Genomic DNA, 576,716 nt, shown 5'->3' on the forward strand with positions numbered 1-576,716 from the left:
TAATACACTTTTTCTTATGTCTTTTTAATGTGCACTATAGTTAATCTTTTTCTACGTTATTAGTAATTTCTCTTTAAATTTTGTGTAAACATATTTGCAAGCATCATTTGAAAGACTGTCTTTTTCCAGAACATTATGCTAGTTTTATGTATTTGTGCTAGCCCATACTGATTTATTTTTTCTTCTATGGTGATAAAGCAGAGTCTTTATGAGTGCATTCTTTAAATAGGCTTCAACACCTATATTATTATTGCAAATTACCATGTTTGAAGTACACTTTTGGAACATCTACCTAGTTATCAAATTAAAATCATAGCAGGAGTTAAATGAGTACAACTGTCTTTTTTGTTGTTATTCTGTGAAATTAACTGGTGACCTTTAAAGTACAGAGAGCAACATGCCACCTGTTTAGAGAAGCCATTTGTGTTCCTAATTATATTAGTCACCTTCCTGTGGATGGGAAAAAACACTGACACCTGCAATTTAATGGAAGAGAGGTTTATTTAGGCTCACAGTTTAGTTCATGTACGGCCAGCTAGCACTAAGGCAGAAACACCGTGATGGAAAAGGGTATCATGAAAGAAGTCATAAAGAAGCAGAAAGAGGAGAGAGAGAGAGAGAGAGAGAGAGAGAGAGAGAGAGAGAGAGAGAGAGAGAGAGAGAGAGAGAGATGAAGAGGGAGACAAAGAGAGACAGAGAGAAAAAAATACATCCTTTCAGTGATCTGTCTATTTCAACCAGACCCCAACTCCAATAACATGAAACTTTTGGTGGACATTTAAACCATAACAATGTTTTAATCTTTTTAAAAAAATTAGATCCTCATATATAACTACCTCTTCTGAATCATCTTGGGAAGGTCACAAACTGAAATCATTTACAAGATGGGTGCTGTTTGAGGGGAGGATATTTTCTTTCAAGGCAGGGACTCTAAGGATAGACCAAAGAGTAGAAAGAATTCTGGAAAACCAAAGCCATTGAGCATTTTCCAGTGAATGACATTCTCAGGCATTTTATCTCATTTCCTCACTCCAAATACCTCTTTAAAAAAGAATTTATACCAAAGAAGCTTTCTAGGTCCCTCAGATATATTTTAGTGTTGGACCCAATTTCTCTGATCCAAGCTGGACATCTAGACTCCAGTCTGATATCTTCTTTCTGATTTCACTTAGTTTCTGAACATTCTTATTTTAACCAGTCCAAGCCAAGTATGACTCTCATTGAGATGTGAGTGGATTCAGCCAATCTCTATCATTCTCAGAAATAAAAAAATATTTTCATCGCTTCTTTTGCTACACAATGGACTTTTATGTTACCTTAAACTTTAGTTAAAGGTATCTTTGTGACCCCTGCTATGTCTAGCTCAAGATTAATTAACTGATGCTTTCATGTTTGTGCAGTGCTATTTATTCTGTTACAGCCAATGTGTACTATGGATCATTGGTTATCTCTTTGCTTTTTGGAGACAATGACTGATCTTTTAAATCCTTAAATTTAGCAGTCAGAGGTGCTCTGCTGATATTTAATGATTGTTGTATTATTTAATGACTCAAAATAATACTTGGAAAAATATTAATTTCATACAATTTCCTTTACTGAATACTTATAACTATAAAAGAGGTATAAAGTCCTGTTCCCAAGTCCAAAGGGATTTTTAAAATTTAAATCTTAAGGTTTTTTAATTAAACAATCTGAAGTAATTTTCTTTATACCTGCAAAATGGTTTTTTATTGAAATGTTTGAGATAAAAATATGTATTGCAAAAAACATATACAAATATTTCGAGTACAAAATTAGTTGTAAAAATAACATAATTTACCAGTAAACCCACATTGTATTACATATGTGTAAATCCTTTGGACGTAAAATTATTTCTTTTGTCAGTTATATGGTAAACACTTATTTTTATAATTTAGCTTCCTATGGAGAGGTAACTGCATGCTTTTGGTTGATCTATTATATAATTCATATATTTGAGGCTCAATTGTCTTGATGAGATAACAGCTCACTATTCTTAAATTTAAATTGTAATAAACTTGGTGACAAGAATATTCTTTGTTGTATTACAATGTTAGTCAGAGCTCTTAAGGTCAAGAAACAAAAGCCTGTAAGGTGGTGTATATTCCTCAGTTCCTATTCCACAGGAGGCTAACCCTACCATTTCCCTCATGACTCTCATTCAGAAAAACAGATATTAAATATAGGTTCAGAGTTGTTTGAAGGTTTGTTTCTTTGTGCTGATGTTTCACCTCTTGAAGTCAAGGTGGTTCTTATAATTTTCTTTTAAGGTCATGTTGTTGACTGAGGGTTGTCTGGCTTTTCGATTTTCATTGAGAACGACCTTCTCTTGATCGCCTTCTAGATCCTGATGAGGAAAAAGGGAGAATATATAGATGATGAAATATATGATGAAACTTCAGAGTCTAAGAATATGGTATTCTGGGGATACCTATCAAAGTTCATCATTTCTTAGTGTAATAAACTTTATTTAGATTATCTTCTCTTAATATCCTTAGCTTTTGGTGATTCATCCAAAATTATATTTTGATCAAACTATATGAAGATAATGCTTTGGAACTTGATGATTTTAATTATTTAGAAAATTTAGATGGCTTGAGGTGTTTAGAAAAAATTTCTGATAGAGCCTTCAGTTAAGAACCATGTGTGCAATTCACCTTTTAATTTCAATGCTTTATATTTGGATTGGTTTAAAATCAAATTTGCCTATAATGCATTTATAAGTCTTGTAGTTTGTTTTGACTATTACTATGTCATTGTGATTTAATCTTGGTCCTACAAATGAAATCTTTAATCTTTCAATGTTTTGAGATATAATGTAACCTAAGAGAAAGAATTACAAAAAACACATAAAAGTAATTATGAAGGAAATGATAGTAAACTTGGATATATACAGATATGTATAAAAACTATACATTTATATCAAAATTTTATAAATAGTTCTATTAACCATTTTTGTTTTATGTGCATTTCTAATTTACTTATTTCTCAAATTGCAGCCTTGTCTCATACAATAGTTTTAAGAGTTTTGTTCTGCCTGCACTTGACGTGGGTATTCAAATATTACTTTTTTGACTTTACTTAAGTTTACCTCAGTGGCTCAATATGTCTTAAGAGTTCATAAAGTTTATTTGCCTTTCTTTTAGTATCTGTACTACTTAGATTCTAATTATGGAGCAGGAAATTAAAATATTATTTCCTGATAATTATCATCAAAACACTTTGCATCAAATCTGGCCAACTTTTCTCTTTGATAGAAAACAAAGTTCAATAAAGTATGTTAAGACACTCCTCTTTGGTTTTTCAGACTGTTAAAAAATCTGTATAGACACATTACTAGAGTCAAAGCATTTACCTTGAACCCTTTTGTTGGCTTGTATCTTTCTCACAGGTGTGTCTAAAATTAAAGATTTGTAGTTAGAAATACTTGACAATTCTGGATAAAATTAGAGAAGAGACTCTAGTTAAGCAGAAATGTATGAAATTTTAAATAATCTCAATTTAAATGAGCTGACATTTTTTGGAGTGGTAAATTTTATGGTCCTTAAAATTTTAAACTGACAATGAAAAAATAGTTTTTTTCCATATAGGATTGTGAATGTTTACTAACTACAAAATCCATTGTTTCATTATGGCTTTTAGAGCCCCTCATCATGTGTCATTTTTGCACAAGTAAATGAGAGTAAAGAGAATTACACTATGATGAAAGGTCGTATGCAGTTTACCACAAATATCTTCCCAGAAATAGCTGTGTATCTTTGTTGTCATTCTCATTAGTTATGCATGCCTCTAAATTCTCATTACAGATCAATGTCTGATTGCTTTATCATAAATGATAGCAACAAAATGATATAGACCTGATGACTCTAGAACTGTAATAATAAATTCAGGAAATATATGCCAACATTTCTCCTATAATTCATTACTAACTCTATGAGACATAAAATATTAACTTGTTAAATAATAAAAGCTTTAATATGTAAGAACTGCAAAAACTTTTAACTATGCAGGTTTGTGTTCTTAGAGCTGCAAAATATTTCTCAGTTCCATATTTTATTTCCAATTAATTCACAAGAGACTATTTTTTTCTTACCTTTACTTTATCTTGAAACTTTGACTTCTTATTTTTTATATATCATCCATATTCGTCAATGAAATATTTTTCTATTATAGCTTTTTAAATTCTCTAAAATTCCATAAAATATAAGCTAATTTATTGCTATTTCATTATGATAATGTTAGAATAAGAATGTGGTGAACATCTTAGAAGAAAATTGTGGTTGAAGAACAGAAATCACATTTACTCCCAGTGGCTCTCTACTATCGTAAAGTGAGAGAGAGGATGGAATGAGACTATTTTTAGAGATGTATAATGTGAGAGAATAAAACAATCACTCACTTGGCACAAATGCCTTTCTTCCATCATGTTTCTTAAAAGATGTAAAATATTTCAGCCCAATGCTTTGCAAATTTTGTTTCTATTTTTGTAATTTTTTTTTTTTTTTGTACTGAAGCTCGACCTCAGGACCTTGTGCTTGCAAGGCAGGCAGGTGGAACCACTGAGCTAAATCCAAAGCCCTTGTTTTTGTTTTGTAACTTTCTATGGTCTTAACTTGGAAATTTGAAGTAGGGTGCAAAATATCTTACTGACCATGTAAATGTAAATTGACATTAATAGTGGGAGTAACATTAGCTTACAGCTTGGCATGCTAAGCAGTAAATATTATTGCAAGGGGTTTTCCTATGTGAACTCTTTTAAATGTAGGTAAAGCTACAGTCAGAACCATATTCTATACAGAGGTCACAAATCTTTTCACATTATATTGACTGATTTTCTAATTTGGAGGGTTGTCATTACTTTCTCCATAGCCTGATATTTTCCTTTAATTTTGGGGGCAGTTTCAGAATACAGTATATAGTTTGGCCTATGATAAACATGAGAAATTCCATGTATTTTGTGAGAACATTTTTCAGTTCCGGCCATTAAAGCATTTCAGTGACAAGTCACAGAATAAATACAAAAAGATAATTAGCCATGCCAACAATCCTGACTTAACTTACTGGGGGAGTACATTCAATTCATCAGAATGTGTTATATGTCCCACAGGGTTCAAACTATGTACAGATCAGACAGATAGCACTAAGTTTTGAAATGAAGACCATAGTTGCAATATGCATCAGTTAACTGGATTCTGAAACAAAAAGCCAGTCTTTCATGATGTAATTTTTATTCACATTATTCTTGTTGTAAATTAGTATCTTTTAGTATTAGTCAAGGGCATACTTTTGACTCAGTGGTGACTTGATGATTTTAGATAGCTAGAAAAAGAAAAATAGCACGTCTAATTAATCTCCAGGTACTAGCAACTATTCTGTTTATAATGAGACAAAAAACCCTTAGAAATATTTTGATAAAGCTTAGGATGTGTCAGTGTGAGAAATTATGCTTAACAGAATTGGGGAGAGATCACATACTGAGAAATTTTTAAAAAATCAACCTCTGAGATGAAAAGAAATAAGAAATAAGAAAAAAGCCCATTAACTAAAAATAGAATATAATTTTCTTGACTTGTAGCAGGTGTGTCTTCTTGTGGATAAATATATTCTTTAATACTTAGTTGCATTGTTTATAGTGAACTTATCAACAGAGCCTTATTGAAGGAGGGAAAACATACTTACCCAAAGTTTAAGCCTAAATGAATGAAAGCAGTATAAACAGTGATAGCTAATTAATTCATTCTCTAAAAAGCACTGCCATTCTACAAAGCTGATTACTAGGGAGAGACTAAGAGAAAAAAAGAATTCAATTTAATTTTCATAATGTGTTTGTTTCTTCCTTCAAATCTCTGTGTGTTTTCATAGCAAAAAGTTAAGTATTTGTTGGTAGTTGAGTGAATTTTGTATTAGATCTTACAGAAATTTTGGTTTCCTTGTAGCTTAGGATACATCATATACTCTTTGTATTCTGAAAGGAAACCCTATACTTTTCAGACATTTATATTTCTATTGAACAGAAATCCAGTCAGTTTGAATACATATTTTAATTACAAAGGTCTGAAAACATGATATAAGATATTTTTCTATATTCTTAAACAATAATGGGAAAATAATTGCCAAAAGTATAGAAAGTCTCAGGACAATTCATGTATTTGGGCATAGCAATGTAGTTTATAGACTTATAAGCAGAAAAACTATTTCTACTATACGCTGGAAAAATAATAAACTTCAGTTATACTTTCCAATTCATAGTATATTACAAAGAGAATATTTAAAAATAATTTAAATATTTGTCTAAAACAATTTTAGTCTAATATTTTTGTTATTAGTCAAATTAAACAGGAAATTAATTTACTCAAATGTCAGTGGTCGAAATTTTATTTTTATTAGCACTTATGATTTGAGTAATTACCACTTAGAGTTTGTGTAGTCTTTTGAATTCTTTTTTTTCCTCTTTTGCTTTTGAAGGTAGGTTCATTTAATGTCACAGATAAAGAAAATTTCATATTTTAAGGATTAATTTCATTTGTAAAATAATTTACATTTTTAAGGTATAGATTATTACTCAAACAGTTAGAAGAAACATATTCACTCACAAGAATGTAGTTTTGGAAAAGAAAGGTTCTAAATGCACTGTTTTTTGCTACATATATGCACTTAAAAAAATCATGCCTTTTATTGCTGTTATGGGGGCAGTGAATAAGTTTTTTTTAAATATAAAAAGTATGTCAAATTTAGGCTTAACCGCTAGTAATTTAAAAATTATTCCCTTTTCACATACTCAAAATATTGCCACAATTATCTGTATCAGGACAAAAAAATATTCATTGCTCCCCAAGATTTCTACCATAGAACTTTTTAAAGACTGTATGAACAAGTAATAATTTCCTTATAATTATCACTTCAGGAAACCACTTGATTTGATAACACAACAGATAATGTTAGCTTTTTAAACCTAATTTAAAGAGAAACCTACACAGTCAGTCTTTAAAAAGCTGAAGAATTCAACCACAACCTGTTAAGCGGGTTAGTTATTGTCCTTTTACTAACCTCCCTGAAGCAGTCTTTTAATTTCTTCATCTTCAAATAAATGACCATCATCACCTTCAATGAATTTTCTGACCTTGCTGACCTCTGAGAGGATACATTTTTGTAGCAGAAATTGGTTTATATGAAAACAAGTTGGGAGATTTGATGTGATCAACAATGGCATCTGCCCAATAAAGAATTCCAGACCAACTCTCTTGAGTATCTTTTTTAAGCAGGGGTGCTCCACCACTGAGTTGTGTAGCTTCAACCCTTTAAGGGCTTGCTCAATTGCTCAAGTGGAACTTGAACTTGCAATCTTCCTGCATAAGTCTCAGCTGACTTTTGATATACTAATTTGTTTATAAAACTTTAAGCAATATTTAAGAAACAATCAATATGATTATCATTTATTCTTCCTTCCATATTTATGGACTTTTTCCTTAAATTGATATGGAACTTGAACAATGGAATGAGATAGAATAGAAATCATGTTCAAGGCCATAAAGATTATTTATTATATGGTACAGATAGATAAAGTCACATGTTTTTCTACATATGCTGACCTTTTTGCAGCAATTTTTTCAGAGTTTCTTCTGTTTCTCCACCTCCAGCAGAAACCCTAGTATATTTTATTTCGGGACCTAACAGAAAGACAATTTTTTTAAAAGGGTATAAAACAGGCGCAGTCAAACTTCTTTTGTAAAGGGCCAGAAAATAAGTACTTTAGACTTTGTGAGACACATAGTCTGTTTTGCAGCTGTTCAGTTCTTTCAGTATAGTGTGGAAGCAGACACAGACATTACATAAATGAATGGACATGGCTGTGTTTCATGAAAACCTCATTATGAAAACATGTGGCAAAATACATATTTGCTGACTGTTTTAACAAATACTTAGATATATCTTAATTTTAAATTTTAGGTTAATTCATATCTAAGAGACTGATACAAAGGTTTACTAAAATTGTTGATGAATTGTTTTTACATATTTGCAAACATTTTTGTAGGTAGATGTATATTCACATTAATAGAAACTCAAAAGAGGTAATTTTTTTCTAGTATGCTCATTATACTAGTATACTCAATAAATTAAAAATCAAAAATAGCATATAATACAGCATTTATGGATATATAATACACAATAAAGTGTGTGAACATGTTTACAAATTTCCAATTGAATAAAATGTAGATTACATATATAATATTATTTTTTCCAAGAAATGACGTAACTTTTGTTAACTACCATGAAAATGACTTCATCCGATTCTCTAATGATCCTTATAGGTAAGTTTTAAAGATTAACTATCATATTATATTTATTTTCTTGGCGTAGTTTCATGTGGGAAACTAAAAATCACCTGTAATGATTCGTTCTTCTCGTGTTTGTTTTTCAGTTATTTCCACAGGCACTCCTTCAATGATTTTGGTGTACTTTTTAATAATTGGCTCTGAAAGTTGGTGAAGAAAAATGCATTTGATTTATCCTCATATATTGTCATACATCCATGAGGTAGGCATTTTAATGATGGAGTATATTCCTCAAAATATTATTATTTAAGACTTAAGATTATTATTTAAGATTTAAGGATCATTATTGGAACATATCTCAAATAAATTCATGTCAGTTGTTTAAAAGGTAGTACTTATGTCTTGAATCTTGAGTGAAGAGGACTAGTTTGGAAGCTGACTCTCCATCAATGGAATGGGAACCCTATAATAAACCTTAGTTGTAGCTTATTATTAGTCTTTCGACTAGTCATTTTTTCATTCTATTTTTGAGTCCAGCATGTTTTTTTGAACAACCATTATTATAATTATTATATTTTATAATCATACTTACAGAGAAGCAATGGGAATTTCATTGGGCTTTAATGATTAAATAAATTCTGACTGTATCCATTCAAAGATCAACTATATTTTCTTTCTGCTGGCTAAAAAGCCTGTAGTTTAGAAAATGATTGTACCAATTTATAGAAGCTAAACACCAAGAGAAGATTTTAGATGTTCAATATTTCTAAATCAGTACTACTTCAAAATAACCACTGTGATATTATCCAGGCACTAGTAAAACCTCACACACCTCCATGGATGATTTCCGTCCTTGTTTCACCTTCTCTAATCAGTTTGAATTCAGGTTCACCTTCAATTTGGATCTTTGAAAATGTGGGTCCTATAACATTAGTTTAGGAGAAAATTATTATATTAAAGCAGTTCTTTAAGTTTATCAGAAAAGGAAGTTTATTTCAACATTTGGTATTACTCAGACAAAGTGTTTCAGGCTTTGTAAAATCAGTTCTAAATGTTTTCCGTTATCTTTAGATTAGGGAAAATTTCTGAAAACAAGAGAAATGTTAATTGATATGGTTCTACAATCACTTTCATCTGGTTTAGCACTTAAAATGATGTATAAAACCATTCATTTATTAGTAGTTGTAAGTTTGATCACACAAAGTTTTATGAGGCAATATATTGTGAATCATACAGATTTACAAATTTAAGTTTCTCAACTGATAGCCAGTTTAGATCTTACTTCTCTATACTGCTATCATCTATTACTCTTTTTTATTAAAATATTTTAAGTGTTTCAGTCACTCAAAACTTACATTTACAAAAATCTCATATACTTACCTTGGGTTTTATGGGAAAATGAATTTGAGTACTTACCTTGTTTATAAGAATGATGAAAAATTAACTGATTAATAGTTAAATCATCTTTCAAATGCAAATTGAACAAGTTTTGCATTTGACTTGCAAAATGATTTTTGCTCTCAGAGAAAATCATTTTGAGTGTTAGAAAGTTTATTACTACATTAGTTAATCAAAAATAATTTTATAGAGGCATAAGAAAAATCAAATTCAGTACATTTAACTCATACTGTAATGTCCTTAAATAGTTGAATGCAGTTATTTTTGCTTATAATGTAGTTTTTTCAAACCATAAATATATCAGGCCAGAATTTTTTTATCTACAAAGGCAGTGGATGTTGAATATAAAATATATGATAAAATTTTTAATATATAGTAGGTCCAAAATGAAAATATGTATAAGGATTTTTTAAAAAAGAAATTGGTTAATATAATATCTAAATCAATTTTTCTTTAAAAAATTGCAGAAACATCATCTATAGTTAAATTCTCTGAAGGTAGTAATTTTACCAAGTAACTTTTTTGTATTTATTCACAACATCTAGGAGAATACTCACCACACTGAGCACTTAATAGCTTTGTGTTCCATTTAATTTCAGTTGACTTGTTAATTCTAAAATTTGATTAGCTACTTCTTTTTTAAAAAAATATTAAAATTATGTCTTGGACTCTAATGTATTTAGTAAGAGCTCAAAAATCATCAGTAAATCAAAAAATTTCAGATAAGAAGAAAGAAATCTCAATAGCAATCTCAGAGGCCTTACAATTGTACAAGGCCATCAAGAGGAATATTTGTTTCTTTTATGATGTTACTTAGAAGCAAAACTTCAGAATCTTTGAAATCAAGAATAGGTGACATGATCCTTTTTTCATTCATGTCCCCTCTGAAGGAAGAATTCAGGTAGAAATTGATTTCCTCTGTGCCCCTAACTGAAGAAATAAAAATAGTATACAACCCTGATGATGAAGATTGGCGAGAAAAATGGGTTGAATAAGTAAAGCTAAATGAAGAAAGAGGAATCTTTGAAAATAAGAACAATGACACATGTGAATGATTTAAGTTATAGAATGTATGTATAAGTTATAACAAAATTCTAGAGAATCTGCTTTTAAAAATGATGGCGTTATTAAGAATCATTGGGTCATTTTTTCACTGAAATTATTAAGAAATATTTTTCAAAAAATTAATTAATTTTTTCAGAACTCTTAAACTCTCTTCAATATTTAAATATAATGAAATGACCATATGTCTAATATTTTAAAAGGATGTATTTCAAAGTATACATCAATCTTATGTGTGAAGAATGAACAATACTATAGATATTGAATCAGCTAGGAAATCACCCTTTACCTGTGTTTCCAGTGACTAAATTTTAAGGCATGACTCACTTTAAAGGAAAAGACAAATGTACTCAAGAAATTGCTATCTCAAACCACAGAATGAAAAGATGTAACAAAGTAAAAAATAATTACAGTAATAATTTTCTGAGATTCAATTAAAGACATAATCTCTTCCTTATTTTGAATTTTTCTATCTTTCCTCTAGAGTAAAGATAACAAGGTCTCTTCTTTGTGACAAGTGACCACATTAAGATGGTAGACATGGAAATGAAAAATTCCTAGTTTGATTCTTTGAAGTAATTAAAATACATGAAGTAAAGGTAATAGCAGAGATGTCAAAGTTGGCTGACATAGTATCAGATGAGAGAATGACTGAATTTAGTCTAAAACATCAGAAGATAAATATATATATTATATTTCATATCTATGTATATAAAATATGCTCAAGGCTGGATCTGTTCATCTGTTTCTGATGGTAATTTTGAAATCTTTCATTAGTGTACAATTTCTATGCTTTCTTAGGTTGCTGAATGAAAAATGCCTGCCTAGTTTTGGACAAGTTTCTTGTAATGGTACGCAAGAGATCATGCAGGAAGATTGGAAACAAAGCTACAAAACGAGTATACTCTCTGAAGGAGTCTAACTACAGTGATAATATTCAGGATTCTTTTGTATAGTGAGTATCTGGGTATTAGTGCTAATGTAATACAATTAATTTAAAACTGAGTTAAATACAAGCAAATGTACTGAAAGTGTTAGGAATTCACCATCTACTTTGTTAAATAACTTTCACTCCACCTTCTGTAACCTTGTGAGCATGCTGTGTTAGTTTCAAAAAGAATGTAGAGACATTCATAGAAATGAGTATATTATATGAATGTTTTTTCCTTATAAAAGGAACCATGTATAACATCGATTTTTTACCTTCAGTTTTGACAATAGGCTGAAGACTGCCTTGAATCACTTTAATTTTTGGTTCCACAACTTTGGTTATTATTTTAGTTGCTGAAAGTATAAAAGTGGCATATGAATGATATTTATATAAAAGCAACCTGAACAAAGTTATCCTTTTTTATTTTTTGTCTTTGTATGGTATTGAGTTATCAGATATGGTAAAATGTTCAGGTAGTCAAATACAGGAAGTAATCATGGTACATAACTAATGTCTTCTCTTGTCCAGATGTTGAACTCTGAAGTCCAATGACGTGGATTTGCTCCAGTAAATAAAACACTCACTAAATGAGGAAGTCTACCTAGAGATCTATCATTTTGAACTGTACCACTAAAGCTCTTTACCTTCTTTTGTACTTCTTGAAAATATTGGCTGCATAGCAACAGAAGACAAATAAACGTGATTAATTTCATGTAATTCATATCTTAAATTGTAATATTTGGATTCTCTCTCAGTTAAAAGAAAGAAGTTGAAAGAAAAAAGACTGAAGTTATTTTTCATGCATTTGATAAAGTGATACAGAAAGGAAAATATAAGAAATAATCCAGAATATTTAAAGAATAAATTTCTGCCAGCCAGTCATGAGCTCTACACAACAAATATGATATGGTCAGCCTTTAAATTGAGGCAAAAATGTCTGATTTTCAGCTTCCTTGTGTCCGTTCTTAAATTAAGGTATATATTTTAAATGTATGCCATTTACCCAATGGAGAAAATAAAGTGCAACTTTTTTAAAAAATAGAAGTCAAATATTTGGTTGACTTTGGCTAGATGGGTTAATTGGAAAGGTGTCTCTGGAGCCATGGAACCAGAGCTACTGGACTTTTTCATTTCTTACTACAAATCTTAAGAGGTAGTTCCATTAGATAATGACTAGTAAAGCAAACTGTGTAATCATAAGATAGTTTGGACACATTAGAGCAGAGATGGTAGCACATCTTGAGTTCCATTCTATTCTCTTCTCCTGTCTGAGATGTTTAGTGGTGTTAACCTTTTGAATCAGTGTAGATTCTAGCCCTTAATACTGTTTCAATCATGTTAGATATTATATCTTAAGATCTCAAGTTAAGAAACTGAAATGTATCATCAAGTCTATGTGTCCAATTACAGTATTGATTCCATAAGTAGACTTGCCTCTGAGGAACCTTCCCATGAAGGTCAAGGGCATAGAGATTGGTGCCATCACTGTCAAAGTGGATTCATTACTTTTACCTACTTTTCTTTTTACATCATGTTAAGCAAGTTTAGGATGTTTAGTTGGTGGGTAGCTCTTTTTCAATCTTGCTGTTTCTGAAGACAAATGATTTTGATGGCTCAGACTAAGACCTTACTTATTTTTGCCCTTTAGATTTGAAATATTCAGTATTTGACAGCTTATAATAAAAACTATCCCCTTATACAAGTTTTAAAATGTATAATATTTGGGGGATAAGAATAATAAACAGCAAAGAAATCAAAGAAATTTTAAAGACAAGTCAATAAATGAATATAAAAATAGAACCTTTGATTTAATTAGTCTCTACCTCTGAAAATGCTTTTGATTAACAGTATACCTATCCTGGCAGGAATAAAAAAAATTTAATATTGAAATATGAGACTCAGAGTTTTTATAAAGAATTCTAAATATATTGACAAGAGTCACTGGACTTGTAAAATTTTATAAAATATGGCTTATGCTCAATGAGTAAAAATGCAATTTAGTAGGAAAAATAAAAGAATTATAGTATATTTTGGCTCATCAGCAAAACATTTTATTGACATATATGGATGCTGGTGAAAGTGACATGGATAGAGAAGGAAAGGTAAATACTGACAGACATATATCTTTGGTGGAGAAAGACAACATACCATGTCTGGAGAATAGAGCCCATTGGATTTTTAAATTACTTGTAAAATATGTTTTTAATAAAATTGTATACTTTTAGGCTGGAGTTTATATCATGGTGAACCATGATTGTTCCAGTGAAACCCTTAAGACTATGCTGAGCTGGCTTGATAATAAAGTTGCATATTATATCACATAATTTAAATCAGTAAGAGCAGCAGACATTTTGTTTTGCTCTTTACATTGACTTTAATCCTTTTCTGTATCTAATATAAATTTTAAGAAAATGTTTGTAATTAAACTCCTGGATGTTTATGATATGAAATAGAATACTTTTTAAGCCAGAATAAGTGAGGGAATTGAAGCAATGTTTTAGCTACTGTTATATTTTGAGTGTTTAGTTGTAGAGCCAAAACAAAATGAAAAGAATTTCTGCTTTGAAAACTACATCAAAAGAAAGAAAAAATAAAAGAACAAGCCACAATGAAAAGATATTCTATTAATGACATTTATGAGCATGAAATACCTTTTAGGACTCTACAGTGATAGAGTTTTAATTTTGATAATCTGGTAATGCGAGGGATAAAAGAATCTTTGATTCCAGAGGCTTATCATCTGACAGATATTGGGTTGGTGTGTCCAGTGTCAGAAAGGGCGAGTTTTGAACCATCATTTGAAAGAAATCAGGATTCTTTAAGATGTTTCCTCTTGCCCATAAAGAGCTGAGGGCTTCCAGGTAGAATGAAAGAAAAGTGGTTTGGCAATGCTGTTTCCATGTGGACATATTTGAGTATACAGAAAGCTCTAAAATGTCTTTCAGTATCTGTTCCCTTAATATGTCCTTTTTTTCTGTCTCTTTGTCATGCTAATATTTTATTTTACTGTCTTTCTCATTACTCCTATTTTCCAATGAGTGGGAAAATGCTTCAGTGGAATGAATGAATGGCCAAAACTAAGTGATCACTCCTATGCTTCAAACCTTGATTCAAATAGAATGAAATTTGTCATTGATTGTAGTTGTAAATACCAGATTATCAATAGTCTTTTTTTTAAAAACAAAGAAAATGGTTTTCTTTCGTTGTCTTGCCACTTATATATAGCCAATACTGATCACGTACTTACTGTAGACAGTCATGGGGATTTCTTTGAAGGTGCTACCACGGACAAACTGAAAATAATGTTTATATTTAGTAACATGACATGTGATACTGTATTAACAAAACTATAACACCAGGTTAATTCTTACTAAAATAAAAATAGTAAAGCTATTATTAAAATTAGTAAAAATGAATTCCTTATAAAAATCATGTTCCAGTTGTTTGCTATGAAGCCCCATGGCTTAAAAATCATTGGATTTGTTGCTTAGAGTTTTAAATGATGAAAAATTAAAGTAAAATATATTTATTGTTTTTTCATGTTTCTACTACTTGAGTCCTATAAATATGAAGAAATAAAACATCCTTTTGCCTTTCACCTTTGATTAATGACTATTTTTATAAGTAAATTCTCTTTCCATTATATTTAGTAGCACAATGTTTGATAATACAACTATTTTGGTTATTTTTATGTGTTTTATCTTACAAATTGGATCATAGACTCTTTGAATAAAGACAATCTCTGATTCAAATTAATATTTTCCAAAACATTTAGTTTACTATTTGTTATCAGTTGTTTGTTGTTGGTTACCAAGTAGTTTTGAATAAATATTTGTTGATCAAAACCATGAAGACATTGTCATTTCATCACAGGAGGGCCAGTGGTGCATAAGTAACAAAGCATTCAAAGCCTAGGGTATGTTTATGTATTAATGTATACATTTCTATTCTTTTATATTAAACCTGAAAAGTCTGTTAAACAGATTAGAAATAAATCTTTTAGTATTCTGTACCTTAATTTGGATGTATTTGATCAGTTTATTAAGTATTTCCAGAAGCTGGTCATTTCCAACGGGTATGTCTATGAAGAGGAATAGTAAATGAATATTAGCAAGAAAATGTGAAATAAAAATCTAGCTTCATAATGAAAAAACTTATCCATCAATGAGTTCAATAATTACTAACCTGCTGGGTAGAGGAGTTTATCTACAACATGAATGACACCATTTGTTGTCATAATGTCAGAGTCTTTGGATTTCAATTCATTCACCAGAAGAGTATCATTTATCTATGAAAACAAGAAGTAATATTAATGAGAAGTTTGACAAAAAATGGAAATTAAGATAGTTTAATGATAGATAACCACTTACTCCTTTCACATAGATTTTACTTCCTTGTGAAGTCTTTAAAATATTAGTAACGCCAGGTTCAAAACCCTTTCCAATGAAAACTCCTGGTGTCAGGTGATACAGGATGATGTTTTGAAGAGCATTCCTGTCCCCTAGAAGGAAAGAATATATATTTAATACATCACATTGTCTGACATTTTGATAGTTTGAGGACTGAGGAGAAGAGGATTTCTTCCACACTGTATTTTCTCATAAAGCCATGATTCTCTCAAGTTGGAGTCAAAGTTATGTTAAAACATTTAGTCATTTTAGTCAAAATATTGCCCAATGTATTTGAAGAAAAAATTAAACTAGTTTTGAAATCATGACTATTTTCTACTCTGCCACATAATTGTGTGTTTTTAGTGGACAAAAACATAAGAGTAAGAAGTTTAAGAACAGTAATGAAATGACCTTCCACACCCCAAATGGACTTAAAGGAAATGTAAAGCTTGCCACAAACATGAAAGAGGGAACAGTTATTAGGCTGCCACCTGGGCAAGAAAGCTTGAGGAAGAATGGAGATCCTGAAATCATGGAGCAAATTCTCTTCTACTCACCAATCAAAATATCCATTTCTTCTTTTGTCATTCCCTTGAAAGCATCATTAGTTGGTGCAAATAAAGTCCATTCTCCAGGCTGTGACAAGAGATCTTTCAAGTCTGCAGCTTCCAGTAGGCTAAGGAAGATGCTGAGCGGAAAGGATGTATATTTATTTTGTTAGACTTACACTGAAGTTATGTTTACCCACAATGCATAGAGTAGAAGAGAATCCATGTATTGTGGAGAGAAACAGAGTTTCTCACATGCTTTCATATGCTTCAAATTCAATTCAGCATGTGGAAAGTTTTAAATATAAAATCTAACCTTTAAATTTCTTTATCTTTGTTTTTATTTTACAAAATTTTGAAAGATTACACTTTATAATGAAATAGGAGGTTTGTTTCCATATTATATTCTATAATCGTATTTGGTAGTATATACTGTACTATCATTTAAAAAATTTTACTTGTAACAGAATTTTCAAGAAGTATTTCAGTCTATTAGTTTTCCTTTATTCATCAAATCATACCTACTAGGAAGCATATGTTAGATTTAAAACACCAATTTTGAGAAAATTTCTATAAATTGCATATTCTTATTTCAATTCTGACCAATACAAGAAACAGAATGCCTACTGGGATACTAACTGTGAAACAAAAATATGCTAATAAGTCTCATTATTTTGTAGAAGTGCAACTAATAAGCTTACCTAAAGCGCTTATCTTGTTTTAGTTTCTCATAGAAGGATTTGTCTGCTGGTGTGATGATCTCTCGGAATACATGAATAGCACCATTTCTTCCTTGCTTGCTTCCTCTCACCATGCATGAATTTTCAACGCAGACAGACTAGCACAGCAAAGAAAAATGCATGATGTCCTTTCCTTTATTTGAAAGTTTCCATGTGATAAGATTGCATAACTAAGTTTGTATACAGTATTGGCTCTTCTGAGAGGCCACTTATACTTGCTACACATTTCTAATCTAATCACATTTCCCACTATTAGTCAAGCTACCCTATGCATCAGGCAGGGAGTTTTGTCAGTAAATTACAAAAATGTCGTGGAATTCCATTTTTTACATTTTCTGCATTTCTTTTTTTAAAAAATTCATTAACTATATTGGTATGTTTTAGTTATACAATATGATGACACTCATCACTGGGAATTTGTACCTGTACATAATATATCTTGGTTCTTACTTTTTCCCCATTCCCTGACCCTCCTTTCAACCACCCCACCACTCTCTATTTACACAGACTTTATTTCCATTTTTTCCTTTTCTCATGTTCTTCCCTTTTCTTCTTCCCTTTCCCCTCCCCCTCCCCCCAACTTCCCCCTTCCTCTTCCCCTTTTGACCTTTTCTTCCCTTTTCACATTATCTATTATACATAAACTGCATTTCTTTTTAAAAAACATATCTCTGGTTATTTATTTTTTATTAATTTTTAAATAATTTTAAATTTTTATTCTTATTACTACATGTTTGCAGAACATAATAATTATATTCATTATAGAGAATTGTTATATGTACATAACACATTTATTTCTTTCTACATCTCCTTCCTGCCTCTCCCTTTCTCTAGTTCTATTTCTTCAGATATTTTTTAGGCCAATATTAACCATAAAGTTTTTGGACCTCAGTGCCTCTGTATTTACTATATTTTTTTGACTGTAAGCTCCAATCAATTATAGGTCAAATTATTGGTTCAATTATAGTTTTTTGAGCAAATGTTATGTACAACTATAAACATAAATGTGGTGAATACTTATATTAAGAAAAATATTATAGTAAAATAATCACGAATAATTCCCCTTAAAATACTTGGCTTTCTTACAAACACATTTATCCCATTGCATCATTCTTGCCAGTTTATGAAGAAGTCCTAGAAGTCCTCTTTTGTGAATGTTTTCAGTTATAGTGTCATGGTTGCTTTAGTGTCCTGAATAGATTAAAAATGCTTATTTTTATGGTCATATTTTACTCTGGAGAAAATCCAGAATTTGCACATTGCCAGGTCTGGTGTTTATAGAAGTCTGCTTTTCCACTGATGGCACTGAGTAGCAATATTCATATTTTTGTTGTAGTTATCAAAGTAGGTGAAAATATGAAAGACGATTTCCAGTACTGCTTAAGAAAATGGCAAGAACAATGGGATAAGTGTGTACAAAGTTATAGGGAGTATTTTAGGGGGATTAATAGCTGTATGGAATTTATGGTAATAAATTTTAAAAATTTAAATGTTCACCATATATTTTTTTCACACCTTATATGTATATGTATAATTTAAAATGAAGCTCATTTACTGCATAATTTAAAATGTGTTCATTGGGGTTGTGGAGCCTGCATGCCATACTCAATCCTAGGAAATGGCTGAATTCCTATGAAACCTTTTAGTTGTAGGTGAAATGCTTCCTTTAGAGAAACTGGACACTTTCAATTGTTGCTCTGAAATTTTGACAAGTGTTATTTGTAAAAGCTTTCCTGCTGACAAAAGTACTCTGGAATCATTTAACAGAGTCCAGAAATCCTCATTCATCTATCCAAGCTCATTTTGAAAGTTATTTAAAAGGGATTCTATTTTTGAATCATGAAATACAATTAGGCATCATCTTGCATTTTTGATTCTATATAAAAACTACCTTATACATGATAAAATATTCTATCAAATAAAAGCTTATTTTAGAGAGGTTTTAGTGTTTCCTGAAATTTTAAGGAATTAATGATTCAGAACATAAACCATTTTACTTAATGAAACTAATGCAAATTATCTCAATTATTAATACATATCACTTTTGGTGTACTTTCTTCAGCCTTTTCACCTAAATTACCCAGTGCCCTTATCTTCCTATGAATAATTACTATTAAAATTGCATTCAGAAAATTCTGAGAAACATTAACTGTAGCAACATTCTTTGACATGTGCATGTCTTTTGACATGTAGGTCAAAGTGGATATTTGATTTTTGTTTTGATTCACTTACTGTACGATACACGAAGACTCTGAGTTTTTGGCCTCCAATGGTTTCAAGTATTTGTCCATTATAAAGCTCATTAAGGCCAACTTTTACTTTCAATATGTGATTTTGCAACATTACTTTCAGAATGCGCTGATCCATACTCAAAGTATCATCTATAAATAAATTCATTAAGAAAGATTTATTTTATAAGGAAAACATTAAAGTTTTTCCTGGAAAGAGAAAAACATAAAAATAGATAATCTCTAATACTATCGATGTGGATCCTCTACTTACATAATATATGAGTCAAGTAATGGTCAAGCCTAGCGATCCAAGTCACCAATTCAAAACTTTGTGACCTCTTGGATCAAATGATTATAACATAATTATAAGCAGCTCAGACAGTGGGATCCATCTCTGTTAGGGCTACCTTTTTATGGCGGTTGTTGACAAAAGCTACACTTTACAATGCCCAGTATTTTTCCTGACAATTAGATATCCACTAGTCACGTGGATGACTCGACAAATCATCTGCAAACTCATCTTTATTACTAGAAAGAGAATCAGAGCATACAACTTCTTCAAAATAGGCTAGTGTCAAACATGAGCATCACTATTACAAAGAGGACAATTATTTCTAGAAATTTGACTTTTTCAAATTAATTTTTATAATATGATTTAATACTTGGAAAAACCTAAAAAAGTGTTTTAATTACTAAATTTATGTAACAAAATATAATTTTTCTGGAAAAAGTCTGTTTGCATTAATCTAAAGATTGGCAGTGAGCAGCAAGTATTAAGTTAAAAACAATATTTCTCATCATGATTTGGAAGTGTGTACAAGTCTCTTGTTTTTATTTATAATTTCACACCTATAACTTCCAAATTCTTAGCTACAAAATACACCTCTTTAGTTTTTATATGTTTCTGACAAACAAATATGAGATTCATTTTATTTAATACATCTATTTACTTAATGCATTTATTAATGCATCTTTATGAGGGCTAGAAATGTTATTAGATTCACAGAATAATTGAATACTTCTTATTGTAAACTATCACTGCCTGTATACTATGACCTACTATAATGAAATATTTTGAAATGAAGGCGATTTTAGTAGTCACTATCATGCTAGCACATTATATGTTCAAACAATGTAGAAACTAACCAACACCTTGAAAAAACCTATAATTTCTTACTGCATATATAATAATAATAATTTTAAAATTTTCTAGTAAGGGGAAAGCAGGAACAGCAGTGTCCAGTACATACCAGAAAAGGCATTGTTCACAGGTGCCAACAATGTGTATTCTCCATCTGGCTTCAGAGATGATGCTAGGCCTAATTGGGCCACAAGGTCTGTGAAAGTGGTTTGCTGTTTTCCAGCCAGCTCCATAACTTGTTTGGCTGTAAAATAAACCATCACCATCCCAACAATATCATCATTGTTATTATCACCATCATGAAATGAGCAAGCCGATTCTTGGCTTTCTGTTAATATTGTAAGATATTTACTGCAATGTTGATCAAGTAAGACATCCTGCTCTTTCTATTAAGATGGTTTCCAGTTTCCATGGTTGTTGATAAACCCAAAGAATTTTAGAAGGAAAATTTCTGTCTCTTGTTACAGTTTTCTTTAACTTTCTATTGCTCAGCTCTCATCTTTTTCTACTCTTGTGAGTGCCACAGCTTTTTCATTTATTCAAAAGAGCCATTTGGATATCTATTTTCCCTTTCCCTTCCAAGAAAACACTCTGGTGCTGTGAAACTTTTGTATACCTTTAAATTCTGGTAAATTTTAGATGTTAGCAACCCTGAAAACTTAAAATTCTACACCTGGAATGTCCATGACTTCTTAGGCTGACTACTTAGTGCTCAGCCAGCTCACTGATCATTTTGTGTTAGTGGCTCACATGCCGTTCTTTATACTGTACATTCATTTTTTGTGGACTTACTCTGGAGACATCATAATTGGTAACTAATAATAAGTAAAAACGTTTGGAACCAATGCTCACCTGAATCAGGAATGAGAATCTCATCGATCAAATGGATCACACCATTATTGGTCACAATATCTTTTTTGTTCACCATTTTGACTCCATTTATTGTTATGCTGTCACCTTCACAACCTATCTCAATTGTGTTTCCTTCCATGGTCTCAAATACTGCTCCTCCCATAATGGCCTCAGAACACTGGAGAGTATTTAAAATGTGATATTTCATGAGAGCTGGAAGACAAATAAAACCAGAAAGCTTTCAGATCACGGAGCATAAAATTTAACCTTTAAAAGATGTGCTTCTTAGTGGAACTAAGTATGCTTAGCAAATACAGTAAGTATGAAAGTTTGAAAGATTGAATGGAGATTTTGAAATCTTAACTGTTTATGACCTATGAAAAATTTTCCCCACCAACTCTGAACAGGAACAACTCAGCTTGGTAGGATGTAAGAACAGCTTCAGAAATAATTTTTGCAGAACTAGAAAATGTGCTATATCTAGTTCCAGCTATAATAAGAAAGGATATTTTGATGTGAAAATGAGAAAAATCAGTTCTGTAATGTTGTCAGTGACACTTTTACTCAAATATCCCAGAAATATTTTACTCCTAAGAGAATATCTGCCCTGTTTGTAATGAGGTTGATAAAGGTCATGAGTTAAAGAAATGATTCTCTAAAGACAACATCTAGAAAGTGGCCAAAATAAAAATTATTCCATGAAGTACATCTGGAGGTATCTGTAGTTCAAGTATGTCTAGACTTACACCTTCAAAATATCATATCTTAAATGGTTTATTGTATTTTGGAATAGACTGAGAATATGAAATATGCTAGCATAATGTAAAATCTATTTGACCATAGAAAGGGAGATTGGAAAGAAACCAAATTCTTCTGGGTATGCATAAGTAGAGGACCCTAGAAACCATGTAATTTTCTCAACTTAAATACATCTCTTAGCATAAGTTTAAAATTAAAAGCATTGCATAATATGTATGAAATGTTAAGATGTGATGATCTAATAGTCCTTTTCAAAATTTGTTACTGTTGCTTAATGTCTATTACCTATTTACTTGAATGTAACACAAAAGGATGTAATCTTAAGGATATTTTTAGGATTAAGAATTTTTGTTTATTTTTCATGGTTTTTAGACATATTTTCATGGTGCTTCTCTTAATAAATTTTTTTCAAAAAATTTAAAAAATTATTTCCATGGTGTGTCTCTGAAAAAAATTTTTCTGTATTTCCTTTTCAAATCCAAGAATTAGTTTCTTTTTTCATTTCCTTTCCTCTAAGATTTCTAAGAGATTTCTCTAAGAAGATGTTTTACTACCTTCAGAAGCTACTTTGTCACCCATGATCCTTTCCAGGACACCTCGTGGGAGTTTCTCAAAAGCCTCATTGGTAGGGGCAAAAAGTGTGAAGTGACCATCTCTTCCAAGGGCCTCCAGTAGGTCCGATGTGATGGCAGCTGCCTAAAACACAAATGTACTTTTCAGAGGGCTACACATTGCAAATCCAAAGGAAAATTACAACACACTTACCCTAGGCTGACATGAGGGTGCTGATTTCTTCGTTATAGAAGTTTGTTCTTGTTAGACTTTTAAAATATTGCTTGTTGACAAAACCAATTATGTCTTTTTCAACTTCCCTCAAACTGTTTGCCAGAATGGGAATTCTGCCAATGTTTATGTGATAATAGCAATATCCAACAGTATGCACAGTAACTGAGATGGACACATTTTAAATACACCAAATACACTACAGTCCCATAGCTAATCATTCTTTGTCAATCATGTCCTTATAAACATCACTTCACATGAGGTGATTTCTTCTGTGTAAAATCAAAAGTTTCATTTCATGATATATATTTACTACATTTCTACCAGAATAGCCTTTTATTATGCTTAGATTTTAAGGAAAAGAAATGTGGAGAGACTTAAATGATCCAAGTGAATCAGCTCTTGTACTTACTCTAAAAGATGAAAGTTCATCTTCTGCTTCAATGAAGTCTTGGATTGAGGTACCAATTTGTGTAAGGACACGGTCAATGACATGTACAACACCATTTGTTGCAATCTGGTTCCCATGGATGATGCGAGCACAGTTAACAGTGACAACCTATAATTATTTGGGAAAATCAAAATATTGAAATCAGAGCTATCCACTGAGACCTCAAGTTCATTCCTAGTTTTTTATTTATTTTAGTAATTGTAAGCTAAGGGATCTTACATGCTGAATGAAAATCATGTGAATGAAGACTTACATTATTACTATATCTAAAAAAACAAAATGAGAGAAAACAGAACTGATTCAGAACTCACGTTAGTTACACAGTATATCAGGAAACATAGGGGAAAGGTCTTTTTTCATATGAATTTTTCTTTTTTAATACATATACTCAGAAACTCTTTATAATGTAGGTGAGTGAATTACTCAAAGGAGTCTAATCCTAAAATAAGTTTTGAGAGAGGGAAATAATTACTGCAAAATAAAATAAGTTCTATTGCAGCAACTCCCTAAGTATTGCTTATCATCAACTTTTTGTCCCTGGGAATTTGACTGTTGAAAAAATCCTATTACCCTGTTGCCAGTTTCCCACAGTCTCATCCAAACACTCAAGAACCTTGATCAGCTGAAGCCAGAGAATAGTTGAAAACACATTCATTTTCTTAATAACTCTCTTTTTTGCCTTTTAATATTTAAAACTACTGAATTTTATTCTTTTAGAACCTCTAAATCTATGCCAGTGTAACTAACATACCTCACAATCTTTGGTAGAGAACAGTAATCGGATTGAACATTTACATGCCCTAGATTTGGGGAGAAGTCATGATATAAGCATTTATATTATTCTCATTAATATTTTATTCTTTCTGTGAAAATTATATAAAGAATAAAGATAAGATTAAGGGAAGTACTACTTAGAAATGTACATTTTGTAAATGAAACTTACCCCATTAGGATAGTGGTTAATGAAAAGCCCCAAATTGTTGTACATTGAAGGAATAACCATGCCATTTTTTAAATCCTTAGTCAACATTCTTTTATTAACCATGTGGCTATGTAAAGCATTTAGTAATTCAACATTTACATTGCTCTCCAAGCCTCTACGGACGTCCTAGAGAAAATTGAAATGATAGCAGGTTATTTCATTTTGGTTCATCATTGAAATTTTTATGATCACCTTATTTCTGTTCTTTTGTTACTTTTTTGTTGTATTGTCAGTTGATCATACAAAATTGATATAAATAAATTATATTATTTCAATTAATTTTGTAAGTTCAAGTACTAAGTTAGGAGTTGTGAACTTGACAGACTGGATATTTTTACAGGAAAAACAAAATTTTAAAATGAATATTAAGGGATGATAGTGATATAAAATTAAAGACTTAGGGGGTCATGGCATTTTTAGATACTTAAAATATTGTAAGTGAGACAAACAGAAAAATGATATTATATTTGTATACAATGCTTGAGTTTAACAGGAATTTATGTTTATTGCATAAAATTCAAGAATTTAACCATCCTGTATCTTTTAATCTGTCCAATGTATTATATCATGCTGTACTCAATGCTATAAGAGATCAATATTAATTAAGGCAAAGTAACAGCCTTTAAAGTGTTCATCATACAGAAGAGGTGAAAAAAATATATAGTATGATTTAGCAAAGAAGGAGAAGAAAATGCTTCCAGGGGTCAAGTGAGGAATGTTAGCTGTTCTTTAAGTGGTTTGGAGATATAACTTGAAGACCAGATAAGATTTAAATTGTTAGAAATAGTATGGTGGTCATTCTGAATCCAGTGGTGGACAGAGAGTGAATATTGGAGAACAATGTCATCCAGCTCAATAAACAGATGTTTATGTTTATCAGGTAATATTAAGTAAAATATTTAGGAAGGTACATGGTACAATAACATGAAGACTTTAATTCCTAAAATTAAACTGGCAGGGAGGAACTGCTGAAGATTTTGTGACTTAAGAACTGGGATTTAGGCAGATGAAGTGGGTGATAAAGCACAGCAGAAAGAGGGCATTAAGATAATTAGATGAAACACTAGATGTAGTTGCTTAACAGTAGTTTTTAAAAGTTGGAGAAAGAAGTAAGCATTATTTACAATTTTCAATCAGAACATTGAGATTGGTGTTGCCAATTAGGGGGTAAAAGCTAACAAAAAGTTATTATTTAGATAGAAAAGAAAGGCATGTTTTGGATGTCTTTTGTTTAAAGATGTGCATGGTAAATCCAAGAAGAAATATTAAGATGGACATTAGCAGTTACTGGGATGCCAAGGAGAAACAAGTACAAGAAACACAGACGTCATAGTGATAAGCACTAAAGTGAAAAGTGAAGTCATCAGAAGTGAAAAAAGGGGCAGATTTGAGTTCACAGGAGAGATTTTTTGTAACTTCTCTTCTTAAGGCAAGGAAGAATAGTCATCAAAAGCAACCGGAGAGGTGATTGAAATGTGGGGAAGGAGAACCATGAGAGAAATTTTATAACTCAAGCAATTAATCACATGGCTAATGTAGCAGGATAATGACTACAGGAATATGCCTGTATTTTCAAAAATATATTTGATTGTAGTGGAAACAATTAATTTTTGAATCAAGTGAAAGGCAGAAGCATAGTTCTAAACCATCTCAAAATAGATTTAGAAGTTGTCATATTTTAGTGTGCTGTATATGAAACAGCATAAAGTCTAAAATCCAATGTATTGTTTAAAATACTTCACTTAATCACCTAAACACATATTTAAAAATCTGACAGTCTTTGAACAGCTTCAGATACTTGCACATAATTAAACATACACGATAGAATATAGCTATGTAATATAGCTTATGATAGATTTGTAATTTCACTAGGGTCCTTTCTTTACCTTTCTATTAGATATGTCAGCCAAATTTATACATACATATTCTTAAAACCAATGAGATATGAGGAAGTAAAATAGAATGAAACATTCCCCTTCAGTCTATTCTAGCTATTTAAAAAATCAGTTTATAAGCCTTTGAGGAAATTATTCATCTATGGGTGTATGAAAGTAACTTCCCTCAATAGCTCATCCTTCATATAGTCTCATATATGTACTGCAAAAAAGATATAAAATTCTTCTTAATATTCAAGTTAGTCAAATAAAAAGAAATGACAATAACAAATAATAAATGTAACAATAAAAATAATGAATTACAGAATCCAAGTTTTCCCAAGCCTCATTACTCGGTGCAAAGTAAGTGAATGATCCTTTTCCTTCGATCTCCTCCCTCAGTTTTGAGACATCAGAGTAATGCTGTGTTGTGGTGGCCCCCACAATGCCCAGAGTCCCATAAACATGGTCAATGGGCATAACTGAAAAACATCAAGAAATGAATACTTAGGATAATGTTTCCAGAATGTTATTTAGTCGTCATTGAAACTTTACAAGAAGTTTCCCAGTACATTTAACTAACAATTTTAGCAATATCATTCCATGAATCATTAATTTTACATAAAATTTGCCTTTAAATGCTAAATAATATAATGCTATCCAAAACTATTATTTCACATAACCTTTGTGTTCTGGGAAAGTGAGTTTTAAACTATTATTTTGGATTAACATTTAGTTTATTTCTGTCTGAAGCTTGTTATATCAATAATAGCTCACTCATTATCAGATAATATCCCTGATTATTTTATTTTTTAAATAAAAGATTTATTTCTTACTGACAATGGCATAAGCAATCCTTTCTATCTTGTTGATCTGACATTCCTAAATAACATGATACTATTTTTTGAATCTAATTTTTAAAGATTTGGGTCCCTTAAAAGGAAATCTGTGGAAAACATGTAGAAAAAAATATTGAGAGTTCCTTGTTCCTATTATAATTTTAATAAGGAAACAGATCAAAGTATCTAATATTTTCATAACATTTCTCCTGAACGTCAGAAAAAGGATACATGTAGAATGTCAACCCAAAAAGATAAATCTAGTAATGTGCAGCCAACTTACTCTTCTGACAAGATTTATTTGACAATTGGTATAATTTGGATATTGTCATAGGAGATATGGTTATTAAATTTATGAAGGAATCTGAGATGAGATGACACAATTAATAGAGTAAATCATAAAATAAAAAAGACCTCAAAATAATGAGGAAATTGAGTCAAATGCTCAAGCTTAACTTTACCAGGGCTCAATGTAAGTCCTAGATATAAAAAACAAATCCTGGAGAGAGGCCTGTCTTCATAGTTTTCATGTAAAAAAAAGTCTGCAATTAATCTTTTGTAGTCACTCAGATATTGACTACAGATGCAATACGAGTGAATCATACAACATGGTTACAAATGACAGTAAACAAAGAGCAGGGTCTCCCAAAATGAGGGCCTTGTCTTTTGATTTTCTTTCAGCTGCTCAAACCTGCATGGTTTGGAAACACCAGTGTGAGGTCACAGACTAAATGCTTTTTATGAGTTAGGGTCCATGAGGGTGAGGGCTACAGAGAGAACCAAGGGATGAGGAACACGAGAAAAATGAGACTCTGTTGAGGAAGAAAGCAGAGCTGGAGGAAGTATGTGCTGATTAGATTAAATTTCTGCATGTCTGTTTTCAAAGGAGATAGATAAACTCTTTTTCTCTAGTTGGCAGAATTATGGGAAACTGTCTATGCCCATATCACCCTGAATGCACCCAATCTCATCAGAAGCTAAGCAGGGTTGGACCTAGTTAGTACTTGGATGAGAGGATTATGGAAAACCAAATTTCAGTATAAGGAATTTTATGAAATCAGTTTTTCAACTAGAGAAGATGTGCCTTGCTGTGAAGTCAGTGTCATGTACCAAAACAACTTCAAATGAAGGGGTTTTGTGCTAGGACTTATTTTCTTGAGGGGATGTTGAAGTAATTTAAATTTATGACTAGGATTTTTGTATAGTTCAGCATTCAATCTAGTGCATAAGAAACATATTCTAATACTATCACTATTATAAACATAATTAGTACAGATATGCAGAATATATGTTGAATTTATGATGGTTCTAAAACCATATACACTTCTGTGCATACACACACACACACACACACACACTAACACATTTGGCTTCTCCACAAGCTTTTTCAATTGTTTTTCCTCACAAAAGTTAATTTCTTCATTTACTGGAGAAAAGTTAGATTTTACCTGCTGGACAGCCTTTCATTCCTTCCATTCTCATATAACCTGGACAACATTCATATAACACAGTCCTATGAATTGGAAGAAATTTAACATTAAAGTAGAGAAATATATAGGACACATATTTATAAACTTGGTAAAATATATCACTTATTGCCATGATTTATTGAAGATCAGAAACAAGCCCCTTGCCCCTACCTGGCACATATAGATTTATATATTTTTTTTCCGAACAGCCTAGTGGCACTGTGGAAAAGTTCAAGGATTTTGATCCAGAAGAATGGAATTTGTGTCCCAGTTTTACTACTTGATAGACATATGACTTCAAGCAAGTGTAATAGACTTCCAACTTCCTCGACTATTTGCCATAAATGTAGAAACAATACTACTCACAAGTTAGTTGTGAATCTCAAACAAAAGGATGTTTTTGGAATAATCTTGTAAACTTCAGTTAGCTAGAAATGTTTATTAGTATAAAGTTCTTAGAAACATTAGAAATATATTAACTGTTCATGATCCAGAAAATGTCATCTTATTTCTAACCAAAGAAAACGCTGTTTTAGAAATGTCATTAGAGTTATTAATTAGATCATGTTAGATAAAATCCTTAAAATTTTTTGTATGTACTTTTATTTTTGTAAAATTTGAAAAACAATTTAAAAGTTTGTTTTGAATTGCTGGAACACAGTATTCATGAAAATACTAGCCTATTCAATGCTTACAAAATGTTTTTTCTATAGTAATAAATAATTAAGACAACAGACCAGAAAATTCAAGCAAAGATATGGTGTACCTCAAGTAATTTTATCTAAATTGCTATGTTTTGAGAGAAAGTAGTAAGCTAAACCTGTCTAATTCTTTTTATTTTTCATAAAATTTATAATATAATCCTGATTTTCATTTTATGAATCTCCATGTTTTCTTCACTTCTTCAGGTTCTAGTATAGGGAGTATTTTTAATTAAAATTTTATATAGTGATTTATGTTTTTTCAATAGCAATACAAAGAGGAATGTATCAAACAATAGTTGGAAATAAACTATTACAAATACAAGGGAAAAACTGGGGATTGAACTCAGGACCTTGAGCTTGTGAGGCAGGCTTGCTATCACTGAGCTAAATCCTTGGCCTATTTAAGTTTTTAATTGATAAGTTAACATATAGATGAAGATAATTATAGATTAATTGTTGTACAACTCAGACATTAGGCATAAACTAGCTAATTCAGGCACTATTTCTTTTCTTTATATTTAGTTGTGATAATTGTACTCAAGGAGTATAAATGAATGAAAAAAATTATAGATAATTTAGGAGAAAGAGTACCAAATGTAAGAATAAAAAACATTTTCTTAGTATGATAAACATCAATAAAGTAAAACTTTAAGAAATAAAATTTTAGGAATATAAGAAGTGATCTCTACAGCTAAAAAAAGAAAATAAATATTTTCAAAATGAAACCAGGTACCCTAATTGATTATCCATGATTTGTTACTTGTTTATGTTCTTGGAATTTCTATTTTTCTAGTTGTTAATGAAAATTTCTAACATAGAATTTTGGTTTAGTAATATAAATAGATAAGAAGATATAGGCCAAAAAATGTAGATAATGCCAATTTCAAATACTCTCTAATTTTTTTTTTTTTGGTACCTGGGATCGAACTCAGGACCTTGCACTTGCACTGCAGGAGCGGTGCCATTGAGCTAAATCCCCAGCCCAGTACTCTAATATTTCAAGAATAAGTAATATGGGAAACATATATGAATTGCATGAGAAACTTATACAAATATTAATATGGCTCGTGAAATCCATTTCAGTTACATAAATCTCCTTATAAATAAATTTGAATATTGGGATGCCAAGAGGTGGATTAAAATTAGATTTAATGCATATTTTAAAAAATTTAAAATGAGATAAAGATATACTTAATCTAGAGATTAGAAGTAAAATAACGAATAGGAGGAATTATTTATATGACAAAAATTTCTATAACACATGCTAATATAACCCAAGGATCAGTTCTAATTTAGGGAATTAATGTACCAATTGGGATAGAATTACAAAAACATGTGATTGTAATTTCTTCTGATAGTTAAGCAATATGGTTATCGTAGTATATATTTTAATTTTTTAAGAGAACATTTATGCCATGTAAAACTCAATGTTTCCACATGGTGAGTAAGACAAAGCAAGAGGAAAGAAAATTCATTACTAAGCATAGCTCAGAACATTGAAAATTTACCTTCATTTTTCTGAATAGTAGCTAATATATTATGGAATACCAACTGAAAAGGTCAATGACATTCTGTAAAGTGAGTCTACTTCGTGTTTTTCATTAGGTCTGCCTAGTTTATTTCACCCCAATTTCCAAAGAAACCACTGAGAAAGAAGGCAAATATTTCTGTCAACAGATACATGAAATCTTACATATGTCTCTGGAAATTGTAGCAGAAGCCAGCAGATACAAAACTAGCCATTGTTCTTGTCAATATTATTTATTTCTCTAGATATTTGGGGCTAGGATTTGCATTTATTTCAGTGCAGATGTAAAAGTGTTTGTACAAATGAAGCTACTGGGAGAAAATTAGGTAATGTAATAGAACAAAGAAGACATTGTTACATTTCTGGTAAAAAGCCAGAATTCAAAGCAGAATTCTTCTTGTTTTATTTTAATGGAAAGCAAGAAGGAATTTTGGCTTATGCTCTGTATAAAATTTGGCATCTCTAATATAGTTACATGAGTAAGATTGTAGCATTCTTTCTTAATTTTCAGGAAGGAGATAATAAAGATTTCCCTTAAATATTCAGAAAGAAAATTCTTTCTTCTTTATTTAGTGAGCATGCCCAATATATTTCATGGTATACAAGAGTATAAAGAAGAGAGAATACAGAAGCTTAGACTTCTCAGTTGGGGCCTGACTTGAATCTTGGGGAAGATCACTGTAAAAACTGAACTACACTATAATTATATGAATGACTCACAAGTTTAGTAGATGTCTGCATACTAATGGGAATAATGTCTAGGTCAAAATATACCATCAACTTGAAACTCTGTTAAGTCAATGAACAGAAAACCAGCAGAAAAGTCCTGGGGTGTCCTAGACTTGGTAACCATGAGGAGACACAATCCAGCTAAGGTCAGATATCTTGTATATGTAAGCGGTGCTTGGTAATAAAGATAACCTTTTCATTTCAAGTAGGCATCTGGTCATAACTCCTTTTTTCACCTACCCATATATATTTGTTCAAAATATTATAGCTTCAGTTTAAGAAAAAATATAAGATATTGTAATAATAATTCCATGTTCATCATTTTATCATCTCAGAAAGCCTATAATACAGGCATGAAATCCATGTCTCACAGGTAAAGGCTTCAAGAGGTTAAGTGATTCCTTATTTAGTATTTATACCAATAATGTTAGGTCAGACATCTGTTTTAACCAGTTCTTCCACTCAGTTTAGGATAAAGTTCAGCACCATGTGCTAAGCAGAGTCTCCAGATCTGTTTCTCAAGATATCCTGCACTGAAGGTGGGGTGTAAATTAATAGGAATAAGGAAGGTACCATTGCCACTGTTTTCTTGACTGAGCATAGCATCTAAAACCTTTTTCAGTTTGAAATTTATCCTACATTTGACTCAGCTTCCTTATCATAAAATAATGTCTTTAGGTGATACAAGTAATCCTTAACCTTTGTATGTTCAAGATTTTTATTTTTTCATGACCAAATTTATGGTAGAATAAACCAATAAGCCTCTCTCCTAAGTAATAAATCACGTCTTCCAATTTTATTTTAATCAGTGAAATATGTAACTAACTTAGAGAGTTAACATTGTTTTTGCTATTGGGATATTAAATATATCAGTGGACTTCCATGGTCACGTTTGTAGACCCTTGGGGATCCAGTAGCTTCACCTATTAAACAATGGATTAAATGAAGAGATGTTCTTCTAAAGTTATTTTCAATTTTAAACTTTGATGAAAATTCCTGGCAAAAAGTAGTACTTTAGATAATTTCCAAATGACTGGAAATGAACTTTTGCTTTTTTGCCCTTTTTTTCTTCTGTCTACTTGGTTTTTAAAAAAAAATATGAGGAAAATGAAGCACAGAGGCTAATACACTTGTCTAAGATTAACAAGAATCAAGCAACAAAGAAGATTAAACAGTAGAGTCAGCAATTAATCACACACTGGTTGGCACGAGATCTGCCAGATTTTGGCCTCTGCAGTAAGTGTACTCGGAGAAATCTGTGTTCCAGCAGCAATGGTGGAGACATACAAGACTTTTGTTTATTCATGTTTATGGTCTTTTCTTTAAAAAACTCACAATTTTGGACAACATTATCAAGGATGATGTGTATAATCCAAGAAGGCCTGTGTGATTACATCCTTTTATCTTTGGAACTGGAAAATGAAGAAACAGATGAGACTCACGTTTTCTTCCCACAGATGGCACCCTGATACCAGTTCTTACAAGAGCTGAAGTATTTCTTTTTGGTGCCCAAAATCTGTTGAAGGGCGCAGACATTTGGGCTGTAGGTTAGAAGGAAGGAAAAGAAATTAATATCCTCAGTCATTATTTTTTATAGTTATAGGTCAAATGGTTTAAACAAAAAGATGAGACATGGATTTGATATTCAAGGATGTGATTTTAGTTTCACACTTATTCAACTCCAGATCCAATTCCACTAAATCACTGAGGCTACTGTCTATGAGGCAAGGTGGAGAGAAATACATACAGAGAGAGAGAGAGAGACAGAGAGAGAGAAAGAGACTGAGAGACAGAGATTACATATCTCTGAGAGTAAATGCCAGAATTTTTAAAAGTTAACCTAATAGGAATACTTAAAACAGAAGTAAGTTTAATATACAATTTTATTTTTATATGTTTTATTACTTTTCAGAGTGGCTAATTCACTTACCCTTTCAAAATCAAACATTTACTCTTTGGGAGGATGCACATAGTTTTAGGACTGGATGATGAGAGGTCAGAGAGCAAAAGACACGAGTCACTATCCACAAAGACAACCTATTCTGTCATTCTCTAGGTAATTACAGAGATAAATTGGCACTAAAATTATATTTTGAATAATAAAGTTACATAAAGGAAATTTTATTTCTTTGAACGTAAGTGATACATCTAAACATCCTCTCTCACAATTTTAATGTTTTTTTCCTCTTAAAGAGATGGCAGTTTTATTGGCATAGGAAGGAAACTGTTAAACATGATGAAAATCCTTTTGAAGAATAGGAAGAAGTGTCAAGATCCACTTTTTAAAAAAAGAGTGTAAATCACTGGTTAAGTTGCTAAATTATGTCTAACAACTTCTGGAAATGCTAAGTTGTATTGCATTTATCCTTCAAAATAAAAATACTTCAAAGATTTCAGATAACTAGTTACATTGTGCAGTATTTAATTTTCACATGTAGTTTAAATGAAATTTCCCTAAAATCATGGAAGATATTTTAAAGCATTTTTATAGATGAGATCCTCTACCAACAGATTCTTCAGTTTTGCAACCTCATTCTAGGTTTTCGGAGGGAAATAAAAACCTAAATGTACTGAATCAGAAAGGAATGCTCTGTTAAATTTCATTAATTAGGTTAAAATTACTTAATGTTTCCTAAAAAGCAATTATAATTTAAGTTAATTTGGCAGTAACTCTTAAAGTTTAAGAAGCATGCATAAATCACAGAACAATAATTTGTCCCTTTTTCATCATCTTGCCATAGCAGGATAAGGCACCTGGAAGGGTGTATATAAGGAACTTTAGGTAAACTTGCACATATAACAAGCTAAGGGATAAAAAAGTTCATGAAATCAAATCACTGACTTACCCTTGATCCCGGCCCCGGATGCGGCTGTGAGCCAAGACCTTATCATAATAACCATTGGCATTTGCAGGGTTAACCACAAAGAACAGCAGCAGAGAAAATATGGGCAAGAAAAGAATCATCTTTAGTCTCTCCGTTGCAGTGAGTCCACGAAGAGAACTGGCAGTGGGCTTTGGAGAACTCAGAGTTTATATACATGTCAGAGCTGTGGGAGGGAACACTGTATCAACCTGAGAATTTGAATTCTCTCCAAGAAACATCAGCAACTTCAAGTTGCCAGCAAAAATCTGTTTAGGTTAGTTATATTTTGAATACACTGAACTTCTTTTTATTCTCACTATAAAGAAGACATAATTATTAACAATATGAACTTTCTCATTGCATGTTTATGTTTCAGTTTTACCCTTTTGTGTTTTGGAGAGGTTTTTTTTTAACTGAAAATGATTTGGTCTGAGTTTTAAGGAATACTTCGCAATCTATCGCTTCCAGAGTATAAATCTGTGTGCGCAAGGGGATTAGGATTTGATAACAGCTCCCACATTCATCCCACATCAGAACTGAAAGGTTATTATTTTTCACCAAAACAATGGTAAATTTGATCATTTCAAATGGGTGATGGGCACGGATTTTTAAAATGTTAGGTTTATTATTGGCATAAAATATGAAATCAGAATTCTAACTTGTTCTAACGTCAGAGACTCTACTTTTTCTTTGCAGTTCTACTAACACAGGGAAACAATTACCATATTCCTTCTCTTTTCACATCTCATGGAATATATAGAGTTAACACATATATAGAGTTAACATATATCTTCTGACAAATAAATAAACTTCTGGCAAGTTTCTCTAACTTTTAGAATAAAGCAGAAAGGAAAAAAGTTGAGCTTTATTGTATTTTCATTCCACATTCCACATAATGTTGAACATCTGCAGGCAGCAATATGTACTGATAACCATGGGACCAAAGCGGCCCAAAGGATTGCTAATCCAAATGTAATGGAATAATTAAATGCATATTAAGCAATAGGTCATTGCCAAAATTGTTCTTCTGATTTTATCAAGTGTAATTAATATCTCTTATTATTACACTAAGGAATTTCTAGTCAAGGAATGTGATTTTTGCCACTTCATGCATGATATGTTAAATGTTCAGAATGCTTGGAAAAAGGAAATCTGAATATTAGAAGAAGTCAACATTTGGCTGACAGTGGTAATTGCAAGAGGTCTCCTTGAGCAGATAAGTTACACAGCATCTTAGAGTAAAAGTGTACTTCTAGCACGTTTTGTTGAACCATCTGTAATGGTGCATTGGTGTTGTTTTCTGAATGGCAATACAGAGAACTTTTGCCAGGATTCTTCATGCCGTCCAGTTGGAAGGTGTTTTAGGGAAGGCTGGATTGGCTCAGAGAGAATTCCAAGAATTAGAAGTGCTCCAATTACGTTTCCTATGGGATTTTACATTCAACTGTTAAAATAATTCTTCAACTTACTATTAGCTTATTTAAAAAGCACACAATGAAACAACACATTCTGAAATATGATTCAGAGGCCTCTTTTTCAATTTGAACAATGTGGTATTAAGGTATTGAAAATGTAGAAGTTCACAAGGAAACCTAGAAAGAAAACAACAGAAAAGGTCAATCGGATTCCTGTGCTGGTTCCTTGTAGGAAAAACAATATTAATCTGTCTTCATATTTCTCTCAATTAAAATATTATGACTATATTTTTCTGATTTACATTATACAATGTCTCTCTGTTTTTCTTATGTTGTATATATGGTGGTCTGTAACTGCTCATTATGTAGGACAGAACTGTTTTATGAAAGTACGTCCTTCATATCAGTAAATTAGCTTCTAGAACATACGTGATAATGTTATACAAAAGATTACTGATCTTTTTGACAGCTGACAAAGATTTACATTTTTAAGAAAATCACAGCATACGCCCATACAATGAAAACAGCACTTTAAGTCTTTCTTTCCAGAGTTTCAGATTAGTAATTTTAAATCTATCCATCCTGAGAACCATGTTTAAAACTTGTACAAATCCCCCAGAGGTCAATAAATGGCAGCCCTCAGCAAATGTTTACAGTTAGGATTAGTTGAAGAGGTTTTAAAAATGAGAGCCAGACTGTTCATATCAACTACTTGTAAATTTAGAGGTTGGAGAACAATCCAGGAGAAGAAAAATGTTATGGAAATGTGAAAATATTATAGTACTGTAACTTAAAAAGCTAAAGCCAGTCTGAATGTGATATTATATGGCACATAAAGGGAGGAGTACAAGACTCATATTTGAAGCCTGATCTATGGTGGCAGTTTGTGGTATGGTGAAGGAAGGAAACAGTTTCAGAAAATGCAAAGAAGAGATAGAAAACATATGTAGGAAAATTTAGAGAAAGACATAATTCTTCCCTTCCAGAGTGCTCATCAAAAGTCAAATATTTCTCTCCATCTCTGCCTCTTTCTGTGTCTGTTGGTCTGTTTTTCTGTCTGTCTTTCTCTCTCTCTACAAAGGACCCTTTGTTTTCTGCTCATCTTCTCCATGAAAGTATCCTGACCCAGTGTTGGCCACACACATTTCTTAGAAGTTGGGTGGAAGATTGAAAACATGACAATTAAGTCTGACTTGATAAGGTTGAAAAGTCTGACCTATAAATGTAAATCATTTATGAAAAATAAATGGTTTATTGTGTAACTAAAGAATGCTAATGTGTCTGAAAGACAAGGATATTTGTCTCTAGCAGGATTGTGATTTACTGGAGTTTTCCAGTTTTCTAGTGGATCTTTGTAACATGCCTTGTACACTGTGGGGACTATGAAGTCTTTGTACTATCATGCCTACTGTCACCAGCATGTGCGCAGCCTAAATTTGCATTGTATTATCTAAGATTGGACATGGACTATGGATTCAACAAACCTGGATACTCAAACCAAGAGTAGATGTTTAGAAAGTCATGGGGTTTTTTGCATTTGAATGATCTAGAATGATTGCTTGCACCATATATTTTCTAAACACATACTTTTTTCTTTTTAAATAATTGTCCCTTGGGATTTTTAAAACATTTCCTGAGTATCACTCTGCTTTCTAACAGACTTTAAAAAGTGTAAATCACACATAACCAAATGTATAAAGCATACCAAGGCCTTGAGGTTAATGCTGTGCTTTGTGAGAGAGGCACTCCTCAATATCCAAACACTTTGGCCAGTGAAGGTCCTAGCTTTCACTAATACCAGACTTACAGTCTTATCAACTAAAATTCTGGAAAACATCTAGTGATCTTTGTTTTCTTTGAGTGAAGAAAAAAAGTTTTCTTACAATTTTTAAGTTATTCTGAACTAAGCCTATTGTTGAAGGAACTCAAAGAAAGCAAAAATTAAATTTTGTGATTTTTTTTCCCACCTTTAAAATGTGGAAACAAATAAAATTAAACATCAATGGGCAATTTAAAGAGATCAAAAAGGCAAGAGATATGCTTGAATATTTGTACTGACACTTTGTTTAAATCAACAAGAAGCGGGGAAATCTGAGCCATCCTCTTACTAACATATTTCCAGTGGATTTCCACTCTATACTTCCATAAGTCTTCCAAACATGTTGCAATCTAACAGATCAAAGAGTGAAATCATATTCAGAAAAAGAGATGGTAAACTGCACCCCAAACACAAAGTGATGTTTCTTTAATGTTAACTAACAAAGAAGTAGGGCAGAATCCTTTTTTAGACTGAGTATTGGCAGTATGCATTAAGTTAGACTCTCATTTCCTTTGGAAACCTGTTATGTGACAGATTCACCTTTATGTTAAGTAGTCAGAGTAGCTATTTGACCCTAACTGAGTTGGGTGCTTTCCCAGTTTTCAAACTACATGGTTATTAACATTATTTTCTATTAGCCGTTTTTATTTGCATTTCTCTGGAGACATCTAGTGGAGAAAATATGATATACAATGTTTCTAGAAGTACAGGTACCATCTATTACATTTTGATCAAATGATAATTCTGAGTTCATATAAAAAAATCTCACACATTTTTCACACATCTCAAAGTGTCAAACAATTAAAGATTAATAACAACCTCTTACATGCAATATATTAAAGCCGATGCAAATTGGCCCAAACAAATCATTCCAAATCTAGACAAATGTTGAAAAGTTTAGTCCTTTTAATTTTTTCATGTATGTAGTTGAAAAATGAATCACTTCATTTTCATCTGAGATTTTTCTACACTGACATAGAATAGTGACATGTGAATTAAGAAAGTACAAAATAATTGGTTTTTTTACTTCAAAAGCACAATTAGAAAAGATCACTTCTGCAGTCTGAGTTCATGCATTGGCTCTCTCACATTTATGTACTCTTTACTTCTCACCTCTAGAGCTACTGATACTTTTAGCATTGTGCCTTTCATCATCTCTCTCACTTGGATCTAGATAACTTTGTTTCATAGAAGTCAAGATCACAGCCATCATCTGTCTCCTGTCCATAACTTCTAATATTTTTTCAGGTCAGACTGTAAGATAAAGGGATGGATACTTGTTGCAATTGAAATAACTCTATAGCTATTCATCTTTTACAGTGCTAGGGTTTCAACATCCCACCTGGCACATTCGGTCTCCTGAAAGAATGGTTACAATTATAACTCCAGAATTTATAATCATCCATTTATAATTCTTCTTGGACCTTTCCCTCTGAAGTAGCAATATGCCCAATTTCCATATTTGGAATCTGCCCCCTGGTTGCTGCTTTCCCTCAGCTTATCTGCTCATGTCAAACACTGTCCTCATCTTCTTCATCTATTTGCAGTGATGTAATAACTGGTCTATACAGTTTCTTTCCATGCCTAGGAAACTTTTATGCTTCTGTCCAGAAAAAAATGCCACCCAATATTGAGTTCTTTCTCATTTTTAAACAATAATATTCTTATTATCTTCAAATACATTGAATGTATTCTGTTCTAAATATATTATTTCTTCTATTTCTCCTTGTATTAATCATTAGTAATGAATTTCCAGTTCAGACATTGGGTGTTATGATTTGAGATTCCTTCTTTTTGCTCTTCTCATGCATACATAATGAGGGTTTCTGTTTTCCTCACTTAAATTTACTTACAAAATATCACATTATCTCTAAGATGTATGCATCTGACAGAGGTTTTTTATTCACTGTATTTGTCTTATATGGAAAACAGTCTTGGGATATCACATTATTACTGCGAAGGGAGGTGGAAAAAACTTGCTAAAAATGTGCAGCATTCTTTATATTTTCATTGTATTTTGAGAGATAAACTTACTTGTGGAAAAAAATGAATGAGATAGATATAAGACTTTACGCTATGTCTATATCTATGAACTGCCAAGGAGATCGGATGTCAGAGCTTCCTGGAATATAATGAACAAAGAAGGAGAAGGAGGAGGATGTGGAGGAAAAAGAGGAAGATTTCAATGAAGTTCAGTGGTAGAGAAAACTATTCAAGTGAATACAGGAGCTAATTTTTGATCATTACTAAAAGAAAATGACCTATAGTAGTTACAGTAACTTTGGCCTTTAAATGAAAAAAGACTAATTCTTTGAGTCTGTTTTTAAGATTCATAGACATGTATGCACACAGATTTGTATATTTTTGCACTTAATAATCATTTTTATTTTAAGTAAAATAAATTCCTAGGTATACAGAGATTGGTTACAATAATAAAAACAATAGCATATTCATTCTAATGGCTTAAATTTGCATTAGTATTCCTTGAATTTCATATAAGAAGTAAAATATTTTTAGAAAATCACTATTTTGGGTGGTAATAGATAGCACTGGTAAAATACGAAAGTTATTTTAATAACCAAGCATTGTAAAGCCACCAATCTTGTAACTAATTTTTCAACATGAGAAATTATTACTTGGGAACTTTTATTTTTCTGAAACAGAATGTGCCAATTTTTCAACCGCATTTATCAACTCATATTTTTACCATGTGACAGATTTATCCATAGGTGTTTTTTTAAATTCTATTTTTACAAGGTTAATAGTCAGGTGGAATGTGAAAGTACCTTGAAATTCTCCAAGTGGTACACATCTAATGGATACTTTAATTTTTACATTATTTTAAAAAGTCATGAGATAATCTTCCCATTGATGATGTCCTATCTCTGTATTCTTGGATTACATTTTCTTCTCCAATATTAAAATTTAGATTAAATCCAATGTAAAGAATCTACCAATTGAGACAGGGCTCCTTGAATGCAAGAGGACTTTTAATAATAAAAAAAATGAAAAGAATATTTTGAAAATCAAGATACAAAACTGAAACCTGAATGAGTGTGAGAACTTGAGATTCATATTTGCAGATTTAAATGTCTGAACTCTAGTGGTTGTAACTAATATTTGGAACTGTAAACTAATATGTGTTTTTAGATATGTTTCTCCAGAAAGTATTTTATACTTCTTGATGCCATCATAAACGGTAGATTTCAAATTAAAATTTGTCAGTTTTCCAATATAAGTATATAGCAATAAAATTGACATCATATATTTATCCTAAAACTGTGCAATTCTGTATATTTTCCAGGTACTTGTGATGGTTAATCTTGATTGTCAACTTGATTGATTTGAGAGATGCTTGGGAGATTAATAAAGCACCTTTCTGGGTGTGCCTGGGTAGGTCATAAGGGTGTGACCCTGAGTATTATATCAGTCCCTGCTACTTTCCTGACTCATGTGCTCTTTGCCTTCCAGCTACCATGAGTTGAGCAGCTTTCCTCTGCCAGCCCTTGGAGCCAGCTGACTTTGGGCTGAAACCTCAGAAACCATAAGCCAAAATAAACTTTTCCTCCTTTAAGCTGCAAATGTCAGGGATGGTGATCCAACAACAAAAAGGTGATCAATACAGTGTCTTCTTCTTAAGTTTTTTTTTTTAATCTAATTCTATATTGGTCATAAAATATACCTTGTATAATTTCAATTCTTTCCCAGTGTGATTTTTATGGCCTTATATATTATCTGTCTGAGATAAAGAATGTATATTCTATGTATGTGTAATCAAATGTTTATAAATGTCAAATTTAAGTTAGTAGATACTATTTAAATCTTCAGTATTATTTTAAGTTGTGTGATTATTTTAAAAATTGTTTCCTGAGAGAGGATTTTTGAAATCTGCTCTTATCAGCCTACCCAGAGGCAGTTGTGATTGTCTCACTCGGGAACTGATTTAAATGCTGTGACAGATGATTCTGTGTAATCATGAATCTGAATAATTATTATCTCCTCTTCATGCTCCAAATATGTTAGATTTAATAATAAGTTCTAGAACAGAATCAGTGGCTAATAGAAAATTACCCACTAGAATTCAAATTATTTTTAAATTCTAAATTTCATTTGCTTATTTCTCACCCACCATAGTTTATTACAGGTTAATACAATTCATTCAGTGGCCTCTTCTGCATCCAATTTTAGTAGCGTGAGATAGAAATTATTCTGGTCCATGGATAAAAGCTTATTTAAAGTAATTAAGTGCTTTCTTATTTTTTGGCATCTTACTTAGCTTTTCATTTCTTATAACAAAATATAATTGTTTCCCTACCTAATTGAGGATAAGTCTTGAGGAAACAGTAAATGAAAACAAAGCTGCTTAGCAGAGCTTTATATATGTCAGCTGTCAGCTACCAAGAACAGATCTTAATCTTTCTTGATTTTGTTCTTTTTGTAGCAATAAATGAGAAAAGTTTCTAGTTGCTACAGATGCAATTTATTCACCATCCTCAGATCACTTTGAGTTTTTGCCTTCTGTATAACTTCTTACTCTTTTACAATTATGTGTATTCTTTAAATCAAGAGCTTTCTCAGCAAGGGTCAAGTTGCTTCAAATTCCTTTCCTTTTTGCCTCACTGGAATATTATATAACTTATTGTAGAATTGCCATAGAAGTTCATTTGAAAGTTCTTCTTTTTTTCTTCCTCTTCCTCCTCCTCTTCTCCCTTCTTGTCCTCCTCATCCTCTTCTTCTCTCCTTTCTTCTCCTTTTTATCATTCCTGGGGATTGAATCCAGAGTCTTTGTACTTGGCTACATCTCCAGCACTGAAAAGCAAAAGAGACACTTTGATCTGTTTTTTGTTTCATTTTTTATGATGCTGAGGCCCTCACATATTTTTAAGGCTAAAATGAATTTATGATCTTTCTATCTGAGACCATAATCTGCTAGGAAAAATTATGGGAAACACTGAGCAAGTTTGTAAAATTGGTACAAGATTGTCAATTACTTTGTTAAAAATAATTCTTTCATTCTTCTCCGTATATTTGTAGCACATCAGTCTTTCACAGAAACTTACAAATTACTGTTAAAATTTAAAGAGATACTTAAAAATAATAAAAATATAATAAATTAGGTTAAACAAATTAAAGTGTTCCATATTTTAAAAGGGACAGTACTCCATATTTTGAAGAGCCCATTTCTTTGGAAGTCAGATGGCCTGGGCTGACCCTCCACTCTACCATTCATCAGCTGTGACATCATTGGAAAAATAGCTTAGGATCCATTTGCCTCACTTTCCTTAGCTGACTAACTAGCTAATAATAATAATTGTCCTTTCAATTCAGCAGAGATGTTTTAAGAGTTATTTTTGAAATGGGAGAGAAGTTTTAAGTAAATTTCCAAATATATTAGTTCTTGTTGAAGTTGACAGATGTGAACATCATTCTCAAAATTGCCAACTTGTATGTTTGTCAAGTGAGACCTTCAATAGTCACTAGACAATGACTATTTTTCAGCCGTGATAGGCACAATGATTAACTTAGGTACCTGCTCGAACTATTCAAATAATCAACTATAAGGGAATACCAAGAGAAAGCTATTGGTAGGGGAGAAAGGGAAGTCTCGATTGAAAGAAACACAGTGCTTACTGAATGATTTCACTGAAAAGATTGTATGGTTAGATCACTGGTGACAGAATCTTCAAAAGGAAGTATATCAAAATGAAAAATAAAATGAGTCATATACTTTCAGGGATATTATTCAAAGGTACCAGGATGGTATATGAAAACTTTTCATATTCATTTGTAAGTGTAAATTGAGTTTTAAAAAGCATTTTCTCCATAAGGTATGAGATATTTTGTTGTTGCAGGTTTTTTTATTTTGATGTTTTGTGTTTAGCTACCAAGAGACATTGGAATTTGCTATTGACTCGAAAGAAAGAACACCTGACAGTTTCTATTCTGTTGGTTTACTCTGAAAAAATGTCACCTTTGTGCCCTTTATCAACATGTAAAATGCACAGTTCCAAGAGGAGTTTCTGATGATTTTGCATTGTAACTTTAAGGGTAAAGCCTGACATAACCTCATTATGATCTTGCATTAAACTATAGTTAGGTTTTCTGCTTAAGGTCTTTGCAGGTCTTCTCTGTAAGCCATTGTGGCTTATTGAGAGGAAACTAATCCTGTGTGTCAAGATCAATGTTGCTATTTCTGTTAGGGATCAGGTTACCATAATAATATTTCCCTTATGCCTTAGAAAAGACTTATTTTGCTGAAGTGCTATTTTATTTTATTCAAAATAAATTACAGATAAAACATACAATTGATTTTTTGTTACCATCACATTTAGGATCAAGGTAATTGACGCATAGCTTTTAGCAACTTTTCTTTACTATACACTGGACAGCAGCATTAATAGAATAACCATGAGAAGGGAAATGAGCTCTTTATATGTCTTTGATTATCCTTTTTGATTTGTGGTTATCTTGCAGGGAGACAGAATAAACTTTACTACTGAAAATTTGTCTGAATTTTAAAATCAATGAGGCAATATATATGAAGTGTGATGGAAAATGTGATATTTAAATTAAAATAATTATAGTAAGACACATTGCCATTAATCCCCTTCAATATACTCCTTGTTTTGAACACATTCATTCCACAGTTTTTGCTACTTTCTGAATCAGTCTTGGAAGTCCTTTTCCATGAGTGTTTTTTTGTTATTGCCTCAATTCTCTGAATTCATTTCAAAAGTTTATGGCAATTTTTGTCAAATAAAAACATTACGGTGTGTCCTCATCCACTTTATTCATTGGATCTGATACTATGTGACTTCTGGCTCTTTCCCAAAGTCAAAATGACCATGAAAGGTAAACATTTTGAATTGATTCAGGACATGGAGGCAGCCACATCAGTGCAACTAAAAACACTCAGGAAAGAACAATTCTAGTTCAGCTTTAGAAAGAAGTAAGAATGATGCAATGGGATAAGTGCGTTTGAAACAAATATTTTGAGAGTGGTTAATGTCAAGGTGTCTTACTGCAGTAAATTTGTAAACAGTAATTGATTTTGTGATTACATCTCCCACATCAAGAAGGTGTAGAATTTATAACTTACATGACAAAGTTTTAGCTGGAGAAAAGGACAGGCTTTCAGGGAGATTCAAAAGTACTTTGAAAGGTTAGGAAAAGTGTGACTCACTTTACATTTTATTGGAGTGAGTTAGAGTTCTGAACCATGGCAAATAATCTCACACAGGGCCTGCTTTTGCTCAATTTGAAGGTGTGTGAACTTTCTTATTGGCATATCCAGATGTGAGACAAGTGAAGAGAAGAGGGGTGGGTTTCAAAACTGTTAGTGCTCTACTATCAAAAATAGAGTCTCATTACTTGTAGTCTTTTTATTATACCTTTGTTATGCAAGCAGACTTTAAATTTTAAGTGGAAATAATGTAGGTAATGAAATGTATTTCTGTTTGTATTTGAGTGGGGGATATATATATACGTATATATATATATATACGTATATATATATATATACGTATATATATATATATATTTTACCGTGGGATCACCTTTGGATACTTTCTATAGCACAAGAGAAAACAGGTGAAGCATAACTTATTTTCAGCAGGATTTCCTTGTTTCTTACTCCTCATGTTTTCCTGATATTTCTGCCTCTTTCTTCATGAGATTTGGAAACTAGAGGTAATAATATCCATGAAAATCCACCATAGGAAATCTTAAGGCTCCTCTCATTCTATTTCATTATTATATTCTCTTTTTAAAACTCACTCCATGGCTAGGGATTTAACTTAGTGGTGCCACTCCTGCCTTGCAAGTGCAAGGTCCTGAGTTTGATCCCTAGTACTGGAAAAATAATTATCCAATTAAAACTCACTCAGCATAATCTCCTTCTCCTCCTCCTCCTCCTCTTCCTCTTCCTCTTCTTCCTTTCCTTCTTTTTCTTCTTCTTCTTCTTCTTCTTCTTCTTCTTCTTCTTCTTCTTCTTCTTCTTCTTCTTCTTCTTCTTCTTCTTCTTCTTCTTCCTCTTCTTCCTCTTCTTGTGTATATATATTCCACCAAAAATGTATACACACATTAGGAAAAGAAAAATTGTATAAATATTTTACTACTAGATTTATTAAGACATCATGAGATTAATAGAAGTTACCTTCAGGTTCTATGAGTTACCTTTGGCTCAAGGTGGTGGCCATTAGCTTTGACATTTATTAGTATGGTGAACTGCTACTTTGGTAAACTTGGTCATGGAAATTGCTGCACATACATTTTCAATTTCTTCTCTAAGGGCTGGTGGTTACCTGTGATATACAACATCCTCTAGGGTCTGCCATAGGAGGATAACACCATCTGTTGAAAAAAAATCATACTATTTTTCTTTTCCTAAAGTGTATAGAGTGTGCATACTTTTTTTTTGGAAGACTCTGTATATATATGGTAGAAAATATGGATATTTTATTTCTTATGTGAGGGTGACATGAATTTATAAAAATAGTATTTTGCAATAGATATGTAGGTTTTCCTTACTAGTAACTTTTATTTTTTTATTTTTAACTCTAATTTTTTATTATGCATGCTTGAAGTAAATAGTGTTTAAAATTTTTGTATGGACTTGGTACATGTACATAAGAAATTAAGATGTTTCAATGTGTATGTTTTAACAATATTGTTTTAAAATCCATCCATATAGCTTTATGTGGATTTATTTTATTAATGTTGAGTACTGAATAACATTCAATTTTATGTTTATAGAGTTTTATAGATATCCATTCCCTGAATGAAAGACTAAAAATTTCTTCTCAAGGTTATGTTCTTTCTGTGATGCCCTAAGCTGCCATTCTGTCCCAAAACCTCACTCTAAAGTAAACCTGTTCTGAGAGGCTTGCCCCAATACCATTCAAGTGAGAAGTCCATGTGGATCAGAGAGATGCAGCTGCAGGGCGATCCCACCTAGCCCCCCACCCCGACTCCAGCAGCTTAGGCTCACAGGCCTCAACCAAAGGCCCACCTGGAAAATAGCTGCACAGGTGTACAAGCCACGGCCAGAGGCCCTCCCCAATAGAATTGCTAAGAGCATACAGAAACCAGCCAGAGCCACACCCAACCACTGTCCTAAGTGTGCACAGGCCTAAGTCAGAACTCAGCCAGGACAACAGGGCAGCGAAGGGATCCAGAAGGCAACCATTCTGAACCCAGGAATTGGTGCAATGGTAAGCAGGAGTGAAAAGGCCACTCAGTGGCTTGCTGAGATTTAAAGACCAGTGTCTGAGCAAAAAGTCACCTCAAAAAAGGCACAGCAGGCTGCATCTGATGAAAGGAAAAGACATGTAAACAAGTTGCAAAACAGGACTTCCAGATCATCTAAGGCAGCTCTAAGAGGCAATGAAATGGAACAATCTGATACTTAACAACCTGGACTCCCTGAACTGGCAACGAAAGAGGAGCTGGCAAAAATGAAATCAGAAATAATTTCTCAGTTAACAGCAGAGATTGTGCCCATAGTACAAGGCACGATTAATAAATCTAGAGAGGACACAGATAAAAAATAGGGTAGCGGAGGAACATGATACAATCCCAACATAGGAAACAAATAGAATTCATAAAACAGATAAAAACAGATATCCAGGACATTAAAAATTCCATTGAAAGTTTACACAGCAGAATGAGCCAACATGAGGACAGATTTTCAGATATGGAAGACAGGACTACAATTAGTGACCAGGAAAATAAATTTCTTAAAAATATTAAGGGACCACAAGCAATCAATCTAGCAGCTGCTAGATAATGCAAAGAATAACATAAGACTGATGGGAGTCAATGAAGAAACAGGATACAGTGCAAACAACATTAAAAAACTGTTCACAGAAGTAATGGCAGAAAACTTCCCAAGCAGGGGAAAAGAACTTTACAGAGATAAGTGACGCATATAGGACTCCAAATAGCCATGATAAAAAAAAACTACACCAAAGCATATACTACTTAAAATTCCAGAAACCCAAGAGAAGAACAAAATTATACAAGCAGTTAAAGAAAAGAAACAAATCAAATAAAAGAAAAGCCAATCTGAATTACAGCAGTCTTCTCAACACAAACCCTCAAGGCAAAAATATCCTGCAATGAAGTATTTCAAGCCTGAAAGGAAAAGAAACTCAAACCCAGATTGATGTAGCCTGAAAAACTGTCTTTCAAAATCGAAATCGAAATAAGATACTTTCATGACAAAGAGCACCTTAGGAACTTTATGAATACCAAACCAGCACACCAAAAAATTTTAAACAATATCATAGGAAAAGACAATGAGAATCACAACCACAGGAAGCCCAGCAGAATAAATCCATCAGGCATGACAAGAAATTAAATGCAACTGGAGAAAATCCAAAAAAAGAAAAAGTTATGAGAAGGATAAATCAATACATATCAGTTATAACCATCAATGTTAATGGTCTCAATTCACCAATCAAAAGAAATAGGCTGGCAGAATGGATCAAGAAGCAAGATCCAACAATACGCTGCATACAAGAAACACACAGAATTCAGAGAATCTCATAGATAGAAAGTTAAAGGGTGGAAAATAATACTCCATGTGACAGGAACCCTGAAAAAAAGCAGAAGTAGCTATCCTCTTTGCAGATCAAGTGTATTTCAAACCAACAATGATTAAGAGAGACAAAGAGGAACCTTACATCCTTGTAAAGGGAAAAATCCAAGAGGAAGAGGTGACCATCAGAAATACATATGCACCAAATACTAGTGCACCCAACTATATAAAACAAATACTAATGGACATAAAAAATCAAATAAACACTATTCCAATAGTACTGGGAGAACTCAATACCCCACTGTCACAAATACATCGATCAACTAGGTAGAAAATAAACTATGAAATACTAGAACTCAATAAAACTCTTGAACAAATGAATTTAACAAGTGTTTAAAGAGTGTTCTACCACACAAAATCAGAATACACATTCTTTTCAGCTGCACACAGGTCATTCTCCAAAGTAGACCACATATTTGCTCATATAACGTGTATAAGTAAGTGTAAAGGAATTGAAGTTATCTCCTGTATATTATGAGGCCATAGTGCAATGAAATTGGAGATCAATGGCAAAAGAAACTGCAAGAATTTCATAAACACGTGGAAAGTGAACAACACATTTCTGAATAACCAATGGGTCACAGAGGAAATTAAAAAAGGAATCAGACAGTTTCTATAATTAAGTGACAATGTCAGTACAACATATTGGAATCTATGGGACATAATGAAAGCAGCCTTATGAGGGAAATTCATAGTAATGAATACTCATATTACAAAACAGAGTAAGCTCAAATAAACAACCTGATGCTGAACCTCAAGCTTCTAGAAAAAGAGGAGCAGGACAACCCCAGAGCTCATACAAGGGAGGAAATTATAAAGATCAGAGCAGAAATCAATGCAATGGAGACTAAGAGAGTGATACAAAAAATCAATGAAGTAAAGAGTTGGTTCTTCGAAAGAATCAACAAAATTGACAAACCCTTAGCCAACCTTATCAAAAAAAGAAAGAAAAGACCTAAATCCATTCAATTAGGAATGAAAAGCATGAAATTACAACAGAATCAGCAGAAATCTAGAGGATCAACAATACCTACTTCAAGAACCTATATGACAATAAGATGGACAACACAGAAGAAATGGACAGATTCCTAGATACATATGAATTAACAAAGTTGAACGGAGAAGACCTAAAATTTCTAAAAGACCCAATATCAATCAATGAAATTGAAAACGTAACTAAAAGCTTGCCAACTAAAAAGAGCTGGGTCCTGATGGCTTCACTGCTGAATTCTGCAAGACATTTAGAGAAGAACTATTGCCACTACTATTTAAACTTTTCAGTGAAATTAAAAGGAAATCGATACTCCCAAATTCATTCCTGGAAGCAAGAATCTCCTTGATCCTAAAAGCAGAGAAAGACCCACCTGAAAAAGAGAACTATAGGCCAATCTCCCTCATGAACATAGATTCAAAAATCCTCAATAAGATACTGGCAAACAAAATGCAGGGATCATCAAGGAGATCATATAACATGACCAAATGGGATTCATCCCAGGGATGCAGAGATGGTCCAACATATACAACTCAATAAATGTAATACACTATATTAATGGAGCCAAGAACAAAAGCCATATGATCATCTAAATAGACGCAGAAAAAGCATTCAACAAAATCCAACACACATTCATGTTATTAAATCCTTCAGAAGATTGGAATAGACAGTCTCTGTCTCAACCTGATAAAAGCCATCTATGAAAAACCAATAGCCAACATCATACTAAATGGTCAAAAATTCAAATCCTTCACATTAAATTAGGAGCAAGAAAAAGGATGTCCACTCTCACCACTCCTATCCAATAAACATTTGGAAACATTAGTCATGGCAATTAGACAAGACAAAGAAAGAAAAGGAATAAAGATAAGAAAAGAAGAAATATAATTGTCATTATTTGCAGATGACATGATACTCTATATAGAAGACCCAAGAACTCCACCAAAAGTCTTCTAGACTTAATAACCAAATTCAGAAGAGTAGCTGGATACAAGGTCAACACACAAAAATCAATAGGTTTTCTCTATAAGAACAACAGTTTCACTGAGAGAGGAACTGGAGAAAAAATTCCTTTCACAATAGCATCCAAAAAAATAAAATGCCTATGAATGAACCTAAGGAAAGTAATCCAAGACCTCTATAGCACTCTGAAAAAAAGAGATCAAAGAGGATATCAGAAAATGGAAAGACATCCCTTGCTCCCTGGTAGTAAGAACCAACATAGTAGAAATGGCCACACTTCTAATACTGCAATATAGATTCAATGAAATCCCAAATGAAATTCCAGGAGCATACTTCACAGAACTTGAGAAAACAATCCAAAAATTCATTTGGAACAAGAAGAGACCAAGAATAGCAAAAGTAATTCAAGCCAACAAAGACAAGGCAGGGGGTATCACAATCCTCAACTTGAAACTATATTAAAAAGCTAATGTGAGAAAAATAGCATGGTGCTTTTACAGAAATAGATCTGAGGACCAGTGGAACAGATTAAAAGATGTAGAAACAACTCCAGAAAAACTCAGCCACCTCATCTTTGACAAAGGAGCCAAAAACCCTCAGTGGAGGAAAGATAGCTTCTTTAATAAATGGTGCTGGAAAAATTGGGTTTCAATTTGCCAAAGATTAAAGCTACACCTACATCTCTCATCATTCACTGAGCTAAGATCAAAATGGATTAAGATCTAAATATTGAAACAGAAACACTAAACCGGCTAGAAGAGAGGTTAGGTTGAATGCTTGAAGACAGTTGCATAGGAAAAGATTTCATGAACAAATCCTCAGTTGCCCGTGAACTAGCACAAATAATCAATAAGTGGGATCACTTCTTATTAAAAAGCTTCTGCAGAGCAAGAGAAGCCACAAATAGTGTGAAGAGACAACCCACAATGTGGGAAAAATTTTTACCAGCTGTTCCTCAGACAAAGGTCTACTATCTAGAATATATGAAGAACTTACAAAAATCAGACCTTCTAAATTTAAAATTGAGTTCAAACATGAGCATCTGAAATGAACAGACATTTCTCAGAAAAAGAAGTAGAAATAGCAAATAAATACATGAGAAAATGTTCAAAATCACTGGTCATTACAGAGATGCAAATGAAAACAACGCTGAGATTTCACCTTACCTCAGAAAGAATGGCTGCTATCATGATATAAACCAATAGTAAATGCTTGTGGGGCTGTGGGGAAAAGAAACCCTTCTCCACTTTGGTGGGCATGTAGACTGGTGCAACCACTGTCAAAATCAGTATGGAGATACCTCAAAGAACTAGAATTAGTGGTCTCATTTGACCCAGTTATTCTCCTGCTGGGTATCTTCCCAAAAGAATTAAAAGAATCATACCACAGTGATATATGTGGACCCATATTTATAGTGGCACAATTTGTAATAGCTGAAACTTGGAAAGAGCCCAAGAGCCCATCAACTGGAGACTGGATAAAGAAGATGTGTTTTTAATATAATTTAACACTACACAACCATAAAGAATAAGAAATGAGAGACATTTATATCTAAATGGTTGTGTATTGAGGCCATAGTCTTTTTTTTTTGTATTAAATTCTTTTATTGGTACATTGTAGGTATACAACACAATTACATTTCTTATTGGGAATTGTACCTTTACATAATGCATCTTGGTTCCTATTTTTTCCCCATTCCTAGCCCTCCCTTCACGCCCTCCACCCTTCACTATTTACAAAGACTTTATTTCCATTTCATACTCTTAAGTGAAATAAATAGGACACACATGTGTAAATGCCAAATAGCTTCTCTGGTGTGAGAAACTGAAAGTGTACATAAGGATCAAAAGGTATAATACACAATGTGAAACAGGAAGAAAAAGTGCAAAGGGGAAGGGGAAGTGGGAGGGGTTGGGGAAGGGAAAGAAGGGAATGGAATTAATATGAGAAAATGAAAAAGTGGGAGCAAAGGCTTTGTAAATAGGGAGGGATAAAGGGGTTGAAGGGAGGCCAGGGGAATGGGGAAAAATAAGAACCAAGAGAGATTATGTAAAAGTGCAAATTTCCAATGATGAATGTCATTGTATTGTATACCTAAAATGTATCAATAAAATTAATTAAAAAATAAACTAAACCTGTTTGCTTCTCCAAGAGTGGTGTGTGTGTGTGTGTGTGTGTGTGTGTGTTTGTGTGTGTGTGTGTGTGCATACCCTATAAGTTGAATCCAGGCAAGACAGCCAACTGCCCATGTTTGTTTATTACATTTTCTTGCATCTTAAGTACTTTAAGTCATCTGATTTCAGTTATACTTCAGTAAGCCAAGTACTATGGTTTCCTCCCTTTTATTGCTAAGGGAAAAACCAAATTTTAGGTTGTACTAAGTTATAATGAGTAGTAGGTGACTTATTATGGAAGTAACAACTAAAATCATGCATTTTTAGACTTTGTGATTATTTAAAATGAACTTGTGCCTGACGTGGTGGCACACACCTGTTATCCTAGCCCTCTGGGGGCTGAGGCTGGAGGATCGGGGTGAGACTGGGGCCAGCCTGGGCTACATAATGAGTTCAAGACCAGCCTGGACTACGCAGTGAGACTTTCTCAAAAAAACTAAAAAATAAATTTTGTATCAAAAATTGTGTCAAATGGGCTTCAGATTTTGGTAAATTTTTGGTGTGGTCACTGATGTTTAGTAGTAACCAGAATAAGTTGTACTAGGGGAATGGAAGCTATAAATTATTGTAATGTAGTCCTGAATTTGACATGGTATAAACACCATGCCTATCATTGTAGGATATAATTTGTATGATAATTTAATAATGGCTATGAGCTATTACCTATTATATGATCACACTAGTTTCTGAGACTGAAGTAGGTCTCATAGAGAATAAGGTGCCTAAATTAGAAGTTCTAAAATATGTCATTTATTCAGCACTAGGTGCTATTCACTGTGGCCATTCTTCACATTTGGTCATGTAGATAGGACTTGTGATAGTGGTTTAGAAATTTGGAAACTTCAATTCCAGCATTGCTTTAATTTTCAATTTGCTGTGCAACCTTGTGTATATGATTTCACTTCACTAAGTCTCTTTCTAAATTAAAGTGATAGAATAGATAATTTTGAAGATTTTTTATTTATATTTATAGTGCACTGGGAGTTTAAATGACATATCAACTCTCAAATCCACCTCTGAGTAAAGAATTTTTTGAAAAATTGTTTCCTTATGTTGCTGGAACATCTAAGTGCCAATGATTCTCTGTTGTTTTGCCAAATACTTTTTATAAATATTTGTGCATTTAGATGCATATATATTAAAATATGCATAAAAATGCATTAAGTGAGATACTCAATTACAATGACAGAATTTCAGAGAGTTTTAGGTTATTTTATATGTGGTAAAGCAATAATTTCTGTTCAGAGAATGGTATTCCAATATCATGTTCAGGGAAAGTTTTATAATATCAAAATAAACAAAGTTAATATCTATAAAGCCACATCTTGAATTAAAGGAATTTTTCTTCTCTCTTTTTTCCTTTTAATTTATGACCATGATCTTGTTTTCCCTCTGTACCTTGCTTTACATCTTCATGACTATATGTAGAGTTAGTTAAAAACATTAACTTTTGGTGCCACCACCTGCCTCGTAAGAGCAAGGTCCTGAGTTCTATCCCCAGTACCAAAAAACAAAACAAACAAACAAACAAACAAAACACCACTAACCTTTTCCCTTCGTGCTCTTCATTCCTGTGCTATAGAAAAAAATCCAAATTTGAAGGGAATTGCTAAAAGTATAGAAAAAATATTGCCTATGCCAGAAACTAGATGAACAGACCCTTAAACTAAAAACCTCAAAACAGTCACTTTTTCCTATATTACTGGTCTTGGAGGACTCAATGACCCCTGGATGGAGAGAAGATGCTCACAGGCCACTTTCCAAACCTGGCCATTTCTCAAGATAAACTGAATTGTCATAGCATTCATCTGCCTGGGAGTGAGATAACATCCCCATAAAAGATGCTATATAATCTTTTTCTTCACAACAGTAAGCAAAGTGAACCCAGTGCTAGCCATTCACTTTCCAGTATCTCTATTTTTTCTTTTTTTTTTTTTTGCTAAATAAATTGGTTTTCTCCTCTGCCTACTCTGTCTTTCCAGCTATTGGCTCTCTTGGGAAGCAATAGAGAATTGGAACTTTTGAGGTTGTAGCTGCACTATTTACGCTGGAAGAGGAAAGAAAGAAGATTGGTACTGATTTGACATCTACTAGGTGAGATTTTTGAATAAGCTGTATGGCCCAAAATGAAGTCTCCACTAAACTTGCAGAGGAAGAAGGGATACAGGCTCCTTCACAAGTTTCTGAAATTTCTTTTATATTTCCACCCTAGATTTCCATTGGCAAACATGGAATGAAAAGAGCAGGCCTAAAAAACAGAAAGCAGCCCATCCTGCACTCCGCTCAGCTTGATCAACCAGGGCAAGCAGAGGAGCCAAGCAGCATGAACCCCCTGGCTCCCTTGTGGTCTCTGCCCATGCCATGGTGAGGTCCCAGGTGAGGCTTGGAGCCCCTGCCCCATACCACACTCTGCTTAGCCACACAGGTGCCTGCAAGGCCCAGTCCCACCCACTGCACCTCTGGCCTCCTGGCTCTTCTGCTACCTGGTTCCACACTACAGAGGCACAGGGGATTATAGAGGCTCTTGTCCTGAGCACCACAAGATAGAGCAGAAGTTAGTAACAGAAAGAGGGCCTCTCAGCTCCTTGATGAAAACCTCAGCTCAGTGGAAAAGTAAAGAAAATCTCTACAATAAAGGCACACCAGACCACTGTACTTGGTTAGTTGGAGGGATCAACACCTGGGATCATCACTTCCCATCAAAACCTGCACTATATTCAGGGGAAAGGCAACTGGAACTTGCAGTAGAACTTTGCAGAGTTCAACCCTGGAGGAGGACAGGGAACTCAACTTGGGACTAGCAGCCAGAAATCAGCTTGAATCTCACAGGTCTGCTACTGGCTTGCTGACACTCATTGGCTTGTATATGCACATGGCTGCCTATGTTGCCTACTGTAACAACAGAGACATACCCTGAAGGAGGCCCATCATTTATTTTTTTCTATTTGCAAAAAAAATAAAAAATTTTGTTTTTCTTATTTTTAATTCTTAATTTTTACTTTTTACTACTCTTTTCAAATTTTTACTTTTCCTTCTATTATCTTTTCTTTCTCTCTCTCTCTCTTTCACTCATTATCTTGCTGTCCCACATTACTCTTCATCTCCCTAGTTGCTCCTTTCTGGATTGAACTGTAATTTCTCTTTTATTTTTCTTTTCTTCTCTTTTTCCTTCTCCTGATTATCATTAGTTTTAAAGGAAAGTAAATACAGTATCTAGCCTCCATATTGCTGTTAGGTGGTTCTTTTCACATCTTTGTTCCTACATTTTGCCTTTTCCTCTTGCCTTTAACAATTTCTTAGAGTTTGTTTGATCTTCCTGTGTCTTCTGGCCTCACCGCGAATCTTTCCTGATCTTTCTACCTGTCCCTCCCTCCCCAACTCATTCTAACTCCCCATCCCAAAGGGTAAAGTTGCTACAGTGAAGACCTTATTCACTATAAACATACTTTGGGTTGGTCCTCAGTTTTGATTTAATTCACACAGTTAAATGTGATAGATTAATAACTACCACAAATTGTCATTTTCTAAGTTGTGCTTGATACTTTGATATTGCTGATTGTATCATTTGGGTTAACATGTTGTGATTAATCTAATCAGTTTTCCACCCTGGTATAATGAAATAAAATAGCCTCAAAGTCATTATTGTCTCAAAACCAAAAGACCACCTATATCTGGAAGACACCTCAAAAAGCAATTGTTCCACAAGGGTTATAAACACAAGCAACAAAGATATCTACATTAAGCAATTTTGAAATATCAACCCAGGAATTAAACCAAGGACAGTACCAAAAACAAAAATGAGAAGACATTTAAGTAAGGCAAAAATGCAGGCTTCCACTCCACAAAAGGCAAATTCTGGGGGAAATGAGGTGGTAAAGTCTGATAATCAACCACCTGGACACCCTGAACTGATAGCACAGGAAGTAGCAAAACAGATGCATGCGGCTCTAGAAAAATTCAAAGCAGAAATAATCTCTCAGATAAATACCAAGATGGTGAGCAGAGTGAAAGACATGATTTGAGGCTCTAGAACAGAAAGAAATTTAAAAAAAAATACATGAACTCAGAACCATGCTGGAAGCCATGAATGCCCAGCATAAAAAAGAAATGGTAACCACGATTGCCCAACATAAGAAAGAAATGGAATCCATGAAACAGATTCAAACAGATACTCAGGAGAATAAAAACTCCATTGAAAGCATGCAGAGCAGACTAAGAGAATCTGAAGACAGAATATCAGATATAGAAGACAGAATTGTGGATAAGGACCGTGAAAACAAAGATTTCTTAAAGATATTAAGGGACTGTGAGAAATCAATCCAACAGCTGCTAGATGATGCAAAGAAGAATAACATAAGACGGATAGGAGTCTAGAAAAAAACAGGAGAAAGTACAATTGACATAAATAAACTGTTCACAGAAGTAATAGTAGAAAACTTCCCAGACAGAGGTAGAGAATTGAACCTACAGATAAGTGAGGCATATAGAACTGCAACCAGACATGACCCAAAAAATCTACACCTAGACATATAATAGTCAAGATCCCAGACACCCAACAGAAGAACAAAATTCTACAGGCAGTTAGAGAAAAGAAACAAATCACCTACAAAGGAAAGCCCATTAGAATCATGGCAGACTTCTCAACACAAACCCTCAAATCAAGGAGAGCCTGGAGTGAAGTATTTCAAGCCCTAAAAGAAAATAACTTCCAACCTAGACTGTTGTATCCAGCAAAATTATCTTTCAAAATCAATGGGAAAATTAGATACTTTCACGAAAAAGAACACCTGAGAAATTTCATAAACACCAAACCAGCACTACAAGCAATTCTAAACAATATCCTAGAAAAAAGCAATGAAGGTCACAACTCCATGAGGCCCAACAGAGGGAAGCCACCAGGCAAGGTAAGACACTAAAGGGAAAGGGGGTAAAATAAGAAATAAAACAGGCAACAACAGTAAAACATCATGGCAAGGATGAGTCAATATCTATCAATTATAACTATCAGTGTTAATGGCCTCAATTCACCGATCAAAAAAAATAGACTGACAAAATGGATTAAGAAGCAAAATCCAGCAATATGCTGTATACAAGAACCACACCTAACTCAAAAAGAAATTCATAGACTGAAAGTAAAAGGATGGAAGGTTCCATGGAACAGGAACCCAGAAAAAAGCAGGCTTAGCAATCTTATTTCAGACAAAGTAGATTTCAAACCAAAACTATGTAAGAGAGACTAAGATGGTCACTACATCCTTGTAAAGGGAACAATCCAAGAGGAAGAGATGACAACCTTAAATATATATGCACCAAATACAAATGCCCCCAACTATACAAAATGAATATTAATGGACATGAAACACCAAATAAGCACTAATACAATTGTAGTGGGGGACCTCAATACCCCTCTATCACAAAGAGACAGATCATCTAGAAAAAAAAATTAACAATGAAATTCTAGAATTCAACCAAGCTATTGAGCAAATGGATTCAATAGATGTTTACAGAGTGTTCCACACCACAAAATCAGAATACACATACTTTTCAGCTGCACACGGGTCATTCTCCAAAATAGATCACATGCTAGCTCATAGGACATGTCTAAGTAAATGTAAAAGAATTGAAGTTATCCCCTGTATATTATCAGACCATAATGCAATAAAATTGAAGATCAATAACATAAGAAACCGCAAAACTCCCACAAACACATGGAAAATGAATAACAATGAATAACACCCTCCTAAAAAGCAATGGGTGACAGAGGAAATTAAAGAAGAAATTAGGCAGTTTCTATAAGAAAATGATAACGCCAGTACAATGGACAGGAATCTATGGGACACAAAGAAAGCACTTCTACACAGGAAATTCATAGCAGTGAATGTCCATATTAGGACAACAGAGAGAACTCACTTAAATAACCTAATGGAGAACCTCAAGCTCCTAGAAAAAGAAGTGCATAACAAACCCAAAGCTTGTACAAGAAAGGAAATTATAAAGATCTGAGCAGAAATCAATGGAATGGAGACTAAGAGAATGATACAAAAAATTAATGAATCAGAGTTGGGTTTTTTGATAGAATAATTAAAATTGATAAACCTTTAGCCAACCTTATCAAAAAAAGGAAAGAAAAGTCTCAAATCCATGCAATTAAGAATGAAAATAGCGAAGCCACAACAGATCCAGCAGAAATCCAGAGGATCATTAATACCTACTTTGAGAACCTGTACTCTAATAAAATGGAAAACACAGAAGAAATGGACAGATTCCTAGATACATATGAACTGACAAAGTTAAATGAAGAAGATACAGAAATTCTAAACATCCCAATTACAATGAGTGAAATTGAAAATGTAATAAAAAGTTGACCAACAAAGAAAAGCCCAGGTCCTGATGGCTTCACTCCTGAATTCTACAAGACATTTAAAGAAGATCTAATGCCATTACTCTTTAAATGCATCAAGGAAATTGAAAGGGAAGCAATGCTTCCAAATTCATTCCTGGAAGCAAGTGTTACTTTGATTTCAAAACCAAGGAAAGACCCAACCCAAAAGAGAACTACAGACCAATCTCTCTAATGAACATTAATGCAGAAATCCTCAACAAGTACTGGAAAATGTAATACTCAGGGTCGTCAAGAAGATCATATACCCTGACCAAGTTGGATTTATCCCAGGGATGCAAGGATGGTTCAACATTCGTAAATCAATAAATGTAATACACTATATTAACAGAGTCAAGGACAAAAACCATATGATCACCTCAATAGATGCAGAAAAGGCTTTTGACAAAATCTAGCACCCACTCATGATAAAAACTGTACAGAAAATTGGAATAGAAGGTCTTTATCTCAACCTGATTAAGGCTATCTATGAAGAACCAACAGCCAACATCATACTAAATGGTCAAAAACTGAAAACTTTCATGCTAAAAACAGGAACAAGACAAGGATGTCCACTATCACCATTCCTGTTCAATATTGTCCTGGAAACATTAGCCACAGCAATTAGACAAGAGAAAGAAATAAAAGGAATAAAGATAGAAAAAGAAGTGAAGCTGTCATTATTTGCTGATGATATGATACTTTACATAGAAGACCCAAAAAAACATGATCAAAAGTCTTCTAGACCTAATTGACAGATTCAGTAGTGTAGCTGGATGTAAGGTCAACACTCAAACAACAATAGCCTTTTTATACACAAATAGCAGATTCATCGAGAGAGAAATTTGGGAAATAATTCCTTTTACAATAGCATCTAAAAAAATGAAATATCTAGGAATCAGCTAACAAAGGAAGTAAAAGACCTCTACACTGAAAACTACAGCACTCTGAAAAAGGAGATCAAAGAGGATATAAGAAAATGGAAAGACATCCCCTGTTCCTGGGTAGGAAGAACCAATATAGTGAAAATGGCCATACTTCAAAAACTACTATATAGATTTAATGCAATGCCAATTGAAATTCCAACAATATACTTCACAGAACTAGAGAAAACAATTGAAAATTTCTTTTGGAAGCAGAAGAAACCTAGAATAGCAAAAGCAATTCTAGACAACAGAGACATGGCTAGGAGTATCACAATCCCCAACTTGAAACTATACTACAAAGCTACTGTGATAAAAACAGCATTGTACTGGCAAAGAAACAGATCCAAGGATCAGCGGAATAGATTAGAAGATGCAGAAACAACTCTAGACATACTCAGCCTCCTCATCTTTGACTGAGGAGCTAACCACACTCATTGGAGGAAAGATAGCCTCTTTAATAAATGGTGCTGGAAAAACTGGATTTCAATCTGCCAAAGATCAAAACGAGACCCATACCTATCATTATGTACTAAACTAAGATCAAAGTGGATTAAAGATCTAAATATTAAGACAGAAACACTAAGGCTGCTGGAAGATAAGTTAGGTAGAATTCTTGATGACATTGGCATAGGAAAAGACTTTATGAACAAATCCTCAGTAGCAAGGGAGCTAGCACAAAGAATCAACAACTGGGATCTCATCTTATTAAAAAGCTTCTGCATTGCAAGAGAAACCACTAACAGAGCTAACAGACAACCTACAATGTGGGAAGAAATTATTTTAGCAGCTGTACCTCAGACAAAGTCTACTATCGAGAATATATAAAGAATTGAAGAAAATCAGACCCCCCCAAATTCAAAGACCCAATTGAAAAATGGGCATCTAAAATGAACAGACATTTCTCCGACAAAGAAGGGAAAGCAGCAAATAAATATATGAAAAAGTGTTCAACATCACTGGTCATTTGAGAGATCCAGATGAAAACAACACTGAGATTCCACCTCACCCCACAAAGAATGGCTGCTATCAAGAAATCAACTAATAACAAATGCTGGAGGGTGTGTGGAGAGAAAGGAACCCTTCTCCATTGTTGGTGGGAGTGCAGACTGCTGCAACCACTGTGGAAATCCGTATGGAGATACCTCAAAGAACTTGGACTACAGGTCCCATTTGACCCAGCTATTCCCTTTCTGGGTATCTTCCCCAAAGAATTAAAAGAATCATACCACAGCAATATATGTGCACCTATGTTTATAGTGGCACAGTTTGTAATAGCTAAAGCTTGGAAACAGCCCAAGTGCCCATCAACTGGATACTGGATAAAGATGATGTGGTTTTTTTTTTTTTTTTATAAAATGGAGTACTACTCAGACATAAAGAATGAGAAAATAGAGATATTTATAGCCATACTCTTAAGTGAAATAAATAGGACACTCATGCATATACCAAATAATTTCTCTAGTGTGAAAAACTGAAAGTGTAAATAAGGATTAAAATGATTAAAATGTATAATTGATAATTTGAAATAGGGAAGGTCCAAAGGTGTAGAGGTGGCAGGAGGGGAAGGGGAAAGGGAAGAAGGGAAAGGAAAAATTATGAGAAAAGAAAGAAATGGAAACAAATTCTATGTAAATAGGGAAGAGTGGTGGGGGTGAAGGGTCCACAGGTAATGGGGGAAAAAATAAGAACTAAGATACATCATGTTCAGCTGATATACACCCAATGATAAATATAAACGTATTGTGTACCTAAAATGTACCAATTAATATATAAATAAAAATAATGAAGAAAAAAAGAATTAAAAGAATTAAAGAATTAAAAAGCCTCAGAAAACATGTAATATATCAAAGAAAAATGAAGTTTGTTTTTAACATATAGAGTTTTTAACACATAGAGTATGTTTTTAATATGTGGAGTGCTGGAGCATCTGCTTCATGAAACATAATTTGAATCCTGGCAGTAAAAGACTATGTAACATTGGTAACCTTTTCATTTTTCAGAGGCTTCACTTTCCTCATTTGTATGATAGGAATAATAACATATATTATTTGGAGAGAATTAGAATCAATATACATAGAAGAGCTATATTATATGGAATTATATTTTGTAGCTTTTATGTTATATTTAGAATTGATATCTCCTGTATGGAACTTCATGGTATTAATAAACAAGAAGAGTAGAAAACTCTTTAATTTCATCACCCATGTTTGTTTTCATTGGCAAATTTATCTCCACTGGGAAGACCTACACTTGATAATTCTCATGAACTTGGAACCAGGCTGTGGTTACTCTCTCGGCCTATGCACAACTCAGGTGTAGAAATATCTTCAAAGGTCACAGTCAATTTGAAGCTGTGCTTGTGCCTCTCTGTTGTGATTGAAGTTCACAATTTTCCCCCACCCATACTTATGAGCAAAGTTTGGGATTTGGTTTCATCATGATTTTTCAAGGGTCCTGGTCTCAATTTGGAATAATTTCCTCACAGATATTGCCTGCCTCTTAACAGAGAATGAAAGTCTGGGTATAAAGAGATTGCTAGTGCAGTAGCTTGTGCTGGAAGAAGCAAAATGATGATAATTGCCTTTATTTTTCTATTGAGTGAGGCTGAACAAGCATTCAGATGTGAGAAAAAATCATCATTTCTCCTGAGAACTCATAATCCAAGTGGATAAGAATGTGGAGAATAATAGAAGATTGTTCCTTTATTTGTTCATCTTCCTACTAGTCAGTAGCCAGATCTGTTTAATAGCTGAGATCACCCTGTCCAATACGTGGCAAGAATAAAATACTCATCATATTTTTACAGTCAGGCAAAAGTCTGTGCATCAAAAATTGCATAACAAAAATCTTTAAAAATATGATATAGTACATAGAAAAATCCAAAAGTAACATTTATGTTTTTTCTGAGTTCAAATCTATGCAATTAACCTTTGTAAAACATTATGTCATGACAACAGAATCTGTCTTGACTACATTGTGGCAACTGTTTCTCTCTTTCTATTCTGCACCCAAAAGTAATTTTGGTTTCTACAAGTTTTGTTTTTTTACTTGCTGCAATTATATGCATCAATGAGCCAATAATCAAATGGTAGAATTCTTTACAGGGTCAGCAGTGATTATTGCCAGTGGTCACATAAATTAATTGTACACACCATGAAAGCTCAGAAATGTGAAAAATTAGAGTAGGCACAGCATGTTAAAATTGTTCTGACATTATTAAGTGAAAAATGTATTCATTCAAATATATCTTTAATGAAGAACACACTTAATATCAAAGCATATTCAATTTTCCATTGTGTAGATCATTCCTGGGGCTAATTTCAGGGTGATTTCTTTTGAGTATCATGGTGACTTTACTTGTCACTGTTCTGCAGAGGCAGAAAGCAATAAGAAAAAAGTCTTCTTTTTTGTTTGTTTTCAGGATAATTCTTTGGCAGGTTCTCAAATGGAGAGGAAACAATTGCACATGATTATAATTGCACATTTTAGGGATAATAGTTTATTATGAGTAATTTCCCCATAATTTTATTTTAATATAATATTAATATTGCAGATAGCAAAGTTAGTTAAAAGGCAGTTAGACAGTGCTGTCCCCTCAGCCTAGAAAACAATTGAGGCACATTCATTGAAGGTCAACATTAAAAAGAGAAAAATTGGCCAGGGATTTAGCTCAGTGGTTCTGCTGCCTGCCTCACAAGCGAAAGGTTCCAAGTTCAATCCCTGGTACCAAAAAAAAAAAAAAAAAAAAAGAGAGAGAGAGAAAAATTACTACACCCACATACTTCCCCTAGGAATGAATAGCAGTGATTGATATTCTAAATAGACATCAGTCACCTTAATTGAGAACCAGACCATCCCTAGTTAGCCTATCCCTTCTGGGAAATACATGTATGTTTGCTACCTAGCTTCCTCATGTGATCGCCATTTAATCAACATTACCTGGGTGACTATACTTGTAATCTTATTCATTGATCATGGTTTTACCCCACCTCATGCCCACCTTGTGATTTTCCATTGGCTCTTATAGTTTTGTTCCACTTTTTACCCACCTCATCTAGTGACTTTGCATCATAAAACACCTTTGAGAAGAGAGGTAGGCAATTAACCCACTTTCCCTTCTGTCTCTCTTAGACAGAAGCTATCTTTCTCTCAATAAATTTTTCCTTTGGAGGTTAAATTTTTTAATCTCCATTTTTTCCTAGAAATTCATTCTTCAATTTTAGAGAACACAAACTTGTGTTTCAGATATCTAGAAAGTTGAGAGTTATGATATTTCCCTTCTTTAGATTATTTTGCTTATTTAGTTTACTTGGTGCACTGTATCACTAACACACTAATGCAAACAATGTAACTCCAGATAACTAAAACATGAGGACTTGTGAAAAAGAAGATGTATTATGTCTCTTAATGTGCCATGACTCTAAGAATCAGCCCAAATATGCATATTGTTTGGGAAAACCATCTTGGGTTCTAAATGAAACTAAAAGTATTCTGCTTTTCTTTTCTCTCAGTCTATTGAACACTGATATAATCAGAGATCAGGTTCAAATTTCAGCTCTTCCACCTGGAAATAAAAGTTCTCAAGTTCAAATCACTGGTCCAAAATGTGTTAGCTGTGCATCACTTGCTAAAATCATAAACATTCTATAGTCATTAATTTTGAGTGAAATGGGAATGAAGTTTACCACATTTAATTTTATGAAAATCATAGTAAGATGAGTGTTTATGCCAAGAAATGTACTTGTTCTTCTACCTTTTCCTTCCTACCCTCTGTTCCTCTTCTTCCCTTCATGTTCTTTCCTGCCCCTTCTTGTTCATTTTTGTTTCTCCTTCTCCCTCCTTCCTCCTTTTTCTCTTCTTCCTCTTCTTCCTCTGTCCTCTTCCTCCTTTCTCTTTAAAGTGAGATTCATATGTTAAAAATTCATCTCATCTCACAAACAGCATTGATATTTTGAAAAATTAAAATGTTCTCAGTCTCCTTTTTCATTGACAAAAATGATTTATTAACATTTATCAGTTATATGAAATAAAATAGTGCAGAAATCTCCTGGTGAAAACAAATGTTCAAAATTAGGGAGCAAATATACAATGAAGCATCAAATAAACAAATTTCTCATGAGGGAACATTTTAGGGAGTCTACTGACTTTTTAAAACAGTCATACAAGGGGCCGGGGATTTCATACAAACTGAGAACTAGAAATTAACTTGTCCAACCTCATCGGACCCTTTTGAACTAAATTTAACAAATCTTGTTGATTTTTTTCCTCTCTTGATCTTCAGAAATAATTCTAAAGTCACCATTAATTTCATGTTCTAGTTTCACTCAACTGAAGAATATAACTTCTGCTGTTTGAGATGCCTGGTTAGAATCAGCATCTCTAATTAAGCCCATTGCATGTCTGTTCACCTGGACGTGGACTCCTTCAGATATATAATTAATCAGAAATTAGGCTGTATTTTCCCAGATGAGACAGTAATATAAATAATGGTTCATTTCCTTCCCAAGGGCACCTGGAACTTGGGAAAGCAATTATTTTAGGAAATCTTGCAACACACCAGGCAGAGCCACTCATTGTTTATGTTTTTGTTATGCAGTTAGCTACCCTTTGCGTAATGTGCTTAATTAACTCTTTACTTCTGTTCCTTCTTTCCCTAATACTTTCATTTTGAACTCTGGAATAACTATTTCTTTACCCATTTATGATAAACAAATGAGTTTTTAAAAATCACACTCTATTTTGAAAATATGTCCAACTTCCTATACCTGAAACCTTGGTTCTCCCTTAAGGAAAATATTTCGCATAGTTCTACTTTGTGAATGTGGTTCTTTCTCTGTATCACACATATTTTGAGAACAGGAAGTTAGAAGCACAATGTTTTTCAGTTTTCAATGTGTCTTATATATTATTGCTCTTCCACCCTATCAATGTCTATGAGAATAGGAAATTGTTTTGGGGGGGGGTACCAGGGATGGAACTCGGGTCCTTGTGCTTGCAAGGCAGGTGGCAGAACCACTGAGCTAAATCCCCGGCCCAAAGATACAATTTTCTTTCTTTGTTTCTTTCTTTCTTTTTTCAGTGCTGGGGATCGAACTCAGGACCTTGAGCTTGTGAGGCAGGCACAGCGTCACTGAGCTAACTGCCCGGTCCACTATCAATGTCTATGAATGTTTAACTTGTTCTAACCCATACTAACCTACTGTGTTCTTCATTCTTATTCTCAGAGAAATTCTATATGTTATTCAACCCTTTGAATTCAACCCTATTCCCAATGTAAGCCATTTTTACCTGAAAATGTTTCCCCACTTCTCACTTTCATAGGTCTTCTGATTTTCCAATATTTTTCTGGCTAAGGCTGCTTAATTTTTTGGTTATTTCCTTTCATTCTGTTTCTCCCTTGTACTATTTATTCACTCAGGCTAGAGACTTGAGTATCCTTGACTTTTCTATCATTCTCAGCAATTACTGAGGATGATGTGCTTGAATTCAATGTGATTGAATTTGTCTTTAATATCATTCACAAGTTTTATTAGCATATACATTTTGTTTTATTTCTATAAATTTCAGAATCTGATCTCAGCCCAAAAAGATAGTTATTTGTCATCTTTTTCATGTGTGTGTTTAGTGATTTAGATATGTTTGGAATATAACATGTATAATAACATGTGGCAATGATAACATGTCTGTGGATATCAAGTAGTAAACATACTCAGTGATGCACACCTATGTGTCCCTTGGGAAATATCAGGCAGTTGCTTCCTAGGAGGTCTTACACGCCAGCCTTACCCTGATTAATGATCCTTAACCTAGTGTCTGACTCTGCCTGAAGACTCTGAAATCCAATCATTTCAGTGTCTGTAACAAGATTCCATCTCCCCAAGAACTTAAGTTAGTTAAGTTCAGAATCTTGTTTTCCACAATCAAGAGGTCTATTTTTTTATTTCTATGGTTATGGCTATCACATATACCAAAATTCATGAGTCAATATGACTAGTACATTTGCTTCATAAATAAAAATATAATAAGGGACATTACCAGGATGAGATAATCAATTTTTAGACATGGTATCAGAAGGCTAACATGTCTTGATTTTTATTTATCTTCACAGCTGGTCATCTCTAACTATAGGACCTGAATGATCTAAGCCCCCTGGCTAAGAATCCTCCTCTAGAATAGTTTATGAATGGACAATCTTTAAAGTGGCCTCTCTAATGTTCCTTCCCCTTCTCCTGATGACATTTCCCCAGGCTGTTGTTGTCACACCATTCTGACAGTCACTTGCTATATTTAGCTGCATTAATACATTACATCAGTTTAAGCTTGACCTCATTCTGCTTCTACAAGGTGCTTTAAAGTTTCACCTGATCCAAGTTGAATGGGAGGAAATGTATATGCCACTTAATTCTTAAATTTTTGAGATTCCTTAGTCGTATAATAATATAATGGGAAAAGTCATGTATACATAGTTCCTAACACTTGAAGAATGCTTTTAATTTATTTGTTTATTTTTTTGGTACCAGGGATTGAACTCAGGTCCTTGAGCTTGCACAACAGGTGGCAAAACCATTTTTTTCATTTTTTTAATAATGATATCTGAGTTCCTTGGTCCAGAGAAGTAAGTTGCTATTTTCTCATTTTACACATGACCCAATAAAGAACTTTGGATACCCTGGAAATTAACTTGCTTCCAAGTCTAATAGCTAAAGCAGAATACTCTAACAAGTTTGAGTTGGAGGTGACTTTAGCTATTTTCATACATTAAACAGGATTACAACCAAATTCTCTCCCAACTTAATGCAATTTATATGTGTTCATCCATAATATATTTGTAACCATGATTATTCTGACTTCCTCAAACTCTTTGTATTTTCTGTAAATTGTTGTTAATAGGGACATGAAAAAACAAATGAGCAAGATGTTGTCAGAGCATCAATCCCAATCCTGGTTCAGCGAAGAGTAGCAGACTCAAAGTTGGGCTTTCACTGTGTTCATCTTTCTTTTTCTTCTTGCCCATAGTGGAATATTCACTTTAAGATATTATGGACCTTGTTTTCTCATACATCTCACCTGATCTTTGCCTTTTCATCTCACTTTTAAATTTACACAACTAATCATTCTGACTATGGCTTTTTCTAAGGAAATGAATTGAATACTAATCCTCTAAAGTAGCAAGATGTATTCTTCCTCCTTTCCTACATAATAAGATTAGTGGAATATATTGCTTCTAAAAGTTGGTAAATTTTGCAAATAACTCACCTACATACTTTCCATAATAGAAAACACTCCATTACTAAGAATAGTAATATTAGAATATTAAAATAGTAACAAGTGTTTTAATCCACCTCCTACCTCTCCCTTCTCATTGATTATTAAAATTATGAGATATTTATAAGAGGTATTGTATAATGTTTACTAATGTATAATGATCTCAACAGGGTACAGTGCATTTATAAATAAAACCCAGTACAATTGAAAGTTCTTTTGTTAAATGATGTTATGGAAAGTTTTTATTCACTTATGGTGTAAGATGGTGTAAGTTCAAACTTGCTCTTAATACATATAGCCATACATCCATTTAAATTGACTATATATATAAAGTCTATATATAGTAAGTAAAATAAGACTGTTTTTCTGCTCTGATTATGGAGACTGAACTCAGGACCTTTCCACAGGGCTACATTCCCAGCCTAAATGCCTTTTTCATTTTGAGACAGAGTTTAACAAAATTGTCCAGGCTGGATTGGAACTTGAGGTGCCCCTGCTTCAGCCTCCCTGACCAATGGGATTATAGGCATGTGCTACCATACTTGGCAAGACTATTAAGTAGAAATGTAAACAAGAATGGAGATTTCTATGCTTAAAAATATAATTTATTTCATTCTTAGGATTTATATATACCACCATCAAAGCAATTACAGCAGTTAAATGGCTTTGTCAAGAAAAGAGATTGGCTCTTCATAGGTTATATCATTGTTAGCAAAAGTGTCTATGATAACCAGTGACGGAAATTTCATTTTGCATAATTTTTAATTTATGTAATTATGACATGGATTAATTTCTTTGTAGATCAATAACTTTTGACTATTGAAAATCTTAAGAGAAAATTAACAAAAAAAATCAACAAACAGAAACTTAGAGACTATCTAAATGAACTGGAAAACATCCTGTACTCATGAATCAGAAGAAAAGATACTCTTAGAGTGGTGATATTCATTCCCACAACTAACCTACAACTTCAGTGAGATCCCTATCCAAATCCTAGATAATTTCATTGCACGTATTGAAAAGGTAATTCTAAAATTCATATGAAATGCAAGGGGCTAGAATAGTCAAAGCAGCCCTGAAAAAATACAGTAAGAGTACTCATATATCCTGATGACTTGCAAATAGGTGTGCCAATAAGACAAAATTCCAATATAAATATTCTAGCTACTAAACTTTGTTAACTTTGTGGTATATATGTTACCCATTTGAATTTTATGTTTGTATTATCTGGAGCTGGTTACTACAAAAGGCCTTTGGGTCAGATCCAGGTTCTGAGCCTTACTGTAAAAATTGTAATGGATCTTTCACCCATTAGATATCTTTATTTAGTTTATTCTTTGAATTTTGTTATAATTACAATAGCATATTGTTGGATTTCTTATTGATGACCTAGGGAGGACTCTACGTCCTTAAGCTCCACCTGTGATACTTAAGCTAACACCTTTGGACAAATAAAGGTTAATATTAGAGATGAAAGGCTTATGCCAAATCCTTACTAATTTTGTTTGACTTCTATTACTACTGGGAGCTGCTATTAACCAATATTCTGCTTTTAGTTTTTTCCCCTTTGCTGTTTAATATGGTTATAAAATAAAATTTAAAAGTCAATGACTTGCTAATGTTCTTATCCTCTTTTCCACATTATCCAAAGGTGATGGATGGCTTATCAAAAAACAGAACTCAGATTCCTTTGGTCTCCTTTAGATCAGCCAATGATACTTCTGATGCTTGGCTAGACAGGGTCAGTGATGCTCTCTACACACCTGAGGCACCCATAAGAAGACAAGCCTTGGCCCCTCTGCATCTCTTAAAAATAAGGGTTCAAAGTTTGGGGGAAGAAGGGGTGAAACAAGATAGGAGAAAAAAGATAAATAGAAGGACATAAGGAAAATTATAATTCAAGAACTGTGCTTTTACAAAGACTGTAACTTCAGGACACAATTTACCCAAGGTTATCTGTATCTGGATTACCATGGGTTGTTTATGTTCTTTTCTTATAGCCCTATCATACCCAAATCCCTCAAAGAATGCTATACATCCATAAATTTGCTTAGCTGATAAGGTAAAAGGCAGAAACCTAATCTTAAAATACAGAAATTGATTCATAAGTTTCAAAGAATGTTTTGAGAAGGGGCAGAGCACCTATCTTAAAAAGTAATCATAAAATGGACTAGACTAGTACTTTTCTCCCTTTAAATGAGTCATTATCTTTCTAGCTATAGGTGGACTATTGCTTTCCTCCAAGCTTAAACTTCCTATAGATTCACAAGTTTCACACACTGTGGAATTTTACATGAATGGGATCATGTACTGTTTTGTGACTGGCTCTTTCACTGAAAATAATGATTTTAAGATTCATCTGTGTGATAGCTGGTATCAGTACTGATATCATGTGAAATTCCACAGTAGCAAATCTATAAAGAGAAAAGAAATTAGTACCTGGTTGGAGATAGAGAGGGGCTAGAATGGAAGGATAGGATGATGATAGCTAAAGGGTACGGGGTCCTTTCTGAGACAATGAAAACATAAATTTGCTGTGGTAATGATTATACATACCTATGGGTATATGGGCATTGAACTATGTAATTTGAGAGAATTGTATGTTATGGTGTATCTCAATTAACACACTTAAAACACATAATTACTCTGAATATGGTTAAGATTGGCCATAAAATTCTTTATAATTAAATATGAAATATATTCAGTTTTTAAATATGAAAAGTAAACTAATTACAATTAATATGACTTATTTTGTTGTAGAAAAATTTATTCCTCATTTATCATAGGTCAATTGGAGCTTAATTATTCAAAACTATGAGTAAATTCCCTAAAAATCTTTTTGCAGGAATTGAAAGGACTCAACTCTCTTTAACTTTGTAGTGCAAATGTGAGGATTATTTCCACATCCCTTACCAACTGCTCTTCACGTGAATTTATCATGACAAACACCTACATAAAATTCTTTAATGACACTCAATGTTCAGGATAAAGACCAACTCTTCAATAATAATCATTCATCTTTAAAATGTGACATAGATGTCTTTAGTTCTTTGTATGCAATGCTAAGCTAGATATCTCTGCCACATTTTCCCCAGGGTCTCCAAGCTCAATATACTTAATTGTTATATCCAGAGAATTAACCTCTGTTTAGTCCAATTCTGTTTTACTTTAGTCTTAGGAAGGATTCCAATGTCTGTCCAAAAATGTATGCTTAACCAATGGTTGTGAATAAAAGACTGATTGTTGCAAAAGGCAATTTACTAGGCTGCAGAGTAAAAATATGAAGGTGCTAATTGATGAATGGATCATCAATTAATTTTTTTCTAGGGATGAGATAAAAGTGTTGACTGTTCTGTATTTATTACACTTCTGTTTCAAATAAAATGTACATACCTCATTGAGCAAAATATGCACTTTTTACATAGATTGAAGGAAAGATGAGAAAAAAGTTCAGTCTGCAAACACTATTAAACCCCAGCTCTGTGAAGAACAATACTATGCTTCCAATCACTTCTGATGCAAATATAATCTAGGCTTTCCAGACATGACCTTGTTAGTTCCCTTGGGAAGTACTCTACATTTTTCTATCTCCACTGTGTATCACAGAGCTAAATCTCTACTTTGATAGAAAAAAGGAAATTGATACTAATTGAAAGAAAACTTAAGAAACCTGGACCATTTTAAAATTACCAATATCATGCTTTTTAAAATATAGCAACCTTTTTTAGAGGACGAAAGCTTCAATTATTCCCATTCATTAAGCAATTATCATATATCTATCAGAGAATCAAAATATTGGAATAAGCTATTTCATAATGGTAGTCAAAATTCTAATCCATATTTTTATAAATATTAGAAATAATTTTCCTTCCTACTGAAAGACTCAGACATGATTATGATTAACATTGGAATTTTATGCCACATTTTTATAATTAAATGGTTATATTTTTATTATACACTAAATTTTGTTTAATGATTCACATATATTATCAGGTGATTATAATTTCATTATTCTAATTTAAGTTTATATTAATATATACATTGCTATAATATTTAATTCAATTTTTTTATTTTGTTGTGGTATGATTCACATATATTATCAGGTGATTGTAATTTCGTTATTCTAATTTGTTTAAGTTTATACCAATATATACATTGCTGTAATATTTAACTCAATTTTTTTCTTTTGTTGTGGTCGTACAAGTGATATGGTTTCAATGGTAGAACCATATCACCTTTAAATTCTGTGATTACTCTTAAAAGTACTGGGTTATACAAAAACAAGAAATAAAAGAATCACCAATAGTAAAACATCATGACAAAGATGAGTCAATATCTATCAATTATAACTAACAATGTTAATGTTCTCAATTTACCAATTAAAAGAAATAGACTGACAGAATAGATTAAGAAGCAAAATCCAACAATATGCTGTATACAAGAAACACACCTAACTCAAAAAAAACATAGACTGAAAGTAAAAGGATGGAAAACAGTTCTCCACACAACAGGGACCCAGAAAAAAGCAGGGGTAGTAATTCTATTTGCTGACAAACTAGATTTCAAACTAAAATTCATTAAGAGACAAAGATGGTCATTACATCCTTGTGAAGGGAACAATCCAAGAGGAAGAGGCGACAATCATAAATATATATACACCAAATATGAATGCCCCCAAATATACAAAACAAATATTAATGGACATAAAAAACCAAATAAGCTCTAATACAATTGTAGTGGGGGATCTTAACACCCCTTTATCACAATTAGACAGATCATCTAGACAAAAATTTAACAATGAAATTCTAGAATTGAACCAAGTTATTGAACAAATGGACTTAATAGATATTGAAAGAGTGTTTCACCCCACAAAATCAGAATACACATTTTTTTCAGCTGCACATGGGTCATTCTCTAAAATAGACCACATGCTAGCTCATAGGACATGTATAAGTAAATATTAAATAATTGAAGTTACTCCTTGTATATTTTCAGACCATAATGTAATAAAATTGGAGAGCAATGACATAATAAACTGCAAAACTTCCACAAATACATGGAAATTGAATAACACCCTCTTGAACAACCAATGGGTGACAGAGGAAGTTAAAGAAGAAATTAGTTTCTACAAGTAAATGATAATACCAGTACAACATACAGGAATCTATGGGACACAATGAAAGCAGTTCTAAGAGGAAAATTCATAGTAGTTAATGCCCATATTAGGAAAACAGAGAGAACTCAAATAAATAACCTTATGCAGAACTTCAAGTTCCTAGAAAAAGAGGAGCATAACAAGCCCAAAGCTCATACAAGAGAGGAAATTATAAAGATCCGAGCAGAAATCAATGCAATGGAGACTAAGAGAATGACACAACAAATTAAATAATCAAAGAGTTGATTTTTTGAAAGAATAAATAAAATAGATGAACCCTTGGCCACCTTATCAATAAAAGGAAAGAAAAGGCTCAAATCCTTGTAATCAAGAATGAAAATGGTGAAGTCACAACAGATCCAGAAGAAATACAAAGCATCATCAATTCTTACTTTGAGAATCTTTACTCTAATGAAATGGAAAACATGGAAGAAATGAACAGATTCCTAGATACATATGAATTGACAAAGTCAAATGAAGAAGATATAGAAATTCTAAACATCCCAATTACAATGAGTGAAATTGAAAATGTAATAAAAAATTGACCACCAAAGAAAAGCCCAGGTCCTGATGGCTTCACTCCTGAATTCTACAAGACATTTAAAGAAGATCTAACACCATTACTCTTTAAACTCATCAAGGAAATTGAAAGGGAAGCAATGCTTCCAAATTCATTCCTGGAAGCAAGTGTTACTTTGATTCCAAAACCAGGGAAAGACCCAAACCAAAAAGAGAACTACAGACCCATCTCCCTAATGAACACAGATGCAAAAATCCTCAACAAGATCCTGCAAACAGAATACAGAGGGTCATCAAGAAGATCATACACCCAGACCAAGTCAGATTTATCTCTGGGATGCAAGGATGGTTCAACATTCATAAATCAATTAATGTAATACACTATATTAACAGACTCAAGGACAAAAAATATATGATTATCTCAATAGATGCAGCAAAGGCTTTTGACAAAATCCAACACCTATTTCTGATAAAAACCCTATAGAAAATTGGAATAGAAGGTCTTTATCTCAACTTGATTAAGGCTATCTATGAAAGGGCCAGGGATTTATCTCAGTGGTTCCAGTGCCTGCCTTGCAAGCACAAGGTCCCGAGTTCAATCCCTGGTACAAAAAATAAAAAAGAAACCAAAAGCTATGTATGAAAAACCAACAGCCAACATCATACTAAGTGGTCAAAAACTGAAAACTTTCACACTAAAATCAAGAACAAAACAAGGATGCCCACTATCACCACTCCTGTTTAATATTGTTCTTGAAACATTAGCCACAGCAATTAGAAAAGAGAAAGAAATAAAAGTAATAAAAATAGGAAAGGAAGAAGTTAAACTGTGATTAATTACTGATGATATGATACTTTACATTGAAGACCCAAAATACTCTGCCAAAAGTAGACTTAATTGACAGATTCAGTAGAGTAACTGGATATAAGGTCAACACTCAAAAAACAATAGCCTTTTTATACATAAAGAATAAACTCATTGACTGAGAAATTAGGGAAACAATTCCTTTTACAATAGCACACAAAAAAATGAAATATCTAGGAGTCAATCTAACAAAGGAAGCAAAAGATCTCTACAATGAAAACTATAGCACTTTGAGAAAGGAGTTTGAGCACAATATAAGAAAATGGAAAGACATCCCTTGTTCCTGGATAAGAAGAACCAATATAGTGAAAATGGCCATACTTCCAAAACTGTTATATAGGTTCAATGCAATCCCTATTGAAATTCCAATAATATATTTCACAGAACTAGAAAAAACCATCCAAAAATTCATTTGGAGCCAGAAGAGACCTAGAATAGCAAAAGAAATTTAAGGCAACAAAGATATGGCCAGGGGTATTACAAATCCCAACTTGAAACTATACTACAAAGCTACTGTGATAAAAACAGCATGGTATTGACAAAGAAACAGACCTGAGAATCAGTGGAATAGATTAGAAGATGCAGAAACAACTACAGATATGCTCGGCAACCTCATCTTTTACAAAGGAGCCAACCATCCTCATTGGAGGAAAGACAGCCTATTTAATAAGTGGTGTTGGAAAACCTGGATTTCAATCTGCCAAAGATTAAAACTTGACTCATGCCTATCACCATGCACTAAATTAAGACTGAAGTGGATTAAAGATTTAAATATTAGGACAGAAACACTAAATTTGCTGGACGATAAGTTAAGTAGAACTATTGAAGATATTGGTATAGGTAAAGATTTTATGAATAAAACCTCAGTGGCACCGTTACTTGCACAAAGAATCAACATCTTGGATCTTATCCTATTAAAAAACTTCTGCACTGCAAGAGAAACCACCAACAGAGCTAGGAGACAACCTACAATGTGGGAAAAAATTTTCAGCAACTGTACCTTAGACAAAGGACTACTATCTAGAATATATAAATAACTGAAAAAAATCAGGCCCCCCAAATTCAAAGACCCAATTCAAAAATGGGCATCTGAAATGAACAGACATTTCTCAGACAAAAAAGGGAAAGCAGCAAATAAACATATGAAAAAATGTTCAACATCACTGGTAATTCAAGAGATGCACATGAAAACAACACTGAGATTCCACCTCACCCCCGAAAGAATAGATATTGTTAAAAAATCATCTAATAACAAATATTGGCAGGGGTGTAGGGAGAAAGTAACCCTTCTCCATTGTTGGTGGGAGTGCAGATTGGTGCAACCACTGTGAAAATCATTATGGAGATATCTCAAAGAACTAGGGCTAGAGGTCCCATTTAACCCAGCTATCCCCCTGCTGGGTATCTTCACAAAGGAATTAAAAGAATCTTACCACAGTAATAAATGCACACCCATATTTATAGCTGCACAGTTCATAATAGTGAAAGCTTGGAAACAGCCCAAGTGCCCATCAACTGGAGACTGGATAAAGAAGATGTGGGGTTTTCTTTTTAATAAAATGGAGTACTAGTCAGCCATAAAGAATGAGAAACTAGAGACATTTATAGCTAAATGGATGCATATTGAGGCCATCCTCTTAAGTGAAATAAATAGGACACATATGTGTAAATACCAAATAGTTTCTCTAGTGTGAGAAACTGAAAGTGTAATTAAGGATACACATGGATGAAATTGCCTAATAACATATTTCTTGGATTGAGTTTCCATCACGTGTCATATGACTGTATCAAAATTTAAATTAGGAAGGAATTTGGCTTATGTGGAATCTACTAACTAAGTGGAGTTTTTTTTCCACATCATTATTTGTTCAATGTTGGTTTTGGGGCCCTTCCTGAAACAAATCCCATCCTCAGGTGTCTCATTGGTGCTTGAGATGCTTTTCTAAGTCATGTGGAAAAATGTTTAAGTGGTTTTCAGTTCTGTTTTGGTTGAGTTCTACTGAATATTATTTGAATATTATTGTAGTTTTTTGTCCTCCTTGCACTGTTCTTCTTTGAGTGGTTTTAATTTTTTGTATGTGTGTGTTTGATAATAAAGCTATTAAAAAAAAAGGTACTAGGTTGTAGATATATCAGTAATTCCAGACATGTTCAAATGGCAATTGAATTTCATGAAGCAGGTTGTGTTATCTTTCACTGCTGTGACAGATACTTGATACAATCATCCTAAAAGGTGGACAAATTTATTTTTGGGTCATGGTTTCAGAAGTCTATGGTCATCCGGCTCTCTTGTTTTGAGCCCTGTGGCAAAGCAGAATGTCATGACAGGTAGGGCATGCAAAAGCACAGCTATTAACCTCCTGGCAACTGGGAAGCACAGAAAGAGAGGAAGTGACTGCTGTCCCAATACCCTCTTTGGGAACACCCCCCCCAGTGATGTAATTTCCGTCCAGTAGGCCCCTCCTCCTAAAGTTTATAGCACTGACCAATAGCACCACTGGCTGGCAACCAAGCCTTTACTGTAGGAGCCTGTGGGAAATATTTAAGATCAAACTATAATAGCTACATTTTAAATTTATTTATTTATGTTTATATTTCTGGCTTTAAACTCATCAGAGGAGGGTTTTTTTTTAAAAAAAAATCTTTATAGCTTTTCCATCTGGTTCAGGAAGAACCAAAATGGAATTGAAAAATCACTTGAGATTGTTTTTCAAACTTCAGAAAAGTCTGGGCACAATTTTGTAAAGGGGTCAGTTTCCATCTTATAAAAATGATTTTCTTTCTTATTTTCATCCCAATTTTATCACTACCTGCTTCTTTGCCTGTCAACATCCTTATTATTCCCTCTGTATGTTTGTATGGCCCTATTTCTCATTTTAACTTTTCTTCTCTAAATCTGTTTGTATGCTATTTAAAGTATTTAGAAGAAAAGAAAGAGGAAAAATAATATGTGTAAATAGAAACATAAATGCATAAAACTTTTAGAGAAAAATCATAGCAGAAAATCTTTGTGGCTAAGCCCAGGTAAAAACTTCTCAGAATTTCCATTAAAAAGTAAGATTAAAAAATAGGACTTAGTCAAAACTTCACATTTTTGCTTTGTGTAAGTCTTGTGTAGAGAATGAAAAGATGACTACAAGATGTGAAGAAACATGTGAAAACCACATATCCAATAACTAGTATCAAGATTTTAATATCTCTCAAAAATCATTAACAGAGCCAGAGGCCTGCCATTCCATCTTTAATTACATGCAGATCCTGGAGAGCAGCCGTGTGGTCCAGACTGCCATGTCTGCAGGGTGATCCCAGCCAGGGCTCTGCCCCAACTCCAGAGGCTTGGGCACATCCACCCAAGCCAAAGGCCTGCCCACAAAAGAACTGCATAGGCTCACAAGCTTCAGCCAGCGGCCTCCCATACCATAGACCACCCAAGGACACACCTGGAAAATAGCTACACAGGTGCACAAGCGACAGCCATAGGCTCACCCCAATATCATTGATAAGTGTGTGGAGACCCTAGCCAGAAGCCTGCACAGACACCAGGAACTGGGGGGCACAGCCTCTGGCCAAAGACCCTTCCAGACAACAGCTACAAAGGGGCCACAGCAAGAGGTATGCCTAGATACCATACCAAGTGTGCACAGGCCTGAGCCAGAAGCCCACCCAGACAACATGTCAGCTCAGGGATCAAGAAGGCCACCACTCTGAACACAGGAATTGGTGTACTGTTGAGCAGCAGAGTAAAGGCTACTCAGTGGCTTGCTGAGAAATCAAGAACATTGGATGAGCAAAATGTCCCCGTAACAAAAGCATAACAGGCTGCATCTGCTGAAATGAGAAGACATGTAAATAAGTCTCAAAACCAGACTTCCAGATCACCTAAGGCAATGATGAGGAACAATCTGATATTCAAGCACCTGGACTCCCTGAACTGGCAACAAAAGAGGAACTAGAAGAAATAAAATGAGAAATAATTTCTCAGATAACAGCAGAGATTGTGGCGATAATACAAGACACGATTAACAAATCTAGAGCAGAAACAGATAAAAAAAATACAGGAGCTGAGGAACATGATGCAATACCAACAAAGCAAACAAATAGAATACATAAAACAAATGTAAACATATTTCCAGGCGATTAAAAACTTTATTGAAAGTTAACACAGCAGAATGAGCCAATGTGAGAATAGAATTTCAGATATAGAAGATAGGATTGAAATTAGTAACCAGGAAAATAAAAACTTCTTAAAAATAGTAAGGGACCACAAGAAATCAATCCAGCACCTGCTAGACGATGCAAAGAAGAATAACATGAGATTGATCAGAGTCAATGAAGAAACAGGAGAGAGTGAAGATGACATAAAAAACTGTTCAAAGTAGTCATGCCAGAAAACATCCCAAATAGGGGAAATGAACTTGACATAGAGATAAAAGAGGCATATAGGACTCCAACTAGCCATGATCAAAACACATCTACACATAGCCATATAACAGTTAAGACTCCAGAAACAAAACCAAAAAACCAAAATTCTACAAGCAGTTAGAGAAAAGAAACAAATCACATATAAAGGAAAGCCCATCAGAATCATAGCAGATTTCTCAACACAAACCCTTAAGGCAAGAAGAGCTTATAGTGACATATTTTAAGCCCTAAAGGAAAACAACATCCAACCCAGATTGATGTACCCTGCAAAACTATCTTTCAAAATGGATGGAGAAATAAGATACTTTCATGACAAAGAGCACCTTAGGAACTTCATAAACACCAAACCAACACTCCAAAAAATTTTATACAATATCCTAGGAACAGACATTGAGGCTCACAACCCCAGGAAGCCCAGCAGAAGGAATCCATAGGGCCCGACAAGAAACTAAATGCATGTTTGTAGTGGCACAATTTGTAATTGCTAAAGCTTGGAAACAGCTAAAGTGCCCATCAACTGGTAAATGGATATAGAAGATGTGTTTTGTTTTTTTATAAAATGACGTACTACTCAGTCATAAAGAATGAGAAACTAGAGACATTTATAGCTAAAAGGGTCCATATTGAGGCCATCCTCTTAAGTGAAATAAATAGAACACACATGTAAATACTGAATAGTTTCTCTAGTGTGAGAAACTGAAAGTGTAATTAAGGATTAAAATGATTAAAATGAATAATTGATATTTTGAAATAGGAAGAAAAGTTTCACAGGGTTGGGGCAGCAGGAGGGGAAGGGGAGAGATCAGAGTTACAGGCTGGAATTTGGGAAGAATAAATATACAGATTGTGTTTAAAACTATAGGAAGAGATGTAGATAGAGACTACACTGGAGCTCATCAGTGGGTTGGGAAGGAAGAGTCACTGAGATTAAAGAAGAGAAGGGTGTGTTTCCAGAGGAAGCAAATACAACTATGTACAGGACACAGTACTCGATAGTGTGATAAATGACTGTTATTGTTTTAGGTACTTATCATAACATGCTGTGCTTTTCACCCTTTAGAGCATAATCCTACTTATGTAAGAGTTTACTGTAAAACAGTGTGCTGCTATGCCAGTAGTAGCCTCATATATCTCATGTTTAACTGCATATTTGGATAATATCAAGGGGCCATCACAGATGATTGATGTATACCTTCTCAGTTTGCAATTAGAAGTTGGCACTCTGTATGGTACTTTGAGATATACATGGATGAAATTGCCTAATAACATATTTCTCAGATTATATTTCCATCAGGTGTCACATGACTGTATTGAAATTGAAATTTTAAAAAATTTGGCCTATGTAGAGTCTACTAGCTAATTAGAATTTTTTTCAGACCACTATTTGTTCAATATTAGTTTTGAAAATCTTTCTAAAGCAAATCACATCCTTTAATGTCTTGTTAATGCTTGAGATATTTTTTTTTAAATTATATGGAAAAATGTTTAAGTACTTTTCAGTTTTGCTTTGGTTGAGTTCTATTATATTTGAATATTATCATAGTTTTTTTCCCTTGGATTGATTTTCTTTGAATAATTTGAGTTTTTCTATATGTGTGTGTTTTGTGAATGATAATAAAGTTATACATTTAAACCAAAAAAAATAAAAAATAAAAAAAAACAGAAAGAAATTAAATGAAAAGGGGGAGAATCCAACAAAAAGGAAGTCATGACAGTGATAATTCTATATGTATCAGTTATAACCATCAATGTTAATGGTCTCAATTCAACAAGCAAAAGAAATGGACAGGCAGAATGGGTCAAGAAGCAAGACCCAACAATATGCTGCATACAAGAAACACACTTAATTCAAAAAGAAACTCATAGACTGAAAGTCAAAGGGTGGAAAACAATACTCCATGTGACAGGAACACCAAAAAAAGCAGGAGTAGCTATCCTCTTTGCAGATCAAGTGGACTTCAAACCAACACTGTTTAAGAGAGACAAAGAAGGACACTACATCCTTCTAAAGGGAAAAATTCAAGAGGAAGAGGAGACAATTATTAATATATATACACCAAACACTAGTGCACCCAATTATATGAAACAAATGCTAACAGATTTGAAAAACAATATAAGCACTAGTACAATAGTAGTGGGGAACCTTAGTACCCCACTGTCACAAAAAATGAACTACACAAAAAATAAACAATGAAATACTAGAACTTAATCAAACACTTGAACAAATGAACTTAACAACTGTTTAAAGAGTGTTCCACTACACAAAATCAGAATACATATTTTTTCAGCTGCACACAGGTTGTTCTCCAAAATAGACCACAAACTCATTCACAGAAAATGATTAAGTAAATGCAAAGAAATTGAAGTTATCCCCTATATATTATTAGACCATAGTGCAATGAAATTGGAGATCAATAGCAAAAGAAACTGGAAGAATTCCATAAACACATGGAAATTGAACAACACACTCCTGAATAACCAAAGGGTCACAGAAGAAATTAAAGAAGAAATCAGACAGTTCCTTCAATTAAATGCCAATGCCAATGCAACATATCAGAATCTATGGGACACAATGAAAGCAGTCTTACGAGGGAAATTCATAGCCGTGGATACTCACATTAGGAAATCAGAGTGAGCCTAATTAAACAACCTGAGATGAAACTCAAGCTTCTAGAAAAAGAAGAGCAGGACAACCCCAAAGCTCATACAAGGGAGGAAATTAGAAAGATCAGGGCAGAAATCAATGCAATGTAGATTAAGAGAACAATACAAAAATCAATGAAACCAAGAGTTGGTTCTTCAAAAGAATAAACTAAATTGACAAACCCTTAGCCAACTTTATCAAAAAAAGGAAAGAAAAGGCCCAAATCCATGCAATTAGGAATGAAAAGGGTGAAATTACAACAGACCCAGCAGAAATACACAGGATCCTCAATATCTACTTCCAGAACCTATACACCAGTAAGGTGGACAACACAGAAGAAATGGACAGATTCCTAGATACATATGAATTACCAAAGTTGAACGAAGAAGACCTAAAAATTCTGAACAACCCAATATCAACCAATGAAATTGAAAATGTAACTAAAAACTTATCAACTAAGAAAAGCCTGGGCCCTGATGGCTTCACTGCTGAATTCTACAAGACATTTAGAGAGGAACTGCTGCCACTACTGTTTAAACTCTTCAATGAAATTGAAAGGGAAGCAATACTCCCAACTTCATTCCTGGAAGCAAGAATCACCTTGATCCCCAAAGCAGAGAAAGACCCAACTGGAAAAGAGAACTATAGGCCAATCTCACTAATGAACATAGATGCAAAAATCCTTAGTAAGATACTGGCAAATAGAATGCAGAAGATCATCAAGAAGATCATGCACCCTGACCAAGTGGATTCATCCCAAGGATGCAGAGATGATTCAACATATGCAAATCAAAAAATGTAATACACTACATTAATAGAGCCAAGGACAAAGCCCATATGATAATCTGAAGAGATGAAAAAAATCATTTGACAAAATCCAACATAGATTTATGATAAAACTCTCCAAAAAATTGGAATGAGGGTCTCTACCTCAATCTGATAAAATCCATCTATGAAAAATCAATAGCCAATATTATACTAAATGGTCATAAACTGAAATCCTTCACACTAAAATCAGGAACAAGACAAAGATGTCCACTATCACCACTTCTGTCCAATATACTTTTGGAAACATTAGTCACAGCAATTAGAAAAGAGAAAGAAATAAAAGGAATAAAGATAGGAATGAAGAAATATAGGAACTCCACCAAAAGTCTTCTAGACTTAATAACCAAATTCAGTAAAGTAGCTGGATACAAGGTCAACACAAAAAAATCAATAGCTTTTCTGTACATGAAAAACAGACTCACTGAGAGAGAAATGGAGAAATCAATTCCTTTCACAATAGCATCCAAAAAATTGAAATACCTAGCAATCAACCTAACAAAAGAAATCAAAGACCTCTTCTCTGAAAACTACAGCACTCTGAAAAGAGAGAATGAAGACGGTATCAGAAAATGGAAAGATTTCCCTTGCTCCTGGGTAGGAAGAATCAACACAGTGAAAATGGCCATATTTCCAAAACTGCTATATAGATTCAATGCAATCCCATTTGAAATCCCAGGAGCATACTTCACAGATCTGGAAAAAACAATTGAAAAATTCATTTGGAACCAGAAGTGAACAAGAATAGCAAAAGCAATTCTAGACAATAAAAACAAGGTAGGGAGTATCACAATCCCCAACTTGAAACTATACTACAGAGCTACTGTGATAAAAACAGCATGGTAGTGGCAAAGAAACAGACCTGAGGATCAGTGGAATAAATTAGAAGATGCAGAAACAACTCCATACATACTTAGCTACCTCATCTTTGACAAAGGAGCCAACCATCCTTAATGGAGGAAAGATAGCCTCTTTAATAAACAGTGTTGGAAAAACTGGATTTCAACTTGCCAAAGATTAAAATTTGACCCCAATCTTCCACTATGGACTAAACTAAAACTGAAGTAGATTAAAGATCTAAATATTAAAACAGAAACACTAAACTTGCTGGAAGACAAGTTAGGTAGAACTCTTGAAGACATTGGCATAGGAAAGGACTTTATGATCAAATCCTCAGTAGCACAGGAACTAAAACAAAGAATCAACAACTGTGATCTAATCTTATTAAAAAGATTCTACACTGCAAGAGAAACCACCAACAGAGCTAAGAGACAACCTACAAGGTGGGAAAAATTTTTTACCACCTGTTCCTCAGACAAATGTCTACTATCTAGAATCTATAAAGAACTTACAAAAATCAGACCCTCAAATTTAAAGACCCAATCCAAACATGGGCATGTGAAATGAACAGACATTTTTCAGACAAAGAAGTGAAAGCAGCAAATAAATGTATGAAAAAATGTTCAAATGAAGTCTATGTAAACAGGGAAGTGTGGAGGGGTGAAGGGTGCACAAGTAATGGGGAAAAAATAAGAACCAGGATACATCATGTACAGGTACAAGCACCCAACGATAAATGTAAATTTATTGTATACCTAAAATGTACCAATAAAAGAATTTCAGCAAAAAAAAAAAAAATGTTCAACATCACTGGGCATTGTAGAGTTGCAGATGAAAACAATGCTGAGATTCCACCTCACCCCAGAAAGAATGGCTGCTATCATTAATCAACCAATAAAAAATGCTGGCTGGGTTGTAAGGAGACAGGATCCCTTCTCCACTGTTGGTGGGAATGCAGACTGGTGTAAACTGTGGAAATCAATATGGAGATACCTCAACCAACTAGAATTAGAAATCCATTTGACCCAGTTATTCCACTGCTGGGTATCTTCCCAAAAGAATTAAAAGAATTATATCACAGTGATATATGCTCACCCTTGTTTATAGCGGCACACATTGTAATATCTAAAACTTGGAAATAGCCCAAGTGCCCATCAACTGGAGACTGGATAAAGATGTGTTTTTTTTTTTTAATAAATGGAGTACTACTCAGCCATAAAGAATGAGAAACTAGAGACATTTATAGCTAAGTGGATGCACATTGAGGCCATACTCTTAAGTGAAATAAATAGGACACACATGTGTAAATACCAAATAGTTTCTTTAGTGTGAAAAATTGAAAGTGTAAATAAGGACTAAAAGATATAATAGATAATATGAAATAGGAAAAAAAGGTGCAAAGAGGAAGTGGGAGTGAGAGAGGAAAAGAAAGAAGAGAATGGAATTATTATGAGAAAAAGAAAAGATGGAAACAAAGTCTTTGTAGATATGGAGGGGTGAAGGGGTTGAAGGGAGGGCAGGGCAATGGAGAAAAAATAAGAACCAAAATGGATTATGTAAAGGTACAAATCTCCAATGATGAATGTCATTATATTGTATACCTTAAATGTACCTATAAAATTAATTTGAAAAATCATTAACACAAACATATACAGTCTAATTATAAAGTATACAAAGACATAAATAGACATTTCAAAAAAATGGCAAGAAGGTAACAAATAAACCTAAATAATGCATAAAATCATTATTCTTAGCAGAAATAAAATAAAATTAAAATCATAGTGAAGTATTATCATATTTGTATACCTATCAGGTTGAGTAAAATAAAAATTGATAATGACATCAAATACTAGCAAAATGTAGAAAAACAGAATCATTTACTAATTTGTTGTTGATGAGTATATAAAATTGTATAGAATACCAAAGTACATACTGGCTGTTTCTTACACAAATATTCATTCCAAAGTACAAAGAAATAAAAAGCCCCACCCAAAAAATTTCCTAATTATTCAACTACATTATAGTTAGCTGTTGTAGCCCTAAACATTAACTCCAGAGACATAAAATTTATGTTTCCATAATAACTCACACATGAATGTTTACAGCAGCTTCATTTGTAATAGCCTCAAATTGCAAATAATCTAGATATACTTAAGTGGATGAAGAGTTAAACTGTATTATATCCATGTCATGGAATCAAATCAGCATAGAAGGAAACTAACAATTAATGTGTGTAATAATTTGGGTGAATTTCCAGAATTTTCTGAGTGAAAAACACTCATCTCCAAAGGCTACAAACTGAATGATTCCTTATATAACACTGCCAAGGTTTTTGAAATGACAAAACTATGAAAATGGAGAACAAGTTAGTGGTTATCTGGAGTTTGTGATTGGAGGGAAAGGGATAGGGAATAGGAGGTATATGTGGTTATAAAAAGGACAATGTGTGGGATACTTGTGGTGAGGGAAATTTTCCGTATCATGACTGTGGTTGTAGATACATGAGCATACATATGCAAAGTATATAGCACCAAGCACTGACACATCTCTATTACTACAAACAAAAGTAAAATTATGAAACTCTAAATAATCAACTTCTTTTGGTCTTGTACTACAATTTTGAAAGATGTTTCCAAAGGGAGAAAACAGGTAAATGATATATGAAATACTTCTGCATTATTTCACCTGTATATATAGTTCCCTATAGATACCAAAAGTTTTTAAGTTTAATTTTAAAAAGAAGGTGGAAGAAATAACTTTCATTAATTTTTTTCTACATCTTTCACTACCTAATTATTTGTTACTGTACTATAGTTCCATATTTCAAAGATATATTGGAAAATTTCATCAAGAAATTTGAAATACCAGCAACAAACCTAAAATGTTGAAGTGTCCTAATTACAGTAACCACACAGGAGCTATGAAAAGACACCAACTTTGTGCTTTCCCCTGGACCACAAAGCATTTTGCACCCATATGCTAAATAAGCATGGTGTTATTTTTCTGGGAGTAAGTTAAACCACTCAAAATATATTGGTGCCTACAACCATTTTGATATATCTCCTCATATCCGCAGAATATGAAACCTGGCTCATTATTGATAAGATGAGATAATCTTGAACAAAAAGTAAAAACAATTAAAACTAAAAAAACCCGGAAAAATAAGTCAATTGGAATTAATTAAAATCCATGATTAAAAAATATTTGTAGTAATAAAATTCTTATTCAAGGATGTATGGTACAATTCTTATTCAAGGATGGAAGAAAGGTTTCATAGGTGTTAGGGAAAAGAACAACAGTAAGTCTTGAAGAGCTAACAGAAGTTCAGCATAGCTGAAGCAGTGGTGTGAGAGGATGAGGTGGAGAAATGAACTGGGGTCACTATGAAACCTGTGCTCATGCTCTAGAATTGGCACTGAAGCATGGAAAAATAGAGGGCTCTGCAACACTACAATCAGAGTAAGAAGTGAGCACGCCTGCTTTTCAGAAGCACCCTGGCGTCTGTTAAATACTCCTCATCACTGAGAAATATGCATGTTCACCAATGAGAAGCTCTTCCACAGTGGTAAAAACTGGATGTGAATATATCTAAGTAGATAAAATAACCATTAAAGGCATTCAAATGGCTCCACTATATTCCATTAATTTAGAAAAGATTTCCATGATACACTGTTAGAATAAAAATGGTTACTAATACATGCTATACTATAAGTATAGTGTGATCCAATTGAAATAAAAACAATAACAGAATCTATAACCTATACATATGCATATATATTTATACTGTAGTACATTTGCCAAGATAAAGGTTAAATGTGGAAAAGCAGCAAATTGTTAGCAGTGATTCCTTTGGGAGATTGAGAATCAAAGAGGCAGTGCAAATTTTAGTGGTTCCACATCAATCTTTTTGGTAATTAAAATACATCAATTTTACCTATGTAATTCAAATGTAGGAATCAAGTGAACAAATATAAACGTTCCAGATCAGCACTGTCAAATGCAAATGTACTACAAATTACAAAGGAAGTCTACATATGTATTTCAATTTTCTAGTAGCCAGATTAAAAAAGTAAAAAGAAATGAGTGAATTTATTTAATATATCTTAACTTGCTTCTCTGAGAATATTATAACTTCAACATGTAACCAATATAAAATACCAGTTAGATAATTTATATAATTTTTGTAGTGCATTTCTAAAACTCATGTGTATGTTACACTTATAGCATGTATTAATTCAGACTGTCCCCACTGCAAGCCTTTAGTAGTCACACATGGGTATGAGATACCTTGTAGCTCTAGAGGAAACTGAAGGCTTTGTACTGGTCAATTCCACCTGCAGAGATGCCTTCAGTAGCTGTTAGTCCAGAGAGGGTATGGCTGTCTCCATCTCTGGTCTTGTGGTATCAGTCTTGGTTCAGATTCTCATTGTCCAACTTCATTTTCCAGTGGGGCAGCTTTAATAGCATTTAATGCATTTTATCATCTCTATGTATTTACAGAATTATCACAAAATCAACATTTGATGTGAAAATAAATTATGCATTTTTAGGAAACTATAATGAGTCAGCTTTTTAAAAATCTTAACTCAATTTTGTAGGAAAAGAAAAGATAAGATGATATTGATCCTGAATTTTAATTGTGAATTATTTGAATAACTATAAATATCTTCTATTTAAGGGGAAGGCAAAAAGGACAAAATTTTTTCTAAATAAAACTTTGTTAGTTGAAGTGTTTATGACCTGATAGCTCATCTAAATATCTTGATGCATAGTTGGATTCTTTCATTTGTTCATTTGTTTGTCTAAGTTCCACTTCATCCTGAGCAGATTAAGGGTGAATTTAGACACTTGATGTAGATCTTCCAAGCCTTAGTTTCCCCAGGTACTTGTGGAAAATGTAAATTTAATACCACACAAATACTTACATAAAATAATGCATGTGACAATACTACAGAAACCAAAGGCATTGTAAAATAATTAAAATAATGTTTCCAAAGTTGAATTGAAAGGGGGTTGTCAAAATATTACATTGTGAAATTCTCTCTTTATTGATAGGTCTGAATTTTAGAGACTTTAAGAAAATAAAAATAAGAAAAATAACTTTCAGAATGGGGAAATAAATTTGGACATTTGGTCTTTTGAAATTCGAATACTTGTAGACATACTTATAAAGACATATGGCTGGTTTTTGCTAGCTTAATTTTTAAGAATGCTGAGCATCGAGTGCAGCTATCTACACTGCAGAATATTCTGCTGCAATCACAAACCTCAGTGGTGAGGAATGGCCAGATTTTAGTGCTGGAGACTGCTTTTTAGTAAAGAGTCATGGGCCTGGACAATCATTCACTTGATAATTATGAAGAATTATTGCATCTTCGGAAGACATTCTGTTAAACCATTGTTTCTTATATTCCCTTCACATTTACTGGAAAATTGACTTTGGTTCTTTGACAATAGCATGATAGTTGCATTATCCTTCATGTTGCATCACTGTTGTCATTATTTTCCACAAGTTTCCCATGAAATTTTATGGTTTGAATCTTTGTGTTTGAGCAAAGGAGTACATCAAATTGTTATCAATGTCAAGGCAAGAAAGTGAGGATGTTTTTTGCACTACTTTAATTGCCACCAGTAAATAAAATATCTAATTTAAAAATGTTTTATACACATGTATTAATTTTATGAAACAGATACAATTTGAGGATGATTATCACTTTGAAAAATAGTTCAACATTTACAAAATAATCGGCCATTACTTTTTTGTTTAACATGGCTAGTTTCCCTACTGAAGTTGATTAGAATATTTTACACAGAAATTTTCTGGAAAACAATCATCTCAAACAGTGAGATACAGTTTTATAGTATACTTTCTAATAAATGTGGCTTCTAAAACATACCTGTGAACTTAACCTCACCTATATTACATTCAACTGAATTTTCAAGATATTCCTCCACTTCAGGCAAAAAAATAAAAATACTTTAAAAGATATTTTTTAAAGATCAAGAGGACATAAAACATAAATATACAAACAGAAGGTGACTTCAGATTTGTCTTTTGTGTTAGGGATTGTTATGGCTAGAAATATGCACAGAAATGAAAAGAAACCTCACATTACACATTTGAAGCCTCCCAAAAATACCTCTCTTTGCTTGTAATTTCAATGTTATTTAGGCTTGTTTATTCTATCCTTACTTTTCATCTCCATTAATACTACATAATATCACTGCATATTTAGAATAATTTTTAATTCTAGGATTTCTGGTGTTAACAAATCCAATATTTTGTTCATACTCATGAAAGCATCTGTCAGTAACATCTGAGGGTTGTGCGAATCATCATTTCTTGGTAACTAATGCAGGTCAATACCTGCTACACACAAATACTTGGATTTTTCACCCTGTTCATATGTAAGATGTCACCACCCGGTCCTTGGTATAAGATACTGGAGAAAAATGTTTTGGGTTGCTTTTACTATTGTTGCTGTTGTTTTATGGGCAGAGGAAATTTGACAGTAAGTGTTGGTAAGATAGTTATAATAGTCATTTAAGGTCTTTGAAAACACACACACCCACAAACACAGAGATAAAAAAAATCAGTAAAAAATCTGAAACATTAAGAATAAACCTATAATTCTCCTTTCAAATGTTTAACTGTGAAAAAAGTGAGCATGTCAGTAGCCCCTGGGTTTACTGTAATGTCCTTGAGATAACAGTATACTTGAACCAATACATACATTCAGTAAGCCTGTCTTTCTTTAGACTTGTACTGCTCATTCCAAAATCTCCAGGACAAAAGCAGACTTAAGATTAAACAGCAGCTCTAGCTGCTCGGAAATCTAATTTCTACTATTTGGTGTTAATATATGAAATCCCTTGCTGAATTCTTTTATATCTTCTAACTCTTGTGATTTAATTGAGTCCAAAGAATCAAATAATCAAGTTAAATTATCTTTAATTTTGCATGTACCTCTTATCTTATAAGAAAGGACACACATTTAAGGAGCTTACCACACTCATTCTCCCTTAAAGTATAGCATTTCAGAACTGACAATAACAATCTCTATTTTTTTGGTGTGTTTATGTTCTGAGAGGCAGTAGTTAAAGGTAGGATCTGAGAACATATCACAGTTTCATTTCCTTGTATTTCTTTAGTCAGTGTTTGTGTCAGTTTCATCATCAGTAAAATGAAGACAAGAATATATACACTTTTGGAGAATGATAAATTATGTAATTTTTCTAGAACATAAAGGTAATTTTTGAAGTAAAATAAACTCAGTATTTTTCTGTTGTTTTAAAACAATGCTAATTGCACATAGTGAGAAAATGTTTGATGGTGGCTTAAATAAAAAAGTTATACAACTTAAATTTTAAGAAACCATCAATACTTTTACATAAAGTATGAATATTTACTTTCCTTTTAATAGTTCTGTAAAGGAAGTGAAATTACCTTGCAAACAATAGAAAAAACAAAAATTAAAATTTTCCTTCAGGGAAGAATATATACCATATTTATATCAATTGATACAATTAATAATGATAGTTGAGTGATTTTAATTTTTAAAAGTATGTACCACTCACTGAGGGAAAAAGAGGAAACTACTAGGTTCCTGCACGTCCTTTGAGTTGGCAACAATATTGTATGATTGAGCATATTAGAATTCAAGTTGGCCTAAGTTTACGATGTTAGAATAAATTCATATTCATCTGGATATTAAGGGTATGCAATGGTGTTTTTTCAGTGCTTTAAACTATTTTAATTTATTGTTATTTTCTATAACAGCAATTTTTCCATTTTTAAAGCCTAGTTATTTACAAAAGCTCATATTTATACTGATAACAGTTGAAATTGAAATAATTTGTTCTTTCAAACTGGAGACATGTTTTATTAGGACAAAATGTTAAAAATCATGAATCATCAAAATTTATTAAGACAAACACTTCTTTTACTTATTGAAATGATGCCCTAGGACAACCTGTCTGTACAACACACACCTTGTTTTCATTTTAAGAAAGGGCTTGGTTATGACCCCCCCTGCCACCAGAGAAAGAAGCCTGCTTCCTTGCTTTAACAGTGTGCTTTATGTGTTCTTAAGAAATAATTTGGTAATAATGTGTTTCAAAGCCAAACTGTAGAACTGGGTGGAAGGTTCTCAAAAAATAATCATCTCTAGAGATCCCCCTAAATTATGAAAAGCACTAAACTAATATTTTAGCTACATTATTTTTTGCATATAAAAAATATCTATTAGAGGAGTAAACTACAACATGAAATAAATTGCATTTGTTTTAATTGAAAAAGATAGCTAAAAATTCTCTGTGGGTTATTGCAACAGTACAAGAATACAAGGTGCATTTATTTATTAACAAAAAACAATTGTAGAACAAATTGTGGAAGCAAAAGCAGGCCATAAAACTGAAAGGTTCTTGATTGCCTTTGCCTTAAACATGTTACAGGTTAATATGCCACAGTTGATAAACGCTGTAAAGTGTAAGTTAGCATTTGCTAATTTAAGTTTAAACATTTCCCCCCACCCAGACAGAGCATCATGGGAAATATGTATATGTATGACAAACGCTCCCTCATTCAAGTATCACAATCTGGTTGTCACGTAATCTTCATGGGCAACTGTGTCTGTGAGGTTTAAATCATAGTCTATACTGGAGTCCTCATCCTTCTCGTGTTTCTCCTTTGGTATGATAGGTACAGTGTCCTCCACCACAACCTTCTCTGACTTGAAGGAACACACTCTCTTGCCTACCTGCAAACCCAGTGTGTCCGTATTCCTTTCTCTATGGTCTACTAAAACACACTGTTCACTGAGACCAGGAATGCTCAGGTCACCCCGTGTAGCTAATCCTCGGGATTCCAGCTGAATATTTCTCTCAAGTGGTCCTGCAGCCTTTTGACGAGCAACTTCTTCTGAAACAGAGAAGATTTGGTTTGCGTTTTGCTCAGCAGCGTTTTGTTTTGATCGTCTATGAAACAACCCGAAGTTTTTGATATCAGCTACAAAATTCACTTTTCTCTGCTTCTCCCTTGGTGGCTCCTGCACCACCAGGGCGGAGCCATTGCTTATGTTATGTCTCTCAGAGGCAATGGCTGCTGACCTCGGATGGATCAGAGTGGTTAAATCAAAAAGGCTGAAATGCCTTTTCTTGTCCTTGCCATTACCTTCGTTATCACTCTTTTCATCTGAGTCTGCTGAATTCGAAGACTCCTTGGTGGCATTTGCAGATTGTGTGGTAGAAAATTTGCTTCCTTTGAGTAATCCCAGAACTTCAAAGCGGAAGCTAGAAATGTCTTGCTTTAGTTCCTAAATGAAATTTAAAATGATAAATTACATTACTATTTAAATAAACATTGAGAAACATCACTTTCTAATTTCAGAAATGGATCACAAATGTTTCTACTCCTTTTTAAGAACCAAGATCCTACACCATGGTGGATCTACTTAGAATTTCTAGTTCCTTCTCTGGAACTGGGTATCATTTTGATGTTTATTAATCTCCCTTTTGGAATTAGGTAGTCACAAAAATGCTTCCTATGGATGATGTCAGAAGAAACAAGAGGAATGACCCTTTTCAATACTGAGTAGTTGAATCTATGACTTTTCTTTGGAACTGCAGTTACAAATATTTCTTCTTCAAAATATTCATCTGTTGTCAAATCACTTCATTTTCTCTCAAGAAAGCAATTTTTAATAATGCAGATTTTTATGACTACCTGGATATCCAAAATAAAATAAAGTGGAACCTACACTTCTAAGAATGTTAGTTACTTTCAGTGTTTTAGGAACTTGGTGTGGACCTAACTCCAAGATCTATATCAGCCTCTCAGCCTTAAGAATTGCTTCCCATTAAACTTCTAGATTCATCTATTTCTCTTATCTCTTTGGGCAACTGAATTTTCAGCCTTAAATTGAAGGCGGGTTTCTTGGTGGTCTCCTCCCTCGCAACCTGTCTCTTAAAGTAACTTGACTCATTTAACTAAATAATTGGAATTTTGTGGTTCCAAAGAATATTTTGAATCTTGGTTAATTAATAATCTGTGATTTCAGGTTAGCAATTTATCTATCTTTTCATTTAACTGGCTTCTTATTTTTGTTCTCTTTGCCAAACTAGGAACTTTCTCTGTAAAGCACTCCTACATTTTTCAAAATGTGTTTGTTTTTGTTTGTAAGATCTTACTGACCCGAAAGCATTCTTCCAAAGTCTCTAAATATTCACATAGAATAACAAAGTTAATTTGTATATTTTTTCAGCATATAATATTTCTTATTTTTTATTTATTTCTTGTGACAGAATTTTAAAAAGAGGAAACAAATAGAAAGATGGAATTTATGTTACAGTTAAACTCAAACTTTAAATTCTCTGCTACAGAAGTGTTCCAAGCACCCAGAAAGCTTTTGTTGCTAGCTTGTTGGTTATTAAATGTTTCGGATATAGAAATCAGGATGAAATATCAAATACTAAAGCTCACTCAGTAGAGCGTTGCTGGGATCAGTGAGTCAGAATGCCATGAGGCAAACGGATTTTCTCTGTCTCCAAGGTAAGTCCCCTTGACATTTTGGGTGAAGTATGTTTCAGAACAATTTGAGAAGAAATTTCATCATTTACTTTTTTATTTTAAACAAAAAAAATTCAATAAGACTTTAATTTAAAAAGCAGAAGGGACACATGCCTGCTAGAACACATGGCTGAGTTTCCAGCACTGATTCTAAATGTGCTGTGTCTGGTTCTGTAGTTTGCCAACTCTGCCTCTCATTGTTATGAAGATAAAAATGGTTACCTTAAAATTCTCTTCGGTCAGGCCTTCTTCAGTTTTAGCATCTCTAATCATGGCTGCCACATAGCGCTTCACCAGATTCCTCATTACCTCCTGAGGTATTTTAGAACAACAGTATTGATATTCAGTGCATACATAGGACTTTTCTAATGAGTTAGTTCTGAACAGGGCTGGGTTTTATTTTAATGCAAATTTCAAAGTATAATATAAGGATAACTTACTTGATATTGGTGATGTCTTCTCAGATTATCAGCAGCTCGCCTCTGAAAAGGAAAGGGACATTTTCTTTTCTATTATATTGATGTATAACCATTCTGAAAAGTAATACACTGTTTTTATTTTAAAGGCAAGAATGTGTTTATTCTCTTTTTTTTCCCGAAAGTGGAAGTTTTATTAGACAATAGGCAGTGGTCACAGAGTGCTTCTTCATATGATTCAAGAGAAAAAAAATGAGTGAACAAAAAGAATAAGTTAACAATGATGGAAATATAGTCCTAATACAAAATACAGAGAATTACAGGGATAGAGAATTAGTTGGTCACTTGACATGAGGCTAAGATATATATGTATGGGAAATCACAGCAAATAAAAATAAAATATCTTTATGAATACTACACAAGAAAAGAAATTAATCATCATACATAATATACAATCAGAAACCTTATAAGACAACTGAACCCCTGAAAATAATTTGCATCATACATCCATTAAGAAGGGGCTCTTGTTTTACTTAAATGTTTCAATTTAATAAAATTAATCAAAGGCTTTGTTCAAACATAACATTAATTAGCTTATCATTTTTAAAAAATAAATGTGAGTCCTGGTTATCATTGTGAAGAGAAAAAATTGCTTTGGAGGCAAAGGTGGGCTAGCACAGAACAATTTTGTAGTAAAGAATATACAGAGAAAAGATGTTTAGTCACTGAAAAATGTTCATTATAAATTGAGTTAAATAACAAATAACCCTAAAATCTTATAATGCCGCTTTTATTGGTATTCTAAAGACATTAGGAAAAAGAAATCTACCATAATCTCATTTTATGCATTTTGAGTAAACTGTAGTATTGATTCTTAAGGAAAAACAGTGACCAAAATGGTTTAAATTTGTTTTTTAAATTCTAAAATAAAGGAATTAATTTGATAAATAATGATAAAGCAAAAGGGATAACATATCTTGGTTAAACAAGGCTTTTGATCTTGTTCCTTACTAAATACTTAATAATAGGCTGATAAAATAGAATTTTATGAAGAGTTGTACATGGATCAATGTGAAGGAGTTATAGTTTTATAAAATCAAGCAACATAAAAAAACTATTTTTTCTCTTCAGAGACATGGTGAGGGGGGATGCTATTTCCACTGGCTATAAGAAGGTCTGGTGTTTCATGATTAGATACAGATGAGTCAACACTTAGCTCCTTAAAGACTGTTAATTATTTTAAACATGATATACTTCCACATGGGAAATTCATTTTCAATATGAATGATGAACTTCAAAACTCAATACAAATTTAGAAAATCTTAAAAAGAATTTAGCATGGAAATTTTATGCCAGGGCCACCAGATGGAGGTGTCTGACTCCTGTTGAGACACAGCAGAGCTGAAATCCAAGACAAAAAGCATTTCTCAAAGAAGCATAAGCCTTCCAGATCTCCGTGAATTTACTTAAAGTGAACAAAAATACTGAAGTGTACATGAACTTAACACTGTCGTTAAAAATATTACACAAGAGAGTTGCGCGGAACACCCCAAATCAGCCCACTGCAGACGGGCAGGTCTGTGCATGCCCTACCGAGGTCCCGAGTCACATGGAAGATGCTGAATCACCCCGCTGCAAACAGGCAGTCACCTGGTTCCACGCTACAAAGACACAGAGGACACCAGAACACCAGACCAAGGTACTGAGTCCTGCTGCTCCCGGCCCAGAGGTAGGGGTTTCTGAGCCACTGTCCCACTGCTCCTGGTCCAGAGGAAGGGGCTTCCCGGCCACCATCCCTCCCGCTGCTCCCAGCAAACAGGAAAAGGCTCTTGGGTCACCATCCCTACCGCTGCTCCTGGCCCCTGTCCCACCTCTCCCAGCTAAGAGGAGGTAATCCGTGCAGGCGTTAACAGCACACCCCCCCCGCCCCAGTTGAAATGAGTAAACAAGTAAATAAGTCTCAAAACCAGAATTCCAGATCACCTACAGCAACTCCAAAGGGAAATGAGATGGAACACTCTGATACTTAACCACCTGGACCCACTGAACTGGCAACAAAAGGGGATCTGGAAAAAATGAAATCAGAAATAATTTCTCAGATAACAGGAGAAATTGTGCCCCTAGTGGAAGACATGATTAATAAATCTAGAGAGGAGCTCAGGAACATGATGGAATCTCAATATAAGAAACAAAAGGAATCCAAAAAACAGTTGCAAATAGATTTCCAGGACATGAAAAATTCCATTGCAAGTCTACACAGCAGAATGAGCCAGTATGAGGACAGAATTTCAGATATAGAAGATAAGATTGCAATTACTGACCAGGAAAAGAAAAATTGCTTCAAAATTAGAAGGGAACATGAGAAATCAATCCAGCAGCTGCTAGATGATGCAAGAAGAATAACATAAGACTGATTGGAGTCAATGAAGAAACAGGAGAGAGTGGAGATGACATAAAAAAACTCTTCATAGAAATAATGGCAGAAAACTTCCCAAACAGGGGAAAAGAGCTTGACATACAGATAAGTGAGGCATATAGGACTCCAAATAGCCTTGATCAAAAAAAATCTACACATAGGCATATAATTGTTAAGATTCCAGAAACACAACAGAAGAACAAAGTTCTACAAGCAGTCAGAGAAAAGAAACAAATCACACACAAAGGAAAGCCCATCAGAATTACAGCAGACTTCTCAACACAAACCATCAAGGCAAGAAGAGCTTGGAGTGACATATTCCAGCCCTAAAAGAAAACAGCCACCAACCCAGATTGATGTACCCTGCAAAACTATCTTTCAAAATGGATGGAGAAATGAGATACTATCATGACAAAGAGCACCTTAGGAACTTCATGAATACCAAACCAGCACTCCAAAGAATTTTACACAATATCCTAGGAACAGACATTGAGGGTCACAACCCCAGGGAGCAAAGCAGAATGAACCCATCTGGCATGAAAAGAAATTAAATGTAAAGGGAGAGAACCCAACAAAAAGAAAAAGTCATGGCAATGACAAGTCAATAAGTTCCAGTTATACCAATCAACGTTAAAGGTCTCAATTCACCAATCAAAAGAAATAGACTGGCAGAATGGGTCAAGAAGCAAAATCCAACAATATGCTGCATACAAGAAACACACTTAATTCAAAAAAAAACTCATAGACTGAAGGTTAAAGGGTGGAAAACAATACTCCATGTGACGGGACCCCCCAAAAAAGCAGGAGTAGCTATCCTCTTTGCAGATCAAGTAAATTTCAAACCAACACTGATTAACAGAGACGAAGAAGGACACTACATCCTTGTAAAGGGAAGAATCCAAGAGGAAGAGATGACAATCATAAATATCTAGGCACCAAACACTAGTGCACCCAACTATATAAAACAAATTCTAACTGACATGAAAAGTCATATATGCACTAATACAATTGTAGTGGGGGACCTCAACACCCCACTGTTACAAATAGATAGATCAACTAGACTAAAAATAAATAATAAAATGCTAGAACTCAATCGAACTCTTGAACAAATGAACTTAACAGATGTTTACAGAGTCTTCCACCCTACAAAATTATAATACACATTCTTCTCAGCTGCACATGGGTCATTCTCCAAAATAGACCACATACTCACACATAGAACATGTTTAAGTAAGTGCAAAGGAAATGAAGTTATCCCCTGAATATTATCAGGCCATAGTGTGATGAAATTGGAGATCGATAGCAAAAGAAACAGCAAGAATTTCATAAACACAAGGAAATTGAACAACACACTTCTGAATAACCAATGGGTCACAGAGGAAATTAAAGAAGAAATCAGACAGTTCCTTCAATTAAATGATAATGACAATACAACATATCGGAATCTATGGGACACAGTGAAAGCAGTCTTACGAGGGAAATTAATAGCAGTGAATATGCATATTAGGAAAACAGAATGAGCCCAATTAAACAACTTGATGCTGAACCTCAAGCTTCTAGATAAAGAAGAGCAGGACAACCCCAAAGCTCATACAAGGGAGGAAATTGTAAAGATCAGAGGAGAAATCAATGCAATGGAGACAAAGAGAACGATACAAAAAATCAATGAAGCCAAGAGTTGGTTCTTCAAAAGAATCAGCAAAATTGACAAACACTTAGCCAACCTTGTCAGAAAAAGGAAAGAAAAGGCCCAAATCCATGCAATTAGGAATGAAAAGGGTGAAATGACAACAGACCCAAAAGAAATCCAGAGGATCATCAATACCTACTTCCAGAACCCATACGCCAATAAGATGGACAACACAGAAGAAATGGACAGATTCCTAGATACATATGAATTACCAAAGTTGAATGAAGAAGACCTAAAAATTCTGAACAACCCAATATTAACCAATGAAATTGAAAATGTAATTAAAAACTTATCAACTAAGAAAAGCCTGGGCCCTGATGTCTTCACTGCTGAATTCTACAAGACATTTAGAGAAGAACTGCTGCCACTACTGTTTAAACTCTTCAATGAAATTGAAAAGGAAGCAATACTCCCAAATTCATTCCTGGAAGCAAGCATCACCTTGATCCCCAAAGCAGAGAAAGTCCCACCTGAAAAGGAGAACTATAGGCCAATCTCACTAATGAACATAGATGCAAAAATCCTTAATAAGATACTGGCAAACAGAATGCAGAAGATCATCAAGAAGATCATACACCCCGATCAAGTGGGATTCATCCCAGGGATACAGGGATGGTTCAATATATGCAAATCAATCAATGTAATTCACTATATCAATAGAGCCAAGGACAAAAACCATATGATTATCTTCATAGATGCAGAAAAAGCAATTGACACAATCCAACATGCATTTATGATAAAAACCCTAAAAAAAATTGGAATAGATGGTCTCTACCTCAAACTGATAGAAGCCATCTATGAAAAATGAACAACCAATATCATACTAAATGGTCAAAAACTGAAATCCTTCACACTAAAATCAGGAACAAGACACGGATGTCCACTATCACCTCTCTCATTCAATATAGTTCTGGAAACAATTAGAGAAGAGAAAGAAATAAAAGGAATAAAGATAGGTAATGAAGAAGTCAAATTGTCATTATTTGCTGATGACATGATACTCTATATAGAAGACCCCAAGAGCTCCACCAAATGTCTTCTAGACTTAATAACCAAATTCACTCAAGTAGCTGGTTACAAGGTCAACACACAAAAATCAATAGCTTTCCTCTACACCAATGACAGACTCACTGAGAGAGAAATAGGACAAATAATTCCTTTCACAATTGCATCCAAAAAACTGAAATACCTAGGAATCAACCTAACAAAAGAAATCAAAGACTTCTTCTCTGAAAACTATGGCACTCTGAAAAGAGAGATTGAAGATGATATCAGAAAATGGGCAGATATCCCCTGCTCCTGGGTAGGAAGGATTAATATAGTGAAAATGGCCATACTTCCAAAACTGCTATATAGATTGAATGCAATTCCAATTGAGATCCCAGCAGCATACTTCATGGACCTTGAGAAAACAATTCAAAAATTCATTTGGAACAAGAAGAGACCCAGAATAGCAAAAGCAATTCTATGTAAAAGTGACATGGCAAGGGGTATCACAATCCCCAACCTGCAACTATACTACAAAGCTACTGTGATAAAAACAGCATGGTACTGGCAAAGAAACAGACCTGAGGACCAGTGGAACAGATTAGAAGATGCAGAAACAACACCAGACACACTCAGCCATCTCATCTTCAATAAAGGAGCCAAACACCCTCACTGGAGGAAAGATAGCCTCTTTAATAAATGGTGCTGGAAAAATTGGGCTTCAACTTGCCAAAGATTAATACTAGGTCTGTATCTCTCACCATGCATTAAACTAAAATCAACATGGATTAAAGATCTAGATATTAAAATAGAAACTCTGAACCAGTTGGAACAGAGGTTAGGTAGAACCCTTGAAGACATCGGTGTAGGAAAAGATTTTATGAACAAAACCTCTGTTGCCCGTGAACTAGCGCAAACAATCAACAAGTGGGATCTCTTCTTATTAAAAGGCTTCTGCATAGCAAGAGAAACCACCAGCAATGTGAAGAGACAACCCACCATGTGGGAAAAAATCTTCACCTGCTCTTCCTCAGACAAAGGTCTACTATCTTGAATCTATAAAGAACTTAAAAAGATCAGACCTCCCAAATTTAAGGACCCAATCCAAAAATGGGCATCTGAAATGAACAGACATTTCTCAGACAAAGAAGTAGAAATAGCAGATAAATACATGAAAAACTGTTCAACATCACTGGTCATTTGAGAGATGCAAATGAACATAACGCTGAGTTTCCACTTTACTCCAGAAAGAATGGCTGCTATCATGAAATCAACCAATAGCAAAGCCTGGCAGGGCTGTAGGGAAAGAGGAACCCTGCTCCACTCCTGGTGGGAGTGTAGACTGGTGTAACCACTGTGGAAATCACTATGCAGACACCTCAAAGAACTAGGACTGGAAGTCCCATTGGACCCCGCTATTCCACTGCTGGGGATCTTCCCCAAAGAATTAAAAGAATCATACCACAGTGATATATGTGCACCCATGTTGATAGCAGCACATTTTGTGATAGCTAAAACTTTGAAACAGCCCAAATGCCCATCAACTGGAAACTGGATAAAGAAAATGTGGTTTTTTAATAAAACACAGTACTACTCAGCCATAAAAAATGAGAAATTCAAGACATTTATAGCTAAGTGGATCCACATTGAGGCAATATTCTTAAGTGAAATAAATAGGACACACATGAATAAATACAGAATAGTTTCTCTGGTGTGAGAAACTGAAAGTGTAAATAAGGACTAAATGTATAATAGGTAATGTGCAACAGGAAGAAAAGGGGCAAAGGGGAAGGAAGTGGGAGGGCTAGGGGAAAGGATAGAAGGGAATGGGATTAATACGAGAAAATGGAAAAATAGGAACAAAATCTTCCTAAATAGGGAGGAATGGAGGGGTTGAAGGGAAGGCTGGGCAAGGGTGAAAAATAAGAACCAAGAGAGACTATGTAAAGGTGCAGCTTTCCAATGATGAATGTCATTATATTGTATACCTAAAATGTACCAATGATTAGAATGAATAATCAAGAATGCAAAATAGGAAGAAAAGGTCCAAAGGGGTAGGGGTAGTGGGAGGGGTAGGGGAAAGGAAAGAAGGGAAAGGAAAAATGATAAGAAATGGAAAAAATGGAAATAAGGTCTTTGTAAATAGGGAAGGGTGGAGGTGGTGAAGGGAGGGCTAGGAATGGGGAAAAAATAAGAACCAAGATACAATATGTAAAGGTACAATTCCCAATGAGAAATGTAATTGTGTTGTATACCTGCAATGTACCAATAAAAGAATTTAATTAAAAAAAATTACACAAGAAATCGGGTTTTGATAATAAAAGTAGATAGAAACTTTTAGCTTGGTATAAAAAGAATTTAGTCAGTTCAATTTTTCTAGTTTTGCAGTCATATAACATTTCCCTACTCTGTTTTAGAATCCTTTTTAAAATTTCATAAGAAATTTTCAACAGAGCAATTTAAAGTCATGATTGATCTTTAAATTTGTTTAGCACAAAACTGTCAGTAAGGATGAATCAGAGAACCATGAGGAGTAAGTAAATAGTATCAAGTCACACTTTATTGTTAAAATGGACACAAATTATCTTTCCTTCAATAGAACCTTACTCATATCCAAAGTTAAAATTTTAACTCAAATATAAAAATATCAAAGACTCCAATTTAAGTAACAATTTCAGGTTTATTTTTCTTGGGAAAAAATATTCAAAATTATTATTTTGCCTGAGTGAAAAACATTTAAAAAGTTCAACTTGATAACTTTCAGAATTAAGAATAATTAATTTCCATATCCCAGAATTAAGGCTAAATTAGTGTATTTAAATTTTTGCCAACTGATTATGTTCTACAACTTCATGGCGATGTTGCAAAATTATTCCTAGTCTTGTGAGATTAGGTCAGCCAACTTGAACTACTACAATATGGCTAGAAAAGTAAAAATGAATGAAGGTAGTCATCTCTGGAATATCAGAACCAAAATGAATGTAACATATTCACCAAATGATGAACACTAAAGTAGCAATTTATATTTTCCTCTTCTCTTTAGTCTCCCCTTCTCTAGTTGGCTCCATAAAGTAGGTCTTTGTTTTAGTCACTATTGTCATGATGCCTACCTGTTTCTACTTGTTTGCTTTCTGGGAAGTCACATGGTATGTTATTAAGAACATGGGTACTTTGGTGTTATGACTGTTTTGAAGTTGACTGAGCCAGGAAATAGAGGTTATCCTTGAGACTACAAAGTGAAATAAACTCACTGGGTAATTTTGAAAATTAAGATATTAAAAGCATTTATCACTAACTGATGTGAGTTTCCATTCTCTTTACATTTTTTCACTTTCCAATTAATAATATGATGTACACATTTTTAAAATATTCTTGAATCATAAAATTGTGCCTAGTCTGATAAGTATCAGAATTTTCTCTGAGGAAGTAAAAGAATATAATTAGGGCATATTTTTCTCTCTGTGTGATTTTCATGTTTGTGGAGAGTATTTACTTCAGCTAAAATAGTTGAATGTTTTTCGAAGCAGTATAGGGGTACAGAAGCCAGAAATTTGCATTTGAATGATGAGGTTGAGGGTATGATTCTAGTATTCCTGGATGGATCCAAAACAAATTCAGCACACAGTCATTTTGGGGAGAAGCTTAAAAGTTTTATGAACATCTTTACATGACATCGAATGTTTGCTTTGACTTCTGTGGATTTTAATTTTTATATTATGGGTCATAGCTCTTAGATTCAACTTAAGATATATTTATTGAGTGACTACATGTTCACATAACAGCAATCCTGCAGTGGTCATCAAGAAAGTAGAGATGAATAAAACACACTTAAATGGCACCCACACTTAACTGGCTTATGGACTATAAGGTAGAATACCTAGAACTTGAATTGCTACAAATAAAAGCAATTCGACAGTTTCTTTAGCAAAGTGTATAGGAAAAAAATATTTTAGAGAATGTGCGCTTTAAGCTGGCACTATGTCAGAAGTCACTAGACAGCTATACATTTCTTGACAGGATGGCTTTCAGGACAAGTGGAGCAGGCACACCTGTATGTCACATTAGCACAAATCACAGTTAACAGATTCTTCCTGATTTTTTAGAACAAGACAATGGCATTTGGATCACAGAACTAGTGATAAAGGAGAGCAACTTTAGAGAAATTGCTGCTGCTACAGGCAAACTCTGGGTTTCAATAGAAGTGTCAGGTTGCTTTACAAGGAAGGGTTTGCGTTTAGGAAAGAGAGGGCTCTAGGGAATCAGCTGTGACATTTTCTGGCTTTTAAGCCCCATTTCTGTCTAGGTCCACTATTTGGAATGGCAGGTTCTCTGCACATAACTGGTTCCCTGCAGTCATTTTTCAGTGTCCTTTTCTCTCATTTCTACTCTGATTTTTGTCTATCATTAATTTTTAGCCCATAAATTATGCCTTTTAGCTTTTGCCTTGCTCAGTGAATCCCTTAAAGGATGCACCCTTCTGTGTTCTCCTTTAAATAAAGTAAAAAGGCAAGAGTCCATTTCAGGATTGGCTCTGTTTTGCAAAAACTGCAGTGTGTTTTCTTTGATGATAGATCTACACAGTGTTCACTATATTGTTGTGTTACAAACATACTTTCTAAGCATATAAAAATAAATGCAAATGGTTGAATATTATATTGTCAAACCAGATATTCAGTATCTCACTCTTACAAGAATATCAAACAGTTAATTTTCACAGATCACCATTTGGAAAAGAAAGTTTAATTGAAAGACCTTGCAAGTAAATCTTACTCAGGAATCCAGAGTTACTCATGGATGAATGCTGTCCTACCTATAAGATTTGTAGTTAGGCCTACTGAGTGCCATAAATAGTAAAGAACTATGCATTTTGACAAATTATTACTAAAATAAAATTTGAGAGGCATATACTACGGATATTCTTCCTTTGTGGATGAGAGGCGGTGCCAATGCATTCACAATTTTTAATTCTCTCCACTTATTTTAATTGAGCATATTTCTGTGGCAACTGGTTAGGCTGCAGTATCTCATTTATATCCCAATGTTGAGTGAGGCTTAGTGACTCTGAGATGGTGCCTCTTGTTCTCCTCTAATGTACTTGAGAGTAAAGTAGAAAATGAAAACATAAAACTGAGGAAGTCTAAAATAATTTTCTTATGACTTTATCAAAAGACTTAGTTTTGTTTGTTTATTTGTTTTGGTTCAGCATGTTGACATACTAACTTAAGCATTCCATTTAGAAACCTGGTCTGTGGCATTAGAAAAGTATTTTATGTTACCGGTAATTATACACTTTGGGGGAGTATTGTATTAGTATCTTTTACATTAATTAAATGGTTCAGAACTTTTTTGCACAGCAAGCACAAAGGTCAATTTTTAGCTCAAAAAACTATGAGAGCTCCCAATGTGTTCTTTAATCAAAATTTCCAATTAAAGTTTCAAGCTGAAAATGTTTGTTTTAAAATGGAGATTCTGGATGATTCAAATACACATACATGCTAAGATGTGAGAACCTATGGTTTAATACGACAAAGGGTATTGAACAAAAACAGTGATAAAAAGTAATATGAACAATGTCAGAGTGTGTTCCTTATTTGATTATGGTACTCTCTGTAGGCTGTACTCTTAGTACTCTCAGTGTGATACTCTATGGTACTCCCATCTCTGGTGGGATGTTCATGATTTGCAAGAGACAAGCTATCTCTCAATAATGCATTTTCTTCAGGTCATAAATATTTTGCTCAATAATAATGAATTTCTGCTTCATTTATACTATCTAGTATAAAGCAGTCAAGTGAAAGATTAATTTACCTGCAACTCTCAGTCAGTCATTAAAGGAAGTCAGAGCTTAAAAAAAACAAGTTAATGAGTTTTGGGGGTTACTTGCATCAATATTACCAGGAAGCTATAAATAGAAGGTCACCAGTAATGGGCTTCCAACATTGACCATTGTGGCAACCTTCAAGAGCTCTGGTTTTAGGCTCTTCCTGAAAGCAGTGACCAGTCCTCTGTCATTCAGGCAGTTGCTAGGTGACAAATATCAGTAAATGAACCACAAATAGGACAGTTAGAGAGAAGTCCTCGAAGAATGTAATAATCTGAACTTAAATTTTCTGCTTCAAGAACATGGCATAAATATAAACAAGTTGGGGATGAGAACAGAATATGAGCCAGCATAAAAACCAAGGCTTTGGCTTTAAGTACAGGAACCTAAGATGCAGCTGAAAACAGTTGCTGGATTTGTAAAAGCTATGGAGAAAAATCAAAGGACCAATACACAGTATGTAAGATACCATTGCATGTCCATCAAACTTTTCAGGGAAACAAGTGAGGCCAATGGAAAGAACATTAGATTAGGAAACAAGAGACCCAGGGCTTTTTCTAGCTTTTTTCCTAAGGGAAGTAAACAAGTTGTCTTTTAAAGAAAATAGTGGAACTAAATGCTCTCTAAGTTCCTTTTGGAGTGTGATGTTAAGGTATGTTTTGGTTTTACCAAGTGATTGTCATTGATACTTCTGTGTCACTTTTTAATTAAGAATGCATATTTCTTTGCCTAACGTACACATTAGGAGGAATAATCAAATGGAAATGAATTTGTGGAAAAATCAATTATTTTGATATTATTTCCTCATTTAACTCCTCTATTAGTATTTAAATCTTCTTAATTTGCTTTTTGTTCATCTTGTTTCTCTGCATGCAAGAGCTTTTTTACAAGGCATACATATTCGTTTCCATATAAATAGAAATGTATAAAACTCAACTGAAAATATGCAAACCAAAATAATGTTTCATTCTGATTCTGGAAATGCAGCCCATAGAAAGAGTGAATTTAGGTAATGTTGCATTTCATTAGGATGACACTCACTGAAGTTCCTAAGCCTGGAGGAAAAGAGAGAGTATTGAGGGTGGGAAAAAAGGGTGGAGAAGGAAGATATGACTCAGAATGTTTATTTAGTTTGGCATAAATTCCCCAAGTTTCAAAACATACACTGTCAAAGTTTAGTAAAATGTGCTCAGGAAAGGAAGAAAGCAATGGTTTTCAGTAACAATTAACTGTGAATTATTTTGTTGTTTACAAAACTCAAATTCAGAAATAGAGGCATCAAAAGAAATTCACGTTTTGAGAACAGTGATATATTGAAAAGAAAGAACTTAAACTTATACCATTTACTCTCAACCTCTAAAAAAAAATGGGAATCACTCCTTTAACAGAAAGCTCATTTGAACTGCAAGTCCTAGTTGCCTCTAAGAAATGATGACAACATGTTCCTAAAGACCAGTAGCAATGAGAGGTTGGGAGCATGGACTTGGAAGTCAATTCTTTGAGTGATTCTCCAATCTTCTTGTGGGCAGGACAAGATGGATCTCTTAAAAAATGAGAGGAGGGCCTGATATATTGTCAAAAGATTCATGACATCTTAAAACCTAAGAGTCCCTCTGACATTGCCTAAAGTTAAACAATGAAAGACAAATTTCCTTGATGAGGTAGCAAAATAATGCAATATTGAACATCAATATCTCTAGGGCTCTATTAAAAATGTGATGATATGCAGAACAAGAGAGTGTATATTGACTTGGAAAGGAACAAATTGGAGTTTGACTTTCCTGAAATATTTTCCTGTTTACTTTAAACACAATATGAATTATTTCTCACATAGTTCTCACAGTGTCTTACATATAACTATATTAAAATGTTACATATGTTATTGTCAGGTAAAAGGGCCGAAGACCAAGACCAGACCAGGCCACAACAAGCCTTTATTAGGGGAATAGATCTGCTGGGCTGTCTCTGAACAAAGGAGAGACAAAAGCAATATGGCCGGGGCAGGGAGAGTCTTTTATAGAGACTGGGGTGGGGTTTGTAGGGGCTGAGGCAGGGTTGAGTGAAGTAGTGACTAGGGAATGGAGGAGCCCGTGATGTCACTAGGTGGTAGGAGGTGAGCGAGTATTAGGTTACTTTCTAGGTGGGAACAGGGGCATACTGGGAAGAAGGGTTTATTCTTTGGTGAGAGCAACCATCTTGGCATGATGTCACACAGGGGAGGGGGCAAGGCAGGTTAGGAAGAGGGCAGCTACTATACATAATAGCTGCTGAGGTAGTGGGAGACCTATCAGTTATATAACACACATTATAGGGACATGTTTTCATTTCTGTATCTCTCATATTAAAATTCATGTCCTCAAGAATGGAAACCATTCCTTTATACTTCCACTTCCCAGTTTCTAGCTCAGTTGCTGGCATGTGGAACAGATGCAATAATTGCTTAATAAACCAAATAAGGCCTTTTCTATTCAATACATTTATTCTACACCATTTTTTAAATAATTCAACTTTTTTCTCTTAAAAGACAAGATATTTTCAGGAAAATAACCACTTTTTTCTATGCTTAGGAATAAAACTCGTAAATTAGCATGAGGTTTGTAGAATAAGACTTCATCATAATTTGACTTTGGTTCCCATTATCAGGTATGTTCTCAAACTGTAGTTCCCTAAATTCATCACTAATATCTTGGAGGAATGAACATAATTGCCTTCCCTAAACACCTCTCTGAAAGCTTCACTTGCCAGTCAGTTTCTCTTTATAATTGGAATTGTTACTGGGGACACAGGAAAATCCATGTCATTCCAGTAGGAGAAAGCCCTATTTGGAGTTAATACTGCCTGGTGGATGAGGAAGTTAAAGAACAATAAGGACCACTTAGAGCATGACTAGCAGTCATTAAGTCTATTAAAATATTAAAGGAAAATTAACATTTTTGAATTTTGATTAAATATCTAATATTACTTGGTGATTCTAATGTAAAGGCATTTTAAGATACTTTCAAAGCAATTTTTGTGAGGTCCGAGTGACTAGTGAATGTTAGTGTGTTATTTCCCAAAATACGTATGAAAGTTTTGAAAAGTAGGAAACCAAACGAGAGGGGAAGAGAGTCTTCCTTGTCTCGTGTCAGCGGTTTAGCTGGAACACTCAAGTCTGTGTAGCTTCTGTTGGAATAGTTTGAACCCTTAATTACCAATATGAAAAAAAAGTTTTCAAAGGAAATATATACCAGTACACCAAGAGAATGGTTCTGGGGAACTTTAATATTTTTAAACACAGCTTCTTCTCATACAGTATGATACTGAATGGAAGCAAAGTATTGAGTATTAAACATATTATGAATCACAGCTGACAGGTGGCAGAGTATATTCAAGTTATCACATTCATTCAGTCATTTCTTTAGGCATTTTTATCAAGCAGGGCCAGGTAACTGTCACCAAACAAGGTCCAAGGAGGTTCTGGAATCTGAGATAAAGAAACCAATTCACTCTACCCATAGACTAGGTTCATAGGTTTGCTGACTCCCATCACAGAAAAAGAATTTTCAAGACTAGTCAGTAAGAGGCAGAAATTCAACAGTACATGCTCAAAGAAATAGAGTGTGGGGTCTCAAGAGAGAAAGACATTATTTCCTGGAATGCGGAACATTTATGCTTCTCTTGAGGCGATGGAAACCTGGGAAAGATGCCCATCCCCCAGAAAAGGACTTGCCTATATTACATGTGTGGGTCTAGTTTTTTATTTATTTATTTTTTAGATGGATAGTTTAAGCACTCTTTGAATTCTTTCAACCTGTTCCTTTATCTTAGGTTCAGGTTCCTGTTCTCTATTTTTTAAATTAAGCCAATATATGGACTTTCAGTATTCTTGAGGAATTTTGAGCATGATGGATCTAGAGGGAAAGGGGCCCAAATTTAACCAAGGGAATTCTGATGTGGACTGCCTTGGGTAACTTCATCTGGCTCCTGGAAGTTGCAGTCTTTTTAAAACTACAATATTTTTTAGTTATGATTTCCTTGTCTTCTTTCTACCTTTTATTTCTTCTATTGTACCCCAGTAACCAAAATACATGTCCTCCTTTCATTAAGTTCTACAATCCAGACTGAGAAACAGATATAGAGAAGTAATGCCACAAAGAACCTGCTATACTAATTCTGAAAATTTGTCAAAAATCAAGATTTTAAGGAAGAGCATGTTCAGTCCCCAAGTGTTGATTGGTAAAACTGGTAGGCTTGTGTGAAGAAAGTGCCTCTATTAGAATAACAGTAACTACCTGTTAGGTAGTAAATAGGGTTATGAAAAATTTCTAGCTGTTCAGAGGGTGCCTTACACTTGGTAGATGTGCAATTAATGTTCATGATAAGCAGTAACAAAAATGCAAAGTCAAAAGATCTGACAGTATTCAATAAAAAATATAATTGCATTCAAAGGCACAATTAAAAAAAAGAGTAATACTAACGTGCTGTATTCTTACCCCTATTGTTCCAAAACTTTCTGGCTTTCTTCTCATCTTTTTCTTGCACAGATGAGTCCATATCCATTTGATCAGGTACCAGAGAGACTTGGGGCTTGGAATGACATTGAAGGGAGTGGGGAGGGTACCTCCTTCTTCAAAGTAACTCATCCAGAGCTTTGTTCGAGCAAATTTCCATTCTATATCTGCATGGTCCTGAACAGGAGAATGTGACAACTGCTGACAGGTTTCTTAATTAATATGGTGAAATAAACCTCACACAGAGCCTGAACCTGGCTTGGAATGGTTTTGGGGACATTAATTAAATTCCTTATGAAAACGGCCCTAGCTTCCAGACGCAATCATCTGAACATTTCAGAGAATGGCTTACCCTGCCAGGAGTCACAGCACTTATGTCACTTTTCATGTTTCTTTCTTCAGTAGAACAGAAATTCAAAATAAGTCCATGCTAAAGTGACTGCAGTAGTTATGATTCAAAGATGAATATGCACCTCTTGCATTGTAAACTCATCTCAGCAGCTTAATTTTATTACATCCTGGCCAAAAACAGGGCTTTGAGTATTTCCCGTAACCTCTCTCCCTGTTTAGTGGATCACTACCTTTGCAGATGCTCATAGTTTAGCCTTCAGTGCAGCCAGAAAAAGCCTATTGTATATGCTTCCATGTGAACAATTCTTGCCCACCTGCTCACAGAGAAGTTCTTCCAATAAATGGATAATGGAGCACTGAACCTTGCCACAGCATTGAACCTTTCTAAAACCTTGGCAGATGTCACCAGATAGGAGTCAGGCTAGTGCTTGCCCAGAAGCCCAAGGATGTACCACATCATTAATAACTCACTCCACTTTATTAACCACTTGGGGGAAACTTTGAAGCACTTGTGGAAGTGAGATATAGGACAGCCAGTGTCTTCTTAAATTAGCCATAAATCTGATTAAAGCAGAAAATCTGAGAAGTAGGAGGTGGTAGAAACTGTGCATACAAGCATTTTAACAATTCAAAATAGTTCATTGTAACACATTATTATTATAAAAGAAAATTTAGATTTTAGAGTAGTAGAATAATCTTAGACTATGGTCCATTCTAATATTCCTAAATTGGGTGCTCATATATATAATGCACACAGAGACACACATACACACATATTTCTACTCCAGTCAGCTGGGTTTTACTCGACACTGGATGGATTGTCCCTTGACAAAGTTTATCTTGCCTACAGGATACATGGCTGAGCACATGGTTGATTGTACAGATTGATTGGTAGAAGTAGAGAACCTACAGTTTTCCTCCTCTTTCCTCTCCCTCTTCTTATGCTTCATCTTTTCTTTCTTCTTTCTTCCTTTATTTCTAAATACACTTATAGACTCTTCCTGATTGTGCTGCATTAGTGAAGAAAAGTATACACTGTATACTGTGTGCTACAATCATGGAAAATGGAATTCAGTAGAATTAGTTCCAGGGAATGAAAAGACAATCACTTAAAGTGTTGGCCTGTTAGTTGCTCCTTTCGATTTATTGATTCTCAGAGAGTCACAAATTAAGATTTATTCTGCCCGTCTTATGTTGTTCTATTGCTACCACTGAGCAGGTGCTTCTCTGCTCATGTTTTGGGATTCTGTAAGGGTCTATAACGTAGTCTATAGTACTTAGATGATATGGAGATAAAGAACTGTAAGCTGAGGATGACTAAAGCCATCTTCTCCTACTCACCTTCTCACTCTTACTCAACATGTAAAACTTAGTTAAAGTTTCATCTCTCCTCAGAAGCCTGCTCCCATCAATCTTCAGCTGACTCCTGTTTCTATCCCAAGTCTAGTGTCTCCCTTCACTTTCAGGCTATTATCAAATTTCTCTTCTCAATTATACATTTTTAAAATTTTTGTCCTTGTTACGTTAATTTTTTCTTGAGATCATGTACTTCTTTTATTTTTTGTATCACTAATTTTTGTATGTGATAGGCCTGATATAAGGTAGATGAACAATAACTATGTGACAAATGAAAAAGTTCACGAGTGGGAAGAAGGCTTTAGTTATGGCCGGCCTTGCAACTGTGAAATTATTCTCCTCCATGCTTCATGCTTACCCTATGCTTCACCCTTTACCCCATGGCTCTGAGTTAGTAGTAGCAGGACCAAAAACTGAAATCTTTAGAGTAAATTATTTTATTCTGGGGCAGGTGAGAGTAAAATGCTTGGCATGTCCGTGCCCCAAGGAGGCTGCCCCACAAGATGCTGTCAGGCACACCTGTCTCAGGCTCTCAATGTTTGCTTTGCTTTTGTCACAGTAGTTTTAGCATTAGGGTTAAATAAAAAGTGAAATTTGAAGATTATTTTCATCTCTGCAATAAAGTTATGAAACAAAACAGGCTCCACAAAAAAGACCATACTACTCTTGAATAATGTTCTCTTCCTGATATAATTGGGACATTTTGCAATGTTTTTTCCGGAACCAAATTATTTTACAGGAACCAAATTGTTTGCAGCTTCTTTCTACCTAGCTTGATAATTAAAGACTTTCTAATATTTTGTTGTTGTCATTCTGGTAAATAGAGTCCATTTTTGGGAAGTGTATTGGCTAGAGGAAAACAGAACTTCAGAATCAAATACAGTTATATGGAGTGTAAGCTTAGGAAAAGCAATGTAGAAGCAACCTTGAAGTGTGCAGGAAAATATACAGTACAACATGTGTCTATTTGAAACTCTCCACTGAAATCAATTTAACCTAATTTAGTCAATAATTAGAAAATTCTTATTGAGTAACATTCTGTTGCCGAGCCCAGTTCTAGTAACTAGAAATATTGTAATGCATGACTATTTTGTCAAGGAGCACTCTGAATTTTATTAAAACTGTATTTATAAAAGAGGATTTTTCTTAGAAGACATCTGTCATTGACAAAAACCAGCACAAAACATGAAAATGTATTATTTTTCTTTACTGATTCATGAGCTAAAATGCTAACACATGACAATTCCTCTTACTACATTTAGCTTCTAAGATTTGGAGATGAAATCTAAATCTGCAGATGCATAGAGCTCTAAGAAAATGAAAATCTTATGGCTTATCCCTATGCCAGGTTTCTCTCTGAGGTGTTCTTTGTATCTTGCCAACCTGACATGAGCTTGCTTTTATCAAGGTGGCATGTGAAATAGAGACTGCAAAACCAATAGATGTCACACAGAGAGGAGCTCTCTGTTGGTTCTTCCCATAGCCAGTGGTTCCCTGGCAAAATATATTTAGTTTACTTTCATAATCACAGGTAATATGACAAAAGCAGATTAACATATAGTCATATACAGTATACTGCAGCTCACAAATTTCAAATTAACTATTTATTTTATATTGCAATTTCAATCTTTATTATCAATAGCCAATTGTAGATTTGATTTCCTATCATAACAAAATGGAATATAGGTGGCCACAACACATTCTAGAAGAAATGTTGAAGTAAAAATAGTAAACTTACAGCAATTAGTTGGTAAGAATTGTTCATCATAGCTATTAACATGTTGAGTAGGACAACCAGAGAGATGACATTGTATGTCCCAAACATGGTGGCACCAACAAATTCAGTGAATTCATGCTGGGCTTTCACGTTAGTCACATACAGATTGATGAGTCCAAATATTGACCAAAATAGTGACTGCAGTGTCTCAAATAACCTAGAATAAAGATAAAATGACATCAATATCTAAATTGAAGCATTATGTGATAAGGTATAGAAATAGAACTTGGCACTATTATGTATATTTGATTAACTTAAAATATATATTAAGAATAAAATATTTTGGACAATTAAAATTAAACTTAATTAAAGAAACTATTTTAATGAAACTAACACAAATAATAAACTGAATTATCCTAGGTAGATACAATTAATTTCCCAAGAATATTGAAAAGTATATTTAATTTCCTAGGGCATGGGGCCAGAGCCTCTTTTTGTATAACTAGTAGGCCACAAATAGTGTGTGTTTTCTCAAAAGACTGAAGAAAATATTAAACAAAGACTACTGTTTTGTTAGATACATAAATTATGTAAAATTCATTTTAATACCCTTAAATAAAATTTTATGAAACACAATTCCACTCTTTCATATACATGTTTCTCATAGTTTATTTTGGGTCAGACACAGTGACAAAAGCAGTGACATTAGCAAACACATAGTTCACAAAGCCTGAAATTTCTACTGCTTGCATTATTCATAGAAAGTTTGTCAATCCCTGTCTTGAGCTACTGATAACTAGTTAATAAATGATAGACCTTAGAGCTTAGACTTTGAAAAATGGTGATGAGTCTCAGAGTGTTTAGATAATAACATTTGATTTTTTTATACAAGGCACATTTTATTCACTCCAACAAATGAATGAACTCTAATGACTTTATTGAAAGTAAAATTTCTTGAATTTACTCTGAAAAATGGAATGATCTGAGGAGCAACTAAACCCAAATGGAAAATTATTTGTTCTGATGGGAGTATTGCAGTACATTAATACAATGTAATAGAAATAGCAGAGAGTTTATATTTTTTGAAAATTATTTTTAAAAGACTATGTTTAAATTGTACTGTGAAAACAAAAATACAAACCCTTTTATATTTGGCATAGTGACTAAGGAAGGATTTCATTATTTAGGGATATTAGCATTAGACCAAGTCAATCATGTTTTGGGGTGTCTCAACCTCAGTGACCTAGTCTCACATGTACTATTTTGTGAAATGGAGGTTTTTATATAGGTCTCTGGGGCTCCTCCCTCACTCAGTGCCTTAATGGATTAGATCAAACCATGATCAAGTGACTCAAGGAAAGACAATTACTATGAGCCAGTTGCTTACTGGCAGGCCTAAATTGAATATGATCTAATTTCCTCTTTAGGAAAGTTTAGTTTAGCAACATGAGTTAGTTGGCAAAAGAGGGTGAGATGACATAATTGTGGTATAGATTTAGGGTCATTAGAATTAAGGGATACCAAAGGTTTGAGATGGCACAAACTAAGAAGCTGAGAATTAACAGGAATAAGCCAAGAAGTAAACACCAAGGTAAACATACATGGAGTGGCTGACTCACATTAGTGCTGACACACAGAGAAAATTGTCCATGTGCCAACTCCTGGTCTTCTTAGAGTTAGGCTTACTGTAAGTCCTGCCCTTGCTATCATCACCTTTTACCTGGAGCCTCAAAGAGCTTTAATTCTGTGCATTATTTTCACAGTGAAATGGCTGTTACTTGAAATAAGCCATATATTTTTTGGCCCACATACTTAAGAGACTCTAACTAAATATTGTAAAATTGGCATGTAAGGCTGATTTTCTCCAGATTTGCTGCTTTAAAAAACAAAAGACAAGGAACCAATTTCATCATATTTAAACAATTAATTCTAGGAGATGAAATTTAATTTGTATTTATTTTTCTACAGCTACTAAATGATTCAACAGATTACTGTAAAGCACCAAGTGTGCTGATCTGATCAACTTGGTCAGACTGAAGCATGTTATGCATTATGTGAGATGGTAATGATGCATTATTGGTAACCTAGATGTCAGATTGCAATAAAATTAGAATGAGTTAGATCTAATGCAGTGACCCTAGAGAAAGGTCATTAAGACTTATTCTTTGAAAATTTTCAAGGAAAAAGTAAATTTGGCCCAAGATCATAAACTTTATTTTTTTTTATTTTTAGTAACTTTCTGGCATCCTTTGCATTTAATGTGAAAAAACTTTGCTTTTCTTTTTGAATAATATGTATTGTCACGGTGACTACAGAAATATACTTCAGGTGGTTTTTGCTTGACATGAATAGCAGTTTAGAAAAAGTTACAAGTTAAATAGCACAAATTGCATAATGAATTATATAAAATATTAACCCATAAATCCCATAACAATTGCTTTTCAAGTGTTCTAACAATGATGCAGATTAAATAGACTCTTATGGTTGAATAGCACCTATTTGCTTCTAAGAACAGTAAATTCCTAAGAAGCATTGGTAAAATCCTTTGAGAAAATATTTACTGACTTTTTAAAGTACAATTTAAAAGAGGGAAAATCCAAACAGAATGCTATTTTCTAATTAACTATACATTTTATTCTTTTTTTCCCCTTCTTTCAGTGGAATGAATAGTAGTGAGATTTATAAAAGAGTTCTTCCTAAATAAAATATATTTACTTTTTGGATTAATTAAGACCATGGTGTTTAGGTATTTCTAAATGAGTCATTCTTTCAATAGATGAACTTTTAAAAAGTCCGTCTAGGTTTATCATTTCAAAGAAATATTTTGATCATTAGTGATTCTCAGATCTATAGAGACCAACACTGCCCATGAATTTAAGAATCATTAGTTGGATCACAGCTCAAAATGCCTGCATGTGATTAATATTTTCCTTTTTCTGTGGGGCAAAATGGACTTCACTTTCTAAACAAAACAAAAACAAACAAATTAAAAAACATGAATTAATTAACTGGCACTTAGCACAAAATCTGAGTTGAAGAGTAAATTAAAGGCTAACTTTGTGTGGGATGGGGTTCTATTTTCTTAAAGATAACATTTAATTTGTTGCCATTTGAAGATATTTCTTAACTGCTCTTTTTAAAAATAAGCTTGTTTTCTGGTTAAATATTTTCAAGAAAAGAAATCAAACAAGTAAAAAGGTAATGTATTCTACAGTTGAGGTTTTCTTCTCTCCCAAGAGGCTAAGAAGCAAACGTGTATTAATAGAAGATCCATCTTAATATTTTATCTTTATTTTATAACTGAAAATGTAGCATTAAAACAAATGAAGTGTGATCCTAATTGGCCAGTTCCAGCCATTAGGAATTCAGCTCCAAAAAATATAAATGACTTTGCTTAACAAGACAATACCTGTCATGACACCCATGTCCCTCTTCTCATATGAGGGTTCCTGACCGGGGCTGTTAGTTTAGAATTGTATACAGAATGATTCTAGGGACTGAGCATTTGATGTCTTTTACTGACATCTTTCTTTCCATATTAATGAGGAAATAACCTAGAAGTGTGACCAAGAAATATCTGTGGGAGGGAAAAAGCACAAAGAGATATAAAAGACACACATTGTAGTCTATGACCCCAGGATCTTACAGGGATCAGGAAAGGTATTCTGGGAAAATTATTTTTGAAAAGGTTGGGAAACAGGATAAAATTTTGCCAACTGGGAGGATAATTGAAGGGCATTTCTGGAATAAGAGAAGATGATACCCAGGGAGATTTATGATCATTTAACAATGTCGAAGAGTAGCATGTTTTGAGGGAACAGTGAAAGATGAAAGTAGAAAAGGAGGCAAAAGGTAGATCACTGAAGGATATTTTAAGTCAAGCTTAAGGGATGTGCCTGCATTTGGTGAGAAATGGGAAACGATTTTGATACTTTAAACAGGGGAGCATCTGATTTTGTTTTGAAAAGAACATTCAGGAAGCAACATGGATGATATATAAAAAAAGCCAGAACCCCAGGCAGAAGGACTTAGACTTGGGCATGGGTCATGAGCAAAACAGGATAGTGAAAAAATAATACAGAATAGGAGTAAGCATGGTTCACAACATGTGTTCACAACAACATGTGTGAACATGGTTTGCAAGATGTGGAAGTGAATGCGAAAGGAAAGGTCTAGAACAAAATGTAAGTTTTTGATAACACTGACTAAGAAAGGAGTTGAGGAGGAGGAAGAAAAAGTTTTGAGAGAGATGAGTAAGTTCTCTGACTGAAGTTGTTCTGATTGAAGGAGACATTTATTGAGATATACCTGACATACAGTTGGACATACTGTACAATGTGGAGACAGGACCCTGCCCTGGTCATACAAGTATGGAAGTGGACTCTTTGGCACATAGGGCCAAATACATAAGCATAGATGAGTTTTCACAGAGATACTTGAAAAAGGACTTCAGTTTAGAATGTGAAGGGAAACCACTTTTTAAAAGTAGTTACTGAAACATATTTGTTAGAGAAAAGTGAGAAAGGTTAGAGAAGTAAGAGGTAGAGTGGAAAAAAAATTTAGCAGAATTTAAGGAGGGTAAGATTTTACAAAGTGGAAGTGTTAAATGTCTCAATTAAGGGGATATATTGAATATGACGCAAGCAGATAAATATCTAAAAGGAGTGGTGATGAAAAAGGTCTAAATGATATTTTCTAGTGTTTTCAGTGGAGTGGTGGAAGCAGAAATTAAATTGTAATTGAATGAAGAGTGAGTGGAGAGAAAAGGAGATATATTTTAAATTTCCCTAGATTAAAATGGGGAGAAAGACAGGAATAGCAGCTAAAGAAAAATACAAGAAGGTTCAAAGTTTCAGCATATGTTTATAGCATGAATGGAAGAAGTTGGAAACTTGTTAAATAAATGAAATAAATAAAAGATAACTCTCTACTACTAATACTAAATTGCTATCATCATTGTGACATTTATAAGAATACAGACAATGTGCTAGGTACTTCACATAAAGTGTGTTCTTTAAATTTCATATTCAGTGAGATCTATAAAATAGCAGGTAGGAAAAATAGCCTGAAATTTATGGAAGGTGAAGAATTACAAAAGAAAAATTTGTGACCAATGGAAGCACAGAACTAAGAGGTAGAGCTGGAGCCTGAAGGCATCCTTTCATAAAGATTGATATCCATTATGCTGAAATAGGACCTGTGTAATAATACTATAGTTTATTAATATTTTCTTTTAGTTATTGAATATCATTGATCAATGTTAAATTTATTTTATTTATTTATTTATTTATTTATTTATTTTATAGTACCAGAGATCAAATTCTGGTCCTTGCGCTTGCAGGGCAGGGACTGGAACCACTGAGCTAAAATCCCACCCCAATGTTAAATTTTTGTCTGCAGAAATATATTTCATTATCTGGAAAAACTGAGATGAAATAAGTAATTTATTTTAGTTTAATGATTTGGGCCTATAATATTTGAGATATGCAATTTTCTGTTGTTTTTCATGATAATGGAAGAAACTATTGATACAGATAAATTAAAATAATACATAATCCAAGCAATCCAATATATCTATCATAGGATTAAAATTTATGTTAGATATTACACATCATACTTCTGTAGCCAAAATCTTCTTGGACTTATAATAGGTTTGCCATATGTAATTACTTAGCAAGAAACCAGAAATAGAAGCAAGAGATTCTTGGAGATGTGTTAGGTGTAAACTTGAGGGTAGCAGAGGAACCAAACAGGTGAGAAGAGCTGAAACCTGGGATATAGCACAATTCCAGGTACTGTGTGGAGGTTCCTTCTGGTAGACAAATGATGGAATCAGAAGGATATGGCAACAGATATATACTCAGGGGTCTTAGCATGTAGTTTGCCTTAAGGGATACAGTAAAAAGTAACAAATTGTGAAATATAGAGTGTGCAAAAGGGCTCTCAATCAGAAATCCAGGAGAGCAACCAATCAGTGGATAACATGCAGGAAAGTTGTTAGAGGTAGAATTCTTGTTTATGAAAAGAGAAGCTGGCAATATTAGGCCTTTGCCAGTCCTTAATGCTACTTGCCCTGGGCAAGTTAACAAGTCAAGGACCACAAATGAGAGGCAATGTAAGTTCAGAAGTCAAAGCTAAAATGCAAGGTAAATAAGGCAAGGATGTAATTGAAGGAGATTTCATTGTGTCTTTCCTGCCCAAGACCAGGTGAGTGTGCTGTTTGGGCCTAAGGACTGCTGCTTACGAACAAAGACAAAAGACCTAGGAGAAAGGGCTGGAAATGATCAGGGGAAGACGGAATGATTTCATGCCTTCTGTGTGGTTCCAGGATTGAAAGGAGTTAAAATAGCTAAGGCTGAGATTAAAATTTTATGTGCAGATAAATAGATGTATGTTAATTAAAATGGGTTTTTAAGTTTCAGGATCAAACATAAAACACATGTAAGATTAAATCAATGTAAGTATTTTAACTAAAAGGAATCAAATTTATGTGAAATTACTGATATCCTCCCAGTTGAGAAATTAATGTCCTTTCTTATAGTATGCATGTCTATGATGGTCCAAGAATAAAGATCTGACTTTTAAAGTCATCTACGAAAGGACTTACGTGTGCTGACTGTGTACAGGAAAACTAGGTAGCCTCTTAGCCTGCAGATGATTGGTCTTCTATCACAATGGGAAAGAAATGGGCACAGATGGGTAGAGGGGTTTTCTTTGGGAGTTGTGGAGCACAGTGCTCATCAGCCTGTGGTGTCAGCAAGCCTGATTTGACAGTGAATGTTGTCAATTGCTCATTTTAGTGTGGAAAAGCGAGTTTTGCATGCTAATTGAGTTTACGTTTGGATTATTTTATTTTTAGATGCTTATATATATTTGCGTAGGGAACTAGAAAATGAAACATACATGTGAAGGGACATTAGTACCCAGAAAACAGGTGAGCAAAGGCTGAAATGCACTTGAGTTTTAAAATATGATTGATTTTAAATATATTCTATCTTTTAACATATTTATAACTTGTCAATAGTATATAGGTTTTCTTTTTTATTCCACATTAAAATATATGTATGTTTCATACATATATGTTTTTTCTTTCTATGAATTTAAAAGAAAAAACAATTTATTAAAACTTAAAAGAAATGTACCAGGTATTTTTTAAATGTCAAATTGATTCATTTGTAATCAAAGCCAAGTTAATTCTGTCTTCTGCATAATGCATAATTTGAATTCTCCCTTTCCATTGCAACTATTTGTCATGGATTTTCAAATTCCTGATATAATATACTCTAAATTCTGTCCAATTTTACCAATAGAAATATCTATCCAACTTACGTGGAAAATGCATTATTCTGCTTTTCACATCGTATGCCTTTGCAGCTTAACCCTTTTGTTTCTTCATAATAGAAGTACAATTGATTTAGACCATTTGCAAATGCTAGCAACACAAGGCAGTATATGAATAGAAACTTCAAAATGTCCAGAAGCATTCTTCCTAGAGATATTTGCAGAGGTCCCAGGTGGGAATTTGCAGTAAATAGTGATATCAGACGCAGGGAACTGAAGATGTTTGCAATAGCAAATAAAGCCTCAGCTACCAGAGTGGGATGCCACATGTCCCATGATTCTCGTGGATTAAGAGCACTGTACTGGAGAAAACAGAGACAAAAGTAAAGTTAAATAAACACTTGCTTATGAATATGTTTAATTCAAACCTAAGAAGATTTTTTTCAGATCAATCCATCACAATGATTTATTATCTGGAAGATGAGGTCCCAATATTAATCTACAAAAAAGTAAAAGTTTACTAACTTATTATTTATGAGCTTTAATCAAAATAGCTTTTCAAGACTGTCCTTGTCATTTGCAGTTGTTGTTAATATGTGAATTATATTTCTGAAGTTTTCAAATGAGCTTTACAAGAAGAAAAGGGAAATGTTATACTGGAGGTGGGTGGAATATGATTTTTATATTGGGAAAAACAGCAATACCAAGGTAGCGAAGAAAATTTCATTATAAAGAAAAACTATTAAATATTAAACAAAAAATCAATAACCTTCCTTATAGCAGTCTTCTACTACCTTCGAAATAGTAATATCTATTCAGGCCATAAACATCAGTGCTGCGTCTGAAATATCCTGAATGGAAATCCAAGCTAACTGGGAAATCGGCGGTTACTGAGCTGCTACTTTTAATATTTGATGAATTGAAAATTCTGAATTAAAGTAGGTGATTTGATAAAAACATTTGCTACTTTTAACTTTGACTGGCAATTATGTAAAGAGAATTAATTAAAATGTCAGCTCTGAATTATCTTGATATTAAACCATTTAAATAACATAATGAAATTTATCCTTTGTATTATTGAGGTAAATTTATATTCTTCTTTAAAAAGAGTCTAACATGCTCTTTGAAATACTGCAGTATAAAACCTGCAATTATATATGTGAACAATAAATTAAATCCTCTTGTCATGGATATCACTAACAACTATAAGTAAAATAGAAAGCTCTACTTGTATGAGCCTCATCAAAATATTTTCATTCTTTTTATAGTGCATTAACACTGAAGACCTTCACATATGTTACCTAATTGCCCTTGAATCTAACGGATAATTATTTTCTAATCTCCCTGGGGAGAAAACACATAGGAAGCTCTTGATTTTTTCAACTTTCAGACTCTTGCCTGACTGAACATTAAAAATAATCAGGTTTGCACTAGAAGAAAATTATTTTCTATTTTTAAATCCTGATAAATATTCTTGAATCTTTCCATTAGCATAAAAGAGCTAATAACTGAAGATACAGAAAAAAAATAAGATGTTTATCTTATTCATTGTGACAAGGATCAGAGTGAGAGTTCAAGGTACTAAACAAATCCCTGTATATGGTGCCATCTTTTCCTTCAAAGACAAAGGTCACGTTTTCCTTTTTTCCTTTACTTCTCTTTTGAAAGACACACATTTAAGAAGAGAACTCACTTCAGATAGGTGATTTTACTTCTCTTCTTTACCTTGTACATAGCTTAAGAGTATCTCAAAATGTAAAAATTATGAAAATGGAAGCATTCTTACAGATGTCCTCATTTTGAGATTCTCACATTTAACACAATATGCTGCAACAGTGTATACTTAAACATTTTCTCCCACCAAGTATTAACAGCCTAGTGATGCAGACAGATACAATTGTAATAAAAATGCTCTAGGAGATTAATACAAATTGCTATGGGAATAGAAAAGAAGAGGTTTAGTTTGATCTAGTGCCTATAGGGTGAAGAATAGACAGATCCTATGTGCTGTCAAATCTTTCAGATATCTTCCAATCTAGGGAAGGTAGTGATATGGCTTATTCTAGATTTCACACCAGCACAAAGCAGCTGAATGAAAAAGTCGAGGTGAGCCATTCCCAGCTCCCATGAGGAGGCTTCCTGGCCACCATACCACCCTCTTCCCCAGTACACAGGAGGTGAGCTATGCGGGTGCCATCAACACCCCAACCTCCCATCAAAATGAGAAGACATGTAAACAAGTCTCAAAACCAGACTTCCAAATCACCTAAAGCAACCCCAAAGGGAAACGAGATGGAACACTCCGATACTCAACAACCTGGACTCCCTGAACTAGCAATGAAAGAGGATCTGGAAAAAATGAAATCAGAAAAAATTTCTCACATAACAGCAGAGATTGTGCCCATAGTGCAAGACATGATTAATAGATCTAGAGAGGAAACAGATAAAACAATAGAGGAGCTGAGGAACATGATGGAATCCCAACATAGGAAACAAATGGAATCCATAAAACAGATAGAAACAGATTTCCAGGAGATTAAAAACTCCATTGAAAGCTTACACAGCAGAATGAGCCAGTGTGAGGACAGAATTTCAGACATAGAAGATAAGATTGCAATTAGTGACCAGGAAAAGAAAATTTGCTTTAAAATAGTAAGGGGCCACGAGAAATCAATCCAGCAGCTGCTAGCCAATGCAGAGAAGAATAACATAAGACTGATTGGAGTCAATGAAGAAACAGCAGATAGTACAGATGACATAATAAATACTATTCACTGAAGTGATGGTAGAAAACTTCCCAAGCAGTGGAAAAGAACTTGACATACAGATAAGTGAGGCATATAGGACTCCAACTAGCCTTGATTTAAAAAAATCTACACATAGGCATATAATTGTTAAGATTCCAGAAACCCAACAGAACAGTGTTCTACAAGCAGTTAGAGAAAAGAAACAAACCACATAAAAATAAAAGCCCAACAGAATCATAGCAGACTTCTCAACGCAAACCCTCAAGGCTAGAAGAGCTTGGAGTGACGTATTGCAAGCCCTAAAGGACAACACCCTCCAACCCAGATTGATGTACCCTGCAAAACTATCTTTCAAAATTGATGGAGAAATAAGATACTTTCATGACAAAGAGCACCTTAGGAACTTCATAAATACCAAACCAGCACTCCAAAAAATTTTAGACAATATGCTAGGAAAAGACAATGGGGATTACAACCCCAGGAAGCCCAGCAGAATTAATCTGTTGGGCACCACAAGAAATTAAATGCAAAGGGGGAGAATCCAACAAAAAGAAAAAGTCATGACAACGATGTCAATACGTATCTGTACTATTTATCATCTTCTTGTGTCTACTTTTTAATTGGGTTGTCTATTAATGAGCGGTAAGAGTAATTTATATAGGGCCAGGGATTTAGCTCAGTGGTTTTGCTGCCTGCTGTGCAAGTGCAAGGACCTGAGTTCAATCACTGGTACCAAAAACAAAAGAGTAATTTATATATTTTGGTCTTAGCTTATATGTATTATAAATATGGTCTGTTTAAGGACTACTTTTTATTTTCTTAACAATGTCATTTAAAGTTCTAAATTTTGGGGCCGGGGATTTAGCTCAGTGTTTTTGCCCCCTGCTGCGCAAGCACAAGGACCTGAGTTCAATCTCTAGTACTCCCCCCCAAAATTCTAAATTTTGATGGAATCTCATTTATCAATTTCTTTCTTTTATACATCATGTTTTTTGTATACTAGGAAATTCATGAACATTTTCCCTTATAATTTCTTCTTAAAGTTTTATAGTTTTAGTCTTTCATATTTAGGTTCATAGATACTTTCAAGTTATTTTTATGTATGGAAATAAAGGGTTGAGGTTAATTTTTTACATATGAATACCAGGTGTTCTAGTACCATTTGCTGAAAACACTGTCCTTTCATCTGCTCTTGAATTGAGTTTATGTTCTATAAAATGTTAAAGTTAAATAATCTTTCAAAACTCAGTGGACCATATATGTGTGGTTCTATTTCTAGATTCTCTGCTTATGTTTTTCCTTATACCAACACTGCCTTGATTACTGTAGCTTTAGAGGAAGTCTTAAAATTAGGCAATAAATGTCTTCCAATACTTTTTTTTTCTTTTTATTTTTCTAGGTCCGTTTTACTCCTACATAACTTATATATTTCAATATCCAATTCTTCATTTATAGCAAGTATACATGGACCTGAATTTTTATATATACCTTGTGTTTTCTAATCCTGCTAAATTCAAATACAAGTTCTAGGGGCTCCTAGAGATTTCTTACTATTTTCTCTGTAGATGATCATTTCATCTACATATAAAGATTTTACTTCTACCTTGCCAATCATATGCTAATTGTGTCTTTTTATTGCCAGACTATTTTGTTGTGGTTCTATGTTTCAAAGTTTAATGGACAGATGAAGAGTAGGCTTATCTGCCCTTGTTTCCCACCTTTCAGAGAAAGCATTGTATCTTTTCCATCCATATAAGGCATTTTTGCTGGAAGTATGGAGTACATGGCTTATATGTTGAGAAGGTTCTGTTCTACTTCTAGTCTCCTGATAGCTTTTTAGCATGAATAGCTGTAGAAGTGAGTCCGATACTTTTTCTGCAACTACTGACAGGATCATATGGCTTTTTCTTTTCCTCTGTTAAAATGATGACTTTTGGGGGTGGATCTTCCAATGCTGAACCAACACTGCCATCCCTATAATAAAACCACTTTCTACCTACTGCCAGATCTGACTTCTAATAGTTTGTTTTGTTGAACAAATTTCTATCTCTGTTCATACTTTTTTCTTCTATTATTTTTATCCAATTTTAGGACTATCACAATGTTGATTTTCTAAAATGAGGGGAGAAGTGTACCTTTTTTCTGCTTTAAATGTTTGATATAATTTATCAGTTAAAATGTATATAAGCCTGTTGTCATATAGGTAGGTTTTCAAGCTAGGAACTTTCTTTAATAGGTGCTATTCAAATTTTATATTTCCTCCTGAGTTAGTGTCATTAATTTGCCTTCCAAAGTACTTCTTAGAAGTTATCAAATTTATTTCAAAAAAAGATTTTTGTAATATACTTTCTATATCCTTTTAAATTCTTTAAAATCTGTGGTAAAGTCCTCTACATTTTGATATTATAATTTAAAATGTATAATTGATATTTTATAATAGGAAGAAAAGGTCTAAAGGAGTAGGGGAAGTGGGAGGGGTAGGGGAAAGGAAGGAAGGGAAAAGAAAAAATATGAGAGAAGGAAAAAAATGTAAACAAAGACTTTGCAAATAGGGAAGGGTGGAGGGGGTGAAGGGAGGGCAAGGGAAGAGGAAAAAATAAGAACCAAGATGCATCATGTAAAGGTGCAAGTTCCCAATGATGAATGTAACTGTATTTTATACCTAAAATTTACCAATAAACTTAATGGAAAAAAAAAAGAAAAAGTTATCATCATAGGTGATAGAGCCTAGATCTCCTATGTACCTACTGTGTATGGAGGCCTTCTTCATGAATTATCTGAATTGCAACTCAAAAAAATCATAAGAAGAAACCTTAGAAACATGAGATGTTAGGTTCTGCATCAATATAGTTATCCAAGTTGGGCTCAGAGCCTAGTACTTCTGGTAATTATTAGGATGTGGTGGTACCTGAATATGTTCATGTTGTGCACAGTCAAGGTTTTCTGAACAAAACATTGCTGGTATCCGGATTAAATGATGTTTGAAAGGCAGACAATCCTTGCCAGAGATTTCCTGGGTGACTTAGGAACTTCTTCTCTGGAGCCATCTGCTTACATTCTCAGGATAGTAAACCTGGGGACCTTGTACTCCTCAGAGAGAATTTATTTACTTAAGAAACTTAAGGTCTTTTTCTTGCTTCTTTCTCTTTCTCCAGGGGAAAGATGAGCAGCAGTTCAGCTGCATTACATAAATTCAAAGATTTATAATTTCTGAATCTGTCTCTAGTGGTACAAACCCCTGTATGTGCAGAGTACATCTGGCTCTCATCATGTACTCCAGTGGGAGGCTGGGGCACGTGGAACTGATGCTAAGATTGCAATGCAGGTAAATTAATGTGTCTGTTCTCTGATCCAGAAATCTTGTTTCCTGTCAGAAATAAATAGAGATATAAATACTGAATAATTATCTCTTGATTTAACTCTTTTAAGCTTTGCTTTCAAAATTTCCTCCTGTTGTCCCTATACATATTTTCTTAGACTTTTAAATATAATCTTTGCTTTATGAAGCAATTTAAAACTTCTTACAAACCATAATGTTCTTTGAATTTGTAGAAAATAATAGTAATTCATTAATTATCAAGTGTATTATCCACACCTATCACTGGAAGTTAAATTAATTTGGAATTTAAATCTTTTATTTTACTCAATTATCTTACATTTATTTATAAAATTTAGACTCATTTTTCATCTTTCATCTTTCATTTTTTATGTGTGCTAGGTCTTCTCAATATGCTTTTCAGGTTCCTCTATTCACCTGCCCTTAAATGTTGAGTTTGCTTTTCAGGCCTGTTCTCACTCCACCAACTCTTCCTACAGGTATTCCTTAATTCCAGCTTTCATTGATGACTCCTAACTCTACCTCTCTGGTGCAGACTTCTCTTTTTACAGTCCTTTCACATATTCTACTGTGTGCTTAACTTTTCTGCTTGGATAGCGTATGGGTATCACACACTCACAGAGTGAAAATGGAACTATTCACCATTTTTATCTTCCAACTGTTTCTCCATTTCTGTCTTCTGATCTTAGGGAATAGTAGCAAATCATGCAACTCAGAATCTGCTGCTCATCCACAAATTTCCCCTACCAAAATCCCAGTGCTTAAACTCAGATTTTATGCATATAGTTACTTCTCTTTATCAGTGCCCTCACTGCCTTAAAACAGGTTCTTTTCCTTCTTCAGTTTTTACTATGGGAGCTTCCTAACTGTTCTCCCTGACTTGCTCCTTATCTCTTCAACTGTCTCTCTCCTGAAAAATTGTATTTTTGTGGAGAAAATCAGACCATGTCACATATTGCTTCATGTTCCTCAAATAGCGTGGTGTCATTGAGGTGACATTTTGATTTCCAGTATGTCACAGGAAGCCTCTGGAATCTATGTCCTGACTTTCTTTTTTTTTTTTTTTTTTTGGTATCGGGGATCCAACTCGAGTCCTTGTGGTTGCGTATCAGGGGGCAAAACCACTGAGCTAAATCCCCAGATGTTCTGACTTTCTTTTAACATTGAACTGTCACCAGTCTCTAATTAGGTACTCAGTCCTTTAGTACTAGTGATTCCCCAAACTAGCCACACATTCTTTCCAATATGACTTTTCATGAATACAGTCTTTTGTCTATGATGAAATTAAACTCTAATTATTTCAATTCTTCAGTTGCTACTCATTCATCAGATATATGAATGTATGTTGGGTACCTATTCTGTCTCTTCAGGGAACACAGTGTTGATAAATGAAGATACTGTTCATGCCATGGTCTTAGAATGCAGTGACAACAGACATTAATAATGCTCAGATTTCCCTTTAGCAGTGCAGTCTCACCAGAGTTAATGGACATGGGGACCCTGGAAACCAGAGTTGCTAGGCCCATGTTGTACAATAATTCCTGAAGGGGAAATTAAGAACTGTTTCAAGCACCTTTAGCCATCAAGTCCTATTTTTCTCTTTCACCCAATTGTTTGTTTTTTCAGTCTACTCCTACCATAATGTGGTCTTGCTCCTCACTATCCTTTCTGTCCAGATTCTTTTATAATTACTCCTTTAGTATACCTATGTAATACAACATGAACCTTTGGATTAATAGTCATTTTTTCAGGCAGGCACTGTGCCACTTAGCTATATCCCCTGCTCTACTAGTCATTTTTTGCAGTGATCTTTCTAATATATTTTTATATGCTGGGCATCTAGTAGAGTGCTTTGTGTATGACAGAAGTGTCAAAAACACTCTAGGGAGAAGATCATAGTCATATCCAAAGCCGTGTTTTTAGAAAAGGTGAATTATTGGTAGGAATGTAAGTAGCTTGACACCGCTGAAATACAGAGGATTTAGGAACAAACAGTGAGACAACCTGGAGAGAAAGCTCCAGCCAAGTCATGAAGTATTTGGCATGAGGATAGATTGAATCATAATATTGGATCATAAATTGCTTGAATGTAGGAAAATATATTAGTTCATCTTTATAACCTCTATAATCTCTGATGCATATTCATTAAAAGCAAACAAAATGAGTAAAACTTAAATGCATATAATATGAAAATATTTATTGCTTCTTCAGATCTGAAATATCTACAACTGGAAAGTGGTGAGACATTTGAGGATAACTGAAAGTTTTAAGTCATTAGGGGTTATACACCCTGAAGAGGATTGTGGGACAATGGGTGAACCCTTTTTTCCACCATGCACTCTCTACCAAGATGCACTGCCTTGCAAGAGGCAACTAAGTGATCACAGACTGAAACTTCCAAATCAGTGAACCAAAATAAACTTTTTCATTTTATAAACTGTTATCTTGGTTATTTTTCAGAGTAATATAAACTCACTAACATGTTTATTGTATGAGATTAATTGAAAACATAGTAGTTTAAATGTGTGCTTTAGAAGGTGAAAACTTTTTTCTTTCTATAAATGTGTTTGATAATTAAGTAGTGAATGATAATGGAAGGCATAGGGCTTTCTACTCTGTAAATCATTCTAGGATTCCATAGGTTTCTTCCCTAGAACTAAAAAAATTCTTAGAAAATTCCATTCCTTGATAAGTAGACTATTGATACATCATTTATAAGATGGAAGCAACTGTATTTATTCTAGTTTATCAAGTAGGAAGAAATAGTAAGATATATAATTAAATTTGCTTAGATGAGTCTCATCATGAATCTCAAAACAAATAATTTTAATTTTTGAAAATATTTAAATTACACAGTGAAAAATATAGAAATTTAGTCATATTTGTCAAACAACTGAAGATAAATATGAGTCAAATTCTACATATGAAAAACAGACTGGGTGATATTTAGGAATAAACCAGCCCCAATGAAGCTGAAATAACATTTAAAACTGTGTCCCCAGGCATCAACAAGCTCGTAATTAACACTTCATACACAGCAAGAAGAGAAAATGACTGACAAACTTTCCTCTTGAGGATTAGGAAAAAAAATTTTAAATTAGCAAATTAGGAGCTGGCTAATGGAATGGACCCCTTAAATAAGGGTGATCCCTATGCCAGACCTATTTTTAAAAGTTTCTCCACCTGAATATAACAATTACAAAATGGTTTCCAATTTTGTAGGATGACACATTTTTTCCTTTGTTCTGGTTCAGTGACTTGGCCCATACACTGGATTTTATCTCTGTGGTACACTGTTGGATATCAAATAGAATTTGTACAACCCCAGTGCAGATCCTAGTTATAACCTTTTGATAATGTAGTCTGAAGCACAGTAAATGATCCTACTGTTCACTAGACAGCAATATTAGGATGATTTCATTGACATCATATCTTATGGGTCTTACCTTCTAAATTTTTCTCAAATTCCATCATTCATCAGCGTCCCCTATGTCTACTGTTCTATCTCAGAGTCTGTTTAAATATCATTAATGAATCTTCACTGTTTATGGGATAAAATTCAAATTTTATATCCGGATGTAGAAAATTATTTTTATTCTCTCCCTACTCCCATTTCCTGGATCATCTTTCAAATAGAACTTTTCATTATATACTTTGACTTTTCTACATCATGCCTTTTCTCTCAAATGTTCCTGCATTTATGAGCATGAGAGAGATATAACTGCTCTGTCCTTTGGTTGTTTCCACTACATTACACCATATTTCCGTTATTGTCATTAGAGTAAGTTTAGTTCCCATGATGCTATTTTAGCCCCTGTTGTAGATGTTAGCACATTGTAATATCTTTATGCATTTGTCCACCTAACTATGATCTAGTTTTGAAAACTTGATTCTCAGTGATCTAATAAATGGTTATTGAATGAATTAGGTTTTGAGCCATATAATAGCTGTTTACCTTAGTTATATCAGAATTTATGGGAAGTAAGTATAAGTCAACAAGTCAGCATGGTAAGACTCCCATGATAAGAATTATTTTGATTATTATCAACACTTTACAGATAATAAAATACAGATAATAGCCCTCTTGACTAATGTGGAGGATGTTATGTTATGTGAAATTAGCCAGATACAGAAAGATAAATATTGTATGATCTCACTTATATGTGTAAGCTAAAAAATTGATTTGCAAATAAAAGAGAGTAGAATAGAAATGACTAGAGAAGGATACACGGATGGTGGAAATAGAAGGAGATTGGGACTTTTACCAAAACACAGTGAGGTAGAAGTAATAAATTCTAGAGGTCTACAACACAGAAAGGTCATTATAGTTTACAATAATCTGAATTTTATGACAAATTAGTAGAGGAGCTTCAACGCTGCAAACATAAAGAAGATGTACTGAAAATCATATTTACCCTGATTTTATCAATACACATCATCTAACCATTGAAACATTATATTGTAAACTATAAATATATATTCATTATTTGTTAATTAAAAAGAAAAAAATAAAATGAAAACAAAAAAAATCTACAAAGTATCTTATGTTAGTTACATCAGCATTACCTAGAAGTTTGTTAGAAATGCAAATTTGGGTCTATCTGTACTATTATTAATTTAAAATCTGGGTAGTAGAAAAGAGATGTGTGCTTGAGCAAGCCCTCTTGGCAATTCTTATGTTCCTAGAAGTCTGAAAAGGACCACTATTGTCACATAATGCCAGAATTTTATGACATCAAAGACCACCAAAACCCACAAATATTAGTTTTTAGTAGAGGGAGGTCCAAAATTACTTTTTAGATTTAGGAATTGATACGAAGAAAAGATGAATTGGTCAGCTATACATTTAAAAACAGACTGACAGTTTCCTACATATATGCATAATCACCTTTGAATAGGATATTACCTTTTATTGTTTTAGAATTGTTCAAGGTCATTAACTTCCATATATGTGGGTATATTATATCCCAATTATATACATATATACCGAATTATATTTCCATTCTTAAAATAGCTTTCTTTCCATAAAATTGATAGGAATTGGTTTTCCTTAGTATTTTGTTGAACGTTGGAGACATTTTAATTGAATAAATGCTGGAAATTATGGCTTTTACAACTCTAGGCAGCTTTGATATTATATTACTTGAATATTGCACAAAGACTCAGATCATTATTTTAAGGGTTAGACTAAATCAATAAGAATTCACTTACATGTTAACATTTTCTAGTTCAATTCATTAAATTACATGCATTATTCATGTAGCACCCAATAATGAGGTACTTATTCTCTCTTTACAAATTCAACAATCATTTTGAAACAAATTAGTCTTTTACAGGAAGAGAGCAGAAAAAGAAAAGAAGCAAAAAGAAAAGCAGGAAAGGAGAGAAAATAATCCTTTAATGTACTTTGAAAAAGTTCCTCAAGGTACAAAATAATCTCAATTGTCATTCTAGAACAAAAATATTTTATGTAAATTATGTGGTTGAGGATAAGATTGATGGTGTACAATGTGTGTGGGAGTAATGGGTGTGTGAGATTTCAGGCACTGTTATGTTGAAAGGGATGAAGAGAAATTACATTCTTCTCTAATTATATCAAACTATATTAGCTTAAAGTGAAATAATAATTTTAGTGCTTTTGAAAGAGTAATATTTTGATCCATTGATGAAATTTTATCTATTAAATACAACTGACAAAAATAGATTTTGGTTGACAAAATTTAAATAGCATTTCAGCTAGAATTTCATTAGAAGTAGAAAAGATTAGATTTAGGACAGCTTTTTTGAAGAGTTTTGACACCTTATTTTATTTAGATACAAAAAATTGTATGATAGAACTTTGCAACATAGCTGAGTAGATGAGGAGCCACGTTAGAGCTATTCAGAGAAATTCAACTAAAAAACAGGTAATTAGAATAGAAAAAAAGGGTCATGCCCCCTGATGCCAAAAATCAATCCTAAATCAGAGACTTGTGGATGAAACAAAACATAACCACAGGACTTCATAAAACAGCATACTAGCCCACAGGACTACTTGTGGTGCTGCTGCCAGCATGTGGAACAGGAATCGCCATTCCAGTATTTCAAAAAAAAGCTGCAACAAATGTAGCAAACAACCCACACAGGATAGGTCTGGAACATAAGGCCCCTTGCTCCTTTTGCCTTCTTGCAAACAGAAGAGGTGGCGGCCTGGCAACAAATTCTGCCAGCACACACAGGGGTGAATGACCAGGAAGCTGCTTTTCTCCCTGATAGGTTGCCAGTTTTTTGTTTGTTTGTTTTTGTTTCTTTTGTTGTATGCCATAGTGGCTAACTGGAACCTTAACAACAACAAGGTTAGGAACCACAGTGGATAAAATGACAGAGTACACCCCTCCTATGCTCTGACCAGTAGCCTGAGAGGAGGTGGACCATGGTAGTGAGACTCAAATTCAAGCAGCCTTGGGCCACACACGGGGCAACAATTGGGAAGACAGAAGGCCCTAGTCCCGCAATAAACGGCATGAAAGGAGACAAGAAAGTGGAACAGAGAAGACTGCTCAAGGTCCAGAAGGGGCCAAAAGTACAAGGGATAAGAAGAAGCCTCGGGCTGTCTCTCGCTGAGGGTGCAACCACAACTGGGAGAGCCATGCAGAGATAAACAGGGCAAAGAGACTCGGCCAGGCTATCCAAGGGATATCCAGAAAGCTGCCGGCAGAAGACTGGCCCCAACCCCCACATCCAGAGGCCAAGACCAGCCCCTCACCTAGCACTAATCCTACTTCAGACTTGGAGGCAGAGATTTGAGCTCTGACTTGAACACTACCACAGAACTGTGGGAACCAGAGGAATTTTATTGTCTCTCTTCTGTTTTTTTGTTTAATTTGTATCTATCTGTTTTATTTTTTAACTTTTATTACCTGTTTTGTTTTGTTCAGCTTATTTCTCTATTTCCTCAGTTCTCTTTCTTGATTTTTTGATACTTTCATGCAAATAAAAGTATTGTTTGTAGCCTTTCTGGTTTGTTTTGATATTCTTTTGCTTTCTCCTTCATTCTTTCTTTCCTGTTTCCCAAAGCTTGGGTGATCATGCTTTGTCTTTCAACCTTATTTTACTATAGTCTTCTTCATTTATCTCTCTGTTTTGTCCTGTATTCCTCTTTGATTTCCCACCTACAGGGTAAAATCACTCTACTAAGGGGAAACTAAATGCATACAAGTTCCTGGTTTATATTGGATTTTATATAACTGTAGATCCTGTTCCTATGGTTAAAGGTACCAAGATAATAGATACCACAGTTTGTCAGTTTCTAGGCAATGCTTGATGCTATTATTATTGGTAATTGCACAATTTTAACGAGGATGCCATACCCATTGTAATCAGATGTTCTCCTTTGTATGAAAACATGGTGATTGTCTGGGATTATAACTATCACCATAGTCTAGTACAAAAGGACTAGGTGCTGAGCCCAATAGCAACTTCTCATCTCCAATAAATTGGGAAGGTGGAATCTTGGGAAAGATACAAAGATCAAGAGCCAGCTACACACAGAAGACATCTCTGAGGAATAGATATTTCCTTGGGAAGCCTAGATACTTGTGATAAAGCTATCTACCATAAGAAATTTATGAGCATCAAAACAGAAAAAAAATTAAAATAAAAAAATTTACAAGATGCAGAAGACAAATGCAACCCCAGCCCTCCAGCTCACCCAGGACAACGAGATAGAGGAAATCTGAAGCCACCCACCTGAATTTTCTGAAATGATAGCAGCAAAAATTAAAAAATAAATAGATGCATGAGGCTGCAGAGAAAATCTGATGAGAAATAATTTCTCGGGCAAAAAAAAATATGATGATCAAAATGAAGGACTTGCTGAGTGAATATAGACACAGATTTAAAAAATAGAGGAGCTTGGGAGAATGATGGAAACCATGAATGCCCAACATTGGAAAGAAATAGAATCTATGATACAGATTCAAACAGATATCCAGGAGATTAAAAAGTCCATTGAAAGTATACACAATCATTTGAATCAAGGTGAAGATAGGATAACAAATCTAGAAGACAAAATTGCAGTTAGTGACTATGAAAAAAAGATTTTTGAAAATTAGCAAGGGACTATAAAAAATCAATCCAACAGCTGTAAGATGATATAAGGAACAACATAAGATTGATTGGAGTCAATGAGAAAAGAGGGGACAGTGCAAACACCCTTAAAAAAACCTGCTCACAGAAGAATTAGAAAAAAGCTTCCCAAGCATGAAAAAAAAATTGACATACAAATAAGTAAGGCATATAGAACTCCAATCAGCCATGATTAAAATAAATCTACACCAAGGGATATAATAATCAAGATTCCAGAAACTTAGCACAAGAACAGAATAATAAAAGCCCTTAGAAAAAAGAAACAAATCACTTGTAAAGGAAAGTCAAGTAGAATCACAGCAGACTTCTCAGCACAAACTTTAAGGCAAGGAAAGTTTAAAGTGAAGTATTTCCATTCCTGAAAGAAAACAATCTCTAACCCAGGTTGATGTATCCTGCAAAACTATCTTTCAAAATCAATGGAGAATTAAGATACTTTCATGACGAAGAAGCACTGAAGAAATTAATGACACCAAACGAGCTCTAAAAAATTGTCTGGAGGATATTTTAGAAAGAGATAATAAAGAGCACAATTCCAAGAACAACAATAGAAAAAAGTCACCAGGCAAGGCAAGCAATCAAACAGAGGGGAAAGTCAGGGAACCAAAAACAGAAAAATAGTATGACAAGGATAAGCCAATACATACCAGCTTTAATCATCAATGTAATGGTCTCAATTCACCAATCAAAAGAAACAGACTGGCAGAATGGATCAAGAAACAAAAGCCAACAATTTGCTGCATACCAGAAACACATTTAACTTAAAAAGGAATTCATAGACTAAAAGTCAAAGGATGGAAAACAATACTTCAAGCAGCAAGAACCCAGAAAAAAGCAGGAGTGGGTATTGGTATTCTATTTGCAGATAAAGTGACAGCCACTTTAAGAAATAAAGAGAAACAAAAAAGTTACTACAAACATAAAAGGAAGACTCAAAGAGTGAAAGATGAAAATCATAAATATATATGCACCAAATACCAATGCACCCAACTATATAAAACAAACAGTAGCAGACATGAAAAATCAAATAAGCACTAATACAATTGTGGTGGGGGACCTCAATACCCCACTGCCACAAATAGGCTGATGAACTAGACAAAGAATCAATAAAGAAATATCAGAGTTGAACCAAACTCATGAACAAATGGACTTAGTAAATGTCTAGAGAGTGTTCTACCTCACAACATCAGAATGCACATTCTTCTCAGCTGTACATGTGATGTTCTCCAAAATAGACCATATACTATCTCACAGAACATGCTTATAAATGTAAATGAGTTGAAATTATCCCATGTGTACTATCAAACCGCAATTAAATTGGAAATCAATGGCAAAATAAACTAAAAACTCCATAAATATATGGAAATTAAATAACACCCTCTTGAACAACCAATGGGTCACAGACAAAATTAAAGAATTTAGGCAGTTTCTACAACTAAATTGTTATACCAATATAACATACCAGAACTTATGAGATGAAATGAAAGCAGTCCTTTGAGGGAAATACATAGCAGTGAACTCTAACACCAGGAGAGCTCAAATAAACAACCTAATATTGAACTTCAAACTTTGAGAAAAGGAAGAAAAGGTCAAGCCCAAATCTCATACAAGGGAGGAAATTATAAAGATCAGAGTAGAAATTAATTCTAATTAATTGAGACTAATAAAACAACATAATAAATGACTCGGAGAGTTGTTTCTTTGAAATATTAAATAAGATTGATAAACCCTTAGCCAAACTTATCAAAAAAATGGAAAGAGGGCCGGGGGTTTAGCTCAGTGGTTCCAGCACCTGTCGCACAAGCGCAAGGTCCTGAGTTAGATCCCCGGTAGCAAAAATAAATAAATAAATAAATAAATAAATAAAATAGAAAGAAAAGACTCAAATCCGTGTATATAAGAATGAAAAGAGTGAAATCACAGCAGATCTTGTGGAAATTCAGAAGATCATCAATACATAGGTCCAGAACCTATAGTCCATTAAGAGGGAAAACACAGAAAAAAATAGATTCCTAGATACATATGCATTACCAAACTTGAATCAAGAAGATATAAAATGCTAAATAACCCAAGATAAGTCAATGAAATTTAAGATGTAGTTAAAAACCTACCAACAAAGAAAAGCCCAGTTCCTGAGAGACTCACTTCTGAATTCTACAAGAAATTTAGAGATCTAGTATCACAATCACTGAGTTGAAATTATACTATAGAGCTACTGTGACAAAAACATCATGGTACTGGCAAAAACCAGACTAAGGATCAATGGAACAGATGAGAAGATGCAAAAGCAACTCCAAACACACTCAACCACCTTATTTTTGACAAAGGGGCTGAACACCTTCACTGGAAGAAAGATAGCCTCTTTAATAAATAGTGCTGGTAAAACTGGCTTTCCACATGCTAAAGACTAAAACTAAACCCATGTCTCTCACCACACACTCTACTTAAATCAAAATGGATCAAAGATCTAAATATTAAAACAGAAACACTAAATCTGTTGGAAGAAAGAATAGGTAGAACTCTTGAAGACATAGGTATAGGCAAAGACTTTATGAACAAATGTATTTCCCTGATGGCATGGGAAATATTATAAGGAATCAATAACTGGGAGCTCATCTTATCAAAAAGCTTTTGCATAGCAAAAGAAATCATCAACAGAGGAAAAGATAACCAAGAGAGTGGGAAAAATTTTTTGCCAGTTGTTCCTCAGACAAAAGACTGATATCTAGAATATATAAAGAACTGAAAAAAATCAGACCCCCAAATTTAAAGACTTGATACAAAAATGGGCACCTGAGATGAATACAAACTTTTCAGATGAAGAGGTACAAACAGCAAATAAATATATGAAAAAATGTCCAACATCACTGGTCATTCGAGAGATGCAGGTGAGATTCCATCTTGCTCCAGAAAGAATGTCTGTTATCAAGAAATCAACCAATAACAAATGCTGGCGAGGCCATGGTTAAAAAAAGAACACTTCTGCACTGTTGGTGGGTATGTAGACTTTTGCAACCACTGTAGGAATAAGTGTGGAGATTCCTCAAAAAATTAGGACTAGAGGTTCTATTTGACCTAACTATTCTCCTTCTTGGCATCTTCCTGAAAGAGTTAAAAACATCACACTATGGTGATATATGTACAGCCATGTCCAAAGCAGCACAGTTTGTAACAGATAAATCTTGTAAATTGCCTAAATGTCCATCAACCAATGAATGGATAAAGAAGATTTGTTTTTTTTATTAATTCAATGGACTACTACTCAGCCATAAGGAAGAGCAAACTTGAGACATTTATAGTCAAATGGAAGCACCTAGAGATCTTACTCTTAAGTGAAATAAATTGTATACACGTGTAAATATCACACTTTTTCTCTAGTGTGAGAAACTGAAAGTGCAAAAAAGACCAAAATGTATAATAGATAACGTAAATTAAAGAGAAAGTTCAAATGGGAAGGGGCACTCAGGAGGGAGGAGGGGGAAAGGAAGAAAGGGAAAAGGGGAAACATGAGAAAAGAAAGATAAAATAACAACAAAGCTTTTGGAACTAAGGAGGGGAAGCAGAGTTGAAGGGAGTGGAGGGGAATGGGAAAAATAAATATTAAACTATATCATTTGTGGTATAAATTCCTTATGATGAATGTGATTACTATGTATATATAAATTGTACCAACACACTTAATTTTAAAAATTGTATAACTCCCAAATGTTACTAAATCTTGTTTTGTACTTATAGGCATGCATTATAAATTTAATCTCTATGAATAAACTCATGAGTTGATAAGTTACATATGAAAGTATAAGTAACTTCATTAATTAAAATAAAAATGTTCGTAGGTTTAGCACTAATTTTAGAAAATAATGTTTTACCAAAATATAAATAATAGTTACCTTTACAAATGCAACGATCTTCAAGGAGATTGTTGCTAAATATAGAGAGTTCATCACAAAATCCATTAGATTCCACCAATCATGGATGTAATCCTGAAGTCCGCCATCCCACATCTGCTTAATTTCTCCCCATATAAAACCTGCAATGTGGAAAGATTCATTGTCAGTGTTATATTCAATGAAATCACTAAAAATAAATATATAATTTAAGAATTATAGGTTGTGAAATTGCAAGATGCCATGTATTTACATTATATAAAATATCTATTTTTATAGGTAATAATACTGGGTCTTCACATTTTTAAGACTTTTGGGACGTAAGCCAATTCTAGAAGATGCCGTTAGGTCAGTCTCCCTTTCTTTTATTATTTGAAAAACTTTTTAAAAGCACAGTGCTTTAACTAAACTGTAATTCCTCTACAACTGTAATTTTTCCCACGAAAATGTCATAACATTTTCTGATAAACAAATACTTTGAAATATATTTTTCTTCCAAGTCAAAAATGACTCACATTTTCATGAAAAGCAACATATTTAGCAAATAACTTTTTATTTATTTATTTATTTATTTATTTATTTATTTATTTATTTATGTATGTATGTTTTGGAGGCAGGGTCTCACTATGTAGTTCAGACTGGCCTTGATCTCACAGTGATCCTCCTGGCTCAGCCTCCCGAATGCTGGGATTACAGGCGTGCTCCACCATGATACCATGCTCGGTCCAATAACTTGTTTTAGGAAATTAATCAAGGTACTTTTTTGTGCTTTTTAAAACAATTATCACCTTCAGAAATCTGATTTCAGTTTAGGGAAAGGATGGTTACAACATTCACAAAAAATTATTAAAATACTACTTATCTAGCAGTAATTTCCAAGCTTTACTCAGAGAAAATATAAATTCCTTTCCTTTATTATGGTTATATTTAAATAAAAAATACTTTTTAAAACTTTCTATGAAAGACTTATAAAACATCACTATAAATCATTATTTTATTTCCAAATCTTACTAAAACATATTACACCATTTTAAAGCCTAATAGTGAGAAACACATTAAAGGCCTTAGTATCCAAATACTAAAAAGATAAATATGATATTATAGTTATTAATACAAGAAAACCATAAGATATCTTTAAGATAATAATTTGAAAATAAAATGCCTCACAGTGAGTTTGATAACTGCTGAGAATGTAGAAAGTTGGAAAGAGTACTACCCCTACTAAAAGCAAGAAAGCAAGAAAAAGTCAGGTTACCTATACAAAGCATAAATTTTCATGCATTCATAGGAAAGGTAAGAAATCAAGGGGACTGAACTTCAAAGAAATGCATGTTCTTACCAACAAAAACATGCTGCAAGCCTTTAACTCTGCACAGGGGCAAAAGACATGGCACCATACCAGAGAGTTAGAAAACTCAGGGACATTTCTTAAACTTCAAAATGCTGAGTGTGAGTTGGCCCAAGAGGACAGAAGCCTGGGAGGCACAGACTAATGAGAGCTTCCGTCAAGTTCTATGCCACAGGCCCCCGTTCACTGCAAGAGCAAAGAAGTTACTTCTGTAACAGGAAAGACACACAACCATATTCTGACTCCTCCTTCATAAGGAGCAAAACATGCAAAAGCAAGAAACATTCTTAGGCCTTAGGTTTGGACCCATACCATTACTCCTGTCCTACCTTTTGAGGAGGGGCAAGAACTCTGAGTTGTATATGACCTTCAAAGTCTGACTGCTGTGGAAAGCTGATATGGACCACTGAGAAATCTCCATCCCTAATGCCCAGACACAGAACTGCCTAGTCTGATCTTTCATCAAGGAAATAAAGAATCTTTCTCTTCCCGTCCCCTGTCCAGGTCAACAAATAGTAGATAACAAGCAGATTCTGACAACAGCATATATAGAGACCATCACTCTGAGACCCAGGTGCATAGGTAAGGTCAAAAATTGTGGGTGAAGCAGGAACACAGAATAAACCTTTTGTATCAAAGACAGAAATGTGTGGCATAATGACATTGACTACAATTAGAACAAAACTCAAACTCAGCTCAACTCCTGACTATATTGCCTTGAACTCCTTCAGCTATGTTTTAATTGAAGAGTCATATACATTTTCAGGGATCATTTGCATGTACTTCTGTTACTAGTCCTCCTCGTAGTTGGAACACATAACCCTGTAATACCTACGTGTGTAGCTGGATATGTGTGTAAACACACACTCTACAGCATGATGCACCATATTTGGTCAAAACAAAAGATGAAGAAAAAAAGAAAATAAAAAGATATACAAAAGGAAACTGACATCAAACATTTGGTTAAAAACTACCCTCTACAGAACAAAATGGAACGACATCTTTAAAGGACTGCAATAAAAAAAAAATCAACAAAGAATTTACATGTAGCACAAATAGCTGTAATAATGAGGGTGTACTAAAGTTTATTTTTCAAACAAACTCTTAAGCAGTTTATTATTAACAGATTCATTTACTAGAAATATTAAAGGATTTTTAGGCAGAAGATCTATGATATTAAAAGAAACATTTATGAAAGGAAATAAAGATATATCTCAAAAAAATCATAAAAATGAAAAAAGAAATCTTGTTTTAAATGTCTTTAATTTTCTAAAGCAAAGTAGTATCAATGGATTGTGATGTGTAAAATATGTTAAAGTTAAGTGTATTATCACAAAAGATGAAAGAGGAATTAGAAGCCTCCTATCATAAAGTTCTAGTTCTTTCTAACAGTCAATACAATTGATGAAAATCTAGCCAGAATAATAAAAAAAGAGAAGTTATAAGTTACTAGTACCAAAAATATAAAAGGAAAATCAATATAGATCTTGTAGACACACTAACAATATCAAGTGACTAGAATGAGTAACGATGCTGATTAAATTCCACAAATTAAATGAATTAGACATTTTTCTTTGAGATAAAAATGTCCAAGATCACTCAAGATGACAGAATAACTAGTATGATCTTATATGAAAGTAAATGAGTTTATAATTACCCTCCAACAAAGAAAATTTCAAGTTTAGTTGGCTTCATAATTTTACCAAGCATTGAAGAAAAAAATAATCTTAATGTTAATTGAACCCTTAAAAAGTACCATAGGGAGAAACATTAAAGAGACAATTATCATTTCAATTTAAAAAATTAGACAAAGATATTAGTAGTCAAACTAAACCACAGTATGAATGTTCAGAAAATTCTCAACAAATATTAGTGAATTAAATGTGAAAATATAAAATAAGTTTTAGAAATAAGATGATAATAAAACATAACCAAATGCTGTTTTGCCAGGAAATGTAAGGTTATTTCACATTTAAGAATCAATGTAATTCATTTCATGAACAGATTACTGAGAAATGTACAATCATTCTAATAGATCCAGAATATCTGAGAAAATTTAGAATCTATCCATGACAAAAACTTTCAGCAAAGTTGAGCAGAAAGGATATTTGTCAATTTAATAAAGGAAACTGATAAAAATCTGCAACTAACATCATTGGTATTTAGTCTGTTAAGGTCCTAAGAATAAATAAATCAAGCTTTGCAATTAATGAATGACATAACTGTGTTCCAAAAGAACTATTTAGAAAAATTGCCTTAGGGCCAGATACAGTCTGTTGGGTCACATTTTGTTGACCCCTGTGGAGGTGTTTGCATGATTGTTTTTGTCAATAGTTTATATTTCTGCAAATCTTGCCCCCAAACAGTATTCCTATAACATAATTGAATGCAGGAATAGTGATAAGATTAATATTGAGGAAGGAGTATATGAATAGATAAAGATAGTGAATTGATTGTAATATACTGATTACAGGTATGTGTTATTACATATTTCTTTTATATTTTCTATACATTTGAAATTTTTCTTAACAAAGCTTTGGAAGAAATAACAGAGTAGTAGACATGAAGGTCCATTATTAGTAAAAAGTAGCAATGGCTATTTAAATGATCTATAAAATTTAAATTTTAAATTTTATGTTACACTCAAATTTATAACTCAGGAGAGATTAAACCCAGGCTGGAGGAGCAGTGCCTCACACCCACATGAGAAAGCCAACCCTGAGTGCTGCCCAACCCTGGTATAAGAGGGCTTACCAAAGCATGAGGAGCAGTGCCCCTCACCCACATAACAGAGCCCAACTGAGCCAGAAGAGTAACGCCCACTCCTCACATGTGGAAGCCTACTCAGGCTAGAAGAGGACACTCTTCCCCCAGGGGAGCTCAGCATGGGGCAGGGGAGGCAAAGTCTAACCAATCTACCTGATCTTGAACCAGGATGACATCTGAGGGAGAAGAGAGCAACCAGACCCCATGAGTGTTGACATTAAGTACAATAGCCCACTGGAATCCCCATCTTGCAGCCTACAAACATTAGGGAGTAAAGGGCTTATCACATTCTCCATCTAACTTGCATGCTAACCTCAGTCTGGGGAAAATGAACAGAGGGCTGTCTGGTGCAAGAAAAGCACTTCAAAGACCAATAGGCCTTAAGCTAAGGCATAGAAAAATGTGACTGACTGGATCTCAAGATGGCAAATAATGGAAACCACGCATGCAATAACACAGTAATTATTTTCTTGACTCAATATTTTTTTAATTTTTCTTTGTCTTATTTTTCTATTTCCTTCATTAGGTTTTCAGGAGGCTTGAAGTTTTTCTCCAGCTTTATTTCTCTCTTTAGCTTTTTTTCTCTCCTGTTATCTTTTTCCAATTTCTTCATTCTTATCTTTCTTTAATTTGCTATTTTTCCATTTATTTCTTATTATTGTTCATTCTTTCCAGCAATTATTCTGTCACTATTAATTTCTTTTACTCCTCAACAGACCCTCTGTCTTACTTTCCCTCCTCCTTCTCATATCCTATTGATTAATTTTGCAAATTTTGCTCTTTTTATTTTCCTATTCTCCACCCTCTCTACCTTCACTAGCATAACTACTAAACTTTATGAATCTCTACATAAACAAATAGCAGGCTATTGCTTTTGAATACTGTGCTATTCTTAGCAGAGTTAAAATTTTTCCATTTAGTGGATATTTACTTTAGGTCAATATTTGGTTAATATTTGGCTTATATTAGTGTTTATACTATAAATATAGATCCATTTTATATGAATAAATGTGGTACTTTATTGGTTCTTAAGGTGGGTCAGTATTAAGTTTATATTTAATGCTATAGTTGATGCTGATATTATTACTATAGTCAAAGTGACTTATCTATTGCTGTTAATTGGTTTTCTTGAGGTGGCAATATCCAGATTTTCTGGAGTTATTAACAATACTGTGGCCCATTATGGGAGAACTGGATACTGGGCCAAAAACACTGCAACCTTCCATCTCAAGTTAATGGAGGGAGTTAGATCCTGGTACAGAGGAAAAGCCAGTAGGTATGCATGCCCAGAAGACACCACTTCAAAGAAGATAGTAACTAAAGAGATCTCCATACCAAAAACAATTCTTTTCACTTAATCAACTTGCAAGCCTCAACACAAAACAAACAAATAGAAACACAAGAAGACAAGCCAACAAAATGGCTCCAAAAACTCCCAACTTTCCAAAAGATGATCCATGTGGGATCAAAAGAGAGAGAAAACAAAAGCCTCATACCCATTTTTTTTGAAATGTTAACAGAGTTCAATGAGGCATTTGCCAAGCTCAAAGAAGATATAGGTAATAAGATATTGGGCCCATTAAAAAAGTTATCAGCCAGTCTAAAGATGTTAACTAAAAGACAGAACAAGTAAACAAAACAAAAGAATTACAGGCCACAAATGGGCTTAGAATAAAAATTCAGGAAATAAAAAACTTCTACTGAAAGTATGGGCAGCAGAAGTGACCGAGAGGACATATTCAAAATTCCACAGTTCCAATAAAAGAATAGCATTTTAAGGGGTTAGAAAGAGCAATAAATCACTTATAAGGCAAAAACCATTAGAATTATAGCAAACTTTTCAAAACAAACCTTTAAGGCCAAGAGAGCTTGGAGTGAAGGATTTCCAGCCATTTCAGAAAACAATTCCAACCCAGGCTGACATATCTTGCAAAACTGTCTTTCAAAATTGAAGGAGAAATGATATTTTCATGATAAAGACCTCCTAAATAAACTAATGACCACCAAAGCATCACTCAAAAAAAATTGTCAAGGGTACTCTAAAAAGAGACAGTGAAACTAATAATAACAAAAGGACTAACAGAATGAATATACCAAGTAGGGTAAACAGTTAAGAAGAAGGGAAAATTAAGGAATCAGGAACAGGAAAATAAGGCAATGACCAGAATAAATCAATACCGTAATTTCTCTCAAAATAAATGGTCTCAATTCTCCAATCAAATGACACAATCTAGCAGAACAGATCAAGAAACAAAATCCAACAGTATGCTATCTAAAAGAAACACAGTTATCCCAAAAAGCAACTCTTAGACTAAAAACCAAAGAATAGAAAACAATATTCCATGCAACAGGAACCTGAAAAAAGGCAGGTGCAGCTATATTATATTCGAAGTGGACATCAAGCTAAAACTGATCAAAACAGGCCAAGAAGGTCACTACATATTGGTTAAGGGAGCAATCTAATAAGAAGTGGTAACATTTATTAACATATATGGACCAAACAATGGCACACCCAACTGCATAAAAGAGGTATTAGTGAACGTAAAAGATGAGATAAACATAAACAGAATTATAGTGCAGAATTCAATAACCCACTATCACAAATAGACAAATCAACTAAACAAAAAAATTAACAAAGAAGTATCAGAGTTGAACAAAACCTTTGAACAAATTAACCTAATAGATATCTATTGTGTTCTACCTAACAACAACAAAATACATATTGGAATTTTCTGCAAAACAGACCACAGCTACCCAGTAAATCAAACTTAAGTAAATGTAAAAGAATTGATATTATACCATGCATATTATTAACCACAGTTCAATGAAGTTAGAAAGTAATGATAGGGCCGGGGATTTAGCTTAGTGGTTCCACCACCTGCCTTGAAAGTGCAAGGACCCGAGTTTGATCCCTGGTATAAAAAAAAAAAAGACAAAACATGGAAATTATGAAAATGCATGAAACTAATCAAGATACTCTTAACTAAACAATAGACTACAGAAAAAATAAAGAAATGACAGTTTCTTGAGCTAAATGATAATGTCAGTACAAGGTACAGAACTGACGGGATACAGTGAAAGAAGTGAATGCCCACATCACAAAAGCAAGTTTATTTGAGTGAGGCCAAATAAATAACTTAGTGATAATTTCACAGTCCTAGAAAATCGATAAGAATCCAAATCCAAAACTAGTACAAGGAAGGAAATTATAAAGATCAGAGTGGAAATCAATGAAATTGTGAACAACAAATTAAACAATAACTAATGAATCTAAGTTGAGTCTTCAAAAAATAAACAAAATCGACAAACCCTCAGCCAATCTAACACAAAAAGGAGAGAAAAGACCCAAATTAATTCAAGTAGAAATTAAAAAAGTGAAATCCCAATGGACACTGCCGAAATAAAAAACATAATTAACAACTACTTTGCAAACCTCTATGTCAATAAGTTGGAGAATTCAAAAGAAATGGATAGATTCCTATATATGTATGGATTACCAATACTGAACAAGAAAAATTAAAAACTCTAAATAATCCCATAAAAGGCAATGAATTGAAACAGTAATAAATAGCTTACCAACTAAGAAATGCCAAGGTCTAGACAGATTCACTGCTGAATTCTACAAAATTCTTGGAAGTTGTAATGTCAATACTTCCAAAGCTTTTTGGTGGAATTAAAAGGGAAAGAGTACTCCCAAAGTTATTCCTGGAAGTTACTCTTACCCTGATCCCCAAAACAGACAAAGATCCAAGCAAAAAGAACTAGAGTCATATCTCTTTAATAAATATAGATGCAAAAATTCTCAACAAGATACTAGCAAACAGAATGCAATGAATCATCAAAACGATAGTAAATCATGATGAACCAGGCTTCATTCCATGATACAAGGATGGTTCAGCATGTGCAAATCAATAAATGTGATATATCACATACACAGGAGCAAGGACAAAAATCTCACAATCATTTCAATAGATGTAAAAAAATCCTTTGACAAAACCTACATCCTTTCATGATAAAAAAGATACTGAAAATAATAGGTATAGAAGGACTTTATCACAATTTGATAGAAGCCATTTATTACAAGCCTATAGCAAACATCATGATAAACGGAAAAATACTGAACGCTTTCCCTCTAAAATCATTAAAAAGACAAGTATATCTACTATCACCACTGCTGTTCATCTTAATACTCAAAACAAGAGCAACAGCAATTAGGCAAGAAAAGAAAATACAAGGGATATGTATTGGAAAGGAAGAAGTCAAATTACTATTTGCAGATGATATAACCTTTATGTAGAAAATCCCCCAAATCCACCAAAAATCTTAAAATTAGTAACCAATTTCAATAATCTAGCAGGATACAAAAACAACACACAAAAATCAATAGCATTCTTGTATACTAATAACCCACTGAGAAAGAAATTAGGAAAAAGATACCATTCAAAATAGTAGCAAGAAAAATTAAAATACTTGCAATTAACCTAAGTAAGAAAGTGAAAAACCTCTGTTATGAAAACTAAAGTATTCTTAAAAATGAAATTGAAGAGGGCATCAGAAAATGGAAAGATGTTGCCAGTTCCTGGATGGGCAGAACCAATATAGTCAAAGTGGAAAACTTCCAAAATTATAATACAGATTTAACATGATCCCAATCAAAATACCAACAGCATTCTTTAAGAACTGGAGAAAGCAATCTTAAAATTCATTTGGAACCAGAAGAGACCCAGAATATTTAAAACCAATTCTTGGGAAAAAGAGGAAAGCAGGAGACACCACCATCCGGTACCTGAAGTTATTTTACAAAGTTACTGTGAAAAAAAATAAAATGCCATTGGGACAAAAACAGACATGGCAATCAGTGAAACAGAATAGATGATGCAGAAAAACCCCCCAAACACCCAAGTACATTAAACAATTTGATTTTGACAAAGGGGCCAAAAACATACACTAGAGAAAAGAATCCTCTGTAATAAATGGTGTGGGAAAACTGTCCACATACAGAAGACCATATCCCTCACCATGTTTAAAACTAAAATCAAGATGGACTAAAGAACTAAATGTCAAACAAGAAATACTCAATCATCAGGGAGATACAATAGATAAAACTCTTGAAGACATAGCATAGGCAAAGACTTTCTGAGCAGAACTACAGTTGTACAGGAAATAGTTTCAAAAATCAACAAATGAGATCAGATCAAATTAAATGACTTCTGTACAGCAAAAGAAACAACCAACAGATTGAAAAGACAGCCTACAGAATGGGGAAAATGTTGACAGGAATTCCTCAGACAGAGGGCTCATGTCTAGAATATATAAAGAACTCAAAAAAATTAGATCTTCCAAAATAAAAGACCCAATCAAAAAATGGGTAAAATGAATGGATACTTCACAGAAGAAGTACAAATGGCCACTAAATAAGTGAAGAAATCCTAAACATCACTGTCCATTAAAGAAATGAAAATTCAAACAACACTAATTTTATCCTACCAACAAAAGAATGGCTATCATCAAGAAATCAAATAATAACAAATAGGCAAGTAGCTGCCGGGAAAATGCAACCCTTCTACTCTGCTGGCAAGAATATAAACTAGTACAACCACTGTGGAAATCATTGTGGAGATTCCTCAAAAAGCTGAAACTAGAAATTCCATTTGAACCAGCTATTCCCCTTCTAAGTATTTTCCTGAAAGTGTTAAAAGACATCATGCTACCATGATACATACAAACCCTTGTTCATAGCAGCATAATTTCTAACAGATAAATCTTGGAAGCAGCCCACATATCCACCAAAAATGAATAGATAAAGAAAATCTGGTATTAATACACAATGGAGTACTACTCTGCCATAAAGAAATATACACTTGGATCATTTGTAGGATATTGGATGCACCTTGAGACCATAATGTTAAGTAAAATAAACCAGACACACAATTAAATAGTGCATGTTTTCTCTTATATAAGAAACTCAAAACATAAAGAACAAAATAAAAGATAGATAATAGGAAATAGGGAGATAGACGTTTTTCAGAGGGGAACGGGATCAAGAGATGGAGGAAGGGGTAACTAACAGGAGGAATAGGGGATGGAAAAGGGAATTGGGATGTGTTATGGACATGTGACAGCTCCTCACAGTTAATGTAAGCATCATGTACTACAAACAGGTCCAAAAACGGGGCTGGTATCAAGAGGTAGGTTAGAGGGAGAAGCAGGGAAGAGAAAGGAATAAAAAAAGACTAACGATGTGTACATTCACCAATTCCCCACAAAACATGTATACATTATGTACTATACATATATATTGATAACTATAATGTAGATGAAGACTGATTTTAGCTTAAGTATAAGGTCTATTTTAAATTTTGCAGTATACTACTGCTTTATTCTAGATTTGATGTTTACACCTTCACCTTCCCTCTAAGTCTTTTTCATTAACAAACCTCTCTTTAGAGTTCTGTGAGGATTGGGAAAAAATTGGGAAGATGCTAATATTCACCCCTTTCATACTAAAGAAAGGAGCATATAAGAACTAAATAAGACAATAGTTCATGCACTGAATTTTAAAGTTGGTGGGAAAGCTTACAATTTATTTTATCCAATGAGGAAAAATACTTGGCACACATGGAAATATTCTCCTCTGTCACAACCATGGTGCTTTTTCTTACTTACCTGAACATAGTGCTACAACCCAGTAGACAGTCACAGTTTATGCAACAAGACAAGCCCAGAGAGGCAGTGTAACTAATGCTACACTACCAGCTAATGTAGACATCAGGATTGGATCTAAATCCTCTAAATGAAGTATGTTTGAACAACACTTTAATATTCTTGAGGTTTTAGTATGTACCTTATTTGTGTTGTCTTCCTTGAAATTTTACCAGAGATTAGAAAGTGTGTGTGTGTGTGTGTGTGTGTGTGTGTACTAATTGGACAAAAGCATTTCAAGTTAAATTTCAGTAAAAGGCACAATTATAACAACTGGACTGTCTGAGGCGGGAGATGCCAGGCTCTGCTGAACTAGCAATCAGCTTTCCAACCTTGGCCAAGTGATCAAATTTCTCTAAATCTCAGTTACCATTATTAAAAGAGAGGTTCAGATTACATGACTTCTAAGAAAAAGGATTTTACTCTAATTGTATAATTTGCCAGGTATTGCTTCTTGCTGTTCATATTACCAAAATTTTACTAAAATTGGTTATCACAATCTCTATAATTAAAAACTGTCCTATAAAAGATGACTCGGACTTGCGTTGGTTTGTCCTAGAAAGTGAAAATTAGATCACTGATATGAAAAGTATAGAAAAAGAGCCTCTGGTTCTATGTAAATAAAAATTCTCTGGCAATTAAGAGTTGGTGTAAAATTGAATTATGATCCAGAGCCTAGAATGTCTTCTGTCACTTGTACTCCAAAGAAAGTCTGGCACTGAGTTGGAAACATGGCCTCTGAAATAATCCCTAAAATCCATTTCATCATGATGCATGTGTCATTCAGTGACTTCCACATTTGTACATATTATAAAGTGAAATATATTTCAAGTACCTAAGTGATCAGAGCATATTTATATCTTATTACCCCTCACAGATAAATTGAAGTATCACTACATCTGTTTCTACAAAATTGAAAAGCCAAATGTGATTATTAACAATCATCAAAATAGCTAACCTTAAAAATGTTGTGTGAATAATAATGTAGATGACAAAAGGCATTAGATTGAATCACTTTAGAGTACAGAAGCAGGGCCACTCGGAAGGAGTTACAAAGAAACCTTTATGAGCTCAATATGAGATGCTATTTTAACTTGAGAGTTCTTTAATATCTTTGAATACTATTCTTATGAGATAGGTTCAAGGAGAGGAGACTTTAACTTGAAATTTAGACTATATTATCTCTAAAGTTAATATCATTATCTCCTAAATTTTCTAAGAAGAGTAGCAACAAACTCACGATTCTGAGAAATTAGGTCTTTTTTCTTTTTTAGATACCAAGGAGATATTAAACATGATTTTCTTGATTACCCAAAATCTTACCTCATTTCTGATCTTTTAAAGACACAAAGAAAAACTAAGGTCCTTATAGAATTGAGAATTCATAGCAGCACTTTTTTTAAAATTTGAGATATAGAGAAGATTGCTAATCAATCATTTTTGGGTAATGAGTTGGAATATTTTTTAAGGGACCATGAAATGATGGAGTATCATTTCTAGTCACCACATACCTGTTTGACTGCCACTGATTTCTGCCTGCTATTAGCATGTTAGTAAAGGCAAGTTTCATCTCTTTTGGCAATAGTCACTGGACCCTTGAAGAAACTATCCATTAGCAAAACTAGAGGGTGCTATTAACCAACTGTTCATCCAGAGAGCAAACTGTTCATGGGAATTTAAAAGCCCGAAGAGAACAAAGCTTGAGGGAGCTTCTGTCACAAAATGTTTGTCCTGTTCCTACAGTGGGAACATTTCAAAATTGTTCTTTGCTGTTTATAAACAGATGATATGATTTCTCAGAGTCATGGTGGCAGCCTAATTACATGCATTGATGTCAAGACTGTGAGGACTCATGAAGAAAAGATCATAGTGCAAATGAGTCAGAGAATTTCCTCTTAAAAATATTTGTGAATGTCTGGAAGTTTTTACTATTTTTTTCTACCTTTCCCAGAATGTATTCAACCAGGGCTGTTTCAGTGTTCTATTAAATTCTATGAAACTGGCTATGAAGATGAGACAGAGTAGTTGGTTCTCAGATGCCATATTTAACAGAGTCAATCTCAAGTGAGAGTTTTGTAACAGATCTGTGTAAACAGATCTTTTGCCTCACCCTCTGTTGCTGCTGGTACTTAACACAAATAATAAACAACAACCCCAAACCAGAAGCAAGTCACCTTTTCACCTATAGCTTGCTATTCAAGCCCCAAAGCTGTTAGCAATCTGACCTTGGAAGTCTCTGAATTCCTACCTGTGGCACCAAATCAATGAAGATAAAAAGAGCACAAAGAACTCCTCTCATGGATTTTGTTTTGTTTTCTTTTTCAAATCAGGGAATAAAAATTGCTTTCTAGTCAGAATTCTGTTTCCATTGAAAAAGGAATCTCAATACTGCTCCTTATTTCCTTAGCAGAGAATAACATTATACCGAAACCCCAAGAGCCAAGAAGTTAAAAGGCAGCTCCTGTGGTCTGAGAATTATGTTTAAACCTAAATAAAGAGGAAGACAATGACCCTAATATCACCTTCTGAAGACAATTTTTAAAAAATTATAACCAACTATTTCCTTCTGGGGCTTGCTAAGAGCCGTTAAGCACTACACATTATCAAATGCCTACCTCTCCATCTCCACGAGCTATGCAGAGGAAACAAGGGGAAGACAGCAGAAAACCCATGAGATCGGGAAAGCCCAGTTTTTGTGCTATGAGGGAATAAACACCAGAGAGAGATGAGCATGATCACACACTAATACTACTACCTCCTTAATTCAAGAAAATCTACATCAAGTCTGAGAATTCCTACAACAAAGAAAAACTGGTACCTTACTCCCTGATGGACATCTACTTGGGCAGCAACAGGCTTGCTTATCTCTTCCTGAGTCTAACCTGTTAGGAAAAATGGAAAAACAGTGGGACTCAGCAGTTGGGCTGCTGGAGCAGCCTGACCTTTTGCAGTTTGGTTGGCCAGATTCTGAGATGTTCTTGTGGCGTCTGTTACCTGCTACAAGAAAGGGCTGGGTGTGAGTCATCTTTCCAGTGCTCAGGAGGGACTTGATCAGGCCACAGGACCTCAATAGGGATTGACTATTTTAAAGGAGTTGAAGAGTTGGAGGATGTCAGGCTGAGTAGAGTCTCTAGTTCAGAGGATGGTGCACTGTGGGGGCACAGTAGGCCCCTCTGCAGAGCCCCCATGCACCTCCATGAGAGTCAGCCTGTCAGCACAGGTCCCACAGCCTACTCAGTATTCCCCAGTGATTTGGGACATTCAAGAGAATAGTGGCCCGGTTGCCAGTTAAGTAATTAAGATGTTTAACTTGTCCTAACAACCCTCTTCCCTAAAGCAGTGGGAATGGAGAGAACATTAAGAATGTGTACCTCATTTTATCCCATGTTGGAATTGAAGAATTTTATTAGCAAAAATAGACATTCTAGGTCCTTTAAGCTACAGCATCAGGCCTTTGTTGGGAAGAGACAATCTTGAAGTTGATTATAAATTTTTAACTTAAAATGAATTAGGCTGAGTTTTAAAAATAAAGTTTCGGAAAATTGATTTCAAACAATAATATCCTTAAGGAATAGGGAAAGAATATTTGAGAGTGGTTGGAAAAATTAAAACCATTTTATGTTTAGCTTCTCATGAGTTGATTCTTAGTAAAATTGTTACATACATATGGAACTCACACGAAAATTGAATTCTGGGATTGTTTCTTATTCTTGAATATTAAGTACATCTGCAATTTCCAAACATAACAACCAAGATCATAATTCAAAACCTTGATTTCTCCTAAGAACTCAGTGATTATCATATAGTCAGCCAACTCAATGAGACAATGTTTTCTTCTTTTTTTTTTTTTTTTGGTACTGAGGATCAAACTCAGGACCTTGAGCTTTCAAGGTAGGCAGTGGCACCACTGAGCTAAATCCCCGGCATGAATGTTTTATTCTTAATTTGAAGATATTTTAAAAACAATACCATTACGGTTTTGATGTCATTATTATAACATCAGAGGGAAAAAAATAAGGATATAGAATTAAGGAAGTACATATTTTGAAAGCTTACTAAGAAATGATACTATGTTAGTTTTAGATTAAGATTAGACTATATAACTTCAGAATTGTGGATTACGTGATAGTTTATGAGCTAAACATAGTTACTTAAAAATCAAGTGGAAAGTTTCTATCCATGAAGAAACATTCTTTCTATAAAATTTCTGTTTAATTTGAAATTTTCCATGAAAACTAAAGCATAAAATATTTATGCTAATGAGAAAATAATGGATAAATAGTTCTCTAAGTCTTTGCTTAAGTCACCTTTTCAATGAGTAGCAGGGGTTGCTCAACATATATTTTCAAATGAGTAAATTTTAATTTTACCATTATGAAGATTACCATTTTTTACTAAACACGAACTTCAGCACATTTTAAAAACAAATAAGTACAATGAGGTATATTTATATCTTCACATTTTCCTAAACACTTCTTAAATGTACACATACATACACCAATGAAAGATTAAAAAATTAATGTCCTTAGAAACAAAAGAATTTAAACTTAGATCTAAGTAACTGATACATGGAAACCAAAAAGGAAACATCTCAAGGTAACATCACAGGACTTTATTCTTTCTTTCTTGGAATAGATGGTTCATTTCAGTATTAGACACATGATAATAGATAGCAGTGGTGAGGTGAGGGTGGTGGTAATTAGTGATAAGTTTAGTGTTTTGCCAAATGTGATTTTTCAATATTAAAACATAACAAATGTGGACCTTAGGGAGTTACACTTTAATGAATCGTATACAATCCACTTGAATTTAATCTGTGTAAAAAATCTAAGATGGCAGACTGAGGCAAAGAAGTCTAAGTATGGAGATTTAGGTCTTTGGATAATTCTTGCCTTCTCTAGTAATGCCTGTTTGACTTTTGGCACATTGTTTTCTAGAGAATAAAGGTTCTAGTTTTGCAAGTTCTGGATTTTGAATTGAGTATATCAAACTTTTTGATCTTGACTGGACAAGGGATTTAGTTTCTCAAAGTTTGATTCCTCTCTGTGAAATGAGATTTTAACATCACTGAATATAGTTAAATGGAGTACAGTGACAGAAGTTCACATAAGAAAATACATTTAAATCACTCAGGACTTGCCAAACTTTCTTGTTTCTGCCATTATTACTACTACCACTACCATTATTATTGTTATTCCACACTAATGAAAACTAAGTCAGGTATTCCTCTAGTCTTTCACTTTGATCCCTTCCTTTTTTCTTTTCTTTCTTTCTTCCTTTTTTTTTCTTGCAATGTGATTATCATTTTCCATCTTTTTTGAACCATTGGAACCATGCTGCCAAACATTTTCTGAAAGTCTATAGATTTCAGTTTGAGTATATTAGGTATGTATTATGTTATCACCACCTAAAAAAAGTCATTTACTCAGTATTAGAGGGACATATACAACAACTTAAATCTTTATAAATACTACATTGCTTGAGATGTTACTGTGCTAGTATCTATAGCTCAAGAAAAGTAAGCTTAAAGTATCTTTCCCCACAATTACACAGGAAAATGAAGATCATGTATCATACTGCAATGATAATATGATTTCCTTGAAGATTAAAATATTTCTTTTAAATTAATATCTGGATGTTCTGCAGCTATGTTTGGGACTGTGTGTCTGCAGCTAGTTTGCTGTGATTGTTTGTGGACTATGCCAAGGGAAGGAGTTAGTGAAAATTGTAGGTTGGTTTCCTACAATTACAAGAATATCTTTTTTAGTTTGTTTGTTTTTTTGTTTTGTTTTGTTTTTTGGTACTGGGGATCCAACCTGGGACCTTGCACTTGCGAGGCAGGCGCCGGAACCACTGAACTAAATCTCCAGGCCTGTTTTTTTGTTTTTTAAGGCAGAATCTCGTTATATAGTTTAGGCTGATCTTGTAGCCCACTATGTAGCCCAGGCTGGTCTTGAACTTGCAGCGATCTTCCTCCCAACTGCCACCACACTTGGCAAGTATATCATTTCAGGAAGCTCGAGTGCATAGGTAATTCAGGGGTGAAGATAAAATTGTGAATAGTTGAAGCCTATCTTAATAACTATCATACAAAAGATGAAAAAATGAGTGTCTGCTGGTGTACCTCAGTGGTAGAGCTTATGCTTAGCATGTGAAAGGCCTTGTGTTCACTCCTCGGGACCAAAATAAGATAAGATATCATAAGAAAAGAAAAATAAGTATGCATGATATTTGTCCCTATGAATGTCTCCATGAAAATGTGATCACCACTTTTCATTTCACATCTTTCATTTGGTGGGCCTTGCTAAATTTTTCAGGCTTGTTTATATCAACCTTTTCAAATTAAAAAATTTAAAATAAATGATAGAAATGAGAAGCCAATGTTGCTAAAGAAAAACTGCTAAATAGTATGTGTTAGAGGCAAGATGGATATTATGAGCACTTCTTACTTGATGCCTATGAATTTAATAGAAGCTATTTTTGGCTCAGCTTTCCGCTCTTCCTCCCTTTCCATCTTCTCCTCAGTTCACCCTTCTCATCATCATGCTCAGTGTGCATAGATTTACATACTATTTAATTGTGGTGTATTCTTAGGCATACACGTAATGTCAAGTCACTTCAGCTGCTGATTTGTTTCTCACGGGGAACAAGTATTTCCTGCTTTGTTAATGTAACAACCTTCATCAAAGTTCTACTTTCTTTCTAAAACAATATTATTAATTTTGTAATTGTTTTCTCTAAGTTGATTACATAAGTCTACACTTGGAAATTTTATATATACATACATTTCTTTGTTTAGGGGAATATGCTGTGAAACGCATCTCATTCTTAATTTAATTATAATGAGTTTTAAGGAAAAATTTAAAGTAGACTGTGAAAGCCTGAAAACTAGGATCCTTAGGTTTATTACTATTATTATTAATATTTTATGTTGTATTATCTGCAGAAACAACTTCTATTTAAGATAAAACTACTTTTAGAATTTGGATGATTTTTCATAATGCATATAATATGCTTTATTTACTTTGTACACAAATATTCTTTTGTTGTTGTTGTTGTTGTTGGTACCGGAGATCAAACTCAGGTCCTTGCGCTTGTGAGGCAAGCAACAGAACCACTGAGCTAAATCCCCGGCATGTACATAAATATTCTTATAAAAACACATTTTTCAAATAAATATTCTATTGATATTATATACCTAATATTATATGAGAAAATCAACACTGAATAAGTTCCAAGCTTGAGTCCCAGTGCAGGAAAGTATAGAAAACTCATACCCTGGGTTGCTTCTAATTATTGTTCAGTTCTTTGACAATTTCCTTTCTAGGCTATTGAAAGTACAGTTCATCAGACACATATGAATGTGTGATCACACAAGCATTTTGCTTTTTTAGTTTGAATGCGTGATTACACAGTCTGAGATGTATATTGGTACCTCTCTGTCTGGAGTTACCTAGCTATTGAGAAAGTTCTAACAGAATTATTTATCATTAGTTCTCTCTATTGCTTAGAATTGTAGGTCAAGATGACCAAAATCATAAGTTTGATCCTTGTATGAGGTGTTTGGATTTTTTTTTTTTGGTACTGGGGATCGAACTCGGGACCTTGAGCTTGAGAGGCAGGCACTGGAACCACTGAGCTAAATTCCCGGCCCTAATTATATGCTAAAAAGTCATCTTGACTAGAGACAAACAAAAAATGTTTGCATGTTCGTTAATAGGAAAAAAGTTTTAGGAACATTCAATGCAAGTAAGTCTGAAGTAAAAATAATTTTAAAATCTTGATGGGTTATCTTACCAATGATGTCACTGTGAGAGATGTAAGAGTCATTGTAGATGGATTTCTAAAGGTATAATACTCAACAGATTTCAATTTCAATAGTTAATACAACATTGAATTTCAATAGGAAAGACTATGAAGAAAATATAGAAATATTATTCTATCATTGCACTACATGACAAGATACCATGAGATTGAGGGTAATTCTTATGGGTAAAATAGCAAAGGTATAAAAGGCATAAAAGAACATAAATTCTTTCAGAAAATCATACTTCTTGAGATAAAAAGGATTGATTTGAAAGGATGAGCTCTAAAATAAAGTCAGAACTTTTTGAAAAAGTGAAAATTTATGATATAAATATATAAAAAAAGTCTTTTCAATGGGGTAAACTAAATAGGTGATATAAAAGTGAGTACTTTTTATAAAGGAAATAATCACAGATGTGGGGGATAGCCTCTGAAAATGTAGGTTAAGCAAAGTTAGCACAAATAAAATGATAATACTTTACATAACATGTAGTTCACAGAGGTATCATGGATTGAAAATCTAAGTCAGTTCAAGATTTAGGAAACCCATGAACAGAGTTCCAACCTCTCACTACAAATATTAATTCTAACAACCCACATCCTTTCTATTGAACAAGGTTGAACAAGTCATTCAATCTTGTTTTTATAGTAAAAAAAATTATAATTGGTGTAATATGAAATGTCTTATTAAGGAGCTGAAACTTGTGAGCATGATCACTTTATCAGATAGAATAACACGGTGGAAAAACAGATGATCATTAATATAGTCATCAAATCACAGCATGACTTTTGTTTATATCATATTTGGTAAAAGTTTAAAGCATCCCTTCCCTGATGTCTTTAGCACCATAAAGAACAATTTTCCGTCCCTAATAATCAGAGCTCAGCAGACAGGATGATAGGATTCAGGGGGGTCTTCAGATATCATCTACTCTAAATCTTTCATTTTATAGGTGATGGTACTGAAAATACAGAGAATTCATTATTGCCTATAATTTCATAGTTTCCTAGTGCTAGATTTGTTCCATGTATTCTAGTATAGATGACTTTTTCACAACAGTTCAGTAACATAGAGTATACCCCTTATAGTCATAGATCTGTTAAAGCCCTAAGAATTCAGTCTTAATTATGAGGCATTCACAATTCACCAGACTTGCTGAACAATATAATTATTTTGACAATTATACTTAATATATAAACACTTTTTCACATGCCCTGTTGTTTAAGTAAGATAATCATTAACAGGCACCTTTTTTCTTATTCTAGGAAATAGTTTTTCATCCTAAAAGTTCCTAGATGAGTTAGTTCCTTACACTGAAAATATCCTGAGAAAATGTTACCAGTAGCAGACATTTCACACCATTAAGTCTATAGTACCTTCTTTAATCATGCCACTGTGGTTTGGATGTGGTTTCTTTCAGACAACTTTCAAGGCTATTCTGCTACAAAGTTTACATGTAGGAAGCAGCCAATGATTACTTTAATTGTGCAGTTATTTAAAGTTTAGAGTTTCTATTTTTATATTATTTCCCATTTTCTGTCACTATGACCATGGATCTATTTGTTTACTTACTATACATTTCTTCTAGTAAAATTTAGGCTTTGTAAGAGCAAGGACCTTTGGCTTGTTTGCTTCTTTTGTTTTTCTCTCATATCGCAATCACATTGCACTGCATTTACTGGATACAAAGTACTTAACACAATTCCATTTAGCAGTAATATAACTGTTTATGCTGCACTGTATCTACAATGTTTTCTAAATTAAATATTCTATGTTCTATTGAGGACATTAGAATTTTCAGAAATGTAATTCAGGTGACTGAACCTCCTAAACACTTCTATTAGAATTGTTCCAAACAAATTTTCTCTGAAAAAAACTCACATTAAAAATTATTCCACACGTGTAATGCTCAATTTAAGTGGAAATAGGCAGAATCATTTTATCTTCAATATCAAAGACAATGTTATAATTATTTTATTCAAAAGGACACAGTTAAAGCAACATCACACTTTACACACTTCAGATTAATTAGAATCTACTCTAAAGTAATGTTCACATGAAAAGTTTTTTTAAAAAATCTTAGTAACATTTAAAATGCATTAAATTTTGTTACTATGAACTGTTCTTATTCTATTACTTGGAGTACTTATAATCTTTAGAAATGAATATTAGATCTATCTCAGATTTAGATAGGCTATATTTTTCCCTGGGTTTCCCTCATTTTATAGTCCCCTCAGTAGTTTTGAAGTTAATCCAAACTGATCTTCCAAGATTATGAATCAGGAAATTTATCATATATTTTCTAATGAGATGGATGTGATACCAGAGAGGTTTTAAGTGATGAGCTAAATTGAGAAAATATAATTATTTAGCAAGCCACAGTAGGATACAAGAAAGAATAATTAAAATGTAAATTTTAACCAAGGCATCTACAAGAAGAGAAAGAGAAAATAAGGTTTTCACTAAATAAGGCTTTCTATCTTACTATAACTTACAGAAGATCTTCAGTAATTTTCCTTCTTTGATAAGGACACAGAGAGTTGGAAAATATTCTATAACATCATTTCTTACTATTAATAAAAAATAGACATTTCAAAGATCAATTTAAGTGGGTTGATTGTCAAAAATGATTGCAGTTACTTTCTGCATAGAATCACAAATTCCTCAGAGTGATTTATTCTTATTTTTCAGAAATTAAGAAAAGTAGGATGATTATATATGGCCAATGAAACATGTTGAAAACCTTTAAAAGAGAAACAAAGAAATCCAGAGAATCACTTGTGGGGCATGAAGTCAATAAATTTTGGAATTCTAAAACTTAAGGTTTTTCTTCATAGGTTCCATTTGGGAACAGGTCCACCCACCACAACTTGCAAAACATTTAGATCTGAGGATAAGGCCTAGAACTACCATGGTCAGACCTATTTTAAGCATTCTTATGTCCTAAACTGTAGTGGATTTTATTTTCTAAGCAACAAAATTCCATGGCAGTAACAGGTTTTTATTATATTTTCTATAGTAACACATTTACCCAGGACCCATGGTAATATCATCCACTCGACGATGGTTGGTGGTGGACCTTGCCTGTTCAAGTCTGACCTGTCGATGTGCTGAGAGGCAAGCAGCAGCAAGAACAAAAAAGTCAAATAGGAGGCTGTGTGGCAGATAAACTTGATAAATGGCTTTCTGATGAATAGTCCAAGTGGGCTTTTAGGAGCTATCAGGTAGCACACAGAGAAAACAGGAAAAAGAAGTCCTATTATGAAACATGTCACCATCTTCACTGCCCAGTGTCTTCTCCTCCAACCTGGGAACTCATCATACCAACGAGATGCAAGCAGCTGCTGACAGTTGGGCTGGGCAACAAACTATATGGAAAGAAAAGGAAAAAGAAAAGTAAGTCAGTTTTGCATATATTGGTTGGACTCCTCAGTAAGAACGGAGCAGTCTTTAAAGACAGATGTTCTGTGTTATTTAATTTTAGATTCAGGCAATCAAAGTGTTTAAAGTCATTCTATGAATAGAGTCAAATTATTAAACACTTGTTTTATGCACGGTACAGTCATATGCATGTAGCTTACTACAAAATCAAAGTGCTGTAGCTGGGCTGGAGGACATGAAAGAGAACCAGGGAATAGGAATATACATAGAAAATGATGAATGAACTAAGCAGTTTATAAAACTATACATATCTACATACATAAATAAAGATAGTGTAAGACAATACAAAATTAAAATGTTAATATCACTATTTCTTGACTTAGTTATTTTTTTGTTTTGTCATTACACTTAATTTTCATTTTGATAGCTGAATGAACTAAATGTTGTCTATTATAAACATGTATTATTTTCACCACCAAAGAGTATATATACATTTAACTGCATTCATTCACTAAGAAAGACATGAATGAATAGTGTTAGATCACTAGAATGTAAATAATCACACTAAATTTGTTGGAACTGATGCCTAAGTATAATCAATTGCTACATACAAAACATTTCCCAAACATTACACCACTTTACCCCAGTAACATGTTTGAGCTGTAAAATAGATATTATTTAATTTATTTTCAGGATGAGGAGAGAAGTGATTATAAGCAGTCTCTAGATTTATCCAAGGTTATAGATCTAGTAAATGATGACATATTTAAAATCTTGTTCAGAATTATTGTTTTGTGCACACTACCTTTCTCATTGGGATTGACAGCTCAGGATTATAGGAATTAAGAGGATGTTTTCTTTTCCAAATGGGATGGTCAAGGGAGCTTCCCAATAAGTATTTATGCACACAGGGAAAGAGGGAAGATGGAGTTAATCCATGGAAAATATGAGGGAAGAGCAGTAGCCTGCACCAGTGAGCAAATCTGCAGTAAGTATAAGAAAATTCTATGAGTAGTTTTGATTGAAAAAAATTTCAATCCCTTCTAAGGGATTCAAGAAAATTCTTTTGGGATAATGAAACAGGTTTAGTCTACAAGCAAACCACATACTTGGTTCTTTCAAAGGCATTCAACCCTCCCAATATTTCTCATTTTTGTTCTTTATTTCTTAATCATGTCTGTACCTCCTTAGGGGAAGAATTTGCTCTTTCCCTTTTTTGGTGTTAAGCAGACAAACAGCCCTGGATAAACACAAAAGACACCATGCCAGATGATGAAAAAAGAAATTAGATGCCTGCCCAGACAACAGCTGAACAGGCACACAGGCCTCAGCCAGAAAGCTACCCAGATAACACCAGAATTAGTGCAGCAGTTAGAAGAGTAGTGAGTAGAGAGAAGGCCTTTCTGAGGCTTGTTCAGAATTGAAGCCCACTAGGACACCAAAGAGTCACCTCAATAAAGGCACAGTAGACTGCATTGGTTGAAATGAGAAGACACCTAAAGAAGACTCAAAACCAGACTTCCACATCACTAAAGGCAACCCCAATGGGCAACGAGATCGAACATTGTGAAACAACCACTTGGACTCCTTAAACTGGCAATGAAAGAGGATCTGAAAATATAAAATCAGAAATAATTTCTCAGATAGCAACAGATATTGTGTCCACAGTGAAAGACATGATTAATAACTCTAGAGCAGCCACAGATAAAAAAATAGAGGAGCTGAGGAACATGATGGAATTCCAGCATAGGAAACAAATGGAATCCATTAAACAGATGCAAACAGATATCCAGGACATAAAAAAATCCATTGAAAGTTTATGCAGCAGAATGAGACAATGTGAGGACGCAATATCACATGTAGAAGACAGGATTGTGATTGTGATTAGTGACCAGGAAAAGAAAGATTTCTTAAAAATAGCAAGTGACCATGAGAATGATTTCAGATCAGAGTCTGATCAGAGTCAATGAAGAAACAGGAGATAGTGAAAATGACATAAATAACTGTTTACAGAAGTAAAGGCAGAAAACTTCCCAAGCAGAGGAAAATAATTTGACGTACAGATAAGTGAGTCATTTAGGACTCCAACTAGCTATGGTTAAAAAAAAAAAAGGTCAGAGATTTAGCTTAGTGGTTCTGCCACCTGCCCTGAAAGTGCAAGGACCTGAGTTCAATCCCCGGTACAAAAAAAAAAAAAAAAAAAAAAAAAAAAAAAAAAATATATATATATATATATATATATATATATATATGAAAAACAAAAAAAACTACACCTAGCCATATAATAGTCAAGATTCCAGAAATCCAACAGAAGAACAAAATTCTACAAGCAGTTCAAAGAAACCAATCTCATACAAAGGAAAGTCCATCAGAATCACAGCAGACTTCTCAACACACACCTTCAAGGCAAGAAGAACCTGAAGTGAAGTATTTCAATCCCTAAAACTTTCACTCTGTATTGATGTGCCCTGCAAAACTATCTTTCAAAATCAATGGAGAAATAAGATACTGGCATGACAAAGAACACCGAGGAACTTCATGAATACCAAATCAGCACTATAAAAAATTTTAAACAATATTCTAGAAAATGACAATGAGAGTCACACCCCCATGAAGCCCAACAGAATGAATCCATCAGGCAAGACAATACATTGAATGTAAAGGGGGAGAATCCAACAACAGGAAAAGGTCATGACAAGGATAAGTCAATACATATTAGTTATAACCATCAATATTAATGGTCTCAATTCAACAATTAAAAGAAATAGACTGGCAGAATGCTACATATGAGAAAGACACTTAATTAGAAAAGAAACTCACAGACTGAAAGTTAAAGGGTGGAAAACGATGTTCCATGTGACAGGAGCCTGGAAAAAAAGCAAGAATAGCTATCCTCTTTGCAGATCAAATGGATTTCAAATGAACATTAATGAATAGAGATAAAGAAGGCCACTACATCCTTGTAAAGGGAACAATTCAAGAGAAAGAGATGACAATCATAAATATATGTGTACCAAATACTAGTGCACCCAACTATATAAAACAAATATTAATGGACATGAAAAATCAAACAAGAACTAATACAATAGTAGTGGGCAAGCTCAACACCCCAGTGTCACAAATAGATCAACTACAGAAAAAATAAACAATGAAATACTAGAACTCAACCAAATTCTTGACCAAATGGACTTAACAGATGTTTACAGAGTGTTCCACCACACAAAATCAGAATACACATTCTTTTCAGGTGCAAAAGGGTTGCTGTCCAGAATAGACCACATACTTGCACATAGAACATGCTTAAGTAAATACAAAAGAATTGAAGTTATTCCCTGTAAATTATCACATCATAGTGCAAAGAAATTGGAGATCAGTAGCAAAAGAAACTACAAGAATTTCACAAACATGTGGAAATTGAACAATGTACTCCTGAAGAACCAATGGGTCACAGAGGAAATTAAAGAAGAAATTAGACAGTTTCTACAATTAAATGACAATGCCAATACAACATTTTGGAATTTACAGGACGCTATGAAAGCAGTCTTGAGAGGGAAATTCATAGCAGTGAATATTCATATTAGGAAAACAGAGAGCTCAAACAAACAGGCTAATGCTGAACCTCATGCTTCTAGAAAAAGAAGAGCAAGACAAACCCAGAGCTCATATAAGGAAGGCAATTATAAAGAGTAGAGCAGAAATCAATGCAATGGAGACTAAGAAACATCAATGAAGTAAGGAGGTGGTTCTTTGAAAGAATAAAGAAAATTGACAAACCATTAGCCAACCTTATCAAGAAAAAGAAAGAAAAGGCCCAAATCCATGCAATTAGGAATGAAAGGGTGAAATTACAACAGAACCAGCAGAAATCCAAAGGATCATCAATACCTACTTTGAAAACCTATATGCCAGTAAGATGGAAAACACAGAAGAAATGGACAGGTTTCTAGATCCATATGAACTACCAAAGCTGAATGAAGAAGACCTAAAAATTCTAAACAATCCAATTTCCATCAATGAAATGGAAAACATAATTAAAATCTTACCAATAAAGAAAAGCCAGAGTCCTGATGTCCTCACTGCTGAATTCTACAAGACATTTAGAGAAGAACTATTGTCACTACTGTGTAAACTCTTCAATGAAATTGAAAAGGAAGCAATACTCCTAAATTCGTTCCTGGAAGCAACTATCACCCTGATCCTAAAAAGAGAAAGACCCACTCAAAAAAGCAAACTATAGGCCAATATCCCTAATGCAAAAATTCTCAATAAGATACTGGAAAACAAAATGCAGAATATCATACACCATGACCAAATGGGATTTATCCCAGGGATGCAGGAATGGTTCAAAATACACAAATCAGTAAAAGTAATACACTATATTAATAGAGACAAGGACAAAAACCATATGATCATCTCAATAGATGCAGAAAAAGTCTTCAATAAAATCCAAAACATATTCATGTTAAAAAACCCACAGAAAATTTGAATAGATGGTCTCTGTCTCAACCTGATAAAAGCCATCTGTGAAAAACCAACTTCCAACATCATGTGAAATGGTCAAAACTGAGATTCTTTATGCTAAAATCAGGAACAAGACAAGGATTTCCAGTATCACCTCTCCTCTTCAATACAGTTTTGGAAATATTAGTCACAGCAATTAGACAAGAGTAAGAAATAAAAGGAATAAAGATAGGAAATGAAGAAGTTAAATTGTCATTATTTTCAGATGACATGATACTCTGTATAGAAGACCCCAAGAACACCAAAAGTTTTCTAGACATAATAAATTCAGTAGAGTAGTTGTGTACAAGGTCAACAAACAAAAATAAATAGCCTTCCTGTACATGAACAACAGACTCAATGAGAGAGGAACTGGAGAAACAACTACTTTCACGATAGCATCCAAAAAAAATGAAATACCTCCTAATCAATCTAATGAAAGAAATCAAAAACCACTTCTCTGAAAACTACAGCACTCTGAAAAAAGAGATTGAAGAGGATATCAGAAAATGGAAAGACATGCCTTGCTCCTGGATAGGAAGAACCAATATAGTGAAAATGGCCACATTTCCAATACTGCTATGTAGATTCAATGCAATCTCAATTGAAATTCCAGCAGCACAGAACTTGAGAAAACAATCCAAAAATTCGTTTGGAATAAGAAGAGACCTAGAATAGCAAAAGGAATTCTAGGCAATGAAGACAAGGTAGGGGGTATCACAATTCCCAACTTAAAAGTAAAATACAAAGCTACTATGATAAAATCAACATGGTACTGACAAAGAAACAGACCCGAGGACCAGCAGAACAGATTAGAAGATGCAGAAACAACCTCAGACATACTCAGCCACCTTATCTTTGACAAAGGAGCGAACGACCCTCACTGGAGGAAAAATATCCTAGTTAATAAATGGTGCTGGAAAAAATTAGGTTTCACCTTTACGGAAGATTAAAACTAGACCTATATCTCTCACCATGGAATAAACTAAAATAAAAATGGATCAAAAATGGAAACATTAAAACAGAAACACTAAATTGGCTGGAAAAGAGATTAGGTAGAACTCTTGAAGACATTAGCGTAGGAAAAGATTTCATGAAAGAAACCTCAGTTGCACATGAACTAGCACAAAGAATCCACAACAGGGATCTTGTGTTATTAAAAAAGTTTCTGCACAGCAAGAGAAAACATCAACAGCATGAACAGACAATCCACAATGTGGAAAAAATTGTTACCAGCTATTCCTCAGACAAAGGTCTACTATCTAGAATATATAAAGAACTTTAAAAAAAATAAGATCTTCCAAATTTAAAGACCCAATCCAAAAATAGGTATCTGAAATGAACAGGATTTCTCAAACAAATAGAAATAGCAAATAAACCTATGAAAAAATGTTCAACATCACTGGTCATTTGAGAGATGCAAATGAAAACAATGCTTATCCCAGAAAGAATGGCTGCTATCAAGAAAGCAACCAATAACAAGTGCTGGTGGGGTTGTTGGAAAAAGGAACCCTTTTCCATTGTTGGTGGGAGTGTAGACTGGTGCAATCACTATGGAAATCAGTATGGAGATACCTCAAAAAATTAGCATGAGAGGTCCCATTTGACCCAGTTATTCCCCTGCTGCATATCTTCTCAAAAGAATTAAAAGAATCATACCTAAGTGGTATATGAACAGCCATGTTTATAGTGGCACAGTTTTTAATAGTTAAAACTTGGAAACAGCTCAATTGCCCATTAACTGGAGTTTGGATAAAGAAGATGTGCTTTTTCCATAAAATGGAGTACTAGTCAGCCATCAAGAATGAGAAACTAGTCATTTATAGCTAAATTGATGCACATTGAGGCCACACTCTTAAGTGAAATAAATAGGACACACATGTAAATACCAAATAGTTTCTATGATGTGAGAAACTGAATGTGTAAATAAGGATCAAAATGTGCAATAATTAATTTGAAATAGGAAGAAAAGGCCCAAAGGGGAAGTTGAAGTGGAAGGGGTAGGGAAAGGAGAGAAGGGAAAGGAATAAATAAAAGGAAAGAAAAATTGGAAATAAAGTCTTGGGGAGGGCAGAGGAATGGGGAAAAATATGAAGCAAGATATATCATGTAAAGTACAAATTCCTAATGATGAATATCATCATATTGTATACTTAAAAATGTATCAATAAACTCGGTGAATAAAAAAAGAAAGAAATTAGATGAATTCTTAAAAGAGCAGTTCAATAGTAGAGGTGTTCAATAACACAGATAAGAAGAAATGTGGTTTCTTATACAACTGTTTCTCTTCATCTTGTCTTTTATGACTACTCATCAAGGTATATAGTAGGGAAAGGAACATGCAATAAATTGAATACAATTCATGAGAATGTGTTAATACTGATAAGACAAAATAAAACATTACTTCCTCATTGTAGGATCAGCAGGAATGTACTTTTCCTTATCTTGGAAGTAATGTATTTAAGTAAATTTCAAGCTCTGTATGTAGTATGGTTAAATTTTATAATCCACAGAATAGCTCTTCTTATGACACTTTTTTTTTCCTGGTCAAATCCGGTCATTCAAAATTCAAAAAGATTTCTTTCTTGTATGTAGGCCAAATATAGAAAAATGGTGATATAGATCATCAAGATCTGTTCCTTTTAATAATTCTATTAATTTTTTTCACACGGTCTTAATAATAGGCATTTCTTAAATTGTAGCCTATATCTTCTTTCTATTTTTCATTCCTCATGGAAAAATTTATTTTTAATAGGAATAAACATTAGCACAGAGAAAAAATCTTAGTTGAAGACATTTAAAGAAACTTTTAGGAAAAACATTATAAAACCAGCATTTGCTACCATCTCACAAGTCTTTCCAAGTTAAAGAAATATTTAAATACTAAATATTAACACAAGGAAAAACAAAATAAAGGTATAGTAGTTGTTTAACATACTTTAGGTGAGATATAGGACTCCAAGTTTCTCTCATCCTGGCTAAAATCTTGTGAGATGATAGAGCATCATTGATTTATTTTTCCTCCATGTTTTAGAGGTTTCAGCTCATGATCAGTTACCCTGCCTTTGGGTCTCTAGTAGTACATCTTGGCAGATGTCTATGGTGCAACAAAACCATACACTTCATTACCAGGGAGCAAAAGACAAAAAGGAAGAGGCCACAATCTCCTTTAAACTCCATCCTTAATGACCCAAAGACTTTCAAATAGTTTACGACTCTGAAAGGTTACACTATCTCCCACCAGTACCATGCTGGGAACCAAGCCCTATTGGTCAATGGAGGAAATATAAGATCTAAATTACAGCACACACACATATACAGAGAGGGTGTGTGTGTGAAATTACCTAGATAAGGCATTTAATCCTCATGGGACATCTACCATTACCTAAGGACTAGGTTAGCTTTGATTTTTACTTATGTCTTAGTTACTTTTTTGTTGTTGTTGAGACAAAATACCCAACACCCAAAGTTAAAAGGGAAGGGGTTTATGTGGCTTTCAGTTCATAGAGGTTTTAGTCCAGAATCGGCTTACTCCAAGGCAGAGATGACAAACAGGCATGGCAGAGCAGAAACAACATGGCATGCACATGGTAGCTAAGGCAACAAGAAAGCCTTAACAGCATTTCCCTGCCCCTTATATCTTATTCAGACTACTTAGGGTGGGTAGTACTCACACCATTAATCCTAGTGCATTTGAGCCTAGTACTGGATCATGAATCAGTTCTAGCTTCACACACTCTTGATCAAGCCTATGAGCACAAGAGGCTTTGGGGGGACATCTAGACCCAAAACATAACAACTTACCTATTTGCTCAGTATTTTTTCTTTAATTGTTGGAGAGTACTCACTTGTTCTTAGCAAATGCATAGTGTACACCATGTTATATTTAAAAAAAAGTTTCCCATAGTGTGTAGCACATGTGGAACACCCAGTTTCTATTATGTGGATATTCTTTCACTACAAATTTGCTCTAATAATAGAATTGAAATAACTCCAAAAATAATACTAAAGTTAACTATAGTTCATAAAAATTTTTATAATGTTTTTACATTTTCTTTCTACCATGTAGGCATACCAGAATTTCCTAAATTATATATTGTTAATTGATTTTTTAAGAAAAATGATTTTAAAGGTTAAATCAGTTAGCAAATTAGCAATTAGAAGTTAAACTTTTATTTTGGAAGAGTTTTTAGTGTTTAATTAAAGTACATTAAGTCACTTCAATTATCTCCTGTATCTCTTCTTCTGTCCCTCCATCCCTCACTTCCTTCCTCACTTTCTTTTTATCTTTCATCATTTTTTCTCCCTCCCTTCTTTCCTTCCTTGTCTACTTTCCTTCATTTATTTCTGTTTTCCTCTCTTTCTCTCAGTTTACTCTGAATATTGAACTTCTTCAGAGAATGATCACCTGTCTCTCTGACAAAACCTATTGTCCATTCCAGCAAAGCCCTCTCCAGAAGTTTGGTCATATTGCCTGAAGCATACTGGGAGCCTACACCTGCTACCTCCTTTATTCCATTGCACAGTGAGTCGCAGGAAATGTCATCTTGTGTACATTCTAGGACTATTACGGGCAACCTAGTTTATAGGCCCATCTCTTCCTATAGTTGCCCAATTCTAGCGCAATTCCTGCCATTACATTAAAAATTCATATTAAAACATTATAAGGATTCAAATTCAATTTTGTGCCTTGCATTTATGATAGATTCAGAGAAAAATATATTTAAACACTTCTTATCTTTCTCTTTCAACAATCTTATAAATGTTTCAAAAGCCTGATCTTAAGATTAGTTATGGAATCATTGCCTGATAGTATGATTACTTATAGAATCATTGCATTATGGAATTGAAAATATTAATACACTGTTAAAATTACTGATTCTATTCTCAATTTTACAAATAAACAAACTGAGATATAGTGTCACTGAATAAAAAAGACAACTACTCAAAATACTAAAGCCCTGAACCATAAAGGCAGCAAAGAAAAAAATGATGAGAAAGCTGAAAAGTACATTTAAAAAAACATAATCCAACCACATAAAAGAAACCTCACCAACACACAGAGAGGAAATAAAATATTATTTAGATAAGAATAAAGTAAACTAAAAATTTTCAAGATAATGCAATCATGGTGAATAAAATTAATATGGATCAGATTTACTTTGTATTTGTGTTTTCTTCATCTTTTCATTTTTATATAGTTTTCTAGTTTAAAAATTTGCACCTAGTGTTCATAGTGCAAGTATATTCTCTATAAGAAAAAATTGTAGATTCTAGGAACATATTTTCTGGCATCTATTTACCTTGACTAAGTCAGGAGTTTAATATACTTCTGGCTGATTGTAAAGAGAGGTAAAACTTTTGGATTATTTGTATTATAGTGATTACATAATAGTAATCTATTTTGTTTTGCTCAAAAAGGACCACACATTCATATACATGTCAGTTTCCTGTAGATCTTACTGGTTCTTCCTTAGCAATTAAAAATAATCTGTATTCTTTGGGGTTTTGACAAGAAATGTTTTTCAAAAACTTGTTTTCTAAAATGTTGATCACAAGACTGGCTTCCAGATTATTTGTAGGAAAAAGAGCTTCAGGGAATTGCTTTGTTCATAGCTGAAAAACCATTTCTTTCTCCTATTTCAAGTCCTAAATCCCTTCATAGTTGTCAACAGCCTTTAGTTTTCTAGTTTTCTTCCTGTTTTCCTAGATAGCTATAGTTATTCTCATAATTAAAGCAATTTTCATGGTCTGCTTGAGCATAGTCATTCCATTTGACTAATCAAACACTTTTATTTCATTGAATCAAAGCAGTATTTGCACTTAATCCTTCCTTATTTAATTAGATAAATGGTATTCAGAAGAGTCTGTAATTTAGATATTGAATAGATAAGTGAGAGGAGGATCAAGGCTTATAGACTCTAATAAATATGTCTTTGGGGAAATCAAACTATGCTGTGAACTGATGACACTAAATTATTTAACATGAAGCCTTATGGTTTTTTTTAAAAAAATAGTTGTAGCTTATAGGAGAGATTATTCTCAATGTGAAACAATCAGAAAAATTTATGAAAAATAGTGGACTTTCTTGATTAAGCCTGATAAAACAAATAGAATTTTGATAAGAACAATTTAGTTTGTGAGTGTTTTTATTTAGACTTAGATAACATCCTGTTGAAAACATAGTGTTTTGGTCAGTTTTCCATTACTGTTACAAAGATCTGACATTCACAACTTAGAAGAGGAGAGGTTTATTTTAGTTCACCGATTCAGATTCAGTCCATTGTGGCCTGGCTCCAAGGCAGAAATATCATGGCAGAAGGTGTGGTGGAGGAAAGTTGTTCACCTCCAGGCACCTAGCAACCAGAGAACAGTGGAAGTATGGGAGAGGAAGGGGCCAAGGACCAGATATGGCCCTCTGAATCATGTCTCCATGACCACTCCCTTTAATTAAGCCCTACTTCCTAGGTCTCCATCATGTTTCAGTAATGGCATCAAATTATAATCTCATCAGTGATCATCCACTGAGACTTTAGGGCCCTCATGATACAATTGTCTATGAAAATACCCACAGATATACTCAAAACTGTGATTTACTAAATTTCTAGGCATTTCTCAATTCAATCAAATTGACAATGAATGACCTTTCCACATGCAGATGAAGATAAGTGTGTTCAGATGAGAAATCACTTGTACTACTTTACAATTCATGGTGGATATACTAGAGGTAGAGTGCAAAGGGAAATTGCAGCCATGTTTTAGGGGCAAATGTTTACTGAGGCAACACTTGAGTTTAAATTCTTACTCTTCAAAGTTGCTGAGATCAGCAATACTATCATTATCTGGAGGGTTGTGAAGGATGCAGAACATCAGACTCAACTTTAGATCTGCTGAATAGAAGTCCACATAATATGACTCCTAGGAATGCTAAAATATAATAAACACAGGTTTAAAGGAGCTGATGTCTGGTGGTTATCTAGAGCAACACTGTAGTTGATAAAGATTCAAAGATTAGTTTTTTATTTAATATTAATATACATTCCAATGATTATAATAACCATGAAGCCTATGAGTGAATGTGTATCTGTGTAGTTGTGCAGATGTATAGTAGACTACTTTAATTCCAGATGTAAATGTTATGATGACATGAGTGAGAGAGACTGGTCATCAAGTATTTTTCAACCTTCAGCAAGCAGCAGGATCACCTGGAAATTTGGTAAACTCACCTCTCTGAGCCCCAACCTTGGCCTTTCTAATTCAGTGAGTTTGAGGTAGGCCCTGAACTTGGTATTTGTATCACTTTCTCAGGCGACTCTGATTTTGCTGGTCAAAGGACTAGCTTTAAAGAACCTTTGCCTTACAAAAATAACTTTTGAGTTATGTGAGATAGCCTTGCACTTTTTATAATTTCTTTCTATTTCCCTGTACTCTACTTCTGCATTTAAAATCTCAACTCTTGTTGAGGTTAAAAAGAGAAGCAGATCTACTGAAGTAAAGATTCCTTTACAGTGAATTGCATAAAATAGGTATCAAGAAAATATTCCTTGATACAGATTAGTACAATACCTAGTTACAGAAAGAAACACACAAAAAATCAGGAGTAATCCTCACCAAATTACTCAACTTTAGGGCAGGTGAAAAAGGTGGACACTGTAATGGCAGGCAGAGAATATGAGACCTGATTATTTCATCATTAACATGAAAACAGGAGGGACTTAGACAAATATGAAACAAACACAGTGGACATGAGAAACATGAGTAGATGATAAAGAATCTGGAGAAAACAATGGAGAAGGAAATACTTATATTAGTTTCTCACCGAAGATTGCCCTATTCCTCACCATCTGGCTTCTTTATTGATATTTTAAATCTATTGTGTACATTCAGCTAATGTAAGGATTTAAAGAATATATAACTTGAAATGATCTTAGACCTCCTATTTTGCTTCCACATTGTGTGAACTTTAATAAATTATTAAATTCTTACTGTTTCTTTTCCATGATCTGTAAAATGAAGGTAACAGAAATACTTATCTTTTAAGAAATATTATAAAATTAAGTGACATCATATAAAGCATGGTAGTACCTGAGTCATGGTACATATTCAATAAGTGTGAGATATTGCCATTGTTACATATACATATATTTATACAAAAAAGGTATGTGTATATACACATATGTCCATGTACATACATAATTACACAAACATATGCACAAATATATAATACACATTCACTTTCTGTATCTTTTTTCACTATATGTTATTATTGCATGTTAATATTACATAATGTTGAGTTTTTTCTGGTACGTGCACTAAAGTATCTTAATCAATTTCAATCTCATTAACCCTCCTCTCCCTTCAAAGGTATTTCAGTTATGCCTATTTATATAGAGAGTTGATTCTCTGTATCCTCAGGTTCTCCATTTATGGATCGAAACAACTAAAGATGGAAAATATTGGAAAAATGCATTTGTACTGAGCCTCTACAGATTTTCTTCTTATTTCCTAAACAATAGTAAAACAATTACTTATATAACATTTACATTGTATTAGCTATTTGAAATAAATGTGACAGTTAAGCTTAATGGTTAAGCAGGTTGGCTAAAGAGCAGCCATTTCTGGATATGTCTGGGTGGGTCATGGAGGTGTGATCTCAGATCTCTACCTGGTCACTGACATTTCCACTCTGTTGCTCTTTTCTTGTGCTCTGTTTCCAAGCCACTATACACTTCTGTCATGATGTTCCTGCCTTGAAGTCAGCCAGTCATGAGCAGACCCCTGAGAAATCATGAGCCAAATTAAACTTCTTTTAGTTGAGTATGTCAGGTATTCCGCTTCAGAAACAGGAAACCTGACTGATGTATTAAGGGTGATTTTCAGAATGTATAGGAGAATTATTGTTTGGATCTAAGATGACCCCATAAAGTCTCATGTAGTTAAAGATGGCAATTTTGGAAAGTGATTGAATATGGGGATACTATACTCATCAGTGGATCAATTAATTGATGAGTTGAAGGCTGAAAGTGCTGTTAATAAGTGGAGCCCAGATGAAGGAGGAGATCCCTGGGAGTGTGCTTTTGGAGGGTGTCTCTGTCTCTCTGGCTCCTGCTTTCTGCTTCCCGCATGCCATACATGGGTCCCCTGCCGAATCCTTCCTTCATGTCATTTCTGCATTGCAGCCAGCTAATTGTGGACTGATCACTCCAAAACCATGAGTCAAATAAAACCTTTTTCTTTAAATTATGGGTTGTCAGGTATTTTGTCCCAGAAATGAGAAAGCTAATACATAAGTGTAACTATACAAGTTATATGCAAATACTTCACCATTTTACATAAGGCACTTGACTATTCACTGATTTTTTGTATCCTCAGGGGTCTTGGAACTATCTCCTATTAATGATTAGATATGACTATATTTACATATTATATAACCTAATTTTAACTACTATGTCACAAAATGAACAGTTTTAAAAATTCTGTAAGAAATTTCATTCAGAAGACTGATAATGACTCAAGCATAAGAGAATATTAATAAAACAGTTGTCCATTGAGTTTCCATCAGCTTTGTTAACTGATAAAAACTAATAAAGATTTAATCAAATCTGAGCTTATGTTAGTTAAAATCCTAGAGAATAACCATTAAGATTAGTGGATAAATTTAAGATTATGTCCTCTGAAAATTTTCTTGGTCAAAAATACAGGTAGATGTGATTGCAAGAATCACCAACCTAGTCAACCACCTTCCTAATCATTCTCCTTGAATGTGCATGGCAAATTCAGATTCTCAGCTTAGGATTCAAGTAATAGATAAATGCATATTATTAGGACATCGTATCGGATGTTTATATCACCAACAAAGATGGTAGCTAAACACAATCTGAATGTGCTGTTGAGGCAGAAGTAGGATTAAACTTGAAATATTCTTCAGCCTAAATTAAAAATTATTTTGGTAAATGAAGTAGGATGAGGAATAGACAGTAATAGAAATTTGAGAATAGCAGAAGCAAAAAAGACTAAGGCAATGAACACAATATTGAATGCATTAAACTACTGAACTTGACAAACAAACCCCAATTAAGTGGTCAGAACATTGAGTTAATACATAATGCTAGTTCTTTGAAAATCACAAAGTGCAACAGTTGGTACCACCTGCACAGCTATTCACCAATACCTTTCAGAGGGCATACATAATTATTTCAAATCATTATAGAAAATATGTTAAAATGCCAAATAATTTTAGATTGCTGCCATAAAAGCTTTCTTTAAAATGAACAGAAGTGTGGAGGCAGAAAATTATATGGTATTGAAAAAAATTCCATTTGGTGATTGATTCATGTAGGTGAAGTGCATTAGAATGGTGGATAGAAAACAGAGAGGAAGGTTTGGCTTGGATCCTGGCCAGCCCTGAGTGGTTTGGTTCTACAGACTCTGATGGCCCCCAACATTTTCTGCATGTAAGAATAGCATGCTCAGAAAAGATATTCCATTCTTGAAGTCTCCTGGAAAGACTCCTGATGAAGTCATATCTCTACTCTAATATGTCCCATCAGTGCAAGAAGCCAGAAGAGAAAAGCAAGACAGATGGGCATAGACATTAGTAATTTTTATGAGGTAAAATGGTATATTCATTCTTCTTTTCCCTTCTCTATCTCTTTTTACATGTTATCCAGATTTATTATTTCTGAGAAAATTAAATTGTGTAAGACTGAAATATACAAGAACAACTTCATGCTTTCTTTCCACAATCAAAAGTTGATATCAAAGAATAGAGTTCCTCCTTGACTCTGCCAAAATATACATTAACAGTCATATAAGTGAAGGGTTGCCTTTGTTTCAAATGTGTTACATCTTATAAATAGACTATTTTAAAACTCCAGTCATAGGGTCAATAAAAGACCACTTCCTTTGATGCTCTCTGATGACTTTTCTCTCCCCTCAAATCATTTCTGCTTCCCTGACAAAAAACACCCCTGCACACTACCTTGACACACAACTTCCCTGGCCAAAATAAGTTGAATTATAATATTAAATTATAAATTTGCTTTTCACTGAGGTTGGAATGAAGTTAACTAGTCTATAGGTCAGAGAGAGAAAACGTTATATGCTTTGGAAATAGCAGAGCCCACACAATAACTCATCCATTAACTTGTTTTGTGAACTTTCATAAACCAAGGAAGAATGAGTGTCTGTTAAATAAAACTATATTTTAAGCACTGTCTCTTATTTTTTCTCATCTAATAGTCACCTATTCTTGTTGTTACACTTCTGTAATGTTTTTCCCTTTTTATTGGCCCATCTTTCTAGCTCCTCAGTGATACCTCTCCACTAAGTCCTCAAATCCTTTTGAATAACAGGTTTCCCTCTTCCTTTGTAAGATCCCAAGTTATGATCTTAAAATTGAGGGTGTCATGTGCTATCCTTTACCATCATTTCCATGATTTCAAGTGTTACTTGTTTATATCCTGGCCTGTGAGCCTTCATGAAAGCTTTGAGAAAATGCAAATTCCAGTGTATAAGGTCAGATCTTGAAGCAGAGTGAAGAGTGCCCTGTAAACAAGGAAAAGGCTATTATATATTATATTATATTATATATATTATATATTATATATATAACAAGTTTGTTACTGAAAACTTACACCTGCAACCATCAAATCTGCCACCCAAAATATCTGCATGAAAATAAGAATTTAACTGATTTTCTGACCTAAGGTGTTGCTATCCTTGTAGATGTGAACTTTTTAAATTTATAAAATATAACTCCATGAAATGTCTGAGATTTTATTAAAATGTACTTGTTCAAGATATTACACAAAATAGCATTAACTTGGTATTTTATATATATATAATATACACATATGTGTATAATCTTGATATCGTATATATATAAAGAATACACACATACACACACACGCACACACACACACACACATGCACATACTCTAAAATCAGGATGTTGCCAGTGCCATGGTGCATTTTAGACCCTCGGTAAGATTCCTGCTTGCTTCTTCCTGCTCTCTGGTAAGTGACTGTCAATTCTTGGCATTCCTTGGCTTGCTGCTACATCATTCCAATCACTGCCTCTGTCATCCACGGTATTCTGTGCACATCACTTCACATCATCCCTTCTCTTCATATAAGGATACCAGTCATGTTGGATAAGGGCCCATCCTATTCCACTATGACTGTATCTTCACTAATTTTATGCACAATGATCCTATTTCCAAATAAGGTCACCTTCTCATGTATTAAAAGTTAAGGTGTTAGCATATCTTTTTGGAGGACACAATTACAACCATAACACTCATAATCACACATCTTCTAGCAGCTACTTAAATATACATTTAGATTTTATAGTTGGCATTAAAATTACTATTTCACATGCTCCAGATATACTTCAAATATGTAAATCATTTTTAAAACCCAATAACTCTATTACATAAAGCCCTGTTTCATTAGATATGTTTTTTAGCAAAAATCTGTGTTCATGATGACCTGAAAAAACTGCTTCAGTGGTGCGTTGTGGCCATGTGTCCCTGTCTTTCATTTTATGTTTAATTTTCTTTATTTCCTGACTCTATTTTTGAGTTGTTTTATTCTGTTATGAGGACTGATGGTGACTGGCACTATATAAAAAGAAAGAAAGAAAAGTATCAATAATGATGTAAAACAAGGGAGTTACACACAGGTAGCCCCCTATCCAAATGATGCAATTTTAAGATTATCTGAAAAATGTCGTATACTTAAACCATCTCTCATATCAGTCTACTAATGCTATTACATGTTTTTCCTAGGAGTTTTCTGGAGACTTGCATATTTTAATTGGCATAAAACTTTACAGCTTAGACAAGCAAAAATTTAAGCAGCTAGTTTCTTGTCATCTAGTGGAGACACGAATTTCATGCAATTGAATGAATATGATTTTGGTGATTGGAAAATGAGAGACATGAAACTCAAATCTAGTCCATTGCTGTATCCTTAGGGAAAAACTTCAAAGACACAGAGAAAAATGTGGGTATTGACTTTTATGACATCTGAGACATTGTGGTAGAATATTCAGCATAAGAAAACTTTGACTACAGTTTACTCTGATTTGATAAAATTCCTAAAATCAAATTATCAATTGATAATTTCTATTGGAAAATTACCATTAAAAAGTCACAAGATACATAAATCTTAGTGGGTTCACAATTTTATTATTTTGATTAATATTTCTTTTTTGAGTAATATTTCTATTTTGAGTAATATTTCTTCTATCTGCATTATATCGATTGCTCACACAGCTATCTAGATGAGACAGGAACTCATTCTTCTCTATCCTCTAATGAGTTGATTACAGGCTTTGGGACTTGATGGCATCAAAAAAAAAGGAAAGAAAGAAAGAGAGAAAGAGAGAGAAAGAAAGAAAGAAAGAAAGAACGAAAGAGAGAGAGAAAAACTATAATGTAAAACTGAATTTCTCTATGGACATGTATTATTCAACTACCCAAATACAAAAACAAGAAAATAAACAACCCAAATAAAAATAATTGGGTCCAAGATTTGCTCAGACATTGTTGAAAGATTTAGGGGGCCAATAAACATCTGAAAACATTCTCCACATCATTAAAAATGAGAGAAATGTAAATCAAAACCCCAGGGGGATATTCCTATATACCTATTACAGTGGTAAAAATTAAACAGACTAATCATAACATGTGATAGTGGGAACCTGGAGAAACTAGAATTTCCAATATATTGTCCATCAAATTTTAAATGATCAACTATTAAAGCAATTTGCAGGTATTCTTTCTTCTCTTCTTTTTTTTTTTTTTTTTTTTTTGGTACCTGGGATCTGCCCCTTGAAGGTATTCTTTCTCAGTTAAGCATACATTTACTGATGGTGTAGCCATTCCAGACCTAGGTATATACAAAAGAAATAAAAGCATAAACCCAGAGATTTCCATGGAAATGCTATAGTAGTTTTATTTGTAATAGAATTCCAAATGGGAACAACTCAAATATCTATTGACATGTGAATGAATGAATAAAATATGGTATGTCCATACAATGGAAGTTTACTCGACAACAGAAATGGAATGCACTATTGTATTAATATATATACATACACGGTTGAATCTCAAAAATAATTATGCTGAATTAAAAAATCCACAAACAAAAAGAATTAATATTGTATAATCTTATTTATGTAAACCCTAGAAAATGTAAACAAATCTACAGGACAGAAAAGAGATCAGCCATTATTTGAGGAGAGGTGAGTGTGCAGAGAGATTACAAAACAGCAAAAAGAAACTTGTGTGAATTACGGATATGTTCATTATTTTCATTGTGATGTTTTCAAAGTTTATATATACATAATGTAAAAACTAAGCAAATGTCCAACTAAATATGTGCAGTGTATCCTGTGTCTATTATGTTTCAAAAAATTTTTAGAAAGATAACTGTCCCTAGATTTGCTAGGGTGAAGACCACCTTGAAGACAACTTACCTGCAATCTGTTACCAATCTTGTCAAGTAAGCCTCTTAATTAACTTTTTCTTGTATTTATTTTATTTCACTTCAAAACCACTCTTTAGTTCATATTTCTTTAAGATATCACCATGATATCCGATATTCTTCCAGACCTAAACTAAGAAAATTAGTATATTTTCTTACCAATTCTAACCCCATTAGCTACTACTGTACATCTTCTAACCTACAGAGCATACTTTTAAAAGGGTGAAATTTTGAAAATATTTAACTGCATCTCTTTCTAAGAAATAGACCCAGGTTTGTAAAAGGCATTTGATGTCTAGTTTTTTTTTAACCCTGCTTTTCTTTCTCCCAAGTTTGAATATTTATACTTCAGACATGCAGATATCATTCTGGTTTTGCATATGCTGATACTTTTGCCAGAACTATGATATCCTCTTTCCTCATAGTAAGTTCTTATTGTCCTTTCAGCTCAGCTTCTAATTCCTCTGGTCACTCCTCAATTGTTCATCTTCTCAGCACTCATTTTGTAGATTTAATATACATAAAACATTGCACCTAATCCCCATAGCTCCTGTGGACTCTTTGTGAAACACCTGTCATATTTTCATCACCTGATCCCTAGTATGAGTGGTGAATGTTTACTCAGATGAGTTAACTGATGAACATAGCATGTGTTTTAGGAATCTATTTAGGCACTAATGGCTCAAAAAATCTAGTTCAACTCATTGATCTCAAAAACATGAAAAAGGATGTTTTGTGTTTTTGTAATTTTCACAAATTAAAAAATTAATTAGATGATTTTCCCTCTCCTTAACATAACACAAAATAGTCCAGGCAGCTTCCTAGGAAATCCACTCTGTTGATTGAGAGTAGGGTAAGAAAGAAGGTTCAATTCAGATTAAAAGTCAGTGCTAAGACGCTAATACAAATCCAATTTTTCTTTAAAAATTTATAAAGAGAAGGAACAAAAGTATTTCAAGTAATTGATAGATGGTATGGTTTGGATCTTAAGTGTCCCCCAAAGGCCTGTATGTTACTGGCTTGGTTGCCAGCCTGTGGCACTAATGGGAGGTGGTAGAACCTTAAGAGGTAGGGTGTAATTCGTGGCAGTTAGGTCACTGGAGTTTACTCTGGAAGAGGATATTAAGATCCCCACTTCCTGTCTCTCTCTTTTCTTTTGGGCCATCTTGAGGTTGACAGGTTTCTGTGATGCGTTCCTGCCATGGTGTTTTGTTTTGCCTCAGGCCCCAAAACAATGACACCAACATACTATGGAGTGGAATCTCTGGAACTGTGAGCCAAAATGAAACTTTCCTCTTTTTAAGCTGATTTTCTTAGTTATTTTGTCACAGTAATAGAAAGCTAAGTAATACATCAAGGAAATGCATTTCAGAGGAATGTGTTTCAATTCCACAAGAATTAATAAAAAAGCGGTAAGCCTTAGAGGTAGCAAAACTGATCTTTATATTCTTTTATCCTCTTGATATTTCTTTATAAGAAGATATCAAAAATATTCTTTTCTCTCTCTTGATATTTTTGGAAACAGAGCCATATGTGTCAAATGGAAAATGTAATTTAAAAAAAAGACAAGCCAGTATTAAATAACTTCAATATAATACTATTGGTATTCAAATATTGAGAGGGGAATAGCAAATACAGGACTTTTATAAAAGAAAACTCTGAAGTCAAAATGTATATTTTGTAACCATTAATCCCTGTACAGTGAGTGGATAATGTTCACTGCACATGTGAAATTAAAACATTTTAAATATAGATGCAAAGATTTGCTTTTTACGTTGTTATGAACATATACCACATACTATGTATATATATATAAATATATATATAAAAACAGGTTTATGTTTCGACTTTTTACTTTCAATACTCAATATCACTCTGTTTCAAAAAGTAAACATATCCCCAAACCTCATTTCACCAAGCTAAAAGCATCTATAATACAATCTGATGGTGAATTTAGGACTGTCTCTAAAAGGGTTTCAGTAATTATCTTTAAATATCACAAGACATAAACAGCATGTTTAGGAGTTAGGCATAAAAAACTGATTACAAATCTCAAGACAAACCTGAAATAATCCTCAGATATAGAAAAAGTTCAGCTTCTACTGTTTTCTATGCCAGCATCACTGTGTATCCTAACTTTTCACATCATTAAGCCTCCCACAATAGGTTTCAGGTGGTTTACAGAGACCAATTCAAAGACTCTAAATCCCTCTGCTACCTTGGGATATTAAAAACTACATCTCTGTTTTTCCAGAAGAACAAGACTATCCCTCTAGAGATACTTATATTAGCTAGAAATGGCCTGTTTATGTGATGAAATATTTCATGCAAAATTATACCTGATTCACTGCAATCTTTCATGTGCATACAAGAGATCATAAAAGAAAGTGAGTGCCAGAAATGTAGTTACCAGAGTAGAAGAAACTGCTTTTCCACCTTGAGTTCTTCCTATCATCCTGTCTCTAACTTTCATATGATCTATTGATCTGTATTGACTGGGGAAGAGGAAGAGTGAAGACCAACATGCCCTCACCTCTCATGTCAGCACTTTCTTGTACATACAAATACAGAGAACATATTTCTTAGTCTAAATATTCAAGAAGCTTCCACACTTGATAGTTGTGGTGGATTAAATAATGGTTAACTTGGAATGCCCCTTTGAACTGAGTCAGCATAGTTCTGGGTATGGAAGACCCACCTGAGAATTGTTGCCAAAGTCATAAAAGGAGATCTGGAGGGGAAGATTGCATGCTCTTTTTTTTTTCCTGGAGAAGCTAGCCTCAGCTGGTTTTCCTGATACAAACTTGGCTATTCTCATCATCAGAGAAGCTCGAGTCCTCGCTATCAGCTGGGATGGCTGCTGTTCTCCTCAGGGGAGCTCTGATCTTCACCTTGAGCATCATTTCCAGCTCTGGTTCAGATCCTTCAGCCTGGTGGCATAGATCTTTCACCCCACCAGACTTTCTAGCTTCTACTACTGGCCTTTGGACCTTCCTAGTGCAGATCCTTGATATGGACTTGCATGAGACATTACCGTGGGCTCTGCCCCTCTAGCTAGGCTCATGGAAGACATTGCCTTGGGTTCTAGACCTTCAGCTGGACTTGTGTGGGACATTGTCATGGGATCCAACACCTCGGCTGGATTCTTTGGGTCTCTGGTGTGTAGAAAGATCTCTTGCACTCCTCTGCATTTAACTTTTTGGGTGTATTATAAAATAATCCTATAAAATATGTGTCCTGTATTAAATCTATTCCCCGGCAAATCCTGATTACAATAATAGTAAATAGAGTAATAATTTTAGAAGTATTAAAATAATTATGATTATACAGAATACAACTTTTTTTATACCTCCACTTTCAGTGGAAAACCAGAGGAGGTTTAGGAATGCTCAAGAATATCTTGCTGAATTCTTCTCTAGTGGTGGAAAGTCCATTTGATAGCAAGCAGAACCTATCTGCTTCATATCATCCAGACATATTATTGCTAACTGTGAGTAACTATTTACCTCCAAATATTTATAATGCATTTTTGGGGGGCATCATTCTTATGAGAAATGTACTGAAAATATTTACCTATATTTCTAGCAGGATAATTTTACTTTTCCCAAAACACTGTCGAAAGGTGAAGACAGTTTGAGTTATTTTTTTCTTTTTACCAAATTTAGTAAGACCAAGATACATATTCTGGATACTTCTTTAGGCACCTCATTCCCTGGTCCTAAAGAAATTCAAATCTAACAATAGGGAATTTTTTACAGATTAAACCCTGGGCCTCCTTGAACTGCTAAACTGCCCAGGCTTGGCTTGAACTTATGATCCTTCTGCACCCGTCTACTAGAGTTCTGGGATTATAGTAGTGTGATATATGCGTGGCTTGAGTATTTTCTAAAGATGCCTAGAGTTTAAAATCATGGAATAATGGTCTATAAAACACATTATTTCAAATTCAAGTCCTAACTTTCAGTGAACCATTTATTAAGTTAGTTGAAAGTGTGAAATCTAATGCCCTGAAGAGTGGCAAAGAAATTTCTGTTTATTTTTTTCTCCGTATAAGTGAATGGTATCTAAGTAATCTCCATATTGTCAGCATATCTCCATATTGAAGAAGGATTTCTCATGTGAGAATGAGCTAGGTGATCTTTTATGCCATATATTCTTGGGATTGACATACTTTCACTAATTTATTTTTACCACACTAATCTTCTGTCACGTCTGTACAAATTAACTGTTCTGGGAAATAAAATGTCCACCTCTAGTTGCAGCTAATTCTAAGACACAATTTTCCGCAGGATAGTGTAGAGGCAGAAAAACACTAGATATGGGCAGGCGGAGTTACATTTGAGATGTTCAGTGTCATGCACTATTGACCTTAACAACCAGCTCTATTTAAAGATTAAGAATGTTTGAGTTGAACATTGCTTGTTATCTAAGAGAGGATTAATTACTGGTACCAGATTTGTCACCATCCAAATTTCTGTCCAATATCCAGATTTGAAGGAAATTAAAAATATTAGAAAGACCTGTCCATCACACTGGAAGGATATCAAATAAGCATTAAATACCAGTAATCCTGTCATTGTAGAGTATAAAGTTAACATTTAGCAGTATTGTGAATCTATTAAAATGTAGAGTTGCTGATTAAAGGAGGAGGGCAAAACATTATATCAGATAACTACCGAATGAGAAATTATATTTGTTAATCACTCTTTTCTCTCTCCACACACACATTTTAGTTTGCACCAATCCCTCGTTCCAAACTCTTACTCCTTACCATTCAACCTATACAATCTTTGGGTTTTTTTCTGCCTGGATCTCATCCTAAAAAAGCCCCTCTGAAGTCCTCTTTACAGTGATGGATTTTCCATATATGTACATGTGTCACAGTATCGATTATAATCTGTAACACTGCTGCTAACTAGGTACACATGTATCTCTGCATAAACCTATACCATCATATTATTTATCTCTCTATCAATAATTCCTTCCAGAGTTTCTGGTGCAAAACTTTTTGAGAAATATATTTTACAATAAATGAACAGATATATGATGGAAAATTTTAAAGAGAACTGTAAATTTTGCCCTGCTATCAAATTTGTGCATAGGTTATTTTATAACTTTAATACTGTTGTAAACCATAGAAGAAGAGGTTGAGTCTAGATATAGGGCTGGAGACAGAAAGAAAGAAGCAGAAGCAATAGGATGTTCTTTATGAAAGATCAAGGCATATGGGAATACATATATACATACATATATATATGGTTTACTAATCTACCAAATCTTTAGGAAGAAAATTATTTTCTCAATTAGTAATCATTACCATGACATATAGAACAGGAACTATTTGCTTTAATTCTGTTCCAAATTAATTTCTGATTTCACTTATATTATTAGATATCTACTCTCATGATGTGTATAAATGTTAGGAGATAAATTGTTGATCCCCAGTTTATGCATAAAACTTGAAATATCAATAAATATTTCCTGTGGCTAGATTTCAGTAAGCAGCACTTGAGGCATAAAGTAAACCAAAAAATGTATAAAACTTACTTTATTTCTGGTTACTGGTCTTTAGTCTTTAGAAAGAGCTCTTTATGACATTTTTCTGATTTTTGAGAGGATGCCACTACCTCTACAGGATAAAAAATGGCAGTATTTCATGAAAGTTTCTCATTCTTGTTTTTCAAGTGTGACAATAAATTTTGTAGCTTTCATAAAGGAAATTTTGGGTTTTTATGTCCAAAAGAACACATTTTAGAAATACAAACTATCAGGTGATTGTTTCCTACCTACATATGCTACTAAATACTTTGTACTTGCCAAACACGTTCTTTATCCCCTATCCTGTTAGGAAAAAAAATAAACTTTAACTAAAGTTAGATCTTCCTTTATGGGTCTTAAATATCTCTTATCTCTAAGGTTCTGCATGAATGAAGAGTCAAATATCTGGCTAATGAATTTATTGTAAACTTTCAATTAGGAAAAGAAGCAAAGTAAATGAAGGCAAATAATTTAAGTGAAAAAAAGTTACCCTTTTAGACAAGGGTAAACATGTAATTAGGTATTCATTCTGTCTTATACCAGACAAAGTTGATTTTGCACTCTAAAATGAGAGATTACTAACAAATGTTTTATAAAACAGTCATAAATAGTTTTCTATTGTGAACATAAGAATTCTTAACTAGTTGTTCTAAAATTTGACAAAATTTGTTTAGCTAAATTAACTCTGCATGTCTTTTGTTAAAAGATTTGTGTTTTGGGCTGGAGATTTAGCTCAGTGGTTTCACTGCCTGCTGCACAAGGGCAAGGACCCGAGTTCAATCCCTGGTACCAAACAAACAAACAAACAAACAAACAAAATTTGTGTTTTTACTCTAGCAGTTTAATTGTTGCCCATTTTGTGAACTTCTTTGTTGTCTCCTTTTCAGATCCACAGATAAAAATAACATGGCATATTAATTATCTGAATATCATATTTAATCAATGATATAGTATTAGTTATTTCAAACACAACTTCTTTGCAGCATATTGTATTCTGAGGTTTTATTATATAAGCAATAATACTTTGAGAACTTTGAAGTATAATACACATGTTGTTGAGGCAGTAACTTTATTCCATTTAAAGTAATTGATTAATTAGTTATGGACTGAACAAATCCTGATTATAGTTTGAAAAGCCCTAAATTTTTAACATTTAAGATTCTTTTCTCTTTCTGAAGAGTAAATACCCCAAATGAGCAGATCACTCAATGATTAGTAAATTGAATGCTTACTTTATTTTCTCCACAATTCGAGAAGATATGAGCATCTGTGTTAGATGTAACAAACAATACTTAAGAAAGAAATTGGTAATTTGTGAAGAGATTTAAGCTTAGTAAATTCCTGTATGCATTATGTATATTTCTTCTTAAACACTTGGCTTCTTTACTTTACCCAATAAAATATAGACATTGATTTCCTCAGCACAGAGCAGTGTGGTCCCAAGAAATAAAATTTAGGCCACATGTGTAATTTTTAAATTGTTAAATAGACAAAACCTAAATGGGAAAAAAAGAATTAGGATTATTAATTTTAAGAGAAAATTTTATTTAATATTTGCAAAAGCTCATTTTAAAATATAAACACTATAAACATTTATTATTTAGATACTGGTCCTTTTCTTATCCTTATCACTGTATTGAGCCTTTGAAAGCTGGTGTATGTTTTACATTTACATCATGGTTTATATTGGACATAACTGCATTTCAAGTGCCTGTTTCATGTAGCTGTTTGCTACTGTATTTTATAATGCAGTTTAAGACCTGTTCAAGCCATAGTTGTTATGTAGTTTCCAAAGAGATCTCTAAGAGGGTCACTGAGAACTGTATGTGGAGAAGAGTAATTTTGTTGTTCCAGTGGCTGTTAATCAAAGGTCTATTCCAAAATAGAGTGGTTGTACCTATTTCCCTGGCTAACCTTCCCTCTGAAGATTAACAAATTATCCCATGATGTTGTGAACCAGTGAAAAATTTCTTCTGAAGTCGAGTCCAATGCCCAGAAAAAGAAACACATGATCAAACAGAATGAGCCCTCTTTTCTTACCAAAGAGTTGCAAGCAAATATAGAAAATTCACAGATTTCTTTGAGTTATGTAATTTCCAGTGGAGTTATATACATTAAGATAGAAATAAAAAAAAGGGAAAAACTGATAATATTTTTGCACCTGGAATTTTGAAAAGCACTGTATAATTGTCTCATTTTATTATTTAAAAATAAAAAATACATATTTTTATAGTCTTCATTTCTAAGACAGGTCTTTCTGGATTGGGAGCCTGTATTTTTCATGACACCATTATTTTCTTTTTAAAATGGAATATTTTATTTATTTCTTACCATTCACGCCAAGCTGAGTTACTTTGTTTATTTATTCCTTGATTATTATGTTGGTATAGGAGATATGCCTGTTTAGGCTGAAAATGACATGCTACCCTTGACTTTGTCAACATCAGATGCCTCATAATATACCTACCAGCTATATGCAGGCTGAGATGACAGAAAAAAATGTAGACTTGTTTAAAAGTTAAGCCCTACACAAATGCTTCCAGCTCTTTAGACCATAAGATACCTACAAATTCTTTGAGACACTATGAACTATTTTAGAAGAGAAATAAGAATTTGATTGCTGGGGCCAGGGATTTAGCTCAGTGGTTCCACTGCCTGCCTCGCAAGTGCAAGGACCAGAAAAAAAAAATCATTGCTTTCATTTACTTATCCATTTATATATGCATGCCTTTATTTATTTTTAATTGAACAAATAATATTTGTGCCCATCTATTTCTCAGGTATTCTTAGACACTAGTAATGCTGGGGTAAATATGACAAGTAGAATTTCTGCCCTTTTGTAATTCTAGTGGAGGGGAAAAATAATAAAATAAGGTGTGTTATAAAAACCGATATAGGAAGTGATATGACAATGACAGTAGGGATCAGAACTAGGCTGAAGTTCCAGGAAGGCTGACTGAAGCAACTGGGGTATTAAGAGGTAAAGGAGAACTGAGAGGTTACAGAAAGAAATGGTGACACAAGGAGCATCGGGGTAGTGATTTCAACATAGGGGAAGCCAGTGTGCTTTTAGTCTAAAGAACAGTGCCAGTTTTGCCCATACTGTGGAAAGTTGGAGGTAGGGCTAGGTCAGGGATGTTCTCCTTAAGAATGTGACTTTCACAAATTCATCCCTGGAAGCAAATGTTACTTTGATTCCCAAACCAGGGAAAGACCCAACCCAAAAAGAGAACTACAGGCCAATCCCCCTAATGAACATAGATGAAAAAATCCTCAACAAGATACTGGCAAACACAATACAGAGGGTCATCAAGAAGATCATACACCCTGACCAAGTTGGATTTATCCCAGGGATGCAAGGATGGTTCAACATTCATAAATCAATAAATGTAATACACCATATTAACAGAGTCAAGGAAAAAAACCATATGATCATCTCAATAGATCCAGAAAAAGCATTCCACAAAATCCAGCACCCATTCATGATAAAAAAAACCCTACAGAAAATTGGAATAGAAGGTCTTTATCTTAACCTGATTAAGGCTATCTATGAAAAACCAACAGCCAACATCATACTAACTGGTCAAAAACTGAAAACTTTCATGTTAAAATCAGGAACAAGACAAGGATGCTCACTATCACCACTCCTGCTCAATATAGTTCTGGAAACATTAGCCACAGCAATTAAAAAAGAGAAAGAAATAAAAGGAATAAAGATAGGAAAAGAAGAAGTGAAACTGTCATTATTTGCTGATGATATACTTTACATAGAAGACCCAAAAAACTCCTCCAGAAGACTTCTAGACTTAATTGACAGATTCAGTAGAGTAGCTGGATACAAGGTCAACACTCAAAAAACAATAGCCTTGTTGTACACAAATAACAGACTCACTGAGAGAGAAATTAGGGAAACAATTCTATTTACAATAGCATCCAAAAAAATGAAATATCTAGGAATCAGTCTAACAAAAGAAGCAAAAGACCTCTACACTGAAAACTACAGCACTCTGAAAAAAGAGATCAAAGAGGATACAAGAAAATGGAAAGACATCCCTTGCTCCTGGGTAGGAAGAACCAATATAGTGAAAATGGCCATATTTCCAAAACTACTATATAGATTCAATGCAATGCCAATTGAAATTCCAACAATATACTTCACAGAACTAGAAAAAACAATCCAAAAATTCATTTGGAACCATAAGAGACCCAGAATTGCTAAAGCAATTCTAAGCAACAGAGACATGGCTGGGGGTATCACAATACCCAACTTGAAACTATACTACAAAGCTACTGTGATAAAATCAGCATGGTACTGGCAAAGGAACAGACCTGAGGATCAGTGGAATAGATTAGAAGATGCAGAAACAACTCCAGACATGCTCAGCCACCTCATCTTTGACAAAGGAGCCAACAACCATCATTGGAGGAAAGATAGCCTATTTAATAAACAGTGTTGGAAAAACTGGATCTCAACCTGCCAAAGATTAAAACTAGACCCATACCTATCACCATGCACTAAACTAAGATTGAAGTAGATTAAAGATATAAATATTAAGACAGAAACACTAAACTTGTTGGACGATAAGTTAAGTAGAATTCTTGAAGACATTGGCATAGGAAAAGACTTCATGAACAAAACCTCAGCAGCACAGGAACTAGCATAAAGAATCAACAACTGGGATCTCATCTTATTAAAAAGCTTCTACACTGCAAAAGAAACCACCAACAGAGCTAACGGACAACCTACAATATGGGAAAAATTTTTTAGCAGCTGTACTTCAGACAAAGGACTACTATCTAGAATATATAAAGAATTGAAAAAAATCAGACCCCCCAAATTCAAAGACCCAATTCAAAAATGGGCATCTGAAATGAACAGACATTTCTCAGGCAGAGAAGTAAAAGCAGCAAACAAACATATGAATAAATGTTCAACATCACTGGTCATTTGAGAGATGCAGATGAAAACAACCCTGAGATTCCACCTCACCCCACAAACAATGGCTGCTATCAAGAAATCAACAAATAGCAAATGCTGGCAGGGTTGAGGGGAGAAAGGAACCCTTCTCCATTGTTGGTGGGAGTGCAGAATGGTGTAAGCACTGTGGAAATCCGTATGGAGATACCTCAAAGAACTAGGACTAGAGGTCCCATATGACCCAGATATTCCCTTGCTGGTTATCTTCACCAAAGAATTAAAAGAATCATACCACAGTGATATATGTGCACCCATGTTCATAGCGGCACAGTTTGTAATAGCTAAAGCTTGGAAGCAGCCCAAGTGCCCATCAACTGGAAACTGGAATGGATGCATATCAAAGCCATACTCTTAAGTGAAATAAATAGGACACATGTGTTAATACCAAATAGTTTCACTAATGTGAGAAACTGATAGTGTAAACAAGGGTTAAAATGATTAAAGTGAATAATTGATAATTTGAAATAGGAAAGAAGGTCCAAAGACGAAGGAGTGAAGGGAGGGGATGGGGAAAGGAAAAACTATGAGAAAAAAAAAATAGAAATGAAATCTATGTAAATAGATAAGGGCGGAGGGGGTGAAAGGCACACAGGTAATGGGGAAAAAATAAGAACAAAGATATATCATGTACAGGTACAAACACCAAATGATAAATGTAAATGAATTGTATACCTAAAAGGTACCAATAAAATGTACCAATAAAATTTTTTAAAAAAATGTGACTTTTCAACCTAAAAACTATAAAAAGCTTTTAAAAGGTTTTTATGCAGGGAATTCTGTGTTTTGAAAAGATCAATATAGGTACTAGGTTTAGAATTGAGTGGTATACTAACTGAAGTGCCTCAAACCAGAAATGATGGTGCATTGGGCTTCACAATAAGAACTGAGAGTGAAGAAAGAAGATTTATAAAAAGTCATATTTGCAGCTATTGTTTGAATAATATGTACATAGGTTGCATAGGAGGACCTTTATAAGTATATATATATATATATATATATATATATATATATATATATATATATAAGTAGGAATGCTCTGATTCTTATTTAATATGACCACTTCTCACTGGATATATGGACTCTTTTCCTAGTCATATTTCTCATTTAACTGGGAAATTTGGTCCATCAATCCTTAGAATCATTAAGTCATTCTACATAGCCCTGTCTTAGAAATGAAGACTATAAAAATAGGTACTTTTTATTTTTAAATAACAAAATGAGAAAATCATAAAGTGCTTTTCAAAATTCCAGGTGCAAAAATATCATTTTTTTCCTTTCTTTTTATCTTAATGTATATACTTCCACTGGAAATTACATAACTCAAAGAAATCTGTGAATTTTCTATATTTGCCTGAAACTCTTTGGTAAGAGAAGAGGGCTCACTATGTTTGATCATGTGTTTCTTCTTCTGGGCATTGGACTCGACTTCAGAAGAAATTTTGCACTGGTTCATGACATCATGGGCCTAAGGCTTTCTTATTTTTTTAAATACGGGCTTTTTTCATGTTCTTCTTTAGAGTCTATAGGATTGATAAACCTTTGTTAGAATTAATTATATTGCTTTAGTGTGTTTTGATGTGTTTTTTTAGCTACTCATTAAAGGAAAGAACTAGGTTTGTAAAAGCATATCATTCTTTTCTGCTAGGAGAGAGTAACTGTTGCAGTGGTAATGTCCTGTGCAGTCTCTGAGATGGGTTAATTCTTGGAATTCATTTTACCCTTTGAGGTCTCAAAAGATTTTAAGCACTAAAGCCTGAGAGAATTGCAAACAGGGAGATGAACTAGTTCATTAAAGATCAAGTAGCTTCTTTAGGAAGGAGAAAAAGAATGAGAAAAAATTTAAATAGATGAATGTCTTTGATTTAATAATGTTCTTCCTATCTATGTCTATCCCACTACTCATACTTTCAAGCAAGGTCTCTTAATTTAAATTTCTTCTAAATATAAATTTGAATTATAACATTACAAATTAATTAACATTAAAATTACTCACTTAAATTCAAACCTCTACTTCATACCAATATTTCATGATAGCTCTTGGGAAAAGGTCACTGGCTTTGAGTTTCTGTTCAAGTTTTGTATAGGAAAACTTCAAACATTTGAGTTGTTCTTTTTCAAAATAAAGTTGAACTCGGAATCTGCATAGTATCTTCAGGAAATAGTTAGGATTGTGCATATGTGTGTGGGGAGATTGCTCTAGGACTTATGAGACTTTACTGATGAAATATGAGAGCCTGCTGCAGACAGGCAGGTCTGTGCACACCCTACTGAGGTCACCAGTCATGCGGAAGATGCCGAATCACCCCGCTGCAGACAGGCAGGCACCTGGTTCCACACTACAAAGATGCAGAGGACACCAGAAAACCAAACCAAGGTACTGAGTCCCAGTGCTCCTGGCCCAGAGGTAGGGGCTTCTGAGCCACTGTCCCACTGCTCCTGGTTCAGAGGAAGGGGCTTCCCAGTCAACATCCTTTCCCCTGCTCCCAGCCCAGAGGAAAGGGCTTTTGGGCCACATTCCATCCCACTGGTCCTGGCCCAGAGGGAGGGGCTTCTGAGCCACCATCCCACTGCTACGGGTGCAGAGGAAGGGGTTTCCCAGCTACTATCCCTCCCGCTGCTCCCAGCCTACAGGAAAGGGCTTTTGGGTCACCATCTCTACCGCTGCTCCTGGCCCCTGCCCCACCTCTCCCAGCTCAGAGGAGGTAATACTTGCAGGCGCTAACAGCCCCCTGACACAGTTGAAATGAGAAAACACATAAATAAGTCTCAAAACCAGACTTCCAGATCACCTAGAGCAACCCCAAAGGGAAATGAGATGGAACACTCTGATACTCAACTACCTGGACCCACTGAACTGGCAACAAAAGGGGATCTGGAAAAAATGAAATCAGAAATAATTTCACAGAAAACAGGAGAAATTGTGCTCCTAGTGCAAGGCATGATTAATAAATCTAGAGAGGAGCTGAGGAAAATGATGGAATCCCAACATAAGAAACAAATGGAATCCATAAAACAGATGCAAATAGATTTCCAGGACATGAAAAACTCCATTGAAAGTCTACACAGCAGAATGAGCCCATGTGAGGACAGAATTTCAGATATAGAAGATAAGATTGCAATTACTGACCAGGAAAAGAAAAATGCTTCAAAATTAGAAGGGAACATGAGAAATCAATCCAGCAGCTGCTAGATGATGCAAAGAAGAATAACATAAGACTGATTGGGCTCAATGAAGAAACAGGAGAGAGTGGAGATGACATAAAAAACTCTTCACAGAAATAATGGCAGAAAACTTCCCAAACAGGGGAAAGGGGATTGACATACAGATAAGTGAGACATATAGGACTCCAAATAGCCTTGATCAAAAAAAAATCTACACATAGGCATATAATTGTTAAGATTCCAGAAACACAACAGAAGAACAAAGTTCTCCAAGTAGTCAGAGAAAAGAAACAAATCACATACAAAGGAAAGCCCATCAGAATCACAGCAGACTTCTCAACACAAACCATCAAGGCAAGAAGAGCTTGGAGTGACATATTCCAAGCCCTAAAAGAAAACAGCCTCCAATCCAGATTGATGTACCCTGCAAAACTATCTTTCAAAATGGATGGAGAAATAAGATACTTTCATGACAAAGAGCACCTGAGCAACTTTGTGAATACCAAACCAGCACTCCAAAGAATTTTGCACAATATCCTAGGAACAGACATTGAGGATCACAACCCCAGGAAGCAAAGCAGAATGAACCCATCTGACATGACAAGAAATTAAATGTAAAGGGGGAGAACCCAAGAAAAAGGAAAAGTCGTGGCAATGACAAGTCAATACATTTCAGTTATAACCATCAATGTTAATGGTCTCAATTCACCAATAAAAAGAAATAGACTAGCAGAGTGGGTCAAGAAGCAAAATCCAACAATATGCTGCATACAAGAAACACACTTAATTCAAAAGGAAACTCATAGACTGAAAGTTAAAGGGTGGAAAACAATACTCCATGCGACAGGAACCCGAAAAAAAGCAAGAGTAGCTATCCTCTTGGCAGATCAAGCAGATTTCAAACCAACACTGATTAAGAGAGACGGAGAAGGTCACTACATCCTTGTAAAGGGAAGAATCCAAGAGGAAGAAATGACAATCATAAATATCTATGCACCAAACACTAGTGCAACCAACTATATAAAACAAATAAAAATGGACATGAAAAGTCATATATACACTAATACAATTGTAGTGGGGAACCTCAACACCCCACTGTCACAAATAGATAGATCAACTAGACTAAAAATAAGTAATGAAATACTACAACTCAATTGAACTCTTGAACAAATGAACTTAACAGATGTTTATAGAGTCTTCCACCCCACAAAACCACAATACACATTCTTCTCAGCTGCACATGGGTCATTCTCCAAAATACACCACATACTCACACATAGAACACGTTTAAGTAAGTGCAAAGGAATTGAGGTTATCCCCTGTATATTATCAGACCATATTGAGATGAAATTGGAGATCCATAGCAAAAGAAACTCAAAAAAATTCATAAACATGTGGAAATTGAACAACACACTTCTGAATAACCAGTGGGTCACAGAGGAAATTAAAGAAGAAATCGGACAGTTCCTTCAATTAAATGACAATGACAATACAACATATCAGAATCTATGGGAGACAATGAAAGCAGTCTTATGAGGGAAATTCATAGCAGTGAATACACATATTAGGAAAACAGAACGAGCCCAATTAAACAGCCTGATGGTGAACCTCAAGTTTCTAGATAAAGAAGAGCAGGACAACCCCAAAGCTCATACAAGGGAGGAAATTGTAAAGATCAGAGGAGAAAGCAATGCAATGGAGACTAAGAGAATGATACAAAAAAAATCAATGAAGTCAAGAGTTGGTTCTTCCAAAGAATCAACGAAAGTGACAAACCTTTAGCCAATCTTGTCAGAAAAAGGAAAGAAAAGGCCCAAATCCATGCAATTAGGAATGAAAAGGGTGAAATTACAACAGACCCAGCAGAAATCCAGAGGATCATCAATACCTACTTCTAGAACCTATACACCAATAAGATGGACAACACAGAAGAAATGGAAAGATTCCTAGATACATATGAATTACCAAAGTTGAACGAAGAAGATCTAAAAATTCTGAACAATCCAACACCAACCAATGAAATTGAAAATGTAATTAAAAACTTATCAACTAAGAAAAGCCCAGGCCCTGATGGCTTCACGGGTGAACTCTACAAGACATTTAGAGAGGAACTGCTGCCACTACTGTTTAAACTCTTCAATGAAATTGAAAGGGAAGCAATACTCCCAAATTCATTCCTGGAACCAAGCATCACCTTGATCCCCAAAGCAGAGAAAGACCCAACTGAACAGGAGAACTATAGGCCAATCTCACTAATGAACATAGATGCAAAAATCCTTAATAAGATAATGGCAAACAGAATGCAGAAGATCATCAAGAAGATCATACACCCTGATCAAGTGGAATTCATCCCAGGGATGCACGGATGGTTCAATATAAGAAAATCAATCAATGTAATACACTATATCAATAGAGCCAAGGACAAAAATCATATGATTATCTCTATAGATGTGGAAAAACCATTTGACAAAATCCAACATACATTTATGATAAAAACCCTACAAAAAATTGGAATAGGTGGTCTCTACCTCAAACTGATAGAAGCCATCTATGAAAAACCAACAGCCAATATCATACTAAATGGTCAAAAACTGAAACCCTTCACACTAAAATTAGGAACAAGACAAGGATGTCCACTATCACCACTCTTGTTTAATATAGTTCTGGAAACATTAGCCAAGGCAATTAGACAAGAGAAAGAAATAAAAGGAACAAAGATAGGAAATGAAGAAGTCAAATTGTCATTATTTGCAGATGACATGATACTCTATATAGAAGACCTCAAGAACTCCACCAAAAGTCTTCTAGACATAATAACCCAGTTTAGTCAAGTAACTGGTTACAAGGTCAACACACAAAAATCAATAGCTTTCCTCTACACCAATGACAGACTCACTGAGAGAGAAATAGGGCAAATAATTCCTTATACAATATCATCCAAAAAACTGAAAAACCTAGGAATCATCCTAACAAAAGAAATCAAAGACCTCTTCTCTGAAAACTATGGCACTCTGAAAAGAGAGATTGAAGATGATATCAGAAAATGGACAGACACCCCCTGCTCCTGGGTAGGAAGGATTAATATAGTGCAAATGGCCATACTTCCAAAACTGCTATATAGATTGAATGCAATTCCAATTGAGATCCCAGCAGCATACTTCATGGACCTTGAGAAAACAGTACAAAAATTCATTTGGAACAAGAAGAGACCCAGAAGAGCAAAAGCAATTCTAGGTAACAGAGACATGGCAGGGGGTATCACAATCCCCAACCTGCAACTATACTACAAAGCTACTGTGATAAAAACAGCATGGTACTAGCAAAGAAACAGACCTGAGGACCAGTGGAACAGATTAGAAGATGCAGAAACAACTCCAGACACACTCAGCCATCTCATCTTTGACAAAGGAGCCAAACACCCTCACTGGAGGAAAGATAGCCTCTTTAATAAATGGTGCTGGAAAAATTGGGCTTCAACTTGTCAAAGATTAATACTAGACCTGTATCTCTCACCATGCACTAAACTAAAATCAAAATGGATTAAAGATCTAAATATTAAAATAGAAACTCTGAATCAGTTGTAACAGAGGTTAAGTAGAACCCTTGAAGACATCGGTGTAGGAAAAGATTTTATAAACAAAACCTCAGTTGCCCATGAACTAGCACAAATAATCAACAAGTGGGATCTCTTCTTATTAAAAGGTTTCTGCACAGCAAGAGAAACCACCGGCAGTGTGAAGAGACAACCCACAGTGTGGGAAAAAATCTTCACCTGCTCTTCCTCAGACAAAGGTCTACTATCTAGAATCTATAAAGAACTTAAAAGGATCAGGCCTCCCAAATTTGAAGATGCAATCCAAAAATGGGCATCTGAAATGAACAGACATTTCTCAGACAAAGAAGTAGAAATAGCAAATAAATACATGAAAAAATGTTCAACATCACTGGTCATTCGAGAGATGCAAATGAAAACAATGCTGAGATTCCACTTCACTCCAGAAAGAATGGCTGCTATCATGAAATCAACCAATAACAAAGGCTGGCGGGGCTGTGGGGAAAGAGGAACCCTGCTCCACCGCATGGTGGGAGTGTAGACTGGTGCAAGGACTGTGGAAATCAGTATGGAGATACCTCCAAGAACTAGGACTGGAAGTCCCATTTGACCCCACTATTTCACTGCTGGGGATCTTCCCCAAAGAATTAAAAGAATCATACCACAGTGATATATGTGCACACATGTTCATAGCAGCACAGTTTGTAATAGCTAAAACTTGGAAACAGCCCAAATGCCCATCAACTGGAGACTGGATAAAGAAAGTCTGATTTTTTAAATAAAATTGAGTACTACTCAGCCATAAAAAATGAGAAATTAGAGACATTTATACCTAAGTGGATGCACATTAAGATGATACTCTTACATGAAATAAATAGGACACACATGAATAAATACCGAATAGTTTCTCTGGTGTGAGAAACTGAAAGTGTAAATAAGGTCTAAATGTATAATAGGTAATGTGAAATAGGAAGAAAAGGGGCAAAGGGGAAGGAAGTCGGAGCACTAGGGGAAAGAATAGAAGGGAATGGGATTAATATGAGAAAATGGAAAAATAGGAATAAAATCTTTGTAAATAGGGTGAAATGGAGGGGTTGAAGGGAGCGCTAGGCAAGGGTGAAAAATAAGAACCAAGAGAGACTATGTAAACATGAAAATTTCCAATGATGAATGTCATTATATTGTATACCTAAAATATACCAATGATTAGAATGAATAATCAATAATGTAAAATAGGAAGAAAAAGTCCAAAGGTGTAGGGGTAGTGGGAGGGGCAGGGAAAAGGAAAGAAGGGGAAGGAAAAACAATGAAAAATGGAAAAAATGGAAATAAAGTCTTTGTAAATAGGGAAGCGTGGAGGGCATGAAGGGAGGGCTAGGAATGGGGAAAAATAAGAACCAAGATGCATTATGTAAAGGTACAATTCCCAATGAGAAATGTAATTGTGTTGTATACCTACAATGTACCAATAAAAGAATTTAATTAAAAAAAATGAATGTTGATTCTTAAATACTTTTGACAAAAAATATCAGATAAACAGATCTTAAAAAAACATAATCTCTCTACTTAGGAGCTATTTTTACAAGTCTCAACAAGCATGGTATTTTTAAACTAGGAAGCTGGAAAAAACATTTTTGTTTTTAAATTGTCCTTTGTGAATTTATTTTCCTCATAGCTATTTCTCTTGGGTATGTCTAAGATTTGTTAGTGTCTTTCCTACATTAATAGAGAAAACAAAGAGTGAAGTCTGATGGGGAGAATAGTGAAATATCATTGAGTGAATACTTATCTATAATACTCTCTCCTTGAGACATACAGGGATGGTATAATAACACATGTGGGTGGAGAACAAATACATGAGAACTGAGGTTGCCTGAGAAATAATCACTTATTTCTTCTTCTTTTTCTTTTCTTTTCTGGTACCAGGGATCAAACTTGGGACCTTGGTTGGTAGGCAGGCATGGCACCACTGAACTACATCCCTGGGCCAATCACTTATTTCCATAACTATTTAATATTCACCTTTCACAAGGAAATCTAAGACAAAGATTCAAAAACAATTTTTAAGAATTAATAATGATTTACTTGTTATCAGAAAATTACCTTGATTTAGATATTAAAAATAGTTTATATTGGAGTTTTGCACAAAAACATGAAAAGTTAATAGATGACAATATCACAAAATAGTTTCACAAATACCAGTAGAGAACAGAGTGCTATTAGAACTAAATAGAACAGAATACTGTTTTTCTTTTATAAACTTTAGTATTTAATTCCACATTCTAAATATTATTTATTCTTTAATATTATACTATATTAAGATATTGAAGTAATTCAGATTTAATTTGTTTCCCATAATAACAAGATAGTAATGTCCCTAATAAAGACATAAATATTTGAATAAACACTTTCTAAACATATGATTTATACTCTAGAAAAAGAATGGTTAATATCTTTTGTTTTGTTGGTATTAATTTCCTTAATTGTTATTTTCCAATGACATGACTAAATCAAAGGCCAATGAGAAAACTATATTGTGCCAGTTTTGATTAATTCAACAAATATGTATTAACCATCGACTAGGCTCCAGGTAGACACTTTCAATTTGGCAATAAACAAAAGTAGTCTGCATTCTAACTACATGAATAAAGCAATAAAACAAAATAAAAATAACACATAACACATCAGTATGGTATATAGTCAATAAAATACTAAGAACTATGTGTACAAACCTGGAGGACACTGTTAAGACTGGCTATCCTCAGAAAGAATTTGAGAGACTCTATAAAATGTTCGGTAAAGAACCTTAAGTGTATGACTTGTACTTCCCTTCAGAGTCAGAGACAGACCAAAGAACTATTAAAGATAAATTGAGCAGAAGTTAGTTATTAGATACTAGGTACAATGAAAATGAAATTCTCAAGATAGAGTTTCATTTTTGTACTATTAATATTTACTGATTTAGGGTAAACTGCATTTAGGAAACAATATAGACTTAATTTTGGAAATTAACAATGTAGTTGTTATTAGAGATATGGATGGATTATAGGAACAAAGATGGAAATAGGTCTATCTTATATACCAATATGAGTTTATTAGTAATTGGGGGCCTAAAACATATAATGAGTAGGAATCTGAGACTAAATTAAAATTCAAAGGAAAAGCTCATTCTGTCCAATTTCTCTGTCAGTTGTGATGTGGCTGAGAAATTTCCTTATTGGCTGGGTTGTATCAATCCTAAACTCTGTACCTCAGAATATGATTATAGTTGGAAATAAGTTATTTGCACAGGTAATTAAGTTATCTAGCTATAAGCCATAAAAATAGGTAACTGTCTTTTTCCTGAATTTTCACATGGTTTTCCCTGTATGTTTTATTTAACCAGGTAAATGTGATCCATTCTCAAAAGAAAAGACAAAGGAAGGGTCACATGTTTATGATCTACATGATAGATTTGTCAGACAAGGACTGCAGTTACTTCAAATATGTTCAGGAATGCAAACAAAAAAAATATAAAAATTCTACAAAAAGAGCCAAATGGGAAATGAAAAACTAAAATATCTAACATTTAAAAATATTACTGGGTGAATTTAACAGCACAGTGGTGATGACAAAGGAATGAGTAAGTAAAATTGAAGACAGATCAGTAAAAACTATCCAATGATAAGTAAGGGGAGAAATTGAAATAAATTATGGAAACCCAAGGATCCAAGGGACAATATCAAAAAGTGTACTGAAAGTCTCAGAAGAATAAGAGAAAGAAAGAAAATCTGAAAAATAATATTTGAGTTGATAATGCCTCAAAATCTTTCCAGATTGGCAAAAGATATATCCATTCACATATTCCAGAAAGTTGTAAAACTTCAAACTAAATAAAGTTGACATACCATCATCAAATTACTAAAACCCAGAGAATGAAAAGAAAAATCTTAAAATCAGCCTAAGGAAAATGGCACTCACATACAAGGGAACAACATTTAAAATTGTTGCTGATTATTCTTGAGAAATTATGGAATTTGGGAGTAAATGGGACAATATTAGTAAAAGGCTGAGTGTGAAAGTTAAAAGTCAGACCTATTCCTTGGCAAAGTTTCTACATCTTACATGAAGTTGCACAATATGAACTCTGTGTAGATTGTATAAAATTAAGGGTATTATGATTGACAGAATAATGCTAGCTCAAAGATGTCCACATTCTAATTCCAAGAACCTGTGGATATGTTATGTTACATGGAAAATGAGAATGAAGCTTGATAATCATATGAAATTAATATAAGGAGATCATCCTGAATTACCTTAGTGGCCCAATACAGTCAGGAAAGTCCTTTAAAGAAGGAAGAGGGATATAGAAGAGAAGTGATGCTACTGAGGACTCAGCCTGATACTAATGCTGAATATACAGCTAAAGAAAAAGAGCATGAACCAAGGAGTGCAGGAAGACCTGAGGAAGTGGAAAAGGCAAGAAAATTGATTCTCTCCACAAAGAATGCAATCCTGCAAATGTCTCAATTTTAGCTCAGTGATATTTGTGTCATATGTTTGACATGTTGGACTGTGAGATAATAAATATATTTTGGTTTGTGATACCACTGAAAATTTGTTATTGCAGCAAGAAAAAAATTACAACTGTAATATATTGCAGTTCTTAAAGCAACCACTAAGACAATGCAAAATGGTATAGCTGTCTACTCTGAATTTTAAACTTACCTAGATATTTGTCATTTCTCAGTAAAATGTATGAGTCTTTCCTTCAACTAACCTTGAGAAGTTAAGTAATGAGGCTATTTACTTTTTGCTTTCCTCTAGAATTATATATTCTACATTGAAATTGGTTTTCTGAATTATTGAATGAGAACTTAGAATACTATTTTATTTTATGCATTTTAAAAAATTAATTTTATTGGTACCTTTAAGGTATACAATATAATGACATTCATCATTGGAAATTTGCATGTTATTTTATACATTTTTATACAAAATCTTAGCTAAGTAGAATAAAGTTGATAAATGTAAAAATAAGAGTAATAAGTATTGAAGAATTTCACAAATGTTTATATCTCATTGCCTCAGACAATGACAGGCACATAAGTATTGACAAAATTAATCTTTGCATTTTTAATGCCATGTAACTTTTACTGAGGAATGAATTTTTTTATCTAAACATTTTTCCAATATTGCTAATGAGAATTTTACTTCGCTACATTCTGAATACATACATACATATATATATATATATATATATATATATATTTTTAAGGTTATATATTTAATAAAATACAGGGATACAGCTCAGAAAATTTATGCAACTCAACAATTGGTGGAGCCTGATCTTTAAACACATGGCTTCTCAGTGATTTACAAAGCAGACACTTGGGCAAGTGTAAAAATATTTGTTACTGGCTGGCAAAATATTTATTAAAAGTACTTGGAAGAATTTGAAAACAATGACCAGTAGGAGACACATGCCAAACAAAGAAATGCTTCCTCCTTTCCTCACAGACTAAACACAAGCTTTCTAAGAGCCAAGCTACAGATAGTTCTTTCTGGTCACTGACAGCCAGCACCTTTCAGTTTTGATAACTGCTTAGGTTAAAAAAAAAAAAAATAGTTGATCACTGCTAAGGAAGGCTGAACAGCAGCTCTAGTTTCTCCAAGGTGTTTGCTGCTGTGTTAATCCACTTTCTGTCACTATGACAAAATGCCTATGGTAAGCAATTTATAGGAGAGATGGTCAGTTTTGGCTCACAGTTTAAGAGGTTTCTGTCCATGTTCAGTTGACTCTATTGCTTTTGTGCTTGTAACAAGATAAAATATCATAGCAGCAATTTGAAGTAGAGGAAGCTGCCTGCATCATGGCATGTGGGAAGTAAAAAGAGAAAGGGGAACGTTGGAGGTCCCAAACTCTCCTTCAAGGGCATGCTTGCAATGACCTTACTTCCTTTAACTGGACCTTACCTTCTAACAGTTCCTTTATCCTCCAACAGGGCCATCAGCTGGCAAACTAGCCCTTACTATGTAGGCCTTTGGGACACAATTAAAGATCCAGACCATGACACCCCTTCAAGTCCTAAAAAGATTACCACATGTTGTGTTAATCTCAGATTTATTTATTTATCCATTCATTCTTTCATTTATTTTATTCTTCACTTTTAAAAGCTTGTGCATTGAATTATTTATTGAACTACAACAGACTGTTAAACAACATGCCCCTAGGGGCTGTTGTAAAGTGGCAATTAAAACATATATATCAATATTATTGTCAAAAACCGGGGTTTTCAAAAAGGGAACCTTATGGTTTACGCTATGCTATTTTTATTAGAGTGATGCGAAGAGTTTCTGCCCACTGCACATGTCCCCCTTTTGCTTCCATGAGCATCACAAAGTTTTCCAGCATGAACAATCAGTATGTAGATTTGGCTGAACATCGAATTTTAAACGCAAATTTAACTTTGAAAATGTCCACAGAGTGTTCAACTTTATTTTTGAGGGGTTCATTTATAAATATCTTAAAGATTTTCCCAATTAATTTTACCTTTTTTCACATCTAATATCTCAATCTCTTACTGCAAAAGCAGTGTCATTCATAGTTTACTTTAGTTCATGACTCCAGATAGAGTCTTCTGGAGGAACAGTTATCATATTAGCACTTATGCAGATATTACAGTATGAGATTATGGATTAACTTCTTATATAACAATTTCAGAAAGGCAATATGGAAATATATAAAAAGTAATAATGAAATAAGATCCATGTAGTAAGCCATGGCTCTGATCCACTTGGTAGAGATATTGTTTGTTATTTTTCCAACAACCTTACAAGATGAGTACTATTATTTATTTTTTCTTACTCTTTGTGGCCCTTCATTAGTTGCTCCTCAGACCCTAGAGTCAAGTAATTTTTAAAATTAAGTTTATGTTCTTAACCAATACATAAAATATATTTGTACATATTAAAGGTATACTCTACATGACATTTGGATACATGAGTAGACTGTGTAATGTTAAATCAGGTTAAACACATGTGTCTCTTCAGACATTTATCATTTTTCTATGGTGAAAACAATCAAAATTCTTCTAGTTTTTGGAAATGTACAGCACATAAATGCTAACTACAGTCACCTACTATGCAATACCTCACCTATCTAACTGTTACTAAGTATCCATTGATCAATATTTCCCCATCCATCCTCCCCCACTGAGTTAAGGAATTAGTTTGATCAGAGATATAAAACCTTGTACAAATACGAACTTCAAAAAACATTGCTGAAAGTTATGAATGAAGACAATATCTATCTCCTCCAAGTACTAACCAGGCCCAACCCTGCTTAGCTTCCAAGATCAGACAAGCTCGGGTGTGTTCAGGGTGGTATCACCATAGACTGAATGAAGACAATAAATGGAAAGACATGCTATGTTCCTGAATTGGAAGATTTAATGTGTTAAGTGTCAATATTACCCAAACTTATGGATAGATTCAACAAAAGGACTATAAAAACCACAATGATATTTTCTTGCAAAAAAATAAGGAAATGTATTCTAAAATCATTTCGATTCTCAAGGTACCAGTAGAGGCAAAATAATCTTGATAAAGGGCAAAGCCAGGTTTCTTATATTTCATTTTCTCAAAACTACAAAGCTGCACTAATCAAAGCATATTCATGCAGCTATTATAACAAACACTGACCAATAGGATAATTTGAAAGTCCAGAAATGGGCCCTCATATGTTTGACCAAATTATTTCTGACAAGTGTCCAAGCCACGAGGAAAGGAGTTTTTTCTAAAAATTTTACTGGAAAGACTGGAGATCCATATGCAAAAGAATGAATTTAGACTTTTACTGTACAAAAATGAGAACTCTAACTGGATCAAAGAAATTAATATCTAAAACTATACAAATCTTAGAAGAAATGATAGAATAAAATCTTTGCAACATTGGACTTAGCAATGTTGCGAAGCAACAAGACAAAGGTGACAATAGAAAAATTGAACATAAGGAAAAATTTTAAAAATTGTGAACAAAATGACACTATTAATACAGTAGAAGTCAATTCTCATAATGAGATAAAATATTTATAAATTATATACTGATAGGGCATTAATATTTGGACTACGTAAACTCCTGAAATTCAACAATAAGATAAACTTCAAACAACCAATTCTAAAAACAAATAACTTGAGTATAAGTGGCTATTGAACAAAGCAAAGACACTCAATGCCATTAATTATCAGGAAAAGGCAAATCAAAACTATAATGAGCAAATCAAAGGCAAATCAGAACTATAAAAACCTCTGGCCCATTAGCCATGAGACATTAGCCAAGTTAAAATTAATAGGTGCTGGTGAGGATATACAGAAATCACAACCTTTGTGAACTGCTGGTGGGAATTTAAAATGGGACAACCATTGGGAAAACAATGATGACATTCCTTAAACCATTAAAAAGTGAAAAAAACCTTGTATTTGAAAACACACAGCTAAAAAATCAGATTACATATACTTTTTAAAACTGTTTTTTATTTTGAAAATGTGATTTCTGAATGGAGGAGTTATTTTATTATTTTGTTTTATAACTTAAATATATATGTTATATACCCCCTTCTGTATGTCTTAACTACCTCATAATAATACCTTGTTAAAAGCCTGGAAAAACTCACTATATATTATTTATAATTAAATTATTCTCTAAATGTTAACAGCATGTCTGCCATTTATCCCATGTTGATAATTTCCAATAAAATCACACACTTGGTTAAATTAACAAAAATGCATATATATATATATATATAGAGAGAGAGAGAGAGAGAGAGAGAGATCTTTTAATGTCTATAGAAAAAACTTTACATCATTTAAATTTTATATTTTAATTTTTAAAAGGCTAAGGCATTTCTATTACATGATATCAGGTATTTGTACAAACACAGAATCAATTTTAGGTACTTACAAGTAATTTGTTAGGCAACCTTGATTTTTCTGAAGCCCATGACAGTTAAAAAAAAAAAAAAGTTCTCCACAATGCTAGAACAAAAGCTACAGTATCAAGCATTAAATCTTATTCACTGTATTAACAAATGAGTCTTCATTTCTAGAGTTTTTGCTTTAATTTTCCCATATTTTGACCTGTAGTAGCTAGTGGGCTGTTTAATCCAAAATTGATCAAGAAAGGACATAACTATAAAAAGGCAACTGCATTGACATAAGTAGAGACAGTTGAAAACTTGATAGTCAAAGAAAAATTTCAAAATTATTACAATAAAATGTATTTTGGGCATAATGTCAGATGGCTCAAAGTAACTATTAATATGAATGTTTCAAAATCCTAAATTTACAACTAGATCATAGTGTCAAATATAATAACTAAAGCCCAATTTTAATATCTGAGCTATTAAGAAAAAGTTAACTATATTTAATTTCATAGGAGTTAACACATAACATGTTAAACTTTTGACATAACTATTTTTTCTCCAAACTAATTATATCATAAGAAAGAATATGTTGATATTTTAAAATTCAGCTATTTAAAATACCATTAGAACTCTTTTTAGATCTCTTTACTGTCTGTTATCCCTGGGTAAGATTTGTTTTTACAAATTCACTCATTGTCTCTTCTAAAATGGTTAAGCAAAATTATAAAATACTGAGTCCACAAAATTGGCACACAGAATCTATACCATTCATCTTATCTAAAAGGCCAAGTTTGCTTCTATGTCTTGGAATATTGATTATTTTTCCTTAACCAAAGTGTGAAAATCGAAATTCTGCCCCTGAGTCCAAGTGCCAGCCAGAGACACATCAGAAACTAGTAGTCCTTGAAGAAACAAGAAAGCACAAGTAAAACCAGAATGGAAAAAAGATGAGAAGGTACTTCGGAAGGGAAAAAAATACAGTGATTTACTACAATATGTTATATTACATATTACAGCTTTCTGGCACCTAAACTTAAGCACATGATTGATACTACCTTAATAATAATTTCAGCAATATTTATTTGAACAGATAAAAGGTAAGCTGTATGACCAATTTATTTAACTTTTTAATTTAACTTTACATTCAATAATTAATTACCTAATTCTCCAATTAAAACAATTTAAAGGAAACTTACACAATATTATTGTAGTTTTATATATTTCCCTATATCTTAATTAAGTAGTAACTTCCTACCCCACCTTTAAGGCAACTGACCATTGTTTCTTTTGTCTTTCCCTGTAGATTTGCCACTGCTATATACGTAGGGCAACAAAAATTTACACAAATCTGTCTTGTTTTTGCCTTACCAATGAATCATTCTGAAAGAAAATCCCTTAGAAAGGTTGCCATCAAAGCATTATATAAAAAAAGCAAAAATGCTTTTTTGATTTGAAGAAAACAAAAGTGGCAATAATTCTGCAAATGCTTGCTGAGCTCATACTGTGTGCCTGTGTCATTGTACCTGCTCAGTACAGAGAAGTAAAAATCACAACTCTTGGTTTCAAGGAGCTTGTAGTCTCACACAATGGAAAGATACAAAACAATTAATTATAAAGTATTTATAATGTAGGTAGTGTATTTGGTCCCAAAATAGGAGAGAGAAAGCCAAATAAGCCTGAGAGGGGAAACATGGAGCCCTTTAAAGATCTAGTCTTAATATCTTGAAGAAGCTGTAGGATCTAATAACAAATGAGTTATTGTGTACACATAACAAAGACAAAGCACAGAATAAGAAAGAAACACAAACATTCTGGAAAGCCTGAGCATAAAAACAAATCAGAAAGAATACTGACTAGGTTTGCTGATCTTGAAGTGTCTATAGAGAAATTGATACTATGAACAGAGGCTTGAAAATGAAGCAACCTCACATGCCAAGCAGAGGTAGAAGCTGAAGTAGAGGCCTTGGGATGGGACGAGGACTGAAGGTGTTCTCTGTGTTCCATGCTTTCTTTCTTCGCCTCCATGAACCTTGGCAATTTTCCTTCTCCATGATCTCTTTTTGAATGTTTTTGTTTTGAAGACTTCTAATTTATCACTGAAACTCAATTAAGGCACTTCTTTCTTAGTAAGTCTCCCATGAAAACCTCAGGCTGAATTTGGAATGACTTTTATGTGCTCTAAGAGGGTAGCTCTAAGATTTTTCATGCTGTTATCTGAGCAAGAGCAAAATTCTAGGTTTTAGGAAACTTCTATAAGAAATTTAAACTTCGTGCAGGGCTTGTTCTCTTCTTATTCTGCTTTCCACAGTCTGGCACATGATAGATGCTCTGTAAGCATTTGTGGAATTGCACTTTAAGAAAAGCATCTCTGGGGTCACAGGACAGCTCCTGGGGAGAACACCTAATACTAGCCACAAGCTTCTTCCTGTGCTTACTGTCTTTGCAGATGCCAACAAGGTTTTCAGCTTCACCCCAAGGGTTAAAGCAGAGAGTCTGAGGGTAAGTGGGGGTGGGGAGAGGGGGTGGTAAAAAGAGACTCCAAAGCTCCAATCCCACAGCTGTCTGAGGAAATCACTGTGCTTAGAGAATACTATAGATAACAATAGTGTCCATCATTTAGCACTGAGTTGGTATTGTGGAAAATGAAAAGCAGGATTTTACAAACACATAGAGAGCAAACAATTTGGCAGGTGGAGGCACAGAGAGAGCTAAGGAAGAGGAAGGCCTTAGCTTATTCTTTCTTTCTGCAGAGGGTATGCTACTGCATGCTCCCTAAGTGGAAGGAAAAGGGAATAGAGTTTAATACAAAGAATAAAAACATAATCCTGCATAACTTTTTTCCCCATTCTATATCACCTAGAAGCCATCTCTAAGCACACAGCTTCAGAATTCTGCTTTCAGAATCATGAATCACCAAATTATAGCACAAGCACTATCAATCCTAGAGAATTTTATTGTAAGATTTTGTGTCCAAGAATTTACACATAAAATAACTTGTATTTGGAAAAATTTGAACACAGTCAAACAAAAATGAAGATGAGGGATAAATTAAGAACTTTCCCTCTCATATACCTAATTTGTAAGGAAAAATAAGGTGGTCATTTATATTTCAAAACCACCAACCTTTTCTTTTGCTTCATAAATTTCCCAAAGACAACATTTTGGTTGTTTTTTTCCAAGGAATATGAGATGGGATAAGGTATTGAATCCACTACTGTAAAAAATGGTCAGTCTTATTTTTATTAATGGTTAATGATAAGGAAAATATGGGTCACTAGTGATTGTAGAGAAAATAATCCTGAAAATTAACTCTGAACATTTTTCAACAGAAACAAAAGGAAAGGTTTTCATCACTGACAATGTAAATGATTCTGCCCAAATAATGGAAACCAGCTGATCTTGCTGCTGGCTCTTGCTTGTTAATCATCAAGTCAGAGGTAGAAGTTCACCCTGAAAAGCAATTCATTTGAGGACCAAGAGAAGGTATCCAAAGGACAGTGGAATTATTAAAAGATATTTTTAGTAGCCTAATGATTTTATCGTATGTCTGTGAAAGATAAATTTGCATTGAAAGGAGTTGTGTATACACATTTTTGTCCAGTGATTAGAAGAACTCTTCCAAATAAGTTGTCTGGGTTCTGGCCTCCGCCCATGCAGGGCCTGGTCCCTCTCCTCACCCACCCCTGTCATCATCTTACTTGCTCTTCTGCTACCTGGTTCCACACTACAGAAGTACAGGGGCTCATAAAGGCCCTTGTCCTGAGCGCCACAAGATAGAGTAGAAGTGAGCAACAGAAAGAGGGCCTTTCTCAGGCTCCTCGATGAAAACTGAAGCTCAGTGGAAAAGGGAAGAGAATCTCTGCAATAAAGGCACACCAGACCACCGTACTTGGCAACTTGGAGGGATCATCACCTCCCATCAGAACCTGCACTATCTTCAGGGGAAGGGCAACTGGAACCTGCAGTAGAACCTTGCAGAGTTCAACCCTGCAGGAGGACAGGGAGCTCAACTTGGGACTAACAGCCAGAAATATGCCTCAATCTCACAGGCCTGCTACTGGCTTGCTGAGACTCATTGACTTATCCCTGCACACGGCCGCCTACATTGTCTACTGTGACAGCAGAGACACACCCTGAAGGAGGCCCTTCATTTTATTTTTTTTATTTACAAAAAAATTTTTTTCTCTTATTTTTAATTCTTAATTTTTATTTTTTCTACTCTTTTCAAATTTTTATTTTTCTCTTTTTTCTTTTCTCTTTTCTTTCTCTCTCTCACTTGTTCTCTCCCTGTCCCACATTGCTCTTCATCTCCCTTTTTGTTCTTTTCTGGACCAAATTCAGATTTTTCCTTTATTTTTCTTTTCTTTTTTCTTCTCTTGATTATCATTAGTTTTAAAGGAAAGTAAATACAGTATCTAGCTTCCCTATTGCTGTTAGGTGGTTCTGTTCATGTCTTTGTTCTTTCATTCTGCCATTTCCTCTTCCCTTCAACAGTTTCTTAGAGTTTGTGTGATTTTCCTATGTCTTCTGGCCTCACTGCTAATCCTTCCTGATCCTTCTACCTATCTGTCCCTCCCTCCCAAACTCCTTCTAACTCCCCATCCCAGAGGGTAAAGTTACTGTATTGAAGAGTTTATTCACTATGAACATATGTTGGGTTGGTCCTCGATTTTGATTTAATTCACACAGTTCAATGTAATAGATTAATAACTACCACAAATTGTCATTTTATAAGCTGTCCTTGATGCTATGATGTTGCTGATTGTATCATTTGGGCTAAGATGTGATTGCTTTCCTGGTATAATGAAAATGAGATGGCCTCAGAGTCATTACAGTCTCGAAACCTAAAGACCAGCTATATCCAGAAGACACCTCTGAAAAGCAGTCATTCCACAAGGGTACTAACTAAATACGAGCAACAAAGATACCTACAATAAGCAATTTTGAAATATCAACCCAGGAATTAAACCAAGGACAGTACCAAAAACAAAAATGAGAGGACATTTAACCAATTCACAAACTCAGACTTCCACCCCAAACAAAGCAAGTCCTGGGGGAAATGAGGTGGAAAAATAGGATAATCAACCACCTGGACACCCTGAACTGATAGCACAGGAAGTAACAAAACAAATGAATGAAGCTCTAAAAAAATTCAAAGCAGAAATAATCTCCCATATAACTACAGAGACGATGAGCAGGGTGAAAGACATGATTAGAGGCTCTAGAACAGAAACAGATAAAAAAATAGATGAGATCAGAAACATGCTGGAAGCCATGAATGTCCAGTATAAGAAAGGAATGGAAACCATGATCACTCAACATAAGAAGGAAATGGAATCCATGAAGCAGATTCAGATATTCAGGAGATTAAAAACTCCATTGAAAGAATGCAGATCAGATTAAGAGAATCCAAAGATAGAATATCAGATATAGAAGACAGGATTGTGGTGAAGGACCATGAAAACAGAGATTTCTTAAAAATAGTGAAGGATCATGAGAAATCAATCCAGCAGCTGCTAGATGATGCAAAGAAGAATGACATAAGACTGATAGGAGTCCAGGAAAAAAACAGGAGAAAGTACAATTGACATAAATAAACTGTAAACCCTAAAAATCTGTTCACAGAAGTAATATTAAAAAACTTCCCAGACAGAGGTGGAGAATTGGAAATACAGATAAATGAGGCATATAGAACTCCAACTAGCCATGATCAAAAAAATCTACATGTAGACATATAATAGTCAAGATCCCAGAAACCCAAGAGAAGAACAAAATCCTACAGGCAGTTAGAGAAAAGAAATCACCTACAAAGGAAAGCCCATCAGAATCATGGCAGACTTCTCAACACAAAACTTTATATCAAGGAGAGCCTGGAGTGACGTATTTCAAGCCCTAAAAGAAAATAACTTCCAACTTAGACTGTTGTATCCTGCAATATTATCTTTCAAAATCAATGGAGGAATGAGATACTTCCATGACAAAGAACACCTGAGAAATTTCATAAAAATCAAACCAGCATGCCAAACAATTCTAAGCAATATCCTAGAAAAAGACAATGAGGGTCACAACTCCATGAGGCTCAACAGTGGGAAGCCATGAGGCAAGGTAAGAAACTAAAGGGAAAGGGGGAAAAAATAAGAAATAAAAGAGCCAACAACAGTAAAACATCATGACAAGGATGAGTCAATATCTATCAATTATAACTAGCAGTGTTAATGGCCTCATTTCACCAATCAAAAGAAATAGACTGACAGAATGGATTAAGAAGCAAAATCCAACAATATGATGTATAAAAGAAACACACCTAACTCAAAAAGAAATTCATAGACTGAAAGTAAAAGGATGGAAAAAAATTCTCCACACAACAGGAACCCAGAAAAGAGCAGGGGTAGCAATCCTATTTGCAGACAAAGTAGGTTTCAAACCAAAGTTAATTAAGAGAGACAAAGATAGTCACTACATCCTTGTGAAGGGAACAATCCAAGAGGAAGAGATGACAGTCCTAAATATATATGCACCAAATACGAATGCCCCCAACTATACAAAACAAATATTAATGGACATGAAAAACCAAATAACCACTAATACAATTGTAGTAGGGGGCTTCAATACCCCACTATTGGACAGATCATGTAGAAAAAAATTAACAATGAAATTCTAGAACTGAACCAAGCTATTGAACAAGTGGACTTAATAGATGTTTACAGAGTATTCCACATCACAAAATTAGAATGTACATTCTTTTTGGCTACACATGAGTCATTCTCCCAAATAGACCACATGCTAGTTCATACAATATGTCTAAGTAAATTTAAAATAATTGAAATTACCTCCTGTATATTATCAGATCATAGTGCAATAAAATTGGAGATCAATATCATAAGAAACTGCAAAACTCCCAGAAACACATGGAAATTGAATAACACCCTCCTGAACAAACTATGGGTCACAGAGGAAATTAAAGAAGAAATTAGACAGTTTCTACAAGTAAATGATAATGCCAGTACAACATACAGGAATCTATGGGACACAATGAAAGCAGTTCTACTGGGGAAATTCATAGCAGTGAATGTCCACATTAGGAAAACAGAGAGAACTCAGATAAATAACCTAATACAGAACCTCAAGCTCCTAGAAAAAGAAGAGCATAACAAACCAAAAGCTCGTACAAGAGAGGAAATTATAAAGATCCGAGCAGAAATCAATGCAATGGAGACTAAGAGCATGATACAAAAAATCAATGAATTGAAGAGCTGTTTTTTTGAAATTATAAATAAAATCATTAAACCTTGAGCCAACCTTTTCAAAAAAAGGAAAGAAAAGGCTCAAATACATGAAGTTAAGAACAAAAAAGGTAAAGTCACAACAGACCAGTAGAAATCCAGAGGATCATCACTACCTACTTTGAGAACCTGTACTCTAATAAAATGGAAAACACAGAAGAAATGGAAGATTCCTAGATACATATGAATTGCCAAATTTAAATGAAGAAGATATAGAAATTCTAAACATCCAATTACAATGAATGAAATTGAAAATGTAATAAAAAACTTACCAACAAAGAAAAGCCCAGGTCCTGATGGCTTCACCGCTGAATTCTACAAGACATTTGAAGAACTATTACCATTAGTCTTTAAACTCATCAAGGAAATTGAAAGGGAAGCAGGTATCCGAAATTCAGTCCTGGAAGCAAGTGTTACTTTGATTCCAAATCCAGGGAAAGACCCATCCCCAAAAGAGAATTACAGACTAATCTACCTAATGAATATAGATGCAAAAATCCTCAAGAAGATACTGGCAAACAGAATACAGAGAGTCATCAAGAGGATCATACACCCTGACCAAGTCGGATTTATCCCAGGGATCCAAGGATGTTTCAACATCCATAAATCAATAAATGTAATACACTATATTAACAGAGCCAAGGACAAAAACCATATGATCATCTCAATAGATGCAGAAAAGGCATTTGACAAAATCCAACACCCATTCATGATTAAAACACTACAGAAAATTGGAATAGAAGGCCTTTATCGCAACCTGATTAAGGCTCTCTATGAAAAACCGACAGCCAACATCATACTAAATGGTCAAAAACTTAAAACTTTCACGCTAAAATCAGGAACAAGACAAGGATGCCCACTATCACCACTCCTGTTCAATATTTTCCTGGAAACATTAGCCACAGAAATTAGACAAGAGAAAGAAATAAAAGGAATAAAGATAGGAAAGGAAGAAGTTAAACTGTCATTATTTGCTGATGATATGATACTTTACATAGAAGACCCAAAAAACTTGGTCAAAAGTCTTCTAGACCTAATTGACAGATTCAGTAGTGTAGCTAGATATAAGGTCAACACTAAAAAAAATTAGCCTTCTTATACATAAATAGCAAACTCACTGAGAGAGAAATTCGGGAAACAATTCCTTTTCCAATAGCATCCAAAAAGTGAAATATCTAGGAATCAACCTGACAAAGAAAGCAAAAGACCTCTACACTGAAAATTACAGCACTTTGAAAAAGGAGATCAAGGAGGTGATAAGAAAATGGAAAGACATCCCTTCTTCCTGGGTAGGACAAACCAATATAGTGAAAATAGCCATACTTCCAAAACTACTATATAGATTTAATGCAATGCCAATTGAAATTCCAACAATATACTTCACAGAACTAGAGAAAGCAATCCAAAAATTCATTTGGAACCAGAAGAGACCTAGAATAGCAAAAGCAATTCTAGGCAACTGAGACATAGCTGGGGGTATCACAATACCCAAATTGAAACTATACTACAAAGCTACTGTGATAAAATCAGTATGGTACTGGCAAAGATACAGACCTGAGGATCAGTGGAATAGATTAGAAGATGCAGAAACAACTCCAGACATGCTCAGCCACCTCATCTTTGACAAAGGAGCCAACCACCCTCATAGGAGGAAAGATAGCCTATTTAATAAACGGTATTGGAAAAACTGGATTTCAACCTGCCAAAGATTAAAACTAGACCCATACCTATCACTAGGCACTAAACTAAGATTGAAATTGATTACAGATCTAAATATTAATACAGAAACACTAAACTTGCTGGAATATAAGTTAGGTAAAACTCTTGAAGACATTGGCATAGGAAAAGACTTTATGAACAAAATCTCAGTAACATGGGAACTAGCAGAAAGAGTCAACAACTGGGATCTCATCTTATTAAAAAGCTTCTACACTGCAAGTGAAACCACCAACAGAGCTAAGAGACAACCTACAATGTGGGAAAAAAAATTTCGCAGCTGTACCTCTGATAAAGGTCTGCTATCTAGAATATATAAAGAATTGAAAAAAATCAGACCTCTCAAATTCAAAGACCCAATTCAAAAATGGGCATCTGAAATGAACAGACATTTCTCAGACAAAGAAGTAAAAGCAGGAAATAAATATTTGAAATAATATTCAGCATCACTGGTCATTTGAGTGATGTAAATGAAAACAACCCTGAGATTCAACCTTACCCCAGAAAGAATGGCTGCTATCAAGAAATCAGCCAATAACAAATGCTGGCAGGGGTGTGGAGAGAAAGGAACTCTTCTCCATTGTCATTGGGAGTGCAGAATGGTGTAAGCACTGTGGAAATCCGTATGGAGATACCTCAAAGAACTAGGGCTAGAGGTCCCATTTGACCCAGTTATTCCCCTGCTGGGTAGCTTCCCCAAAGAATTAAAAAAATCATACCACTGTGATATACGTGCACCCATGTTTATATCAGCACAGTTTGTAATAGCTAAAGCTTGGAAATAGCCCAAATGCCCATCAACTGGAAAAAGAAGAAACTGGATAAAGAAGATGTGGTTTTTTTTTATATAATGGAGTACTACTTAGCCATAAAGAATGAGAAAATAGATATATTTATAGCTGAATGGATGCATATTGAGGCCATACTCTTAAGTGAAATAAATAGGGCACATGTGTAAATACTGAATAGCTTCTATAGTGTGAGAAACTGAAAGTGTAAATACGGATGAAAATGATTAAAATGAATAATTGACAATTTGAAATAGGGAAAGTTTCAAAGATGTACGGGTGGTGGGAAGGGAAGGGGAAAAGGAAGAAAGGAATGGAAAAATAATTAGAAAAGAAAATAACTGGAAACGAAATCTATGTAAATAGGGAAGGGTGGAAGGGGTGAAGGGCACACATGTAATGGGGAAAAAAAATAAGAACTAAGATACATCATGTACAGGTACAAGCACCCAATGATAAATGTAAACGTATTGTATACCTAAAATGTATCAGTAAAAGAATTTAAGAAATAAGTTGTCTATTTATGAGTCTATTTAAATCCATCACAAAATAAATTAATTTCATATCTCGCCTAAAGCTAAGATTTGCTACTTTCTGTTTTATAGAACATAATTTTGTCATTTTTTTTTTTTTTTGGTACCAGGGATCCAACTGGGCTTGTGAGGCAGGTGGCAGAACCACTGAGCTAAATTCCTGGCCCAATTTTGTCACTTTTTAATCAGTAGAGTTGAAGATAATTTTATACAATGTTATGGACACATAGAAGTTCAACTGAGAGAAAAGCATTCAGGGAAGAATTACGGGAAACTGGTTACACCTCACTGAAGTTGCTTATAAAGAAACTCATGGGGCTTGAATTCTAAGCTGGAAAATCTAGTGTTAAATCAAATGCCTGATTACCTGCCATAGTTCTATCAGCATGCTGACAAGTCATCAGCAGCCACTTACTTCCCCATGACACATTGGTTGACACTGAAGGCACCAAAATGTTTGGTCCCTTGAAGGGGCTGGGGTGAAGCTGTGGAGCATGTGTTGTCCATGCCTCCTTTGCCTAGCAACAGCAGGTGTGCACATACATAGGACAAGGAAGGACAGGAGGCCTACAATTGGTCAGTGAGTGTGCTCTTCACAACAGCAGAGGGAAGAATTAAACTAGAAGAATAGTGTTTTTGAAAGCACTTTTACAGGTTTCATGATTATTTATGTCACTCAGTATCGTTTCATTCATTCAATTCCTAACATGAGCTTAGGATTTCTGTAAGCATTGCTGTGATAACAGCTCCTGCTCTGAACTGCAGTAACCTGGTTCTAAGGGCATGTATAACCAATGCCTGAAATGTATTCAGAAATGTAAGTCAGAAGGACAAATTAAAATCAAATGTGTAGCACACAATGTAATTTGTTTTATTGCCTATAATGTGAAGAGTTAAAGTATGGATAACTTTAGAGGCTGAGGTAAATCTTATACATTATACATTTTGATGTCAATGTAGATCTTAATATAAATGGATCAGAGTACTGACTATACTAGTAGATTGTAAGAAAGACAAACTTTTTTTATATTAAAAAATGTAATGCAACCCACAAGGCATAGATAAAAATGGATCACACATTAAATTATGAAGCCAACATTTTCCACTACTTAATATACAAGAGAATGACATAAAGTTAGATTGTTATATTAGGGCTTATGAAATGATAGACAAAACATACTAATAATAATTGGATAACAATAGCAACTCTTTTATAAGAAAATATACCAGAAAATATGTGGTGGAGGAAAGCTGCTCACCTTACAGTAGCCAAGGATCAGAGAGATATTAAAGAGACCCTGAGGGAGGAAGGGGCCAGGAACAATATATACCCTTCAAAGGCACACTCCCAGATATATACGTCCTGCAACTGGGCTATATATCCTAATAGCCCAGATCATTCACCCATGGATTCCTCAATGGGTTAATCCATTGATGAGATTGATACCCTCATGATTCAGTCACCACTCTAGACCCTACCCTTGAACATGGCTGCATTTGGTAGATCATTTCAACTGGTTCTCATTCTGGACTGCACATTAGATTCATTTCTGTAGAAATTAAAATTAAATTGAAAAGAATGCCACCATACTGCCTGCCAGATGTTCTGATTTAGCTAGTCTGCAGATTGGATGGAAGCAGCAGTGTATTATTTCAAAACTTTCCAGAGAACACTAATGTGATCTAGGCAAAACCCATTGCAACAGGCCAAGAAAATAGGGCAGAGGCCAAGATGTCACGAAACTCATGGGCAAAAAGATTCAAGGAGTAAAATAATCAACTATTTTTTGAGATTTCAATTTGATTGAAAGGACTATAAGCAGTGATGGTGAATAGTAGATGAAACAAAGATTTAGGTAGAATCCAAATAAGCATGCTGGGGCATTGGCACTTGTGTGATTGACATCACACACAGAGTTTATGCACTCATATTTGTACTGATTAAACAGGGTCTTTTCTGAACATAGGACTGGGAAAATTGTTCCTGGTTAAATGGAATAAAAACATTTTAGTAGTACTGCGAGCAATGGATAGGAGGAGATAAGATTAGAGGCAAGGTGCCTGCTTGTCTAAAAATGTGAAAATAAACATCAAGAAGAAAACTCAGCATTGGGAATAAAACAGTGTTTCTACCTCACAGAAGAAAAAAATAATTAATTTTGACTTGGGGATAAATTAAAGGAAACCATACTAGAGAGAATGGTATTTGAGGACACAATTGAAGAACATAAATGTTTTCAAAATTTTTAAATATTAAAGAGACAAAGTGAAGTACCTGATAGGTAATATCAAATCTGATGCAAATGGCCTCATGCGTATTTAAAAACGCAAAGGGAGGTAATTCATTACCAACTTTACTCATATAAATAACTAAGAGATTCAAAGACACTCAATGACTCAAAGATATTTCAGAAGAAAAATCTCAGGGAAGGAATGGAACATGAAATGAATTACATTTTCTCAATTTTTCTTCCTAGAATTGCCTCTTGGCTATCCTATAGCTGTTACTTTATGTCTGTGACACAAATTCTGCATAGCTTGAGACATTTTTCTCCAAATTGTCCACATTCTGACACGGAATTTACAGGGCACAGGAAAATATGAAAGCTTTAATTTAAAATCTCCAGACTTAACCAAGACTAAAAAAGAAGAAAAATAAAACATTCCAAGGCAATCATTGGTTAAAAGGGTAAAATATTCTGTCTAGTTTGTAGTCAGTGTACAGCTTCTGCATGGCCACTGACCAGCCATCACAATCCACTAGACCTAATGGGGGAACCATCCCTAACTAACAAAAATATCACAAGGTTGTCCTGCAACAGCCAAGAAGTCACACTGATTCTTCTGCATTTTTGGAGGGTGGTGAGAAGGCCCAATGATGGCACAATCTTGAGAAAGTTTTAAAATAAAAAATAAGTGCAAAGAATTTTGATTTTCCCTTAACTACTATAAAAAGCACAAAATGGCATCTCACAAAATGGGACCTCAGCTAAGTAGCTAACAACATGAGTGGCATTTTTTATGTTGGTTTTTGGGGGTTGGGGGTTTTTTGTTGTTGTTTTTTTGAGATACCAGGATTGAATTTAGGACCTTGTGCTTTCGGCTTTCTAGGCAGAAGTGGTGCCACTGAGCTAAATCCCCAGCCCTGGTTTGTTTTTAATATGAAGTTCATACTACAACAACTTTGGATTTAAACTATGATTTTATTTAAAATTATTATTATTGGGGCCGGGGATTTAGCTCAGTGGTTCCGCCACCTGCTTCGCAAGCGCAAGGACCCGAGTTCGATCCCTGGTACCAATATATATATATGTATTATGGTATATATATATTTTTTGGTACAAAAAAATATATATATATTATTAGGTACAAAAATATATATATATTATTATGGTGTGTGTATATATATATATGTGTGTGTGTGTGTATATATATATATATATATATATATATATATATATTTTTTTTTTTTTTTTTTGGTACCGGGGATCGAACTTGGGTCCTTGCGCTTGCGAAGCAGGTGGCGGAACCACTGAGCTAAATCCCCGGCCCCTTAAAAATTATTTTTAAGAGCAACTTCAGTTTAAAAACAATTTTGGCATAATAAAATTATCAGCAAATTTTACAGAATAAAAAAATCTATTACATACAGTTGAGTTGAGCTCTAGGCTGTTTTAAGGAAATGCAATTTCTTTTGTTTCTGCAGCCTTCATTGTGAGACTGACATCATCCAACACTTCAGAAGTGCCCCTCTCTGGGAGTGTCAGGGTTGTACCCTTTGTGGTTCTTCAGTCCCTTGTGTCTCTCTTTTGAAAGCAGTTTTATTTCTTGATTCAATGTTGGAATTTTGAATGAATCAAGAAATATAAAACCATAAATCTCAGGAGTTGTAAAAGAGCTTTAACAAGCTATCACTCTGGGACACCAGAATGAACTCAGTTCACTGGACTGACATAAAACTCGACATTTTTCATTCAGTTTCTAATTCAGTTTATCAAGACTGCATAAACAGAAAGTGAGGAGGGTTTGAATGAGGACTACTCAAATGCTGATTTCTCATCTTTTTCTTTAAGAGTTTTATAAATTTTTAAGACAAAATCTTGACTGCTTCCCATGTTTAATATTGCAATGTTGCTGTAAAATCTTTGTAAAAAAAGAAACCCCAATTAAGTATATGCATGTATGCTATTTACTACGTAGAATTTTTCCACCTGAATTTAAAAAAAACTATAAAGACAACAAATTGTAATTATAATGCTTTCACACAAAATGATATATTCCACTGCTTTCCATTATTATTCAAAATCAAGCCCTCTTTGCCTGTGGATTAGTTACTTCACAATGTTGTCAACCATATATAACTTAAACTTGGTAAGAGCTTTGCTTAAAAAAAAAAATTAAAGGATGCAACAAGTTTTCCAGACACATTTAGCGATCTTGCAAACACTGGGGAAGAGAAATGACAGCATGAAAATCATTTGAACTCCACAAATTCTACAGTCATGAAACTCATTCCAGGGACCAAGGGCCGAGTTCCTATGTAGAGATACATTTTCAGTCATGCCCTGCTTCTGTCTAACACACAGGAGAAGAATCAAGTCTGAGTATCTCGGTGCATAGTCCTGTTTGTTTGCTTGTTTGTTTTGTTTTGTTTGTTTGTTTCCAGTACCGGGGATTTAACTCAGGACCTTACACTTGCCAGACAGGCACAATGCCACTGAGCTAAATCATCACCACATAGTCCTGTTTTTATACAGCTTCCCTCAACACTGTTCATTATTAAGATTAGCACTGGGATGTAGGTATTTGCTTCCATCCCTGGTGAAAGAACTTTCTCTGTTCCATAAGAGAATATCACTAATAACAGGATTATTGTTTCACACATAAAAAAAGGTAAAAATGAACAAAAGATTTTATAGTTAAGGGTCTGGATTTGTATCTTGGATCCATTAATTAATAGAATGAGACTGAATATTATTAAGCACACAAAACAAAACAAAAAGTAGTTCACACTGCATAGGTTTGTTTGTAAGTTTAAGTACAACAGATTATGTTAATTAGATAACCTGGTCCTTAACATATATTGATTTGAATTGCTGCAAGATAATGTTTGTTTTATTAGTATATGACTAATAAAAACTATTACATCATTAGTCTAGTATAAATTGAAACAAGAAGATTGTTTTATGCCTGCTGCTTAGAAAAATACATAAAATTAAAATGTAAACATGTTAATGATAGGCAATTAATGTAGACCTTTCTTTTTGGATATTAGAGAAGTACTAGAACAAGCTTGAAATTAAATCCTGATAAGATAACTTATTTTAATATCTGAAATCACAGGAATACTGTTATTAGGAGATTAATCTGGACTCAGTAAATTAATTAGGTATAAACACATGCAACAGGTTCTCCAACTTCATTCAGGTGTATTTATTTCTGAGCACTAGTTTTTCCTTTGGGGTAGTATTTCACCATGTTGCTCAGGCTGACCTTGAACTCTCTTGAGTTGAAACAATCCTCCTGACTCTGTTTCCTGAGTGGCTGGGGCTACGGGTTTCCACCACTGTACCCAGCCTGAGAACCTTCTTTACTTCAGATGCTACAATATGATTGGTGAATAATACAGTTATGTTCTTTACACTCACAATCTAGAGGAAGAATTGAATGCAATAGTTAATGTGTACCAGTAGGACCTTATCCCAGGCAGTGTAGAGAAGGAAATGCTTCATGGACTTCTCCCTGGAGAGGTGAAATGTGAACTAAGCTTTAAATAAAGAATACAACTTTGTCAATATGGAGGTTCATAAGAAGGCACATTCCAAAAATGACAGACTGCAGGGAAACCTCAAAAATTTTTAGAACTAACCAAGGAACACTTGTGATAAAAAGGTATAAAGCAATGCATTGTTGCTAAAAAAGAGAGTTTTTTAATACACACAATTTTACTAGAAAATTTTAAATTATATATTGAAGTCCATACTTTGAATGATCTAGAAATGTTTAATGAAATGCATCTTATGGTTTTAAAGAGTAAATACAAGAGTAAAATCTTATTCCTAATCTTTCTATAGTGCTGTCATAAATACAATCCTGCTTTGCTGTGGGAAAATTATCACCCCAAAAGGAAATATGCCCTTTTATACTGAATACAAGATTCTCCAGAATGATGTGTAAGAATTTTGTTCTAAGTTTTTTCATTGAAATCTCAAAAAAATGAAAAGAAAAAATACAAATGTGATGTCTGTTAAAAATGTTTCATTTAAAGGATGTTACAAATTTTCATTTTCTTGTTACATGCTTTATTTTTTAGCTTTCTTTTTTATTGCATTGTTAGTTTCGATTATCTTTCAAAATCACAACTTTATTTTAGAAAAAAACGTTTAAACATCTTGCAGAAAGTGTTAAAAATGATCAAATGCCTTTATTGCTTTGCTTCTGACATGCTTAATTAGGGACTCAATGATTTGTGACGTTTTATTCAGTAAACTTTGAAATTGAGCTTACTTTGCATATTAATGAAATATACAAAGCAATCTAAGCAAAGAAATAAATTCTAAGTAAAGTGAAGATTTTTAATGAATCAAAAACAAAATATACAAAAATATATATTTGCTGTTTTACTGTCTCTCCTAATAGACTATCAGATCTACAAGAGCAGAGATAGGTCACCCTGTAATTCTATGGGCTCCATGAACTACCTAAAATGTGTTCTGTGAAATACACGTTGAAAGAATTAAAGAAGGAAAGGACTTAGGTCTATGAAATGATTTTTAGGTAAACATAAATGGATAGTAGTACGCAAGTAATCCATGTTAAAATTTTTGTCTTGGAGTCATTTCTTTCTTTTCTTTTCTTTTCTTTTTTTTTTTTTTTTTGTACCAGGGATTGAACTCAGGACCTTGCGCTTGTGAGGCAGGTGTGGTGTCACTGAGCTTAATCCCATTTGGCAGAATAAATTGGGTAAATATTATTGGTAGTTTCTGTTATAAGCATATACTGAGTTTATTAGTAGTTCCTTCCTAGGTCTTCACAAAAGTCACTGTAGCCAAAAACAAAATTAAGCAAGCTATGAACACAGGACTAAAGTCAGTATAGGCAAGAAATAAAGCTGAGTAGACTCACTGTAGAGAAAGCAGAATTGGAACAAGTGAGCAAAGCTGGATGCTACCTTATTTTTTACTGTGTGGATTGAACATCCTGGAAATGTCATTCAGCTCAGTTGTATAGAATAATACCAACTCTGAACACACATATTGTTGACACCTTTATAATCATATGGCAATTTCTTAAATCTGTATCTCCAAAGAAGGCTAAAGAAAGAAAATCATATTGCTGTGTTAAAAGTGGATCTTTAAGAAGATCTGACCCAAATACTCTGGCCATGTTACCCCACATCATTAAAAAGAATAAATGGAATAACTTTTCATTGTCATTATTTAAAAAATCTTAAATCATGCAAAGATTTTCATCAATACATCTTAGAGCTGAATATTAAAATTATTCTTTCCTTTAAAATATTATGTTCTTGAGTCCTAAACACAAGAACCTAAGAAAATGTGTTAATGCTGTTGACATTGACTCAAATTAAGATATGCAATTTTAGAGTCAGAGGAAATACATACAGAAAGATCTGCTCCCTTCAGTGTTAGAGAAAAATTTATTTCAACTAGGCTCCTACAGCAATTAGATTAACTTATCTATTCAAATAATTTCAGGAAAACTCAAGGAAGTAAATTCAGGTTAGCTGGAATCTGAAATGCTTAGGGAATAGCAATAGACAAAGCAGTTAGAGATAAGAAAGGATAAAATGGGCCAAATTCAAAAGAAACAGTAGATTTTAAAACTCAAAAGTCTCTTTTTCCTTTTTTTCCTGTTTTTCATCTTACACAGTTTTTCAAGCTATTATTCTGGAATAGATAATTAATGTCAATCAAGAACGAAAAGAGAGTCAATATTTTCTGCAGATAGAAATGAACATGCTTTTGAGAACACTTTCAAATACAAATTGTGATGGAAACATAAATCATGCTGAGTGGGAGAGGGCTGCAGTTTCTTTATTAAATAAATACCACAAATCTGTGGAAAGTTCATGGGAAAATTATTATTACCCTACGACAGCTTCTCTAAATTTTACTTTTGACAAATCAAGAACCTCAACAAGAAAAGAGAGAAGATTTAGCAGTTTCATCTGCTGTTGGACTATAGGCTTTTCTAAATTAATATTGTCTAATATTCATTTTATTAATATGATACTTTATAATTTTCTAAGAGCCTTCACACATCTCCACACATTTTACCCTTCCTATAAACTTGTGAGGAACACATTCCAAATGTGTATATACAAATATATAATGAACATTGTCTAATAAGTACATGGGAAAACTTAATCTATGCGGGACTGTTTGAAGTTACAAAATACAAATAGCAGAACCCAGATCTCTCACACTGGAGATTATAAAATTCATTAAATTTTCATTATATCACAATCAAGCATGTACATTTCAACACAAATGCCAAAAACTACTGCAAATTATTTAATCACATGGCACCCTTCAGTGAAGATGATTGTTAAGTTGGCAAACAATGAATGCTATCCACTTAGAGGTGAACAACAAATACATTAAAACTCAGAACTAATTTGGTAAGAAGCAGTTAACTTCAAGGTGATTAGATTCTATGGTGCTCTGATGGTAACACTCACCTCTTTTTGACGGTACTTAATGGCCAATTTTAGTCTTGCAAGATCATTTCCACTTTGCTCTTCAAGCAGACTGTTGTCATCTCGGTAATTAAGAATAATTTCCAGTTCTCTGGAACTCCTCGTCTGATCCAGGAGGTCCTTCGCAAACTGCTTGCATTGTCGTGACAGCTCCTCATACTCTGACTTGAATTCATTTTCCACTTTGCTCAGTTCCTGGAGCTCCCAACTGAGTTGAAAGGCTGTGAGAAAAGGATCTTCGCTGGACAGTGCAATGAGCGAGGGACTGGCCAGGGCCTTGTAGATGTTTAGTCTGGAACGCGAGTGGCGGAGGCTGTCCACATCTGAGCTGGAGACGCATTCCACACAGTTACAGCGGACCTCGTGGGGTCGGGGCACAGAGACGCCTTTCTGGACTAAAAGTTTTATTATCTCGTAATTGTTTGTATGGGCTGCCAAAATGATTGGGGTGATATCGGGAGTAAATTCAGAAAACTGCTTATCAAGGAGTATGGGAGGTACCTAGGAGAAAGGAAGAAAGCAGAGGGGATGAGTATTTACCCATTTGTTCAAGTCTGTGAATTTCAAACAGCATACTATTGCAATGTTGAACAAAGTTCATAAATCTTTTGCTAGATTATTTTTTGCAAGAGAGATACATTCTTTTCTCTAAAGAAAAAAAAAGAAAGAAAAAGGTTTTCTAGTGCGACGCATTTATTCTTTCTGTAACCTGAATTGTGACATTTTATGAAATCTTAAAAAAAGGTGGTTAGAGAAATGTTTTTCTCGATAAAAGCATTTATTGCTCCCAAGTTATTTTCTGACCATTTTGCTTTCCTTTCTCCTAGATGTTGATTTCCTAAATAATCATGAACTATACTGAACTACAGTTAATGAGTTGTTTTAAACTCAAGCACTTTCTCTGCAATAGTAGTCTTTCAAATCCTCAGTGAAGATTTTTAATTTGTTTGTTTGCTTTTAATTGTCTGTTACCTTCTGCCTTCTTAACATTCGCACTAAGATTAAAGGTGTCAGCAGAAATAAGTGGGCTAGCCTCAGGGTTTCTTTTCTATCTTTTTTGGGGCATATTTTTCAGGTGACAAGAGATGTTCCACTTCTAAGATTAATGTACTTTAGAAAGAAACAAACACTGAACCTGGTTACCAGTGTGAACTCCCATTGAATGAGGTCACCAATGTGTTTACCCATGATTTCCTTTGAGTTATACTCTTGGGATGGTAATGAAGAAAATAATAATACTTCTAGGTTCATTAACTCTTGTCTTTTATTACTCATATTTTATAGATAAGTGGGATAAGTGGAAGACCTGTGATTCAAACCCATATCCACCTGTCTGACACCCTAGTCTGTAGAAATAGCGTGCAAGTCTGTATACTATGTTGCTTTATTATTTTGAGTTTAATATTCTTGATGGCATGGAGTCCCAGAGACATCTGTGAAAAATACATGCTACATAAAGATAAGTTAAGCAAAGCAGAAGAAATATTAACCACATATTACATTAAAATATGATGAGGATGATATGTGAAGAAAACCACAAAAAGAATTAATGGAAAACGATTGTCAAGAAAAATGATACATATAATGAAGCTTCAATTACAGCACTTTCACATAGAAGTATAATTTTTATATGTGAGTAATTAAACACATATGTCTTGAATTCATCTAGCCATTTAGAATATCTGTTTTGTAAGAAACACTATATAAATATTAAAGTGAATACATAAATATTAAACACTATATAAATATTAAAATTATTTACTTAAAGGGTTATTTTAAGATGCATGCCATAAGTTGATAGTAAAGATGGCAACAAACTATTCTAAAAATATGTTTACAGGCCTATTTTGAGGGGAAAATGAGAGGAAGTGTGCAGGAAAACAGAAAGGTAACTCAGAGAAGAGTATGGAGTAGTTCATAGCTGCAACTCCAGTGCTCCAAGAGTAGTCAGGGGTAGGAAAAGCAGATGCTACAAGCACAAGGTTAACCTGGAAAGTACTGGCAGCCCCAAGTAAACAAGGGACTGACAGTCTCTTCTGGCGACACCCATGATCCCTGCAAGCTTTGAATCCAGTGGGGGATATTGTCTGAACATTACCCCTCTTGCTTGGTAGAGTAGCTTTGGAGGTCAAATCCACTGCAGTGCTCACCATTTTTTGGAGTCCTATAAGGAGAACCCATCTAGGGAGGGATCTTATTGATTGGGATTGAGATACTTTGGAGATCAGTCAACACAATTCTAGATCTCAGGGGACAGACAGTCTGTTGCAGTGACTGGGTGGGAAAGAGCTAGGAGAGATAATCATGGGGGTGAGGTTCAGACACAAACTCCAGAGAAGTTTAAGCTGCACAGAATTCAAGCTGTGGAGGGTTTGGTAGTGGGTGGCACTGTCTTCTGTAGTGAGGATCAAGTCCCTTCATTTGTGGTTTTAGGCACCTGGGTGAAACAGTAGCAAGACTGAAGCTGGTAGGTTAACGTCCCCTCCAGCACAGAACTGTTCCTTCCACTCTCCGATGTGTTTGCGGAGATGCTTCACCTTGTACATTTGCCACACTACTGGGTGTATGGACTAAGGCAGCCTCTGGAATGAGTGTACATTTAGTTTGTCCACATTTTGTGAATCTAATTGCAGCTAGCTGATGTTTGAGATGTGCATTAAAAGAAAAAAAGCAAATATGGGGAGAAAATTATTAACATTGGCACATCCCAGGAAGTATTAACTGGCCAAGCCTGGGGAGGAACATGGGGCAGATCTCAGCCAATGTGCAGCACAAACCTGCATAGTGACAGCAGACAGCAAAAACAGCAGGTCCCAGCTGCAAGTCACTGTCCCCTCTCCCTGCCTGGGAGACTCCAATAGTTAAGGAACTGGGAAGAACCTTCTCCAATTCCAGCATCTCAGGTAGGAGGAAGTTTTTGCACTCATTTTTCTTTTCTTTTTTTTTTTTTCCTTATCTTTTCAAATTATATTTACTTCTGTAAATTTAAAAAATTATATCATTGTTATCTCTTACTCTTTGCTTCTCCCTTTTTAAAAAACACTTGTTCTTTAGTTTGCCCTTCCCCACCTCCTCTTTTTAAAATTGTTTTATTATTGCTTTTATATTTTTCTTATCTTTTTAGTTTAGTCTATATTATTTTGCTCATTTCTATTGTTATTGGTGGTATGGTTGTTGATTTTAATCATCTTTTTTTACTTACTTCTATATCATTTGTCTTTGTGTTATTCTTACTGTGGTTTGTTTTCTCCTCTGAGTTGTACTGGGGGTCAAACTCTAAGGAGAAGGCTGGACATTATAATACTCTCATGAGTATTCTGAAACCAAACAATAATCAATATACTCACAGCTGGCAAAATACACTTCAAGCCAAAACAGTTAGCAGAGACAAAAAATATCACTAACTTTTGATAAAGACAACAATCCATCAAGAAGACATAGTAAGTGTACATGCATCAGATGTTGGAGCACTCATCTTCAAACAATCACTTAAGAACATAATGTGAGAAATGGACCATAGCATAACAATAGGGGGAATGTCAACACTGCTATTAAAAATAGGTAGACTTCTCAGACAAAATAAATGTAAAATAAAAAGTGCAGTATTCACATACAAATTGACATATAGACTAATGGAGTAGAAGAGAAGACCTGGGAATAAACCCATGCATCATCAAGTATCTGATTCTTGACAAAAGATCCAAAAACATACACTGGAGAATAGATAGCCTCTTCAAGGAATGGTTTGGGTAAACCAAACACCCACCCTAGAGGATGAAAACTAGATCATTATCTCTCACCTTTTATAATAATCGACTCAATGTTGAAGACCTTCATGTAAGTAGACTTTAACGTAAGACCTGAAACTTTTTAACTGTTAGAGGCAAAAAGGGGAAATTCTTGGAGATACTGGCAATGATTGCCTGCACAGAACTGTACTAGCTCAGGAAATAACAGTAAGAATTGACAAATGAGATTACATCAAAGTAAAAAGCTTCTGCACAAAAACAAAAAGTAAAAGCTAGCTCTCAGAATGGAACAAAATTTTTTTTCACCTGTCTTAGTTAGTTTTCTCTCCTTGCTAAGAAAAAATTCCTAACACTCACAAGTTAATAAAAGAAGGTTTATTTGGCTTACAGCTTATAGAGGTTTCCATCCATAGTTGGCTGGCTGTAAGGCAGAGTGACACAGTGCAGAGAGGACATTACAGAAGAGAACTAGTTCATGGCAGTGGAAGACAGCAAAAGCAAGCAAGGCAGTTTAACAGTGTCTTTCTGCCTCTTTTATCTTATCCAGGCTACTTGGGGTGGGTAGAACTCATACCCTTAATCCTATTGCCCTTAAATCTAGCACAGCACCATGAATCAATCATACACTCTAGATTCAGCCTTTTTTTTTTTTTTTAAAAGTCTCACCTACAATTACATGAGGCTTTGAGGAGACATCTAGACATGAGCCATAACACCATCTATTCATCTGACAGTATTGATATCCAGAACAGAAAATTCAAAAAATTCAATACCAAAAGATCAAGTAATTCAATCAATAAATGGGTGGATGATCTGAACAGACATTTCTCAAATGATGTACAAAAGGCAATAATTACATGTGAAAATGTTCAACATCTTTACTCATCAGGAAAATGAAAATCAAAACTATACTGCTATTCCATCTCACCCCAACAGAATGGCTATCAAGAAAAAATATTCTGATGAAGATGTGGAGAAAAGGAACCCTTCTACATTGTTGAGGGAAATGTAACAATGTAGCTACTATGGAAATCAATGTGGAGGTTCCTCAAAAGCTAAAATTAGAAATAACATATGGTCCTTCTCTACCCTTTGTGGGTACATACTTGAAGGAATCAAAGTCAGAATACAGTCAATATATGTGTGCACTCATTTTTACTTCAGAAGTATTCACAATTGCCAAATTATGGAATCAGCCTACATGCCCATAAAGAGATGAAAGGATAGAGAATGTACAGTTTATAGATATGGTGGAATATTATTTAACCATAAAGAAGTATGCAATCATATCATTTGCAGGAAAATGGATGGAACAATAATAAATTATTTTAATCAAAATAAGACAGAATCAGAAAGGCAATCATGTGAAGTAGAAATCGAGCTATTAAAGAAGGAGAAGGGCGTTGGAAGGGGGAAGGGGAAAAGAAGGATACAGGGAGGGATCAAATATGTGCAAGTGTGCAAATGTTAGGGGAAACCCATTATATTGCTCAATTATTATGTTCTAATAAAAATGAAAAAATATTGAAAGAAATTTAAAAAATAAAATATGCTTATGAACATTGGCGGTGGGCCAGGTATGGTGACATACTTCTATAATCCTAGAACTCTGGGAGGCTGATGAGGAGGATCACCCATTCAAGTCCAGCCTGGGAAAATTACCAAATATGTGAGGCCTTTTCACAAAGCAAAAAGTTAAAAAAGGGGCTGGAAATATAGCTCAGTGCAAAGGCCCTGGGTTGTATCCCTGGTACTAGAGGGAAGGAGGACAAGAGGAAGCAGACGTTTGTTGAAATAGAATTTTACATTTCAGTGGGATCAATACATACTTTATTACTTTCCAACTAATTATCTTCCCTTTAAAGATGCAGTAAGTTTGAATTTAATTATACATTAAATATACAGAAAAAAATTTCAATAGGTATTCAATTAACTAGAAGGATTTATTGTAGATACTTAGGGACAACAAAATAATAAAAGCAAGTTTCTATGATAATAAAAGTAAGTTCTGAAATATTTAAATGACTGATATAATTTGAAGGAGTTTTTTGCATTCAGTACAATTTCATCCTAGATTTCTACACTACTTTTCAGATGTCAAAAATTTTTAATTACCTATGAAACACAATTTTGAAGAACATTGTAGAAAATTTTATGAAAAATGGCATAATATGATCATCTTTAAAAACAAATTTTTCAGAAAACTTCCAGTATTATACTATTAGATAGATATATAGCTACCTATTTGATAATAGTCAGTAAATTAGTATGAATTTAAAAATTTTAATTATGAATATCTCCAATTTTATCTTTTATAACAAATTTTAGTTTCAAAAGTAAATTTTGAATGGAATTATTCTGTAGATCTACCAATAAAAATAATTTATTGGTCAATAACTATAAGTAAATTTTAACTATGTTAGAGTTTTCTTACTTAATATTTGTCTTAAATTCATCATTGTATATTGTCTTTACCACTAATTCCCTGGAACCCAGCTGGTCATAAATCACTAGACATTGGGAACTGTTTGCCTAGCTTACTCCACATGAAATTCACCTGAGACTCTGATGCAGGTACGCAGGGAAACACTAGTGTTCATCCAGGTCCTGGAGGGCAGGTTCAGGTCCTCTCCATTCCATTAAACTAACAACTAAATTAAAAAAGACTTTAAAACTCGTTGTTGGTTATTGAGTACTAACTTTGTGCCTGTATTAATTACTATACAGTATTTGAAAAATCTAGGTTTTTATTATTCTATCATTTACAATTTTCACTGCTATGGTTTAGATAAGATTTGCTTCCCAAAAGTCAATGTGCTGGCTCATTGGCCCCCAGGTGACTATATTGAGAGGTGGTAGAACCACAAGATTTAGGGCTAACTGGGAAGTGACTGGGTCATGGAGCACCACATTCATGAATGTGTTCATTTCTTTCTCAGAGACTGTTACTTCCCTTATGTCTCACAAAGCTCCTTTGCCCCCAGGGGCTTTTTCCCTTTCCCTTCCACATTGAGTTGACACATGATGCCCAGCAGAGAAGACTCTGGAGTCATGATCATAAATTTCACTGACTCAGGATTCTTTCTTTATTTTAAAGAATATATTGTGATTAGTTGCCATAATCATTTTACATTTGTTGAACAAGTATGAGATACATACAGGAAAGTGCACAAATGTTAACATACATAATGTGGTTTTAATAATACTAGCATAGCATCTTTTGAAGGATGAATGAAAAATTGGGATGGTTGAGGACAAAGGAAAAAGCCTGGTAGTGTATTCTGAATTAGAGCTGTAACAATGGAAAAGGTAGAGCTGTGCTGGACTCTGTTAAAGGGTGGTGGTGGGGAGATAACAGAAGAATGGGGTAGAATTAATAAATGATAAATGCAAAGGTATCGAGGAGAGATCTAGTTCAGATTCCCTGGAATTCCTTTAAATTCAGATGTTGATGTCAATTTTCCCAATGCTCAATTGTTTAAAAGAGAAACGTGAACACAAATGAAATTCTAAAGCTCAAAGATGTTCCATTGTAGGAGCCTCTAATAGCACAATTGTCAATACTAGGCCCTAACAGAAACTTTTACTGAAATTGTAAATCCAAATAGGGCCAGTGGCTCTTCCCCTCTCATCTGCCTTTCTGATCCTAAATAAAATAAGGGATGATAAAGGAGTAATACTTTCTTTTTAATTTTCAGTTAATTAATTATCACTTTAAAGGTATTAATTTGTGAGGCAATAGGGCTGGAGATGTATGAATAAGGCCTTGGCTTTGATCTCTGCTGGCACAAGGAAACAGAAGAAAACCAAATAAAACAACAAACAAAACCCCAACATTTGTGGGGTTTAGTGCAGTAATTTGATACATGGATAAAATGCATAATGAAGCAATCAAGCATTTCCATCTCCTTAAATATTTTTAAACTTTTATGAGTCCATTATAATTGCATATGTTTGCAGGTTATACTGTACCATATCTAGAGGAGTGCATTTTACTGACATCTGGGGAAAGGTGAAACTGCCCTCTCCAACTTCCTCCTGCTAGGGGGAATCTGCAAAGCTGAATCCATGAGGATTCAAACTGTGACTCTGTGACTTCTGTTCCCTTGGCTCCTGCCACTGAGACATTTACCAGTTTGTTATCAACTTTACTGTCTATTCAGACTCAGAATTTTAAAAAGTCTACAATAGGAGACATTTAAACTCAGGATCATTTAGAAAAACCCAGAATTTGGCCTTTCTGCTCTTTCTCATGCTTTATTTTCAAACCAAACTATTGTTTCCATCCCTTTCCTTTGCTTCCACATCTTCAATATGCAGCTCTTTTTAATTCCTTTTGAAGTTCTATTGTTACACATAAAGAGCATATTTACATAAGATGTAAAATAAGAGCTATTGTAAATGCTCAGAAATATTACTGAATGGCTTTCATCAAATCATATTTTCTGTATTTTCAAATTTTCCATCTGGCATAATTAAAGACTATATGAATATCATGAACATGTCTCTGTAGATAAAAATTGTACTGTGTTTGATCTATTTTAGCTGAAATAAAATCTATAGATATGAAAGTATTATATCCAGGCAAATAAACATACATGAAAATATACACTCACATTATTAATTTTTAATAAACAAAAAAAAATTCCAAACATTTAAAAAGCTTTTCAAGTTACTGAGTCACACATTTCACTCAGCAATCTACAACTGAGAAAAGACAATTAAGATAATAAAATCCAATAGATGCCTTTTTAAAAATATGGCTTGAGTTTATTCTACTTTCATTTTCTTTATACTTCATGAGTGGATAATTATTCAGTACCTTTATCTCAACTTTACCACAGTATTAGCTATATTACTAACTGAATCATTTTAATATCAAAGAACATTAAAATTATTGACACATGATAAATCTGTTAAATCATAAACTGAATGCAAGTTTTAGCAATTATCCAAACGCTTCACCTTGACATGAATCAGAATCAATCTGAGGCAGGTATTTTAAAGTCTAGTGCCTGATCTGAAATGAACAGACATTTCTCAGACAAAGAAGTAGAAATAGCAAATAAATACATGAAAAAATGTTCAACATCACTGGTCATTCGAGAGATGCAAATGAAAACAATGCTTATCCCAGAAAGAATGGCTGCTATCAAGAAAGTAACCAATAACAAGTGCTGGTGGGGTTGTTGGAAAAAGGAACCCTTTTCCATTGTTGGTGGGAGTGTAGACTGGTGCAACCACTATGGAAATCAGTATGGAGATACCTCAAAGAACTAGGACTGGAAGTCCCATTTGACCCCACTATTCCACTGCTGGGGATCTTCCCCAAAGAATTAAAAGCATCATACAACAGTGATATATGTGCACCCATGTTCATAGCAGCACAGTTTGTAATAGCTAAAACTTGGAAACAGCCCAAATGGCCATCAACTGGAGACTGGATAAAGACAATGTGGTTTTTTAACAAAATGGAGTGCTACTCAGCCATAAAAAATGAGAAATTAGAGACATTTATAGCTAAGTGGATCCACATCGAGGCAATACTCTTAAGTGAAATAAATAGGACTCACATGTGTAAATACTGAATAGTTTCTCTGGTGTGAGAAACTGAAAGTGTAAATAAAGACTAAATGTATAATAGGTAATGTGAAATAGGAAGAAAAGGGGCAAAGGGGCAAAGGGGAAGGAAGTGGGAGGGCTAGGGGAAAGGATAGAAGGGAATGGGATTAATATGAGAAAATGGAAAAAAGGAACAAAATCTTTGTAAATAGGGAGGACTGGAGGGGTTGAAGGGAGGGCTGGGCAAGGGTGAAAAACAAGAACCAAGAGAGACTATGTAAAAGTGCAAATTTCCAATGATGAATGTCATTATATTGTATACCTAAAATGTACCAATGTTTAGAATGAATAGTCGATAATGTAAAATAGGAAGAAAAGGTCCAAAGGGGTAGGGGTAGTGGGAGGGGCAGGGGAAAGGAAAAAAGGGAAAGGAAAAAATGCTGAGAAATGGAAAAAATGGAAATAAAGTCTTTGTAAATAGGGAAGGGTGGAGGGGATGAAGGGAGGGCTAAGAGTGGGGAAAAAATAAGAACCAAGATGCATTATGTAAAAGTACAATTCCCAATGAGAAATGTAATTGTGTTGTATACCTACAATGTACCAATAAAAGAATGTAATACAAAAAATAAAAAAATAAAAAAAATAAAGTCTAGTGCCTGATATTTCATCCAAATATATATATATATGTCTCTTTATCACTAGAATATACATTTTAGAACTACTAGTACTGAAGTATAAAATTTTAGGAGAGACATTCATCCTGAAGTGACCTAAGAGTATTTGTTCCCTTAAATTCAATATCTGTTAAAATGGTTTGTATATTCATATAAAATTGTTTGGCATATTCAAGATGCTAAGAATAAAAACATCCATAATTTAATCTGAGACTTTTCTTCATTAGCAATATTAGGTGTGAAAGTCTCTTAAAATATCTGTACATGAAAAACAATATTCTTGATAACTTGAAATTTCTATGAGTTAAATATCTTTTCTATATTCCAGCAGATAGCAGAATACTAGAAGCTTTATAAAACAGGTGTTCTTTTTCCAAGTGTCTCAATAAAAATTTCATTTCTTAAATTCTATAGTTTTGTTTTAGCTTCAAGTTTTTAATCTAATTATCAAAGATACATTTTTAAAATTCAGGATTATAAAATTAAATATCTGTCTCTTACACCCAGAGTGATTCACTAATTCAAACCAACATAAGCAAGTTGCAATTTAAAGTTATATTTTGTTTCAATTTTTTTGCCAGTTTATTCGGTGTTGTTCCTTAGAGCAAACACTCCTGTGCAGTCGACTACTGCTGAATGGCTGCATCATTAAATATACAGTGGTGCCTTAGCTCATGAACTCGATTCTTTCCAGGATTCTAATTGCAAACCCGTTGGATGAGAACCAAACCAAATTCAATGTTTAGGTTTAATGTTGACCTTACATTTGATCTGACATCTGGTGAAAATTTGATCCAGAAAATAATTATAAAAGTAGAAAATATGTACCAAAATAAGAAAAAAGAAGAGAATCAAGGCATGGGTACAGGAGGAAGAGAGAAAAGGGAAAGGGGATAAAAAAGGAATTAAGATGTGTTATGCACATGCACCGACTTCACACAGGGAATGTGAACATTATGTACTGCAAACATGTACTAATAAACTGAAATGTTTTAAAAAATCCAATCAACTACTATGACAGATATAAAGGTTGTAAATCCAGAGTTATTAAATATTTATGTGATGTATTCATTTTTTGGAAATCTGAGGCAGCTTGTAGACCTTATTTCAGCAAGAATAAATTTCTAAACAAAATTCATAGTATTATTCAGGAAAAAAGTATTCAAGTATATTCAAAATATATTTTAAAACACATAAATTATATAACAACATATATGTCTCTCTATTTAATATATTCAATAAAATATATATAGGAAGGTGGACAAATTTTGAAGTAATGACAGACATGTAAATATAGTAGATATATAGTATAACAGTTATGTGATAGGAAAATATTTATGATTTTTATTAGTACAAAGACACTGGAGCATAACACTACTGAGTCATATTTATACTTGAAATTATATATACATATATAATTATATATACATATAAATCCATATGTTTATTTCCCATTTAGAATGTAATTCCATTTAGAAATGTAATATTCCTCATCCTTCTTCATAGACAGGTCCATAGATAGTTTTACCTACTATATCTTCAAGTCTGATTAAAATAGAGTTAGAACACTCAAATGTTATTTTCAGTGACATTTTTTCTTTAGGAGAGGCAACTGAAAAAATTTAAAAACTTTTTGGAAAGAAAGTGATTTTTTAATAAAAATACACCTATTTTTATTGAGATAGCATGTTTTAGATTTAGAAATGCTCTGGAATGTCAAGAGGAAAAAATAGATTATAACACACACATAACTATACACACCGATACTTAGTTCACTCAGAGAAAAACCCAGAAGGCTGTTCTTATAGATAAAATAAATTTAAGAAGAAAATGAAGAACAAATAGAGAAAAGACAAAAATGTATAAAGAGCAAGGACTGGTCATTTGAGAAAAGCAAATTAAAACAACACTGAGATTCCATCTCACTCCAAAAAGAATGGCTGTTATCAAGAAATCAACTAATAACAAACACTGATGAGGCTGTGGGAAAAAAGGAACTCTCTTCCACTGTTGGTGGGAGTGTAAATTGGTACAACAACTTTGAAAATCAGTGTGGAGAGACCTCAAAAAACTAAAAGTAGAGGTCTATTTGACCCAGCTATTGTCTTCATATTATCTTCCCCAAAGAGTTAAAAACATCATACCACAGCGACATGCACACCCATGGTTACAGCAGCACAATTTGTAATAATCAAATCTTGGAAACAGCCTAAATGCTCATCAATCAATGAATGGATAAAAAAGATGAGAGTTTTTTATACAATGGAGTACTACTCTGCCATAAACAAAGATAAACTTGAGGTATTTTTAGGTAAGTGGATGCACCTTGAGACAATACTTTTAAGTGAAATAAATCGCATATGTTTAAATATTGCATTGTTGCTTCTGTGTGAGAAATCAAAAGTGTAAATGAGAACCAAAATAGATGATAGGTATTGGGAAGTAGGAAGAAAATATTCAAATGGGAAGGGGATAAGAAAAGGTCCAAGGGTTTGGGGATGGTGGAAGGGAAAGGGGAAAGGGAAGAAGGGAAAGAAAAAAATTATGAGAAAAAAAAAATGGAATCAAACTCTATGTAGATAGGGAAGGGTGGAGGGGGTGAAGGGTGCACAGGTAATGGGAGAAAAAATAAAAACTAAGATGCATCATGTTCTGGTACAAACACCCAATGATAAATGTAAATGTATTTTATACCTAAAATGTACCAATAAATATATATATTAAAAAAATTAAAAAAACAAATGGGAAGGGGAACAAGGGAGGAGGTAAGGGGGAAGGGAAGAAAGGGAAAAGGGAAAAATGGAAACAAAGCTTTTGTAAATAAGGAGGGGAAGAGGGGTTGAAGGGAGTGGAGGGAAATGGAGGAGGGGAATTAAGATATATTGCATACAGGTAAAAATTCCCTATGATGAATGTGATCAATGTGTATGACAAATATGTACTAATAAAAATTAAATTAAATTAAATAAATAATGGTCCATAAAGGGTTCACTAGGACTTTGATTGAAAGAATGAAAATAATGACATATGAGTATATATACTTGTGCAATCTCCAACTTTCAAGGTTACAAAGAAGGGAATGTATTTGTCACTTTATTTAAGTATGTAGAATAAATAACAACAGACAATGAACTAACACCAAACTTCCTTTGCTGTCTTTGAAATCTACAAGACAGAATAATTCAATTTATAGACAATTGTCAATAAAAGGATGTGACTGAAGAATTCTATATCTAGTCATATTATCATTCTATTCTTACAATTATTAAGTGGAATGGCCAAAGATGTCATATAAAAACTCATAAAATAAATTAATAAACAATAAAATATATTTGCAACATATGAAATGTAGCTAATATTTATATTGCACAAAAAACCTACATACTAAAAGAAAGCTATAAATAACTCAATAGATATATGGACACTTATAAACATTTATTTCACAGAAGAAAATCAATCGTTTAGAAACAAAAAAAATGATCTCATTAACAAAGAAAGGAAAATTAAAACAATAATAAAATATGACTTTTGCTCATGACATTGCCAAATCTGAGGAGCAAAATTTATGCCTTTGGAGGCAAACTGGAGAAATGTAAATTATTCCAACCTTTTTGGAGATTATCTAGCTATAATATGCATTCTGAGATCCACAATCTCACTTCTAGGAACCTTTCTTAGATAAAAGTAGGCACAGTGAGAACATTTCTTTACACCACTGCTGTTCTTTATTCCTAGTTTATATGTCCACATATCAAAATGAGTCACAGATTAAAAATATTTATTAAAAAGGTATCTGTAATGAACATGTACAGAACATGTAATATTTTTCCTTATCATTCCCTAAACACTAGGGTATAATAATGTACATAGCCCTTACACTGTATTAAGAATTATAAGTAACATAGAGATAACAAAGTATTTGGGAGGATGTGTCTAATCAATATGCAAGTACTGTATCTTTTTATCTAAAGGACTTAAGCATCAGCAGATTTTACTTCTAGAGATGCTGTAACACATTCCCCATGGATAACAAAAGAGGACTGCATATTTCATCATTGTTTGTCATGATAGAAATTTGGGCATAACTTAAATGTTTTTCAAAGAAAAATGTTTGAGCAAAACATGCCTATCATTGTATAAAATATATATGCCACTGTGTATTTGAAGTACAAAGTGTATGTTGTACATATCACCCTGGAGGGATGCTCCCGAGGTCTTGTTTTGTCATTGTGGGAAGTTGTAGTGTAATTATTTATATAAAAGGTCTTTATTTTAGGTTCTTTAAACACTAGCTGAAAATTTACTTTATATCTGTCATGGTCCTTGGTATTATCTCACTATATCTTAGTTGTTTTATTTGGTGAAGATCTCTATAATCAGTGTGAGCCTGCATCTTAAAATTTACTTATGACCACACTTCACTTGGCTCCTATAAAACTTTTCATTCACAATTTTCTCACTGCTTTGTGCCTTCTCCCTCCCAGTCACCTAATACTGTTAGAAGCCAGTTCAAACATTATAATTCCTGTGACGCCCCTTTGTAAAGCTGAACTGATATTAAGCAGCCTTTTTTGCCCTTAATGGACACGGAGAGAGACAAAGATAATGGTATCTATCCCCAAAGACCACATAAACATCCACTTTCAGAAAACTAGCTCATGAGAACAGTGAGGAGAGCAACTGCATACTATACAATTTCTGATTCTTTTGCTTCCGGTAATGACCCCTCATGTGAAATATTTTCAACTTACCCAAATTTTTGTTACTGATCCATCCAGTACACATATTAAAAACTTAATATTTGTGACTATTTTTACTTTTTGTAAAGTTAACATTCATGTTAAACTGCATTTGCTATGTCTTTTATTGTAAGCCTATTTAAAGTTCCCTTTAAATTAAAAATGACAGCAAAGAGATATACAATTGATTTGAAAAGTGTATGAGGCATGTAGTAAATACAACTATATGTTGAGTGACAGATTTATTTTAAAATATGATCCATATTTGAATCAAATAAACAATAATACGGCAAAAACCATTTCAACTAATTGATACTACTTGGAATCTGATGATAATGACATAGGCTAAGGCTAACATGTATAAAACATCATATGCTATGCCTTTGCTGGGAGCTATTTTCTTATGCAAATCACCATAATCATTTTTGAAGGTATTTTATTATTCTTTTTATCAGCATTATAGAATTTCTTTCCCATAGAAATCCATGCAGCTTGACTTCAGAATCTAAATTCTTCACCAATAGACTCTATTTCTCCCAGGTAAGGCAGCTGTGACATTCTGGGAATAGCTCAGGTATCAAGAAGAAGATATGCATTACATCCTGCTTCAACCATTTTTAGCTGTGTGAAAACGACAGTCAGTTAGCTTCCCTACTTCTTCATTTTCCTATTTTCAAATGTAGACATTTATTTCAGATATTTCTCATTGTAGAATAAGAATTGGAGAAATCAATTCTTATATCAGACTTCTCCAAGTTAATTTCCACAGGGTTGAGGTAAAGATTAGATGTGAGAACCTGCTATATTCTATAAATCACTAAATAACAGGGAGGCACTAGTGTTATGTGACAATCCTGGGATGTTTGGAGATAGATCAGAAAACTGTCTTGTTTAGTTTTTCCACATTCTTCTGTTTCTCTTCACAGAAACACAGACCCAATTATAGGGCTTCATTCATCTGAAGGGTAGAACAATAATTTCCCAGCAAACCTCTTTCATAAGTGTAGATGTCAGATCTAGAAAATGTATTTTTTGTTACTGAAAATTTGAACCATGTATTTTCTGAAATGATATGTTTCTTTATTGTAAACTGCTATAGATACATCCTAAATAGTAACTATTAACTGTTGCCGCATTTTGGATAAAGAACTGGAGGAATATATGTCAACTCTTAAGGAGACATCAATATAGTAACTTTAATTACTACCAGCCTGGATCAGTAACAGAACTTGAGGATTGGTATCACTAACGTCCAGAGTATTAAATTCACACACTTCGCTTGTATTTTAATTTTAAAAATACACATATACACATATACATAAAACATAATAATACATAAACTACATTGAAGGAGAATTTATTAAGTGTTTACTTATTACATGCCTATTTGTTGAAAATATGACAGGCCAAGTTTAAATGTACTTTTCTGTGAATTATTTAATTATACATGAATTCTGGCTAGTGATTCTAGTTTTAATTTCATCTGTTCATGTTTTTCACCTTCTCCTTTTTGAAATTCACTGGTCTTTTGACTCCTATGAGTCCTATTTTCTCTCGATAGTAGCATATATGAACAGATTTTAGTTGTCTTAGTAAGTATTGGTAGGTTTGGGAATGTTATCTAAGTACTGTACACTGTCCTCAACCCCATTGACCACTTTTATCATTTGTAAAATTGATGTTAAAATACTTTTTACTTCTGAGGATTCCTTTAAGGATTAAAAGTAAAGTTGGATATAAAAGTGTTTTGTATATAATATTTAATGAAACATGATCTATTAATAGTATCATCACTATCATCATTATCATTTTCTTTTAAAATTAATTTTATTGGTTCATTTTCGATATAGATAACAATCACATTCATCACAGGAAATTTGTACCTGTACATGATATATCTTGATTCTTCTTTTTTACCCATTTCCCTACCTTTCCTTCAACCTCATTTAGCCTCCTTATTTACAAAAGCTTTATTTCCATTTTTTCTTTATTTTCTCTTTTTCCCCCTTCCTTCTGTTTCCCCCTTCCCTCTGTTCCCCCCTTCCCTAGTTCTCCTTCCAATTTGAATATATTTTTCCCATTTCACAATACCTATTATACATTTTTGTCCTTATTTACACTTTCAGTTTCTCACATAAGAGAAACTATGCACTATTTACACATGTGTGTCTCATTTATTTCACTTAAGAATATTGTCTCAAGGTATATCCATTTACCTAGAAATGCCACGAGTTCATCCTCCTTTATGGCTGAGTAGTAGTTTAGTGTATAAAAAAAAAACCCACATCTTTATCCATCTTTATTGGTTGATAGGCATTTGGGCCATTTCTAAGATGTAGCTATTACAAACTGTGCTGCTCTAAGTGTGTATATATCATTGTGGTATGGTGCTTTTCTGTTGGGAAGACATCAAGAAGGGAGATAGCTGGGTCAAATGGAACCTCTAGCTTTAGTATTCTGAGGCATCTCCACACTGATTTCCACAGTGCTTGCACCAGTCTACATTCCCACCAATAGTGGAGAAAGGTTCCTTTTCCCCTACAGCCCCACCAGAATTTATTATGGGTTGATTTTTTGATAATAGCAATTTTTTCTACAGTGAGATGGAATCTCAGTGTTGTTTTAATTTACATCTCTCAAATGACGGGTGAAGTTGACCACTTTTTTATATATTTATCTGCTATTTGTACTTCATCTGGGAAATATGGATTCATTTCACATGCCCATTTTTAGATTAGGTCTTTAAGATTGAGGGGTCTGATTTTTAAAAATTATTTATGTATTCTAGGTATTAGTCCTTTGTTGTCTGAGGAACAGCTGGCAAAAGTTTTTTCTCTGTGTGCTGTCTCTTCACTCAATTGGTGATTTCTTTTGCTGTGCAAACATTTTTTAATAAGATGAGATCCTAGTTGTTGATTCTTTGTAATATTTCCTGTGCGATCAGGGTTTTGTTCAAAAAGTCTTTTCCTTTATCTATGTCTTCAAGAGTTCTACCTATTCTCTCTTCCAGTAGATTTAGTCTTTCTGTTTTAATATTCAGATCTTTGATCCATTTTGATTTTAGTTTAGTGCATGGTGAGCGACATGGGTTTTTTTGGCATGTGGAAAGCCAGATTTTCCTGCATCATTTATTAAAGAGATTATCTTTCTTCCAGTGAAGGAGTTTGGCCCCTTTGCCAAAGATAGAGTGGCTGAGTGTGTTTGAAGTTGTGTCTGCATTTCCCCAAATTCCACATCTAGATTTCATAACCAAATTTAGTCCTATAGCTGGGTACAATGTCAACATTCAAAATCAATAGCATTCGTGAACACTAATAACAAAGTCACTGAGAGAAAAAGTAGGGAAACCACATATTTAACAATAACATAGAGAAAAATGAAATACTTAGGAATCAATCTAGCGAAGAGGGTGAAAGTCTTTTACATTGACAACTACAGTACTCTGAAAAAAAAGCAAAGAGGATATCAGAAAAATGGAAAGATATCCCTTGCTCTCGGATAGGAAAATCTAATTTAGTGAAAATGATCATACTCCCAAAATTGTTATATAGATCAATGCCATCCTGATCAAATACCAATAGCATACCTTCCAGAGAAAATGACCCTAAAATTCATTTGGAGCCAGAAGAGTTGTAGAATAGCAAAAACATTTGTGGGTAATAAAGGCAAGGCAGGAGGCATCACAATCCCTTACTTGAAATTATAATACATTATCATTTTCTCCAGTGGCTCTTTCTCAGTCACACTGGGGTCTTTTCTCATATTGAGTCCTTGAATACTGTTCCTTTCTAGAGACCAAACTTAATCCCAGTGCCCTCATCATACATTCTCTGCAAAATATAAGCTGTTTTCCTTGTGTTGATTATAGGTTGTGCTAAATATTACTTCTCCAGCCATTGAATAACACATGTAAGCATCCATTTTATACTACTTTTCAAAGTTTTGTGAATACAACAATGTACATAAAAGGCAAAATTCCTGCCTTCATTCAACTCAAATTCTAGAGGGAAAGAAAAAAGACACATGGCAAGAGTAAACAAGGAAATGAAGATATGAATTTACTCCTTGAATGCCATAGAGTAAAATACAATGTTGTAGGGAGAAACAAAGATTACTAAAGGCAATGAGGATTGCTGCCCTATCTACATTTGACAGAATATCTTACTAACATAAGGAGACTTGAATAGAAAGAAGAATGTGAGGGGACATGTTAAGATTTCATTAAGGGCAGACCATTCCTGCAAGAGGATATAACAAGTGAAAGATCCTGAGGCAGGAGTATATAGGGTTATTGTTTTGGTCAACTTGATAGAGGTACTGTTTGTGAGTTGAACAATGATAGAAGAAAAATATATTTTTTAAACTATATATTTTAAAGTGAGGCACAATAGATGCAATTTAAACCATTTGAAGGACTCCATTTCTTACTGGTAGTGAGGAAAAGGCACTGGAACATTTCAAGTACAGGTGTAACCATTTATGACCACTTTGAACAGAATGACCTTGTACTTGTATTGAGAATAGACTAAAAGTTACAGGCATGGGAAGGGGAGTAAACTGATGAGCACTATGATAAGCAGAGAGTTCAGGGTGGTTGAGAGAGACTGCAAAGGAGAATTTGACAAGCGGTCTAATACTGGATGTATTATGAAGATAAAGCCAAGAGAATTTGCTAATGGATTATATATGAGATACCACATGTAACATCACAAAAAGTGGTCAACAATGACTAAACATCCTGGCCCAGACAGGAACTGCCACTTACTGAGAACATTCTGTTTAGAAGTATTCTGGGATACAATAAAGATTAGAATTTGCTTTTGCAGGTTAAATTTGACATAACGTTAGAAATGTGAAGCTCTATACTTGACAGTTATCAACACACAAACAGTATTTAGAGCCATGAGTCTGAATGTCATTTAGCAAGTGAGAAGTAAGTATAGATAGAAAATAGTAGTTAGAAATTTGAACTCCTTGACATTTCAAAATTTAGATTTTGAGAAGATGAGGAAGGACATATAAAGGGTATTGAGAAAATAGACAGAGAAGTAGGAGAAAAGCTTAGAGAGTGTGAAATCTGGAATGCTAAGAAACATATTTAGGTAGATTGGTAGGTATGGTGGTAGAATCATGTGGACATTCTCTCAGGACTAATTCTGTCTTCTTAGTAAGTAGAAAACAATGAGTATCACTTAAGAAAGAGGAGGGGAGAAGAGGTGTGGATTTGTTGTGTAACTGAAGAAAGACAAAAAATAAATGAATCAATCTCAGTGGGAAGAGAGAGAGTACATGCACTCAGGAAATGCAGTGGGAGATTTTGAGCACCACCCATGGACTACCCACTTGCAATGAGTGATCATGTTTTTAGAGAGAAACTAGTTCAAATGGTTTTGTGCTTTTGTTCACTCCTCTGTGTCTGCCTGGATTCAAAACAAAATAGAGAGAGAGAGAGGATGAAATTTGAAATGGAATTTTATCTGATAATGTTATAAAAAGAGCGTGGTTGATGGATGCCCCTTACTGTTACAGAAACCAGAGATAACCATCTTTAAAAGAGTAAAGGTTTATTTTGGCCCACAATTTTGGAGGTTTTAGTTCTCATTGGTTGGGTCTGTGGCTGCATGTGTACATCAATGGTGCGAGTGCATGATGGCTTCAAATCAAGAGAAAAAAGAGACCAGTGTTGGACAACCCCTTCAAAGGGACAGTGCCAATAACCTAAGACCTCTCAAAAGGCCCCACCTCTTTTGTTTTTTTTTTTTTGGTACCAGGGATACAACTCGGGTCTTTAGCTTGCGAGGCAGGCGGTGGAACCACTGAGCTAAATCCCCGGCCCCTAAGGCCCCACCTCTTAATGGTTCTACCACTTCCCAGTAGTACCACACACTTGGGACAAGACTTTAACACAGACTCGTGGGACACATCCCATCTCCAAATAATAACAAGGAGTAAGAGAAAACTTATCCGTAGATGAGAGGCCATAATGACACGCTATGGAAAAATAATATAGAACGTAATATCACAAGGGATGAGGGGCCGAGTAAAATTTAGAATAAGGGTGTTAGAAAAGGAAGCAGGGAAAAAATCATGACCCTGGAGGCAGTATAGTTAATAATAACAGTCCTGTGTGTGGATATGGGAGTGTGTGGTTGAGGTAAGGTGGAGTTAAAGACAATATTGGAGAGAAACAAAGATAGATTGAGAGAAGCCAGGAATATTTTAGGATTTGGACAAGACCATTGTTGAGGAGTATGACAGTAAATCTGAGAGTAAAATCTTGATGCAATGAAATTAAGTGGAACACAGTAAATGGGGCATTTATACAGTTAGAAACAAAGAACAACGTCGTGAAAGAATCGCTAAGGAACAAGGCCCAGTGGTATGAGAGGGACTCAAATTTCAGTTAGAAATAAAGGGGCCTTCAATAAAGTTTTAGTTTTCCTCTTAAAATTCTTATCCAATCCTGTGTTAGCTACATGGTGGACAAATCATATTTTTGTTATGTTGAAAATGCTCTCTTTTAATAACTATATATGTTTTTGAGTATATATTCATATACAATTTTAAATTGTTTTCTGATACTGGTGCCTATCATGCATGAAATAAATTTAATTAATTTCTAAAATCTATTTTGGTTTTCTATATTGATATTATATATCATGACTTTTAAAAACATTTTTATTAATTTTAATAACTTATTTGTAGACTTTTTTGTGTGGACAAATTATCTGAACATGCTTTTTATATTTTCCTGTCCTCATTTCTTTTTACTTTTTGTTTTTCAAACCAAGGATTTCAATAGAGTATTGCATAGAATATTCAATTTTACTATTGAAAATGAGAAACTTTATTTTGTTACTGATATTCTATTTTTCTTGTACCACTATTTTAAATGATAGAAGCTGTTTCTCTTTTGTCAGATTCTCCAAAATGAATTAAGAAAAGGTTTTTGTCTATTCCGCTCTTGGTTTGCTAAAGTTTTTGTTGTATATTTCCCCTCTTATAGATGAACACAAAATTCATCAAAAGCTTTCATGTTCATTCTTTTATTTAGTTATAATTATGTGTTTCACCTTTCCATGCTAAGGTAATGAATTACATTTTTAAAAAAAATATTTTTCTTAAGATTTTTGAATTTACATCTTCAATGAGTTGAGCATAAATTTTCTGTTATCTTTTCTAACTTTGATAGTAAAGTTATACAAGTTCACAATATTAGAAATATTTATGAAAGATTGGAATAGTATATTTCAATAGCATTTATTTATTTTTAATCATTATGTTTTAAATATATCATTTTATCATATTGATTTCAAATATTTTGCAAGTTTTAATTTCTGTGTGCATGTTTATTATAAAAAATGTTGGTATTACTCTCATCTTAATAAAAATATCTATTGGCCTTTTTTCCTCCAGATTTTGCTCAGTGAAATCCAGGCACTAATTCATTAAAATAGGGCAGTGATTTGAGAACAAATGGTAACTTTAAAGGCTTACCCATGGGACTTTATATAGGATAAATATCTTACTTTAAGCTTTAAAAACTCAAGAACATGTGTAAATTCAAGCCCTGGAAAGAGATTCAATGTTCACATAATTTAATTGAATATAATATTATCTCTTTACTCTATATGGAATTCAGCTGCTATTTGATACTTCAGATAGATTTAAATGTTTGAAAAACATTCTTGTTCTGGTTGTATAGTATTTTAATTAATAGTATATAGTAATTTCTTAATCACCATCTTTATTTTTAGGTGTGTAATACATTCTCCATTTTGCATGTGTGAAAGAATGACTGTAAAAACATGAATACTTCTTTTGCTTTGGTTTTGCTTTCACTAAACAGTGCTAAATTGATTTTCCAGAAAGATTCTCTTCCAAAATTATGGGTATCCATTTTTCTATATTGATGGTGTATTAAATGTAGGAAATTACATAATTGCTTACTGTGTTTTGCTTATCTATCATTAAGTGTAAATAGAATTATTTTGATCAATCTTATCATACTGTTTGTAACTTCATTTTTTCCAGATATTTTGAATTTTATGATCTTATTTTAAATATACAAAATAATAATAGTACTAAATTATTACAGATCTAGTTCACTTGAAAATAAACAGTATCTTTCAGAGGTAAAAAATTACTGAAAGATTAATCTTCATTTTTTCACATTTTATATATTTTTTCATTATATTTACTAAAGGGTGCTGCTATTCATGAATTAATGTAGATTTACATTAATTAATAAAATTTGATAGAACTATGTGGAGTCAGTCCTATTATTTGAGGTTCAAAGTCAGGTAGGAAAGCTGAATGCCTGGCTACTGTAAGTAGGCAATTGGATGTGTGGTTGGATCATTTGTTTTAAAAAGAATTGAGGAGATAAAGCTAAGGGGTCGGGCATCTTGGCTCATCCACTCATTGGCTGGCTGGCCTCAAGCGCCTCATTAGTTATTCACCAGCTTCCCCTTTAGAGATAATAGCACTAACTGATTATTCACAGAATCAAGTGACCTCAGGATGATGAAACTGCTTAGACACTCCTTACAAATGTAAGGAGATATAAAGTTTTATTCGTAATATTGAACATGAAGATACAGAAAATGATTGCAAATGTGGCTTCACTTTTTTTTTTTTTTTTTTTTTTTTCCGGTACCAGGGATCCAGCTCAGGACCTTGCGCTTGCTTGCTGCGAGGCAGGCACGGTGCCTCTGAGCTAAATCCCTAGCCCCTGGACTTACATTTTTAAGAATGGAAAATTACATTTAAGAATATTAAAGTTTTAGGGCCGGGGATTTAGCTCAGTGTTTCCGAGGCCTGCCTCGCAAGCGCAAGGTCCCGAGTTCCATCCCCGGTACCAAAAAAAAAAAAAAAAAAAAAGAATATTAAAGTTTTATATTTCACATATAAATATTAAAAGAACTGGCCTGGTAAGTCGGTATAAGATTCCTAAATTTCATGTCACTTTCTTTAATTACTATAATAGCACAATTGAAGATTCCCAAAGAAACAACTCAATACCTAATTTGCTTGTGTATTTCATGACCTCTTTCTCATTCACTGACTTTAATTTTGCTAGTGTGCAAAAGCACTATGATCTGTGAGACATTGATATTTTTCCATTATAAAAGCTATATGCCCAATTATCTAAAGATCTTTCTTTCTTTCTTTCTTTCTTTCTTTCTTTCTTTCTTTCTTTTTTTTTTTTTGGTACTGGGGATCGAACTTGGGTCCTTGCACTTCCGAGGCATGCGCCAGAACCACAGCGTCTAAAGATTTTTATGTGCAGAATTAAAACAGAAAACAAAATGTGCTCTAATACCAATACCCAGGGATACGTCTATACATAGTCTATCCCTATATATGTGTTTTATATGGAAAATTTGAAGCATGATTTATATGTGTGTGCATATGTATATATACATATATACATATATACATATATATACATATATACACATATATACATATATATACATATATACATATATACATACATATATACTATATATATTTATATTTTTTCTAACAAATACAGATGTTTATGAGAATTGCAATTTTTCAAGGAAAATACCACTCTTTATGTGGAGATCTGACTGTGCCAAGTTGGAAGGGTCCCCAAATGTTATACTACACATTATTATGATGAAGTAGTGGCCAAATTGTAAGGAAAATATACTCTCAGATAATTTCTTAACAAAAGTGTGAATGTTGTTTTCATTCTGAAAATTACCTAGGTCAGAATTTTCACCTTAACTATACGGATCATTGAGGTTTGATTTTATCTTGACAAATTCTTCTTTTCCTGATAGTATTTTAATGAGTAAAAATGCTTTTAAATCTGCTGCATTCATTCATCTACCTATCTCATAAATAGTTACTTGTTACAATGTATATAAAATTATGTAGCCAATGAAAGAAAACAGAGAAATCAGAGATTTACAGTGTAATTGATGCATATTGAATAGACTAATACATGTATTCATAAGTTTGTGAAACTATTGAACATACAAACATCATCACAGTACAACCGACTGAGAAGTGGTTTTATTATAAAAGACCAAAGTGCAATATCAACAACTTTAAGAGTTTCTGTGTGTGCATGTGTGCATGTGTATTGGTGCTTGTGTGTGTGGTGTGCCTTTGTAATCACCATAAGAAACTAACTAAAGGGGAATATCGTCCTTTTAGAAGAATTCACAAATTAAATGGGGATAACAATATCATTTGTCAGTACCACATGATGTATTGATTGTAAGTATCTTAAGAAAAGCAAGACTGCAAAAATTTATTCTTCAGGATTCATATATAGATACAAAACTGAAGTGTTAGTAAAACAACTGGTTTTTCAAATGTTCTTGTCTGAGATTGAACAAAAATAACTGAAATAACATTTGGAAAAAATCTAGGAATTGATGGTGTGAAGCTAATGAGAAAAGTCCTGTGATGAGCCATGCCAACATGCTGCAGGGATTGCTACACAAGAGAAAAGAGATGTATGGACACCCTTATTTCTCCTGACGGAAGAATGGCTTTACTTTCCACAACCAAAGTGAATATCAGGGATTTTTGATTTGCTGTTTAAGAAAGTACATAGTCTGCAGAGAAGAGTTAATTTTCCCTCTTCCATTCAGGTCCTTTAGCAGTGAACTAAAATTATTAGATTTAATAATGAAAAAATGTTGCAATTTATGAGTCTCAAGTTTCAGTAACAATCAGTTCTGAGATGTTTTATTCTCTATTTTAAGCTAGCTAGGTAGATGATTATTGGACATATAGATAGTAGATAGAATACACAGAAGGAGTGAATGAAATCCTAGGGAAAATGAAAATAGACTCCCAATAGAATACCAGTTATTCATTGAAAAATGATCTTTGCCTGATTATGGCTTTTTTCAATCAGATTCATAATGAGGAGACTACATTAACATTCTATTAACCCTACAATATCATTATGATTTTTGCTAGAAAGTAAAATTTAAAAAAAATTAAAAATTCATAATGATTCATAAACTTTCATTGTTTTGGGTAATAGTTAATATTATTTAGGCAACTTCTAAAGCAAACATTTGTTCCAGGTACTAAATCAAGTAAAACTGGACAAATTTCATGGAAACTTGTGATTTTATGATGATTTTAAGAAACCTCTGCTACAATGAAAAAGCAATATACCTAAAAATCACAGAAAGAATATAAAACACATGACTATTACTTTTAAATTCATGACAGATATTCAAAACTAATACATGTATTTTTAAAAGGCTCCAGTATTCACCAAGTGACAATCTTTTTGCTTAAAATGGTCAAAAACATTTGTCTGTTTTACCTTTGCTAATAAAAGACATGAGTGACCAGAGACCATACATTTATCCTAACAGTGCTTACAATGCTCTGTCTCCTCTTGGAAACTTGTCCCTTAAGATATCCCTAAGGAAACCTAAATATTTTCTCTGTGGCCATATGAACATATATGAACACATATGAACAGATATGTGGCCATATCTGAACATTTTCCCTTTATCATCATTTTTCTTTTCTTTTTTTTCTTTCTTTCTTTATCAAGAAAACCATTTTACTTGTTGATGTATAATGTGTTTAGAATATATATATATATATATATATATATATGTATGTATGTATGTATTTAAACTTTTCTGTAGGTCTATAAGCCTAGTCCATTTTCTTTCTTCTGACTTTAGAGAACTCTGGGGTCATGGGCAAGCTCCCTGTTTCCATCTGTCCTCTCGCCAACTCACAACTCTTGAAATCATTACGCAGATATCCACAAATCCTTTCTCAGTGGCTGTCTCTAATGTCTGTCAAGGTTGACTCCTGTGACCTACATTAGCACATCATAATAACTTAGAAGCATGACACAAAGGTGAATCTTCACATACAGATCAAATTACCACATTTGACTTTAAAATTAATCAACATGATAATGATAGTAATAACAATATTAAATCAAATGTACATGCACTAGGCACTTTTGAAGTATTTCAAAATTCTAACCTTGATTTTTTTTTCTTTTTTTTTTGTACTTGGGACCTTGTGGTTGTGAAGCAGGCACAGGAACCGCTGAGCTAAATCCCTGGCCCCTAACCTTGATTTTTATAATTATAAAATATAGCCATTATCATTGTTTCAAGTTAAATAATTACAGGATCACCCATAGTAAGTGGCAGAGTTAGGAGAGGAATTTATCTTTTTCTACATTTATAAACATGACATTTTCCACCATGAAACATTCCTTATAATTGGAAACCAAAATTAAAATTTTATTTGTATTTATATTTTCCTACACAAAATATTTAAGGCTGAAATTAAAGTCATAAATGTGACACATACTTTTATTTGATTGTAAACTAAAACCTGATTTTAGACTTGGCTCAGAATCAAGTATTCTTGGTAATCTTTGGTAAATTTTCTCAACTTCTCTAAACTTCACCTTTCTCCTATCATTAAAATGCAGTAGTTACAGAAGTCTCTGTCTCTCTTTCTCTCTGTGTGTGACATAAAATTTTTAAAAAATTATTTCTGATTTCAAGGTTAGACATTGACTCTTTGCATTTTGGTTGAAATAATCAGGTAGCCTGAATGGGGGTTAAGAAGAATATGGTACAATAAAGGAAAAATTTATTCACAACAGGTGGTTCCAGAACACGTGATCTAAAGCACACAACCTCCAAATGGAATCGAATTGATGAATGTGTACTTTTCTATACCTGGTAATTTAAAGTCAATTCAGAAGAATGGAAAGCTCCTCTGATGAAAAAGGATTAATGAGCTCTAATACTATAGAATGGTATATGAGAAAAAATATATATATTAGAAATAAGTATATATGGCAATATTTATTGTATACTTAACAAATATAAATTTTAACATTAATGTAAAGAATTTAAAAAGTTAATAATTGTATCAGTGTATAGCATAATATTTCATACTGATTCCATTTGTATGTCATTTTATTGTACTAACTCCCGAATCACTGAAAAGTTTTTTAGTACACTTTACCATACTCATAGAAACACAGTGTTAATGCTATTATCTTTAATTACCATTTCTTCATTTTATTATGGATAATTTAATATGGCTAATCCTAAGGCATTAGACATGATTCCCTTATACTCAAAATATAAATATAAATAGCTAGAAAATCAATATTGTATAAAGAAGAGAAACTGAAGATGCAATTTACATATAATTTATCTGGAAGCTGCAATTGATTGCTAGCTTAGATTCCTTTGTAAGAAATTTCTTTGTCACTATAGTTTAACAATGTTGTGGACAGCTCTGTGGCTTAGTTAGTCAGTGCTCCCTATATCCATATATATTAAAGACTTGGTCTCCAGCGTGGTGCTAATAGGAGGTGGTGTTTCTTTTAGCAGGTGGGATCTGGAGGAAATTTGGTCATCATTGGTGTGTTCTTGAAGGGAATATTGGGATCTTCCTGTCTCTCTGCATCCTAGTTTTCATGAAGCAAGCAAACAATTTTCTCTGCCACTCCAACCTACTGTCCATGATATTCAGCCTTGTCATAGGCCCAAATGCATGGAGCCAACTGACTATGGATGGAAATCCCAAAAGCTGTGAGACAAAATAAGCCTCTCTTCCTTATACATTTATCTCAGGTATTTTGTCACAGTGATTGAAAGCTGACTAAAATAGCCACAATGGGCAGCCAAAATAATTTTAATGATAAAGGAATAAAGATAATAAATGAGGAAATGAATGATTCCTTTATTTAAACTTTGCTCCCTGTTAGGGAGCATTCCATCTCTATGACTAAAACCTGAGAAAGTCAACTGAAAAGGATGAAAAATTTATTTTGGCTTGTGGTTTCAAAGGTATGAGCTCATGGTCACTTGGCATTCTAACCTACTCACAATATGGTGGCTATAAAGGAGGAAGGGAGGGAGAGAGGGGGGTGGGGACAGGCAGAGAGAGAGAGGGATCCTCACATCTTCAAGGGCATGCTTCCAGTGACCTTCCTTCCACCAGGTTCTACTTCTTAAAGATGGGAACCAAAACTTTAAACACATAAGCCTCTTGAGGACACTTAAGATCCAAACCATAGCACTCATCCAAGCTATTTTCCTCACTTTCTTATTTCTCTAGCCATCCTGAGTCCTTGCTGCTCAGCAGTGGTGGAAGTGAAAAGGGATCAAAAGTGTTATCTTCTATCAAGAATGCTTAACATGGATAATGAATACAGCATGTGTGATTGTACTAAATCACCATTAGCATCTCTTCCAACCTAAAACCTATTTGTGATGTTAAGAAAAGCAGTTTCATTATTCTATGCATTATTGTGAAAGTCTGGTAGGATCTTCATACACTATACACTAACTCTGTGTGTGTGCATTTCCATGTGCATGTATGTGTGTGTGTAAATTGGTTGACAAGATTCATTTTAAAACCTAACAAGTAAAAATGTGACACCAGGCGTTTACCAAGAGTTTGTGGAGTCTTGTCTCTAGGTTCTTTTTATTAAATTTAGCCAATGTTTATTAAACACATAGTACATATCAGGGACTTCATCTGGTATATATACAAGGAAAGAAAACCAACATTTTGGGAAGATGTTGCTGTGTAGATAACAGGGTGTTAAAAATTAAAGTTCCTACAGGTACTTGAAACAGTAGAGGAGAAATTCCAGAGTTCACAACTGTCAGTCAGATTCCTCATGGAGAAGTCTCTCATGCACTTCCAAAATACAAAAGATGAAGACCTTGGTGTCTAGAGTGCATTCTGAGAGGAGGATTTCTTTGTGGCCAAGTGTAGTTGGACTAAGCCACCTCTGTGGCCAACAGAAGTGAGAGATCACTGCTCAAGTCAATTCACATCAACCACAAGGGCTTTAAAAGACCATTGCCTTCCCAAAGGTTGCAACAACGGTTGGTAACTATTGTTGACAAATGACAAATATTCCTTTCTCTCTGCTTTACCAACACCCCTCCCCCCCACACACACAAACACAGAGGTATATGGAGGGAAAGGAGAAAACTTTGTATTGAGATTACTATGTCTATTACCCAAGAGTTAGGGAGAACTATGTTCAAACAGAGTTTGGAAGGACCCCATTCCAATTAATATATTTAAGATAGAAGATGGAGTGTAAATGCATTATGGAAGTTTTACTACAAGGCAAGTCTATTCCAGGATAAATGTATACATCAGTAAGACAAATGCACACTCCTGTAGCATATGAATGAGTGATAATTGTGATGTTCACAAACTGAGAGAAAGTTACAGAAACTGATACGTATTTTCAGCATAATATTCTAAGAGAGATGAAGAGGTGTACAGAATATGATGGTAGCAAAGAACCAGACTATTTAACTGTATTGATATTTCATATTCCATGTTGTACATAAACAAAGAAAATATGTGTGTTGTCTGAAAATAACCTTCAGCATAGGAGGCAGGATCTGTCTCTACAGTATAAGCTGTCAAGTTTCACTTCAGAAGCATGCTTCTGCAGAGTTCCCTTCCTTGCTATGTCAGACCCACCACTGCATCACACTGACATGTGCATTGCTTGACATTAATCTCCTACACTCTTGTTAATGTGCCATTCTCACCTCCTTGTTCCCAACAATTTCTCAATGTGCCAGCAGTGTCTCCCTTATTACTGCCAATCTCTTCCTAGGAGGAATGGAAGAAACTGGGCAACTAGTTTTGTTAAATCAGTAATTTTAGTGCAGCTAAGATTTGCCAAGAGCTTTTGGCTAAATAAATTTCAGGACATTTGTATAGAGTCAAGTCATAGAGGTAACACCTTTCCATTCTACTCAAGAACCTAGTTTTATTCTGAAATTGTCCCACGTTCTGAAGGGCTGAGACTGCTGGACATGAGATGGCTAAAATGACAAGGCAATATTGCAAAGTAAGAGTAAAGGCCTTGAAATCAGAGAAACATAAACATTAAAATCTGAATGGACAAGGTACTCAATTTCTCTGAGCCTCAATTTTCTTATCTATAGTAGTTTAGTATGAGGAAGGATCTGATTAAAATAAATGTGAAAATACACAGCAGGTACTCAAAAAAAAAAAAGGTACTTATGTTCCTTGCTCATATACACGCATTTATTTCTGACTTCTTTAAACCCCACTACCTAGTCGTGACTGCTTAAAAAAGCATTCCATGAAGATCCTAAGGCAGCCATGAGAGTCAGCTAGATTGAGCTCCACAACTCAGCAGTTTTACAGGAGATGAAGGCAGAATCTCACTTTCAGTGTGAATGGAGTCAACTGACTATAGATTGAAAATATATGAAAAAAAACTGCCTTGGCATGAACATGAACAGACATTTTCTTGTCACTGCCAAACAATACAGTATAATTATGATTTATAGAATATTTACATAGCATTGTATTAGCTTTCTGTTACTGCAACAAATACCACAGATAATCAACTTATCAAGAGAAAGGGTTATTTTGGCTGACATTTGGGGAGGTTTTAGTCCATGATCCATTATTCCTGTTACTTTAGCCTGTGGTGAGGCAGCGCTTGGTAGAGAAAGTCTGTGGCAGAGCAAACTATTCACCTTTCTGCGAGGTAAGAGGAGGAACAAGCCCCCACACTAACTAGAAGACCTCCCACTGGGCCCTGCATAATAAAGTTTCCACCACCTCTCACTAGTGCTACAGACCAAGGACCAAGCCTTTAACATCTGGACCTTTGGGAAACATAGGATACCCAAGCGATAGAAGGAATGATAAGTACTCTAGACGGGATTCAGTGTATACTGGAGGATGTGAGGAGATGGTATGCAGATATAGAAATTCCCCATTGTCTATAAGGTGATAGAACATCTATAGATTTTCATATCTGGAAAAAAGCCACCAATGAATACTGAGGGACAAATAATTGTATTCGGATACTGATGATGACTTTAGGCAAGTTGGCCTCTCTTTTGAAAATGGCAGTATTTCACAAACCTATCCCAAAGGCGATTATGAGATTTAAATGAGGTAAAGATGTAGAATGATTTCAGAAGAATGCTAAATATACTGTAATGTTCAATTATTAAAAATTCTCATTATTATCCTTTGAACTACTAATGGTTATACTAATGCTTATAGTAAAATGTAACATATATTTATAATTTACCCACAACTATTTGATTTTGGAAATTATATATTAGTATTTTTGAGAAAATATTCCATCTACTAATTGAAGACTTATTGATATTTTGGAGAGTGGAAATACACAAAATATAAAGTCTAAGTAATCACACGGTTATTTCTAGTTTAACTTTTATTCAGCATAGTATTGTATGAAAAATTTCACACTTACAGTGATACTAGTGTTGCTTAACAATTAAGCTTAAGTCTCCAAGTCAAATAAAGCTAAGTGCTTTCCCTCCGAGATTACAAAAGCCAAACAGGAGTGTGGCAGTTAGGTTGGACTGAGAAGGAGTGAGAATGGTGCCCGGGTAAAGCTTTTCCACTCACCCACTGCCGTTTCATTTAAGGAAGAAGAGTTCATGCATCTAGGTAATACATTTGCAGCTATCAATTTGTCTCACCCTAGAAAAAAAATCACTCATTTGAGCATTCTCTCAGAAATCTATATTCTATAAATCAGCTTTCACATGCTCAAAACTCATGGCTTAGAGTCACTGTCAGGTGTTTCTATCAAATGATTCAAACAACAGTGACTGGGAACTTTAATATATCTAGAAATTAGTCCAGAAAAATGCATGTACAAAACAATAATGAAAATAAGGGCACCTTTCTAAATGCTTCAAAAACTAGTTCTTGCAAAGAACATTTAAAATTCTACAATATTCAAATCCTTGTTTTTTTCTAGTATTAAAGCAATAAAACTCTATTTATTTTGCCTCTAATAAAATATAAATAAATATAACAGGTCAAAAGAAAAGGGCATGTTGAAGGCAGTTACAATGCATTCTATTCGTAATATCCCCCTTTATGATTCCCAATTATATTAATACCACATGCATCCATTTAATTACAACTTTAAAATGACTCACTTTATTCCTAAGTGACTAATTTTTCAGAGTATCATAATTAATGAAGAATTCCAATACCTTACTCACTGGAAAACGTTATTGTATGTAGACTTAATCACAACATTTTAATGGATTATAGGGATCTAATAAAATTGATCCCCCAAAATCTTTTCACCAAACCCTATATTTGCAAGATTAATTTCCTTCTTTGATACTTTAATACAAATTTATTCTTCAAATAGCACTAACACTTTTCTGTTCATTATGCATTAAAGAATATTGAGCATCTTCTCGGGACATATGCATTTTAATTAAATTCAATATAATAACTATAAATGGCTGGTTGTAAGAATATAATAACTTTCAAATGGCATCAAAGTGGAAGGATTACATTTAGTGTACACATTTTACTGGTAGGCATTTTGTGTGTTAACTAATTTTCATAATAACCTGGTTTGGTAGAAATTGTAATTCTTTTCCTATTTATGAGAAAGAGGCTAAACTGACTAAATGATTTTAGAGGCTGACTAAATGAGATTTTTAAGACAGAATTTATATCCAAGTCTTTCTCTCTCTAAACTCTTTTCAGAAATTCTCATTCCCTCCCTTCCAAGAAACCTACATGATTGCATTTGACTGCCTAAAAACAAAGAGCACTGTCTCATATTATCATAAGGTGAAATAGAAATACTTAAACACTTGAAGGTTTGTTTTACTGCTGGAAGCTATTTTTGTTTTGGTTTTTCTTTCAACTGACTTTTCAGAAGAGACTGGAATTATTTCATTCTGTGTACTCCACACATATTTAATGCTTTTTACTCTCATAGTAAGTGTGTTAGGCTGAGAGGAAAGAACAAGCCAACATATTTCAGAGGGATTATCCATAATTTTCCAGTCTTCAACACTCTCAGGAAGTTAAATGGTATATTATTTTATGACTCAGAATAACAAGTTAGCTGAAACCACTTTATCATATTAATAGTGCAGCATAGTACGTCTTTTAAAATTTGTTCACTAGGACATAATTATTAAGATCTCTCATAATTGCCATTTGCCAGCTCACTAAATACAATCTATGCTCTATGTTTTTAAATTTCCTGCTGTTCAATAATAACACTCAATTTTTGCTTTCTTCCAAAGTACTTGTCCTATATTGACTGCATTATAAAAATCAAATTTGGTGATAATTTTCAACTTTTTCATGTCAATAGCAGAATAAGAAAGTAATATAAACCACTTTTGTTTTTAAGATATCTGTTACTTTTAATTTTTTTATTAAAACACGTTTGCAGTACATAACATTTACATTCCTTCTGTGGAGATGGTACAAGTACCTAATACATCTTAAATCCTTTTTACATTCTCTTTCTCTCTGCTTCCCTTTCCTCTACCTTTGATCCCCTTTCCATTTTATAAAGATCTATCTCTATACTTCTTTTATCTTTTATTTTGTTCTCCATTTATAATTTGGTTTTCTTTTAATAACTTACATTAGAGTATAAAGAAAGCATGATCAGTGACATGTCTAGCTATGTCTCAAATGTGGTAAGTATTTTTGGAGTGAGAAATGAGTATAATTAATAATTTTACTTTCTCTCTTTTATTCTACAGGGAACTCTAGGATTCTATGCACCAGTGATAATGGGCTGACTCAGTCTTGGTATACATGTGATTTCCTAATGACTATATAATATTCATGAAACTGTAGAGGACAAATTACTTAATCCAAAGCACAAGGAGGAACATCTTATACACACAAGAGTTCAAAGTGAACTTTGTGAGGGAATTTGATTATTGAAACAGAAAGTAAATGGAGTCTGTATTAGTAATTTTTTCATTGCTAGGACAAAATACCCAACCTCCATAACTTAAAGGATTGTTTTATTTTTGCTCATTGATACTGAGAGTTCAGTTCATTGTAGGCTGCTTTAGGGGAGAAACAGCATGATGGAAAGGCACGAGAGGAAAGCTGATCAACATATGTCATCCAAGAAGCAGAAAGAGAAAGGAGGAGCAGGAGAGAACATTATACCCTTCCAGGTCACACCCCTAGTGACCTGGCTACTAACAGCACGGTCTTCTATGAACTCATCAATGGATTAATCTACACTTCCATAATCTAATTACCTTCCCAAAGCTCCACCTCTAAACATCGAAGACTTTTGGAGAACAATGTAGATCTAAAGTATAACAGAGTCAATCTGAAAAAAATTAGACTTGCTGAAAGAACAAACTTCGATGCACATTAACCAGGGATCTAATTATTAGCATCCAAATCCACTGTACAATGTTCAGTATATTTAGTTACCAATGCATATTTTGGTTGGATGTGTATTTGCATTAGCATGTTAATGCCAATCTTCTACTTCACATTGTATGATTTCTGATTTCATGATATGCAATGACTCCAAGGCCCAAAAGAGCATTCAAAATGCTCTTTTAGAAATTTGAAATTAGAAATTTGCTAAAGCTATAAAATATGGTCCCTGTATTTACTGAGATGAAAAGAAAAAGAGTAAACTGTACTAAATTCATTACTCTTCTTGAACTAGGTTTCTATTTCTAATGATTATATTTTTCAAATGAACAAAGAAGTCCTATACTCTAGTGGATATATTGTCAATGTTTATCTTCATCTTTTCAGTGTATTTTGTGGTAATAGTGTATATATTTGTCATAGGAAGACAGAAATAATGGCATAATAGTTATAATATTAATAAAATTATGTCAGTATTACATATTACCTTATAAAAACAATTTTACAAAATGCAAAACATCATGCCAAGTGTGGTGTTACGTGTCTATAATCTCAACATTCTGGGAGGCTGAAGCAGGAGGATCACAATTTTGAGACTTTGCTAAATACTGTCTCCAAAAATAAAAAGGTCTGGAGACAAAATCCAGTATGAAGGCCATGGGTTCAAATCACAATACCAAAAACAAAGAAAAGAAATGAAACAAAAATTACCACTAGACTTTAAGAAACAGATAAATTATAATCTTGCCTACAGACTACCAGCCATAAAAACTACAGCTCAAAGAGGTTCAGATATCTAAAATTAGCATGTGGTGAAGGAAGCTAGAAATGAACATTTCTGTCACTCTTTGCTCTTCCAGCTTCTAATGACTGTGTTATTCCTTGTCCCATTGCAATGTCAAGATCACAATTATATATTGAGCAACTGAATTAAAAATGACATTGTAATATTTAAAGGAGAGAGAGAGAGATTCTTTCAAATCTGTCTGACTCATAATCTACATTAAGATAATTAGGTAATGATTTAAATGACTCCTTTTCAAACTGGTGCTGAGACAATAGCCAGACTAGTATGGAGGTTAACATGAAAAGCTCTGGAGTTTAAGCATTGCATTTCCTGGCTTCATGACTTGGAAGCTGTTACTCAAGACATTCCTGCTTTCATTTCTGCATGTATAAGCGGAGATAATAATAGCACCTCCGATCATAGGATAATGTAAAGACTAAATAAAAAACTGTAAGTATAATTCTTCCCACAGCTACTGACAACAGGGTAGGCACAATGAATCTTTACTAGTTTTGTAGTTAGCATGGTCTACATCCTCATCCTCACCACCATTGTGTCATGTCTACATCAAGGTTAATTACTAGCTATGAATTTATAGATCTTTTAATCAGATAAAATGTCAGAAACCAAACAACTCTCCTTTCCTTTCTTTTGTGAAATAAAGTGACTGGATTAGATGATTTCCATGATCCTTGCCAATTATAAAATCTTGTGTTCTTTTTAGTAGCGTTTTCACATAAAATCTCTTCGACTGAAATACTCTAGTGTCTTACTGTGGAACTTATAAATAATATACAGCAAAATATTTTTCTCAAAGGGGGGCATAATAAAAGTGTAAATGAAATTAAGAAGCTGTTACGCATTATACATCACTTATTTATATTTAAATAAATTAATTGAAATCTGAAAACCAGCTTTGCAATGGTTCAATGTACCTCCCCCAAATAGCCGTAAGTGCCTTTTAACTTTCCACACTCATTAAATCACTTATTCTTAAAAATGCTGTCTCTATACGAGTACCATTACCATCACCTTGGCACTTCTTAGAAGTACAAATTCTAGGACTGTACTCTAGACTTCAAGCATCAGAAGGTGCTGTGGTGTTCTATAATCTGTGATCGAACCGGCCTGCTCAGGATCATGAGGATGCTGAAGATTAGAATTGCTGATGTGAATAAAGACTGGGCAAAAGCAAGTTCTGCCTCTGATAAACATTTTCTGAGGAAGCTGAAACTGAAATTGATTCTGGCCTTAGAAGACATGTAAGAAAAAGGCCTGCAAGATAATTAAAAGTCAAGTAACCAATCAATTCACTGAAAAAGAGGCTAGAAAGTCATTCTTAGTTATTCCCTCTAGAGAAATAGGGTATAAGAAGGTTACAGAAAGTTCAATAAAATCATCAGAGAATACCATTGCGATGATGTTAGAGACAGAATACTCCAAGTAAGAATACATAAAGTTCCATCTCTCTGCTTAATGTAGAGAGCCATAGATTATCTGTGCTACATATATTTTATATGAAAGGGATAAGAAAATTATTGGTCTGTACTTTTATAATAAAATAAATTAAAACCTAGGAACTTGATATCCTGATTTATAAAGGTGTACACGAAATACAGAAAATATTTAATTACCTGTGCCTCTTTCTTTACCTGACAAAATGTAAATCATTTCATTAAATATTGCATTAAGAAAATCATTTGATATACTAAAAATCACAAATATTTAAACAATGTTTAAAGTCAAGAAGAGAACATAAATATCCGAGCTGCAGAAAGACAAGTGATGTTTATTTGCTTCTATATTCTCTCTGTCACATATACTAATGACAGGCCTTTTTGCAAATCTGTCACTGTTGATTAACTCATTAACTCATATATCATATCAATAAATAAAAAATTAAATAAATTCCATCGGGTCCCATAAACCTTTTCTCATAGTCTCTATCTCAGTTAATGACTTAAATTTCCCAAGGAATAAGCCAGTAAACTCTTTTCCTTCCAACTCCTCCCTGCTCTCCTACTCTCTACCCAGTAACAGTCTTCAAGTCCAGTAAATTTAATTAAATAACTTTTAGAAGATGTTTTCCTTCTTTTTCATTGTGACTAATTTTATTCATATTCTTACATTTTTCCCCTGTCTGTTTTCACAACTAGAATTTAAGACTCAAAAAAAGAATGAGGTTAAATGCCCTAAGGACTGGCACATCAAGCATCTAAAGTTTTACTTTGAGCAATGTACTTAAGATGAACACAGCTTCATCTGATGTCTCAGAGCCTTGTGATTGGAGATGCCACCAAACACTGCCTCTTTTCCAGAGTAAAGTAATACTTCACAAACTTGTAAAAGACGAATACATTTCTAGTATACATCTATAGTTTTAGGATCTTTGTAAATATTCTAATAATCAGATTTATGTGATTTTTATATTAGATTCTTTTTCTTCACTTTATTTTATGATGTTACATTTATTTTGTTCAGTTAAATATTTTTGTTTTCATATTTTAACACATAGCTTCAATGACCTCAGCAAATTAATGATGTGTGTTACAGTCTTTGAGGATGGATAGTTATGAATTTGGAAGCTAGGTAAATTATAATAATATATGTATAAAATGGTTACAATGATCACAAAAATTATCCAAAGAAATTATACCTTATGTTTTCAATCATCACAAAAATATCTCAAGAAATTACACCTTATGAGATATAAAAGTTTGTATTTACAGAGGATGGTGATGTAACTCACTAGAAGAGTGATTGTCTCAGGAATGTGCATGGCGCTGGATTTGATCTCTAGCACGGCAAAAACAAAAAAACAAAAAACAAACAGAAAAAGAATGTCAAGATATACTTGCTCCCCACAACACACTAATTTATGGAAATCATCTTTCCAAAAGGTATTGGCCTTGCTTAAGAGATATATTACCTATGAAAATCATAGAAACACAGCCAAGCTCTAATGGAACTTGACTGTCCTATCCCAGAGAATATTTTGTATCCTAAACTATGTGCGCTTCTTGTTAACACTTCATTTTCCTTGTACAGTACGTCAGGCACTCTGAAGAAGATTACAACTGTTCTTTCAAAAGTATAATGTTCAAACAAAACAATACAATTTTTGTTTATTCTGAATGCTTTCATCAAAGAGGAATTCTAGAATGCACAAATAAAAAAGGAATTCTTGGCCAGCAGAGTGGTACAAGAGAAACCTTCCAGAAACGCATGGTCTGGGATACTTCAGACTCTTGGCAGATTACAAACTTTTACTGCCTTTTATTAATTATCAAGAACCAGATCAAGTGCCTCTAAGTAACAGGACCTACTTGTGAGACAAGGGTTTAGCTCAGAATCTGAACATCTTCCAACACTCTCATAATAGCAGCTATCTTCTCCAGACAGTAAGCTGACATTTGATAAACACAAATGTCATTGTCTAAAGAGACATTGAAATATATAGTCAGTGTTCTCTAGAAAACAGAGCTAAGAAGGTTCTTCACTAATAAAAATTTAAAAATACATTTAATGACAATTTTGTTCTATAGCCTTCCTGCAATCTAAAATGATCAATACCAGTCTCAATATCTGTCTTCTGGTGGACTATGTAGACATAAAACAAAAGGGTACACAATATAATACATTGCTATTACAAACTGCAAATGCTTTAGGGATATTATAGTAGAAGGAATTTCAAAATCATAAGACGACTATGGTACCAGCTTAGCTTACACAGATAAAAACAGAATCTTGTTCATTTCCATCTAAGTCTTCTGTAATTGCTTAGTGATGAAACTCTGGGATATAACATAAAATATGTTTTTGGATATTACTATTATTACTTGTCTATTTCAACCTAGATTTGTTCAAGTTTGGAAGGATTGATGGAATGAGCAACTTTTCTTATCAGTAAAGTTTTAGTATGATAAGAAATTAACTCACAAACAACTATATGAAACAACAAACAGCAGGTAAAGCAATAAGCATAGAAGTATTGTTAGAGTGATGTATTATGAAATCTGGGTTCAGATAAAGGGGAGGGATGAATTTGGATGAGACGTAAGAATGGGTCTCAGAACATAGGCTTCTGGCAAGGCACGGAGACATATAGCCATGAAGTTCTCTTACTAATAATGGCAAAGGTTCTGATAAAAGTCTTCCAGGAAAGAAAGATAAGGGTAGCAATAGAAGAGAAAGCTTTAAAAGAATGTCACACTTCTTAGTCTGTCCTTTACAGAAATAGAGAATACCAAATAGGGGAGAAATTGCTAGAGGCCTAATAACACACATTTTGTAAGATTTTACTTTAAAGTACAGATTTTGAGCCACTGAAGTAACTTCAGTGTGTTTGCAATTAGTCTCTTAGTCTTCATTTGATCTTAGCCAAAAGGCCGAGAAGCGATTAGTCTCTTAGTCTTGACATAGGAAAGTGAGAAGTTCAGTGTGAAAAGAAACAAAATCAAACAATTCAGGCACAGGACAATGGCAAAAGGAAGAATCTACACTGACACAAGCATACTTCTTATTAATGCCTGTCTATGATTTCTTCACTTCTGCCAAATACAGGGATAGGAGAAAAAAAGAACACATTATGTTTATAATTTCAGTTTATTTTCTCATAGTAACAATAAAGTGGAGCTACATTTTTGTCATTCGTAAATTTTAAATGAGCCTGGAATCAGAGTTCGGCTGCTGTTCAGTAATTATTTTTGTTTCTTTCTTTAGATCTCAGTTTAAAAGAATTCACTAGACTGGATTAAAGGACAATATCAAAATTAGATGGTATAACTCACTTTTTCAGTAAGATGCAAAAGTCCAGAACAGACAAGCAGGTTAAATAGGTAAATAACCAAACAATTCACTTTGATAGTGTAGGATGTCAGAAAATGAAAGACCAGAGGAAAGACACCCACATGTATGCAATCAGCCACAAACAGCGTTCTGCATTACATTGAGACATTTGCAATTTATGAGATGTCTACACAGGTTGCTTTGTTTTCTTTAGTTCTCACAATTACATTTGACTGCAGGGTGGAAGTACACAGGGTGGGGTGACAGTTGTAAGATATGGAGGGTGGACTTAAGAGCAGTTTTCTGTTATAATAGTTCTGATTTTAATCTTCATCTCTCTTAGAATTTCAGGGAATTTGAACCTAGAAAGAAACTTCCTGCAGGCAAAATAAACTAAAAACTGTACTACTGAATGTACCTGTTTTTCTCCACTTGGCTTTTTGTGGTTCAGTAGCAGCTCAACAGCTCCGACAACCTCTTTCCTGATGGCATGCAACAGAGCATCTCCAACGTAGACATTGAAGCTTAAGAGCAGTTCAATGAGTTCCAAATTCTCATTTTCAATTGCAATCAGAAGGGCTGTCCTTCCAAGAGGGTCAATGCAATTAATATTGATCTTGAAATAAATTTCAGCTTCCTCTAGGGATTTCTTGACACTTGCATAGTCTCCCTTTTCCACCGCATTCAGGTAGGCTTTTTCTGATGGTGAGAGCTCTGATTCTGCTCGGACAATCCTCAGAGGGATACGGTCTCTGTAGGGGGCATTCACATTTCTTTTGTAATAGAACTGAGCCATGTTTCATGCCATGCTATTTTTTACCTCTGAAAATACAAACAAAAAACACAAGGGTTAGTGTTAGAATGCTTTTTAAGTAATTAGGAATAATTTCTGATGTCCTAAAACCATATCAGGAAATATTAAAATACATCATTTATAGCCAACTTTACTAATCAAATAGATGCTACTATGATTATGGGATAACAGTAGGTTGGAAAAATACTTTTTGTTTCTCATATAGTCTATTGTTTATGTTATTAAGTGTTAAGATCAAAGTTAATGTGAATTGATGACACTAGTGTCAATAAAATATGCTAAGCCTAATGAACATAATTTTATTTTGCTTTCTGTTTGTAAGTGAATTCATGAGGGAAGAATGTGTAGTAATGATATTAATTATTCAGATGAGACTAAGCAATTACACTTCCAAAAGAAAGAAATTGAAAAAGGATTAAATAGAGTATTATGAAAATGCTATTCTTTAATTCTCTCACTTTTATGTGATGAACAATAAATCACAAAGCAAGAATATATTCATTATAAAATTTATTATTTGTAAGTTACAGCAAAGATATAATTGAAGATGAAAACACTGCTTTAAATAAATCCAAAATAATCTTAAGTTAATAAAATCACTGGAAGCTTTATTGATTTAGTATCACCCTAGTTTAAAACATTACATCTATATATAATATACATATATTATAATATATATAGGGAGAAATATACACACATATTTTACATTTTGAATATAAGTTCTTTATTGCATTTAGTTTCTCCTTTCACCTCTTTTTTTTAATACTGGGGATTAAACATAGGGCTTTCTTTCTAAGCTACATTCGTAGCTCTTTTTAGTTTTATTTTTAATTTGTGGTAGTCTTCCTAAGCCTCTAAATTGCTTGGGCTGAGATCCAATTTTTAATTCTCATGCCTCAGTCTCCCAGAGTCCTGGGCCTATAGATGTGCTCCACTATGCCTGGCTCCACATTTGTCACTTGAACTATTTTATTCTTATATGTATTTAAACATATATGTTTACTTACATGTATTTGCTATGTAAAGTTGAAATGAATGGCCTAAACATTCATTTAGTTACCTAAACACTCACATTCATTCAGAATAATTCATCTTTATAGACTTCATCAGGTTAATCTGATTTGAAGGGTACTTTATCTGTATATTAAAGATACATCGATTTAATGGTATTATCATGTTTAAGATTTTTAGTTTGGGAAATTATAAGTTGTTTGCACACTACTTCAATTTATTAGTGATGTCAATAGTCAAGTAGTTTAGCTTCACCCTTTGATATCCAGAGTATTCATTATCACTTCTCAAATATCTGGGTAAAGTAGTGTTATGGTTTAGGTCTAGGTGTCCCCCAAAAACCTTATGTGGTCATAAGCTTGATCAAAGATTAAGGGTGTGGGTGCTACCCACCCTAAGTACCATGAATGAGATAAAAGGGGCAGAAAGATGCTGGTAACCCTCTTGTTACCTTTGCTACCTTGTGTGCACCATGCTGTTTCTCCTCTGTGATGCTTGTTTGCCATCCTATCCTTGGAGCCAGCCAATTATTGACTGAAAACTATGAACTATAAATCAAATAAACCCCTTCCCCTCTAACTTTGGGTGTCTGGTATTTTGTCTTGGCAACAAGAAAAAAGTAACTAATACAAGGAGCTAATATATAAAATTCTTATTTCATAACGTGTTTGTACTTGGCATGTTAGACTTAGTATTTTGTTAAGGTATCTTCATTGACAAAGTAAAATTGTGTGTTTAATATGTATTATTTATAGATGTGCAAATTACATGGGTAAAGTCTGATTATAATTTCAGTATTTTGAGGAATTATTCTGGACTAATAGTAAGAGTATTTGTATTATAGGATAACAAGGACAATTTACTAGTTTTCCAGTATAGCTAAAATTTCAATGATTTGAGGTCTTTATGTTATTATCTCATCTTCATAATCCGATTTGAATGTCCCATTTTTGCATCATTGAAATATTTGCTTGAGAAAGTTAACAATGACCCAGTTCCCCTGTGCCTCTTTCCCAGACCCATGGTGGTGTAAGAGCATGTGGGGCCAATGCCCCAGCCTTCATACTGTAATTCTGCCAGGACTACAATCTAAACAACTCATCATAATAACTGGGATTTATATTATATCTCCGTAGCATACATACTTCTTTAGTGTCTCACTGTCCTTACCTATGACTTCTGAAAAACAATATAAATTTTTCTTTCAGAGTTGATTTCAAGGTTTCTTACTAATAATGTTTTTGACTGGTAACAAGTGTTTCAATACAGCTTATACAAAATAAAGGTTAAAATAAAAATATCTGCACATGCATGTTCACAGATATGGACACATATCATATCAGAATTTCATGGGACTAACAATCTAATCAAGACTGGGCATCAATCTAAAGAATAGAAAAACTATTGTATTATATTTTATTTCATGTACTTAATTTTATTAATGGTACTATTAAGCAAAGAATTAGATATGGAGCACTTTATCCCTCAGTGATAATGAGAGATTGAGAGGCAGAATAGTGGACAATGAAGGAATTTGAGAGAGAGAACAGAGAAAGAAACCTTAGACATAATTAAAATCTATTTCATTCAAACAACATGAAAGTGCAAACTACATAAATATGTTTTTAAAAGAGTGATACTATTCTGAAAGAAAGATATTCTAGTTAATATTGTATTTAAGAAGTAACTGGAAATGAAATATTCACAGCTTATTTCTTATCCATAAAGTAAGAAAATCTTTACTTAGCAAGAAATGGGCAAGAAGATAAGAATCAAACAGCTAACATTGAAAAAGTTCTTTCATTAACTCAAATGACCTCTTTAAATATCTTGATTAAAAATATAAAAGTACTTACATAAGTAAGGCTGGTAAGACTTTAAATAAATTCAAAATGAATATACATTAAATAAGTAAAATGTAAATATTCACAATGCAATATTAAAACACAATAGAAAAAACACACAATAGAGACGGCCAGATGGAAAGGAAAAAAGGAAGGGATAGAGGGAGGAAGGTGGAGTCGTGGGGAGAGAGAGAGAACTGATAGCTAAAACCCTAAAATGTAAGACAGATTATATAATTATTCATCACATAGACTTGTCCTTCTTGATTACTTCCGATGCAGGGATACTAATAGAAGGACAAAGACCTAATTTTAACATTTAAAAACTGTGCTGTGTGGATGCACTTGCAAGTGGAAAGCACTGATAAGCCTGGTGGGGCTCCTGAGCTGACACACTTATCAGCAACTACAGAATTGCTACTGGACAGAAAGTCTGAAAAGGAGCAGGGGACTGAGTCTAGAAAATATCTTGACCTAATATATCAAAATAAAAGCCTGCTCTGGTTCCACATATTCCAAATGAACTTTTTGGACTGAAATTTTTTTGCCTTCATAAGACGGCAGAATTTAACAGGTCCTTTTGTCTCAGTACTCTTCTATACACCAGAAAGGAAACAACTCTTCACTGAATTATGTTCCAAAGCCTGACAAAACAGGCAAAGGATGATGGAAAAATACCTCAAATCTTGAGATGTGACTTTTTATGTAACCTAAAGTTTTGTCTAAATGTGTTAGACATTTGAAAATATGTGGAGAGAACTACATTTTGACATTATTCCAAAGAGAAATTTAAATAATTATTATTAAAAATGTAAAGCACAATTATCTAAGCAATAGAGAGATACACAAGAAAACAAAAAGTTCCAGATAATCAAATGAATCCAAAGGTGTTATGGTTTATATATACATGCCCCCCGGAAGCTTTTTGTGCCCACAGATGGAGCTTCTGGGAGTACCATGAGTGCATGATATCATCAGCGGATTAGTCCACTGATGAAATTATAGTCCATTGATTATGTGATGTTGAGAGGAGGTGGGTCAATGGGGCATGGCCTGGAAGGGTACAACTCTCTCCCCCTCCTTTGATGGCTCTCTGCTTCCCACCATCATGCTGTGAGCAACCCTTCTCTGCCCTGTCCCTCTGCCATGCCAACCTGCCTTGGACCCAGCCAACTATGGACTGAAACCTCTACTAACTATATGGCAAAATAACCTTCTCTTCCTTTAATTTGTGGTTGTCAGGGTATCATGTCTTTGCAATGAGAAAGTAACTAAGAAGGCATATTTTCTAAAGGACAACCTCACTTATGAAGTGGAAAGAATGAACTTAAATTCTGGAAAACACAAAGGAGAGGGAGTATACAAAAACCTCTATTCTTTACTCTGTATAGATAAAGGTAAAATGAATTCCGCCATCATTCTTCTTTTTATTTTCTCCTGTTTTTCACTGTCAAAAGATGTGTTTAGAAGGATAAACTCCTGACACAATGTGAAATAAACAATTCTATTTGTTGTCAGGATCCTATTACACATACTTAAGTTTCACTTTTTGATATGAAATAGCAGCAACAACAAAAATCCCATTACTAACTAACATATTACGACATTCTTAGGTCTTAAAGAAAGAAATCAAGATTATAATTTTGAAATCAAAGCCCCTTAGGATTTAACAGGGACCATACATAAAACTAAATATTAATATACATGTTGAGGAAGATAGGATAGGCCAGGGAACATTTTTTATTTAGCTGTTCTTTTAATCTCATGGAATTTAGAAAACATATGTTTTAGAAATATATGTAGCAAACAAATTTGAATCTCCACACTGAGAGTTGAACATACACAGTGATTTCTTTCCCCCTGTAATCTCAAAGGAAAAGATTTTCTTTGTCCCAGCTGTCAACCCAGTTGCATGGGTTTACATCCACTTCCATTTCCCTGAAAGTCTCCATTCATCTTATCTTGCTTTCACATGGAGAATCCCTGCAACTGACTTCATTTCCTTAATTGAAAAATTTCCTTAATGGGAAAATTTCCTTAATTCCCATATATTTATTTTAAAACTCTAATTATCTTTAGCAATTCTTTTTCTTATCTTTTTTCTTCATTTTATAAAGTCTAAGCTCATCTTCAGTTAACTTGCTTCCTCTTTCTAACATAGTGTTTTATCCACATCACAAATAAAATTCTTAATTGTGTCCTATCAGTTGCCAAATACACGTGGCTCTTTTAAAGCCTGCTCAATCTTGAGTTTTTCACAGTCTCCAGTGACTATTTCCTCTGATTTGAAACATGTCCTGTGCTACATTCTAGGACACCTGTCTTTGGCTTCACCTGCCTCTTCAATGCAAGGAGTGCTACATATTCTGTCTCAGTGCACATGGCTTCCCTGTCTTCTTTCCAAAGCTGAAATGCTGTTCTTACCAGGGTTCTGCTTTTAGATGTTTACTCCAGCTAACACTCTCCTTATTCTTATTCATTATTACTTTTTTGAAATATTCCATGTAATCCACATTAAGTGTTTTAAAATATAAACTTTATTTTGCCCAACCACTTTTCTCAAGTTCTGGACCTGTGATGCCTAGTATGGAAACCATTAGTCGTACGTGGCCAATTATATATGTTAACTCAAAGCTGATTAAGAGTAACATTAAAAATCAAGATATTAAGAATCATTTCCTTTATCTTATTGACCACATTTCATTGACTCAATACATTCTCTCATAGCAAGCCAATTTATAGTATCTCTTCATCTTTTACAAGGGTTATACCAGCATCTTTTAAAATAATCTCAATAATATTATTTTTATGTCTTTTCAATTTTCCTCTACAATACAATGTGCCTGATTTTTGTGAAATGGAGATATGGTTAAATAATTTTTTGACTACTCCCTAACAGGCTGATTACCATTCAAAATAAAATTACGTGATACTACTACCTCCATCACCTGGCATCTGGAACTGCCCCTGGCAAAACTTACTTTACACTGACAAGAATACCAAACCACTTGGCTACTATAATTCCAAACCTTTTTTCATATTGTTCTTTCTAACTTGAATCTTTTCCTCCCCTGTAGTCTCTGCCAAGTTTTAAAATCTCATCCAAAGCCTTTAAGGAATTTTTCTTCCTTTCCTCTCAAAGCAGAATATATATTGCTTTCTATGTGTCTCCATAAATTTAAAGCCTATGGATTCCTTAGATTTAGGACATTCCTTACTGGTGCATACTGTTATTTATACACTTTTACATCAGTGTGCAGAATTTGCTGATGAACAATGAACCGACGACAATAATAATTTTACAGCCATTCTACTGTAACTTTAGGCAAAGAAATATTTAAAAATCAGATTGTTTTAAACAGTTGCATAAAATGGGTTTAGCACTTCTAAGTCAATAGCTATTAAGGTAGGAAATAGCCAGTTGCAAAATTCTTTCAATTGTTTGCCCAGTTTTCTTTCTTATAGATTTTTACTGTAAAGTTTTGTTAGCTATAAGAGAAATTACAATGATGATGTGTAAATTAGCATATGTGTAACTCACAGCTCTGGGACATGCTTTGTACCTCCAGGTCCTAAAATCTTCAGAAAAAAGTACAAAATTGTAGTGATTTATTGACCTTTCCAAGGAAATACAAACACAGAAGGGAAAATATAAGATACACTAGGAAAAAAATTAAACATCTTAGAAAAGGTAGAGTTAATAACTCAGATAATAGGAGACTTAAATGTGCATAACAAACCCTGTAAAATTACTAAAGAGGATATGAGAAAACCTCAGAAATAAGAACTCATTATGAAGTAATGAGGGATACAGGTACAATGACAATAGAATGAATTGGTGATCTGGTTATGAAATTGTTATGTAAAAGAAAAAGGTTAATAGAAATAAACATTTAAAACACAAGGGCCAACCTCTATATAACATAACTGTAAAAGGTGAAAGTTAAATAATAGAGTACAGGAAATAGTAATGACCAATAATTTTCACAATTATAAGAAAGATGTAAGATTTCAGGTTGAAAGAATCCATACTGTCATACAGGATGTGTAAGAACAACTTTCTTCTGTACAGAACAATTATAAAATGAAGTGGGGAAACTAAATGCCTATAAGAACTGCAACTACATGCCTCATTAGGGATAGCTATGTTTATATTAATTAGTTATTTGTTCTAGAAAAACTTATCCCAGGAGGAAATAAGATTGCATAACAATAAACAACTTCACTACTTCACCTTTTACATCATTAAATTACTGTGTATCTTTTTTTTGTTTGTTTTGCTCACCTAGGAAAACAGCTTCCTTACTAAAGAAGCATTTCTTAAGACTCTTATCAAAATTTTCACCTTGCTAAATTCACCAGTCCTAAATTATTACATCACAAATATTTTTCAGCCCCAATCATTTTTTCTTGAGTCACCTCAAACCACCTGAGCCCATGCCAGCAATTGATATAAATACCTGACTCTGACTGCCCCTTTCAGGGGCATTGTAAAACTCAGTCAACTGACATCCTCCTTTACAGTTATGAGTTTTAATGAGCTCAGCAATGTTTTATTAGAAAACTCCATTGCAATCAGATTTAATGCAATCCCAACCAAAATACCAACAATATTCCTCACAAAACTAGAGAAAACCATCCTAAAATTCATATGGAAACTGATAAAAGCTAGAATAGCAAATGCAATTCTGGGCAACAAGAGGAAAGCAGGAAGCATCACAATTCTAGACTTCAAGTTATAATACAAAGCTACAGTGATAAAAAAGAAAAAAAAATCCCAGCATGGAATTTAGCACAAAAACAGACATGTGTATCAATGGAACAAAATCACGGATGCAGAGAAAACCGAAGGCACATTCAGCCATGTGAACCTTGCCCAGGAGATCAAAAACATGCCCTGGAAGAAAGAGCATCTTTTTACAAACGGTGTTGTGAAAACTGCCTATTTATATGCAAAAGATTGAATCAAGACCTCTGTCTCTCAGAAACTGAAATAAAAATGGATCAAAGATCTAAATTTTAAAACAAAGACACTTAATCCACTGGAAGATAAAATAGGTAAAATTCATGAAAATATGAGTATAGGCAAGTACTTTCTGAAAGACACCCCCCAAAAATAGAAGACCCAATCAAAAAAAAAAAATGGCAATTGAAAGAAATAGACCCTTCTCAATTAAAAAAAAAAAGTACAAATGGCCAACAAACACATGAAAAAATGTTCAGAATCTCTGGCCATTAGAGAAATGCAAATTAAAACAAAGCCAAGATTCAATCTTATTCCAGAAAGATTGATTATGATCAAAAAATAAAATAGTAACAAAACTAGCAAGGCTGTGGGGAAGAAGAACCTTTCTATGTTGTTGGTGGAAACGTGAACAAGTTCAGCCACTATGAATATCAGTATGAAGATTTTTCAAGACTAAAACTTGAAATTCCATTTGATCCAATTATTTCTCTACTAGGTATTTCTCCAACAGAGTTTAAAACATCATATTACAATGATATATGCATGCCCACATATATAGCAGAATTCATAATAGGTAACTATGGGAAGCAATCTATATGTCCATTACCAGATAAATGGATAAAGAATAATGTGGTCTTCATACACAATGGAGTACTACTCTGTCATAAAGAAGGAATAAATTTGAGTCACTTGTAGGAAAATGGATGTACCTTGAGACTATAAATTTAAGTAAAATAAATAAAACACATAAATTTAAATGCTACATGATTTCTCTTGTATGAGAAACCCAAAATACAAATTTTAAAAGAGCAAAATAAAAGATAAATAATAAGAAACATGGAGAGAGATCTTTTTCAAAGAAAAATGGCCAAGAGATGGAGGGAGAGGAGAGTAAGGTGGACAAAGGAAATAAAAAAATAATTAAGATATGCTATGTACACGTACTAACGCCTCACAATGAATGTAATCATTATGTACTACATACATGTACTAATAAAAATAAAAATTCAGAAAAAAATATAATATGGAGATATTTTATGGAATCAAAACACAAAAGGGATGCAGATTCAGATTAGTATCAGTCCTCCAAATAGCAAACTTGGAGGAAAATATAATTGTGTGTTGCTTTGAGAACAAGGAGAGAAAAAAATAACCTACAGCTATGATGCTAGCATTTGATAACAGATTCTCGATAAATAACTTTTGAAAGGGTGAATAAAATACTTATTAAAATCTAGATGTCTATTTGTATACTAAATTATTCAAATGTCATGGTGAATGAGAGCATTCACCGAGGTTATGACCCATAGACAGGACCCCTAAAACTACCGAGCAGAATGATTATAAATTTTGATAAGGGTTACAAATAAAAACAAATGGTTAAATGAGATGGAGAAATATGGCAGAAAGAGAAGACAGGGAGCTAGGTTAGGTAGGCTGGACATTGTAGCCTCTCTGAAACACAAGAAGTGATACAACACTATGTAAAAATTGCAGAAAATTCTTGTCTTAATGTGTCCAGAAAGTGAAAAAACCGTGAGGCAAGAGAAATGTGATGTATTCTAGGATATGACCAAGGGCCAGATGGACTGGAGTACAGAGAGTAAGAGAAAGAGTGGAGCAGATGAGTCTGCAGAATGCTACAATAGGCAAAGACTTCAGAAGAAGAACTTTGGAAATTACTCTATGCATAATAAGTTACAGAAGATCTTTAAATGGAAGAATAACATAATCTCATTTCTGACTTGAAATGTCACTGGCTTTTACTGCTTAATGGTTAGGAACTGTGCAAAAATGAAAGCTCAGAGACTATCTTCCAACAAACCAAGTGCCATCAAGAATCTACAGAGAAGTAGAAATATTAAGTTCTATTAATTCAGAATTCAAAACTCATAGACTTGGCCATACTATAATATTCATGGAAATTTAAATACCTGGTCATAGTTTATGAGTTTGTTAATTTTTTGGGGGGGGGTGTACCAGGGATCAAACCCAGGACCTTGTGCTTGCGAGGCAGGCGGCAGAACCACTGAGCTAAATCCCTGGCCCTACTTTGTTAATGTTTTTGTAGTGCTTTGAGTGTGAATAATTTTTCTTTTCTAATCCTTATATTATTTTTTCATAATTTTGTAGAATTTTGAAATTTTTAGGACATATAGACACATATATAATTGCAAAATAAGAATATCTGCATTTATATATATATATATATATATATATATATATATACTGCTTCATCATACAATGTTTCATTAGGTCAAGCATGTCACTACTTTACCTTGTTTACAAAGAAAGCATAATTTATCATAAAGAAAGCAATACTCGGAAGAAATGTGTATGCAAGCGTAGTACATTTTACAAATAACAGCTTTGCATGATTAGAAGAGGAAAGCTAAACTTACCTCCATCAACAATGACTTATTCAAGAAGAAAATACATTCAGCATGAACCACAACAGAATCAGATCCTGTGACCCACATCTGACTTCTAGTTTGTGAATTCTGTGTTTGTGTCCCCACATGCATTTGTGTGTGAGTGAATTTACAGTTATTTGGTTTGCAATCTTTGTAGGTCCCTTTGATAAATCCAGAAGATCTATGAATGCAATCATTGCTTTTATCATTTTTGAAGTCGTGAGTCTTTTGTCCAAGACAAAAAGAAATACTTTAATGATAGAAAAAATAATATAGAATTCTGGAATTTGGATGTACATATCAGTTTTCTTACAAATATATGATTCTTCTGTTTAAGAAAAACAGCATTTAGATGGAATACTACTCAGTCATAAAGAATGAGAAACTAAAGACATTTATAGATAAATGGATTCACATTGTAAGTGAAATAAATAGGACACAAGTGTAAATACTGAATAGTTTCTCTGGTGTGAGAAACAAAGTGTAAATAAGGATCAAAATGTTTAACAGATAAAGTGAAATAGAAAGAAAAGGTCCAAAGGGGAAGGGGAACTGAGAAGGTAGGGGAAAGAAAAGAAGGGAAAGGAATAAATATGAGAAAAGAAAAAATGGAAACAAAGTCTTTGTAAATAGGGAGGGATGGAGGAGTTGAAGGGAGGGCAAGGGAATGGGGGAAAAATAAGAACCAAGATATATTATGTAAAGGTACAAATACCCAATAATGAATGTCAGCATATTATATACCTAAAGTGTGCCAATAAAATTGAAGAAAAAAAAGAAAAACAGCATTTAGGGATAGTAGGAGATATTGCAGAGATAAGATGGTGTGGAGCTTAGTGGCTGCTGTTGTTTTTGTTGTTGCTGCTGGTTGTGGTAATAGTGATTGATGGTGGTGGATTGAGTAAGAGACAGAGACAGGCAGAGAGAAGTATTCGAGCTCATATTTCAGGGTAGCATATTGATAAGGAAGCAGAAAAATTAAAGTTAGGAAATGAAAAAATATTACATGATCCTGAGAGACCTGGTCAGACATTTTTGAAAATTATTAATTTTTAACACCATGAGAATGGATGCTACATGGATTTTGAATTTAAATATTGAAACAAAATGATAGGATGAGGTAAGTAAATATTAGTCTTTATTTTTTGTTAGAGAAGGATTTAAAAAACAATGTTTATGAAAAGACTTATGAGATGCATACATAAATTTAGTAATACTTTGTACTGTACTAAAACAATACACAAAATTACAATTCAAATGACTAGGGCATTATTAAAAATAAATGTGACAGAGAGTTTATTATGTAGAAAATAAAAACCACTAAGACTCAAGTGGCAAAATGAACAGAAAAGGAAATATATAGAGAAATAACACTTAAAACATTCAAATTCACTGATCCCTAAAAGCTGAGAAATATAGCAATAAAATGGAAGTTGTTGAATGTTAAATGAGATCAGATTACAGACAAAGAATACTCAATGCCAGAAATAATGCAGTGAAAATACTTCTCTCAAAAATTGTTGGTGGAACTTAAAATTGAAAAGGAATTGGAAGTATGTATAATTGGTCTTTTGAAAGATTTAAGTCATTTAAGCTAGGAATAGCTCTTCCAAGAATGTACTCAAGAGTTATATTTTACAAGGTAGGCAATGTATGCAAAGGATTATCAGCTATTTCAATGAAGTAAGAGAAAACTGTTTAACAAAAAGTGTTTAGTTGTTAATAAATATTGCATTTTACTATCAGTTAGAAATAATCACAGTACATAAATGGTAATTACAGATAAAATGTTAAATACCATAAGAAATCATCTGTGACAATGGAAAACCTATACTATGAAGAAAGTAACTATACTAATCATTAAAAAGTTACCTATGAGTAATCAGTGATTTTTGTAGTTTCTCCATATTTAAGTTTTTGATAATGAAAACACATTTTGATAAAATATAAACATTCTTTAGTCACAAAATCACTTGTTAAAAGAAACATTTAGCTATCCTTAATATTTAGCATGATTCTAATTTTTAAAAATTGAATTGCTTTTTTTGACTTAAAAAGCTAGAACCAAGATGAGTAACTATAAATTACAAAGTCAAAGCTTTCATCTTAGCAGAGCAATGACCTTTTAACACTAAAACTTGTCCAAAAGCAAACAATGTCTATTTCAGAGGCTAGTAAATTCTCTATTGCTGGCAGTATTCAAGCAAAGAAGAGAAAATCTAAAGGGAATGTGGTGGAGAGGATTCAGCAATCAGCAGCCTGGCTAAATTGAAAAATCTTTAATGAGAGTTGTGATTAAATCTGATACTATTAGTCTGTGCTTTTGCTGTTGCATCTTCCAAAAACCTATGTGAGCTTGAACATATTACTAACTTTGCAACTCTTTATTCTCTACTAAAGTTAAACTAAATTATATCATTGCTATTATCAAGCTCTCTAATTTTTACTAAACATTTAAGAATACTAATATTCTGCTGTGTGATTCCCATAAAGAAATTATACATGCTTGAGGAAACAAACATATTTGCCCATATTTGCAGAATTTAAACATTTACCAAATCATCACATGTGGCCTCATATACAATTTTTATGTTTATATATCAGTTAAAATAAATTTAAATTTAGAAAATTACATATCTTTGTTTAGCTAATGAAGCATATATAGGCTTTCCATTAAGCTGAACTTAGAAAGTATTTTCGTACTAGGTGTATAATATTACAAATTCACACATATAAATTGGCCAAAATAATTTAGTGAGGCTTAGTCTGGGTTGGATCAAGATCGTTTTGGGGACTAAGGATATAAAGTCACATAAAACACAATCTTGAAAAATGAATTTTATGTTATGAAGATTATGCTTCAAGTGAAACTGTTAAAATAATAGCCACTATCAATCCCAGACCTCAAGGAGGACATTATCAAGTCGGGAAGGAGCACTGTTGACAGCCAATAGTAAAGAGCATATGGTGAGTTTCCAGGATAAAGTTGTGCAGTGTTTCTTGGGGATTCAGAAAAGAAAGCCATTGCAGTCCCCCTTATAAACTTCCTAGTGGATATCAAAAGCCACAAATAGTACTGAAACTTATCTATCTTATGTTAGTCAGCTTTTTGTCGCATTGACCAAGTATCTGCAAAAAAAAAAAAACTTAAAGAAGAAAAGGTTTATTTTGGCTCATGGTTTTAGAAGTTTCAGTCCAGTTGACTGATTCCATTATGTACTCTGGGCCTACTGTGAGTCAGAATATCATGGCGGAAGGGTATGGTATAGGAAAGCTGCTCCCTCTTGGCAGTGGGGAAGCAGAGAGTGAAGGAAAGAATCAGAGAAAAAGGGACTGTGGACAAGGCATCCCTTTCAAAGGTATGTTCTCATTTGACCTGCTCCCTCCAAGTGGACCCCGAGTCCTGTTCCTATCACTTTTCATGAACAACACCTAATTATGATCTCATCAAAGGAGTAATCCACTGAGGAGTTTAGAGCCCTTCATGATCCAATCACCTCCAGAAACCTAGAACACATGAGACTTTTGAACATTTCACATCTGCAATATAACTTACACTGTTTTATTCTTGTCTTTGGTCTTAGCAAACTTGGCATATGATTTTTCCCATTCCTTATTAAGTTGAGAGCTTTTAGCTTTTCACTTGAAAAGAAGCACTTTGTGATTTCTTTTTGCAGGTAACAAGTGCCAGCATTACTACTTTTGTACTTTGGGACTATTATTAAGTAAACTAAGGGTTACCTGAATGCAGACACTACAGTATTGTGATAGTTAAGTTGATCAGCTACTAAATGACTAAAGAGCAGGTGGCATATAGTTTGTAAATACACTATATAAAACGATGCTAATGTCCAGGTGGGACAGAGTGAGTGGGGCTCTTCATTGCATTATTCAGAATAGCACTCGATTTAAAACTTATAAATCATTTATTTCTTGTATTTTCCATTTAATGTACAAATGACTGTGGGGTAGATGAAGCTGTGGAAACTGAAACCATGGATAAGCCAGATAAGCCAGGACATGGGGGGTAACTGCAGTTGTATCTGGGAAGAAGGAAGAAATGAATGGTGGAACTTTACCTATGGATTTAATTGTGAGCAGGTGCTTCCCCAATGACTGTATGGAAGCAAAGAATTTTCAGAAGAAGCAGCAGAATTCTTATAGTATGAGAACTTTCCTATCCTTTGATGTGTCCTGCTCCTAGAATAAGGGTCATTGCTTTCCCATCTTTACAAAGTGACTTCCCTGCTGTTTCTCTTAAAATTTTTTATCTAATTGAATTTACTTAGTGACCCTCAACATTTTCTAACAAATGCTGAACTTCTTTAGTGTTTTAAAAATTTGTGAATATGAAAGCTGTCTACAAAGTCAAAGGAAAAGGTAATAAGTTTTGTGGCTCAGAGAAGTTTCATAAATTCCACAGAATTGCAGAGCCAAAAAGTGTTGCATCTGAAAAACACAGCAAAGGGATGAGTAATGGAACTGCTGAGAAATCAGAGTCAGATGTGATAAAAATTTGCAGGTTACATTCTATTCCATCTTCCTGGTCAAGTTTTCATCTAGGCAAGTAGGAGCAATCATTCTGCTAGTATTTCTCTTTAATGAGGATGGCCTAAGAGCAAAAATTCTGCTAGAATTCCTCCTTAGTAAGGTTAGCCTAAGCAATAAGGTGGGGATATTATTTTTTTGCCTTACTGCTTAGATTTCCAGAATTAGATTCTACTTTAAGCTGAAACAAAACAAGAATAAGAAGAAAATACCATCTGTGCAACACTTATTCTGTGCCAGCCACTATTCTTTTACATTTTAATTAATTGTATTAGCTTTCTCTTCTCTGAGACACAATACCTGAAGCCCACAATTTAAAGACAGAGAGGTTTAATTAAGCTCATGGTTTTAGGAGATTTAGTCTATGGCTGGGTGGTTCCAAGGCAGGAAAATCATGGTAGAAATGCATGGCCTATTAAAGGTGCTTAGTTCCTGGAACTTGAGAAGCAGAGCAGAACAGTGTTAGAGAGGAAGGTGCCAAGGATCACATACTGTACCCAAGGCCACACTTTCATGGTCTACTCAGAACTGTGCTCTATTAATCACCTGGGTGCTACCAAGACAGTCAAGTTGACACAATTAAAATTAAATGTCACATTAATACACAAGAAACCCTATGGATTAAGTATTATTAATGGTGTGCCAAGGATTGATACAAATATTATATACTTGTTAAAGTTTGCATTCTCTTTTTAAATGTCTTTCCTAGTTTATGCCCATTTTTTTGTATCCTGTGCTACACATTCAGCCTTTCACTTTCTTATTGAATAGCTATTCCATTTCCTAGCATCATGTTTCTCATCTGTTATGTGGCTAGATTAATTGTGTAATGGCTCTATAGATTCTGAACCTCAGTTATGCCTCAGTTCAGCTTTCAGAGAGTTATTTTTGTTTATTACTTGTTTTTTTGTTTTCTTTTTATTTTTTGTGTCCTCACCAACATGCCTGGATATGTCCCAAATACTCCCAAGCACAAACAGTAATCACCATAGCAACTTAAAAAAGTAAAGATTAAATCTCCTTGGCAAAACAGTCTAATGGCTTACTTTATTTATTATAAAATTTACAATGGACTTGATGTGCAGAGAATTTTATTATTCTCTACAATCATCAACCCCGTGACATTATAAGCATTTTTAATGACATAAAGTTGCTTTACCATTCATAAATATTCATCCTAAAAGTTTTATCTCTTAAGTAAATTAGGACTGAAATAAGACTACACTTGGAGTAATTTTATCTATAAGCATAAGAGCATTTTTATTTTATTAATTCAAGAGCTAGATCTATGCCTTTGGGTGTTCAGAAGATAGGATAATTTACATAACAATAGTTTATTTTCCATTAAATCTTTGTTTACACTTTAACTAAATGAAGCTAATTTCCTGCAAGTCAAAGTTCTCCTGCTATTCTAGAGTAAACATGACTAACATGTTAATTTATAGAATAAAAAGCACTATACAGTAGAATCATCCATTCCAACTCTGGCTCTGACTTTTCTTCTTACTGAGACAAAATAGCCAACACCAAAGCTAAAGCAGAAAAGTCTTATTTGGCTCACAGTTTGTAGAGAATTCAGTCCATAATTGGTTGGCTCCAAGGCATGGGGGGAGAGGGGGATTGCAGAGCAGAAACAGCTCATGGCAGGCAGAAGGCAGCAAAGCAGCAAAGTATCAAGCAGCAAGTGACAAGCAACAAGCAACAATGATAGCAGCTTTCTTTCTGTTCCTTATATCCTATCCAGGCTACCCCCCATTAGGGCAGGTAGCATTCACACTCAGGTTGGGACAGCCTTAATCCTAGCATCACATCATGAATCAATCCCAGTATCACAGCCTTGATCCCAGCATTACACATCTTGATCCAGACACCTCCAAAAAGTCCCACCTAAGACCATACTAGATTTTGAGGGGACATCTAGATACAAGCCAATAACACTTTTAAAAACAGCTCTTAGATATCAACCATTCTCTTTGTCTCTTGGAGACCCAGTTGTCTCATGGAAACACTAAGCAATTAAATTACCATTATCTTTTTTTTTTTTTTTTTTTTTTTTTTTTTTTTGAGACAGGGTCTCACAATGTAGTTCAGAATGGCTTTGAACTCACTATATAGTGCAGGCTAGCCTGGCAGTCACAGTGATCTTCCTGTCTCAGCCTCCCCAAGTGCTGACATTACAGGCATGCACCACCATGCCTGGCTACCTACTCTATTTTAATAATATTGCACACTACATCAGGTGTTTTAACTTTGTAAAGAATTCCTAATTTGTTAAATTATCATAAAATTATTTCTTTTGGAAAGCTGGGAACTCAGTCTACATGTGAATTGCATTTTCTATTTAAAATTAGAATTCCAATGTTTCATGATATTAAAAGTCTCATAGACTCTCAGTATGCACTGATGGAACATTTAGATGAAAAGTGAAGAAAAATTTCCACCTATAAATCAAGTATTTTGCCTACAGATTAATTGACTTTGGGATAGCTATAGATATTTGCTTTTACTTGGAAAAAAGATGTATGACATATTCTAAATACCAATTTAAAATGTAAGTGTTCAGTAGTAAAAGTCATTTTTATCTAAATTTCATATGCAATGCATAAAGATAATATATTAGAAATGTGCCTTAATAAAAATTATTTTAGATATTTTTAAGTTTCATGTAAGGAGTGTACATAGAAAGATATTTGAATGGAGATTTTTCTTTACCATCAATACCTAATCAATGCTATACCACTGACATTTAGCAATGCACATAGAGCTTGCCTCGCCCTTTGTTGATTTCCTTATGAAACATCTAATTTTTCTCAGTTGATAATTCTTTTTTATTTCTGGTACCTTCTGCTGTCTCTTTTGCTGAATTCTTTTTTTCTTATTTTTACTATTTTGTTTTCTTGAGTTTTTTTAAATTTTTTGTCTTTTGAAAGAAGGTCTAACTATATAGTTTAAGTTGCAATGAACTTACTATGTAGCCCAGGCTGGCCTGGAACTTTCCACAACCTTCCTGCTCAAGCCTCCTGAGTACTGGTATTACTGGCATCTACAGCCATACCAAGCTCTTTTGCTAAATTTTAGAAATATTCTTTGTTGTTTATATTTTACATTTTTCAAAAACATGATATTTGCAGGCAACAAGAGCTGATTTGAACCTCAACTATGATACTTTACACCACTGTTTACTGGGCAGAGTTACTTAACTAAGAGTTATGTTTGCTCATGTGTAAATAGGGATAATATTATCTACTTCAGAAATTTATGTTAAAGAGTGAATATAAAATATGTAAAGTAGTACATGAAACTTAATTCCCAAAAGCCATACAGTAAATGCTTATTTAATTTTAGTCCCGATCTTTTTTCTCTTATAATTCTGGAAGTTCAGAATTAACCCAAATTTTATTGTGATAATATTGTAATCCAATAATTAAATTCATACCCCAATGAGTTTTTATCTGAAGAGCCTCAGGTGATTTTACACTGATAATCAAGGTAATATATTGAGGGGTGGTGAACCTATGACACTCATGCAGAAGTCGGCTGTTTGTTATAATCAAAAGCTCTAAAAGGTTTGGCATCACTGAATTAGACCATTAGCATTCAGGATTTCTAAATCCACAATGAAAGGTGTGTTGGTTTTGGAAACAAAGTATAGAATTTTGAAATATTTCTTCCACTTAGCATCGGGCCAATGTTTTTGGAGACTGTTGAAGGTAGATAATGATGTTCAAATGATGGAATGTTGCTGTGCAAATTTGATATGAAATATACAACATGGTTGATATGTAGGTGATTATATTTATTTTCATTGTATGTTGCTGGATTTCTAAATGTAAATTCATGAAAACAGAAGTTGTAAATATTCTGTCTTAAATGGGTTTGTATTCATTCAAATTAAGACAAATCTAAACTGACATATATATTCATGACAAATATACTTTTCTGTAAAGTTTTGTAGTTAATGGAGGAAATAATTTCAAAGAATTACTTTCCATGCTATTTGAGACAGATTGTGCAGATAGGGTCATAGTTTTAAGAGGATCAATTTCTAACAATCTACTACCATCTTGTGAACTCAATAGTTAGCTCTTTTAGATTTTTTTTATAAGACTGAGGAAGTATAACAGTATCTCATTGAACTAACAGACATATAAGTAAATTAATAATACTAGATATATTCTCTAAGATGAAATGTATATATATTCATATACAAAGAATAAAAGCTACTAGGATAAAATTTATGTAGAGAAAAATGCATACAGTTGCCAAATAAATAAATAACATCAGAACAGAGCACATCATAAAATAATGGTAATAATCAATAGACCATAAAATTAAGGTGCTCACAACATTGACAATCTACATTGATTTGCAGTGTAAATTAATATGAATATTTTACAGTGAACAGTATCCCAAAAAGCATCTTCATTATACTTAATGGTTTGGTTTTTCTAAGCTAAAAATCAGTAAAATATTTTAAAGTAAATAAACATCAATATTTTAAGTTTATGAAGAGTAATAAATCATAAATTCAATGATAAACAATTAATTTCACCATGCTTAACTGATTAAGATTTTATAACCTTTTTTTGACAGGAAGTATGTGGAAGAACATGTATCTAAGGAGGATGTTAATCCACATTTATTTTTGCCACACATAAACCAATATACACATACCCCACATACACACATTTTATTGTTCTGGTGAAGTGGAATTCATAAATTCCTAAGATTGGTTTTTCTAGATGGGGAAGTTAATTTCACAGTAATAAATATTTTTAAAACTGGGCATTTCTGTACTGTGGTAGAGGATCAGTGGAAGCTAGTATAACCTTCACCACAAAAGAACCTAAATAAATGGGCAGATCATAGTCATTCTACTACATCTCACTCCACTCCTCCATTCTACTTGAGCTATGGTTAATAATCACAGGGTTCATAGGGGCATCATTTACATATAAAATAAATTTTGTCAATAGTTTTATTAAAGAAGAAAAAGAACAAAAATACAAAAAAATGAAAAAACAAAAAAAATGTATCTTTTAATCCAACAACATATAATTTCATATAATTATGAAGTCAAATATACTTAAAACAATAAAACCATAATTATTTATTCTCTCATTTATTTATCCATGGACATTCTATGGGACCTCTTCTGTGTTGCAGATGAATGCGAGCATTAAAATGTATAAAGATTTGGTTATTGCTTTTAAGAAGTTCGTAGTTTGAGATAGTAAGAAAAACTACATAAAGTACCAAGTATATCATAAATGCTAAAGGAAGGATATTTCAAAAATTATAGATAGGAAGTTTTGCAGAAAGGTAATACATGAGCTGAATTTTGGAGGAAAAAAATGTATTGATAAGGGAAAAAATAGAAAAATCACTTTGGAAGATGGAAACAAACAAAAAAGAAGTCCTGAAAACTGCATGTAATTTGAAGGTTTAAGTTTGAATAGAAGGAAATTGAAGAATGTGTATACATCAATGAAGATAATTATATAGCTATCTAAATATATATATTAATAAGATTAAAAACAAGACTAATATATTTAGGAACTGGGTTTAAAATACTTCTACTATTTACCTTTCTATGTTAAAATAAATTTAGGTTTACAAAATAGTATAGAGTTCCCTTATTCCCTTTCTCATTTTATAATATTAATATATTATATAAATGTGATATAAACAAAGTGAATAAAAATGGATAAAACACTATTAATTGAACCACAGACTTGATTAGGATTTCACTATTTCTGTTTGGTCTGAATTCTTATTCTCTTCCAGGACCCATTCCAGGTTACCATATTACATTTAGTTTTTCATGTCTCAATGTTCTCAAATGTGAGTTTCCCAGTCTTTCTGTCTTTACTGACCTTCATACTTTTGCAGCTCTCTGTCCAGGTATTTGATAAAATGATCTTCTATTTGGATTTGTTTTCTTTTTCTCATAATTAGATTGAGCTTATGGATTTGGAGAAAGGATGCCACGGAAATAATGTGGCCACTGCACTGCACCATTGCACAACATCAGCATGATTTATTTCTGATAATGTTAACATGCTTGCTCAGTGTGGTGCCTGCCAGCATCCCCACACTCCTTTAATAGAAGGAAGTCAACAAATCCAGCTCATGCTCAAGATGTAGAGAATTAAGGTTCCCCTGCAGCAGGGAAAATTATTAAAGGGTTTTTTGGATATTTGCTGAACCATCACAGTAATTAATAAATATTTTGGGGAGATACTTTGAGACAATGTGAATATTCTTTTTCTCCTTCATGTTTTCTTCCACTCATTTAGCATCCATGAAAGGATCTTTCTTGCAGAAATTATTACTATGATATTCTAATGGTGATTTTCTAGTCCCTTGATTCCATCCATATTTATTAGTCCAAATTCTACCTTAAGGAAAAAAGTTTCCCTTCTACTCCATTCATTTATTTATAGCGTTATGAATTTTAGATACTTACTTTAGTTATAATACTATTGCTTTTTTCTTTGCTTGCTCAAACTGTTTCAGCTTTAACCCTTGGGAGCATTTCAGGTTAATGTCTTTCCACATTCTCTCATCCTTTCCACCTAGGTATATTTTAGTACTTTCTTAGTTTGGGACATTACAAGATGCTCCAGGCTTATTTTGTATTTTTGCTGCCCCGGTGCTAGAAGAAACAATTTTCCAATTCTATAATTTTTTCCCTATACTTTAATTAATGAACAATTTCCCAGGACTGTGAAACTTAAAGACTAATAAAAGAAAAGGGAAAGAAGATGGTAACCTAAATAATTTTGAAAAACAATACTTTGTCTAAATATTGTAAGGCCAAAGACACAAAGAAGTATACACACAGTTTTCTGACTGGTAAATTTTTACATAAGGGGATGGGGTAGAAATTCTGAAAATAAGCTAATATGTTGCACATAATGAGAACTATATTTCTTATTGTTAGGGACAAAAGTTATCAACAAGGAAAAGGAGAATGCTAGAAGGAAACTGATAATAAATTGGAATGTGAAGTATCAGAATGATTGTGTGTGTGTGTGTGTGTGTGTGTGCAGATGGACACAAAAATAAATGTTTTGTTGGTGTACACATATATGTATGTATTACCTAGCTTCATTCACTGAATATTTTTTAATGACCCTCCCAGTAGTAACAAGCAAACTTTGCCCCAGACACTGATCTCTAGATACGATACTTCAAGAAAAGCCACTGGGGATCCTTTGAAAAACCACTGCTTCCAGAACTGGAGAAAGGAAAATATAAGATAAGCTGGAGCGCCTTGTATTATTCTAGAATAGTCTAAGACTATTACTGTGACAAAATAGCTTTACTGAGTATCTAAAATGGCCATTTCATTCCTGGATGTTCTGTTTATTTCCCACAATACCATACCAGTGGGGTCCACTTTGTTGAAATCTGTATTTCTACTACCCACCCTAAAATAATTGACAGAGTTTTATCGAGTAAATGAATGAATGAAGATTATGCAGTTGGGCTGTTTATAAGAGAAGATGAAGATTAAGGATTTTTTATGGTTTGTGTTAAATACTTATAGACAAAGAAAAGACCATCCTAATGTAGAAGTACATGGAATATGAAAATGGATAAACAGAGAGAAGCTGAGCCAGTCCCAGCACCTGGAAGGAAGCTCCCCCACCGCCATCTCAAACTCCTAGGTCAGAGAAGCTGAGCAGGTCCCAGCACCCGGGAGGAAGCTCCCCTGCCGGTATCCCATGCTCCTAGGGCAGAGAAGGTGAGCCGCGCGGGCACCAGAAGCACCCGCCCCCCGGGAAATGAGAAGACATGTAAACAAGCCTCAAAAACAGACTTCTGGATCACCTACAGTAACCCCAAAGGGAAACAAGATGGAACTGATATTCAACCACCTGGACTCTCTGAACTGGCAACAAAAGAGGATCTGGGAAAAATGAAATCAGAAATAATTTCTCAGATAACAGTAAAGATTGTGCTCATGGTGCAGGACATGATTGATAAATCTAGAGAGGACACAGATTAAAAAATAGAGGATCTGAGGAACATGATGGAATCCCAACATAGGAAACAAATGGAATCCATAAAACAGATGCAAACAGATTTCCAGGAGATTAAAAACTCCATCAAAAGTCTGCGCAGCAGAATGAACAAATGTGAGGATAGAATTTCAGATATAGAAGGAAAGATTGCAATTAGTGACCAGGAAAAGAAAAATTGCTTTAAAATTGTAAAGAAACATGAGAAATCAATCCAGCAGCTGCTAGACAATGCAAAGAAGAATAACATAAGACTGATTGGAGTCAGTGAAGAAAGAGGAGAGAGTGCAGATGACATAAAAAAGCTCTTCACAGAAGTGATGGCAGAAAACTTCCCAAGGAGGGGAAAAGAACTTGACGTACAGATAAGTGAGGCATATAGGACTCCAGCTAGCCTTGATCAAAAAAAAAATCTACACATAGGCATATAATAGCTAGGATTCCAGAAATCCAACAGAAGAACAAAATTCTACAAGCAGTGAGAGAAAAGAAACAAATCACATACAAAGGAAAGTCCATCAGAATCCCAGCAGACTTCTCAATGCAAACTCTCAAGGCAAGAAGAGCTTGGAGTGATGTATTTCAAGCACTAAAGGAAAACAGCCTCCAACCCAGATTGATGCACCCTGCAAGACTATCTTTCAAAATTGATGGAGAAATAAGATACTTTCATGATAAAGAGTACCTCAGGAACTTCATGAATATCAAATCGGCACTCAAAAAATATTTTAGACAATAACCTAGGAAAAGACAATGAGGATCACAACTCCAGGAAACCCAGCAGAATGAATCCATTGAGCATGACAAATTAAATACAAAGGGGGAGAATCCAACAAAAAGAAAAAGTCATGAAAAATCTTTTAAAACTTTTAACTTCATCTCCCTAATGGTATAATTCAATCTTGTTATTGTACTGATTAGTATTTTTCTGATTCTGGAGTTGCACACCATTCCTCGTGCTATACTGGCTATTTATCATCTTCTTATGTCTGCTTTTTAATTGGGTTGTCTATTAATGAGCTCTAAGAATTCTTTATATATTCTGCTCATAGGTTATATTCATTGTAAATATGGTCTGTTTAAGGACTACTTTTCATTTTAATGATGTCATTTAATGTTCTAAATTTTAATAGAATATCATTTATCAATTTTTTCTTTTATTCATCATGTTTTTTGTATCCTAGGTAGTTCTTGCCTACCCAAATTCATAAACATTTTCCCTTATAATTTCTTCTTAAAGTTTTATACTTTTAGGGTTTCATATTTAGGTTCATAGATCACTTCAAGTTATTTTAATGTATGGAAATAAAGAGTTGAGGTTAATTTTATATATATGGATACCAGGTGTTCTAGTGCTGTTTGCTGAAAACACTGTCTCTTTCTCAGCTCTTGAATTGAGTTTATATTCTACAAAATGTTAATGTTAAATGATCTTTCAAAACTCAGTGGACCATATACGTGTGGTTCTATTTCTAGATTCTCTGTTTTATTCCAATGATCTATATGTCTTTCTTTACACCAAAACTGCCTTGATTACTATAGCTTTAGAAGAAGTCTTAAAATTAGGTACTAAATGTCTTCCAACACTGTTTTTTGTCTTTTTAAAAAAACTTTTCTAGGTCCTTTGTACTCCTACATAACTTTTAAATTTCAATATCCAATTCTTCATTTATAGCAGATATACACACACCTGAATTTTTATATATACCTTGTGTTTTCTAATCCTGCTAAATTCAAGTACAAGTTCTAGGGGCTCCTAGAGATTTCTTACTATTTTCTCTGTAGATTATCAATTCATCTACATATAAAGATTTTGCTTCTAACCTTGCCAATCCTATCCTAATTGTGTCATTTTATTGCCAGACTATTTTGGTGGGGCCTAGGTTTCAAAGTTTAATGGACAGATAAAGAATAAGCATATCTGCCCTTGTTCCCCACCTTAAGGAAAAAGCATTTTATCGTCTCCATTCATATAAGGCATTCTCACTGGAAGTATGGAGTACATGTCTTTAATCTGTTGAGAAGGTTCTGTTCTACTTCTAGTCTCCTGATAGCTTTTACCATGAACAGCTGTAGAATTTAGTCCAATACTTTTTCTCCAACTAGTGACAGGATCATATGGCTCTTTCCTTTCCTCTGCTAAAATGATGACTTTTGGGGGTGGATCTTCCAAAGCTGAACCAACACTGCCATACCTATAACAAAACCACTTTCTACCTACTGCCAGATCTGACTTCTAATAGTTTGTTTTGTTAAACAAATTTCTATCTATGTTCATACTTTTTCTTCTATTATCTTTATCCAGTTTTAGGATTAGCACAATGTTGAGTTCCTAAAATGAGGGGAGAAGTGTTCCTTCTTTTTTCTGCTTTGTTTGATATAGTTTATCAGTTAAAAGGTATATGAGCCTGCTGTTGTCATATAGGTAGGTTTTCAAGCTAGGAATATACTTTCTTTAATAGGTGCTATTCAAATTTTATATTTCCTCCAGAGTCAGTTTCATTAAGTTGTCTTCCAAGGTACTTCTTAGAAATTGTCAAATTTATGTCAAAAAAGATTTTTGTAATATGCTTTCTATATCCTTTTAAATTCTGTATAATCGGTGGTAATGTCTCCTAGATCTTGATACTGTAATTTTAAAAATGTATAATTGATATTGTGTAACAGGAAGAAAAGGTCTAAAGGAGCAGGGGAAGTGTGAGTGGTAGGGGAAAGGAAAAAAGGGAAAGGAAAAAATATGAGAAAAGGAAAAAAGTGGAAACAAAGTCTTTGTAAATAGGGAAGGGTGGAGGGGGTGAAGGGAGGGCAAGGGAAGGGGAAAAAAAATAAGAACCAAGATACTCATGTAATGGTACAAGATCCCAATGATGAATGTAACTGTGTTTTATACCTAAAATGTACCAATAAACTTAATGGGAAAAAATAAGAAAATAAACAAATGAGGATAGATTGTCAAAAGCAGAATCCATACTTCATCAGAAATACTGTCTTTTGTTACATTTACTTGACATTACTAAAGGTTTTAGCTAATAGGAATTAAAAGCTTAACAAGCACATATTTTGTTTTTATAGCTTTAAAAGGCTTGTATAAACACACTTGCTAATGATATAACAAATTCATGCAGTTATTTTTTCCATCATGTGAACATATTTATTTCTCGATTCACCTTTATTAAATAGCTGGAGCATCCCCTTGAGAACTACATAAGGTGAATTCCAACAGAAAATTGTCATCAGTTCTAGATTCCCTTAGAAGCTAAGCAAGTCACTAGTTCCTCTTACAATGGCACACTTGTTAAAGGCCTTTTTGTCTGAGGAAGCTATAAATTATGTGAGTATATAGAGACTAATTTTTCCTCTGTGAATGAGTAGATTTTTCTAAATAGGGAAATGGGAGAAAGGTACTCTGAAACACAAGACAGAGTAAATTGTTCACAGAATGGCAGCTGGGAGTCAAAGAGAGGCACAGAGAAGAACAGAGTCCCAGTATCTTCTTCAGGGACATTCTTCCAATCAGCTGACTTCCTCCCGCTAAGGGGTGGGAACCAAGCCTTCGACACATATGCTTTTAAGGGATATTCAAGATTCAAAGTGGTTCATGAAAAATCTAAATGTGTCAACTGTATCTGAAAAATTCTTTGTTCCTATTAAGCCCTCAAGTTTGTGAACATAGTGTAGGAAAGATCTGTATTTGGGAATAAAAAGAGTACTGAATTAGGCTGAGGCATCTTCAATCAAAAGCAGGAAATCAGCGGGATAATTATGATCATCATTCTTAGCATTCTCTTAGGAACTGGGGAAAGGAAGAAAAAAGAATAAAGTATAAACAAGAACTCCTGTGTCTCTTTTCCTTATGGTGCTCCTGGGCACCTCATGGGATCAGGAGCATCAGAATGAACTACCTTATTCTTGCAGTGGGCTGGGGTTTTAAGTCTTTATTTCCAGAGAACTAATGAAAATTCCATACAATAATGTCCATGAAAAAACCTGAAGAATTATGCATAAATCAATGCATAGAAAAATGACTTGAAGGCATCTTATGAATTTAGATACTATCTGAAAAAATGCAATTACATTCATGCCTCATTTCACAACTTAATTCTTTCCACGATTCTGGTTACAAACCTAATCTATTTTCCCCATAAGGTCAACATTGAACCTAAGGACTGAATTTGATTCACTTCTCATCCAATTCAGTTTGTGACAAGAATCACGGAAAGAATTAGGTTCACGAACCTATAATACTGTACTGGTTGCTGGACAAAGATAGCTTTTAGCTGCCAGTTCGTTTTTTTTTGAGTTCCCTAGCTGAAGAGAACTACCTCATACATTATAATAGCTGCTGTGGTGGGGGCACATCCAATAACTGCTTAACCCAGGAACACAAAGTCTAGTCATCATGTCCTGATTCTGAAAGGCTAGATTTATCCCTAAGCACTTTATGGCATCAGCCAAGGTTATGTTGGCATCAGCACCACAACTCAGCTTCTAATTTTACTAGTCTTGTTGCCTTTATCTCTCTTTCACAGTTATAAATTCCAAGGCACTGCTTAGGAAATACCTCACCCTCTAACTTCCATTTCAGAGTCTAACTGAGAACTCAGCATGCAACAAAACTCCAAGTGGAGTGTAGTTTATAATCACAGTCATAAGAACCTCAAAACTATATAATTTGATTTTCTTTTTTAAACAATTAACTTATGTTTTAAAATTTATAAATTTCTGTTACCATTCACCTAAATTTAATTAGACATATAATAGAAAGTTTCTGTAAAGGTTTTAATAATTTAATTCTAACTTTCCTCTAACTCATTTGGTGAACATACAGAATCATGCTAGCAATATATATAAGATGTTTTATCAATTGTGTATGGTAGTGCATGCCTATAATCCCAGCACTTGGGAGGCTGAGGCAGGAGGATGGCTGCAAAGTTGAGGCTAGCCCAGGCTACATAGTGAGTTCAAAGCCAACCTGAAATACAAAGTAAGACTCTGTCTCAAGAAAACAAAAACAAACAAAAAAGCAAGTTTCTCAAAAGTTGGAGAATAAGTACTTACCAACCTTAAAGTTAGTATCAAAATAGGAATGATTAAAACATGATAGAGTATAGAATATTTAACCTTTCTAATAGAAAAAAATTTTCCCAAGTTGTTTTTTACTATATTTATACACTTGTTCAGTAGTCTTTTTGAACTTTTTTCAATGAATCAAGTAGGCATCTTATTTTCATTGAAAGAATTTCCAAAAAGCTTATTTCATAATAAAATTCCTGACTTGTATTCAAACAGAATTAAATCATGGATTTATGTGTGATAAAAATAAAACCACCACAGTTTTCCACATACCCCAAACTAGAGGCAAAAGATCTAAGGAGAAATGACATATCTTACAGTGGAGAAGACACAGGATATTCAGTGTGGGTGTTATATGCTGAACCAATTCATACCTCAACTAGAACATCATTAAAATTCTAAAGTAAAAAAAAAAAATTCTCCAATAATAGAAGGGAAAAGTGAGGTTAAGCCTGACATAGACCTTTAGATAGGTAGTCAGAAAAGAGACCCTTGGGTGAGCCACAGGGCTAGAATTCAGGCCAGGGTAACATAAGGGAGACAGGTGCACAAGGGGGAAATCCAGATATCCATGGAGACTCCACACTATTAAGTAAAATACTCATCAGAGCATGCATATGAGGAATTACTGGAGACTATGAATAGAATCATCTGAGATGACTACAGGGAACTCTTCAGAACTCACACAGGGCCAAGGAGAGTATGTGTTCCCAATTTTCAGAATGGAAAACTAAATATTCCATGGGGTTTTAGGTAAATTCCACAGAGGTCCCTCTTTGACATATGGAAATAATTAGCCTTTGACCAAGTTATCCTCGGACATGCCAAACATATACTTAAATGAATACTCAAAAATATAACTGTTTCTAAGTAACTTAACTGTATCTAAGAAAAAACCTTACTCACTATTATTTATAAGAAAACAAAACTGTTTAGCAACCAATAAAGTAAAACTTACAATGTCTACCACCAAATCAAAGATAATTAGGCATATAATTAAGAAAAAATACAACTCATGATAAAAAATGCAATGGATCAAAACTGACCCAAAATTTAGAAAAGAATTGAAATTAGACAAGAAGGAATAAAGGGAGAGAGAAATAAAGGGAGGGAGGGGAAGAGGAAGGAAGAGCAAAAGGGAGGGAGGAAGAAGAAAAATGCAGACATAGAAGATTTTTTACAGCGTTAAATCCAAATTCTGGGGATAAGAATTACAACACATAAAAAGCAAAATATACCAGCAGATAGACATGGTGTTTTAATAATGTTAAAAAAATTGTTGATGGTTAAGACAGTAATAATAGATCTAGAAGAGCTATACTAGTAATAATAGTTACTAGTAGATCTAGTAGATACTAGTATGTCAATTTTGATACAGTAAAGATAGATAATAATAGAAACTATCCAAGTGGAACACACAGAAAAAAAAATTGAAACAGCATTAATGAGCTATAGGACAAAGCCAATCACCCAAATATATATGTTAAATTAGAAAGTCTGTAGGGAATTAGATTTTTAAAATCTTGAAGAAATCAAAAAGAATTTTTGTAATTTTGATCTGAACTCTAATCCCACATTTGTAAGAAGTTTAATAAATTCTAACCACAAGGAACATAAAGAAAACTATACCAAAGTAAATGATAATCAAGAATAAGTTTTAAAACAAACTCCTCCTTCAAAAAGACATGTTATACACATAGCAACAAACATAAGAAATGACATCAAATTTCCCACTGGAAAAAATATGCTAGTGAGAAGACAGTGGAGCATCATCTTTGAAAAACCCCCCCCAAAAAAAAAAGAAAAGAAAAGAAAGAAAAAAGATAAATGCCAGTTTGGAATTCTATGCACACCTAGAATATTTTTCTAAGCAAAGGCTAACCAACCACAAAAGAGTAAACTTAGAAATCAACAACAGGAAAGAAATCTGCGATATTTCCTATACATATATATTCCCCATATATATATATATGAATATTTCTGGGAAATATATATATATATATATATATATATATATATATAGAAAATAAATGGCATACTCCTAAATACTCAGTAGATCATACAAGAAACCATAAAAGAAATGAGATAATTATTTGAAGTGAATGACAGTAAAAACAAAGCATGAAAAGCTTAGGAATATAGCAAAAACAATGCTTAGAAGGAAATTATGCACCTATTAAAAAATCTTAAATAGACAAACTAAACTTCCACCTTAATGAACTATAAAAGTAAGACAAGTAACCCAAATGCAAACAAAAGGAAAGGAATAATAAGAAACAGAGTAGATATAAGTGAAATAGAGAATGGAAACAATGACAATCAACAAAGTCAATTTAAAAATTCACCATATTTGAAAAAGTATAAGTAAACTGACTAAGGAAAAAATAGAAAAGTGTCAAATTTGAAAATCAAGAATAAAATAGGGAACACTACTACTGCTCTTACAGAATTAGAAAGTCTTAAATGGGAATAAGTGTGTCCCAACAGGTTAGATAATCTAGAGAAAAAAATTACAACTAAATTAACATCAAAAAGAAAGAGAAAGTCTTCATAGACTTGTAACAAGAGATTGAATTGGTAAATTAATAAAAAACAATTATGATAAGGAAGAAAATAAGCTTTCATCCACAAAAGACTTCACTGGTGAACTCTTGCCAAATATCTCAAGAAAAGAAAGGAAAAGGAATAAAAGAGAATGGAAAGAAAAAATAGAAACAAGGCTTGTGAAAATGGGGAAGGCAAGAAGGGTTGGAGGGAGGGAAGGGGAATAGGAAAGAAAGAAGAACTGAGATATGTTATGTACAGGTACAAATTCCCTATGATGAATGTGATCAATATGTACTAATACATACATAAATGTGTACTAATAAAGGAATAAAGTTTTAAAAAGAATTAATGTCAATCCTTAACTCTTCTAAAATGTAAAGAACACTTTCCAAACTTATTCCATGAGGGCAATAAAATCCTGATACAAGAACCAAAAGGGTATTATAAGAAAAAATGTTGATGCAAAATTCCTCAACAGAACACTAGGAAACTAAATTCAGCAACATTAAAAAATAATTAGACATCATGGTCTAATGGAGTTACCGTAGGAATGCGAATTTAATTCAGCAAATAAAAAAGAAGTTTAGTAAATAGCTTATAAAATAAAAGACAAAAACATATAAACATCTCAATAAACACAGAAAAGACATTTGACAAAACTCAGTGCCTTTTCATGATTAAAAAAAAACCTCAATAAACTATATAACAAAAAACTTCCATTCCTTGTTAAAGACATCTAAGAAAACCCACAGTTAACATCATACTCACTGGAAAAATACTGATCATTTACCCTCTAAGATTAAGAATGACAGAGAAATATTCATTTTGGTCACTTCCGGGTAACAATATTCTGAAAGTTCTGGTCAGGCAAATTAGGTAAGAAAAATATGTAAAAGGGTTTCAGGTAGGAAAGAAGGAGTAAATATTAGATGAAACTATTCCTATTTGCAGATGACATAATCAGATATACAGAAAATATTAAGGAAATAATAATATATCTATTACAACTAATGATGAGTTCAGCAAAAATATAAAGTATAATAGAGATATAAAAATTATTTATCTTAACAATAGCAATTTATAATGCAACTTGAAAGTGTGAAAATAATTCCACTTATAACAGTATCAAAAATAATATAATATTTGAGTATAAACTGAAAATAAATATTTGTAATGTGGTGGTTTCTCACAAAACCTGTAGTGAAAAATTTGTACACCAGAAATTTGTAAAAATCTTCAAGATTCAGAATCTGGCCAAGACAGCAGCAGCACCACAGGGAAGGCCCCACCAAGAGGCACAACAAGATATCATTGGTAAGTGTATACAGGCCCCAGCCAGGGGCCCACCTTAACAAAAACCAACAGTCCAGCACAGGGATCCAGAGGGCCATAATTCTGAACCCAGGAACTGGCACAGGGGTGAGGAGTAGTGATAAGGGCTCTCTAATGCCTTGAGAATTGAAGCCCAGTGAAAGAAGAGTCACCTCAACAAAGGTACACCATACTGCACCAGTTTAAATGGCAAGACACCTAAACAAGACTCAGAACCAAACTTCCAGATCACCAAAGGCAACTCCAAAGGGCAACAAGGTGGAACAATCTGAAATACAACCACCTGGAATCCATCAACTGATAATAAAAGAGGATCTGGAAAAAAATAAAATCAGAAATAATTTCTCAGATTAAAAACAGATATTGTGCCCATAGTGCAAGACATGATTAATAACTCTAGAGCAGACACAGATAAAAAAAATAGAGGAACTGAGGAACATGATGGAATTCCAGCATAGGAAACAAATGGTATCCATCAAACAGATGCAAACAGATATCCAGAACATTAAAAACTTCATTGAAAGTTTACTGAGCAGAATGAGCCAATGTGAGAACAGAATATCAGATACAAAAGACAGGACTGCAATTAGTGACCAGGTAAGGAAAGATTTCTTAAAAATATCAAGTGACCATGAGAAATCAATCCAGCAGCTACTAGATGATGCAAAGAATAATATAAGACTGATTAGAGTCAATGAAGAAACAGGAGAAAGTGCAAATAACATAAAAAAAAAAAAACCTGTTCACATAAATAATGGCAGAAAACTTCCTCCAAAGTAGGGGAAAAGAATTTGACATACAGATAAGTGAGGCATATAGGACTCGAACTAGCCATGATAAAAAAAAAAATCTACACATAGGCATATAATAGTCAAGATTCCAGAAACCCAGCAGAAGAAAAAAATTACAGGCAGTTAGAGAAAAGAAACAAATCACATACAAAGGAAAGCCCATCAAAATCACAGTAGTCTTCTCAACGCAAACCCTCAAGGCAAGATGAGCTTGAAGTGAAGTATTTCAAACCCTAAAAGAAAACAATCTCCAACCCAGATCGATGTACCCTGCAAAACTATCTTTAAAATTGATGAAGACATAAGATACTTTTGAAAGAACACCTGAGGAACTTCATGAATACCAAACCAGTACTCCAAAAAATTTTAAACAATGTCTAGGAAAAAACAATGAGGTTCACAACATCACAAGTTCCACCAGAATGGATCCATCAGGCAAGACAAAAAATTGAATCCAAAGGAGGAGAATTCAACAACAGGAAAAGGTCATGACAAAGATAAGTCAATACTTATCAGTTATAACCATTAATGTTAATGGTCTCAATTCACCAATCAAAAGAAATAGACTGGCAGAATGAGTCAAGAAGCAAAATCCAACAATATGCTGCATACAAGAAACACACTTAATTCAAAATGAAACTCATAGACTGAAAGTTAAAGGGTAGAAAACAATATTCCATACAACAGGAACCTGAAAAAAAGCAGGAGTAGTTATCCTATTTGCAGATAAAATGGATTTCAAACCAAGAGTAATTAATTAAGAGACAATGAAGGCCACTACATCCTTGTAGAGGGAATAATACAAGAAAAATAGATGACAATCATGAATGTATATGCACCAAATACTAGTACAACTAACTATATAAAACAAATATTAACGGACATGAAAATTCAAATAAGAACTGATACAATAGTAGTGAAAGACCTCAATACCTCACTGTCACAAATAGATAGAACAACTAGACAGAAAATAAAGAAATGCAAGAACTCAATCAAACTCATCAATAAATGGACTTAACAGATGTTTACAGAGTGTTCCACTGCACAAAATCAGAATACACAAAATCAGAATTCTTTTCAGCTGCACATGGGTTGTTCTCCAAAATAGACCACATTCTTCTTCATAGGACATGTTTAAGTAAATGCAAAAGAATTGAAGTTATCCCCTGTATATTAACAGAACATAGTGTGAGCAAATTGGAGATCAATAGCAACAGAAACCGGAAGAATTTTATAAACACATGGAAACTAAACAACACACTCCTGAATGACAAATGGGTCAGAGAGGAAATTAAAGAAAAAAATCAGAAGGTTCCCACAATTAAATGACAATGCCAATACAATATATTGGAATCTATGAGACACAATGAAAGCAGTCTTCAGAGGAAAACTCATAGCAGTGAATACTCATATTGGGAAAACAGAGTAAGCCCAAATATAAAACCTAATGATGAACCTCAAGCTTCTAGACAAAGAAGAGCAAGACAAACCCAAAACTCATACAAGGGAGAAAATTATAAAGAAATAGCAGAAATTAGAAAGAAATAACAGAAATCAGTGTAATGGAGACTAAAAGAATAATACAAAAAAATCAATGAAACAAAGATTTGGTTCTTCAAAATAATAAACAAAGTTGACAAACTCTTAGCCAACCTTAGCCCTCAAAAAAAGGAAAGAAAACCCTAAATCTGTGCAATTCTGAATAAAAAGGGTGAAATTACAACAGATCCAGCAGAAATCCAGAGGATAATCAATACCACCTTTTAGAAACTATACTGCAATAAGATGGAAAACACAGAAGAGATAGACAGATTCCTAGATACATATGAATTACCAATGTTGAACAAAGAAGACCTAAAAATTCTAAACAACCAATATCAATTAATGAAATTGAAAACATAATTAAAAACTCACCAACTAAGAAAAGCCCAGGCCCTGATAGCTTCACCGAATTCTACCCTGGCTGAATTCCACAAGACATTTACAGAAGAACTAGTGCCACTACTGTTTAAACTCTTCAGTGAAATTGAAAGGGAAGCAATACTCCTGAATTCATTCCTGGAAGCAAGCATCACCTTGATCTCAAAAGCAGAGAAATACCCAACCGAAAAAGAGAACTATAGGCCAATCTCACTAATGAACATAGATGCAAAAATCCTGAATAAGATACTGACAAATAGAATCCAGAAGATCATCAAAAAGATCATACAACCTGACCCAGTGGGATTCATCCCAGAATGCAAAAATGGTTTAACATATGTAAATCAATAAATGTGATACATTATATTAGCAGAGCCAAGGACAAAAACCATATATAATCACAATAGATAAAGAAAAAGAATTTGGCAAAATACAACTCCCATTCATGATAAAAACCCTACGGAAAATTGAAATAGATGATCTTCATCTCAACCTGCAACCAACAACCAACATCATACTAAATTGTCAAAACTGAAATCCTTTATGCTAAAATCAGGAACAAAACAAGGATTCCACCATCACCATTCCTGTTCAGTAGAGATCTGGAAACATTAGCCATAGCAATTAGACAAGAGAAAGAAATAAAAGGAATAAAGATAGGAAATAAAGAAGTTAAATTTTCATTATTTGCAGATCACATGATACTCTATATAGAAGACCTCAAGAACTCCATCAAAAGTAATAATAAAATTCAATAGAGTAGCTGGATACAAGATCAACACACAAAAATCAATAGCCTTCCTGTACACAAACAACAGAGTCACAGAGAGAGGAGCTGAAGAGACAATTCCTTTCACAACAGCATCCAAAAAAATGAAATACCTAATAATCAACCTAATGAAAGAAATCAAAGACCTCTAACTCTTGAAACTATAGCACTCTGAAAAAAGAGATTGAAGAGGATATCAGAAAATGGAAAGACTTCTGCTGCTCCTGGGTAGGAAGAACCAATACAGTGAAAATGGCCATGCTTCCAAAACTGCTATATAGATTCAATGCAATCCCAATTGAAATTCCAACACCATACTTCACAGAAATTGAGAAAAAATCCAAAAATTCATTTGCAACAAGAAGATACCTAGAATAGCAAAAGCAGGGACAAAGTAGGGACTATCACAATCCTTAATTTGAAATTATACTACAAAGCTACTGTGAAAAAAACAGTATGGTACCAACAAAGAAACAGAACTGATGATCAGTGGAACAGATTAAAAGGTACAGAAACAATTCAAGACATAGCCACCTCATCTTTGACAAAGAAGCCAAACACCCTCACTGGAGAAAAGATAGCCTTTTTAAAAAATGGTGCTGGAAAAAATTGGGTTTCAACTTGCCAAAGATTAAAACTAGACCTATATCTCTCACCATGTACTGAACTAAAATTGACACTGATCAAAGATCTAAATATTAAAAGAGAAACACTAAACCAGCTGGAAGATGTGTTAGGTAGAATTTGTGAGAACATTGGCATAGGAAAAGATTTCATGAACAAACCTTAGTTGCACATGATTTAGTATAAGAAAGAGTCAATAACTGGGATCTCATCATATTAGAAAGCTTCTGCACAGCAAGAGAAACCACCAACAGCATGAACAGACAATCCACAATATGGAAAAAATGGTACTAGCTGTTCCTCAGACAAAGGTCTACTATCTAGAATATATAAAGACCTTGCAAAAATCAGACATCCCAAATTTAAAGACCCAGTCTAAAAATGTGCATCTGAAATGAACAGACTTTTTTCAGACAAAGTGTAAATAGCCAATAAACCTATGAAAAAATGTTCAAAATCACTGGTCATTAGAGAGATGCAAGTGAAAACAACATTGAGATTCTGCCTCATTCCTGAAAGAATGGCTTCTATCAAGGTATCGAGGAATAACAAAATGCTGGTGGGGCTGTGGGGAAAAGGAACCCTTCTACACTGTTGATGGGAGTGTAGACTGATGCAACCACTGTGTAAATCAGTATGGAGATACCTCAAAAAACTAGGATGAGAGGTCCCATTTGACCCAGCTATTCCCTTGCTGGGTATCTTCCCAAATGAATTAAAAGACTCATACCACGATGGTATATGTGCATCCATGTTTATAGAATCATAGTTTGTAATAGCTAAAACTTGGAAACAGCCCAATTGCCCATCAATTGGAGACTGGGTAAATAAAATGTGTTTTTCTTTTTATAAATGGAGTACTACTCAGCCATAAAGAACGAGAAACTACAGTTATTTATAGCTAATTGGATGCACATTGAGGCCATACTCTTACATGAAATAAATAGGACACATGTGTAAATACCGAATAGTTTCTCTGGTGTGAGAGACTGAAAGTGTAAATAAGGATCAAAATGTATAATAGATAATAAGAAACAGGAAGAAAAGGTACAATGTGAAGGGGAATTGAGAGGGTACCAGAAAGGAAAGACAGGAAATGAATAAATATGAGATAAGGAAAAAACAGAAACAAAGTCTTTGTAAATAGGGAGGGGTGGAGGGGTTAAGAGGTGCAGGGGAATGAGGGGAAAATAAGAACCAAAATATATCATGTAAAGTTACAAATTCCCAATGATGAATGTCATCATATTGTATACCTAAAATGTACCAATAAATTAATGAATAAAAAAAAAATCACTGAAAAAGATTGTATGAGAGTAAAATGAATGGAAGGACATTCCATATTCGGTAAAAATTTCAATGGCACTAATCTCCAATTTAACCTTAGATTTAATAGCATTCTTTTCAACATCCCAGCTGACTTTCTTTGAAGAACTTTACAAGGTGATATTCAATTTAATAAAGAAGTGGAAAAAATACTGAAGATCCAAAGCCATATTACATTTTTAAAAAGTGGGATTTTGTTATCAAATTTCTAGGTTTACTAAGAAACTACAGTAATCAAAATAATTTAATACTGGAATAATGTTAGAGATGTTCTTATGTGAAACAGAAATAAAGTCATATAAGTACTTATGTTCAATTTTTTTTTTTACAAAGATGTAAAAGTCCAATGGGAAAAAAGCAATCCTTCCCACAAATGGTGCTAGAATAACTACATATCCACATACAAAAGAATGAAATTAGTTCCCTACTTTATACAGCATAGAAAATTGTACCCAAAACAAATAAAAAAAGCTAAATTTTAATAATGAAAACTATAAAACTTAATAGCTAAAACTATAAAACTTTTACACACAGTTGTAAAAACTCAGGATCTTTGATTACATGGTATTTTCATATATAAGATACTAAGTCATGAACAACCAAATAAAAGGAGATAAGTTGAATAACATCAAAACTTAAATATTTTTATTTCAAAAGCCTCTATCAAGTAAATGAAAATATAACTTACAAATGGGAAAATATTTGAAAATCATTGTTCATACTTTTGCCTCATAAGAGTATTGCATTCAGAATATATAGTGATTGGATCTCAATAGACAGACAATAATCACAGTTTTAAATGTGTAAATCATATAAATAGATTTTTCTATAAAGATCTAAAATCATCATTAAGCACATTAAAAAGTTTTTAGGGGAATGCAAGCCAAAACTACAATAAGAAATCACTTTGTACCAATAGGATGGCTGTAAATAAAAACAAATGCAAAAATTGGAGAAAATAACAAGTGTTAGTAAAGATGTGGAGAAATAAGAACCTTTTTGCTTTGCTGGTGGGAATTTAAAATGGCTCTGCCACGTTGGGAAACAATTTAGCAGTTTTTCAAAAAGTTAAACAGAATCACTATACCAGAAAATCCAGCAATTGTACTTCTCAAATATCCCAAAGAGAAATGAGAAGGCACGCTCACTGAGAAATTTTAAGTGAAAACTTATATTGCATTATTCAAATCAACCAAAAGTGAAAAACAACTGAAGTATATCAACAGATGAATAAAAGAACAAATTGGATATATTATTATCTGTTCACTCTAATGATTATTTCCTTTGCTATGAAGAAGCTTTTTCTTTTAATTCAATCACATTTGTTTACTTTTGCTAGTGTTGCTTGAGATTTAAGTGTCATATCCAAGATTATTGCTGAGACAAATGTGAACTAACAACACAGCAACAATGAAAAAACAACCAATTAAAAATTGGCAAAGGACATGAGTAGACATTTCTCAAAAGAAATAATACAAATACTCAATAAGTATGAAAAAATAAGGAATGTCACTAATCATCAGAGACTGCAAATTAAAGCCATAACAGGATATTACCTCATCCCTGTAAGAGTGGCTATTATCAACAAGATAATTGCTGGAAAGGATGTGGAGAAAAGGAATCACTGAATATTGCTGGTGGGAACATAAACTAGTACAGCCATTGTGAAAAACCATATGGAGGCTCCTCAAAAACTTAAAAATAACACTACCATATGATCCAGCAATCTCACAACTGGGTATATATCAAAAGAAAATGAAAGAATATGGAACAGACATCTTCACGCACAGGTTTATTGCTGCACTTCATGCGACAGCTAAGAAATGTCAACTATGTAACTGTTCATCAACTGATGAATGTATAAAGAAAATGTAGCACATATACATAAAGGAATACTAGTTGGCTATAAAGAATGAAATCCTGTCATTTGTAACAACATGGATGAAACTGGGGATCATTATGTGAAATACGCCAGGCACAGAAAACACAATAACTGTTGGTGATGAAATTAGTATAGTCAGTTTGGAAATCATTTTGCAGGTTCTTTAAAACATTAAAAATAGAATTTACATATAATCCAGAAGTCCCATTATTGGGCATATTTCCAGAGAAATTGAGTATGTCAAAAATACAACTGCACTCCCTTATTCATTTCAACAGCCAAGATGTGAACACAAGCTCTGTGTCCACTAACTGATAAGTCAATAAAAATGATACAAATGTAAGTGAATTCTGTCATTTGTTATGGTACTCATGAACTTAAGGACATTAGGCTAAGAAAAATAAGCAAGGCACATAAAGACAAATACCACATGATATCACTTATAAAGGGATCTAAATAAGTGACATCCTACAACTAAATAGTACAGTGGTGGTAACCAAAGGCTGAGGTTGGGAAGTCATTGTTATGGGAGGGGAAAAAAGATGTTAATCAAAGGTTACATAGTTTTAGTTAAAAGGAATAAATTCTAGTGATGATCTCTATACCATGGTGAGTATGGTTTAAAACAATGTGTTGTACATTTCAATATTATTAAAAGGTTGATTTTAAGTGTTTTCACCACAAAGAAGTGATAACTATGTGAGATGATAAGTTGTTCATCAGCCTTATGAAATTATCTCACAAGTTATTCATGAACAGTAACATTACATTGTACAACATATATATATATATATATATATATATATATATACAATTACCATTTGTTAATTAAAACAAAATTTAAAAAATGAAACAGTTATTCTTAAACCAACAAATGAGAGAAATTTTGATCATGAGAATCAACTTGTCTGAAAAAAGGGGTCAGCCAAGCAGCCTGAGGCTCCTCGGCTATGTTCCAGTTCCTGTCCACAGCACGGTGAGGTTCCAGGAGCAGTTTGGAGCCCCACCTTCATCCAGTGCTCTGCTTAGCTGCACGGGCACCTGCAAGGGCCAATTCCATCCCTCCCCCATGCCTTCTGGCTCTTCTGCTACTTGTTCCCACACTACAGAGGCACAGGGGAGTATACTTCACATAGTTAAATGTGATAGATTAATAACTACCACAAATTGTCATTTTCTAAGCTGCGCTTGATGCTATGGTATTGCTGATTGTAACATTTGGCCTAAAATGTTGTGATTGATCTAATCAGTTTTCCTTCCTGGTATAAGGAAAATAAAATACCCTCAGAGTCATTAGAGCCTCAAAACCTAAACACAAGCCATATCTGGAAGACACCTCTGAAAAGCAATCATTCCACAAGGGTTTTAAACACAAGCAACAAAGATACCTGCATTAAGCAATTTTGAAATATCAGCCCAGGAAATAAACCAAGGGCAGTACCAAAAACAAAATGAGGAGACATTTAAACAAGGCACAAACGCAGGCTTCCATGCCACAAAAAGGAAATTCTGGGGGAAATGAGGTGGAAAAGTCAGATAATCAACCACCTGGACACTCTGAACTGGTAGCACAGGAAGTAACAAAGCAGAAACATGAGGCTCTAGAAATATTCAAAGCAGAAATAATCTCCCAGATAAATAAAGAGATGGTGAGTAGAGTGAAAGACATGATTAGAGGCTCTAGATCAGAGACAAGAAAATAGATGAGATCAAAAACATGCTGGAAGCCATGAATGCCCAGCATAAGAAAGAAATGGAAACCATGATCGCCCAACATAAAGAAATGGAATCCATGAAACAGATCCAAACAGATATTCAGGAGATTAAAAACTCCATTGAAAGCATGCAGAGCAGACTAAGAGAATCTGAAGACAGAATATCAGATATACAAGACAGGATTGGACTTAAGGACCACAAAAACAGAGATTTCTTAAAGATAGCAAGGGACCATGAGAAATCAACCCAACAGCTGCTAGATGATGCAAAGAAGAATAACATAAGACTGATAGGAGTCCAGGAAAAAACAGGAGAAAGTACAATTGACATAAAAAATCTGTTCACAGAAGTAATAGAAAATTTCCTAGACAGAGGTGGAGAATTGGACATACAGATAAGTGAGGTATATAGAACTCCACCCAGCCATGATCAAAAAAATATACACCTAGACATATAATAGTCAAGATCCCAGAAACCCAGCAGAAGAACAAAATTCTACAGGCAGTTAGAGAAAAGAAACAAATCACCTACAAAGGAAATCCCATCAGAATCACGACAGATTTCTCAACATAAACCCTCAAATCAAGGAGAGCCTGGAATGAACTATTTCAAGCCCTAAAAGAAAATAACTTCCAACCTAGACTGTTGTATCTGGCAAAATTATCTTTCAAAATCAGTGAGGAAATTAGATACTTTCATGACAAAGAACACCTGAGAAATTTCATGAACACCAAACCAGCACTCCAAACAATTTTATGCAATATCCTAGAAAAAGATAATGAAGGTCATAACTCCATGAGGCCCAACAGAGAGAAGACACCATGCAAGGTAAGGCACTAAATGGAAAGGGGGAAAAACAAGAAAAGAGAAAACAACAATAAAATATCATGGCAAGAATGAGTCAATATCTCTCAATTATAACTATCAGTGTTAATGGCCTCAATTCACCAATCAAAAGAAAAAGACTGACAGAATGGATTAAGTAGCAAAACCCAGCAATATGCTGTATAAAAGAAACACACCTAACTCAAAAAGAAATTCACAAACTGAAAGTAAAAGGATGGAAAACAGTTCTGCACATGACAGAATCCCAGAAAAAAGTAGGGGTAGCAATCTTATTTGCAGACAAAGTAGATTTCAAAACAAAACTAATCAAGAGAGACAAAGATGAGGTCACTACATCCTTGTGAAGGGAACAGTCCAAGAGGAAGAGATGACAATTCTAAATATTTATGCACCAAATACGAATGCCCCCAACTATACAAAACAAATATTCATGGACTGGAAAAACCAAATAAACCATAACACAATTGTGGTGGGGGACCTCCACACCCTTCTATCATAAATAGACAGATCATCTAGGAAAAAACTAACAATGAAATTCTAGAACTGAACCAAGCTATTGAACAAATGGACTTAAAAGATGTTCACTGATTGTTCCACCCCACAAAATCAGAATACACATTCTTTTCAGCTGCACACGGGTCATTCTCCAAAACAGATCACATGCTAGCTCATAGGGCAAATCTAAGTAAATGTAAAAGAATTCAAGTTATTCCCTGTATATTATCAGACCATAGTGCAATAAAATTGGAGATCAATAACATAAGAAACTGCAAAGCACCCACAAACACATGGAAATTGAATAACACTCTCCTGAACAACCAATGGGTCACAGAGGAAATTAAAGAAGAAATTAGACAGTTTCTACAAGGAAACAATAATGCTAGTATAACATACAGGAATCTGTGGGACACAATGAAAGCAGTTCTACGCGGGAAATTCATAGCAGTGAATGACCATATTAGGACAACAGAAAGAACTCAGTTAAATAACCTAATGCAGAACCTCAAGCTCCTAGAAAAAGAAGAGCATAACAAACCCAAAGCTCATACAAGAAAGGAAATTATAAACATCCAAGCAGAAATCAATGCAATGGAGACTAAGAGAATGATACAAAAAATCAATGAATTGAAGAGCTGGTTTTCTGAAATTATAAATGAAATCAATAAACCTTTAGCCAACCTTATGAAAAAAGGAAAGAAAAGTCTCAAATCCATGCAATTAAGAATGAAAAAGGTGAAGCCACAACAGATCCAGCAGAAATTCAGAGGATCATCAATACCTCCTTTGAGAACCTGTACTCTAATAAAATGGAAAACACAGAAGAAATGGACAGATTCCTAGATACATATGAATTGCCAAAGTTAAATGAAGATAAAGAAATTCTAAACACCCCATTAACAATGAGTGAAATTGAAAATGTAATAAAAAATTTACCAACAAAGAAAAGCTCAGGTCCTGATGGCTTCACTTCTGAATTCTACAAGACATTTAAAGAAGAACTATTGCCATTACTCTTTAAACTCATCAAGGAAATTGAACGGGAAGCAATACTCCCAAATTCTTTCCTAGAAGCAAGTGTTACTTTGATTCTAAAACCAGGGAAAGACCCAACCCAAAAAGAGAACTTACAGACCAATCTCCCTAATGAACATAGATGCAAAAATCCTCAACAAAATACTGGCAAACAGAATACAGAGGGTCAAAAGAAGATCATACACCCTGACCAAATTGGATTTATCCCAGGGATGCAAGGATGGTTCAACATCTGTAAATCAATAAATGTAACACACTATATTAACAGAGTCAAGTACAAAAACCATATGATCATCTCACTAGATGCAGAAAAGGCATTTGACAAAATCCAGCATGCATTCATGATAAAAACCCTACAGAAAATTGGAATAGAAGGTCTTTATCTCAACCTGATTAAGGCTATCTATGAAAAACCAACAGCCAACATCATACTAAATGGTCAAAAACTGAAAACTTTCATGCTAAAATCAGGAATAAGACAAGGATGGCCAGTATCACCACTCCTGTTCAATATTATTCTGGAAACATTAGCCATAGAAATTAGACAACAGAAAGAAATAAAAGGAATAAAGATAGGAAAGGAAGAAGTTAAATTGTCATAATTTGCTGATGATATGATACTTTACGTAGAAGACCCAAAAAACTCCACCAAAAGACTTCTAGACCTAATTGACAGATTCAGTAGAGTGGCTGGATATAAGGTCAACACTCAAAAAACAATAGCCTGCTTATACACAAATAGCAGACCCATTAAGAGAGAAATTTGGGAAATAATTCCTTTTACAATAGCATCTAAAAAAAATGAAATATCTAGGAATCAATCTAACAAGGGAAGTAAAAGACCTCTACAATGAAAACTACAGCACTGTGAAGAAGGAGATCAAAGAGGATATAAGAAAATGGAAAGACATCCCTTGTTCCTGGGTAGGAAGAATCAATATAGTGAAAATGGCCATACTTCCACAACTACTATACAGATTTGATGCAGTACCGATTGAAATTCCAAGAATATACTTCACAGAACTAGAGAAAACAATCCAAAAATTCATTTGGAAGCAGAAGAAACCTAGAATAGCAAAAGCAATTCTGGGCAACAGAGACATGGCTGGTGGTATCACAATCCCCAACTTGAAACTATACTACAAGGCTATTGTGATAAAACAGCATGGTACTGGCAAAGAAACAGACCTGAAGATCAGTGGAATAGATTAGAAGATGCAGAAAGAACTCCAGACATACTCAGCCACCTCATCTTTGACAAAGGAGCCAACCACCCTCATTGGAGAAAAGATAGCCTGTTCAATAAATGGTGTTGGAAAAACTGGATTTCAACCTGCCAAAGATTAAAACTAGACCCATACCTATCACAGTGCACTAAATGAAGATCGAAGTGGATTAAAGAGCTAAATATCAAGACAGCAACATTAAACTTGCTGGAAGATAAGTTAGGTAGAACTCTCATTGACACTGGCATAGGAAAAGACTTTATGAACAAAACTTCAGTAGCATGGGAGCTAACACAAAGAATCAACAACTGGGATCTCATCTTATTAAAAAGCTTCTGTGCTGCAACAGAAACTACCAACAGAGCTAAGAGACAACCTACAATATGGGAAGAAATTTTTAGCAGCTGTACCTCAGACAAAGGTCTACTATCTAGAATATATAAAGAATTGAAAAAAATCAGACCCCCCAAATTCAAAGACCCAATTCAAAAATGGGCATCCTAAATGAACTGACATTTCTCAAAGAAGGTAAAGCAGCAAATAAACATATGAAAAAATATTCAACATCACTGGTCATTTGAGAGATGCAGATGAAAACAACACTGACATTCCACCTCACCCCACAAAGAATGGTTGCTATCAAGAAATCAATCAATAGCAAATGCTGGTGGGGTTGTGGGAAGAAAGGAACCCTTCTCCACTGTTGGTGGGAGTGCAGACTGGTGCAACCACTATGGAAATCCGTATGGAGATACCTCAGGGGACTAGGACTAGAGGTCCCATTTGACCCAGCTATTCCCCTACTGGGTATCTTCCCCAAAGAATTAAAAGAATCATACCACAGTGATATATGTGCACCTATGTTTATAGCGGCACAATTTGTAATAGCTAAGGTTTGGAAACAGCCCAAGTGCCCATCCACTGGAAACTGGATAAAGATGTGATTTTTTTCTAAAATGGAGTACTACTCAGCCATAAAGAATGAGCAACTCGAGTCATTCATAGCTAAATGGATGCATATTGAGGCCATACTCTTAAGTGAAATAAATAGGACACACATGTGTAAATACCGAATAGTATCTCTAGTGTGAGAAACTGAAAGTGTAAATAAGGATGAAAATTATCAAAATGAATAATTGATAATTTGAAATAGGAAAAGGTCCATAGGTGGAGGAGTGGTGGGAGGGGAAGGGGAAAGGGAAGAAAGGAAAGGAAAAATTACGTGAAAAAAAAATGGAAACAAAGTCTATGTAAATAGGGAAGGGTGATGGGGGTGAAGGGCACACAGGTAATGGGGAAAAAAATAAGAACTAAGATACATCATGTTCAGGTACAAACACTCAATGATAAATGTAAATGTATTGTATACCTAAAATGTACCAATTAATATATAAATTTTACAAAATAAAGGCATGACAAATGCAGAAAGGGAATAAAAAACACATGAATCAAATAAGGAAATGACTGATTTAAACATAAGCAATAAAAAAAATTTTTTTAATTAAAACATAAGACTCTTAATGAAAAAAAAAGCTATTTTCAGATTGGATAAAAACAGAGATCAAACTGTGCTTCTTACAAAAATGTGAACTTGAAATTTAAAGACACCATTGTGTAAGCATGAAACAAAGACACCATGTAAACTCTGGTCAACACAAAGCTGAATTATGCATCTGTATCAATTGTATTGCATTTAAGTCTCTTTAGAACTTTATTTGGAATTGTTTTCATAGCATACTTTTAATTTTCCCACTATATTTATTAATTGTTTTCAACAGTGTCTATTCCAACTCCTTATAATTTCTTTTTCTTTCCTAATTTCACATTTTTTGTTCTTTTCCTGGGTTCTTCTAGCTCATTGTTCTTTTTCTTCATATTCCTGTGGGACTGTGAGCTATAATAAACTCTTTCCTCTTAAGGTATGTCAGGTATTTTGTCCAATCAATAGAAAGCTGACCGATAGAGAAGTATTTATAATCCAAATTATAACAGTATATTCCAGTCCTCAAAGACTCATGCCTAACTCACAATAAAAAATGCACTCAGTCCATCTCTAAGGGCTTCATATAGTTTCAACAATTCCAGTATTGTTCAAAAGTACAACCCCAAAGTTTTCTCTGAGATTCAAGGTAAACTCCTGAATCCCTATTAAAATAAAAAAGCAAATTATATACTTCCAACATACAATTGTGGGACAGGTACAAAGTAAACGTTCTCATTCTGACACAAAGGGATAGGGGAATGTGAAGAAGATATAGAACCAAAGCAAGATCTGAATCCAGAATTTTTTTTTTTTAGCTCTATATCTGGTATCTAGTGCACATAATGTTATATTGTGAGCTCCAAAAGGCTTGGGTAGGACTGCTTCTATGACTTTGCTGGATTCAGTTAACATGGCCTGTCTCTTGGGTTGGATCTCCTCATTGCCTGAAGCTTCTTTTGGCAGATGTTCCATGTACCTGCCATCTCTAACTTCCTCAGATCTCCATTGCAATTTCATTTTTATTTTCATAACTGCATCCATTGTCCTGTCAGGGGCTGCTTACAAGGATTTTAACCCTTCCATACACTACATGACCTCCTAAAATTTCCCTGGAAAAACCAGTGGGTGCTTTTATGCCTCTCTGTTGTTTTGCATGCTTTAAAAACAAAACAGCATCACATGGATTATATCAAGTCTATCACTGGCTCAAGCAGTAGCCAGCACCACTCAGACCACAGCTGCATCAGCTTTCTGAGGGCCTGCATGGGGAAATAACTCTTTGGTAAATAATTCCTTATGTATCCCTTTGTGAGAAGGGCACTTTGGACACTATTCTAAAAGCATAGTCTTAAAACCAGTTTACCATTTTTACACCATTGAGCCTGCAATAAGTGTTTTCTTGCAAATTCTTGAGATGCCCTCAAGTCATCTTTTCTGTGATTTATGTGGGAAGTACTGCATTTGTTCTCTTTTTAACGGCACTAATGTGTACAGCAGGCATTCTCTTTTTGGCTGTAACTGTAAGTTATTAAAAAAAACTGTAAAGTCTCAGGCATGGACAAAATGTAGACAAGTTATTTGGTAAAATGTAACCTGAACGTCTTCTTGGCTAATTCACAAAAGGTCCTCATTTCCATTAAACCTCATCAGCACAATCTTTACCATCCACATTATTATCCACATTCCCTTCTAAATTCCCACCAGAATAGTCCATTAATCTCTGCTTATAGCAATCTAGGTTTTGTTTTCAGTCTGCTCTTATGCTCTTATAAACTTTTCTAAGTTCTTCCTGTAAAACAATTCCAAAGACCTCTGAATCACAAGATCTAATCACAGCAATGACCTTCCCCTTCTGTTACCAATTTCCTGTGTTAGCTTTCTATCATTGTGACAAGATATATAAGATAAACAAATTAAAAGGAAGAAAAATTTATTTTGGCTCACAATTTAAGAGCTTTTGCTTCTTGATCATGTGCCCTCCTTTTTTTCCGGTCTGTAGTAAAGGCCCACTTCCTGGTGAGAAGTATTTGGTAGAACAAAACCTGTTCACCTCATGGTAGCTGGGAAAGAGAGGGGGTGGGAGAGAAGGAGGGAGGGAGGGAGAAGGAGAGAGGATCCCAATATCCTTTGCAAGGACTTGCCCCTCAGTGATCTAACTTCCTTCTTCTAGTCCTTTCTCCTTAAGCTTCTATAACTTCCCAATACTGCCATCAGCTAGGGACCAAGTCTTCAACACAGGAGCCTTTGAGGGACATTTAAAATCCAAAGCACTAACACATCATGATGCAAACCAATATGTACAAAGTACTCATTTCTCTATGTACCACATTTTAAGTATTCTTTATTTTTTAGAGAGAGAAAAACATTGTGGGAAAATTAAGAATATGCACACTTAAGAGTACCTAGCATCATATTCTAGATTTGCACATACTTGCTATGATATGAGGTACTGAGGCTTGTTTTGGTGCTCTTGTCCAAAATATAATGATTAAAATGATCAGGAATATTCTCCATTTACAGAAGTGGAAGCAGTTTTTCAAGATTGATACAGCTAGTAGAGACAAAGCTGAGATGGAAACCCTGGTAGATCTAATACCATGTTCATTGCTACTTTATTTAAAATCCTAACAGAACCTCATAAAGCTTCTCTGAGAATTAAATAATGTAATATACACAGATGTTTCAATGAATTATGTGCTTAATAAATATTAAATTCTACCCATGTTATTTTTATCATGAATAAATACTAAACAGAATCCCTGGAAATCTCCATGAACAGGATGTCTTAACATCCTATAGCAATGCATATTCCCTTCTATAGACATCACACTAGTACTTTTCCCCCTTCTGAGGAGTCCTTATTTCTCTGCAAATCAGGTGGAGAGAACCATAGCAGAGGCCATGAGTTCCTAGCCCCCAAAGTTGAACTTTGATAACCTCTCTGTCTCTTTCTTTAAAGATTAGATGTTATGGTTAGAGTTAAGTATATTATGCTTTTAGGTGCTGTGTAGCAAACTTATGAATGCTAAGCATTTGTTCTAACTCTGAAACACAATTCCAATCCTTCATTAGTTGTTTTGTAATACAGGTCTATCCAGATTTACCTAAAACTCTAATATTATTTCAATGAAAAAGTTGCAATAACTCAACTTTGAAGCAGCCTTCAATTTGTAACTTAATTTTCATAATTAATTTTCAGTAATAGAATCATTACTGTAATATATTATTTCATATATTTTACCAATTTCTGTATCAAATAATTTTTTTCAGGTTATAGATAATAAATCTGAGGATTAGAGATACTAAGTAATCTACACAAGATTCTCCAACTAGTGAATGTGAATATCTAGATGCGAATAGGACTGTATATTATATCAAATCTTTTAAATCCTTCCTCCCAAATAATGAGGCTAGTTTAACATAATTCAGACAACGGTCATTGTGAAAGTGTCAGCATGCTGTCATTTTTCTCCAATGCTATTAACCATAATATTCATCATCTATAATATTTCATCTTCCTAAAATGATTTTCTATTAAAACAACCACATTGCAGTCTGAAATATGATCTTTTTATTAATCAGTTAATCAGTAATTAATTTTCAGACATAAACTTTACCTTAAGCAGAATTTCTGCAAGCAGAAAATACTCCACACTTTCTTGTGTTTTGATTTTTGTGTTTCCTTCTGCAATTCTGCTGACAGGATATATCAGTGAATACTCCAGTAGGATAAATTAAATTGAATAAAAGAAAAGTTGATTCCAGAAGAAACCACATCAATTATTTAATCCTGCCTCTTCACTGTTACTGTTGTCAGCTATTAGGAAAAAATATAGCCAGCTGTTCTAGTCCATAGGCCTTAGACAGGAAATACTGCAGATGAGGAAGTCTTTAATGCAGATATTAAAAGAAGAGTTCAGAATTATTTATTGAAAAATATCTATATAGCTACAAACATAAATTTGATTAGTCTTTTAAAGCTAATAACTGCAATGACAATCTCTGTGAGAAACTTAATTTAATAAGACTTTTTAGACACTTTCCTGTTGATGTTCTTGAAGAATCAAAAGGACTTAGTTTACTTAAGCCATGTGAAAGTCTCCTTTTCTCTCATTTTGATAATTATTTTTAATATTAGCTTGAGTCAGGTGAAGTTGAAAAGTTTTAAGGCAAAAATCTTCAAGTATAAGGAGTTTATTATAAATTACTGCATATTTTAGAATACTATTAGTTAAATAGTATTCATAGATTTCCATTTAAAGCTCTTCTCATTTAAACATTCACTTCCCAACTTTTGCAAGCAATAAATTTACTTTCACATTTTCAGATTTATAACATTTCTAGTATATTCAATCACCGAAAGTTGACCTTTCACCTCTGCCTAAAGTTTATACAGTTGGAGACCATTAAAATTTACTTGCACTAATTAGCCAGGTATTGTGGTGCATGCTTGTAATCTCGGCACTTGGGAGGGTGAGGCAGGAGGATCTCTGCAAGTTTGAGGCCAGCCTGAGCTACATAGTGAGTTCAAGGCCAACCTGAAATACACAGTGAAACCCTGTCTCAAAAAACCAAACCAAAGCAAAATTCATTTGCACTAAAATAACCACATTGATATTATTCACTGAAGAGGCAGCATGGATCCAGGAATCTATTTCCTTCTCTGAAAATCCAGTGACATTTTTAGTGTAATTGATTTGGCTTTTCCAGTACCTAATTCATTGTGAATTTGGAAATCAAGAGAGTCCCACCTAATTCTAATCACCAAAAATCTCAAATTATTACATAAGTAGGGCCAGGGATTTAGCTCAGTGGTTTCACCGCCTGCTACACAAGCGCAAGGACCCAAGTTCGATCCCTGGTAACAAAAAAAAAAAAAAAGAAAAAAAAATTATTACATAAGTGATTTAAGATCATGCATAGTAAATATTTTTGAAATGATAAAGTAAAAAGTAGTGAAATTGTGCTTGATTCTATATAATCACAGATGAATTACAGAGAATCACAATAAACAACTATGCAGTGAAATAGAATATGCAAGAATATGTTATTTCATACTAAAGCTATATATCAACAGAAATAATGGTCTAGGGAGGAGTAGACAGAGACAAAGTGATTCTTATTTGTAGACTGTTACAACCAAAAGCAAGTGATGAAGTCCAAAATCTGGTTTTCTTTGCCGTTATTTAAGCAAATCCCTTATTTTCTGTGTGCCCTATTTTTTTTCTTAATAATATAGAATAAGAGTGAGATACTGATGATGGATTTCATCCAAATTAAAAATGCTGCTTCAAATGATTTCATTAAGAGGATGAAACAGCAAGCTACAGACCTGAAGAAGTTATTTTCCAATTACATATATGACAACTACTGTGTAGATTATATAAAGAATTCTCAAACACTAAAAAATTGGGAAATACGGCAAAGACAAAAGGATTTGTTTAATTGAAGCTGATATACAGATGGCAAGTAAACATGTGAAAAGATGGTTAATATCAAAAACATTTGGAGAAATATAAATTAATATCACAATGAGATATTACTACTAGAACACTGATTAAAATAAAAATAGTAATGGCACTAAATGCTAGTAAGGAAGTGAAAAACTGGGTAATCCATGAATTTTGGTGGGAATGTGAATTGGCACAACCACTATGGAAAACTGCTTAGGAATTTATTAACAAACTAAACTTGCAACTATTTTATGATTCAACATTTGAACTCTTAGCAGATGTACCAGATAAATGACAACTTATATTCATACAAAAATCTGTATGCAATGGTTATAACAACTTTATTAATAATAACAAAACCCTGGAAACAATCCAGATGTATTTCAATGGATGACTGGTTAAATAAAATATGGTTCATCCACACTCATCAATAAAAAGAAACAAACTATTGCTACACACAACATCTAGTACATTATACAAAGTGAGAGAAACCAATCTCAAAAAAGTATATATTATATGATTTAACTTATATAACATTCTCAAAATGAAAAATTGATAGTTACAAAAGATATCAGAGGGTTCTATGGGTTGAGCCTGGTCCTTAGCCAAAATATATAAAGGAACCAAATTGGAATAATCATATTTAAAATGCATGTGACAAAGGAAAGAAAGAAATATTTGGTAATTATTTGTCTCCAGTTTGGATGCCAAAACAAAATACCATGAACTAGATGACTTATAAATAATAGACTCTTCTCTCCAGATTTTCCTAGACTCTGGTACTGTGTGGTACTCTATTAGAGCTTAAAGTCATATTTCAATCCCCAAATATACAAATATTATGCCAGGTAGCTAGCTATTTGTCACAGCTCTGGACACTGGGAAGTTCTGGAGGCTTAGATCAAGGCTCTAGAAAATTTGGTGTCTGGTGAGGACCAGCTTGCTAGCTCTTAAGATAGCACCCTTCTTACTATTCTCTCACATAGTGGGAAAGGGTCCAGGCAACTCTCTAGCCTCTTTGGAAGGGACTAATCTCATCCATCAGGCCTCCTCTTTCATGACCTTACTACCTCTCAAAGGTCCCCATGTTTTTACACTGTCACCATGGGAGTAGGAATTTCAATATTTTGGTGGAGGGTGTGGGAGAAACAAACACTCAGATTATAGAAATTTTTGAAACTGGGCATTGGTAATAAGTATTCAAAACAGAAAAGGAATAAGAACAGGTTTTTTCATACATATTGTACAGCTGAATTTAAATCCAGTCCCTAAATAGTAATACCTTAACATGTGATACAGAGCCTTAAAAGGCCTGGAAACCTAGTGTTATCCCTGCTAAAACTTGCAAATAAGAATGCCAGAGGCTGTTCAGTCCTTCAAATTATTACATGGAGAACATACTTCAGATTTCAAACTTACAGCATATTGGTTAAGATACTAGGCTTTGGCAATTCTAGGCAACAAAGACAAAGTAGGGGGCATCACAATCTCCAACTTGAAACTATACTACAAAGCTACTGGGATAAAAACAGCATGGTATCCCAAAGATCAGTGGCACTGATTAGAAGATCCAGAAACAACTCCAGACATAGCCACCTCATCTTTGACAAAGGAGCCAAACACCCTCACTGGAGGAAAAATAGTCTCTTTAATAAATGGTGCTGGAATAACTGGGTTTCAACTTGCCAGAGATTAAAACTAGACCTATATCTCTCAACATGTACCAAACTAAAATTGAAATGGATCAAAGATCTAAACATTAAAACAGAAACACTAAACTGGCTGGAGGAGACATTAGGTAGAACTCTTCAAGACACTGGCATAGGAAAAGAGCTCATGAACAAAACCTCAGTTGCATGTGAACTAGCACAAAGAATCAACAACTGTGATCTCATCTTATTAAAAATCTTCTGCACAGCAAGAGAAACCACCAACAGTGTGAAGAGACAATCCATAACGTGGGAAAATATTTTCACCTGCTGTTCCTCAGACAAAGGTCTACTATCTAGAATCTATAAAGAATTTTAAAAAATCAGACCTCCCAAATTTAAAGACACAATCCAAAAATGGGAATCTGAAATTAACAGACATTTCTCAGACAAAGAAGTAAAAACACCAAATAAACATATGAAAAAATGTTGAACATCACTGGTCATTGGAGAGATGCAAATGAAAACAATGCTGAGATTCCATCTCACTCCAGAAAGAATGGCTGCTACCAAGAAATTAACCAATAACTAATGCTGGGTGGGTTGTGGGGAAAAAGGAACTCTTCTCTACTGTTGGTAGGAGTGTAGACTGGTTCAACCACTGTGGAAATCAGTATGGAGATACCTCAAAAATCTAGGATTAGCCTTCCTTTTGGCTAGAACCAACACATTCCAGTAATTTGCCAAAATGACAAACACAAAGGAAAAAAGGAGGGGCACTTGGTATATGTTCTCTAGGCCTTTTAGAAATCATGGGGTTGTTCCTTTAGCCACGTACATGAGAATCTACACAAAGGCTGATATTGTAGACATCAATGGAGTGGGTACTTTTCAAATAGGAATGCCAAACAAATGTTACCATGGCAAAACTGGAAGAGTCTACAGTGTTACCCAGCATGCTGTTGGTATTGTTGTAAACAAGCAAGTTAAGGGCAAGATACTTGCCAAGAGAATTAATGTGCACACTAAGCATATTAAACACTCAATGAGTTGAGATAGCTTCGTGAAAATGATCAGAAAAAGAAGAAAGCCAAAGGAAAGGTACCTGGGGTTCAACTGAAGCACCAGCCTGCCCCACTCAGAGAAGCACACTTTGTGAGAACCAATGAGAAGGAGCCTGAGTTGTTGGGACCTGTTCCCTATGAATTCATGACATAAGCTGGGGATGTAGCTCTGCCACGCAGCACCTAATTAGCAGCTGAGTGCCCTAAGCTCTACTTTAAAATAAAAAATCATCCTGTGTTCTAAGGATGGTTTTTTTAATTGAACAGGTGTGGGTGCCTTTACCTCAGAGAAACAAATATTTGGAGCAGATTCTCATTATACCAGTAATTGTGTCAGGTCTTTACTCTTCAGTGGTTTTTGTGCTGAAAGATATGAGGTATTGTGTAGGTATATACATAAATGGCCAAATATTTATGAAATATTTATATTGGCTTGAAGATTTTCCAAATCACCATGGGGAAAAGATGTATCAAAATAAATGGAAGTCAGTATATGGCATTACAGTTAAGTAAATTGTTTAAAGCACCTCCCCCCCCCAAAAAAAAAACTAGGATTAGAGGTCCCATTTGACCCAGCTACTGCCTTGCTGGTTATCTTCCCAAAAGAATCATACCACAGCGATATGGGTACACTGATATTTATAGTGGCACAGTTTGTAATAGCTAAAATCTGGAAACAGCCCAATTGACCATCAATTGGAGACTGGATAAAGATGTGTTTTTTTCTTTTTAAATAAAATGGAGTACTACTCAGCCATCAAGAATGAGAAACTAGAGAGATCTATAGCTAAATGGATGCACATTGAGGCCAAACTCTTAAGTGAAATAAATAAGACACACATATGTAAATGCTCAATAGTTTCTCTGGTATGAGAAACTGAAAGTGTAAATAGGATCAATAGATAATTTGAAATAGATAGATTAATAGATAATTCGAAATTATCAATAGATAATTTGAAATAGGAAGAAAAGGTCCAAAGGGGAAGGGAAAGTGGGAGGAGTAGGGGAAAGGAAAGAAGGGAAAGGAATAAATATGAGAAAAGGAAAAACGAACCAAGTCTTTATAAACAGGGAGGGTGCATGGGTTGATGGGAGGGCAGAGGAATGGGGAAAAAATAAGAACCAAGATATATCATGTAAAGGTACAAATTCCCAATTACAAATGTCATCATATTGTATACCTAAAATGTACCATTAAACTTAATGAATTTAAAAAGTAAATAGTAGGCTTTGGAATTTTTCAGGTTTGTGTTAACTCAGACCTAAGTCATATACTAATTACATAACTTGAGAAAGCTACTTAACTACTTTAAGACTTCAGCCCATTAGTTTCTTCACTTATAAAATATGGATGATGATAGGTATCATGAAGCTAATAATATAATGCAAGAAAACATTTAGCACAGGATCTAATATAGACTAATCACTAATTAAATTTAACTGGCTATTTTGTTACTATTTTTAGATGAAATTTGGAAAACCCAATTCAAGCTGGTATCAGAGCTGTTTCAATGATCTATAGCTTTGCCTGTTTGAAGTTTCAGAATTATTAAAAACTAGCTAGCTACTTAGCATAATATTTTTATACTTGGCAATTTAAATGTGACTGTAAGCTCTAATACAATATTGCAAAGTAATAGACTAGAGGAAGGTCTGCAGAGAAGTGTGTGTGTGGGAGGGGTATATGGCTTTGCAGAAAGCACTCAAGAGAACCAAACTCAGTGGGGTTAAAGACCTGAAGGCTACTCTCAGGCCTGAGGGTTTGCAATTATAGCTACAAAATTATATCTTGAATTTAACCTTTTTTGGCTATCAGAACTTTAACACAAAAATCCTTATATACAAACTGTAATTACAGAACCTTCCATGGAACAGCATGACCTATATAATATAGGCAGGGAACAGAGGGATTAGGAATACATAAGGAAGTAAAAGTACACAGATACCTGAACTTTTTCGTTTGCCTATAACCATTTTTGATACCTACAAGAGCACATGGTTTTAGCAGAAAAATAAACAATCCAGGCACAGGGATAGATCTTGAGGTCTACACTGTGAAGGCCAGAGTTCAAACCCAGGAACTTTTCACATCACACACACACACACACACACACACAACACACACACAGAGAATGATGGTTTATATCTGAAGATATCTGAACATCCCCTCAAATCCTCATATAATCATAGATGGAGCTTTGGGGAGGTGACTGGATCATGGTAGCGTGAAACCTATTTCAATTAGTGCACTGATGAGTTTATAGCTAAATGTGATGTTGGGAGAAAAAGGCTGGATTGGATTTGAGCAGGTGGGACAATGAGAGTGTGACCTGGAAGGGTCTGTCTCCTCCCCTCCTTCTTGATCTCTCTCTCTCTCTCTCTCTCTCCCTCTCTCTCCCCACCCCTTCCCTTCTCTCTGCCCTAATGCTATTCCATGAGCAAACCTCCTCTGCCATGCCCCTCTGCCATGCCACCCTGCCTTGGAGGCAATTGACTATGAACTGAAATCTCTATAAACTGTGAGCCAAAATAAACTGTTCCTCCTTAGAGTTGTGGGTGTCAAGTACTGGGTCTCAAGGAATAGACTATAACTAAGACACACACTCATCTGATCATCTGAGGAAAGACAGATTTAATTAGGAGTTGATTAAAAGGTTACTGAAGTTGTTATCTATAAAATCCTTTAATCAGACTAAGAAGGCCCAGGAGAAGTATTCTTGGTCACTAGTACTTAAGAGACAAAAAGTGGCATACTGGCTTTCTGGAAAACCTACTGCATATGTGGAAAAGAAAGCCCTAAATTCAGGAGGAATAAAGAAGTAAAGTTACTGTTTTTTACTGATATGTGGAGTAGAAATTTCATTATCTTTAGGGGGATGAAGTTGAAAGACCTTTTGCATGTGCTCTTTCCTCAAGGACTATTGTAGATGAAAGCCCAAATTCTTTAGATGGCACCTCATCTCTTTTGGTGAAGCCCAGTTATTTCTATTCACATGTGCCAGAACAGTGACTGAGTTTCCCACAGGTAGATAAAATCTAGACAGTTTGTAGGAAAGAGGCTCAGTATGCAACCATGGAGACCCAAGCCCTTCTTAGGAGAGCAGCTCAGGGATGAAGTGAGATTCTGGATCACCATGGTTTCCAGCTTGTCCTTGTTACTGAAAAACTGATGTGGAAACTCTTTCATCCACACCATCAAACACTCCTAAGCAATAAACAGAAACATGCCATTCACACAAGAATTTAGATGTACTTTGAAATGGCAGCCAAGATGTTCCACTGGAAAGAAAATCTAGCTTTATCTTGGGTTATACTGAAGCTCAGAGATGGTATACTTCTAAACCATATGACAGACTCTTTACCATGGTGGTAGGTGTAATGTTTAGGTCTACAGTCACAATCATGGCACGAGATTTCAGCCTGATGAGAGCTTAAGAATGTCATACCAAAATAAAAGTGTAGCTCTCCCTTCTAGGTCATAACAAGCTAGCGATGAGTCTAGAATTACATCTAAATCCTCACTACTTTTTGAACAAATCCAATGATCTTTCAGGTAGGCAATCCAATAGAGCCTCTCTTAAAAATAAAGCTGAATTTTTTAACCTGGAAGGGACTGTGGAAAAACCCTGAACTCTCTAGCCCCAGAAAGATCAACAATGAAAACATAATTCTAACATCATTAAAATGGAGCTGAAACCATCCAAAATGTATTGGGATACAAACCTGATCAAGTCCATATTGACAGTATCCCACAACCCACTTTTACATTCTTTACCACAGATCAAATTTACATATATATTTTAAACAAGCAAACAAACAGATGACAATCCACAACCCACACAAGATAAACAGGGATGGTTTTGGATCATATTAAATATGGCATATATATTAATCATATACTTCACTGATGGTAAAATCAGAGAGGATGCCCTAGAGGCAGGTTTCCATAGAATTTGAAATTATATATGATTCAATCTAATACAGTATTGGGCCTGTCTACAGAGACTCTCTAAGGAAACACATTCTATTAAGCCATAGACAGTATTAGTAATACCAGTTATAACTGTACCACAAAGAGTACAGTCATAGAGTACCTGTAGCACTTTCCCATCATTTTATAATAAACTTCAAATGGGAGAAATGAAGATTTCTAAGAAACCACAGGCCAAAGAAATCTCATCTCAGTAAAAAGAGGTTAAAGTACTACTGCCTTATATTGACTCTTTTTTTCAGTTAATGGTATTATTGCTATTCAGTAAGAAAGAGCTATTAATTGGAATTTTATAAGTGTGCCAGACTAATATGGCTGCATTTAGAATTTATTATTTTATACAAAATAGTGCTAAAATGGTTGTTTAGTTTCTGATATCCAAGACTTGATAATGATAAGTTTTCAGGAATAATGTTAATTTTGTGGCAATAAAAATTCACAGGTTGATAACTCTAAAATTCTTATTATATTCATGTCCCTATGATTCCAATTAGTACTTCCATACTTTACTATACATATAAGGTACCGTACATTATATATATAGATATATAGAGATATATAGGTATATATATTTTTTCTTTTAAACATTTTAATGACATATTTCAACATTAAAGCTAAATTTGTTTTTTGGGGTTTTTTTTGTACTGCGGATCAAACTCAGGACCTTGGGCTTGCAAGGCAAGCGGTAGCACCACTGAGCTAAATCCCCAGCCCAAAGCTAAAATATTAAAGAAGGGCTATGATAGCATGACACATGGTAGGCTAATATTGCTTCTGTCAAAGATCATAAAGTGAAGTAAATATAGTAGAAAAAAACACAACAATAAGCAAATCTCCATCTAAACAACAGTTAAGAGTTAAGTAGGACTTGTGGAGCCAAGATCCTAGATAGAAACCACATAAAAACAAGCCATATTTCCCCCAAGGGTTTTGTCAAGACAAATCCAGAGTTTCTATGTTCTGGTGAGAAGTTAGAACCATACAGTTTAGGGCCACACTCAACAGGTCTTCACTTAGGCCTTTGTTGAAATTTTAAACTTCGTGAGTATGGCAAGAAAATGAATTTCCAACCTATAATAATCTAACCAATGAAAGTACCTTGAGCGTAAATTTTTTAAAAAATGAGAACATTTCAAACAAAAATAGAGAAAACTACAAGGCAAACTAAAGAGAATTCTCAGTCCCTCAGAGAGGATCTGTGGTACTAAAAGAAATACAGGGCCCCTGAAAGAAGCATGTGTTGTATCTGTAATTACAAAATTGAAACAAAAGCAAATTAGATAAATAAAATATAATAACAATTGGTTTTGAAAATCTAAAAAAAATAAATAAATCTGCCCAGCTCAGATTCCCCTCCCACCAGCTAAATGCATGTGCACTGGTGCAATGAAATTTTACTTTTTCAAAAAGATAAACATATTATCTTTCCAATTTATTTCAAGCCACTATGGGGTAAGAAATGAAGGCAAAATAGCTCATAAATCATACAGATAAATATTTTGTATTGGTTCCTCCTATACTTATATTTTAAATAAACATTCAAACTATTGCTAAGATTTTAGGAAAATAAATTGGGATTACTTATTGTGTGAGTTAAAATTAAACCTTTAACTGTTTTTAAAGCAAACTATTAACTATATTAGTAACATTAGTACTATATCAAGTATTTTGCTGTAAGTATCAGGTAAGTCTTTTGAAAAAATACACATATAGTGAATTTTTTAGTATTGTCTCAGTATTATAATAAGCACTAATTTTAATGTAAAACACAAAATTGGCCAGAAATTTTAGCACCAACCATGAAATGATTTTCCCTTCATAAGGAGCAGTGGGAAAAAAGGATCATTTTTCTTAAGCACAATAGACTAACTGCTCTTCCCTGTGCACCAAGAAAAAATATAACTATGAAATTTACTTCCTAAAAATTATTTAAGCCCTTCCTTATAGAAAATTTTCTTACACCAATCCGAAAGAAATTTTTATTTCCAGTCTAAATTTTAGAAAAAAGAAGCTCTTAATGGGATTTCATTTAAAGTAAGGATTCAATAGAAGCTTTCATTACATTTCACAGTGAAAGCATGATCTTACCACCAGTTTCCAAATGTTTATTATACTCCCTCTACATGTCTGTACCTTGGTGTAATAGAGACAGTAGAAAATGCGCATTATATCCGAGGGAGTAGGTTCATCCCAGGATCAATAAGAATGGTGAAAACATTGATTAGTGGATAGAGAAGTGATGTAGTATGTGCAGTAGATATTACTGGATGATACAAGGGAACCAAGGGGTATGTGAAACCATTTGAGCAGCCTCTGTCTCTGGTTTACTCTTATGATTCAAACAATCAAAATAAAATTTAGAAGACTCTGGAAAAATTTCTAAAATCAACTGAATTCCTATGTGCTTTATGAGTAGAGAATTTCAATCACTTTAAATATTAATCTTTTTATGTATTAAAGATGGAAAATCCTATTTTGCCTCTTATGATTAGGAGCCTTATAATAACTTATTTTTTGAAGAACTTTCTTTAAATAAACTAAGTTGAGTTGTTTTCTATTTCATATATATGTAGGTTATTCAACAATGGATCATTTCAAACAATCAGTTTGTTTACTTTTTCTGAATTGGGTTATACATTTACTTTGTAGATATTTACTCTTTTGAAAATTGAGGCTAAAATACTATAACTTAAAATAGGCCTTGTGTATTTTGTGTTACCAATAAATATTGCCATGAATCATTAAGCTAAAAAGAGCCAATTTCCAATATGCAATTGTACCCAATGTTTCAATTAAGCAATGTAAAAACTAACAGGAAAATGCTTCAGTATTTTATCTAGTTATACTTTAAGTTCTGGTCTTAGTGTTTCATTGGTAAGTATAGCGAATGCAAAACAAGTCTTATTCTTCAAAACTGTTGATACTCTTAAATTATGGAAACATTTATCATAAGAATTATTATAATTAAATCTTTTTTCCATTAAGACTTCTTTTATTCATGAAAGGGCAAAATCATTTACTGGTTCACTATGTTCCAAGAAGTGTTGGAGTGTTAAATGAAAATGGGCAATTCAGCTCTCCAAGTAGCTTGTACACTATAAATCAAAAGTGTTAAGCTGTGAGGTTAAAATGAACCAGATAAGTAAATCTTTTCCCTCTGCCAACATTTTCTTTTATACAGCATAAAAAAAGAGGGATATCTTGAAATTTTCTTTTTCCTTAATTATAGAGGCAATCACAGACTTAGAGGATGACCCTCAGAAAGCAAAAATTCTGGCACACAGTGGGTAGTCTTAGGAATGCAGGTTCCAAATAATGTTTTAAAAAAATTAATGTAGCTATTGCAGTTCCTTGTTTTGCTCCCAAAAGTTAAGACTGTGAGAAAAATGGCCTATTTCTAGGTTTTCAGTACATGTTCAGCTATAGGCAGCGAAGGTCATATGAAAATATTAACAGTTAACATTGAGAAGTCCTGGATGACTCTGACATGGACTCAGCCTTCCAAGAATCTCTTGAGCCAAGGTCTTTAAATAAACTCAAATGAATTGTTTTCTGTTTCAAATATATCTAGGTTTTTCAACAGTGGATCATTTTGAACTATCAATTTGTTTACTTTTTCTCAACTGGGTTATATATTTATTTTGTAGTTATTTTTCTAAAAATAAACCCACAAAGACAAGGTGGTGAAAATTCACGTCATTACATTCCTGCCTCTCTGGTTCTTCTTTTAAATTTGCTTCACAGGTTCCAAGGGGGATGAGGCAACATGTTTATATATAGTGCTATAAATTCAACCAGACTTTGGCAAACAACTAACCTCTTAAAATATGTAGCCTTTGGATAGAAATTTAGTAGTACTGATGTATAAAAGAAAGGCACCATTTTAATAGTGTCAATAGTGTTATTTAAATTAAGATGGATTTACACTCAGAGAAACTTAGGTCTTAATCACAGAAAACCATGGTTTGTAGCTGGGAGTATAGATCTGATTTTCTTTCCACATGATTTGGTTTTTGTTTTAAATCTCAATAATAAACTACTCATTTAAAGATAGCTTGTGTTATTTATTTAACGAGTTTTCTGATTTCATAAGAAAAGTTGAGGAGAAAAGCAAAGAATAACTATTTGTAGAATAATATGGAATTTCAGAATGCAATAAGAAGTCAATAACCATTCTTTGCTTGAAACTTTAATTAAAAAGGAAAATTTGTGCCGTATCCCTCTCTATATCTTTAGCATCTAGCAAAGTAATTGTCATGTACTAAATAAGTCCTCAGTAAGGTTCGAGTACATATATATACATATACACATACATATACATATATAATTATTTAGAAAGCATTATATATAACAATGAGCTATATATAATTATTTAGTGAGATATGAGAGGTCTACTTAAATACACTCTTGGACTGATGACTTTCCAAGTCACTCATTGTACATCTAAGCATTCGGCAAGGACATTCATTGTTGCACTGGCAAATAAATCTGTTGTGCTTTTTTTATAATACTGGAGATTAACTGCAGGACCTTCTCATAGGGGAACACCTCTTTTTTTATTTTTACTTTATTTTGGGACAGGGTCTCACTTTGTCACCAAATTGCCCGAATAGGCCTTGAACTTGTGATCCCTTTACCTCAGCCTCTCAGAGTGCTAAAATTACGAGTATGGCCACCATGCCATACCTATTAGTTCTGACAGATTATTCTTATCATCCTTGCTAATGATTTGTATCTCACACTCAGGAGTAGTCTCCCTTTTCATTTACTGTTATTACACATATGTACATGAACACATGTATGTGCATATGTATACTGCCTGTTCTGTATTGTACACATATTCCCTACGTACATTGGGCTCCATATGAAATTAAGGATGACTCAACTACACCTGTCTAAATTCAAGTTCCACAATGAACATTCACTTGAAACATAGTCTTCAATGTGATCTTCAAGGTATGGACCTTCATCACAGCATGAAACATCTCTTTACATAAATAGATGCTTATAAACATGACTATTTATAAAGCATAGTAAATTCTTCATTCTTCAGTTCATGTTTACTCTGCCTGTCTATTCATCCCCTACATTGAACTTTTTGGGTATGCACGCTGGTTTGTGACCAGAAACTTGAAGCCTTAATATATCAAAATAGAAGGGTTGAGATACCCACTGACAACAGATCAATTCAATCATCCTTACTATGCAAAAATGTATGTACTGAGCAATGGTTACACTAATTATGTGAAATGAAAGGACAGTGCAATGTTCTGTGTATTCTGGAAAATAAAACAAAAATGAAAAGCTTACCCATCATATAGTTATTCAAATATTCGTGTACTAATAATCCATAAGTATCTACTGAGTGGACACCATTTTAGTGTTAATTTGTGTAGTGGTATTCAAAGATATCATTTCAATGTCAACAGATATGTAGTATAATCAAATCAGTTTCAAATGCATGTATATGTCTAAAATGTCATGACAATTTTACTAAAACTTGTCACCAATCTAACGATGCTGGTATGCACAGGTTCCTAGCCTATGTAGTTAAATATTTTCTCCACCACCATTTAGAGGTGAAATGCATTAAAAATGCAGCTGAGTATAAGAATATTTATTTTTCACAAACCTGGATTTGTAAAAATTCTACTCTCAATGGTATAGGATAAATAAAAAAAACAAAATACATGGCATCTACAACTGGACATTAAGTCCTGTCAAGACTGTGACACCATACTTTGTCAAATTTTATTCTAAAGCAGTCAGTGACCTCCTTTAGTTCAGTAGGCATTCCTGACAAATACTTGTATTTTTTTTTTATCCTAACTTTTCCTCTCATAGTATAGTGGAACAAAAATTATCCCTTAAGAATTCTAACAAAGTGCTACTTAAGCTAAGGACATTATTCTATAAATCTTATGAAAATGAACATTGTAGAGTGAACTAGTTGATTGGAAGTTATGTTTAATGAATAATGGTGGGAAATTATTTTTGTAATGTAAGAAATAATGTGGTATTCATTATAACACATAAGTATGATATTTTATTATTAATTTTATTCTTATAACTGGTTTTATCATATAAATAAGTATGCTAAAAATCAGCCAAGTATGGCATTATAAAAGTATGAAATAAATTAATTATGTTTCATTAAAGAAGCATAATATTTATGATAATCTAGTTTAGTTACAAACTCATACATTTTAAAATGGCCTCTTGGTTCCTAAAGATTTTTACTTGTCTAGTTCAGAAGACAGACCTTTGCTCACCTGTAAGGCAGAACATACAAAAGGTTTGCTTGTATTTATACTTGCGACATCGGGAGAAAATTTTCAAAAGTACAGTAATATTGGCTGTAGGCACCGATTGTGCTTGATTGCTTGGAGAACTTTTATAGGAAGCAAAAAGGTAAAAGGTATTCTGGACAGAAGGGGCTTTTCTGGAAAATACAACAAAAATGAAAAGCTTTTCCACTATATATTTATTCAAACATTTTTGTACTAATAATCCATAAGTATCTACTGAGTGGATACCATTTTAGCGCTAATTTTTTGTAGTGGTATTCAAAGATATCACTTCTTCAACTTCAATGTCAATAGATTTGTGATGTAATCAAATCAATTTCAAATGCATGCATATGTTTAAAAATACTATGACAATTTTATTAAAACTTGTCACTAGCTGATGGATATCTTTTAGGATGCAGAAATGAAGTTCTTCTCATTAAATACCAAAGAACATTAAAATAATTAGACAATTAAAATTTAAAATAAATTACAACAAAGAACACATATAGAAATTTCACATAACATTAACAAGATGCAATATAAATATGACTGCCTTTATTAATAAACGGTCATTTCATTAACAGCAGACAGATATTCTAAAGATTTGACTGAGAAGTTTTTAATACTGCAATCTCATTCATATTTAAAGAAAAATTTATAATCTTGAATTTTATCCATGAAAATAGACCTTTTTTCCCACCTGTGTTGTATTTACATTCCAGGATAAGAAAAACAGGGGCTGGAGATGCCACTTAGTGGTAGTGGTACATTTACATAAAGCCCTTGGTTCAATGCCCAGCACATAAATAAATAAATTAATTAGAGAACAGCCTACCGGAAGAGAATAGCCTACCTTCTGCTCTGCTTGAAACCTGATGGAACTTTAGTAAACAGACTGTTGTCTCAAATTCTGTCCCTATAAAGGGAACAGTTGCCTGTGTCCCAGTGAGATGGTGTTCGAAAAAAAATCAAAGAAAAATGATAGTTCTAATAATAATATATAATATAATAATATAATAAATTTATGAATCTTATAAAATTTATTACTTTTATTTTAGAAACTGTAAGAATTAAATAAAAAGGAGTGTGGGATTTGAATCAAGTAAATATAGGTCCGAATCTGTTTAACCACAAAGGAGTTTTGTAATTTTTTGAAATTAGTCTTCTTAGGTTGTTAAAATGTGATAATAATACTTCGGATTCAAAGAAGATTTGAAAATAACAAATATTTAGCATAGTGCTTGGCATACATTTTGTGTCCATAAATATCACCCCCTCCCTTCTTTCACCTTTCTTTTTTTCATAATAATTTCTAGCTTCTATCTCTAGTAAATTTTGGCCTTTGTTGTTATAGGTTCAAAGAAGTCACCTAATGTGACGTTTTAAACATATTTCAAAAACTATTATCCCAAACTACGGGCAGAATTTAATTATTGCATATCATTCATTTCATTGCATTTTCCAGTTCTCAAAAAGAATGCAGCATGCCAGATAAAGCTATCCAAGGCATATTTAAATTGATGTATGAATTAACAATTTAATTTTATGTATAAAACTGTGTTGCGAATCACCTGTTGTAGCTCAAAAGCCATTGCTCTATGATATCACTGTATTTCAAAAAGGAAACACAACAAGCTAATAATAATGGGGTATGATCTAAAGCTTAGTGATTCTAATAGGTAATGTGCTTGAACTATTCCTTTTCTTTTTAAAATTTATTTTCATTAGTACATGTTTACAGTACATAATGGTTATATTCCTCCTGGGCAGTTCATATATGGTCATAATTCATCTTTTTAGATGCCCCTCCTCCCTCCCTCTATCTCTTGGATATCCTACTTACACTGAACATTCAGAAGCATCATTTAGATTTAAACAGATGATAGTATTTGCCATGAATTTTTTCATGAATTCATTCAGGAAACAAGGTAGTTATAAATTAATGTCTTTCCAAGACTGCCTTTAACTTTTAGTTTTCCAAATGAATGACTTATTTTCTTAAATGTATTTTTGTTAGAAAGTTATTCCTTTTTGTGTTGTACATACTAATATTCTTAAGAGATCATGTCTATATTTGTGCTGATTTAAAAAACAGCCATGGTCAAAATATTCTCAAATCTCTTAAAATTTTGAGGTCTCAATGCATCTGGAAATATTAAAAATAGAAAACATAAGGTGAAGAAAGCTAACTCTTAAACAATTTTTTATTATAACTAGATGGAAATAAATACAAAAAATGAATTTTGACTCTAATTCTGAATTTCTTAGATTGGTATCCCACTTTTGTTTGTTTGTTTTAAATACTTAACGGGGGTAATGTTTCCTGTCCAAGTGAATGTAAGTAGGCATTATAGTTTTCAAGAACAAATCACAACAGTGAAGATTTCAGTGGTTTAACACATCCACCCTCTCCTACTCTGTCTCTCTTTTAGAGTTCTACTTTTACAAACCTCTCCAGTAAACCATTTATTTTAAAGAATTTTTAAAAATGCGTTGTATTCTGATTACTGTGAGAAGAAAGCCAGAAATTACATGAGCTCTGGAAGGTTTTGGTTTGTTTTCTTTTTAGTTTTCCAAGTCTGTGCTAAATTTCTTTTTAATAAAACAACTAAAGCTTGCTTCTGTCTCCTCCCACTCTTTTGGCTTGGTGCTTACTCCTGAAGTACTCCTTGTATTTTATAGCAGTGGAATCTGACTGGGAAGGGCCTCCCTAAGAAACCATGTGAACGGAGACACAACACCACGGTGTATCCAGCAAAGCAACTGCAGGCAGACAGATCAGCGTTCCCTCTGCTTAGCTCTCCCAAGCCCTCTATACCTTACCAGTATTCTCCGGCAGCTGAGTTCACAGCTGGAACAAGTTGTGCCCTGAATCTCAGCGATGTACCCAAGTAGCAAGCAGGATTATTGGCTTAATTGGCATCTCGGTTGCAGGGCGAACTAGGAATTACTAGACTGGGTCCAGCGAAACTGGTAAAAAGTGCTTCTGGTTTTTGACAAAAAATGAAAATGACGCAGAGTGTAATCGATTGACTTTGGATATTGATCACGTTCCTTCCTGTGGCCCCCAGTTTGGGTGCCAGAGAGTCAAAGACTTACTTTGTGCCAGGGGGCCACAATGATCTATTTTCCCTAAATGCATAAAAGGCTAAAAGCAACCACATTCCCCAGCACCGCGGCGTGGCTGCAGCTCCTTTGTTTACCATATAAGTCACAGCAGGGGTTTACTCCTCGCCCTCCCCCCTACTTTAAAGCCCGGTTGGACAAGAGCCCAACCAGCAGCCCCCTCCAAACTCCGGCTCAGTCCGGATCAATCACAGAAAGCTTCACAAATTTTTTCCCTATCCTTGAAAAGAAACTAAGCAGTCAGAGCCTTGTGAACTCCTAACCCCCAGGGATATCTGCCCCCCAGAAGAGAGCCGGCTTCCCAGGCAGCCGGGAAACTTAACGGAGATCCCGGAAAGGAATCCGGGCGTAGCTCTGGTCAAATGGAGATCTGAAGCGACACCCTCTTTACCTGCAAAGTTGCAACTTGAGGATGAAGTGATCCGATCCGTGGACGGGCGGCACGAGTGCTGTGCCCAGGGACAGCACTCCCGGTTACATTCCGCGGGGGTTTCCTTAGTGGCTGTGACTTTTGGAGCATTCCAAGGCAAAACGCACGAAGCTGGAGCCCACGCAGCTGGCACCGAAATGGGCTGAATGAGGATGCTCGGAGAGGGAAACCGAGGAGGCGGGGGAGGGGCGGGTGGAGGAGGTGGTGATCGCCCGGGGCGAGAACTTCACCCACCCCCGAGCCTCTGAGCCCGCCGAATAAAGTTGGGGTTCCCACGGCTGACAGCTCGAGCCAGGAGGAAGGTTCCCAGTCCTCTGTCCCCAGTGGCTCCTGGCTTCAGGTCCGCGCCTGCCGCGCTCAGAAGGGGTAGCCCGGGAAGACGCGCGACCCACGCTCCGCTCTGCGAGGAGGTGGAGGGGACCCAGGTCTGGACCAGAGCTAACGCTCAGCACAGCTCGGTTGCCACTGAATGATCTTCACCTTCCCGGGCCAACCGCTGGAAGTCAGCTAGTAAGCAGCAGGGGACTCAGCACTATGAGCCAACCCAGTCGGTTGGGAGAACCTACCCCGTGGTCTGGGACGCAAGCCAGACACACCTCCAGGATTCGGTGGAACTCTGCAGAGATGGAAGACTTCAGTTTACGCCAGAACCCAGCTTTCCAAAGCCCTGCTCCTACCCTAGTAAACAAACACCCATGCGGCCGGTCGTCCGACTGGAGAAAAGTAACCCCCGCAACTCAGTGCTTCTTCCACTTGCGCAGCTGTGGGTTCCTGGCACCCCTTCGCCCGTCCTCAAGGTGTCAGACTTCCCCTGCAAGAACAAGGATGCAGCTCGCCACTTTGCGAGCCATCGCAATGAATAAACGATGAGCTACAACGTTCCACCCAACCCCATCCAGCTCCGTCCTTCCAAAGGCAAAGGAAATCAGCAAGTTTCCAAATGCTAAAACCCAAGCTGCAGTGTTAAAACTGGGAGCTGCAGGTGGTGGGAGAGTATGTGTGTGTTGCTGCAATCAGCCTACTGATGTCGAGATTTCCCAATAAATGTTATCCCTCGGTCAATCTCTTTGGTCTTCACACATAAAAATAAGATCAAAATGTGGAGAGGAAAACAACGTATATTGGCAAAGTTGGCAATAACTTACTTGCGGTAACTGCGAAGCGACGATTCCCAGCTTGGCACTCAGGGAGGCTTGACTGGTCACGACCTCACGACTAGAGAAAGACTGGAGTCAATTTGTAAAACAGACCGTGGCATCCGGGAGGAATCTTACCGATGGACTGGGAGAGACCACTTCCCTCACGACTCTGTTTCTTTCTACTTGATTTCCTTTATCTCCCAAAGCCCTGGGATGTGGCTTTCCAGCAGGTGCCCGCTCCAGTTTTGTGCTGGTGCAACAGATTAGGGCACTCTCTCCTCGTCCCAGCCACTCGGCGTTACACCTTCTGGGAAACAGTGCTGTGATGATCTCAAAGAGGACCAGTTTCTTCCCACGGAATATTCCGCAAGGACTATAAACAGGCAAACCAGCGCTCACACGCAGACTCCAAAGCACAAAATCAAAGAATTTCCATCTTGTTTATGTATCCCCAGTTCAGATGAGTTGAGAGTTTTCTTTTTCTTTTTCTTTTTTAGAGTAGTAAAGAAGATATGGCTAAGGAGCACCCACTGGAGTAACATGCATGAAGTGTTCTCCTTTTAAATCAGTTTTCTTACTTTTCAATTTCTCTTTTGTCCTAATTGCTCTTCTCACGAGTTCATCTACAGGTCAGCTTGATTTGTATTCTAAATTTTTAAGAGCAGGAATCTCTAGGCCATCCCTTAGAAATACTTAGGTAATCCACACTGATGCATCCTGATTGGGTCCCACCATACTTCTCCAGATAATAGAGAAAACAATAAAATATTTCTTTCCTTCTCTGAATTTCTTTTTACCCTTTACCTCAAAAGTACACTAACATCTTTAAGCCGTTGCTTTTCTTAGCATTAACCTATGGCTTTTATAAAATATGCAAAACACATATCTGTGGACATAGTAATGAAGTTTATAATAAATTAAATTCCACTTTCTAACAGGAAGGGGAAACAGTATATATGGAAATCTATTTTATGAACAACACATATCCACTGTTTAGAGACAGTGAACTTACTTCACTATTTTAGTATCTATACCAAACTAAATGTCCCTCATGTCTCTGTTAAGATCTGTTCTTTATAGTAAATACTGCCTCTAGCATCATGTCAATGAGAGTTATTTTTACCAACTTTCAATAATTAATTTTTTTCCTATAAATCTACAATGAATACAAATAGGAAAGAGCACTAGTTCAGCCTTGTACATGTCAGCCATCTGAGCAGGCTATGTTCCCATGGAAAAAAAGAATTTCTGTTGATCACTGAGCCTCCTCTTTTACTGCTTCATGTGATTATTGATAACTAATCTCATGTCATGCACAAGATGAGTAGCAATCACAGGAAAATAATTTGAAAAATAATCCAGCAAACTTTGTCTATTATAGTCATTAGCAATCAAAAGAGAAGTTGTTTAGTTTTAACAATTTAAAATTAGTGGCATCATTTCACAAACCCTCATACCACTTAAAATGCAATTCACTAAAGTCAATAAATTTACAGTAAAATGCTATATGCTTGTCTAAACTTTGGTTTTAATATCTGATTCAAGAAAAGAAATTCATTTTGAAATTAGCAAGAGACAGGCGATCTAAACAATGATAGTAAAACAATTTCTTTGTAATGTTTACTGGTAGTGAAAAATGTATCATGAAACTAGGATCATAATTGTTTTAAGAACTCAAATTTAATATACTTTTAAAAATTGTTCATCCATTTAGAAGCCGGCAGGTAACATTTGTGAAGTATACTCTTCTAAAATTGCAAGAGGCAAAGTCACAGACACAAATATTTGGAAAATTGAATTCTGCATAAGTGTCATTATCAATATCCTACGTGATGATAGCGTCCTGTGCACGATGCTTTCAAATAGATTCTAAGGCTTTTTCTGATCCCAGGAAAATTTGGGAAATAGGCGACCATTCTCCTTGAAGCCCATCTGACTTGTCTCCTCCATGGCCAGAACTCTCTCATTCTAGACAGGGCTCGACCAGTGTGCACACAGGAACTCTGGCCTCTGCCCCAGGTTCAAACAGTTGTTCCTGCTTCAGGTTTTTCAGCCTCTGTTGTGCCATCGATTGGAATAAGGTTTTGATCCATTCTGCTTAAACCAGGTTATAAACACAGCTTTTTTACCTACCTGTTTAAAAAATTAATATTCTCTAAGTTATCAAATTTTTTCAAAATGTTAATTTTATTGAACCACTAAAAATTCTATGAAATATTTCACAATTTTTAAATTCTTGAATAAGTGGGTTGTTTTTACACTTTTATTCTCTATTAGAAGACTTTGTTGAAAACCTTTGCTATTGCATTTTTGACTGCACATCTGACTATATCCTCAGAATAGATTCCAACAAATAGAGACATGTATCAAGATGAAGGAATATTTTAAAGCTCACTCTGCTTGTTATAATGGGAACTGGTTTTATGAAACCCTCCTCAATAGGAGGCATATTTAATCTTCATTTCCCCCTTTTCTTTCTTTACATTTTCTGATTTCCTATTTGGGAAAAATCATCTTAAATTAATAAATTGTATTACTAGAAAAGGTGAGTTATACTTTTATTCTTTCTATTATTTTGTGTGAGATTATATGCTTTTTCAATACTTAATGAGGATTTTAGTGCTTCTTTCCCTAATTTGATTTATGATAGCTCTTGAGATATTAACATTAATACTTTCTCATATTTATATATTTTTCTACATTTATTTATTGAATTAATTGTTGGTAATACTTGTTTTTAAAAAGTTATGGTTAATATAAATACAGTGCACCCTTGAGTTGTGATGGTCTGACATACAAACAACTTGGGTTATGACAAGAATTTTAGTTCTAACTTATGACCAAAGTCTTGAGTTACAACCTCAATGGCCGATGCTTGTGCCTCCAGATGGTCTCAGATACAGATTTTACCCTTAAAGAATTCTGGAAAGGGATGTGAGGGCTCTCTGACTGTGACATCTGTCACCTCATTGGTTGCCAGACCAGGTTTGATTCGCTGATCTGGCTAGGAGGGTGTCCCCTTTCTCCCTCAATACTTCATTTGTGACCCTCCAGAAGCTGCATGCGTGGTGGAAGAGGATAACCACCCTTAGTAGAGGAGGACCATTTCCTCAGTCAAGGGTATATGAGTAGCCGCACTCCCTTGCTAGAACCTCCAAAGAAATTCTCAAAAGTTCTGGAAAGAACATTACAACATCCTTTCCTGTGTGGAGTTAATTGAGAAATCCTGGGCCAATGTTTCTCTAAGGACACTGAGATCTGCCTGTATACAGAAGAGAGACTTTGAAGGCTGTGTAGAGGAGCCTGAACCTTCAGTTAACAAACTTGAATTACAATCAGCCCTTGTGAACGAATTGAGTTAGTAAGTCAAGGGTCCACTGTATTAAACTACCATGATTTCCTAAATGATTTATTTTAGTACTTTAGTGTTCCTAAAGTCTTTTCCCACATGTATTCATTATTTTCAAGTTTTTTAGTCATTAATGTATGAACCCTGGAATCATGTTGCCTGTCTGAAATCCCAGTATTAGGATTCATTGGACAAATATTTATAGAGTCTATATTAAGTGCAAAGCATTGTGCTCAGTGTTTAGTATACTTCTGTGAACAAAACAAGTAAGATACTGCCTTTACAGGATTTATATTTTAGGGAAGGCAAGTACATAATAACAAATATATTAGAGTAAATTCTGTGCGATACTAGGGGATGATGAAAGGAAGAGGACCTGGGATTAGAAGTTCTGCTAGGGGCACATGGTGACAATGAGTTGTGATTTTAACAAGTTTTGAAGGCACTTTTCGTTCATCTGGACACACTTGAGCAATCAGATGTTGGAGAGCTCGTCATGGGATTATCTGGGAGAGTACAGTAGAGGTGGAAGAGTAGCTTTAGGTGACTTTGGTTTCAAAGAATTGCTCTGGCTGCTATAATGACAGACTAAGGAAGCAAACATGGAAGGAATAAGAGCAGACAGGAGGCTACTTAAACAAACGATGAAATGTGGTATCAATAAATTTAGTGAAGGCAGATTAAGGAGGTAGATCCACCAGAATTTTCCAAGCTGTGCATATACAGAGTGTAAGAATAGTTGAAGGTAACTATGAGAGTTGTAGAGTTGGGGTGGTTTTAGAGGGAAGATAGAAATACATTTGTGCACATGTCAAGTCATTCATGGCTACTGGAATACAGAAAAGCTGCATGACATTGGATAATGTTACTGAACTCTATGTACCTTAAGTTTTCTGTCTCTAAAAGAGTGAAGCAATTGCTCCTATCTCCTAGGGCCAAATAAATCTTATTTAGCGACAGTCTAATTCTGTCTTTAATAAAATAAGAAACCAGTACTATTTAACATAAATAGAAAATAGTGAATTAATTCCTCCTTTCTACATCGATGGAAGATGTCACATCTTTATTATAAGCCAAATTATTTTTCCAATGCTACTTTCTTATCTATCAATTCTGAGATCTACGGATACCTCCATTTTTATGATTTAGCTTCAAATTGTCATTTGTTTTATTCTCTAATATTTTAGATGTTGACCAGTTCTTCCATCAGTTCCTGATGTCTAAATGGGTGCAGCCATTTTTTTTTTTTTTTTTGTATGAGGATCGAACTCAGGTCCTTGCACTTGGAAGGCAGGCAGCAGAACCACTGAGCTAAATCCCCAGTCCAGGGTGTAGCCATTTTTGCAAGAATGAAATCAACTTATAAATATAAAGTGATTATAAAGGAGATGAGCACATATTTACATGTGATAAACATAACCTGCTCTCAGTATTATTGTCACTCATTATTGTGTAACTGTTTACCCTCCCACTCTGCTCTTATGATCTACCCTTGTGGTGCACAAAAGGCCTCTATCCCAAGTACATACTCTTATCTCAGTACTTCTGTTCTCTAGGCCAACCTAGAGACATTTCATGCTCTGCAGTTCATCCTTAACAGTTAATCACTTTCACAAACTTCTACTTACTTGCATCCTGGAAGCTGAAGTATCTTCCTAGATCTATAGTGGAAGTAGGTACCATTGAAAGACCAGAGGGAAATATTTGTCTGCTTTAAAATCCAGAAGTAATAGATGTGCAAATACTCTTAGTGGATATTGAATATATACTAGTGCAGGTAAAGCACACAGTTTTTATCAAAGTCAGAAGATAATTGAGATGGTTAAAGAACATTTTCCTACTGGTTACAGGAGGACAAGAATGAACAATTCCTAAAGCAAAGCACTGATAGTATTACATTAGTTTTGTTTTGTAATTCATCTTCCATTATCTTCGGCCTTAGTGGAAATCCTTCCACATTCCAGTGTTACAGCAACAGTTAAATCTGCATAATTACATTTTAGTGAAATCTCTTTTTCTGTTATGAATTTTGCGAAAATTTATCAGATGTCATTTTAGGCTGGAACATTTTAGCTAATCTTATGTATGAGACCATTTTTAAAGAAAGAAAAAAATACAATGTTCTTGTTTACAGAAAGTTCTCTTTACTAATTAATTGTATGCCCCAATTTATCTGATTCTGCATTTTCCCTTTTAAGTGTTGAGGGCTGAACTCAGGACTCCACACCAGGCAAGTGCTCCACCCCTGAGCCATTTCCTCAGCAGCAAATCTGTACTTTTTAAATAAGGGTGATAAGTTTCTGAAGAAATAAATGACTGTTAAATGAAATGATTATTAGCCACCTTATAGGATTGCATCAAATAATATTTCAAGAAATGAAATGATATGTAAGTAACAATAACAGAATTTTATTTAATGCTGAGTAATTAGCCTTTGGTTTCTATTTTTTCAAATAAAAATACATTAACCTATCAAATGACTTTTAGAGTGGTTGAAATGGACAGTATAGTTCAGTGGTAAGTACACAGATATATAGGCAGGCTTGATTTGAATTCAAGGTCTGCCTCTGCTTTTGGCCACTTAGGCCAAAGCCATTCAACCAGCACTGGCAGACTAAGTTGTAATACCTCAGCCAATTGTTCATTTTTCAAAGATGCAATGTGAGTATCTCCAAATTCAAACATTGCTAATTAAATCAGCTGAAAATTTTTAACTAATTGTTTTGCTAATATGAAGACTTTAATTTATAAAAGAATGACAATATACTCTGTAGTAGGAATGATTCTCAGTCTACAAACTCAATAGAGGAAAAAGAAATAAAGAAAAATATTTTATAACCAAGTACTAAAAGAGTCCAAATATATGGCAATCCTACATATAATCTGAAATCTAATTTTTCTTCACATTAAATTAGAAAAATAGTTTTTGGTTAAGTAGAGTGCAAAACATGCAAATAAAATTGAAAACTATTTTAAATATTTAATTAACAATTTGCCTAGCAATACTTTTACAAATCACATGAAATAAAATATTTAGAAATATTGATTTGTTTCATATTTTATGAAATTAATTCAAGTTCTTGCCCTGCAATTTCAGAATAAATTTCTTGGTCACCATTAGAACTACTATTTGAATCATCTAAAACAGTTTTACAGAGGTTTATTTACATTTGCATTTAAACTCTAAGAGATATATTGTGTTCCTTGAGTGTATGATGCATTTTATGTTTGATGCTTTCCCTAGGTTTATCTTCTGTCACAAGAATCCATTACACAGTGCCACAAGTTTTGTTTTCCTTTATCACATATATATATAAGGTTGAGCTTCACGAAATAGACAAATGCAAACATGTATTTTTAATAATATAAGGCTAATTTGTAATATTAATAAACACTTTTATGAACACATATGGTTAAAAATAAATACATTTGTATTGCATTTTTGTTGTTTGTTATTTATTGTTACCAATGACTCTTTAAATGATGAGCTCTGCAGTGTCCATGACCTGAATTATTTAAAATTGATTTATATTCTCTAGATACAAGTGTTTTTTAAAAATCCAAATGAAGTCATTAAGACAACTCCTGATTCTACCTGTTTTAATTAGAATATAAAGTGTGCAGATAAAAATTAAAAATTATGAGAGAATATTAGAGACTAAGTAATTTATAAAAAACAGAAGTCTATTTCTCACAGTTCTAGGGCTACAAAGTCTAAGTTTAAGGGGCCTGCAGATCATAACCACATCTCTCTGCTTCTAAAGTTGGTGTCCTGAACCCACTCTCTTAAGTCTCTTTTATCAGCATTGCTTCATCCATGAGGGTAGTAATATTCCGACCCAAACATCTTCATGAGCCCTCACCTCCTAACATTTCAGTTGAATTACATTTGTATTACAACAAACGAATTTTAGAGGACACATTCAAACTAGCACCACCACTGCATAAAATGAAAAGCTACTTAAGGCCTGTGACTGAGCAAGAGTTGATATATCTCTTATGAGTTATAATTTAAGTATAGAAATTAAACAAGACAAAGATTTAATTAGGTTATATGACATATGAAGTCCTGCTGAGAGCAACACAGAATGTCAAGCTAGCTTCTTCCTGAAGGTAATTTAAGTTATTCTGATTTTATCAATGGTATTCATTTGGGAGAAAACATAGTACTTATTTAGTGCTGCTCATGAATAAAAAAGAAATGATGGGAAAAAAAGAGAAAGATGAAGAGAGGGAAGGAGAAGAGGGAAAGACAGAAGAGGGAAGGCAAAAGAAGAGAAAAAGAATTACTCGGTACATATCTTGGAATTAGTTTGCCCATATCCAGTGATCACATTGCATAAAATTCTTTAAAAATATGAGAAACATATATTCTTACTTTTTATTGAATTGATTCATCCTATTATTCTTAGACAACATAATTGTGAATTCAGATCAATGTTGTCACTTTTCAAGGAACAATCTCTTGAGCTAAGTTCAAGTTGGCTGCTGTAAATATGGCCTTTGCCACTTCTTGTAACAGTCTGGTGCCAGCCACACACTATTTGGTTCCAAAATGTAAATGTCTGATGTAGTGGGATAAAATGAAGCCCCCTGGCTTCTCAAGAAAGAAAAATGTTAAACTGATATTTTTGTTTCTTTCTTTTGGAGCATCTTCTCCTTTAATGAGCAAATATAAATTTGGTTTTGTTCATTAAAAGATGTTGTTTTGCTGTTTCTTTTCACAAGGGGCTGGAGTATGTGTGTCAACATCCACAACAGTTTGTCTCCAGGAAGTTGTGTCCTTCTGAAGATGAATTTAACGCTATTCACAAATTCTGTATTAGGATGCTGTGATCACTGGTTGAAATGTTTTTAATTTCAAGAACACAGTTCATTTTTAAATAAATGTCAGAATCTCTTAGGTAATTGCAAAATATATTGTAAAAGTAACTAGGCCTTATCTCTGAGTCAGGTGGCGCAGTTTATTTATGCCATGCATGCTAAACTTGTGTGATCTAAGCTTGTTTACTAAATTTAAAACAAACTCTGATTTCTCATCTACAACTTAAATCCAGTGATAACACAATGTCACAAAGTTTTGATTATGCAATTGAATCATTCTTACTAGATTTACAGAAATATATCCTATGTATCAACCTATCCATCACTCATCCATTTTATACTGAAATAATTTATATCTTATTTAAGCATATAAATTTTTACTGTATCAAATTTCATTTCAAGGTTATTTATTATTGTATCTAGTAGATCTCTTTTAAAATGTCTACACATAAGAAAAAGCTTAGTTTTTAGATTGGATATCTCTCATGTTGTTACCATTTATTTCTTATTCTTGAACGGGAAAGGAAATATAAAGTTTGCATTCAAGGATCTAATAGTAATAAAGATTTGGAAGCATCTCTTTAATGAAGTGCATGGGGGAAGAGCATGTGTGATTAAACATAATAATGTCTTACATAGAGATCAGGGGTATAAATCTGTGAAATGGAGAGTGTACACCTATTACATTGGACAACCTACTGTCTCATGAGAAGGGTATGTGTGCTTCACTGAGTTACAGACTACAGTTAAAAAAAGTGAGGCTAAATTGCTAGCCAGGAGGATGAAAATCAACACAGCTCAGCAGCTTTAACTGCATAACTAGCACAATCATATGGAAATATGACAGTGGTATCTAGCATACCAGCTGTGCAGTACAATATCTCGGTTATAAACGACTTTGCATAGGACATGCAACTTGTGCTCTGCACCACACTGCGGAATTCCTTTAGTCAGTGTCTCTTCCAATGTGACCTAAATTTCTTTTCTCAGTTTTGAGCTGTTCACAGGTAAAACAAAAATATGGAAACAAGCACTATGAAAATGCATTTAACATTCAAATTTATTAAAATATTCCACATAATCATTTCAATTGTCTTTTCCCACTAGAATTGCAGTGTTTGAGAAGTGCTTTGGAAGTGCTACACATACACATAGATTAGGTAAAATCATGTCTAATGGAAAGTTACTGAGTCTATGGATTAAAATAGATATGAAAATCTAAAGAATTACACAATAAATGTTAATATGTTATTACATATGAGATTTGAAGAAAAATGCTATAAATGGAAGGTAATATAATGCAAAGAGAAGTCACTGTGTAATTATGTAGAACAAATTAATCTTCAACGGGAAGAAAAATGAAAAGTAATCAAGAGCAAATGTACTCAGCTTTAGGAAGGAATGTTTTTTGATTCTAAAACTAAATACTTTTATTTAAAGTGTTATAATGTTCTTTATAAAGGGATACGGTTTGGGATGCATATACTTTGTATATTGGCTCTCATTTTAGATAGTTTTTGAGTAATAGGTCTCAGTTTTCTAATCTTATTAATTTTCAAGGTTGAAAATAAGAAAATGTCCATGGCAAACAAAAAATATTCCTTATAGTCAACTAGTACTACTAGAAGCGTGGAATCGCCCGACATGAAAATAGACTCAGTGGGCCTATAGACGGCGCTGTGGAGAAAATTTGTAAGTTTACAACTTTATGTCCAGACATAATATTCCCATATGCATACATACTCAAAAAGATAGAAATTACTAAATTAAAATAATCTGTCACCTAGAAAAAGTCCTAAGCTATTTAATCCCATCTGTAAGTTTTACAGTGGGGAAACTGAGAAGAAATAACTTCCTTGGGATCATATCACAAAATTTGTTCACTCAGAAAACAATGCTCTGAAATGAAAAAAGAACTGGCAAATTTTTAATGGAGAGACATAGGTGAGTAAAAGTAGAAACAGACACATTAAGTTGATAAGATACTGTTGTGAAGTACTAGATCATGAAACACAATAGAAAGTTGAAAGATGCTGAGATATAGTGAGCCATTTCACAGTTGGTGTAGAAGTCCAGGACCCTGTGAAGAAAAATTTATTTTAAATAAGACCAACATGAATGAAATTGTGCAGTATGCTTACTTGGGAATAACTGTAAATTGCACTCTTCCCCTCGCCCTGCAATCGCCCCACCAACCCACCATTAAATGACTATTAGAAATGATTTATGAGAAACATGTTGGCATTATACAATAATTCATGTCAGTAGCAAAAAATTCAATAGTATTGATTTTGTTTTAGAAAATTAGACATTTTTCTTAGTACATAATTTGCTAGTTCCCATTTATGCCAAACCTGGTACTATTTGCATATTAAATTAGTGATCCCTGAGCAGTGCACAGATTTATCCTAAAGAAAACATACCTAGTAATTTCTGTTCTATTCATTTTAAAAAAACACTAGCTTTACTCTCTCCAGTGTTCTTTTACTGTTTTCCAGAATCATTTTGCTCTTAGTTTTCTTCTTTTAAATTAGACTTTTCAAAGTGAAAAGCATCAAAATAATAAAATGTAACAAATAACTTTTATCTAGGTCTTTTAACTTACATATTTGTTTCTTCTAAAGAGTCATGACATTATTAAGATTCCCCTTAGATCCAGATTTACATTCCAACAGAAGTTTATGATGTCAACCTTAAAGGTACAAACTATTTCTTGTTTCTAATCAAGATAGAGCATGTGAAATCTTAAACCAATTCAGATGTCACGGGAGAAAGGAGATGGGAGATAAATAATTGATGGGCAGAGAACAATATATACAAAGGGAGAGAAAAGGACAGAAGGTACAATGAGAACGATGAATGAAGATGGTGATGAGAAAGAAAACTAAATAATTATTTACCAAATGACTTCATGGAGAAAGGCAAACCTTTCTACTTTACTCACTCGCATTCTTACACTGAATGTGATTAGCAAATATTTCTCTTGTATAATAGGAATGTGTCTGTGGTAAATAAATTTTACTTTCTTGCTAAAGGTTATGGAACATAAAGGAAAAGCTAGAACTGAGCGGTGAAAAAGTTTTCCCATTTAGCAGAGTTTCAAAACAGTTTTTCATAGAGTAGCTTGCCATTCTGTACGATTGTTTTACTATAATTTCTAGATTATTGCTATATATGGTAATTCCAATGGAAAAAAGAACACTGTAGGGCTTATAAAGTTATATTTGATAGCCTCTTTTTCAAAAACAAATTCTATCATCAATTGTAATGAATGAGTGAAAATTAAAGGCTGAGCTCAACAACTCTTTGCTACCTTCTCAACGTATCTTTTTATTATAGTGAAAGCTATTCTTCCTTCTCCAAGCCTTAGAAACACCCCTCAAATCTACCACAATCAATCTAGATAAAAACATATGACTTCTGATTTTAATGATTGGATTGATGGGTGTTCCTGGATGGAGATGTATATGACAGAACTAAAGACAAACATTTAGGGAAGGCAATTCAGTTTCTGAAGTGAATTAAACCTGAGACCAGCTCCTCATCTGCAGTCCCTTTTTGATGATTTCATCCATTTCTTGTCTGCTGGGTGATTTATGAGTTTTATCATCTATTAGGGTAGATTGAGTTGGGGGTTTTATCACTCGAAAAAATGATTCAGCTAAGGACAAAGGTATGGCAATAAGATTGTGAGGACTCTAAACCCCATTACAATGTTAGTCTTATTGTAAACTGACAATTTATAGTCTTATGAATTTATAAGGTGCAAAGCGATGTTGTTATTTGTGCATAAATTTTAAATAAACATTTTAAAAAGAAGCCAAATTGAAAAAGTAGTTGTAAAATCATTTCCACTGCCTTCTGCCTGTGAGATGTTAGAGAAGTAACTTTTTCTGCATCAAAGTCAGTCATTTTTTAGTTCCCAGCTATACTGGGAAACCAATTTGTGATTTGAAGGAAAGAGAGAATATGCAAGTGTTTTGCACTGAGGTGGGAGTCCACTGATATCAGTGATGGCAGAAAACTCAACTAGGTGTGGAGCAGGTGTCAGTGGGGACAGAACCTGGATTGATTGCTAGAATGCGACCAGTCACCTTAGTGAGATTGCTTCCTTGTTTGATTGGATTAGCCTTTTGAGACATGTTTCTTCTTTTTAATGGAAATCCTCTTGTCTACACTACCTTCTCCACCTTTATTGGTGTGTATTTATTTATTTACAGTTCATTATGTCCTTTAAGAAAATGATCCCCAGAGACTCACTTTTAAAACTCTTAAGATAGTTTGGCTTTTTCAATAATTTTCTTTTATATTCAGATCCACACCACTTGGTGATATGTAATGTAAAATACAAAAATTTTCTTCTGTTTGTTTCAGTGATGTTTTTACAATATTTTGGTTACTGTTACTAATGGTTTCCATTAGGCTCAATATCCAGAGTGAGTGAAGTAGATGAATTATTTGCCATACGTCCTGTATGTATAAAAGAAATCAAATATTAGTCTATTTTATGAGCCTAAAGCAAATGACAGTTCTGACACTTAGGAACAGAGTTTTACCTGTTACATTGATTTCATTGTTAATGCTTTAATAATGGCAATAAAGCAACAGGCTGTTTTTCTCTGAGTAGCTGTAACCCTATGAAGAAAAGGTTATTGTTTCTCTTTTTAATCTTATTGTTTGGGAAGGGCAAAGACCCATGGCAGGGGAGGTAGATTGGGACAAGGCTCCTAACAGGTGTTCCTTCCATCAGGTTATCTACTCTAGATTAGTTTGTTTTTCTTCTTTTTAACTCTTCCCTTTTAGCATGGTCTTTGTATCCAGTATCAATCGGTACAATGTAAAACAAAGTGTGATTAAATAAGGAAGTCTGCTAAGATGATCCTAGAATGAATCATTCTGGATGAGTGCTCAAATGAGTTGTCTTACATCAAAACACATTTTCAAATATTCCTTGTTTGTGAAATCTTTTCATAAGAAGTTAATCAGGAAAGCTCTACAAGTTAAATAGGCTCAATTTTATTTTTTAAATTTCAATATTTATAGTATATTTGCAGTAAATAATGACAACATTCAGCATGGGGAGTTGATACATGTACATAAAATATCTTAATTCTTTTTTCATTCCCTTCTTCTCCCCTCTCTCCCCCTCCCTCCATCTCTTGGTCTCTTTCTGTTTTATAAAAGATCCTTCTTCTTGTTTCCTATTATCTATCTTCTATTTTACTCTTTAATTTATTTGTACTTTGGGTTTCTCATATAAGAGAAACCATGCCATATTTAAGCATGTCTGTTTGATTTATTTCATGTAACATTATGGTCACAAGGTGCATTCATTTTCCTACAAATCACTCAATTTTATCTTTCCTTCTGGACAGTGGTACTCCATTCTGTATAAATACCACATTTTCTTTATCCATATACTCATTCATTTGTTGATGGATACATAGGCCGCTTTCAAGATTTACCTATTATGAGTTAACTATAAACCTTGGCATACAAGTATCATTACAACATGATTTCCTTAACTTTTTCAGGAAGAAAACTAGAAGGGGAATATCTGGTTTAAATATCTACTTTTAGTTTTTTGAGGAATTTTAATTTTAGTGAATGAGAAAACATTTACATTGGGTAACAGCAGTGAATTTTCTATAATTTAATGTGAAGTACTTGTTTAATGGTCTGTAGTTGAAAGCTTCCATAAGCAACAAAGTGTACACCAAAAGTTTCCATAAAATGTGTAAATAAGTGATTGTAGCTTATATCCAGTAACTAAAACTGAGAATCCATCAAAAGCAATAAATGTTGACTTATTTGTTTTTAAGATAATCTTTATGTAAATTTTCCATGTATATTCATATTATCATTATTGTTATTTTGTTGATTGCTATTAACTACTTAAATTATCTTAATTTTAAATGTTTTGTCTGAAGAGAGTAAAACATCCTATTTTTCTCCCCTGAAACATACCAGAGAATGCATAGAAAAATGTAAATAAGGTTCCAGGGGGAAAATATGACTGTCATAAACTTTGATGATGAAACTAAGAAATACAGAAGTGTTAAGTGCCTCGAAGGTAGAATACATACTAGTAGTCCAATTTGGGTCTCAACATCTAATCATGTGAACATGCTCTGTAGTTTGCTAATCAGTAGGGCTAATCTCATTGGTCTTATAGCTACAAATAAAACTAAAAGTTCTTCTCCTCTGATTTCTTGAATAATCTAGGCGGTCAGATTTATGCAAACTTAATTTCTAATCCTAAAACATCAAGAAAAGTCACTTTAGGAAAAGAACACCACGGATTCAAGACATGTGAGTCACACTCATAGAAGTACTTTTCTCACTCCAGCAGCTTTACCCTCTCCCCATCTAAGTTCATATTTCCAACTGGAATGGTCCAGTGGGATTTGCTGATATTTCTTATTTTCCTCATATTGTACATGAATTATCCCTTTCAGGCCTATGAATAACCTACAAGATAGATACTCCAGTGCCACTTTACAGAAGATTCGACAACAGAGCTCAGTGAATTCACCAAACAGCCTGAAGCCACAGAATTTAACAGTCTAAATTCTTTTTTTTTTTTTTTGGTACCAGGGATTGAACTTGGGTCTTTGTGTTTGCATAGCAGATGGTGAAACCACTGAGCTAAATCCCTGGCCCAGCAGTCTAATTTCTTTATGCTCAATGCAGATTGCCTCATTCCAAAGCTTCCCATTATTCATTCCTCTGGACTGCAAGTTTAGAATCATTTGAGGATTGCAGATGGAAAGGGGAAGATGGAAAGGGAGGTGGATGGAAAAGAACTGAAGCGGGGAGAGGCAAGGCAAAAAAAGTAATTCTGATGAAACCCTGCCCACAACCAGTTCAATTAGAATCTCAATTGCTGGTGACTGAGCACAAATGCTCAACAGATGATGCCAGTGTGGAACCTAGGTTTGGTTTGAGAATCTTTAGGAGATAATCTGAAGAAGAACTTGCTAGTAAAAGAAAGAGCCATAAGAGCATTTCCTCATTGGTATAGAAATCTTAAGGTGGCCACCAGATTAATCATCCAAATCAGGCACATTAAGAGTGCAGTGTAATGATCTTACTAAAATACAGGAACAACCAACAAAATGCAGGTTATTCTGAAGCTAACCAATCAGCATTTCCCTTTCTGTGTGACCCCAGACTGCTTTTCAGTTTGCATTTTAAATTCAACAGCAAGAATTACTGTAACCTCTCGTCTCTGTGGTGGCTGTTATGGAGTGTTACACAAAGTGTACACAGTATATTTGCAAAACAAATAGTCAACGTTGCCTCTCTGTTTTTATTTTAAAGAACAACAATTATTTTCTTAGTTAAAATAATGTTAGATTTCTATGAGCTGCATAAAAAGAAAAGCTATTAGTTCCATAAAAAAGAAATTAAGAAGTTAAATAATATTTCTGCTATGAAGCAGCTCTCTTGACAAGTGATAGCCACTTGCCCTTTTTGACTATTCTGTTCAATAGAAGATGACTGGAGGGCCATCAATCCTCTGCCTGCCTAGAAAGAGGGACTGTGAGGGTTAAAGAAAAAAAGACAATAGAGACTTGTGTAATTTCAAAGTACATAGGAGATCAATGCCTCAGGGTGGGCAAAGACAAAGACACTCCAAGCTTGCCACTATTTATTGAGTTCATAGGGAGTATCGGATGTCTCAGAGGGCCATGGTAATCCTATGCTGCTGAGGGTATTAGGTCCATGAGTAGTTTATGTTGGTTAGGATGGTGAGATGAGCAAATAGGTGGGATGAGTTAAGCTGGTGAGGAATTTGCCCGTTCCCAGGTGAAACCTTTTTCTTTTTGTATTATTACTCAATGATTCTTAAAGAACCAGGATATCTTCAGCGGATGTGATCTCCCCCTTAAGCATCATAGCATCACGGGGCTACTGAGGCCTCACATAGCCCTAATCATAATCTAAACGTGAAGTGATTTTTCCCCCAAATTATGTAGTATGGCTCCTGACAGAAGATGTCATTGACTTTGCAAATTTTCAGAATCACATTTCCTGCATTTCACAGATTTGAATTGTTAACTGAGGTAAACAGGCTGGGGAAAGCTTGTTTATATATTTTCAAAGCAACAAAATCGTAGTTACATTCAAAAGAGAAGAACAGTTTGGGTTTGGCATAAATAGCAATTGTGGCTAAAGTAAGTAAGAAGTAAGAAGAGAAATTTTTATTTGATGATGGCCTGCACAATCAATGGGCCTGATCTGATCTGTAGTCTCTAATGGCTCTTCAAAACAATACGCACAACAGTAATATGATGAATATCATTGTCTTGAGATCGTCTAAATCACCACAAGTAAGCTTTACAGTTTAAGATATACAGCAATTTACTTTGAATAAAAACATCAGAACCTTTAAACGGGAAGGATTTATTATATACTAATGTATGCTTCATAGAAGCCCTGTGGTGTTCACCCACTAAAACCTTTTTTAATCTTCTGGCTTATAGTTTACTCTGCTGAATTAACAAAGAAGAAAATGAGTTTTTCATATAGAGCATGCAGAGTAATAGATCACAGAGGCCTTCCAGAGAATATGGCTGTATGAAAAGCTCTGAAAGGCATATTTAATTCAAATCTCTTTCCAATCATAAAAGTTTATTAACTCTCAATTGAAAGCATAATTCTCTATAAAGTAATGTTAAGTAAATTGTACAGTATTTTGTTCAGTGGATTCATGAGAATTTACACCCAAGTATTTTAAACACCAAATTTCAACTTTTTCTGAGAAATTATTTTATACAATTCTGTTTTACTAGACAAGACACTAACTGTGGGAACATATTAGAGAGGGATTATATAACATACAAAAATACTTATTAAAAAGATAAAAGTGGAGAAAAATAAATTATATACTTTCTAAATTAAGAGCAGAAACATAAATGATAAAAATATATAATTCTTGTTTTTTACTAATATGTACTGTTATTTATCTTTCCTTTACTTTCCTGATGACCCCTGCAGTTTCTGAAGATTTAGTTCTCAAATCTCTTTACTCCTGAGACAATAACATGCCTCATCTGTCTCCATCAAGCAGACGGCTCCCAAATCTGTGCTTTAGCTCTTTTTGCTTGCTACAGTTTCTACTGTGATCTACAATTTCAATCCCAAATGAAACTCACTGGGTTTTCCCATGCTAATGTCAAACAATGAACTTGCAAGTGAATCCATCATTAAAGTTAGAGATAGACAAACAGGTCTTTATTGACTCTGACCAATATTTTGCATGATGTCCAATTCTCTTTTGCAGTAACACACATGGTCCTTTAACATTGCTTCATCCTTATTATTTTGCACGAATTCTTAATTGCACATCCCTTATTTTTAGCCCATGTTAAGCTTTCTCTCCCACAAACACATCCTAGAAAGATGCCCTGGGACCACAGGGTGAACATTCTAAATTTTCCTTTGTAATGGCAGCTTTCACTTTTCTGACAATGGTAATGACACTTCTTCTGGTCCTATGGTGGAAAAATTGCTATCTCCTTTAATGACTGCAACAAAAACATTCCTTTCTCTGCCTCAGTTCCAAAATTTATTGTCCAATAAACCACAGAAAAAAAGCAAGACATTGTTTATATTTGGAAGTTTGCATTAGAATTGTGGAAATGGTGGTCAAGATACTCTTTTTGTCATACTTTTATTCACTGTGTAAAAGTTGTCAGATTTTTTCCTTATGAAATAAAGGCTGCCTCTTTCCAGTGGGTCTAAATGTGATATGCCATTTTGTAGTTTATTGTTTTAGTTATTTTTTTAAATAAAGAAATCTAGGGATAGTCATATCTTGTGGGGATAGAAAAATAATATAGAAAGTGGAGTAGTGAAACCACTCACAGAGAAAATAAAACAAAAGAGTTTTATAAAATTATTTGATTTGATTGTTTTATAAATAACCTAGTGTGCTATTATCCAGGCACAGAAAGGAGTCTTTCAAGACAAACTGTAAGTTGCACTATAAGTACTCTGCATAGCAATAGTGCCTATAATGTTAGCCACTATGTGGGGATCAGATAGTTAAATAATAAAATCCCATCCTGCTACCTCAAGGTGAAGCAAGAAACATGACAGTTCCTGGAAAGGTGGAAAGGTATGACTAAGAGCAGTGTGTATATACTTACTCCACTTCTCTAAAACCAGGGATAGTGTATATCAACTTACCCCACTGCACAGAAATGTAGTAAGTTGTGACACCAAAGAATTTGCAGATGGGAGAGATTGAAACATCTAAGTTTCTAGAAATATATTGATTTGACCAGTATCTAACTGAATAAATGATGCTAAAGCTGTGTACATAGGTGACAGAGATTGTAATAAAGATAATTATCTGAATTATTTGTGCACCTGTCCATATCCTTTGCCAGGCAGCCCATTAAGACCACTCTTGTTGGTCAAAAGATGTGTCCTACGGATTTAGCAAATGAGAGATGGCAGGCATTAAATGAATAATTCTAAGGAAATATTGAGACTTTTCTGCAAATACGTTTCTTGATAAGAAGGAAAGTCAACTCTTGATATAGCTCACACAGAAGATGACTATAGACAGATGCCTGTGACAAAGAAAAAATAATTATAGTGAACTCATATAGCATTTACTATATGAAATTGTATTTGTGACTCTATTCAATCCTCTCAATAACCTCCTGTGATAAACATTATTATAGCACTTTACTTACTTCAGGCATAAAGATATTAAGTGATTCATCTGAGATCACAGAACTTGTAAATTTCAGAGCTAAAATTTGAATTCAGGAAGTCTAGTTGTAGGACGTTTTCACGATACTGCTATTCACAAAGAGAATAATCTCAAAAGACAAGAATAGTATATTTTTCTAACGTGGTAAAGTGACAAAACATTGTTTTAGATTTTCTTTTTTTCATTTAAAAATATTTTTATTGGTACATGTTTGCAATACATAATGAATAGATTCATCATGGGGAGTTGGTACCTATACACATTGCACCTTAATTATTTTTCCTTCCCTTCCTCTTCTCTCCCTACCTTCTTCCATTCTTAGATCCTTTCCCCATCTACATAAGGCCTACCTCTTGTTTTCTATCACCAATCTTTTATTTTGCTCTTTAAGTTATTCAGAATTCGGGTTCCTCATAAAAGAGAAATCATGCAACATTTAATTTTGTGAGTCTGATTTATTTCACTTAGCATTATGGATATGAAAGTGAATCTCTTTTCCTAAAATGGCTCCAATTTATATTTCTCTATGGCCCAGTAGTACTTCATTGTGGATATATACTATGTTATCATTATCCATTCATCTGCTGGTGGTCATATAGACCATTTTTGAGATTTGACTATTATGAGTTTTACTGCTATAAAAATGGGCATGCATGAATCATGGTAATATAATATCTTTAACTCTTTGAGGATAATATCCAAAAGAGGTATAACTGATTCAAATGGAATTCCTATTTTTAGATTTTTGAGGAATCTTGATATTGATTTCCATAGTGGTTGTACTAGTTTACATTGCCACCCATATCTTTTCCACACTACTTCAACAATATTTGTTATACTTTGAGTTCTTGATGATAGCTACTCTTCCTGGAATAAAATGGACTCTCAGTGTCGTTTTGTGTGCATTTTGCTAATAGCCAGGGACGCTGAACATTTTTTCATATACTTATTAGCCATTTATATTTCTTCTGAAAAGTATTTATTCATTTCAATTGTTTAGTTGATTGTGCCATTTATGACCAACCCATTTCCAACATCACACTGGGGAAAAATGGGAAATTTTTCCCCTGAAATCAGGTACAAGACAAAGGAGTCAACTCTCACCCCTCCTGTTCAATAGAATAGTTGAAATTTTAGCCAGAACAACCAGGCAACAGCAAATATATATATGGGAAAAGACAAAATATTCTTATTTGCAGATGATGTGATCCTTTAGAGGACTCAAAAACTTTACCAAAAGATTTCTAGAACTGTCGCGCGGAAGACGCCGAGTCACCCCGCTGCAGACAGGCAGATCTGCCCACACCCTGCCAAGGTCCCCAGTCACACAGAACAACGCCGAATCAGCCCGCTGCAGACAGACAGATCTGTGCATGCCCTACCGAGGTCCTGAGTCACGCAGAACACATGCCGAATCATCCCGCTGCAGACAGGCAGCCACCTGATTTCACACTACAAAGACGCAGAGAACACGGAACCACCAGAGCAAGGTACTGAGTCCCACTGTTCCCGGCCCAGAGGTAGGGGCTTCTGAGCCATCATCCCACTGCTCTTGGTCCAGAGGAAGGGGCTTCCCGGTCACCATCCCTCCCGCTGCTCCCAGCCCAGAGGAAAGGGCTTTTGGGCCACCTTCTGTCCCACTGCTCCTGGCCCAGAGGAAGGGGCTTCTGAGCCACCATCCCATTGGTTCTGGTCCAGAGGAAGGAGTTTCGCAACCACCATCCCTCTGGCTGCTCCCAGCCCATAGGAAAGGGCTTTTGGGTCACCATCCCTACCACTGATCCTGGACCCTGTCCCACCTCACCCAGCTCAGAGGAGGTAATCCGTGCAGGCGCTAACAGCCCCCTGCCCCAGTCGAAATAAGAAAACACATAAATAAGTCTCAAAACCAGACTTCCAGATCACCTACAGCAACCCCAAAGGGAAATGAGATGGAACACTCTGATACTCAAACACCTGGACCCACTGAACTGGCAGCAAAAGGGGATCGGGAAAAAATGAAATCAGAAATAATTTCTCAGAAAACAGGAGAAATTGTGCCCCTAGTGCAAGACATGATTAATAAATCTAGAGAGGAACTGAGGAACATGATGGAATCCCAACATAAGAAACAAATGGAATCCATAAAACAGATGCAAATAGATTTCCAGGACATGAAAAACTCCATTGAATGTCTACACAGCAGAATGAGCCAATGTGAGGACAGAATTTCAGATAAAGAAGATAAGATTGCAATTAGTGACCAGGAAAAGAATAATTGCTTCAAAATTATAAAGGAACATGAGAAATCAATCCAGCAGCTGCTAAATGATACAAAAAAGAATAACATAAGACTGATTGGGTTCAATGAAGAAACAGGAGAGAGTACAGATGACATAAAAAATCTCTTCACAGAAATAATGGCAGAAAATTTCCCAAGCCGGGGAAAAGAGCTTGACATACAGATAAGTGAGGCATATAGGACTCCAAATAGCCTTGATCAAAAAAAATCTACACATAGGCATATAATTGTTAAGATTCCAGAAACACAACAGAAGAACAAAGTTCTCCAAGCAGTCAGAGAAAAGAAACAAATCACATACAAAGGAAAGCCCATCAGAATCACAGCAGACTTCTCAACACAAAATATCAAAGCAAGAAGAGCTTGGAGTGACATATTCCAAACCCTAAAAGAAAACAGACTCTAACCCAGATTGATGTACCCTGCAAAACTATCTTTCAAAATGGATGGAGAAATAAGATACTTTCATGACAAAGAGCACCTTAGGAACTTCATGAATACCAAACCAGCACTCCAAAGAATTTTACACAATAGCCTAGGAACAGACATTGAGGATCACAACCCCAGGAAGCAAAGCAGAATGAACCCAACTGGCATGACAAGAAATTAAATGTAAAGGGGGAGAACCCCATAAAAAGAAAAAGTCATGGCAATGACAAGTCAATAAATTTCAGTTATAAGCATCAACGTTAATGGTCTCAATTCAGCAATCAAAAGAAATAGACTGGCAGAATGGGTCAAGAAGCAAAATCCAACAATATGCTGCATACAAGAAACACACTTAATTCAAAAGGAAACTCATAGATTGAAAGTTAAAGGGTGAAAAACAATACTCCATGCGACAGGAACCCGAAAAAAAGCAGGAGTAGCTATCCTCTTGGCAGATCAAGTAGATTTCAAACCAAAACTGATTAAGAGAGATGAAGAAGGACACTACATCCTTGTAAAGGGAAGAATCCAAGAGGAAGAAATGACAATCATAAATATCTATGGACCAAACACTAGTGCACCCAACTGTATAAAACAAATATTAAGGGACATGAAAAGACATAAATACACAAATACAACTGTAGTGGGGACCTCAGCACCCCACTGTCACAAATAGATAGATCAACTAGACTAAAAATAAGTAATGAAATACTACAACTCAATTGAACTCTTGAACAAATGAACTTAACAGATGTTTACAGAGTGTTCCACCCCACAAAATCAGAATACACATTCTTCTCACCTGCACATGGGTCATTCTCCAAAATAGACCACACTCACACATAGAACATGTTTAAGTAAGTGCAAAGGAATTGAAGTTATCCCCTGTATATTATCAGACCATAGTGCGATGAAATTGGAGATCCATAGCAAAAGAAACTAAAAACATTTCATAAACACATGGAAATTGAAGAACACACTTCTGAACAACCAATGGGTCACAGAGGAAATTAAAGAAGAAATCAGACAGTTCCTTCAATTAAATGACAATGACAATACAACATATCAGAATCTATGGGACACAATGAAAGCAGTCTTATGAGGGAAATTCATAGCAGTGAATATGCATATTAGGAAAACAGAATGAGCCCAATTAAACAACCTGATGCTGCACCTCACGATTCTAGAACAAGAAGAGCAGGACAACCCCAAAGCTCATACAAGGGAGGAAATTATAAAGATCAGAGGAGAAATCAATGCAATGGAGACAAAGAGAACAATACAAAAAATCAATGAAGCCAAGAGTTGGTTCTTTGAAAGAATCAACAAAATTGACAAACCTTTAGCCAACCTTGTCAGAAAAAGGAAAGAAAAGGCCCAAATCCATGCAATTAGGAATGAAAAGGGTGAAATGACAACAGACTCAGCAGAAATCCAGAGGATCATCAATACCTACTTCCAGAACCTATACGCCAATAAGATGGACAACACAGAAGAAATGGACAGATTCCTAGATACATATGAATTACCAAAGTTGAACAAAGAAGATCTAAAAGTTCTGAACAACCCAATATCAACCAATGAAATTGAAAATTTAATTAAAAACTTCTCAACTAAGAAAAGCCTGGGCCCTGATGGCTTCACTGCTGAATTCTACAAGACATTTAGAGAGGAACTGCTGCCACCACTGTTTAAACTCTTCAATGAAATTGAAAGGGAAGCAATACTCTCAAATTCATTCCTGGAAGCAAACATCACTTTGATCCCCAAAGCAGAGAAAGACCCAACTGAACAGGAGAACTATAGGCCAATCTCACTAATGAACATAGATGCAAAAATCCTTAATAAGATAATGGCAAACAGAATGCAGAAGATCATCAAGAAGATCATACACCCTGATCAAGTGGGATTCATCCCAGGGATGCAGGGATGGTTCAATATACAAAAATCAATCAACATAATACACTATATCAATAGAGCCAAGGACAAAAACCATATGATTATCTCCATAGATGCAGAAAAAGCATTTGACAAAATCCAACATGCATTTATGATAAAAACCCTATAAAAATTGGAATAGATTGTCTCTACCTCAAACTGATAGAAGCCATCTATGAAAAAGCAACAGTCAATATCATACTAAATGGTCAAAACCTGAAATCCTTCAAACTAAAATCAGGAACAAGACAAGGATGTCCACTATCACCACTCTTGTTCAATATAGTTCTGGAAACATTAGCCACAGCAATTAGACAAGAGAAAGAAATAAAAGGAATAAAGATAGGTAATGAAGAAGTCAAATTGTCATTATTTGCAGATGACATGATACTCTATATAGAAGACCCCAAGAGCTCCACCAAAAGTCTTCTAGCCTTAATAACCAAATTCAGTCAAGTAGTTGGTTACAAGGTCAACACACAAAAATCAATAGCTTTCCTCTACACAAATGACAGACTCACTGAGAGAGAAATAGGACAAATAATTCCTTATACAATAGCATCCAAAAAACTGAAAAACCTAGGAATCATCCTAACAAAAGAAATCAAAGACCTCTTTTCTGAAAACTATGACACTCTGAAAAGAGAGATTGAAGATGATATCAGAAAATGGACAGATATCCCCTGCTCCTGGGTAGGAACGATTAATATAGTGAAAATGGCCATACTTCCAAAACTGCTATATAGATTTAATGCAATTCCAATTGAGATCCCAGCAGCACACTTCATGGACCTTCAGAAAACTATCCAAAAATTCAGTTGGAGTAAGAAGAGACCGAGAATAGCAAAAGCAATTCTAGGTAACAGAGATATGGCAGGGGGTATCACAATCCCCAACCTGCAACTATACTACAAAGCTACTGTGATAAAAACAGCATGGTACTGGCAAAGAAACAGACTTCAGGACCAGTGGAACAGATTAGAAGATGCAGAAACAATGCCAGACACACTCAGCCATCTCATCTTCGATGAAAGAGCCAAACACCCTCACTGGAGGAAAGATAGCCTCTGTAATAAATGGTGCTGGAAAAATTGGGCTTCAACTTGCCAAAGATTAAAACTAGACCTATGTCTCTCACCATGCACTAAACTAAAATCAAAATGGATTAAAGATCTAAATATTAAAATAGAAGCTCTGAATCAGTTGGAACAGAGGTTAGGTAGAACACTTGAAGACATCTGTGTAGGAAAAGTTTTTATGAACACAACCTCAGTTGACCATGAACTAGCACAAACAATCAACAAATGGGATCTCTTCTTATTAAAAGGCTTCTGCACAGCAAGAGAAACCACCAGCAGTGTGAAGAGACAACCCACAATGTGGGAAAAAATCTTCACCTGCTCTTCCTCAGACAAAGGTCTACTATCTCGAATCTATAAAGAACTTAAAAAGATCAGACCTCCCATATTTAAAGACCCAATCCAAAAATGGGCATCTGAAATGAATAGTCATTTCTCAGACAAAGAAGTAGAAATAGCAAATAAATACATGAAAAAATGTTCAACATCACTGGCCATTTGAGAGATGCAAATGAAAACAAAGCTGAGATTCCCCTTTACTCCGGAAATAATGGCTGCTATCATGAAATCAACCAATAACAAATGCTGGTGGGGCTGTGGGGAAAGAGGAACCCTGCTCCCCTGCTGGTGGGAGTGTAGACTGGTGAAAGCACTGTGGAAATCAGTATGGAGATACCTCAAAGAACTAGGACTGGAAGTCCCATTTGACCCCGCTATTCCACTGCTGAGGATCTTCCCCAAAGAATTAAAAGTATCATACCACAGTGATATATGTGCACCCATGTTCATAGCAGCACAGTTTGTAATAGCTAAAACTCGGAAACAGCCCAAATGCCCATCAACTGGAGAATGGATAAAGAAAATGTGGGGTTTTTTATAAAATGGAGTACTACCCAGCCATAAAAAATGAGAAATTAGAGACATTTATAGCTAAGTGGATGCACATTGAAGCAATACTCTTAAGTGAAATAAATAGGACACACATGTGTAAATACAGAATAGTTTCTCTGGTGTGAGAAACTGAAAGTGTAAATAAAGACTAAATGTATAGTAGGTAATGTGCAATAGGAAGAAAAGGGGCAAAGGGGAAGGAAGTGGGAGGGCTAGGGGAAAGGATAGAAAAGAATGGGATTAATATGAGAAAATGGAAAAATAGGAACAAAATCTTTGTAAATAGGGAGGACTGGAGGGGTTGAAGGGAGGGCTGGGCAAGGGTGAAAAAGAAGAACCAAGAGAGACTATGTAAAGGTGCAAATTTCCAATGATGAATGTCATTATATTGTATACCTAAAATGTACCAATGATTAGAATGAATAATCGATAATGTAAAATCGGAAGAAAAGGTCCAAAGGGGTAGGGGTAGTGGGAGGAAAAGGGGAAAGGAAAGAAGGGAAAGGAAAAAATGATGAGAAATGGAAGAAATGGAAATAAAATCTTTGTAAATAGGGAAGGGTGGAGGGGGTGAAGGGAGGGTTAGGAATGGGGAAAAAATAAGAACCAAGATGCATTATGTAAAGGTCCAATTCCCAATGAGAAATGTAATTGTGTTGTATACCTACAATGTACCAATAAAAGAATTTAATACAAAAAAATAAAAATAAAAAAATAAAAAATGAAGATTTCTAGAACTAATAAATAAATTAAGAAAAATAGCAGGATACAAAACAAACATGTAAAATCAATAATGTTCCTGTACAGCAACAATGAAGTGAACAAGAAAGAAAGTAATTCACAATCACTTAAAAAAACTAAATACTTTAGGGATTAAGCTACATAAAGAAATGAAAAGCCTCTATAATAAAACTATAGTACTCTAAAAAAAGAGATTGAAGCTGACATCAGCAATAGAAAGACATTCGCCATTCTGGGATAGGCAGAAGCAATATTGTCAAAATGGCTATATTACCAAAACTAATATATAGATTTTATGAAATTTCAATAAAAATACTAACAGCATCCTTCACAAAAGTACAAAAAAAACCTCCTAAAATTTATATACATCCAGAACAGTTCCATAATAGCAAAAGCAATCTTGGGCAACAGGAACAAAGCAAGAGGCATCACAATCTTGGATTTCAAGTTATACTAACAAGCTATGATGATAAAAACATCATGGTACTGGTACAAAAACAGACATGGAGATCAATGAAATAGGCGCAGAAATAATCCCAGGCCTATTCAGCTATCTTGCCAAAAACACGCTGGCAAAAAGTTAGCCTCTATTAACACTAACAAATGGTGCTAGGAAAAATGTTCATCCACATGCAAAAAAATGAATATGAACTCATATCTCTCACCCATTACTAAATAAAATCAAAATGGATCAAAGAACAAAACCACTTAAACTATTAAAACAAAACCACTTAAACTATTAGAAGATAAAATAGGTAAACTCTTGATGACATAGAGATAGGCAAGGACTTCCTGGACAGAACCCTAGTTGCACAAGAAAGAGTATTAAGAATGAACAAATGAGATTATTTCAAATTAAAGAGCTTCTGGACAGCAAAGGAAACAACTAACAGAGTGACAAGATAACCTACAGAATGGGAAAATTATTTTTGCCAGCTACTCCTCAGACAGAGGAGTAATATCTAGAATATATAAAGAACTCAAAAAATTAGAGTGTTTAAAAGAGACTTCCGTAATAAAGCAATAATGATTGTGTTATCATGTGTATTTTTTTGAGACAAATGCACATAACATTTGTGTGCACATGTATAATTTTTCTATGTAAGTGTGTGTAGAAATGCTGATTCATTATGTATTGTGGAGTTAAGAGTTCTTTATTGGTTCTTTACATTACAAGAAACAGTAGTTGAATGGTACAGGCGCTAATTACAATTGTGTTGCTCATACAGTGAAAACTGAATAATTGACTGTATTATTGAATGTTTCCCAAAGTGATTTTGCTAGAATTCTAGTTCTATGGGTTGCTATAGTTCTATGCCTACTTCTAAGAAGTACTACAAAGAAAGTATGTTTCATAATACACAAGTCTGGAAAATCTTAAACAAAGTTAAACCAGTGGCATTATGGCAGGGCTTCACATGGTTGTTAATGCATGTGTGTGCTCTTTGTCTCCTAAGACTAGCTATTCTACTGAACAAGTCACAGAATCATGGTTTTATGGAAAAAAGTTTGAGCAACAATATTTAGAAAATTTTTTTTCTTATTTGACTGTTTTACACATTATAAGAAGGCCAGACTGTTGAAAAATCTTGGCTATAAACTTGTCATCTACACTGAAAAGCCAGTAAAAATGTTGTGCAGTGGACAGTTGATGTTACATTTATTATCTAGGACAACCTTAAAGGAAATATAAAACCCAGTATATTATACTGTGTTTTGCTATGTCCATAAAAATATAATATAAATTTAAAGACTAATTTTATCTAGTTGAATCTTCAAATCTAGTCCTTTGGGCTTTTTGGAAAAAACATGCTTTCTTTGTGTTTTGTATAAGCTTAAGCAAAACAAACAAACAAACAAAAAACAGGCTTTCAATTAACATTGAATACAATTCATTTCTAGGTAGCTATCATCCTACTTCTCTCCTTCAAGATTGTTCCAGAAATTAACCCAGGAAACTTAGCTCTTAGAAAATTGCCTTTTATTGGGAAATCCCAACATACGAAACCCAAGGACAGCTCAGAGTGCTACAGCTGAGGTGACACTGAAAACTCTCAGCTAATTTATCAGGTAACATAATCCAAATAGCATTTTAATGATATAATAGTCAAATATAGTGTATTGGTTTCCAAATCTGCTATAACAAAGTACCACAGACTTGGTAGTTTAAAAACTAATTTATTAACTTATAGTTCCAGAGGTTGGAAGTTTGAGATTAAAGCACAGAAAGGCCTTTGTCTTGTTTTGTTTTATTTTGTGAGGCTTCCAGGGAGAGTCTGTGCTATGACTCTCCTTGACTAATTGCATCTACGGAAAACCTGTTTCTAAACAAAGTTGTCAGATTCCAAGCTGTTAGAGGTTAGAGGTAGCTGAGGAATTTGGAGGGACAAAAGTTTACCCATATAATATTTTTCTAGTAATATAGATGGTTTAATATTAAGAAATGTGATTATCTAGATCACTTTATTAATAGTCTTGTTGAATAAAAACATTTAAAATGTCTAAATAAAATATCAAAAAATATATAAAATGATAAAACACTTTATGTGATATCAATATTTTATAATATTAGATGAGAGATGAATCACTCAAAGTAAATGTTGCAGGCAAGTGGGCTTATAAATCAGTCCCTGGGCTGTGAAACAAATGCAAATTCACTTCTCATGATGAGATAAAGCAAAATGGGGACTAATAAAATCATCTAAAGATTAACTTTCAAGGTCTTGCTTTAGAAAAATGTTTGACAGGCACCTGTGAATATGCCTCTGTAACTTTCCTGTCCTGTAGTAGAAGATATTCTTGAGTAGATTTAATTCTTTAATAATGGCAATTTATGATCGGACATCAGATAAAGACATTAAATACTAAGCATTATGGTTTTGATCAGAGCCTTTATAAAAGTAAAATGTCTTCCACTGGAGAACACCAACCAAGATCAACTTCTGCAGAGCTCATAGTCCAAGTCCTGGTACCCAGGAAACAAGGTGGATGTTAGGGAACCTGCAGGTTACTTAACATGTGTGTTATAATCTGGCTGTGCAAGCTTAAAGAGGCTGGGTGGCAGCATGAATGACAGAGCAGCTGTGGGCCACTTAAACCCTAAAGACCCATCTTTCCTTAATCAATTTCCAAAAGACAGACCATATTGTTATTTCCACATGAACAAGTTTTTCATCAAATTAAGTGACCACATAATGAGGCTGGTTTATTATTAGTTCTAAGAAACACATTTGCTCTTTTAAAAATGTCCCTTCTAGATGAAATTACCATGAAACGTAAAAATTCATTAGGAGCAAATTAAGCTAGAAATGGAATTGTTACATGTATTTTCTCCCATTAACTGAAAAATTGTACAAAATTAAAATATAATATATTAAATATGGATACATTTTGATTACCAAGAGTGGAGGAATATAATATCCTAGGAGTTAAATGGTGCACAATTTTGAAAATTCAGTATGTTGGCTATCATTTAAAATTATATTCAAATGACTTTTTGTATTTGTTAGAAAACTATAACATCTAATAAGCTGAACAACAACATATGCTTCAGCAACAAGCAGTGTAGCAGTTGGGAGCTGAGGCTCTCCAGTCATACAACCTGTGTTGAAATCTTTGTTGTCACCTCTAAACTGTGTGAGCTGGGACAAGTTGTTGAACCTCCCTGTGCCTCTTTCCTCATCTGTAAAATGATAGTTATAACTGGAACATTTTCATAGGGTTGTTGGATTAAATGTCTTTTTTCTCTTAAGAAATGATTATTCTTAAATAAATCCAAAACATAGTAATATAAAAAAAGATATTAGATATATCTTACCATAGAAATTAGAAAGGGAGTTGAATGCTAAAACTAACCTGAATTAGAGTTTTTCTGCTAACAAGATTAATGCTTCGGGCAATTTTTTTACCTCTGGGTGACATGGTTTCCTGATATGCAAAATGCATCCATTTTCAGTAGCAACCTCATTATGTTCTTGAGAGAATTAAATGGACTAATAATAAATTAATTAATGCATAATAATCTATAGTATTCAACATGGCCTAATTATTAATAATTATTCTTACTTTATTTCAATGATACAATTAAAGTAATACAATTGGTCATCTGGTCTATTTTTGTACCTTATAAATCAATGTAGAATGCTGTGTAGTAGTGATTAAGAGAAATAAAATATAAATGGTGTAGTATAACACAGAGTCGTGTTCCTAAATGTGGTGCATGTGGCAAGAACATTTGCCAAATGATCCATTGGATAAAGGAAGTAACTATTAAAACTCTTAAAATTAGAAAAACAAACTTTTCATGATATTTAATATATGTTGAATATAGTGAATGCAAATAGGGATCAGACAGTAAGACAATTATGGGTAGTTATGAACACTTAGCATCTTTAAAGATTATTGACATAAAAGTATAAGCAGAGCATTGGGTCAGATTAAAAGCCAGCACCCTGGAATTCTAGTGCAGTTCTGCAGTTTATTTGCTCTGTACCAGGCCAATGGTATTAAAAATATTAGGACCAGAATTAGCATCCTTTGAGAACTTGTTAGAAATGCAAATTCTGGAGCCCATGGCTACTGAACCAGAAATTCTTCAAGTGGAGTTTAACAATTTAGTTTAACAAGCCTGTAATAAAAGTTATTATATTCAACATGGTTTTAATTCTGTGTCCCTGGTGTAGGCAATTTTGAGAGCCACCATCTCAGTCAATCACTTATTGCCCCTGAGTTCATTCGCTTTAACTGTAGAACAAACAGTTTGAACTACTGCCCTCATGGATTCTGTTATTTCTTCCATCTTTCTTCTCTTCTCTTTTATATCCACCTATTCTTCCTTTTTTCCTGCTCTTTCTTATTTCATCCTATATGTTTGAAAGCTGAATTTAGTTTACTGGTCAAATGCCTCAATTTGTGCACATCACTGTTTATTAGTCCATAAAACCATCTTAACCCTAAAGATTAGCTTGAACAATTAGCATTTATGCACATTCTGAAACAGTTCATGAAAGGAGTCTGAATTGATTTCTACCAGTCATGAATTTTTATCATCTAAATAATTGTTTCTGAATAAAAAATTACTTCCAAAAAAATTTGAAAGAATATGCAGGAAACTTGAGTAGCAAAATTTCAACATTACAAGGCATTATTTTAAAAAATCCTATGAAGGGCCGGGGATTTATCTCAGTGGTTTCACTGCCTGCTGTGCAAGCGCAAGGACCCGAGTTTGATCCCTGGTACCAAAAAAAAAAAAAAATCCTATGAGGATCATACTATTTGACTAGTCATCAGATAATCCAAATGTGATAATTTTCTCTGAAATAGTTTCTAATTGCCTATTATTGTTTATATGATATCTATGTAAGGAGACAATACAGAATCAGACAACTTGGCTTATTGATTACAGGCAAATTTTATCCAAGCAATAAATGCAAGTAGTCTTCACATTGCATGATTATGTATGGTCAAAGAAATGAATGCAAAATAATTAAGAGTAATTTTTGAAAATCCTGTGATCTTGAAAGTTTTGTGAATATATTAAAAGTATCATACTATTAATTACAAATACATAAAGAGATAAAAATAACAATGCTGATATATTTAATATATTGTAAAACAAACTTTTAGTAACATTGAAATGTAGAGTGTTTTGTTTATTTGTAAAATCTTCTTATGAAGACCTACCTCTGAGAACTCGGAGGAGACATACTTTAATCCATGTCTCCCACTAAAAACTAATATAACTCAAGAATATTTAAGCAAACGTGTAAAGACTGGAAATCTGGAGGGGAGGAATATAGCTAGAGAGTCCAGGGCCCAAGGAACACCATGATGTAGGCTCTGTGAGCCCACTTTTTGCCTCACATACATCTAATGCAGCATTGAAGAAACCACCAACTCAAAAAAACGACCAAGAAAAGCACCATAAAAGCCTGCTATCTCTAAATAAAGAGCCAGGAAAAGGAAACCTAGCAATGCATGAAACATTTAGATAATAACTCTACATCAAATATTTACCACTGAAAAAACCCACAGCTCTTCTGTCACAATGTCATCCCAAGCTGAGCAGGGAACCTAGAAGTCCATCTTCTTGAAAATGGAACAAGACACCTCCTCCTCCCACCATGGTAGAATGCGAGAAGTCTGAGTACTGAGTCTGGCCTTGGGCTTCTGCCAGGTGGAAATGAGTGTCCAATCAACCACTGTGACGTGTCTGCAGACACCAGGTAGTGAGCCTGGATTTACACACCCCATCATTGAGGAACTGGGCACTCCTCACACTCCCCACTGGGTGGTAGCAGAGTGAAAAGTCAGGACTTTGCTTAAAGCCCAATGATGATGAGTTTTGCTGAACCCTTACAGGGTCCATGGAAGCAACCTGGGGTACAGTGGGACACATCTATGACTTTTTGCCAGCAAAAGAAGCGTAGTGAAGAAATAGAAATTTCATCTCTGCTCAAAAGCAGAGAGTAGAGGGCTGGGGATTTAGCTCAGTGGTTCCCGCTCCTGCCTTTAAAGCACAAGGTCCTGAGTTCGATCCCTGGTACCAAAAAAAGAAAAATGCAGAGTAGTCTCTCTGTCGTGATGTCACTCAGCAGGCAGGCAGAATCTGTCAGCCTGGAGTGGAGACTCTTGTATACAAGCCTGTCAGTCATGAAGACACAACCCCTACCCTTATATAAGATCCTGAGTCACATAACAAAATATCCACAATGTCTACCTAGGCTTAAATCAGAAATCATTTGTCATTCTAAGAACCAAGAAAACCTCAACTTTAGTGAAAAAATATCAAGAGATGTTAGAATTATCTAAAAATGATCATGAGCAAGGCTTCATAAAGCGCTACTTATGATCATGATTGAAACAAATTAAATAAATAAAAATTGCCCAATCTGAAAAGATAAAGCAAACTCAGAAACCTGTGAGAAACTACCCAAAGTTTTCACATTTATGTCATCAGAGTCTTGGAAGGAGAAAAGAAGGACAGTTCATTTATAGGAAATAAAAAAGAGAGAAAATAAAAAAATTTCCTAAACTTGGCAAAGAAATAAACCCACAGATTCAAGAAATTGAGCAATCTCAACACAAGATAAACCCAAAGAAACACTATAAATATCAATGAAGTACATGTGCCCAATCTCAAAGGCTATACAAGTAGGCAAGAAAAGCCACTGCCTCCCACTAGTTGTTTCCAGTCTTATCATATATACAGATGTGTAAGCACACAATTTTAATCAATATAGTAGTTTTTATGGTGAACATCTATGCACATTTCCATGGAATACCCAAAGGAGGAAACCTGGATAAGCTGACTCTTCTCAACTTTGAAACTCAACTAAGTTTCAAAAAATAAGTAGATCCAAAAGAAGTGCCCATTGGGAATGGCATATAAAGGGTGCTTAGTGGAAGAAGGAAAACATATCATGAACAAGGATCAAGGTGTTTAAAACAATTAGGTGTGAATATATTTTTTATTTTACTAAATTGGAATTTGTGAAGTGGATAGTGGAAGGTAGTGTGCTAGAGAGTATGCTAGATAATACACCAATATTTGAAAGATTTGGAATTAATTACTGAGAGCTCCTGATTGTCTTTGAAGAACTTAGTAAAATGCTGATATGTGACTTGAGGAAGCTCTGTCTTGTCCAAAGGATCTTCCTCACCAACCTTACAGGGTAGTAGTAACCAAGACTTTGGATTGAGATGTTAAATGTTTTGTTGAAATGCTCTTAACGGAAATGATAACATACTTCAGTGTCTGTCATTAACATTTCGGTACTACTTTAAGCTACAATTTATAAACATCTTATGGGAGCATGGGAGGGGCATCAGGTAAACAATTTGTTGTGGGAAAAAGGCATAATATTGAAGCAGAGGGGCGTCTGAGTATAAATAAATATTGACTTACAAGAAGTTCTAGAGAAATGAGATGAATTACTTGGATTAATTTATATGTGGGTATAATAGTCAAGACAAGTAAATAAACTAGCACTGATAATTATACTTGGAAGTCTTAATAAAAGCTTTTAAAGTGATGTAATGACAAAGATTTATTCTCTTTCCTTTTAATAATGTCATTCTATTCCAAACCATGAGATTGGGTTTTTGTTACTGAGCCTAGGAAATTTTTATGTGTTTATGCTGTACTCTTTCCCAGACTTTTCAGGAAGAAACTAATTATGTGGCTGAAACAAAACTATCAATTAGCATTTCACTGAAGGGCATCATCTATTTTCCATGACCTTGGATGGAATCCTATCTCTTGGTGCAAGAGTCATAACAGTTACATCTGAAGGTGTTGGCCTCCTAGGTCAGAGACCTGAGATTCAGTGAAATGAATGTTTGGAGTTTCATTTATAACATCTTAAGTTATAGCTGGACACCTGGTGTCCATCCAGTGAACTAAAACAAAATCACAGTTGATGTTATTGGTGTTGAATCAAGCAAATAGCCCATTGCCTTACGAAAAGAAATTAAACAATCGTAAAATATTGGAGTCAATTAAATATGGACAGCATGGTACAAAGCAGTTGTTCATTTCTGGGACTTATTTGTGCTAAGTCAACCAAATTCAAAGAAGCATGATAGTTAACACTGGAAATAGTTGACACTCCCAATTTTGTGGGAGAAATCAGGAAGGACTTTTGTACAATTTATATTTCAAGACAGAAAACTAATGATTTTATATAGAAGATCCCCAAAACTATTCAAGGTCCCTTTGTGTAGAGGAGGCTATAAATTCTTTCCATAAATATTTACTAAAAGTTAATTTTATCCCCAGCACTATTCTAGCACTACAAATGTAATGTTGAAAAAGTCAGATATGAACAATCCTTTCATTGAGTCTACTTGCTGTGCCAGTCCTTCATTACGAGAAAACAACAAACAAACAAACAAACAAAAACTGAGAAAGTCAACTTAATAAAGTAAAGATTTTAATCACAATTTCAGAGGCTTCAGTTTGTGGTATCTTGGCCCTATTGCTTTGGTCCTATGGCAACCCAGTGTACCATGGAGGGAGCACATGGCAGAAGAGGTCTCTTCATCATGGTGGCCAGGAAGCAGAGTGAGAAGAAGCCAGGGCTCAATATCCCTATGCAGGGTGTCTCCCAGGGACCTAATTTCCTTCCACTAGACTTTACCTCCTAAGGGTTCCACCACCTCACAATAGGAGCAAATACTGAGGACCAAGCTTTTAATACAGAGGTCTTTCAGGGACATTCCAGACCCAAACTATAGCATAAAGGTTGCTAAATTGAAGGTTCATTTTATTTGAGTGATCAGATCATACATACATATAAATTATGTCCTATATTTTAGGCATAGTAGTTGGCATTTAGGCTTATAGAAATTTGTAAAATCAGTAAAAGTAAGCTATGTTTTATGTGTATTTGGAGAAAATCAAGCATGTAAATAAAATAGACTGTGATGTATGCATTCATTAAGAGAACTACTATAATCTTAGGAAAACAAGGAAAGAAGATGGGAATCCGTATATCTTTTTTTCAACTTTGATTTATAGGAAATGATTTTCAAGCTGTAAATATTGGAACAAAGACAACTATTTGGAAAATGAAACATTTTTTATGAATTGCCATTTAGCAAATGCTCTCTTCTACAAATATTCTCACTTTCCTTGTAAACTATTTACAAAGATAGAGAAAGGTACTAAGCCCCAAATAATCTTAGAAAGAAAAATAAAAGGGGGAAGGTGGAAATTGGTATGATACTGAAAATATCAGAAACAAATACAAAACTCCAGGCTGAAAAAATCTCCATAATACTCCCTGTTACCCATTATCTGCACACAGGTTTAGAAATGTACAGTCTGTATTAGCCACAAAGCACCTTCTTGGGTATTAAAAGTTCTTAGTGTTATTTTGTTGGTTTAGAGAATGCTTTCTGGCATTTGTCATTCCTGATATATCATTATAGGGGGAAATACAGAATATTACCATTAGCATATTAGGCAAAATAATGTTCCCCAAGTACAATCACATTAGAATCTCAGGAACTTATGAATCTTACTTTAGTAATAGGGATTTTATAGCTATAATCAAATGAAGGATTTTAAGATAGAGAAATTACCCAGCATTATTCAGATGGACCCAATATAGTCACAAGGATCCTTATAAGAAAGATACACACAAAGAGTCAAAATCAGAAGAGAATGTATTATGTTGGCAGAAATGAAGCCTGGAGGGGTGTGCTTTGAATGTGAGGGAAAGGACCACAATATAGGAACCTGTAAGAAACTGATAAAAGTGGATTCTTCTTTCAGAGACCCCAGAAAGATCTAGCCTTTCTGAAGCCTTGACGTTTCAGTGACTCTGATTTAAGACCTCTGACATCCAGAGAAATAGAAAATATATATTTATAACTATTATATATATTATTATATATAAATATTATATATAATAGAATATATATATTTATAACTTTTAAGATGTGAGGAGCAGTTACTTCTGGCTGATGGGATAACTTCTTTCTGACTGTTTATATTTTTTGAACTTATATGATGAAGTTAAACTTACATTGTTTTAGAATTAGAATAAAGCCAGTTAAGTTTTACTAGTGGATATATACAGATTGGCTCTGTGAGTTACTTCTATGTAAAGTTTGGAAATGAAGGTGGTCTCCAAGTCAGTCTTTTCCTTATTCAGATTCCCATTGCTGGAAAAGTTCTGTTTATTTGCTTATTATTGTTGTGTTATGTGGGGGATTTTTTGCACATTACTTTTTACAATTTATTCTACATATTTATAATTTTAGTAGCTATTTATCTGTTTAAATATTTAGTTACTGTTAATTCATGTAAGTTTCTTTTTGTAATGATAGATTTTCACCCCATTCCCAGAACATAGTTTAAAGAAAAGGTGTTAATTGCTGATTTTTTACATAGACTAATTCTAATTTTGCATTTGACAATGTCTGTCTTGGAGCACCTCTTATGACCCTGATGCGTGCTTTTCATGATTTTGTTCCTATTCTTAATAAGGTTTCTACGTTAAGTACGTTAATGGTTATATACCCACGTTCTCCTAAATTTTCTCCATATTTTTAGCTTGTTGTATTACCATAGTTTTAACATATTCTTATGGAAGAAGTTTTAACACATCTTATGGAAGAATTGAAAGTTGTAAGAGCTTTTCCAGATGTTCCTGGGCCAACACCATTTCTTCTGAAAATTGTTTCAGTATTTTCTTTTCTTCCTAGATTATGCAAAAGTGACTTCACCACTGGGTTCCATAGTTTGGAGAAATGTCCACTAAAGAACCACATAATAAAGTCTTGGATTCCACAGTAGTGCTATTAGGAGGTGCTTTGAACCTTTCGGGGGGCCCTTAGAAGGTTGATAGGTCATTGGTGCCATGCCCAGGATTGTGGGACACCGATCCTTTCCTTTTTCTTTTTTTTTATTCCTGCTTCCTAGCTGGGATAGTTAATCTTGATTATTACCTTGATTGCACTGAGAAATTTCTAGCTGTGATGTGTATATGCACCAATTCCAAAAGGTGAACATAACTATTATGTATCGCAAACATATACTAGTGAAAAAAAAATGAAACAAAAAAACAAATGCCTAGAGAAGTGATTTGATTGTGAGGGTGCTAACCTCATGAATGAGTTAACCCTTTGATGGGTACATAGCTGAATAGGCTACTAGGAAGCAGGATATATTTGGAGGAAGTAGGTCACTGAGGGCATGCTTTTGAAGGGTATGTCTTTTCTCTGACTCTTTCTCCCTTTATCTGTTTTTTTTCAGGGCTGCCATGAGGTGAGTGGCTTCCTCTATTACACTCTTCCACCATGATGTTTCTGCTGCCACAGGCCTAGAAGCAATGGAAGCAAGTGAGCAGGACTGCAACTTCTGAACCATGAGCTAAAACAAATATTTCCTCCTTTAAGCTGTTTATGTCAGCTATTTTGTCTCAGGGAGGGAAAGCTGACTACCCTCCGACCATGCAGTAAGCAGTTTGCTCTGCCATTCAGTTCCCACCATTGCCATCTCACATGCCCACCAGGGAGCCAAAACAATTGGTCTACCCAGTCTTGAACTGGAACCTCCCAAACTGTGAGCTAATAAACCTTTTCTTTTTTTAAATTAATTACCTCAGGTATTTTATTATAGTGATAGAAAGTCAACTAACACAATGAGCTTCTCTCTGTAGGTATTAGGACTCTCAAATCCAAGGTTAGTGTTTCATATAGGTAATTAAATCAATTTATTTTGAACATATTATAAAATTGTTTATAAATGGAAAGGCAAATTTAAAACAATTATAATACCAATCTTAAGTAATTTGTTAAAAATACTTCAGAAATAAATCTTCACCTAAATACAAATGAATAATACATATATTATTTATTAGTGTACTTTTCTTCAATGGAGGATGGTCAAATTATTTTGTTGTAATAGAAAACTTTAGGTGAAGATTAAATGAGATATTTTATTTGAAATTTCTCTCTGCTATGGTCTGAAAGGGTCCCCTTGTTATGGTTTAGATCAAGAATGTCTCCCAAAGACTTCAGGTCCTCACAGGCAGGGCTTTGGGAAGGTGGTTGAACCATGGGTGTAAAAAAACTGACTTGTGGGTAGAGGCATGGTCTTGTCAGAAGAGGCAGGTCATTGGGGTCATGTCCTGGATGACTACATCTTCTTTTCCCTTCCTGGCTTCTCTCTTTGTTTTTTGGTCTTTATTCTGCGAGCAGCTTTCATCCATTAGAGACTTTTTCTATGCCCTTTCAGGTTTGGAGGTACAAACTTACAGACTAAAACATGAGCCAAAATAAACCTCTCCTCTTTTAAATTCTGGGTGTGGGTATTTGGTCCCAGAAGTGAGGAAAGTAGCTAAGATACCCTTAAAATTTGTGTATTGAAACTTAATGGCCAATATGATAGTATCAAAGATGAGGCCTCTAAAAAGGAATTAGGTCCTGAGAGTACAGTCCTTTTGATAGTTTGAGTCCTTTTAGACATGTTTGAGGAATTTATTTTCCTCCCTTGCATCATCTGCCACGTGAAAGGACAATATTCATCCTCTCCAAAGAACACAGTGTCAAAGCTGCTGTTGTATTCCCTTGTTCTCTGGTATAAAGTAGCCTATCTACATAGTCTAAGATATTTTCTTCAGTTCTACCTCTTCTTTCATCATAACCTCCACTGGTTTTGATAGTGGCCCTAGGTTCAAACATGATGCTGTGTTGCAAATGTAGTCTTTTCCTTTGGAAAGATCTGGAGCTGTTTTACTTTCTCTGGTTTCCCAAATCAAAATCTTTGAGCAGGGATCTGGGTGCTAGAAGTGGGGACCACGGTAAGCTTCTCTGAGTAATACCCTCTTCTAGAAGTCAAGAGCTCAGGGGTTGCCACCCCTGATGTGGAACTATCACATCCAAACTTGAAAAACAGTAATCCAGAACCTGGTTTCTCAGCATGTAGCATACAATACAAACCCCCAGATTTCACAAATGGACACGGGATGAAGAGAGCCTCATGCTCTCAACATGCTACTGTAGATAACAGGTTACTGGGGCAGGGTGAGAAGCATGAAAGATTCCTTCCTCCTGGGAAGCCAGCCTCCTGGCAGAGTGCAGGGGGCATAAGAGATCCATATTTGGCTGCGGCAGCTGGCATGGAGTCTCTGATGGGAGGGTTGGTGGGAGGCAGTGAGGTTTATTTCAGAATTTTGCCTTTAATACACACTTTTTGATAGATTTTCTTTTATAGAAATTTCCTCATTTGCTATTTGCCCTTACAGCCTTTTCCAGCATTGTTAAGTGGTTGTTTCTAAAAAAAAGAATTTTTATCAGTTCCTTTAGGGAGCAGGTCAAGGCAGTTCCTCACACCATCACACTGAAAATTAATCATTAATGTATTTTTTTCTGCAACTGTATGTGAATCTAGGTTTTATCTGAAAAATAAAAGGTTTATTTAAAAAATCATGGACTAATAACACAAGTAGTTTGGCAGAGTGATCATTCATTCCATGTCTCTGATTCCAAAAAAGCAGTAAGTAGGCTAAAAAGCTCATATTCTCATCTTGATTTCTCAATTCATTAATATATTACAAAAAACATATTGCTTTTGATGGTACAACTAGAATTTCTATGATAAACTTTTTGAATAAATTAAAGGAGATGATCTTAGAGTAGATATTGAACAGTCAGTACTTAACATCATCATTAATTGTTAAATGAATTATTGAATAGCCCACCTAAAGAAATAGGATAAGTCAGGTCAATGTTGGTGGTGTCATAACCTCAGCTTTTCTGCACTATGATCATCCTAGTTTTCCTAACTCCTCACCACCACTATTTAAATGCATCTAAGAGGTCAAGTGCCAAGATCCCCAGAGACACTTCTGAAAATGTTGTCATGGTCTCTTTTATAAACTTACTATGTCTATAAAATGTTATTTTGTAGATCTTCATCCAGGGCCCTTGTACGATTGTGACAATTTGTTTCTCAAAGATTCTTATTTTGTGTCTCCTTCTCCCCAAGCTGGCCTCTGATTTGAAACCAGGGACCCAGAAGGTGAAAAGAAGTACACAGTGAATGCAGCCTGAGAGCCCACGGACAAAGAGGAGGAGGCTAGTGGTGGTCACCATTGGAAATCTGAGGATAGGCTACTGTTGCCTACTTAAATCCATAATCCTCAGTAAATCTGCTAGTACTTTCACATTTTTTTCTTGGGCCAAGACTAATTTGCCTCTTTAAATACTAGCAGGCCTAGAGCATTCCCCCACATACCAAGTATAGGTGGCATAGAAAGAAAGCATGCAGGATTAAAAAAAAAAAGACCATACCACTGCTAACCCACAAGAGAATGCTGATTTGAAAATAGAGACCACCAACACTGAATAATTCCATCTCACTAGAAATAGCACATTAGCTGAGAAGGTAAATCATTCAGGCAGTGACTAAAAATGCATTCACAGTGCTTGCTCTCCCTCTTGTTTGGAAATCTGTTCTAGAAATTGGTGAACTAGATAAATTAGTGACTGGACATCTAGCAGACACTAATGAGATTTCTGGGTTGTTTTATTTGTTCAGAAATCAAGTGGGAAAATGCTGGTAAAAACACAATTTTCTCTTAAGACATAAATGAGCTCAACTGATTTTCTATATCAAGCCAACTAATTACCAAATTTGCCTTTAGTTCTCCATAGAAAATACGTAAAGGAATAGAAATAATTTAAAGCAGAATGGGGACACTTCTCTGAAAAACACTGCCTATTTAAAATCACCAATGAGGGGAAAGGAAGTGAAAAATGAATATTTTAGTTTATGCATGGGGGAGCCCTTGGGTTTTCATTCACAGTCTATTGAACCATAGACTGAATGTAGAAATTTAAAAATGATGTCTACTCTGAGTTGCTTAGGAATAATTAAGAATTTGAAGAGAGAAACTGGAGGAATAGTGGGGAAGTGATGTTGGGAGCAGCAACAATCACTACCAGGCCTGGTTTTCATCTCTAATAACATTTTGACTCCTCATTTTAATTATTTATTAAATATACGTTCTCCTTGAAAGCTTCCAGGCTCACAGGGCAGGGATTCAATATTATACATAGCTGAATACACAGTTTTAAAAACACTGCCTAAAACACATTGACTACAATAAGTAAATATTCTAAAGTATTTTTACAATGAGGAAAATAATGTAGGGAGGAAGGTAAAGCCATAGGCTGCCACCTCTCACGTACGTTTACTAGAGCCAGCTGACCGAGAGAGGACCTGATGACGTGCAGGTGGTGCACAGGGCCACCTTTGTGGTGTGGGCGCCACCTTGTGATCCTAGGACAGTGGTCATGACAGCTGTTCCAAACACTGGACACCTTCTAAGGCCAAGCACCAGGGAGGCTCATATTTTCTCACTTCCAAGATGTTACTTGACTTTGCCAATGAAATATGAACAGAAATGCCACATTTCAGTTTTGAAAGCCTGTGCAAGATTCGGCACATTTCCTGCCACGATCATCCTGGTAGGATGGACCAAATGGGAGCCTGTCTGCAAAGGTCCCTGACTGGCTAGGAAAGGGGGAATCTCTGAACACTTAAATAAACACATACATCTTAAGATCATTGCTTGCTTTTATTTTTACAATTGATTATATAATAATTTTCTCTACTTGTTTTTCAAAATTAAAAAAATCAATGAGAAATCCATTAAATTGTAGATAAAAGACAATGAGAGACATACTGAATATCCAAAACTGAGCCTAGCTATAAAATCACTCTGCATAAACCACCAGAGTGTTTCTTTGGCAATTTGGATGGTTAATTAGACTGTCAAAAATAAATACTAACTATAATTATATCCATTTTATGTCTCGTTTCACAACTTGTTTTATACTTTCCTATAATTTTTGTCACAAACTTTCATTTTCAGTGTCTTAGGTGACTCTTAGAGAATATTAATATCACATATCCAAATGTATAAGAAATGCCTTTTACATGAAACATTATGAGAATAAAAATGTCTATGACATCATGTTCTTATAAAATAAGAAAAGATATAGATTTCATGTTTTTCTTACTCCATTTTAATTTACTCTGCAATACTGAAACAGAAATGAGTATAAATATAATTTTAAAACCTATAAAATCTGAATAGTAATTTAAATACTTATGTTTCAACATGAATAATCCAGTACTAAATATAGTTGGTTTTCCATATTCACAGGTTCTACATGTGCAGATCAAAAACATAGAAAAAAGATTACATCTATACTGAACACGTACTTTTTCTTTGTCATTACTCCTTAAATAATACAATTTATAACAACTGCTTAGAGACCCTTTATGTTTTATGAGGTATATTAAGTAATTTAAAAATGATTTAGAGTGTAGATGGGACATACACAGGTCCTACATAAAGACTCCTGTGTCGTAGTATATGAGACTTGAAAGTGTATAGATTCTGATATCCTAGAGAGGCTCTGGATCCAGTCCCCATTGATATCGAGAGAGCATTGTGAGAAATGGTTAGTTTTAGGTTTTTGTGTGTGAGTAGCTGATTTGGAAGTAGTGTATCTGTTTACTTCTTTTCAATACTTTTTTTCTTGTAAAGTAATTCTGAGGCAATTTAAAATCTATATACTTAGAAACAAAAACAAAAAAATTACAAATATACACCTCATAACAGGCCTAGTGAACAACAGTAACATCATACAATTTTGAATGTCATTTCTTAGTTCATTGATGTTCCTGTAACTACCTGATGAGGTAAGGATTATTCTTATTCTCATTTTTAATGATGAGATAGTGAGTTATAATGTGTCTTGGATAGTAAATGCACTTGAAAGAAATACAGACTTGCTTTGTTCCATCTTTCTGCTCTCTTCTATACCTTCTATGGCAGCTCCAGAAACCCCCTCACACACACAAACACACACAGCAAAATAAAGAAGTGAAAGGCCTGGGATTTGAACTCAGACCTGCATTATAACTCATGAGGTACCAGATATGGTATCAGCTGTCCTTATTCTAAAATGGGTAAAATATCAATACAATAGAGTCTGTGTGAAAATTAAATGAAATAATATAGATTAAGCCCTTAGCTCAGTGCCTGCTATGCATCGAATTAATAACCACCAAGAATATTTAGGGTATGAAGGAACTATGCTGTTTGTCACTATTATAAATTCTTGCTATGTAATTACCATAAACTGTGAGCTCATCTTCTGTGTACTATTTAAACTATTTGCCAAAACAGTATTCCAAATCTGATTCATGCTGAAGCCCACGCGAGATCCATTCATATTTTAACACAAAGTTCCAAAATTCATTCATACAGCATGAACTTCCTCAGCTATAACCTTCTACTCTCTATTTCATTCATTTATTTAGTTTTCAAGAAGCTGTGAGGTAGAGTTTAAGACCACAACATTTCCCAATGGTAATCTTTGCTCTGCTTTCTTTTCTTTTGCCATGACTTGTATCTAAAATGAGTAGAGTATTCTTACCATTCCTAGTTCATAGATTTGTTTCAAGGGTTGAATACATGGATGCAAGAAAAATGTTTTGAACAGGGCCTAGCTGAGATAACATTATATAAGTGTTCGGAATTCAAAGAGAAAAAGTGTATAATACTTACATAATTCTACTCTTAGAGAATTAGGGTCTTGGTGAGTTAGATATGCTAAGGCACAAATATATTTTCCAGGTGGAAAGTGTAATAGAAGAGAATGGGCAAAATGTTGCACAGAGTCAGTATAGTGTACTATAAGTATAGAATAGTATGGATACGAATATTATTTCCATTTTAGGAAGAGAGAAATTAAAATTGAGAAAGATTATGTGATCATGGAGGTATTGAATATTAAAAGGGATATTTGAGCCCAAGTTTTCAACAATGGGCCTCGATTTTTCCACTATATCATTCTATTTCCAGAATGCATTTTTATCTATATCTCCATTTTTCACATTTCTTAATCTGAAAAATCAGAAAAAAAGGAATAAAATCACATCTTATAGTGAATTTATCTACTTTGTAACCACATGTTCTGGTAGATTCATGCTCTGAAAGAGGGCCAGGATCTCATTTTGACCCTGCTCTCTCCCAGCTTTTTTAAAAAAAATTCGTTTATTGGTACATTTTAGGTGTACAATACATTTACATTTCTCATTGGAATCTTGTACCTTTACATGATGTATCTTGGTTCTTATTTTTTCCCCATTCCATTGCCCTCCCTTCACCCCCTCCACCCCTCCCTATTTACAAAGACTTTGTTTCCATTTTTCCATTTTCTCATATTAATTCCATTCCCTTCTTTCCTTTCCCCTACCCCTCCCACTTCCCCTTCCCTTTTGCCCCTTTTCTTCCTATTTCACATTATCTCAGCTTTTCAAATACTGTTAATCTAATATTCTCTCCTTTCTCCACTTCATTATGTTTTCTTTTTTGAATTGTTTGTATCATCATAATAACATATTGAAAAATAATGTTTCTTCCAGCTTCTGCCCTATTTTCCAGTTTCAGTTTATAAAAGAGTTTCTTGAAATAGCTTATAGCCACTGTTTCCACTTCCTCATTCCTCAATCTCTTCTGAGTCCCTTAAATTATATTATTTTCCTGCTACTCAAAGAAAGTGCTTGTCAAGATCATTTATGAGTCTATGTGGCCATATCCAATAGTCATTTCTCAGCCTTTGTCTCCAATAACAGAGTTGAAAAAGTAAACAAATAAGTGCAGAATCAAAGTCCCCAGAGACTGCCAAGGAACATGTTGATCACAGAAACGTGAATATTTGAAATGTGAAGAGCAAGGAGAAGGCCACTTTGATGAAGTCTACACATCAAGGAAGTAAGAGTAGAATGGTTCAAGTGTTTGAAGGTGGAGGTTAGTTATAAGGCCTTTACAGAGGGAAAATTAATGAGTGTGATATAGGCAAGAGTGGCCAAAATTTGCCAACCATGTCACAAAATGAATTGCTGGAACAGTCAGTAGTCTTCTCTTGGGAACACAGGAATCCATTCTGGGTTTGTTTCTAGTCCTGTCTTCTTGAATTTGAAAGAACTGCTGGTTAAACCATCTGAACTTAGGTAATTGTTGAGGTTGTATGTTATGGCTTGCATGTTATGGTCTAGTATGTTTTGAGGCACTTGGTATAGTTTATTTTGTTTTCATTTTTGTTTCTTTTTTTGTCAGATTGGGGCTTCTATTAATTTCTCAGAAAGATTCTGGGCTTTCTCATATGAACATAACCTGGAATGGTTGAACTGACTACTGAAGTACTTCATCCCTTAAAAATATTTTGATTTCATCTTGACAAAAATAAAACTTTAAAATAAAACAAAACAAAAAACCCTTAAAGGCTTAAAAATTTTGCATTAATTGTCTGGGAAATCTATTTACAATTAAGACTTCATTTACCATTGGTGCCAGAGAAGTGATTCCTTGTTCATATCTTGATTGCATAAAACAGGGGAAAAAGCAATAATATTGTCTTCAATTGTCAGCATGTATTCTGATGCTTCTTGGTCAAGAGCCAGTAGTGCTGTTATCATCATCCAGTCTTTTGAACATCATTACAGTTTCTTCAAATAGATAGCTATTATATTAATGCAGTTCTAATTGTATCATTAGCTGCAATAAGCTATGTAGGCTAAAAATATTGTCAACAAAGGGCATATTCAACGACTATTATGTAAACTGTATCTTAACATTCTCTTCAGCTTTTCTGAGGTTTAAGAAATATGTAGCAGTCTTTCTTTGCCAAAGGTAAGTTGTGTTCACTGAAGCATGGTAAGTAATATGAAGAAGGAGCTATATATCTTTGCCTTTAACTATTTCTACAGCTGTGTTTGGTTTAAAACTTAAATATTCATGCAGCAGTTCATGATATCCTTCTCCTCCATATCTGATAGAAATACAAGCTCTTCAAATTAAAGATACCCTACTTTCCTTTTAACATTTAATAAGCAATCTCTCAGAGCAACAACTGCATGCATTATCTCTGCTCATGTTACTTACTATGTGATCATTAATATAAATTTCATGATTATAGTCCAATCGGTCCTCAACTCAGCAAGTGTTCAGACTTACATTTTTTAATGGAACAAAAGTAATAAAAATGATACACATTCAGTATAAACTATTTTTCAAATTTTGAATTTTAATCTTTTTCCAGATGAGCAATAGTCCATGCAACATTTTCATAACTTTAGCCAAAGGTAGATTCACAGCACCCAGTCAGGTATGTGTCATAACCAACACACTAGAGTTCATTGTGTTGCTAATCTGGGATATTTAGGACATTAGGTGTAGTGAATATATTCTGTTATTTTCAATTTACCATAATTTATTGGGGCATCATATGTATACTGCAGGAAAATAAGAATCTAGAGTCCTGTTTATATGCAAGTACAAAATAGACTATTTTGAATCATTTTTTTCTAATAAAAATGAACAGTCACTCTCTGTACAATCAATTGGACAACTCTGTGGTACATATACTAAACTCAGTACTATGGTGACATAATAAAAGATCCAATTTAAGACATGATTGTTAGATAAAGAATGCCATATATTAAAGTCAAATTCTATTAGGGATCCTGATTAATACCTGCAGTTAAAATTTAGCTAAATATTTTGGTGTGCACGAAGAATATTAAATATATTTTTTGAGTGCACATAACCTATAGATTAAGAAAGCTCTATGTTGAGCCAAAAAGTAAACCCTGGGAAGTGTGCCAGGATTTAAATTAAATCAAGGGATGAAAATGAAAATCGAAGTGAAGATCTAAAACAATGTAGTATACACTGTCTCTCCTTGTTTTATCTTTGTAAAAATCCATGCCAGATTTAATTGGAAGACATTTCACAGACTCAACACCTTGCCCTTGACATTTGTCCTCAGAGGTAGTGAGTGCAACCATTCCACAACTATTCTTGGTCTGGTTAACCTTACATATCTCAAATACCTCACTATAGAAAATTGCAAAATGATCTTTAAGATAAAAGTTCATATCATAGAAAACTATTTTGAATCCATCTGCTTCCCTCCACTCCCATTCCTTTGTTAGCTTCAATCAAAAGACTTTACTTATAATAGTCCTGCTAAACTCTTATCTCTGGTGCAAATTAATGCTTGCAATATTGGCTCTAAAACGCTGTACACTGCTGAAGAGTTTGGGGATTTATCAAATGACATAATCTTTGGAAAATAGTTTTCACGATTTGACATCATTGTGTTAACCTCTTCTTTTAAATAAAAATTCAGCCAGAAATTTATTATACAAAACAGAAGACAACAGATATACAGAATCATGGATGTGGCTTTTGAACAACTCAGCATAAAATCCTGGGCTCTCTAAAAGTATAAGAAATATCAGATATGAAAGAGGTGACACTGTATAGAAGTGAGGAGAATGGCTAGGTTCTCTGCAGCCTTTTATTTTACTGCTCTTTGAAATGAGCATCATAAATAATAGATTTATTGTATAGTTCCTAATTAGATTGTCCTAACCCTGCTCTACATGGTTATTGTTACTCTGAAAAGATCATTCATCTCAGGTATTCCAGTCCCAGACTACTACGTGTCATGTATATAAATGTAAGTTATCTTTTCCAAAGTCAGACATGTCCTACTGTCTTCATTTTTGAAGATCAATAAGAAGTTTAAAATAACTATGAAATAATTATTTCTAATTTAGGACTGGCTTCTCAATTTACTCTTCCTTAACTTTCTCTATGTATTAATTCAATTAACACCTAGCCTAATATAGATTCATATCCCCTCAGAAATAATCCCAAGGCATTTTCAATCCCTAATCACCATGCAATTTTTATTCAGTCAGAAATAGAGGACATCCAGTTATAGCCCTTTATCAACAAAGCTTTATTTTCTACTTCTCTATGTGAAGTTTGAATAAGCCATTATAAATCAGACAAAATTAAAATTTAGGAAGTGATCACTATTTTTAGCACTATTTTTTGTTAGATTTTTTGATGATTACTTATATGTTATTTATTTAGATGTGAAATTCAAACAGCCAGGTATTGCAAAAATGTCATTCTAATCTATCTGCTTCATAATGCAAATTTCTCCTTTTCCTAGCTGAAAATTTTTGTTATTTGGGGGTCTTTTTCTGGCTCAGAAGTAGAATTTTAATTTTGACAAAAATACAGCTTATGGTGGGATATAATATTTCTGACATCTGAGAGAGAAGTAGGGCATTTAATGGCATTTATTTCTGAAGGAAATTACAAGAATTTGCATTGAATTGGAGAAAATGACTGGAAAATGGGAAAGCACACTGTGCTACTGAGAGCAAAAAGCACATTCAGTCCCTGAACATTCATTACCCACTGAGTTCAAACAGAACACAGTTCCTTCTCCAGAGCCACCTCCATGATTGAGGGTTTAAAGAATGGTGGCACATTAAAATAAAAAGAAAAAACTGATTGGGAAAATTGCTAGTTGGTAGAATGCACATTCTAAGATTTACCATAGATACTGAGCTTACATAATAGCATCATTACCTGTGATTGCATCTGAAAGTGTTTATTAGAAAAGGTCATTTAATTTCTGAGCACTCTCAAAAACAACAAAGCAACAGCAGCAGCAGCAGCAACAACAACAATGACAAATGGTTGAAAAAATAACATGGATAGATTTTTAAAAATAATTCCAATAGATAGTCAAAACCATATGTTTTCATTGATTTTAATAGGAATATGTTTGGCATAAGGAAACATTACCTATTTTAGTGTCTTAAAAGATATTTCATATTAGAAGTAAACAAACAAAACAAAATACTTCAGAAGAAAACTAGGTTTTCAATTCTTATTTTATAAAATGATGGTTATTTTCCTAATTATATAAAGGATATATATGTAATACATGGAAAAAAGGAAAATAATTATAAGGAATAAAAACAGTCATTAATCTATTACTAATATTTAAAACAGGTTCTTTTTTCTTTCGTTTGTGTGCATGTGTGGGCATGCATGTATATGTGTGTGCATGTACATGCAGAGGTGACATCAGAATTCATATTTATAAATTATTTTATCTTACTTAACTTATAAAATGTTCTTATATGATTGAGCACACAGATGAAAACATATATTACAATCTATTATATTTATGGATATAGTATCACTTTTATTTAATCTTTTTCTAGTTATAGCAATTGAAACTAAAATTTTTTAAACAGTATTATGAAGAATACCAATGATTAACTACCTTGTACATAATCTGTTTCTTTAAGGTCCTAGAACTGCCAACATACTGTCAAGGTTAATGAGCATTTAAAAGTGGCTCAATAACTTTGTTCTACTTTCCAGATACTTTGGTCAATTTATATTGACACAAGCATGTATGCTACAAGCTTCACTCCATAAGCAAACTATTATTAAATATATATGTATATTATACTTATGGCAAATATACATTCACAAATTTGAGTTACAAAGGACTAATACGTTCTTGTTTTAATTGACACCTAATTTACATTCTGACCTTTATCTCTCAGGCTTTAGAGGCATAAAGACTGGAGCAATCCTACACAGACCTGCTGAGGGCACCATGGAGTCTTTCTTTGTGCAAGTGAAATCTTCAGGAAGGACTACTAGAGACAAAGTGGCAGAACCAAAGATGGGTTTCCCACTGGGAGCCCAGAGCCCAATTGAATCTTCTTCCATTCACACAGGAATTATTCTGCAAACTTATGGAGCGATTGTATGTTTCTTAATCAAGTCAAATTTCAAGTATCCCCAAATAGCACCCAACATAAATGCATTTAGAAATGAATCCTGTAATATTTCAGGGAATCCAAAAGTTAACCCTAATGTTACACATAAATCATCTAAAGTGAGCCTTAAAAAATATTACAGCTGATTTGTAGAGAGGTTGATAGCTTATTGTATGATGAGAAAACCTGAGGCCTATCATAAGAAAGGATATGATGATGAGGAAACTGCTTTATTTCAGGCTACTCTAACACAATACCTTGGACTGAATAATTTATAAACAATAGATATTTATTGTTCATTGTTCTGGAGGCTGGGAAGTCCAAGATCAAGGAGGCTGCAGATTTGGTGTCTGGTGAGGGCCTACTCTCTACTTCATACATGGTGACCTCTAGCCGTTCCTTATAGTCTTAGTTTTTCCATTAAATTTATTGGTACACTTTAGGTATACAATACAGTTACATTCATTGTTGGAATCTTGTACCTTTACATGACGTACCTTATGTTCAGTAAATATGTATTGAATAGTCGATTGTTGAAAAATGTTGACTAGTTTTGGAAAGAAAAATGTACCAGAAATTATCTAGAAATTACCGTGTTCACTGCTTTTAGAACTAAAATTAGTTGATCCCCTCAAAGTCATTTGAGTAAGGTAGATTCTGAAACATTAGAAAAGTAAATAAAATCCATCATTTAAATATATTGTAAATTGTAGCAATGTACATAAATACAGATAAAAACAAAGGTGAAGGAAAGACTGAAAAGTCAAAGCTTTCCTCCCTAATGAAAAATTCTTTGCCCCCATTTCAGTGCTCTTAATAGTAATTTCAACAATTCTATGTAATGTGATAAACCATTACTTCTTGATTATAAAGTCTTTAGCCATGTTTGCTTATTGACTACTAGGAAAAACACTCTACCCACATTATTCTCTCCTTATATCTCCATCTTCCAATAATTTTAAATATAGTTAGTATATTACAAAGTTAACTTAATATTCATTAACAGTTCTAGGACTTGAGATAGCATTTCAGTCCCTTCTTGATGGGGAGAAACCATACCATTTATTTTCATCTCCCTCTTCTTTTCCCATATACCATCACTCAGATTCTTTTGTTTGTGCTCCTTCTTTTATGTACTAAAAATGAAGGACATTTGTATATATTTTATAGGTCATACTTTTTACGTAGTTTTGTTTCTTAAGTGAGAATAATTTAACCCTCAACTCCAACCTCAAAAGAACACTTGTCAATGATAACAGATATCTGAAATCATTGCAACTGTGTGGAGACCAGGAGTGCTGGAGAATATTCTACAGCTCACCAGCCAGTCCCCTGTAGTGAAGATGTCCAGAGTGCCTATTCTGAGGAGCCCTGGACTCCCCAGATTTATTCTGAAACTGAAAAAAAGGGGATAGCTTTAAAAATACCAGATAACAGGTTCAGAGTTGTTCCATGGAAAAATCTTAAAATCACTGAGAAAGGAAATCTATTTTCTTAAACTGAATAAAAATCATGCCACATTGATTCCTAATAGATCATGATTTTCTTGTACATTGTTCTAAATTCCTGGACTTCCTAATTGTTTATCTTTATATCATTGATATAAATGCATGTTTTCTTTATCACAGCACTGGGATTATGCAGTGATGAAATTCTAGATGATTAGGATTATTCCAGATGAAAAGTCAGTTAGGGACAGATATCTTTTTTGACAGCAGTACAGGTCTTATTGTGGAATCTTTGTCTCTGCCTCTCTGTCTATGTCTCTGTCTGTCTTTCTCCTCTTTCCTTTTCTCTTATACTCCTCTTTAATCTGTCTTAGATTTTTGATATTCATTTCTTAGATTCCTTTTTACTTTACTGATATATATATATACATATGTATGTTTATGTAACTATTCCAGTAAACACATATGAGTGATCTGAAGTTTTGAAAGACTTCATACATGATAGTTTCCAAGGTTATAGAATCCTGATATCAAAACCATTTATCTAAAATCTTTTGGGATAATATTCCATTGTCATCAAGTGTCCAGTGGTCCAGAAGAAAAGTATCATGTGTATCTGATTTTAATACCTTTAAGGACACTCTCATCAAATCCTGTGGTGCACCTCTCATTAAATTGACATAAAATGGTGTTTATTTTTCACTTAAAACAAAACAGGGAGATAGATGGTTTGGAGTTGCTTTGAGGACTCAGTGCTAGATTTCTTAAATCCTCTAAGCTTTATCTTAATAAATAGTCTAGATGTAGCAACATTCAGCAGAATGCCCTCTGAGAGGAAAAGATGAAAGATTTGTCCTATATCTGTTTCTTCCCTTCTTTTTCCTCTTCCCTCTTAATCTTCTTCCTCTTCTTCATCTTTCTTTTCCGCCTCCTCTTCCTCTCTCTCCTCATCCTCACTCTCTTAATAAGAAATAAATTCTTCTCCATTGAATTTCTTTGATCCAACCTCCCTCTCTTCATTTAATTGGCCATAAGTGGCAAACATCTTCACTGAACAAGTAGAAAGTACATAACTTATCTCCTGTGGTTGAGAGAATATCAAATTTCACTTATGGTATTTTCTCCCACTAAGTCTATTAATGAAAAAGGGGGAAATTATCTATTGCTTAAGCAAATGACTTAGATACTGCTAAATTTTATATTAAACTTAGTAGGTAAATAACAGCATCTGCTACATGATATTTTGAAACTTCCTCAGTAATATCTCTACAGGTTGTTTTTAAATTATTCTTCCTTAATATTCATTGGTTCCTTTCAATTTAAAAACATCTGCTTTTTATAAGGATTGAGAATTTTTCTACAATTAATATCCCATAATTTCTTTTTCCTTTTTTTTCCAAAGTTGCTAATAGAGAGGTATTGATTCTCTTGGATTGATGCTTATTGCTTTATTTTTCCTAAAATTGCTTTTATAAGTGACTTTTTAACCACCTTCTGAGGAAATTCTATTTTCTTTCTTAAATTATCTTTGTTTGCTATAGGGCCTCATGTCTTGGTTGACTAACTTAGTCATACTCCCATGCTGATGATATTGTTTACACTGTTGGTAACACTGAAACATTGATTCCACAGACAGTTTTGTTCGTCTTTGTTTTTGTTTTTTTTCTACTACTGTTGCTACCATTTTTCTTGCACCAGAAGGTACAGATACTATGAGCTATAGGAATCAGAGCAGGAAAAATCATCTGGCAGTCTGGGTCTCTATTCTTCCACCAGGTGGAAGGGCACCAAGCTCACTTTGAAAGTTTTATCCATTTATCTTCTAAAACATCACCCCATTTTCATAGATTTCTTCCATTTTAGAACTGAGAGCAAAAGTTGATGTATATAATGTGTGTCTGTTGATTTGGGGGTTAGTATGAAGGGTGTGCCAGCAGTTCAATCTGTCACTGTAATTTTTTCTCTTTTCCAGACCTTACTATGCACATAACTAAGGTCAAGACTGTAAAAGATAGCTCCAGTCTCCATTTGGGACCTCTCTGCTTTCTGGGGCTGTGACTTTCTCGACCTTTCTCATCCATCATTCCCATCTCATTCTCATTCTCCACCATTCTCATCACACACCCTGCAGCAGCCTTCTGTCATGAAATACTAGTTAATATCCTAGTTAGCAGCTCAATGGTTACTACAGAAACATAGGAAATGAAATCTAGTGAATTCTTTTGCAGTATTTAAAAGCAATTCACAAATTTAGCTTTATGGCTTATTGAATACATATGTTACAAATTCATCGGGGTCATTCAAGATTACATACAATTCCAGTTTTAAATCTTGCTCATTTATCAAGATCTCTTAAATCCAGTCTTGGCTGTCATTTCTTCTCATAATATGGATCCACATCCATATGTAACTTTCTCAAACTTTCCATGGATTTTTGCAGGCATCCATTCATTCATTTATGAATGAGACAGGTATTAAACTCCTCACATGCACCTGGTTTCATGTTAGGAATAATTGATTTCCTCATGAATAAGATAAGTTCCCAATGAATCAATGTTCTAGTACAGAACAAGAGATGTGAAGGCAGGTTATTATAGACAACATGATAATTGTTCTAATAAATATGCAAACAAAGTGGGAAGGGATTTTCCTTCATGAATTAATGCTTTGTATAAATAAGGTCATACTAATTGGTTTTGTGGTGTTTTATTATTTAAGTGGTTTTATTTCCTTAGAGTGTCAGCTAGTAGAAGAATTTTATCCAGAAATGAATCTACTTGAATTGTTTTCAGGAAAAAAATATGTCAGGCATTGTGACCCAATGCAAAAATCTCTAACAGTTGAGTTCTTAAACATCCCTAATTTACTATATGGAAGAATATAAATTATTTTATTTATTTATTTGTTTATTTATTTATTTATTTTTGGTACCGGGGATTGAACTCAGGTCCTTGTGCTTGCACAGCAGGTGGCGAAACCACTGAACTAAATCCCTGGCCCATAGAATATAAATTATTTTAGTGTTTTGGGCCTCAGTTGTCTCATTTGTGTGATAAAGACTTGGCCTAAGTAATTTCTAATGAACATTTCTGGACTAACAATTTATGGCTATTATCTAGCTACTTGCGTAATATCTACCCTCCCAGATGTCCAGAAAAGAATATTTATTACCAATTCCAAATAGGTGAATGGAGGACTTCAGATGCTCAGTTAAAGCAGTTTTGAATCATACTTACACTGGGCTTCTTGACTTCACATGTGAGCTAATCAGCCAGAAATAATTACAGGAACTGCAAAGAATCACGAGGGTGCTTCCATCTCCAGACCTCAGTACCAGAGGTGGCAGTCTGGAGTAATGTATGCTCACAGAAGCAGGTCTCTTTTCAGACCCTGATGCCTGTCCTCCTGGAGAGGCCATTGCCTGGATGAAGATCTGGTACTCCTTGCTGGGAGAATTTTAAAAGGAGGGTAATCAACTGGCCTGAGTTGTACTTGTCCTGGGCTTAAGGCAAAAGTGTTAAGCTGTAGGATACTCTACACTCAACTGGTACTGACCTCTTCTTTGATTTTACTCCTTATCCTCATAAAGCTCTTGGACATTTTGCATATTTCACCCACTGACAGCCAGTCTCTTTCACAGATAACCAGAATTTTCTAATGAATATTTTGGGGCTATTTCTGATTAGGTTATTAGAGTTTAGATCTTTTCCAATAATGCATTAAATGTAAGTTTGACATTTCTCTTCCATACACACAATTAATATTAGAAACTTGAATCAAACCTCCATTTTGCAGCCAAGATGTCAAGAACTCCTTTTTCTATTGCCATATTTGCAGATATGCGGGTATATTCTAACTTTCCCATTAGAGATCCTACAATGCATTGTAAAATAACTTATTATGAAAAAGGGAGGAAAGTGAAATGGGAAGGAATTTTCTGATATTTAACTTGTAGAGAAGGGACTTATTTTATCCATGTACATTTGTATAAATTACTCAGTGAAATGCATTTGAGAAATCAGAGCTCCTACTTCCATGAGTGATATAGAGTGCTTACTTCAGTAGCACATATACCATGAGTGTCATAGACATCATAATTTCTGTGATGTTTTCTAAAATTCTGGTACTAGTCTTCTCACTAAATTTCCTCAGAAATCTCTCGAAAATTATAACCTCCAGAAGTAATGGTTTTAACACCAGCAAAAAAAATCATATTGATTCTGTCTCAGACTGTGATAGAAAGCCTGTCTGGCTTGGATACAATATAGGTAAGAATTTTTTTTCATTATTGCTAGGATTGGAATTGTTGTAAAATAAAGAAAATGCATGAAACCTCAACTGGAGCCAGGGGATAGAAGAAGGCACAACAAAATCAGGGACACATGGAAAAGGTATAAGAAGAGACAACATGGTAAGATCTAGAACTGACATTAGTAACTGGGATATGAATGGAGAAATAAAAGTACCAGATAAATGAAATCCAGACTCAACAATTGGAATGAGTAAGTTGGATGTTGTTAAGGTTGAATATTAGATTTGGTTATTTTCCCATGTCTCCATTCCTTTGTTCTCTTTATCTGTGTGATACTAGTTAAAGGGTTAAGATAGGTGTTTACAATAAGGTCCCAAGATACTGGAATGAAAAGACTGGCAATAGCAGCAGAATTCATGTTAGGGGAAAACAGTTTTGAAGTCAGATTGATAGAAAGATCTGATGTAAAACATAGTTTTAGTTAGCATACAGTTTAATCCAGAATGGATACAGTGGCTGTAAAGATTGTATAGGTGGCAGAAAACAATAGCTATAAGAAATAGAATACAGGAAGGAGCTAAAGAAGAGAAATAAAATATCACCAGGGAAATATCAATTGTTGAGATGAAACCCAACTTCAGTGAGGTCAGAGAAACAAGATTAGAAATAAGGACAGTATATCAGAAGTGAGTTCTTTCCGTTTGTGTCTTTTGTCCTTCAAATTATGCAAGGGTCAAAGGTATAATATTTGTGGCAAGAGTTCCCAAAGAACCCTGAACATGTGGTGGGATTTAATGACAAGAAAAAATGGTAAATGTGTAGATAAGATTTTAAAATATTAAGAAATTCTCTCACTTGTGTAGAAGATTTTCGATTTTAAAGTGAGGAATTTACATAAAGTATTGCAAATATAGATTTATGCAATAACTATGTTATAAATATATATATTCATATTTGCATATATATTAATATTTTAAAGTTGCATGTAGCCAATATGTACTTTTTTCCTGTTTTTTAAAAAATGTTTTCATATATCCCATCCTTACAACACACTTTGTATGACTCTCTGCAAATCACAAGACGTTACCATCAAGACTGACTTAGGATTATCCTAATGACTCAAGAATATCTTATTCCCTGGACACAATGCTGGATATATAGGGGCTTAAAGATCTCATCAGACCACAGAATTGTGAATCAACTGCTAATGACTCAACTGATGATCCTCTTCTGCTCTTTCCCTTCTGCTTCTTGTGGCCAACCTACCAAAGAACAAGTGATATTTCTGCCTATAATACGTCCATACATAAAATTATATGATATATTTATTTGTTCACTTGATTATTATGAATGCTGTGTCCTGAGAGTCAAGATTTTGCTCTGTTAGTTCATCACTGAACTCTGAGAAGCCACAGTGACAGTGCCCCAGGAGGTACTCAAAAAGTAATGAATAAACTAATGAGCAAATGAATTGATGGTAAATTCAGATGGAATATTTCACAGTACTAAGTAACTTATTGTGTAGAATAAATAAGAAAAAGGAAGTCCAAACTACCTCCAAAACTTACTAAACAATTGGAAGTAGGTGGAGTTATTAAATGAGGTAGACAGCATTATGTAGAGAAAGGCAGAGGCAGAGGAAAGAAAGTGTTTAATTTTGGGTACCTGCCTATGTTTTTCCTTAGGAAGTCTGTGAGATGGGTAAAAGGGCAAGATTGAAGACTAGGAGAAAAAAACAACTAGGTAGAGAAGTATTATTACTGAGAAATTTATGGTTTAGATTTTTTCATATATTATTTGTTCAGCTGGCAGGAATCACTCTTTCTTTATATCCCTTGGGAAATGTCTTTATTTCTTCATACTCCTGATCAATCTTGCCCTCATTTGGGTAGTCTAAGAGGCAAAAGATACTTGGCCATTTCTCCTTGATGTGACAATTATCTTATTCTTTGTACGCAGTATTACACTGAGCCACAGCATGACAAACAATGAGCAATAGCTGAATGAATGAAAGTAGGAAATAGAATAAAACTAGAGATTAAAGAGAAGCTGAGACTGGAAACTGGGAGAAAATTATGCTAAAGTAAAGAGATGGAGTTCATGATTGATGAAAAAGAAAGTAAAGAAGATGGAGAAATAGAGTAAGAAAAGACAATTGTTGCTTTTTCTTAAAGAAGGAGATTGCAAGAACAAGGTGGCCTATGGTGCCAAAACATGCAGATTGTAAGTACTATGCTGCCACAGAGACCATGCCACGTACTTAGTGACTCACGGTACTCATCTATACGATGACAGCTGGTGGAATACAGGAAATAAGAATCAAGACTGAAAAGAGAGTGGGTAATAAACAATAATAAGCTAATGGCATGATAAATTGAAACATAATAGGAATTGCAGATGAAGCAGGATCCTTAGAGATATTCTATTTTCACCTTGTCTTTAATTTTAAGATAAAGAAGAACTGAGATATGTAAATTGAAAGAAAAATCCAATGTAAAAGAAAAGGCCAAAACTGCATGAAAAGAGACTTTTGATGAAATAATATCCCAGAAATAAATAAGAAGATAGTAATACAAACACGTAAAATGGGAGAATTTTTGGCTTTTGAAGAGGAAGAAGAATTCTGAAATGAGAGAAGGGAAAATGAAAAGTAAAGGTAATTTTAATCTACTATAAGGAAAAGTTTGGAACATTGCATAAAATAAGAAATTTTTAAAATCAATGTTATTAGATAGATACAATGGCAATACTTTTATCTGTGTCAAAAAGATTACCAGTTAGATATGAACAGAAATGTACAAACAATCATCTTCCTATGATGTAATTAAAATAACAGTAGAAGTTTTAATGACATTTATAAAATCTTTCAGAAATGCAGGGTACCCCCTTTGAGCTTTTGATTATCTCAGTATTTTAATATTATAATTACAGCATGTCAGTACTCTATTTAAAATGTAATTATCAAAGCTCAGAGGAAAGTGATTCTTTTGCATCCATAATTTTATACAATATAATTTTAGAGCTTGAGCTATTTTTATATCCTCATTTTAGTCATAGAAACATAGTTGGAAGTCTAGGGACTTATATTTCTCCTTTTTCAATAGGCCTTTAAAGATAATCTTTGCTTTTGAAGTGGCCTTGTTACTGGGCACACATTTATTTGAAATAAATCAAATTGCTTCTGGTGGAATAAAATGGTTCATGCAGTTTTTTTTTTTAACTCTTAAAAGCTACATTTTACTTAAAACAACCTGTCTTTAAAAATGTTTAATCATACAATATATGCAATACATGCTGCTTTCCTTTTTGGGTTTCACTATCCTAGTCCTTAAGAGGCATCAAGCACTCAGCCTCTGCCTGCTCTGAGCTGGAGGAATCAAAGACTCAGAAATCTCAAAGGTCTTCACAATCTCCTCCCAGTCACAATAACTCAAAGATATAACTGCTTGATTCCTAACTTGGGTGTTATGGTCAATTTCCTCAGTTTCTTTCATTTTTTTTTTAAATTCTTTTATTGGTACATTGTAGGTATACAACATAACTACATTCTCATTGGGAATTGTACCTTTACATAATGCATCTTGGTTCTTATGTTTTCCCCATTCCTAGCTCTCCCTTCATCCCCTTCACCCTTCCCTATTTACAAAGACTTTATTTCAATTTTTTCCATTTCTCAGCATTTTTTCCTTTCTCTTCTTTCCTTTCCTCTGCCCCTTTCACTACCCCGACCACATTGGACCTTTTCTTCCTATGTTACATCATCAATTTTCATTCTAATCATTGGTACATTTTAGGTATACAATATAATGACATTCATCACTGGAAATTTGCACCTTTGCATAATCTCTCTTGGTTCTCATCTTTCATCCTTGCACATCCCTCCCTACAACCCCTCCATTCCTCCCTATTTACAAAGATTTTGTTCCTATTTTTCCATTTTCTCATATTACTCTCATTCCCTTCTATCCTTTCCCCTAGCCCTCCCACTTCCCTCCCCTTTGCCCCTTTTCTTCCTATTTCACATTACCTATTATACATTTAGTCCTTATTTACACTTTCAGTTTCTCACACCAGAGAAACTATTTGGTATTTACACATGTGTGTCCTATTTATTTCACTTAAGAGTATCACCTCAATGTGCATCCACTTAGCTATAAATGTCTCCAATTTCTCATTTTTTATGGCTGAGTAGCACTCCACTTTATTAAAAAACCACATTTTCTTGATCCATTCTCCAGTTGATGGGCATTTGGGCTGTTTCAAGTTTTAGCTATTACAAACTGTGCTGCTATGAGCATGGGTGCACATATATCACTGTGGTATGATTCTTTTAATTCTTTGGGGAAGATCCCCAGCAGTGGAATAGTGGGGTCAAATGGGACTTCCAGTCCTAGTTCTTGGAGGTATCTCCATACTGATTTCCACAGTGCTTGCATCAGTCTACACTCCCACCAGCAGTGGAGCAGGGTTCCTCTTTCCCCACAGCCCTGCCAGCATTTGTTATTGGTTGATTTCATGATAGCAGCCATTCTTTCTGGAGTAAAGTGGAATCTCAGCATTGTTTTCATTTGCATCTCTCGAATGACCAGTGATGTTGAACATTTTTTCATGTATTTATTTGCTATTTCTACTTCTTTGTCTGAAAAATGTCTGTTCATTTCAGATGCCCATTTTCGGATTAGGTCTTTAAATTTAGGAGGTCTGATCTTTTTAAGTTCTTTATAGATTTGAGATAGTAGACCTTTGTCTGAGAAAGAGCAGGTGAAGATTTTTTCCCACACTGTGGGTTGTCTCTTCACACTGCTGGTGGTTTCTCTTGCTGTGCAGAAGCCTTTTAATAAGAAGAGATCCCATTTGTTGATTGTTTGTGCTAGTTTAGGGGCAACTGAGGTTTTGTTCATAAAATCTTCTCCTACACTGATGTCTCAAGGGTTCTACTTAACCTCTGCTCTAATGGGTTCAGAGATTCTATTTTAATATTTAGATCTTTAATCCATTTTGATTTTAATTTAGTGCATGGTGAGAGATATAGGTCTAGTTTTAATCTTTGGCAAGTTGAAGCCCAATTTTTCCAGCACCATTTATTACAGAGGCTATCTTTCCTCCAGTGAGGGTGTTTGGCTCCTTCATCGAAGATGAGATGGCTGAGTGTGTCTGGCATTGTTTCGGCATCTTCTAATCTGTTCCACTGGTCCTGAAGTCTGTTTCTTTGCCAGTACCATGCTGTGTTTATCAAAGTAGCTTTGTAGTATAGTTGCAGGTTGGGGATTGTGATACCCCCTGCCATGTTTCTGTTACCTAGAATTGCTTTTGCTATACTGGGTCTCTTCTTACTCCAACTGAAATTTTGGATTGTTTTCTGAACGTTTATGAAGTGTGCTGCTGGGATCTCAATTGGAATTGCATTAAATCTATATAGCAGTTTTGGAAGTATAGCCATTTTCACTATATTAATCCTTCCTACCCAGGAGCAGGGGATGTCTGTCCATTTTCTGATATCATCTTCAATCTCTCTTTTCAAAGTGTCATAGTTTTCAGAGAAGAGGTCTTTGATTTCTTTCATTAGGTTGATTCCTAGGTATTTCAGTTTTTTGGATGCTACTGTGAAAGGAATTATTTGCCCTATTTCTCTCTCAGTGAGTCTATCATTGGTGTAGAGGAAAGCTATTGATTTTTGTGTGTTGACCTTGTAACCAGCTACTTGAGTGAATTTGGTTATTAAGTCTAGAAGACTTTTGGTGGAGCTCTTGGGGTCTTCTATATAGAGTATCATGTCATCTGCAAATAATGACAATTTGACTTCTTCATTACCTGTCTTTGTTCCTTTTATTTCTTTCTCTTGTCTAATTGCTGTGGCTAATGTTTCCAGAACTATATTGAACAAGAGTGGTGATAGTGGACATCCTTGTTTTGTTCCTGATTTTAGTGTGAAGGATTTCAGGTTTTGACCATTTAGTATGATATTGGCTGTTGGTTTTTCATAGATGGCTTCTATCAGTTTGAGGTAGAGACTATCCCAATTTTTTGTAGAGTTTTTATCATAAATGCATGTTGGATTTTGTCAAATGCTTTTTCAGCATCTATGGAAATAATCATATGGTTTTTGTCCTTGGCTCTATTGAAATAGTATATTACATTGATTGATTTTCATATATTGAACCATCCCTGCATCCCTGGGATGAATGCCACTTGATCAGGGTGTATGATCTCCTTGATGATCTTCTGCATTCTGTTTGCCAGTATCTTATTAAGGATTTTTGCATCTATGTTCATTAGTGAGATTGGCCTATAGTTCTCCTGTTCAGTTGGGTCTTTCTCTGCTTTGGCGATCAAGGTGATGCTTGTTTCCAGGAATGAATTTGGGAGTATTGCTTCCCTTTCCATTTCATTGAAGAGTTTAAACAGTAGTGGCAGCAGTTCCTCTCTAAATGTCTTGTAGAGTTCACCCGTGAAGCCAGCAGGGCCTGGGTTTTTCTTAGTTGATAAGTATTTAATTACATTTTCAATTTCATTGGTTAATATTGGATTGTTCAGAATTTTTAGGTCTTCTTCATTCAACTTTGGTAATTCCTATGTATCTAGGAATCTATCCATTTCTTCTGTGTTGTCCATCTTATTGGCATATAGGGTCTGGAAGTAGATATTGATGATCCTCTGGATTTCTGCTGAGTCTGTTGTAATTTCACTCTTTTCTTTCCTAATTGCATGGATTTGGGCCTTTTCTTTCCTTTTTCTGACAAGGTTGGCTAAAGGTTTGTCAATTTTGTTGATTCTTTCAAAGAACCAACTCTTGGCTTCATTGATTTTTTGTATCGTTCTCTTAGTCTCCATTGCATTGATTTCTCCTCTGATCTTTATAATTTCCTCCCTTATATGAGCTTTGGGGTTGTCCTGCTCTTCTTCTAGAAGCTTGAGGTTCAGCATCAGGTTGTTTAATTGGGCTCATTCTGTTTTCCTAATATGCATATTCACTGCTATGAATTTCCCTCATAAGACTGCTTTCATTGTGTCCCATAGATTCTGATATGTTGTATTGTCATTGTCATTTAATTGAAGGAACTGTCTGATTTCTTCTTTAATTTCCTCTGGGACCCATTGGTTATTCAGAAGTGTGTTCTTCAATTTCCATGTGTTTATGAAATTTTTTGAGTTTCTTTTGCTATGGATCTCCAATTTCATCGCACTATGGTCTGATAATATACAGGGGATAACTTCAATTCCTTTGCACTTACTTAAACATGTTCTATGTGTGAGTATGTGGTGTCTTTTGGAGAATGACCCATGTGCAGCTGAGAAGAATGTGTATTCTGATTTTGTGGGGTAGAAGACTCTGTAAACATCTGTTAAGTTCATTGGTTCAAGAGTTTGATTGAGTTCTAGTATTTCATTACTTATTTTTAGTCTAGTTGATCTATCTATTTGTAACAGTGGGGTGTTGAGGTCCCCCACTACAATTGTATTAGTGCATATATGAGTTTTCATGTCCGTTAGTATTTGTTTAATATAGTTGGGTGCACTAGTGTTTGGTACATAGATATTTATGATTGTCATCTCTTCCTCTTGGATTCTTCCCTTTACAAGGATGTAGTGCCCTTCTTCTCTCTTAATCAGTGTTGGTTTGAAATCTCCTTGATCTGCCAAGAGGATAGCTACTCCTGCTTTTTTTTGGGTTCCTGTTGCATGCAGTATTGTTTTCCACCCTTTAACTTTCAGTCTACCAGTTTCCTTTTGAATTAAGTGTGTTTCTTGTATGCAGCATATAGTTGGATTTTGTTTCTTGACCCATTCTGCCAGTCTATTTCTTTTGATTGGTGAATTGAGACCATTAATGTTGATGGTTATAACTGAAACGCATTGACTTGTCATTGCCATGACTTTTTATTTTTGTTGGGTTCTCCCCCTTTACATTTAATTTCTTGTCATGCCAGATGGTTTCATTCTGCTTTGCTTCCTGGGGTTGTGATCCTCAATGTCTGTTCCTAGGATATTGTGTAAAATTCTTTGGAGTGCTGGTTTGGTATTCATGAAGTTCCTAATGTACTCTTTGTCATGAAAGTATCTTATTTCTCCATCCATTTTGAAAGGTAGTTTTGCAGGGTACAGCAATCTGGGTTGGAGGCTGTTTTCTTTTAGGGCTTGGAATATGTCATGCCAAGCTCTTCTTGCCTTGATGGTTTGTGTTGAGAAGTCTGCTGTGATTCTGATGGGCTTTCCTTTGTATGTGATTTGTTTCTTTTCTCTGATTGCTTGGAGAACATTGTTCTTCTGTTGTGTTTCTGGAATCTTAACAATTATATGCCTATGTGTAGATTTGTTATGATCAAGGCTATTTGGAGTCCTATATTCCTCACTTATCTGTATGTCAAGCTCTTTTCCCCTGCTTGGGAAATTTTCTGCCATTATTTCTCTGAAGAGATTTTTTTATGTCATCTGCACTCTCTCCTGTTTCTTCATTGAGCCCAATCAGTCTTATGTCATCTTCTTTGCATCATCGAGCAGCTGCTGGATTGCTTTCTCATGTTCCCTTATAATTTTGAAGCAATTTTTCTTTTCCTGGTCACTAATTGCAATCTTTTCTTCTATATTTGAAATTCTGTCCTCACATTGGCTCATTCTGCTGTGTAGACTTTCGATGGAGTTTTTCATGTCCTGGAAATCTATTTGCATCTGTTTTATGGATTCCATTTGTTTCTTATGTTGGGATTCCATCATGTTCCTCAGTTCCTCTCTAGATTTATTAATCATGTCTTGCACTAGGGGTACAATTTCTCCTGTTATCTGAGAAATTATTTTTGATTTCATTTGTTCCATATCCCCTTTTGTTGCCAGTTCAGTGGGTCCAGGTAGTTGAGTATCAGAGTGTTCCATCTCATTTCCCTTTGGGGTTGCTTTAGGTGATCTGGAATTCTGGTTTTGAGACTTATTTATGTGTTTTCTCATTTTGACTGGGGTGGGGAGCTGTTAGCACCTGCATGGATTATCTCCTCTGGGCTGGGAGAGGTGGGACAGGGGCTGGGAGCAGTTGTAGGGATGGTGGCCCAAACACCCTTTCCTGTGGGCTGGGAGCAGCGGGAGGGAACCTGGCCAGGAATCCCCTTCCTCTGGACCAGGAGCAGTGGGATGGTGCCTGAGAAGCCCCTCCCTCTGGGCCAGGAGTGGTGGGAGGGATGGTGGCCTGGAAGCCCCTTTCTCTGGGCCAGGAGCAGAGGGACAGAAGGTGGACCAAAAGCCCTTTCCTTTGGGCTGGGAGCAGCGGGAGAGATGGTAACTGGGAAGCCCCTTCCTCTGGACCAGGAGCAGTGGGATGGCATCTCAGAAGCCCTTACCTCTGACCTGGGAACAGTGGAACTCAGTACCTTGATCTCGTGGTCTGGTGTCCTCTGCATCTTTGTAGTGTGGAACCAGGTGGCTGCCTGTGTGCAGCGGGGTGATTGGGTGTCTTCCAAGTGACTCAGGACCTTAGTAGGCTGTCAGAAAAAAGACTTTTGAAATGCCTTTGCCTTATCCAGAGGTGTTTAGATTCCAAGCAGTCTTGCCATAGAGAGTCTTTTGTCTTTTTTCTTCTTCTTTTACCAATTCGAATCCTTGGTGATTTTATGAAGGGACCTCTTTCCCTCATAAATTCCCTATAAGAAGTCAGTTTTCTCAAATTAAATACCTGGAAGATGGAGAAAAGAATTGACAGGGACACATTCCTACTAAATATTCATTAAATCCACTAAGCAAATATATATGAAGTGCATTGTAGACTGTCCAGTCTAGGTAGGGTGAAGTATTTCCTGTCAATATCTAGCCCTAAAAAGAAAAATAGAAAAAAAAATACAAAAGCAAAATCATATAAGTAAGACTATCTTCTGAGACCCTTGTGATGTTCCTGGGCCCTTTGGAACCCCAAAGAACCAATGTTTAGTCAGATAGTACCTTAGTTTAGTCACTATCATGCAAGATAATTAACCTTCAACCACTGGGAGCTAGGAAAAAACAGGAAAATGGATATAGATACATACAATATTAATTATATTACTTTATTAAAACATATTTGCCATTTTTGGCTTACATATATGACTAAATAAATCAGAGTCATCATGTTTTAAATTGTACTTGCAGTATCCATTCCTTCATTGAACAGATATTTGGGAAGAGTGTTGTTCTGCATTAGTCAGTGTTCCAGGAAAAGGCTGGGGCATACCAGCGAGAAGTCAAGCAGATTCTTGGCTTTCTGATGTTTTGTCATTAACCATTCAACCTTAAAAATAAACTACAGGGATGATGGTGTAATTCAGTGGTAGAGAAGTTGCCTAGCATGCGTAAGGCCATGGGTATGATTCTCAACAGTGCAATAAATAAATATATGCACAAAATAAAATAGGCCTTCTAAACTGCAGTGTAGTTTTTTAGCTTTAGCTTTTGAAAAACTTTCCCTGCATCACATTAATTTTTAAAATTACCTTTTTTTGTGTAAATAGGGGTTCAGAATGATTAAGCAATTCATTCAAAGGCAATGTTTACCAATGATAGAATCTGGATTTGAGCTTGTTATGTCTGATTCCAAAGCAACAGTGATACCTATACAGTATGGTGCTCTGCATGCACCTACAATTATTCAGATTTAAAAAGACTGGAGTGTATTCTCATTAAGAAGTTAATTCTACTACAAAGATGCTATTGTTTGGCTGATTCACCATTTAACTAATACACTTCCTGCTGTCATCCCCTTATCTTTTACCTATAATTTTACTCATAATGAATTTATAGTATACCACAGTGTACACTATAATTAGACTGATAATTGTGAAGGTAATTCACCAGTGTGTGCAGTATATTTATCCTTCCTGGTCTCTTTCTGCATTCTGGAATCTGTCTTCTTATTTTATCTCATATGTTCTCACGTACTCTGTCTTTTGTGCCTAATAATTTTTACAGCTTTAATCTGATGCTATAACATGCACCATTCCACAAGAACAGAGTTGCTGTCAACTGGAAAGAGCACATCCAAGGCTGATGCAGGTTAATACCAAGGACCTTATCTGAGACTATGTCCCTGTGTATTGTGCTTGCATGGGATCAGGATTTGAATGGAGATTTTAATCCCCTGATGAAAGCACTGAAATAGTGGGGTTTATCCATGTGGGTGTTTCATAATATGCAATGGGTCTTATATCAAATTAAATTCATCTTCTCACCTAAGTCCTACCCTGCTATCCACACATAAATTGTTGTTTCATAAAAACACTCCCAAGCTGAATGGAATATTTTCCCTAGCAGGAAATCATGTCATCTAATGGGAAATGTTGCTAATGGAAATACTTAAGAGGAGAAAGAAGCAAACACTAAGCTATTATAAGACTCATTCTGCAAATAATCAAGCTTGAGAGACAGTGTTCCTGAACTGGATGTTAAAAGCATATACTAGAGAAATAATACTGTGGCTAAGAACACAGATTTTATATTGGCTTGGGTAAATCCCAACTTCTGTAAGCCTGCTTGCTTACCTAGAAAGGGGGTAATTATAAATATATGAATCTCATAATGACAATGTAAACTTTAAATAAATTTACTTTATAGAGTTTTAAAAGTGACATTTGGGATTCAATGAATAATAGCTATTACTATAGGAACAATAATTGGACCAGAAGAGAAAGACATACAGCCTTCTTCCCATCTAAACTTTACCGTAAGTGACTTTATTTCATAAGCATCCTATGGAAGATAATGTTAACTGTATAAAATATTTGTTTGCATATATAATATGCATGTAAATATTTGGGATTTGTCTTCTCCTCTGTTCCTACTGCTCTATTAATCTGACTGCAGATCAGAATAAACAAGAAAGAAGAGGAAAGGCATAGTTGATTGTATTTAACATATTCAATCATTTTTCTAGCTTTCTGAACTCATGGAACACATAGTATCTGTTTTAATATCTTTTTCTACTAATTATCTTGTGTGTATCCTTTTGGACCACTTTTGATTGATATATTTTTCTCCTCAGTATGGGTTTTAATTTCCTGATTATTGAAAAGCTATTAGTTTCTAATTTCATGAGTCTTTTTTACCTTTCTCTATGTGAATACATCTATCATCCTATAAATATTCTTGAGCTTTGTCTAAGGTATACATAAGGTGCTTAGAAACTGTGATTTGTGTTAGTATTGCTTCAGTCTTATTTCAGTAAAACAAAAATTGTATTTAGTCAGTTTGTCTTTCCCACTGCTAAGCAAGATTACTCTTTAGTAATATAACCAATGGACACTGAGTCATGGCTGCTGGGAACAGATACTATTTTCATTCATATGAGTATCTTGGTCAATAAACCTTTCAGGTTGTGTTTGTTTTATTTTTAGACTGGTCAGTACTCAATGGAAATATGAGAAAAGGGCCTTATGCTGATCTCTGGGATTGTCTTTAAGTGTGATTTTCTCTTTTCTGTTCATCTGCTTTGCAAGCTCATAGTACCTCACCCTGCCCAGAGCTCCCCTTTCATCTCAGTTTAGGGAGACTGAACACTTCTAGGCTGCTCCTGCTCAAGAGTGTAACCTGGCACCTGCCCTCATGCTAGTAAGTTGAAATGCCAAAGGAGCTTTTTCATTTCTTTTTCTCTTATAGATAGTCTTTCTTTTTCTTATGTGAAATGATTTGAAGGCCATTATTTCTTGAATGTTATCTCTTTCTTAGGTTGTTTCAAGTGAGAGAGTAAATCTAATCCTTGTTACTCTGCCTTCACTATTAATTGAAATTTGTTGTTATATCTTTTTAATCTCCTTTAATATCAAATTGTATCTTACCTTCTCTTGTTATTTATTTATTTATTTAGTACCAGGGATCAAACTCATGATCTTGCATTTGTGAGGCAGGCACGGTGCCACTGAGCTAAATCCCAGGCCCTTCCTCTTGTGTTATAAGCTTGACTTTTTGATCCATTGGACCAGTTATTTTGAAGAATGTCCTTTGAATTGACTGTAACTGATGTTTCCTCATGGTTAGATTCAGGCTATTAATTTCTATCAGGAATATTATCAGAGTGATACCATGTTCTCAACGAATCTTAGATTACATGTAATAGTGATTTTTTTCTATTATCTATATATGTTAACTTAGAACAGTTGGACAAGTGGTGCCTGACAAGTTTCTGTACCATAAATTTTCTATTTTTCTCTTAGTAAATTAATATTTTGTGGAGATACAATTTGACCCTATAGAAGCATTTTAGCTTCTATTAGATTTTCACTAACTAGATTTAATATCATTGATGACTTTTGCCTCAATCAATTATTAATATTACTTTTTATAGCTGGGTATGCTGGTGAACACTTGTAAACCTACCACTTTTTAGCACTTTGGGAGGCTGAGGCAGAAGGATCACAGTTCAAGCCCTTTCTGGGCAACTTAGTGACTTAGCAATACATTGTCTCAAAATAATTTTTTTTTTAAAAAAGAGCTGAAGATGTACCTCAGTGCAAAGTCTCTGGGTTCAATCCACAGTACTGCAAAAAACAAATAACAAAAAAATCAGCATGCCTTTTGAACATTATTGTTTTTCTTTATTAGTTGCTAAGTGAGTATAAGGCAGAGCTTTCTCTCTTACTTTATTTTGTATGCATTTATTTATTAGTGAAAAGATGGATTTATGTGATTAAGTGAGTTTTGAGTGGGATTCTTTATAATTGGTAATAATTTGGTATTATAATTACATATTTTATATGCATACATTCGCACATTCGACAGTAATAGTCCCTTCAATCTGGCTGCCATTCATTTTCCATGTTCACAGTGTTCTTAGATCACTTGCTTGCTTTCCGGAACAGCAAGATTTTCAAGTTCATTTTGAATTTATTCTACCAGCCCCTACACTAACATAAAGATTTTCCCCAAGAATACTTGGCTACGTTTAGTGGAGAAGGACAGCTAAAAGAATTATCTTTGTGCTAGTTGTTCTCATTGCCACTGGACCCTCTCAGTGGGTACATTCAGAAATGATACAGAAAGAATGGATAGATATAGATAGAAACATATGCATATTATATATGAACATAGATCTACATCTTCCATTTTATCTATTTATATATTCAATTATCAAGTATATTTTCTCCATTGCTTACTGTGGATTCTCTTTCTCATCTTTAGACAGGTTTTCAAAATTTTCATGGAATTTGCATTCCTTCAATGAACTAATTTTATTTCCTCCTTAGTGTGTCTCATTTTAAGGAGAAAATAAAATTAGTCATGAAAGTCATTCTAAAGTAAAACATCCTTGACTTAAAAAATGTGTCTCTTTTTATTTTATATTTCTTTGATTCCCCAAATTTCACCTAGCCTGGTAATCACTAAGCTCCTCATTTTCTAAGGTCAATAATATTATTGTTGTTGCTATTATTATTGCTGTTGCTATTATTATTGCTGTTGTTATTATTTTCCCTTCTGTGAAATAAATCTCAAAACTTACTCCTCTTGGGCCGAGGATTTAGCTCAGTGGTTTCGCCGCCTGCTGCGCAAGCACAAGGACCTGAGTTCAATCCCCGGTACCAAAAAAAAAAAAAAACTTACTCCTGTTATCGATCTGAAACTGTGAACCCTTTGACCAATAGCTCCCCATTTCCTGCTGCCCACCCCTACTTACCCCCTGGTATCATTCTACACTCTACAGCTATGAGTTCAACTGTTTTGTATTCCTTATATGAGTGAGAACATGTAGTATCTGTCTATGCCTGAGTTATTTTACTTGGCACAATATCCTCCAGGTTAACTCATTTCATAAGTGACAGAATTTTCTTCTTTTTAAATATAAACATGAATATAACATTTTCTTCTTTTAACATGCCACTTTAAAACATAAGTGGTATTCCATTGTGAATTTATACCACAATTCTTTATCGATTCACTTGTTTATGGACACTTAGAGGTTTCATTGATAACCTAAATTAATAACACTGCAGGAAACATGGTTGTTCAGATATCTCTGACATATTGATTCCAGTTTCTCTGGACATATACCCAGAAGTAGGATTGCTGGGTCATGTGGAAGTTAGTCTTTAGAATTTTTAACAATCTATATACCATTTTCCTTAAAGGCCATACTAATTTACATTGTTGGTAACAATGTACAAGAGTTCTCTTTGTCCACATCCTTGGCAATACTGTTATTTTTTTGACTTTTTGATAATAGCCATTGTAGCAAGTGGGAGATGATATCTAGTTTATTTTTTTGTTTTCATAATGATTAATGATGTGGAATATTTTTTCATGCACTTCCTGACTTATGTATTTTTTGAGAAATGTCTGCTCAGATCCTTTGCCCATTTAAAATCAGTTTTCTTATTTTCTTACTCTTAAAATGTTTGAACTCCTTATACATTTTTGAATAGCAACCCCTTGTCAGATGTATGGTTTGCTAATATATTCTCACAGCCTGTGGGTTGTCTCTTTACTTTCTTAATTGTTTTCTTTGGTGTGAAGGAGTTTTATAATGATGCGATTCCATTTGTCTAATTTTGCTTTTGTGCTCAAGACTTCCGGGTTATCCCCCAAAAGTCACTACCCAGACTAGTGCTAACTTTAAGTAAGTGGATTTCTGGTACATATTTCCCTTTTTATCATTCAGAAAGCTGTATGTTGGCCTTTAAAACTTTGAATCTTCTTTGGAAAACACCATTAATTACCCCATTACTTATAAAGTTTATTCTTTTCCATTTCTAATTTCTGCAGCAATTTTTATCTCTGACAATGGTGTATAGAATAGTCATACATAATATGTAAATGAATGAGTGTAGTCATGTTCCAGTGAAATTTTATTTACAAAACTAGACACTAGGTCTGAATTGGTCTTCAAATGTTATATAATTTAAAGATTCTTAATTTAAAGTATCTCGATTTTTTTTCTGAAGAACATTATTCTTATGCAAGTCTATTTCCTCAAATTAAGGGTTGAATAACACAATCTTTCTTAAAGTATATTTTGGTGCTTTATAATTATTATAAATTTCATTGTTTCCTTTTGCCATATAAGCAAATGAAAGTGTATCTCTTGATTTAGTTAGGATAAGCTAAGCTTATATAATACCATCCTCAAAAAATAATGTTTCCAATATACCAAAGTTCATTAATCTTTTCCATAAAATTCTGACATGTGTGTTTCAGGAGAATAAATAATACACTGTCTTCAGAAAGCTGTACCAATTTAGTATTATCCTTGATCATAGCTTCCAAATGGTCAGTAATTGTCACCAATCCAACCAGGAAGAAAGTAGAAGAGTGTGTGGAGTGTGCATCTTTATGTTCTTACTTTGTCCCAGAAATAGCTCACATTCTTCATCTTCATATTACATTGGAGGTAGCATGGTCACTTAATCACTGTCAATTGCAGAAGAAACTAGACAATGCAGTATAGCTACATTCTCAGATATGAAAGTGGAGAATGGATTTTAATGGATTATAGCATCTTCAATGTTGTGTTGAGCAGTCCCCAGCAATAGAAAGAAGTCTTTATATAATTTTTCTCAAATAAGAAAGCAAATAAGTTTACTTTGCCTGGCGACAAGTGGACAGCCAACATACAGGAACTGTTCTGAAGTAATATCAATGTGAAATAAAGAAACACAAAATATATAGTTTAAATCTAAATACATAAGATAGCTTTACAATGGCTCCATCAAAAGCTCCTGGCATAAAAGATTGATGCACAAATGTTCTGCAATCTTTATTTTGTAATTAATTAAATGTATGTCATCAGGGCCAGTGACTAAGAAAAACAGGGAAATGTTAAATAGAGGAGAATGTAGACAAGCTAGAAACCATTCATATCTGGAATCTGTCTTTCCATGCTTCTAACCAGAACAAATGCAGAGAATGATTGTTTCACTCATTCTCAGCCGACCTCTTTTGGCTGTGATGCAGAGGTGTAGAAAGAAGTACATCCCAGTAAATAAAGTATCAGCCCCACTTACACTGATAGTGTCCAAACCCCCATAGATAGGAACAATCTACAAAGTTTTTAAAATGAAAAAGTAGATATTTAAATTATTTTTCTCTTTACTTTTTAATTTTTTTCCTAAACTGGAAGAAATTTTGTAAGCCTGTATTACAGGATTTTGGAATTTATTGCTTACAATTATTCTCTCAGGAACAGGATCTGTATCTTTAGAAAAATGGTTTGCTTATCTGCAATATGATAAATTTATCTGTAAAATAAAGGGGTTGAAATGGATGATTTCTATGATCTCATTTTGCTCTTTGCTTCAACAGTACATGTGAAGTGCTTTTCTGTTTTGAATAAGATTTTCAGAGAGTTCAATTCTAAATAATAGAAACTATAATTTTTTTCCTAAATGTTATTCCATTTAGAAAATCTCTCCCATTATAAACAAGATAATTCTACTTTCAAATGAAAGAAGTCGTGTTCAAATACAACTTTCATCTCTTTTCACATTAGATCTACATAATAGAGTAAGTGGAAAAAAGACAGAAATATACACATTATCAAGCTTCAATTAAATTTCAGAGCTAAAATGTACACAAGGAAGTAGTCAACCACAGCTTAATGCATTTAAAATTGCAGATGTCATTAGTGTTGTACATTAACAAAGTACAAATGAACTATCCCATGACATTAGCTTTTAAAAACCACTTCAGATGCATTTATATTCAAAAACCCAAATACATCTATTAGTTTAAACCAGACATTTGTTTCTGATTTATGGCTTATAATATATGAGTCAAAATGGATATATTCTCCTTGTGCCATTTTCATACTTGGGGGATATGACATAATGTGCATAAAACTCTCAATGCACATGCTGTATTTTTACTTCAACCGTTGTGAAAGATCTTATATGTTCATGGATTTGGCTAATTTTTCTGGAGTGAAATATTAGAAGTATGATTATAGGAATTACTTTTCCAATTTTGACAGAAGAAATAAAATTGAGACAAGTGGTACAAATACACTTTATATTGGATTGTATTCTTTCAATAATTTACTTTTACCATTTATTACTTATTTGAATTATTCAAACAAAGGCATAGTTATCAGGCTGGGATCTTTAAAGCATATGCTAAAGAAACATATGCAATACTTGCTAGTATTTTCTTGGTTTCACCTCTGTCATTCCATAAGCTATACTGTTTGAATAGAAATTGGAATACTGAACAGGGGACACCTTTCCCACATCTTTCTGAGCTGTTAAGGAATGGCTGCCCTACTCTTTTCAAATATAGCTGGACTTGACTGAATAATAATTAAAGGAACATTAAAATACGTATCTTTTGAATTTCCACTCTCTATGTCTACATCAATCTCCTCATCTTATACTGCTTGATTGGCTTGGGCTGTCATTATCTCTTTCCACGTTATAATAGAAATATTCCAATAATATTAATAAGCACTTGTCCTGTTTTTCTTCTCTCACCTTCCTTTATTTCTAAGCTCATCCTTCACACTGTCAGTCAAATGCTCATTTCTGAAATGTAAGTCTCATCCTGTGATATCTCATGTCAGAGTCCAAATTGGTTCTCAAGATAATTGAGATAATTGAGATAATTTATTTTCTGTTATCCAAGAATTTTCAAAATCAAGCCACACCTCAATATCCCTAGCCTTAACGTCATGCTCTACAATTTAAACTGTCTGAATGTCTCCGATTGTATATTCTCAGTGTTAATTAAACATAATATGCATTTGCCAATTGCTACTTTTCCCTAGAATTCATGTTTTCTCTTTCATCTCCCAAACTGACTAATACATTTCCTTTTAAAACAAAATTGTTTCAGACAATTTTAGATTTGTAGAAATCTTAGTTATCATGTTTCCGTGGCTCTTGATTGCTAATTTGTTTTTTAAGTCCTTGGAACTTCTGAATTGGTATTTCAGTCAGCTACTACAATAAAATATCTAAGAAAATCAATTTAAAAGGAAGAAAGATTTATTTTGGCTCAGGGTTTCAGAAGTTCCACTCCATGGTTGCTTGACCTTGCTGTTTTTGGGACTGTGGAGGGACAGAACAACATGGCAAGAATGTAGTGATGTGTGTTGCATGGCTCATAGTGTCTGGGAAGCAAAAGGAGAAGGAAAGAGGAAAGGTTGGGCTCAACATCCTCTTTAAAGACATGACCCCAGCAACCTAGTAGCCCCCACCAGGGCTCACATCTTAAAGGTTTCTAATACCTACCAACAACACCAGCCTGGACAACAAGCCTTAAACCACTGGACTTGGGAAGATATTTAAATCCCAGTACCAGCAAATGGTCAGGTATTTTGTAGCATGTACTCCGTGAGGATTTGTCCAATATTTTTGTAATGATGACATTGAGGATATGAGTTTAGTGGTGCAAGAACACATATGTAAAGTGCATTACCATGACTCAGAGGAAGGACATGCTGTCAATGTAACTTATCACTGGTGATGTCAACCTTTGTCCCTTGGCTGATGTGGTATTGCACATTGTCAAGCTATCTCCTTCATCCTCCTATCCTTTCACCACTGTATTCCTTGGAAGATACCTTACTATGCACACCCTATACTTTAGAAGTAAGGAGTTTTTCTCCAATTCTTTAAAAGTGAAATTTGGACATAAATTATTTGGAATTTGCCTGCCCAAGAGATTTGTCTCTTCTCTCACATCCACTTATTTATTCAATCATTTATTTATTTATATGGAATAATGGATAATTTATTGACTATTTTGCACATCTTTTAATGTTTTATTATTTTGTGGTTCAAATTATTCCCTTTTGTCCCTGGGAGCTCTTACATTTGACTCTTGTGTCTCTGTGTCATATTTCCATCCTTATGATGTCTTTTCATCTCATTAAAACACTTTTTAAATTTCTGGTGCTACAAATGCTGAGGCTCATTTCATGTATTTTCCTTTTTTTCCAGTTTCTATTTTTTTTATTTGTACACATTTGCATTACATAACATCTACATTCCTTGTGGGGAGTTTGTACGTGTACCAACACATCTCAATTCTTTTTCCTTTTGCCTCTTGTCTTTCCAGCCTCCCTCCTTTAGGTGATTCACTAGAGATTTGTAGTATGTGATCATTAGAGAATGGTTTTGGAAACAGATTTCTAAATAGTGGATGTACTTATTGCTAGCAGCTGTGTTTGCTGCCATGTAGGTTATCAAAATAAGGAAATATAAGTGTATACTGTACTAACTTCACACTGGTACTGTAACAAATTACCATAAATTCAGTGACTTTAAGCCATACATTTATGATCTTATTGTTCTAGAGATCAAAGTCTGAAATGGGTCTCAGTGGGGCTGACATCAAGGTGTTGATGGGCTGTGGTTCCTTCTAGAAGCTCTGAAGGAACATTCATGTTCTTGCCTTTTATAGCTCCTACAGGCTGCCTGCATTCTCTGACCCACAAGTCATTTTCTATTCTTGTTTCATCACATTATACATTCTCTCCTGCCCTTCCTGATCTCCTAAATGATTATTTAAAAAAATGTTTTTTTAAGATTCATTATCTGTACTCTGAGTACTATGTGTTTTAGTAAATACAAAGTGCCATACGTCCACGATTATGGCACTTTAAATTAAAAATATGTCTCTGTTCTGAAATGTTCTGAAACTTTCAAATTTTTTCTTGTGTTTTCTTGCTGTTTTAGTTTTTTCTGGATAAATTTTTATGTATTTAAAACTTTTTGTCTTGCTTCTTGGACTCCTTAAACACTTGATTATATACTCTTTGACACTAAGAAATATGTATTGTCTCCTATAAATAGAGAATTTTGCATGTAGATTTCTGAAACTGTTTATTAAATAAGGTACTTTCAATGAAAAAGGTAAAATAATCCACTGATTAATTTCATATAAACAAAAGAAATTTATCATGATGTTAAAAAGATAAATTGACAGCATGTATAAAATAAATTTAAATAAAAATAAATTGCATAAAAGTAGATCTGATACAACTGCTGCACTTGAATAAGTTCATTAAACAAGGTGGACTTAACAGTTGGGCTGAAAAGAATATATTAGACTTTGGCAGGAGTAAAAGATTTATCTCTGATGAGACTAAGAGAATCCCTGAGTGCAGTTCTTAGAAGCATAAATTCTGAAAGCTATTAGAGTCATATATGAAAAAGAACATCAGGAAAGCAAAAATATCTTCACTTTATAATTGATAATAGACTCTTTAGGTCTCCTCTAAAGGAAGTAGGATCTGCTTGGATTCTTCAACACATAATTTTAGTTAATTTACAGTTGCATGGCCCTAAACTTGTTTTTTTTTTAATTAATTAAGTTTATTGGTATATCTTAGGTATACATAATGATCACATTCATCACAGGGAATTTGTACCTGTACATGATGTATCTTGATTCTTATATTTTTCCATTCTCCTACCCTCCCTTTAATCCTTCTTCCTCTCTCTTCATTTACAAAAACTTTGTTTTCATTTTTTCCTTCCTTTCTATTTTTTTTCCTTTCCCTTCTTTCCTTTCCTTCTGTTTTGTAGACCAGAGGGCAATAGTACAGCTCCTAATTGACTATAGTCTGGAAGTGGCATTCCTATTTAGATTTATCACCTACCATCCACATGAACTTGACAAAATTAATTTTCCTAACGCTCAGTGTAGGATTTTTAAATTTAAAGTGAGGCACAGTACAAGTCCTTCAAGATGTTAATTGTTATTATTAATGAAATTATTTTGAGTTATATTCAAAGTGACAGAAAATTTTAAAGAAAAGCATTCGGTAAAAAAAGATACTATGAGCTGTAAAATATAGTTTTTAAGAAGAAAGACACAAGTAAAGAACTTGTTCAAAGAAATTTCTGTTGACCTTTATCTTAGTGGAAAATCTATTGAAGATTAAATGTTCCGTACTTACTTTATCCTGATGTTTCCTTTTTGATTCAGTAATCAAAAGACTCTGACTCATCATTTTAAGAATAATAATATCATCAATACCAACCAGTTTTTCCTCTAATGCCTCATGCTGCATGGTAATCACTCCCTAGACTTATTGAATAACCCCATTTTACTCACTGCACTTTGTGGTTCTCTTCCATCTTTTGGCCTTTATTCACACTGTACATAGTTTTCTGACCTGATACTTCTTTCCTTCTGTCCCTTTCTTCTCAATTGAACCTGGGTAACTCCTATAAAATATATTTCACTTCATCTCAGAAGCCTATCTGGGATGACGTTCTTCTTGAATACTCAATCACAGCTAGTGCTTCTCCCACTAAAAAGGAGACGTCTGGCTTTATAAACTTCATTTGCCAGTTTGACCTTCTGAGCTGAAGATTTTCATTCTCCACATTACCTGTATTGCCTTTTGGGGCTGGATAATTTTTAGCTGAGAAACCATTCTGGGCATTTTAAGGTACTGAGCATTAGCTTTGGTCACTCACTACCAAATTCTGATACTACTCATCCCCAGCCTAACTGTGACAATCAAAAATGTTTCCAGACATTGCCAAATGTGCCTAGGGGGCAAAATTGCCTTTGTTGAAAAGCACTGCTTCAGACAAATGAATCTCAATCTTGGCAGTTAATTAGAATTTCCTGTGGTATTAAAAAAAGTGTGTGTGTTTACACAAACATTCATATATGCAAGCATATTTTTATCAGAATCTTATGCAAAAGATGCTTTTATCATTGTTTGGGGGAAAATGTAATTATTAGACTTCAAAATAAAGAAAAAAGAAAAAAACAAAACGGCACATACTTGTATTATTTTCAAAAGAGAAGGCTCAGTCTTATTTATGGAATATAATAGCAAATAACAAAACCTGACTTTGTCAATAAATGGATATTCCAGAATGATGAAATGAAAGAATTCAGCAACCTGTGCTTATCTATATTATAGACATAATCTCATATTTCACTCTAATTAATTGTTTATCTTTGTAAATGTAATGGGATCTTTCAAGAATTTTTCTGTACTTTTTTATACTAGCATAGTACTTGGTATATTCTTGACAGTAAGGATTTTCACAAGATAGAATAAGGAATGAATGAGTAACCAAGGAAATATATAATTTTGCACCTATGTCATTCTTATTGTTGAAGACACAATTGCCTACATTTTGTCATTATCAGTACAATTTTAAGATCAGTTCTCATTATTCCCCAAGGAATAGAATAATGATTTAATCGAAAAGAAATATTCCTAGCTCAAAAATTAGATTTCCTAGTCTTTTTATATCCAGAGTTGGCCAAGAGAACATATCTGACCAATGACAAGGGAATGGCACAAAATAGTAATTATGTACCATTTATATTATACGTCTTTTGAGGATACATGAATCATCCTATACCTAGGCATGTGCATTTTGATGTTTTTGTTTTGTTTTTGTTTTGGGTTTCTTTGTTTTATTTTTGAGATGAAGTCTTGCTATGTAGTTGAGGTTGGCCTTGAACTCACTATGGAGCCCAGGTTGGCCTTGACCTTGAGGCAGTTCTCCTGGCTCAGCCTCCTGAGTGCTAGAAATACTGGTGTGCACCACCATGCCCAGCTTATGTAAGTTTTTCTATTACAGCAGTAGATCCTTTTATGTAAATCATGTCCATACTGTTCTCCCAGAATTCTGTAATTTACCTTCAATTCATGTCTAAATTGCACATCACAGTGTTCACTTGCCTTTAATATGAATTTCTTGCTGTGGAACTGCTGTCTAGGTAAGAATGCTTCCTTTGAGAGCTTGCACTTAGAATTGTAAGCTACACATACAAAAAATGACTGTCATGCCTGCTGTTAAGTAGTTGCTTTTAGAAAAAAAATCTTTTCTTTCAAGATTTAGCTATCTAAATTCACTCAAATGGAGTGGGAATTGCCTTCTCAACTAATAATACTCTTGGAAAGTTTCCTTAGGGATAATTGTCTACCAGAAATTGCCCTCACCATCCACCATCTTTGAAAGCCAAGCAAGCTATTGTGCAAAATTCTGAGAAATAGCTGAATGGTGACATTGTGAAAGTATTGTAACTTTTGCAAAAAAAACTCTGAAGTATTTATAGGCTTCAGAATTTTTGCTTAATGCTTGAGCATGTGCATTTATTAACATGATCACTCATTTTCTCTCACATCCCTATGTACTTTCTCACAAATCTTACCTTACATTTCCATCAACTCAACAGCAAACTGGATATTTGTTATTTACCTATTTTCCATCAATCTGTTTGATCTTATTTTTCATATTTAAGAAGTTAAGAAAAAAATTTTGAGTGGGAAATAAAATTCATATTTTAGCAATTCCATCACATACTAAGCAGTAATCATTTGAAAGGCATAACATTTAATCTACAGAACAACATTAAGAATGGAAGATATATTCCCATATCTTCACCACTGTCATAAATAATAATGGAATATACTTAATGGAGCTATTTAAAACCAAATTAAAAAACAATTAATTCTGCCATAGTTCAAAATATTTTAAATATAATTTTGTAATTCATCTATTGAGAGCATGCTAGGCATATTGCTTTAACATTTAATTTTTAAACCTTTTACTATTCTTTGGAGAATATGTACAACTTAGTTGGACAGAGTGGTTGGCCATGTTCTATAAATATTACATTCTATTAAACATTTTATTGAAGCAGGATGGTCCTTTGGAAAATTACATGCATTACAATATTTTGTTTTGTTTAGCTTATTTTATAACTATTCTTAATACTCTCTTGAATATCTTCTCAATGGAGTAGGTAAAATCCATTAGTGAGAGATATGGAATAAGTGATCCCATAGAAGCTAAAAGTAGAGGATAGCACCTAAAAAAGAGATCACAGAAATAGAAGGAAGATTAGAAATCACAGATAGAAAGTATTTTGAGAAAGGACTAGTCAACACCATCAAAACTCCTGACAAGTCAAGCAAAATAAAGAATGCATAATGAACACGAATTTTAATGTTACATGGACCATTGGTAGGGTTATTGTATGTGATATGGTCTAACTGGGACTTCTACAGGGTGTTACAATGTAGAGTATTGCAGGAATCTCATTTCCACATTTAAAGCTAAAATAAATCAACAATTTTCTTTACATAGAAAAATTATTATTTAACCATTAAGATTTAATTTTAAAATTTCATATTTTAAATATCTTATTAAAGTAACACATATGAGTAATCATAAATTGTCTACATGTTGTGAAATGTATATTAGTATAAACTGCCATACTAAGGCCCAATCTTTTATGCGTATTTATTATCTCTCAAAATCAAACTTGTTGTTCATTACATATATCTTTAATACATGTTTTAGCTTAAAAAAACAGAAAAATCGAACTTAATACTATATTCAAAGTATATTTTTAATTATGAAATTACAATTTCCTGGAAATTGTCTCTTGGAGCCTTTGCTTCTGAGCATGTCTGCAGAGGGTTATGTCTGTGATGGTGAGATGGGGAGATAAAAGTAGAGGGGGGGAAAGGACAAAACTCACCCATATATTGTTCATTTTTCACATTTTGGCCCATTATCATCTTTCTGGTTTTACTGTCTAGAGGTGTCAGGGAGATGCATTTGGGAATCTTGTATTTTTATATTTTTTCTATAGATTTAAAGATAAGGAGATGGGTTCTAATCTACAAATTTCATCTTCTTTGTCACTAAACAATCAGAGTTGATTTTAAGGCTGTTTAAACAGGTACTAATGTGAAAATCCACTTCAATGAACACAATAAGCAGATTTCTGAAATCAATTGTCTCTATTTAAATTAAAATCATTTATTGGAATTTAATACACAATCATCCCTATATATTTGCCCACAAAGGATTTGTTCTAGTATACCCACCAATCTACCACTCCCACCCTTTACATCTACTCACATCCAAAGAGTCTCAATTGCTTTATATAAAATGGTTGATCATTTGTTCAGAATCTACAAATATTCTCCCATATATGTTAAATCATCTGTAGATTATTTATAATACCTAACAACACAAATGCTAATGAAATAAGTGTTATTGTCTACTGTTTAAAATATAACTATAAGAAAAAATTTTGTACTTATTTAGTACAAATGTCATATTACAAAAATATTTTAACCAATAAATGGGAAACCCATGGATACTAACAGCCAACATAATGAGTACACAAATCCCAAATAAATGATCCAGGACAGTTTCACTAAGTGAACACATTTATATAATCATTTAACCATCCCTAAGATCAAGAAATAAAATAACCCCAACACACAGAAACTGTCCTATTTTCTCTTAGTCAAATCTCTTGTCAAAATTCAACCAGTCTTCTGTTATTCTAGTCCAAATAATGACATAGATTAGTTTCACCTGCTTTTGAATAAACATTTTTTATGTTACTTAGTTAAATAAGAAGTGCTTTTAATATCCATTCATGTTTATGAGGAAAGCTGTAATTTGCTTAGGTTCATTTATGTGTAGTATATCACTATATAAATTTACTTTTTTATCCCTTTTAGTTTTTATAAATTCTTGCGTTATTCATATTTTGTGAATATAACCATTAAATTTTTATAAATATCCAAATGCATATCTTTTGGTGGATATGTGGATAAATTTATTTTAGATATTTTAGATAATTGGATATTTATTTTAGTGTATTGAGTAGGAATTAGTTTTTGTTTTTTGTTGTTGTTGTATTTTTAATTTTATTGGTACAATTTAGATTTACATAATGATCACATTCATCATAGGGAATTTGTACCTTTACACGGTGTATCTTGATTCCTTTTTTCCCATTTTCCTCCTCTCCCTTCAATCCTTATTTATACAAGCCCCATTTCCATTGTTTCCTTCTGTTCTCATTTTTTCTTTTTCATTCCCTCCTTTTCTCCTCTCCCATTTTTAGTTCTCCATTCTTATTGAATGATTTTTTTCTTATTTCATGTTGTCTATTATGGTTTTTGGTCCCTATTTGCATTTTCAATTTCTTACATCAGAGAGACAATGTGATATTTACACATATGTGTCCTGTATATTTCAGTTAAGGGTATAGTTCAAGGTGCATCCATTTAGCTATAAATGGCTCAAGTTTATCTTTTTTTATGGCTGAGTAGTACTCTATTGTATAGGCAACAGCATACTAAATGGACAAGAACTGAAAGCTTTCACTTTAAAATCAGGAACACGACAAGGATGTGCACTGTCACTGCTTTTACTCAATATAGTTCTGAAAACATTAGCCAGTGCAATAAGATAAGAGAAAGAAATAAAAGGGATAAGGATAGGAAAGGAAGAAGTTAAACAATCATTATTTGCAGATGACATGATACTCTACAAGACCCCAAAAACTCTCCCAAAAGACTTGTAGATTCAATAACCAAGTTTGGTAGCATAGCTGGATATAAAGTCAACATTCAAAAATCAATAGCCTTCCTCTACACAAACAACAAACTCACTGAGGAGGAAATTAGGGAAACAACACCTTTCACAATAATGTCCAAAAAATGAAATACCTAGGAATCCATCTAACAAAGGAACTAAAAGACTTCTACATTGAAAACTACAGTACTCTGAAAAAGAAGATTGAAGAGGATATCAGAAAATAGAAAGACATCCCTTACTCTTGGGTAGGAAGAGCCAATATAGTGAAAATGGCCATACTTCCAAAATTATTATACAGATTTAATGCATTCCTGATTTAAAAAAATCCCAGAAGTATATCTCACAGAATTAGAGGAAACAATTCTAAAATTCATTTGGAACCAGAAGAGACCTAGAGTAGCAAAGGTAATTCTGGGCAACAAAGGCAAGGCAGAGGGTATCACAATCCCTGACCAGAAATTATACTGTAGAGATACTGTGATAAAAACAGCATGGTACTGGCAAAAAAAAAAAAAAAAAAGACCTGTAGATCAATGGAACAGACTAGAAGACACAGAAACAACCCCAAACATACTCAGACAAGAATAGCTTCTTTAATAAGTGATGCTGGAAAGACCATTTTCTACGTGCCAAAGACTAAACCTAGACATATATATATATATATATATATATATATATATATATATATATATATCTCACCATGCACTAAACTAAAATCAAAGTGGATCAAAGATCTAAATATTAAAACATAAACACTAAATCTGATGGAAGAGAGAATAGGGAGAACTCTTGAGGACATAGGATTAGGCAAAGACTTCATGAACAAAAGCCAGACTGCATGGGAAATAATAGCAAGAATCAACAACTGAGATCTCACTCTATTAAAAAGATTTTGCATGGAAAAGAAATCACCAACAGAGTGAAGAGACCACCCACAGAATGAAAAAGTTCAACCCAGTAGTCTCTCAGACAAAGGACTAATATCTAGAACATACAAATTGAAAAAAATCAGACCCCCCCCCCCATTTAAAGATCCAATCCAAAGTGGGCATCTGAAATACATAGACACTTTTTGGATGAAGAAGTACAAATGGAAAATAAATATGTGAAAAAAATGTTCAACATCACTGGCATTAGTTTTTTAAATTAATTTTATTGGTACATTTTAGATATAAAATATAATGACATTCATCATTGAAAATTTACATAAAATTAGTTTTAATGATAACTGCCACATGATTTTCCAATCACATGGGCAAAGATTACTTAGATAAGACATAAAAAGAAGTAAGCATAAGGTAAAAATGTTAAATTTCACTGAAACAAAATCATGATTTTTATGCTAATCAAAAGGCATTAATAAAGAAAAAAAAAAACAAGAAAAGTCAGAGAGCTCCAGAAGACATTGAGAATATCTATGATAATTTGGTGATTATTTTCAACAAAGGAATAGAAACTAAAATAAATAATCAAATAAATTTAGTGTATGTGAAAAAATATTTGAATAAAAATTCATTGGACTTTTAGCAGTATGGAAACAAAAAAGAATCAATGTGAACATAGATTGAGAGACATTATTCAATATGAAGAATATGAAAAATAAAAATTAAGCCTCAGAGGTTTGTGAGAAAATATTAAAATGTGTAGATTTATGTCATTGTAGGTCCAGAAATGGAAAAGATGCAGATTGCTACAGAAAAATATGGTTGGTGATATAATGATAAAAATCTTCTCAGAATTGGTAAGACTCAAATTTTCATATTCAAGAAGCTCAGCAAATCTCAAATATGAAAAACTTAAAGAGAACCATGTCCAGATATTTCATCATCAATATTAATACCTTGAAGATACCCAGAAGATAAAAAGGACAGATTATTTCTAGAAGAATAATGAGTCTGAACAGATTGGAATAGGTTAAATAGACATATTTATTCTAGTGGTATATAGATAGATACACACATGAATATGTGTATATACACATTTACTGTTCATATACATTATATTATATATTATATTCTGTGTGTATATAACATATGTACATATAGTACAAACCCTAAGACAACCACCAAAAATAATTTTAAAAGGAACAGATAAAAAAGTAATAAAGAATTGTAAACGAGTTGTTTAAAATATTCAAATAATGCCAAAGATGGTAGGCAGGATAAAAGGAAAAAAAAATTAAAAGATCAGAGCAACATAAAAAATAATGGTAGAACAATATCAATAATTTTATAAATGTGACATTTAAATGCTATAGTTTGCTGACATAGGTAGTAGTATTTAATAATTGGTCTGAAAAAGCAAGTAAATCAAATCAACCACATACTACAGTGTGGTTTTTTTTTTTTTTTAAATCTAATAAAACCTCTACTCTGCACAGAAATTTGACTAGGCTGGGTTTTGAAGGGTCAGATAAAGGAAATGAAGACTACCATCTCAAAGGGACTGCACTTTGAAATATACATGTTTTATTTAAGTGCCCAAATTCAAGGAAAACATTTTCATGCTTTGAAATTTAGAATAGAGCCATCTGACAGCTTTCTACTCTTTCATATATTTGAAGAATAGACTTCCTTATATTAGTTTTATTTTGCCAACAATTCTCTTATATTAGGTACTTAAAAAGAAAAATCCTAGTATCTTCAAGCTTACTTTTGGTTTTGGTTTTCAAATAAAAGAATGATTTCAAATAAAATGATATAGTGTTTCCATATAACCTATTCAGCCTTCTCTACTTTAAATCAACTCTAAATTACTTATAAAACCTAAAAGAAAGTCAATGTTATGTAAATAGTTTTATACTGTATTGCTTAAGGAATGATGACAAAAAAATCTGTACATGTTCAATATAGATGTCATTTTATTCAGAATATTTTTAATCTTCATTTGGTTGAATCTGTGGATTTAGAACCAGTAAATAGGAAGAGCTAACTGTAGTCTTACATGTTTCTTGGCAAGTTATTCTTTCATCCTATTTTTAATGCATTTTTCCTTAATAAACCTGTACATATGTTTAATTGTTCTCTGCTTATTATCTACGTCACTAAGTGTTTGATAAATAGATTTTGATTATGAAGTCCATTAGGAACTCTCAAAATAGAAATTTGAAGAGTAACATTTATTTCCATCCTTCTAAAAAAGCTGCTCCCTTGAACCAATACTTCTTATTTGCATTTGAGCGCTACATTATCTTTCTCTTTGATGCATGACTTCATCTCAGGGAGCTATTTTAAGTGTTTCTTTGCACCATGAATTTACTTGGATAAAATTTGTAAAAGAAACCACATTTTAAAAACTAATCTTAACTGGAGTTTTAACCTTCTGAATCTATCTCTTTGTGGTGACCATTATCTATTTTAATGATTTTGTCTCCCATCTGCTCTCAAATATTAACCTTCATTTGTAAATAGAAACCAAGAGCTAGAAAAATATTTTGCCATTCTACAGAGTACATTAATATTTTACCATAGACAAAATCTCAAAAATTGGAAAATTAAAAGTCTCTGTTTAACACAATAGTACATTTTAGTGAAAATCTATATATAACATTCAATGATTTATTTCTAAAAATAAGTTTTGAAGTATGATTCATAGCATGTTTCTTATTTATTCTCATATTTTCACTTTCAAAAAGAATGATATCAGAAAAACAGCATAATTTAAGATCTCAATTCTTTGGATATCAATCCTTTATCTACCACTTATTACCTGTGACCCTGGACAAAGTGTTTCATTTTCTCTTGCATCAGATTCATCATGTGCAAAATGAAAAATGTGCTAGAACCTGATTCACAATCTGGTTAGGGTATTTAAGTGAATTAATTACTGTAAGCATGAGAATGCCATCTGATTCACACAAAATTCTATAATAATGCTTTTTACTAAGGAAAATAGTTTTCTATTAATTATTTCTAAACACTTCTGTTCTGAAAAGCTTTGGTACATATCAAAACTTACTTGATGGTCAAAAGATATAAACTGTAATAATGACTCCTCTATAAAGAGAACTTATTCATACATTGATTCTCCTTCACTATAAAATTGTTCACCTTTTATGCCATTTTTGTGAAATAGTAACATTAGTATATCATCATCATTCTCAGCATTGCTATATATGTTTAATATACATAAAAACAAAGCAGCTGTCATCTATAAGTTATTTCCTACAAAGTAATTGCAATTTTATTATTCTAGGAAATGAAAATTTTGCAAATCATTGAATTAGAAAACATATCCCAATGTACATTTCCCTGGTGCTATTCATTTGTGAAGCAGTTGTAAAGTAGGAGAAATACCCTGGATATAAAATGAGAAGACCTGTGTTACAATCCATTTCTGTTTATCACTTATTTTGTCACAGTAAGCAAATAACTTAGCTTTTCTTAATTTAAATTTTCTTATCTTAAAAACAGGTAAAATGTGTTTTTGTTTTAAAAGAAATAACTCATACCAGAGTTGGGCTGCAGACAAAAGTACCTATAAAATGGTATGAAATACTAAGCCACTCTTGTAACTACTATCAGGCATCCAAAAAATGCAATTTCAGAATGAATAAATAAATAAATAAATAAATAAAGTGCAGTTTAGGACAATTCTCCATTAATGAAAACAAACAAGGTGAGATCCAAAGTTGTTTTAATGTCCTAGATTTTTGTCAAGCAGTGTGTTATGATGTATATCTGGATCCTCCCCCAAACCTTACGCACTCAGAGATGGGCCTTTTGGAAAGTAATTGTATTATTAGGGCCTTATGACTGCCTTGCTGTTAGTAGTTGGGGTCTGATTAGACAAGCAGGTCCCTAGGGGCATGATGCAGAAGAGTGTATCTCCCTTTGTAGCTCCACCCTTCATTCTGCTTCCTGGTGGCCATGACAGGAGCAGCTATTTCTGCCCAGGCCTGTCCACCATGGCACTTCTATTCTAGAGCAGCTCACCATGCAAAGACTAAAACTTCTAAAATGTGAGGCAAAGTACATCTCTGCTCCTTTAAATTGCAGGTATTGGTTATTTTACCCAGCAAAGAAGAAAGTGAATAAGACAGGCTTCTTTGCTAACACAGCAGGAAGATGGAGCCAAATGTAAGTAAAACTCTTAGTTAACTGGAGACACTTAATGAGAATTAATTTGTACTCTATTTAGGTGGCTGGAATCTTCAGAAGAAGGTATCTGAGAAGGGAAAATTGTTGAGGGTAAACTATTGCTTAGAAGTCTGCATGAAAGTTACCCAGTCATTGATCAGTTTGCTGCTGAAAAAAATATCAAAGCACAAAGTTATGTGATTCTGGGAATTTTCATTCCAGTCCAAAACGATTTGACACTCCAGTGAAAATTTACCCAGAGTAGAGAGAAATTATGCAGGTCACTGGCTGCTATTATTTGAATATAGTTTGTCCCCTAAGGAACTCATTGAAATTTAATTACAATAATGAGCTATTAAAAGTTGGAATCTGATAAGACCTGGTAAGAGGTGATTAGGATGGTGTTTTGTGAATTAACTCATTCATGAAATTAATGGATTGATGTATTAATAAGTTATCTCTTCAGTTTGTCTCATAAAAAACAATGAGGACTAGGTCTCTTGCACACTTCCTTACCCTTGTCACATGAAAACCTGGACCACCTCAGGACTCAGCAAGGGAAGAAGGGCATCATTAGATGCAGCCTTTTAACATTGGACTAGAACTTAGAAGCAAAATAAACCTCTTTTATTTATCCTTTACCCAATATTTGGTATTGAATTACTAGTAGACAATATACTTTTGCTTTCATTGAGAATTGCAAAATGAAACCTTTTCAAGCAAGACTTCATTGAAAAATAAGGGACAGAAGAGGAGGAGGAGTCTGGGCTGCCATAGCACTGCTCTCAGTGCAGAGGAAGAGGCTTTCAGGCCACTGTAACACCACTCCTAGTGCAGAGGAGGAGGCTTTTAGGCCTTCATAGCACTGTAGCACTGTTCCCAGGGTAGAGGAGGTAAGCTGCACAGGTGCCAGCAACACCCCCCAACCCTTACCCCTGTCAAAATGAGAAGACATGTAAACAAGCCTCAAAACCAGACTTCCAGACCACCTACAGCAACCCCAAAGGGAAATGAGATGGAACAATGTGATACTCAACAACCTGAACTCCCTGAACTGGCAACAAAACAGGATCTAGAAAAAAATGAAATCAGAAATAATTTCTCAGATACCAGCAGAGATTGTGCCTGTAGTGCAAGACATGATTAATAAATATAGAGAGGACACAGATAAAAAAAATAGAGGAGCTGAGGGACACGATGGAATCCCAGCATAAGAAACAAATGGAATCCATAAAACAAATGCAAGCAGATTTCCAGAAGACTAAAAGCTCCATTGAAAGTCTACACAGCAGAATGAGCCAATGTGAGGACAGAATTTCAGACATAGAAGATAAGATTGCAGACCACCCCCTGCTGCCTCTGGCCTCTTGGCTGTGCAGCTACCTGGTTCCACACTACTGAGGAACAGGGGGACATAAAGGCTATTGTCATGAGCTGCAGATGTGAACAAAAGAGAGAGGGCCTCTCTCAGCCTCTCTGAAGATAAGTGAAGCACATTGGAAAAGTGAAGAGAATCTCTGCAGTAAAGGCACACCAAACCACCATATTTGGTAAGTTAGAGGGATCATCACCTCCTATCAGAACCTGGACTATATTCAGGGGAAAGGCAGCTGGAATCTGCAATAGAACCTTGGACAGTTCAACTCTGTAGGAGGACAGGGAGCTCAACTTGGGACTTGCACCCAGAAATCTGCCTGAATCTCATGGGTCTGTGACTGGCATACCAAGATTCATTAACTTATAACGCCACACAGCTGCTCACGTTTTCTATTGTGACAGAAGAGACATACCCTGGAGTCTCTTCATTTTTATCTTTTATTTATTATTTTCAAAATTACCACTATTTTTTGTTCTTATTTTTAATTTTTTTCCTTCTTTTTCTACTCATTTAAAATTTTTATTTTTCTCTTTTTTACTTCTTTTCTCTTTTCTTTTTTGTCTGTCTCTCCCTCACTACCTTGCTGTCACACTTTGTTCTTCATCTCCCTATGTGTTCCTTCTGGCCTTAATAAGTATTTCTTCTTTGTTTTTCTTTTCTTCTCTTTCATCTTTTTCATTTCTTTTCTTTTCATCTGTGTCCTCTGGCCTCACTGCTAACCTTCCCCTGTCCTTTTTCCTACATATCCCTCCCTTCCCAACTCTTTCCAATTCCCCATTCCAAAGGGTAAAGTTGCTATATTGAATAGTTTATTCACTATAAACATATGTTGGGTTGGTCATTGATTTTGATTTAATTCACACAGGTAAAGATGATAGATTAATAACTACCACAAATTGTCATTTTCTAAGAGGTACTTGATGTTATTGCGTTGCTAACTGTATCACTTGGGCTAAGGTGTTGTGATTGATTTAATCAGTTCTTCTTCCTGGTATAATGAAAATGAGAAAGCCTCAGAGCCATTAGAGAGTCAAAACCTAAAGACCAGCTGTATCTGGAAGACAGCTCTAAGAAGCAATCATTCCATAAGGTTTCTAAATACATCAACAAAGATACTTAAAATAAACAACTTAAAAGTATCAACCCAGGAACTAAACCAAGGACAGTACCAAAAACAAAAATGAGAAGACATTTAAGAAAGTCACAATCTCAGACTTCCACCCCACAAAAAGGGAAAATCTGGGGGAAAATGAGGTGGAAAAGTCTGATAATCAACCACCTGGACATCCTGAACTGATAGCACAGGAAGTAACAAAACAGATAAATGAGGTTCTAGAAAAAAGTTCAAAGCAGAAATAATCTCCCAGATAACTACAGAGATGGTGAGCAGAGTGAAAGACATTATTAGAGGCTCTAGAACAGAAATAGATTAAAAAAAAAAAAAAGATGAGCTCAGAAACATGATGGAAGACATGAATGCCCAGCATAAGAAAGAAATGGAAACCATGAAACAGTTTCAAACAGATAGTCAGGAGATGAAAAACTCCACTGAAAGCATGCAGAGCCAATTAAGAGAATCTGAAGATAAATATTAGATATAGAAGACAGAATTGCAGTGAAGGACCATGAAAACACAGATTTCTTAAAAATAGTAAGGGACCATGAGAAATCAATCCAGCAGCTGCTAGATGATGCAAAGAAGAACAATATAAGAATGGTAGGAGCCCATGAAAAAAATAGGAGAAAGTACAATTGACATAAAAAAACTGTTCATGGAAGTAATAGTAGAAAATTTCCCAAACAGAGGTGGAGAAATGGACATATATAAGATAAGTGAGGCATATAGAACTCCAATTAGCCATGATCAAAAAAAATTCTACACCTAGACATATAATAGTCAAGATCCCAGAAACCCAACAGAAGAACAAAATCCTACAAGCAGTTAGAGAAAAGAAACAAATGACATACAAAGGAAAGCCCACCAGAATCACAGAAGACTTCTCAACACAAACCCTCAAATCAAGGAAAGCCTGGAGTGAAGCATTTCAAGCCATAAAAGAAAATAACATCCAACCTAGACTGTTGTATCCTGCAAAATTATCTTTCAAAATTGATGGGGAAATTAGATACTTCCACGACAAAGAACACCTGAGAAATTTCATGAACACCAAACCAGCACTCCAAAAAATTCTAAGCAATATCTTACAAAAAGACAATGAAGGTCACAACTCCAAGAGGCCCAACAGAGGAAAGCCACCTGGCAAGGTAAGACAGTAAACTGAAAGGGGGGGAAATAAGAAACAAAATACCCAACAATAGTAAAACATCATGACAAGGATGAGTCAATATATATCAATTATAACTATCATTGTTAATGGCCTCAATTCACCAATAAAAAGAAATACGAAGACAGAATGGATTAAGAAGCAAAGTCCAGCAATATGCTGTATATAAGAAACACACCTAACTTAAAAGGAAATTCATAAACTGAAAGTAAAAGGATTGCAAAAACTTCTCCACACAACAGGAACCCAGAAAAAAGCAGGGGTAACAATCTTATTTGCAGACAAAGTAGATTTCAAACCAAAACTAATTAAGAGAGACAAAGATGGTCACTACATCCTTGTGAAGGGAACAACCCAAGAGGAAGAAACAACAATCCTAAATATATATGCACTAAGTAAGAATGCCCACAACTATATAAAAGAAATATTAATGGACATGAAAAACCAAATATGCACTAATACAATTGTAGTGGGGGACCTCAATACCCCTCTATCACAAATAGACAGATCACCTAGACAAAAAATTAACAATGATATTCTAGAACTGAACCAAACTATTGAAAAAATGGACTTAATAGGTGTTTACAGAGTGTTCCACCCCACAAAATCAGAATACACATTCTTCTCAGCTGCACATGGGTCATTCTCCAAAATAGACCACATGCTAGCTCATAGGACATGTCTAACTAAATGTAAAAGAAGTGAAATTAGCCCCTTTATATTATCAGACCATAGTGCACTAAAATTGGAGGTCAATAACATAAGAAACCACAAAACTCCCACAAACACACGGAGATTGAATAACACCCACCTGAACAACCAAAGGGTCACAGAGGAAATTAAAGAAGTTAGACTGTTTCTGCAAGTAAATGATAGTGACAGTACAATATTCAGGAATCTGTGGAGCACAATGAAAGCCATTCTACATGGAAAATTCATAGCAGTGAAAGCCCATATTAGGAAAACAGAGAGAATGCAGATAAATAACCTAATGCAGAACCTCAAGTTCCTAGAAAAAGAAGAGCATGACAAACCCAAAGCTCATTCAAGAGAGGAAGTTGTAAAGATCAGAGCAGAAATCAATGCAGTGGAAACTAAGAGAAGGATATTAAAATTAATGAATCAAAATTTGGTTTTTCAAAAGAATAAATAAAATCAATAAACCTTTAGTCAACCTTATGAAAAAAAGGAAAGAAAAGGCTCAAATCCATGCAATTAAGAACAATAAGGGTGAAGTCATAACAGACCCAGCAGAAATCCAGAGGATCATCAATACCTACTTTGAGAACCTGTACTCTAATAAAATGGAAAACACAGAATAAATGGAAGATTCCTAGATACATATGAATTGCCAAAGTTAAATGAAGAAGATATAGAAATTCTAAACACCCAATTACAGTGAGTGAAATTGAAAATGTAATAAAAAATTTACCAATGAGAGAGGCTGAGCCAGTCCCAGCACCCAGAAGGAAGCTCCCCCATCGCCATCCCATGCTCCTAGGTCAGAGAGGTTGAGCTGGTCCCAGCAAGGAAGCTCCCCCATCACCATCCCACACTCCTAGGGCAGAGAGACTGAGCCGGTCCCATCACCTGGAAGGAAGCTCCCCCATCACCACCTCATGCCCCTACGTCAGAGAAGGTGAGCAGCATGGGGGCCAGAAGCACACCCCCCACCCCGTGGAAATGAGAAGACATGTAAACAAGCCTCAAAAACAGACTTCCGGATCACCTACAGCAACCCCAAAGGGAAACGAGATGGAACAATCTGATACTCAACCATCTGGACTCTCTGAACTGGCAACAAAAGAGGACATGGGAAAAATGAAATGAGAAATAATTACTCAGATAACAACAAAGATTGTGCTAATGGTGCAAGACATGATTAGTAAATCTAGAGAGGACACAGATTAAAAAATAGAGGATCTGAGGAACATGATGGAATCCCAACATAGGAAACAAATGGAATCCATAAAACAGATGTAAACAGATTTCCAAGAGATTAAAAACGCCATTGAAAGTTTGCACAGCAGAATGAACCAATTTGAGGATAGAATTTCACTTATAGAAGATAAGATTACAATTAGTGACCAGGAAAAGAAAAATTGCTGTTAAATTTTAAGGGAACAAGAGAAATCAATCCAGCAGGTGCTAGACAATGCAAAGAAGAATAACATAAGACTGATTGGAGTCAAGGAAGAAAGAGGAGAGAATGCAGATGACATAAAAAAACTGTTCACAGAAGTGATGTCAGACAACTTCCCACGGAGGGGAAAAGAACTTGACATACAGATAAGTGAGGCATGTAGGACTCCAAATAGCCTTGATCCAAAAAATCTACACATAGGCATATAATAGTTAGGATTCCAGAAATCCAACAGAAGAACAAAATTCTACAAGCAGTGAGAGAAAAGAAACAAATCACATACAAAGGAAAGCCCATCAGAATCACAGCAGACATCTCAGTGCAAACCCTCAAGGCAAGAAGAGCTTGGAGTGATGTATTTCAAGTCCTAAAGGAAAACGGCCTCCAACCCAGATTGATGTACCCTGCAAAACTATCTTTCAAAATTGATGGAGAAATAAGATACTTTCATGATAAAGAGCACCTCAGGAACTTCATGAATACCAAACTGGCACTCCAAAAAATTTTAGACAATACCCCAGGAAAAGACAATGAGGATCACAACCCCAGGAAATCCAGCAGAATGAATCTATTGGGTGTGACAAATTAAACGCAGAGGGGGAGAATCCAACAAAAAGAAAAAGTTATGACAAGGCTTTTAAAAATTTTAACTTCATCTCCCTAATGAGGGTATAATTAAATCTTGATATTGTACTGCTTGGTATTTTCCTGATTCTAGAGTTGCACACCTTTCCTTTCCTTATGCTGTACTGGCTATTTATCATCTTCTTATGTCTACTTTTTAATTGGGTTGTCTATTAATGAGCTCTAAGAATTCTTTATATATTCTGGTCATAGGTTATATGCATTGTAAATATGGTCTGTTTAAGGACTACTTTTCATTTTAATGATGTCATTTAAAGTTCTAAATTTTGATAGAATCTCATTTATCAGTTTTTTTCTTTTATACATCATGTTTTTTGTATCCTAGGTAGTTCTTGCCTACCCTACATTCATAAACACTTTCCCTTATAATTTCTTCGTAAAGTTTTATACTTTTAGGGTTTCATATTTAGGTTCATAGATCTCTTTGAGTTATTTTTATGTATGGAAATAAAGTGTTGAGGTTAATTTTTCATATACGGACACCAGGTGTTCTAGTGCCATTTGCTGAAAACACTATCTTTTCCTCGGCTCTTCAGTTGAGTTTATATTCTATAAAAGGCTAATGTTGAATAATCTTTCAAAACTCAATGGACCATATATGTGTGGTTCTATTTCTAGATTCTCTGTTTTATTCCAATGATCTATATGTCTTTCCTTACACCAAAACTGCCTTGATTACTATAGCTTTAGAAGAAGTCTTAAAATTAGGTACTAAATGTCTTCCGACACTGTTTTTTGTCTTTTTTAAAACTTTTCTAGGTCCTTTGTACTCCTACATAACTTTTAAATTTCAATATCCAATTCTTCATTTATAGCACATATACACAGACCTGAATTTTTATATATACCTTGTGTTTTCTAATCCTGCTAAATTCAAATACAAGTTCTAGGGGCTTCTAGAGATTTCTTACTATTTTCCCTGTAGATGATCATTTCATCTACATATAAAGATTTTTGCTTCTCCTTTGTGAATCCTATCCTTATTGTGGCTTTTTATTGCCAGACTATTTTGGTTGGGCCTAGGTTTCAAAGTTTAATGGACAGATAAAGAATAAGCATATCTGCCCTTGTTCCCCACCTTAAGGAGAAAGCATTTTATCTTCTCCATTCATATAAGGCGTTCTTGCTGGAAGTATGGAGTACATGTCTTTAATCTGTTGAGAAGATTCTGTTCTACTTGAGTCTCCTGATAGCTTTTACCATGAACAGCTGTAGAATTTAGTCCAATACTTTTTCTCCAACTAGTGACAGGATCATATGGCTTTCCTTTCCTCTGTTAAAATGATGACTTTTGGGGGTGGATCTTCCAATGCTGAACCAACATTGGCATCCCTATAACAAAACCACTTTCTACATCCTGCCAGATCTGACTTCTAAGAGTTTGTTTTGTTAAACAAATTTCTATCTATGTTCATACATTTTTGTTTTATTATCTTTATCCAGCTGTAGGATTAGCACAATGTTGATTTTCTAAAATGATGGGAGAAGTGTTCCTTCTTTTTTCTGCTTTAATTGTTTGATATAATTTGTCAGTTAAAATGTATATGAGCCTGCCGTTATCATATAGGTAGATTTTCAAGCTAGGAAAAGACTTTCTTTAATAGGTGCTATTCAAATTTTATATGTCCTCCAGAGTTAGTTTCATTAATTTTTATTCCAAGGTACTTCTTAGAAGGTGTCAAATTTATTTCAAAACAGATTTTTGTAATATGCTTTCTATGTCCTTTTAAATTCTGTAAAATCTGTGGTAATGTCTCCTAGATCTTGATATTGTAATTTAAAAAATGTATAACTGATATTGTGTAATAAGAAGAAAAGGTCTATAGGAGCAGGAAAAGTGGGAGGGGTAGGGGAAAGGAAGAAAGGGAAAAGAAAAAAATATGAGAAAAGAAAAAAATTGGAAACAGTTTTTGCAAATAGGGAAAGGTGAGGCGGTGAAGGGAGGGGAGGGGAATGGGGAGAAAAATAAGAACCAAGACACTCATGTAATGGTACAAGGTTCCAATGATGAAAGTAACTGTATTTTATCCCTAAAATGTACCAATAAACTTAATGGGGAAAAAAAGATTACCAAAGAAAAAAAGCCCAGGTCCTGATGGCTTCACTGCTGAATTCTACAAGACATTTACAGAAGAACTATCACCATTACTCTTTAAACTCATCAAGCAAATTGAAAGGGAAGCAAGGCTTCCAAATTCATTCCTGGAAGGAAGTACTACTTTTATTCCAAAACCAGGGAAAGACCCATCCCAAAAAGAGAAGTACAGAGCAATTTCCCTAATGAATATAGATGCAAAAATCCTCAAGAAGACACTGGCAAACAAAATACAGAGGGTCATCAAGAAGATAATATACCCTGACCAAGTCAGATTTATCCCAGGGATCCAACAATGCTTCAACATACCTAAATCAATAAATGTAATACACTATATTAACAGGGTCAAGGACAAAAACCATATGATCATCTCAATAGATGCAGAAAAGGCATTTGACAAAATCCAACACCCACTCATGATAAAAATGTTACAGAAAATTGGAACAGAATTTCTTTATCTCAACTTGATTAAGGCTATTTATGAAAAACCAACAGCCAACATCACTAAGTGGTCAAAAAGTGAAAACTTTCACACTAAAATCAGGAAGAAGACAAGGATGCCCACTATTACCACTCCTGTTCAATATTGTTCTGGAAACATTAGCCAGAGCAATTAGAAAAGAGAAAGAAATAAAAAAGATTGTAAAGGAAGCAGTTAAATTGTCATTTTTTATTGATGATATGATACTTTACATAGAAGACCAAAAAAACTCAGTCAAAAATCTTCTAGACCCAATTGACAGATTCACTACAGTAGCTAGATATAAGGTCAACACTCAAAATACAATAGCCCTTTTACACACACATAGCAGACTCACTGAGAGAGAAACTCAGGAAACAATTCCTTTTACAATAACATCCAAAAAAATGAAATATCTAGAAATCAACCTAAAAAAGAAGCAAAAGACCTCTACACTGCAAAGTATAGCACTTTGAAAAAGGAGATTGAGGAGGATAAATGAAAATGGAAAGACATCCCTTTCTCCTGGCTAGGAAGAATCAATATAGTGAAAATGGCAATACTTTCAAAACTACTGTATAGATTTAATGCAATGCCAATTGAAATTCCAACAATATTCTTCACAGAACTAGAGGAAATAATCCAAAAATTCAGTTGGAACTAGAAGACACCTAGAATAGCAAAAGCAATTCTAGGCAACACAGACATGGCTGTTGGGATCACAATCCCCAACTAGAAGCTTTACTACAAAGCTACTGTGATAAAAACATCATGGTACTGGCAAAGAAACAGACCTGAGGATCAGTGGAATAGATTAGAACATGCAGAAATAACTCCAGACATGCTCAGCCACCTTATCTTTGAAAAAGGAGCCAACCACCCTCATTGGAAGAAAGATAGCCTATTTAATAAATAAATGGTGTTGCAAAAATTGGATTTCAACCTGCCAAAAATTAAAACTAGACCTGTACTTATCACCATGCACTAAACTAAGATTGAATTGGATTAAAGATCTAAATATTAAAACAGAAACACTAAACTTGCTGGAAGATAAGTTAGGTAGAACTCTTGAAGACATTGGCATAGGAAAAGACTTTAGGAAAAAAATTCAGTAGCACAGGAACTAGCACAAAGAATCAACAATTGGGATGTCATCTTACCATAAAGCTTCTGCACTGCAAAAGAAACCACCAACAGAGCTAAGAGACAACCTACAATGTGGGCAAAAAGTTTTAACAGCTGTACCTCAGATAAAGGTCTACTATCTAGAATATATAAAGAATTGAAAAAAATCAGACTCCCCAAATTCAAAGACCCAATTCAAAAATGAGCATCTGAAGTGAACAGACATTTCTCAGACAAAGAAGCAAAAGCAGCAAATAAATATATGTTAAAATGTCCAACATCACTGGTCATTTGGGAGATGCAGATGAAAACAACACTGAGATTCCACCTCACCACAGAAAGAATGGCTGCTGTCAAGAAATCAACCAATAATGAATGCTGGCAGGGATGTGGATAGAAAGGAACCCTTCTCCATTGTTGGTGGGAGTACAGGCTGGTGCAACCTCTGTGGAAATCAGTATGGAGATACCTCAAAGAACTAGGACTAGAGGTCCCATTTGACCCAGCTATTCCCCTGCTTGGTATCTTCCCCAAAGAATTAAAAGTATCATACCACAGTGATATACGTGAACCCATGTTTATAGCAGCACAGTTTGTAATAGCTAAAGCTTGGAAACAGCCCATGTGCCCATCAACTGGAGCCTGAGTAAAGGAGATTTTTTTTTTATAAAATGGAGTACTACTCAGCCATAAAGAATGATAGACTAGAGATATCAGTAGCTAAATGGATGCATATTGAGACCATACTCTTAAGTGAAATAAATAGGACACTCATGTGTAAATACCAAATAGTTTCTTTAGTGTGAAAAACTGAAAGTGTAAATAAGGATTAAGATGAATAACTGATAATTTGAGATAGGAAAATGTCCAAAGGTGTAGGGGTAGTGGGAGGGGAAGGAGAAAGTGAAGAAGAGAATGGAAAAATTATGAGAAAAGAAAAAAAGTGGAAACAAAATCTATGTAAATAAGGAAGATTGGAGGGGGTGAATGGTGCACAGGTAATTGGGAAAAAAATAAAAACTAAGATACATCATGTGCAGGTACAAACACCCAAAGATAAATGTAAATGTATTGTATACCTAAAATTTATCAATAAAAGAATTAAAAAAAGAAAATACGATTGCAATTAGTGACGAGGAAAAGAAAAATTGCTTTAAAATTGTAAAGGAACATGAGAAATCAATCTGATAGCTGCTAGATGATGCAAAGAAGAATAACATCAGACTGAATGTAGCCAATGTAGAAACAGAAGACAGTGCAGATGACATAAAAAATCTATTCACAGAAGTGATGTTAGAAAATTTCAAAGCAGGGGAAAAGAACTTGACATAGAAATGTGAGGCATATAGGACTCCAACTATCCTTGATCAAAGAAATCTACACATAAACATACAAATGTTAAGATTCCAAAAACACAACAGAAAAACAAAATTCTACAAGCAATTAGAGAAAAGAAACAAATCACATGTGAAGGAAAGCCCATCAGAATCACAGCAGACTTCTCAACACAATCCCTCAAGGCAAGAAGAGTTTGGAGAGATGTATTGAAAACACCAAATAAAAATAGCCTACAACCCAGATTGATGTACCCTGCAAAACTATCTTTCAAAATTGATGGAGAAATAAGATATTTTATGACAAAGAGTTCCTTAAGAACTTCATGGATACCAAACCAGCACTCCAAAAAACATCTGAAGTATCCTAGGAAAAGACAATGAGAATCACAAACCCAGGAGGCACAGCAGAATGAATCCATTGGGCATGACAAGAAATTAAACACAAAGGGGGAGAATTCAACAAAAAGAAAAAGTCATGACAATGATGAGTCAATATGTATCAGTTATAACCATCAATGTTAATGGTCTCAATTCACCAATCAAAATGAACAGAGTGGCACAATGGGTCAAGAAGCAAGATCCAACAAAATGCTGCATACAAGAAGCACACTAAATAAAAAATGAAACTCAGAGACTCAAAGTTAGAGGGTGGGAAACAATACTCCATGTGAAAGTAACCCAGAAAAAGCAGAAGTAGCTAACCTCTTTGCAGATAAAGTGGATTTCAAACCAGCACTGATTAAGAGACACAAAGAAGGACACTACATACTTGTACAGGGAACAATCCAAGAAGAAGAGATAACAATAATAAATATATATGCACCAAACACTAGTGTGCCCAACCATACAAAACAAATACTAACAGACGTAAAAAATCATACAAGCAAATGCAATAGTAGTGGGGGACCTCAATATCCCACTGTCACAGATAGATCAACTAGACAAAAAATAAACAATGAAATACTAGAACTCAATCAAACTCTTGAATAAATGAACTTAACAGATTTTTTCAGAGTGTTCCACTCCACAAAATCAAAACACACATTATTTTCAGCTGCAAACAGGCCATTCTCCAAAAGAGATCACATACTCATTCATAGAACATACTTAAGTAACTGCAAAGGAACTGAATTTACATTCTGAATGTTATCAAACCATAGTGCAATAAAATTTGAGATCAAGAGCAAAGAAAACCACAAGAATTTTATAAACACATGGAAATTGAACAACACACTTCTGAATAACCAATGGGTCACACAGAAAAATAAAGAAGACATCAGACAGTTCCTAAAATTAAATGACAATGTCAATACAACATATAAGAATCTATGGGACACAATGAAATAGCAGTGAATACTCACTTTAGGAAAACAGACCAAGCTCAATTAAACAACTTGATGTTGAACCTCAAGTTCTAGAAAAAGAAGAGCAGGACAACCCCAAAGCTCATACAAGGGAGGAAATTATAAAGATCAGAGCAGAAATCAATGCAATGAAGAGTAAGAGAACAATATAAAAAAAAAAATCAATGAAGCCAAGAGTTAGTTCTTTGAAAGAATAAACAAAATTGACAAACCCTTAGCCAACCTTGTCAGAAAAAGGAAAGAAAAGGCCCAAATCAATGCAATTAGGAATAAAAAGGGTAAAATTACAACAGACCCAGCAGAAATCCAGAGGATCATCAATACCTTCTTCGAGAACCTATACCCCAATAAGATGAAAAGCACAGAGAAATAGACAGATTCCTAGGTGTGTGTGAATTACCAAAGTTGAATGAAGAAGACCTAAAAATTCTAAACAACCCAATATCAATTAATGAAATTAAAAACATAATTAAAAACTCACCAACTAAGAAATGCCTGGGTCCTGATGGCTTCACTGCTGAATTCTACAAGACATTTAGAGAGGAACTACTGCCACAACTGTTTAAACTCTTCAATGAAATTGAAAGGGAAGCAATATTCCCAAATTCATTCCTGGAAGCAAGCATCACCTTGATCCCCAAAGGAGAGAAAGACCCAAGCAAAAAAGATAACTATAAGACAATCTCAATAATGAACACGGATGCAAAAATCCTGAATAAGATACTAGCAAATAGAATGTAGAAGATCATCAAGAAGATCATACACCCTCACCAAGTGGGATTCATCCCAGCGATGCAGGGATGGTTCAACATACACAAATCAATCAATGTAATACACTATATCAATAGAGCCAAGGACAAAAAACATATGATTATCTCTGCAGATGCAGAAAAAACATTTGACAAATGCAACATGCTTTTATGATAAAAACCCTACAAAAAATTGGAATAGATGGTCTCTATCTCAATCTGATAAAAGCCATCTATGAAAAATCAACAGCTGATATCATGCTAAATGATCAAAAACTGAAATCCTTCACACTAACTTCAGGAACAAGACAAGATGTCCACTACCACCACTCTTGTTCAATATAGTCTTGGAAACCTTAGCCACAGCAATTATAAAAGAGAATGATATAAAAGGAATAAAGATAGGAAATGAATTCAAATTGTCATTATTTGCAGATGCAATGATACTCTAGATAGAAGACCACAAGAACTCCATCAAATGTCTTCTATACTTAATAACCAAATTTAGTAATGTAGCTGGATACAAGGTCAACACACAAAAATCAATAGCATTCCTCTACAGAAAAAACAGACTCACTGAGAGAGAAATGGGGCAAACAATTCTTTTCACAATAGCATCCAAGAAACTGAAATACCTAGGAATCAACCTAACGAAAGAAATCAAAGAACTTTTCTCTGAAAACTATAGCACTCTTAAAAGTGAGGTTGAAGATGATTTCAGAAAAAGGAAAGACATCCCTTGCTCCTGGGTAGGAAGAATCAACATAGTGAAAATGGTCATATTTCCAAAATGCTATAGAGATTCAATGCAATCCCAATTGAAATCCCAGCAGCGTACTTCAGGGACCTTGAGAAAACAATCCAAAAATTCATTTGGAACAAGAAGAGACCCAGAATATGGAAAGCAATTCTAGGCAACAGAGATATGGCAGGGGGTATCACAACCCCCAACCTGAAACTATAGTACAAAGCTACTGTGATTAAAAACAGCATGGTACTGGCAAAGAAACAGACCTGAGGACCAGTGGAACAGATTAGAAGATGCAGAAACAACTTCAGACACACTTAGCTGCTTCATCTTTGACAAAGGAGCCAAAACCCTCACTGGAGGAAAGATAGCCTCTTTAATAAATGATGCTGGAAAAATTGGGTTTCAACTTGCCAAAGATTAAAACTAGACCTATATCTCTCACCATGCACTGAACTAAAATTGAAGTGGATTAAATATCTAAATATTAAAACAGAAACACTGAACCAGGTGGAACAGAGGTTAAGTAGAACTCCTGAAGACATTGTTATCAGAAAAGATTTTATGAACAAAACCTCAGTTGCCCGTGAACTAGCACAAAAATCAACAAGTAGGATCTCTTCTTGTTAAAAAGCTTCTGCACAGCAAAGAGAAACAACCAACAGTGTGAAAAGACAACCCACAATATGGAAAAAATGTTCACCAGCTGTCCCTCAGACAAAGATCTACTATCTAGAATATATAAAGAGTTTAAAAAATATGAGACCTCCCAAATTTAAAGACCCAATCTGAAAATGGGCATCAGAAATGAACAGACATTTCTCAGACAAAGAAGTAGAAATAGCAAATAAGCACATGCAAAGATGTTTAACATCACTGGTCAATGGAGAGAGGCAAATGGAAACAAGGCTGAGATTCCACTTCACCCCAGAAAGAATGCCTGGTATCATGAAATCAACCAATAACAAATGCTGGCAGGGATGTGGTCAAAGAGGACCACCTCTCCACTCCTGGTGGGATGGTCGACTGGTACAACCACTGTGGAAATCAGTATGGAGACACCTCAAAGTACTAGGAGTGGAAGTCCCATTTGACCCAGCTATTCCCTTGCTGGATATCTTCCCAAAAGAATTAAAAGTATCATATTACAATGATCTATGTGCACCCATGGCAGCACAGTTTGTAGTACTTAAACTTGGAAGCAGCCCAATTGCCTGTCAACTGGAGACTGGATAAAGAAAATGTGTTTTTTTGTAAAATGGAGTACTATTCAGCCATAATAATGAGAAATTAGAGTCATTTAGAGCTAAATGGATTCATATTGTGTTGATACTCTTAAGTGAAATAAATAGGTCACACATGTGTATATACCACGTATTTTCTCTAGTGTGAGAAACTGAAAGTGTAAATAAGATCTAAAAGGTATAATAGATAATGTGAAATAGGAAGAAAAGGAGCAAAGGGGAAGTGGGAGGGGTAGGGGAAAAGAAAGAAGGAAATGGAATTAATATAAGAAAATGGAAAAATGGAAACAAAGTTTTTATAAATAGTGAGGGAAGGAGGCTTGAAAGGAGGGCAGGGGAATGAGGAAAAAATAAAAACGAAGAGAGATTATGTAAAGCTGGAAATTTCCAACGATGAATGTCATTATATTGTATACCTAAAAAGTACCAATAAAATTAAATTAAAATAAAGAATAAGGGGCAAGAGGCAGGACTATATTTTTGAAATTTGATAATCCTTAACAGCAAGTAAATCCACATTTTATAGTCAGTAATTTCTCAAAAGAGATCATTCACTGTTTAAAATCATTGACATTATCTAGACTTCCTAATAAATATCACAGAAAATGTCCAGGTTATCACACAAAATTAAACATTCAAAAGAAAAATGAATATGCAACCATGGTCAAAAGAAAAGACACTTGGGCAAGGGATTTCGCTCAGTGGAATGTGTCTGCCTTGCAAGTGGCAGGTCCTGATTTCAATCTCCCCAGTACCAAAAAAAGAAAAAAGAAAAGAAAAGACATTTTATAGTAATAAATGTTGATAAAGCTCAGTTATTAGAATTCACACAAAAATATGAAGCAGAGCTGCTGTTATGTTTTCAATGACTTTATGAAACAAGTAGTACATAAACAAATGGAAAATATTAAAAAAATGTGAATGTGAGAAATTCAAAACACAGTTGCCTTAGTCTGTTCATGCTGCTCTGAGGAAATGCTTCAGACTGGGTTATTTGTGAAGAAAAGAAATTTATTTCTCAGAATTTTAGAGGCTAAGAAGTCCAAGATCAAAAGCTTGCTTTTCAGAGATGGTGCCATCTAGGTATCCTCATTTGGCAGAGGGATGGGGCAAAAAAGGGCTAGTTAATTCCTTGGGATCCTTTTATGAGGCTACAAAACTCATTCATTAAGCCAGAGCCCACTTGGCTTAATTAAGTCCTAAGCCTTTACTTTTTAATATTATTGCAGTAAGGCTTAAGTTTCAATATGAATTTTGGAGGGCCAAAAATTTGCAAATCATAGTATCCAAATCATAATTTAACTAGTTAAAAATGAAATATTGGATATGAGTATCAACAGATTGTGAGTAGCAAAAGAAAAGGTCAGAAAACTTGAAAAAATAAAAAAGTGGCAACAATATAATTTCTTAGAACAGAAAAAGTTTTCAGAAAATAAAGCTTTAGTAAATTATGAGTATTAAGCAATTTGTGTGTGTTACTCAGCTTTTCATTGGTATTAAAAAAGACCTGTGCTAATCAACTTGTACAGAGAAAGAGGGTTTATTTGTCTCAGAATTTTAGTGGTTTTAGTTCATGGTTGATTTGCCTTGTTGCTGGGGCCTAGACAACACATCATAGTAGGAGCCTAAGGCAGAGCAAAACCTTATGGCTCAAAAGTGAAAGAGAAAAGCAGAGACTGAGGTCCTACTGTCCCCTTCTAAAGCACTCTTCCCCATGTCCCCAGTGCCATGAATTCCTATCACTGTGACCCATCTTTTAAAGACTCCACAACCTCTTGGTAGTGCTTGGCTAGGGACTAATCCTACAACAGACACTGTAGAATTTTAGGGACATTCAAGATCCAAACGTGCGTGTGGGTGTGTGTTTAAAATAAGGGTAAAATTAAATTTCAGATAATGATCAAAAATATTTCACTACCAACAGACTTCCACAAGAAAAAAATAATAAAAGAAGTTACTCATTTTGAAGGAACCAAGGATATATAGAAAAGGAGAAAAAGCACTGAAAACTAAATGTGTGAAGAATGTACATATCAGTACACATCTGTATCTATAGTCTTCTAACTTTTCTCTTAATTTTTAAAGGAACCAAACTATTTAAAACAAAATAGTAATATTTTACATATAGTTTTTATATATTATATCTATGAATACATAAAATTGTGCAGTTATCACATTTTTATTATGAATGACTGATCAATTTTATTAGAAGCCTTGTTGACCACAATATAATTATATATTTTTATTTACATTGTCAATGTAGTGGATTATTTTAATTGACTTTTGAAGATTGATCCAGCTTTCCATTCATAGCAGTTCACTTAACCATGACATACAAATACACATGTATATATTTGCCAATATTTTGTGAAAATTTTTCATTTATGTTTATAGGAGACATTTATTTATTTTTCATTTATGCTCATGAAGGTCTTTAGTTGTCCATTCTTTGTTTCTCTGTTTGGTTTTGATCTCAGGGTATGCCAAGCTCCAAAAATGATTTGCAAGCATTTCCTCTTCTGTTTTCTAGTGTGGAATAAATGTTATTTCCTATTTTAAAATATGATAAAATACACCTTGATCTGAAAATAATTTTTTTTGTATTAAATTATTTTATTGGTACATTGTAGGTATACAACACAATTACATTTCTTATTGGGAATTGTACCTTTATATAATGCATCTTGGTTCTTATTTTTTCCCCATTCCTAGCCCTCCCTTCACGCCCTCCACCCTTCCCTATTTACAAAGACTTTATTTCCATTTTTTCCATTTCTCAGCATGAAAATAATTTTTAAGATTGTTTTTCATGGCAGATTCCACCTATTTGATCAGTAGATCCATGCATATTTATATTTTTTCTTTCATCCTGGGTAAGTATATTTGTTCACTTTTTGTGTATTTTGAGATGTTAGCTTATATCATTGAATTTCTAGAACTTAGAAGTTAAAAACACATAAAAATCATGGAAAAAGACTTGAAGAGACACTTTGCCTAAGAGGATATATAATAATCACATGGAAATATATTCAACATCCTTAGCAACACTTTACAGTGATCAGAATGGCTACAATTCTTGTACAATGACAATATAAAAATCAATCAACTTTACATACAGTAAAATTCCATTGATATGATCATGATGAAGAATGGATCCCAAATTACTAGGTCTGCAGTTGGGGAAAGAAGAGAATGTTATATATTTTATCTTGGTTCACAATTTTTTTGTGTGTGAACAGTTTAGTTATCAAACAAGCATTCTGGAATTTTGTTTTTGTCTGCAAACTCTACATTGGTTGAGGAACACAACTGTTGTCATCTTTCCTACATGAACATGAACATGGCCATCATTTCCAGAATTGTGGAACTAACTAAGTTCATGAATCAAGGTAACACTGTAGATAGTTTCTCATATAAGAGAAATCATGTGATGTTTAAGCTTGTGTGTCTGACTTATTTCACTTTACATTATGTTCTCAAGTTGCATCCATTTGCCTACCAATGCCTCAAGTTTATCTTTCTTTATGGCAGAGTGCATAAATATCATATTTTCTTTACCCACTCATCTGTTGATGCACAATACATTATTTCCAAGATCTAGCTATTATAAACTGGGCTGCTGCAAATGTGGACATGATTATATCCCTGTAATATGATGAATTTTACTCTTTTGGGAAGATGCATAGGAGGGGGATAGCTAGGTAAAATGGAATTTATTTTTTCTCCTCCTCCTCCTCCTCCTCCTCCTCCTCCTCCCCCCTTCTCCTCCTCCTCCCCCTTCTCCTTCTCTTCTTCCTCTTCCTCCTCCTCCTTCCTGTTTGTTAAAGAATCTCTGATTTCCATAGTGGTTACACTAGTTTACCTACCCACAACAATGTGGAACAGTTCCTTTACTCCAACATCCTTGCCAGTGATTGTTATTATTTGATTTTTTAAATGATAGCCATTCTTTCTTGGGTAAGATAGTACTCAGTATAGTTTTAATATGCAGTTTTCAAATGGCCATTAAAAAGTTAAACACTTTTTCATGATTTGTACTTCTTCTGAGAAGTGTTTATTCATTTCACTTACCCATATTTTGATGGGGTCATTTATTTTGGGAAGTCGAATGTGCCTGGGGTTGATTTTGCTTCTTGTATTCTGTTTCATTGATCCACACATTTATTTCTGTGTCAGAACCATGCCATTTTAATCATAGTAACTTTGTAGTATAACTTCAACTGTGGGATCATAATGCCTCCTGTTTTGCTTTTATTACCCAGGATTGCTATTCTGGGTCTCTGCTGATTCTACATAAATTCTAAGATTGTTCCCTCTGGATCTGTGAGAAATACATTTGGCATTTTTATTGGGATTGCATTTAAACTACATCAGTTTTTGAAGTATAGCCATTTTGAATATATTGGTTGTGCCTATCCAAGGAAAGGAGATATCTTTCCATTTTCTAATGTCCTCTCAGTTTCTTGTTTCAGTCTAATGTAATTTTCATTGTAGAGGTCTTTTCATCTCCTTAGGATGATATCTAAGTATTTAATTCTGTTTGATGTTATAGTGACTGATATTATTTTTCTAATTTCTTTGTCAATGATTTCAGTATTAGTATATAAGAATGCCATTGATTTTGTGTGTTTATTTTGTATCATGCTACATTACTATATTATTAATTCTCAGAGAATTTTAGTGGAATTTTTGGATCTTGTAAGAAGAGGATCATGTCATCTACAAATAATGATTCTTCAACTTCATCCTTTTCCATACATATCCCTTTTATTTCTTTCTTTTGTCTGAATTCTCTGGCTAATATTTTGAGGACTATATTGAATAGAAATGTGATAGTGAACATCTTTGTCTTTTTCCTGACTTTATTATTATTTTTTTTCCAGTACAGGGATCGAACTCAGGAACTTACACTTGTGAGGTAGGCATGGTGCCACTGAGCTAAATCCTCTGCCCCCTTTTCCTAAGTTTAGAGTAAGAGTTTTAGTGTGTCACGATTTAATATGATATTTGCAGTAGGTTTGTCATAAATGGCTTTTATGAGATTGAGATACATTCCTGATGTACATTTTTTTCAGTTTTTCACGGAAGGTTTCTGGATTTTGTCAAAGGTGATTTTTTTCATCTATTGAGAAGATCATGTGATTTTTCTGTCCTTGCTCCAGTTTATGTGAAGAATTAGATTTATTGGTTTCTATATTTTGAAACATAGGTTGATGTCTACCTGTTCATGGTGTATGATCTTTTGGATGGATGATTTGTTGCATTAATTTTGCTAGTATCTTGTTTAGAAGTTTTGCATCTGTGTTCATTAGAGAGACTGTAGATTTGGTTGGATCCTTGCCTGGTTTGGAATTAGAATAATGATAGCTTCTAGTAATGATTTTGGGAGTGCTCTTTCCTCTCAATTTCATTAAAGAATTTGAAAAGTAGTGTATTATATTGTCTTCCTTGAAATTCTTGTGGAATTCAGAGGTGAATCTATCAAGTCCTGGGACTTTCTTAATTGGTAGGATTTTATTACCACTTCAATTTCATTGTCTTATTGTAATAGTCAACATTCTCTCCATTTGTTCTGAGTTCTATAATTTTTACGCATATAAGTTTGTGAAGTAGTTGCTAATAATTTTTTGGATTTCAGTGGTATCCATTGTGACACCCCCTTTTTCATTTCTAATTGCATAGATTTGTGTCTTTTCTTTCCTTTTATTTTTCTTTGATAAGATTCACTAAGGGTTTGTCTATTTTGTTTATTATTTCAAAGAACCAACTCTTTGATGTAATAATCCTTTGTCTTATTTCAGTCTCCATTTCATTGATTTTTCCACTCTGGTCTTTATGGTTTCCTTCCTTATATGAGCTCTATATTCAGATTGTTCTCATTTTTCTAGGACAATGTGATGCCTTATTAAGTTATTTATTTCACCTCATTCTGTTTTTCTGATGTGGGGATGCACTACTATAAACTTCGCTCATAGTACTGCTTTCATTATTGTCCCATAAATTCTGGTATGCTGTACTGACATTATTATTTAATTCTAAGAAATTTTATTTCTTCTTTAATTTTTTTCAGTTATTGATTGATTATTTGAGTGTTTTACTCAGTTTCCGTACATGTCATAGTTTCTGTGGTATCTTTTGATGAAGATTTCTGGTTTCATTGTACTTTAATATGATAATATCCATGATAAAATTTTAATTTTTTCCACCTACTTAAGCTATTATATGCTCTATTTTGGAGAATGTACCATGTGCTGCCTAAAAGAATTTGTATTCTGTTGTTATTGGGTAGAACACTATTTAGATAGCTATTAAGTACATTTGTTGAAAGGTTTTGTTCAACTCTGATATTTCTTTGTTTATTTTTTGTTTAGTTGATCCATTTGTGATACAGTAAGTCCCTGACTTATGAACATTCAGGTGGCAAACTTTCACAGATATGAATGAACCTGTCACTATACATTCGGAGATGCGAACAAATCACAGAAGTAGTTCACCTGTGTGTCCAACATTGTCACAGATGTGCTGCTTGCTGCATACTTATTGTAAAAGAAAAAAGTTTTTTTACAGTGTTTTTGTGTGTGTTTTGTTCTTTTATGCTTTACATTGTATATTTGTGTCAATGTTGTATAAGAGTTGCTTTGTTGTTTGATTTATGAACATTCTCCTGGAACAGAACTCGTTCATAGGTTGGTGACTTACTGTAGTGGGATATTGTATTCTCCTCTGTGATAATTGTATGAATATTTATCTGATCTACTGTGTCCATTAGTGTTTGTTTTATAAAGTTGGGTACACCATAGTTTGGCGCATATATGTTTATAATTGATACCTCTTCCTGTTGAATATTTCCATTAACCGAAGTCGACTTTGTCTGAAAATAGGCGTACTTCTCCTACTCATTTTCATGTTCCTATTGGATAGAATATTGTTTTCCATCCTTTGACTTTTAGTCTACAAATTTCTTTTTGAGTTAGATGTGTCTTGAATACAGCATACCATTGGATTTTATTTCATGATCCATTCTTCTAATATGTCTTTTGATTGATGAATTTTCCTGTAATGGTATTATATACTTTTTTGTCATTGTATTATGTTGCTTTTTTGATTTCTTTCCCTTCTATTTCCTTGCGATCCCAACCTGATGCATTCATTCAATTATTCTTATATTAGACTGAATTGAGTCACCCAGCAGGTATTGGATCCATTTTGCATGTTCTCTTGTTGTTTTTAAGATATCTTTCATTAACTGATCACTAATCAAAGCCCTGTCTTCTAGATCTGACACTCTTTTCCCACATTGGTTGCTTCTCCTGCCCATCCTTTAAGTCATATTTTAGTCTGCCTATTTCTGCTTGGAACATTTTTGTGGATGTCCATTCTTTTTTATGCCGATCATTCATGTTTTGCATCTCTTTCTTTAGCTCCACTAGGATTTTATTAATGTTTTATATAAATTCATTGGTTATTTGTTTCATTATGGTCATTATCTATTTAGATACATCTTCTTTAAATTCTCTAAGCATCTTATTGAACTGTTTTGTTACCTCCAATAGCAGCCTTTCAGCTTTTCTGCTGTGTGGCTTATGACCTCCCCATCTCCATGAGTCCATGGTTTTGGGGGAGTTGGGAGGTTTTGGAGGCATTTTATATCCTTGTCTTTGCATGTTTCTATTTTTTTGCTTGTTTCTTTTCTGTGATTGCAGCTTCTTTGGCCCACTGCCAGGTTTTTTAAATAATCAGTCACATTATTGCTTATAACCCCTGGGCAATCCAGATATTGACATACAAAGAAAACCAACTGACAGCAATAACTATGTAATCTTGGCAATAGTAGAAAAGTCAGCAACAACAATGGTGTCAAATATAAACTAAATATAGGCAAACCTTAGAACCACCCTTAACCTTGCTTAACCAGAGCAAAGAAGCCTATGATTTTAGTGTAGACAGTTAGACAACCCAGATAATGATCTGTAGTAACTCAGACCACTAATTTCTGCTGGATGTAGGCAGTAGGCAAGAGTTCAAGCAGACCACAGGACTAAATGCCATCTCCTTCAGAGCTACTCACTCTGAAGGCCACATCCATCACATGATCTCCCACAACAGAATACAGACACCATCACCTTCCTGGCCTGACCCTGAGCTTTTCACAGAATCTTGGTCTAGGTCTCACACTCTCCTAGCCTATCTCTGAATGCTATCTCTGACCTGGTCTCTGCTGTAGGATAATCCTTCAGTCCTTGACTGAAACACTTCTGGCTGTTGGTGTCATCCTGAATCAGGTTGGTCTTTCTGCTATCACCTCTGCTGCCCTGTGCTAAGGAGAACTAATGTGTAGAGGCAGCTAGGATTTGGTAGTGTGAATGCTTTCCTCCTCTTCCACACAGCACACAGGGTGCCCAGTGTTAGTGCTGTGGGTGGAGACTCTCCTGCAGGGTGCCCGAGGTGACCAGTGTCTTAATTTGTATCTTAACTGGCTTCCAAAGGCTCATTTGTCAAAGCATTACTCCCCAGCTTGTTGCTTTTGGGATGCTGTGAAATCTCTAATGGATGGTGCCTAGTGAGTGGCCTTCTAGACATTGGGACTCACTCTTGGAGGAAATATTAGGACCTTAGACTCTTTCTTTCTTCATTTTCTGACACTGAAGTAAACAGCTTGCTCTTTCATGTGTTTCTGCCAAGACATACTGCCTCACCACAGACCAAAAAGCAATGGATCAACCAACCTAGGACTGAAACCTCCAAAACTGTGAGCTAAAATAAACTTTTTCACTTCATAAGCAGATTATTTCAAGCATTTGTTATAGCAAATCTATTACAGTAGCACATTGGAAATTTCACTTCATCCTTAAGTGAATAAAAGTTTAACAACTGTAATAAGACAGCAAATATCTGTGTTATGAGCTATGTGAAATAGCAAGGAACCTTTTATTAATCTGTATAGACCATTTCAATTAACCTCTCAAACATCAGACACAACTATGGAGCAAAAAATATTGTGCCAAGGAGACAGTTAAATATCTATATGTCAGCTACTCAAAATAACTTATGCTTTTGAAATTTGTAAAAATTTAGAAGTAGAAGGAACTAATTTTCTCTAGTAGTAATTACATTTTATTTTGAAAGCATTTTAAAGTATCTTTCAATTTTGTTAATTTATTTAAAAATATTTTAGACACATGTAATAGGAGAATTCATAGGGATAAGGCAATATAAAAGCAAATAAAACAAATACTTCAGTAATGAAAGTAAAAATACTTCTACTCTGGAATGAAGTTGAAAATAGTGTGCATCTTAAATAATTCTAATAAAAATTGATTGAATGATAACTGTTCTAGATTCCTGTGTTGAGTTCTAGAGAAAGAATAGATAATGATGCCTCTGCTTCATTGTTGATTAATTAATTAATACATGTGGTTTCTTTTAAGGAAGAACTCTATCTTGAGCAAGGTAGCTTTTTCCATTTAGGCAATTTCCAGAGAGTGTCAACCACTAAGGACTCTATCTTCAGGTTTCCCAGCACCAGCAGAAATTAAGTCTTTCACTCCTTAAATAGGATCTACATGGTAAATCACAGTGGTTACTACAAGAAATTTACAGGAAGTCATCAATATGATATTAGTTTTAAGTATTTGATGGGAAAAATATTCCTAGAGATTTTCATTTACTTTCAGGCTTTCAATTAAATATTTATGATCATGTTACCTCTTTTTATTTAACATAGCATAGTGCTCTACCCCAGATATCTAATTATTCTCTTTTAATTGTGCTTTAAGTTAGACATATTCTTATATTTTGATTAGAACAGAAAGATTTTAATGTAATTGACATAGAATAGAGAACATTAGTATTAACTATATTTTTCTAAAAGAAATATTACATTCTCACTTTTAAAAAACCTGATATTTTATATAAAATTGAAGATAATAATTTCTTATAGTAAATTAGTACATTAATAATATCTTACTATAGAGTCACGCAGAAGACGCCAAATCAGCCCACTGCAGACAGGCAGATCTGCGCACGCCCTACCAAGGTCCCAAGTTGCGCAAAAGACAACGAATCAGCCTGTGCCTCGGCAACAATCTACTGGAATCCCCACCACCTGCTCCTCTGTACAGTCAGCTGGTTCCACACTACAAAGACGCAGAGGACAGTGGACCACCAGACCATGGTACTGAATCCCGCTGCTCCCGGCCCAGAGGTAGGGGCTTCTGAGCCAGTGTCCCACTGGTCCTGGCCCAGAGGAAGAGGCTTCCAGGCCACCATCCCTCACACTGCTCCCAGCCCACAGGAAAGGGTGTTTGGGCCACCATCCCTACAACTGCTCCCAGCCCCTGTCCCACCTCTCCCAGCCCAGAGAAGGTAATCTGTGCAGGTGCTAACAGACGCCCCCCCCCCGGTTGAAATGAGAAAACATGTAAATGAGTCTCAAAACCAGACTTCCAGATCACCTACAGCAACCCCAAAGGCAAATGAGATGGAACCCTCTGATACTCAACTACCTGGACCCACTGAACTGGCAACAAAAGGGGATCGGGAAAAAATGAAATCAGAAATAATTTCACAGAAAACAGGAGAAATTGTACCCCTAGTGCAAGACACGATTAATAAATCTAGAGAGGAGTTCAGGAACATAATGGAATCCCAACATAGGAAACAAATGGATTCCATAAAACAGATGCAAATAGATTTCCAGGACATGAAAAACTCCATCGAAAGTCTACACAGCAGAATGAGCCAATGTGAGGACAGAATTTCAGATATAGAAGATAAGATTGCAATTAGTGACCAGGAAAAGAAAAATTGCTTCAAAACTATAAAGGAACATGAGAAATCAATCCAGCAGCTGCTAGATGATGTAAAGAAGAATAACATAAGACTGATTGGGGTCAATGAAGAAATAGGAGAGAGTGGAGATGACATAAAAGACCTCTTCACAGAAATAATGGCAGAAAACTTCCCAAGCAGGGGAAAAGAGCTTGACATACAGATAAGTGAGGCATATAGGACTCCAAATAGCCTTGATCAAAAAAAATCTACACATAGGCATATAATTGTTAAGATTCCAGAAACACAACAGAAGAACAAAGTTCTACAAGCAGTGGGAGAAAAGAAACAAATCACATACAAAGGAAAGCCCATCAGAGTCACAGCAAACTTCTCAACACAAACCATCAAGTCAAGAAGACCTTGGAGTGACATTTTCCAAGCCCTAAAAGAAAACAGCCTCCAACCCAGATTGATGTACCCTGCAAAACTATCTTTCAAAATGGATGGAGAAATAAGATACTTTCATGACAGAGAGCACCTTAGGAACTTCGTGAATACCAAACCAGCACTCCAAAGAATTTTACACAATATCCTAGGAACAGACACTGAGGATCACAACAACAGGAAGCAAAGCAGAAAGAACCCATCTGGCATGACAAGAAATTAAATGTAAAGGGGGAGAATCCAACAAAAAGAAAAAGTCATGGCAATGACAAGTCAATAGGTTTCAGTTATAACCATCCATGTTAATGGTCTCAATTCACCAATCAAAAGAAATAGACTGGCAGAATGGGTCAAGAAGCAAAATCCAACAATATGCTGCATACAAGAAACACACTTAATTCAAAAGGAAACTCATAGATGGAAAGTTAACGGGTGGAAAACAATACTCCATGTGACAGGAACCCGAAAAAAAGGAGGAGTAGCTATCCTCTTTGCAGATCAAGTAGATTTTAAACCAACACTGATTAAGAGAGATGAAGAAGGAGACTACATCCTTATAAAGGGAACAATCCAAGAGGAAGAGTTGACAATCATAAATATCTATGCACCAAACACTAGTGTGCCCAACTATATAAAACAAACATTAATGGACATGAAAAGACATATATACACTAATACAATTGTAGTGGGGGGCCCTCAGCACCCCACTGTCACAAAAAGATAGATCAACTAGACAAAAAATAAGTAATGAATACTAGAACTCAATTGAACTGTTCAACAAATGAACTTAACAGATGTTTACAGAGTCTTCTACCCCACAAAATCAGAATACACATTCTTCTCACCTGCACATGGGTCATTCTCCAAAAGAGACCACATACTCACACATAGAACATGTTTAAGTAAGTGCAAAGGAATTGAGGTTATTCCCTGTATATTATCAGACCATAGTGCAATGAAATTGGAGATCCATAGCAAAAGAAACTCAAAAAATTTCATAAACATGTGGAAATTGAACAACACACTTCTGAATAACCAGTGGGTCCCAGAGGAAATTAAAGAAGAAATCAGACAGTTCCTTCAATTAAATGACAATGACAATACAACATATCGGAATCTATGGGACACAATGAAAGCAGTCTTACGAGGGAAATTCATAGCAGTGAATATGCATATTAGGAAAACAGAATGAGCCCAATTAAACAACCTGATGCTGAACCTCAAGCTTCCAGAAAAAGAAGAACCAGACAACCCCAGAGCTCATACAAGCGAGGAAATTGTAAAGATCAGAGGAGAAATCAGTGCAATGGAAACTAAGAGAACAATACAAAAAATCAGTGAAGCCAAGAGTTGGTTCTTCGAAAGAACTAACAAACTTGACAATCCCTTAGCCAACCTTATCAGAAAAAGGAAAGAAAAGGCCCAAATCCATGCAATTAGGAATGAAAAGGGTGAAATGACAATAGACCCAGCAGAAATCCAGAGGATCATCAATACCTACTTCCAGAACCTATACACCAATAAGATAGACAACACAGAAGAAATGGATAGATTCCTAGATACATATGAATTACCAATGTTGAACAAAGACCTAAAAATTCTGAACAACCCAATATCAACCAATGAAATTGAAAATTTAATTAAAAACTTATCAACTAAGAAAAACCCAGGCCCTGCTGGCTTCACGGGTGAATTCTACAAGACATTTAGAGAGGAACTGCTGCCACTACTGTTTAAACTCTTCAATGAAATTGAAAGGGAAGCAATACTCCCAAATTCATTCCTGGAAGCAAGCATCACCTTGATCCCCAAAGCAGAGAAAGACCCAACCGAAAAGGAGAACTATAGGCCAATCTCACTAATGAACATAGATGCAAAAATCCTTAATACGATAATGGCAAACAGAATGCAGAAGATCATCAAGAAGATCATACACCCTGTTCAAGTGGGATTCATCCCAGGGATGCAGGGATGGTTCAATATATGCAAATCAAACAATGTAATACACTATTTCAATAGACCCAAGGACAGAAATCATGATTATCTCCATAGACACAGAAAAAGCATTTGACAAAATCCAACATGCATTTATGATAAAAACCCTACAAAAATTTGGAATAGATGGTCTCTACCTCAAACTGATAGAAGCCATCTATGAAAAACCAACAGCCAATATCATACTCAATAGTCAAAAACTGAAATCCTTCACACTAAAATCAGGAACAAGACAAGGATGTCCACTATCACCAATCTTGTTCAATATACTTCTGGAAACATTAGCCATGGCAATAACACAAGAGAAAGAAATAAAAAGAATAAAGATAGGAAATGAAGAAGTCAAGTTGTCATTATTTGCAGATGACATGATACTCTATATAGAAGACACGAAGAACTCCACCAAAAGTCTTCTAGATTTAATAACCAAATTCAGTCAAGTAGCTGGTTACAAGGTCAACACACAAAAATCAATAGCTTTCCTCTACACGAATGACAGACTCACTGAGAGAGAAATAGGGCAAATAATTCCTTTCACAATAGCATCCAAAAAACTGAAAAACCTAGGAATCAACCTAATGAAAGATATCAAAGACCTCTTCTCTGGAAACTACAGCACTCTGAAAAGAGAGACTGAAGATGATATCAGAAAATGGACAGACATCCTCTGCTCCTGGGTAGGAAGTATTAATATAGTGAAAATGGCCATACTTCCAAAACTGCTATATAGATTTAATGCAATTCCAATTGAGATCCCAGCAGCATACTTCATGGACCTTGAGAAAACAATCCAAAAATTCATTTGGGACAAGAAGAGACCCAGAATAACCAAAGCAATTCAAGGTAACAGAGACATGGCAGGGGGTATCACAATCCCCAACCTGCACCTATACTACAAAGCTACTGTGATAAAAACAGCATGGTACTGGCAAAGAAACAGACTTCAGGACCAGTGGAACAGATTAGAAGATGCAGAAACAACTCCAGACACACTCAGCCATCTCATCTTCGATAAAGGTGCCAAACACCCTCACTGGTAGAAAGACAGCCTTTTTAATAAATGGTGCTGGAAAAATTGGGCTTCAAGTTGCCAAAGATTTAAACTAGACCTATATCTCTCACTATGCACTAAACTAAAATCAAAATGGATTAAAGATCTAAATATTAAAATAGAAACTCTGAACCAGTTGGAACAGAGGTTAGGCAGAACCCCTGAAGACATTGGTGTAGGAAAAGTTTTTATGAACAAAACCTCAGTTGCCCATGAACTAGCACAATCAACAAGTGGGATCTTTTCTTATTAAAAGGCTTCTGCACAGCAAGAGAAACCGTGAAGAGACAACCCACAATGTGGGATAAAATCTTCACCTGCTCTTCCTAAGACAAAAGTCTACTATCTCGAATCTATAAAGAAATTAAAAAGATCAGACCTCTGAAATTTAAAGACACAATCTTAAAATGAGCATCTGAAATGAACAGACATTTCTCAGACAAAGAAGTAGAAAGAGCAAATAAATACATGAAAAAATGTTCAACATCACTGGTCATTCGAGAGATGCAAATGAAAACAATGCTGAGATTCCACTTCACTCCAGAAAGAATGGCTGCTATCATGAAATCAACCAATAACATATGCTGGCAGGGCTGTGGGGAAAGAGGAACCCTGCTCCACTGCTGGTGGGAGTGTAGACTGGTGCAAGCACTGTGGAAATCAGTATGGAGATACCTCAAAGAACTAGGACTGGAAGTCCCATTTGACCCCACTATTCCACTGCTGGGGATCTTCCCTAAAGAATTAAAAGAATCATACCACAGTGATATATGTGTGCCCATGCTCATAGCAGTGCAGTTTGTAATAGCTAAAACTTGAAACAGCCCAAATGCCCATCAACTGGAGACTGGATAAAGAAAATGTGGTTTTTTAATAAAATGGAGTACTACTCAGCCATAAAAAATGAGAAATTGGAGACATTTATAGCTAAGTGGATGCACATTGAGGTGATACTCTTAAGTGAAATAAATAGGACACACATGTATAAATACTGAATAGTTTCTCTGGTGTGAGAAACTGAATGTGTAAATAAGGACTAAATGTATAATAGGTATGTGAAATAGGAAGAAAAGCGGCAAAGGGAAAGGAAGTGGGAGGGCTAGGGGAAAGGATAGAAGAGAATGAGATTAATATGAGAAAATGGAAAAATAGGAACAAAATCTTTGTAAATAGGGAGGACTGGAGGGGTTGAAGGGAGGGCTGGGCAAGGGTGAAAAACAAGAACCAAGAGAAACTATGTAAAGGTGCAAATTTCCAATGATGAATGTCATTATATTGTATACCTAAAATGTACCAATGATTAGAATGAATAATCAATAATGCAAAATAGGAAGAAAAAGTCCAAAGGTGTAGGGGTAGTGGGAGGGGCAGGGGAAAGGAAAGAAGGGAAAGGAAAAATGCTGAGAAATGGAAAAAATGGAAATAAAGTATTTGTAAATAGGGAAGGGTGGAGGTGGTGAAGGGAGGGCTAGGAATGGGGAAAAAATAAGAACCAAGATGCATTATGTAAAGATACAATTCCCAATGAGAAATGTAATTGTGTTGTATACCTACAATGTACCAATAAAAGAATTTAATTTAAAGAAATCAATATCTTACTATAACTTTTTCCAACAACATCATTTTTCTCTGAGAAATAAGATACATGGTCTCCACACATGTATAGGGTTTTTTTGTTTATTTCTTTTTTTGATACAATGAGATCATTGTGCACCCTGCTCTGCAACTTTTTAATACCACAATAATCGATGCAAATAAATGTTTTTCAAATGTCTATGTTATGCATGGGAATGTTATAATTTATCTCACAGTTACTCTATAGGGTTTATCTCATAATGTTAATTGTAAGCAATATAGCACTGAACTTCTTGGTACTTAGGTTTTTACATATATGTTTAAATATTTCTAAATATTAGATGAATTAATGTAAAATCACAGGCCTGAAGGGAGAGACAGTGTTCTAATCACAGCTTTTGCAGTGATAATAGGGACTAAATAGGCTAACTCAGGTAGAAGATTTGTCATTGTAAGATTGCTGTGTTACTCATAGTATCATCAGGTGTTATACAGAACCAAGTATGGAAAATGTTAGGTAACTAAGAAAGGCAAGGCATAACTAATGTTTGTCTCATGACATGTATATCTTTGAGATTTAAATAATATCCATTTTATTACTGATTTGAACAGAAAATTTTAGAAATATTAAGGCTAAATGATAACTTGCGCTAAAACTCTGGACTTTTTATCCCATCTCTGCTACCAAAAATGACCTTTTATAATTCTTACACATCTTGTCATTTTTCTTAGGTTTTAATTTCTCAGGCAGTAGTGTCAAACTGACTAACATTCAATTGTTCTTCTTCCAGGAAAATGGTTTCTACTGGCAGATGCTCTTGTGGCTCCTTTCTGTGTCAAGTTTATTTCTACCAAGATGGCCATTGGCCAGATTGAGATACAAGTTAGGCTTGATTGCATCAGTCAGCCGAGACATAGAGCAAGCACCTCAACGAAACACATGAAGTAACAGAAGCAATGTGTGACATGAATGACATATAGATCCAGAGAGAAAAGGTCCGCATACCTGACGGAGCCTGTGAGAAGCAAAGAGGGGAGAACCATCCAGAGAACTTCCTCAACTAGAAGATGTGAAGAGAGGGGAAACACATGGGCCAAAGTCTTTCTTGGGTTCCGTGACATCACCAAATCAAATTTCTGAGGGAGTTCTAATCGGTGGGTTTAGAGCAAGCATGCAAATGTTCCACAGAGTCAAATACTGGTGAAGCGGTAGTCACTGCTACATGAACTGAAGGTCAGTGTGGCAAGTCAAAAAGTTGTAGGTAGTTATCCCATTAAGAGGTGATCATCAGGACCGGGGATTTAGCTCAGTGGTTTCACTGCTTGCCTTGCAAGCACAAGGTCCCGAGTTCGATCCCCGGTACCACCACCCCCCCAAAATCAAAAACAAAACAAAACAACAAAAAAAGAGGTGGTCATCAAAAAAAAAAAAAAAGATTTTATCACACACACACACACGCACAAAGGCAGTTGTGTTGTATAAGGCAATGTCTAGATGAGCCACATTTAAGAATTGGGAGGAGGTGGAGAAATAGAAATTATTTCAAATTATAAAACAATTATGTCAAGGTTAGCTAAACCCTGTTTATTTGAAAGTCCAACCTGTATTCAAAATATATGTTAAAGCAACGTAAAATAATAAGAATTCTCTATAGTGCCTGACACATAGAATATGTTAGGTAATATTAACTTATTATTATGCTTTCAGGAAAAATTCACAATCAAAATTCTATAGAAATCTTTCTTACCAAATTGAATTGTTTTTAATCTGTTGCATTCTTATGAAAACTATATTTAGCCCAAAACCCAAATAATTAAAATTATTTTCATTAGATATAATTTAATAGTTCTAAATTAGAAGTGCTTTTATCCTTTAGGGAACACTTTTCTATGTTTGGTGATACTTTTCTTTGTAAGATTGTCTGGGTCATCAGGGTGCCTCTAGCATCCCGCAAAGGTCTGAGAGGCTGACAGTCATCCTAGAATGCATAAAACAGCCTTTTGTGACAAAAAATTATCTGGTCCAAGATGTCAGAGGTGCCATGATTGAGAACCCTGATACAATTTCTGAAAACAGATTAGCATAAGTATTACATATTTTATGATTACTAAAAAGGATTTCAGCCACAAAACTTTCACTCTGTGTAATACTTGTCTTGTTTCCTCACTTAACAAGCACAGATACACTGCTCTTTCTTTACTTTCTTTTAAAATCCATCCATCTGTGAAAAGTTTATTCTCTGTCCAGAAATTACCATAGTTTTAAAAATCACAATAAATATCCTGCTTTTAATCTTTATATCTGGCAACATTATTAGCAAATATTCTTGGAGCTTAAATTCTTGCTACTCAAGAAATTTCCATGCCATATCTGAATGACTTAGTCTTTTTGATTTACTTTGATTTTTTTCTGTGGGATTTGTATCTTGTATATTTGTTTTAATCCTTTGCCCTGCTGTAATAATTTAACAATAATAATAAAACACCTGATTCTGAGTAATTTATAGGGAATAGATACCTATTTATTCACTGGGAATAAAGCCTGGGAAGTTCAAGACCAAGCACTAGCAGGTTTAGTTGTCTGGGACAGCTGCTTTCTGCTCCAACATGGCATGCTGGAGAATGGTTGTTGCATTTCTCAGAAGAAGAGTACTGTGTGCTCCCATGGCAGAAAGCAGAAGGACAAGCAAGCTGAACACTGCATGAAATCTCTGTTGTGAGGACTTGAATTCTATTCATTAAGGAGTGGCCCTCCTGGCCTCATCACCTGTTAGATACTACACTTCTTAACATCATCACATTTGTACACACCTGAATTTTAGAGAGGACACATTAAAATCAGAGCAATATTTGCAAAGTATTACCTTGAGTACTCTTTTTAGATAATTCATTTTATTTTGTATAATATATTCCTTCACAAGAAACTGTTTGGATTATCCAGCTGATGAGAATGTACATACTCACGGGACAGTATCAGACCAGTGTGTTGAACAAAGTTGGAACCTGAAGTGCACACAAGGCTGCCTGCACCAGTCACTGCTCAGTCCTGGGAGATGTTTTCTCAGTAAATGACCTGAGAAAGAATTGGAAATACTTTTCCTAGAATTGCTTTAATAACTTCTCTTCTTTTTCTCATTGTTAGTGATAAACAGTTTTAAAACTATCATACTTCTTAAATGGTTTATGGGTATTAGTGATTCACCTCTGTCGTCTGTGTGTTTTGGCTACATCTAAGTTAGTAGGATCTGGAATATTAATGTCTACAAATTCCTCCTTTCCTATTTGGGTAAAGACTTTCAACTTATTATTTTATTGTTTAAAAGGGGAGTGCTCTAACATAAATCAATGAGGCAGTCCATGTTAGTTGATCTTTATAGTGTGTTTGTGTGTGTGGGGGGGGTGTTTAAATTTTTACCAGAACCTTAATGAAGAGCCAGCCACAAGGACAAATGGCACTGACAGAGAAATGGAGTCAGCTCTTACCCTACCTAACAAGAGCCAAGTACTTTCCTTCCTATCTTTACATTCCTTGTTACCTTATCTGTACCCTTAACTGGCTATACCAGGAGAACTCACACCTTTCATCATAACAAGTGTTATGGAGCAGAATTTTCTCCTATATAGAACCAGTTGCTGGCTCTCGCATTCCTCCAGTACTGACAATTGTTTGATCAGAAACTTACAAGAAGGCTGTCCAAGATTCCCTGGTGGTTTTAATGGAAGAGTGTGTGGGAACGTTATTTCCAGGCTGGGAGTCATCATCAGCTTTAAGCTACATCCTCTTACCTTACATGGAAAACATACTTCTTTCAGCTTAACAAGATCCACTGAAGTGATTTGAGAAGCTGAATTAAGCTATCCCTCTCTAGTTGTTCCCATTATCAGGTTGTTGCTAATTTTTCCTAGTGCTATTTATGTATGTGTTTCTCACTGACCGATTCTTATTAAGATATTTCTGAGAGGTTGGTATTCATAGTATCTTGCAATATATATTGCATTCACCAATTCTCTCATTTTGGAACCCTTGAAAGTAATGATGAAATAGTTTTATTGCTTTCAGCATCCACTGAAATCACTGGGCTACATTTTTAAACTTGAGGCTATTACTTTTTAAAAGTAACTATGTGTAAGTATTTAATTTTATGGACTTCAAGAACAAAGATTTGAATCTCATGCCATGTAAGCCATAGAAGATAACGCTGAAAGAATAATTTGTTTGGGTTTCTGGTCAACATTTTTCTCATTCATTTTACCAGCTATATTATAATTTAGTGATAGTTCCTTCCATTTAGGGATGTACATCATTTACTAACACATTTAGCCTCACATTTGGTGTGAGGGTATTTTGTAAACATAACACTTTACCTTTCACCTATATGACTTATAGATGCAGCATAAATGTAAAAACCATTTAGTACTCATATATTAAAAGTTATGAAAGCTATTTAGAGCCTATTTGTCAATGAACTTATTGGACACCTATAGATTTTGAGCTCTGCTGCCATGCCAAAATCTCATATTTTGGTGCTGATTCATTAAGAAAACATTTTGAATTTTCAGATTTTAATGAAATGTATTTATTTTTATGTTAAATCATATGAATATAAAATACTCATTAAATCAGAACAAATTTGGAACAGGTCCCTTTTTTCTTAAGTGCAAGCCTGTCTCTTTATTGAATTTGCCATAGACATGTCCCCATTTTAGAAACCCATAACTGATAATATTTGAGTGTTTCTCATTCAGTAACACTTTGTTCTCAAGTGGAGACTTTAGTCTTTACTTTATTATTTGGTTCTATGTTTCTGTTGCCTCAAACATGTATCTGCTTCTGCCTCCAGATTGACAGTTGATGTTAAGAACTGTGTCCTCCTTTTACAGGTTAGGCTGTAACAGTCATGGCTGAGATCAGGCTGTTAAAACTTTTTCAGGTTAGGTCTCATTAGGGATTGTTTTCACTCTGATGTTGGTAACTATTGTATAAACTTGCTGTTCTTCCTTTGACATTATGTCACAAGTATCCCCAATGCCATTGAAACTTCATCCTGTGTAACACTGTATGAAATTTTCTAAATTCAAGTGCAGCATATGTTCAGTGCAAAGAACATAGCATTATTAGAAAAGAGCAAGAAAAAAAAACACACAAACTATCAATTTTAATACAGTATTTTCTTAGGTCATATTTTTAATCTTTTGGTGACTTTTATTTATTTTTCACTTCTCATTCTAAAATGAACATTTTCCATGTGATATGTTTTTCTCACTATTGTTAAATTTAATGGCTGAATGTATCAGCTCAGAATTCTCTTGCAAATATCTATCATGACTTTATTAACAATCAAGACTTGAAATTTACCTTATTTTGTGACAAAGTGCAAATAATATCCTTTATCTAGATTACATTAGAAAATTGTCTTAAATTATAGTTCTGGTGAAATCTAATGACATTTTACAACATTTAAAGCATTTTGTTTTCAAATTACACTTCAGATAGACAGTCACAATGCTTTTTCCATCAGAAATAAATGAGGGTGCCTATTTTGACACATGTTTATTGTCCAGTAGAACACTAAATGAATTGTAATTCTTCCTGATTTATTTTCCAGGGAGAAAAAAACTTTTTCCCTTATTTTTCAGGTAAAATTCTTTTATATAACTGAATTTTGTTTGAATAACCAACATTTTACAATAAAATAGGGCTAAAGTTTCCAAGAAATAGCTTTTGAATTTAAATATTACCATTTTTTTCTTTCCATAGTTAATGCTTTTTATGATTTTTAGAGGGATTAATTTAGAAGATTAAACTTAAGTTGTTTTATACAGTTGATAAGTGATGGACTTAATAAATGGCAACATGTAATAGACCCGCTCAATTAGCATTTATGCTTGTATAATATATTATTTGGGATTTTAAAGTATTTTAATTACACCAAAATGATAAAAAGTAGAATGCTGGAATGTGAAATAGGTGATTTTTTAAGCTAATAATAAGAGTGATGTAAAGAGAAAGGGCCAAATTTCAAGAATTAATTAGAATTTAAAGTTATATAAAATTTTTATTTAAAGGAAAGATACTATGTGAAGTCAGATTTTCCATGTTCTGACATTTTAATTGTTTCAGAAAAAATGTTACAATCCACAAGTTTTTACTCTTATTACTGAAAGCTTCACACTGAAAACAATGCATTTCAGCTCATGCAGAGTTTACAATTATATATATATATATGTATATATATTTTACTACCTTTCTCAGCTTTTCCTTTGAGAATACTGTTAATCTGATTCCTAACAGAAAAACTGCTCTGTACTTTTATGGAAGAAAGGAATGTGTTTCCTTGGCAACTGGATCCATGTGCAATCTCTCAGAACAGCTCCTCCTACACTCCAGTTTCCTAGGTAGCAGCCTGCATATATTTCATAAAGACAATAGGGTAATGGGAAAGATATTATCCTGTTCAACACTGTTTGAGAAAATCTTCAATGGGAAAGATGCACTTGCAATAATAACTAGCAATTTTAGGGAAAATGTTAACTGTATAATAAAGTTGCTTCCTCTGTCTAATTAGGAATTAGCAAATTAATTTAATGTCCAAAATATATTAAGTATTCATATACTTTATTTTTTAACTGGTGAAAGTAACCATCTCTCACTCTACCTTATCCCCATCACCCCATTACCAAAGAAGTAGCTCACATATATTGCCAGCTAAAACTGAAGTAGAGTTTCCGATGAGCACTTTCAGGTTAAACAGTGACTACTTCATAGTACCTAATTCTGTCACCAAAGCTGAAAAGCTAACCCTTTATATTACATGAATAGAAGAGACTGTGTTGATCTCAAATTAACTCTAGAAGTGTCACTAAAGCTTAAAACATCTCAATAAAATTTGTCTATAGATCTTGAAAATACTAGTAGATAAATGATGGATGGCTTAAAGGACTAGATAATTTTAGTAAAACAAAAAATTAAAAGATGAAAATTGATTATAGAAGAGAAAATTGATTATATACAGTGAAGAATTAAGGTTATTATCATAGGCCTAAGGGTAGATGAGAAAAGTTAAGGGAATGCATTTACATTGTGCAGATACCACTATTTTTACTCATATGGAAACATTCAAAATAAATTAAATTAAAGAGCAGATGTGTGTTGTTAAGTATGGACAGAGCTAACTCAAAATTTTCTGGCTAATTAGGAATGTTTACAAGTCAAAAACTGTTTATTTTTCCAACTTCTTTAAATTCTTAATTTTGTATGATAGGAACGCCTATTCTCTGACACACAACTTTTCTTTCACAAGGCAGTTAAATGTAATTAGCTATTGAGCTGCACAAAAAGAAAATATAATTTATCTATAATTAATCAGCTCTGGGGCATTATGAATTTCAAATTATATGCAACTAGAGATTAGATGCAACAGATTACATTGTTTAAACCTGTTTTTCTGAACACTTTAGCAGAACATCTTTACCGTTAGAATCAGAAAGGGAGAGTATCTCAATATGCTCATGTTAATCATTTGTGATCATTAGATAGTTTATATACATGACTATTCCTGAGCCAAAAATGGGACAATTTTTCAGTAAAATATTGCAAAAAAATATTTTACATTGCTTTTTCAAATCTACTTAGTTTCTTTCCTTTGCTCTCTAACATCCTTTCCATTCAATCACTTAATTATTGAGTTAATTGAAATTCTGCATTTCTGCTTAATGCACAACAGGTCTTTTTTAGGTCAACATAGCTATATTAATAAATACATTTAACCTTGCATATGAATATATAACTTATAAATTCATCCTCTAATGGATACTTAACTTCAATTTTTTGAGTCCACATAATACACACATTTCTTTTCTATTTTCATGGTTCCAAAAAGGAAGTACCATAAGGCTTGAATTAGTCTTTTGTTTGTTCTTTAATTTTATTGGTACATTTAAGGTATACAATATCCTGACATTCATCACTGGAAATTTGCACCTTTACATAATCTCTCTTGGTTCTTATTTTTCCCCCTTCCCCTGCCCTCCCTTCAACCTCTCTATCCCTCCCTATCTACAGAGACTTTGTTTGCTTTTTTCCATTTTCTCATATTAATTCCATTCCCTTCTTTCCTTTCCTCTACCCCTCTCACTTCCCTCTCCTGCTTGCCCCTTTTCTTCCTATTCCACATTATCGATTATACCTTTTAGTCCTTATTTACACTTTCAGTTTCTCACACTAGAGAAACTATTTGGAAGTTAAACCTGTGTGTTCTATTTATTTCACTTAAGAGTATCACCTCAGTGTGCATTTATTTGCCTATAAATGTCTCTAGTTTCTCATTCTTTATGGCTGAGTAGTACTCCATTTTATAAAAAAAAAAAACACCACATTTTCTTTATCCAGTCTCTAGTTGATCAGCAATTGGGTTGCTTCCAAGTTTTAGCTATCACTAATTGTGTTGCTATGAACATGGGTGCACATATATCACTCTAGATTCTTTTAATTATTTGGGGAAGATACCCAGTAGGGAAATAGCTGGATCAAATGGGACTTCGAGTCCTAGTTCCTTGAGGTATCTCCATATTGATTTCCACAATGATTGCCCCAGTCCACACTCCCACTAACAGAGAAGTAGGGTTTCTCTTTTCCCACAGTCCGGCCAGCATTTGTTATTGGTTGATTTCATGATAGCAGCCATTCTTTCTGGGGTGAGGTGGAATCTCACCATGGTTTTCAGTAGCATCTCTTGAATGACCAGCTTTGTTGAACATTTTTGCATATGCTTATTTGCACTTTCTACTTCTTTGTCTGAGAAATGTCTGTTCATTTCAGATGCCCATTTTGGACTGGATCTTTAAATTTGGGAGGTCTGATTTTTTAAGCTCTTTACATATTCTAGATAGTAGACCTTTGTCTGAGGGACAGCTGGTGAAAATTTTTTCCCACATTGTGGGTTGTCTCTTCACACTGGTGGTTGTTTCTCTTCCTGTGCAGAAGCTTTTTAATAAGAAGAGATCCCACTTGATGATTGTTTGTGCTAGTGCATGGCAACTGAGGCTTTGTTCATAAAATCTTTTCCTACACCAATGTCTTCAAGAATTCTGCCTAACCTCTGTTCCAGCTGGTTCAGCATTTCTATTTTAATATTTAGATCTTTAATCCATTTTGACTTTAGTTTAGTGCATGATGAGAGATACAGGTCTAGATTTAATCTTTGGCAAGATGAAACCCAACTTTTTCAGCATCATTTATTAAAGAGGCTATCTTTCCTCCAGTGAGGGTGTTTAGCTCCTTTGTTGAAGATGATGTGGCTGAGTGTTTCTGGAGTTGTTTCTGCATCTTCTAATCTGTTCCACTGGTCTTCAGGTCTGTTTCTTTGTCAGCATCATGCTGATTTTTTTGTTGTTGTTGTTCTGGGGATGGAACTTGGAACCTTGTGCTTGCTAGATCACCAGCCTACAACCATGCTGATTTTATCACAGTGGCTTTGTAGTATAGTTTCAAGTTAGGGATTGTGATGCTCCCTACCTTGTCTATATTGTCTAGTATTGCTTTTGCTATTCTAGGTCTCTTCTTGTTCCAAATGAATTTTTGGATTGTTTTCTCCAGGTCTGTGAAGTATGCTACTGGGATTTCAGTTGGGATTGCATTGAATCTATATAGCAGTTTTGGAAGTATGGCCATTTTCACTTTGTTGATTCTTCCTACCCAGGAGCAAGTGATGTCTTTCCATTTTCTGATATCTTCTTCAATCTCTATTTTCAGAGTGCTACAGTTTTCAGAGTAGAGGGTTTTCATTTCTTTTGTTAGGTTGATTCCTAAGTATTTCAACTTTTAGATGCTATTGTAAAAGGAATTGATTTCCCCATTTCTCTCTCACTGAGGCTGTTTTTTGTGTACAGAAAAGCTATTGAATTTTGTGTGTTAACCTTGTGTCCAGCTACATTACTGAATTTGGTTATTAAGTCTAGAAGATGTTTGGTGGAGTTCTTGGTCTCTTCTATGTAAAGTATCAGGTCATCTGCAAATACTACAGTTTGACTTCTTCATTTCCTATCTTTATTCCTTTTATTTCTTTCTCTTGTCTAATTGTTGTGGTTAATGTTTCCAAGTTTATATTGAACAGGAATGGTGATAGTGGCCATCCTTGTTTTTTCCTGATTTTAGTGTGAAGGATTTCGGTTTTTGACCATTTAGTATGATATTGGCTGTTGGTTTCTCGTAGACAGCTTTTATCAGATTGAGATAGAGACTATTTTAATTTTTTGGAGAGTTTATCATAAATGCATGTTGGATTTTGTTGAATGCTTTTTCTGCATCTGCTGAGATGATCATATTTTTTATCCTTGGCTCTATTGATATAGTATTGTATTGATATTGCATAGTATCTATTGATATTGATTACATTGATTGATTTGTGTATGTTAAACCATCCCTTCATTTCTGTGATGAATCCCACTTGGTCAGCATATATGATCTTCTTTATGGCCTTTGGCATTCTCTTTGCCAGTATCTTACTAAGGATTAATTACATTTTCAATTTCATTGATTGATATTAGGTTGTTTAGAATTTTTAGGTCATCTTCATTCAACTTTGGTAATTCCTACGTGTCTAGGAATCTGTCCATTTCTTTTGTACTTTTCATCTTATTGACATATAGGTTCTCAAAGTAGGTATTGATGATCCTCTGGATTTCTGCTGGGTCTGTTGTAATTTCACCCTTTTCAAATCCTAATTGCATGGATTTGGGCCTTTTCTTTCCTTTTTCTGATAAGGTTGGCTAAGGGTTTTTCAATTTTGTTTATTCTTTTGAAGAAACAACTCTTGGCTTCATTGATTGTTTTTGTATTGTTTTCTTTGTCTCCATTGCATTGATTTCTGCCCTGACTTTTATAATTTCCTCCCTTGTATGGGCTTTGGGTTTCTCCTGCTCTTCTTTTTCTAGAAGCTTGAGGTCCAGCATCAGATTATGTAATTGAGCTTGCCCTGTTTTCCTAAAGTCAGTATTCACTGCTATGAATTTCAGTTGTAAAACTGCTTTCATTGTGTCCCATAGATTCTGATATGTTGCATTGGCATTGTTATTTAATTGTAAGTACTGTCTGATTTCTTCTTTAATTTCCTCTGTGACCCATTGGTTATTCAGAGTGTGTTGTTCAATTCCCATGTGTTTACAAAATTCTTGCTGTTTCTTTTGCTATTGATCTCCAATTTCATTGCAATATACACTAATAATATACAGGGGATAACTTCAATTCCTTTGAACTTACTTAAACATGTTCTATGAGTGAGTATGTGGTCCATTTTAGAGAATGACCCATGAGCAGCTGAAAAGAATGTGTATTCTGATTTTGTGGGGTGGAACACTCTGTATACATTTGTTAAGTTCATTTGTTCAAGAGTTTGATTTTCTAGTATTTCATTGTTTATATTTTGTCTAGTTGATCTATCTATTTGTGACAGTGTGGTATTGAGGTCTCCCACTAATATTGTATTAGTGCTTTATTTGATTTTTAATGTCTGTTAGTATTTGTTTTATATAGTTGGGGGCACTAGTGTTTGGTGCATATATTTTTTGTTTGTTTGTATGTTTTGGGGTTTTTTTGGTACCGAGGATCAAACTCCAGTCCTTGCATTTGCAAGGCTGGTGTCAGCACCACTGAGCTAAATCCCCAGCCCCTGGTGGATATATATTAATGATTTTCATCTCTTCCTCTTAGATTGTTCCATTTACGAGGATGTAGTGTCCTTCTTTGTCTCTCTTAATTAGTGTTGGTTTGAAATCCACTTGATCTGCAAAGAGGTTAGCTACTCCTGCTTTTTTGGGGGGGTTCCTGTCATATGGAGCATTGTTTATCACCCTTTAACTTTCAGTCTATGAGTTCCTTTTTGAATTCAGTGTGTTTCTTGTATGCAGCATATTGTTGGATCTTGCTTCTTTACCCATTTGCCAGTCTATTTCTTTTGATCGGTGAATTGAGACCATTAACATGGGTGGTTATAACTGATACATATTGACTTATCATTGTCATGACTTTTTCTTTTTGTTGGATTCTCCCTCTTTGCATTTAGTTTCTTGTTGTGGATGATGGATTCATTCAGCAGGGCTTCATGAGGTTTTGATCTTCATTGCTTTTTCCTAGGATACTGTCTTAAATTTTTGGAGGTCTGGTTTGGTATTCATGAAGTTCCTAAGGTGCTCTTTGTCATGAAAGTATCTTATTTCTCCATCAATTTTGATAGAAAGTTTTACATTGTGCATCCATCTGTTTTGAAGGTTGTTTTCCTTTAGGGCTTGAAATATGTCACTCCATGCTTTTCTTGCCTTGTGGGTTTGTGTTGAGAAGTCTGATGTGATTCTGATGGGCTTTCTTTTGTATGTGATTTGTTTCTTTTCTCTAACTGCTTGTGGAATTTTGTCTGTTGTATTTCTGAAGCCTTAACTGTTACATGCCTATGTGTAGTTATTTTTGTATTACAGGTAGTTGGTGTCCAATATGCCTCACTTATCTCTAGTTCAAGTTCTTTTCCCCTATTTGGAAACTTTTTTGTCATTACTTCTGTGAACAGTTTTTTATGTCATCTGCTCTCTCTCTCCTTTTTCTTCATTGACTACAATCAGTCTGATCTTATTCTTCTTTGCATTGTCTAGCAGATGCTGGATTTATTTCTCATGATCCCTTACTATTTTTAAGAAATTTTTTTTCATGGTCACTGATTGCAATACTATCTTCTACATCTAAGATTCTATCCTCAAATTGGCTCCTTCTGCTGTGTAAACTTTCAATGGAGTTTTTAATCTCCTGGAAATCTGTTTGCATCTGTTTTACAGGTTCCATTTATTTCCTATGTTGAGATTCCATCGTGTTTTTCAGCTCTTGTATTTTTTTTTCTATGTTTACTCTAGATTTATTAATCATGTCTTATACTATGGGCACAATCTCTGCTCTTATCTGAGATATTTTTTCTGATTTCATTTTTTCCAGATCCTGTTTTGTTGCCAGTTCAGGGAGTCCAGCTGGTTGAGTATCAGATTGTTCCATCTGGTTGCCCTTTGGTGTTGCCTTAGGTGATCTGGAAGTTTGGTTTTGAGATTTATTTATGTGTCTTCTCATTTCAACAAATGCAGTCTGCTGTGCCTTTGTTGAGGTGACTTTTTGCTCACCCAATGTTCTTGAATTCTCAGCAAACCACTGAGTAACCTTTAATCTGCTGCTCACCAGTACACCAATTCCTGAGTTCATAGTGGTGGCCTTCTGGATCCCTGAGCTGACCTGTTGTCTGGGTGGGCTTCTGGCTCTGGCCTGTGCACACTTGGGATGGTATCTAGGCATGCTTCTCACTGGGGCCCTTGTGTATCTTTGGTCTGGGAGAGCCTTTGGCTGGGGGCTGAACGCCCCAGTTCCTGTTGTCTGCACAGGGTTTGGCTAGGGTCTCCATGTACTTCTCAATGTTATGGGGTGAGCCTCTCAGTATTGCTTGTGTGCCTGTGTAGCTCTTTTCCAGGAGGGTTCTTGGCTGTGGCCAATGGTATGATGGGCCTCTGGCTGAAACTTGTGGGCCTATGGAGCTCTTTTCTGGTGGGACTTTGACTTTGGCTCTGGGGTTGGGGTGGAGCCCAGGCTGGGATCTGCCTGCAGCCACATAGGTCTGGGTCTCACAGCTGCTCCCCAGGATCTGCATGCACTTACTGAAGATTCCATCAGTAGGCTGAAAGTTAGTCTTAGAAAGTGATTTTGAGAGTATAATGAATGACAGGTTGTAAATAATTTATGACAATAGCACATGGCTGTGTGACTGTACCATACAGTGCCTAAAATACTCCATTTGCAAGTTTACTCATTTCATTAGGCAAATTGGCTGTTTGATTCAGCCACATCTTTCTTTAACTCTGTTCTTAAAGGACCTTCCTTTTCTTTTTCATAATTATAAATCCAACTTTCTCACTTCTGTTTTCAAAAGCAAAACTGCAAAAATAGCAGAGAGAAAAATATTTATTTAGTTATTTATCTAGTAAGTGTTGGTTTTAGCATGTGCTAGGTGTGAAGTGTTGCAAAACATGGACAAAATCAATTAGTTATATGTGCTAATTGAAATCTTGTTGCACTTTCAATCTTCTTTATAATATAATTTTATCAGGCAATTCTGTTTACATTGCTTTTATGTCCAACTAAGGTTTAGAGACACAGTCTGGCTGTTTCTAGAATAGGTTTTGTTTTGCTTTTAATGAGTTTCTCATTACCAGTAATAATGAACCATGAACATTTGTGAATACCTATGAAATACATGAAAATGAGCAAAACAAGAATAGGAAAATAGCCGACATCTGGTTTGATTATGTGGAAGCGAGGCTTATTCTGATGAATTACAAAATTACTCTTCATTTAGTAATAACTTACTGCCTTTTGGCATAGTGATTCCAAACAAAGAATCTCACAACAATTTATGTACATGTTCTAACACAGTTTAATTTTACCCAGGTGAATAACACTAAAATTTAGGTCATATATGATATGCATATAATAAATACATTTAATTTTTATTATTTGATTCATATATTATCGCATTTCATTAAAGAAAAAAAATGTTTTGAATTGAACATTTACTTTTTTTGATAAACAACTGATTTAATTGTCATCTGACATAGCATACAGAATCTCTTGGTTGGATCAATTAATCAGAGATTTCCTCTGACCCCTTGTCAATTCTAAGATACTCTAAATTTCATGACATAGTTTTGTAATATGGGTGTTTGAAAGTTTTTATAAGCTGTTGAACTTTATTCTTTTCAAATCATTTTAGATATATTTGCTACATAGGGAACATTTATACCTCTTTTCAACAAAATTGTTAATCTATCTAAAACTGGCAGAGTAGTACTTCCTATTTATGTGATGTAATTATGATACATTTCTTTTAAACTCCTGCCTAACAATTTTGGATATAGTAAAGATTTCCTACATGAAACTGGAAAGTAAACTTCCCCAGCTGAAACACTCTATGTATTTGTCAGTAGTATAAATACACTTTTGAAGAAATCACTAATGTGATAGAATCTAATTTCAAGGCTTTTTGAAACTATAAAAAATAATCTGGAAATTTGAATGACTATGGAGAAAATTCAAATTTGACATTTAAAATATATTCTTTAGGTTTATAAAACTCTACGTGGAACTATAAAATAGATCTTTGCAAAAATGTATTTCTTTATTCAGTGAGATAATACATGCTCTTACAAGCCCTCCATATCTACAATATTGCAGAGAAGGAAAAATAATCTCTTCTTCTACACAATAATAAACTGCTATTGTTCAAAACATTACTAATTATATTAAGTTCATATAAGTAATAAACTCTAGTCCCACAATGAAAACATTCTTTTTTTTATTTGTTTAATAAAATTAATAAGAAAGACAAAATGTCTGTGAAAAATAATATGGAATATCCTCCTTTAATATATGCTGTAAAATAAACTGATAAAATAATTAGACATTGTTCCATCATTAGGAAAATAATAATAATATATAGATATTTAAACTTTCCAGTAATTGTACTTTGTCAAATTTTGAAGAAATGCAAATAGACAGAAATGATATTAGTATAACTGAGAAACTATTAAGAGGTAGTAAATAATCATGAAATTAATCAAATCAATCCAAGAACTGAAGTATAATAAATAACATGTTATCTATTGCTGCTTCTTCTCTTCTTAGCTCCCTATTTTGTATACTTTGCTCTACATATTTGAAACAAGTTGTTTAGGTTTCTCTTGCTACATTAATGAATCTATAATAACATATTGTAGATTATCTTGTGAGAATTAAAATGCTCTTACTCAATACCATGCTTCCAAGATCCATTCATGTTCAATTAAAATTCATTATTTTCTCTGCTGTATTATGCCTTATTTTGTAAATACACTACAATAAATTTGGAATTTTTTTGTTTCTCTTTTTTTCTGCTAATGCATATCATTGGGAATACTCTCTCAGATATGGTACACATTGGCAAGGGCTTAGGTGTAGGTCTATGAGTCAAATTACTACCTAAAGAGATACAGAAATATTTAGCTTAGTGGATGATGTTAGATTGTTTTCCAATGAAATCTGATTGTATTATCTGACTTCCTAATATTGTTTCAATATTCATAATAGCTACTATATGGAATTCATCTAGATTTCCAACAATGGATGATAAAAGAAAATGTGGTATATGCACAAAATGGAATAGCATTTATCCATAAAAAGAAAAATATCCTCATTTGTACCAAAACAAGTGAAACAGGAGGGCATTATATTAAGTAAATTAAGCTAGACAGAAAAAATATTACATATTGTATTTGATCATGACAGTTTGATTTGAATATGGAATAGTGCTAAGTGGATGCTAAAAAGGTGATGGTAGAGGAATAGAGGGATCTAAGATAACCAGTACCCAAATATATTAAAACAGAAGTAATAAATTCTAGTGTTCTACAGCACAGTGGGTTTACTGTTGTTCACAACAACCTAGTACAATTTTTATGAGTAACTAGAAGAAAAGAGCACAAATGTTTCACATACAATGTAATGACAAGGAGTTGGAAATGTCAATTCCTTTCGTTGTGATGATACAGATCATATACATGTATCTAATTATCACAGTGTATTCCATTGTACAATTAAAATAATTATAAAAACAAAACAATGGTTTTGTTAACATAACAAAATGTTTATATAACATAGTAAATAGTTTACACATATATAGTACATATATAACATATAGTCACATATAGTTTGTTTTATAAACTACAGTTTTTATAGTTTGTTGATGAAACAAAATTGTTATGTAAAAATAATGGGTAATATGCTAATAATTCTGTGTTCTTTTTTTAAACCACAGTTAGAGTTGATTTTATATTTAATACTGTGGAAAAGACTCCTGAACTTAAGTGGCTTTTTATCTCACTTATCATCTTGCACATGCTAAATTTGCACTTTCTCTTCTTCCTACAAGAAATGCTTTCCCTCAAGGCTTTTTGCTGGTCCTACTAGACTTTGTTCAGAACTTACAGCTCTGTCTTCAGAAATGCCTTCCCTGCTCCAACCTCCATCTGAACTGGTCTATTGCTACATCTTCTTGGTTGCTATCTTCTTCTACTACTTTAATCTCCTATTAAATACCTATCATCTATTGAAATGATGTGTTTACTTGCTTATTCTTTCATCTACTAAATTCATATGAAATCCCGCAAACAGTCACCGCATCATTTACTTGTATTTCAAATTCCAAAGACCTTTCTCTAACAAGGTATCTATTTGGAAAAAAATGGATGAATAGTGAATGATCAAAGTACTTTTCTTTTGAGTGAAGGATACTGTTTCTTATGATAAATACCTTAGAAACTTGCAATTTGAAGGTATCATATTCAACAATGTCATTTTTTTATACATATAGATCATTTTTCAAGAACTAGCATTTGCTAATAAATATTTGTTAAATTAGAATAGTGTGAGTAGTCAAGAATAAAGTATATACATTTAATTATTGGTTGTTTTATTTGTTAATTGAAGAAATATTATTTCTGAAATTGGAGAATGGTTTTTCTATTACTAGAAAATTACACTCAATGGTTTTTATTTCAAATTTCCCACATACCAAGCATATACTCAAGTGAATACCTTATAAATATATCCATATGTGTGTTCTTACACACACACACACACACACACACACTGGTGCAAATATATACATTTCAACTTGATTCTGATTATGTACTAATTAAATGATACAAAATTTGCCTTGAGTTGAAATGATTCTGTTATTTTATTATATTACTCAATAATGTGAAAACACCTGAATTTTGTTATATTGAGAGAGTTTCACTTATGCCTTCAGATCAGTCATTCTTATTATCCATAAAACATTGGTTCCAGGAAATCTGTGGATGCTCATATCCCTTATATAAAGTATCGCAACATATGGATCAGGCATATCATGAAAATATTGCAGGTTTGCTTCCAGTCCACTGTAATAAAGGTAATGTAATAAATTTAGTCACATGCATTTTTGGTTTCTCAGTACATATAAAATTTGTTTGTACTATTCAGTGGTCTAACTGCAATACTTTTATGCTTAAAATAATTTACATACTTTAATTAGAAATGCTTTCTGCTAAAAAGTGGTAATTATCAGAGCTGTTGAGAAAAAATGATTCTAATAGATTTACTCAACCCAGGGTACACACAAACCTTCAATTAAAAAAACCTATGCAGTTCAATGAATCAAATTATCATATGAAGAAGTATGCCTGTACTTTAAATCATCTCTAAGTTATTAATAATACCTAATGCTTTGTAAATGCTATGTAAAGAATTGTTTTACTGTGTTTTTTAGGAAATAATGAAAGAACTCTGTACTTGTTTGGTTCAGATGCAGCATTTTTTTCCCAAAATATCTTCAATTTGTGGTTGGTTGAATCTACATATATGGAAGGCTGACTGTACTAAATTTAACTACTGAATCAAAATGCCATTTAAAATCAACTGACACTGTGAAAAGGCTAATCTTTGTGGAAAAAATAAAATCTAGACATGGGTATCTTTTAAAAGGCAAATCTTTGGTAAAAAAGAAAAAATACATCTTGAATTATTACATTTAATTTTAAAATAACTAAACACATTTAACTAATTGCCTTTAGGGACTTTTAAACTCAGCCATCTAATGAAGCTTCTGTATAATCACTAGATACCAATACTATATATGTACATTTCAGAAAGCTAGAAGAAAGGATTTTGAGTTTTTACCAAACACAGTGGTGTTTAATGAGATATATTTAATTTATTTACAAATCAAACAACATACCTATGTATCAAAACATCATGTTATTTCACTAATATATATAATTTTATGTTTTTGTATCATTTAAAATTAGTTAAAAATAAATAAAATAAACCTCTAAAGAAAAGAATCTAGGCACAGTCTCTATAGTTGGTTCTATGGGCAGCAATATCTACCACAATCTTGAACTTCTTTAAAGGTGCATGACAGTAACCCTGGAAATCATCAAACCAGCATAGTTTAACAGCCTAAGGTTACTCCTGGAAATGAACAAAAGATCACACAGCAGGAAATATCTATGAGAAACACCAATTCTCAGCACAAACAGTTGGGAAACACATCACCATTATAAGGTAAAGTAGCTTGAGTGTAGCATTTTGCTGAGGTTTTGCCACTGAACTCAATTGTGGTAAGCATGTATGCTAGTCTATACTTCATTTACAAAATGACAAAATTTAACTTTGTTTCCTCAATAATCAGTCACTGCAGTAAATGTTAATCTATTATTAAATAGCTGTTTGGAGTGCTCTTTCAGAAACAATTTCCCAGGTGGAAACAAGAAGGAAAATTAATACAAATAAAAATTGCTTTTCACATTTGTCTTTATGACAAGAGAAAAAAATCTGTAAATCATATATAGTACAAGGAATGAATTTTCTTAGAGAATGTCAACACGAGAATTGGAAAAGTAACATTTTGAATTAAAAAACTGTGATATACACTCAGGTTGAGTCTGTTTATGAATGACACGACATGAAATTCAATCTGCTAAACTGATTCTTAGTCATAAGTCAGCAGAACAAAATAAAGAAGACACTTAGAAGATGATCATTTTCTTTTAATTTAAATACATTTCTACTCAAATTGAAGCTGTAATTTATTTTGGAAGATATCTAAAAATGTTTCTTTTTATTTTACCCAACTGTATTTTCTAGTCTCCATCAGTCATTTACACATAAAATGAAATTTGCCATTTCTTTTCCTGCCTACCCTATTAAAGAAAAATGCTTGCCTCTCGCTAGATTCTCTTGAGCCCCAGTTACTGGAACTGTTCAAAGAAAATAATTTCTCTCTCAGTCTCTCTTATCTAAAGCATATTTTTGCTTTACTCTTCACATTTATTTCAATTTCATAAAGAAGTCCAAGGTTTCCTTATAAAATAATGACTAAATGTTTTCTTTTAAATATCAGTGATGTGTCTTTGAATGGCTACAAGATAAAAGGAGAAAACTTTACTTAATTTAATATTAGATTAAATGAATAATTTCATTTTCATATAAAATTGGTCATAAAGAGAAAGTGGTACCACTTATATTAATAGTTGCTTTCTTTAGAAATCCTTATAACAGAAAAATATCAAATATTAGTTCTAATTCATAATAAATCATGGTTGATTTAGATTTGGGATAAATTACAAGATATTTGAAATGTTTAGCCAATTTCTCATAAATTAAGAAAATTTTGGGCTGGAGATTTAGCTCAGTGGTTCCGATGCCTGCCTTGCAAGTGCAAGGTCCCGAATCCGATCCCCAGTACCAAAAAAAAAAAAAAGAAAGAAAGAAAATTTAAGAAATAAAAATAAATAGCAAGATGAAAGAAAGTTAAGCCAAATTAAAACTTTTTTTCTTAAAAGAAAGATGGATTTAGCTTTTTATAAATAATGTAATATACTGAATAAAGAAAAACTATGCTCCCAGAGAAAGATTGGAAGAATTCAAATACAACTGGGACCCAACAGATTCGAAGGGAACTTTAAATTATCTCTGCTCTAGCTCCAGATGTGGATTGAAATAACTTTTGATATTTTGTAATGAAGGCCTATCTCATTCAAACCTATAATTTAAGTTTAGTTTCCACATGTTTAGGAGACTTCTGAGCAAAAAATTAAAGTGCTCTTTGGTACACACAAAGGTTAGAGCCAATATTTTCTAGATGAAAACCTATTAAAGATTCTCAAGCTAATCCTTAAGCAAATTAACTCAAAGTTAAGAATTTAAAAATACACAAAGAAGTAAGTAAAAGGGTAAGGAAAAGGAATAAATATGAGAAAAGGAAAATAAAGTCATTTTAAGTAGTGAAGGGTGGAAGGGTGGAAGGCAGAGCAGGGGAATGGGGAAAAAATAAGAACCAAGATAAAATATGTAAAGGTACAAATTTCCAACAATCAATGTTATCATATTGTATACCTAAAATGTATCAATAAACTTAATAAATTTTTAAAAAGAAGTAAATGTAGAGAACTCTTAAGAATTCATGAAAAAATATGAAATAAATAATTATGTATGAAATTTTAAAAATGAACTTAAAACAATTATGATTTAAAAGGCTATCAGTAATAGCAGGGAATATTTAAAAATGGACAGAGACATCCAGTAATTAAAAAATAATTAAAATAGAGTCAGTTGCTGAGTAGTGTAGTATATTTGGAATTGATTAATAGCTATTGAAATACAATATTTACCTATGAAGTTACATATGAAAGAGTATAGAGATATAGGGAAAGTGTGGAGCATTGTTTAAGGCACATTTAGAATAAGATAAGAATATTTAATATTTCTCTAAATAGAGTTCTAGAAAAGGAGGTGAGGAGTACCCATTTCTAGTCACATTGCACTGAGAATTCTAAGCACTACGGTTAAAAGAAAATATAAACTTTAGCAAAAAAGAAATGACAGATTATATACAATGGAGTCACGAAGAAAAACAGAATATATTTGAGCAACATATTCAACATATTAGGAAATATAACTACCGATCTAGAACTTCATGCCAAGCAGAACTATTTTTCAATAATGATTGATAAAAATAAACCAAGAGAAGAAAAATAACACAGAAATAAAATTAAGAAAAATAAATTAAAATTTAAGGAACACTTAAAAATACAAAAGAGGTAAACAGCCATTTCACGAAAAAGAATATGAAAATGGCCTAGAAACATATGACATGTCCATCATATCCAACATGAGAAAGGCTAAATAAAATCATAATGAAATAAAGTTTTATGCTCAACAAAACATAGAGTATCTACAAAATGTCAAGTGTTCATGAAAATCTGAAGCAAAAGGAATTCCTATAAAATATATATGCCTACGGAGGAGTGTGTATTGGTATAAACATTTCCAGAGACCATGTGTAATTAACTAGATAATTTGAAATTTAGATATGCTTATGACTAAGCATTTACAATTTTAGCAAATTACCCAACAGAACCAGATAGAAATGAGTTTCAGGAGGCATTTGCAAGAATGTTATTGCAGCACCGATTTTAATACACACACAGAAAATGGTCCACTTGTTTGGGCAATTTGACACGTTCATACAAGTACTATAATGACAGTAGATAAATGAGGTTTGGAGGTAAAAATAACTATGGGATTTTCATACCTAATATTAAAACTACCAAACTTGTGTCAGAAGAACTCTTACCATTCATACAGCATTGTACTGTTTATATAGATGCATATGGTAATTCCAATGCTATATTTATTGTGTTGACATAAGTATGTCATAAAATTAAAGTGGAAATAAAGATCATGTGAAAAAGAAAATCCATAGAAGCAATTAACATTGATGAACAAGTAGCAGAAGTAAAGAAATGTGGTATAATTAAGAAATGGCAAACAAAAATTCTTAAGACTGTTGACTGCCTTATATTAAGTAAAATGAATTGATAGCACATATGTTTTTAATTCATTATATTTTATGATCTATATAAAATATAGTTTTCCACACTTATGAATATCTGAGAATTAATTAAAGTAATGCAGGCAGATAGTTATTACTTTAGAAATTAATTTGAATTAGTTATACATTGCATCAATTAATCATTAAAATCAAGATGGTAGAATAGAAATTCCATGTGCACAACTCCGTCAAAGAGAAGAACCAGGGCAACAAAGGAAATACTGTATTTCTAGGAGAGATTAAAGGAGAGAATTCTAGAAATCATCAAGGAAGTGACAGGAACCCTAACTAGCACCAAGAGTTAGAGAGTTGGAAGAGTAACCTAGAAAAAAAGAACAAAGAAAATTAGAACTTCTAACCCAGAATGTGTGCTGAGGGAAGGCTGATGGATCAAACACTTCGTGGAAAAGGTAACCAGGAAAATGTTGGGGACTTAAACCATAGCAGTGCAGTGGCTGTTCTAACTGCAGAACATTCCTTGCAAGACTTAAGTCTAGGTTGGGGAGCTAGCTTGTCTAATACTGACTGAACCAAAGAAGGAACTCCCTAAGGACCCTGACCAATAACCCACAGTAAAGCTGCTACAACTGCTACTGCTAGGCTCCATCTTTCCTTAGGTACCCAGTGCCAGTTCCATTTTTCTGCCAGAAACCTTGGGCCAATGCATTATAAACCAGATGGAAAACAGCTACCTCAATATCCTACAGCTTCAGAATCAGCAACTGCCACAAACAGAAGCCTAAGTCCCAAGCATACTTGCTCTACAGGTACTAAGGAAGGTATCAGTTTGAGACTATCACTAAGATTACAAAGTCTGTTTCATCTGCATAAGAAGTTAGGAAAGGTCACAGTCTTACAGCTCCAGGAATGTGGCTACAAAAATTTGAAGCCTAGTCCCCACCAGAGCTTGCACTGTATGACCTAGCAACTTTTTTATCCATGTCCTGGAATTCCAGGACTGTAGATACCAAAGTCAGAAACACTGATACACTTGTGCTTGACCTGTGGGACATAGGTCTTAAACCTCTAAAACTATGCACACCAATTCCATAAATTCAAATGGGACAAAGGTTCTAGGAGAAGTTAGTAAATGTCCCCACCAGAGCTCACAGATTTGGGACCGATGCTAATGGTGTTCAAAGCCCTGATATCAAATGTGCTTGTCACTTGGGACTTGAGAAGGTATTATCTGAATTCACCAACTCCATGATAATAGCTAACAGTGTTCACTATAACCACCTACCGTCATTCTTTAATAAGGAAACATTCCCTTCATATTCCACAAACTCAACTCTAGTTACCAGTTCCACAGACCTCAACTCTATGTCACATGACTGCATAATGCAAGAATGAGGAAGTTCCCATCCTGTGGCTTCAAAACTGTGACTGCTGGTTCCAGAAGCCCAGGCATTCCTCACAGTCATTTTGAGAGTCCTAAAGAACGTCATCATTGCTTCTTTTGGTTTGGAATCATGGTAATTGGTGCCAAAATGCTTGGAATCACCTGTGCTTGCTGCTAGAAACTAAAAGAAAGTCCTTTTCACATTCTATATTACTGACTCTTCTACAAGTCTTTACCCATCAGTGCTCAAATACGTAGATCTTGAAACCATGCACCTTTGGAAGCCTGTGTCCACTGCACAGTTGCTGCCTTGATGAACTACTGCAGTCTAGCCTTTTAAGCACACACAGATACTGGTGACATCAATCAAAGATGAATGAAACATATAAAAATTACACTGTTTGAGCTCCCCTATAGCAAAAGTCAAATCACCTACTCAACTGACATGTTATATTCCATCTAAATGCATAAATCTTTCCCTAAAGCAACTGCTCCATAAAGTTGGAAGAGGTAAATATTACACTACTTATACAGACATGACAAGAAATATAAAAGTAAATACGATACCTTAAGAAAAAAACAATTCTACAGAAACCGATCCCAATTTGAAGGAAATCTATGGCACACCTGAAAAATAATTCAAAATAATGATTCTAAAGAAACACAGTGAGATGGTAGACAATACAGATAAACAACACAAATAACAATTTAAAATATGAATAAGCAATGTACCAAAAAGAGAGAAATAATTAAAAAGAACCAATCAAAACTCCCAGAGCTATTATCTTTATTCAATATAATAAAAATGCAATGGAGAACTTCTGTAACAGACTACAACAAGCAGAAGAAAGAACTTCTAAACTTGAGGTCTTTTGAATTAACCCAGTCAGAGCAATGAACAAACAGAATTTTGTTTTAAGAGAAAATCTACAAGACTTATAGAACATATTTTTAAAGCAAATATTTGGATTATGGAAATTCCAGACAGTAAAGAAAATGAGAAAGACATAAAAAACATATTTCATGAACTAGTAGCTGAAAACTTTCCAAATCTTCAAAGAGATATAGATATCCAAATAAAAGAAGCCAATGAAACCAAGCAAAATATATCTTCACCAAGTAATATCATAGTCATAATATCAAAAATGCAAGACATTTAATCCTAAAAACAGTAAAAGTACTAAATCATATATAATGGAATATCCTTTAGCCTTATAGAATACAGCATATTTTTCAGCAAAAATCTTACACACCAGAGGAGAATGGGTTAATATAACAAAGTTCTGAAAGAAAAATTACTGCCAGGTGAAAATACAATACCTAACTAACAAAAATATCCTTCAAAAATGAAAGAGAAATAATGTTTCCTGTCAAGCAGAAACCGAGGGAATTCATTACCACCAGACCAGTCCTACATGAAATATTTATATGAATCCTACACTAGAAACAGAAGAGTAGTTAATAGGACACACCTGTGTAAATATTAAATAGTTTCTCTGGGGTGAAAAATTAAAAGTGTAAATAGGGATCAAAATGTATAATTGATATTGTGAAATAGGAAGAAAAGGGCTAAAGGAGTAGGGGAAGTTAGATGGGTAGGGGAAAATAAAGAAGGGAAAAGGAAAAAATGTGAGAAAAGAAAAAAATGGAAACAAAATCTTTGTAAATAGGGAAGGGTGGAGGGGGTGAAGGGAGGCAGGGAATGGGGAAAAAATAAGAACCAAGATACATCGTGTAAAGGTACAAGATCTCAATGATGAATGTAACTGTATTGTATACCTAAATGTACCAATAAACTTAATGGAAATAAAAAGAAACAGAAGAGTAATTACCACCATGAAAATAAATGAATACAGAAAATTCACTATATGAATAAATATACAGAAGAGAAGAGAATCATACCTTAGCATTATAGAAAATCAAATCTCAAAAATAAATAAGAGAGGTGGAAAGAAATGAAAAGTATACACAACAAGAAAATTACAGTTTAAAAAATGACATAAGAATTTTCTTAACTATCAATAGCAGTCTTAAATAGATTAAATTTATCGATTAAAAGACATAGGTTTGAAAATAAAGATCCAGCTATATGTTGTTTACAAGAAATTTATTTCACTAGCAAAGCTATTCATAGTCTAAAAGAGACAAGTTGGAAAAAATTTTATTGTGAAAATGGAAAGGAAAAGTGAGTGGGAGTAGCTATATTGCTATCAGATAAAGGAGACTTTAAAATAAAAAAATATACAGAGATAAAGAAGGTCATGATATATTGATTAAAAGATCAATTTAGCAAGAAGATCTACCAATTGTAAATATAAATGTACTCAACAGGAATATTCAAATAAATACAGCAAAAGATCCAAGGGCACTTCAACACATCACTTTTGCCAAAACACCCATTATTCAGACAGAAAATCAACAAAGAAACTTCTGAGTTGAACTATTCTTTGCAGCAAATAGACCTAACAGATATTAACTGAACACTTCATCCAACAGCAGCAGAATACACAGTCATCTCATCTGTACATGACGTGGGACATTCTCTAAGATAGATATTATATAAGCTCAAAAACAAATACAATATATTTTTAAAAAATTTTAAATCATATCAGCTTTTCCTTAGACCACAAAAGAATAAAACTAGAGATCAAAAAGTACAATGGAAAGTACACAGATACATGGAAAATGAATAGCATCCTCCTAAGTGACTTATGTGAAATTGAAGAAATTAAAAGGAAAATTTAAAAAAAATTTCTAGAAATAAAAATAGCAACACATTATATCTAAATCTTTGGAATACAGCCAAAATATTTCTGAGAGACAAGTTATAGCAATAAATACATACATAAAATAGAAAGATCTCAAATAAATAAGCTAAAAGTACACCTCAAGGATCTAGAAAAGCAAGAACAAACAACGACCAAAATTAGTTAAAAATAATAAAGTTCAGTATAAGAAAATAAAAAGGAAAAATACAAAAAAGCAAAGAAACATTTGCCATTTTAAAGGGATAAACAAAACGGACAAGCCTTTAGCTAGACTATGAAAAGAAAAGAGAATACATAAATAAATAAAATCAGAGGTGCAAAAGGAGACATTGAAACTGGTACCACAGAAATACAAGGGATTGTATGAAACAACTACAAACAATATCCTAAAACTTGGAAAACATATAAAAGTGGATAAATTTCTGAATACATAAAAGCTAACAAAACTGAAAGAAATATAAAACCCAGAGTAATAATGACTAAAGAGGTTGAAGCAATAATGTAAAATCTTCTATCTTGAGAAATTCCAAGACCTGAAGTCTTCATGGCTGAATACTACAAAACATGTAGAGAAGTACTAATTCCAATTAATCTTAAATTATTTTACAAAATAAAACTGAAATGGAAAAAAACTTCCAATCTCTTTTTAGAAGAGCACTATTAGCCAGATACAAATCAGACAAAGATAAAATGACAAAAGTAGCAGCAGCAAAGTTAACTGTAGACCTGTATCCTTGAAAATCATATATGCAGAAATTATCACTAACACTAGCAAACCAAATTCAACAGAACATTATATGAAAGATTCCACCCTATGATCAAGTAAGCTAATACCTAGTGATGCAGGAGTGGTTCAACATATGCAACTTAATAAATATATCAACAGAATGAAGGACAAAATCGCATGATCATTTCAATAGATTCAGGAAAATCATTTGATAAGTTTCAACATCTCTTCATGATAAAAACTCTCCACAAATTAGGTATGCAAATGATATAACTCAAAATACTAAAGGCTTTATATAAGAAATCCAGCCAAAACCATACTAGAGGAAAGCTAAAGTTATTGTCTCCAAAATCAAGAAAAAGACAAGGACCTGTATTTTAATTACTCTTATTTAATATAGTACTGGAAGTTTGGCAAGAGCAATTAGACAAGAAAAAGAAATAATGGTTATCATATTGGAAAATAAGTTAAATTATCTATGTTTGCAGTGACACGATTATATTTTTGTAGGAAACCTAAATATTTCTGCTAAAAGCTGTTAAAACTGATAAACAAATATAATAAGGTTGTTGGTTACAAAAGCAACATACAAAAGGATAACATATTATAATCAATAACAAACTTGCTGAAAAATAATTAAGAAAGCAAACCCATTCATAAGAGCTACAATAATTAAAATATTTAATTTTAATTTTTAATTAAGGAAGAGAAAGATCTCTATAATGGAACATTTAAAACAATTATGAAAAAATTATATAGGACACAGAAAATGAAAATATTCCATGTACATGAATCTGAATAGTTAATATTGTTCCAATGATGATATTTTCCAAAACAATCTATAGAATCAATGAAATTCCTATCAAGTTATGAGTGGATTTTATAGGCAACTATATAATCTCTGGAATAACCAAAACAATGCAAAGCAGAAAAATAAAGCTTCTATCTAATCTTGGAACACACTTCAAAGTCATAGTAAGCAGAACAGTTACTTGTTACTATAGAAAGCAGCACATAGTACTGGCATAAGAAGAGATATATCGGCCAAAGAACCAGTTGAGTTTTGGTAAAGGCATCAACAACATACAGGAGATAGAAAGGAAAATATCTTTTAAAAAATGATGCTGGAAAATGGGATATACATATTTAGCAGAAGGAAAGTGGATTACTTTCTCTCACTATACACATAAATCAAGTCAAATGTATCAAAGATCTAAATGTAAAAACCTCAAAGTATGACACAATTATAAGAAAATATAGGGAAAGACTTCAGGACATTGGTATAGGTAGTATTTTTTATATAGGACTCCCAAAGGTAGGGGCAATAAAAGTAAAAGTAGCAAAATAGGTTCACATTAAACTAAGAATTTTCTGCATAGCAAATGAAATAATAAGCAGAATTAAGAGCAACATTCAGAATGGGAGAAAAATTTACTAAGTATTCTTGTGTCAAGGAAGTAATAACCAGAATCTATAATGAACTCAAAAAGGTGAAGAATACCCCTCCCCCCAAAAAAGAAAAAGAAGAAAAACAAATAAATGAGCTAAAGTACAACTTCTTTAGATGTCTATGCAGCCACATAACTCCCAGAATAACCAAAACAATTAAAAGATTTCAGTCCAAAACAATTTAAAGCTGAACAGTATATATATATATATATATATATATATATATATATATATACACACACACACATATATATATAGTTTATTATATATATACTATATATATATATTCCACAAAAAACCAAAATATTTATTTCTCAAAAGATGACACCCACAAGGCCAAAAACAATAGGAAAACCTGCTCAACTTCATTAATCAAGAAAATCTAAACCATAATGAGGTATCATCTCGTCCCATTTAGAATGGCTATCATCAAAAAGCCAAAGTATCACAAATGTTGCTGAAGATGCACTAAAAGGGGAACTTTTATACACTATTTGCATGAATGTAAATTAATATGTTATTATGGAGAACAGTTTGATGAGTCTTCAAAAATTAAAAAATAGAATTATCAGATGATCCTGGAATTCTGTAATGGGGTGTAAGTCCAAAGGAGATTAAATCTTTATTCCAAAAAGATGCTTGCACTCTCATGTCTATAGCAGCATTATTCACAGTAGCAAAAATATGAAATCAACCTAAATGCCCACTGGTGAAGCAATGGATGAAGAAACATGGAATATGTAGAAATATTATATTTGTATATGTAGAATATTATTTTGGTATAAAAAGAATAAAAGCCTGATATTTGCAGCAACATGAATGGAACTGAAGGATAATTTATTAAGTGAAATGAGTTAGACATGGAAAGACAAGTGCTACATTGGTTCACTCATTTATGAAAACTAGTCAGTCAATTTTGTAGTAGAATGGAATGTAATAGTGGTCAGTAGAGACTGAGAAAGGCAGAGAGAGGTGGAACAGAGAAACGCTCAGTAAGGAACATCAAAACACAGGTACAGAAAAGGAATTAGTCAGCTTTTTCTAAAGTATAATAGGCTATTACTATTGATCAAAACAATCTATAATATATTGAAAAATAGAAAAAAAGAATATGAAATTTCCAACACAAAAATATTGTTTGAACATATGAAAATGCTTATTACCATGATTTTATTATTACACATTGTATACATATATGAAATTACCACAATGTATCTCATAAAATGTACAAATATATTTCAACAAAAATAATCTAAAATTCATACATAACAAAATGACAATATTGTTTTACATCTATATATTATAACTTATGTAATTACAAAAGGCATTACAAATACTATTTATTTTGACTGCATGCTGTATTTTATTATTTATAATTTTTCTCTGAGTAATTTTTTGACTGAACTCACTGTGTTTTATTGTGGAATATTAGTCACAAAATAAATATCATCATAAGGAAAATGTGTTATATTTAGTTCTGAGATTAATTATACATAAGTACTAAGGAAGTAATAAATCTCACTGTAGATGTTAGTACTTCATCTTATTTATAATTTTCATGTTCTTTTACCATTCTTACTCATACTTTGCCTGTGTCCAAGTGTTCATCTTTATAGCTAGATTTCCTTAATGCTATTTTAATTTTGAACATGGAAAATATAATTAATTCTTGCCAAAATGTGAGGAAATTGATATTATTCTAAATCATATATATGAAAACTGGGGCTCAGAGATGTTAAGGAAATTGTTCAGAATAGTTATAACAGAATACCATAGGTTAAACATTCACTTCTCAAAATTCTGGAGGCTGTGAAGTCAAATATAAAATTGTGGGCAGAGCCCTTTCCTGATTTGCAGAGAACTCTCTTTTTGCTGTGTTCTCACATAAAGGAAAGAGTAGAGAGATCAAGCAACCTCTTACCTAATTCCATTTATGAGGGTTAAATCCTCATGACCTAAGCACCTGCTCATAGTGGCACCTTCTAACACCGTCACTTTCAGGATTAGAACTCCAACATTTGAATTTGGGGGATACAAACATTCAGTTCATAACAAACAGACAGGTAATAAATGGTAGGTCATGCATTGAAATTTACATCTGCATTACATACTCTATGCCATTTTTTAAAAACATGACTGATAAAATTTAACTGTAAATGATATGCCATATACACTTTAATATAGATTTCTAAATAACAAAATATTTTTATTTTTACATGGCCAGAGTTTTCATTTGTTACATCCATCCACCCTAGTGCCATAATGATTCTGAATTTGCTGATTTAATGAAATATTTTCAGTATTTATTTATTCAGATTATTATTTAATAGACAAACATCCTGCTATATTGGTCTCATAAATCCCAATCCTTGGATACATGCTAATTGTTAAAATTCATAAATATGACTCATTTTCTCTAGCGTTAGAACACATAAATTATGCTTTCTCTACAAATCTGTAGTTTGAATAGTTTTTTGCATAATTTTATCAAAATTCTTCTGTTCTAGACTCTGGAAGACCCACTTTCAAAGGAATGCCAGGACTTCTTCATATTCTCTTGTTATAAAAAATGATTGATGGTATATTAGGTGACTTCCATTTATGATTTCTTTTTCCTAAAATGCATTTTGTTTTATCATTAGATACTCTTCTCAAACTCAGGAAACATTTTGTTTTGTATTCATTTTATTTTGAAATGGAGATGTAAATTTAATGTCAAGGTGTAATTACTAGAATGTACTTAATGTTGAATGACATATCAAAATAACAAGAAGAAATCAGCTGTAAGTATGTCACTTCATAAGGGCAATATAACTTTAGCAGGCCTTTAAAGAGAAAAAAACTATAAAGAAATAAAATCATTGTATAATTATAAGAAAAGGTACATAGGAGAATTGCTAATGTTTAAATTGATTCCTCTATAATGATACTATCTATAGTTAGCTTTATTTCTTCAAAGATGTTTTCCTAACATTTCTGATATATAAAATTACTATATAATCTCTCTGTAATATAAAATAACAACTTTCTCATTTAACTTGAGTAGACATGATCTACATACCCAAATTGTGAGTAGATGCAGTCAATAACAGCAAGAATTGTTAGGTTTAAATATACACTGAAAAATTTGAATAAATGGAAAGATAATTGCTGAATTTCTAGTCAAGAGGGTTTGGATGGGTGCCGCCATCCGGTGGAGGTGACCCTAAGACATTAGTGTATTAGCTCCCAGGAACAAGTCTCAGTCTCTTAGTCAATTACATTACATTTGAACTTGGTATGGTATTAACATAATTGTCTGTTCCCCCTCTTGTTTCCTTATTTATTTAAAATAAATTACATTTAAATTAAAGAAGCTTTTTATTAAATGTGTTTCAGAGGAATAAAGTTTTATTACCCTGTATTTATTAAATATTCTTGGGCACTTTTTACTTAAAGCTCAGGAATCAGCATGTCCTGGAGGGATGGAGAAGGGCTTACTCATCTCAGTAGGAACACAGGCATGGAAAAGAAACCACATGCATGGTGGGAAGTGTTACTTGGGAAAAACTTGTTATCTGTTAAGGGAAGGTGGTCATTTTGTTCTTTCACTTTATAGGAGATTTCTCAAAAATGAAGCATTCTTTGTCTTTTTGCAGTGTACATTCGTCTGTGAAATACATAAAATGTCTATGTCTGAATGAAAGTCCTTGTATTTTCATCACAGAGTCTGAGTAAAGGCAATCACATGTTACCCTTCACTGTAGAGGCACTGCCTACCTGGTCACAGGACTGCACAGTATAGAGGAAGCCTACAGCAGAGCTGCAGTTTCAAAAGAAGGCTATTTGTCAAAATAACCTTTAGACTACAGAAGATACCCTGTCATTCAACTATGTCCATCAACTTATGTACTGAAGAGTATAGACAATCAAAATGTATCAACAATGTTTTGCAAATACCTGATGAAGAAACTAAAAAGGCCAAGATAAATATGAGTTTGACCAAGAAATAGATGAGTTTGATGAAAACAGAGTTTATTGACTAATAATAGTTTAGAAAAGTAAACAATGATAATGAGTCTTACATCCATCAGTACGAATAAACTAATAAAAGCATTCTGATTTTAAGGGTTGACCTTATTAGCTTTTTTTGTTTTGTTTTTGCTTACTTTTATCCTCCTTCCATTTTGGGTTAAATTGTCCATTTTTGTCAATAAGTGGTTTATCCCATTCTTATTGAGTTGTAGAAGTTCTTTTAAATTCTAGGTACCGATTTTGTTTACATATTTGCTATATGAATATTTCTTTCCAGTCTCTGGTTTGGACATTTATTCCCTTTGAATTTTTAACTGACAAATAAATGGATTATGTGTGTGTGTGGTGTACAATGTGATGTTTTGAAATGTCTATACATTATGTCTATTATTAGAAATGGCTAAATCAGTCTAAGTACTGTCTTCACTATCTTAAATATTTATCATTTTTGTGGTGGGAAAACTTAAAATATATCAGCTACTTTCAATATACATGATACTGTTTTAAACTATAGTTACCATGCATCCTTTGACCAGTAGCTCTTCACCCCACACTCCACCCCCAGACCTTGGTAACAACCACTTTACTCTCCACTTCCATAAATTTAACAGTTTTTAATTGCACATATAAGTGAGATCATGCAGCAATTACTTGTTTGTATCCAGCTTACTCAACTTAAATGTAATGTCCTCTAGGGTTGTAGCAAATTACAGGATCTCCCTTTTTATAACTAAATAGTATTCCATTTAATATATACACCATATTTGCTCTATAAATTTATCCACTAATGAACCCTTAGGTTGATTCCATGTTTCACAACTGTGAATAATACTGCAAGGAACTAAGGAATGTAGATGATTTTGACATACCAGTTTCATCTTCTTTAGATGTATACCCAGTAGTGGAATTCTTAGGTCAAATGATTGTTCTATTTTTCATGTTTTCCATAAGAGTGTCATTAGTTTACATCCCCACCAACAGTGTATGAGGTTCTCTTTTGTGATGGTTTGGATAAATGTCCATCCAAAGTTCATGTGTACATGTAGAAGGGTTGGCCCAAAGGGGCACTACTGGGAGGTGATGGGGCCTTACTGGGTTGTCCTCCAGTCACCGGATGTCGTCTTCAAAGGAGGTTTTGAAACCCTGGTATCCTCCTCTTCCTGTTTTTAACCTTTCTGTTGTTTTCTAATTCATGATATAAGTGGCCTTGCTCTACCACACACTCCCCACTATTACCATCAGGTGTACCCACCAGGGGCATAAAGCAAAAGGGCTACTTGACTTGACTAGAGGACCCTAAAATCACAACCTAAATAAACTCTAAGATAGTTATCTCAGGTATTTTGTTATAGTAATAAAAAGCTGACTAATTCAAATTTTCTCTATATCCCTGCCAATATTTATTACATTTTTATGTTTTTGATGATAGTCATTCTAATGGGTGAGAGGTTTTGTCTCATGATTTTAATTTGCATTTCACTGTTGGTTTAGTGGTGTTGAGCATTTTCTCACATATGTTAGCCATCTGAACGTCTTCTTTTGAGAAAGACTTATTCAAATGCTTTGCTCATGTCTGAGTGGCTGTCTTGCTATTCAGTTGCTTTGTTTTCTTATATATTGTATGTTGAATATTAACCCTTTTATTAATTGATTATTATTTATTGATTTGCAAATATTTTCTTCTATTGTAGGTTGTGTCCTCCCTCATTTGACTTCCCTCTGTTGAATGCACAGAACTTGAATTTTTGAACTTGTATTTTCATATTTTATTTTGATGAAGTCTAACTTGCTATTACATATTTTATTCTAAACTCAATGTCTTATGTGAACTGATGGGAAAAACTGTCTACAGAGTCATCAAGATCTTGTTGTTTTATTCTAAAATTCTATGGTTATTGGTTTATAAGTCAATTGTGAAGCTCAGATGGGAAGAATGAGTCCTAATTGGGCTCCTCAGTGAGCACTGAGAAGAAAGAGTGCGTGCATGCTTGCTAACACGCTGCAGGGAAAAGTAAAAACACCTAAGGTTCAGTTGTTTAACTGGAGAAATACTGTGGAAAGTGGGAGATAAATGAATCCTGTGGAAGTCTAATTGTTTGTACCCATGTCTGAGTGAATAAAGCCAAGTTGCACCAGTCATTTGGGGCTCTATGAGCCCCCTGCCCCCCAGATTTTAACCTGTTTCTGAGTCTCTTTATTTTTCATCTTCGTCACCCCTTGGTCAGTTTCGAACTCATAGGCTGGTTCCTATAGTCCACGATCCACATCTAATCAGCATTTTAGTGTGACAGGAGATCGAGGTCAAATTTGTCCCAATTTTTTCTATATGTATATCTAGTATTTCTACCACAATTTGTTGAAATTCTTTTTCTTTCCCTATCTAGCTGGTGTGCTTTTCACATGTAATGACTAAATAAATGTGGCTGTAAGTTTTATTTCTCTATTTTGTCCCATCAATATTTTGTGAATACTTACATCAGTACTGTACTTTTCTTAACATCTTAGTGTATCTTTGCATTAACTCTTGAAGTTACATAATGTCATACTTCCAACTCTTTTCTCTTTTTCATGATAATTTTGATTATTTTTGGTCTTTACATTCCTACATAAAGTTTAGGAACAACTTGTCAATTTCCACAAAACTCTTCTGGCATTTTGATTTTGATTTGGGTTACTGACAAATTAGCAGTGTTAAGTCTTTCAATCCATGAATCTTGTATCATGTGACATTGTAAAATTTATTTATTAATTCTAATACTTGTTTTATAGATTCCTCAGACTTTTCTATGTAAATAATCATGTCATCTACAATTAATAATGTTTTTCTTCTTTGGTTTCTGTCTTTATTATTTTTAAATTCCTTTCTTTCCTTATTTGATTGAACAATGAAGAATAGAAGTTGTAAAAAGGGGCATCATATCCTTTACTAAGCCTCCTAAGAAATGTTCAATATTTAAATATCAATTTAGCTATCGATCTCTCGTCAATGTCTTATATCAGGTTGAGGAAGCTGCCTATATGATTACTTTGTTGAGGGTTCTTTATCACTGAATTTTGTTGTATGCTTTTTTACTATTTATTTCAATAATGGCATTTTTTTTGTCCTTTTTCTCCTTTTATAGCAGAATGCAATAGTTAATTTGTCAACTTTAAGCCAATACTGTTATATCCATAATGGCTATTGTTTTCCCAAGCACAATAAATGTTTAAAATATTGATAGATTTGATTGTCTAATTAATGTCTGCTAAGTAATTTTGCATCTATATTTATGAGAAGTGTTCGCATGTATTTTTATTTACTTCTACTTTGTCATTTTTATTACAATAACATTATTCTCATAAAATTAGTTTGAAAATCTTCCTTTCTCTTTTAGTTATTGAATAAGTGTGTGAGTTAGTTGTATTTTCTTTTGAAATGTTTGATAGAGATCATCATTGAAGCTATCTGGGCATGAAGTTTATTTTATTGAAAGGAGTTTCATACCAAATTCTATTTCTTTATGATATACAGGAATATTTTCATTTTATATTTGTGTCAGTTTAGCACATTGTATTTTTATGGATTTTTTTCATTTAATCTAAATTGTTGCATTTATTGGCTAATAATTAGTTATAAAATTTATCTCATCTTCCTTTTATTTTCCATATTGTCTGCCATAATGTTCCAATACTCATTCCTGAAAATGCTAATTTGTGATTTGTCTATGAGTTTATCAAATTTGCTACTCTTTCACTGAACCACTTTTATCAATTTTCTCTATTATCTGTCTACCTTCTACTTCACTTATTTCTATTTAGATATTTATTACATTATTGCTCTATGTATTTACAGCTTGATTTTTTTCATTGGAAACATTTTAAATGTGTTTTATGTATCAGGATAAATACTTATCACATGCTTATCACAATGGCACTGTTATTTCTGTATTTTAAAATCTTTGAAATTTTACTTTTAACATCATATAATTAAAAGTATTTTCAAGTTTATCTTTAGTTTTTTTATTGTCATACAGATTATATAAAATATGTTGTTTATTAGCTATTCTTACTAAATACCTTAGTTTTAAAATATACTTTCTAGGATCCTGAGTTAAATATGTACATTATTTTTCAATTTTTAAGTACTGTGTTCTTGAGAGGTACTTAACTTAGAATTTAAATAATAGTGTATTCTTGAAAACAATGGATATATTAGTACCACAATTGCACATACTTTATGTATAGTACTTGATTATATCTATTTCTTAGACCTTATAAAAACATTAAAATAATCTGCTAGATTTATGTACAAAACTGATTGTCTGGAATAATAAAATCACAAATTTAATGTATTCACCACTGGACAAGAAGAGAAGTAGCAATAACTAATTGTAGGCACAATATTTTAAGATTCATTTTTCATGGTATTTTATAGAATATGTCCATAAAGCCACTGGCTTGCCCTAGTTACAGTCTGTTCTCTGATTTATTTTTTCCTCTCTCCTTTTTTGTCTTCTCAGCTCTTATATCATTTAAATACTCAGTGATTAGTGCCATCATCAACTCCTTTTCTTCTAACATGTTGATCTAATTTGGCATATGCAGTTCACAGCTGCATGGTTATTGATATAATTTGGAAAAACAAGGTTAAATTTATTTTAGTACTAAGCAAATGGTAGACACTTTGAAATTTTGTGTGTTTCCTTTAAGTGATAACTGCCAAAATCTTATTTTTTAACAAATATTCACATTTTTTTCTCCCAACAATATGCTTAGCATTCTAAAACTTACCTAACTAGTATTTTCCCTGAAAATATTACTTTGGGAGTTAAAAATAGAACACAAATCCTGATTATATTGTACACATTATTGAGTAACAATGTATTTTTGTCAGTTATATGCCTTGTTTCTATATTAATTTTTATTTAAGGTATTATTAGCAACATTTTACAAATGCACAGTTTTAAAAATTACAAATACATTATTTCATCATTTCAGGAACTCAAGGAGGTAAGCAATAGTAGATAGCGTTTATGCTTTATGGGAAAAAAAAGTCTAATTCAGCCAGGGGTGGTGGTATATGCCCATAATTGGGAGGAGAGGCAGGGGCTTCGTCCCGAGTCCAAGGCCAGCCTGGGCTACACAGTAAGTTCAAGGCCAACCTAACCTGCATAGTGAGACCCTGTCTGAAAAAAACAACAGCAGAAAGTCTAATTCAAAAGAATGAGTTCTTAAATGAAAATAAAGACTAACTCTTCTGATTCATCTTAGAAATATTCATGTTTATTAATATTAAAATAAAATGATTATTTTATATTGTTTGCTTTTCATAATGCACTAGGGTATCAAGCTTGAAGGCAGTTAAAGAAAGAATAGAAGAAAATATCAAATAAACTGAGAATTCAGAAATCCTTGGATTTTTTTTACTCTAATATATATTTTAATCTCTCTTAGGCTTTTCCCCCTCACTTCCATAAATAAAAAAATATGTCAGCCACATTAGTCACATATAACATTTTTGTTACCTTGATTTACTAATAGAAAATTATATTTAGACATCACTTAAGTTTTGCTGTGACAAAAAATTGAAAGACCATGCAAAAGCATAGAATAGAAATAAAACCCAAATAAAGATTTTATGTAGAATTCTGATGTATTTATTTTAGGGTTTTTAAAGGGTAATTCCAAAAGATAAGGCAAAAGTATATGTAGAAAGTCAAAATGATGATAAGGAAAAAGAACAATTAAAACCACCAAAGTATGTATTCAAACCATCCTTTGAATGTTCTTGGCATATTATTGAACTAATAGTAATAAATTGAACAGTAATAAAAATTAAATCTTAATCCTAGTAAAATAATTTGCATTTACAAGCTTATTATATATAATGTATATATTATATATTATATAATGTATATTAATGTATATATTATATATTATACAATGTATATTAATGTATATATTATATATTATATAATGTATATTAATGTATATATTATATATATATAAAATGTAAAAATATGGTGGAAAAGTCATTCTATCTGAAATTCTCCTGCATGGCTGTGTGTCCCACTAGGATGTTTACTTCGTGAGTGGTGGATATTTGTCTGCCTTATTCACCACTGTCCCCTAATGTCTACACTAGTGCTAGGAGAAAAGGATTTCAGGTTAATATTTCTTGCTTTTCTTGAAGTATATATTGAATTGCCTATCTAGTGGTAGAAAGTAATTCATTCATGCACTTGCTTCTTGTATCACAAATAAAAGTTAATCAAATATAAAACAGTAAATATAAAGAAAATGTTTTCTTGTATACATTTCAACCTTCCAAAAACCTACTCATCCTGAAAATCTTGCAGTTATTAGTAAGAGAGCCCAGAAAATCTTGGCAACAGTCTATGCAGGTGCCACTACTGGGTGAGATAAGTAGTGTTCATCTACACTTTGGGGAATGGCTTCACTAATAATTTTCTAGTTTCCACACTCCATTTGAGAAAATTTTTTCCAAATGCAGATGGAAACAATTGTTAAGTGTGAAAACCCTCAGTTGTCTCCTACCCACTACTTCCTCTTTTCTCATCCCTTTAGTGACAGCTGGCACTGAGACAGGCTTATTAAAAAAATTCATTTAAGCACGAAGTTATATGCACATTCTGGGTTATTTAATGCAAACATTTAGAGATATCAATATCTATTCACATTTGTATAGCTTACTGAACTGATCTCACAGACATTATTATAGAGATAAGAAAGGTAACACTATTTTCTTAAGTCTTTAAAAAAACCCATGAGAAACTACTATGTGCTTTGTCTTTGAAGAAAATGGCTAATTAAGCATCAGTCTGAGTAGTTACCAATCCCAAGAGCCAATGTGCTCAGTGCATGCTGGGCTGAATGCCTGGAGGTTAAGGATACAAGGTCCATAAGGGACCAGAGGGGTTTTACACTGCTGATTGTGATCCTGGGCACAAATACATGGGACGTACAGAGCTGTGGATACTTTTATTTGAAATAAATGAGGTGACATCCCACACACCCCATAAACTGGAGCATCAAGAGACTGGCACTGGTTCATCTAGCCAGAGGCTCAGGGGAACCTGAGAACATCGGAGAGAAGGGAGCAATTTTCCTCATTTTTCTACACATTAGAATATACTCAAAACACTCAAGTTGAAAATGAAAGCTCAAATATTTATTTGGAAAGAGACATGAAGGCCACTGAACGTTTCAAAACAATATAATTTGCATTAATAATGTTATAGATGTAACTTGTTTCATATAATCCTGGTAGCAATAAATATGCACTATTAAGCCAGTATGTTAAGACTCTCATTGTATTTGCATATGCTACACCAAAAAATAAATGGGTGATTTACTTTTTATATTCTTTTTAATTATATTTATAGAAAGACACTTTATTGTATTATGGTATTATGCCACACACTACCTTGCTCCCAGATTTTCCTCTTCCCCATCACACACATGCACGCACACATGCGCACACACACACACACGCACTATAATTCATGGTGTTCTGTACATTGGAGTTTTAAAAAATAGATTGATTTCAAATTTAATTGTTTTGTCCTATTAGCTGACAGAAATTATATTGTTAACATTTTTATATAGAATTTAAATTTAACCATTACTCATTGAAGGTAAGAATTCAATAGTTTTAGGTTTTTAAAATATATATTTTGTACCCAAAATATATTTAAATGATACCTTAACATCACTGGTCATTCGAGAGGTGCAAATGAAAACAATGCTGAGATTCCACCTCACCCCAGAAAGGATGGCGGCTACCATGAAATCAACCAATAACAAATGCTGGCAGGGTTGTGGGGAGAAAGGAACTCTTCTTCATTGTTGGTGGGAGTGAAAGACTGGTGCAACCACTGTGGAAATCAATATAGAGATACCTCAAACAACTAGGATTGGAAGTCCCATTTGATCCAGCTATTTCTCTGCTGGGTATCTTTCCCAAAGAATTAAAAGAATCATACAACAGTGATATATGCCCACCCATGTTTATAGTGGCACAGTTTGTAATAGCTAAAACTTGGAAACAGCCCAATTGCCCATCAGCTGGAAACTGGATAAAGAAGAAGTGCTTTTTTTAATAAAATGGAGCACTACTCTGCCATAAAGAATGAGAAACTGTAGACATTTATAGCTAAGTGGATGCACATTGAGGCCATACTCTTAAGTGAAAATAAATAGGGCACACATGTGTCTTCCAAACATTTTTAAAATAAAGTGGTAACAGTATGTTCCATGATAAGCTTATTTTGAACATGCACATCCGCAGCAGTATTTTAAAGGATTGTCTTTTTTACTTCTTACTCAAATATAATTTAGAACAACATTCATATTATGTCTTTCACAACATGGAATCAGAAGGTCAGGTAATTATTCTCGAATTTTAAATAGGTCAGTACATGTTCCACTTATAAGATGATTAGAAATATAATTTTCATGTAGATATGCAGTAGAACAAACAGAACTAAAGAGCCATTTCCACATAGAATATCTGTAGCTCAAAGGCAGCACTTTTAGCATAGTTTGTTTCCTCTTTGGTGTATTTGCGACTAGAATATGTTACTTATATTTGTTACAGTGAGAAAAGTCAGGAAGAAATAGAGCTACCTTAAGGAATGTAGGAGGAAACAATCCCCGTGCTGTTCAGTTTAAACTAAGCCTTTGAATGTAGCTCCGTATTCTGCAATATACAACGTGTGAAAAGATAAGAGAAAGGATTTTCATAAAGTTTGCGTTTGTCAGGATGGAACTATGTTCATATGTCCAAAGAATACCTAGTCTATTATTTCTTTTGTTCCCCAAACTAGTCTTGAAAAACATAGAGATTTCTTAATTTTTTACCATAAATTTGAGGCTTTTATCATTACCTACCTTCTCCAAGGTCGAATGGTTTTAAAATCAGAGCTGGAATTCAAGCTCAAGTTCTGACAGTTGGAGAATATTTTCTATCAAGCCATAGCTACCTGTTCATGTGAGCTGCTAACATATCCCTGGGTATTAGGACTATCAGATTACAATTGCTTAAAGTATTTTGCTTTCTCGAATTAAAAGAGAAGATAGAGCCTTCTTTTATTAGAGTGTAAATGCAAATGTCTTTTCCAAATCACATACCACCAACAGGAAGCCTGCAGAAATTAATAGTTATGCCAGCTATCAATCTTTTCATGCATAAAATTCAAAATTTGTTACTCTTCCTACAGATGAAATGTCATTTTATAAAAAGCTAATAATATGCACCCACAACTTTGCCTGTCAACACCACTGAGCCAATAGCAATTTTCAAAAGTTAAAAGTGAACATAATATTAAAATCATTTGAACATGACATGAAACTGCAGTTTATTCAAATCATGATAAATATCAATCGAATTTAGTTTTATAATGAACTAAAGGCTTTTGGAGTCCCAAAGTTATGATTAAGTTGAGTAATATTAGAGTTAATCCTGACATCTCTAATTACACATGTAAGGACTGATGGCCAGAGAGAAAAGTAAATTGCTCCTGCCTGCTATGGATGAAGCTGATATGCAAACCTTTTGCTTGCATTTTCAGCCTATATTTCCTCTTTAATTCCCACTCTGTGCAGCTGGGCAGGGATATTTATTTATTTAAATATAGTCTAACTCATTCTAGAAAATAACTGAGGCAGCTTATGAATAGAATTTTATTTTTAAAAAAATCTTATTAGTATATGTTTGTGATATATAGTGATTGCATTCAGCTTGAGGGGTTGAATCTTGATCATTTAAACTAAAAATAGGATTAAATGAATAAAAAAAAAGATTGAATTAGGATCAAATATGCTGAGGAATGTGCTGTAGTTTGGATCTTGATTATCATCCAAAGTTCCATGTGTTGAAGACTTGGTCCCCAGTCTTTGCTGCTACTGGGAAGAGGTGCAATGTTAAGGAGGTGAGAAATAGTGTGTCTTCCTTTCTGGTCACTGGGACATGATACTAACACCCACACTTAAGAGAAGAAAGGTTTATTTTGGCTCATTCCAGGCCACACCTTTAGTAACCCACCTCCTCCAGACAGGCTTCATTTGTCAAATAACATTTAGCCATAAGGTCAATAGTGACTGATCCACTGATGAATATAATGTCTTCATGGTGCAATGAACTCCTAAAATCCCATTTATGAGCACATGAGGCTTTGGGGGGACATCTAGATATAAACTATAACATAGTGGAAGAAAGTTAAAGCACTGGACCTGGGCCCTTAATTAGGATACTGAGATTCTGGTCTTTTCCTGTCTAGTTCTTTGTTTCTTGGCCTCCATAAGGAGAACAGGTCTCCTTCTCCACACAAACTGTGTTGACACAAACTCATAGAAGACTATGTATTGTGAGCCAAAATAAAACATTTTTTATAAACTGATTTATATCAGTTATTTATGGCAGAAACAAAAAGCTAACTAACAGGATGAGACAACAAAATATATACCATGAAAACTACACATATTTTTTAAATTAACATTCAATTTGGCTCAGTCTTGTAGCACAAATACAAGAACTAAAATATGATCCAGTTTTCAATAACTGTATCCATAATGTGAAAGAAGAATTTTTTTTCTGGATAAATATGCTTATCTTTGCAAGTGGTGGTATCCAGGAGCTCTGATTCATTCTAGATCCCAAATGGGATACAGTTGCAAGCATCTCTTAGCATTGTTGAATTCAGTGATATAACATTGATATTTTGAAGCCAGGCACCATGGAAGTATTTACATCATGGAAATCAGTATGTGCTTTAAAGGAGAGACTTTTGCTTTTCATAAGAAGACTGTAAGCATACCCCTGCTTAAAAAGTCTTTTCCAGATACATACAGGCCTGTTTCATAATATCCCTCAATGTACAAACGATGCATCTGAGATAAAGTTAATTTAAAAAAGTGGTGTGCCAAAACACTGCATTCTAAGAAGCAATCAAAATATAGATGGTAGATTATGTAGAAGAAGCAGTATACAATGCTCAATTCCTGCCACTTTCTTTAAATATTTCTGGGAGTATTAATCAGTATTAAGTAGTAATTAGTTGATAACATTTGATAATAGTATCTAACTGAGGTAGCTGTTAAATTTTGAACAATATACTTCAAAAAATGATAAATCTGAGAAAATTGAGATGTCTTAAAAGCATAGGTAGTAAAGGATTTTTTTCCATTTATTCTTTTCTGGGTTATTTTCACTGCTTCAATTGGGTATAGTAGTCCCTGCATTCAAATGAGAAAAAGCTGGAGGTGGAAAGGTGTTATTTAAACCTAGAAAATGAGCAAATGAGTGGGTTCTTATTTTCATTCAACAGCTTTCTTTACTGCACAAAGTTCTGTTGGTCTCAATATAGATGGTTTAAAAAAAATCTCTAATAACATCTCTAACATCAATATAGATGGTAAAAAAATCTCTAATAGGAAGAATCATGGGGCACCTTTTGTATGTTGTTATCGTTTATTTATCTGTGTCAGATACTAAGTCTATAGTCAAAAATTATATATATATATATATATATATAGAGAGAGAGAGAGAGAGAGAGAGACCCAAAAATGTATACATCAGAAACAGAAAAACTAGTATAAATATTTTAATACTAAATTTACTGAGATATCATGAGATAATACAAGTTACCTTTGGCCTCTACAATTACAAGAGGTGCTCAACATGGTGGCCATGAGCTTACAGACATTTATTAGTACAGCAAATTGCTGAAGTGTGCATACATTTTATTGGTGGACTTTATGTGTGTATAATATACATGATAGTCTATTATATATATAATATATATGTGAATATACTAAATTTTAAATATCATTAAGCTTTGGGTCTTACTCTTAAAATTCTGTTTCACCTCTGAATTGGATAGAAGAGATTCAGGGTATTTCCTCAATACCTTGGCATTTTTAACATGAACATGGACCAAGTGTGAAATGTAACTTATAAGAGTAAATGCCACCTTGTGCTTCAAAGGACACAATCCCCAAAGTGAAAAACAGGGTAGAATGGGAGAAAATATTTTCAAATCATGTATCTTATAAGACAGTTATACCTAGAATATATGTTATACACTCCATAATAAAAGACCCAAATCAAATGCAAAAATAGTTTAAGGATCGGCATAGACTTTTGCTCAAAGAAGATATACAACTTGTTAATGAGCACATAAAAAGATGAACAACAATATTAGCTATCAACGAAATGTGAATCAAATCCACAGTGAGATAGATAATGCTTTGTACATATTAGGATGGCTATGATTACAAAGAGAAATAATAACTAATGGTGTGGAGAACTGAAACTGTGATATAATATGGTAGAATGGAAAATGATGCAGTCACTTTGTTTGTGTATGGGAGAGATACCAGTCGTCCAAGTACCTGATCTTCATTAATGGCTGTCCAAACAAATCCACATTGGTGTGTTTCTGAGTCAAACCAGTGTCTCTAAATAGGTTAAGCATCATGACTCAGAAATATCATTCATCTGAGAAGTAGGGTCTTTGGGTTTTGGTTCTTACTTTGGTGCTTACTATTTCTATTGCCTTTATACTTACCTGTGGAAATAACTTCACCCTTCTCCCCTTCATTATCTTCAGGTAGAGACATGAGTAGATCAACCGTGTAGTTGCTAGGATCCCTACAAGAATTGTGATATTACATACAGAATGTGGGTTTTGATCAGTGTTAAATAATAGATATTTCTGACCCTCAAGTGACAGATCTATTATATTAGAACTAATATGAAACCAATTTAGAAACCTCAGTCAGATTTGACTCAAATGCTAGTATTTGTAGAATTCCAAGTGTCTAAATCAAAGCCTCTTTAACTTGTCTCCTTTCCAGTTATGTACCTGGACAATCACCTTTGCTGTGCTAAAATATTCTTGTATATAAATACCCAGAAATTGCTTGGATATTCATAGTTATTCATCTATTATTCATCAGTTTCATGTGAATCAAATCTGTGTCATATTGCATAAAATTTATATGCAGCCTGCCAACCTTTTCAATCATTAGTCATAGCTTCAGATTATTTAACCTTTACATTAATTTTGAAATAACTGAGAAAATTAAATATGTCATGTATCCATGTAGAACTGAAATTATTAAATAATAGCTCATAGTAAAAATATATTTATGATTACAAGAAGATACTCTGAAAATCTTCTACTTCAACTTAATACTATTGTATCTTTTACATTAATGATGTGTTTATAAATATTTTTATTGGACCTTGTGGTATACTTCATCATTAAAAGTGTGTCTTCCTCAGTGAAGTATGAGTTCCTGAAAGTTAGGGTGCATATTTTAATTTTCTTTAAAACATAGCATTAAATCATTAAATTCATGTACATTTGACATATATTTAATCAACAGTTTCTGTTTCTAGGTACTTTGGCATGTATTAGCTATATAACAGTTAAAAGGTGAACATTCCTCTATCTCACTAAAATTCCTAATCTAAAGTATAATTGTCGAAGGCTTATTTAATTTATTAGAAAATGTCATTAAAATCTACCCAAATTAAACAATATAATTAATGTAAGTAGGAAAGTGTTCAAAGCTATTGTATAAGCAACAGAAAATAATTATATTTGTAGAAATAAAAGAGACTGGATGGGTCATGAACATCTTCAAACTGACTTGATATTTAAAATAAAGAAAAATATCTATGAAGTTATAAGTGGGTCTTAACTTGATTTTGTCACTGTGTAGCTGTGTGAAACTTAGTGGATGAAAACCTCAGATTCATTATGTATATAATGAGGAAATTAGATGACTCCAAGTTTTCAGTTTGCCTGGAAAATTTTGATGAATCAATGTAAATGATTCTAAAAATATCTCTTTCATTTTCACTCAATTAACCCTCTTTATTTCCCTACTTCATAAGTTAGATTGACTAAAAAAAGTCCTTTTAACCAGTTTAGAATCTGATTAGGGGTAAATAGCTAAAGGAAAATTGCTTATTAAATTATGAAGGGAAGCTGCAGAACTCTATGACAGGTGGCATTTTCCCTCCTGAGAAATGAGAAGCCATTCATTCTCTCCTCTTTAAAGAAAGGTGGCATGCCACAGCTGCAAAGCTAACTCTTGAACTTTTGAAATCCCTTCAATCTGCAAGTCCTCTACAAAAAAATATAGCAGCCTTCCCCAGGAGACAGAGCAGCAGGAGCATCTACTTGCCAACACAGACTGGGAAAAATAAATGTGCATGTGATGGTGCACACAGACTGACATGTTTTGTGCTGCCCCATGTATTCTGCTACTATAAAGAGAATCTGTAATTTTAAGTGATACAAAGAGGAAAGAGGACATGCATATTTTAAAGGTGTCTTTAAATTCAACCCCAAAATGCATTTTCATTTGTAAGTTAAGCTTTACACAAAGCTACTTAAATTTACTCTATCACCATATACTCAGCACATTAATATAATACATATCAAATACTTTCATGCTGAAGTTTGACTATAAAGATAAAGGATGGAAAAACGTAGACTTTAAATCTCTTTCTGCAGTCTGAGTTTAGATTATTTTCTAGCTCATTAATGCCTCCAGAATAAGAAAGAAGAGAGGTAGAAAATAATTTATTCAAAATATTCCTATGATTTGTGTAAAATATGAAACTTCCAATGCCATAAAGAAAAATTTTAAAACTAATCTAATTTTAAACAGGAGGTAACATGATTCACTATAAATAAGCCTTAGCTGCTTACTACTTCAGCCACTATGCAGAACTGTGTAGAAATTTTCTGGGAAACTCCTGGAGTAGCATCCCAGAATTCCAGTTTATGTCATTGTTTAGAGTTTAATAACAAGTTCTACATAGTGACAAACACCAATTTAATAGGAATCTGTTGGCATTTACTGCTTTGATAATTTTCTTGAGTTGGCCAATTAACCATAAACCTTACTCCTGTCTCTCTTTGTCTCTCTGTCTTTGTCTCTCTGTCTGTCTGTCTGTCTGTCTCTTTCTCTCTCTCTTTCTCTCTGTATCTCTCTTTCCCTCTTTCTCCTTCTCAACTTTGCCCACAAAACAATGTGTTATAGTACGAAATGCTGTAATAAAACTATTAAAACATGTAGTATGCATTGTTTTTACTCATACTGAGTATATGTGATATTTTAAATAACCAAATGAGTTCTTTTGAGCTTCCTCTTCTCCCCTCAAAATAGAAACATATTTTGTATGCCTTCTTCAGGGTGTTGTTTGATAATGTCATAGTCCTGAGTGGTAAATGAAGCCTAACTCAATGCATTTATGCTTTGGAGGAGAAAGACAGCGATTAATGCTTTCAAGGGAAAAGTGTAAATATTGTTAATTTTTTTAGTTTTTTATTTTAATTTTTTATTAGTACATCTTTGTAACACGTAATGTTTGCATTCCTTGTGAAGAATTGGAACATGCATATAATACATCTTAGTTCCATTTTTAAATTCTCTTTCCCTATCCCCCACTTCCCTCCTCTATCTCATGATTCCCTTTTTTTAATTAAGATGGTTAATTTTTAAAAGTATATCATCATGCACCATGTACCAAGGGAGCCAATATACAACAGTGGTCCCATAAGATTATAATACAGCTGAAAAATTCCTACCACTTAGTGATGTCATAATGTCACAGTGCTACAACTTACATGTTCATGGTGATGCTGGTGTAGTCACACCTACTGCACTGCCAATCCTATAAAATATAGCACATGCAATTCTGTATACTACACAGTACTTGTTAATTATAATAAAAGACTATGTTGCTGGTTTATGTATTTACTATAGTATTTTTAATCTCTGTTTTAGTGTATATTCCTGCTTATGAAAAGCTTTCAGAAAGAGTATCAGCCTCCTTTATCTTGTGTTAACCAATACATAAAAGGATCAACAAAACACACTGGACATTTGACCTATACCATTTAGGTTTGTGGAAGTACACTGTATGATATTAGCCCAGTGACAAAATCACCCAACAACACATTTATCAGAATTCATTTGCATCATTAAAGGACATATGACTGTATTTTCTTTACAGACTTTATCCAATTCAATACGGTTGAGATACATGTATAGCTTAATAAATGTAATTGACTAAATTTTGTTTAATTTTATTGTAAAGAGTCAAGTTTTGTAGTACATTAGTAATAATTCTCAATATTAATCTTCATATATAAAAATCACTAATATTGGCTTAAATATGAACCTCAGGTCATATGCTAAGGAATATTTCTGTATCACTATATAATATTGTGCTTTTTTCTTTGTATTCCTCCCAAAGAAAGCATGTTTTCAAATTACATGAGACTAAGACTTTTAAATAGAGATATATTAAAAGTAAATGTTATTTTGCGTATTATATTTCTTTTAACATTTTAACAACTAAAATAGATACATGACAGGCATTAGAAAGTAACCCATGTGGCTTCTCATCATTGAAGGAAAGCAGCACAGGAAGTTGGGATCACATGCATTCCAGCTTTCCCCCAAGAGCATTTTCCAATTATTTACCTACTACATAGAACCCGAGATTAGCATCAGCTTCACTAGGCAAAGGAGACAGGTAAGTTTTAGGGCAACAGATTGGTTGGACTAGAGGGAGTATTTTTCCACAGGGGATAACACGGAGATAAAGCCACAAAAGAATCACCAGAATTCTTGGGTCCTTGGCTAGCTTCTAAGATGTGTAGGTACAAGAAAAGATCCTGGAAGATATAATGTAGAAAATCTCTAAGAAGCTGAAGAACCTACTAGAGATCACAGAGGTCAATAGGAAGGTCTAAAATGTTATTGACCCCAGCTACAGAGGACAGAATTTGATAAAATGGAATTTACAAATTGAAATTCAAGTTGAGACAGCAGTAGGACCAGGTTGTAACAGTCAAGAGATATTTACTTGGAATAAGTGTCATGTCCCTACTAGGACTGAGGTCAAAACCATAAGTAAGATTTAAAAGGGCTGAAACTAACCCTTGAAAAGATGAAGAAGATATGCCTGTTCTGGAACTGCTTTCCAGAACAAAAACATGTTTGGGGAAAGACAGTATAGTTTAGACATCTTCTGAATCAACATATTTTTTTAATAAAAAATGATACAGAGAAAAAAACTACCAAGAAAAGAAAATACAGAGATGGTCAAGGTAGTGAATTAGAATAAGTCTTCAAAATAACTGATTATTATAAAAATTAGAGAAAAACATAAACAATGTGCAAGAAATTATTAAGAAGAACAAAATATGATTAATTTATTGGACTAAATATTACATTAGATAAAGCAGAGTAAAGAATTAGTGAACTCGAAGACTGCTCAATAAAAATTACACATGCTATAGCAAACAGAGAAAAAACAATGAAAAACAAAAGAAAGACAGATTTGAAACATGATAAAATATTTGAATGATCATTATTCCTCAGAAAGAAAAGACAGAAGAATAGATGCAGTATGTGGAGCAATGTTAGTCTAGATTCTTTCAAATCAAATGAAAGTTATCAATACATATTTTTAAAAGCTCAATAAAGCCCATTTTGAATAAATATAAAGATAACCACATCTCAGAATATCATAGTGAAGTTTCTGATTGTCAAAGAAAAAGGAAAATGTTGAAAATAGGAAACAAAAGCCATGTTATCTTCACAGGAAAATCAAGACCAATGGTTTTGTCTCATCAAAGAATTGTGGAAGCCAGAAAATAATGAGTGACAGCTTTAAAGCATTAAATATGTAGAGTTATGCTGACCTGTGGGGGACTGCCTCATTGATTATGCCCAAAGCAGGCTGTGAGCTGTGCAGGATATAAAGAGTTAACTCCACAATTGGCTTGTTTTGAGAAACAAGTCAGGCCAAAGCCTACGTGTCAGGTCAGAATGACTCTTACCCAAATTCCATTCCCAGAATTAAAACCTTCTTTACTAAGAAGACAAGGTTAATTATTAGCCACAACCTATATTTTGTCTGTTCTGTTCCTAATTCAAGAATGCTTTGTCTCTTCCTTTACAAGCCTTGTTTGCATCAGCAACATGTCCATAGCAACTCCATGTAGTCCCTGCACGTAGCCCCTTTACCTCAATCCAACTGTGATGTCACCAATAGAAATCGACACCTCTGGGTGTTCAGGGCCTTTGCTTGTTCAGCCTTGCTTGCACAAGCATTGGTGATCCTGGGTCCTGTATCTCTGTCTCTTCAATTCTGTCTCTAAGTCTTTCTTCTTGCCACGAGTTGTAGCGCTGAGCAGAAGATCAGAACTGCCTGCTGTAGGGGTTCTCGGGTACTGAACACTAGAAAATCCGTGCCCAATGAAAATACCCTTCACAATGACAGAAATAATGACAAATACTTCACCACTAGGAGATCCTCTGAAATGAACAGAAATGGACTGAATAAAAGAGCTCTCTGCTGAGTGTATGAAACTGTAAGAAAAGCCTGAAGATTATTAGAGAAAGTAATATGCCTGGATATGTGTAAGTTAATATTGAAAGTACAAACAGTAATGGTGATATAGTAAAGGATTTGTAACATCAATAAAGTAAAATGTAAGAATATAATTTTATAATGGAAAGGCTAATAAATAGTATTTCATTGGTTTTGTATTTTTAGCACTAAAAAGATATTGAAACTAAGCAGTAATTTTAAATCAGGATATATTTTTAAATATTGATGATTGTCATTAAACAAAAAGTTACAATTAAAAACAGAAAAACAGTGCAACACACTTTGATGTTTTTCTGTTTTTTAGCTGGTTATTGCAACCATTTTCAATGTTCTCCTAAGAAAGTTATTATAGAGTGTTCCCAGAAGGTGTGCCTCATACTCACTGAAGATATCTAGGTCCTCACATCTGCTGCCCTAACATCTTCCCAAAGTAGAGCTGTTATTTGTACCATTTGCAGTTTCCTTCTCCCCAGGCCATGGAATTCCCTCCTACTAGAACAAAATGAACTGTTAACTTTTCTTTAAAAATAAAAAATTAGAAACAAAACAAAACACTGCTACTGAACAAGTAGAGCTGTGTCTGGAATTTTCAATGTATTAAAGCATCTCTATGTTTTATGCAGAGGTGGGTAGTATTACACACATTACTCTCCCCCTCAGTACAACTATATGGCCCAATAATTCTTCCCTCTTTCTTTTAAAAAGTGAAAACAGTACTTTTAGTCTCACTTGTATGCTCTTGCCAGGACTTATAAACTTCCCAGGTTAAACTGGTATAAAGACACATCAACCAAAGTGGTTTTAAACCAGGATTGATTCTTCCCTATATGATGGGAACATTTTTATTGGAATCTATTGAGCACCCTAATACATAAGGTACCCCTCCACAACAAAGTATTAACTGGACTAAAACGTCAATGGTGCCAAGGTTGTGAAACTCTATAATAACATGCTCCACTCTGAATTCTTTTTGGCCAAGGCTTCTTTTTTTCTTGACTGATTCTTTCCTTAGGATTAATTCTAGGCTCAGTTGCTCATCTTCCCTCAAAACAAAGACACCTCATAATAAGCTCTCTTACTACTATTTAACCAGTTCATTCTGCTTTATTCCTAGTATGAGTATATGTAAGAATAGCTATGTATTTTATTATTGTTTAGTAGCATTCCAGTTGAGTGATTCTCTGAAATATCATAGTAAAATATCATATCAATCATATATATCATATTAATGCACTAAAAATAGGGCATTTTACCTCCAATAAACATTTATACTTCTTTAAGTCTATAAGTAGAAATTGATTGATTCAAATTCAATAACATTTTGTAAGGGAATTATAAGTGACTTTTAAACTTATTTTCAAGTGTCTAAGGTTTCAAAGCAGAAGTATAGAGACAATTAATAACAGGGAGATTAAAAGACAGGCTATAATCACACTGTCTATATGACCATCAAAAACTTTCTTAGTACGCTAAGTCTAAATTATTCCTTTGTAAAATATAATAATATATAAATCTATCGCTTTAGGTATTGGAGTGGATTTGGATTTTTTTTTAATTATTATTTCATAGTAAAGGGACAGTAAAGGCATAAGATCCATGGAAGGAAATAGTAGTTTCACTTATTTTAAATTGGTAGAATGAACAAGAAGTGAAATCTAAAGATGACTTTTAGTTGTGAGATTCAACTATTCTTTGTGTATCTTCTTTTTTTATATTGGTTTAAATTTAGTTTTCTCATTTACTCTATTCCCACCATATAACTCTTACAAGTAGCTTCAACTTTTATCTTGCTTTGGATCATATATAACACATTTTCCAGTTTTCCTCCTGACTTGAATTGCTGATTCCAGCATGAATTTTCATTCTCTTCTAGTATGTTTGGGTACAATTTCTGAAACAAAGAAACATGACTGTCCTCCTTTAGATTGTACCAAGTTGAAACATTATTGATGTTGCCCTACAGTTTGGATTGGGTGGGGTTGAATCATGTGTCCATGTTTGTGCCAATTAGTTGATGCTTCAATATGAACAGAAAGGAAGATGTTCTCATACCATACCATTGCTTTCTTTGAATAAAAATTTCTTCAAATTGTCTTACTGATATTTTGACTCAGAAGAATCTGAAATGACTATGAAATGACATAATCTATTACATGATATGTCTGGTCACACTAGTCATTCAATAAATGTGCTTCTTATTCTGTTACTATTACTGCTATCATTGTAATTTTATTAGATGGATATTTTAATCAAAATGTGGAAAATATTCATTGAGAAAATATTAGTTTTTTTGGTAAAGAAATTGGCAGATCTTTTATGTGTAAGTATGAATTTAAGGTTGAAATTTATATCCTAGGATATCTTATATTAGGAAGAAGAGTAAGAAAAAGAAAACAAAGTGATCTTTCCATATATTTCTTTACTTATCTGTAAGAAGTTGCAACTACAATGTGATACATATGATTTGTAGATGTCATTAGGTTCTGGAGAAATGTAGGATAGATTAGTTTGGAAATATATAATACAAAAGCTCTTTTTCATTATTTTTCCAGTAGAAAGTAAATATGTAATTATAGAATAAATATACAAAGGATAACTCACATGGGAAAGAAGATGTAGTTTGCTTACATTGGTGAATGAGTATTATTGTATACACAAATCAAGCACCTCAAACTTGAACTAGATCCCAGGGACAGTGAAGGAAATTCCACAATTGTTTACACTTGAGAGAAGCGGCTTTTATAACTATAACTTCTTATGCTTTTGTCATGCTGCCATTTGGAATCTTCTGTGGCTTGTTTCAGTTACCAATCCCCTCACAACGTTTACCCCTACTCAGACTGTAGATCCAGATAAATGATTCAAAAGAAAATCCACTTACTTAAATCCTTTATTGTCACTTTCAGTTTTTTGAAGAAAACTTGTGCTCTGAAAGCAGGAAGACTACTGTTTCCCTCTTTAAGTGTATGATATTGGGATTTGGGAGTCAGGCTATTTTTTCTAACCATAAAATAATACTCTGTGCTTTAAGAAGCTTCAATAAAAACCAAAGAAATAAAAATATAAATGTTCCACTCTTTAGTAAATTTTCTTTCACTTACTAAGTACTTGTTAAGGAAAAAAATGTTATCAGAATACATGAGTTTAACTTGCAACTTTCTATTAACATTTCTCTAATTTTGACAGTCAAGAATAAAAGAGAAGGGATTCCAGCACCCACAGAAAATATTTTAATGTAAGCATTTATACCATATTCTGCTTTACTGGAAAGTCAGCATTAGTATAGATTGGTCAATAGTATTTAATAGGTTATCATTTACAGAGTTGTTTATATATTTTACTGCAGATATAAAAATAATGAGTATACTTGAGGAAGGGTTTTGAGTCTGTATGTTCAGAGGTGGGGATTTTGGGGAGGTGATTAAGATCCCCTGGTGCTATACTCATTAGTGGATCAATGCATTGATAAGTTCATCTCTCATTTGCAGAAAGCTCAGTTGCAGGAAGTGGTCACTGCTGCAAGCTTTTGGAGAGGACACTCTCCCTGTGCTGTCTTTTGCTTTACCATTGCTTTGTGGCTAGCATGGTTGGAGTAACTTTCCTCCGTGATGGAGTCTCTCCTTTGGAGCCAGCAGACAATGGACGGCAATGTCTAAAGCTGGGACTAAAAATAAACCTCTTGTCCTTTAGGTTGTGAGTGTCAGGTATTTTGTCCTAGTGATGGGAAAGCTGACAAATAAAATGGGTAAAGTAGACAGAGAAAGAGATAGAAACAAAAAGGAAATAAAAATATTGTAACAAAAACAAAGGACTTCATCTGTAGGGTCATTAATAACAAGGAAAGAATCAGTGAAACTGAAGACATGCCAATGGAAAAGTTCACTATTGAAACACGAAGTGAAAAAAATTAAAACTACAAAATGGGGTATCCAAAAACTATGAGACAATCAGAAAACTTGTAACATTCTTGTAATAAGAATTTTAAAATGAGAAAAAAGGACATTACTAGAAAAAATAATGACAGAATTTCTCAAAGTTAATGGTAAGCACCCATAGCAGATGCAGGGAGCTGAGACAAGTTCAAGCAGGTAAGCACAACTCATACTGAGGCAGGAGGCACCTCGTGCTCAAATTCATGAATATCAAAGCCAAGGATGCAATGTGGAGAGAATCTAGAGAACAATACTGTTGTGGTAGAGAATGAAGGATAAGAATTACATCAGACTCTCTTCAAAAGATACACAAGCAAGAAGAAAGTAGACTGGAATACTTAAAATGTTGGCAAACTCATTCCTCAAAAGTGAAGGAAAAATAAAAATTTTCTCAGACAAATATAAAAATTGACAGAATTTTAGCAAGTAGACTTGCCTTATGAGAAATACTAAAATAAATCTTCAAAAAAATGTAAATGAGACAGGCCTGAAATATAAACCTGCATACAGATAAGCATTAGAAAAAGCTTAAATAAAACTAAAACTAAAATGTCAAATTATCCTTATCTTTATATAAAGTGTAGTTGTTTGTTTATGATAACAAAAGCAGAAGAGTGTTCAGTGATTATAGTTTATGGATGTGTGGAATGAATAACAGCAATGTTGTAAAGGGTATGAGACAGAAATTGGGAACAATCTCCTCCTTGATGCCACCTATGAAGTATTGTAATTTGAAGGAAGACTTGAATTAGTTGTAAATGTATATTGCAAACTGAAAAACAACCACTTTAAAAATTAAGAAAAAAAGCAATGTACGTTTGATATGCTAAGAATAGAGAGGAAATTGAGTCACGTAAACTCATAAACTGGTCAAGTAAAGCCAGAGTAGGCAAAAACAGAGTAGAAGGGAAAAAATTCATGGACAACTGTATTATATTTGGTAGATATTAGTAGAACTATGCCAATCATTTCAAGTCAGTAGTCTAGATAAGAACATTGAAAGAGACTGTAAGAGTGTATGAAAATCAAAACATATTAAAAGTAAAGAGATTATTTTTGCCTGCTAAAACTCTAAAATATAGGACTGATGGAGAATTTTCTAATGAATCAGTTTACCCCAAAATGAACCAACTGATTAATGTTAATATTGCAAAAAGAGATGTAACAGGATGTTACATATATCCTGTTGTAATGTTCTACAAAGTACACAGCTACATCCCTTTAAATAGTTATTGTTGAAGAAATAAAAACTGAATTTGAGCAAGCACATAGGTCTAGCTACCAGTTTATGGAAAATACACAGAAATAGAGGAAGATGTCAAAAGTAAGAGAGGTGCAATCAGCAAACCCTAGAATGTGGAAAAAATTATAATAAAATCAGTGATTTAGTTGAGCTTTACAAAGTAGGCAGGCAATGGACTGAAATGTCTAAAGCTCTGAGCAAAAAATAAACCTCTTCTCCTTTAGGCTGTGGATGTTAGACATTTTGTCCTAGTGATGGGAAAGCTGACAAATACAATGGGTAAAGTTTGTTATATCTTTAACAAACACAAACATCCACCAGAAAGGGGAAATTTAATAACAATGATAAGATAGTAAACAATGAGAAAGAATTCTTTCATCTTAGAAATGAAATATTTTTAGTCTACATAATATGATGTCTTGGTTTTCCCTCAATCTGGCTGGATGGAGAGATAGATATATTGGCATTATGGCTGAAACAATACTGGCACACTTTGAAGCACGTTACAGGAATATTGGTAAGTTTTACTGCTTCTTCAAATAACTGTTGCCTGACATGGCACACACTTATTATCCTAGCATTCTGGAAGGCTGAGGCAGAAGGATCATGAGTTCAAGCCCAGCTTGGGTAATTTAGTTAGTTACTGAGATCATTTCTCAAAATAAAACATTAAAAAGGGATCTGGGGACGGACTCAGTGGAAAGGGTAAGCCATTGCTCTCAGTCAGTCCCCTGCATTGGGAGAGAAAAGAAAGAGGAAGAGAGAAAGGGAGAGAGAAACAGAGAGGTAGAGAGACCGAGATATAGGAAGGAGAGAGAGAAGGAAAGAAGGAAGGAAGGATGGAAGGAAGGAAGGAAGGAAAGAAAGAAAAAGAAAGAAAGAAGAAGAAAGAAAGAAAGAAAGAAAAAGAAAGAAAGAAAGAAAGAAAGAAAGAAAGAAAGAAAGAAAGAAAGAAAGAAAGAAAGAAAGAAAGAAAAGAAAAAGTAAAAAACAAACTGTTGCTTTGGGCCATCTTGGTTACACTACATGCATAGTAAGGATTTTCTTTTTAGGAAATTAAGAAGTCACCACACACCTTCACACAGAGAAAGTTTGGGAGGTAAACTGATATTCTAGTATTTCAACCAGAATATGAGCTTCCTGGTCTGAAGTTCATCACTATGAGCAATGGCTTGTGGCAATTACCAATCACAAATTTTTACAAAAAAGGATATATAAATATATAAATCATTATATATATGTATATATCATAATACATTATATATTTATATCATATCATATATTATATAATTATATATGATATATAAGTATAAATATATAATATATAAATATACATAATATATAACTCCAATTATATAAACATATAATTTTCCAGGTTCTTCTCATTCCAGAATGAAGCTAACAAAGAAGTGGAAAAGATGAGCTTTTAAAAAAGTTTTCTTGTCAAAATAATGTTCGAATATATGGGTTTGTATAGAAGATTCAGAACCAAAATAAATGATGCTAACTTTTGTTAGGAAAAAAATAAAAAGAGTAGATAGTAGTGAAAAACTAATTTTTTCCAAAGACTTCTCTGTTAAAACATGAGGGTGGGGATATCATACAAAATGAATCTAAAATTCACCAAAGGTGGAAGTTCAGTAATATTTTAGACATCATTGTGCACTTTTATAAGTCAACAATAATGTCTTTATGATCACAGCATCTAGAAATATTAAATATTTGCAAATATTTTTGAAATAGCACCAAACCCCTTTATCAGAGTAATGATATGCTTTGATTTGTTGCATCCAAAGTTCAGCTGTGGTACTGATATGCATTAAAACTTCACTATTTTCTTTTATCTTTTCCTTTATCTGTTTCCTCCAAAACAGTGAGGCCTCTGATTATCAATGCTAATGATCCAGCTAGCCTAACTTCTATTCTCTTTGGCATGTCTTAATTTAAACAAATCCTACCTTTAACTCAAAAATAGACAACATAAATCATAAAGAAAAAAGTCTTTCTTTCTAGAATGTTTCCATCGTTATTTTATTTACCTATCTTGCATTATTACTACATCAAAAATTCAATGGAGTTTGTAAAAAAAATTCAACATTTTTAGAAAATAGCTATAATATAAAGTGATTTATTGTGTGTTTTAAAGAATTAAAATTTATAGTACATTTCAATAATACAAAGATAAGTAACAAAAAAGAGGAAGTTAAAAAGAAAAAGGGAAGTCCAATACAAAACATGGCTATGGAAACAGGTTCTTAAATCTTAACTAAAGGGTTTGAAAGTAAACTTCTGCTCCTTATTAGCTATGTGTGCTTCAATTGCCTCACCTGTAAAAGGCAAGCAAAAATAATGTCCTGAGGATCCAATGAGCTAGTAATGTAAGTACGTGGAATGTAGTAAATAGTTCATCTATTTCAGTTACTTTTCCTAATTTCTCTTACAGAATTATTTGAAAATATGCTGGAATTTTAGATAATTTGCATGCATCAATATAAGTGCTTTAATCAAAATACTTCATTTTCCTTCAAATACATTCTTAGCCTTCAGTTTAATTCTTCAACATAGTTCATAAGTTTTGAGAAAATAGAAACAGTAATGTTTCATACTTAAGTCATTTGGAGGAAAATTAGATGCACCTCATGACCATAATATTAAGTGAAATAAATCACTCACACCACCTTAAACAGCACAGGGTTTCTTTTATATGAGGAAACAAAAATATAAATAAAGAGCAACTACTAAAAATTACCAATAATTGATTTTGATCTGTAGAAGTGAGTAGTTATCTTAGATATGGAGGTTGCCCTATTTGTCACTAAGGCCCATTTTATATATATGCATGCACACACACAATTATATATAGCCCCCAAATGGCATGTTTTATCATTTAATTTATTCTATGATTTTTCATCTTTAATATACAGCCTACCTATTGTTGTGCCTCCCGAATCTTCATATATTCTCATATCTTTATAAATTACAGATAAATGCATTTGTTCTCTGTGACATAACCTTCATGAAAGTGCACTCTTTTAGAGGAAAACATATCACAGGTATTTCCTACATTGTTTGTCACTCTATCTTCCTTTGCTTCTCACATTTTTTCTACTTGTGGGGATCACAGACACCAACCTCAAAGCCCAGGACAGGTGATGAGAGGAAATGGCCAGCTCCGTATCCTCGGACCTGTGAAGGCTGGGTGCTGGAGGGAAAGGGTGCCACAAGGGCTTTGGAGGTAACATGAAATAGCCAAGGAGACAGAGTCTTGTAGAGAGAAAGCACAAATAGACATTTTTGTATAAATTTTAAAAGTACCTGAGCACTAGTTCTATTACTGTTTTTCCCTTCTATTTCAAGAGCTTCCCCTTCCATCTGACCCCATCCCCATCTACCACATGTAATAGTGCTAGGAGACCCAGTCCTCCAGGACTCTCACTTATCCTTAACAGTCCAGCTGGTGTGGCTACTGACCAGAGCATTGCAATTTCTGAGTCTTAGCCTCAGGTCATATTATCTAATCCAACTATTAGTTTTTATTGTATATTTTCTCTCAGTCAATGTATTGTTTACTCATTTTATGTCATTAATTAATAGCTTCATGGTTTTTTATTTAAGAAAAATACAAATTCACAATGTAGCCATGCATCCCTATATTCACAAACATACATTTTAAATGCAGTATAGCAATTCAGTACTTCTCACTCCTTCAAAATATTCATGAATTTTTTTGCCCTATCACATAATTTTATTTTACCAACAAATATAACTAATATGGCAATACATTCTGACATTCTATCACACTCAACAATTCATGAACACTGGTAATTGGTGCTTCTGAAAATATTGTTAGGTATCATTAAATTATTATGTGGGATGCTTACTTATTAAAGACAGAAAATATTATTCATTACCTAATACATAATAGTTTGTATTGGTTGCTCACTGTCACTTCAAATGTAATCTACCTTTTCCATGTTCCACTTACATCATGTTGTAAAATAGTGATCTGAATAGACAATTGTATAATCATCTTCTTTTTTTAAGATTATATTAACTTTCCTACTCACTGTCACAATAAAACCTAAAAAAACATTTATGACTTGACATTCTACTCATTAACCCTGTGAAAAGGAACTGAAAGTTTGGTTTCCATGGTAAGTCACATGCATACCAGAGAGTAGGAGATAGACTTTACAAAAATTCTGAAAGTTATTACTCTAGTGAAGTTTTTTGAGTCCACTATCTAGGGCATGTCATCACATTTTCTCCAAGGTAAATAACAAGTTGATGTACTTTGCTGTCTTAATTACTTTTCTCATTGCTGAAACAAAATATCTGAAACCCAAAGTTAAGGAAGAAAAAGTTTATTTTGGCTCACAGTTTGTAGAGATTTCAGTCCATAGTTGGCTGGCTCCATGGCAGAGTGGAATGACAGAAGGGTATAGCATAGGAGAAATAGTCCATGGCAAAGAAGGCAGTAAGCAGTGAAAAGAAACAGGCAACAAGTTGCAAGTGACAGCATCAGACCTCTTTCTGTCCCTTATATTCTATTCAGGCAGCCTGTCTTTAGGGTCCCTAGGGTGGGGTGGCTTAATCCTAGCATCTCACCATTAATCCCAGCACCACATCTTTAATCCCATTATCACACACTGGAGATACAGCCACCTCTGAAAATCTCCATCTATGAGTGCATGAACCCTTGGGGACACAGCTAGATACAAGCCATAAGATTTATGTTTCCTAAATGATGATAAATTAGATATAGCATGAATATGAGAGAGCACTTCATAAATCCTTGTGGATTTTTAGGACTACAATATTGTGGAATATTACTATAAGTGCTTAATGAGCAGAAGATTTGTAGTTTGAGTAGATATCAGAACATGAGAAGACTATATAGACTTCTCAGGCTCCAATTAAAAAGCCCTTCTTTTCAGCCATATGACCTATCCAATCCAGTAGTATCAGAGCTTTTTTCAATTCCTGGTAGGAAGGTTGCAACAGATACTTCTGTAGTTCTTTCATAGCAGCATATTCTCAGCACTATTTTACAAGTGGCTTATGAGGTGTGCTACTGGGCTCTAGCCAAAAATGAGTGCATGGATGTCAGTGACTGTGAATAGAGATGCTCATCATGAGCTGAATATTATTGGACTACAACATCAGGCAGGCATAGCAATAATCCATGATAAAATTTTTGTCATTGGTCTTGAATATATTTGGAGGGCACAAGTTATTTATTTAGGTGGTCTAGACCCCTTTTGATGTACTCACAGCCACCCACATACACACACTAAAGTTTTCTTGGGGCTGAATTATACACAATTTCCACAAGTGTTAAAAAAAAAAGAAAATAAGAAAAAAATACTGTATTTGATTTGTGGATGGATGTTTCCTTTATTAATGTACACTAGAAATGGACTGCTGTTACACAGCTATCCTCTGATACTCTGAAATATTGGGCAGAGAAAAATCCTCCCTTCAGGGAGAATTTAAAGCAAGACACATGTCTATAAATTTCATATGATTATAAAAATGGTGTGAGATAAATCTACGTATGGCACCTGAATAAGAACATAAATTATGGCTAATTGACTAGGGAACAGGAAAGATCAAGATTTGAAAACTGGAGACAAAGATATATAAAACATAAGAAGCTCACCATTAAGTATATTGTTTTTAGCTCATATGAAATTTTATTAGACAGTTTATGTCCTAAAAGTCAAGACAACTGTATGCTTTTTTCTCATGTAATTTAGGCAATTTCTATCCTTGGACACTCCACTCCTTAAACATTGAACTAATGTATAGAATAGCCATGATAACATAAAATTACATATTTGTCCAACAGCAGGGAATTACCAAAATAATTTTTCCTATTGACCAATCTGTTAACACCAGAGACAAATGATGAATCCCTGAGAAAGTATTTATTCCCTTAGGTTAAGAATAGGTTGATTAATTAAAGTATAGTTACTTTGAAGGAGTTATGTCATTCTTAATATCATCAGTATGTATTATATATACATATATGTACATATTACATATACATTACATATAAAAATATGCCTTCTTTGCTCACAGTTGTTTAACCAAGACTATTACTTAAGGAGTTACAGTTTTTTATTTACCAGCATTTTCTGTAACATAGACCAAGAAATATTCTTTTCAATAAAGAAAATATGGCAGAAAATCCACTATTTCTGTGCTCTAATACCATATAAATGAGTTCTGATGAATTATAGAAATAGATTCATGAAGTCTCATCTAATCAGAAAGTGACATTCTAATATTGAACCACTATTCTGTAATATGCAGCATGTATTTGAAAGAAATATTGTATGATGCTATATTCCTTAAAGCTAGAGTTATCCTTCTCACAAACATTTCTACTGACTTGTGTGGAGAATTTATGCTTCTTGCCTCCACATCTTAAAGGTTTTTTAGATTATAGTTCTCGACTGTTGAAGAGAGATTATATTACTAGAGGACACAATGAACCTAAAGCTGCTGCTACTATATCTGGATTTATTCGTGTTCACAAACAAGTAGAAAATATGAGTATAGGGCAGGGTTGACTATTTCTGTAATATATGGAATTCACTGAGGGTGAGTTTTACTGCTTACATGAGTAATGAAAATTATGAAAAGAAAATTGAAGCAACTGTTGCCTGGCAATGTCATGGTAAATACAAATGTGGATGACAAAGAAAGGAAAACTTGGGTTAGTGTTCCACAAAACAAGTTATATTGATGAACTGAAATGTTGGTCAAAGTTGAAGAAATTATAAAATTGGTGGAAGAAAGGGGGTGTTTATAGCAGCACAACTATAATAGCTAAATCCTGGAAGCAGCCTATTGGTGCATCAACAGATGAATAGATAAAGAAAATGTGGTATTTATACACAGTGGAGTACTATAATATAAAGGATAAACTTGAGACATTAGTAGGAAAATGGATGCACCCTGTAGTTATAATATTAAGTGAAATATATAAGACACATAAGCTTAAATATTGCAGGGTTGAGTGTTTCTGTAATAATAAATTGAAGAGCAAAGTTTAAAAAAATAATAGGAAACATAGAGATAGATCTTTTGCACATGGGAAGGACACAAAGTGATGAGGGCAGAAGCGGAAGGAGGCAGGAGGAAAGGGAAAGGGAGCATAAGAATTAAGATCTGTTATGTACATGTACCAACTCCCCATAATGAATGTAATCATTATGTACAACAAACATGGAGTAATAATTTTTCAAAAAAATAATGAGGAAATGAATATTATCAGTTACAACTTTTGAACCAAATGCAGGAGGCAGGATATAGCTCCATAACTAAGTCTTACTCTTAACTGATACCACTTGTAGAATCAGATATAAGTAGAACACAATCAGTAAGGGGCCAAGTTAGATTTAAGTGATGAAAGGGGTGGAGTGTCACAGATGCTCTTGATCCTTGTCCTCATCCTTTTGGCAATTTATTCTTTGAATACCAGTAGCTCATTTTGATTTTCTCATTAGGACAACCAATAGCTTGTCCATCTAAGAATCTATTACTACATACTTGAGTTATTTCTGTGAACACATGAGTGTGCTTTGCCTATGTAGAACAGTTCTGAAATGCCAGGAAACAACAGTCACACAAGAGACTACTTTTAATTAATAGTAATTGAAATTAGTTGAGTATGTCCTAAGCTTATTACATCTTGAATTATTCTATACTTGATTTCCTGCAGAGGCAATCACTTCTTTCCGTATATTACTGGTCCTTTCATGTATAAGTGCTTCCTGTGATTGTCTATCAAATAAACTGCATCTACTCAAATCTTAGTTTAGCAATTTCTTCCGGGGAAACTCAAACTAAGACAATGACTTAAACTCAAGAGACTGAAGATCAGGAGGCAACTAGCCATAAAAGTGGCTATTTTATTTTTATAGTTCAGGATTTTTTTCATTCTAATTCCAGAATATTTAGCAAAAATTATGTAATTTGTACCCAGAGATCATAAAGATATTGCTAAATTTTAGAAGTATTGCTAAAACTATGAATAAAAAGTAAATAGATTTTTAAAATCTTTAATTATTCTGAAAAGGCGTTCTACTCATTTTCCCTTATTGACAATAATTTTTCCATCCCTCTCATGTCATAATCCAGCAGTGTTTGATTTTTCTTTCTGCCTAAATTAGCAGAGGAGAGTGATTTACAAGATCTAATTTTTAAATGCATGATCCAATAGTTTGGTCCTAGAAGAAAAAAAATGATCTCAATAAATATATCAGTTTGAGGAAAGTTTCATATCATTTATTAGACTTCTTTATTGAGATTAATTTTGGTTCCTATAAATTATTAATGTTTATTAATGGGAACAAACACTTAAGTTCTGAGAAGGACATAGAAAAGCTGAGGAATGAATATTATAGTGTTCATTCAAATACCACACAAATGACAAATAAAATTATTAACTTGGATGCATTTAATTATCTATTAGTACTACCAGATAGTGAACATTACTGTTCTCATTCTGAGACTCTCTTCTTAAATGAAGGGTTTGCATTCTTCATACTTAAGCCTCCAATGAGGGGTGTGTTGAAGATTCCTGAGAGGCTCTTGTGATAGCCAAGCTGACTCCATCTTGTGCCTCAGTGCCATTTTGTACCTGTGCTTGAACAAAGTGCTTCCACTTGAACAAAGCACCCAAAACTCCCCCATCCTGCTTGGCAGTAAACTTGCTGCAGTTGCAGGATGTTTTCTAGCTCACCTAGTGTGTGTGAAACTTCCTTATACCCCCCACTAACCTGGCATGGTTCTGCTTCTATAAGATTCCGCTTGCTCTCCCCAACTAAAAGCATGATTTAAAAGGAGAAATCAAACTGCTTCCCATTGCTGAGGAAACTTCTGGGCACTAGTCCCCCTTGGCTGCTGGCTATAATAAATGGGCTGGAATCTGATACAGAGTGTGGTGTATCTCTATTGTTCGAACTCACTCGTCCATAACACTCTCAGGTATTTTTTTTTCTTATTCGTGTACAGGGTACTTAATTTCTCTTTGATCCCTCCAGTCTCTTCAGGAACCACACCTTTTTGGCCAGACTTTACCCATGCCTTTTTTCATGTGAAAATTTAAATTTTCCAAATTTTTCTACTCTGCTTTTTGCTTCCAATTCTCAATGTAAATCTGACTAAAAACAGATAATATGCTACAGCCTAAATGCTGGACTGCCTTGAAATTTCCTTTGGCAAATCAATAGTCAAGAGCCCATAAATGTGATCTCCTGCATTTTCAGGATATGGGCAAAATATAGAAGAGATTTCATCGTTGTTTTTTGTTTATTTTTTGCTAGAGTTAAAAAAATCCATGGCCTCTAGTCCAATTCCCAATACAGTCTCTATCTGGAACTGCATGACCCTTGTTTTCATGTCTGTGTATTTATCAACATTGTGGTCTTTTGATCTCTGTTGAAAGTCGCATTATCAAGTTCTCTTACAGAATTCAGAAGCTTGTCTCCCCTGCATCTCTGAACCCTTACAAACTCTCATAAACTCATTCCAAAGGCTTCTGATCTACGTGGTCAGTCAGAGTCAGTGAAACAACCTCACTTTTCTGGTAAAAATTTAATTTCTGTAGTAGTCAGATGTCCTATTGATGAGAAACAATACCCATGATTTAAAGGAGAGATTTAATTTGATTCACAGTTTCAGGGGATTCAGTCCATGTTCAGCTGGCTCCAACACAAAAATATAATGGCCAAAGCTGTGACAGAGAAAAGTTGTTTTGTTTGGTTGAAAAAAGCAGAGTAAGAGAATGGTGCCAAACAGGAACAGGGCTGCAGCCAGATATAGCACCTAAAGGCATGCCTCCATGACCCACAGACACACCCAGAGGTATGCTCTACTTATTTTATTGGTGGCTCTTAAGGCAATCAGGTTGATGATTCAGTTTAACTATCAAAACACTGTGAAGTCTTTATATTTTACTATCAGGTACATGGGCTAGTTAATATAAGAATGGCAAGAAATTCAAACAGACTGCAGATAGTCTCCAATGTTATTCTTTCAGAATGTGATGCACTGGTTTTTTAGGAACATTACTTTTCTACCTATTTCCACATGCAAACCTATGATATACTCCCACAGCCTCACATATTCACATAGTTAGAATAAATCTCTGCCTCTGCGAACATAAGGACCTAGAAGAAAGTGAGCAAATAAAGACTATTATTAGAAATACTATGTAAGGGACATTAATATGTACAAGACAGATTTTTCTTCCACAGCATTCTACAGACTGGAAGAGAAGAAAATAAAACTGGAAAAAAAAGATTAGAATGTGAAGTTGCCTAAGAAATATCAACAATGTTCTAAGGTACAGAAAATAGGAATAAAATTCTAAAAAGTTGAATAGGCAATTCTTCATGGGAGAGTCATTCAAAGTAGATCTTTAAATATATGCAAGATTTCAATGGGTGTGAGACAAAATGCATATTAAATGTGGAAGAACTTTTTCAGAAACAGGGGCTTACAAATACAATTATTTACAAAAGTAATTTTAATATAATTTTGTCATATATTCAGTGTAATCAAAAGTTGATTAAAAATTATTACATTAAGTGGCATATTGCTGTTAATGCTTCTTGAAAGACTTCTCTCTTTAAATGTGCTTATCCCATCATTCTTGCCACTTTCTGAAGCAGTTTTGGAAGTTCTCTTCATTGATTATCTTCTTCTGGCTGCCTTGATGTACTGAAGTGATTCAAAAATATTTACTATAGCTTCTATGAAACAAAAACAAAACAATTATGGTGTTTCCTTATTCACATTATTCACCATATCTTAGACCACAAGGCTTCTGTCTCCTCCCCAAAGACCAAATGATCATGACAATTATCTTAGTTACTTTGCTGTCACTGAGACATAATACCTGACACTGAAAACTTCAAGCAGGAAACATTTATTTTTGCTCACAGCTAGTAGAGGCTTCAGTCCATAGTCACTGGCTCCAAGGCAGGGCAGCAGAAAAAAAGCTCATGGCATGGTGGCTGAAAGTAGAGTGATCAGAAAAGGAGGGAGGGAGATAGACTCTTTCAGGCCACATACCCACTGATTCACCTTGTCTAACAAGGCATCACACCCCAACATCACATTTAGCTATAAACTTATAAGTGTGCCAATCCACTGGTAAATATCATGCCCCTGTGATCCCATCACCTCCCAAAAGCCTTATATTTGCCTTAGGGAATAAAATTACAATTCATACAAATCATTTATGAGCTCAGAAATTTTAAAGAAAAGGCCGTATGTATTATAAAATATAATATATTTTTTATGAAAATGCAAGTTATTTTTTATGTAATAGATTCAGGAAGCAATTCTAAATGACAGTGTACAATGGTGAATAAGGGGATATTATTAATACGCTCTATGGAATATATTCCAAGACATACCAAAATTACAGTAAGTTAAATTATTTTACTGTTGAAAATATAAATTGACATCTAATTTCATTCTTTTATAAAAGAAATCCCTCCTAGTCCCATAGAAATGTGTAAATGCATTATAAAAGTATCACACCAGAAATTTTTCTTTAAGTGCGTTTATGAATAAACTCTAAATCTAGTTATATAAAGTTTAGACCAGTAAATAAAAACAAAATGAAAAAAAAATCAAAAAATTTTTCCTCCACCTGTCTCACTCATATTTCTGATCATCAGTGAGTTAGTTACTAGTAGTTTTGTTCTGGATGATGATTTGAAGAATGTTTATACAGCAAGATATCTTGAGCAACTAGTGCTTCTCCTCAGAGCAAAGGGCAGGTTTCTAACAGCCTTAGGTGTGTAAATAGCATCTCCCTCTGAAGCAAAGGGCAGATGTGCTTATTGTCCAGCCTTATAAAGATAATTACTCCCTCTAGAGGAAGAGTTAGGCATGCTTATATTCCATTGTAAAAGATTTGAGGTTGCTACACTCAGTTCTCTGGTAGTAGAGTGCCCTGGGTATGCATGTGTTAAATGGTCCTATCCATGCTGCTGTGTTGAAAGTGGGGCTTCCAAACTAATGCAGGAACATTCTCATACTCTGGCTGCCACTATTGATGCTAGAGATGAAGTCATTTGTTTCCAACCCAGAAGTCTTACATCTTCCAGCATCCATAAAAATATGACAGGCTAATTTGGAAATAAAATCTGAGATCCTTTACAGTTCTTAACAATATCATTTCTATCTTAGTATTGAGGGCTTTTGTTTGTATTTTGAAACATTGTCTTACATTACAATGGTTTCTTCACCCCATTAGCAGTCCTCAAATTGCAGAAATATAGCCTTAGACTTCTCTGTTATCTAAGATACTAGAGACATCAGGAAGAGAAGCACTGCTCTAGAATTGAGGATACTGAAAGAGGGTATAATTTAATATATATGACATTCTTAACATGAGGAAAACCTATTTTCTTTGTTCAGTATTCTTTTAGTGATGCCACAGGAGTATTTTATTCTTGAAATAATTCATTGAATAGAAATGGACAACTTTTTAAAAAGTTAATGTCCCATTGTTCAGAAGTTCTTAAATTTATTAGGTTGGACACAAGAAGGCGGGAGAAACCAAGGTTTTGCTTATATTTTGAATAGTAAGAATCTGCTTATAAATAATACATGTCTAGAATTTATTAATGTCTTCTTTTATTCTCTTTCTTTCCTCTTTTTTTTTTTTAACTTGAGAGGGGGCAGTATCTCACTAAATTCCCCAGTGTGGCCTTGAACTCGTGATTGTCCTGCCTCAGCCTCCTCAGTGCTGGGATTACCAGTTTATATCACCATGGCTTAAACTTTTCTTGATTGTTTTAAAAAATCAAATCCTCATAGTATATATTAATTTCTCTCGTATCTACATCTACCATGATAATACATTTTGCAAAGATAAATGACTGAAGTTATACACTCTTCAATACTTTTAAAAACTGGAGAATGTAGGGGTTTTCTCTATTAGAATATTAAACATATTTATATAATTTCAATCTCTCCTATAAAATTACAATATAAAGAATAATTTGTAAAGACAGAATTCAAATAGATAGGGATGACAGAAGAACAGATCATAGTCATAAAATTCTGGAAAATGAAATGCAAGTTGTGTTAATTTACTTTATTTAGTAGGCCAGAGAAAGATAAATCTTAAACTAGAACTCATGAAAAATGAAAAACACCCCAAAGTTACCAGAGAATCTTCAAAAATCTAAAGAAATAACTGTTTCAGCTTAGTTCTGGAAACACTGAGTAGTACCTCCAGCATTAGATGTAAATTTGGGTCAGAATAAATACAAATGACTGAAAAATGAGTCACAAGGAGTTAGCTATACAGAGCTCGTTTCCCATACAAGATACTGGTGGCTGGTCTTGGCTGAGGTTCCAGGCTCCACGGGGGACATGACTGGGCACTACTTGAAGTGGATCCATATCTCTGCCTTTATTAGCTCCCAGAAAGCTAACAGCCAGCCTTTTGCTTCTTAGCTGCTAATATCTGCAGAAAAGTAAGAGAAAATATCACAATGAGATCAATAGAGAACTCTAATTTTAAAAGACTCTATGCTTTCAGCCCAGGGATTTAGCTCAGTGGTGTCTCTGCCTGCCTCACAACTGCAAGGTCCTGAGATCAATCCTCAGTACCAAAAAAAAAAAAAATGATATTCTTTGGAGAGCTCATCAACAAAATATAATAGAAATTCAAAAAGAATAAAAAGCTGAAAGAAGAGTTTAAATGTAAAGTTGAGGAAATATTTCAGTAAAAGATTATCAAAACAATGATAAAAAATTCTAGGAAAATTTAAGAACATAGAAGACTTGCCTAAGTGTCGACATCTGAATAAGACAATTTCCAGAAAGAGAGAAAAGATAAATGGAGGGAAGAAAATCAAAATATTGAAAGAGACATTCAATCCAAGCTCTACATACATTTCAAGAAAGTCATATCAGGAGCTGCCATCGGCAGAGGCCCCAGTTCTTTTATCATTAAGCTGCAAACGTTAATCTTAACTGTGCCAATAAATTTATATTCTCCCATTTTCTAATGCCTGGAACAGCTAGAAATAAACCTTTAACCCTAGAGAGGTGTTGTCTTTTGATTTTCTCCAAAGAGTTGGTGTGCACCACACTAAACTAAAAACCAAATTATGCAAAGGTGCTTATGATGCATGAATTTAGAAGGGTTCTGTGTTTAGCCTCTAGCCTGCATAATGTGTGTGACAGATATTTTTTTTTTCTCTGATGAGGCTTATCATTCAAGGCAGAAGACACTTCTATTGCATTGACCATTAACTTTTGCAGAGGGTTTTTTATAATATTCAGGGAAGCTCAACTCAGCTTTAGACCCAGACCCTGGATGGCTTGCCTTCTTTCATGTGCAATTGTGGGGGGCCTTGCCCCCCCCCCCAGTTAGAACTCTTGAGTGTCTTTTACGGGCATGTCTGGGCCTGCTGCAAGTCTACCCGGCAACAAGGAGATAGCCCCAGTACCCTCCCCTTGCTCCTCCCCTCTAGCCCTATGGTATATATGCTGTAGCAGCTTCCGCAATAAACGAGACTTGATCAGGAACCTGTCTTGTCTCCATCTCTCGTGTCTCTTGTCCCTTGTCATTCTCACTCCCCCTCTAGGGTCTCCGTTGACTTACCCGCGGGCCGGGACAAGTGGCGCCCAACGTGGAGCCCGAGAACGGGGGATCCAGTGAAGAATGCTGCTCAGGGGCCCAATAAAATAGAAGTGACAAATGAAATAGAAAAAAGAGGATTGCATGTGACGTGAACCTGCCATCTTTCCTGCACCTCGGTGAGTTGAGCAGAGATTATGGGACAGGAGATTAGCCAACATGAGTTGTTTGTAGAAGGTCTTAAAAAAACTTTACAGGCAAGAGGGGTAAAGGTTACAGTCAAACAGTTGTTAAAATATTTTGATTATATTAGAGATCTCTGCCCTTGGTTTCCCGCCGAGGGTACCATCGACGAGAGGAGATGGAAAAGAGTAGGGGAGGCCCTTAAAGATTATTATGCTACTTGTGGACCAGGAAAGGTCCAGATTACTGCATTTTCTTATTGGAATCTTATTGATGAAATTATCTCCCAAAAAACCAAAGATCCGGTGGTGGCTCAAGCCATCCAGGTCAGGGAGACAGCTCTCCGATCAGAGGAAGGGTCGGTCACTCTCCCTCAGAGTGAGGAGTATGTAAATACCCCCCGAGATGCCAAGATGGCACCGAGGCCCGAGCCCCTGCTGGAAGGGACTTCCTCAAAGAATGAGGAAGAAGACTTGATGTCTTTTGATAGTGACGATGAGTCAGGCAAAAAAAAAATGCAACCGATGAGGGTGCATTGCTGCCTCATCCAAGCCTTTTAAGGAAAAGCTTCGGCTCTCCTCAGCTTCCGCCTCCGCCCTTTCAGCCCCTGCCTCTAACCCCGCCCCGCCAGTGAAAGAGGAACCGGCCTTGTACCCTTCCCTCCGCCACCTCAGACACTCCCCCTTGCCACAGAACGATCCGGGGGAGGCTGACTGGGCCAATCTTGAGGAGGAGGCAGCCAGATATCATAATCCTGACTGGCCGCCCATAGTCCAATGTCCGCCTCCTTATGTTCCGGTACCCAACACTCCCAATGTGCCTGCTTTGGCATGCCCTGCTGTTGATCCCCAAAAGGAACTCCGGGACAAGATAGAATTTCTAAAAGAACAAATAAGATTAGAAAAGGAACACCAGGAACTTATTACCCAGCTCGAGGGCTTAAGAACAGGCAAAACCCATGAAAATGTCCGTAGAGAAGACAAACTTAAGCCACGACCCGCCGTTAGAGGGGCGGCCCCTAGGGTGCCATCCGGGTCAGGAGTATCCCTAAAACTTGAAAATGTGGAAGCCTTTCCCGTAACTGAAACTACTGACGTGCAGGGACAGGTGTGGAGACACCACAGTGGTTTCGATTTTAAGGTCATTAAAGAACTTAAAACGGTTGCAGCTCAATACGGGGCCACTGCACCTTACACAATGGCCATTTTAGAATCGGTGGCAGAAAATTGGCTCACCCCAATCGATTGGCAGATTCTGGCCTGCGCCACCCTTACAGGAGGTGACTATTTACTATGAAAATCTGAATATGTGGAAAATTGCCGAGATACTGCTAGACGCAATGCTCAGGTGGGTAATGGTTGGATACTCAATATGCTTCTGGGGGATGGAGCCTATGCCGCCAGCGATCAACAGATGCAATTTAATGTGGGGTTGTATGCCCAGATTCAGACTGCAGCCACTAGAGCCTGGAGAAAGCTCCCTTCTAAAGGAGATGTGAGTGCTTCTCTCACCAATATCCGACAGGGGCCTGATGAGCCCTTTGCGGATTTTGTTCACCACCTGCTCACAGCAGCGGGTCGGATTTTTGGGAGCGCAGAAATGGGGACAGATTTTGTTAAACAGCTTGCTTTTGAAAATGCCAATGCTGCTTGCCAGGCCGCCATCCGCCCTTATAAAAAGAAAACTGATCTCTCAGGTTACATTCGCCTTTGCTCAGAAATTGGGACCGCCTACCAACAGGGGCTTGCTATGGCTGCCTCCATGCAGAGTTACACGGTCAGACAGTTTTTGTCTCGCCGCCTGGGTAACAAATGTTTCCGGTGGGGGGAAACGGGTCACTTTGCCAAGGAATGTCAGGCCCCTAGGGCTTCGGCCCCTAGGGCCACACCTCCGGGGCCTTGCCCTCGATGCAATAAAGGGAGACATTGGGCGAATGAGTGCAGGTCCAAGAGGGACGCTCAGGGCCAGCCCCTCCCACTTGCCCATAACCCGTACCAGGGAAACGGGAGAGGGGGCCAGCACCGGGCCCCCAGACCCAAACAAATTTACGGGGCACTCAACTTTGCTCCAGCAAACAACAATCCATTTCAGACCTCTTCAGAACAACAACGGGAAGTGCTGGACTGGACCTCAGTTCCACTGCCCACACAGTATTGACTCCAGAAATGGGGGTACAGGCCCTCCCGACAGGGGTCTTTGGACCCCTGCCTAAGGAGACCTTTGGGCTTGTAATAGGCAAAAGCAGCAGCACTATGGATGGGCTGCTGATCTACCCTGGGGTGATTGATAATGATTACTCCGGAGAGATTAAAGTTATGGTTTCTTCCCCCAAAACCATTAATACCATTCAGTCAGGCCAAAGATTTGCTCAATTGTTGCTCCTTCCCCTTCTCCCTACCTCTAATAAGACTCTTAACAATGTCAGAGGCAACCAGGGATTCGGCTCATCCGATGTCTACTGGTCGGAAATACTCTCAGCCCAGAAGCCTCTCATGACCTTATGGTTAGATGGGAGACAGTTTTCTGGATTGGTAGACACTGGTGCTGATGTAACTATCATCAAAGGAGAAGATTGGCCTCAGGCATGGCCATTAAAAGACACCCTCACCCACCTCAAAGGTATAGGTCAGAGTCAAAACCCTAAACAAAGTGCCAAAGATTTGACCCGGAAAGACCAAGATGGCAATCAGGACACCATTCAACCTTATATCATCTCAAGGTTACCCATTAATCTATGGGGGAGGGACCTATTATCACAAATGGGGATGATTATCTCTAGCCCTAATGAAGTCGTCACTATGCAGATGTTTAAAAATGGGTACATTCCAGGAAAAGGGCTAGGTAAAAACTCTGCAGGTATTATACAGCCCATTGAGCCAGTCCTTCGACCCCCCTGAGCAGGGTTAGGCCATTTTCCATAGGGGTCATTGACACTCCTGCGGACCATGCTGAAAAGATCACCTGGCTCTCAGATGATCCGGTATGGGTCGATCAATGGCCCCTTTCCAAAGATAAGTTATTAGCGGCTCAGCAACTGGTGCAGGAACAGCTTCACACTGGCCATATCATCCCCAGCAATTCCCCATGGAATACTCCCATCTTTGTCATTAAGAAAAAGTCAGGAAAATGGAGACTCTTACAAGATCTTAGAGCAGCCAATAAGACCATGGTATTTATGGGACCTTTACAACCCGGTCTTCCCTCACCGGTAGCCATCCCCCTTGGATATTATAAGGTTGTCATTGATTTAAAAGACTGTTTTTTCACCATTCCCTTACACCCTGCTGATCAAAAACGCTTCGCATTTAGCCTTCCGGTGACTAATTTCTGTGCTCCAATGCAACGCTTCCAATGGTGGGTGCTCCCTCAAGGCATGGCAAATAGCCCCACGCTCTGCCAGTCTTTTGTAGCTTCAGCTATTCAGGCCGTACGTGAATCTTGGGCCCAAATGTATGTTATACACTATATGGATGATATTCTGCTTGCTGGACAACATAGCAATGAGGTTTTAACCTGTTATGCCAAGCTCCGCCGAGCCCTTGAGGCTTGTGGCCTCCAGGTTGCCCCCGATAAAGTACAATTAAAGGACCCTTATACGTTTTTAGGTTTCCAAATGACCGGACCCCACATTTTGCCCCAAAGACTTACCCTTTGCCTTGATACCCTAAAAACTCTTCATGATTTTCAAATATTGCTTGGAGATATAAATTGGCTTATGCCCTATCTTAAATTAGCTAAAGGAGAACTAAGGCCCCTTTATGATATCCTACAAGGGGATAGTCACCCCGCCTCACCTTGGGAGCTTACCCCCGCCGGTAGCAAGGCCATCACCTTGGTAGAGCAAGCAATTCTTCATTAAACTGTTACCTTTATGGATTATGGCTTACCACTACAATATATTATCTGCAAGACCATGCTTTCCCCTACTGCTGTTTTTTGGCAGACTGCACCCCTCATGTGGGTGCACCTTCCCGTTTCACCCAAATGGGTCATCACCCCCTATTATAAGGCCGTTTCTGACCTTATTGCCCGGGGCAGACACCTTAAAAAGTGCCATTTTGGGAAGGAGCCTGACATTATCCTCCAACCTTACAGTAAAAAACAAATTGACTGGCTTATGCAAGTTACTGACTTTTGGCCAATTGCCCTCGCCTCTTATGCAGGCCTTATAGATAATCATTATCCTCCAGATAAACTTATTGATTTTGCCAATAGACATGATTTTATTTTTCCAAAGGTCACCTCGCCTACTCCATTAACTGAGGCCCTGTTGATCTTCACAGATGGTTCCTCCACAGGGATGGCTGCCTATGTGTGAAACACTAACACCATCCAATTCCAAACCAGTTGTTCCTCTGCCCAAATGACCGAGTTACATGCAGTCCCAGCGGTTTTTTCTGCCTTCCCTGAAGAGGCCTTTAATCTTTTTACAGACAGTGCTTACATTGCCCAATCGGTACCTCTGTTAGAAACATGTGGACAGATAAAAAACGTTTCCCAGACAGGTAACCTTTTTATCCAATTACAAGGTCTAATTAGAAAAAGATCTAAGCCCTTTTTTATTGGACATCTTCGTGCCCACTCTAACCTACCTGGGCCGCTTACAGAGGGTAATCGACTAACAGACCTGGCCACAAAACCTCAGGCTTCTGCCTACTCACTACATATTGATGCCCCCGTTCAGATTGACCAGGCACAGAAGGCACACCAGCTACATCATCTTAGTGCCCACACACTTCGCCTCATGTATAAACTTACTAGGGAACAAGCTAGACAAATTGTTAAAACCTGTCCTACGTGCACCCTCCATCTTCCCACACCTCATCTGGGAGTTAATCCTCGTGGCTTAATTCCGAATGCCCTATGGCAAATAGACATCACACATTACCCTGAATTTGGAAATCTTAAATATATACATGTCAATATTGATACATATAGTGGATTTATATTTGCCACCCTACAATCCGGGGAGGCTACTAAACATGTAATTGCCCACCTTCTAGTTGCTTTCTCAGTACTTGGATGTCCACAGCAAATTAAAACAGACAATGGTCCAGGCTATACCAGCTCTGGCTTCTCGAAGTTTTGCAAACAATTAGATATAACACACATAACGGAAATCCCATATAATCCACAAGGACAAGGCATTATAGAAAGAGCCAACCTCACACTCAAAATTACATTAGATAAAATAAAAAGAGGGGAATGGTACCCTATCAAGGGGTCACCCAGAAACCTAATATCACATGCACTATTTATTCTTAACTTTTTAAATTTGGACTCTAAGGGATTATCTGCAGCTAACCATTTCTGGCAGCTAGAGACGCAAAAACAATTTGCCTCTGTAATGTGGAGAGACCCCCTGGACCACTCATGGCATGGGCCTGACCCCATACTCATCTGGGGCCGAGGGTCAGTGTGTGTTTACTCCAAGGAAATGAAGTTGGCCAGGTGGCTTCCAGAACGCTTAGTGAAACAAGTTGATAAGCGTATTGATGATACCGATGACCTAATATTGTCCAATTTCAACCAGTTAACAATGGCACCTACAATTATAATCTAATAATCATAAAGAGAATAGTATAATTCAATTTGGCCAGATATATTTGAGTGACCCTAATTTTATAAACTGTCTCATATGTTTGTCTGTTGTCTGTTGTTTGTGTTCGTACAGTCGAGCTCAATATTTCTTTTCCTTCCTTTTCAAAAGATATTTGCCTATCGTTAAATTGGCTTACAGATAAATGTTATTAAATTAAAGGCATACCTTCCTTCCCAGGTTGCTAATTGATCAAAGTGCCACTGAGATTTATTTTATAAAAGTAATGTGTATTGTCACCTACATGCAATAATCAAATTGCAATAAACAGTTGTAAAATAAAAGATATATATAATCTTAATTGCTTGTCAAAATGATTAGAGACAATGGGGACTCCCTATGATGAATATAGAAGTGACCACCCAGAAAATGATTATTCTGGTCTTAATTCATTAAAGGGACCCCCTAGTAAATTTTATATTATAATCTTATGGGAGACACATCACAACGAATATTGTCTAAATATGTTATAAATTGATTACATTGGTTATCCTTGATATTTAAGCACTGAATATGTTATTACAAAATGTTTACATTGGTTAAGTTCTAAATATGTTATTGTAATATGTCCACATTGGTCATCTTCAAAAGTTCAGTTAGGTTAGCCTAATTCTCTTATCTACAGCCCAGCCTTGCTTACATAGCAGGACGAAACTTTGCTTACAGGTTAAAAAGATGACATCCCTGATTCTGTTACATGGCCTGTTGCTGCTCCTGGCACCGACAGCAGAAAGCGGATTTCAACCGGTTAACAAGGAACAACTGCTTATTGCCCTGTATGGTAATCCCTGTGACTGTGCCGGGGGTTCTGGCGGGCCCGTACCCACAAGTTACACCCGTAGTACAGATTGCGGCAGCAAGACTGCCTACTTGGTTTATGAGGCCTCGATAACGGGAGGATATAACCAAAAATGGGATTGTGTCACTAAGCCTAAAGTCATACTAACAATCAATGGCAAACCAGGGCCATGCCCTACCGGCTGTGCCATGGCCACAGAGATGCATTCTACCTGTTACACTGAAGTCCAACAATGTGCACATTCCGATGGAAAAATATATCTAACTGCTGTTCTACAAAGAACTTACAGGGGCTCCGTCAGGGGTGACTGGGACTTTTCCAGTCCCACTGGATATCCTAAATTTGGCCAAGCCTCCTGCAGCGGCAGTCCTGGCAAAGATGTCTGCTGGCCGCCACAGGCCCCAATTCATATATCTGATGGTGGCGGGCCTTCAGATCAGCTCAGGGAAGAGCGAGTACAAAAACAGCTCGAAACTATCATCGAAGAGATGTACCCCTCCCTAAATTATCATCCACTGGCCCTTCCCAAACCTCAAGGCCCAGACCCTGATGTCCAAACCCTGAGTGTCTTAGAGGCCACTTATCAATTGATCAATACATCCAACCCAGCCTTTGCTGCGGATTGTTGGCTATGCTTGACCCTTGGCACACCCCTGCCCCTCACCTTGCCAGTTGTCCACCAAACTGACTATGCCAACAGCTCTAGTTACAATTGCAGTTTTTCTCTGCCCTTCAGGGTCCAGCCAGTACAGTTCAATGCCTCAGTTTGTTATCTAAGTTAGGGCCACAATGATAGCTTCGATATACCTGTCGGAGTCCAAAATTTCTCTCTCTGCTCTGTAACGCTTAATGGCTCTGCCGCCATTTGCCCTGCCCCGGGTCACGTGCTTGTCTGTGGAGGAAGCTTGGTGTTCACCTCCCTCCCCACTAATTGGACTGGGCTGTGCATGGTGGCGACTGTCCTCCCAGACATCGCCCTCATTCCTGGAGATGAGCCAGTGCCCTTGCCCAGCTTTGACTATATCACTGGGTGACATAAAAGGGCCGTCTCACTGGTCCCCTTGCTTGTGGGGCTAGGGGTGTCCAGCACCCTTGCCACTGGCTCCACTGGCGTCGGAGTGGCATTACACTCCTATGCCAAATTATCCAACCAGTTGATTAATGATGTTCAAGCTCTCTCCAACACTCTTACAGATTTACAAGATCAGATTGATTCTTTGGCTGAGGTGGTCCTTCAAAATAGAAGGGGCCTGGACCTCTTCACAGGGAAACAAGGGGGAATTTGCATAGCCCTAAAAGAACATTGCTGTTTCTATGCCAATAAATCTAGGATCGTCAGGGGAAAAATTCGTGAACTTCAGGAAGATCTAAACAGACGACGACAAAAATTCACTCAAAATCCCCTCTGGACTGGCCTCAATGGTTTCCTCCCCTATCTTCTCCCTTTGCTGGGACCCTTATTGGGCCTACTTCTGCTCATTTCTTTGGGGCCCATAATATACAACAAAATCATGGCCTTTCTTAGAGCCCAGTTAGAGGCAATAAAAACAGCGCCCATACAGGTCCACTATCATAGATTGGCAATGGCTGACCAGGACGAATGCCGGACCGTCGATTAGGTCCTTGCCATGGCAAAGTGTTCTCGCCCCACCTGGTGAGTGGGCTGGCAAGCCAATGATGGGCAACTGAGCAAGCATGCCATGCAATGAGAGAGCCCTCGTGCGCCCCCTAAGACAGGTGCCAGAGCCTTGATTCTCTGGTTAACCAATGATGGGTAAGGTGCACAGTGCAGACACGTATGTTGCTCTGACCCAAGACAGGCTCAGCCCCCACAGGCTTGGCTCTCCTGATGCCTTTCTACTATAGTTATAATTTTAAAGGGAGGACCTGTGGGGGGGCCTTGCCCCCCCCGCTAGAACTCTTGAGTGCCTTTTACGGGCATGTCTGGGCCTGCTGCAAGTCTACCCAGCAACAAGGAAGTAGCCCCAGTACCCTCCTCTTGCTCCTCCCCTCTAGCCCTATGGTATATATGCTGTAGCAGCTTCCGCAATAAACGAGACTTGATCAGGAACCTGTCTTGTCTCCATCTCTCGTGTCTCTTGTCCCTTGTCATTCTCACTCCCCCTCTAGGGTCTCCATTGACTTACCCGCAGGCCAGGACATGCAATAATTTATCCTTCCTTTGCAAACTTAAGTTTATTATTACTACTCTGTGTTTTCAGAACTAAATAATCTATCCGGGAGGTATAACTACATTGAACATAAAACTATAAAGAAGAACAAAAGAATGCTTAACGTCAAGTTACTGGTTGGCACTGGGGGTCTAAGAGGGATGTACAGTGATACAGTACCTCGGCTGTCAAACTGAATTCATTTCAAATTCATGTTCAAACACCGAAAAGCTCAACAACTGAACACATTTTCCCCATAAGAAACAATGGAAAACCAAGTTTGAGTTCTGAAGCCCAAAACTTACACAAGCATTATCTCTTATATCTTTTAGTCCTTATTTACATTTTCAGTTTCTCACACTAGAGAAACTATTCAGAATTTATACATGTGTGTCCTATTTATTTCACTTGAGTGTTGCCTCAATCTGCATCCATTTAGCTATAAGTGTCTCTAATTTCTCATTTTTTATGGCTGAGTAGTACTCCATTTTATAAAAAATTTTTTTTCTTTATCCATTCTCCAGTTGATGGACATTTGGGCTGTTTCCAAGTTTTAACTATTACAAATTGTGCTGCTATGAACATGGGTACACATATATCACTGTGGTATGATTCTTTTAATTCTTTGGGGAAGAAACCCAGCAGGGTAATAGCTGGATCAAATGGAACTTCCAGTCCTAGTCCTTTGAGGTATCTCCATACTGATTTCCACAGTGGTTTCACCAGTCTACACTCCCACCAGCAGTGGAGAGGGGTTCCTCTTTCCCTGCAGCCCCACCAGTATTAGTTATTGGTTGATTTCATGATAGCAGCCATTCTTTCTGGAGTGAGGTGGAATCTCAGCATTGTTTTCATTTGCATCTCTCAAATGACCAGTGATGTTGAACATATTTTCATGTATTTATTTGCTATTTTTACTTCTTTGTCTGAGAAGAAAGGGGGTAAAGGGGAAAGGGAAGTTGGAGGGGTAGGGGAGAGGAAAGATGGGAATGGGATTAATATGAGAAAATGGAAACATGGAAACAAAGTCTTTGTAAATACGGAGGAATGGAGGGGTTGAAGGGAGGGCAGGGGAAGGGGGAAAAATAAGAACCAAGAGAGACTATGTAAAGGTGCAAATTTCCAATGATGAATGTCATTATATTGTATACCTAAAATGTACCAATGATTAGAATGAATAATTGATAATGCAAAATAGAAAGAATAGGTCTGAAGGGGTAGGGGAAGTGGGTGAGGCAGAGGAAAGGAAAAAAAAGAAAGGAAAAATTATGAGAAATGGAAAAAATGGAAACAAAGTCTTTGTAAACAGGGAAGGGTGGAGGGGGTGAAGGCAGGGTAGGGGAATGGGGAAAAAATAAGAACCTAGATGCATCATGTAAAGGTACAAGTTCCCAATGAGAAATGTAAACGTATTGTATACCTAAAATGTGCCAATGAAAGAATCAAAGAGAAAAAATAATTACACAAGCATTATTTGTTGTCTGAATGAGGGTGGCGCATAGGCTGCAGTGTCACCCTTTTGTGTCCTCGGTGAAATGTAACTAGTGACTCACTGTCTTCCTACACAGGTTCTTTCAAGTTACATTTTCTGTTTGACTATCACACAAAGTTTTGAACACTGAGAAGACTTTCTTGGAACTTTGCCATTCAAGTAGTGGAAAGTTCAGACTTGAAGACATTCAACAACCAAGGTGTCACTGTAAGTAGAGACACAAGTTCTTCTAAGACACTAACATTCTATTTAAGCTGGTTAGTAGGTTTTTATTAATGATTTAAACAGCATTTACATATCTATCTTATGAACTGTTTTAAAGTAAGAGAAAAATTTAAAAGACCTTATTATCTTCTTTGATACAGTCAAGAAGGTAAATTAAACAGTCTAAATGTGTCACTTGTTTTAGGCTTTACAATGATACAAAAAGACCACAATAAAAATTCTTATTGGCATTTATGTTTACAAAAAGAACCTATACAAGATCCAAGTTGATATACACATTTTTCTTCTATTGTTTTGTTGGTGTCTTATGAGGTTTTTTTTTTTTAAACACTAATTATATTGGAAAGCAAAAGGTGCTAAATATTTTGAGGGAGAGAAAGAATAGAAAATATAACAATAGCAAATAAAAATGGTTATAATACAATTTTCTAAATAATTTTTGCTTAGAAAAGAATTCAGAATATGTATTTTAGACTATTTTTTGTTCTACAAGATTATACTTTTTTTACAATTATCTTTAACAGTTTTTTATGCTGTTCGATTAACAATTACTATATCATAATAAATATAGTCACAGTTTGGTAAATAGATATAAAAGTAATTATTCTAAACTTTCATTAAGAATGTATTTATCTAATTAGAAAAACCAACAGCCCACTGAGCAACTCAAAACCCTGTATCTTTCTGCCCGATTAAATACCTGAGTTGGTTTTCAATAAATTGACACAAATGCCATCACAACCTGTTTTAAAATAACTAGAATTGCTACTGTCATTTTTAAGTGAAAGCCAGAGGATAGCACTATTATAATTTACTATTAAATATATTAAAATAATGAGATACTAGTCAAAAATAGACTTACATAGTTTATTATCTTGTAGGAAATAGCTGATCATAGAAAAGAGGCTTCAATTTAGGGTGACAATTGTTTGCCATAGCTGAGGGGAAGAGATTTAATTATTAATTCCTAACAGGAAAGAAAGAAAACTCTACTTTATGTAGTAACAATAATTCAACTCATAAAGGGCTGTTGAATAATCTCTCAGAAGGAATAATTTCCTTGTGCCATTTATGAAGTGCTATAATATGGAAAAAATGATATTTAACTGATGATATGAACAGGGAAAAATCAAATGAGTATTGAATGATTAGATCTGATGTAAAATGGAAAATTTGAGTTTAGTCACAAGAAAAGAGTATCTTAGAAACTAAAACCAGGAAATTTGAATTCTACATTACCACAGAAGGACGTGTGGGGCAAGGAGAAGGAAAAGCTCTTGGTGGTGGCAGAAATCCAAACAGAAGGGGACAGAAGGAGACACTTGTCAGTCATCTCAGTTGCAAGTTATTCAAAGGATAATGCCTGGGAGCTACTGGGAAATCCTTGTATTGTCAAAGCCCATTTTTTTTCTCTGCTTTCTAAAATTCATGGAACTCACATTTAAATGGGACCTTGTTCACAAGGATATATACTAAATATTTTATGTATAAATACACAATAATAAGATATGATTCAACACAAACTTAAATAACAAAACTACATAAAATAACATAAGTTAAAAACAAAAAAAATAGTATGTAGGTTAAGCTTAGTAATCCATTAGCTATCAAATATAGAAAATTACCCCCCAAAAGTGTTGAATAGGATGCATAATAAACTATTATAATTTCTAAATACAAGACTTTGTTCATTTGGAAGTTTGAATAATATTTGGTGTCAGTTCATGAAAGTCATACTGGATAATATAAAATATAATTAAAATATATATGCGGAAATCTAGAAATTCATTTTTTTTTTCTTTGGTACCGGGGATTGAACCCTGGTCCTTGCACTTGCACAGCAGGCAGCAAAACCACTGAGCTAAATCCTGGCCCCCAGAAATTCAGTTTTTGACATGAGTGGAGATACTAAGCTTTAGCAAGGACAATTATTTTTTGTACATGATATGCAAGATTTCTCTTACACCAAAAACAAGAACAGGATTGTAGTTGATGAACATACCAATTTTCACGACTTGCACAGTCACAATCCTTACTGCCACGGACACCAGCTGGTGGTGTCTTCTCTCTGTGCCCTACAGGCAGATGTGCAAGATCACTCCTACGAAAGGGGCTGCCTGCACACAGAAATTTCTCACACATAATGTCCATGAGCACAAAAACTGGAGATTCTTGGAGGTCATATAGCACACTGAATGGAGAAAATCAGACTGTTATATGTATACTATTAGACACTGTTATCCTTCCACATTGCCACTTGGGATCCTCTTTTGGTCTTTAAGTGCAACAGAACTGGTCTCTGACCATGTTTCTGGCTCCTTTGCTCTCTCACTCTTTTATATCCCATGAAGGTATACACAGTTTCCTCTTCATTTGCAAAGCAACCCTGGCTCTTCTATGCTTTTTACTAACTAAAGACCTCACCTACCTCATAAAATTTCTTTAATGTATCAGGAAATACATCTAGCCTTTGTATGAAAGAGTTATGATTATAAACAGCAAAATTCAATTTTCTACAAGTCTCAGTGTTTACAAGGGGCTTACAAAAATGTCAGATGCATAATGTTCTTAATGTACTTAATGCCTTAAGTAAATGACTGAAATTTTTAAATAAAAATTTGTTTCAAGTTGGGAGGTTGATCTTGATATTCTCTCTGTTACCTCAACTGTATTGAAAGATAAGTACCATTTTTTTAAAATGAGAAAGAAACTGAAAGTCTAAATAAGGATCAAAATATATAATAGATAATGTGAAATAGGAAGAAAAGGTCCAACGGGGAAGGGGAAATGGGAGGGGTAGGGGGAAGGAAAGAAGGGAAAGGAATAAATATGAGAAAGGAAAAAACAGAAACAAAGTCTTTGTAAATAAAAAGGGGTTCACGGGTTGAAGAACTGGCAGGGAAATGTGGAAAAAAATAAGACCCAAGATGTAAAGGTATGAATTCCCAATGATGAATGTCATCATATTGTATATCTAAAATGTACCAATAAACTTAATGAATTAATAAAAGAGAAACCATGAAAATAAAATGAAATCAAAGAATAGAAGTTTCTAAGAAACAAAAATAATCTTATCACGGTTCTTAGCAAACTCAGCCACAGATGCAAATATGTTCAAAGCATGACTGGAAATGAGAGCTCCTTAGGGAGTCTACAGATTCAGGGCCTGGAAATGATGTGGCAGTATGATTACTGCTATGCTAGCAGTTGTAGTAGTAGTTGGTATGGTCTTTGTATTTTATAGAAAAGTAAAAAGGCTTTCTCTTTATCTACCATTGACAAATATTTAGGTTTGGTCTGAATCTTGTTATTGAGTAATATAAGGGAGAGATGCTTTTGAGGAAAGACAAATAACTGTTTATGATACTGTCTCCTAATATTCCCAAACCCTTCGAAGATACAAAAATGAAAATTATGAATGTTGGATGAACAGTCTACCCTGTTGTGTAAATTCATGCATGACAATCCTGAATTGAATACACCAAGTGCATGATGAACTGCAGAAAGCAAAGGAACTGTCCCTCCAAGATAGGCAAATACCCACTTGAAGTTCAAGAACAAATTTCCTATAGTGAGCTCTACAGACTAAACATAATTTAAGCAAGCCTTGATAATGAAACCCAGTGCTCTCATCAAATGTTCCCAAAGCTCTTTTAAAACAAATAGGATAGAGTATAAACATGTTTATTATTTCTTTAAGCACACACCAGAGAGAGGTATTTTACATAAAATTATTGAATGATACACTTAATTTAAAATAAAATAAGAGAATGCATGAGTGTTTTAAAGTTCTACAGAAGTTATTCCTTTAAAATGTTCCCTTTGAAAATAGATTTTTCAAGATTTTTGTCACTGCCCAAACTTTTACAAGATTTTTATCCCCCAGAGTTTATTAACTGAAGCTTTATTAAAATGTATGACTATAGTAATAAAAATTGGAATCATCTTGAACAAAGTGAAATCATTTCAACTAAACATGGGCAAACATTGAGGCTCCCAATTGAGTTTTGTGCAGATCCTAATATAAAAGGTAGCAAAAGAGAGAGGAATTCTATTTTTAGAATAATTTATTTCATATTCTGAAATGAGATTTTAATCATTAATAAAACACATTGTTAGTAGGTAACTAAAATTTTTGTATTAACACTGATTCCTCCTTGCTCTGGCACTGGAAAGAGCTTCAGTTGGGAGCCTAAAGATACATTCACAGTTGCTCTTGTCCTCTGTGCTGCCTATGGCTTTCACTCCACATGAACTAATCAGTACCAATCATGATCTAGTTCTTCCTTCACGACTGACTAGAGATCCTTGCCTAAGAAACCAGAGAATTTTTAAACAGGAAAAATGCAAAGAAAACAGATACATCATAGTAAAACTGTTGAAAAGTAAAAATAAGAATATCTTTAAAATAGCATGGAATCAGTATCAGTGTTTATTTTAATACTTCTGGCAGTGGTATCTCTGGTTTTGTCTACTTCTATCTTGCTTCCATTGCTACTTGAAGTTTTTCTGAGAATAGTATTCTACAATGGCATTTATTGTCTTCCAGCTTTTTAAAGACATAATTCCAACTTACTGCTCTCACCTCATGTCTTTTGAGAAATTAGCTACTTATTATGTCACTTTTGGAGTTTAGAGAATGCTATTTAATCTGTGGGTAAATAGTCCACTTTCAGCAACATTGATATCTTCATTCGAAGATGAATCTCAGACTGTATCAAGTCCTGAAAAGAGCCCAGAATTTTCCCCCATACATTCTCAATCATTTAAATAAGGACGTCTTTCATGAGATAAGATAAAAAAATTTATATTTTTATAAAATTAATCTATTTTTTCTTTGATCTATTAAATTTATATTTTCTATATTTGAGCAGAATATTTGTTATTCCTTCTGAGGACATCACTGTTTGTTTTACTAACTGGGATATATGGCAATAGAAATATTTTTTAGGTGCACGAGAGAGTAAAAACATAATTTTTTCTGTCTTGTTCCAAGAACAGCACAAACTCTTTCTACAACTAAAGTAGCTTCATATGGAATAGCTGAAGAGAACCTAGGATACACTCTTCTTTATGTGAAGTAATAATCTGCCTTCTGTTCTTAGGAGAACAAAGAATCCATGTTTTTAGGCTTTTCATGGAAACTCAAACTGTACTTGTAAAATAGCTTAATAATTATGGTAAACTCCTGATGGCATTTACATTCTCAGGAAAAATCTAGCTTTGGGAAATTATTTTTCTTTCCCATTATAATAGAAAAAATTCATCTGACTGTCCTAGAAGGGGATGATAATTAAGGGCAATTTTTCTTATTTCCTTATGTTCTGGGATCTATGGCACCATATTGTAGATACTATGGAAAGCACTCTGACTCCTCGGTCACCATGGGGAGGGAACTCTGAAATGTGACTCTAGGCTTGGTCCTCTCACTGGTTAGGCCTGGTTCCATTTCATCAGTATCAAGCTCTCTTGTCCTCTTTCCCAGAAAAGTATCAATTTTTAGTTTTACTTTGTGAAACACTACTCTTTTTAAATATTGAAGATGTAACTGGACCTAGAATTAACTGTATATACTTAGAGTGTACAACTTGATAAGTGTGAACTGTACAGATACATAGATACAAAAGGAGTAAGTACCGAAAGAGGTCTCATGACATGGCTTAGTCCTTCTCTTACACTCTAACTCTGTCTCAAATGTTTACATTCTTTGAACACATAAAATACAACTATAACAATTGTTTCAATATCCCTGTCTACAACTTCCAATGTCTTGAATGTAATTCTGGCTCACATTCAATTGATGTATTTATATCCTCATTATGGATGGTAATTTTCTGCTTCACTGTATGCCTGATAATTTATTTTATTAAATGTCAGACACAAATGAGTTTTATTTTTCTTGTTGAGTGCTAGATGTTTTATAAATCTATATATATTTTTGCGTATTCATCTGGAATGCACTTAAATTACCTATAATCAGTCTAAGCAAGGCTGGTCTAACTCTGAGTATTCACCATTGCTGAGCAGGAAACATCCTCTATGTAATCAGCCCAGTGATTCATGGAGTATTGAGTCTTTCTGTTTTTCAGGTGGGAAGAGGCACTACTAGTCTCTGTCCTGGATATAGTGGGTTCTATCTGCTTTAGTGTTTGGGGATGGATTTTTCCTTGGCCAAAGTATTTCCTCACATGCATAAACTGAGTGATACTCCACTGAATACTTGGAGAGAAGATTGTCTTCTCCTGAGTTCTCTGCATAGCTCCTTCTTCCCAGGTACGCTGTCTTGTGAGCTCAGTTGCCTTGTCCCTGGATTCTCAACTCCATCAACACACAGGAAGACCACCCAGCTCTGGCTGGGTTCTTCCTGCCTTCCTGGTAGCCTGAAGAAACTTCTCAGGTGGGAGGCTGGGACAACCATGGGGTTTATCTGGTTTGTCTTCTGTCACACAGGGATTGTAATAGAGTACTACTTACTTTTTTTTGCTGTTTTAGGCTTTGGGGTTATTCTTTTTCACTACAATTTTAGAAACTTTTGGCAGGGGGGAGAAAATAGAAGCATGTATTTTACCTGCATGTTCAACTGTTAAGTGTATACATAATTAGTTTAGGGAGTGAATTCAGATTACAAGATAATTTATAGAAAAGGATGGCTGGTAAAGAGACACAAGTCAAGAATTGTTAAGATGATAGAGACAATAAAATATCAAAGAACAAAAATAACACAGTAATAATGAAAATCTAAAGCAAGAAGGGGGTTTAGGCATTCATAGTTATTTTAAAATAAAATTACAATTATGAGGAAATAGAGATTAAAAAAACAGGGATTTTGCCAATTTATATATGTGTGGTTGGTGGAGTCATTTCCTTAGAGAATATAAATGTTAACATGGCTTTGAATTAGTGTGAATGTGTTGACAGGGAAGGAAAATGTGTTTTGGAAAGGTTTTATTTGGATTGACTCAGATGAAGAGGAACTGAGTTCTGAATGCAGAAATATCCCTCTTGATTCAGAAAAGTCTTGAATTATATTTTACTCAACATATTAGCAAAAGGTGTAGCCTCAGGAGTGGTGTAGCTTTCCTAGAAAGGGTCTATTTTTATAACTAAAGAATTTAAGAGAAGAGAAAACAAAAGAAAAGAGGAGATATGAGAGACTTTTATGATGGGAGCTAAAGAATGGTATTATATCCCACATGATGTAGAAAAGGGAATTTCTAGGGAAAAAATAAGGGGAGAAAGTTATCTATGTTTTACAGGAACTCATGAAAATTGGTTTGAATTGCAATTTGAGTAATGACAACTTAAATGTGGTTATTTGAACTAGTAATACATAAATTATCATCATGAAAGTAAATTTCAATCTCAGTAGACCTGTATCTGTGGCAGCAATACTAGAATGGGGTGAAGAATTAATGATAGATCAAGAATTAGAGATCCAACGTGGATCACTGGTTCAAGATTTTAGTAGTGACTGAAAGACTAATTGGATAACAATTAGACAGAAAAACAATGTTGTACAGTTTTGGGTTTTTTTTTTTGGTACCGGGGATGGAACTCGGTCCTTGCACTTGCAGGGCAGGCAGCGGAACCACTGAGCTAAATCCCCTGCACGATTGTTAAGTTTTTTTCTTTTTTTTTTTTTTTCGGTACCAGGGATTGAATTTGGGTCCTTGCGCTTGCAAAACAAGTGGCGAAACCACTGAACTAAATCCCCGGCCCTTATTGTACAATTTTTGATTCTGATCGGTTTTATTTTTGAAGGACAAATATGTATAATTTATATATTTATGAGTGAAGGGTATTTTAGAAAAGAAATAAGAGCATTTAATTTTGAATGTGATGAGATGATAGGAAAGATTAAATATAAGAAAAGAAATTTAATAAATAATAGAGCAATGCTCAACAGAGAAAATGGTCATAACATAATGTGACAGCATTGAAGAATTTATGGAAATTCATTTATCTTCTTTGGTCTTTGAGGATTAATTTATGTGAGCACTCATGAAGAATGTTGTTTATTGAATTTTCAATGATGTCTGATTCTAATGACTGTCTGATTCATAAGTGCACCATATATATATATATATATATATATATATATATATATATACACACACACTTAGTTACATGATAAAACAAATACTTCTACCTTCTAAATACACTTTGAAACTGCCCTTTTTTTTCACTTCTGTTGCCCAGCTTCTTGTCCATGGTCTCATTTTTGCTCACTTGTATGACTATCATAACCACTTCACCAGTCTCCCTGCTTCCACTCTCACACTTGGACATGGGCCCTTTAAACCCAGGGTCATGGCATGTCACACCTCTGCTCAAACTTCCAGTGATTTCCACATTCCAGTGTGCCTGAGCTAAAATTTATTGCTGTTGTTATACTGAACTATATCCCCAGTCCATTCATTTAAATAGGGTCTTTCTGAGTTGCCCAGGTTTGGCTCAAACTTGATATCTTTCTCCCTCAGCCTCTCAGAATGCTGAGATTCCAAGCACCTGCACACCAGCTGGAGCCACATGATCTCCATGTCCCCACACTCATTGGCTGTCAGTTCCTTTGACCTTGTCTTGTACTTATGTCTTTCTCACTCAACTCCATCGTTGTCTGTTCCTCCTCACTTCACACATGTTCTACCTTGAAGACTATGCACTGGCTCTTCCCATGGCCTACAAGATCCTTTTTCTCCAGTGTTTATGTGACTACGTTTCTCACCTCCTTTAGGTTTTGTGGATCCCATTCATCTTCAGGTATCTGTTCCAATATTATTCTGTGAGGCCTAATCTGACCTCCCTTTGTAACTACAGTTGTTCATGAGACTTTCACGTTTTCTACTTCACTCTGGTTTATTTTCAGTTATTTCATTTATATCATTTTATTGCATAGTATTAATTATCTTCAATATTTCCATGCCGTTTACTCATTTGCTGCCCCTACTAATCTGCCAACCCTAAACAGAGGGGAACTTTTTCCTGTGTTTTCCTGATATATCTACATATCCAGAACTAAGTGCCTATTCTGGCATGTGTTCCTTAATACTAATCAAAAGAAATGGATATTAAGGTCTTAAACTGCGTAGTGCCCAAGCCAGTACTACCATTAATACTCCTTTAAACTAAGTTTAGGGAAGAAGGTGGCTCCACAAAAGGCTGATGATTTTCTTGCCAGCCTTACTGTGAACACTTGGGTTGCTCTTCATGTACATTTAAGTCAACTTTCTCCACTTTGTTACAGATAACAACCTCTTCTCAATATGGTTTTTAAATTTTCATATTGCTTTCCTTTCCCTTGGTTTAGAAATATGCAAAATATTCCAAGGAACTTTTAGTTAATGTTGGGTCATTGAATCCTAATCTATACTCTGACCTTACCATTAAATCTTCAACAAGGAATGACAGCATCAAAAGTCAGAATAATTGTGATTTTAATTTTGTGTTATTTTTCTCCTTGATGTTTAAAAACCAAAGGATGAAAATGATATAAAATAACTAAAATTATAGATATTGTATTTCTTATAGAGGATATATATGTGTATGAACATATATAATATATATATATTATCTTTCATAATCTCATCCCTGCCAGAAACATTCCTATAATCTCAGATAAATCATAAAACTCTCCAGACATTGATTTCCTTACCTGTAGACAATGGACAAAGGAAAAACAGTGTTGGATTAGATAAATTCAAATTTCTTTGAATTATGAAGTTCTGAAAATCTGTTTAAAAATTATAAAAAGTTATTATCTGAATTTACCCCAGTGTTCTCAGTGATCAAAACAAATCCCATTGTTCTCTGTTGCAGTGTTTCTAATAATTGTTTATACGTGATTATATTTACTGATTTGCTACTATCTTACTTGATAGCTAGATCCTGGGTCAGAGACCTCAGTCTAATTTATACTGGTTAACACTGAAATATATTTATGGCACTGAATAAATGATAGTGCAACAACACATTTGAAATATCTGCCTCAGAGATAAGTTATTGCATTAATTTGCATTTTTCTTTCAAAAATTGAGATAAATGTAAGTATTTATGGAAAGAACAAATGTTATGTGTTGGCTCTACGATCTGTCTCCTGTGTGTAATCCTGGGGTGTTTATCTTTCATGGAGTCTTTGTGCTGAACTCTTTTCAGAAGAGTTGTAGCATAGTTAATGTGTCAAATATGAAAGCAATTCTGATTTAATTTAACTTTCTATGTGTTCTCCTGATAATTTGCTAAGAAAGAGCAAAAAGAGCCAAAATCAAGCCAGATTCTAAAACTGTGACAGGCTATGAAGAAAACTGGTTATTAATTATAATTCATATTCACAACAAATTTATTTTTGAATGAAAAAATTTCTCTGAAAATGTAAAGCAGAAATAAAGCAAAATGAAAATCTTTCCAATGTAGGAATTTGGCATTTTTTTTGGTAAATTAAATAACTGTTACAATTTCTAAAATCTTTGGCTAGGAAATACATAGTGAAAAACATCTGAAAATTGTATTTATAACTAAAAACAAAATAAAAAGCTTAATTTTTAATTCTATCTCTTTCAAATGCTTCAGTTTCATTCTCGAAGTTACAGAACAAATTAAAATGTTTCTCTTTTTGAAGCATACGTTTTTTTGAAACGAAATGAGCATTTTCAGTCAAGATACAATTCCCAGGTATCCTGCCAGGTACTAGCAGCCTGACTCTGTTCAACACATTTGGCCATCTGTACTCACAGCTTCTTCATGCATAAAATGTAAATAACACTCTTTTGGTGCGATAGTTGGATTGATTAATTGGCATCCTATGTGTAAGGTAACTATGCTACAAACTGGTACATAATGTGCTAAGTTAATACTGATTCTTGTCAAAACTGATTTTCTTTAAGAGGTTCTAGAAATCTTTTTGTTTTCCTTGTTTCAGTTTTCGTGTGGTTATTACATTTATTGTTTTAAAAATTAAAGTTATTTAATAACAGGTCAAATGATTATGTTTAGAAAAAGAAAACCTAGTGTGGTGGTGCATGTCTATAACTCCAACAAAGAGGAAGCTGAGACAGGAGGATTCCTACAACTTTGAGGCCAAATTGGACTACATACTGAAGGAAGGAAAGAAAGTGAAAGAAAATGATTGACTGTTTCTCTGATTTTAATATGGATGGAGCACAGAATGAAGGAACTTGTAATTATAGTTTGTTTAGACTGTAGATATTGACAATTACTGTTCTTTTTTACATGAGTATCTTGATTTTGAAGTAAATTCAACTTTTAATACTGAGCATACAATGGGGTACTCAGAAAAGGAAATGTATAAAGTGACAGATATATAGAAGCCTATAAGCTAGTACTAAAGGCAGTAGTGTTGTCATAAAAAATCACATACATCATAGAATTGATTATGGAAGGTCTCATAAAAGAAAAGAATTTAGAAGGACTAAAAGGTATAATAGATAACGTGAAATAGAAAGAAAAGGGGCAAAGGGGAAGGGGAAGTGGGAGGGGTAGGGGAAAGGAAAGAAGGGAATGGAATTAATATGAGAAAATGAAAAAATGGAAACAAAGTCTTTGTAAATAGGGAAGGATGGAGGGGTTGAAGGGAGGGCAAGGGAATGGGGAAAAAATAAGAACCAAGAGAGATTACGTAAAGGTGCAAATTTCCAATGATGAATATTATTATATTGTATAACTAAAATGTACCAATAAAATTCTTTTTTTTCAAAAAAAAGTAAAGAATATAGTGCAAATGTTAAAAAAGAGAAGGATATTAGTATGCAGTAGACCACAGTGACAAAGGTGTTCATGAGTGCTCATTGTTACTGTGCTTGGCAAAGTCCTGAGTTGAGGCAGGAAAGTCTCTGTATCTCAGACAACAGATTTGGTGCTGGGCTCTTGTACATAAACTAACCCTCACTATAACAGGGAAAACAGGAAAGACTCAGTAGGATCATTTTCTCAGACCTATTTTGGAAAAGATATGATTTCTTCACTGGTTTTAGCTCACTCCTGAGTCATAGTCTTTTGCTCAAAAATGTTTTGTTTTCTTTCAGTTTCATTTATTTGTTATTTCTCATGCTTAATGTTACCTCTAGATGAATAGCAGTTGCTGGCTATCAGAAGAATGTGACAGTTCTCTTAGACAAAACAGATTTTTCTGTGGGTATGATTAATACTGAGTGATTCACTGGTATTAAAAGTAGTACATATTAATTAATATCTTTTCCCCAGAACAAACACAATTATTTTATCCTCTCTTGTTTATCAAAATGTAACACTCCATGTATATTTGCTATCTGACTACGCTCCATAAACAGCTAATATTCAAGCTAAAATATCAAAACTGGTATTGTGATTTTATGTATTTTATAGTAGAACATTTCATTATCCTATAACTACTGTAAAAGTGTCTTTTTGTTATTCAATCAACAATGGAAATAAAAGTAATTCATGAGACTCAACAATGAATATTGCACATATCCTGAATTCAATGAGCACAAGATATTATAGAATGAAATACTTATAAACTGATAATCTGTATTATAACAAAAAGTGACAATAGCTATAAAGAAAATATTGTAAGGGGAGAGAAATGAATTCCTCAGTCTACATCACTTCAGTATTCCTGATCATGTACCTTAGTGAGCAACATGGGACTTCAAGTCATCCGGACAGGTCAGTATTAGACAACCAAAGCAACTGTTCAGTCACAATATAGGGAACCAGCTGATTAGCCGTCAAATGTTACCATTGCCAAAGAATATCATTTTCAAACACATATTAAAAAAATAGTAACAGTTATGCATCATTGGGACTATGGTTGTGTTGCTCTTTTGATCAGATCTGATAATGTAATTTTTGCATACTTTTACCCATTGAGATCCTGGACAGCTAACACAGAAAAAAATGGAAACTCCGGAGGTAGTCTGGTTAGAGTAATATGTTTTCTTTGAGACATCAGTCTCTTTCAATCCAGAGCACAGTGGATATGGAATGACTTTCTGGTTAAAAAAAATATTGCATGAATTTCCAGATAAAAATATAGACCATTTCACCCAGAAGAGAAATAGCATAGGTACAATTAGAAAGTGAAAAGCTATAAAATACTGTCACTCTGACAGTGACATATTTTGTTGTTGTTGAAGCCAAATCTCAATCACTAGCTTTAACTTGCTCCCATTCTCCAATGTTACAGAGAGAATGATTGAAATCCACTCTTAAATATATTGAAGTACAGTGGTTTTCAATTTTTTTAAATCAACTGCTTTATATTCTGGCTTTTTCATTTATAGCTTTGAAATACTACTGGTTTTAATAATTTACTTGGCCAAATTTCTGGATTCCTTTGAATAAGCTGGTACCCAAAGGAAGTTCACATACTATTAAAATTTGAATCTATCATTTATTGTTTAAGTCATTAATATTAAATTTATAATCAACACAGACATCTAAGATTAATGTTCTATATCGTATAGCTGTGTACTTCTGAAAATAATGAGTTAGCCAGATAGAAAACATTCCTAAAGTATAATTTGTCCTCTGGTTAGAACAACAATCTACCAGATGCTTACAAAGACCCTTCGTTTTTTCCTTCCTGTGCTGCTTGTTATTAATTTGGTAATCTGCTTAATTCTTGTATTCTGCTCTACCCAACTCACATCCTGACCACATGCATTTTTTTGCCTTATACTCTTGATTCATTTTTCTACTTCCCTCTTATGAATTTTATAAAAATATATGATCAACTATGCTAATCATGAGGTTTTACAATTATATAAAGCTCTAAATTTGTGGCTTCAGGAATGAATACAACATAAATATTTATAACCTGTTTGTTTTCACAATTTAAATAGAATATTATTTTTAAAAATATACAAACATCACTCATAATGATAATTGTTTCTAACTAAAACTTTTTATTTCCTAGATATTCCTATTAGTTCTGATAACTTGAGGCTTTTTGGGGGAACAATTCTCTAAAACGTGAATTACTTCTATTTTGCCCCATTTAACATACTGATTTATATTAATATATTTTTAAAAGTTAAGTTGTCATATTTTTGTATTTCTAGGGATAACCATATGTAGTCAGAATGTATCACACCTAAACATATTTATATTGAAGTTAATTTACTAACACTTCCAGTAAGAAATTTGAAGCTAGTTCATCTAATCTTAGATCCATATATTTTTATGTTTTAAATAGAACTACTTTGCAGATTATTACTTTGTCATTATTATTCACATGTAACCCACTAAATCTGTGTTTCATTGCCATTCTTATACTTTAGACTTAATCTTCTAGCTCTCTCTAGTCTCTTCATTTGGGCAATTGGTCTAAACTGGTTTTTGGTAGTGCATCTACAAGGCTGTAAAAGTTGTCAAGATATTTACATCTTTCTGCTTGATTGTTTTAAGACTACTTTCCTGAGCCACACCCTTTAGTACTCCCACAATTCACTAGCCAGCCAATCCAGTTCCTGAATCTTTTACTCTCTCAGGGCCCAGATATAGTTAGAATTAGGATGAAGCAAGATACATAATAACACAGTGAACAATATTTAAGAGGGCTACAGAAAAATCAATAATCAAGAAAAATATTTCATGCAATACTTATCTATAATGAACAAAATGTCAAACTTTTAAATTAAAATGCTATTTGCTAGTTTTCAGACCCTGCAACAGGAACTGTCATGTCCAATCAGTTTACAGTTCTTTGTCCACAGGTCACCTGCCAGGAATTTTATGAGGGTTGACAATTGCATGCAAAACAAATTAAGCAACCCATGGTCCTACACATTGTCATTTATTTTGGTCTTACAGCTTTTCTTTAGGACATTTTAATGAGTATGTATAACAGCCCCACATTTTCATTTGTAGAATAACCACATGAACCACTGTGCTCCTTGAGGTGATTTGGAGCCATGAAAAGAAATAATGTGCTTCATATGGGATCTCACCTCCACTTAATTACATTGATGTATGAAAATCCCTCAAATATTCATTAATCATTGATACAAACCTCATTTCTATTATGACAAGTAGAACTAACATTTACATAATATTTGCCCTGTGCTAGGCAAAACCTAAATGCCTACTAACTCTATAGAATTGTACAATTTTCATCATCACCATCTGAAAGGTAAAGAAATAAGCTTTTGAGTGGTTTGCGCTTTCGTGATAGAGCTGTAATTCACAGCCCAGCAACCACCCACATGTGCTTAATTAGACCCCAATGCCTGAAGAATGAAATGAACGGTACAATCCATGATTCTCATGACTTAGTCAAAAATGGAGATACTGATTACATAAAGATCTGACTATATCATAAGTTTAAAATTTATGAAGACTTTCATAAATCTAACCATTATTTTATTACTAAGTTCTTTTTGGGGTGCTTTTAGGACTCCTGTATTTGTCTTTAATATATTTCTAGATTAACAAAAGCAGAAAGAGAAGTTCATAAAATCAACAATGACATTAATTTTAGAAATATTTTCTTAAATCCATTTACCATTTAATAACTACCAAATTAATTGGAGAGTCACTGAAAGAGATCATTGTTGTAGCTTAAAAGTCTTAGCACCAATAGATGAAATAGACATCAAATAACAGATTCTTCAAACAAAATATTATAGCAACAATACATAAAAACCAACAAGTGATTTGGAAATTTTAGAATTATTGATTGATGATTTGCATTATAAATTATATCTCTTGGTGAATAGATTTGAATAAATAATACTTTAAATAATGGAAAGCAATATATATTTTAAGTTGTAATTTATATGTTGGCTTTAGTCTAAGATTCTAAACTATTTATTAAATAATTTTAATATCTCCTCAATAGTTAAGGCTAAAAATTATCTTACTTGCTATTAAGTTATTACTGTATATGCTGACATTTGTCAATTTTAAATACCCCTCAATTTAATAAAGGCTGTTTACCTTATTTTAATCAGTATTTTTAAATTTACATATAAGCTTTCTCTTTCTATATACATACTATATGTGCATGCATAAATATAAAATTAATACTGTTTTTTGTATCTTACCATGTTCTGGGTTCAACTTTTTCCTGAAGTATATACCTACAAATTGTTTCATGGAATGATTACTATACTTTGACTTATTTTAAATATCAAATTTATTTATATCTCTAATAAAAATAGAATAAATAAAATAGAAAAAATAAAACAAATGAAATAAACTTATCTATATTTCAATGTCATTCAGTGATGGTTTCATCACTTTGTACCACAGCATTGAAAATAACATTTCCTACTTTTCTGGACTCTTCTGTTGTCATTTAGAAGACTTCCATTAGAATAATTGCTGTTATTTTGTAAGTAAACTTTTATATCCTTCTGGATGCTCTTACAGTCCTTCCCCCTCCTCTTCCTCCTCCTTCCCCTCCTCCAACTCTTCCTCTTCCTCTTCCTTTTCTGCTTCCTCCTCTTCTTCCTCTTCTTCTTCTCCTTCTTCTCCTCCTTCTCCTTCTTGTCTTTAGTATTCTACAGTTCTACTACAATGGGATTAATTATGGATTTAAAATTTTTGCTCAAAACAAGATTTTTATTTTATTTTCAATACTGGAAATTAAACTTAGAGCTTTACACTGAGCTACTTTCATCCTCATCTTACCCCTCTTTATTACATTTTAGATTTCCTAGGAATTTTCCCAAGGAGTTCTCATTAAATTTAAAAAAAAATTTTGTTAATAGTGAATATATCATATCTCTTTATATGAGTTATTTTTCCCTACCCTTATTACTTGGTTTAATCCATTCCTTATGTTTCTCTAATCATTTTAAATGTAATTATGTTAAAACCTCCTTGAAATCTCAAGCCTCTGAGAAATAAATATTACTTTTTATTAATTGTTCCTTTTTTACAATGGATTATTTCCTCTTTTACTTTCACTTGTCATGTGTTGTAATGGTCACATCTCCTGCCTGACACAGGTGCTTTCCTCCCCAGCACCATTCTTATACATCCTGAAATATTTTCCATTTTTTTGTTTCTGTTTGTTTTTCCTTTGATTCTTTGAAATGCTCTAGCACTTAACCAATTTATGCTCATTTATCATTCTGGATTTTTTTCCATAACGTAGTTAGTGTAAATTCTGTTAAGTAATTTGAATTTAGATCACATACTAAGTTATGTTGTCCGTAGGAGAAAAATAAATATCACCAAGAGTTAGAGTGAGAGCAAATGTATGGTATGTCACTGAAAAGCAGGTAACATTTGTGAGTCCTGTCTTTGGGGTTGTAGCCTTTAATATTCTATGACATCCTTTGATGTCTCTTTCTCATTATGGCCTGATGATCCTTTAGAACCCCCTTAGCCCTCAGTTCCTGCTTCCACTGTTGTGCATCATTTTCTTCTTTATTTTTAGACAATACTGATTTTCTGTCTTCTGTGTGAGCTTGGACAATGACTGAAAATTGTATATTTATTTTTTCCTGAATCTTTTATGGTTTGTGTGGGTGAGAGTTCTGGCCAGTCTCCTCTACCATTTTTCCAGAAATTTTTTATACATTGTTATGTTAAAACAGATTTTCTTTTATACTTGGGTGGACTCCATCCCTAATCACTGAATAATCTGCAACATGGTTTATTTCTGCACATGAGCATGAAATTCTTTACCAAAAAATATGAAAGAAAAAAACAATAGGATACATGCAAAAGAGATGGATGGTGAGATGAGATGAGGTCTCACTTAGTGTGTCTATAACTTGCTTCATACTAATGGGGATAGAATTATGTTAGGGACACCTGTGATGAATTCTAAGATTAAAGCTATTCCAGTGTGGGGACTCTTAACAGAACCTTGCTGGGAAACTTGGGAGGCTGATGTGAAGTGAGTGTATTGATAAGATAGTGCTTTCAAAACTGGAAGTATATACTCATCACTTTAGGAGCTTCTTTAAAACTATTACTCCTGGGGCCTGACAATTCCTTCCATGTGTTTAGCTGGGCCTATGAATCTGTACTGCAACAAACACTATTGGTGATTTCACACATTCAGCTTAGGGAGTGTTCCACTGCTTTAGGGGACTACTGGGGAAAGACAGAGTTACGTATTGTAACTAGTGAAGAGAAATTGGTTAACAAAGTGATGTGAAACCTGCAGGAAAAAGACTAGCTTTTCTCTAGAAAATGTAGCATATAGCACGTGCTTCACAAGAATTACAAAGAATATGTGAGAATCTCAAAAAGATAATGTAACAGGAAAGCAGTAGAACGTAAGGTACATTTATCAACAGCACAGACTAACTCTTATATACACTTGCAGGACTATGTGCTTGCAAGGCAGGTGGTGGAACCACTAAACTAAATGCCAGGCCCTAACAGTGATTTTAAATGTTTATGAATAAAAATATGTGCATGTGCACACACGCACACACACATACTCCCTAAAAACCATATGTGGTCAGCAAAGCCTTCAGTCAGTTTTTAGAAAATAATCTTCTAATAATCTGCCTGAGGAGATCTGCACATGTCTAAGAGGTGATTTGTGGAGGAGGTTGTGGGAGTAAGGAAAATACCTCAATATTCACCATGAACACTCTTACATATTTCTCTAGTATTAATTTTGGCTATTCCCTTTCATCCCACCTTATTCCTTACTCTAGACAAATTAATTTGTTCCAATTTCTACCAAAAATAAACCTACTGTCTTCTTTAGAGGTGCCTTCTCTAGATTAAGCTCACACATAAACGCACCTCCCACAAACACACACAAACACACATATACAGTGATACTTTGGTTCATGAATGCTTTTGTTTGAGAACATTTTGGTTTGAAAACAGTAGCATTTGGCAAAATTTTGGTTTTGTTTGTAAACTCTGCGTCAGATGACAATCACTACTGTAGCTTCTCTCCTGAACAAACACAAGCATGCCCATCTTTTCCAGAATCATAGAATGAGCTAAATTTTTGAATCGAGGTTCCATTACATGGTCAACACCTGACACCTGCAATTCAAGAGAGAAGAAATGTATTTGCCTCATGGTTTGAGAGTTGTCAGTCCATGGTTGGTCGCCTCAAAGCAGAACCATCATGGTGGAAGGGCATTGTGGAGCGAAGCGGCTCATTTCATGGGTGCTGAGAAGAAGAGCTCCAGGGAAGAGGGCTGTCAGGAGATATTCCTTCCAATCGTGGCCCCAAAGACTATCTTCTGCAAACTGCCCCCCACGCCATACTGTTGCATTGTAAACATATAGATAATTCCTGCAGGAGTCACTCATCTCTTCAGGAATCTTGTAACTTAGTCTAGTTGAAAATTAAGATTACCTAGCCCAGAGGGACATATGATAACAAGAAATAATAAACAAGTATCAAAATAAGAATGTGGAGAGTTATAATTATAAAAATGAATCATGTAAAATAACAATACCACATAGGAATAGAAAGGCAAAAAATGAAATCATATATTTGATGAACAACTATGAACTGCTTCATGAGCCAGTGTTTGCCTCATGACATGAGAAAACGTTGACTTTGACAAGAAATAAAGACATCTTACCCTGACTGATCAATGGACAGTCCTCAGTTCATTAAATTTGTTTTACAGAGTGATACAAAGGGAAATGTTAATCTAGGTTAATATGATTCCACTTATAACTCGTGATCTTTTGGGACTTCCTGTCTCTTTCAGTGCCCATCTCAGGTCCTGGGAGTTCTATGAACTTCCATGAGCGAATTCTACAAACAGTGAAATGTGAGCTGAAGGAATAAACTAGCAGCAACAAGAGTCAGAAACAGAAAATGGAGAGGAGGAATACTTCTATATGTTAACTGATGGGAATTCATTACTGGACTGGGCAGGATGATAAGCAACCAATTAAATAATCAGTACTGTTTACCTGCTTCATATCTAGGCCTTCTATAATATGACTCATCTTTTAAACTTAACAGTGACTTCTAAAAGGAGATTAGAAACAACAGCTAAGAAAGCCACCACCTCAATATGACATTTATTCTGAGTAACTAGTCAAGTGAGAAATTTTATTAGGCCTTAATATTTAAGGCCATTTTAGCTTCATCTTTTACCTTTTCTCTCTTTTATAGTCTGTAAAACTTCCAGTTTCTGGAATTTCTTTTATTCACTTTCATTTCTGATGTCAAATAATCTCTTTGCCATGTTCATATTCTCTTTCTGACAATTACCTAGCCAAACATACCCAGTAGTTAAAAATATAAAACTTCTATACTTTATTTAGATACTTCATATATGAAAAGTTCACCTACATATAAAAAATAAATTTTAAGAATATTGGACATCCACATTTTACGACATATAAATAATCCCTGTGGCTTGAAGACTAAACGTACAAGGGAAAACATAGATTGTATAGGAAAAAAAAAAATCTGTGATTTCAAAATAGAAAGAATTTGCCAAAATACAGAGAAAAATACTATTTTTTCTGTTTAAAATTGGCAGTTAAAATTACATGTACTTATTGAATTCCACATGACATACACCAATTAAATCTAGCTAATTAACAAATGTGTTACTTCATACAGTTATCATATTTTGGTGGAAACACTTAACATCCACTCTTGAAAAATGCTTAACTTAAAAATAATTTATAAATTCACCTATATAAAAATGAGAGGCTTCTGATAACTTCTGATTATACACAGGTAATAAAAAGAATGACAAAGTAAATGAATTAATCTATTTAATTTATGAAGAAAAACTTAAATCCTTAAACTTCAAAAGAAAACATATTGAACTTGTTTCTTGCTAGATATGAGAATTTAAAGCACACTTGATGGAAAGGCAAAAATTTGGAAGTCTTACAATTATTAGGATTGTCAAGCATGAGAATGAATGATGGGACTGTAAATTCATATAAGCACTATGAAGAATAAATTATCATTATTTAATAAAGCCTAAAACACACACATACACACACACACACACACACATGGAACAATTAAATTATTCCTGGGTATATATCTTAGAAAACAATCTTTTCCATATAGCGTTTTCACACATATGTAAAAATAATTTTGAAGCCATTATTTTTTATTATTAAATGAAAACTGACCTAAACCAAAACACAAAATAACAGGGCAAATGTATATATTGTTGCATATTCATGTAAAATAAAATTATATTGTACTGACATAAACACATCATGACAACTATGCATGTCTCACAAAAAATGTTCAATGAAAGAAAACATGAAAGCATAGTTAAGTGCCTTATTGTTCCATTTATGTCAAGTTTACAAACAATCAAATTAAATTACATAATTTGGGCATATATATATACATTTGTTAAAACTATTTTTCAAGTAAGAAAATAATTTTAGCAAATTCAGAATTGTAGCTAAATTTAGGATATTAAAATTCAGAGGGACATTAAGTATACAAATTATATTCCTTTTTTTGCCCTGAGTGACATAGATTGTAATTGCATAATTATGTTGAAATTATATAAATGCTTTAGATATATTTTATATGTGCCATATTAAATCATTAAAAAGCAAAATAAAAGAATGCTGAAGTGATAAAGTCAGAAATTTCTTTTGAATGCCATGTTAATTAATAATCTAATTGAAAATGAAGAAGGTAATTTAATTACAAATGAGAATGAATACAATGTTTGAATTTTGCTTTGATTAATTTTTTTTTATTTTGCTTGGTATTTCGTGTATAGATATTTCTATTGTTTTCCAGAGAACTAACTGTCCTAAAATAACACTCAGGTCAGCCTATTTTACTAAGTTAAATTTGTTTATATAAATACCCTTGAATTTCATTAAATTGAACATTCTGATTCACCAAGCCTTAAGTGGAGCCTGAAATTCAACAAACCAACACAGAAGATCCATTCTGCTGGTCAGAGGAAAACTTTTTGAGGAAAAGGTTTCCAGGTCGTATAATAATGGCATGAGCTTAATGAGAACTCAGTTGGTGATCTGTGAGTGAGGTGACCATGAATATGTCTCTCATTTGGTGCACAGTTGGTATTTAAATGGAACTGTTAATAATTGTGCTCAGAACAAGGCATAAACTAGAACATCCTCAACAGGCTTGGGACATCTGTTACCCCTATCTTTGAGTTATAATGACCTTTTAGAAACTCTGAAATTTAGAATCAGACTTTCTGTTAAACTAACACCATAAATCCCCCTGAATAGCATAGCTAACATCATCTCCTCACTTGAAATGCATAACAAGCATTCCAAGGAAAGGCCTCTGAGTTAGTGAGTTGAGGCTTATATTTTGCAAAAACTACAGTGGTGAAAAGTTATGCCCTAGTTGAAGTGGGTGTAAATTTCCCATCTGCTGCTAGCTAGACAGTCTGGACTCTGGATTTCTCTTGCTCTTGAAATACTCATAGAACATGGTCTTGTTCCATTTTAATGAAATGATCCCTACTTTTGTTTTGAGATATTGTTTTGTTGTATCTCTTACATATTTTTTACATTAAAATGAATGTTTCTTTGTATCATTTCTTTGTATAGGATTTGAAAGTTACTTTTAAATAAACTTTTAGAACAAAACAATAATTGTCATTGATGCAACAAAATCAAGACCTTAAGATTCCATAATGAATTGCTTTTATTGTATCTTTGTAAGTAATTCAGAATGAATTTAGAAAATTATTTCTGTCAGAGGTTTGTATTCTTATTGTAAGTGTGAAAAGTAAGTGTTGGAGTTTTCTATTATGTGATTAGTTTGTCCATAAGGACCTTATTTGAAAATATAAATATTTCAGATACTCAAAGTTCTAAGGGAAAAACACAAATAGCCACAAAAGCCAAAACAACAACAAAAAAGACAGTTCATTTTTATAAAACTAAAATGCAAATCACCTACAGGTAATCTGAAATTATGTCACAGAAAACTAGTCTGTGCTTTCCAATATATATAAAATCATTTATATAATATTTGAAATCTGATATTGAAAAATAAAAATAGATAAAATATGGCAATTTGAATTAAAGTGAAAAGCTAAGGATTCTTTCTAGTTTTGAATCACCAGGCTCTTTCCATTTTATCTGCAAAATGTCATGAATGCAAGTAAAGAAAAATTTACTTCTGTCTGTATTAAATAGAGTCTTGGTAAGCTTTATTTAACATCTCTATTTCTCTACATACAAATTGATTTTAAGTAATGGAGATGAATATTATGGGTTTAAGTCTTCTAAAAGTTTAAAAAATTATATTCAGTATTTAAAAAGCCTTGTGAGGTATAATTCTTTTGATAATGACATATGGTTTTCTGAAAAATAGCAGAAACTGACATTCTAGAAAAACAAAATGAATGATTCATACCCCAGCAAAATCTATTATCACTTTATACACCAAGTTAGTCATAAATTTTGGCCTTTCTGTGAGAGGCACTACTGATGTTCTCAGTGGTTTTGTTTTTCTGATTTTTTTTAACATTCTAGTGAATCCTGAAATTATTAGACACAAATAAAGAATTCATCATGAAACAGCATTATCTTATCTGAATCTTTCATTCTTCATAGACTTGTGTTAGGATCTTGGTTTCTAGGACTAACTCTCAAATGATTCAAAAAAGAAATTCCCTCTAAGCTATCTATACTGTTGTCTTCATCTTCACGTGTGATGATTCCCAGGAATTGGGAAATGCATCTAGTTATGTTTTTGTTGCTTTCATTAAATAATCCATTCCACTAAGTTTAACACCCATCTCTCAAATATGTACACCTGACCCTGAGGTAATTGCGAAGGATCAACAAGGCCACAAAATACAATCTCTTTCTGCTAGGAGCTCTTGCCAAGGATGACAGATAGGAAAGTACATGTAACAACAGGGTTGACAATTGCAATAAATGAAGCATAAATGAGATTCTAGGACAGAAGAATAAAGGAATTCAGGCTGTGACACATTTATCTAAGATCATTATCTTTAGAATGCACTTATTTTGGCTCTACTCATGCATTTTACTTATTTTTTTTATTTCAGAAAAGTACTTCTTTGATATACCTTGTTTTTTACTACCAAAACAATTATTGAATGAATGAGTAAATGCATCTTTGAATTATTCTACTCTCTTTTGGTTTTATTATTTCAATTTTTATTATTTTTATATTTTATTACTACATGTTTGCAGTACATAATGTTTATATTCCTCATGGGGAGTTAATATGTACAGAACACATATTAATTCTTTATTCATCCCTTCTTCCTCCATCTCTTGGTCTCTTTCTTTTGCAAAAGATCTATTTCCCTGTTTTGTATAATCAATCTTTTACTTTACTCTTTATATTTTGAGTATCTCATATAAAAATGACACTTGATACTTAAGCTTTGATATTTAAGCTTATGTGTTCGATTCATTTCAAGATAAGTATTGACTTATTCCTGTAATTGCATTACTTTTTTCCCTTCTATTTAACTGCTTACCTTGTCTGATGTATTCATTCTATTAGACCTTTGGCATTGTTGGCTTCTTTGTCTCTTTCTAGGATATCTTTGACATTGTTTTGGAGTACCATTTTAGTGGTCATGAATGTCTTAAGTTGCTCTTTGATGGAAAAATCTTAGACTTCCATCAGAGGTGGAAGATAGTTTTATAGGCTCTATCATTGTGGTTTGCAAGGTATTTTCTTTTAGGACTTGAAACACTTCACTCCAAGGTCTTCTGGCTTTTTCAGTTTGGGTAGAGAGATCTACTATAATTTTATTGGGTTTAGCTTTCTAACTGATAAGTTGCTTTTCTCTAACAGCTATTAAGATTCTGTCCTACTGTTGGATTTCTTGGATTTTTTTACTATTATACATCAGTAAGACATTCTTTTCTGATCTTAGCTATTTGGGGATCTCTATGTCTCATTTACATATATGTTATACTTTTTTCTCATATTTGGAAAGATTTCTGCTATAACTTTTGTTAACAGAGATTTTATGCAATCTGTGCTGTCTTTTTATATTTACTAATTACAGTTCATCTTCAGTTAGTCTTATCTGTGTCAACTAGTAGTGTTGGGTCAATTTTTCATATTCTTATGATTTAGGTATCTCTGGGTACTTGGACACCAACAACAGCCCTATCTTCTGGCTCTGACACTCTGCCCCCATGTTGGGCATGTGTGGTGCCTGTGTTTTCAAGAGAATTTTTAATCTCTTGTGTTTTTGTTTGGTACCTTTCCACAGACTCTATTTCTTTGCTAAACTGCTCATTTATGTTTTGTATCATTTGGTTTACCTCAGCAAGCTTTTCATTAGTATCTTCTGTCAACTTGATTATCATTTTGTTTAGTAGTCTATTTTTCTTTAGTTACATCTTCTTTGAGCTTTTCGGAGATCTTATTGATCTGTTTATTGATCTCTTATTTTATCATTTCAGATAATTTAGCTGGGGGCTTCTGATTTCCTTCCTATTTGTTGCCTCATAGATCTGATTTGAGAGAGTTGTCAGTTTTGATATTTCAGGGGTAATTTTTCTCCTGAGGTTTACAGGTTAATTATATTGGAAATAATTTGTTACTTGTATAGACACCCGTTTAGTTAGTGTCTGCTTCTTGGTGATGCATGCTGGGTATGGCCAACTATATACTTTGACTCTGTGCTAAGACTCAATTATCTCTATTTATTTGGGAGGGGAGTGTGTAGTATAATTGGCCCAGCACCCACTTCTCTGAGAATGGAGTGCAGTATTGCTAATGACACAAAGGCAATCTGCCCATTAGCATACAGAGAAAACCAATTAATGGCAACAACTATGCCACCTAGCAATAGCAATAAAATCACTGACAAATAATAGGGTTATCAAAGACAAACTGAATATTAAAAAACCATAAGAACCAATAATCTAACAGCCTTAATCATAGAAAGGATACCTTCAATTATAGTATAAACACTGACAAATCAAATATTGGCTAACATACAGTAATCCACTAAATGCCACAATACCTCCACTAATAATAAAAAGTATTCAAGGACTGATGATGTAGCTCAGTGTGTAGAGAGCTTCTCTAGAGTGCACAAGCCCTAGTTTCAATCCCCAAAGCTGCATAACAACAAAAGCTTAAAAAAGAAAACAGATAGTTCATTTGTACATGTATCCACTAATCCAAAATTATTGTAAATGCCATGTACTGAAAACATGTATTAATAAAAGAGAAGAAAGAAAGGACTTCAGCAATTATGGCACAGAATTAACTAACTTTTTTAAGTTAATAAAGCTTGAAGGTTTATACTGGTAAAGATAGAGGATGTGCAGAATGGGAGCATTAAAAAAGTAAAATTTGAAAAGTGAAGCAATAGACAATGAGGAGAAAAGAATAGTGAGATAAAGGGTTCTATTGGAAAGTAAATAGAAACTAATAGAATGAGATAAACAGAACAGAAGAGAATAAATAAAGAATAAGTGAAAACAGAGAGCAAAAATAAAGGAAAATGGAAAATTAGTAGGAAAAAAGTTTAAAAAAAGAAAAATCAAAAACAAGACCTATCCCATCTCCCAGATGAGAAAGAAAAAAATTGAGTCAAAAAAGTCCTGTTTATTTTTGAATGGGTAGCTTATTTTCAGGATCTGCAGTCTTGGAACCAGTAAGTCAGAGTTTTCTCTGTCTAGCTTTACAACCTCTGCTTTTGGGAATTGACCCCCCCCCACACACACACACACATCACAGGCTGCTCTGTCTGTGTACCCCAGACAAACATCCAAACTAAGGTGTGTTCTTGCTCATGTTGGTGGATGAGGAAAGCAATAGGCAGCAGTGCAGGGGATTCAAGCAGACCAGTGAAATTAAGGTCAGTACTTTCAGATTTAGGCACCTACAAAATCTACAAACACTGTGCCTGGCTGCTTACCATGAAGGGTAGGGATCAGTGTTTCTCCTGGCCTGAGCCCAACCCTCTGAGGGCCTATATGTCCACCTCACGCCCTATCCATGATTTTCCTCTGGTGGCTATCTCACACCCAGTCACTGTGTTAGGGTAAAACTGGAAATCCTGAAGTGATGTTGTTCCAGAGTTGATCTGTGGCTCAGTCTCAAACAATCAGCCCCTTTCCAAAATGGCTGCTGATTATACTTTCTCAAATATGACAGGCATGATTTCTTTTTTCTGTAACTCTTGCCTACTGTGTAAAAGGAATAACTTTTGGAGTAAAACCCCAGCTATTTTTCCAGTTTACAATACCCATGGGCTTTTCTTGGAGTTAGCATTACTAGCTTGGTCAGTTGTTTCCCCCTTGAGTTTCTAACCCCACTTCTTTCCCCAGATGTTGTCCTAGATCATGATCAGGTCAGTCAATTAGTCAGTGGGTGCCTCTGCTACCCCATGCTAAAGGGAAACAATATACACAGTGGGCTTAAAGTTGACTGGGGGCCAGGGCTATAGCACATAGTCCAGGAGCATGAGGTTGGCTGGGCACAAACATGGCTCTTAAACTTTTGAGACTCAGTCCACAGTAGTGGCTCTGTGAGATTTTAATTACATTGGCCTAGTAGAGGTGAAGTACCTTGGGGAACTCCAGCAGATGTGGTCCTCTCAGTGGTGGTGCCTCAGGCTGAGTCCCTGCATTTGACAACCTACCTCCAAGGATTACTAAATTTAATAAACTATTTATCAGATGAAAAGAAATCTATATATTATTCATCCTCTTTGAACATATTTATATTACATTAAGATCCTGCTTAAAGCATAATTGCCAAAAGTATATATAATGCTGTACTATGACATGAATCACATAATTCTATATATATAATTGAAGATATTACTATCTTTTTTGGTAGTTAGGGTCTTAAAACTATTCAACCATTTTTTGTCTGTTTATTTTTCAAATGAAGAAAGGGTATGTCAGTGCTTCAGATTTTCATTTGCTTTCTTATAGAAATAATTATTTATATCTATTAAATCATGACACTTGTTTCAATCTATTCAAATATTTTCATCTAATTCTAATACCAAACATTTTAAAAAATTCTCTAAGATACACAGTTATTGCTATGTATATTTTCTTCTAGGCAATAATAAAACTGCTGATCAATATAAAATCAAGAACAGTTTCTAAAAACCTGGTTTGGAATAAAATAAATTTCTTCAGGGAAATTTTTAAAGACTATTTACTGCTGGAGAGCTAGCTCCTATGTAGGACAGTTCCTACCAAAAGGGTTCCCTCTGACGGACTTAACATCCATCAAAGATGCAATCTACTTTACACACATTTCCATGTCCATCATGTATGTGTGACTTCTGCTTGTTTTGTTGGGGTTTTTTTACTCTGCTTGGTTTTTTAAAAAAGTATATTTATGAATAAAAATTTAAATGACCCAATATTGTATCTTTTCATCATGTACATGAAGTTTGAAGTACATATATATTATGGAAGGGTTATATTTAGTTAATTTTAACAAATGCATTATTTCACACAGCTATAATTTTTGTGGTGTCTGTCAACTATCCATCACTAGAAGAAATAGCATAGATAATTCACTAATAAAACAAGAAAAGTTTTACTTTGATTCATAGTTTTGGAGATTCTAGTCCATGATCAATTGGTACTGTTACCTTTGGGCCTTTGGAATGACATATGATGGTAGGAGCATGTGGTAGGACAAGATTCACTCACCCCATGGCTAGGGAGCAAGAGAGAGAGAGAGGAGAGGGACAGAAGGAAATCATGATTCTGTTGTCCCTTTTTGAGCAAGCCCCAATGACCTAAACACCTCCCACTAGGCCCCACATTTTAAAGAGTCCACCATCTCACAGAAGCCTCACTTTGAATACAGGCACCTTTGGGGGCCATTATACCAGAGAAGACATCATCTACTCTCTTTATAATTTTGAAATTTTGATAAACTTTGTAGGCTTTTATTTTGTTTTTCCCTCATTTGGAGTATGAAAAATCATTCACTGGTCCATCTCTTCATTTTCTGAATCTTCTTGTTTATACACTGAAAACATCTCCATCACATACTGTGTTTTCTTTGTCTCCCTAGATTGAATTTGGACTTCATGTGCTTAACATTGGTGTTCCTTTGCATGAATAGCCCTAAATTCTCCATCTCTTGATATTTGCTGGCCTCCAGATTATTATCAGCAATAGTAATAATTTTACTTAAGATATGTTGCATGTTTTATATTTGATGAAACTTTTTAAAAGACTAAAGGTATTTTCATTTAAGTTTTAAAACAAACTTTTGAAATGGGTTTATTATTAGACCGTTTTACAGAAAAGGAAACTGAGACCAGGTTAACTTGCCCAAATGCATAATTACATGGACTAAGAATTAAAAATGGTTGTCATTCCTAGGATATAATTACTCAACAAACTATAATTCACTGGATTATTCTATACTCACCTGTCAATGATATTTTAACAATGCTTTCTAAAATGAATATCTATACTAACACAGAAGCACACACAAAAATGGCTAAAATTTTTAAAAACTATTAAAACAAGATACTAGCAAGAATGTGTAGTCATTGGAACTCTCCTGTGTCATGAGCAAGAATACTGCAAAATATATTTTATTTCACCTTGAAAAAGAAACTGTGGTGCACTCGTACTAGAATTCTATTGAGTGATGTTTTAGTTACCTTTCTTGTTTTGAGACAAAATATCCAATACCCAAAGTTAAAGGAGGAAGGATTTATTTCAGTTTGTAGAGGTTTCAATCCATAATTGGCTGGCTCCAAGACAGAGCAGCATGGCAGAGGGGCATTGGAGAGCAGGCAAGAGGCAGCATCAGACAAGCAGCAGCAGCAGCAGCAGCAGCAGCCTGCTTTCTTTCTGTCCCTTTATGTTGCATAACAAGCTATAAGCATTTTTGGTGGTGCCACTCACAACCAGGGTGGACTTCTATCTTCAGTGAATCCACTCAGCTACCCCCAACTATGTTAATTCCAATCAGTGGACTAATTTAGAACCACACACCCTTAACCCCCAATATTGCATACCCTAAATCCAGCCATCTCCAAAAAGCCCCACCTATGAGTGCATGAGGCTTTGGGGGAACATCTAGATGTGATTCATAACAGGTAATAAAAAGAATGTACCACTGATAAATGTGAAAACAAGCATGAGTCTCATAAACATAACTGAATAAAAGACTTCCATAAAAGTTATATATACCAAGAGAATGATATCCTCTTGTTTTACTGAGGAAAAAAGAAATTATACTTCATACCACGGTTTGTTCATAATGAATTAACACTGGCTCCTACTATTTGGTTTTTTGGTTTCTGTTTTTTTGTTTTTTGGTTTTTGTTTTTGCACCGGGGATTGAATATGGGTCCTTGCACTTGCAAGACAGGCGGCAGAATTACTAAACTAAATCCCCGGCCCTATTTGCTTCTTTTCTAAGTACAGTACTATGAAATGATATGAAGTATGATACTTGAGTATAGTGAAAGCTTAAATTTTTAAAATATTTATTGCAAGACATATCTCATTAATCTCCTTCAAAATACCCCCCCCCATTTCAGACATACTTATCTCATCATTCTTGCTACTTTCTGAAGGAATAACTTTTGTGAATAACTTTATTTGTGCTGTAGTGACTGTTTCTGTGTTCCAAATTGACTCAAAACATTTACATTTCATGATTATTTTAAATTTGAGAAAGAGCTGGAAGTCAAAAAGTGACAGATCCATTAACTAAGGTTAACTAACACCCACTGTAATATTTTTATGAGTCTTTCTGTTGGATGGCACTCAACAGTACCATTCACTTTATGTATTTTTTAATCAGAACTTTAAAAACAACTCGCAAAAGTAGACTTCTAGAATGGCTTCAGAAGGTGGGAAGAATGATGAATTAAGTGTATCCAAAGTGAGGAGGAGTGTTTCATCACAAGATTAATGGATGTCTTTTATTATGATAATTTTTAAAACATTTAAACATTTACCATATATTTTGGTCACCCCTTGTAAAGTAACTCACAACAATATCTCACTCATATTATTTAAATATTTGTGAAAACCAAGATATTTCCCTGAATCCGAGTCACCTACCTTGTTTTTCATGGTTTGTAGTGATTGCCAAACCTGGTCCTGGATGTTCTTTCCTTCTGTACTCTGATTTCTGGCCAAGTGGTACTTTGATCTAAAAGTTCTGAACTATGTGCTCTCTCTACCTCCTCAACAATACTAGGATTTCAACAGCATCTTTTCTTCCTCTAACAGTTTCAGTAAGACAAATTCCCTTTATGAACAAGACAAAAGCAAAACAGCAGTTAAGTTGTTCCCTTAACATTATACCATCTGTTATAAGACATGGAACTCTCTCTTCCTTGTTCCTCTTCCTGTTTTGAACCTACCAAGAGTTCTTTTTATTGTTCCTAGTATATTTTTAAAGGCTCAGAATTTTTATTAGCCTCATTGGCACAGTTACAGTTTCATGCAATTCTTACATTTGTATTTAAGTTTCAGCACTTTCTCTTTTTTGTATTCTAAATGTAAAATTATCAGAGAAATCTCCAATCTCACACAATTTTCCTTAGTAATACCACACTTTGTTTTCTCAAGATTTTTTTCCTACATAAGCTCTGTGAAATTCCATTTTATATATTTGTACCTAAGACACAAATAAACACAAAACAACTATGATGAGGAACTTGAATGAGTATATTCATTCAGAATTGATAAACTATAAAAAATACTGAAAAACTTCCAAACTATATCTTCCACATTTAAACTTCCATAATTCTACCTCCCACTATTTAAACTGATAATATGACTTTTTTCTTTAAAATACTGGATGGTTCTGTTTGCCTGTTCATTTATTGGTAGTTTCTTCCTTTTTCCTTTAACCATAGAGTAATTAACTGGTCCATATGAAAATTCATTTATGACATGTCCTAACAAAACAAATGCACAGGGACTGGGAGTGCAGCTAATAGTACAGCACTTGCCTAGCATATGTGAGACCCTGGATTCAATCTTTAGCACTAGAACTCTTCTATCGCCCCCAAAATATATCAAGTATTTTAATACGGTTTCAAGCAACAACACCACAATATAGTTTGTAGTAATATTAACCAGTTATTCTTTTGTTTATTTTAAGGTTATAATTGTTCAAAATACTCTCGACCATGGCCATGACATAATTACTAATGACATGACTGAATTGATGAATTAATGACATGATAAATACTTAATGATTTTCAATATTAGATATTCATATTACAGGGATTGTTCAGAATTATATTAAATAAAATTGGTTTTTAAAAATAAGTTAGCAGCAAAAGAGAAAAGGCTGCAATGGCTTCATGCCATTCATAGACTTAGATGAAATCAATGGGAATATTTTGAATTTTCAGCTCTCAATGAATTGATGATATGGTTTGGAACAACACAGTTTCACTAAAGCTTGGAGAAAAGAAGTCCTTTTTTAGCCCACAATTACATAGTTAGTTGCATGCCTCTCAAAATCACCATCAAGCCCTCCTTCTGAGTAACTGCAGTCATAACAATACCCTTCTAAATGGTGTCTCAATCACCAAGCCATACACCAAAAGTATGTTCTGACTCTAATGAATGAGTATGAACCAAATTCCCAAGCTGCTATGTCAGGCCCTTCAGGATCTTGTCCTTGTCTGTTTCTTGAAATGTTTCCCACATCTTTAAAAAATTCTGTTCCATTTAACCTGCTCTCTAGCCACTGCAAACATGGACATATCAGTGAAACATAAGAGCTCAACATCATACATCTCCTGACATCATAGGAGTAGTTATGCAACAAGGAAAAACAAGCCCACATTGCAGTTTGGAAGGGTAGAACATCTATGACAAATAATCCTGAAACATCCATTATTTTGGCAACCCCATTAGTATTATTAGTAAAAATGTGCTGGGTTCTCTCCAGTCTTTCTTCTCCTTCCCTCACATAGGGACTGAGAATTTGGAGAAGAACCTCGCATCTGTAGCCAAGTTTCTTTTCTCTCTGATGGGAGCGTGGTGTACCTTAAGGAAGGTGTGCTTTCTGCTTTGTCTCTTTAAGCCATATGTTTCTAAAAATAGGATCTCACATAAGGGTTTAATTCTACCAATGGTTTGGAAAATACGTGTATACATTTTTGGCTTTGATATTAGAAAATCTATTTGCCTACCAATAAAGGAGATCTTCTCTTTTGGCATTTTCTTAGTAAGAAAAAATGATACTGTTTCTCCATGTGTCTTATGTGAGTCATATTTAATAACTAGTTCAAAACATAAGTAGAGAAAATGGTTATTTAATGGCTCTGTAATGATTCTTATATTTTTCATTTTCTACAAGTATTGCATTTAGTGTACTGTTCATACATTTTTGTACTTATATCTTTTTTGTGATGTTTAGATTTATAGGATTTTTGACGCTTAGAGTTTTTAAATCTATTTGTCCTCCATTCATGACTATTTAATGGATTTTTGTGTGTGTGTGCCAAGGATCAAATCCAAAGGGTTGCGAGGCAGGCCCAGTGTCACTGAGCTAAATCCCCAGCCCTGGATTTTTTAATTGAATAATCAGCATGGAAAATTCTGCCATTCTAAAATATGATATCTTGATTATTCCCGTGTGAAACATGAAATATTCTTAGGCTTATAGTTACATGAATGTCTGAAAGAAGTAGGTATTAACTCATCTTCACTTCTAATATTCTTGTTTGTTTCTGAAATGACGTAGGAGAGTTGATGTCATTTAAGTTACTCCACAGGAGATATTGATATCTATATTTTAAAATGTACACAAAGTGAGGTCAAAAGAAGAGGTTATGTGTTTAAAAGTGTCCCAAAACAAATAGACATAGACAGGAGTTTCACCACAGCCTATGAAAGTTTACATAAAATCTCATTCCCAATACAAACAACTAAACTCACGGACAAATATATGAAAATAATGTGTTGAAATATTAGACTCTTAAACCACAAAATACTATAGATCTAAGAGAAGGAAAAAGAGGGGAATGAGCTCTACTATTTCAGTTTTCAAGTTGCAAGAGAGGATAGCAGATCCCAAAGACCACTGGTGGTCTCACTAAAATGAAGAGACAAAGATGGCAATACTGATAGCACCAGAAGCTAGAATTCCTTTTATAGCACAGCTGAGAACAAAGAGTTATTCATAGGAAGAAGCAGTTCTGTATTACTACAAATGATTTTTCAAAAATACTTTGGATGAATGTAGATCTAAACAAACATGGAATAAAATTTTATGAAACTTGGAAAATAACCTTTAGAAAATAGCTCTCTTTCATCAGAATTTTTCAATATCATGTTGTATTACCTTATGCAATAAAAAAATTTAAAAGGTTGATAGATAAGAAACAAAGAAATGAAACTCCCTGTTTAAAAATGACATGCTAGTCAATGCAGAAAATCCAAAGAATCGAGAATTTTTCTGGTTCCACTGCTCCCAGCCCAGAGGAAGCGGCTTCTGCCACCATTCCACCACTCCCAGGACAGAGGAAGGGGCTTCCAGGCTGCCATTCCATGGATCACAGCCCAGAGGAAGGTGCTTCTGGGCCCCCATTCCACCACTCGCAGCCCAGAGGAAGGGACTTCTGGGCTACTGTTCAACCATTCCTAGCCCAGAGGTAGGGATTTCCAGGTAGCCATTCCACACCTCTCAGCCCAGAAGAAGGGGCTTCTGTACCATTGTTGCACCACTCCCAGCTCAGAGGAGGTGAGCAGAGTGGGCACCAACAGCACATCCCCACCACTGAAATGAGAAGACATGTAAACAAGTCTCAAAACCAAATTTCCAGATCACGTCCAGTAACCTGAAAGGGAAATGACATGGAACACTCTGATACTCAATGACCTGTACTCCCTGAACTGGCAACAAAAAAGGATCTGGAAAAAATGAAATCAGAAATAATTTCTCAGATAACAGCAGAGATTATGCTCATAGTGCAAGACATGATTAAAAATCTAAAGATGAGCTGAGGAACATGATGGAATCCCAGGATAGGAAACAAATAGAATCCATAAAACAGACACCAACAAATTTCCAGGAGATGAAAAACTCCATTGGAAGTCTACACAGTAGAATGAGCTAATGTGAAGACAGAATTTCAGATATAGAAGATAAGATTGCAATTAGTGACCAGGAAAAGAATAATTGCTTCAAAACTATAAGAGACCATGAGAAATCAATCCAACAGCGGCTATATGATGCAAAGAAGAATAACATAAGACAGATTGGAGTCAACAAAGAAAAAGGAGAGAGTGAAGATAACATAAAAAAAAAAATACTCTTCACAGAAGTAATGGCAGAAAACTTCCAAAGCAGGGGAGAAGAACTTGATATACAGATAAATGAGGCATATAGGTCTCCAAATAGCCTTGATCAAAAAAAATTCTACACATAGGCATATAATTGTTAAGATTCCAAAGACCCAACAGAAATACAAAGTTCTACAAGCAGTTAGAAAAAAGAAACAAATCACATGCAAAGGAGAGCCCGTCTGAATCACAGCAGACTTCTCAGTGCAAACCCTCAAGGCAAGAAGAGCTTGGAGTGGTGTATTCCAAGCCCTAAAGGAAAACATCCTCCAACCCAGATTGATATACCCTGCAAAACTATCTATCAAAACTGATAGCAAAATAAGATATTTCATGACAAAAAGCACCTTAGAAATTTCATGAATACCAAACCAGAACTCCAAAAAATTTTAGACAATATCCTAAGAACAGACAATGAGGATCACAACTCCAGGAAGCACAGCAGAATGAACCCATCGGGGGCGACAAGAAATTAAATGTGAAGGGGGAGAATGCAACAAAAAGAAAAATTCATAGCAATGATAAGCCAATATGTATCAGTAATAACCATCAATGTTAATGGTCTCAATTCACCAGTCAAAGGAAATAGACTGGCAGAATGGATCAAGAAGCAAGACCCAATAGTATGCTGCATACAAGAAGCACACTTAATTCAAAATGAAATTCATAGACTGAAAGTTAAAGGGTGGAAAACAACACTCCATGCAACAGGAACCAGAAAAAAAGCGGGAACAGCTATCCTCTTTGCAGATCAAGTAGATTTCAAACCAACACTGATTAAGAGAAACAAGGAAGGACATTACATCTTTGTAAAGGGAAGAATCCAAGAGGAAGAGATGACAATCATAAATATCTATGCACCAGACACTAGTGCACCCAACTATGTAAAACAAATACTAACGAACATGAGAAGTCATATATGCACTAGTACAATATTAGTGGGGGACCTCAATACCACACTGACACAAATAGATAAACTAGACAAAAAATAAGTAATAAAATACTAGAACTCAATTGAACTCTCGAACAAATGAACTTAACAGATGTTTACAGAGTGTTCCACCCCCAAAAATCAGAATACACATTCTTTTCAGCTGCATACACAGGTCATTTTCCAAAATAGACCACATACTAACTCACAGAACATGTTTAAGTAAGTGCAAAGGAACTGAAGTTATCACCTGCATATCATCAGATGATATTGCAATGAAATTGGAGATCCATAGCAAAAGAAACTCAAAAAATTTCATAAACACATGGAAATTGAACAACACACTTCTGAATAACCAATGGGTCACAGAGGAAATTAAAGAAGAAATCAGACAGTTCCTTCAATTAAATGACAATGACAATACCACATATCAGAATCTATGGGACACAATGAAAGCAGGCTTATGAAAGAAATTCATAGCATTGAATACAAATATTAAGAAAACAGAGCGAGCCCAATTAAACAACCTGATGCTGAACCACATAATTCTAGAAAAAGAAGAGCAGGACAAATCCAAAGCTCATACAAGGGAGGAAATTATAAAGATCAGAGCAGAAATCAATTCAATAGGGACTAAGAGAATGATACAAAAAATTAATGAAGCCAAAAGGTGGTTATTCAAAAGAATAAACAAAATTGACAAACACTTACACAACCTTAATAGAAAAAGGAAAGAAAAGGCCCAAATCCATGCAATTAGGAATGAAAAGGGTGAAATTACAACAGACCCAGCAGAAATCCAGAGGATCATCAATATCTACTTTGAGAACCTATATGCCAATAAGATGGAAAACACAGAAGAATTAGACAGATTCCTAGATACATATGAATTACCAAAGTTGAATGTAGAAGATGTAATAATTCTAAATAACCCTATATCAACCAATGAAATTGAAAATGTAATTAAAAACTTGCCAACTAAGAAAATCCCAGGCTCTGATGGCTTCAGTACTGATTTCTGCAAGACATTTAGAGAGCAACTACTGCCAATACGGTTTAAATTCTTCAATGAAATTGAAAGGGAAGCAATACTCCCAAATTCATTCCCAGAAGCAAACATCACCTTGATCCCCAAAGCAGAGAAAGACCCAACTGAAAAAGAGAACTATAGGCCAATCTCACTAATGAACATAGATGCAAAAATCCTTAATAAGATACTGGCAAACAGAATGCAGAAGATCATCAAGAAGATCATACACCCTGATCAAGTGGGATTCATCCCAGGATGCAGGGATGGTTCAACATATGCATATCAATCAATGTAATGCACTCTATCAATAGAGCCAAGGACACAAACCGTATGATCATCCCAGTAGATGCAGAAAAAGCATTCAACAAAATCCAACATGCATTTATGATAAAAATCATACAAAAAAATTGGAATAGATGGTGTCGACCACAATCTCATAAAAGCCATCTATGAAACACCAAGAACAAGTATCATACTAAATGATCAAAACCTGAAATCATTTACACTAAAATCAGGAACAAGATAATAATGCCCACAGCACTACACCTGTTCAGTATAGTTTTGGAAACATTAGTCATGGCAATTAGACAAGAGAAAGAAATAAAAGTAATAAAGATAGGAAATGATGAAGTCAAATTGTCATTATTTTCAGATGGCATGATACTCTCTATAGAATACCCCAAGAACTCCAGCAAAAGTCTTCTAGACTTAATGACCAAATTCAGTAGAGCAGCTGGATACAAGGTCAACACACAAAAATCAATAGCTTTCTTCTACACGAACAATAGACTCACTGAGAGAGAAATAGGGCAAATAATTCCTTTCACAATAGCATCCAAAAAACTGAAATACCTAGGAATCAATCTAACAAAATAAATCAAAGACCTCTTGTCTGAAAACTATAGCACTCTGAAAAGAGAGATTGAAGATGATATCAGAAAATGGAAAGACATGCCCTGATCCTGGGTAGGAAGGATCAATATAGTCAAAATGGCCATGCTTCCAAAACTTCTATATAGATTCAATGCAATCTCAATTGAAATTCCAGCAGCATACTTTATGAAGCTTGAGAAAAAAATCCAAAAATTCATTTGGAAGAAGAGACCCAGAATAGTAAAAGCAATTCTAGGTAACAGAAATATGGCAGAGGGGTATCACAATCCCCAATTTGAAACTATTACAAAGATACTGTGATAAAAACAGCATGATACTGGCAAAGAAACAGACCTGAGGACCAGTGGAACAGATTAGAAGATCCAGAAACAACTCCAGACACACTCAGCTACCTCATCTTTGACAAAGGAGCCAAACACCCTCACTGGAGGAAAGATAGCCTCTTTAATAAATGGTGCTGGAAAAATCGTGTTCCAACTTGCCAAAGATTAAAACTAGACCTATGTTTCTCACTGTGCACTAAACTAAAATCGATCTTTAAATATCTAAATATTAAAATAGAAATGCTGAACCTGCTAGAACAGATGTTGGGTAGAACTCTTGAAGACATTGGTGTAGGAAAAGATTTTATGAACAAAACCTCAGTTGCCCATGATCTAGCACAAACAATCAACAAGTGGAATTTCTTCTTATTAAAAAGCTTCTGCACAGCAAGAGAAACCATCGAAAGTGTGAAGAGACAACCCACAATGTGGGAAAAATTTTTCACATGCTGTTCCTTAGACAAAGGTCTACTATTTAGAATCCATAAAAAAGTTTAAAAAAACCAGACCTCCCAAATTTAAAGACCCAATCTGAAAGTGGGCATCTGAAATGAACAGACATTTCTCAGACAAAGAAGTAGAAAGAGCAAATAAACATATGAAAAATGTTCAACATGACTGGTCATTTGGGAGATACAAATGAAAACAATGCTGAGATTCCACCTCACTCCAGAAAGAATGGCTGCTATCATAAAATCAACCAATAACAAATGCTCGTGGGGCTGAGGGGAAAGAAGAACCCTCCTCCACTGCTGGTGGGAGTGTAGACTGGTGCAACCACTGTGGAAATCAGTATGGAGATACCTCTAAGAACTAGGACTGGAAGTCCCATTTGACCCAGCTATTCCCCTGCTGGGTATCTTCCTCAAAGAATTCAAAGAATCATACCACAGTGATATATGTGCACCCATGTTCATAGCAGCACAATTTGTAATAGCTAAAACTTGGAAGTAGCCCAAATGCCCATCAACTGGAGACTGGATAAAGAAAATATGGGTTTTTAAAAATAAAATGGAGTACTACTCAGCCATAAGAAATGAGAAATTAGAGACATTTATAGCCAAGTGAATGCACATTGAGGTGATACTCTTAAGTAAAATAAACAGGACCCACATGTGTAAATATTAAATAGTTTTTCTAGTTTGAGAAAGTGCAAGTGTAAATAAGGTTCAAGATGTATAATAGATAATGTGAAATAGGAAGGAAAGGTCCAAAGGGGAAGGGGAAGCGGGAGGGATAGGGGTAAGGAAAGAAGGGAATGGAATTAACATGAGAAAATATCCAAATGGAAACAAAGTTTTTGTAAATAGGGAGGGATGGAGGGGTTGAAGGGAAGGCATGGGAAGGGGAAAAAATAAGAACCAAGGGAGATTATGTAAAGGTGCAAATTTCCAATGATGAATTTCAATTCATTGTATACCTAAAATGTCCCAATGATTGAAATTCATAATTGATAATGCAAAATATGAAGAAAAGGTCCATAGGGGTAGGAGAAGTGGGAGGGGTAGGGGAAAGAAAATAAGGGAAAGGAAAAATGATGAGAAATGGAAAAAATAGAAACAAAGTCTTTGTAAATAGGGAGGGATGGAGGGGGTGAAGGGAGGTCAGGGAATGGGGAAAAAATAAGAACCACGATACATCATGTAAAGATACAAGTTCCCAATGAGAAATGTAAATGTATTGCATACCTAAAATGTATGAATAAAAGAATTTAAGGAAAATTTCTCTTGATAATAAACACTTTGAACTAATAAACTAATTTGAGAAAAGTTGCAGAATATAAGGTTAATATACAAAAGACAATTATTTT

The 576,716-nt window shown here is 34.1% G+C and overlaps 2 protein-coding genes across 19 annotated transcripts; both read right to left on the reverse strand.

The window, feature by feature from the left end:
- Positions 1-482: 482 nt before the first annotated feature.
- Positions 483-34,740, reverse strand: Postn (periostin). Of its 15 annotated transcripts, XM_004874041.3 has the most exons (23): positions 34,550-34,740; positions 33,146-33,244; positions 28,722-28,786; positions 26,759-26,916; positions 24,522-24,686; positions 23,540-23,686; positions 22,899-23,040; positions 21,586-21,798; positions 20,843-20,977; positions 19,594-19,742; positions 17,323-17,459; positions 16,631-16,761; positions 16,053-16,183; positions 15,868-15,970; positions 15,696-15,763; positions 14,930-14,975; positions 11,955-12,035; positions 9,124-9,213; positions 8,402-8,491; positions 7,608-7,685; positions 7,066-7,149; positions 3,374-3,415; positions 1,698-2,365 (listed from the first exon to the last, which is right to left on the reverse strand). In XM_004874041.3, exons 1-23 carry the CDS (start codon positions 34,666-34,668, stop codon positions 2,328-2,330), a joined length of 2,511 nt encoding a protein of 836 aa, XP_004874098.1. In that variant the 5' UTR covers positions 34,669-34,740; the 3' UTR covers positions 1,698-2,327. The 15 variants fall into 15 exon arrangements, with proteins under 15 accessions (XP_004874101.1, XP_004874104.1, XP_087055707.1 ...); XM_004874044.3 differs by lacking the exon at positions 7,066-7,149 and having other exon boundaries at positions 483-2,365; XM_004874043.3 differs by lacking the exon at positions 11,955-12,035.
- Positions 34,741-88,985: 54,245 nt separating this feature from the next.
- Positions 88,986-335,386, reverse strand: Trpc4 (transient receptor potential cation channel subfamily C member 4). 4 transcript variants are annotated; one of them, XM_087199592.1, is made up of 12 exons: positions 333,241-333,389; positions 330,400-330,569; positions 265,694-266,097; positions 224,715-225,233; positions 160,214-160,550; positions 138,563-138,702; positions 120,510-120,823; positions 113,202-113,397; positions 109,724-109,933; positions 94,377-94,418; positions 94,159-94,248; positions 88,986-92,683 (listed from the first exon to the last, which is right to left on the reverse strand). In XM_087199592.1, exons 3-12 carry the CDS (start codon positions 266,069-266,071, stop codon positions 91,961-91,963), a joined length of 2,949 nt encoding a protein of 982 aa, XP_087055718.1. In that variant the 5' UTR covers positions 266,072-266,097; positions 330,400-330,569; positions 333,241-333,389; the 3' UTR covers positions 88,986-91,960. The 4 variants fall into 4 exon arrangements, with proteins under 4 accessions (XP_087055718.1, XP_087055720.1, XP_087055721.1 ...); XM_087199594.1 differs by lacking the exons at positions 330,400-330,569; positions 333,241-333,389 and adding an exon at positions 335,119-335,386; XM_087199595.1 differs by lacking the exons at positions 330,400-330,569; positions 333,241-333,389 and adding an exon at positions 333,935-334,478 and having other exon boundaries at positions 109,739-109,933.
- Positions 335,387-576,716: the final 241,330 nt, after the last annotated feature.

Source organism: Heterocephalus glaber, unplaced genomic scaffold (assembly GCF_053883595.1).
Source record: "Heterocephalus glaber isolate CG9 unplaced genomic scaffold, H.glaber_assembly_v1.0 deba00001720, whole genome shotgun sequence".
NCBI lineage: Eukaryota > Metazoa > Chordata > Mammalia > Rodentia > Bathyergidae > Heterocephalus > Heterocephalus glaber.

Coding starts and splice junctions, on each gene's coding strand:
- Postn (XM_004874041.3), bottom strand. CDS start 34,668: ATGATTCTTTTCTTGCCCATATTTTCTCTGCTGCTGTTCTTTGTGGTT. Junction 15,764..15,867: donor TAAACTCCTCTACCCAGCAG/GTTAGTAATTAT, acceptor TCCTCTTCATAG/ACATACCCGTTGGAAATGAC. Junction 3,416..7,065: donor TAAAAGACTGCTTCAGGGAG/GTTAGTAAAAGG, acceptor CTTTAATTTTAG/ACACACCTGTGAGAAAGATA.
- Trpc4 (XM_087199594.1), bottom strand. CDS start 266,071: ATGGCTCAGTTCTATTACAAAAGAAATGTGAATGCCCCCTACAGAGAC. Junction 113,398..120,509: donor CAGAATAATGCATTTTCCAC/GTAAGTTGGATA, acceptor TCTTTATTCTAG/GTTATTTGAGACACTGCAGT. Junction 109,934..113,201: donor ATTCTTACCAACTAATTGCT/GTAAGTTTACTA, acceptor TCTCCTGTTCAG/GACCATGCAGATATAGAATG.